At 39.6% G+C, this 487,587-nt stretch overlaps 1 protein-coding gene, 1 long non-coding RNA gene and 1 pseudogene across 4 annotated transcripts; 1 reads left to right on the forward strand and 2 right to left on the reverse strand.

Annotated features, from left to right (window-relative positions):
• Positions 1–35,620: 35,620 nt before the first annotated feature.
• LOC139041716 (uncharacterized) lies at positions 35,621–82,016 on the reverse strand. Its single transcript, XR_011497449.1, has 3 exons — positions 81,706–82,016; positions 71,727–71,774; positions 35,621–35,767 (listed from the first exon to the last, which is right to left on the reverse strand). It is a non-coding gene; the product is annotated as an uncharacterized lncRNA (long non-coding RNA).
• Positions 82,017–168,860: 86,844 nt separating this feature from the next.
• On the forward strand, positions 168,861–169,401 carry LOC106833993 (large ribosomal subunit protein uL24-like; annotated as a pseudogene).
• A 50,581-nt stretch (positions 169,402–219,982) lies between these two features.
• Positions 219,983–471,662, reverse strand: MLLT3 (MLLT3 super elongation complex subunit). 3 transcript variants are annotated; one of them, XM_044756700.2, is made up of 11 exons: positions 471,377–471,662; positions 469,822–470,002; positions 332,158–332,240; positions 319,320–319,463; positions 284,895–285,602; positions 239,017–239,092; positions 237,069–237,198; positions 234,084–234,183; positions 228,496–228,567; positions 227,275–227,346; positions 219,983–220,242 (listed from the first exon to the last, which is right to left on the reverse strand). In XM_044756700.2, the coding sequence occupies exons 1-11, from the start codon at positions 471,386–471,388 to the stop codon at positions 220,111–220,113; spliced, it is 1,710 nt and encodes a 569-aa protein (XP_044612635.1). In that variant the 5' UTR covers positions 471,389–471,662; the 3' UTR covers positions 219,983–220,110. The 3 variants fall into 3 exon arrangements, with proteins under 3 accessions (XP_044612635.1, XP_014700868.1, XP_070351556.1); XM_014845382.3 differs by lacking the exon at positions 471,377–471,662 and adding an exon at positions 470,922–471,173; XM_070495455.1 differs by lacking the exon at positions 219,983–220,242 and adding an exon at positions 220,925–220,999.
• Between the last annotated feature and the right edge of the window lie 15,925 nt (positions 471,663–487,587).

Consider the following 487,587-nt stretch of genomic DNA (forward strand, 5'->3'; position numbering starts at 1 on the left):
GATGGGCAGATTGTTCTGGATCATTTGAATGGGCTCAATGTATTCACAATGGTCCTTATAAGCAGAGGCAGGAGAGGATCTAGAGAGAAGATCAGCAAGGATAGAGAGGACTCGAACAATATTATGAACCAACTAGACCTAACAGACATATGTAGAACACTCCATCCAACAACAGCAAAGTATACATTCTTCTCACATGGAATATCCTGGAATATTCTCCAGGATAGACCATAAAGCCACAAAATGAGTCTCTATAAATTTTAAAAGCTTGAAATCATACCAATTATCTTTTCAAACCACAGTGGAATGAAACTAGAAATCAATAATGTAAGGAAAACTGAAAAATTCATAAATATGTAGAAATTAAATAACACACTATTAAACAACTAATGGGTCAAAAAAGAAATCAAAAGGGAAATAAGAAAATACTTCGAGATGAATAAAAATGAAAACACAGCATACCAAAACTTATGGGATGCAGCAAAAGCAATGCTCAGAGGAAAATTTATAGTTATAAAGGCCAACAATAAAAAGAAATGTCTCTTTCAAGTCAATAATCTAATTTTACACTTCAAAGAACTAGGAAAAGAAGAGCAAACTAAACCTAAAGCTAGCCGAAGGAAGGATATAATAAAGATTAGAGCAGAAATAAATGAAATAGAGTAGAAAAAATAGGGAAAAACAACAAAATCAAAAGTTTGTTCCTTGAAAAGACCAACAAATTTGATAATTCTTTAGCTAGACTGACTAAGAAAAAAAGACAGTAGATTTAAATAACTAAAATCAGAAATAAAAGTGGGGAACATTTATTATCAACCTTACAGAAGTAAAAAGAATTATAAGAGGGGCCGGCTCCATGGTTAAGTTCGCGTGCTCCGCTGCAGTGGCCCAGGGTTCGGATCCTGGGCACGGACATGGCATTGCTCGCCAGGCCACGTTGAGGCCGCGTCCCACATCCCACAACTAGAAGGACCTGCAGCTAAGATATATACAACTATGTACAGGGGAGGTTTGGGGAGATAAAGCAGAAAAAAGAAAAAAGAAAAAAAGATTGGCAACAGTTGTTAGCCCAGGTGCCAATCTTTAAAAAAAAAAAAAAAAAGAATTATAAGAGAATACTGTCAACAACTGTAAGCCAACAAATTGGATAACATAGATGAAATGGAAAAATTCCTAAAAACACACAAATTACCAAAATTGATTCATGAGTAAATAGAAAATCTGAACAGATTTATAACAAATAGAGAGATTAAATCAATAATCAGAAGTCACTCAACAAAGAAGAGTCCTGAACCAGATGGCTTTTCTGGTGAAGTCTACTAAACAGTTAAAGAATTAATATCAATACTTCTCAGAATCTTCTGAAAAAATAGAAGAAGAGGCAACACTTCCTAACTCATTCGATGAGGCCAGCATTATCCTGTTGCCAAAGCCAGACAAAGATATCACAAGAAAAGAAAACTATAGACCAATATTTCTCATGACCATAGATGCAAAAATCCTTAAATAATAGCAAACCAAATTCAGCAACATATAAAAAGGGTTATGGTCAAAGACCAAGTAAGATTTATTCTTAGAATGCAAGATTCGCTTAATATAAAAATCTCTTAATATAATACATCATTGTAGAATAATAAAGGATGAAATTGATGTGGCCATCTAATCAATGCATAAAAAGCATTTGACAAAATCCAACATCCATTTATGATTAAAATCTCTCAGCAAACCAGGAATAGAAAGGAACTTCTCAACTTGATAAAGGGCATCTGTGAAAAATCTTCAGCTAACATCATATTTAATGGTTAAAGACTGAAAGCTATGTCTTGAAGAAATTAAAAGCAACCAGCTCTTAGATATGATACTCTTTATCTGCAGATGACATGATCTTAGAGGTGAAATTCTTAAGGAACATACATACACATGCACATATACAATGCAAAACTACTAGAACAACTTTAAGCAAGGCCACAGGATAAAAGAGCAATATACAAAACTCAGTAGTATTTCTACAAGCTAGAAACAAACAATTCCAAAGTAAATTTAAGAAAATAATCCCATTCACAAAAAATGAAACAAAATAACATACTTAGCTGTAAATTTAACAAAAGAAGTTCAGGAATTGTACAATAAAAACTATAAAGCATTGCTGAAATTAATTAAAGAATATACAAATAAATGGAGAGACATTCCATGTTCATCAGTTAAAAGATGGTGAACGTGATGTAATCTACACAGAATTCAAAATATATTATGATGTACATCTGAAAGCTATATAATAAATCTTCAGTATATTAAAAAAAGAATCTTTTATAGAAATTGACAAGATAATACTAAAATTTATATGGAAATGAAAGAACCTAGAATAGTCAAAACAATTTTGAAAAAGAAAAAAGTTTACTTACTATAAAGCTACAGTATCAAGACAGTGTGCTATTTGCCTATGGATCAGTGGAACAGAATTAAGTTCAGAAATAAACCCTGACATTTATGGTCAACTGATTTTAACAAAAGTACCAAGACAACTAAATGAGGAAGAGACAGTCCTTTCAACAAATGGTTGTACCAGCACCATACACAAAAATTAACTCAAAATGGACTATAGATGTCAATGTGAGAGCTAAAAGTATAAGATATCTAGAAGAAAACACAGTAAAAAATATTCACGACTGTCAGTTAGGCAAAGAGCTCTTAGATATGATACCAAAAGCATAAGCCATAAGAGAAAAAATTGATAAATTGGACTTCATCAAAATTAGAGCATTGTGCTTCAAAAGATGTCATTAAGAAAACGAAAGGACAAGCTACAAAGTGGGTGAAAATATTTGAAAATCGTATATCTGATAAAGTACTTGTATCTAGAATATATAAAGAACTCAATGCTCAATAATAAGACAATCCAATTACAAAATGGACGAAATGCATATGAATAGCTAACAAGCACATTAAAAAGTGTTCAACTCATTAGTTATCAGAGAAATTAAAACCACAATAAGTTCCCATTGCATATCCACTAGAATGACTATAATTAAGGACAGACACTATAGAGTGTTGGTGAGTATGTGAAGAAACTAAAAACTGCATCCTCATAAGTTGCTGGTAAAAATGCACTTCGCAAAACAGTTTGGTAGTTTCCTAAAGAGTTACATAAACTTACCAAAGGACTCAGCAACACCACTCTTAAGAATCTACCTGAGAAATGAAAACATAGGCACAAAGACTTGAACATAAATGTTCATAGAAGCATTACCATAATAGCCCAAAACTGGAAACAATCTAAGCATCTATCAACCTGATGAATGGATAAATAAAATTTGGTGTATCCGTTCAATGGAATATTATTCAACAATCAAAAGGAATTAAACAATGATACATGTTAAAACATGGATGGACCTCAAAAACATTAAGTGAAAGAAGCCAGATCCACGAGGATACATACTGTGTGATTGCATGTATACGAAATGTACAAAAACGCACATTTATAGAGGTGGAAAGTAGACCAATGGTTGTTGGGGCTGGGGGTGTGTGAGTTGGGACTGACTACAAAGAGGCTTGTAGGAAATTTGGCAGGTGATGGAAAATTCTAAAATCAGATTGTGCTGATGGTTGCACAACTTTATAAATTTATTAAAAATCACTGAATTGTACACTTACTTATGGTGCATAAACCACATTCCAAAAAAAATATTTTAAGTTGTTAGAGGAAAAAAAAGTTAGCTGAAAGAAAAATAAATAAGATTAAGCTGTTCTTTAATCACACAGCCCGCTGTGCTCCCTTTTATTGTAGCACTGAATCATACTCCTTTCAAAGCAGCTGCCTTATTCTCCAGCTTAAATTCCCTGTTGGAAATGTAAACAGAAGCATCACTGATTAATTTGGTAACTATTCTTTCCTGCTCAGGACATTACTCGGCACTGGGTCTTTAGGTGGAGTGTATGTGTCTTGGCCCTGATGTCTCAAGCACCTGGCACTGAAACCAGAGGCCGAAATCAGGAAGAGCCAGGAGACTAAAGAGAACAGAAGCATCCAGTATACAATTCCAAGAAGACGTGCTTCACAGAACTGTTCAACGCCCCCTAAGAGCTCAGGGTGAGACCCCCACTGTGATGACTGTTGGTGTACCTGCCAGTCAGCCAGGGGCAGGGAAGGGATACCAGCATAGAGGAGAAAAGGACAGGAGGCAGTGAGGAAAGAGAACTGTGTTGGCAAACAACCTCGTTACCAGCAATTTCTGTTGCTCCAAAAATGGTATCCAACTGATAAGCTGCTACAGACATGGGAGAGCCATTTGTATTATCAGACAAACTGAAAACATTTAGGTCATGGTCCTAAAACAGTGAATCCTAGAAACTTACCATCACATTTCATAGCTTTGGGGAAAACCAGAAAAGGAAAGATTGGGCAGGGGTTCAAGGAGGAAATGCCTTCTGCCAAACCAGGTCGCCCGAGCTGCCTCGCTGCGTAGACGGCCGAGAGTGGGGTCTGAGGCATGCCCTACCCCCATGGTCTCCCGAATCAGACAAAGGGTCTCGTTCATGAATCAAAGTTTACTTCAACAACATGACAGGGTGTGACAGCTTCACATCTCATCCATATTTTCCCTATAAAAGGCAGAGATGCTGGTCCCGCGCGTGTGTGTGTGGATGTTTATGTGGACTGGGCGGAAGGAAGAGAAAAATGGGAGGTGATCCTCAAAGGAAGCTAATGTTTCTTAAGGGCCTGCATGCCAAGCACTTTTAGGCACTCTTTTTTCATTTAATCCTTCCAGCAACCACTTGAGATGGGTATTATATCTACTTTACAGATAAAAAACTGACGCTCAAAAACCTTTCCTACGTATAAAATAGGTCTCATTCTATGTTACATACATTGTATACAGGTAAGACTTAAGGCTCAAAATCTCGAGCGACCAGTGCTAACATACTTAGTAAGTGGCAGAGCTGGGATTTGAATTCAGGTCCCTGGGAGCCCCGAGCCCCTGCTCCTTCTATTATACCACACTGCCCATTCAGGTTTGGATAGTTTAAAAAAACGTTCAGCCTTTCAGCTTCGGCTCTCTGATTTCTTGTTTCTGGATGATAATAAGCCAGCCAAACGTCCTCCTGGGAATTCTTTTCTCCCCCAGGGTTAGAAGAATAGAAAAACACCACCGTGCCCTTGAAGCTTCACTAACAATTACAACTATAAAGGCTGGAGTCGGTGCCGGGAGGATATTATTAACAAATGGCTTAAGAAAAACCTTCAGAGGGTTTGCAGCCACCCACATCATTTGTAAAATCTTAGGGAAGAAACCCGATCCAGAAAACGGTTGGAAAGAAACAAACCCCAGTATCAGAAATATAAAGGGAGGAGGATCATTGCCTCTAGACAACTTGTTTTACCGTGAACAATAAAAGTGTTCCAGTTGATTCAACAAAAAAATAACCAAAAACAAGGCTATTTTTAAAAAGGCATTTATAGGACTGCGGGTTTCATTTCCTCTGCCTTTAGATCTTTAGCTTCTCATTCTGAGCAGCAGATGCTATCGTGTAAGGAAGACCACCTGCTTTCCAGGGCATCTCAGCGACAAATAGCTTTGAGGGAGAGAGAAGAAAGATCACAGGATGAAAAGGAAAGAATTAGAAAGGGGGAAACGGGAAATTAAGAAGTTGGCTTAATGCACATCTTCTGAATTATTCAACTGCTAAAAAGCCGACAGATTTCTTTTGACACTTGACTGTCTCACTCTGTGTCTATATCCATATTCCACTTTTTAAGGACCTACTTTAAAAGAATTCTGTCCATCTGCACAGCCCAGTTTTGTGACATATTTATCTTTGCAAAAGGGAGGCATAAAAAATGTATAGAACATGGGTATTAATTAAATGGTATTTTAGTTTAGGAAAGTTGCTCAGCTTTAAAAGGATTCCTGGAAGTGAATCTCTTTGAAAAAGAAAGATTCTTTTGGAAATTAAAACAGCCCACACTCACTCACTCCTTCCCCCCAACAAAATGACTTAGACAGTATTTTTGAGTTGCAAAGTTTCTAAAAATGTGCTAAACTCTTACTTGAGGCAACAGGTATGACTGAGTCACTTGAAATTATAACCTCAAAGCCTAATCATTTGGAGAGAACTGGGTCCTCACACGCCAAGGAAAATAAGACATTAAGGAAATTATTCATATAATTCCAACCAAGTTAACACACTCACCTGAAACATACCAGTCATAAAAGTAATAACAGGAAAATGTCTACAGTTTGGAAGTCTCAGGAAATAATTTGTTCTACAAAGCTGTATTTTCCACATACTGAAGGTTTTCCTTGTTATTAAACATCCAAATGTTGTTATTTTAAATTTCAACTGGTTTTAAGATCGTTGTCAAATATATCATATATTGCTTTGCTTTCTTAAACCATGTTTATTTAGTTATAAGTGATTCTATTAATACTTCGAAAAAGGATCTCAGAGGACTATTGAACTATATTCTAAATATAATTTGAACTCTTTTTGATGTCGCAGGATCTTCATATCCAACGCCAGTGACAGTAGGAGGCTTTCCTAAGGCGATGCGCTTGGGAAGATCAGCCTCCTTGGTTCTCTCACTCTGTGGGGCCATGTCCTCCTGTGTTGTTTTCATTCATATGTCTGTTTTTTAAAGTTGTTCTGTCTCTTCCCTAGCTGCCAGGCAATCACTTTTTGTTCATGTTTCAGGGCTACCTCCGACAGTCTCCTCCCGCTCACAAAGTATGACTTCTAATATTCCGCAAGCTTGGAAATCAGATGACCCGTTAGGATAAAAAGGTGCTAGGTAAGGGCTCCAGAGAGGAGCTGCTGGGGGTAACACACAAGCACTTTAGAGCCCCTGGAACGTGTAGCCAGGCAACCAGAAAAAAACAGGCTGAAATCGTTTCCTCTAAGAGAAATTCAGGGTGCAATATTTGGGACATGCTTATACTCAAAAGTGATTTGTTATCTATCGGAACTCAAATTTAACTGGACGGTCTGTCTTTTTATGTGTTAAATCTGTCAACTCTCAGAGATACTGCTTCCCTGCTTCAGGCTACTCTACACACCCAGGCTCTTGATGGCAATGGTTAAGTAGAGTTGACCCCAACCAGATGGCTCTCAAAGAATTCCTTAACTCCAGACATTACGGCAACAAAAATACTCATCGAGCAATGACTAAAAAAATGACTAAAATCACACTGTCTAAAAAGAATGATATACTCTTTTCTGTATAGCTAACATGTACAAAAATATATCAATATACTATAAAGTCCCTCACCAGAATTCTGGTATCAGTCCTTAGCTTCTTTTTATGATGTAACACTCCCAAGGCTAAAGGAAGAGCCTCCGGACTAGCCTGGATCTTTTTCTCTAGACTGTGCTGATGTCCTTGTGACTATGTCGTCTGTGCTTTGGCATTCTTATGACCTGAAACTATTTGAAGAGTATTCTTAGTTTCTGCTAATATTTAAAGTGACCTCAATAAACACATCCTCAAATATTGACTTTTCTGGAGTATTCAACCTCCTGAAACCTACTCTGCAAAAAGACCATTAGAATTCACATTTTTACCTGGGACAGCTTGTTTTGGCCTTAATTCAAGACACTGCCAATGTTCATGGGCTAATAGTCTAAACCGTTTGGCAAGGAGAATGTTTTACTGGTGCAAACTTGTGTGTCACAATATAATAACATTAATGTCTCTCCCCTCCTCCCCCATTACACACACAATTCAATCAGAGTCACTAAAAATCTAAGACACATAACACTGATTTTGGTGGCACATAAGCCCTTTTAAACTTCTTTTTTTAGTTATTGGATATATCCCAGATGAAATAGTTAACAATAATTGAGATCTGGATAAGTAAGATGTTTCACCATCGGAGCAGATCAAATGAATTAGAATAATTCTCCACTTCAACATACAAGAAATAGATGGGACTGTCAATTCTGTGGTTCTCCTGCCAAACTGTAGAATCCAAATCTAACCATAAAGAAATAGACCAACCTCAATCCAGGTATATTCTATGGAACAACTGGCCTGTACTCTTCAGACGCATCAAGGTCAAGAAAGACAAATCTGAGGAACTCTTCTAGACCGAAGACTTAAGAGTTATGACAATAAATGCACTGGGTGACCCTGGATTCGATCCTCAACCTGATCAAAAAATAGATAGAAAGGATTTTATTCTAATAGTTGATGAAATTTGAATACAGATGATGGATTAAATAGCAATATTGTATCAAGTTAACTTTTCTGATTTTGATAACTGAACTACAGTTATATAAGAGAATGGCCTTATCTAAGAAATATACCATTCAGTGTTTAGGGGTAAAGGACACAATGTGTCCAAATTATTCTCAATATACACATGGAAAGAGAGAGCATGATAAAGCAAATGAGGCAATATTTAAACAATTGGTGAATCCGGATAAAAGGTACACAAGAACTTTTTATACTTTTCTTGAAACTCTTCTGTATATTTAAGTTATAACAAAATAAGAAGTTACCCCAAAAGAGAGGCAGATCACACTTATCTTAGTAATAACCTAAGGCCTCTCTAATAATATGGAAAATAATACCATATGTAATTGTGCCATCAAAATGAAATATCATCTGACCACTAAAAAGAAAAAAATGGACACGGCCCTAATGGTTCTGATCTGTCCATGAAGTAAAGGCTTCATCTTAATTAGAGACTCAACAGAAGAATCATTACTTTAAGAAAACAAAACACTTAAAATTGAGATAGGAAGTGATGTTTAGGGCAGCTAAGTGGAGAAATATGGTAGAGGGAAATGGGTGATAACCAATTCCTTCAGATGATACTGCAGCCCAAATTGCTTAGAATTTGCTTTATTCTGATTCTAGAAACAAAAGACCCAGTTCAAAAACCCAGATGTTGTGGGAAAACAATATATTACAAAGATACATTGGCTCCCTTTTTTAGACACCTTTATGATGCAGAACCCTCAATCAAATGATAGAGATCTAAAAATTTTCTTGAAAAATTCTCATATCTAAGTATCTTTTAACAAAGATCTGAGTTTGTGGGCCTTCCAGTTCCCAGTTCTTCATATAAGGGACTTGAAAGTCACCACTCCATCCTAACAATAAGTAAAAAGATGCATAGACTGAAAAATCAACAATTCTTGTTGGATCCCTAAGAACGGGGAGACAAGGACAAATCATTGTGCCCAAGACTAGAGAGACAGACAGGCAAACACAGGGAGTCATAGCTTACGGGAGTAGAGACTCATGAGAAGAATCTGCCTGACTAGAAACCACCCAAGTGGGAAACTACTGCAGAAACAAGTGATGGGGTAGGAAAACCTAAAATATAATTGACAAATTACTGGGAGTTCAGTATGCACAACTCTCACAGTTAAAAACTTCAGGGGGGCCTAGTAATTAGGGTCCTCCACACTTTGGTGAGATTTACCTCTAGGAGCCTGACCAGGTTCTCACAGTAAACATTAGAGAAAAATCTCCTGTTTCTCACAGGGGGAGGCCAAAAGTAACCATTTTGAAATATGCCAAAGCACTCTGTTCTTCTTAACAAGGGCCACCCTCAGGAGAAACTAGTTAACCAGAGCCTAACCTGCTGGGGTATTATCAGAGCCTAACTGACCTGGAGAAGGGAATAACTCCAGTCAATGCTATCCTTCTACATGGAGAAAGGAAAAACAACTCCAGCCTACTCAAGTCATCCTGTGCCACCCAAGGGGGAGAAAAAAACTGAGAAACCCTTGTGAAGTTCACAGTCCAGAGGCACAAGCTCACTAAAAATCTGAGACTTAATCATAGGACTATAGAATGTTTCCTCTCCCCCAACACTTCACCACCACATTACTAAAGGCCTATTTCCAGGAGTCCTTTCACCCAGGACATCATGTCCAGCTATCAAGAAAAAATTAGAAGGCCTACTAAAAGGCAAAAAGCACAATTTGAAGAGACAGAGCAATAATCAGAACCGGACATGGCAGGGATGTTGGACCTATCATACCAGGAATTTAAAACAATTATGATTAGTATGCTAAGGGCTGTAATAGATAAAGTAGACACTATGCAAGAACAGATGGGTAATGAAAGCTGAGTGATGGAAATCCTAAGAGAAAGCAACAATAACTGCTAGAGACCAAAAACATTGTAACAGAAATGAAGACTACCTTTGATTGGTATATTCTAGACTGGACATGGCTGAAGAAAGAATCTCTGATCTAGAGGATATATCAGTAGAAACCTTCATAACTACAAAGCAAAGAGAACAAAGACTGAAAAAAAAGCGAACACAATATCCAAGGACTGTGGGATAACTACAAAAGATGTACCATATATGTAATGGGAATCCCTGAAGGAAAAGAGAGAAAGGAACACAAGAAATATCTGAAACAATATTGAATGAGAATTTCCCCCAAATTAATGTCAGACACCAAACCACAGATCCAGGAAACTCTGAGAGTACCAAGCAGGATATATAGCCAAAACACCTACACCTAGACATATCATTTTCAAACTGCAGAAAATCAATGAAAAAATCCTGAAAGAAGCAAGAGGAAAAAAAATCTTACTTATGAAGCAATAAAGATAAGAATTATATCTTACGACTTCACCCAAGAAACCATGCAAGCAATAAGGGAGTAGAGTGAAATATTTAATGTTGAGAGTACAAACCACAAACACAGAATTCTATACCCTGCAAAATTATCCCTCAAAAGTGCAGGAGAAATAAAGACTTTCTCAGACAAACAAAATTAAAGGACTTTACTGCCAGTAGACTTGCCTTGCAAGAAATGTTAAAAGAAGGTCTTTACAGGGAAAGAAAATAATACGTCATAAACTCAGAACTACATAAAGAAAAGAAGGGCATTGAAGAAGGAATAATGGAATTAAAATAAAAAAATTTATTTTTCTTATTCCTAATTGATCTAACAAATAACAATTTGCTCAAAATAATAATAGCAACAATGTATTTAATTATGTATGCTTATGTATGTATCGTATATATATATATACTTATATAGGCTTATGTATGTGAAATGAATGACAGCAATGATATAAGGGAGAGGAGGGAAGAATTAGAATTAATTTATTATTATAAAATACTAACACTACCTGTGAAGTAGTATAGTGTTACCTGAAAATGGACTTGAATTAGTTATAATTATGTATTACAAACTCTAGGGTAACCATTAGAAAAAAGTTCAAAAAGGAAATATAACATATGCTAAAAAAAAAACAAAAAGAAATAATGAATCACATAAAATTCTCAGTTAAAACCACGAGAGGCAGAAAAAGAATGGATGACAGAAGTAGAAACAGACAACAAGAGCAATAAGTAGAAAAGTATTGAATAAGTAATGAATATGGTAAATAATAATCCGACTATATAAACAATCACTTTGAATGTCAATGTTGTAAACATATCAAAGAAAAGACAGGAATTGTAAGAGTGGATCAAAAAACAAGATTTGCTATAAGTTGTCTATAAGAAAACCACTTGAATATAAAGACATAAACAGATTAAAAACAAATGGATGGAGAAATATAACATCCTCACACTAATCAAAAGAAAGCAGGAGTAGCTATGCTAATTTCAGGCAGAGCAGATTTCAGAGCAAGGAAAATCATTAGAGATAAAGAAGGAAGTCCCACGATAATGGAGGCAATTCTCCATGAAGACATAACAATCTTAATGTGTAGGTGCCTAACAACAGAGAATCAAACTACATGAGGCAACACGTAATAGAACTGCAAGGAGAAATAGATTAATCCGCTATCATAGTTCAAGACTTCAACACCCCTCTCTCAGAAGTGGACAGATCCAGCAGGCAGAAAATCAGTAAGGATATAGTTGAACTCAACAACATCATCAATCAACTGGGTAAAATTAACATCTATAGACTACTTCACTCAACAAATGCAGAATACACATTGTTCTCAAATTCACATGGAGCATTCACCAAGACAGACCACATTCTGTGCCATAAAACACACTTTAACAAGTTTAAAAGAATAGAAATCATACAATGTCTGCTCTCAGTTTACAATGGAATTAGAAACTGATAACAGAAAAATAGCTGGAAAATCCCCAGATATATGGATATTAAACAACATACTTCTAACGAACACATTGGTCAAAGAAGAAATCTCAAGAGAAATTTAAAAATGTTTTGAACTACATGTAAATGAAAGGACAACTTATCACAATTTGTGAAAAGAAATTGAGGAAGGCACAAATAAATGGAAAGATAGTTTGTGCTCATAGATTGGAAGAATTAATATTGTTAAAATGTCTACCCAAAGCAATCTACAGAAAAGCAATCTACAATTCAATACAATCCTATTAAAATTCCAATAGCATTTTTCACAGACATAGAAAACACAATCCTAAAATTTGTATGGAACCACAAAAGATCCCAAATAGCCAAAGCAATCTTAAGAAAGAAAAACAGAGCTAGAAGCATCACACTTCCTGATTTCAAACCATACTACAAAGCTATAGTAATCAAAACAGTATGGTACTGGCATAAAACAGACACATAGATCAATGGAACAGAAAAGAGAGCCAAGAAATAAACCCCCACATATATGGTCAATTAATTTATGACAAAGGAGCCAAGAATACACAGTGGGTAAAGGATAATCTTTTCAATAAATGATGTTGGGAAAATCGGACAGCCACATGCCAAACAATGAAACTGGACCCCTATCTTACACCGTACACAAAAATCAATGCAAAATGGATTAAAGACTTGAATGTAAGACCTGAAACCATAAAACTCCTAGAAGAAAACAAAGAGAGTAAGCTCCTTGACATCGATCTTGGCAATGACTTTTTGGATTTGACACCAAAAGCAAAGGCAACATGACTGCATCCCCAAATCACCTGTTTCTTTCCAGATCACAGTCCTCTCTCTCCCTTCTAAGGTAACCGTTATTCTGATTTCTGTGGTGATAATTTCATTTCATTCCTTTATATTTTTACCACCTATATATGCACCCCTAAAGAATACAGTTTAGTTACCTTTTTTTCCATTTATAGAAATGGAATTATGCTGTATGCATTATTGTGTTCTTTCTGTTTTTTTTCCACTCAACGTTATATGTGTAAGATTCATCCATGTTGTTGTATGTAACTGAAGTTTTTTCCGTAATTGACTCTTTACTTCTCCATCTCCTTTAGTGGACTTTCAGCATCATGTCGGTTCTGTTCACCATTGTATTCCCACCACTTCTTGGGATGTGCTCAAAAAATTTGTTGTGAAAACCAAAACCGTTTATATCCACACAGCTTACTATCCACATTAACAAAATTTTGTTATGCCACTGTCATCATCGATATTCTTCATTATTCTGGGAAAATCTTGTCCAGGAAGATAAAAGTTGAAAGTAACTTTATTTTTCATTTCAGAAACTTCCTTAACAAAACATTTAAATAAACGTTAAACTCTAATTCTTCAATAGATAGCATCAAACAACTAACACAACTGCTTACTCTCTAAGATTCTTCAAACACTTACCTCTAAATCCTTGCTTGTTGTGTCCACCATGGCTAAAATATTACATTACGCTTCCTACTCAGTCCTAATCAATCCTCCACATTGAAAGGCTTACCCTAAACCTGACTGCAAAACTCCGTAAATATCCTGATTTTGCCCTCCACCCTCCGAGATGCACTAAGATTCTGTAAAGAGAGTGGGTGGCAATTACATAAGTATTTGCTCTATAACTATGACTCTCACCATAGTAAGAATAAACTCAGCTTTGTCTTATTAACAGGTTGTTAGATATTTTCAGGGAGCCATCATCGTACATTTGATTGAGTTTGTAAATGAACCAAAGAAACCACAGGCAGCACATTCATGTTCAAGAGTCAGTGTGCTTTGGCACCACACAGCACTCCTGCTAACTGCTAAAGCATCCAGCACTTTGCAAAGAATAACACAGAGGCAAAGCTTTTCATGGAAATCAAATTATAAAGGCCTGATACTTACAGATTCTACTTTATGCAAGAGCATTGGGAAAGTCTAAGAATAGACCCTCAGAACAAGGTATTAATTGATTCTCAGAAACTCTCTAAGGAGTTACACATAGACCTTCAAAACAAGACTGCTTAGCCCACACTTTATGCTTTCTAAGAAAAGGTGGAGAAAGTACTCTCAGGGTGTCTGGACAAATACGTTTCCTGGCCAACGAGCTTACTAACGTCTCAAGCACACTGACCCTGAGAAATTGGTGTTCCGTTCATTAGAAGAGGCAGAGGGTCCAGAGTCTCTACCATCATCTCTACCACCAACAATGCCTCACTCTCCACCTCAAAGAGTTATCTCAAGATAAAACAATAGTGCAATAGGTGAGACTTTTGAAGACCTTAAGATGGAGTAGATACATTTTGGTGGACTGTGATAGGATGAATAATGGCCCTCCAAATCTGTCCACATCCTAATTTTCAGAACCTGTGAATGTTACTTTATATGTCAAAGGGACTTTGAAGATCAGATTGTTAGGGATCTTGAGATGGGGAGATTATCCTGGGTTACCTAGTTGACCTGAGGTGATCACAATAATCTTTAGAAGAAGGACACAGGAAGAGTCAGAGTCAGAGTCAGAGGAGACGGTGATGTGATGATATAAGAGGAGAGTGGAGTGATGCCCGTTGAAGATGGAGGAAGGGGCCATAAACCAAGGCATGTGAGAAGCTGAAGAAGGCAAGGAAACGAATTCTCCTCTCAGAGCGTTCAGAACGAAGTAGCCCTGCTGACACCGTACCCTTAGCCCAGGGAAACTGATTTTATACTTCTGACCTCCAGAACTGTAAGAGAATTAATTTGTTTTGGTTTAAGCCACTAAGTTTGCGACAATTTGTTACAGCAGCCAGAGGAAACTAATATAAACAGAGATATTACACACAGTCCCACTAACTAAATTAAGACGCTATATTCGTTTTTTAATGTTGCATAATAAATTATCACAAATGTGACGGCTTAAAACAGCATACGTTTATTATCTCGGTTTTTATAGATCAAGTGTTCAGGTATGAATTAGAGGGTCATCTGATCAGGGTCTCACAAAGCTGCAACCGAGCTGTTGGCTGGGGCTGGGGGTCTCATCTGTGGCCTGGGATGCTTTTCCAAGCTCATGTGGCTGCTGGCAGAATTCATTTTCTCGCAGTTGTAGGACTCATGGTGTCTTGGAGAGAGTCTCATTCCTTCCATATCTGACCTCCAGATTCTCTTTAAAGGGCTCATCTGATTAAGTCAGGCCCACTCAGGATTGTGTCTCTCTCTTTTTTTCGTCTGCAACTTTGTTTTTGTATATATCCTTATGCATGAAATTATTCTGTTTTACTGAATAAGACTCTTGGTCAGAGAAAAACAAATTGAGTTATCTAGAATTATGAAACAAGCAAGTCAGTGGAGGCCTGAGGGGATCAAAATCCAGGTCTCCACGATTCTTGTTTGAAGTTCTACCCACGGTACCACAACATAATCAGTATTTGCTTCTTAGAAAACACATTATGAGCACAGTATTAGAATTCAGATTTATATGCTATTGTTGTCAATAATTTCCAGCAGGAGACTATAATACAAGTCCTCGCAAATGCTCGCGTTTTCCCTTCACACCCCGAGGGAAGCATTAATCTTCCGACATTATCAATTAAGCACTAATACTGTGTTCTTATTGCCGTGCGGGTGTTTAAGAAATTGACATGGCCTCATTGCTCAATGCACACCTACTATTTATAGGGTTCATGTCCTTGCCATTTAATCATGGAGTCAATTTATTATTCATTTCATTTAGGACAATTAACGGTTTTGTTGGCAATCATTTTCCAGCTACAATTTGGCAGTCCTGATTAAATCATGCCCAGTGGTCTCAGGAAAATAATCAAAGAAAGAGAGCAAGAAAGAGAAAGAGAAGGATGAAAACCTGTATCTTTATTTTGTAGTCCCTTCACTCAGAGCTTTTTCTGGTAGAAGCCATAGGTCAATACAGATCAAGTTTTTATGCAATGCATTGACTCTCTAGTCCCAGTATGGATCTAGTAGGATTAGAATTTTCTCTAATATTCCATATTGCTAATAATTCTTGTATCTTTCTCTTATTTGCCTTCTCCTGGAAATCAGAATTTCTGTTGCAATGGACAAAACTCAGGACAGAAGCTGGGGGCTGTGGCTTCTAGCTCCAACTCTACCCCTGACTAGTTATGTGATGCTGGCAAGTAACTCTGGGCCTTGGTTTCACATCTAAGAAATAACAGAAGATTTGTAGGCTCCATCCAGCTCTAAAATTCTATGATTCTCTGTTAACTAAATCCGAGTGAAATTCAGAATCTTTTTTATGAACATTATTTTGTGTCACTACTTTGGTAATAACTACTTTCATTGCTTTTTAGTAGCTTGGAAACTCATATTAATGATAACAGCAAAGTAGAAATGAAATTGGGAGCAGAAATAATGGTAAAAGTGCCATCGAATGAGCAGTCAGTGTGTGCCTGGCGCTATGCTAAGTGCTTTACATATTTTATTTAATCCTCAGGACAATGCTCTGATGGGATGAGTACCTCCATTTTACAGACGAGGAACTGGAGGCTTCGCATGGTTAGGTGACCTCCTCAAGGTCACATTGTTAAGCAAGTCAGCAGCAGAGCTCAAATGTGAACCTACACCACTGGATTCGAAAGACTGTGCTTTCAAGCATTAGGCTCTCCCATCACCACCTGCCCCCTCACTTGTGTGATGGCCAATCAAACCCAATGTCATCAGACTGTGGGGTTACCCAAAGATGCGATGTGCACTGCAGTTCATGCTCTCGCGCCCACACCCTCTTTGGAGCACATGGGGAAAGATTCAATGGCTTTGAAATCGAAAGGTGCAGGCTCACACCTTTCTGCTTTCAAATACTCCACTTCTCAGGGTCTCTGCGTCCCTTGTCAGCATTTCGCATGGCTTTAAGAATCAGGGGAGTTCAAAGGTAGATCTTTGTCTGGAATACCACTTGCACTACTGCATTTCAAACTATTCCCCTCTACTAGTATGAAATTACTGGTGGAAATTGACGTATATTTTTTCCCATTTTTAAAGAAATTTTTATAAAATTAATACATGATACAAAATTTAAGCCTGATCAAAAGGGTAAAGTAAAAGTTAGAGTGTTCTAGCATTTAATAGTTGGGTGAGCGTTAGAAACCATTTTTATTTCCTAAATGATAAAAAAGAGAGTGAGTTTGTGCGTCACTCAGCTACTCAGTGTGGTAGGAATAGGATTGACACCTAGTTTCCTGACTCTCCTAATTTGGTGCCTTTTCTACTATTGGGGAGTTGTGATTAAAGAAAGAACTGAAAGCACACGAAGGGAGAATGCCATGCAACAATGAAGGCAGAGATCGAAGGAGGCAGACGTTGCAGCTGCGAGACAAGGAATACCAAAGGGTGCCCTAAACCAGCAGAAGCTCGGGAGATGCAAGGAAGGGCTCTCCCCTACAAGGTTCAAAGGGGGCACTCGGAAATCAAAACCTTGATCTTGGACTTCCAGCCTCCAGAACTGTGAGAAAATAAGTTTCTGTTGTTTTAAGCCTCCCACTTTGGGGTTCTTTGTTATGTTAGCCGCAGATGGATTGAATTGTAGCTTTTTTCCCTCGGTCCTGACATGTACTATTAGGTTAATCCCAGCCATCCCTCATCACCTTTTAGGAGATTCTCACCGTGACCTGAAAACTATTTTGATTTCCCAAATCCTGGTCTGATGACTTGAGTGAATTTCACGCTGCTCCATTAATCTTATGCCAGGTAAATTCGACTACAGCGCACTGTCCCTTAGGTCTCTGTTTCAGTTGACTCAGATTGTATTTGGTGATTGTTTGACATTGATTGACAACATTCCAGGAATTAAGGATACAAACTTGATACCCTCAACCAGAGTGCCTGCCAGAGCAGGCTGCTGTATATATTAGGGTAACTCGCCTCCTATTAGCTCCAGTTTGGTATTTGTGCACGTTGCATTCTCAGTGGCCTGGCAGACCCAGGTCCTGAAACCTTTTTTGGTTAATTCCTCTTTTCCAGGAAAGTCATATGGAAAGTGTATGTTGAAGGGACCCCCAGGGCCTCCTTCTTACTCCCGTTTCTCCACTGTGTGTTTGCAGAGCTCTCTGACTGACACCCAAAGCAGCAGATCCACCATTCGCGTGGCATTCTCGCCAGGAGCGCTGCAGCCTGTGATCCCAGCAGCTCCGGGCTCTGCCGTGGTTTTCTCTCTGCGTGGCTGCTCCAGGGCACCATTACCAGCTGGCTGCCTGTCAGCAGGGTGAGATGAAAATGTCCTTGTGCTTCCAGCCCTCCTTTACCATTTCTTGACATTTTGCTGTAATCTGGAAAACGAGGTAGAAGATGCTCTGAATTCCCCACCTCTAGTCCCTGTGGTGGGGGCAGGGAGGGGGGGCTGCAGGCTGTCGCTTGGAGTAGCTTTTAAATTCTTTCTAAAAACAACTGAAGAATTTTATGTTATATATATTTTACCACAGTAAAAAGAAAAACAAAAAATAACAAGAGCAAAGACAAATTGAGAGCTGGGAACCTCCCATTATTTTCCTTCCCAAAAAGCCACCTAAATAGGGTATTTGATCCAAATGGTGTCTCTCCCTTCTGCATTATGATGTGTCTTAATAGAGAAACACTAGGGCAACCCTGCCTCTCCTTGGCATGACTTCCCTGATTTCCAGGGTGCTGCTTAGTGATGTCAGTGATGCACTACGATGCTGGGGACATTAAGTATCTCTCTCTGTAGGTCTCACTCAAGCAGCACATGGTGAGATCGTGAATTCTGAGCTTCTGAAACTTCTCTTTTAAGGTTACAGTAGAGCCATGGATATTTTCACCTTCAGATTCCTTCTAACCTCACTTTCCACAATACTTCATATGATCAGAGGAGGACACAGTCAGGTGGGAGACATAGAGAACCAAGTGCATCAGACTTTTCATTCTTTTAAGCTTCTCAGCCTAGCTACTTGCTCTCTGGGGCTTCAGGAAAGGCTGCTTTCGTCGCCGATTGATTTCCCCTTCCCAGTAGCTCTGCAGCGCCTCACAACTGACTAGACCCTCTAACTGGGAGGAAATGGCAGAAACCATCCTTTTTTATACTACAGCCCAGGTCTGGGCAGGGACCTGAAAAAAGGTGCAAATAAGTGAGAAGTGAGGCAGAGTGCCAAAAACTGGATCGGGCTCAAAGATGGAAGCAAAAAGAATCATGGAGAAGGATTTGGGCCCCAGCATGTGACCTGATGACTGCGGCTTCTCACATGCTGTATTAGAGATGCATTAGCAATCGAATTGCCGTTCACTCGAGTCTGCTGGTGTCTGGAAATCATTTTAAATACCATTTAGTAGCATTTAGATTATTTTATGATAACACACTACCCATTGAAAGGATTATTAAGCTCATATTTGAGTGGCCTGGGAAAAAAAATAATAAAACTTATCTCTTGGAAGGATGACTCCCACAATTGCCCCTTCAGCAACTCTTCATTTAGGAGCTTCCCTGCCTACATTAGAACCTGAGATAAATTGGCGTATGCTAATGAGGGGCTCTGCTGTGGGTTTCTCCTTTAGGAGTTCAGGCTCTCATTACCTATCAGTTGACGCACAGGATCTCAGAACCCATTTCCTTCAGTTTGGTGTGACTATTACATTGTTTGCTCTGAGCCAAAGTAAGTTCTTTCCCTTTCCATATACCTATTGCTCCTTTGATAATGGATTTCCAGAGCAAGATTGCAAATAATAAGCCAATGGTCAGCACTCACTTGCTTGCCTCCAAAAATAATACCTCATTAGGTAACAGATCTCGGCTTTTCACTGTAGAACAGGGAGATTTTATAAAAAGCGGCTCTCTTCATGGCTCACGGAAGCCCATAACTTACTCAAGGAAGGTAATGTTGCCAAGTTAAACCTGGTGAACTTCTCAGCAGGCACCTGAGAGTTGAAACAGGTTAGTGGTGTGCTGGAGTTGCCTTGGCTTGGCTTGGGAGAGCCAATGTTGTACATCTTTTCCCAACTCTAAGTTCAGTGACCTGATGTCAGGTTGGTATCCTGTAACTGGCCATGAAAATTGAGAAATGCTCCAAATCAGAATTTCCTTCCTCCTTCCCTTCCTCACTTTCTCTTTTCTTTTTTTCCCAGAGCTGATTATTAAACATTTGCCACACCCCACCACCTCATTGGACTCTCCAGAGTGAAACTGTTCCCCAGACACAGCTGAGTAACAACCAAGACTCATTCATTGCTGGAAGCGGAACATGAAAGTGGGCTGGCCTGTTCCGCGGGGAGCACCAACTCTGACACTAGGCTCATTATTTCTATGCAATTCATTCAATCCATGTCCTACAACTTCAGCTTCTCTCATATCCCCCTGGATCACAACCAAGAAATTTCTGCAGTGAAAGTACCATGAGCCTGAGTATACTTGGTTTTGAAAGGCAAAAAAATACTCTTTTCCAGAATTTAGTTACGAAAGATATTGAGACGTTGGGTGTAGAGTTTGGGATTTCAAGAGCTAGAGGAGAATGGGAAAGGGTCCCTTCTGTCATTACATCCATTGTTTTCCTCCAACACTGAAAGCAGGACAAGTCCCAAGGGCTGTTTCTAATTCCTTTAGCTGAAGGCCTCAATTATTATTGAATCAAAATTTCATTATTTAAACTCTTATCATTATACTCTAACGTAAAGGAGAAAGATTTTGATGGGGGATGAAAGATGCAGAGGAAAGAGGGTTCATGAGACTGGAGCTCCCAAATCAAAATTTTCTCACTTTATAATCATTTCTAGAAATTGCCTAAACTTTAATAGTATGGTTTAACTAATGTTTTAATTACACCAGCACATTGTTCATCAATACTTAAGTAGCATGAAGAGTACCAAATGAAAAGGTAAAGTTCCCTCCCGACCCGTGCAGCTCCCCTTCCCACTGTTCATAGTTAATTAGTGGCAACATTTTATTGTGTACCTTTCCAATTTAAAATAGCATATTTGAATGCTAAGTATACTCTTGCATTTGATTATTAAATATTCATTATAAGCCCACAATAGTTTCAAAAATTTTTTCCAAATATGCTTTTACTCAGACACACAGACATCAAACAGTACTCATTAATATTAAAAGACTGGCTTATTTGCTGCATTAATGACAAAAGCCTGTGGTTTTGTTGGTTTCCCTTTGGAAGTTTTTTTCAACTTAACGTGAATACAGTAGAGAAAATGCATGGGAAGTGAGAGTCCAGAGCTGACTTAGCTTCTACTGGCGGGATTTTCTGTCCTGAAAGGCACGTAATCCCAGAAGAGGGCACCCTGCCAGCCTCCCATGTCCTCCTGCATCCAAGATCATGGACTCATAAAACCAAACACCCCCGCTGCGCCTCCCTTTCAGAGTGAGGGACCCTCGGGTAGAGTCAAATCCATCAAAACTCTCACAAAATGTTCATCATGGCAACCCTCTGATGTCTCCTTTCCAGCAGCATCAATGGCCCAGATTCCCTGGTTTGTGCCCTCAAGTACTCATTCCTTTGCCCCCCACCATTTCATTTATTGGACCACATGCCTCATATTGCCAGGGCATCTGCTTCAGGGCTTCACCTCTGTCTACCAGGGCCCCGAAGCTTGACATTCATCACACAGTTTACACAGAGCCCCCATCCTCCACTCCTGCCTGCTGCTTTGCATTTGCCTGTTTCTGATTTCTGACCGAGGAGGAGAGGGCGGAATCCTGATCTTGTTAAGGTGGGCTTTGCTGCTTTCACTTGCTTGGCCACAAGCCTCTGAGCAGTTTCCTAGTGAGGAGAAGTGGGTGTGCCCAAGTTCCTTGCTAAGGGCTCCTCTGTGGCTGGGGCACCTTCCCTCACAGATATTGTTTCCATTGTCTCCGTCTTGTTCAACAGCAAGCATCTGTCTCTGGGTCTCTAACCTTTGCACCTCTATTGCCCCTTCCTTCATTGTGTACCTCTCAGCTTTCTGGTGCCATACAGTTCCCAAAGCCTGGACGGTCCAAACCTATTGAGAATAGTATTATGGTATTCTTTTCCCTCACGCCCGTGAGCACCTTATCCCAGAGCATCGTGGAGCAGCTGGGAAGATACTCACGGGGGTTGTGGTTATATGCACCAGCCTGGACTTGAACTGCACTTGCAGAAGGTCATTTGAGTACTTGACTTACAGGCCCCCCAACATACTCTCAGAATAGGATCTTCCTTAGAATGATGTTGTGCAGGAATGGCCACCTGCTTGAATAAAATACAGCTCAGATCCTCTAAAGGTGGCCGTGAAGACTAAATTTCCTACATGGGAAATGGTGGCTGGACCACATATGTCTGGCTCTTGCCTGGATTTTGTGCCAATTTTCACTGCCTCTCCCCCTCCTCACCATGCTAGTCTAAGGACTGGAAGTTAGAGAGAGACCCTGGTTCATTCTGCTCCCAAAAAGAGACATTCACTCATTCAATAAATATTTATTGTGCACATACTATATGCCAGACATTGTTCTAAGTGCTAGGGTATCAAGGAAGATTCTTGATCCTCTCCAACTTCCCTATAGTACAAGTGAAACAAGAATGTAATGTTTGCATAAAAATAAATGTTAATAACAGGGACATAAATAGAGAGAATCCAAGAAATTGAAATACCTGGTTTACAAGATACACGTGCTCTCTGGGGCTCATGTATCAGGCCACATGTGAAATCTCAACCTCGATATTAGACTCACCACTCAGGAAACTATCTACATAAATCTACTGCCTTCAAAGCATAGACCCCACTGTTCAAGTCTCAAAGAGAGAGAATATTTCCTCTCCCTCCAGTTGAAAGCCTGTCTTGTTCCACAGGAGGCAACGTTGATATAAAATCAGCAGGTATTATTTGGATCCTCTGTAGCCTGCCTTTCTTTTTTCATGCTTCATCCAAGAAAGAGTAAAAAAAGATGCGTTAATTTACCATTTCTAGTCTCTTCCTTTCAACTTCTACTTGTACTTGTACGCCTGTTTTTATTTGTTTAATATGTAATAGATTGGGTTCATAAAGGTTTAGGGAAGCAGTTCCTTCTTTGTAGAATGAAACCACGGCCAATGTCAATAAGTATGTCAGTTCTGTTTAATGATTCCTGATGTGAATTGTACTTTGATAATATTTTGATTCTTGTTTCCTTTATGTTTTCAGTTTTTAAATACATTTATTCATCCTTTTCTTTTTATCTTGAGTCACTTTTTTTTTGGTCTGTCTCTCTAATATAGGATATAAAGGAATTTCAGTTTTTGATCCCAGTGAAATATTCCTCTTTTAACAGAGAGAGTAATATGTTTACCAAAAATATACAAAACACCTTGGATTCAAACTTTGTCTCTCAAAATGTCTATTGCTCCATTATATTCTCACATTTAGTATTACAGAGGCAACCTGATTTTTTCATTCCTTTTGTAGAAAACCTATTTTTGTCTGTCTGAATGCTGATGGAACAGTGGTTCTAAAAGTGTGGTCCATAGATCTCTGGGGGTCCCTGGGGCCTTCGGGGAGTCCATGAGGTCAAAACTATTTTTGTAATATTACTAAGATATTATTTTCTTTTTTAGTGTTGACATTTGCACTAACAGTGCAAAAGCAACGATGCCTTAGCAAGAATGAAGGCAGTGGCACCAAATTGCACTATTAGTCATTATATATTCTATTCAATAATAAGGCAAGGAACACACAAGGCTCTTTTCCAGCACACCTAAGTATGATGAGTGTCTTGACGAAAGTCGCTGCGGCAATTTTTTAAGTTGTAAACTGAACTAGTCACTTTTTCATAGAATACTACTTTTTACTTGAACGAACAACTAACAGACAAACTATTGTAAATCAAACTCAGGTATTTATCAAAGATTTTCTTAAAAATGAGCTGAGACTGCCATTTCAAGGAAAAGAAGTGTTTTTGTCAATGATAGCATTCCAGCTCCCAAGTGAAAATTAGAATTTTGCATAACTTTTAACCACCACTGTGAGCTTGTTAGCTTTCCAATACTTAGACTTCTCTGATGATATCAGTGGTGATATTAATGAATGTGATCTTTAAAAATTGTATAACGAAATGTATCCACATTTGGAAGATCTGCATAACTCGGGGGAACAATGTATTTCCAAATTACCAATGTATGATATTATAATATACAGGTAAAAATCCATTTAAAGTGTAAGACCAAGGATTTTACTGTAATCAAATATAAAAAGTTATATAACGTGATTTCAGTTTCCACAGTACAATTAACCTTTAAAAATCACCACTTTTCAAGTTTTGGTGCAGTGTTTAAAACGTATCTACAATTGCCTGAAAAGGTTGTTAAAATACTCTCTTTTCCAGCTGTGTATCTGTGGAATCCTAGATATTTTTCATATGCTTCAACCAAAATAACATATCAAAATAAATTGAATGCAGAAGTAAATATGACTCCTTCTGTCTTCAACTAAGCCAGACATTGAAGAGATCTGTGAAAATGTAAATCAATGTCACTCTTCCTACAATTTTTTTTGTTTTGGAAAGTATAGGGGTTTTTTTCACAAAAATATGCTATTTATGTTAACATGTAATGGGCTTATTTTTTAAGTGAATACATAAATGTTTTCTTTAAATTCTTCATTTTAATTTCTAATATGGTAGACATTGATGGATATAATCTATATAAACAAAGTTCTTTGGGGTCTTTAGTAATTTGTAAGAGTGTAAAGGCATTGTGAGAACAAGAAGTTTGAAGACTTGTTATAAACAAACTTAAATCAAAATTATTGTCAAGGTGTGACCAAAAGTGAGTCTTTTTATGGACTTTGCCTGGGTAAGCCACCTTAGTCTAGAAATCATCCTTTGTCTCAGGCGTGCCTTCTTATATGCGTTGATTATTGATTGTTACCTATTCGCTCTCCCTTGGGGACACTGGTTATCCATTGTTGACTCTCCATTCTCTGTCCTCCATGTCAGTGATCTTCTCTCTCATCAGTTTTGTTTTCTTTTCTTTTTACTTTATTCTGTGGATTTCAATTTTGTTACTGTAATCCTTCTGTATTTTATACACCTCTCATTGCAACTTGTTTTGTTGGCTTTTCATCGTCGTATTTTATCCCTACATGGCTTTCTATTTCTGTTTCATAGAGACAATGTATTCTTCTTCTCTATTGCTCATTCCAAATAGCTTCCTCTGGATTTTACAAGAGAACTTTATTTTGGAAATGTACCTGTCCTCTAAGTCTTTTGTTATTACGTAGTATTATTTCTTTGGCTTTAGCTGAATTCTCTTTTTTCTTCTTCTTTTTTAATGTTTCTCTCTGCTAATCCTTTAATTAGGAAATTCCTTTGTTTTGTTTTGTTTTCAGAAAACACAGTGTTTGGGTGAGGTGACATTGGTCCTGCTCACTGCCTCTGGTGTGACAAATCTTCTTCTCAAATCTACATCTGGAAGGTAGAATGGCGTGCACTGAGTCCTAATCCAATTCCAACTTCATTAGGGCTTTCAGTTAGTTCAGGCCTGTTTTACCAACATAATATCTTCTCATTTATCCACAATCTGATTCTTGGTCACTGTGAACCATTATGATACATGAGAAACTACGATTCTGGGCTTGCCAATATCCCCCACTTGCCTCTTGACCAGATCATTAGTGTTAACCTCTAGCTCTGATAGATATGGTCTGATGATTGGGAGCAAGGATGGTCACCAGAGTACTCAGATTGCCCCATGATTCATCATACCTTGAGGTGGATCCTGAGTAATTTGTTTTCAATACACTTTAACCTGCCTTATGTTTATAGTCAGCTAAGATTCGCCGCCAGATATTGGCAATGCGTCATCTAACAAAATTAGTTTTCAGTGTTGACATGAGGTTTCCTCTTTTTTCTGTACCTTTATAAATACTCTAGTTGGATGTTGGGAGACAATGTAATGGAGACTAATCGACAGATGCCACTTTGAGATCATTAGCAATATTAAACCAATCTCTGTTATTACAACTTTGTGAACCCTATGAAATAGCCCTACACATGATTTCTTCTACCGAGAGTACAGATCAAACTTCTTGCAGGACAGGCAGGGTATCTGATGCTCCCTTAAGGTGGCTGGGGCAGTCCCAATGTAGATGCCAACCAAGTAGACTAGTGTCAAGACTGGTCCCGAGTTTCAGGGTCTTGAACAGTCTAAAGCATATGGCACCAGGGTGTAAGTATAAAAGTTAGTGAAAAGACTCAAGGATCAAGGCAGAGAAGGCTACTTAGTCCTGAGGTCCAAGAAATGAGCAAAGGCTAGATATGGCAAATAAAACTCAAGGTCGTTCATTCAACAATATTTATTCATTAATATTCACTGAGTGCAGATTATATTATTAGTGCTCAAGCCAAGGAAATGTAGAAATCAAGCAGGAAACAGGAATAAAGGGAATGGGGCAAGTCTAGAACTCTTATTGGAAATAAGGTTATGATGCCCAAAACCTTTTCTTCTCAGGTTCTGGGTTTCCTGATTTTAAAGAAAGAGGATCAAGATGGATACTGAGAGATATTTCCATGGCATTATACACACCCTATGTATCTCTCCATTTGATGTCCTATCAATGCCAAATGGGTTAGAACAAACCTGGTTTATTCAAAGAAGAAACTGGCCTTATGTTCCAAACATAAGGAACTCAGCATTAGGTTCTACCAAAAAGCCTCTGGTCAGCTTCCCAAAGATACTGAGTGGCCATTTTCTCTTTGTCCCTAAAGTGGGAAGAAACAGTCAGGCCCATTATATCCCTTGAATAAACATGCCAGGTGATAAGCCTGTCTGCAAGTGATTTCTGGAGAATCCAGATCCACTTGTGACCCTCTCTTAGTAAAAGGCAGGATGAAGGGGAAGATACAGTTAAATCCAAGCCAAGCTCCCTTGGAAAATCTCTCATAATTTCTTCACTTACACAAGGAGTTGCTCTGGCGTGGTATTTTCAGAGGCGCTCCTAGCATATTCTCAGAACTCCTCTGCCACGGCTATTGGACACTGCTCTCCTCTTCAAACATTGATTTAGGATATGTACAACTTAGTGAAGAGAAAGCCAAAGAGGAATAAAAGCTTCGAAGCACATCATTATGCAGATGGTAATGCGCTCGCTGCTTCTGCTGCCAACAGAACAAAAAGATAAAGGTATATGCAACAGCAGGCAAATTTAAGGCAGACACCAGAGGAAAGGAGACGTTACCAGTCAAAGGATGACAATAACATGGCATAGGTTTCCCAAAGGAGATGAGGTAGTTTCCTTTACAGGTTTTTGAAAGAAATGGTTGACAATGATGTTTCTTGAAATATATGAACAGAGTTCTATCTGGAGATAGGGGAAAGTACTCGATAATTGTCCCCTGCCTGTCCCTTTCCATCAATGATTATAAATCATATAACTGTAATAATTCATTCACCTGGAAAAGGACACTTGCCTTTATTTCCTTCTCCCTTAAGCAATGAAATCATTACCCTTTCTGAGTTGAAATCTGCTCACAGGTTGCTTTTTTGGACTGATTTTGCTGTTCATTTACCAGGCTGATGAAAGTGCGGATATCCCATAATGACTTTTAATTGTAATGAAATCCCAGAACTCTCCCCTCAAACAAACAACAAAAATGAGCAAAAAAGTAGATTTCAGCAAGATAAAATGAAGGCAAACAGTTTTGCGCTTGTGTTAAAGGCCAGGCCCCAAAAGCTTTCCAGAGATCCTTTCTAGGCTCCTTCCAGGGACAGACCAAACAACAAACCTACATAAAACCAGCAGAGGTTGGAGCTATAGTTTTTTCTGCCTCCAAAGTAGACTGACAAAACTCAACTGTACTTTCTAGGTGCCTCAATTCTATGATTTGTTTGATTTTGTTTCATAGAAAATAGCAGTCATACATAAGGCCTTGATAATGGTGGAAAGGAAATAGGAATTTTTTCCTCCACTCCTCTCCTACCCAAATATGCCCCAATCCCACTTACCCTGACAACTTCGTAAGTCTCCTTTAATAACCACTCACCCCTGCGCATGTCATGAAGACTTTGTGTTGCGCTGACTAGTTGCATTATTATCTCTTGTCATGAAATTCATTTCCCTCTCTTCTTCTCCTACTCATCTTTCAGTTCTCAGCTTAAATGTCCCTTCCTCAGGCGACATTTCCCTGATGTTCCAGATTAGACTAAGTGTCCTTACTACACACTCCATGCTCAGCTGCATTCCCTTGCACGTCTTTCATCACGAGTGCAGATATTTGTACAAGGTCTGCTTCTCACTAAAATCAAAGTTCATGAACTGGGAACCTTGTCCAAGTTCACTACTCTATTTTCAACATCTTACACAGTGCCTGACACTTAGTAAGTATTCAACAAATCTTTTAAGTTAAGTAATTCATTCATTAATAAAATTTGAGTATACCAATGTCACTATTAATACTCAAGAAGGTTAATAATACTTCTTTTTACTACTACATACTCAAGTTTTCAGTCTTAATATTCCATTACACAATTAGTATTTACTTAAACTTCCTTCCACTCTGATCATTTTCCATTTTCAGGGGTGGTTTCTGTTTTTGTTTTTCTCTTTTTCATTCCCTCCCACCCCACTGCCCCATCTTCCTGGCTCTCTTAGTTTGGAAAGAAGTAAAATTCTGATAGATATGCTCTTCCTAGAGACGTTCTGGTCTCTCTAGACTCGAACTTACCCAACAGGGATTAAATCCATAGAGGTAATTCATTCAGGTAGGCAAGGCCAGGCTTCCTTGGAACCACAGTCTCATTTCTAGAATTTTGAGGAAATCCTGCTTGTACCCCACCTCTTTCAGATACTGATAAGTCCATTACCGGTGGGATGTTGACTTTCATAATTAGAGATATGGGTTTGAATGTAAGTCCTTACAAGAGAAACTCTATTTTTATCCAAATTTCATTTGAGGTCTCAATGACTTCTCATCATCTCATCTGAGAATATGTTTGAAGGATGGTGGCGGCACCCTGGGACAGGTGGAGCCAAGGGGAGATGCTGGAGGAGAAGTGCTCTTGCACCACCACTTTACTGAAACCTGGCCTGACTACTCATCTGTGACCCTCACAGGCTCTGTTCAACTATTTTTGTAGTACAGTAACATAAGCTGCTCTGTAAAGGGTACTGGTGCTTTTCATATAGCCTGTATTCATGGAGACTACTTGGAGCAGATCTCTGTTCTCAGACTTATGGGAACAGCCCCCTTAGTTAGGAAAATGGACAAGTAGATGTTCATTGTTCTTAAGAAATGGTGTGACAGCTGGTTTTTGCTTTCATAAGGGCTGTCTCACCCAATACCCCTTTGAGACTGAACTCAGAGGTCTACAAGATGTGCAAATTTATAAGCAGGCCAAGGAATCTCCTAGAAGGAAAGGAATGGAGACTTGACCTCTTCCCTTTTGAAGATTAATGATATGATAACATCTAATGACTTGAAATGGTACCAACTCAGTCTGCAAAAAAATCTTTTTTTTAAGAAAAAGAAAAAAGAAAGACACTAGGAACTGCCAAAAAGGAACTCACCATGAGGGAGGGGAGAGTATGAGTATGGAGAGGAGACCACCGTGGAAACCATGGCCTCGCCGTTGAAAGCCTGCATAAAGGTCTGTGAGCCCCAGACCCTAGGCCTATGGTGACATGGGATAAATACATCTGAAATTGACACTAGGGAGAAAGACCTCCATTTTCCCCCTTGATTCCTCTATACTAGTGAATGGGGACAATATCATCCTGTGCCAGCTCTTGTGTTTTACATTACAACATCAGGTGGTGGCTGTGGAAGCTACAGGAACAAAATCTGTTCTCACCAGTGGACTAGATTCCCTAGTTCTTTCTTTCTCCCTAAGGAGTTTAAATTTAGCCTCTGCCTTCTGGAATGAGTAAGCCCATGGAGTACTTAGATAGCTAGGGCAAAAAAGTCCCCAAAAGAGATACTAGATTTCTGCTAATCTAAGCAGATATAGGATTAAAAAACTAATATGAATCAAAATAATTTAGGAAATATATATAACCTCAATATATAACCCCCAGACTGGTAAAGCAAGTTGAGTAGAAAAGAATTAACATAGCAGGCCTGAGACTGTTACCCTTGGAAAGGCCTGATTACAAGGTTGGCCCTGGCATCTGGTGACCAGGATTTCAGGAATGTTCCCATGACCCTAACTGATAAGAGTGGCTCCCTGTGCCTAAACTGTTTGTGCAAACAATATGGTTTATACTGAACATCTGCTTTCCTTCTGGGAGTCTCAAATTTTGGTACATGCTAAGCAGAGGGTGCCTACATGACCAGTCCCAATAAAATCCTTGGGCACTGAATCTCCAATGAGCTTCCCTGCCAGACATTTCACACATGCTGTCACAGCTGGTTTCTGGAGGAATTAAGCGTATGAGTCCACTAGGAGAGGACTTTTGGAAGCTGGTGCCTGGTTTCCTCTAGACTTCACCCCTTGTCCTGTTCCCTTTGCTGGTTTTGCTTCGTATCCTTTGCTGTCATAAATCAGAGCCATGAGTAGGACTCTATGCTGAGTCCTCCTAGGGCATCACCAAACATAGGGGGCAGCCTTGGGGGCCCCAAATGCACAAGTAAAACACACAAGCAATATCAATTACATGAGATGCCACTTTTTCAATGCGATTTTCAAATTTAGCCAGTTATTTCCGTTAACATTATATTTTTAATTTCCTTATGTTTATGTATTTATTATTGTACAAATTATCTTTGTACAAAATTTTGATTCATTTTTCCTACATATTAACAGAGTTATGTTAGGTGTTTTTTTGTAAAAAATAAATCTTTCTACTTCAAGGTCAAGCCATCTGAACTAGACGAGATTTTAGAAGAAATATAGACCTATCCACTCATTTCATGAAGGAACTCAAGCCAGAGCAGAAGAAATAAGGTAGGCTGCAACTCATCTTAGGAATGAGGGCTCAGGCTTTTGTAAACAACTTAAGCCCTATATACAAAGTCACCGTATACAGTACTTAAAATTGTGACATTAAAGTAAGGAAAATAACTGACAGACAATCTATTTCATAGCAGGAATTTTCATTCTTCCTTTGAAATTGACCCAACTGTATTAGGAATTCAGGAGACTCTGTTGACATGTGGTACCATCATCTAAAGGAAATTACAGTCATGTGCCCCATAACGTTTCAGTCAATGATGGACCCCATATACAACAGTAGTCCCATAAGATTAGTACCATGCGGCCTAGGAGTGAAGTAGGCTATACCATCTAGGTTTGTGTAAGTGCACTCTGTGATGTTCACACAATGACGAAACTGCCTTAGAACAGATTTCTCAGAACATACTCCCCTTGATAAGCAAAGCACGACTATCCTTAAAAGCTACTATAAATAACTAATCAAGTCAACTTGAAAATAAAATCTCACCCAAAGTAGCCCAACTTCTGCCACTACACACATCTCTTTTTTCACTCGTGTTTACCTAAGTCATTGTAAGAATCAAAGACTGGCTTTGTGGTGGACAGCACATAGTGCTGGATTCATACTTGAATTCATAGATACTTTAAACGCACACTGGTGGACAAGCGTAGTGGTTAAGTTCACACGCTCCATTTTGGTGGCCCAGGGTTTGCAGGTTCAGATCCCAGGTGTGGACCTATACACTGTTCATCAAACCATGCTGTGGCAGAGCCCCACATACAAAATAGAGGAAGATTGGCACAGATATTAGCTCAGGGACAATCTTCCTTACCAAAAAAAGAAAAAGGACTGGCTTTGTGTACTGTTATCAATCCTATCAGTCTTTTCTCTTCTTGGTCTCCAAACTACATGAGAACAAGTCTTTCCCACAACCCAAAGAGGCAGTAATGTGTGGGGCTAAACAGTACTTATTATTATTACATTTTCCTTTTGGTGGATTGCCCTGACTCACTGATATATGAATTAAATTTTAAATTATTTTGAGAGAAGAGAGAAAATGTTGATTTTAGGAAAATTCACTTTGTATCCAATTGCTTGAATGCAGAGTTTCACACCAGTCTTTCTACCTCTGATTTGGATAGGATTTAAGAAAAACAATACTGCATTTCACCCTCTAAGATACGTATTTTTTCAAATTTTAGTCTCTTGAATCAGGATCCATTTTACAATCAATGACATATCAGAAGTTTAATTGGCAGCATTTTCTTTCCTTAGTGGTACATAAAAAAACTGTGTCCATATACCCAATAGTATTGATTATAAGATGAAATCGTGGGTGCGTTTAAAGTATCTATGAATTCAAGTAAAACTGGATATCTTCCTGCTGCCCTTCCAGTTCCACCTTCCCCTTCTCCACCTTGCTTGGGGCCCTGGGAAGCTGACGTGTGGATGGCATCGACCAGGCTCCCTTGCCCTACTGCTTTTGGCGGGATTTGGTTAACAGGAGGAGGCACCAGCAGTGAGCTGGAGGCCACGAGGAGGGTGAGCGGGGCTATTTATTCCCATTCTCTACCTGTTCCCCCTGCGAGGTCACTACGGGTTGGCTGGGTCCCCCTATTGAAGGCCAAAGCTGCTGTCAGTCCAGCCATCCCTCTCCGGGTTGTTCTCCATCCTCGCTCCTTGAGATCTAGGGTTAGCATCACCTTCCAGGGGTTACTAGCCTAGAGACACTGCACCATCTCTTGCTGCTTTTCCAAATGATGCCCACACATTTAAAATTGGTCCTTTATTAATCTCTCCTCAAATTTCCAATCTGAGCATGCCATCTGTTTCTGCCAGGATCCTAACTGGTACAAATGTAGTTTAAGTCTTGCTTCTTGTGGACCAGCAATATCCATATCAGCTGAGAGCTCTTGAGAACTGTAGATGCTTGGGCCCCTCCCAGACTTACTGAAACAGAATATTCATTTTCACAGGATCCTCAGATGACTCGTGTGTACATTAAAGTTTGAAAAGCACTGGTTTAACACATCAGTGGATATAATCAAATCGAGCATCAGAATGCTAATGGCTTATTAAGAGAGTCTTTTTGGGTCTTCACTGTCTGCTGAGGGGTGCTCCTCCATCTCGTCTTCCATTATTTGAACCAAAAAGAGAATATGAAATCTAAAATGAAAATGTCCTCATTTGGCAAACCTAAACAATCTTATGTAAAAAGTTGTTGATTCTCATCTCAAAATAATTTCATTTTAAAATCCGTAGAGCATTTGGAAGGAAAAGCAGAGGAAAACAGTGCTTACAGATATAGTTATGAATAATAACTAGGTCCACCTATGCCAGACACCATTAAAATAGAAAACAGAGTTAACTGGACGAAAATCTTTGCCATATTGCGTGTAAGTATCGGTAACTGGAGCCTCGTTTGTCAGCGCTAAGCTATTCACATTGATTTTTCTACCTCTGCTAACTGGAAGTTTGGGATGCAGAATGAAGAAATAAATGTCAAAAGATATCTCTGGATGAGAAAAAGAACATTTAGTCAAATTAAGAAAGCAGTCCTCTATAATTTTCGACATTTGTCGAGATGCAGAAAGCAAGGCAGAATCCAAGGGAGGCTTTAGAAGTCTGCGAATGTGCTGGTCTGTGTAAAACACTTCACATATTATTCAAGGAAAAATCAGACACGCCATGTATGCAGATAGCCTTAAAGGCTTCCTTCCAGGTTAAAGAAATTTATGGGAATGCGGTTTAAGTCATTCATCCTCCTTACCATACAAGATCACCTCACTTTGCACCAGGTGTTCTTGAAAACAATCTGAAACTTCCTTATATTAAAGGAGAAATGTTTGATTTATAGCTTGGGTTTAAACCTATAATGAGGCATTCCATTCTAAGTGATCTCATATACCCACAGCAATAATAACCCCAGGGTGTCAGCGTTCGGGCAGCCCTGTCTGAGTGGATGTTCTGCAGAATCTGTCAGCCCTTTTTCTCCCTGCTGAGAATTGCTAGAAAGTGTGGTCTCTGGGGCTCTGGGAGGGGGCTCGGCTGAACATGAGCCACCTCGGCTCTAGTGTGCTGATCTCTACCAGACCTCCTCGCCCACCTCCACCTCCTACATCCTTCTTCTATCTAGTCCGTAGGGGGCAAGAAAACAAAGATGTCAGGCCAACAGTCATGTGGTGGGAAGCGCCTGGCTAGAACTGGAAAAGCACAGGCGAAACAGGTTGCTCTGGGTTCAAACTGTGCTGTATTACATTGGCTGTTTGGCTCATAACATATCTGGCAACAACCCTGCCATCTGCTTGATCCCAGAGTTTTTCAGACACAGAGCCCTCCCTTGCAATTGAGTACCTCCCAGTCTGATTGCTGATGCCTTGGTCTTCCAGTAACCCAGGATCTTTCTCCAGGCTTGGTCAACAAATCTTCGCCAGCCCTTTCTAACCCCATAGTTCCAGGGACCGAGACTGCATCACATGGTGAGTAAGGACAGATTCTGGACCCAGCCTTCCTGGGGTCAAGTCCTGGCCACTTAGTAGTTGGGGAGAGTGACTTAGACTCCCTGTGCCTCGGTTTCCTCAAAGGAGACATAATTATTAGTATTTTCAAGGGTTTGTGTGAGAATTAAATAAGTAACATACAAAAACACTTAGAATAGTGCCTGTCAAATAAAAGAAGTCTATTTATATTTGTGATGCTGATTATTATTATTATGTTCATTAAAAATAGGTTCCCCAATAAATATCTTGACTTATGGCAAAGATTAGCTTTGCTGGTTCTTTACTAAAATCCTTACTTTCAAAGAGTTTGATATTTTTACTTGATAATTATTATATATTGATTGTAAAAATTTGGAAAATACAGCACTGTTAACATTTTAGTGTATCTGCTTTCAAGTCTTTTTTCTTCTGAACATGTTTTTGATCCATTATATTAAAGATCATATATAGTTCCTTTTTAAACATATATTAAAATATATGAATAAAAGTATATTTAAAGTAATGTACTTTCCTATGTATTTAATTTATCAAAAATATGTATTTGCATATTATATATTCATTATTTATATTTGTTAACATACATATTTTATATTGTGCATATTTATATAATATGTGAAATTATATGTATATATTTATGTAACTTAATTTGTATATTGAATTTAATATATATTTATTATACATTAATGAATATATATAAATTATACATAAAGTATATATTACTGTGTAATATACGTAATATATGTGAGGCAGCTCACACAGGGCCAGGAAGAGTCCATGTTCTCACCAACCACTGGAAGAACCTCTTAATATCTGGGGTGTCAGGAAGAATCTATGTTCCCATCAACCATCGGAAAAACTTCTTAATGTGTGGGGGTGTCAGGAAGAGCACTCAGAAGGCAATCACCTCAGGTGTGGGGCAAAATCAGCCACAGACTAAAGGCTGCTCTGGTCCCACCTAACAAAACCTGAAAGCAAAGACCAGAGAGGACACGGTTTCCAAGGAATTTACCTGTGTCACCTGCTGGTATTTGCTTCTAGGTGAAATCTGGAAAAAGTCCCAGAGGGATGCAGTACGCCATCACAAAAGGGCCACACTGAACCCAAGGAGAAATGTTTGGGAGAAGACAAGCCCACCCTGCTGAGGAGAGGGAGATATTCTGGTCCAGTAACGTTCATTCATTCATTCATTCAAGTATATAATGAGTACCCACCATGTGCCAGGAGCCTCCATGCACTTAAGCACCAATTGGTACAGTCAGCCCCGTCTCCACACTCCATTCACAGAGCTGGTGCTCAGCACTGTTTGGGGAACCAGGATACGGCCAATTCTATTGCACCTTCTGGCCAGCCTCTCTGGAATACATCTGTATGATGAAGGAAAAGAAAAGCGTCCAATGAACATGTCAGATCTGTTTTCTTAAGACACAGTCAAACTGCGCTTCCTCTGAAGCCTTGATTTGACTTCTTCTAAGCCAACAGAAGGATCTGCTGCTTGAGACCACCCTGTTATGAAACTTGCTGACGCTCTACGTCTGAAGCAGGACACACTGAGAGTTGTGCCTTTTTCCTGTTCTTGGATCACATACTCGACGAATGGACCGTCTGTGGTGTGTTGAATTTCTCCCATCTTCATTCCAAAACTGGCTATGAGGTGGTCTCAATTTGAGACAATTTTCAAACAATGATTGCCTCAAACTAGAATCTAATTGGGGGAAAGTAATTTCTGGCAAAATCCCAAGCCGGGAGATTTTCTATCTGAGAAAATTATATACCGAGGCTGCCAGCTCAGAATGGAAAGCTTAGCGGCATTAAACATAGCTCTGCCATTGTCCATTTCTGTACCCTGTATTTGATAGAGAGGCACCCAGGACAAGGCAGAAGTTCCTGGAATTTACTCTGCAGTTAGCTTAAGACCAAAGAATGAGACATTTGAAGGAAACAATGACAATGTTTCATCCATTTTCTCACTTCAGAAACTCAGCACATGCTGTGCCATTGTTCAAATGGCTCCCACTCTAGAAGGCCATTTAAATCTATCCAAAATCTTCCTGAGACTTACTTTATCCGAAAGCTTTTGCTCTCTTCTCCAGCCCTCATAGCTCTCCCTCTCCAGTAAATGCCGGCAGATCTTAGGACGCTTAAGGATTTAATGAGATGTGATTTCAAAAAGAGCATTCATTGTTTTCTGAGTGTTTCGATCGAGCATGCCACATCATCCATCATGGCAATGGATTCAACTCAGGGGCCACCTCCTCCCTGAGTAGCAGTTCTCCAGTGGCTCGCATAGCACCCTGGGCTTACTTCTTTCTTAGCACCTACCACACTGTGTTGTGGTCTTTTCAATATTTGTCTTTCTCAACCACTAAATGAGAGTTCTGTGAGGCCTGAGCTCATGTATAGGATGCATTAATATTCCCAGAACCCAGTACAAAATAAAAGCTCAATGGATTCTTATGGAGTAAATCTAAGTGAGAGAATGAATTAAGGAATGTGTGAATGAGTGAATAAATGCTAGAAGCTTGATAACTACTTATTGATCGATTCATTGTCCCTGAGACAAAAGAGCAGAGGAAGGGCTGTTTTCCTTTGTGCTTAGTGAAAGTTGAAGGTAACAGGCAACTTAGATCATCCTTAGCAAGCGAGTTGTAATAAAGGAAAGAAAAAAGGAACAAAAGTAACCACAGTCACGTTAAGCCCTGTTAATACCGCAAGCATAAGATCAGTTAAGCATACCAGTCTCTAACTTTTGAACAATTGAACACAGTCTTTTTTCTACTCTGATCCCCTAGGAAAGTCACCTCTTCCACTTTGGAGGGAAATCCAGCCTCTCCCTCTCATTTCATCTGGTGGGATTAAGCTAGAAACGTCTTTTGGCAGAGACTGATAGCCCCACCTACCACCGCATCATCATGCCCAGCCAAAAATAACCCCTCGTTTCCTAGTGGCTAGGTGTGGTCAAACTAACTAGGTTCTGGCCAAGGGGCTAATGAGCAGAGTAAAGCATATGACTTCTGGAAAATTTCCTCAAAAGAAGGAAACAAGTTCTCTCCTTTCCTTCTAGCTCTTTCCTCAAGGCTGTAATGTTGAGGGGAGCAGACCAACAGCACGGACGGAGACTGCATCCAATATATTAGGTTACATACTAGCCGCTTATATGGGAGAGAGACTTTTGTTATCCTGTTATTTCAGGGTATCTTGTAACAGTGGCCTTGGCTATCTCTTAACTACTATTTGTTCTTTAGGGAACAAGAAGCCTCTAAGAGAATACCGGAGAAAAGATGAAGAAGAAACTCACCTTTTTAAAGTGCTTACTATGCAACAAGCACTATGCAAGATGACAGTCCTAGAGAGAACTTATCCCATTCCTCATTTTAGAAATTCGGAGAAGTGAACTAACTTGCACAAGGTCACATGGTTTGTAAATGGTGGTGCCCAAGTCTGATTCCAAAGCCCATACTCTTTCCACTTTACAGTAACAGAAATAGTAATTGTGATAGTGATAGCAATAGAAACGTGTATTAAGTGCTTATTGTGTCAAAATCTGTGCTGAGCATTAGGCATGAATTACCTCATTTAATTCTCATGACAACTCTTTGAAATAGATACTACTATTGCACTTATTTAGATTAGGGATTTAGAGTTATTAAATAACTTCCCTAAAGTCACAAAGCTAGTCAAAGGCAAGGTCACAGTTTTCACAGGGTCTGATTGACTCCAGAGCTCAAGCCTCACCCTCTGCTTGACTATGAGCACGTCTTCAGATTAAATTCTTATTCAGTTACAAAGGAACGTCCAGTGCCTAATCTTTGCCTTAGGCTAACAAATAAGTCACCCTTCTGAATCCAAGGGTTTAACATGCATTTCGTGACTCACATATGACCAATTTGACCCCAGTGTAGAGCTGGTGAGCATAAAAGAAAATAAACTTTTTTCTTAAATTATTTAATGCACAAGAACTGTGCAGTAAGATTCAATGGCATACCTGCCACTACCTGTGTGAACCTTACTGTCACCAGCTGTTAATGTACAGATCTAGATCTGTGGGTCATTGTATAGAAGCTGAAAGAAATTGGTTATACATGTTTGAATGATTTAAGTTTAATGCTGCTAAAATCCTTATCAAAAAGCTAGGGATATTGTGAAGGATGACAGACCACACAGACATAAATAAAACTTCCATAGGCCCTTGAATGAAGCTTGAATGATGACTAGTACTTTTTAGGAGGACTCCCCTCTTATGTTAAAAATTAAATTATTGGGGCCGGCCCTGTGGCAGAGCGGTTAAGTTCGTGCGCTCCGCTTCAGCAGCCCAGGGTTTTACCATTTCGGATCCTGGACACAGACATGGCACCACTCATCAGGCCATGCTGAGGCGGTGTCCCACACAGCACAACCAGAGGGACCTACAACTAGAATATACAACTATGTACTGGGGGGCTTCAGGGAGAGAGAAAAGAAAAAAAAAAAAAAGAAGATTGGCAGCAGATGTTAGCTTGGGTGCCAATCTTTAAAAAAAAAGTATTAATGCTGTTCTCCAATATATATTTTTGTTTTTATTTTTATTTTAAATCATATATTCCACTAACAAAAGCTTAAGTGTTCCTATCAACAATTCAACTCAGTATTTGCTTCTGAAAACCAGTTGAAAGTGAGAAAGAGGGAAAGAAATACAGGAAAATAAAAGGCATTTTCAAAAATGATCTGCATAACTCTAATATCAAAACCTGACTTGGGGCCGGCCCGATGGTGTAGTAGTTAAGTTCACATGCTCCACTTGGGCAGCCTGGAGTTCACTGGTTCAGGTCCTGGGCATGGATCTACACACTGCTCATCAAGCCATGCTGTGGCAGCATCCCACATAGAAGAACTAGAAGGACTTACAACTAGGATATACAAGTATTTACTGGGGTTTTGGGGAGGAAAAAAAAAAGAGGAAGATTGGCAACAGATGTTAGCCCAGGGCCAATCTAAAAAAAAAAAAAAAACCACTGATATAGACAATGTAAGACAAGAAAATGAAACCAATATCACTCATGAATGTAGATGCTTGTATAGACAGATCTAAGGTAGCTCCACCTCCTGGCGTTCATGCCCTTGTATAATCCCCTCCCCCTTGAGTGTGGGTAGGAACTGTGGCTTGCTTCTAACCAAGAGAATACAGCAAAAATGATGGATGTCACTCCCGTGATCAAATTACATTTATATAATATGATTTGCTAGTAGACTCACTCTAGAGATGTTCCCTAGCTGACTTTGAAGAAGTGGCTATGTCAGGAGGCCCACATGGCAAGGAAGTGAGGGTGCTCTCAAAGGACTGAAAGCAACCTTCAGACAAGCACCAGCAAGCAGCCTGGGCCCTCAATTGTACAAATGCAAGGAAATGAATTCTGCCAACAACCTGAAAGAGCTTTGAAGCAAATTCTTCCCTAGTTGAGCCTTCAGATGAGAATGCAACATGGCCAACACCTTGACTGCAGCCTGTGAGACCCTAAGCTGAGGACCCAGTTAAACTGCACCCAGCTCCTCACCCATAGAAACTGTGAGATAATATATGTTGCTTTAAGCTTTTGGTAATTTGCTGTGCAATAATAAATAATACACATGCAAAAATTGTCAACAAAATATTAGCAAATCAAATCCATCAATACACAAAAAGGGGTATATTCCAAAAATGTGAAGTTGGTTCAAGATTTGAAAGTCAATAAATAATTCGCCACATTGGTAAAGGACGTAAAGTCATATACTCATCACATAGTTGCAGAAAAAGCATTTGACAAATTTAACACCTCCATAATAAACATTCTTAGCAAACCAGGAAAAGAAGGGAACTTCTTCAATTTAATAAAGGGCAACTGTGAAAAACCTACAACCATTCATACTAAATGGTGTAAAAGCTAAAGGTTTTCCCCAAAGATTAGGATGTGAGGATGTCTACTCTCACCCTTTCTGTTCAACATTGTACTGGAGTTCCTATTCAGTGTAATAAAGAAAAACAAAGAAGTAAAAGTCATAAGGATTAGAAAGGAAGAAGTGAAATTTTCTTTATGCAGAGACAACATGATTGCTTACACAGAAAATCCTAAGGAATTGTATTAGTCTCCTATTGCTGCTGTAACAATTACCACAAACTTAGTGGCTTAAAACAACACAAATTTATTATCTTACAGTTCTGTAGGTTACAAGTCCGATATGAGTCTCACTGGGCTAAAATCGTGAGTGTTGGCAGGGCTGTGTTTCCTTCTAGAAACTTTGGGGAGAATGTGTTTCCTTGATTACACCAACTTCTAGAGGCCACCCACATTCCTTGGCTTGTCACCCCTTCCGCCATCTATAAAGCCAGCATTGCATCTCTCTGACCATTCTTCACATATAAATATTTTTTCTCACTTTGTGCCTCCTTGCCTTTGAGTTTTCTTAGAGGTGTCTTTTGAAGAATAGAAGTTTTAAATTTTGATTAGGTCAATTTATCATGTTTTTCTTTTATGGTTAGTTCTTTTCTACGTCCTATTAAGAATCTTTGTCTAACCCAAGGTTACATAGCTTTGAAAGGTTTTATAGTTTTAGCTTTTATGTTTAGGTCTATGATCATTTTCAGATCCATTTCAAATTCATTTTTTGGTGTGGTAAGTGATGGGGTAAAGTTGATTACACAATTGATCCAGACCAATTTATGGAAAACGTGATCCTTTTCCCATTGAATCACCTTGGTATCTTTCTTGTAAATCAGTTGATTGTGTACATGTTGGTCTATTTGCAGACTCTACTCTAGTCCCGTCATCTGTTTGTCTGTCCTTTAACCCATATCACAGTGTCTCAATTGCTGAAGTTTTATAGTATGTCTTGAAATTAGGTAATGTGACTCCTCCAACTATGTTCTTCTTTCTCAATCTTTTCTCAAAATTGTCTTGGCCATTCTAGATGCTTTGCATTTCCCTATACATTTTAGTATCACTTTGCTAATTTCTACCCCAAAAAGCCTGTTGAGATTTGAAGTGGAATTGCATTGAAGTTACGGGTTAACTTAGGAATAATTGACATGTTGACAATATACAGTCTTCTAATCCATAAACATTGTATAGCTTTCATTTATTTAGCCCTTTAATTTTTTCAGGAAATATTATATAGTTTTTAGTGTGGATATCTTGTAACATTTTTGTTAGATTTATTTATTTTATGCTATTATACGTGGAATTTTTTTTTAAAGATTGGCACTAGAGCTAACAACTGTTGCTTTTTTTTTTTTTTCCTGCTTTTTCTCCCCAAATCCCACAAGTACATAGTTGTATATTTTAGTCATGGGTCCTACTAGTTGTGGCATGTGGGACACTGCCTCAACGTGGCCTGATGAGTAGTGCCATGTCCGCGCCCAGGATCCAAACTGGCAAAACCCTGGGCCGCCGAAGTGGAGTGCGCGAACTTAACCACTCGGCCACAGGGCCGGCCCCTACTTGGAATTTTTTTTAAAGGGAATTTTACAATCATTTGTCCAGGGGTCAGCAAAAATTTTTTTTTAAAAAAAGGCCAAAAAGCTTAGGTGTTGATTGTGTTTACAATGTCCTTTAACAAAGGAATTAAAGTCATGTTTCATCTTTCCTCCCTCAATAAAAGTTGGCTAAGTACCTACTACATGCAGCTCTAGTTGCCCAGGGAGTACTACAAAGCTGATCACGTACAAATCCTCTAGGGGGTTTTTGGGAGACATTCTATCAGTGCTGACCACAAGTGTCCACTTCTTTCAGCACGTTTTTAACTCAGTGGTTCCCTGGGGTGTTTTAAGAAAATACAGATATCCAGACCCCACCCAAAGTGACTCGTAAGCAGAAATTCAAAACTTTCCTCTGAAGAAGTCATTCCAAAGTATTATTGTCCTCAACACATTCATTTTGGCCACTATGCTGTTATTTTTTCCCTCTTAAGAAAACCATCCAGGCCCCTTTTTACTGTATTACTTTCATCCTTACACACCTAGAGCTTTTTCATAGCATGCATTATACACAACCCCAAAGAATGAGTGAGTGATTGCTTGCGAACAAAAACAAAGGGAAAAAGGAAATCTGCTAAAGCAGGATTCCAAGCCATCTCCTGGGAGTGTGTTCATTGGACTGAGGGCATTTCAATGAGGTGAGCTGGGAGCCACCACAGGTCCCAAGCTGGACTGGCTACATAATTTCCCGGGCCAAGTACAAAGAGAAAACATAGGTGCCTTGTTCAAAAATTACTAGGGATTTCAGGACAGTGAGAGCAGAGCGTTTATGCAAGCACGGGGCCCTTCTAAGCATGTGGCCCTGTGCAACTGCCTGGGTTACTTGTCCACGAAGCCAGCCCTGGTTCTGAGGACCAGGGTGTTCAATTTACATTTAGCAGGTCTGCACACTTGCTGGTAGTCAGGCAGGCAAAGGACAGCAGCTGATTGTATTTCCATCCCAATGGCCATGATAAAAAAAAAAAAAACTGTTTAGTTCTTAATTTTTTATTTTTGATGTATTGCCTCTTTTAACTACTAGAGAAATCATTTGAAATGGAATTCTTCTGTCTCCTTGCTCTTGTTAGGATAAGCACACATATTTTTAATACTGCAAGTTTTCTTGTCTCTGTTGGCCAATTCCCAGAAAATCCGAAAATTTGAGATGAGGACTTGAAGTTCAATTCCATTTTTACCTGAGAGACAGTTGCTCAGTGCCATTCCTGCAGCTTTTAGCTTTTGCCTGAAGCAGAAGCAACATCTACTAAGGACCCACTAAATGCTTTTTATTGATTTCCTCCTCACAACAAACCTAAGGCTCAGAGAGGTGAGAAAAACGTGTCCAAGTAAGGGCTATAGAGAAGTAGTTAAGATCATGGACCCCAAATCAGGCAGATCTAGTCCAAATCTCTTGTTTGTGTTTATATGCATGAAACTTGGGAAGAATTACTAAACTCCTGTGAATGATATTTTCTGTAATTGTACAATGGAAAGAATAACATCAACCTCATAGGATTGCCATGTGGGTTGAGATAATATAAGTAAAGTGCCCAGGACGAGGTAGACACTCAATAAACAGTCGTAATTATTATTAAAGTCACATCTTGTAAGTTGCAATGCTTGGATTTTTTTCTCCTTCTCTGAAGATAGCATTGGTAAACTTCCATTCTCTTGTTTTAAGTAATCCCTGAGTTAAAGAAAAAGTAATAAGCATCAATTAATCTTCAAGTTGAGCTTGAGGCTAGGACAAAAAACTGTTACATGCAAATATTGGAGAGGATATTTACAAAATACAGTGCTGACTAGAATTTTGAAAAATATCACACCTAACTGTTTGAATCTTAGCTTTCTTCCCTATTCCTAAGAATCAGGCTTAAAAATACAAAGAGTATCTTTAACTCATAGAAGAGTATGAAGAGTTGTCTTATAAATGCCCTTAAAGGAGTTAACAGCCCTTCCAGCACTTCCTACCCATCCCTCACATGATGGTGGACACCTGGCATCTGTTACCTTCTACTATAATTTTCCTCTTGATATTATAATTTTCCTCTTCCTCTTCCTGGGAAGTGGAGATAAGAGCCCCAGTCCTATTTTATGCTTCCTGATATTACCTTGTGTTTGGCAAAGTGCCCTGTATACAGTAGGCAGGAAGGTATGTGGTTGATTATTATGGACAAGGGAGAGAAGATTTGGACCAGAGTATTTTCAAAGCTCCCCCAAGCTCAAAAAAATCTATGATTCTATACTACAAACCTGTAGAGGGAAAAGGTAGAGATGTTGTTTTTTAAAATAAAGCTTATCAGGTGGGGTGTTTTTTTCATTACTAAAACTTCCCTGCTCATTGCAAAAATTTTGGATAATACAGAACCGTAGAGAAATTTAAAAAGAAAAAAGATCATCCAAGTTTCTACCCTCAAAGCCGATCACATTTTGATGCCCTTTTTCCCAGGTGCCTTGTTGTCACCAAGTGTCTGCCTGCATCCTTCTGTCCCTTCTCTCTCCTTCCTTTGTCACATACCTCGTGCCTTCATGCCATCTTTCATTCATCTCCCATCCACACGCTCCTCCTACCACGCTGTGGCCCAGTACTGAAACCTGACCTCCCAGAGGTGCCCCCCGCACCAGACTTCCCATAATCCTCTCACTCCATAAAAGTTTTGCAAGCCCTGGGCTCCTTTTCCTAGGGCTTCAGCCCTCTGTCTGAGCTAATCTGGAAATACACCTGCTTGTGGTTGGTAACTCTACGCCACAGAGGCCTTATTATTTTCAGGAGAGAAATCGGGGGGTAGGAATTTCAGGTAGGTCCGTGAAAGATCCATTTAGTGGAAGTAAGATCATCATATACATTAAACAAACAAATGCTGAGCACAACCAGAAGAAGCATCAGTCTGGTAAAAAGAACCCAGACAAACAAATGTAGATTTAAATCCATCACTAGCAGGCAACCAACTTAACCTTTCAGAGCCTCAGTGAAGAGGTAGGGCCGACATCATAAGCTTGCCATGAGGCTTCAATGAATAACAAGTATGAAATGCATGGTCCATAAAAAAAAATGTCATTAAAAAAGGAATGTCATGATTCATGTCCTCATGGAGCTTACAGTCTAGGAGAATAAAGAAGACATACATAAAAATAACCATAACACTCAATTTTAAAAACTCTTATTAAGATCCAGGTACAGGGGCTGGCCCCATGGCTGAGTGGTGAAGCTCACATGTTCCGCTTCCGCGGCCCAGGGTTTCAGGGGTTTGGATCCTGGGCGTGGACATGTCACCACTCGTCAGGCCATGCTGAGGCAGCGTCCCACACACCACAACTAGAAGGACCCACAACTAAAATATGCAACTATTTACTGGGGGGATTTGGGGAGAAAAAGTAGAAAAAAAAAAAGATTGGCAACAGTTGTTAGCTCAGGTGCCAATCAAAAAAAAAAAAAAAAAAACAAAGATCCAGGTACATAAACCCATTTTACAGTTGAGGAGATAGAGGCTCAGAGGAAGGGAAATGACTTGACCAAGGTTACCCAGGGAGAAAATTGCAAAGCCAAAATTTGAACCCTTGTCTGCCCAAAGGCACACTGTAATAATACAACATAGGCACTTGCTTTTAAATCTATTTATAAGACTAACGCTGGATGCCAGCAATCATCATCTTGCTGAAGCAAAACTGGGTCCCATTTTGAAATTTTGTCTAAAATTTAGACCATGACCTATCACAGAAAGGGGTTGGGGGTTGGGGCAGGAAATCCAGGGCCTCAGATTTAGATCTTTGGCCCCCTATTCAAATGAGACTATACATACAGTCACAAAGATACACCGTGACAACTTTAATCACGTGACTTAAATCTAGTCCTGTCACTCATTTGCAAGGTTGCTTACACAACCTGTACTGATATTTTCTGTAAATATTATAAGTATGATGTCAATATCATAATTACACTGCATTGTACTTTCTCAATGTTAAAAATGTTAATTTGTTCAATTTGAGTATTTAAAATGTACCACAATTTTTGTAACCCTATTTTGTCATCTCATCATTTCCATTCTGATGCTCCGATGTTCATCAAGGCCCAAGCAGGGAGGGAATGGCACGACTCACACTGTCAGGGCCTTAATCCTCTCTCAACAACAACACTGCCCTCTAAGAAAGAGGGGCAAAGACTTCTGGACCCAGGAAATTTCCATTAGAACAGAGTTTCCACCATTACCAGGTGGCTGGGCAGCAGGTTGAGTCATCAGGGCCTCTGGCTCTCTACACAGCCCCAGGGAGGTGAACCACATTGGTTGTCACACAGGCCAGTTGTAGCATTATTCCTCTACACAGAAATTTCTCCTTACGTCAATGTGAAAACTCTGACTAGACTCACTTTGATCATCAGACAGGCTTTCGGTGCTTCACTGACTTAGAACTTTCTTTTTTAAAAATGATTGTGAGACTTCCCAGTTTCTAGTCTGGCATGTAAGGAGCTTGGAAATCACAACTCCAACCTAACGATAAGAAAAAGCTGAACAAACCGAAAAATCAGCAACTTTTCTTAGATCCTAAGAGAAGTTAGGTCACAGGGCAAACCAATGCCCCCCAAATTGGAGAGACAGGCAGATACTGAGAATTACAGCTTACCAGGGCAGTAACCTCTGCGGGAACCAGTGTGGGGGTAGGAAAACCAGAATTATAATTGATGGATTGCTGGAGGCTAAGTGTGGATAAGTCTGAGACTCAAAAACTCCAGGAGTACTGAGTCTTTGAGTTGGGGGGGGTGGGGGTGGGGACGGGACATGACGTGACATCCACACTCTTGTGAGTTTTGCCTCCAAAAGCTCAAAGAGGTTCCCACAATGAATAGCAAAGAAAAATCCCCTCTTACTTCCTGCTGGGGGAGGAGGGAAGAAGTAACCATTTTGAAATGTACCAGAACATTCTATTCTTCTTCACAAGTGTTGCCCTCAGGAGACACTTTAACCAGAGCCTAAACTGCAGGGGTGTCATCAGAGCCTAACCGACCTGGGGGAAGGGAAAGACCCAACTCCAGTTGGTGCTAGCCTTCCCTATGGAGAAAGGGAAATAGTCAACTCCAGCCCATTCTGACCACCCTGACCTGAGAAGCACTTGTGAATTTCACAGTCCAGAGGCACAGACTCACCAGAAGAGTAAGACTCAATCATAGGACTAGAGAATGCTCCCCCTCCCCCTACACCTCGTCACCACATTACTAACGTCCTATTTACAGCAGTTCTGTTTACCCAGTACATCACGTCCAGCTATCAAGAAAAAATTACAAGGCATACTAAAAGGCAGAAAACAAAGTTTGATAAAACAGAGCAAACATCAAAACCAGATTCAGATATGGCCAGGATGTTGGAATTATCAGACTGGGAACTTAAAACAACTATGGCTAATATGCTGAGGGCTCTAATGGGTAAAGTAGACAGCTCTACTCACTAGGCAATATCAAACTCCTTCCCAAAGTGATTCAATCCATTTGCACTCCTACAGATACTGCATGAGGGTCCTCTTGCTCTATATCCTTACCAACTCTTAGCACTGCCTGAGTTTCAATTTTTTGACATGCTGGTGGGTATGAACACATATCATTCTGTGGTTTCCAATTGCAATATGTTGATTAGGTTCAGCATCTCTTTATATGTTTATGAGAACAGTTGTATTTCTTCTTCTGTGAAAGCTTGATTACCGTTCACCCTTTTTTCTACTAGGTTGTCGATCTTCTGATCTATTTATGGAAGTTCTCTTCTAGATGTTAAACTTCTGTCAGTTAATTGCCCTTAATCCTCCCACTTCCACTAGTTTATCTGTTGCAGTCAATTAACAAGGTTAACTTTCTGTAGAAACTTTCACCATGCATGCCTACCTAATCGTCTCAGAATATTTTCAGAATTCAGCAAGCAAAATTTAAAAAATACATTCGAGCACAATTGATACAATTGAACATACTTTTTCTTTCATCCTCACTCCCATGTTAGGGAAAGTGCTGGAAATGGGTGAGTGTTTAAGGATCAAAAGTTTTCATCAAAATCTTAGAAGAGGAATTTTGCTCATTCACTGCTCATCTTTATCTTTTTTGGTTTGACAGCACAATTAAAGATACACATATTTTATGTTCATGAATATCCTTAATTATCCCAATTATACCAGCTCTAAACTGTGGCAGAAACAGAAAGTGTTGTGTGGGGCCAGGCAGGGGGGTGGCGGGTGGTGGCAGGGAGAATGTGGAGCCAGACACAGGGAACTTTATTGATGTTGCCTCTGTCTATAGGGTGTATCATATTTTTAGGAAGAGGAGGAAAAAAAAATGCATTCTGAACTGGTTTCAGTTACTTATGTTGCAAAGGGGATATTCATGCCTAAAACAGCTTTCATGGATTTATTTGCCAATTGCCATAAATTAAAACCAGACCAAACTTCATTCCATCTCTCATTTTTTTCTTCCATAGATTTTCCTTGCCTTCTCCCCATTCTCTCCATCCCACCCCAGCCCCTCTCCTCGTAATGTCTTTAAAATAATTTTGCTTTGCGCACATTTTCTGCCCTCTCAGGAAACCTTTTGCTATTGCTTGTTCGCATTCTGCCTGAGGGAACATTTCCTTTTCTCCTTCATTCCTTCATTCTAATCCGTTCAATTATCTAAACCCCCGCCTAGAATCCTTAATAAACATTTGGAAAGAGGGAGAGAGCTCGGTCTTGTTGATTGAGTGGTTTTGATGTTTTTTTTTTCTCGAGACCAGGAAACTTCAGTTTAAGTCTAACATCTTCTTTTAAGAAAACATCCTTTTTATGTTAAGGCAATTATTTACATTTTTTTGTCATTTTAACAACAACTGAGGACTCCTCAAAAATCATAAGAACTTGTAAGCACAAAAGCTTATCCAGCTCTGGAGAGGCAGCCTACAGTGATGGAAGAAATAAAGAACATTGTCCTTAATAAGACCTGGGTTCAAACTCCAGTTCCATCTCTTCCCAGGGGCAAGGCCTCCCTCTGAGCCTCAGTTTCATTCTCTGTAAAATAGTTGATGTGCAGGTATGTTAAGGAGATTTTCAATGAAATAATGTAAGAAAAGACTTCGCTCATTGCTCCAGTTAGAGTTCTAACTTAACGTGAGGGAAATTTATTAGAAGGCTGATGGGAGCTAAGAGATGGATGGAAGATTAGGGAATGTGCTTTACTAGGAGCACTAAGCATGCTGCTCTGGAGGACAAGGAAGCAGCAACTACAGTGACACGAGGTAGCAAGCATGGGAAGGCATAAACTAAAACCATTTTTTGTCCCATGGCAGTTGCTGAACTAAAGTAGAAATGGTCACCCTATCAACACCCAAATCTTTTTCTCAACCAGATAGCCAATTTCCCAAAGAAAATGGGGATTCTTTTACAAAGGGGAAGAGGATGCTAGATGCCAAAAAATCAACCAATGCCCACTACATAGTTTTCAGTGCTAATTTCATTCCTTGAATATTTTGATTTTGCTTAAAGTCCCAAAAATATAATCCCCAGGATAAGATTCAAGAGATATACCTACTCTGTATGAAACGTAACAGTCATCCACCCAAAATGACCCTGTTCTCTGTCTGCCCACATCTCACCATCCTTTAAGATGTAGTAAAATCCTCCTTCACTGAACTTTCTTCTACTGTCTCAAACCAAAGGGCTTTCTTCCCTCAAAACATCTCCAGCCCACACTCACTCCAATACTGGACACACATATGTTGCAATCCTAGCTATTCATGTGTGTGTTTGCGTGTGTGTGTACGTATGCAACAAAAGCATTACAAAACAATTCTTAGCCTTAATATGTGTGATAAATGTTGATATTTTTAAATTCTACTATACTTTATTTTTAAAAATGCTGACTGATACTAAATTGATTTCACAATCCACTGTTGAGTTGTGACAAACAGTTTGAAAACATTGCCCTAGTAGTTGAATATAGACTATGGACGTGGAGGAAACAGATTTAAGATCTGATTCTATCACTCAGATGTGTGGGCTTAAATAAGTCACTTTACCTCTCTGAGACTCAGATTCTATCAAATAGGAATCACAACAAACCATTTCCTCTACCTAAAATGACTGTGAAATAATATACAAAAAGTATATAACATAATGCCAGGAACATAGTAATGCTAGCTATTATTAATATTAAATACTTAATAACTAGTTTAGTGACCAATAGAATTGGAGTCAAAGATTAGGAGACTATGAAATGGGGGGGAAAAAGTAATGTAAATCCAAATATGGTAATTTAACATTATTCTTCAAATGGACATAATCTTTTTACATACCAATGGCCAACAAGCACATGAAAAGGTGCTCAACACCATTTGTCATTAGGGAAATGCAAATCAAAACCATATGAGATACCATTTCATACCCACAAGGATAGCTATATATATATTTTAAATCCCCAAAATGAAAAAACACAAAAGTTGGTAGAAATGATGCAGAGAAGTTGCCATCCTCACAAATTGCTCTATGAGGAAATGGTGGAAATGCAAATGGTGCACCTGCTGTGGAAAACTATGTACTAGTCAAGGTTCTCTAGAGAAACAAGAAACAATAGGATATGGATATATACATATGTGCATATAATATCTATATAATATCTATAAATGTATTACAAGGAATTGGCTCACACAATTAGGGAGGCTGAGATGTCCTAAGCTGGAGACCCAGAAAAGCTCATGGTGTAATTCAGTCTGAATCCAAAGCCCTGAAAACCAAGAGAGCTGAAGACGTAGATGCCCATCCAGGTCTGAAGGCCTGAGAACCAGGAGCACAGAAAACAAGAGAAGATCCATGTGCCAGCTCAGCGATCAGGCAGGAAGAGCCAAATTCCTCCTTCCTCTGCCTTTTTGTTCTATTCAAGTCCTCAGCAGATTGGATGATAGCCACCCACATTGGGGAGGGAAGCTTTTTACTGAATTCACTGATTCAAGTGCTAAGTTCATCCAGAAATACCCTCACAGTTACACCCAGAAATAATATTTAGGCAAATATCTGGGCACCCCAGCGATCCAATCAAGTTGACACATAAAAGTAATCACCACAGGGGCTGGCCCCATGGCCGAGTGGTTAAGTTCGCGCGTTCCACTGCAGGCGGCCCATTGTTTTGTTGGTTTGAATCCTGGGCGCGGACATGGCACTGCTCATCAAACCACGCTGAGGCAGCGTCCCACATGCCACAACTAGAAGGACCCACAACGAAGAATATACAACTATGTACCGGGGGGCTTTGGGGAGAAAGAGGAAAAAATAAAATCTTTTTTTAAAAAAAAGTAATCACCACAATAAATTAAACATAAAATGACCATATGACTCAGCAATTCCCCTCCTGATACTTACCCAAAAGAATTGGAAACAGGTATTCAAACAAAAACTTGCACAAGAATATTTATACAGCACTACTCACAATAGCCAAAAGATAGAAACAACCCAAATATCCACCAGTTAATTAACGGATAAACAAAATGCAGTATATCCATACAATTGAATATTATTCAGTCATAAAAAGGAATGGAGTATTGATACATACTACAATGTGAATGAACCTTGGAAACATTATGCTAAATAAAAGAAGCCAGACCCAAAAGACCACATGTTGTATGGTTCCAGTCGTATGAAATGTCCGGAATAGGCAAATCAAAAGAGACAAAAAATAAATTAGTGGTTGCTAGGGTTTGGAGGTGGAGAGGAGAATGGAGTGACTGCTTCAGGGGTACGGGATTTCCTTGGGGTTTCCGAAAATGTTCTGGAACTAGATAGATGTAACAGTTGCACAACACTGTGAATGTACTAAATGTCACTAATGGTAAATTTTATGTTATGAATATTTTACCATACTAAAGAAAAAGTTAAGATTTCCTAGCAATCTCTTTTGGGCCTGCAATTCACAGTCTCTTCAACCTGAAGCTGCTATGAAGAGATTCTTTCCCTTTGGATCTAAAGCTTAGTCCTCAGTCCCACATCTTTGCCGTCTTTACAGCAAGCCAATTCTCCTATGTACAATTCTAAGAATAGCTAATAATTATGTGCCAGGAATATTTTATTTCTTAAATACCCACAAATTCCCGCTATGTGGCAACCTCTATATTAGACACTGGAGAGACCATGGTGAACAAGACAAAAGAGAAATCTACTCTCAAAGATCTTAAATCATGGAAAAGAGACAGGAAATAAATCAATGAAATAGGTAATTTCCCAAGTGCCCAGTGTTATGAGGGGAAATAAAACAGAGCGGCATGATGGAGAATGGGAGGGAGAGAGGGGATCTAGTTGGGCTGAGACCCCGAATCCAGGAGGGAGCTGGCTTGGAGAAGAGCTTCCAGGCGGAGGGAACAGCAGGTAAAAGAGCCTAAGGCAGGAAGGGCCTTGGCTTGTTCAGAAAAGGCTACATGATGAAGCCCAATAGGTGAGAGAAGGAGAGAGGCATCAGATCCTGTGAGGCCTGGGAGAGTATTGGGAAGCCTTTGGAGGGTTTTAGGCAAGGGAAGCCACAATCTGACTGGTGCTTGAAAAAGTCCACCACTCTGGCTGCTGGGTGGGGAATGCTTTGTAGGACGCAGAGTGGAAGTAGGGAGACGAGTTAGGAGACAGTTGTGTTAGAGTCCACCTAAGAGGCAGTGGTGGCCCAGAGCCATGTAGGAGCAGTAGAGATGGAAAAAATGACAGAAAATTCCCCGTCCTGTCCCCTGCCTCCCATTTTTGGCCATTCTTGCCTTGTGGACATCAGGTACCATATCTTGCCCTAAACTCAGCTTCAGTACCTTGCCTCAGCATAACTTCCTGCCAGCATCTGTCAGAACCTATCCTGTCCTGGTCTCCTTGCAGGGGCAGAGGGGCAGAGGTCTGAAAACATCCATGAACAACAACAAAAAAATACAAGAAAGAACAATAGCCTGAGATTTCTTCTATTTTCCAGAATGTGGGCTGTGTTACAAGTATACTGGTCCAGACACTTCCTGTTTATAAAAGGAGGTCCTGCATTTCAAAGCAGGGCTCACTTTAAAGGGAGGAAAATGGGCCCCTGCACACACAATGGGAGCAAAGGTTCTTGACTCTGTCATTATTCCATGCAAGGTGAGCCCCAAGGGCCACGACAGCATCCTACCTTTGAGAGCAGTTTATTTCTCCCATTATCAATGGTGACTCCAGGCTGGGTGCCCAGATTCTGGATCCTCTCTTTTTCCCCCACTGCTCATCCTTAAGGACTAACTTGGGAACTGAACCCGAGGCAGATAAAGTCAACAAGGAATCCAAAGTAGACAAAGAACTTGAATGGAGGGAAAATGACACCTATCAAGATATGCCTGGGAAAACAAAACTCCTTTATATACTTCAGCTTCCTTCGGGAAGGCCCGAGGTCTTAAGGAAGATGCTTCACACAGATTCCATGTTTAAAGAAAAATATAACTTTGGTATAACAAAAAGTCAAAGGCCTAAAAAGTAAGATTCAGGAGCTTTCATGTGATGAGAGAAAGCTGGGAACCACAGGAGGCTTTTGTTTATTCTTATTTCAGTGGGTATAACAACCCGGAAAGGAAGAGAGAATGAAAGCTGAGGAGCTACAATGGCTATTGCAGAAGGTCAGAGATGTGGCAGTTAGAGCCTGGATGAGGGTTCCCCTAAATTTTTTAAATTTATAAGCAGATGACCAGACAGCACGTGCAGGCTACTGAGTACAAGAAGCAGTAATCTAAGGGCACTGAACGTACAGGTTTATAGAATAGAATAGAATTTACCGGCAGGTTAATCTGACGTGCACAGCGAATGGAGTGCATAACTGTGACTGTGCTGTGGGGTAATTAGGCATAAATGGTAAACAGTTCACATAATTAAGTGTAATTGGTGTTACTTTTACGTAACTGAACACATTTTAGCTTTTCTTTTCTCACTTTATGTTTTCCAGTATCCTCGCTGCTTCCAGTGTGGCTGATTTTGCCCACTGTGAACACTGAATTATCACCATCCTAAGGAAGACTCAGACCAATTAGTGTGTGAACAGTCATGGTCTCTCCTGCCTATTCCTAAGTTTTCAGATCTCCCTTGTCCTCCAAGGAGGGTCCTCTTTGGTCAGAATAGATATTTGGGGATTTACCGTGCAGAAGAAGACAGGGGAAAAGAAAACCTGATACACTGAGTAAAGCTGAGAATTACAGAAAAGTTTGCAAAGGGAATTGCAGAGTGCTATGTTGGGAGTTGATAGAAAAAGAGATCCTTCTAGAAGTCTTACTGTGATTCACTGTTGCATCAAGAAACGCAAGTAAAACACTCAGGTTATTTTGAAATTTCTTTTGATTGCTGTATATTATTATTTTTTACCATAATGCAGCTCAAAGCTGGACCCTAGGGGTCATGAAATTATAAGCATTTAAATTATTATCATTATCAAACACTGAAACAAATCTTTTAAAAATCTCAATTCTCACTCCATAATCATTTGTATTCCATTTTCTGTAATTCCCATCCACGTCAGGGCTGAGGACCCTTGTGCTTTATCCAGTTCTACTCTGCCAATCTCTACCAATTGAGAATTTTCTTTCTCACATATATGGAAGGGTTTGTGAACATAAAAGACCATTTACAGGGGGCCGGCCCAGTGGCACAGCAGTTAAGTGAGCATGTTCTGCTTCGGCGCAAACATGGCACCGCTTGGCACGCCATGCTGTGGTAGGCGTCCCACAATGAAAGTAGAGGAAGACGGGCAGGAATGTCAGCTCAGAGCCAGTCTTCCTCAGCAAAAAGAGGAGGATTGGCAGCAGATGTTAGCTCAGGGCTAATCTTCCTCAAAAAAAAAAAACCCAAAAACTGTTTACAGTTATTTGGGTGATTACAACAACTAGAATCATAAATATTAAAACCTAGGTTGTTTCATATGTTTAGGTTCAATTTATAAATTGTGGCATTCTATTTAGAAAACCAGCATTCTATTTCAAAAGAAAAATATCATTTTTACTTTGTATTTAATTATAAATTTAACAGATTGAATTCCACTAAAGGATACAACCCATTTACAAATTAATTACAATATCTTAAACATATTGTGATGGTTTTTGGTGTGTCAGCGTGGCTAGGCTACAGTCCTCTAGTCAATTAACCAAACATTGATCTAGGTGCTTCTGTGAAAGGATTCTGCAAATGTAATTAGTGCCCTCACTCAGTTCACTTTAAGCAAGGGAGATTATTCTGATGAGCCTGACTTGGGCAGTTAGAAGGCCTTAAAAGTAGGGCTGAGGTTCTCAGAGAAGAAAAAAACAAATTTCCACTGTGGACAAAGCTTTGGCCCACGTTTATGGAACTCCAGTCTATTCATGATCTTCTCCACTTGGACTTCCTTAGCCAGCCCCCACAACTACGTAAGCCAATTTCCTTGTGATGAATCCTACATACACACACACCTCCTACTGGATCTGCTTCTCAGATTGAATTCTGACAGACACACACTTCAGATTTGGTCTAGCTGGTTCTCTCACAAGCTTCAAATACCTGACCACAGATGTACAAACCCTACAAGGAAAATTTCTATTAATCTAATAAAAGAAATTTTCAATGTTAAAAAAAAATCGAGTTTTCTTAAATATGCAACACTGTTTACAAATCTAATCATATTCTTACTTTTTTCAAATTAAAAAACTCACAAATCTAATAATAACTAAGCATTGCAAATGAAAACCATAAAGCAAATATGCCAGTTTCTCTAAACTGGCAAATTTTCTTAATATTTCAAATGCCTAAAATAACAAGAGAGTAGATTATGATAGTTATTTTACATCTTTTCCTAAAAACACAAAATATAATACCTATAGGTTTAATTTACTTCATGATGTCTATATTTGTTTATATAAGTTGCCAAAGTTATTATATCACTTACCCAACTCTTTAAAGGTCATAAAGGTGAACTGAATTTGAACCAGGGTGAGTGACTTTATAATGTAAGCAAATGATACAGACAACTGAGCAGTGATCTCAGCCAGCCCAAAATACATTCAAGAGATTTAATTTCACAAATGTGTCAGAGAGAGTTTTAAAGACAAATACGAGAAGTACCTGAATGTGAATGTCAGGTTAACCTAATAAGGTAAATTCTATTTGAATCTTCCCTGTTTTGACAGAGGGGAAATTGCCAAAAAGCTGGAGGTGTCTAAAGTGAAGAGAAAGGGATGTCAATGAAAGGAAACAGAGGCAGAAAATAGAGGCCAGAGTTTAGGGAACTGATCCAATGATGGACAAATATTTGTCATAGCCTTCATGAAAACGATCATAGAGAGAGAGCTGAAGCTGTGGGAATGGAGAACAGGAAGGATATTTAAGAACGCTTCCTATAGAAAAATTGGCAAAGCTTGGCAAGGCCACAGGAAAATTCTAGTATAATTTGAGAAGCCATGCTTCAGGTCGATGAACTGATTCTAAATACTACCCATGCCTCAATTTGAGAAGAACTATATATGGTGAAGTTAAGAATTTTTTTTTAAGCAAAACTTCTCCAGGAGAATTTCCCTTAAAAAGAAAAAGAAAAACAAGCAGAAGAAGAAAGAAACTTCCAAGGGTGAGGAGGCGAGGTCTAGGGTCATGCAGGCCGGGGGAACTGCAGGCTGAAGGTCCTGCAGCTACTTCCAGGAAAGATGAGGCCCCTGGGACTCCAAGAAAGGACATGAACAGAGCCTTTGGTTGTGAGAGTCTAATAGACCTTTGCATAAGGTTTTGAGAAAGGGGATTTAGAGACTGGTAGGGTTGAGAGCAGCTGAAGTTGTAAGAAAACTGGAGGAAAGCGAAAGAGGAGACTTTTCAAAAGTGTTATTCGATTGCCTTTAATTTCCTTTGAAAAATTCAAATAAAGCCCAGAATGACATTTTAATGACTTCTGCTTGCTGGACTGAGTGGCAAACTGCACCAACGTGCTGAATCTGGGCCACGAGGCAGCCTGGCATTTATTCAGATCACATATTTTGGAAAGTGATTCACTACATTCTTAGATGCGGAAATGGAGAAGAACGGGTGTTTTTTTGCGTGACAAAGTACAGATATCAGCTACTTTTCCAACAGAGCTAATCTGCTTTACACGGGGTCATCTCTTTCCTTTTATTCAGGAAAGAAAGGACAAGAAACCCATCTGCCTTTTGTGGGTTTCTGTACTTCTCAGGCACCACAGTATGTGGGTTTCAAAGAAAACTTACAATGCTGGTGGCAGTGTCCATTTGTTCAATAACTCATTCAGCAGACATCTGGGGAGAAGCTACCGCGTGCTCAGCACTGTGCCGGGTTCTGAGATGAGGGAGATAAGGCACAGACTCTTCCCTTGAGAGATTTGCGGCCCGGTGGGCAAGGCTGTGAATCGATTCTTCCAATCCTTTCGGAAATTAATTTAGCAACAACTATCAAGAAGCATACGAATTTTACTCCACCCAATAAATCCAGTCCCAGAAATTTGACCAAATGAAATAATCTTTTAATTTTAATTTTTAATTAATTTCAAGTTAATTTAAAATTTTAATTTTTAACAGCTTTAGTCAGCCAGATCATTCAAATCCTGTTTCTGCCACTTAGCAACTATTACTTAGCTTGCCCTGGGCTGCATTGTCTGTAATGTGAAGGTAACGATTCTAGTACATGGAGCCATTGGAAGTATTAACAGAGATAAAATATGCAGAGTTTATCATGTGCCTAGGACATGGAAGAGCTCCACAAATGATCCTGTCTCCCCTTAAATGATAACCACAGAAGGATTACAACGTCATACAAGTCCATAAACATGAGAATGAGGCTGAAAAAAAATGTGCTCAAATTAAACAATTTTGCTAAGGTGATATGATTATTGGATTATTTTTTTTTAATTTCCTAGAATGTTTTTCTGTGGATGAAACTTTGAGCTCAAGATTCCTATTTATATTCATGTATCTCATTGTGTTTGGGAATGTGATTGTTTTACTTTTTCCAAAGGCAAGACACATTTTAAAACATAAGGCAAGAGCAACATTTATTGGTTTCTGTGCATAATTGGGGTTGGGGATTCAGCAGGACGACATTAGCCATGCATTTATTAGCCACTCATTAAACATTTTTTGAAGATCTACGATGGGTCAGACACTGGGCCGAGGACTGGGCATTCAGAATGAAATGACGTGATTCTTACCCTCAAGGGGTCTATTTCTGGTATTTACAGACAAATAAATCTATCATTCCAGAACAAGTACATCCTACCACAGAGTTATGCCCAGTGTTACCATCTGGAGCCCAGAGGAGAGGCATCTAAACCAGGGTGGTTGGTTAGAGAAGGCTTCCTGAGGAAGTGCTTAAACTGAGTTTTGAAGGATGCGGAAGAGGAGCTAGATAAGAAAGCAGAGGACTCATGCCAAGAAGACAGAACGTATATGCAAAGGCAAGAAACAGCATGAGTGATCATGGACAGCCAAAAACAATCATTCAGCACTCACCATTTATACTACATTCTCTGGAATTGTTCTTTAGATGAATTAAACCAATTTTCTCAATTACCAAATTGTCTCACAAGAGAAGAAAGGAGGCCTTAACTCTGAAATCACCTCAAAATATTCACCGCTCTGCTCCTTGATTGTGGCCTCTCTCCAAGGAACACAGAACAATAGCAATGATTCAGAAGAGCAGGAAGACAGCATCACTTAAAACATTCATTCCCTTGGCCACGTTAGTCTGGTAGAAGATGGACTTCCCTGGAGGAAGCAATAGCAGTGAAACTTTACCCAGAATGCGTCTGCATGTCTTCTTCCCTAGCCCCTTCTCACTTCTATCATGGGCTTTTCAGTTGCATTAAAGGCAAGAAATGGGAATGGGCAAGTTGAGTCTGACTGGCAAAAAGGATGTGTTTTATGCTAATTAAGTGAGATGATGCTCTCTGATCCATAGACATAATAGTAAATGGAGTTACATCTCCTGCAAAGTTTAGTTCTGAAGTTGAACTATAAGGCACATAATGAGTGTGGTCAAAAATACTGCTGAACATCCCACAAGCCACCCATAAAGAGTAACATACATGTTTTATGTTGACAATCCTGTTCAGCTGTGGTGTACATATGTGTATAACACGTATGATAATAAAAGTCTATAATAAATGGCACATAATGCAAAAGAAAATTTAAGGTATCTTCATGTTAATTATTTAAAAGAGCACTTGTAGAGTTGAATTTAAAAACTTAATCATGTGGTGGGTCTCGACTTTAAAAATCCCTGTTCAATACTCAATGCCAATCCAGGAGCTAGGATTTTTATAGGTCTAAGGAACTTATTCCAGCAGAGAGAGCATTGGACTTGAATCAGAAGACCTGAGATCAGGTCCTGCCACTGGCATGTTCTGATAAAGAGGGCCCGAGGATTTATAAATCTCAGTGACACCTTCGGTGTCCAAGCCCTTATAATATTTGTCCAAAATGCCAAGAGAGTCTTGGAAAATATTCGTGTTTATCTTTGGCATTCAATGTGTTGGCTCCACGCACCAGATATGGAGTAGAAGAGCCATGGGCTGCTCAGCCAGGAACTCGTGACTTCCATCCCTTTCTATGCGTAATAATAAAAATCAATCAAGGACCTTTTTATTTCCCCCAGGTACCTTCACTCATTCTCTTATTCATTGCTCAATAAATGTTTAGACTATTTTTAGAGCTGACTATTTTTAAACCGTAACAAGATTTTTAAACAGAGTTAAAGAGGTTTCCCCACAGTTTCGTATATGGAATGAAAGATAGCCACAGGAATCATAATGTACACAATAAGTTGACCACAGATTATTTTTCAGAAAATGAGTCTCATTCAGCATTGACAATGACTGAGTTTCAAAATTAAGAAACAAAGTGAACAGCTAAGTTTTTAGCCTATCTGCCAAACTAGTATTAAGAGGAAGGAGAGAAAAAGAGAGACTGAGACAGACTGGGGATCTTTGAGAACAAACATCACCCCATTGGCTCCAGCCCCGAGAGTTCCAGGAACTGATGTGTGTGATCATTCGCTGTCTCAGGTCCGCTCATCTGTGCAATCCCTCAGAACTTAGGAAAGTCAGCTAACTCTGTCATCTTAACCTCTGTGCTCTCTAATGGAGACAGCCCTTTTTATATGAATGGCTAAATTTCATTTTTCAAAGATGGTTGGTAAAGTAGGCTCCATTTGGGATTTCTAAGGTATCACGGGACTGTTTTCCAAATAATTCAGGCTCAATAAAACTGCCAAGTGTGCTTTGTCATTTGATTTTTTCTCCAATATGGGTAATTTAATCCATATGTTGCTCATTCATAAAAATCTCTACGATGCAGTTTAAGATTTTTAAGAGCCACTTGTTTTCCCAGGAGGTACTGGGGCTTACTTAATACTTTTCTGGAAACTATTTTAAAATCAAATTTCAAAACAGGCAGCTCTCTTTTCCTTAGGAAATCTGGATCCTGAAGTTGTAGGCGGGATTTGAAAAGAGATTCCAAATGTTTCACCTATTGTTTTGTTTGTAGACTACTTGTTTCTGGATCACTTCTAGTGAGGATGTCTCAGCTTTGTGAGGAACTTAAAGTCTCTTTTAGGCGAAGGACTAGTAAAGAATGTGAACAATATTAGCTGGATCCCATTGCACAACTGTTTTTAGGAGCAAGCAAAACCCTCCATCCCAGGAACTAATGAAAGATTCTAAATTTCCTTCTTTGTGTAAAGGCTGTATTTTCCGGGGAAACTAAAGTTTCATTTAGAAAATTGCTTTTTGGGGGTTCTCATTATTCTGCTGCCCTGGAAGTTCAACTCACCTCATACAGATGGAAGTGACATGTCTGTATCAGCAAGAATCCTCCCCACTGGATGTGGCTCCAGTTTGGAACAGAGAGGGGCCTTCAATCCCAGGTAGAAGGCCTCATCAACATGCTAGTTCAGAGCCTTTCTTTTCTCCTGTTTTTCAACTGTTATCTTCAGAAAGATAAAATCTGCCTCAAGAGCAGCATGGAAATCTGTTCTCACCCCCACTCTCCCTGTCTCATGGTCACCCTCCACTTTCTTTGGTCTGAAACCAACTGTGTAAATGAATTCACTTCTACATGGCTAATTGCTATGGAAGCTGAGAACGCAGAGGCTGCAAATACGTCTTTGTTTTCCTTGTCATTTTAAAGGAGAGCTAGTCTTTTAACGGCCTTGAGAAAAAAGCTCTACTACCCAAATGGAAGAGGCCTGAGAGGATTCCCCATTACACAGCGATTAAATGGAAGGCCTCTGGAAGCAGATGGCCTGTGCTAAAATGCCAGCACCACCACTTACTAGCTGTGTGACCTCAGGCAAGTGACATTTGTCCCTCTGTGCCTCAGTTTCCTCATCTGTAAAATGGGGACGGCAACAATACTTACCTAAAAAGATTATTGGAAGCGATGAGCGAAATTAAGGAGTTAGAACAGGGCCTGCCATATAGTCATGCATTCAAAAAAGCTTTACCAGGATCCCTTCCCTCTGACTAGCTTCCCCCTCAGCTAGCAGATGCTCCAGAGAATTCCCAAACACCTGTTTCAAGAGACGGACACGATGTGTGCTCCTACCTGCTGTTTATTCCACAAATATCTATGGAGCTCTCACTGTGTGGCAGGTTCTGTGTTACCACAGAGCTGGGGTATTATTTTGTCCCCATAAAAATACAGACTTAAGACTCACTTTCATCAAATGGTAACGAAGAAAACCCAAAGCTCTCCTCTGCCTCTCTCCAGCTCCTGTCTGAATCAGCATGCTGAGGCTGGAGAACCAAATTTGTCCCAAAGAGTTCTCACACGCCAGAGAACCATTAAATTAGAAAGCACGGATGCTTCTGGAAATTAAAGACTGGAAGATATCAGCACTTTGCATTAACAGCATCCACGGGGCAGACTTGGGCTCCTGACCCAGCTAAAGACCCTCTTTTGCATGGAAAGAGCCCACACCGCTGAAGGAGACTAAGTGATGCGTCCCCATCCAGGTGCCTGGGGACTGTTGTAAGGGGCTCATTAGTAGTAAACAGTAGCTACGTGTGGAAATCCCAGCACATTGGAAAGAGAATACAACCCTAAGGAACCATAAATCAACTGCATTGATTCTAAAACTGACTGAGATGTGGCTGGAGAGTTGTTTGCTCAGAACTTAATTTGATTCACCAGCCATTGGACAGCACTTTATTTGGTGTTAAACAGTTACACTTCCAGCTACTGAAGCTGACTCAGGTGTTCCTAAGTTTTTGTCTCCTCCCACTCCCACCCCCAGATTTGCAGGCACAGAGGGTGGCAGACATTTCTTTCAAAGCCTGCTCCTGCCCGTGTTGAAAAGTACTCAAATCAAGGGTGAAACACACTGATCAAGTAACATGGTAGATTGTGATGCCGGCTACAATCAGTGAATTCACAGCTGGGCACAGCTGGATGTGCGTTAGGTTTGGCATCTTCCAGTGGTGACCTTTCTATTCCCTCATAAAGACCAAGGCACAGTGGAAAATACAGACCAGTGTTTTTAGGGCTATTGGATGCAGTTCTAATGGGCATGCAGAAAAGAAAAATATGAGTCTTTATTTCCAGCACTCCATTGACTAGCCATCTGAAATACTGACCTCAGAATTTCTCACCTTCCTGCTCTGCACCTCTTTGCATCTCCTTCTGTATTAGCTGCTCACTGCACCAAGCTCAGCCTGAGCCATCCCGTGATAATGCTCCATCTCTAAGACCGCCTTCTTCTATTCCATCCACATCCTTCCCCCTCTCCCATGTCCCCTTTCTGACCAAGGTGATTCCTTTCCCGTTCCTTCACTCACTCCCACCTCAGCAGTCCATTGACATGCTTCTGGCTGCATTTGCCCTGCTGGCTTATCCTGGGCTCTGAGGTCAGCCACATTCAAGTGACCTTTACTCATTCATCGCTTTAAAATGCCTCCATACCCAAATGGTCGTGCGTATGATCTACCCCTCTAGCCATCTGTAGAATGTACTCCATTTCTGAGCCTGTTGCACAGGAACTGGAGAGAAGTCTTGAATTAACTATCACCAATTACAGCATGCCCCTATGGGCCATCCTTCCAGGCTCCTCTCCAAAGCCATCTCCTTCTAGATGTCCTTCTTGATGGTCTCAGCCAGATATGACCTCTCTTATCTGTGAATTCCCAAGCTCTTTTCTCGTGAAACTTTTATCTCCTTATAGCTTTTAGTGTTTCTATTGTCTGAATACTCTTATCTTCCCTGCAAGATTACGGCTCTCTAAATGCAGGAATTGTGTTTTATTCATCTCAAACCTTTATCTTTGTTTTTTGCCATAGTATGTGTGTTTTGCTGAATTAACCTGGAGTGAGAAATCAAACTGTCACTTGGAAATACTGGTAATTTTCTACTTTCATGGATTAGACATTCATAAACCAATTCTTTTATACATTATATTTGCAACAAGCATTTCTAAACATCTCTCTGCCATTATGGCTAAGTCATGAAGCTTGAATAAGTGAGAGAAAAGCTCAAATTGAGGAAAAGCCCCACCCAACAAGAAAGAGGAATAGGAGTCCTTCAGCAAGGAAAGAAGGAATTCAAAGAGAGCAAGAGGAAGGAGGTCAGATATGCGAAGATACAGACTCCCCCAAGATTCAACTAGTTTGGGTAGGCCTCAGTAAGAAATTAGAAACCTTAGATAAATTGAGGAGGAAGGTAGGGAAGAAAAAACTTAACTTGCTACAGTTATGCCATATACTACAATCTTCATGAAGAAGACACCAGTCCAACATAGGATCACCTCACAGTGGAGTGGAAGTGGTGACCTCACAGAGTCGTGTAGAGAAAGAGTCTGAATTAGTACCCAAGTGTTCTTTCACTCTCTAAATATGGAAGGGACCTATATATGTCCTCATGCTTGGGAAGGTAGCAAAGTAGAGAGCCAGGGACACAACCTGGGAGCCCCCAGTGCAAAGGGTGAAGTGAACTAGAGCAGAGTTTTCTAGGTGAAATGGAAGAAGTGAAAAACATACAGAAGGATGAAAAAAACTCATCAATAGGAGGTCATTGGGCCCTGACCAAGGCAAGAGAATAGAAATGAATCCATCAACTGCAGACACTAGCTGAAACTTTAGGGTCCAGATATACAATAGACATCCCCACAAGACCTGCATGTTTCTCTCCCAAGGGTATTCTCCCTTCTCATCAAAGGGTCACCTACTCCTCTGAAAGAGACTAAGATGTCATTAATTAGGAAGCTTAAGTGTGCTCTGCCCTACAGGTCATGGAGCTCATGAAGAGGTTTAAATCAGTTGTGGAAAATAAACTTTCTTTTGCACAACTGAATTATACCATACAAATTTATGTGTACACATATATATGTCTCCATGCTTATACATATTTATATGTACATAAATATATGAACACACATACACACACGCACATGTATATACAGTCACGGAAGAAGACAGATCAATTTCCTCCACTCCTACTTGAGGAACCCAGGAAGCTCTAGCATGACAGTATAAAACTGTAGGCTGAAGGATCATCCATGCTGGCCCTGATGCTGGGTTGGCGACAAGGCTTGGATCTAATTTTCCCACCCCCAGGGACAGCTGGTGGCTGCCTTCTACTCCATCTCTGCCCCCTGTCAAAACCTTTTTTGTCTACTGGATTGCCCGTGTTTACGAAGTCGGTATCTGCACAAGATTATTATTAGGGATTTCATGCTTTTTCAAACACTTGATCTGTCATTTAGTAGCTATGTGGCCTTGAGCAAGTTTCCATGTCTGCAAATTGAAGATCCTTATTTCTGTGAGACATAACTGTTGTTATAATTAAGAATGAATATAGCATGTGATGACTCTCGCTTGGCACACATGACAGACTGCAGTACGAAATCCAAGTTGCATTCTTTTCTTTCCTCTGTCTCCTACGTGTCTTGGCTGCTCCCCTTGACTATGCTCTCTACCTTATTCCCTTCCAACCCTTTCAAGGGCTTGATCGCACAATTATCCTCCCTCCCTCCAGGATCATTTGTGGCCTCTCTTTGTCGTGCTTTTCCCTTGACCGTCTAACATGCGCTTATCTTCCCTATCCTGAAAAAGATCCTCTCAAGCTACAGCTGGTCTTGGCTTGGTCTCATATTTTCATTTCCAAAATGATTGAGGGTTCTGCTACCTCCTGACTCTATGTCACAGCCTACAATCTCCTTAATTAACTCTAATCTAGTTTATATCCTGACATTCTACTTGAAGAGCCTTTTCTCTTGATTCTCACCAATGACCTAGTGCATCACAGTGACCCACCCTTCCTAAAGCATTACTTAAGAACTTGAATCATGATGCTTCCCTTTCTGGAAATGTCAGCGCCTTTAGGGTAAAGTTCTGATTCTGCACTTTAGCATTCACTTTCCATGACCCCAATCTATCTTTCTACACCTCATATTGCCACAAAGACAAAATTAAAATAAAGAGTTCCACGATCAAAGAAGTGTGGAAAACTTTGCTTAGTATTCCTTTCTTAGAGACTTTTAACGTACATTATGATACTAAAGGCTCTGTGAGGAGTTCTTCAGGATAGAAAACTCATTCAATAAATAACTGCCTGCTGCTTAGTAATATTCACAAAATACTTATTTTTATTACTATTTGACTTTTTACTATACAAATCTTGTTCTCAAGTTGTTTTCAAGATACTAGAAAACAGGTTTTGCACTATATATTTGTTTGTATCCCTCCTAGAACCTGACCTAGGACTTGGACATAGTTTGTGCCCAAAATAACCTGGACTGCTAGGCTGCTTTCCATCAACAAGTAAGAGCATGTATTTTATTTGCTTTTTTTAAAAAATTAATTTACACCACATTTGTCTGAAATGAACAGGAAAGTGGTGAACCATATAGTCTCTATGGTACAAATATTCTCTGCAACTCTTTCAAATGCCTCTTTGCTCCATATCTTATACAGCCTGAAGGAGGAAGGAAGACCAGGCTTTTTTTAACCATCTGCTGGAGGCAGGAGCCAGGCTCTGTTCTAGTACACGATCACATGTGAGCTTCACAACCCTGTGAAGCAGACAAGATTAAACCCATTTTTACTAATGATCAACTGAGGCTCAGAGTCACTCACCAATTAAGTGACAATGTCTATATTCAAATTCAGGTATGCTGATTCTAAAAATCTTTGCTCTTTGCACAAAACTGAAGCCTTTACAAATAGTGAGGTGAGTAGAAGTGACACTTGCAAATGTAGGTGATCAAAAAGGAGGGAGTCCAAGAAAAGAAAACCATTTGTCCAGTGGCCTGGGTGATAGAGTCTTTGCCAAGAGCATTATGAACAGCGGGGACTATAGCTACCAGCTGCCCAGTCTCAGTCTTAAGCCAGGCAGAACCAAAAAGAAGGAAGACAGAACAAAGAAACAACAATGTGCTCAGATTGTCTCTGCGGCTGCAAAGCTATTTCCCTGAAGGAGAAAACAAACTGTAAACTGGTTTCCTTCCTTGACTTAGTGCTAATCACCTGGTATCATAAAAATTCGACTAGACTGTGCCAAGCAGGTTGTCTACCTCAGAAGATGATGAGAGAAGAAACTAGAAGCTTCCATTCAAGCCAAAGACTGTTTTACACTTTCCCCCATGTGTGCTTCTCGTTTCCTAACAATTAAATACGTGAGTATTCATTGAATGCCACTTGAACGAATGAATGAGTGAATGGAAGTAGGTTTATGCCAGAGAACTATTTAAATTCCCTACCACTCCTTAACGGGTTACTGCAGCCTCAATGTCTATGAGGAATAAGGCATTTATACGTAAAATTATTTCAAAATTTGTATTCCAAAATGAAGAAATATATTGACATCGCTTGTAAGTGGATTAGTGCATCAGTCATCAACATGTCGATATTTCTCCATCTGTGACTACAACATTTTGATGGTGCACTCTTATAACACCTAGTATTCACTCAACACCACTGTGCATTTCTGACCTCAAAAGCAAATCAAACTGTATCTTGTTGATCTACACTGAACGCAAGCTCCACTGATGGAAAGCTCCACTCTCCCTCTGCAAGACCCTGATAATGCGTCTTCATGTTACATGGTAAGTTAAAACAGCACAACGAAAAGAAAATGGCTTAGTGGCAGCCCTTCACTAGACATTAGGATGACACGGTCAGAAATAAAATAAGAAACCCTTTGTTCTTGGTGCTTTCACAGAGGACTCTTGGACCATCTATGAAAACCCAATTCTGCAAGGCTTTTTCTGTGAAATTACTGGCAGATAGGAACTTTTCAGCTAGCACATGTCAAAGCCGCTGCCAGGAATGTAAACTGTACAATAATTTTTTTATGTCCTTAGACACCTAGAACAGAAACCTTAAACACCCAAGTGTCAAAATAAGACAGATAACCCAATAAATTTGCTACAGCAGAGACAGGGAAAACAAACACAGCCTTCTGTTATACGGATGTCTGTTAACTCGCTCCGACCACTAGCCTGAAACCTTAGCCTGCCACACGTCTTTCCTGTCGGGCTGTTTATTTAGACTCCTGTAAAGCCTCTTGGCACCCATTTTTAATTTTCAGCTTGCTTCTTGTCAGCTTTCTGAAAAGCATAGCAAGATCCACTGTTTAACAAAAACACACACAAATCAGGGATGGAGGAGATGGATGGCGGGAGGTGGTGGGTGCAGGCGCCTCCCAGCAAGTGTGAGAGGACCACATTCCTGGTCCCATTTGTTTGTAACAGGGTGCAAAGGGTGCCAATCAGAGTCACTCAATCTTGCATGCTTGGGTTTAACCGTATGACATCCTCATAAGAAGGGCTTTGCTTCCTTCAGCGTTGTATTCTGCATTCATGCGTGAAACACTCTAAATCCTCTTTGGTAATGTTGGTGAGAAAAGGAATCTTTGGTGGCAGTTCATTTTATTCTGATAGTTCCCTATTCTTGATGAGAGGGCTCGAGGAGGCTGCAAGCAATCATCTTGTCCTTCCAAAGAGGAAAGATAATAGCCTTTTGAATTCAAAGATCATCATCATGTCGTGCGATTTTTCTTCACTGTGACTGACAATCCACGAGGCAGCAACTATTTATCAAGTGTGTGTTACATGCCTCATGCTGGACCTGGATCTGTGGGTAGAGTGAACATATTTTGTGAACCAAAAATTGGAATTCAGAGTCTCATGCGGAATCACTGTGGCAGGTTCCAACTCAAGAGGCAGTCAGGGAGATGGAGTGTGGGTGCCTCAAATACTGGAAATTACGGGTAGTTTGGTGACTTAAGAGGAGCAATGTTAAAGACTATTTAAAAGTGTGCTGCTTGCTCTGCAAAAGCAAGGCTTATGGTCTCTGTAGTTATGGGAGATATAAAATATTTCCATCTCTTCGCTGTCTCTTGACTCCCACGCTCATGCAGTTGCAAGCAATCTCTCAGTTTCCTGGGAGCCCACAGGCTCAATTTATACTTCTTTTATAGCATTCATCAATTTCTACAGTGAATAGTAATTTATCCCAGAACATAGTGCTTTCCTTAAAATTATAAGTGTTTCGGGAGCTGTTGGGCAAGAGAAGGAAAGAAGAGGTTCTTAAAAGAGAGAAAACCCCAAAGTAAATTGCACCCATGATCCCACTGCATGTGTGTGATGCACGTGTGTGCATGCATGCATCTATGTCCATATAAAAGAAGAGGTGAAAGTCTCAGATCACCTCCAACGGACAATCCCAGCCCTCCTCTAGGGTTAGTCACTCTCAGCATTTAAGGGAATTCCTTTCTTAGATTTTATTTGGGCTTATATCTGATCGGTAAGCATATATATGCATATATGTATGCATATATGTATATATCATACACCATCAGCCACATATACATATATGTCTTTTTCACAAAAATGGAAGCCTGCTATGTTTATTGATATATAACTTGATTTTATAATAGCATTTTATTATGATATCTTGTCAAGTCAGTACATATTGTTCCATGCATTCTTTCTAATGGTTGCGTAGTATGCCTTTAAATAAATAAACCATCTTTTAATTAACCTATCCCCCAAATGATGAAGATGTTGCTTATTGCCAATTTTTGGTATAACAAACAAGGGTTCATTTAACATCCATGTTATTACATTTTTACTGATTTGTGTTATTATTTCTGAAAGGTAGATTCCTAGAAATAGTGATCCTGATAACTGAGACTTGCCTTTAGTTATTAATTTATCAAAAGAAAGAATTTGAGGTTGAGTGGGAAGGGATCATTGGCAACTGAAGCACAGAAAGTCTGGGAGACAAATGTTGGCTGGGCCCATCCAAACACTGTTGAGAGAAAAGTGAGCCTGAGTCTCCGACATCACGGATCTGGTTCCATTGGCAAGGTATCTCTTTCAGGGGAGACTTGCCATCAGCTCTTTTAGGCAATGATTTGAATTTTAGGTGATAATTAGATAAATTTAACAACATCTAATTCCTATAACTTATTCAGATTCTATGCTCACTAAGCAACATTCTGAATACAATATGATTTCTCCAAAGATCTAACTTGAAAGTTGAGTATAGGAAACATGTAGATAGTAAGCACTCTGCCAGTCTGTGTTTTGGGTTTGTGTAAATCCACTCCAGAGACCCGGATCTTCCCAGCATGCTCATAAAATTAGTTCTTAATCTACAGAGTTACCACCAGAATTATCCACAACATCAGCATTGACTGCAGCTGACCCCACTGTCTCGTCTCACTGTCTTCAAAAGCACACTAAAAGAGCATCCTCTTATTTACAGAATAAAGTACAACCCCCTAAGGATCGGCATTTAAAACTCATGGTCTGGAGCCATCACAACTTTGCAGTCCAACTTCTTGCTACACTTTTTCATCTCCATCTCCAGGCTTCTACTTATATTATTCTTTCCACCTGAAATACCCTTCTGTAAGCACTGCTCTCTCCTTGAGAAATCTAAAATATATTTGTAAGGTAGAAGGTATAAATGTTCCACTGAAGAGCGGGGGCTTCCATAGTAAAGCGAAAGTTGATAAGGCTGGGACACTTGGGCAGGGCTGGGAGAGTTTTGGACTCATCAGACACAAGGGACTTTCTGCCCCTCCCTCCCAACCTTGGCTTCTCTTTTGAACTACGGAGTCCATCAAAGAATGAAGTTGAAGGGAAATAACTTACAAAAACGGTCATCGTATATCTATATTATTATTTTTTATAGAGACAGAATTAGCATTATACCTCAACCTTTCTTGGGTGACCAAAATGGGAAAGAAAAGCTGTGAAACTCAAAAATTAAATCCATACTGTTGGATTGACATGCTACTGTCTCTTAGGAATGAACAAAAAAAAAAAAAAGAATTATTTATTGCAGAAAAAAACCTTTAGTTCTTCTTAAAATTGACCAATGTGATGTTTATTTTCTTTTTAAACTTGGTTACCTGACACTACAACCAAGTAATCATTGATGAAGCTGTTTTAGAAAATCTTTGGTCAAAATCTCCGTGTAACACTCATTAGAAATTTAACTTTTGTTTCCTTATGCAAAACAGACCTTTTCAGAAGTTGTTGTTAAATATTGTGCTAATATAAGGCAATTCAAGATCTGAAGCAGCTGGCTCAGAGGATTTTTATTTTACTTTATTATAATATATGGAACATGCAATGCTTTCCAAGTTCCAAGGATAAATCTTTGTCTAAAATTTGCCCTGACTTGCTGTTTACCTTGCTGCTAAAGAACAGTGAGAGACCCAACCACGAACCCACCTGAAATGAAGTTGAGATTGATGCTCAGATATCTTTGTTGCCAATTAGTTCTGCCCCAAGACAGGATATAAAAAGATCCAGAACACCTTTCTCCCTTAAATCAGATGTCCAGTCCTCTGAGAACCCCCACCTCTGAAGCTGGGATACCCAGATCTGCTAGCTATAGGAATAATGTAAAAATTTCGCCGAGGACTGAAAACCACGTGGTGATGAGTGAATTCTGTATAACAAAGTTTTGAGACAAAATAAGTGGGCAACCTAATAACAACCTGACTGGTTTTTAGGTCTCTTGATGTCTGAGAAAAATCTTATTTTACAAGAAATAAAAATTGAGCCAATGCTAAAGAAAGAAGCTAGTCCTGAGTTTGTGTCCAATATATATGTGCAGTAAATACTTGATCAAACAGAACCCAACTCAAAGATTCAAGCCTTAATCTGAGTTAAGGATTTCTTCCTAAAAGAAAATGGAATACTACTAAGTTGTCAAAAAGATGAAATCTTGCCCTTTGTGACAGCATGGACGGACCTTGAGAGCATTATGCTGAGCAAAATAAGTTAGAAGGAGAAAGCCAAATACCATGTGATCTCACTCATATGTGGAAGATAAAACATCAGCAACAACAAACAAACACATAGATACAAAGACTAGATTGGTGGTTACCAGAGGGAAAGGAGAGAGGCAGGAGGGTGAAAGGGATAAAAGGGCACATGTGTACAGTGATGGATGGTAATTCGTCTTTGGGTGGTGAAAGTGATGTAGTCTATCCAGAAATTGAAATATAAAATTGTACACCTGAAATTTATACAATGCTATAAACCAATGTTACCTCAACAAGAAAGACAGAAAGAGAGAGAGAGAGAAAGAGAGAGGGAGAAAGAGAGAAAAATAGAAAAAGAAAGAAAGAGAGAGAGAGAGAGGGAGGGAGGGAGGGAGGGAGGGAGGAAGGAAGGAAGAAAAGAAAGAAAGAAAGAAAGAGGAAGGAAGGAAGGAAGGAAAGAGAGAGAGACAGAGAGAGGGAGAGAGAGGGAGAGAGAGAAAGAAAGAAAGAAAGAGAGAGAGAAAGAAAGAGAGAGAGAGAGAGAAAGAAAGAAAGAAAGAAAGAAAGAAAGAAAGAAAGAAAGAAAGAAAGAAAAAGAAAAAGAAAAAGAAAGAAAGAAAGAAGAAGGAAGGAAGGAAGAAAGAAAGAACCTACCTACAAACTTCAGAGGATGGTCTGTGGTCAATACTCATTTCACCAGTCCTGGGGAGATAGGATGATAAAAGAGCACAATCACCAGAGGCAAAGAGAACTAGATCTTTTCTTTACCCAGTGATGACTTCCTTAGGCAAGTCACTTAGTCTTTTTGAGTTTCAGTTTTCTTATTCATAAAATGTGGATAATAACACTTGCCTCCTGTCTCAGAGGAGGATCGAGGGACTAAATGAGGTGATGTGTGTGAGAATGCTTTACAACTATAATACGTTATTGTTGTTACCACAATATCATTTTCTATTTCAGCCCCAAATCGTTTCCTGTGTTCTATGAAGTCAGACAAGGACCATACGGGCAGAACAAGTATATGTTGTACATTTTCCTGGGTGGCGTAGACTTCAACCCTTCTGCCCCGCTGTCTTCATGAGTACCCTCCTCAAATCGTGTGTCCTGACTTAGATTGGAAATCACAACCACTTAAACTTTTTTTTTTGAGGAAGATTGGCTCTGAGGTAACATCTGTTGGCAATCTTCCTCTTTTTTGCTTGAGGAAGATTGTCACTGAGCTAACATCTGTGCCAGTCTTCTTCTATTTCATGTGGGATGACACCACAGCATGGCTTGATGAGCAGTGTGTAGGTCCACGCCTCGGATCCCAACCTGTGAACCGTGGACCACGGAAGTGGAGCAAGAGAGCTTAATGACTGTGCCACCATGCCGGCCCCCATACAGCCACTTAATGGCTGTTAAATTCAAAATTAAAATTTTTAATAAGATGTGTAAATATAGACCCGTAAGTAGAAGCCTGCACACAATTTTTTAATAATAATCTCCTTCTGAAAGACGTAGAATGCTCAATAGTTTAAAAGTCTTTTATAAGGAATCTTTCCAAGTGCAAGACGAACGAGAGAATGATATGGAACTATCTCAAGAGAGGAAATGGAAAATAGCTATCAGAGGCGTCTGTTTCCAAACCAGGTATAACTTATACTTTGAAATTAGATAGAACTCCCCTCCTATACCTTTGACTATGGCACGAAGCCACGAGAGACATTTCTCCGGATGTGAATTATGACTAGTTTCGAAGAAAATGCCTTTCAGAGGAAGTCTTTGACAGCTGTGGAAGGTGGATTAGAAAAGAGTTAATTTAAGTGCACAAATAAATGGAATCTATATACATGGGTATTAGGAATGTCATTTTTGACATTTAAAAAGAATAGATCTTGACCTCAGTTGGAATATAGATGAGACGTATTTCCCGTCTCATTCGTAGCATTACTAACTGGTGTACTATTACTTGGACACTGAATGAAGAGAAATGGCATTCCGTCATCGGATCAACATGTTAGTGTAGAAATCCCAGTTTTAACATAAAGAATATGTTGACAATGGATCGAGCGTACACCCTTTGAAAACCTCACATAGCGCAGCTGGTAAATCACCCTGAAAGCCAATTCTATTTAAATGCTTATGAAACCTCTAAGGAGAAATACGAAAGACTTTTTTTTAAATCACAGTTGAAAGTGAAATACAGTCTTCCAGAAGCAACAAGCTGGGAAAGAGGATGGAAAAACTCTTTTTCCTCTGCTTGGAGAGACAATCTTTCCTTCCTTTAATTTTTATTTATTTATTTTAAAAGGAGGCCATGAGGGCTTATGTTTGTATCTAGGTGGATTCTAAAACATTGAGTAGATTTATACAAAAAATCCTCACAGAGCGGAAATGTTCTGGTGAGAAGCTCATCTGGTCTAGCTTACAACTGCGCTATCTAATTCAGACGGCCTCCTGGTAATCCCAATGGCTATCCTCTCTAATTCTGTTCCAATTGGGCTGTTGGGTCTCAACTTTCATCATGCTTCTCTCCATGTCACAGCCACAACTACAGTAACTAAGCTCATCCACCATGAGGAGATTTCTTTAAACTTCTTTTGTTTTGAATCCAATGAGCTGAATTTGAAACATTTAGCAAATAATCATTTTCCACGAGGTGATTTTTCAGGCAGCCATATTGAAATGACCATGGTTTTCCTTAGGGCCATGACTAAGATCAGTGATCAGCATACTTTTTCTGTAAAAGACCTAATAGTAAACGTCTCTGTTGCAACTCCTCAAATTTGCCATCACAGCACAAAACAGTCATAGATAATACATAAATAAGTAAGCATGGCTATGTTCCGATAAAACTACTTATGGACACACATTTGAATTTCATATAATTTTCATGTGTTATGCAACACTATTTTTCTCTGGACTTTTTTCAACCATTTAAAAATGTAAAAACCATTCTTAACTAGTAGACTATCCAAAAACAGACAGCAGGCCACCTCATGGACCAAAGTTTGCTGACCTTGTCTTAGAAGTTCAGAAAGGGAGTACCAAGGGACACTTCCAGGAGTCACTAGAAGAGGTTAGCTATGGGTATAGCCCATTCCTCAAAGGTTAAAGGTCAGTCAGGTGTGATAGTCATTAGTGCTGTCCAGTGACTATTCTCTCAATTCTTCCTGGACACAGGGTGGCATCATCCTTTCCCACAGACTTGGAGTCAATGTGATCATGTGACTTACTTTGCCCAAGGAGATATGAGTAGAAGTGATGTGTCCCTTCCAGGTGAAAAATTAAAGAGCAAATACATGATTTACCATATCCCCTTCTCAAGTTAGAGTAATTATGAATGGGCAAAGTCCCAACGACTGACCTGCAGTACAAGTAGTCTGAGCATGAGATAAAATTCTGTTGTATTAAGCCACTGAGATTTTGAAGCAGTTTGTTATCACAGCCCCATCCATACCAAATGCAGTGGGCTTATTACATACTATGATCAGAGGACACCTATGGTTCCTTAAAATGGAACATTTATACCCATGTCAGCAGAAGACAGCTGCTTTGTCAGCTGAAAATCAGTTACCAAATATATCATTTATTGTCCTTGAGTCTTTGGACTGTGGAGAAAACCATAACAAATAGTAGACAATTTTTTCAAAGATACTATTCAATGTAGATGAAAGTTGTTATAAGATAGGTAGTCCCATTCTGCTGGTGGAAAAGTGAACAGCAGCAACCTTTCCAGAAAGCTGTTTTCCTATACACATCAAGATACTTTATAATTTTTCAAACTCTTTGACTATGAATTCTACTACCGGGAATATATCCTAAAAAAATAATCAAGAATCCAGGCAAATATGTATGAATAATGATATCCATTCTTGTTAAAATAATTTTTAAAAACCCTGGAAATAATTGTGTCCAACTTTCTGAAAAATGCCAAAAATTATGGTATATTCATATAATGATAGAATTATATAACTATTTAAAATCAAGGTTATGAAGAATTTTAATGACAAAAACAGGTTATGTGTTATATACAGTACAATTAGCATAATTCAATGATTTATATGTACATTACATATGCAGAGAAACAGAGAGACAGAGAAAGACAAAGAAGACTGGCACAAAACACACCAAAACATGGTAGGATCACAAATCGTTATTACTTTATTCTGTTGACATTTTTATATTTTCCAATTTTTCTATAAGAAGTGTATATTATTCTTACAATCAAAAAAGCAATAAAATGTATTTTTAAAGTAGTCCCAAGCCAGCCAGCTTTAGACTCCCCTACAGAGCAAGCCAAGTCCTTTCTCTCTTTCCACAAGCTGCAAAAATGCCCTGGTACCTTTTCTATCAAAGAAGCCCCCCTTCCTAGAATTTTTACTTAAGAACCCAAATTAAGCTGTCAGCATAAAAGCAGCCAAAAGAAATCATGACTCGTAGAAGTCCACGTTGGAAAGAACGAGCTGTGCCTTCTTCCTGGTGCCAGCCTATATTAATTCAACCCTTATTACCATTAAATTAATTTATTGTCTTAATTCTTATAAATGACTTGCTTAAGGAGGATCTCCTAAGCCTTGTAGACCTATCTTTTCAGCCTTATGATCCTTACTCTCATGCTACCTGCTCTAACAACAACAAATCTCAGCGGCCTAACATCATAATTTTTGTTTACTTCACAGACTAATCAGGTATCTAGTGGGCGGCCTCCTGTTCCATGATTCTAGCATCTCGGGTTCTTCCATTTTGTGGAACCACCATCCGCCAGGGCTTCTTCAGAGGTCTTTGCTGGATCCTCTGCATTCAGCTAGCCAAGAAGCAAAGAGAGAAAGTTAGGAACAAATGACATACAATCACTCTGCCTTCATTCCGTTTGCCAGAAGACAGTCACATAACCCCATAGAATCACAAGGGAGGCTGGAGAATGCAGTCCTTCTTGATGTTCAGGAAGAGGAGATGGGGTTGGGGACCATTTAGCTGGTTTCTGCAGTACCCCGGACAGGGAACTGAGAGGAGCTCTCAGCTCTCAATCTTACATATGCTGATTTACCTTAATCTCTTTGCTAAAAGAACTCCTCCACTCATCTAACCTTCCTCTTGCCAGATCCCCAAAATTGGTTTTGAATCTCACCTCCAACAAGCTTTTCTAAATGCCCCAGCCAGAATGAACTTCTCTCTTTCTCCATGGTCCCATTGCATGATTCTCTATTGTAACCCTTTTCAGAGTCTGGCTTGTATTAGAGAAAGTTGCGTATGTTTTTTCTTCATCAGAGTGAAGAGACTGAAACAGGTGTCATCCTTCATGGTGCCCATGATGCTTTCACAGAGTAGGCAGCCAGCAAATGTTAATTCCCTCCCATCGCCTTTCAATCAACGTTTGTGAAAGCTTACTGAACAAAAATGCACTGGCCTAGTGTTTCACGTAAACACTGCTGGTTTTAGTTCTCCCTCTTAGCAGATATTATATGAAGACCATTTATAGAGCAGTCCAGAAGAAACATCTAAAAACCTATGGGCTTTGTAACCAACCTCTTTGGGGATTGATTTAAGAACCAAAGGATCTAGCATAAGATTTCTTATTCCTCTGATAATCCTGTCGTATTTTGCAGATTTTAAAACTCTCTGTGGATTTTTCCTTTTCCTGGAAAATCCAAGTTCTTCAGTAAATCAACTTTTCAGCCCAGTGGGTATAAAAACAGACTGTGTAGTGAATGTGCTTCAGCTTTGCTGAGTTCGCAGGCAAATGGAAAGAAAAGCAAAGAAATAAAATAAAAGTGAGAGGTGTGAACTTTCCCCATCCATCTTAATGGAGTGCTAACCTTCCTGCCTCAAGGTGACCGATTGAATTCTAGAACTATTAAACAATGAGCTGAAATGCAAACACTCCGTCTGGAAGTGAAATCTCCTTGAGAAAGGACAGCTGTGTCCAGTTTTGACTACAATTCGGGCTAAGGAAAGCAAACACATGCCAAATAAAACTGATCTGGGCTGTCCACTGTCTGCTTTCGGCTCTAGAATCTCCCCTCTTTGCTCTGCTTTGAAAGGCTCACCCCGTTTAAAAGGTGGGCAGGGCACAGAGCAGGCCCTCGCTTTTAGAGACGGCACCAGAGGCAGGAAATGTTAAATCAGAGACTTCATCTTTCATCAAGGAGTCCCTCAAAACTCTTAGAATTTAGAATCTCAGTGATCGTTGGTGTTGACCATTTGGAGTGATTTCTATGGTGCCTAGTACCATACAAGGTATTCATTTAAATATGGGCTCAACAAATGCATATGGACTGCCTGGAGGGAAAAGACTTTAAGAGGCCAAGGATGGGCCAGCTTAACAAGAATCCAGAAAGAGCAAGCAAGAGCCCTCATTTTCAAAGCATTCTTCTTGATAGTCTCCTCCTTTATAAAATAAAAGGACTGGAACCAAACGAGCAACAATTGCCCGCTGGTTCTGGTGTTTGGTAATTGGGTAAAAGTTCACAAGAGAAAAAAGAATACGGCTTTGAAGTCAAGTCAGATGTGGGCTTCATGTCCAGCTTTAGGACCTAGCAGCTATTTTACCTTGGGCAAATTCCTTCATTTCGCTGACCTAGGTACCTCATCTTGAAAATAGGAATAATGACATTGCTTCGTCATCACGTTATTTTGAGAACTAAAGGACATCATGAATATAATAAGCAATCAAAATTGTAATTATTCTTCCCTGATGAATAGGGGCTCAGGAGGAGTTTTGGGGGACCCTTTCCTAATGTACACTCCTTCAGTTTCTCCTGCCATCTTGGTTTTGCCTGGTCAATGGCTGCACAAAAATAGCTAGATAGATTTTATGCAAAGAAAATAATATGAGAAAGTAAAACACCAAAAGGTTAACAGCATTGTTTTGGAGTACAGGAACTTGGGTGCTTTTTGTTTGTTTTTCTTTGTCTGCAGTTTCCAAATTTTCTATATCAGTGAGTATTGCTTTTAAAAATTTTAATAAATATTTTTGAGTGGAAAAAAAGAGTGAATAGTCAACAAGTACAGAGTGATCAGTAGACTAGTTATTGAGCAATCCTTTGCAGGTTGCTATACATAAATCATGCAAACATATACCCTAGATTTCATGGGACATTTCTCAATGTGGATGTTCTGTTGCACATGTTTGATTTGGTCTTGTGTGTGTGGTTACTCAGCCAGCCCTGGCTGTCTAGTGGTTAAGATTCCAGCTCTCTCACATTGCGCCCTGGGTTCATTTCCTGGTCAGGAAACAACCACACCACCTGTCTGTGCGTTATCATACTGTGGCAGCTGTCATGCTGTGTGGTGTGATGCTGAAAGCTATACCACCGATATTTCAAATACTAGCAGGGTCACCCATGGTGGACATGTTTTGGCAGAGCTTCCAGATTAAGACAGACTAGGAAGAAGGAAGTGGCCACCCACTTCCAAAAACTCAGCCACGAAACCCTGTGACTAGCAGCAGAGCACTGTCTGATATAGCACGGAAGGTGAGAGGATGGCACAAAAATGCCAGGCAGGGCTCTGCTGTGCTTCACATAGGGTCGCAAGGAGTTGAAAATGGCTCAACGGCACTAATAACCAAAAAATATGGTTACTCTATATATCAAATGCCGTATCAGATTGGAGAAAACACATATGATTCCACCTATCTGGGAACTGAGATCCTAAAAATGTCCTGTGTACATTAGAATAACAATAAAATCAAACTATCCCTGAGCAGAAAGCAAGCACTCTTGTAAGGTGGTAAATGAGGAAGTCACATGGGTACGACCAGCACAGTGTATTTAGACAGAGAACTCCTCCGCATCCAATGGGGCACTTCATGTTGATTGGTGGGAGAGATAGCAAAGGAACAGAGAATCTGAGGAAGGCTAAAATACAAATTAGAAATGGCTGAAGGCTTTTCAAGAGTGATGAAAGAAATGCAATAGAGAAAGGGTCTTGAGAACAGGATTCCGTAATTACAGAATTACTTTAGAATTAGAATTACAGAGAATAGTAGAGAAATTCACAGGCCTTGGCTTACAAAAAAAAGAGTTGTGACTCTGCAGATATCAGTCAGATAACAAATTACCTATGGTATAGCTATAATCATGTTAGCTCTTTTGCCAATTCAGTGCTTTTTAATGTGAAAAACTGGATACCCTACTTAATTAAAATGTATTTGACTGCATGTAATAGAATGTGTAACTGACAGTGACTTGAATGATAGAAGCCCAGAGATAGGTTGTCTCAAGATTGATGGTGAGTCAAAAAAATCAGAGATCCAGACTCTTCCAGGTGTGTTTCTCTCTGCTATTCTCTGTGTGTCATGGCTTCCCGCATGGCTGCAATATGGCTGCAGCCATTCCAAGGATCATGTTCTCATATAACCTCCAAGATAGCAGGAAAGCGTTGTGGCAGGGGCGGGGCAAGGAAGGCCAGAGTGGCAAGAGAATTCTCCCCACATTTCTCTATCTTTATCAGGGAGAAATATATTTCTCATAAACTCCCCTAAAAATCTCCCCCTTATGTTCAATGCCACAATTGGGTCAAACGGCCACCCTTGTCAAGGAAGTTAGGAAACAAGGGTCTACATTTTCAACTCCTAATGTGGCCTGTGGTCTCTACCCACATGAAAAAAAGGAGTAGCAATTTTTTGCTGTGTAGGGAATCAACAGTGAGTATTACAACTATTATTTTTTTTAAAAGGTTTTATTTTTTTTTCCTTTTTCTCCCCAAAGCTCCCAGGTACATAGTTGTATATTCTTCGTTGGGGTCCTTCTAGTTGTGGCATGGGGGACGTCGCCTCAGCGTGGTTTGATGAGCAGTGCCATGCCCACGCCCAGGATTCGAACCAACGAAACACTGGGCCACCTGCAGCGGAGTGCGTGAACTTAACCACTCGGCCACAGGGCCAGCCCCTCAACTATTATTTTTTAAATAAATTAAAATGTCTTCCTTCCATTTACTCCCAAGGTCTCTGTTCCTACAGAAAACTTGCTATTGCACCAAGTAATTCAATTGGGTTAGTTAGTTTAGCAGATATTGCTTAAAATAAAAAGTGCTTGTACTCCTCATACCTCCTCCCTGTGCCCCACACACATACATACACACACTCTTAATACTGGCCTCTGATTTTATTTTTTCTTTTTATTCTTCCCACAATGTTTGTGCCTTGGTCGAAATTACAGAACAAGATCATCTTACAGTTACAAAAGATAGCATTTATTTCTTGTCCTTTGGAGTTTTATGGACTTTCCTTTTTTGTTTCAGATGTAGCTAAAGGAATTGTAACAACAAAACACAGAAGCCAAGACTGTGTGGTTTCTGTGAATGTTTACCTTCTCCTGGAAAGTTTGAAAGAAATACTTCATCAACACTTTTGAAATCATACAATAAATGATGAACATTGTATGTCCTCAGGCATGGAAAGAAAATTAAGCAAAGTAGAAGTTCCACCAAAACACGGTGCATAATTGAAGCAGCTTCTATTAACTCATTCAGATGCCATCAATACAGTCATTTAAAAAACTAAAGGTGAATATACATTCATCACAGTTTCATTTTTAAACAAATAAAAAGTGTTTCTGAATAGTATTTGAAATCAAAAGCCAGCTGTCCTGGATGAGTTAAGAATAACTAAAAAGTGAAACTAAAAACAGATGACAAAATCTTGTCTGTTGTGCTTTGCTTTCCAATAAAAACTAAATGTAACACAAAATAAGGACTGCAATTTAAAATTATCATGTATTATAATAATTGCTTTGTAATTAGAACACTTCATCTTTTATGAAAGCTTATTACCTGTATAGTGCATTCGTCAGTACAAATATTCCTGAATTCCCTCAGGTGATTAGTTTCATGAAATATTGCTGAGTGGCACGTTCTCCTTCATCATTGCTCCTGGGATTTCATAAAATATAAGCACTCCTACCACAATGTTATGTTGAGAAATGTAATTAACAGAAAATATTGTATGATATTCATGTCGAACATTACTTGGGCAAAATGCACATAGACGAGAATTATTCCTAGATGACCTAATTAGGTAAGCCAAATTTGTCTCACAAACCTTGATACCATATTCCTTCTCCAGAGAAGACTTTCAAGGCCTTGGGAAGCATTTGATTCTCTGTTTAACCTCACAGCTTCCCAAAATTCCATATCATATGGTGAATTTATGAAATGAACCAGGAGAATTCTCTTCAGCTCCTTTTCAGCAAAATCCTCATCTCTCTAATCCACTAGAGCCAGTCACATGTCCCTGCTGGCTCCTCTTTGTGATATCTTTATTACTTGCCTTCTTGAGAGCCATGGACCATATGAGATCTTTTATTCATCAACTCTTCATCCAAGGTACACATGTTGCTGAATTCTCTCCAGTAATCAAAAGAAGGGAAACTTCTTTTTGTTAGATAGTGACATCATACAATTTTCTTCTCCTCTCCTGTTCATACTGAATCCTACACATTCCCTTCTACCTACCAAATGTTCCACCAATGTCTAGACTTTATCTGTATATGAGAGTGTTGTACCCTTGTACTGTTCTCTTAGCGCTAAGTATAAGAAAGTCATTTATATTTATAGGTAACTATTGCTGCAGTATTGCAACACATCAAATAACATGGGCCCAAGTCAATAACACAAAGATCCAAAGAAAGGAATTGTTTCTACTTACCAGACTCAAAATTGCAATTGGTGGGGCCAGACTGGTGGTGCAGCTGTTGAGTTCACGCATTCCTCTTTGGCGGCCCAGGGTTCCCTGGTTCAGATCCCAGATGCAGACATGGCACCGCTTGCCAAGCCATGCTGTGGCAGGCATCCCACATATAAAGTGGAGGAAGATGGGCACAGATGTTAGCTCAGGGCCAGTCTTCCTCAGCAAAAAGAGGAAGATTGGTGGCAGATGTTAGCTCAGGGCTAATCTTCCTCAAAAAAAAGAAAAAAATTACAATTGGTTTTCCAAATAAGAGTGGCTGTCATGAGAAATAACTGGTTCTAAGACTAGGACGTCTGCTAAAGCCACTATTACTTCTATCCAAAGCAAGAAGACAATAAAAAATGATTTATAAAACATTCACTACAGTTTTCTCATATCAATTCATTCATTGAGCATCTACTAAGTATTCATGACTTTGATAAATAACTAGGGAAGACAAAGAAGAAACAAAAAACACAATAACTTTGTTAGACTGAAAAAGTATTTTCTATTAAGGAGAACTATCACCACTTGAATTAAATTTCCATAAAAAACTATAAGATCAACAAGAGAGAATAAACGAAACGACACATGACCCACACACTTAGCATTACCTGAAAATACCATAGACTTCAAGTTACCCATAATAAATAACATGAATTTTCAATTTCCCATGGAGCTCCACTTCCACTCCATGTCTATGAGCACAGAGAACAGAATGAGATGGCTTGAGAGACTCCAGGAAAAGCGAGAGAAAAAGAGTAGAGTGCTTGGATGAAACACAGAAAAAAATCACCTTCAAAAAGATAAAATCAAACATTAATTGCCAAAATACTGAACACAGCTCTGGGACTTGGTATTTCAAAACTATGCCTAACGGGAAGGGACTTGAAAGTGAGAGATACTGGAGGTGGAAACATCAGAGAAGCATTGCTTCTGAGGGAGAATCAGATAAATACAGAAAATCTGGCAACCCTTGGAGATGTAGCAGGGAAGAGAAAGGAAGAAAGAAAAAGGAGAAACACAAAATTAATAATCCTGCAGAAATTAGAGAAATAAGATACACCAACCCTTCTCTCTACCCCTACCACCACCAGCATCATCCATTAGCACTACATGATACTAAGGGCACGCCTGGAACTAGGAGCCTTGACCACAAAATACCTAGGAATAAAATCTAAAAAAAACAATCTGGCTTTATGCAAAGACCCTATAATAAGAAAATAAACAAACAAAAACTGAGTTCAGTTGAAAATTCTCCCCCAATGAACCATAAGGCAGAGAAAATAATAACTAACCTCCAAAGACAATTAAATCTCCTTAAGCAACCATTTAGAGAGATATTTTAATGCCTAGAATCAGAAATTTAAAAACTGAAAACAACCATAGGAGGAAATGCAAGGAGAATCGCAGAACTTAGGAAAGAAATTGAAGAAAAAACAAAATAATGAAATGAAGAATAAATCACCAGTTGCACAAGGAAGAATAGATTAAAATGAAAATTTAATAAGAACATTGAGGAAAGGTAGAAAAACAAGTGAGAGAATGAAAATGAGAAAAGAAAGAAGTAACAAAGGGCAGAGGAAAAAGAAGGCAAAGAAGGTACAACACGCATATAATTGGAGAACTTGAGGAAGGAAAACAAAACTTCGGAGTGGAAATGTACTTAAACCATAACCAAGTAAAACTTCCCCAAAATAAAAGAATTTTTGAATCTATACATTCAGGGGGCCCACCATATGTGTGGGAAAATTGAAATAGAATTATACTGATCAACTTTTAGACCTATCCTAGTAAAACTATTAAATCCTAAAGACAAAAAAAATCATCAAGGTCTTTGGGCAAATGATCAAATTAAATATGAGACCAAGAAATTAGACTGACACCAAAGTTGTAAAGAGCAACATACAAAACATGGCCACAGTGAGGCTGAATTATCAAGAAATTCAAAGAAAGGAAGTGCAAGTCAAGAATTTTATACCCAGCCAAGCTTTGCTTCAGGTATCACAGCTACAGTAAAGCAGTTTTGAACATTAGGAACTCAGGGAATATTATACATACAAGCCATTTTGGAAAAGTCTACTAATGCAATGTTTCTCAACCTTTTTTTCCCATTTTTGCCCCTCTAAGGAGCCTTCTTCAATATTCCTACACACACATCTCACCACCAGGAAATTTCAATGCCACATACACTGTATATCTGTTTATGTACTGTTGTCCTCTGTAAGATTGTATACCATTGTAATATCTAAGCATTTTTCACCCCTAGCCCCAAGAACCAATTTTCACCCTCTTGGACACACTGGAGAACAAACATCTTTCAGCCAAGAGATAACTGAAAATTTCTGGAAGAGTACTGATGAAGCACATAATATATTTGATTGTAGAGTTAGAGCTAAAACAACGGTGGACACATGGGATAAAAAGTAGTATGTAAACATTTTATGTTCTGCAAAGTAGAAAGAATATTAACTCCCAAAAAAGAGAAAATGAGAAAGAAGAGAAAAAGGGTTAAGTCAAATAAAATCATTTACTGTTGTATATGTGATAGGTGGATGTCAACAGATAACATCTATTTAATACAGGCAAACCAGATAATAAAAAATTAAGTACGTACAGGGATTAAAGGAATACATATAAAAATAATCATATATAAAATTCCAGACTAGAGAAGAAAAAAACAGTATGAAGGACAGCATTGAGGCAATGAACAAAATTGGCATATGTTCTATAGATTAAAGAATTGTACCAATATTAACTTTTCTCAATTTGAGGACTGTATTTTGGTAATGGAAGAGAATATCCTTATTCCTAGAAACTACACACTAAAGTATTAAGGGGTAAAAGGGCATTATGCATGCAACCTCCTCTCATATGGTACAGAAAAAAATATTCATATATACGCATATGTGAATACATATCTATATACATAGTAATAGATAGATAGCTTAAACAAATGTGGCAAAATGCTTAAAACTAGTCAATCTGATAAAGAGTATATAAGAGTTCTCTATATTATTCTTTCTGCTTTTCTGTAAGTTTAAAATTATTTCAAAATATAAAAAGCTTAAAAGGGAATTTATGGGATACGATACCAAAAGCACAGGCAACAAAAGAAAAACTAGATAAATTGGACTTCATCAAAATTAAGAACTTTTGTGCCTCCAGGAACACACTCAAGAAAGGTAAAAGACAACCTGTAGAATGGGAGAAAATATTTGCAAAATCATATATCTGATAAGGGATTAGCATCCAGAAAACATAAGGAATTCCTACAACTCAAGAAGAATGAAACAAACAAACAACCTAGCTCAAAAATGAGCAACGGACTTGAACAGACATTTTCCAAAGAAGATATACAAATGGCCAATAAGCACATGAAGAGATGTTCAAGATCATTAGCCATTAGAAGAATCCAAATAAGAACCACAATGAGATAACACTTTCACCTACTAGGATGGGTACCATTTTTTTAAAAAATGAAAAACAACAAGGTGGCAAGGATGTAGAGATACTGGAACCCTCATGCATTGCTGGTGTGAATGTAAAATGATGCAGCCACTGTATCATTTTACATCAATTTATCATTTATTATCAGTTTGTTTCCGAACTGGAAAACAGTTTGGCAGCTCCTCAAAAAGTTATCAAACTACCATATCACCTAGCAATTCCACTCCCAGGTATACATTCAAAAGAATTAAAAGTAGGGATTCAAATAGATGTTTTTACATCAATGTTCATAGAAGCATTATTCACAATAGCCAAAAAGTGGAAACAACCCAAGTGTCCATTATCACATGAATGAATTTTTAATGTGGTATATTCATACAATGGAATATTATTCAGCCATAAAAAGGAACCAAGCACTGATACATGCTACAATATGGAAAGATCTTGAAAACATTATGCTAAGTGAAATAAACCAGACACAGGACAAATATTGTAAGATAGCATTTATATGAGATACCCAGAATAGGCAAATTCATAGAGACAGGAAGTAGAATAAAGGTTACCAGGCTCTAGGGGGACAGGGGATTGGGGAGTTAGTGTTCAATGGATGCAGAGTTTATGTCACAATGACAAAAAATTGGGGGGTATACACAGCAGTGATGACTACACAACATTATGAATGTAGTTAACGCCAGCAAATTGTACACTTACAAATGGTTAAAATGACAAATATCATGTTATGTATATTTTACCACAATTTTAAAAAACATAAAAAAGGAATATATGTAGGAAAATGATTACGTAACTTCAAATACAATGCAAGATGCACTAGAAACCCTCAAAGTGCTCTCTGTATCTTGAACACAAAGAATCTGGCACACATTTTCCTTAAAACAAACAAAACACTTTAAGATCCATTTTAGGAGAGAAGACTCTGAGTTCCTAAATATTTTAGCACTTATATGCTATTGCTATATTACTTTTTTATGGTACTCTAACTAACGTGCAAGTTCCTTTAGGTTGAAAATCATTACTTACCTTCGTATTCTAAGACTTGTTATGGGATGAATAACTGAATGGTGGAGGGATGAATTAACTAGACTAGGGATTTAAGGAACTATTATGAGCTAGAGAGAAGCTGAAGTGTGAAAGAGAAAAGACATCATGGAGGCGGTCTGGTCTGAGCTAGGAGGCCAGGCAGGAATTGGAAGGGCAGAAAGACAAAGCGAGGACCCACTCACTGAGTGTGAGATACAGAGAGAACTGACCACCCACATGCTTCCATGAAGCAAAGTAGCACCAGGACTTCTTTGTTCTGACCTGAGAGGCACTATGTTAAAAGCTTTGGCTTCTAGAGTAGAGCCTCCATGAAGGCCGGGTTGGTCAGGTGATCAAATAAGAAGCTTAAAAATGGAATAATGAGCCTTCCTTCCATTCTGTCCCAAATAAGCCATTTTTCTGAGTAAAACTGTATCTTCTGATTCAGTTAATTTTAAGATAAGGTCAAATGACTCACGATTTATAAAGTTCTATCTGAGGCTTTAGTTAGATGAATCAGATGGTAAATCAACCCACAGAGAAAGAATCAACAGCCTGTGGATCAATCAGAGAATAATCTAACTGAAATTTCAAGAATAAAACGAGCGGTCAATCAGGGGTTTGGAGTGTAGTAAGAAACTCTTTCAGGAACGTAGTCATTAAAATAACTTCCTGTAATCTCTCCCACTAGAAATAAACTCTGGAAGTGTCTGGAAACAACAGCGTCTTGGGAACACAGCATACTATCCTGCAGATGAGAAGAATCAGCCATAGTCGCTGTTGAACATGCATAAATTTTATTTCCAGGAATTCAGCCAGGGATATAAATGAGGGACTTAGATGACACTGACGACTACGGGTCTTAGGTCTACTTTGAGTATAAACATCCACCTCCATGTCTATCCTTCCCTCACCACCTTGAGAAAATAACTAGTCTTGATCTATAACGTATTGAAATTGAAAGATGCTAAATAAGAAAAAGCAAGTTGCAAAATCTAGAAATAAGCCTATAAATATATGCTTACTGATATAAGCCTTAAAATTCTGGAGAAAGATATACTACACTTTTAATAGTTACTAAAGTGGGAGATGGGTGGGGAGGATGAGAGGCAGGAAAAGCTAGGGAGAACTTTCCTTAGGATCTATTGGTCCTCGTGTGTTTTAATAGCAGCGATATTTATTAGAACTTGGTATGTCCGAGACACTCTCCTAAATGCACTTTCGCTGCATTAACTAGTGTGATCTTCACCCAACCTCATGAGGTAGGGAATACCATTATCCCCATTTCATATGTAAGGAAATTGAGGCCCAAAGAAGTTAAGCAACTTGCCCAAGGTCACATGATAGTAGGTCAAGGAGCCAGGGTTCAAACCCAGCAAGCATGGCTCCACTGTGCTGCACCTTTGAAGACACAACAACGTGATACTTAGAGACTCTGAGGCAAAATTTTAACTCATGAAAGGAGTGGGCACTCCCTTTAAAGAGCGGTTCCTATCTGGGCCATACACTTCTCTCAGTCCTCCTGCTCAGTACCAGCTCCCTTCATTTGGAGGCTGGTCAGCGGTCACTGTTGGCTGAGCCTCAGGTAAGGTAAGGTAGGGCTGGCGGGCGTGGGGAGAGCAGCAGCACGTGACCCAAGCTGTCCAATCAGAATTGTCCTTCTGGATGTCTTCACCCAGACTGGAGGGGCGCTGCAGACTCTGTCAGGCGGTGGGAGACAGGGGCTGTGAGGCTCAGGAGTGCTTCCCATCCTGTGGAGGACACATGTGAGTGGGAAACAGGTCAGCCTGCAGAGCTGGAAAGGGAGAACTTGGGTAGCGATGGCCTAAGTGCCTAGCTGCAGTTGTCCCCAGGCCCAGCTGCAAGCCTGCGCCCCCACCGCTCGCCTATTCCTCTCCTCTGTCGCTCATGAGTCTCTCTGCATTATCTTTGCAATGTGTTTCCCTTTCTTGCTTATGCTATTTTGACCCGGGTTTTAAACGGTTTTGCCTCTACTAGTTTGATCTGGTTATTGCATGCAGCAACAACAAATTCATATTAATCAATGGGAAAGGGAGCCATCTTGATATTTTGTTTAAGGGCCCAGAATTTCAACTTTTGATGCTAAATAGATTTCATGCGTTATACTCAGAGAACAAAGAAAAATGTCTATTCACTTTAAAGAAATAAATCTATTAAAAAAGGATCATTGATTCACAGAAACTTCTATTTTGAACTATTAGCATGGTTATTTTGCCCATATATCTCCATAGCAAATATTAGAGTTACTGATATGTATTTTTACTCATTTCTGTGAAGTACTTTACTCTTTTCATTTACTCTCATTCATCATACTATAGATCATTTGTTAAATATATGTGTGAATTTGTTTTATATTTTCTCAAGACCTTTTTTTTTTTGGTGAGGAAGATTGGCCATGAGCTAACATCCTTTGCCAATCTTCCTCTTTTTGCTTGAAGAAGATTGTCCCTGAGCTGACATCTGTACCAATCTTCCTCTATTTTGTACATGGGACTCTGCCACAGCATGACTTGATGAGTGGTGTTTAGGTCCACACCTGGGATTCGAACCCTCAAACCCCGGGCTGCCAAGGTGGAGCGTGCAAACTTAACCGCTACACCACCAGGCCGGCCCCAATAAAACTTTCTATATAAAATTTCAAAAATTAAAAAAAAAACTCAGTTAGTGGGTTGTTTTTTTTGTTTCAATCCTGTTTTCATTTGCCTTGAAGAAGCTCTTTAGTCTGATGAAGTCCCATTTGTTTATTCTTTCTATTGTTTCCCTTCTCTGAGAAGACATGGTGTCCAAAAAGATCCTTTTAATACTGATGTCAAAGAGTGTACTGCCTACGTTTTCTTCTAGAAGCCTTATGGTTTCAAGTCTCAGCTTTAGGTCTTTGATCCATTTTGAGTTTATTTTGGTGAATGGTGAAAAAGAATGGTCAATTTTCATTCTTTTACATATGGCTTTCCAGTTTTCCCAGCACCATTTGTTGAAAAGACTTTCTTTTCTCCATTGTATGCCCTCAGCTCCTCCTTTGTCGAAGATTACCTGTCCATAGATGTGTGGTTTTATTTCTGGGCTTTCAATTCTGTTCCATTGATCTGTGCACCTGTTTTTGTACCAGTACCATGCTGTTTTGATTACTGTAGCTTTGTAGTATGTTTTGAAGTCGGGGATAGTGATGCCTCCAGTGAAATAAAAAAACAACCCACTAACTGAGAAAAAATATTTGCAAGTAATACATCCAACAAAGGCTTAATATCCATAATATATAAAGAACTCACACAACTCAACAACAAAAAATTAAACAACCCAATCAAAAAATGGGCAGGAGACATGAACAGACATTTCTCCAAAGAAGATATACAGATGGCCAATAGGCACATGAAAAGATGTTCATCATCGCTGATCATCAGGGAAATGCAAATCAAAAACTACACTAAAATATCACCTGACACACATTAGAATGACAAAAATAACTAAAACAAGTAGTAACAAATGTTGGAGAGGTTGTGGAGAAAAAGGAACCCTCATACACTGCTGGTGGGACTGCAAAGTGGTGCAGCCACTATGGAAAACAGTATGGAGATTCCTCAAAAAATTAAAAATAGAACTTCCATATGATCCAGCTATTCCACTACTGGGTATCTATCCAGAGAGCTTGAAGTCAGCAATTCCAAAAGTCCTATGCACCCCAATGTTTATTGCAGCATTATTTACAGTTGCCAAGATGTGGAAGCAACCTAAGTGCCCATCAACAGATGATTGGATAAAGAAGATGTGGTATATATATACAATGGAATACTACTCAGCCGTAAAAAAGAACAAAATTGTCCCATTTGCAACAACATGGATGGACCTTGAGGGAATTATCTTAAGTGAAATAAGCCAGATAGAAAAGGACAATCTCTGTATGACTCCACTCATATGAGGACTTTAAACCCGTGGACAAAGAGAACAGATTAGTGGCTACCAGGAGAAAGGGGGATGGGGGGTGGGCACAAAGGCTGAAGGGTTGCACCTACAACACAACTGACAGACAATAATATACAACTGAAATTTCACAAGATTGTAACCTATCATTAACTCAATGAAAAATTAAAAAGAAAGAAAAAAAAGTTTAAAAAAACTTATTGGATCATATTTCCTGGCTTCTTGTTTTTCCAAATGGTCACCAAATGCTATGCTAGTACCATACTTACTTCTCCTATTTCCCTGATCTCCATCTTGAGAAGGAAATATTCATTTCCTTTCTCTAAATTATTTCCCCCCAAGGAGCTATTTTGTCTTCTCTGCAACAACAGAACAATGCCTACTCTAAAGACTCAGATCAGAGTAGCCGAAGAGGCACACACGACCCTTTTTCCTGAGGAGCAGGGGTTCAGGAAGAGGTGTCAACACTGGTTACATGATCGGATCAGGTCTTGAGAGGAAGTATGTGGTATTTGGAAGCTACAGAGTGAGATGTAAGACTAGGGAGCCAAATTCTACCTGTAGTAGCTCTAGTCCTAAGTGGATCCTTTGAGCATCAGGTGAATAATACATTAATTAAAATATATTCTAAAATATAAGGAAAATACACAAGACAGGAAACCTAGCATTTATTGAGTGCCTATTACACCATACACAGCATACCATATATTATACCAATAAATGTCCACAAGAACCCTGAATGCAAGAAATAAGCATCCTTCTTTTGAAGATGAGGGAAACTGAGTCACAGAGAAATTACATAAATTGCCCAAGGAGACACACTCAGTATGTGGAGAGCCAGGATTTGAACCCCGATCTGTCTGCCTCCAGAGTCTATACCTTTTCCACTATACATACTTCATTACCCTTATGCAAGCCAATATTCTACTTCATCCGTTCTAAGTAATTACTCTATCATTTACAGCATCCTGTGTAGATTGTAGAGTCTGGATTGATAAGGTTCTGTTTATTCTTTAGCATAAGCTTAAATATTTTCAACCTTACAGGTACAGATAAAAAGGTTGATGATCCTAACGATTCATGGTGAGTCCAAATCCACAAACAAAATCACACTGGTTTTCCAAAGTCAATTTTGGCATGACAAAATGTTTCTTAAAAGGCAATAAGTCATTGGAAGGGTCCTGGAGCCCACCAGCTGCAGCTGTCCTTTTCCCCTCCTGTCCTCGGGTGCTAGGCTGCTGTCTGCGTCCCCAGGGCAGACTGCAAAGGGCTTTGTTATTACCAGCTGAGAGTCAGGGCAGCTGAAGGGCACTTGTCACTACAGTTTGCTCCCCCACATGTCAACATATTCTGAAAGCTACTGACATCTGATTTTAGCTCTTTGCTGCTTTCTGTTCCTCTGACTTTGACAGATTTTAATGAGACAAATGCTAGCCGTGGGTTTCCTTTCTCCGTCTTCCCCTTCCTTACCCCTCAGGGACTCACTTTCTGCCGCCGTCCTTTCCAAAATGGCAAACTCAACACGAAAACTGCAGATAAGGAGGAATAGACTTATGCGCAGAGGGTGAACTTAGCAGAGCTTTCCTAGTCTGTCTGACCTTGACCCCTGCCTCTACCTTTTCAGTAGTGGCGACCAGGCTTGCTTCTGACACTCAGAGACACGGACGTTAAATCACTTATAAGAGAGAAACAGCTGATGCCTCCAGGACTTTTTTATGCAATATAAATGCTAAGAGATGTGTTGGGTATGGCTCAGGTTCTCCAGCAAGTTGATAGATTCATGGTTTCTTAAGGAAACCCAAGGGAGTGAGCAAATATATTCTCAACCCAAATAACCAGGAGGGTGCTCCAAATAGCTACCATTTATTGAAGATCAACCATGTGTCAGGTTCTTTATGTATACTTTCTTAATTATTCTTGAAGTTGAACTAGTAACACACTATTCTGACACTGAGAGACCAGCTTTCAGGTTGGACAGACCTGTGTCCAAAGTCATATTTCTATCATTTGGGGAGTTTCCTTCAAAGTTGGAAAAATTCCTTTTCATATGGCAGACCTAAAGGTAGGTGAAGAGAATTATCATGATCCCGCCATTCCCTCATCTGCTACCAAGTTTTCCAATATCTCAATTTAGAAGCTTGAGGGCAGCTGGAAGAAAGAGGAGACTATAGAAATCCTGCGTAGGTGGGGGAAGACTCTTGGGCACAGGGTGTTTGTGCCCTTGTCTGGAAAGTGACCACTCAGATTGCCCTGTGGTACAGAGCAGTGGAATGTCTTCAGGACAATGGCTCTGTGCACCCCATTCCCTCCCTACAGCTTGAGCAGAGCACACTTGGGATTGGGAAATCCCCACATGCCCCACTGAGAGGACAAAGGGAGTGAAGTGGCCTAGTGTACAGACAGGAGACCCAGGATATAACGTCATCACCACTGAAGGCCATGGTAAGATTTTGAAACATCAACAGATGCTGGTCCACCCCCAGGGGCCGGGTGGGACCCATCACCAACATCACCACCGACAGAGATTGGACAAGGACACAGAGGCCAGAGAGCCCTCCTCCTGTGGCCATGTTATTATTTCTGAAAGCTTCCCTCTGTGCACAGATGTCTTCTGGAAGAAAGGAAGGAGGAGAGGGAAGGGGAAGAAGTCCCGGAAGTATGTGCTTTACCCCAAAGTCAATGGATTGAGACTGAGAGAACAACACTTAAATTGACTAGGAAAAAAGTCAGCATAATGAAATGGGATAATTAGGTTGTGTGCTCTAGGACTTAAAAGCAAAGTTGAATTCAAATAGAGAAAAAGAAGAAAGTTACATTTTGGTAGATGTGCGTTGCAGCTTGTGCTAATATTACCTGATACACATGTTGTTCGTGTTTTTATCTATTGCTTAAAATTATTGAATAAAACTGGAGAAAAGAGAGAACTTGGCACACACACGACTGAAGAATTCCTTCTAAAATGACATCAATCTATAAATCAATATCCATTGATTACATTGGCTCAACTGATCACTATGCAATATACTTGCAGTCATCCATTATGCTCCATACTTTCCAAAAGGATATCTATAAAGATTTGGCCGTTGCCCGGCTGAAATCAAGATACACAATATCTGTAGAGAATATAATATAAGAAACAAGTATAGTGTTGAAGTCAGAAAATGTCTTTTAATTCCACAATTTACTAGCTGAGGAAAATTGTATAAATTGCTCAACTTCTCTAAGATTCTATTTTTTTTTTAAGTTTTCTCATCTGTAAAATGAGGGTCAAATTCATTAATAATACCTAACCCAAAGACTTGTTATGAAGATATGAGGATCAACTGGGGTCACATTTATGGTAGATATTAATCACCACACTGATGTTGATTATTATGTCTTGATATATGGATGAGTCTTATTTAAATCTCGTTATTTTAAAAAGAAATGGTTGATTTAGAATATGTCTGAATAAACACATCTTGGCTCCCAGTGATCTGTATTTAACTTTCCAAGTGCTTATAAACCATCCATTTTTAAAATTCATCCAAAAATTTTGCCAAGGACAGTTTCAGAAATCGTTTGTCCTTCCATACGCCGTACACTGATTATGTCAACTTTTTGGAAACAAGGGCTCTTTTGGCACCTCTCCAGTTCTCCGTGATCCCATGGAGATTATTGGCATGGTTCAATGATCACATTCACAGTTCTTTTAAGTTTCCTGAGACATTAATAATCAAAGCCTCAAAGACTTGGGCATAATTATCACCATCCTTTTCACTCCTCAACTAACCTGTTCTTCTTTTCCTACTTCAAGTAAAACACATGAACCCCTCCACCATATTGTTTTGCTTTTCTCCAGTTTGAAGATAATCTTTCTTAAAGGAGAAAAGGAGACAAATGAGAAGTTAAGAGCTCTGCTTTCTCTTAGCTCTCTTGTAACAGCTTGATGTGCCACCAACAATGAGCTCTTCCCTTCCCACTTCTCTTCCTTGCCCTGAACTAGCCTCAGCTCACACTGGGCACCAGTCTTCCTGACACTGACATTCTTTTGGGGACTTGAGCTCTTCTTTGGCAGCTGTCATTGATCATGAGCCCCTCCTGCCACTTTCAGCAGGTGCTCATGTCAAGTAGAAACTGTCTTTAGAGAGAGCCAGTACAGGGAAATTCTCGGCATATGAGAGAGCTCCAGGTACCAAACTGAAGCCTGGGATCGTGAGGAATACTGACTGACAGAGGCCAGGTGGCAGGCCAACTGGTGGCATTAGGCTAACCAGCACAGCCGAAGTGCTTCCAGCAGCACCAAGTCACCCTGGCTGATGGGCAAATAAGGAAGCTTGGCAGAAAAGACATAACTTCATGTCGGTACAAGTATAAAGATGGGGAAAAAGAAATGACGAAAATCTTAACAATTCATGTGCTTGAGCCACAGTCTTCCGTTCTTCTTTCTACTTGTCTGAGTGTTCTAAGATTTCTTTCAGAGACAAGTATTATTTGTAAAATTGTTTTATAAAAAGAGTTTGAGAGTTCAGTTCTCTCTGTATGAAGGTGATAAGATGGGTATTTTTTTTTTTAAACTGCCATGTTTTTAAAAGCTACTTAGAAGAAACACTCCCTGGAGAGAAGTCAGTGTTGGACTAAACATAAAATCTAGATCCATTTTAGTCACTCCTATCTGGACATGGGAAAAGGAATCTTATTTTCACTTGAGAATTTATTGAGTTCTTATCATGCGATCAGCCCTAAGTTAAGTGGGAGGAGGAGAGGCTAAATATAATGCCTGATTCCTGACCTCAAGGAGTATTTGGCTCAGCTGAAAAAAAGATTAGCTGTAATATAAAGGTGTCCTATTTTGTGTTACGAATCATAAATATAAGAAAGAAGTTCAGAAAATAGGAAGATGACGTAATGGGAGCATTATGTCCCAAACTGTCCTCTACAGAAACACAAGGGATCCCCCTCTTGTATTTAATTAAGGTTCTGAGAAGTCTGCAGGAAAGGGAACTGTTTAACTTTGAGTAAATATCATTTCCCAAATGTATTTGACAATAGAAGCTCTTTCTACAGGGAATATCTTTAGCATCTTGCAGAATGGTCCCATCTCAGAGGTAATGTTATCAGAAACAGATTCACGCAGGATATGCACGTAATCTGATCTTGAAGAATGGATAACTTTTGGATGAACTGAGGATGGAGGAGGCTTTAGAGGAAAGAATTCTGTGGGAGTGAAAGCACAGACTCAGGACTTCATATCAAAGGTCAAGATTGGTCATAAGAGCTGGAGGTAGGCCTGGAAGGAGGGGGGAAAGAGTCAAGGGGCCCCTGGTGTAAGGATCAGGAGAATGTAGAACAGTGATTTTCAAAATGCCAGCCTAGGACCACCTGCATCTGAATTTTCTGGGGCGCTCCGCTCCGTAAAAGATCCTCAGCCCCAACCTCAGTTCTACTGAAGGTGGGTCCTGGAAATTTGCATTTCAAAATAGTTTCCCAGGTGTGATTCTTAAGTACTGTAAAGTTTGTAGAGACTGCAAGCCAATTAGGGAAGGAAAAGAAAATAGATTTGATGTTAAAATGAAGTTTAATTGGAAAAGCAGACACCCCTGCACTCATGCATTCATCTGTCTGCTGTGTGTTGAGCACCTGCTGTATGCCAGGCCCTATCCAAGGTGCTGGATGTACCTTGTGGTTGTGGTTGGAACAACACCAGTCCCTATCCTCCTGGGGCTTACATCCCATGGTTAATTATGACACACTTCTTGTTTATCTGCCTCAGACCACCTGACTGGTTTTGAATATTTGGCTTCTGCCCTATTCCTGAGACCCATTTCCATCTAGTGCCCTATTCAGGTAAGTGGATTTCAGCCCCAGTCCATCGCCCTGTGTCTCTATTCTGTTTACTTCTTTACTCCTGGCCACTTGCATCATCTCAGTACTGTCTCTGCATTCTAACCATTCTAACTGGAGCATTCTAACTGGGGTTCTGCTAGCTGGTACTGACCTCCCTGGTATTGACTCACTCCTTGCCACCTCCGTGCCTGGAGCCACCCGTATTGCCACTCCCACATTCTCAACCACTATGCCTGGATTACCCCACTACTCCTTCATGTTGAACCCATCCTTTGCCAACTACCTACCTGAACTACAACCTACTCTTGCTGTTGATCCAGGTGGTTTTGTAGGGTCGGTTTTTGGGTCAGACAGTCCTGAGTTCAAATCCTAGTTCCTATAATTTCCAGTCACATGACCTTAGAAAGTAGAATTATTTCTCCAAGCCTTAATTTTCTCATCTGAAAAAAAAGGAATAATAATGTTTGTCTCACCAGATCATAAAGGTGTATTTTAAATTCTTAGTGTGGAGCCTGGCACATAGCAGGTATTCAACCAATGGGAGGCATTTTTACCCATCTTGGCCAGTTTTATCCTCCAGACTGTAACTTTCTTTTAGCACCTCCATCCAGGCCTGTTTTCACACTTCCATTCCTTAGGATGTTTGAGCGCCTTGGTGAAGCTTCCTCAGGTGAAGCTTTCTGAGGCATGGCCGAACTTAACAAGGGGGGGAATCTGTTGGGGGCACTCCTCAGGCCTGTTTTCACATTCCAGTGTGGGTGGAGGATGGGAGCCAAATCTGAGTCCTGGCCCCATGCACACTCTCCAGTAGTGGCACCTTTACAACTTTTTAAAAGCGATGTGCTGACCAGACTACTGTTAAGGCTAAAATGAAAAGACGCGAGGGGAAGCAGTATGAAATCAAGACCTTGAGACAGTGTCCCTCACTGACCAGCACAACAGGTTCTCTTGTCCCCCATCCTTACCCCCCATGCACCCAGGCTTATTTCCAGTGGTGTCAGAACCTGGTCTCGCCTCTGCCACCATTCTGTAATGGAACAGACCTTGGCTGACCTCAGATATGGCATTGCCCTGATATGCCCATGGGTTCTTAATGAGGTCTGTTTTTGGAAAGAAGTTTCCTGTTATTCATTTAATTGCCCTATAATTTGCCAATCAAAACAAGGTGGACATTTCCCAGAATTCCCATTGCTCACTTGATGAGGTCCAAACTTCTTAGCCGGGGTTACAAGGTCCTACATGATCAGACTCACGTTGCTTACCTCAACAGCCTCATCTCGTGCCTCTCCCCCATCTCTGCTGCTGTCATTCTGCGATTCTTGCAGTTCAAGAACTCTCCTGTCGCCCTCCTTTGGACATAACGTTCTCTCTACCTGCCTCCTTTCCTCCAATTCTTTGCTTGGAAAACTTCTATTCAAACCTGTCATTTCCTCTAGGAATCACCCCTCCCCTTCCCCAGCCTTGGCGAGGTGCACTCCTTTGTGCTCACACCGTTTGTGGATTTGGCAGCAAAGCACTTATCAGGCCATATCATAATTAATCATTGGTTTATGGTCAGTCTCACCTGGACTCTTGCTACACAAATTGTTCGAAATGCCAAATCTCCTGGCCCACCTCAGAGCCCCTGAATTAGAACTTTCATTTTAACAAGATCTCCAGGTGATTCCTATGCTTATTAGGATGTGAGAAGAGGGGCTGGCCCTGTGGCCGAGTGGTTAAGTTCGCGGGCTCCGCTTTGGCGGCCCAGGGCTTTGCCAGTTCAGATGCTGGGTGCGGACATGGCACCACTCATCCAGCCATGCTGAGGCAGCATCCCACATGCCACAACTAGAAGGACCCACAACTAAAAATACATAACTATGTACCGGGGGGCTTTGGGGAGAAAAAGGAAAAATAAAATCTTTAAAAAAAAAAAAAAAAGATGTGAGAAGGCTTCCCTGATAGACTTGGGAGGGGCCTCTGGAGGTGAAACTGTCTTTCATCTCTGAATCCCCACTAACTACCATGATACCTGGCTAAGTTTGGCACCATGCCTCTACCTGAACCGCACCGGCCTCTTGGATGGGTTTTGCATCCCTGTCAAGAATGGGTTAGAACCAAAAGCTGTTTGTGAGAGAGGCCTTGTAGGACTCCTGCCACAAACAATGTTTTGTGGAGCCCACGTGAAAAGGTGCAGCCCCAAGTCAGAAAGAAGAGCATTCTCCACATCTCTGCCACGGGATCGAGCACTACTGGATGGTGGAACCTGGAGCCTTGGAGGCCCACCTTCCAGGACCAGGCCTTGGAGCTCTCATCTTGAATGCCATGGTGAAGCTTCCTCAAGTGTAGCTTTCTGAGGCATGGCAGACCTTAACAAGGGAGTCCGTTGAGCGTACTCCTCAGGAACTCCAAATACCACTTGAGGAATAACTGCAAGGGTCAAAGTTCTTGCATATGCAAACGGGAGCAAGATCGCATGGTAGGCAGTATAATGGGCCCCCCGGATATGTCCACGTCCTAATCCTAGAATCTGTGAACGTGACCTTACACAGCAAAAAGGACTGGCGCATGTCATTAAGTTAAGGATCTTGAGACGGGGCGATTATCCTGCATTATCCAAGGGGGCTTGATGGGATCACAATGGTCCTTATAAGAGGGAGGCGGGAGGAATCAGAGGCAGAGGAATAAGAGAAATGACAGCAGAAGCAGAGGTTAGAATGATGTAAGAAGAGGCCATGAGTTAAGGAATGAGGACAGCCTCTAGAAAGTGGAGCAAGCAAGGCCACAGATTTCCCCCTAGAGCTTCCTGAAGAAACCAGGCCTGCTGGCACCTTGATTTTAGCCCAGCGAGACCTGCATTTCAGACTTCCATCCTACAGAATTGTAAGAGAATAAATGTACGTTGTTTTAAACCCCTAAATTTGCGGTAATTTGTACAGCAGCATTGGAAAACTCGTACAGGTAGGAAATGTGAGTTATTTATATTAATGTGAATTCCTTTGTTTACACAAGCTGGGGCACATGGTAACTCAAACTAAATTTCTATAGTCCTGGACTGCCAGAAATTGGTTATATTTCCAGCTGACTGGCTCTTGGAAAGTTCTAGAAAGAAATCTACTCCCTTGCGTGGGCTTGGGGGTGGGGAGCAAGGGGTGGGTTCTATCTCAATTTCAAAAGATCCAGCATTTTTCAAGCAGATTTATGACTCCATACAAGAACGCTCTCCCAAAGGCATCTTCCTAACCTAAAACCCCAAGTAGTTCTTGAGAGCCAAAGCTTCCAGAGAACAAACAATGAACTTGTCATCCTGTGTTGATAAATCGACTGCTGGGAGCTCTGGAGGCTTGGTGGGGAAAGCTAGTCATCACAACCATGTAGTGAAAGTCCCTGGGGCCATCAATGCAGAAAACCAGTAGCTTCTATTAATAAATCAATCCCTTCCCAGAAGAACTTGAGTTTTTTTTTTTTTTATTACTGTCGGTTTATGGGGAAATCTTACAGAAAAAAAAAAGAGGCAATGTCAGATCTGTCTAGACCATGAAATCCACCTGACGTTATGATTCTTAGGGACCATTTGAGCTGGCCCCTTTGAAAGATCTCATTAAAAGTGGAGCTCTTAGCAGCTTTGAATTCCACATGGCATGAGCCTCCCTTTGGAGAGCTAACAATGGTCTAGATGCCGGAGAATCCCAAACGCTGAACAGTTTCCTTGGTGTCCACAGCTAAAGCTAGTTTCTCAAGATCTCTGCAAATCGCATTACTTTAGCTACGGGTAACTGATTCTGAGCCCCTTGGAGGAGGTTTCTCCGGAGTTTCCAGCCCTAGAAACAAGTGGCAGTGACTGCACAATTCTGCCTCTGAAAGGGAATGCCCATCTTACCTGCTCAGAGCAGCATTCTCAGTCCAAGGGCAGCTGGGAGAGGAGGGGATCGGAGATGGGCTGCCTTTCAGGGCTTAAGACAGCCACAGAGAGGGCCCGATCCACGAATCCAGGAGGAATGACAGCTTAATTCCCGGCTCCCCACCAGGAAACTGTGGCAGGGGTTAATTAATTTCCTTTCCAGCAGTTCCCTGGGAGAGTTTGCATTGGTTCGTAGCTGTGTGAACCCACAACACTCCCTGTGTGAGTGTTGTGAAGGAGGCAAAACGAGCTTGCCGCTCCTTGGTATTGTTTCTCCATCTCTGGAGGTACGTCAGGTAACAGATTGACTATGCTCGGAAGAGGCAGCAGCCAGGGCAGTCTTCAGGGAAGCTGTGAAATAGATTAGGTTTGCCTCTGGCTTCTCAAGGTAGCCCTTTTTAGGGAGACTTCCTCTTACATACATCCTCCCACCCCTCTCAGATCTTTCCCCACCCAAATTAATCTAGTGAAACTTCAGATAAGATCTGAAACTTTTTAATCACTTATTATATTTATTTAATAAATATATAAATATCTACTTTGTGCCAGAAACTAGAAAGAAGAGATTAATAAGGGAAGTAACAGGGGCCTGCCGGGTGACATGGTGGTGAAGTTCATGTGCTCCACTTCAGTGGCCCGGGGTTCATGGGTTCAGATCCTGGGGTGTGGACCTGCACATTGTTCATCAAGCCATGTTGTGGCAGCATCCCACATACAAAATAGAGGAAGGTTGACACAGATATCAGCTCAGGGCCAGTCTTCCTCGCCAAATAAATAAATAAATAAATAAGGGAAGTAACATTTACTAAGACCTACTATGTGCTACATATTGTGCTCATTTATACTCATAGCTCTATGAACTCGATTCCTGGTCCCGTTTTGTAGATGAGAAAAGTAAGGCTCAAAAAAGTTGTCATGTACCCAGCAGCATATAACTAGTAAGTTATGGATAAAGCATGGACTCAAACCTAGTCTGGCAAACTCCAAACCTGTGCTTTTTCTGTGGTAGTTATGAGTTAGAAATCTGGAATTAAAAACAAAACAAAAAAATCTAGGTTCACGTCTTGGCTTTGCTAAAAAAAGTCTATGACTTTTGCCAAATTACTTAAATTCTTTAAGCCTTAGTGTTTTTATCCTTAAAAAAGGATGATAAAAATAATACCTACAAAATAATATCAACTACTATTTAATGAGGACTAAATAACATAATGTTTATAATAATGTACATAATAAGTTCTCAAAAAGTATTAACTATATGTGATTATTTTTCCATGCTTTTCTCAAGAAATTCACCCTGTAATGGTAATTCCCTCAGCAAAATATTTCCCCTTTTTTAAAATTTTAACATTTGTGAATTGACTTTTGAAGATTGTTTTCCCAATAGCAAAAATCTCAGATTGAGTGATCTTGGGTCACTCAAGGTCATAAAATTGGCTTAATCAAGCTCTAGTCACCATGTTTTCTGGACCACTTTTTCTTGAGACAAACTAGACCTTTGCATCTCTCATTCCCACTCATGAAAATATCTACTGTTGCTTTTAGTTTGTAAGATATCATTGATGGTCTTTTTAGTAATTGTATAGTTTTTATAAATATTGTTTTAGCAGACATAAAACTATCTCAAAGGGTTTTGTAGAATCGCCACCTGGAGATCCTGACTCACTTTTTCCTGTAAGGTCTTGAGTTCATAAATGATGCCTTCCCTTGCCAGGGTGGTTTATGAGGACTAAATCCTCACCAAGAATAGGTCCACTTTAGGAAGTGACTGCCTGAGACCAGAAGAGATGTGCAACTGCACCGCCAGCCTGTGGGCTTCAGGTAGAATCTGGTGAAAATAAGAGCACACGTCCTGTGACTAGGTAATCCCGTTCTCCAGATGGTATTTCAAAGAAGTTCTCATACAGATCCATCAGGGGCTACCTAAGAGAATGTTCGTGGTGGCCCTCTTGAGAGAATAGAGAGTTCAGGGCAGACTGGCATCCACTAAGAGGGGAATAGACAAGTAAAATGCTATGGTGGATGCCCCCGAAGGATTACTACACAGCAAATAGAAGTAATGAATTTGATTTCATTTCAGCAATGTGGACATATCATAAAAAATCTGGGGTGAGAAAAGAGAGTGAAGTTTACAGCACAAAACCATTTATGTCAACTGCAAGCATCCACGCACAAGACACCATGACTTGTTTTAGGAGGGTACACACATATTTAGGGATACTGTTCAAACATATTAGAGAGGCCTTGCATTGATCAATGTGCTATACACAGAGGGGTATGATGAACTTGGCTTTCCACAGCACAAGTCCAAGCAAACGAAACAAAATAAGAGAGATGCAGATCAACTGCAAGAGGAACATAAAGAAAAGCATGAGTTATCCTAATTTGAAAAGATCAAAGTTTCATGGAAGTCATGGTATTCTAGCTGCTGGAGAGCAAGACTTAGGTGGGTCAAGGTGAGAAAGGCTTTGGAAGGCAGAGGATTAAATAAAGACACTGAAAGAAGTCAATTCAGGAAAGGATGCAATGTGCATGTGAGAGAGGGGTCAGAGTGGAGTGGCTGGGAAGGTTAAGAAGACAGATGAAAGCTGGAGGTGGAAAGGCCTTCAAAGCCGCGGTAAAGACTGCATTTTGATTACAGGGGGCAACCAGTGAATGTTTTAAATTGGGGAAGAGATATGTATTTAAGGAAGATATCCTGAGAGCTAAGTTAAAAGTAGATGCGGAGAGAACAGACTGTGGTCAGAGACTCATCCTTGGGTAGAGCAGGAATCTCTTATATCACAATCATGTGGACATTTGTAAGAAATGCAGATTCCTAGACTCTATTCCAGTTTACTGTATCAGAGGATATCTAGGTATAGCCCTGGAATCTATCTGTGTTTTTAAACTAGCCCCCAAGTGACTCTTAGGTCTTTGGGAATTGAGAACTATGTCATTTTCAACCACAGCGGCATACTAGAATCAGTTAGGGAGGTGTTAAAATTCCTGATGCTCAGGCTGCTCATCAGACCAATTAAATTGAAATCTCTAGAGGTGGGGTCTGGGCATCAGTATTTTTTAAGGCTCCACAAGTAATTCTAACGTACAGCTAAGGTTGAGAACCACTGCACTCCCACAAGCCTTCTTTAGAGAACTCAGGAGCGAGCAAGACTTCCCCTCATTCCATCTTCGTTTAATCTCCAGCTAATTTGATTCTCTACTTAATTGGATCAAAGCCTCAGGCTCTAAATCACTTATATTAAAAATATAAATTACCCAACCTTTTATTTCAAGAACCCCCAGGCACACAGGATAGTGCTTTTCCATCCCTGGTCCTGGGCAATTGACATTTGATTATCATAGAAGGACTAAAATTGGAATTAAATAAAACTAGCAGGGTCCCTGCTCTGGTTTGGTCTGATGAAAAGCAATAATGACAGGTGGTAAAATATGCCACATACTTTGTATATTAAGCACACCTTGAAATCATATACATTCAAAACAAACATATCCAGATACAAGATGCACATATCAATTAAGCGGACAGGAATGGGTTTGAAACCAAGAAAGCAACAGACTAAATTTGCAGAACTAAGACACATAAATTATGCCTTGGAATCCTACTATTTATTTGTCAGTGAACAGACTTCTGGTTTAAAATGGTGCCTTGCTAGAGTCTGTGGTATATCCTCCCAGCTTCCCACCAAAATATCTATGGAAACACAAAAAAACAAGGAAACCTGAAAACTCACACCACCCACAATGAAGACTGCTAACCCAGTGCCAGAATCTGGGAAGACTTTCCAGTAAATAAAAAAAATATATAATCTATTTTTTAAAAAACTAACATCCCTCAAAGAAATGCAGCTAATCTTTTAATGTAGAAACAAATATTTATCAAAATCAGTTCTAAAATTAATACTGGATGCTGAAACTGATAAGATAGTTTATTTAGAGATGAGAAATATCTAGGATGTTGCTAAAGAAAAATAGAAAACCCAGTAAAGAAACATACGAAAATAACGGAATAATTAGAGACACAACATTCTTGAATAAGAATACTCAGTGTTGCTACTGAAAGTAGTCTGTAAATTCAATGATCTCCTTATCAAAGTCTCAACAAGGTTTTGTTTTAATTTTGTCTTGTTTTGTTTTGGAAGGTGGAAAAAGATTCTAGGCTGTATTTGAAAGAATCATCAAATGGAAGTGTCAAGAAAATACTGACAAGGAAGACTTCCCCTATCAGATTTTAAAATTTATCACGAAACTACAATAGTTTTAAAGTTAGTAATAGCACAGAAACAGAATCAATGGAATAGGGTAGAAAGTATATAAATAAGAAATTTAATATATGATTAAATGAGACATTTTAAACAAAACAAAACAAAATTGAGCTCTACCTCTATCCTTACACTAAATAGAATTCTAGGCAAATCAAGGATTTAAATGATTAAAAATGAGAAAATGTCTTTCAAGCATATTATGATAAACCAGAAATCAATGAGCAAAGATGGATAAACTTGATTCTCTATAAGTTTTAAATTTCTGTGTGGAATAAAGGAGTAGGAGGAGGAAGAAGAAGAGAAAATCCTGCCATAAACCAATATCTACGGGTATCAGGTAAGACACCATTCTTTACACCATTCTTTGGAGACTTAAATTCATTTGGCTTAAGCCCCTATTCCAGATCTTGTGAGACCCTCCATTGCCTGTCCAGGATTTCTAAACACACCCAGGGGCTCCCCTTCTCATGGCCACGCCTCACCTTTCTCAAAGAATCCTTGATCTAAATCCACACATATCTCTCTTTCCTTTGCATGTCAACTCAGTTACTTTTCTTTGATCTCCCCAAAATCTCAGATAAAAGATAAATTCACGTTTAACAAAATCTATTGAAGGTTTAGCATGAGAAGAGATATACCCACAATATCAAATTGAATACTGGATGGTTTTGTCCTAAATACTCCTTTACACACTCTACTACATGGAATAGATCATTAACAATATTTTTCTGCAGACTTCAGCCCCCTGCTACGTCATCGAGCCCCTTCTCTCATAGTATTTCTTTTCATCTCCTATATCCTCACTTCTCTGCTTTTTCTAACTCCCCAAATTTCTATTTTATTGTTAAATATGACATGCATTAGAAAAACGCATAAAAGTTAAATAGCAAACACCTAGGTCAAGAAAGACAACATCAGAGCCAGCACTGATGGCCTAGTGGTTAAAGTTTGGTGCTCTCACTGCTTCGGCAGCCCAGGTTCATTTCCTGGTCCCAGAACCACACCACTTGTCTGTCAGTAGCCATGCAGTGGTAGTGGCTCACATAGAAGAACTAGAAGGACTTACAACTAGGATATACAACCATGCACTCGAGCTTTGGGGAGGAAACAAAAAAAAAAGAGGAAGATTGGCAACAGATGTTAGCTCAGGGCAAATCTTTAAAAAAAAAGACAACATCATTGACACCCTAAAATCCTTGTCACACACACACAGACACACACACACCCTTCCCCATCACAACCACCACTGCATCTGCTAGAAACAACCAATATTCTAGGATTGTTACTAATCACGTCCTTGTTTTTCTTTATAGTTTTATGACCTAAGCATGCATCCCTAAACTATATAATTTAGCGTCTTTTTGAACTTCTTATACATGAAATAAGACTGAATACATTCTTTTGTGTCTTACTTTTCTTGCCCAACACACGTTGTTATGATTTATCCATGCTGGAACATGCAGTTTTACCATGTTCATGTTCGTAGCTGTATAGTTTTCCATATCACAATTTATTTATCTATTCTATGTTGATTGCTATTTGAGTTGTTTCCACTTTGGGGAAATTATAAACAAGGCTTCAATGAACATTATTTTATATACGTATACATATTGTATACACACAATAATATATATATACAGTGTATATTATATATATACAATAATATATGTCTTGATATACACAAACATGCATTTTTCTAGGAATAAATATATATTCTTAATAGGAATATTAATAGGAATATTTCTAGGAATAAATGTATATATCTGGGTCATAGGATATGCATGTCTACACTAGGAACACTATACCAAGCACTCTTCCAAAAAGGTTGTACAGTCACATCAGCAATTTATATGAATTCCTGATATTCCACATCCTCAAAAACATTTGGTGGAAGCAAACATCTGATAGGGGTGTTTTTATTGATGTTTTAATTTACGTTTCTCTGATTACCAATTGGGTTTTAGGAAATTTATATGTATTTATCGGCCATTTGGATCTCTTCTTTTCATGAAGTGTCTGTTCAAATCTTTTGTACATTTTTTATTGGTCGTCTGCCTTTTTTCTCTCAATTTGTAGGAAGTCTTTATATAAACTGAACACTAATCCTTCATGAATTATATGTGCTGTAAAAATCTTCTCCTACTTTTCTCTCTGCTTCTTGCATCTGTTGTTAAATATTTGCCAGCAGTCCACTGAGTTTAGCTGTCCCATTGTTTCACTGTTTTCATACAAACTGCACCCTCACTGTTTATAACCTAAGTGATTTTTTAAGGTGCTCTCCTAAGCAAAATTAATTTCCCACTTAAAATATCCTCATGACAGGTGTTAACATATTAAAAATTTACCCCATTATACAAGGTTAAAAGACATATAACAAATTTTTTTAAATGTAATTCATATGAGAGACAGTTAATATTCCTAGTAGACAAAAAAGAAAAAGCTTATATGAAACCATAAGAAAAAAGACAATTTTTAAATCAGAGAAAAATATGAACAGGCAATTCATAAAAGAAAAAACACCAAAGGTCAATAAACGTACGATGTCTGTTTAATACCATTAGTGAAACAAGTGCAAGTAAATATAATTTGATGTAAACATTCATCTCTAAGATGGACAGCATGAAAAAGCTTGACCAAACTCTGTACTTGTGCAAGCCTGAGAAATGGAGTCGCTCATGAACAGTTAATGGAAATATAAATTTGTTTGAACTTGCTGGAAAACCATTTGACAATGTGTCCAAAAATGAGTATCACGTGCATGCCCTTTGAATCTAAAATCCACCTTCTTAAAATTTACCGTAAAGAGATATTTGCTTAAATGTGAAAAGACAGATGCAGAAGGCTCTTCACTGCAGCCTTACGAATAGGAACGAGGAGTGAAATGCCTAGAAGCGCCACAGGCTGGTGGATGGCTCCCCAGGGCGATGCTTGCATTGTCCAATGAGTAGTTTTCGAAAGAATGCCCAGTAGGCTGGATATTTGTTTGTCCAACACATGGCTGATTTTTGTGTAATCTGAGTTTATTGTCTTCATTTAAAAATTAGTAGATTTCACTTAAAAATATTGAGTTAGGACTTCCCTAGAAAAATCAGATTCAGCAACTCTGAGCCACTTATATTTCCACCTGATGACGATCAGCAGGAATTGAATACAAGCTCCCCACACTTTGCCATTTTCTTCTACCAGTCCCGGCTCACTCATTTATGTTACCTGCCTGATACCTGTGCCATTTTAGTTTACAACCCCCAGGCTAATAATTCATTAAATCCTGCCAAGGGCTCTGATCTGCCAAGGATTTGACTTTTTCACCCTTTAAAAATAACTCCTTTTTCCTAATTACAAAAGTAAAGCATACTCACTGTAGAAAATTTAAAAGCACAGAAATGCATAAAAAAGAAACAAATGTCAGTAATATCATCCCCTTCTAAAAATAACTCTTATGGAATTTGTGTATATATTCTTTTAATTCTTTTGTCCATGTATATACAATCTTACATAAAGTTGAAATCATGTGTTGTATTCTGGTATTTTCCAGGGTTGCATGTCCACGGTATTGCATCATAACAGTTTTCCATCATTTTTAATAACTGCATAATATTCCATGGTATGGATATAAAATAATTTACACAGCTAGTCTTCTAATGTTGGACATTTGATTACATCCTTTGTGTTTTGGAGGGGGGGTGTTTTTGTTTTTGTTTTTGTTTTTTTACTGTAATAAATAATGCCGGAGTGAAGATCTTTTACTATAGTTTAGCTCATTTCTGTATTATCTGTATGAGAGATTCCCAGAAACAGAACTTCTGGATCAAAGCATGTGAGCATTTTTAAGCCCCTTGTTATATAGAGGATTATTAAATTTCTTTCCTAAGGGTTAGTTGGATCAATTTATATTCTCAAAATAGGAGAAAGGTCCCTTCTCAAGTTTTTATGTTTTCCCCTAGATATAGATACTTTGGGGCCATTTTTACCATGAAAGTTTCTAAAGTCAGTTTAATTCTATTGATTCGGGTCATTTTCCATATCAGTTAATACGTTCATAACTTCTGTCAAGCAAGGCCTTGCCAGACTGTAGAAAAAACACAGGCAGAATTGATTCAAAGAAACCAATATCATTTCTAAGGTCAAGTCCGAAACTGCTCAAGAATGTAAAGGTGAAAATGAAAATGTGCCTAAACACTAACCTTGACCTCACGGTCCTCCCCTGCAAATCCTTACTGTGTGAAGACCAGAGGGCTATTTCCCAAGGAACAAAATTGCTTGAAGACTTCCCTGCCACTTGGCTGCGTCAACCAGAGGGAAAAGGGGTTACAAAGCACTCCACTCTCAAAGATGGTTACCTCCAGATGTGTCAGCCCCGGGAACCAGGGCTCCCCCCCAGATGTGGTCCCCTGGGAGTCAAGGGATGGGAGAGCTTGGAGTACACAGCTGCAGATGATGAGGTCATCAGCACAATTTGGGGAATGGATGAGTTCACTGGGGAAAGAAAAAAATGTCACTTTTCTTTTTTCTTGTTTGAAGTCACTAAGCTTCAGGGTTCAGGAGGGAATTGTTGCTCTGACTTTATTCTCGGGGAGGCGGGTGGCTGCCTGCCAGAGGCAGCTGCACACGGGGTCATTTGCATTGCATGCAGTCTCTGGTTTTAGAGGGAAGCTCTTCCTTTCCTTAGATCATCTGCTTCTTTAGAGTCAGGGCCACTGCCTCACACAGATTGTATTCGCCCTTTAATCTTTTCCCCACCCCTCCCTCTCCCTGACTTACTCCGTGCAGTTTAACAAGCTTCCCAGACAGGTCCAGCAGGCTCATCCCGATGGCTTTGAAAGCCAGCTGGCGGACAAAGGAGGAATTATTTCATACACTCACGGCTGGGTGTAGGAGAGAGGACTTTGTGGATTGCATGGGTCCCATTATCCAGCTCACTCTCTCTTGCAGTCCACCCCTAGGTGCTAACACCTCGGAACCTGGACCTGGGCGGGGTCTGACCTCCTGAAGCACAATGAAGATTGCTGAACTTTCCACTGGTTCTGGCAACTCTGATGGGGCCCTTAGGGAGCAGTTTCCCAGAAGGAGGAGCAAATTCTCTTTTGTATATGGGCACATTCTTGAAGTTTCACCAAGGTGATGCCGGGCTAAAAGGGATGGGGATCTGGCTTTCCAGTGTGGGGAAAGTTGCTTTCAGTGAAATGAGGCACCTCCTTTCTTTTGGATGGTGCAGGGAAAAGAAAGCAGCAAAGAGTGTAACAGAAGTTACCTAGGCAGAGGACAGGGGCGCGTGGCCTTTTTTCTGCGGAGAAAAGCTCGTTTCTAGCCAGTTGCATTGCTTATTAACTGACAAGAAGGTTTCAGGTGTCATTTTATTTTTTATCTCTCCAGTTAGAGATGATTTCAGCCATTACTTTAGAAATGATACCAAATGGAGAGTAAGTGGTCCATTCCAACTTCATCTTTAAAACTCAGACTGGATAGAGGTCATGTACCATGAACGAATAAAAAGAACAATCAGAGAGGCATAATAGTCACTGTTGAGCATCTCTGTCATGGGATAGGCACCATATACTAGTAAGCCCAAAAATGTTCTTCCTATCCTCAGAGAATCTAGCAATCAATAAAGTAGAGAGCTGCTTAATAATATCGAATGGACTTTGCTTCTCACCAGTGGCATTTGGGAGGTCTTGATTCTTATTATTAATATCACTATGAAGCATCTTGAGGATGTTTTAAATTTTTAATCATTTAAGGTGAGAGCACATCTATTATCTGGAATCCAAATAACCAGTATCCTCAATATTTTCACCAACAATTCCCTTTGATAATAAAGAGGCAAAAGAGAAAAAAAAGTAACATCGGATTCTTAAAAAAATAATGTGTCAAGGACTATCATAATCTGCCAAGCATTTTGATATTTAGTTCTCATAGTGATGATATGAGATGCTTCAAGTAAGAAAGAAAAGTACCTTTAATTACCAATCATCCATACTAGATACCAGTTAACACTTCCTCATACCTTATTTTGTTTAATCTTCATAATAACCTCACAACGTATTTTTTCCCCATTTCATAGACTAGCCTCTGGGTCCACACATTTCAAAACTCGTTTCTTCTCCTCCACTGCCCACATATTTCCAGTGTCAAGCACCATGGGACACTTTCATATTGAGAGCCAACTTCTGGCCCTGCCTCTTTGTGTCATATTGCCAGGCGGGTCAGCACAGTGGGCTGTAGGTGTGTACCTGGAAGCCATTCCTATACCAAGATGTCCAGCAAGAAAGAAACCACACATGGAAGCAACTTTGATCTTCATAATCTATCTCACTAAACCCAAATTAAATGTATCTCCAGTTCAACTGCTTTGAATCACTCCAACCCCATGCCCCAGGAGGGGAAATATAACAGAGGAGAAGTTGGAACAGAGATAGCAGTCAATTCACTGGGCTGAAAATATCTTACTTTTGCAAATTTTGCAACAAAAATACAAACGTGAACAAATTGCTAGGATCCCTCTCAGGGCCTCAAAAGGGGCCCAGAAGGTTAGGCTTTATTAGCTTCGTGGTAAATTGGCCTTGCCCTGGGCTCCTGCCATTGTCCAAGGCATTTGGCATTGACTTCAGAGCTTACTTCATGCTTGTCTGAATAGTCTCGCTGGTAGCTTTAAGGGTTGATTGGACTTTTGGAAACAGTCTTTTGGACGCAAGTGTTATAATTCAGGTAATTGGTCAAGCTGTAGAGTCCTCTTTTGAGATGAGATGTGCGGTGGTTTTCTTCTGCAGCTTATTAACTACATCTGAGAACAGTTCTCTAAAACAGGGTCTTTGCCCTGCAAACCACAAAATACAGCCCAGGATTATTCTAAGATCACTCAACAAAGAAGTAGCAGATTCCAGTTTGCATCTCCCAAAATCCAAAGTCCAGACTGTAATTCAGCCAGTTGTCTGTCTCCTTCAAGTGCACACAGAGTGGACCCCAGGGCTGGAATGCCCCTTGGCTGTATCCTCCAGACACTGAGGATTTGCTTATCCTTACGGCTCACAGCTATCATGAGCTGTCTTTGGGGAAGGATTTTGTTTTGCCCAAACTTCATCCCATGGCTTTAATCCCACTGCATTTGTCATCTTCAGCCTCACTGAATACAAAGAAAGAGGCTTGAGCCAGCTTGCCAGAGAGGTAAATAGGTTTAAACTTCACCACAGATGGTTTCATCTCTCAGTGCCAGATTTTCATCAACAACTGGTGTAGCTAGTGACATGGCAAACAACCACAGCTAAGTCTGGCTCTTGTCCACCCCTCTGATAACAGAGACCAAGAGGGGGATGGAGGGACAGAAAGGGCCTGATGGTGTAGGGAGGAGGGGGGAAGAGTGAAGTGAGGGATTGAGGGGAAAAAAGAGAGCCATCATGTTATAAGCTGGGAGAAGTATCTTAAGAGAACAAGTTTGGGAATGTAAGCCTATTGTTTGTCTGGTTTGTTTACTTATTTAACGGCTGCCTCATTCCACAAAGGACTGATGCCCCCTTTTATTAAGAATTAGAGCTATATTCATTCTCTTCTCTGAGTTTATAGAGAGGGAAAAGGTAACATTTAAAAACTATTTATTGCTTTCAAATTTCATTCTTTCTCTCTGCCTATGTAGTCAACCCCTACATTCCCACTATTCTTAATTTCTTTTCCTAAAAAACACGGCAATTACAGCAAGTATGCGTCTGCCATTGCTGTATGGCCACACCTCAGCAGTTGATTAGAATGGAGAGAAAAAGAGAGATGGGATCACAAAAAAAGAAAGAAAAACGGGAAAACATGACTTGGCCTGTAATCTCTGGGAACTTGCCAGAATCCTTTTCGAGCAAACCAATTCCATTCCATGGTGTGTGCGTGTGAGCGTGTGTGTGTGTGTGTGTGTGCTGCACATCTCTAAGCCTGGGTGAGCACAGAACACTCAGATCTCCATGAATTGCTGAGACATATGAGGCAGAAGTGCTGCTGGCAGCGGTCATGGTCCCACCGATTATCAAAGAATTGCTCTCCTGACCAGGTTTTGTGCTAAACACACCAAAGGAAGAAAGGAAGGGCTGATGACTGCTTGTTTGGCACGTCTTTGTAGTCCAGGCCTTTTCTTCCCCTGAGGTGGTTGTTGTTGTTAACCGGGGTTGTGTGAAACCCCTTCTGTGCAGAAACTGGAGCTTCCGCTTTGAAGCCAGAGTGTCTTTGTTCTTCACCTAAGTTGGTGCCATTTTCAACAGGAACATTTGTATTGAAGTCTGGTCAATGCCTGCCACCCAGAATTCAGTGAGGCTGTTTGCCAGGTGGGAAAACACAGCGATGGTGGGGCCAGACGGGACAGTTGTGGGTTGAGGGAAGAGGAGAGATGGGGAGGAGTCGCCTGCGTATAAAAATACAGAATAAGACACTGCAAACTTTGGCTTGGATTGGTGGGTCAGAGTTCATAGTTCTCCTCTGGGATTTGAATGCTCCAAAAGAGTGTTTGGGGCCAGGGAAGAAGAGGGTAGAAAGGCAAGTGGGATGTATTATTGGATTACAGGAAAAAAGAAAAAAGGGAGTCAAGGGTAGAAGTTTATGAAATATAATTCTAACAGAACCCCTTGATAACTGGCATTGAGACCAGAAATGGTTTTAGTAGGCACTAACATAGAAAGCAGTAGTTTCTGTTTCCCCAAAATACTTATTCCAATTTCACCTTTTGAAATTTATATTCAAAATTTTAATTTAGAAAACAATTCAAATGTGTTAAATACTAAATTTCTAATGCACCAGAGTAAAGTAAATTTCCATCTCATCCAGAGTTAGGTTTCAAGGTTGGCAAATATTGCTTATTAGTAAAATTGGCTTTAATACCCCTAAATCTCCCATTAATTACACACATCCCTGAATAAAAATTCTTATCCACGCTAAAGTTGGAGAACCACTGACCTAAAGGGAGAAACAAAAAAAGAAAGACTGGGGTAGCGTGTTGTTTTTCCCATAACAGCACTATCCAGTGCAGCTGTGACTGGAGCAGGAGCGGAGATCTCCACAGTGCTTGGCGATAGGAGTTACTCCTGTCCCTTTCAGCATGGAGCCCTGGTACCTTAATGCACATTTTGATCTGTTTGTTGTTGGGACGATTAAGCTAGATAGTGTAGTTCCTTCTTATGGCGGGGAGTTGCCCCTAATGTCGCCATGTCAATTTGCTCCTAATTCAACTCCACTGTATATAAATCATTCTCTTGTTGGCTCAGCCCTACCGTTAATTAGCAGGTGAACTCAGGCAACTAACTTAAGCTCTCAGTGCTTCCATGTGTCAGTGGACTAGAAGGCTTCTAAATCCCATCCAGCGCTAACAGTCCACGCTGCTACAGTTACAACCTCATCTTTGGACTGATGGCATTGCACTGCGCTTTAACTGTACGGCATATTGTAGGTCAGTGACAGGGTCACTTAATTAGGGAGAGATCATCAGCCTATGGGACAGCCAACTTGGCTCCATTTTGGAGCCAGAAGTTGCTCCTCACACTCTGATTGGACACCTGCAATCCTGGACCTTGGGCCTCAGTGAGTACCAAGTAAAAATGGGCAAAGACAAGATCCCTAACTGGAAAAAAAGTCCATCTCAACCCAAGCTCTGTGGCAATGGCACTTCATTGTTCATTTTTGGGAGGATGACCTGTGGTAGGTATGCATTAGCAGACCCGTAACGTGGTACTCCCTCAAACCAATATTCTTTGAATATTTGTTCAACATGTATTTAGAGTAGTTGAAAAAAAAATTTTCTAGTAACAAAAAATTGTGTTCAGAAATAGATTCATACTACTAATTTACTCTCTGTGGCTGCATTGGACTCAATATACAAAAGAAAAACCAACAAAATATATTGGGAAGCAGATTCAGAGTTTAAAGACAAAGAACTTAAAAATATTTTAAACATGGGTGTAATAAGCTTTTAAATGCCACAAATTATTGCTTACATCTTTTGAACTACAAATGAAGAAGCCCCAGAGGCATCTCTCAAGGGAAATCAGCAAATGGCATTGGCTGGAGAAGCACACACAGTAGCTAACAGACAATAAAGCCAGCACAGTTGAATTGCTGAATGCTTCCCAGATGAAAAGGCAGTAAAAAGAGTTCACAGCACTACCACTTTCCAACAATACAGCAACTTGTTGAATTAAAGATTTGACGGGAAACACAAAGATTGAGTTGCTCTGCAGAATTGTACTTTTGCCTTATATGGAAGAATCTACAAACTTGAGTATTTTGCTTGTATTTGTCCAACAGCAGCACCAACTAATCATTAAAGAAAATGATCTTTTGCGTGAATCCTTGATAATGAACAAGAATAGTGCTGAAATATTCAGTGTTCAATATCTTTTTTTAAGTGTATTGATTAATCCTGGAACAGCCAAGTTGACCTTGCGCTGATGTGTTACAAAAGCAACGGCGGATAAAACTGCTGACACTGGGCCGGAATCATGGCTGAGCACCAAATCGTGCCAGGAGTCATTGTATTCTTCACCACCACACACTTAAGGTAAAAATAGACACTTGTTTCACTTAAGATCATGCTTGATGAAACGGTAGAAATTTTTTATCCAACTTGACCCTTCAATACACATTTCTTTTTAACTCCGTGTAGCAAAATGTGAAGTAGACACAAAGCCCTTCTGCATATTGAAGTGCAAGGATTTACTGCTACAGGTACTTGAAAAAATGCACTTGTGTGATTGAGCTGCAAGCTGAACTACTCACTTTTTTCATTGAATTCCATTTTGACTTTAAAAAATGACTTACGTAAAAACTATGGCTATTTAGACTTGGGTATTTGGCCAACATTTTCTGGAAAATGAATAAAGTAAGCCTGCCACCTTAAAGAAAACAACTGACACTATTTGTTGCCAGTGATGCAAGTTGAACTTTCAAACAAAACTTAGAATTTTGGTCAACATTCACCATGAGCTTTACAGGTTCCTAGTGCTTATAGAGTCTTCCAAGGTGGTCAGCAGTGATATTAATGAATTTTTAAATTTTTTATGCTTATTTATGATGTATTATTATATTTATATTATGTTTATATTATGATTTGATGTTTTATAATGAAATGCATCTGTGGTTTACTCAGTGAACCAATATTTTCCAAATGACTAATACTTGATCTTACAAAATCATGCCTGGTTAAAAGATCCATTCAAAGGGCAAGGTAGACTAATAAATTTTTAGGTGACAGAACACAAAAAGTTTATTGATCAGTTTCAGGTTCCACATTGCAACTAATTTTTAAGAAACTACCACTTGTCAAGTTCTGGTGTGGTGTCAAAGAAGAATACCCACAACTGCCTGAAAAGGCTATGAAAATGCCCTGCTCTTTTCCAACCACATAACGTGTGAGGCTGGATTTCCTTCATGTGCTTCAACCAAACACCATATCGCAGCAGGTTGAGTGCAGAAAACAGATATGAGAAGCCAGCTTCTACTAAGCCAGACATGGAGACTTGTGAAGATATAAAACAATGGCACTCTTTTCATTAAATTTTTTGTGAAAGAAAAATAACGATGATACAGTTATTTTCATAAAAATATGTTATTTATGTTAGCATGTAATTGGTTTATTATTTTTAATTAATTAATAAATCTTTTTTAAATTTCTGTTTTAATTTCTAATACTATATAAATAAATATACCTATTAATAAATAAATTATTAAATAACCAATCATTACAATTAATTTTAGTAATTAATAATTAAACATTAAATTACATATATATATATAAAAATTCCTCATAAACAAAAGCCTTCTGGGATCTTCAATAATATTCAGGAGAAGAAAGGAGTCCTAGGACCAAAATATTTTGAGAACTCCTGACTTGCACTATTATATCACTGCATTTCACTCATTTATTCCCCTCTCTCTCTCACTATACTGAACTCTTTGGGGTAAAAACACTGTAGCTTATTTGAATCCGTAATTATCTGCAGTGCATAGTAGTTAGCAGATACTAAGTAAATATTCACTGAAGGAATGAATGAATACATTATTAGTGTCTGAAATTTTCCTGCATTCTGTAACGTCAGCCTTGGTCTCACTGACCAAGAAAAACTCCAGCAATTACAATGCCCAAGTTGTGGAGAAAAACATAAAGGAAAGACCACACGTTCTTTCGTATGTCTTCTAGGATCATCCATGACTTACCTCTCCAGCCTCACCTCCACCACTCCCTGCCTCACGCTTCATGGTTCGGTAGCATCAAATTGCTACTAAATGACACTCTTCATCGTTGTCCCCAGCACCTGGAATCTATTCAGATACACACTCTTCACAGTTCTAACACTGAACTTTGAAGATTCAGATCAGGCTAGAGAAGGAGGCATCTCTCTATTCTCTGTGCTACTGGAATATTCTATGTATATCGTTTGCATTGTGCATGCAACATTTTGCCAATAATTATCTTTGCGACTGTCTTCTTTTCTAGACTGTCAGCTCACACATTTTTGTATCTTCAGTACCCACACAGAGTCTGACACTCAATGAGTACTTAATAAATATTAATTAGACTGAACTGAAATGCTCCCTATCCATGATGTTAAAGCGGGTATAAGCCATGCAAAGCCCATTCAACTTCACTTACTTTTATTGAGCACTTATGTGTGCCAGCCACTATGGCGGGCATTGGGGATTACAAATATTTATATCCGTGACTGCAGGCCAATGAGGGGGAGAGAGAGAGAGTGCTATAAATGGCAGCATATAGTAAGCAAGCAACCTACACATGTTTCTGCAGAGCCCAGGGGAAGCACATTCCTTCGACAAATATTTAGAACATCTTCTATGTGGCAAGACATCATACAAGACACTAATGGAAGCATGTGCCCTCAGTGAACTTAAAGTCTCGTGAAGGAGACAGGCATTAAACAAATGTCACACAAATGAGTATGTAATTACAAATGGTGAGCAGGGCCAAGGAGGAAAAACAGTGAAAAGATACCATTATCAGGGACCTAATTTAGATTAGGGAGAGAAAAGGGATCAGAGTAGGTGTTTCTGAAAAAGTGACTTAAATGTGCCAGAGTGGAGACATGTGTAGGATTGAACCACAGAAGGAGTACTGAGAAAAGCACCCCACGCAGTGGGAAGGGTGGTTAATTTGGCTGGGGTGAAAGGCTTGATGTGAAAGTAGGCATTTGCCAGTTTTGCCAGGCTGGAAAGGCAGACAGCAAGGGCTGGAGGGACAAGAGAGTGATGGCATGGCACAGCACAGAGACTTGAAGAAGCCCGAGTTAAGTTTGGATATTTCATTTTCGTCTTGTGATATGCAGAAATGCGATTCTGGGTGGTCTGTAATCATCTCATATAAGCCCTCACAAGATAAATGGAGCCTGTTTCTTCAAGTAACTACTGCTAGGAGAAAAGTTTTCTTCAGATATATTTCTCCATCAGCATTTTCCCCATAGGCACCTAAAAACTTGATTTACCATAAATGTTTCACCCAGAATACACACACAGTAATACAAATGTGGCATATTTAAATGCACTCCTCAGAGAAATTTGCTAGCAGTGATCACAAACCATAAATAAAGGAAAAAATAGCTCAGCTATGGTTGTTTACAGAATGAGTAGATAGACCCTTACTCAGGCTCCTGTTGGAAGCTGAAACATAACTCAAGAGAAACGTGGCACTGTTACGGGAACACCCATCCTGGAGTTGGGACCAACTCCTACTTAAGGGTTGGCCCCTCAGTTGGGAGGAATATTAACAAAGCCCCATGGATTTCTTTAGCTGATTTGTTGGATGCAGGAGGGAGGAAACGGGGGCTGGCCAATCAGCAACATCAGCCCAGTTGGGTAATCGAGGTACGTGCCTAAGTTGAAACCCCAGCTCAACCATCCACTAGTTCTGTGACCTTGGTTAGGTTGTTTGAGCCATCTGTCACTCATATCCTCCTCCGTAAAATGAAGTAATACTATTTCATAGACTGTTGTGAGCATTGAACGAGATAATGTAAGTCAATGCTCAGCAAAGCATTCATTGAATATCACCTATTATTGTCATGACTGCCCACAACCACTCAATCAGCCAAGAGTGTTCCCAAGTTTCACCATGCCAGGCCTCAAGACCAGCTTAACGGCCAGTTTTATCCCAATCTGTGACCACTCGTGTGACATCTTATGGACACAGTTTTTGTAATGAATCACCTTGTTTTAAGTCTTTTTGCAGATAACACTCATTTTATGAAATCCTAGCCAACGAGCCATGCAAGAAAACTGCTTGGTTTTTTTCCCCTTCCTTATTGCTCATAACCTCTATAACCCATAAAAATATTCTAAGAAAGCCCTCTCTATTAAAATCTAAAACAAGGTTCTAAAAGAGCCTTCTCTTCACAGAATTTGCCCACTGTTTCCTTTCCTGCTCTGAACAGACGCTGCAGTTTTGAGAATGGCGGTTCCCCCATCCTGTCACTCACTCACACCCCAACTGCCGAGGCTCCCAAGTCCCCATCCGGACCTGAGCACTTTCACAACTCCTCATTTCACATCCAGCAACACCTTGAAACCCAACGCCTGCCACACTCACCCTGAGACTGGGCAAAGCATGAAGTAATCACAGACTCGACTGTTTTTCCGACCACAAGCCCCCTCAAAGTCAAATGTGTCCATGAGCGAAAAGTGACTCTTTCTTACCTAATCCACAGTGGAACAAGGATCACTAGAAACCACATCAAGATTGTGTTTGGTAAGAAATAAGAAAGACTTTCAAAAGGATACATTTGGTTTAAGCATGCCTGAAATATGAAATAAGTAAAATAACACCCTTGACCTTTGCATAGGACCTTTCATAGGAATATCTCAGTGCCTCAAATGAAAGAAAGTACTTAGAACCTTGAAACACTTTTTAAAACCTGCAGACAGCTTAATTTAAGGGGTCTTGTGAACAGTTCATGTCAGGGGTTTCTAGCAAGTGTTACTTCTTCCTGAATTCCAAGAACCAAGGACTCTGAAGTTTGCATTCACACAGGATGAACAAACCCACCACAGCATTAAAAGAGAGAGAGTACTGGTGTGGTTTTCCTTGAGAGACAGGTTTCACACACACCCAGACCCAGTATCTGGCAAGATGGCAGAAAGGCAGGTGGCCTGCATGGTTAGGGCTACACTAACATCGCATAAAAAACCTAAAGCCAGCGCTGGCAACTGGAAAAGTAATTTATGACGGTAAACAAATGGCTCTTAAAAAAGGTCTGTCAGGTGATAGAAAGCAGTGACAAAAGACAGACATTTGTTTAATAGCATTTAAAGAAGACAAGAAAAGATGAGCAGAATCAGCACAAAGGAGGTTCTTGTGCACCTGAAGGGTGCCACGTGACAGGGTTTATAAGTCATGAGAGGGAAGAGGAACCTGAAAGAAGGTTGTCACCACACTCCCATTGCTGTGGGGCTGCTTCAGTCCCACCTCCATGAGAACAGTCGACATAAGCTCTACATGTCTAGAACGTGTCCTGGAACTGGCAAAACTTGAGGTTTTATGAGGAGAAGTTGACTTTGGCATTAGAAAGAGGTGAAAAAAGTCCTGTGTTATAGCCGCTAAACATACATGTGATTCTCGGGGATTCCTCCAAAACAGCTGCTGCTGCTAAAGGCGAGAAGACAATGCCCAAAATTTTAACAAGTGCTTGCTATCCTGATTTGCCTTGGTACTTGACTTTACTATCTTTTTAAAAAGAGCCTTCTTATTTTTGTGATTGTAAAAATAACACCTGTGAATTGCAAAACTAAGGGACTCAGAGTGAATATTGAATCCAGTCAGACACGGATGTCAGTCTCAATAACTGTACTGAGTATGGTGCAAAAGCAAATGCTTCCACAAATTATTCTTAAAAGATTAGATATAAAATGTAAAAAAAAATAATAATTATGGTAATAATCGAATTTTAAAACTTACTCCTAACCCCTCAAATTATATTTTCAAATATTGGGAAATAAGAAGGGAAGAGAGCATAAAAAAATAAGAATATTAAATTCTTTGTCAAAAATAAGGGGTCTCAAAGATTCATGTTTATTTTTGACTTTAATAATTAAAGAGATATTGCTCAAATAACAGGTTTTTTTAACCTAAAAAGAAATAAAATTAAAATAGAAAATGAACTTTTCAGAGCACTGTAGAAGATCAAAGTAAGTATATTACACTCTCTATGAGGGAAAAAACTGGAAACAACAAAGAAGCCTAGAGAGAATAATTAAAATATGATATTAGAAGTAAAATCAAAATAGTTATATCAGGGGCTGGCCCCATGGTGTGGTAGTTAATTTCGGCACACTTTGCTTTAGCAGCCCAGGTTCACAGATTTGGATCCTGGGAGTGGACCTACACCACTCCTCAGCCTTGCTGTGGTGGTGACCCACATATAAAATAGAGGAAGACTGGCATAGATGTTAGCTCAGACCTAATCTTCCTCGAGCAAAAAAAGAGGAAGATTGGCAACAGACATTAGCTCAGGGTGAATCTTCCTCATGCATACACAAAAAAAGTTACATCAATAAATGGATTGAACTTCCCTATTAAAATGCAGAGAATTTTAAAATAAACTTAAGGATAGTTTATTAAAAGTGATAAACTTAAATCAAATAGATACAAAAATATTCAACGTATTTCCTCCTCCCCCAAAAACCAGGTGTCACAATACTAATATAGTCAAAAGGAAAATTCAAGTCAATAAGCATGAGACAAAAGTATAATTTCATGTTGTTAATTGGTTCAATTCATAACAAAGATATGAATCAACAAATTTCATCCACCCGAAACTCATTGCATCCAAATGTACAAAGGGAAAGTGTTTGAAATATGAGGGGAAAGTGACAGAAATAAAATAGAATTGGTAAATGAAAAGAACCCTCTTGGTTTTAAACAGATCAATAATACCAAAGATAGATAGGACTTAGAGGAGCTGAAAAATAACAATTAATATGAGTGATTTGCTCATAATATATCTATAGATATATATCTCAAACATGGCAGTCTATAGATAACACTTTTTGGTTCCCATGAAACATTAACAAAAACAAAAGTGTGTGTATGTATAAAATGTGTGTAAAGACATATATTTATGAATATATGTAAATGACATAAGATACAAATTATTGAGAACTGTGTTATAAATGCAATTCTTTCAATGGGAAGAATGAGAAGACTCAGAATAACAAAGTTATTTTCCTGCAGAAAGTTTAAAAATCATTTTTAATAGAAGAAAATGTGTAGCTATAGCAAACATACCTGGAGCAAATCTAGCCTTTGATTATGGGATGAGCTGAAGGAAAGCCTTTCCCTGTGTCTTCCAGGACTGCCATTGGCCCAGGACTCCTTAGACGCACTTACCAATGTTATCACCTTTATCGGACCACTTTTCCTTTTTTTCTTGTACTATTTCCATCAGTAAGCCGATGACTTCAGGCTATTGTAGTGCCAGGCTATTGTTTTTGTCTGCCAGCACCTCCTTCGACCTTTTTCTGGTAACAGACCTGCCCCTGAGGTAGAGGGTCCCTGACCCAGGCTGGGCCACTGAGACTCCCTCAGCCCACTCCAGCCCCCGACCCAACCCTCATGACAGCCCCAAGGAATGAGCAGTAATCCAAAATGGGTGGGTGATCACCCAAGCGAGGAAGCCTGCCAGCTCCTCGTGTTTGCTCCTGGTCCTGAGCTCTTACCGTTCAGCCATTACTCTAAGTCTGTGATGTCCCGAAGACCCTCCCAATAAATATTTTTGTCATTGTTGTTGCTCAAGTTAGCCTGAGTCCATTTCTGATACTTACAGGGGAGGGGAAAAAAAAAAACTTCATTGGTAGACCCATTTTTTAATGATAAATCACAAGCCATTCAAACAAAACAAGAGGTTTTTCTTCTTCTATTTGCTATTGTAGTCTTAGTACCTGATATCAGTGGTGCCTGGGGCAGTCAGTCTAATGCAAAATGCGCTTCCTAAATAATGCATCATATTGTATCTGGATTGCCTCAGGAAAATGTGTGCTGTAAGAGAAATGCTGGCACTAGAAGAACAGAATGGCCTGTCCGAAATTAAACTTAATTTTGGTTTCTTTCTCTGTCTCTTCTCCCAAATAGGAGCCGGAGAACATGAAAATGTTCCTTCCTTGGAAAATGAATCTCTTCTAAGGCAAGAAGTTGAGGTTAGGGGGAGTCGGGGAATAGGCATGTTTAAGAGGCTGGTGTTATACAAATCTTGGCCTCCATGAGGTAATAAGGCTCTACTGTCTTTATCAGAGAAGGGAGAATTATCAAGTGTTTCTGTTAATGTGTCAAGAAAGGAGCATTCGTTTTTAATTTTATGACACACACAAACCATGATAATATTTGAATGCACATTGGGTAAAAAAAGAGATTGATCAAAGCCTGAAGCACTGGCCCAGGGGCTCCAGCTGCCCCGAGGGCTGAGAAGATCAATTTCTCAGAACCCCCCCCACCCTTGTCTTCGTTAGCTGTGCAAGATCTATGACTTTCTCTTCTAGCCAGAGGGATCTGAGTGCACAGCCAGGAAGGACTGGAAGGGCATGGCTTCAGACACTTAGACCCACAGAATTACATCCTCCCTCCATATCCATTGACCTCTAGCTGTGGCTTCCAAAGCCAGTGTGGCCAGTGTTGGCCACTGCACAAGCATTAGAGACCCCGTTTGTCTTAACAGAGCTACCCAGGTCTCTCACTGCACTACTGCTTTCCAGATTACCTTCTCCTGGAGAGTATCTGCTTCAAATTATTGCTCCCCAGGTGTTTTGGGTTCTCTTTCTCCAATCTGAATCACATCTGGCTGTTTCCTGCCCATATTCCTGATCTCAGTCTCCTTTTGTATTGCTTTTCTATCTTCATTGGAACTTTCAACACCTCCCAATTTTGCATCCTCCAAGCATTCTGCTAAGTCAATTATATCCACTTTCAATGAACTCAAAGAAAATGGTTAGCTGGGAATCAGAAGCCCCAGATGTACTTCCTGGGATGACGCCACGCAGCTTTAGGCAAGCAATTTGCCGCCTCTGGGTATGATCTGTGGACTGAGGGAACCATTTTCCTAGCTCTCCAACAGAGCAGTAGCTATAAGAAGAAGATTCCCATAATGTTGAGCCTTGCGCTTCCAAAACATATTCAGGAGAAAATTAATTCTAAACAAGGAATTCACTGCAGGCCACCATCATTAAAACCCAAATCTCCAAATCCATCCACTCATGTTCTCCTATTGGTTGTCCCATTGAAATCTCCATAAATTCTGCCTCTTATACTTGTCCACTCGGTCATTGGTGTTTCTGATTTGACTCCTGGAAATAGAACGCTTTTCATGTCATTGATCTATAATTAGACTTGCTTACTCCACTCTACAGTCCTCTGGATTTCTAATTTCCCATCCAACTCTTCTGGCCTCATTAAATAAGTTGCTTCACCTCTCCACAACACACACACACACACACACACACACACACACACACACACAAACTATCTCTTCCCAGCTTGTGTTGGGAACATTGAAAACCACTCCAAAAGAGTCTGTACTCCATATTTAGAATGTCCTCAAGCCAGGGATTATTAGATTTAGATTTTATGGCTCAATAGAAAAACAATTATAACAAAGGCAATAGTCGCAAAATTGTTCACTAGAGTTCTAACATCCTATCAAGTTCTAGTTCTGATACTGGATATGGTAAAGTAACTTTACTCGAGTTCATAGAAGATTGGCTCAAGGAAAGGGGCCCATGTCTTTTAATGCCCAGTCACAAATTTAACAGCTTAAATCAACACACACATGTATTATCTCATAATTCTTTAGGTCAGAAGTCCAGGCACAGCTTAACTGGGTTCTCCACCTCAGGGTCTCATCAAGCTGTAATCTAGATGTCTGCCAGAGATGAGGTCTCATCAGAGGTTCAACTGGGGAAAGATCTGCTTCTAAGCTCTCGAGTTGTTGGCAGAATTCATCTACATGCACTTATAGGACTGAGGTCCCCATCTTGCTGGCCGTTGGCTTGGGGCCATTCTCAACTCTGAGAGGCCGCCCAGAGTTCCTTATCATGTGGCTTTTCCCATGGGCCCTCTTATGATATGATAGCTTACTTATTCAAAGACAACAATGAAGAGACATTTTCTCCTTTTTTTCTGGTTTCATTGAGATATGTAATTGTTATATAACATTGCATAAGTTGAAGGTGTATGACATGCTGATTTGATACACTTCTGTACTGCAAAATGATTACCACCACCATATTAGCTAACACCTCCATCCCATCATATAATTACGATTTCTTTCTTGTGGTAAGAACATTTAAAATCTACTTTCTTAGCAACTTTCAAGTATATAATATAATATTATTAGCCATAATCATCATATGGTACATTAGGTCCCAGAACTTGTTCATCTTATAACTGGAAGGAGAGACATTTTCTTTGCCAAAATAAAAGCGTATCATCCTGAGGATCCATTAGGCTTCCTCCATTCTGTTGTCAAATGCTAGATAACTGACCATATGGCCCCTTTTCCCTGAAAACTAGGAAACTCTGAGCCAAATCCGTAGCTTGATCATAACAGCAGTGTTGGCTAGACCCACACATCTCATTTCACATTCCAGGGTACCTCCTTACAAAGAAACTGGTACTACCAAAAAACAGACCTTGGGCATCCTCCAGGCCATCATCTGCTTCTGGCTTTTTCAGCATCGAATCTTTGGGTTATTGTTCAGTTAGCAGTCCCCCTTGATGCCCTAGAAACCTCAGCCATGCTCCTATGACTCTGACTTCTTGCCACCACGGATATGATGTCTCTTCTGACACGTTTACTCTGGCTTGAAAAGCAGTGCTGGGATCTATTTTTTATATTTATTTCATTAAGCAATTGATACATCTTTTGTTGCAGGCCACTTCCCATTCCTTTTGTAAAAGATATTAAATTTCAATAAGTAAATAAAACTCAATATTTTAATTCTAGAACTTCAATATAATGCAAAGTAAAAATCTCCCCTAATATTTTGTAACTTTCTAAATGCATCCCTCCCATCTATCATTGCCTTTTCACTTAAAACATATTTCAAGGGTCCGGCCCAGTGGTGCAGTGGTTAAGTTCGCACACTCCGCTTCAGTGGCCCAGGGCTCGCTGATTCGGATCCCAGGTGTGGACTTATGCACTGCTTATCAAGCTATGCTGTGGCAGGCGTCCCACATATAAAGTAGAGGAAGATGGGCATGGATGTTAGCTCAGGACCAAACTTCCTCAGCAAAAAAAGAGGAGGATTGGTGGCAGATGTTATCTCAGGGCTAATCTTTCTCAAAAAAAAAAAAAGATATTTCAATATTAATTGGCTATTGAAATAAAACAAGGAGCTCAACTTGTCAATCTAGATTCTCCTGTTTTTAGGTAAATTGGTCCCAAACCACTTCTTTCTTTGCTCCAAATAGGGAGATAGAGTCACCACCAAGCCCTTTATCTGCTCATAGTCACTAAATGGCATCTTGGTGAAAAATAGGTCCCTCCAGAACAGGATAGAGAAAGAAAAGCATGGGGAGATGCAGAGGGCCCTAGAGCTTATTAGGTTAATGTGGGATGAATGAGTGGCAACAACCCTTAACCATTTGGAGTTTTAGTGGAGCCAAGATGACCCAGAATCATTTGGAACTCGAGGAAAATGATTTTGAGTATGAGGAGATGGAGTGTTGGTGGCCTAATTCACTTTAACAAAATTAGAAAGTGAGGGAATTGACGAAGGAAAAGTGTTAGTGAAAGATGTTACCTCTGCCGTTGTATACATGAGGACGGGGCAGACAGTGAGGGAAGTAAATTTAGAGACCCCTATTTTTGAGTTACTCAATGGGGTTGAGAGGACCCCAGAACTTTCACATCAGTGGATGGTCTGACAGAGACATCGTTAACATGTATGGTAGAGGGTATGGAGAAGACTGCGTATACTTGCTGGTGACGTGAACCGAGGGGAAGCCTCCCGTGAGCAGGTGGATGCCCACTGTGTGGAGCAGGTCTCCTTTCAGATATGGGAAGCACAGTGGAAGCCCGCAGCAAGGAGATCTGTTACCCATGTCAGTGTTGGAGCTGGACACTGACTTTAAGAGAAAAAAAGAGCAAGCCTTTTTGAGTAAGTCACCTAGGGCTGGAAGAAACATTGTTTTGTTCTTCTTGAAGCTCTTTGGCACTGCTTCTTTGAGGCTAGGCCAATCTTGAAGATTTAATAAAATTTCCTGGGTTGGATGGACTTGAACATTCTAGCCAACACATTGGCTGTGCCAAGCTTTTCCTCACTGGCAAGCTGTGCTTATGTTAAGCAATTCTTAATAGTGCCTTCACTGGTAGATTATTAAACTTTAGGTAAATCAACAGTAGCTTTTCATCAAGAAGATCAATGACCCTTGGAACAGGATAATTGCCAAGAACACTTGTATTTCCCGTTCCTGCATCTGTGTGGTCTTTGGACACTGGCACATTTGGCAGGGCACATGATGGAGAATTGAGTGCATCAGACTTAAATGTTACTAGACTTGCTCCTGAGCCCGGCTGTGCATGACTAGCTGTGTGATGTTTGGCAACTAACAACTTCATGATTTCTCTCAATCGCCACTGAAAAATGAGAATTAATAAATAAAGAGTGATTAAGAGCTCTTTTTGCATCCAGCACCATGCTATATCCTGGTGGGATAAGGAGAGGAGGAGAGCTTGGTTAAAGAATTGTGGCTCAGGCCCTTCTTTCAAATGGTCTGTCCTACCTCCCAGGGTTGAAAAATCTCAAATGGTGTGGTTTATATGCTTTGAAAAAGTGTAATATACTACACAAATGCAATTTATTATGGCTTTAATTGAAGAAAACATGCTGCCTCCTGTGGTTAACAATAATCTGTTTTCCTGACAACATGATGCATCCATGTATTTCTCACTAATTCCACATCCCAAGAAAATGCTTGGCTCTTTAGGTTAGTGACAGCATCCTATAATATCATCACTTGGAGAAATGGACATCATTCTTTCCTTCTTTGTCATTCCTTCTTCTACGTCCAAAACTCTGTCTACCCTCTGCTCTCTCTTACAAGGGCTCGGTGGAAAAGTAACCCCTTTGTTTCACCACCACCTTTGTTGCCCCCTCATGCTGACTCCAAACAGCTCATGTTCACTAAAATTGAGCTTTCCTCTTATTTCCACATATTTAGTCAGAGCTCCATATGGGTAAGCAGGAGATCCCAGATGGCCTGACCACTTCCTGGATCATGAAGCTTCTCAGTATATAAAATAGAAAGCTCTTTGATGATCTCTGTATTTGTCAGGATTTGTTACACAACACGTGTCCCAGGAAAGTCCCCTGTGATTTCCAGCACCTCTATCACAAGCCCCGAAAGACAGTTGGTTGGTTGTTTGGTTGGTTGGTTGGTTGCCCAGCTTTCATCTGGGCAGTTGGTTGCAAAGTTTCCGATTTCTTTTCCTTCTGCATGCCTCATCATCCCCTAACTTAGAATGCAGTCCTGATGCCCTTGCTTTAAAGACACATGAAGGCAAAGATCCAGGGCCAAATGCTGATTCTCTGAAATAGCGTCATGTCTTAATTATTTGAGATATATTTTTCAACACTTATTTGAATTCCCTGGCTCTCATACCTCAGTGGAAAATATCTGATCTGAATCTATTTCACTCAAAAGGAAATGCCCAAGACTTGATAAATCTAAGATAAATCTTACTTTAAATATACGTATTTATTTATGTATCTATTAATTTTTCCTGACAAAGATTCGCCCTGAGCTAACATCTGTGCCAATCTTCCTCTATTTTGCATGTGGGTGGCCACCACAGCTTGGTTGACCAGTGGTGTAGGTCCATGCCTGGGATCCAAACCTATGAACCCGGGCCGCCAAAGCAGAGTGTGCTGAACTTAACCTCTACACCATGGGGCCAGCTCCTGTACTTATTTAACAAATATGTAATGAATTCTTACCATGTGTGACACTGTTCTATGTGCTGAGCACAGAGTTAACAAAATAGACAAAATTTCATATCCTTGTAAGTATCCTTATTCTTATCTCACCAGAACTTATACACTACTGAGAAAGAGAAAAGTTGAAAAGAAGAAGAAGAATGGGGATGGGGAGGTGATGGGGAGGAGGAGGAGGAGGAGAGAAAAAGACATATAATATATATATATGTAAAGTTACTTGTGGTAAGTACCATGGAGAAGATAAGAACAACAGAGGTAGGGATGCAATTTAAAATTTTAAATGCTAAGAGGAGACTATGGGCAACAAGGGAGAAGCAGAAACATAATGGTGGCTTAGGACAGGGTGGTGACAATAAGAGTGGTAAGCAGTTAGATGTTTGAAAAAAGAGAAGGTATGAAATAGTAATTTAAGAAGGAGCAGAATGAAAGAGAAAAGAAAGATTTGAAACCATAATAAGTGGTAGTTTTCTAAAATTGAAAAAGACATAAGTCCTCAGATTGGAAGTGCATCCCCAAGTTTTGAATAGAATACATAAAAATAAATCCACATCTAGACACATCATAATGAGCCTGCAGAACATCAAAGAAAATTAGAAGAGTTTTAAAGCTCTCAGATAGTAGACTTTTCCTTAGCTGCAATCAATGCCAAAAAAATACAGAATAATATCTTCAAGGTTGACAGGAAATAACTATCAATCTACAATTTTAGGCCCGATCTTTAATTGTGTAGACAATATTATTTTTCACCCCACGAAGACTTAGAGCCTTTACCACCTATAGACCATCACAAGGGAACTATTAACCAATTTACCTCAATTAAGAAGAAAAATGAACACAGAAGGAGGAAATGAATAAAGAGAAAAAAGAATGAATGAATAAAGAAAAAATTAAAATAACTATTTATTTTGAATTTTTAAAGATACAAAAAAAGCTTCAAACAAAATAAAAAGATGGGCATGGGGGCATTGTTCATCGGTAGCAAAAGCAGCCTATGAATCTTGTTATGTTTGGCAAGAAGATAGAAATATTAAAGAGTTAAATGTTGATAGAAAAATGTATGGTTAAATATTTTGTTAAACACTTAAGAGCAACAACCAAAATGGTGGGAAAGCAATCTAGCTTATAAAAAAGCAGAAGGGAGAAAAGCATGTAGGTATCTTATTAGCCCACTAGAAGAAAGAAAGTAAAAGAAAGTAAGCAAGAATAAAGAAGGCAAACAGAAAACCTAAAATAAAAGGATAAAAATGAACTCAAATATATCAGACAACTCAACCAATGTAAGTATTTTAACTTATCTAATGAAAAACATAGCTTGACTTTCTGAGTCTTTTGTAGGCAATTTAAGACTAGATTGTGTTTTCGTAGCCCATCTGGTAACCTCTGCTTCAAAGAATTAAAGAAGAGGTAACACTTCCAACTTATTTTGTAAGATTGGTATAACATTGATATTAAAACCAGACAAAGATTGCAAAATAAAGAATGCAAAAAGATGCAAAATCCTAAATAAAATATTAGCAAATCATTCAGCAGTGTATAAAAACCAGTTTCTCTGAGGAAGGTAACAGTGGTTCAACATAAAAAAATCTATGTCATACACCTTAAATACAGATTAAAGAAGGCTAGTATATAATTATCTTAATAGATACAGAATAATCACTTAATAAAATGTAATATTCATCAAGATTTTTAAAAATCTCTGCAAACCAGCATTATGAGGGAACTTTCTTAACACCATAAACCTATAGCAAGTATTGTCTTAATAAAACATTTCATCTCCTCTGACGACTTCATTTCAATATGGTAACAAAAGTCTAACTAATAAAATAAGAGAAGAAAGGAAATAAGAAGGCTAAAAATTGAGAAGGGACAAGAAAACCTCTCCTTATTTGTAGATGATATGATTGTCTAAAGTTGGAATCCATAAGAGAGTTTAGAAAGATTCATATACAAACATCAGTAGTGTTCCCATGGGCTACATAGAAAATGTAATAGAAAAAAGATACCATGCAAAATGTCAATAAAATGTAAAAAAAAAAAATCTAGGGATAAATCTCAAGAAAGATATGCTATAATTTTATAGGGAAGGCTTAAATAAAGCTTCGGAGGACATCGAAGACTTGAATAAATGCGGTGATACACCGTGTTCCTTGATGGAAATATCTAAGAGCATGAAGATAAAAAGTCTTCTCAAATTAACACATCAATTCAATTCCATTCAAAATCCAACAGACATGTTCATGAAACTTAAAAAGCTAATCCTAAAATTTGTATGGAAGAAAGAAGGACAAAAAATAATGCAGAAAATTTTGAAAAACAAAATGGGTAGTGTGGCCATATCAAATATCGTGATTTGTCATAAAGTTCTAGCAATTAAAAGAGTGTGATATTGGTGCAGGTGAAGAGACAAATAGATGAGTGGGACAGGATAGGAAGACTTAAAATAGGCCTTGGTATATGGGAAAATTTGACACAGTACAAATTAGTGAGGATAACATGGGTTATTCAATAAATAGTTATTGGAATAATTGGCTATTTATGTAGAAAATAAAACAAAATTGTATTCCTAATCTACACCCCCCCCAAAAAAAATTCATGGATGAATCAAGATCTAAACGTAAAATAAAAGATTAAATTGTTTAGAAGAAAATAAAGTAGAATGTCTTTATGTCTCCAAACTAGAGAGGAATTTCATAGGACTTGCACTCGAAAAAAAGCATAAAAGTTAAAGGAAAATACAGGTAAATTTGACTTCATAAAAATTTAAAACTTGTGCACATCAAAAGATACCACAAAGTAAAAGTCAAGTCATACAGAGGAAGACATTTGCAACACATATAGCCAAACCATTGATGTAGGTATAGATATGTAGATATAGATGGATAGATACCCGAAATATATAAAGAACTCCTAAAAATCAACAACAAAAACAAAGGGAAATGAACATGAATGGTCAAGTTACAAAAAGGAAATCTTACTGAGCCATAAACGTGAGGAGTTGCTCAATTTGAGTAGTAATCAGAGAAATTCAGTTTACAACAATAATGATATATCCATTGCACAGCCATAAATTTGGTAAAAATTAAAGTTTGAAAGCAATAACAAGTGGAGATGATACAACCAGAACTCTCGTTCAACTGTCAGAAAAATAAACCGATTAAACTGCTTTGTCGAGCCATGTGGTCGTATCTACTAATGTAGAAGGTATCTATGCTCCAGCAATTTCCCTTCTAGGTATTTCCTAGAACCGTGTTTTTAAAACTGCAGGCGATGACCCATTAACAGATAACAAAATCAATTTTAGTGAACAATGAACAGAAGGAAGGGAGAGGGGAAAAAGAGGAGAGAAAAGGGACAACACAGGGAGATCTTTGTTCATCTATGAATTTGTTTTTCTGTGAGTGAAGATTAGGGATATAATTTTGCTTTACTTTCTACATAAATAGCCAATTATTCCAGCACTATTTATTGAATAATCCATCTTATCCCCACTAATTCACTAAATTAATGAAATCAATTTAGGCAATGAACAGAAGGAAGGGGGAGAGGAGGGCAGAGGAAACATCAGAAAGTATCACAGGTTGGAAGGTGTGGTCAATGCTATTGATGCCCTGCCCAGAGGCCCGTTATGCGGTTAGCGCACACAACCTCAACGGCTGTGTTAGCTGCTAACTGCTCGCAGCTGCACCCTGTTGCAGAGACTTCCCACTAGCTGACAGGAGCCACTTCAACTGGAAATGCCCAGAAGGTTACACTCTCCCCACCCCACTCCCGCCACCACTACCATAAGATGGCCTGCCTCCAATGGCTGACAAATAAGGGGTATGAAAGCCAGGCCCCCTTGCCTCAGTGAGACAAACCTGTGGAGCCATTCACAGCCCAGAATCTCTGAGGGGTTGGGCTGAGGCTAGACTTCAGCAGAAAGCGTGTCTTTGCTTAGCTGCTGCTGCTCCTCACTTCTCTCACTTCCTTACACGTTTCCCCTTGCACAAGCAATTCTCTCTCAGCCTCTGCTGCTGGAGAACCTGACCTAAGACAGAAGGGTAATACCTTTAAGTGCCTGTGTATGTGTGGTGGGTTATAATGTAAAATATATTTTTAAAAGCTTGAGCACTTCTGCTCTAGGGAGAATCTTGCAAATGCGCACAAGAAGATTTGTACAACAATGCACATTGTCTGTTGTGGTGAAAACTCAGAAACACTCTAAATATCGATCAATAGGAGCACAGATAAAATTTATATGGGAAAAATAAACCCTACATTCATTCTCACCTTTGGGGGGGGGGGAATTGAAAGTTAAGAGGGACAGGCAGGAATTTTCAACTATATCTGAAATATTGACCTTACAAATGTTGAATGAATTTGGAAAATTTTAGGCTGTATTAAAGCTGGGAGGTGTAGACTGGGCATTTCTGATATTGTCTATACTTACCTGTTTATTTGAAATATTTCATGGAAAAAAGTAAGAGATTGGGGTTCTAAATCCTCACTCAAACCCGCCCCACTCACCTCCCTGATATGCTCCCAAGGATACATACATATGAGGAAGAAATTTGTTTCCACCACTTTCAGAATAAAACATTATGTAAGGTATGTTTCCCTCCCTTGATCTTTATTCTAAGGACTCTCATAAGAGGACCATGTCACACGGAGGCTCAGTAATACAAACTCTGTTGGTCTTTGTGGTCAGCTTGGGCTCTCCATGGCCATGGTGCTGAGATCATTTAATTGCATTTGTTTTTCTTGTTTACTGTCCAATTCCTTTACAAAGTGAGCAAATAATATGTACATACATAGGAAGGAGGAAAAGAGGGACGAAGAGATGGAGGGAAGAGAGAACAAAAGGAAAGTGAGAGAGAAGAAAAAAAGAAACTAGGACTCGCACAGTTTGTCAGTGAAAATCCTTTAACCACAAATGGCCATTCCCTTTCCATTCGGAAGGATGAATCAGAACTAACCACTTTGGAGGAAGCCCCAGCAGCCAATTATATTTTGACTGTAGGTTGTCTCCTTTTTTTTTCTATTTGCTTTTTTTTTCTGCTTTTTCTCCCCAAATCCCCCCAGTACATAGTTGTATATTTTTTTTAGTTGTGGGTCCTTCTAGTTGTGGCATGTGGGACGCCACCTCAACATGGCCTAATGAGCGGTGCCATGTCCGCACCCAGGATCCGAACTAGCAAAACCGTGGGCCGCCGAAGTGGAGCGCACAAACTTATCGACTCGGCCACTGGGCCAGCCTGCCTATTTGTTTTTTAAATGTATGAGAAAATTAAGAGAAAATTGACTCTCCCTCCATTGACGCTCCCTCCATCACCCCTTGCAGTGTCTATAGTTCCACAAGAAGTAGAGGCTTCCCATTTTTCTGTCAAAAGCTCCCAGTACTTTGTATTTTCTTCCAACTCATTTTGGAATAAAGTGAAGCATATGGGGAATTTGCAGGAGATCAAGTCCATCAGCCAGGCCTCAATCCGTAATGATTTGTGGCCATGTACATATAAAGAGACCATAGTTGTCCGCTAACTGCATACATATGACATTCGGGAACATAAACTCACAGCCTTCGCCTTCAAAACCACATGCTACCCAGGGAGGTAAAATAGTGGTTCACAACATGTGGGTTGTGACCCTGAGTAGTCTGCCAAAATTTGGCAGGTGGGCAGCTAGAGATGAATTGTGTGCCTACTGCAATTTCCTTTCTTTGGGGCTCCCTTGAGTGTATGCGTGCACATACTCTCTGGGCCATAATATATACCTGACACGGAGCTGCAGCAACACTGATGAAGACCTGGAACAATATACATACATATTCCTGTCTCATCATCTAGTGGGCACATTCTTCCATCTGTCTTTATTTTAAATACATTACAGAAGCATGTTTATATACTGCATGGGCCCATGCAACTTTTGTAATCTCCGTCAACCACGTGTGTGTCTTACAGCCCCTATGGGGAAACCTGACCGTTTGCAAATAGGTATATTCAGCCAGCGAGGTGGGCTCTGACCAACATCAGGGAAATAATTTAGGACCAGAGTATTTGTTCTGATTTGAGTTAACAGAACGGATGGGGGTGGGGTGGCAGGGAAGTTAACAGTAAGAACCTTAAATAGCTGTTTTCCTTGCCCTTACATCAAAGCAAAAGTCGCAAATCTCTTCTAATAGATTAATGACATTTTTCTTTCTGTAAATCCAAACAACAGCAGTAACTTCATCTTAGCATTATTATCAAGCCCCTTTTAGGCAGTTTATACTCTAGTTGGTTCTGAATGGCCTTGAAATGTTCCTCTTTGCAAATGGTCAGGTTTTCACATATGCTATGACACAGGGTCAATTGTTTTAAATATAAATATGATATGTTGATTCTGCTGCTGGATTCAATTCAGTATTTGAGCTACACTTTGCCAGTGGAAATCTTTGGTTGGTTTACGGTTTCTTGGGTTATGTGATGGTGCATAACCTCACTTTTCTTCAGGTTCATGATGCTGTACTCATCTGGCAAAGGGGCCCATACCTATTTGCATCGTCTTCCTGGTGTTTTAATGCCTGGTCACCCACAAGAACATTTACTGACAGCTCAAGCGCTTGAGCTGAAGGTCTCATGGAGAACTAAAAGCATAATCTTATGAAGATTACATATTTCTAAGGAAAAGCCTGAGCAGAATGAATTGAAGATGACTGGAGCTCTGGAGAAGCCACGGTTCTGTAACGCACTATAACAAAATGAGTGTCTCCTGCTCCTTTCCATGCACAGCTATCAGCATGTCTTGGGGCATTCCAGGACAGTCTAGGCGGCCAATTATGTTCAATAACCACCTGAACTCAGGCCTGAAGACTTGATCCCTTAAAATTGCTGCCCAAAGCTTTCCCACATCGCTAGTGGGATAACTGCCCTGACAAGGTCTCGCACACATCTCCCAACAGCTAATAATAGCATTCAGGACTATGTGATAGGAAATACATATTTTTTTTTCCAAAAGAAATATATTTGCAGAAATTCCACTCCATCTGCAATGAAAACAACCTGTTTCATTTTAACGTCTTGGAGTTCAAGTCTGGACCTTCTTTCTTCCAGAATAGGGTCTTCACCTCCCTTTGCCAAATCCAAAGGCCCAAGGAGGTCAGTCATCCACAAAAACAGGTTATATTTTCCTCCAAATCTCCACCTCCTGTAACAGAAAGAAATGCTAGAAGCTTTGAAATTACAAAATCCTTCACTGGCATATTCTTAGTTTACTAGTTTTCAAATATTATAAACAAAGCTTTTTTGTCACAGGACTTAAGAAGAAATGGAATTTGGAACTGCTTTCACATAATATCCTTACAACTGGGAGAGATTCTAAACAGTCTTTTCCAAGGATCAAAACTCAGGGCTCAAAGTCAAAGTCCTTGAGTTTCCTTTGCTTCTCCTTTCCAAGACGTAAGTTTTTCTCTGTCTCTTGCTCTCAGGTACAGAGATCGGTTCTGATGGAAGGGTCACAGACCTGTCAGCTACTTCTACAGTCAACCTAGTTGACTTACATATATACCCAGAGCACGAAAGTTGATGATGCAGCATGAATTTCCAAGTAATGGTGTAGGCACCCAAAATAAAAATTAAAAAAAAAGAATCAAAGAGAAATAAACACAAGGCTGGAGAACAAGGAGCTTAGGGTAACTCAAAGTGGAAGGGAGACAGGTTTGCTGGAGGATGGACACTTGCAGTGACAGTCTTCTCAGAAACTCTCTGCTATTGCCTTCAGAGGGAAGGAGGGGAGAACCCCCATTCTCCCAGATCCAGGAAGAGGTTGAGGCCTAGAAGAAAAGCAGATTGTGATGACCCCAAGGTGGGTACCGTCCAGTCTGGCACCCAGGCCCCAATCTGTTGTGTCCCCTGACTCCGTGTGTAGCTCGAAGCATGTAGAAGAGAGAAGAGCCCCCAGCAGAGGAAGGAGAGGTGATGATGATGCCAAGGCTGCTCGCTCTGGAGGAGGGGCATCTGGCAGTGGTCAACAGAAGATGAAGCATTGTGGTGGCAGCAGCATGTGGATTCTCCCAGAAGGCCTAAAGGTCACCAACCAGGGCCAGTCACCCCTGGGAACACGAACATCTGTGGAGTTATGGAAGAAGATGCCTGCTTTGAGCCAAAGAAAGCGATTTACCAAAGCTGCAGAACCTGGATGCAGGTAACAGGGAGTAAGTTGTAATTTAGCTGCATTATTACTCTCTTGCTCTCTTGAAACCCCCAGGGTGCTAATCCCTGGGGAAGTACATGCTATCCATTTTCTATTTCCATTTGTTTCTTCTACTTCACCACAGCCCATCACATCCCTGTAGGCAGTGCAGAGCTTATTAAGTGACAAGAAGTGGTGTAGCACAGTGGTTAAAGAGCTTGATTCTAAAATCTGATGGCCCAGTTTCAAATCCAGACTCTCCCGCTTAATAACTGTGTGACTTGATCAAATGCCATCACCTCTTCACGTCTTGGCTTTCATATCTCTGTAATGAAAACACAGTTCTAATACCCACCTCAGATTTTTGAAGGAGAATAGGCTAATACACGTCAAGAACTAGACCAGTGCCGGGTCCATGCTCATAAAACAGTTATGTACAAGCTTTCACTTCTTAAAGTTGGAGACTCTTGAGCAAAAACGGCCTCATAAAAGATGATTTCATTCACACAATAGACTGACAATGTGCCAGGTGCTGGATAAGGGCCTGGAGATACCAAAAATAATATTACTCAGTTCATGACTTTGTCATCACCTCCTGTAGCAGCTCACCATCTCAAGTTCCTGATCATGGGCTCTTTATTCACTGTTATTTTTTGCAAGAAAGCATTTATCACAGTGTGTAAATTTAGACTTTGTGTGATTATTTTAACTTCTTTTTTTGAATTAATATTTGTCTCTTGCACCTGACTGTAGGCCTTCGAAGGGCAGGGACTAATATCTGTATACTGTTGTATCCCCATCATCCAACCCATAATGCCATATTAGATGCTCAATGAATGTTTGTGGAATGAATGAATGAATGAGCCAAGAGAAATAACCTATCACTTTCTAGAAGTTCTCATTAGAACTCAACAGACTAAAGGAGACATGTGGCAAATCTTAAATAAATACCATACCACCAGCAGTCAAGATACACTTTCTTATAGTAAACCACATGCTTCTCCGTGCTAAATAAATCATTTCTCCAAAAGAGAGCCTGGAATTCCTGGTACCTTATCCTAGGTTGTTTTCTCATCTGAAATAGGAAAATATGGCATCCTGATGGGGACGCAGGTAGCCTACCTTCTATTTTAAATATCCAAGAGAGGATACGTTGATATTATTGGGGGGATAGAGAGGAGAATTTAACTGAATAAATTGCTGTTTATTGATTTCCAAATATCTCTCTGCCAGCGTTGGTTCGAAAGGGAAAGCATCATCGTGGAAGCAAGCACTCCATTTGCGTTGGCTAGAGGCTGTGAATAAACAGTTTCCAAAAATAAATTTTCCTCTGTACTTGATTCTCTGTTAAAGTGATGTCCATTTCCCTTGTCCATCTCCTCTGTCACGTTTGAGAGACATACTGAGCAGGTTGGATCTAAACCAATCAAATCCAAGCTTTAGTACCAGCAAATGCTGAATTTCCAATCCTGCACTCAGAAACCCCTGAATAATTGAACTAAAAAAAGACACCAGCCTCCTGAATAATTGAAAGGCTTCTGCTGCACAAAATCAGCCTTCTCCAGCCCTGAAAAGTAGAATTGTTTTCACCTGCGGTGGGTGGGACTGTTTGCATAGTGGACCGCAGCAGGAAGCTTGTCAGGGCGCTGGTACGAGATGGAAAGGCGATTATGCTATCTGAAAGGTATGTGCCTGCGATTTCTTAATTATTGCTGCCTACTTGTTTGGTCCTGCAGGTAATCAGGGATGGTTACAGGTAAACGTGACCCAGATCAATGAAGGATGGAGGAAGTGGGGACAGACAAGCAGAGTGAGCCAGCAAAAGCAAGGTGTGTCTCCCACTGTCAGGCCAAACTGGAGACTGAATCACAAACTCCAGAGACTCAAGGGCGCCCTCCAGACTGGGGGTTCAGGACAAGGAGAACCCTCAGGTTATTCCTTTGGCTGACTTCAGCTTTTGTGAAACTGTAATTTTTGCAAAGAGAATCTTTCAGAACGTGTTCTACTCATTCATTTATTTGTATATGCTTTACTGAACATTTGCCATTTATGCTTTATTGAGCTTAAAGTGTAATCTTATTTACAGACATACCTCGGTGATATCACAAGTTTGGTTCCAGACCACCACAATAAAGTAAATATCGCAATACTGGTGGTTTCCCAGTCCATATAAAAGTTATGTTTACCCTATAATGCAGTCTATAAGTGTGCAATAGCATTATGTCTAAAAAACAATGTACATACCTTAATTTAAAAATACTTTATTGATTGGGGCCGGCCCGGTGGTGCAGCAGTTAGGTTTGCGTGTTCCACTTCGGCAGCCCAGGGTTTGCCAGTTTGGATCCTGGGCACACACCTACATACCACTTGTCAAGCCATGCTGTGGCAGGCGTCCCACATATAAAGTAGGGGAAGATGGGCACGGATGTTAGCTCAGGGCCAGTCTTCCTCAGGAAAAAAGAGTAGGATTTGTGGCAGATGTTAACTCAGCGTTAACCTTCCTCCAAAAAATTAAGTAAATAAAAATAGTTTATTGCTAAAAAATGCTAATCATCTGAGCCTTCAGGGAGTCATAATCTTTTCGATAGCGGAGGGTCTTGTGAAAAACGCAATATCTGTGAAGCGCAATAAAGCAAAGCACAATAAAACGAAGTATGCCTGTACATAAGCATCATCTTCAATAATAATAATGGCCACCACTTAATGAGCACCTTCTAGGAGCTAAGTGTGCTAAGTGAAGCTTATATAATTCACCGTCACAAGAGAAACTGAGGCTCGGAAAGGTTAATGAATGTGATTACACAGCCAGCAGATGGCAGAGCTGGTTTTGGGACCCAAGGCTTTCTGACACCAGAGTTCAAAGTTTTCTGCATCACAGTATACCAACTCCCTCTTGAAGCTGTTCCTGAGGATTGCTGGCAGATGATTAAAAGTTATGTAATTTGCTTGGAGGGAGGAGAGGAGAAAGGGAGGAAAGAAGGAAAGAAGGAAGGAAGGAAGGAGGGAGGGGGCGGGGAAGGGAGGGAGGTGGTGTGAACACCAACTAGAGGAGGCTAGGGAAGCGCTGAGCACACTGCTGTGCCATGTGTTAGGAATGATCTGTGTTTCTCTTTTCATATTTTGCTATTTGTGCTCAAGAAAGAGCCCTCACCTGGCACTGGAAAGAAGCTGGGTTTTTGTTTATTTAATAATTCTCAGTAAGACTCGATCTTAGCTGATGAGTGATTTAGCCCTGTCTCTGTGGGCAGGGTTTCCCTTGCCCTCTAAACAGAAACAGTTGCATAGTTCCATGGTGTACAGTAATTCTGAGTTGCAGACCCAGGGTCAGATGGTTCTGGAAGGCCACGTCCCTGGGTTCATTTATCAAAATGCTCCAGAAGGCTTGGATGGAGGTGACATCCCTGTTCCATGACTCAGGAGCCATCTGGGCTTCACAGAATATCCAAGGGCCCCCAGACTGGAAACGGATGTGTGGGTGGTCCAGCTGGGCCTGAACAAAACGAGAAGGCCTGGGATCTGTCTCTGCCTATTCAGACTCAACTACATCTGTGAAGCTTGACACCTACCAGGTACTCTGATACTTTCCTGTGTTATTTCATTTCACCCTCACACCCACTCCAGGAGGCAGAAGTATTTTTCACATGTTACAAATTTTTTAAATGACCTCAGAGAGGTGACACATCCCATTCATGGTCAGGCACCTTTTACACAATAAAGCCAAAAACTTTGACCCTCGCATCCAGCAGTTTTTCCATTTCATCGACTGAGAAACCATTAAGCCATCCACAGACATTTAAATGTCAGGATCAGGATTAGGATTCTGAGCAACTGGTTCATCCCTCATCCCAGATCAAGTTGGAGGTGAGGAAAACACAAGGGGTCATGTGCTGTGAACAAAATTGACCGTGGAAATCACCAATGAAAATCAGCTGAGTTAGAGAATAAAGCCATCTGTGCTTTAAGTAGAGTCTGGGGAGCAGGCACACCCCTAACAAGGGAACATGTGGAGGGTCCTGGTCAGCCCACCTCTCTCCCTCCTTTGGCTCCTTCTGGCCTTGAGAGGGGCCTTGCTTGTATGCCTTAAACACTCAAGTGTGCATGGCTGAGCTCCGTGCACATCCTACCCAAACAGGCACCAGGAAGAGCCCACCAGGTCCTGGCAGTGGGCTGAGGCTAGGGCTGCCAGAAAACATACAGGATGCCCAGCTCAATTTGAATTTCAGATAAATAATGAATAATTTTTCAGCATTAAGTATGTTGTAAATATTTCATGCGACGTATTTATACTAAAAATGTACTTACTGCTTATCTGAAATTCAAATTTAACTGGGCATCCTGTATTTTTATTTGCTAAATCTGGCACCGCTAGCTGGATCCCTCTGGTGAGGGAGTTCCAGGGGCCTGGGTATGCAGAGTATAGCAAAAAAAAATGTATGGGGACCAGGTAGGGGGAAGAAAGGCCCTGGGTAAGCAGAGCCTCCTGGTCCCCCAGACCCCTACCTCCCAGAGAGGGGCCCTCTAAAGCCCGGGGCCCAGGGTAGGGACCCGTCTTTCCCAGATCTAAGACCAGTACTGATCACAGGGGGCTTGGAAGGGGGCACATGAGATTAACAGAGCCCGAACTTTGGAACAAAGGGACCTTGGTGCGACCATGGGCCTTGGGCAAAGTCACTCAATCTCTCTGAGCCTCCGTTATCTGAACGGTTGTAAAATGGAGACTTAGAGGGAGTCATATTTGTTAGAAACTTAGCCCCCGCTCAACACGTGGTAGGTCTCAATACTTGTAACTTTTATTATCACCTTAAAAGAAAGAGATCTATGCCAGGAAAAGGCTTTGCGTTTTTCTGCCTTCTGTTCTTCGTTGTTAAGTTGATTCACCTCAGCTGAGCTGGGAAAAGGTTTCGATGTGTTTCCATTGTCCACACCTGGGTTAGGAAAGGTCGTTCTGTTCAATGGCAGCTGCCAGTGAAGCTTAGGGAGAGAGACTGGGGCTAAGTATTCCAGAACAGGTGAGGACTTGATCCCTTCATGCCGAGCAACTGATGGAAGGGATCTTCTCTCCCCTCCCCTTCTCTCCCCAACTGTTCTTCACACCTGTCCCTGCGGCCTGATGGGTGGGTGAGGCACCGTCCTTTCCAAGCAGGTGGGGAAGGAGAAGGGGGAGGGGGAGGGAGCAGAGCAGCCACCTTCCCTGGCCTGGGGTGCTATGAGGTACTTATTCACTTAATTCACATACTTGTCCTTCCATCTTGGGTGGGGCCTGCCTTGGAGAAGTTAATCCCCACCATGGCAACTCAGGGCTGCAGGGGTGCACACCCAAGGGGCCCAAGCAAGCACACCCCAAGGCGAAGTGCTGAGTGTTGGCGGAAAGAGGTAAGCGAACTTGGAACCTCATGAAAGTGGACCCCTCTCAATTTCACAGTCTCATTCGGAACCACTACCCTGTGGAAACTGACTCGAAAGTCAAGAGCGAGAAGTCGGGGGGATGGGGGCAAACTGGCTCAAGGCCAAGCTGAGCAGCTTCCTTTTTAACTCGGGGGATTTAATGGGAGTAGACTTTTTTTAACCCTAAGAAGGGCATTCAGCTTCCTCTCTTTCACAGATTACAGCAGAGCTCAAAATGACTAAGGACTGAAATGATCACGGAGTTGGTAGAGGGCTTGGACTGTCCCTAGGGCCAGGGTGCTTCTGCATTGAGGGACAAGCAGACGGGAGGGGGATCCCAGGAAGAGGGGTTCTGAAGAGGGGGTTACCTGCAGTGCAGGTGGAAATCCGTTGGTTGATGTGACAATAGCACTTCCACAAGCCCCCTCCGCACCTCAGAGGTCTCTGCCCCAAGTGTAGAGTCTCTGCCCCTGAAAGGCTACTGCATTGATGGCCTCTCTGCCATGCACAGAAAGGGCAAGGCATAGATTCATGAGTCTCAGCTTCTTCAGAAATGGAGCTCTCTTTTCCCTCTCTCCTCCTCCCTTCAGATCCACCCTCCTCCTAGAAGAAGGGATTCTTGCTTCGGCTTTATGTTACACTAATAAAGAAATGATATGAAATGATAAAATGTAGGTACCTGAGCCAAGAAAAACCATGTGTCTTCAGAATCCACCACCACCTGCAGAAACACGCAACCATTTGCTTACCTGGTGGTAGTAACACAGAGGTTTTCTTGCCCCTATTCATGTTAGAATTTATGAGAAATGACTCCCTTAGACAAATACACAGCTTTTCAGCTTGAATGAGTTCTGATGTCAAATAATTGAGCACCCACTACACCCAATAAAATAAGTACTATACAAATTACCAGTTCAATTCATAAAATGTTTATTGAGGCTCCACTAGGGAAGTGGGTAGTATAATAATTAAGAACATGGGCTCTCAACTCATCGCCTGTGTCTGCATCCCGACACCACCACTACTAGCTGTGTGACCTTGAGGAAGTTATTTTAATCCCTTCGAGCCTAGCTCCTTCATAATATGAATTATGAGAGTACTACTTCACTGCGTTGTTGTGAGGATTCATTGAGATAATATATGTCAAGTATCCATCATAGTGCCTGGCACAGAGTCATTGTTCAATTCGGGGAATACAAAGGTGGTCACATGGTCTCTGTCCTTAAGAAGCTTACTACCTCCAGTAAGAATGAAAGCAGAAAATTGCTATCTATCCTGGGAGAGGGGTATACCATCATGCTCGGGGTTTGGTCCGAGTCCGATGGTGTAAGATCCAGTCCAAGTCTGTGGGTTGGAGAAACAGGAACACCGATGTCTGAAGGCAGGAGGAAGTGGATGTCCCAGCTCAAGCAGAGAGCCAATTCACCCTTGCTCCACCTTTTTGTACTATTCAGGCAGATTGGATGATGCCCACCCACGTCGGTAAGGGCAATCTTCTTTACTCACTCTACTCAATTCAAGCGAAACACTATCACAGACAACCAGAAATCATGCTTTACCAGCTATCTGGGCATCCTTTAACCCAGTCAAGCTGACACATAAAATTAACCATCACAGGGGGCCAAGAGCCACAAAACCCAGCATAGAGCTGGCAGGGAAGTTGGAGGAGATTGGAGGGGCCAAGCCAAGCATTGAAAGCTTATATCCCGAACTTAACAGGCTGAAGGAACAGGAAGAGCAGATATAAACATAGCAGTATAGCTTCTAAAAAACTTCACTGAACAGTTGTAAAATGGAGACTTAGAGGGAGTCATATTTGTTAGAAACTTAGCCCCCCCTCATTTATTTATTGCTGTCTTGTCTCATTTCCACCAATATCTGGTCACCTCTAAATCAAATCTGGTTGCCACTACTCCTAAAGTTTGCCCCTTCATTCTCCTGTGAAGTCTGCTCTAAATTCTAATAACCCACCAGCCTTGTTCACCAAACACAGCTTCCACCCTGAGCATCCTATCCACCATCCCCCATTCTATGCACTAAAGCACCCGGACCCAGGCGGTTCTGGCCTGATGACCCGCCAGCTATCAGCTAAGCTGCAGATTTGCCATTCTTTGTCCTTCCTCCCCACAACCCCCAATACAAGCTTGGCTAAAACATTTCTTTGCCACAGTCTTCCCATCCTTTAGAAGCATGCATTCTGGCCATTTAGACAAAAGGAGACTTGTAAGCTACAAAGGCCTACACAGTCCTGAGAAATAGGGCTGAAGAAACACTTACTACTTAGAAATACATAGCAAAGGAGGAAGCGCACCTGATTGACTCCGTTGGTGGGTTAGTGCGTTGGTTTGATCACATCCAAGGTTGAATGCTTCTTATCAATCGATTGGAAGCGAGGAAATCGAGAGCTTGCACTCCTGCAAGATGAATCTGCTGCATATGCTCAGAATTATTCTCCCAGTGAACAACTAACTGTAGCTGGACCAGAGGGAGAAGCCTGCTGTCCACAGTAGGGCCGGCACCTCTAAGGCCCTAAGGCGGGGGGAGGGGGGGAGGGGGGGAGGGGGGGCCGGGGCACGTGGAGCAGGGTTTCCCTCCCCTCACAAGATCTGACTCTGGGATGCAACACCTGACAAGGGAAAGAACATCCTCCTAAATGGATACAATGAAAACATCCTGATGCTAATTAAAAACAGAGAACTTAGCTAAAGTAGAAGGAAACATTTCTCAATGAATGGCTTTGTCAGTTGCCAAAACCTTACTTCTTGCTGCCTTCATTTAGTTAATTAGTCTTTCATTGTTGATCTGCTGCTGTCAACTAGGCAATATATGCAAACCACATCTCCAACTGCAGCCTGTTCTTCAGCCTTTTAAAGATTGAAAGGAGGGGGTTATGACAAATCTACAAGCCAATTGCAAAATGAAAAGTTTCATTTCCGTGCATAAGGTGCCAAGACCTTTCCTCAATAACCCAGCAGTGTTTTATCTCTCAGCTGGTGGAATGTCAAATTAACAGAAGCTTCCCTGGTTTCTTACAGACCTCCTTGGTTGCAGACCAAAGGACTCTGCTTGCACCACCCCCCTCCCCCATATTGGGAGTGTTTTCACTTCTCCTTTTATTGCTAAGCTTGCACTTACATTCTTTTTCTTTCTCTTTGCACAATCTTTTTAAAAACTATAAATTAGCACCTTCCTTCCCTCATGGTTGGCATCTGCTGCATTTCAAGTGAGAACGCATTAAAATCCTCTTTTCATAAGACTTTCATAATCAGAAAAGCACATAAGCAGAGTGCTGACATACTGATTCCTTCCTTCTTTTTCTCTGATTATATTTACGAAATATCTGATACATACAATGAGATACTATTTATAAAATTTTATAGCATCCTAAATAGTATATAATTCTATTTGTGGATATACATACATATGTGAGTAGTAAAAATATTTAAACATGCTTCGAAATGATAAACATCCCTCTCAGTAACTGAGGAGACCTCCGACCTAGGATAATTTTAAAAGCTGGGTTGTAAACATGCTTACACACACACGCATACCCACCCCCACACACACACTCTCACATGTATACACACATTCTCTCTCAATTTTGTTATATAGATGAACAAAGCACTCTGGGGTTTTATTACTAGAAGACAAATTTTTTCCTTTAAAAGAAAAGGAAGGCAGAGCAAATGAGAGCTTGTTGATGGTGGAGTGGTTAATGCCCTCACTTTTCAGGGGTTTTGACCGCCTTCCAGCAGCTCCCTCCTGGGTTCATTTTGAGGCAGGCTCAGGCTTGGCTCGAGGCCAGCATGACAATCAAAGCCTAGGAAGTCTCTTCTTTCTGAGATTATTTCTCAGGTTTCTTTGTTTTATCCGTGGACAGGAGGAGGGACCGCGAGGAAAAGGGAGTGGGAAGGAGGTGACCAAGCCGAGATTTCTAAACTCAAGCAGGATGTCCTGCTGCTGTCCCAGCCTGTGAAACCGTGCTCTCATTGGCCGGGCGGCCCGTGCAGGAGAGTTTCAGTTAATCCAGGGAGTCTGGGCAGCTTTGCACTGATTCCTTTGAAAGGTTCCAAATCCGAGGGGCACCCCTGACTCTGGCAGTCCAGCCAAGGTAGTTTCAAAGAACAATGAGCTCAGGAAAGAAAAAATAAACTATCAGGTTAAAACATGTGCCTTTAAACAGCTAGGAGCCAGACACCGAAATGAGTCTTTGTAAGCTTCCAAGGAGACAATTAAAGGAAGTAAAGAATCAGATGATCATTTTCAGCATTGGAAACAGCAGACTGGAGGGAGCGGTATCAGAAAGGGAGCCCTGAAGCCAGCAGTGAGGGATAAAGGAGACCAGATGGCCGTCACCCCCAGGCCAGCCAGACGACCTGTCCAGCCCTACACACTGCCCTCCTGTGAGCTGCAGGCGTGCAGCCCTCAGATCCTGCCAGATTTACACCCTGCCTTTAGCAGCAACTCGGAGAGGGGGCACCAGTGCTGAACATCTTTGAAATTCTGCTTGGGTTCCAAATGAAAAATCGTTCTGCCTTCAAAGCCAAATGGAAGTTTGGTAGAAGCGTGTGCTTTCCCCTTGGGTTCAAAAGAGAAATTAATCTCCCCGCCATCTCTCTGTGCATTCATATTTTCCTTCTTCAAGTGAAAAGGAGAAATTATGATGGGAGGCATCCTATAAAAACAGAAGGTATTACAGAATGTATTGCTTCTTTATAGAAGCAAGTCTTTCCATATTTTCTTTAAAACAGAGAAATGCAATTTGCTTTAAAGTCCATCAAACACTGGATAAGTTTACCTCTTTCATAAAAAAAAATCCATGTTTTTGATAAGGGGTCATCATGATTATTTACTCCCATTCCATTTTAAAACCTTCATTTGTGTTAATGTTTGCAAGGCAAATGTCTGAAATGACGTCCATGGACCTTGGCAGGAGCTAACACTGGGTGCAAGATTACAGAGATTACACATTCTAAGTCATTTATCCCTATAGAGATTTTTTTTTTTTTTGCCATGAGAATATTTTAATTTTATAATAGAAAAAAATAATTTACTAAACTCCAATCATGTATTAGGCCCCAGTAACACAAAAAATGGATACAAAAAGATCTCATGGTCTATATTTCCTGCCCTCGAGGAGCTCACATCTAATGGGGGAAATAAGGAAAGTAGAGAGAGGTAAACCAATAACTGTATTGAATACAAAGTGAGAGGCACTGTCAATGAGTTAGGTTATCAAGTTCTAGGGGTACATGTGAAGGAGACATTATTTCCGTAGGACTGTAACTGTATCAAGGAAAATTGCACCTAGACGATACGGGTGAAATAGAAAGGTGAGAGAGTCCCAGAGAGAGGTAACAAGGGCCAAGAGGGGTCCTTGATATTTTCTGGAAGCAATAAGGACTCCCGTGTGGCTGGAAGATGGAGGCTGGGAGAGCCAAGGAAAGACTGAAGATGGGCTGGGAATGTGGGCTTGGAGCTGCAAAGCAGCTCATCAAAGGCTTTGATTACTGTGCTAAGGAAAGTGGGCTCCCCAGAAATGGGGAGGGGAATAATCAGTTTAGAAAGAACATCCTGGCCTTCAGAGGTGGTGTTGGAAGGGAAAGGGGATCAAGATTTTGCACTAAGGGGCACTTGAACTACAGCAGTGTTAAGGTGGACAGAAACAGGGCAGGGAGAGATGAAGTCAGATTAGACCTGGTGAGAAGAAAGAGGAGGTGAGCTTGACGACAGAGTTCCTCACAAAGTTCCTCACCAGGTCCTTGGCTAAAATAAGAAATAATAATTAACATTTATCATGTACTGTGTGTTCTTATGTGCTGGATCCATGCTAACCATTCTAATTTAGACAAGAACCCTATAAGGTAGGCAATGTTATTATACACATTTTACAGATGAGGAAAATAAAGCAAAGGGAGGTTTAGTAAATATCCTGGGGTGAAAGATTAGCAAATGAGGAGGCCAGAATTGAAAAGAAGGCTGGCCAGTCTCCCTAGACACTCACTACACACACTGCTCACAGAGCAGGAGATGTGGTATTTAAGAGAAAGAAATGTGATCGTGTGTATATATCACTTTTGAGGTTGCTGCAGGATATCAAGACAGATCTGTCCAATAAATAGTTGGAAAAACGTGTCTGGCACTTGGAGAAAGATTCACTCATTTAACAAATATTTCTCGAGCACTTATTACATACCTGGCCCTTTCTAAGAGATGGAGTTATGACATCATCAAAATATTTACTGAGCATCCATAATGCAAAGTATATGGATATCAAATTTTAGTAAAGCAAATAATTTTCATCACACAGTTGAACACATACTCTTTAGTTCAGAGACGTCTCCTTCTATAAAACAAATAATTTACCCCTTAAATACTGGTTCTTACAATTTCAGAATTACTCATATTGGCTTTCCTTAAAGCAAAACACCCTATAAATGTGTAAAAATTTGTTCAGGAAGAAAGAGTTCAGGGGCTGTCCTGGTGGCACAGCAGTTGGGTTCGCACGCTCCACTTCAGCGGCCCGGGGTTTGCCAGTTGGGATCCCAGGTACAGACCTACACACCCCTTATCAAGCCATGCTGTGGCAGGCATCCCACATACAAAGTAGAGGAAGATGGGCATGGATGTTAGCTCAGGGTCAATCTTCCTCAAAAAAAAAAAAGAAGGAAGAAAGAGTTCATTTTAATTTTATGAACCATTCAGCACATGTGTTGGGTTCAGGAAATAAATATATCTCGGTCAGTTACACTGATAGATTTTAACCGGAAAGCTACCGCAATGAAGGGCTACCCACAGGTAAGCAGAAGGCAGATGGCCCTTAGGAAAAGAGGAAAGGAATTCAATCATGAAGTTGAAGGACACCAGGAGGAAAGTAACAGCACCCAACTCTGGGCCTGCCCTGACCTCTCAGCCTCAGCTGTGTCATTTGCACAACCAGGCACGCCATTCACAAACACACCTCAGACTTCATGGCCTGCAGGAGCACCCGTGAGGGTTCCTTCCTAGCATTGACACCACACCCAACTTTAGCTGCCACCCCCCACCCCCACCGCTACTGCAATACAGCTGCTGAGTGAAATCCATTCCAGCTCATCCTTTAAAAGAAGACAGCAGTACCGGGATCCCCATCTAATTCCAGAGAACACAGCTTTCTTGGCCTGTTTTTCTGTGCCAAATGACCACTATGCAGTGTGCTGCATTATTACACCAGATTCCTTTCACAGAGAAACAACATTGGAGACAATTTATATCTTGAATTTAAATAGCACTTTTTGCTAAGTACTTCCACTGACTTTCAGATATTAACTCAGTAAATCTTCACAGATTTCTATATTAAAAATATTTTTCAGCAGTGGCATAAAAATCAAGCCATTTCCATGAATACACACCCTAGATGAGAGCATTTACTGACACATTCGTCCCCCCAGAAAATCAACAGATCGTTTTCTTTTCAGCAAACTCCACAGTGGGATCATTCTCACTTCAGCAGGAGCAGACCCTCAGCAGAAACTCTTCAGGCCAGCCCCGTGGCCTAGTAGTTGAGATCGCCATGCTCTGAGTTCAGATCCTGGGGGCAGACCTACACCACTCGTCAGTGGCCATGCTGTGGCAGTGACCCAGATACGAAATGGAGGAAGATTGGCAACAGATGTTAGCTCAGGGCAAATCTTCCTCAGCAGAAAAAAAAAGGACATCCTTGCTTCTCCCACCTACCTCCATACTTCTCACCATCAACTTGTCATCATCATCCACATACAGAGCCTTTTCAGCCAACTTTCACAAAAAACAAGGGCCCACATAGATAATGGTTAAGAGCATGGGCTTGAAGTCAAACTTCTTTACTATGCAAACTTGGGAAAGTGTTCCAACCTCTGTGAGCCTTAGTTTCCTCACCTGTTAAATGGGAATAATAATTGTACCTCCCAATATGTTCATGAGAATTGAGTTATTATATACGAAGTGCTTGGATGATGCTAGCCCATGGTGAACCCTCAATAAACATGCTCTATTAGATTCACCTGTCTGTCCACACATGCACGAGGCAAAGAGCACGAAAGTGGGCATCAGCAAATTTTCTAGATCCAGCTCTCATACCAACTAGGTGTGTGTTCTTGCTAAGTTCAAGCTCTCTGAGACTCACTTCCTGGTTCCTGAGATGGAACGGATTATTCTAAGCTGCTGCTTGAGGGAAGTGGCTCCCGCTGGGACCAGTGGTGAATGGGATGAGCACGTGGGATCTCCTGCCAGTCCACCGTGTGGCTCTCACAGGTCAGGAATGTTTCTGTCTCGCCTCAGGGCCCTAATAGGTGTTGAAGGATAATCTCAAAAAGAAAGAGCATTTCTCTGGCTCGGCCTCACCAATTGAATTCTGAGAACTCATTTCCCCTCTTATCAGGAACAAAATAACTACTCAACTGCCATCCTATGCACTACTGTCTTGCTAGCATTGATTGATCTGAGGCGCCTACATGGCAGAGCTCCTATAGGGCCATTATAGACAGTGAAGTCTCCTCTAAAGGGTCGCTTCCTCCAGAGATCTCGTGTTCTTCCTGTTCCTGGTCTCTCTCCTTCTCCTCCTAGAAACTGCTCAATGTAGTCACAGCCTGCAAGGGCCAGGGAGCACAGTGGACGGAGCACAGTGGACACATCATAGGCTCACATCCAGCAGTCCTGTGCTCAAGTGGAAGACAACAAAGTATAGTGAACCCTGGAGTCAGCCTGCCTGCCTAGGAGTCACACAACTGTGTGACCTTGGGCAAGCTGATTAACCTCTCTGAGCCTCAGTTTTCTCATAGGATAAAAACATGAATAATAAAGTAATTACCTAACCTGATTGCCTCAAAAGGCAAATGAAATAGTTCATTTCAACACTTAGGCTGGTGCCTGGCACACAGTGAGTACTCAATAAATGTTAGCTGTGATTGTAATTGTCATAGCTTTGCCATTTTATAGCCATGACAGGTTACTTAAATTCCCTGAGTCTGTTTCCTCATCTGTAATCTGGGGGACAATAGCTACGGGTTTATCACAAGGATTAAATGAGATAATCCATCTGAAGTGTCTTCACTACTGGTGAGCACTGAGAAATGATATCTGCCATTATTATCATTATTATAGTGATTATTATTATATCTGATAGGAAGTGAGGAAGCGGTAGCCCAGCACCTGAGCCGACCCCCAGCAGTGACCTCTTGGAATCAGGAAACAGGCCTTACACAGACATAGAATGATCTACGTAGATTCTCCCTCCAAGTTCCACATTCGAATAAAACAGAATGCATATGACAGCATTTCCTTAGCCACTCAGAAACTAAAACAAAGAAAGTTACATCGACAAGTCGTCTTGAGTAGACGCCCATTTATAAATTTTGCTAAATAATGAGCACACTTCAGAAGGATCTTCAACCAGATCAATAGAAAGAGAAGAACAATAGCGATACCCGTGATGGGCACCCCAGCCCTTCTCTGCACAGCATCACGCTTAATTCCCACAGCTACCCTGTGATGCAGGTGGGGGAAGGATCGCTAACCTCATTTCACAGGTGAAGAAACTGGAAACTGGGATAAACAATCCTCCCACCCAGAAAAGGTAGTGGTAGAATCGGAATTAGAACTCAGGTAACCTGGCCCGTAGTTTCTTCCAAACTATTCTGGAAGCTTCTCTCTATCTGACTTAAGAAGTCCTACAGGTCTTCTCCTCAAAATGTTTAGCGGTTGATCCTTAGACTACAGATGACAATGAGCCCCCGATCTGTGCCCATGGCAGACATCACCAATCAACAGTGGGTCTTTTCTAGTGAACCCCAGAATCTCTTTCAACACAGGAGCTAATGCTACTTGATCAAATCTGACAAGTGAGGTGAACCTCTCTGTCACCCAGGCACTAGACTTTGAAGAGCGAAAGCTCGAATCCCTCCAGCAGGGACCAGGCTGGTGGTGGAAATAAATAAAACAGGTGGGATGTCAGTGCCTACGCACACATCATGTGAGCATGCTGAGCACAAGAGCATGTGCCCTGGATTCAGGAGCAGCCAAGTCGCCTCCAGCTACTGTCTTCCTATGTTGAAGTGCCAGTTCAACGTTGCCATATCTTCAGATTTAAAAAGAGAGAGAGAGAAATCTGGGCATGTATCTAAAATCTCCCAATTTTTCAATAATATGCAGTCTAAACAAAATGCCCGTATGGGTCACACCCGGCTCAGAGGCCATCGGTTTGTAACCTCTGCCGTAAACCAAGTCTTGCGGTCCTTGCCTTTCTCTGAATTCTGAGCATCTGTGTGAGTTTCACAGCCTGATTCCTGGAAGCACAGCTCTCACCTCGATTAATGAGATCACTGAGATGCATCTGGATGAGCTGCTCAAAACATGTAAGGTGCCAGCTGGCTCCAGTGTTCACCTCCAGACAGAAGGGTCAGGGTTAGTCCCTGCCAGGCTTAGCCCATGGGCAAGAAGATAGTGGAGAAGGAAAAGCCCCTCTTCCTTAACAAGGCAAGAAAAGGCAGAGTGAGGGCCACAACCAACCTTTGGGAAAACCTTGGTTACATTTTGTCCCTGAGAATTTCCTCTCCATGTTTCTCTCTTCCCAACCCTCTTCCACTCTTTGGTATTTCCCCTCTACAGGGTTTCACAGATTTACCCCCACCCTTATCCCTTTTTTGGCATCCCTTCTAGAAGAAAGATGTAAGTCTAGAAAATTCTATTGTGAGTTTCCTCCTCCTCTCTCCAAACTTTTCAAACAAGTAAAGTCAGGTTAAAGATAATACCAAGGAGAAATGGACCAAAATGTTAGCAGTGGCTTTCTCCCAGTTGGGACGCTATTATGATTTGTATTTTTTTCATTAAATATTTCCATATCTGCCAAGACTAGTGTCATTAACAGTCATCACTTTTATAATAGGGAGGATGGGAGTTATTTTTCACAAGGAGAAATATTCATAAGGAAAAGTAAGTATCAAGAATGATGTAACATTACTGGTCAAATCACAAGGTCTATCAGTTAAGATACCTCTCGCCACAGCAATTTAAAAAGTCTTCTCATACTGACTCAAACAAACAAGAAATGTATTTTTGGAAAAAAGAGGTCTAGGGGCAGGATGGCCCCGAGAATGGTTGATTCAATAGCTCAATGATTCTCGAGGGTCTTTGGTTCTTCCTAAGTCTTCTCTCTGCCACCCACAATGTATCAGTCATCCTATAAGGTAGCTTCCCTCATGGACTCAAGATGCTGCTGCTGTTCCAGGCATTGTAGCCACGCACCAAAATTTCCAGAGGTAGAAAAGGATTATTCTTTCTCTGTCTTCTGAGAGCAAGGACATCTTTCCCAGAAGCCCCCAGCAGACTTCACCACATGCTTCATTGATCAGGACTTGGATCACTCCCCATTCCTAGACCAGTCACTGGCAAAGAGAATGAGATTGCCATACATAGCTTAGGCAAATTATTTGGGAGGGAACAGATATTGTAAAGCCAGTGTCAAGGATCACAAGATAATGTCTTCACATTGTAAATAAAAGTAGACGCTATAAACAATGATCAGATAATTATAAAGGTCATTTGAAGAGCTTGAAGTCCACAAATAAGGCGATATTCATTTCAAAGGGTGTTACTGGAAAGACATATAGGTTGTAACCCTAATATTACTTTACACTTATATAGCAATTAATAGTTGGTATTGCACTTTCCCACAAGCTTCTCCACTGGTATTTCACATCTCTAGGGAAAGCTATGCAACTATTATTCCATTTTACAGAAAAGGAAGCAGTTGATCATTTGTCTAATGTCTGATGACCAGCAAGAGATAGAGGTGGGACACGATGCCAGGCCTTTTCACACCTAGTTCACAGGTCTTTCTGGTACATCATACTACTCCTCCATAAAGATGCCTAATTGGGGCACAGCACCCTGATTCTCCCCAAGTCCACACACATAATCTCACTTGATTCCCAGAACATCATTAGACATCCAGAGAAGGTGGAATTATTTTACAGATAGGGATATTGAGGCTCAAGCAGGCTGATGGCGAAAAACTCAGCTTCAGGTGAATTGAACTGATTTTATTTGTTTTGTTTTTTACTACCAAGTGGTAGTTATTTCCTTCTTATATACCCCTAGCTGCCTCTCAACAGTTGGTCCTAAATCAGCAGACATGTCTCCAAAAGACATGGAATCATCACTCCAAATTTTCACCATCTAGAGCCCCTTCTGGCTCCAGGCTCCATCAGCCTTCTGTTCTGCCTGACCGAGCAGCTGGTGCTGCCCCAGGAGCTCCTGACTTGTCCCCTTTCATTGTTGTCTTAAGGCTCTCTGACCTTCCAATGGGATCATTAGTTAATCTTATCAACTAATTTGCTAAGGAAAGATTCCAGGCTCTTGGCCTTCTGGGAAAGAATAACAATGGCATTCTACAGACAAGGCACACACTTTTGTTGTCTATCCCAAGGCAGTTATTCCGATAGTGAGGATTTTAGGGCTTGCTTGAGGGAAGTCTTGACCCTTAGACCTTAGTGGGATAGGCGCCACTACTCCTGTAATTATCCTAGAGGAGGGCAGAGGGAACAGTGTAGGACAGTAGAAAGAGCTCCGACCTGAGAGAAGAAATGTCTATGTTATGAGTTATGATCTTACTGTCTAAGCTCCCATTTATAAAACAAAAATATCAACTCCAGCCCAACCCACTTCCCAGAGTTTTCGTAAGACTTTATCAGATCATTTGTGAATGCTTTTTGAGCTAAACAGATGAGGAGTTATTTTATTAAGTAGTTGCATCTAGTTGAGGGGATGCCTCGTAATTTGGCATTACTTCCGTGATAATTGCTTGTGCTGTCTCACTTCTGAGTGTAACAGGTAGACAAAAGGAGAAAGACCAGATCCCACTGCTATTTATCCAAGGCTAAGGTTCTAGGGCAGAGTTCTCCAACCCGGGTCTATATTAGTGTCTTCTGGGGAGGCTTATAGACTATGACGCAGGACTCTTCCCAAACCAATTAATTCAGAATCTAATCTCCGAGGAGGTGGAACCCAGGCATCAGTACTTTTTTACCATCTCCTCAGGTGACTCTCCGTGCAGCCAGGGTCGAGAACCACTCCACTGGGGTGACTCAGTAGAATAGAGATTAATTGGAGTCTTTTTCCTTCAATCATGCAACCACCCTGGAGGGACGGAGTGACACAGTCAATTCACAAGGGGTCAGAGCATCCTTGGTTCTCTTTCTTGGCAAGTGGGTCAGCATGGGCGATGCTGTGGCATGACCCCTTCTGGGCACTGCAATTACTTCTCAGAACTAGTGTGGTTTCATATCAAAGGCTTTAAAAATATGACTTGGGGCTTGAAGAAGGGGACCAGTGAGGGAGAATTGAGGGAGAGAGGGAATTTGAGGTTGAAAGAAAGAGATAAAAGCAAGAAAAGAGACAAAGACAATCAGGGGGTGGGGTGTGGAGAAGCAGCAGCAGAAAATAAAACTGCTGATAGTGGCTTTCAGAATTCAGACCTGCTTTCAAACCATATGGCAGAGATATTAGCTTGCCTGTAATTACTACAACATTCTCCACTGCAGAATGACTTTCATTAAAACCCATGGATTGAGGCACTTGGAATTCGTGAATAATTTTGCTTTGAGCTCTGGCTGTATTATGCTTCTGTTTGGAGTTGATATTTTTCAGGGAGGGAGAGACTCCACTTGTTCATCAAGCAACTATTTTGGAAATACTGCTGTCAAAATCAATTTAATGAACATGTGTTTAGCACCCATTTTGTGCCAGGCTCTGTGCTAAGATCTGGGGAGAAGGAGTAGATGAGAAGGGCTGACCCTATCCCTTGGCCTCATCCATTCGACAAATATGTTCAAGAGCAACAACATGCCAGGTACCCTGTGGGGTGCTATGGGGTGGGAGGTCCCCAGGAGACTGACAAGAACACAGGCAGTTACTTGTAGTACGGTCACTTGGTAGAGTCCGTCAGACATCCATCAGGCTGTTTCAGAGGGTGAAGGGAGCAGAAAGGAAAACGCATTCATCTTTGACTCTAGGTGTTATGAAACCAGGTTTGTTTTGCCCACCACATAACTATGCCAATCATGGAGATGATGAGCTTGCAAAGAGAAAAGGTATAAGCACAAGGCAGCGAGCGAGGAGACAGGAGAATCAATCTCCAATCCACCTCCCCCAAGAATGGGGTTAGGGATACTTATGGAATAAAGAGGCAGGGTGGTGTGAAGTGTGGGAACAGATGGTGGGAGGAGAGGAGAGGTGAGGCAATTGCTGATCTGCACCAGTGTAGTCAAGCTTCACGCCTCTTCATAGGACGAATGTTCACAAAGTGGCGGCATTACCATGATCTGGGAGTGGAGTTTTCCACTCCTTGACATCAAAGTGTCACCTATCTGTCATCCACATAGGCCTAGTTGAAGATTCACTGGTCTTAACCAGCCTGAACCGGACAAGAAGTTGACTCTCAGTTCTTGAAGAACTTAAGCAACCCCACCCATGGGGTGATCATGGTGGTTACTATGGTGACCTAAGGGTCAGAGATGTTATCTACAGGGTGGGCTTTTAATGATACATTATCCAACTACTTTTGCAAACAGACAACTAACTGAATATAGTTAAAGCAAGTTAGCCCCCAGTTTCACAGGGGCACCTGGACTGTCACTAGTGACCACTAGCGAGCCACGAAAGGGGCAGGGGTGATACCTTTCAGTTTCATGAAGCAATCAGGTTCCAAGCAGGCTCCTGGATGGGGGATGTTACTCTATTTCCCTAGAATGGAATGTGACCAAAAGAACTCCCAAGTTCAGGGTTTAGCACATCTAATATCTGTACTGTACTCCTCAGCCATTCACCATTTAACCCCGAGAAGACAAACAGCTTCATTTTTCACGCCATCTCTGATCAATTGGTAATGACTGCCCAGAGGATGCTGATAAGGTTTCTGTGCTAAGTGAGGCAAAAAGTTTGGTGACTGATTATTAATGTCTGCCATTGGGGTGGCATTAAAGTATATGGTTCCCATCCCTCATTTAACCCAATCTCCTTGGTTCTAGTTATCTATTGCTGTATGACAAACCTCTCCCAACGACAGTGCTTTAACAGTGGCTCAAAACAACACTCCTTTATTTTCCTTATGAATCTTCAATTTGGGCAGAGCTCAGAGGAGACGGCTCCTATCTGATCCACAGAGTATCAGCTGGGGCAGCTCATCTGAGTCTGGAGGCTCCACTTCAAAGACGGCTCACACGTATGACTGGTAAGCTGGCCCTGCCTATTGGCTGGCAGCTCAGTTGGGACTATCAGCCAGGGGCTTCAATTCCTCTCCAGAGGAGCCTGTTTAAGGGGCTGCTTAAGCTTCCTCACAGCCTGGTGGCTGGGTCCCAAGAGACAGCAAGCAGAAGCTCCTAATATCTTAAGACCTGGTCCTTGAAACTGGCCCAACATCACTTCTGCCATATTCTATTGGCCAAAGCAGTCACAGGGTCTGCTGAGGTTAAAAGAAGTAGAAAGAGTGTCAAAGTTGTGGCGAGCTTTAATCTGCCACGCCATTCGGTTTTGTGAGGCAAGTTGAACCCAAGTTTCAATTGTTTGCTAACTTTATAATGAAAGAGTGTAGGGGAAGCTCAAGATTCATGGATTGGGGAAAAAATGGTTTAGAATGTGAGACTTATTGCAATCAATTCTTCTCTGCTCTGCTGTATCCTTGTGCTAAGCCTCCACTCTCTTGTACCTACTCAAGAACTCCAAAGGCTACAGAGCGAAGGCAGAGAGTCCTGCCAAGCCTTTGCCAGTCACTCCAGGAAGTGGGGTATCTGGGCCTGTACTTCATAATTTTTTCGTTTTCCCTCTCTCCCTTGCCAAACTGAGGCCTACACTTTCTGTACTGTGTCTTCTGCCCAACCCCTACTTCTTGGGGTGATTGTCCCAAGCTTCTCTTCTTTACTTTTCTCATTCTTACAGGCTGTCCATCCAGCATTATAAATGCAGTGGTTTTCCAAGTTCAAGTGTGCAGTTCCTGGATGCAGGGGAGAAACCAGGCATGGATTTTCTAGAGCTGTGCATTCACGGAGTGCTTTCTGATGACCCTGGGGATAATTCCTCTACCTTATCCAGGTAGTAGAAGCAACATTTGGAGTTAATGCATTCCAAACGAGTTTGCAGGAAGAAAGAAAGGAAACGGAAAAGAAAAAATAATTATAAAACCTTAACGCACACACACCTCCCTAAGGTGAATGAGCACGCACAGCCAGTATTATTGTTCTCTTTGTACAATAAAAAGATTCTTCTCTTTGTCTTTGGTTACTGAAAACATAATCATTTCAGACAACCAAAGGATTCAGCACTTTCAGCTAGCGTAAGCTAGAGGCACTATCAACCTCGTCTTAAAATTGGTTGTGGGTTTTCTTAGGTATATTACTTCAGCTTATCCCCAATTCTCCCGAGTCTCTTGGTCTGCCATATACACCACTACACTGATTTGATCCTAATTGCAATTAGTGATAAGGACATTGTGAGGTTAAAAAATATTTTCTAAGGCTTAGAGATTTAGAAACAAATAGACTCCAAAAATAGGAGAAACACTCACCTGACCTTTAGAAATTTTAAGCTCCCAAGATTAAAATCTACCTCTTTATAGTTGTTAGCCAAATTGAAGACCCTGATGTACTTTCTTCTTCTCTGGCTGACCTACGCCACACCAGTGGTCTGAACCCTTCTGATCACGCCAGCTGCATTAATACAGCAGAGGCAAAAAAGCACTACTGTTAGTGTTAAGCTCCTGCATTAAACTAGTAGTGTGACCTTGGCCTCTGGGAAAGAGCATGTACATAAATGTGGAAAGAGAGCTTTAAACCAGGCTGAATGGAGTTTGAATCCCAGCTCTGCCACTTACTGGCTTTCTTAACTTGGCCAGTTTACTTGACATCTTTGACTTTCTTTTCCTCATCTGTAAAATGAGGGCAAAAGTAAGCAGTTCCTCAGTTTGTCATGACAATTAAATAAAATAATATCTGGAAATAACCTGGCGCGTAGCGAATGCTCAAGGAATGATGGTTCCCTTCCCATGGACCTCAGCTTTTTCTAAAATAAGTGGGCCCATTGGATCTATATCACCACAGAGAAACAATTAATGTTCATTATGACCCTAGTTTGGGCCCTCAACTTATGGAGTCTGATTCTGAATAGTTAAGAAGAAGGGAACCATCCAGAAAGATCCTCAAGACCTAACCTGGAAGAACAAGCTGAGTGCTGAGAATAAGTCAATGGTTTCCTTGCCTTAAAACTCTTTTTCATTATAATTCCCCTCTCCCCAGTCTTCTCCCCCACCACACACACACACACACACACACACACACACACAAACATACACACAATATGGTAGGTAGAATAATGGTCCCCCGAAGATGTCCATGTCCTAAACCTAAGAACTTGTGAATATCTTACCTTTCATGGCAAAGGGAACTTTGCAGAACTAAGTTAAGAACCTTGCGATGGGAAGATTATTCTGGATTATCTGGGTGGTCCAACGTAATCATAAGTGCTATGAAAAGTGGAAGAGGCAGACAGAAGAGAGTCAGAGGGAAATGTGGCCGTGGAAGAATAGTGAGAGAGATACAGTGTTGCTGGCTTTCAAGATGGAGGAAGGGGCCATAAGCCATGGAATGTGGGCCGCCTCTAAGACCTGGAAGAGGTGAGAAACACATTCTCTCCCAGAGCCTCCAGAAAGAATCACAGTCCTACCAACATCTTGATTTTAGCCCAGTGAAACCCATTTTAGATTTCTGAACTCCAGAACAGTAAAATAATAAATTTGTGTTGCTTTAGGCCACTAAATTTGTGGTAATTTGTTACAGTAGCAACAGAAAACTAATATATATAGATACTTACTATAACTATATTGAGAAAATAACCACCAAAGCCCCAGAGAAAATTCTAATAATATCACTACCATGAGAGGATTAAAATTTCATTAACCAAAAAATTTTTTTAATAGAAGTTTGCTTGCAATATGTTCATAATGCCCCTCCCTCAAGATGGGAGGTAGGTGAGTGTTGGAGAAAAGCCCCTGGGAGCTCCCCAAAAGATGAATGAATCATGTATCTACTGTTTGAGGTGTCATCAGAGACAGTAACTGGAACTTAATCATCTCAAGTAATTATATAATGCTAAAGAGTTCCCTGTCATTCAAAAGAAAGCATTCTCATCAACATAAAGGGGAATTAATAACTTTTTAAGGTCGTGGGGAGTAGGGGGGGACACCTTTTGTTCCAACAGAAATCTTGGCTTCTGGGTAGCTAAATACAATTGGATACCAATTCTCAATCTCATTTTTAGAAACCTACAAGACATAGGTCAAGATTAACATATTATCATAATTGTATTTTCTTTTTCATGTAAAGTTTGCTATTTTCTATTGGTAAAGTAAAGCCTGGCCATTTTGGAAAATACGGAAAAAACCAAATCATTTTTTAAAAAATCACCCCATAAACAAAAGACAGCATTGTTCACATTACATTTCCTCTGAACAGAGAGGAAAAGAATGAGAAATAACCCTGTAGGACCATTATTCTCTGACTAAGCTTGCCCCTAGCTTACTCAGAATGCTACTTGCAAGGAAATAAAATTGACTCTCCCCAAGGAGAGGGGTTCCATTGGGGTCAAACCAGCTGAGTTGGAATCTTGGTTTTGGCAGCCTTGGCACATCAGTTCCTTCCAGCAGCCTCAGTTTCCTCATCTGTAAAATGAGAATAATCAGACCTGCCTCCTGGGGTTTTCTGGGCGGGTTGCAGATAACTTAGGTAAAGCATCTAGCACCATGTTCAATAAAGGAAAGTGATCATCGTTCGCCCAAAAGTAATTTTCCAGGAATTTGTCAACTGGGGTCTTTCAGGATTCCCAGCAGCTTTGCTGGGCCCTGGTGCCTGAGATACCTGTAACTCTGCTGCCTGCCAGAAAAGGACCTTGACCTCAGCCCAGCCCAGAAATAATCATCTCATACCTAAGACTGGAACAGTAGGTGTTTTCTGTTTACAAAGCCCTGTCATGGGCATTCTCTCATTTCATATTTGGGCGTCAACCTGAATGAAATGGAAACCATCAAGCCAAATTTGTTTAGAATCTGCCATCTGGATGCTTCTCTCTGGCTCCCCTTGATGGACTCCCTCTGTTGGCATGTTGTCACCCATCCTTCTCCCACTCCCTGCCCCTCGTCACACCCTCTTTGGTGTCCACATTGGAGTTTGTACATTTCTCCACTGTCACATGTCTCTTTCTATTCTGCATGGGTGGTTTTAATTTTTTCCTTTATCTTGAGGACAGGAACTATAATCTTTCTATCCTCATCCCCAGTGCCTGGCAGAGCAGCATTTAGTAAATGTCAGTAAGTGTTCACTGAGTGAATAAATGAATCAGAGTTGAATAAATGGGTGGATAAATGGAATGAGAAGATTCATGAATTGCCCTCAATCAGTTGGTGTCTATCCCTATGTTCTGCGTGTTCTCCATAATCTGAGACCTCACCCATTCTCCAGCTCATGAGCAATTCACGTGCACTTTTTCCTCTCTTCACTACTGGTTTGTTCTGAGGTTAACCTGGGGATGTACCAACCAATAAGACCAACCAAGACCTGGGTAGGGGAGTCTAGCGGGGAAGCAGTCTCTATAGTTCTGGTCATGTGCTTTCTAGTGAGAAACTAGGATGCTTGCAAAATTCCAGGAGCACTCTTCCATCCTGCACTCCACATGAATGGCAGCCCCCGAATTAACACGCCCTACATTTTCTTATGAATGATGCCCTCTGGAGCAGTACATAGCCCAGCACTAGTTTTACCCCATAATACACGTCCCTTTAGGACTTTTGCAGTGTTCCTTGGTGCTGCTCAGATAAAGCCAACTGTGAACACTTCCACTGTTGTAGGGAATAACCCTGCTTCTCATTTCCCCTTGTGCCCTCCTGGTGTCCTCCTTCAATGCTTCATTCTTCAATGAAGTCTCTGAGTAAACTTCAGAGCTGGCTGGGAGATACAGATCTGCTCATCTCTGGCCCCAGGCTCTTAATGGTCTCTGTTCCTCTGCACCTCTGGGCTAGCCAGGTGTCTGCAATGAGTAACTTTTGACAAGAGAGACCCAGATGCCACTTCCTCCTGCCAATTGGACTTCTATCACTGTCAGCCCTGAGGGCCCCCATCTTGAGCAACACAAGGCCAACTGTCAGGGCTCAATAAATAATGCAAGAGGCGGGGAGAAGCTGAGGTATAACAAAGGCAGTCAAGGGCAGGGGGACTGAAGTGACAATGCCACCATTCAGATCTCAGCTCTGATGCAAGCTGAGACACTGACTGGGGCAAATTCCATAAACCACTCTGAACCTCAGTTTCCACACCTATAAAATTAGAATAATGATTCTATTCCACAGGGTCATGGAGGGAATTAAATGAGTTCCTACTCATGCAAAGTGCCTTGAACAAAGCTGGGCTCCCGGTAAGCCCTTGATGATCAATAATTATTGGCTATTATCTCTCAAACAACTGTTTATCTCATCCACAGTGGGCAGGACCAGCAAAAAGTAAGGTCAGGACAGGTGACCCTGGTTCACACACTATAGCTGAAGCTTGTGCATCCTCAAAGACTTTCCTTAAGAAGACGTCAAGTCAAGAATTTCTGAAACAAATCTTTTCTTCATGCAGTGGTGGAGTGAAAAAGGCTTGAGCTAAATTAGTGTCAGACACACTTGACATCAAACCCTGTTTCCATCACTTACAACTTCCTAACTGGAAATTTGGGCAAAAGGCGATCTCAGTTTTGGGTTCCTCCTCTGGAAGATGGGAGCAATCTATAACATCTATATGACATTGTCATTGCAAAGATTAAATGAATAATATGAAAGATAACCTGTGGCAAAATGTAAGTGCTCAATATCAATTCCTCCCATCCCTCAAGTTTTCATTTTATAGAAAACTGAGGTTTTGGGAGGTTAAGGCAGGTCAGCTCATCTCCATAAACTGTCATGCCTATGACGTAGAGAGGTTGGTGTAAATGGCCTATAGGTTCTAAAATATGTAAATCTCTGAATTCAAGATGACAAATGGAGTCACTGTCATCAGAGTATCTTCTTGATGGGAACGTGCCCACTTTCTGCCACTCCAGCAGTGAGCTCAGAGGTCTAGGACTCAGCCGGTGCTGCCAACCTTGGGTCCATTAGCGTGGGGATTTCACCACCTGAGGGACAGTTCCAGGCCACTGGAGAAGCAGCATCCTGCAAATGTCCTGGGGCATGACCCTTTCTTGCAGCAGGCTACAAGAGGAGATCCATATAAATGACCGCGCTGCTGAGGACTTCGTCAGTCATGTGAGGATTACAGTGGAAAGGACACAAACGGCTTTCGGCAGAAGGGTAGACAGGCACTGCCGTCCACTGTGTGGATTCTGGGCAAAGGCAGGGAACCGATTGTCCTGGATTATTAATGTTAATAAAAGGAAGCTAAAGAAAAGTCACTCAGTCCCTGCCCTCAGAAACTGCTTTAGGTTCCACGAAGGCCCAGGTCTTCTTATTGTGCATATCTGCTAAGCGCCTAATACATGTTTCTTTCAAGGACAGTTCAGGGAACACACACCAATATAAAAACCATGGTAGCCCAAAACTTCCCAAAATATCAGAGCTACATTTCACAGCCTATATTCTTCTGAGCACCAGAAGTCTCACCAAATTCAATAGGTTCTACACAAGCGAGTTTGAGATTCTCTACATTCTTGGAGAGTCACAGTGTCCTTTATCACAGCCAAGGCACTGAGCAGTTCTGCAGTTAAAAGAAAACTGGTTTGCTTTTAATTGACAGATCAAAAATTAACACAAAACATAGATATAATTTTTTTTAAAAATTTCTGTAGAGATACAAGTGTTCTTCAGACTGAGTTTGGAAAATGCCAACCTACAGTATTTTTAAATGGAGATTAAATGGCCTTTTTAAAAACAAACAAAGGTATTTTCACTATGTTGCAAGTCTAGTTTTCACCATCACTACCTACCCCCCGCCCCCCAAACTTGTCTAGGTCTCATGTTAAGCTTGGAATAAGCGTATGTCAACTGCATGTCAATATCCCACTGGGAAGTCACTCTCAAGGGCAGTGCGGCCAGAGCGGTGGCCTTTTAGCCCACTGCATGGCCAGGCCCTCTGCCATGCCCTCATCACCCCACAGCTGCACTTTCCCAGGACTCGTTGCTGGTAGAGGAAGAAGATTCTGACAAATAAAGGGATTCCGGCCCTTAAAGGGGACTAAGGCTGTCAAGGGAGACTCCGAGGTGAGGCATTAGATGCCCCACCCTCCCAGGGGCTCCCATAACACCCTTTGAACACACCTTCCCAGAGCCAAAAACAGCGTCCACTGAGTAGTAGGTGATCAATAAATGAATGAACTGCACTTGGCACATTGCAAGCCAATGTTCCATTTATGAAAAAATGTCTGTCTCTCAACTGTGAACTCCTTAAGGGGAAATACAATTTCTTTCAATTTCATGTGCCCAGTATCTACAATGCACCTGTTTCATGGACTTAACAAACAAGTGGGTGACTGAGTGGAACCAAGTCTTAAGTGAATGACCTTGAGCTTCTTCTCTGTCCTTCCTTCTGGGTGCCAAGAAATGGGAGTGGAGCACCCAACCCTGTCTTGCCTACTTCTAAACTCCTCATCCTTTGGGTATACCTGGCCCCTCCCTTCTCTTCCTCCTTCAGCCATGTTTCCCCCACTTTCTCTTCCTCAACCGGGTTCTTTGCTACTCAGTTCCTGTGCAGTGGGAGGGAATGGAAATGACTGCCCTGAGGTGCAAGCCCACCCCGTTAGCCACATTTGCTCAAGAAGATTAACATTAATGTGGGAAGCAGGGCTTGGGGATTAGTTTCCTCTCACATCAAGCAGATCGTTTACACTGTGTTGCCAGAGGCCACTGGAGCAAGTTGAACATCAAGGAGGAGCAGAGGAGAGGGAGGAGGAAGAGAGGGAGCTGCCTCACAGCTAATGGTGGTTGCCCCACAGACTTCTCCGTTTACATCAGGCCTTGTGTCTCACTTCTTCAGGTCGCTCTCTGCTCTCATATGTAAAGGAATCAGGCATCTTTCCAGGGCCTATTTAAAGATATCTAGTTAAGTTATTTTCCCACGTGCCCTTTCCTCGCTGTAAGCAGCCTCTGACTGGAAATAGGTGCTGTGTGTGAGGGAGAATAGAAAAGAGGTCTCTTAGTGGCTATCATTCTGGGACGTTCCGGTCCTGACATTCCAGGACAACATCTCCAACAACCAGCTGACAAGAATGGGACTCACAACGGACCCTTTGCAGCTGGGGATTTTTGTTACTGTTTGGGGGACTTTTTTTTTAGGGACAAGTTTAGAGCTAAGAATTTAAAATTTGCTGCTTTGACAATTTGCAAGTGACCCCAAAGGACCACTAGAGGAGGAGAGGCATTTGTTATTTTGCCTGAGGTATGAATTTTAATGCTCCACATTTCAAGGCTGGTGTCGGGGAAGTCGTCTTAGCCAGGGAGGGGTCTAGACACCACCAGTTTTGTGCCTCTCTCTTAATACAAAAACCTGCAAACCTTCAATCACCCTGGCCTTATAGTCCCAGTTTTATAGATAAGGAAATGAGATGCATTTCTGGTTTGGGAACTGGGGTTCTAACTATCTCAGGAATATCCCCCACCACAACATGGTCCTGGATCCAAAACCCAGTGCCCCATTACACAGCTCATCTCCTCCTCCCACCCCTGAGCCTCCCGAACTTCCTTCTCCTTTCTCTGTTCTCAGCTCTTAAAAGGTCCAAAGGGAGGGAGGGTACAGTGAGAAGGCAGACTGGCGGAGGAAGCAGACTTCTAGGTGTAAGGATTCTGCACCCAATTCCCAAGTGTGGGGGGAGGGTTCCCCACATCACCAATTCTGTGACACCAGCCGGTTGTCCTACAATTCGATGCAATTCTGACACTCTCCACCCAGAGATAGCATCAGATTCCACAGGTTAAGGGCTCAGTCCCACAAGACTGCCTCCGACTTCAGATGCTAATCGCGTCTAGGTTGTTACTTGTACTTCTAATTGAATGGCTATAAATCAGAGGTTCCTACAACCCCTTCCTTGGGTTTGATTAATTTGCTAGAGTGGCTCACAGAATTCAACAAACCAGCTTACTCACTAGAGTACCAATTTATTACAAAGGATATCAAAGGATATGAATAAACACCTGGATGAAGAGATACATAAGACAAAGACCCAAACAAGGGAGCTTCTCTCCTTGTAGAGTTTGGGTCTGGCATAGTGGCATATGGAAGTGTTCTTGGTTCACCAACCCGGAAGCTCTCTGAGCCCCATCTTTGAGGGTTTTGTGCAGGCTTCATTGCATAGGCATGATTGATTAAGTCACTGGCCATTGGCAATTGATTCAACCTCCAGCCCTTCTCCCCTCCTTAGAGGTCAGGGGTGGGACTGAAAGTTCCAACTCTCTAGTCACACGGTTGGCTCTTCAGCTCCATCCTTAGGGAGGGTCCAAAAGTCACCTCATTAAATTAAGAAAAGACACCTCTGTCACTCTCATCATTTAGGATATCCCAAGGATTTTAGGAGCTCTGTGCCGGAAACAGGGATGAAGACCAAATACATATTTCTTATTATAAATCACAATATCACAGGTTGTCTCTTTTCATCCCCAGCGGCTCTTTCAAGTGCTTTCTATGTATCGCTGATATCAGCAATCCTTTAACATCCAGACAAGGTCAGCCCAAACCCCCATTGTACAACCAGGAAGGAAAATAGGGTCCTCCTAAGATTCTTTCAACTTCTTAGACGCTCGCCTCTTCCTAGTCACCTCTATTTTGTTTTTGCTGAATTTGTCAGTCTGGGTCATACAGCTTTTTATTATTGTCATTTTTTACCTCCTTCTTGGTATTGACCCAAAGAAAGAATTCAGCCCCTTTCCTCTTGATATCCTTCCCAATATCATACATAAGGCAGATATCTGGACTAAATTTTTACCGGAGAATCGAGGATAATGGTAAGGCCTATAATTGAGGAGTGCTAGTCTTGACTATTCATAACAAGCCCTGTCACATGGTTTCTCCATTCTTCTCCCTCCCTTCTCTCTTTGCAACCCATCTCCCCACTATCGAGTTCAGGTTTATCACTTACACAAAGCCTTTAGTCGTCTCCTGGCTGCCTTCTTCCCTCAGGCGACCTGATTTCTCTACAATAAGGTTCTTTCTTTAAGGAACTTGAGTAACTTCCAGAAAGGCGATCATCCTTCTCAGTCCGACTATGTGGTTGAATATCTACTCACTCATCCATTCAGTCAGTCACCCACTTAACAAGCATGCCTTGAGTGCCTACTAGGTGACAGGTGCTGGGGCTACAAGAGTGAACCACAGGACAAAAATCCCTGCCCTCATGGGGCTTACATTCTAGGGAACTCTGCATAAACTTCATTTGGAAAATAAAAAGATTTCAACAATGAAAGCTTGACAGCTGATGTCTTAGAATATTTTTAGGAGAGCATTTAGAGTTGACCATAATGGATTGCTACTTTTCCTACTTATTCCTCTTAAATGGGATGGGGGTTAGAGGGAGGAACGGGCTTCTGTTCTTTGGAATCTAGTTTCTTTTTTCACTTTCCTCCTTTTTGAAAGGACCGTTTCCTCCTCTGTTCCTCTAGGCTGCGCTGGCCTCCTCCTGTCCCCTGCTTAACCCTCCCTGAAATACACAAAGCTGCACTACTTCCTTCCCTCCATCCTGCCCCTGCCTCCAGGGTTATTATTTCCAAGGGATGCTTCCTATAGAGCCCTGTCACCCACTCATCCACCTCACCGCTCTCTCCTCTCCCACCTAAATTAATTCTCTCGGCTTATTTCAAAGATGCTATCTGTGCTGGCTGGATGTGCTGCTTTGTCGGTCATTAAACTGTCCCCCATATAATTTACAGATGCCTCCAATGATGCATGTCTGGCTGTAGATGTCACCAACAGATGTCTGGGGAGTTACATCCCACCCAGAATAGGCTTTCCTGCAGTTTCAAGAGTTAGACGACATCTTTATTCTTCCTCTCCTCCTGGGCTAGCGGGTTTCTCCAGATACATGCTGCTGTTTCTTTTATGGGATTTCCTTTTTTATTTCTCCTGCCCATACCCAACAGATCATCTCTGAAGAGCCGCTTTACAACTGACTGAGATTATCAGCACTCAGAAGGCCTCCCTTACGGCACTTCTAGGTGCAACGGACCTAGAAATAGATGTGTTTCTGTAAGTGCTTTTATTCCCGAAGCATCTTAGGAAAGAAAAACTCGAGCAAGAGACTTGCACAGATGTCACATATAAAGAAAAGCATCTACAAACAACAGACACTTTCCAAACAACTTTATACTATTTTATTTATTTACTTGGACTCCATCCTGTTAAAAAAAGATTTGAGGAGGCTTACAAAAATGCATATAATTTGTAGAAAATGAACAAAAACAGGATAAGAACATTCAACCAAAAATAGAACAAGGAAAGAAAAATGAAAATATTCTTTTTGTGAGGATAGTATAAAATCTGCCTGTTATGAGAGCCTTTGTAGTTCTTAAAGGCATTTGCCAGATTTGGCGCTGGGCTTCCTAATGGTCAAAGAAAAGAGGAAAACATAGCCTCAGCTTCCACCCATCTGGAGGGAAGGGAAGGGGGAACCATTAGGGCACATTGATTTTTTCACAATGACTTGGGGCTGCTTCTTACATTTAGTGGGTGGCGTTAGGGCGGCTAAATGTGCTGCAATGCATACCACAGTCCTCCAGAGCAGAATTGTCCCGTCCAAAATGCCAACTACACACCTGTGAGAATGAATAACTTGTGTGACTCATAAAGTCCAAAAGTCAAAAACTCAAAATAAACCAGTAATTCAAGAGAAGCATGGGTACTGAGACTAGAAAAAAATTTCCTTCTGAGACTCTACAACGGGCTCAGTGGTGTAGCAGACAATATCAAGACCCTCTAAGAGGTATAAGAGGGAGATGCCTATGACCATTCCTAACATCACCCAGAGAGAATTGCTGTTGAGGAGTTTCGTGCTTTGACCTATCCCTTAATGTGGAAGTTTAGCCTGACAAGTCTGTCTAACTCAGGCTCCCCAGTTTTGATTCCAACCCCAGAAATGTGAGCTGAGTAACGCTCTAGACCCTGCCAGGTACCCTGGGGGTTGTAAAGCTGAACAAGAACAAGACTGTGTCACTCTTTCAAGGAGCTCATTTAATAAGGCTACAAGCCCTTCTAAAACAAGTCAAGAGCTCTTTCTTTTTGCGGCCACTGCTCAGGCGCCTTCGGCCAAAATGAAGTTCAACCCCTTTGTGACTTCTGACCGGAGCAAGAACCGTACACGGCATTTCAATGCACCTTCCCACATTCGCAGGAAGATTATGTCTTCCCCTCTTTCCAAAGAGCTGAGACAGAAGTACAATGTTCAGTCCATGCCCATCCGTAAGGATGATGAAGTTCAGGTTGTACGAGGACACTACAAAGGGCAGCAAATTGGCAAAGTAGTCCAGGTTTACAGGAAGAAATGTGTCATCTACATTGAGCGAGTGCAGTGGGAGAAGGCTAATGGCACAACTGTGCATGTGGGCATTCACCCGAGCAAGGTGGTTATTACTAGCCTAAAACTGGACAAAGACCGCAAAAGATCCTTGAACGTAAAGCCAAATCTCGCCAAGTAGGAAAGGAAAAGGGCAAATATAAGGAAGAAACAATTGAGAAAATGCAGGAATAAAGTAATCTTATCTATGGCTTTCATTAAAAACTTAAAACAAAGAAAAAAAAAGTCAAGAAATTGATCAAATAAAACCCCAAACTGTTTCATATACAGCATTTCTCATATAAACATATAAACCACTCTTTGAGATAAACCGATGGACGAATTAGGCAACTCAAAACAGCGAAAAGACGAAAGAGTATGACAGCAACCTCTGAGGAACCCCAAATTAATGACACCTATTGTTCTGGTCAGGGTTCTTGGTTACAAGCTCTAGAAATTTACTCTGGCTCTCTTCAGCAGAAAAGCAATTTCTTGGAAGATTATCAGAGGCTTGTGGAATGCATGGGAAGCTGGAGCCAACAGAAACAGCAGTAGGAGACTTGCCATGGAGCCCAGGAGTGACGCCCTGGGCGTGTGGCAGCTGTTGTAGATGAAGATTAAGAGTTCTCAGGGTTTGCGCCACTCGACTCTGAGCCAAAGTCCCAGGCTGGGATCTGATTGGTTGAACCAAGGTCACATGCCCACACCCTGGCTGCCAGGGGGCAAGATGAATAGGATCCACACTCAGTGGCTTCTACAGTGGGAGGTAGGCTGTATGTCCAAGAAATACCACACACAAGAGAGGATATTGACAGCCAAAAGATGACAGTGTCCCCAACACCTACTGATTTATGTGTCTAGACATTCAATTAACAGATGTGTGCTAGACACTGTTCTGAGCACTGAGGATCTGTGAGAACATCCTGCTCCCCTAAAGCCTTTATTCTAGTGTGTGCGTGTGTGTGTGCGTGGGGGAAAGCAATGAACAAATTAATAAAGATACCAGTTGTTGTGGCCTCAAGGACCATGCATATAACTAGAACAGGGGAAGCGGGATTGGGAGTGTGGGAGGCTGCTCTACTCCTGAGTGGTCAGAGGGGATCAGGTGGCTATCTGGGAGAAGGATATTCCCAGCCAAGGGGACAGCAGTGTAAAAAGCCTGAAGCAGAAGTACACTCCGCATGTTTGAAGACCAGCAAGAGGGACTGTGGTTGGAGTACAGCAAGGAGATGTAAGTGGGAGGTGAGACTAGAGAAGACATGAGGGGACAGGAGCAGGCAGGGCCTTCTAGGCCACATTAGCACTTTGGCTTTAAACCTAAATGAGCTAAGAAGCCCTTAGAGAGTTTGATCAGAAGAGTGGCTTGATCCAACTAATGTTTTAACAGGATCACTCAGTCCACTGGGTTAAGACTCAACTTTTGAGGTGCAAGAGGAAGAGAGGAAACCAGTGTCATACCCAGGTCTCTCCTGACCACTACACTACAGTTGTGGAGTGGGAATTTGCAGGTAAAGGGAACCCTGGAGAAAGTCTAGTTAAACGCTGTGGTGAAGCTCAGAGATGTGAAGGGCCCACTGCATTTTTCTGTCAGGGCTGAAGTGAGAATCAGGTCTCCTGATCTGGGCCTGAACTAATTTCACTGAACCACAAGGATAACAGAGGAGGTTTGGTCTCTCTTTTTCTCCCAAGGATGGTAGACCGTGGCTTCCTCATCCTCTCATATTTCTTGGGGATGAAGATACTCTGCCCTTCTCAGGCCTCTCTCCCACACCACGGGATAAGCAGCCCACTGTACGGAAGCCTGGATGGTGGTATCAGACGCATCAGTCACTATTACTGCCCCAGCCACTATCCATGCAGAAGAGGCAGCCGTTATGCAGCTATGTTTTGTGACACGTGACTTTCTCCCTCAACTGTCACCCCAGCCAGACCCTAGATGACAGAATCAGGGTGGACTCCTGATCCAAGGCAAAGAATCTGAAAACTGGCCAGGGAGCTATGATGTCGCAACCTGGCACAAACAGATGAGGATGACCAATCGGATTCCCTTTCTGGAATCTGAACTAAGAAATTCCAACAGAAAGAGGTTCTCAGCAGTGGAATCTGATGCTAAAAGTAAACATAGACATAGAGTTGGGTCTACCTGTTTGCTTGTGGTAAACAAGTAATGAGGGAGCAGACCTACAGAGAAAAGCAAGGAGGCCATGAGTATCACGGTACCGTGAGAGTCACGGGGAGTGGCTGGGTCACACTAACACCAGAGCACTCCCAAGGAGAATCACGAACTCCTTCTGCTCAAATTCCCAGAGCCCCCTCGGCCTGAGCCCAGTGGTTCTGCTTTTTGTGAAAATAAGTATATATGCAGTGGCATCTGCTCCTAAATATTCAGGCCTTAGAAGTATCCACCTCTGCTCAGCCAGTCTGGACTCCAGACCACCAACAAGAGGACCACACCTAAGACAGCACCGCGCATTCTCCTTCTTAGAACCCCACTCACTTCCCACCTTGAATTATGGATCCTCAAAGCCTTCTCCTAATGCCTCTAGATGCAGGCCAAGTTTACGGTCAATGTTTTACTTCAAGGATATATTGATTGAGATATGTCTGTAGTGACATATATCTTTAAAATACTGTGTAAATTGTTTATTTAAAATCAAAGCTATCTTTAAAAGAGCTAATGTTGGTGATTCTGTAGGTCCATTAGCAACTCATTGATCCATTTCTAACCAAGACGTCTGGACAAGCCTCCTGCCAAACTAATAGCTCAGTTGGCTCAGGGAATTAAATGCCAAGCAGTACTACACTCTTACCATCTTGTGTAAAGTATGATTAGGAAGACAAGATCACATTGTAAGGACAGAAAAATCTTTCCTTGGATTAGTGAACCAATCATTGCATCCCTACCATAGAAACAAGTGTTCCTTCCTATGGCTCGCATGGTTAGTCATAAGCAGGTCTCCAGGTCTCCGGGACTCACTCTCATTGACATTAATGACATTGATCTTCCAAGCTGGGTATTTATAAAATTTGTCAGTAAAACCACTAAAGGTCAAGACTTTGGGATTCAGCTTACTAAATGGTCCCATCCTTAAAATCTTTACATGCATGCACCTGCCAAACAAGTAAATGATCTAAGCAGCAGGGCCTGGAAAAAAAGGTAGGCCGTTGTCAACGGCAGAGACACTGTCCAGTTTGGGTTCCCAAGCAGTAGATTCTGAGACAGGGACTCTTGAAAAAGTGATTTACTGGGGTAGTGTGCTCCAGAGAAAGTGACCAAGAAAATCAGAATAGGGCAGAGCAGAGTTAAGCAAGGATGTGGCTCAGGTGGCTTCAGTGTGGTCCCACAGAGAGCTCTGGGACACAAATTGTACCACAGCATTGATCATATCTTCAGGCAAGGGACCACCTTTTGCACCCCTTGTCACTCACTGGCCTTGGATGGAAGGTGGGGAGTATATAACCTCCAGACTGAGACAGCTCCCATCTGACCAAAGGCAATTCTCTGAAGATGTTGGCTGTGAGCTGTTGGCAGCCAATTTAGTGCTGGACCACAAGGTGTACTGGCCTGCTGAAGGAGGTTTGGGCTGGGTACCCACAGCATCCTCTACAAGTGGCAAGACAGATGGGCAGCAAATCCCCAAGGCATTTTATCTCCCCTTTGGACTCTGGAATTGCCAAGGAGATACTTTCGGACACCTCAGAAGTTGCCCTAAATGGGTGTACAAGAATCAGCTGTGACCACTGTTAACTGAAGAAATCTCTAGTGCTGGAGCCACATCAGATTTTAGATTTACAGTTTTGATTTTGCCTTTGTTCTAATTTATAAACTTGTGCCCTTATAGTGGGTTGAATAGTGGTCTCCTCCAAAAGATATGTCCCCATCCTCAACCCTAGAAGTTGTGAATGCAACCTTATTTGGGAAAAAAAAATGGTCTTTGCAGATATAATTAAGGATCTCAAGATGAGATCATCCTGGTTTATCGAGCTGGGCCCTAAATCCAATGACAAGTGTCCTCGTAAGATACAGAAGAGAAGACACAAACTCAGAAGAAGATGGAGACAGAGATTGGAGCTATGCAATCAAACACCAGTAACACCTGGAATCACCAGGCTCTAGAAGAGGCAAGGAATGGAATCTTCTTCCCTAGAGTCTCCGGGGGGAGTGTAGCCCTACCATCACCTTCATTTTGGACTTCTGGCCAATCTGGAACTGTGAGAGAATAAATTTCGGTTGTTTTAAGCCACTTTCTTTGTAGTAATTTGTTACAGCAGCCACAAAAAACTAATACAGCCCTTTCTTCTCATCTGTCTGGTCTTGACCAAGTTAATTAACTACTCTGAGTCTCGGTTTTCTCATATATAAAAGAGGATAAATAATAATCTTCTCATATTTTATGTGAATTAATTAAGATATCAGGAAGGAAAAGCACACGGACTGTCAGGAATTGACACGTAACAGATGTTCCATAAATCTTACTTTCCCGTCTCTCTTCTTCTATCTATATTGGCCCTACACAAAGCTTTTTGAAGTAGGTTCTTACTCTGCCTTTCCACTGCAGCAATCTCAACCCTGGAAACACAGATCCTTTCCCCTCTCAAACGGATAGTGGGGCTTTGCCACCAAAAGTTGCAATAAGGCTGAATATGAAGTTTTTAATAAAACACAACTTCAACGATAGCTTTTGTCTTATTTATACTTCTCGTCTAAAGGGAACTATGTTTTTTATACTTTTATTGAAATGTCAAATACATTCAGATATACACGTATTATTAGTATAGAGCTTGATGAATTTTCACAAACTGAACACAGCCATGTAACTAGCATCCAGGTCAAGAAAGAGAACATGAACAGCACCCCAGAAACTTCCCTCGTGCTCCTTCCCAATCACCACTCCCCAACAAGGAAAACCATGGTGCTGGCTTCTAGTCATGTAGAGTAATTTTGCCTGTTTTTGAACTTTATGTAAATGGAATCATACACTCTGTATTCTTTTATGCGTCTCCTCTTGTGCCACACAATGTTGGTGACATTTACCCATTTTAGTGCACCTAAGGGTAGATTGCTCATTATCATTAGAGTATGGCATTCCATTTGGGGAATATAACATAGCTGATGTGTTCATTCTACCGATGATGGGTATTTGGGTTTTTGTCAGCTTTTGGCTATTACAAATAGTGCTGTTATGAACATTCTAGTTTATATCTTTTGGCAAACATACATATAGATTAATCTGGGGAAAACTGATCTCCCTACAGTATTAAATCTTCCAAAACATGAACATGGTACATCCCTCCACTTATTTAGGTGTTTTCAAAATTTCTTTCAATAATATTTTGTAGTTTTCTCTGTTGAAGTCTGGCACATTTTTCCTTAGGTTTATTCCTGGGTGTATTAATTTTTGATGCTATTGTAAATGGTATTGGGACTCTGAGGGATTTTAAGGAGATGGAAATTTCTAATAGTCTGAGCTTTACTGCCTCTCTAGACAAGAATCATAAGATTTTCTTTCATTAAAATTTTAGAAGGAGGAAAATTATTTTAATATTCCAAACTGTTAAAGTTGACAAAAGGGAAAACAAATAGAACCGGAGATTGCCATTAGCCAATTAGAGTGTCGTCAACAAATTCCAGGTTTCACTTTCAACAATATCTAATACTCCCAAAGAAACCCTTTCCCAGAAAAGTATCCAAAAGAAACACCTAGAAATTCCATGGTTTGTGTAAAAGAAATGAATTCTTTTGGTCTCTTGCCAGAGTTTAGCACTTTTTCTGGTTTCCAAAATTTGAAAAGGGAGACAAAACCCAACATTTATATACTCTATTATGCGTCAAGTGCATTTAATAATTATCTATTTTAATTCTCATGACAAACCCATATGCTGTTAGCATTTACTTGATTTTACAGTTGAGGAATCTAAAATGAAGAGAAATGAATGCCCCAAATCACATTCCGTCAGTGATAGAAATGCAAATCCAGGCCTGACGGATGCCAAAGGTAATTTCCCCTCCTTTTAAAAGTAACATTAATTAGTGTCTTTCCAACTATTAAAATTAAAGATATGTTCATTATAGAAATTTGGAAAAATATAGAACAGAATAGACAAATGATTTTTCAAAATGTATATTTAGTTTTCACTTAATATCACCTCGATAACGTCCTCATGACTTCACATATCCTTCTACATCATTCTAACATCTGCAAAGTATTTCATTAGTTAAATCCACCATAATTGTTTAACCAAACACCTTTCATGCTGGCCTCTTAGAGTATTTCTATTTTTCATGTAACAGAAGATAACGCGGCAATGAACCATGCATCTATAGCATTACAACTTTGCACACTTATCATTACTCCTTCATGATAAATTCCTTGAAGTATTCTCTTGGGTTAAAGAGTTAGAAACCTATTAAGGCTCTTTAATACACACAGCCAAGGCTGCCCATCCCCACCCCCAGGCCCCGAGACAGGTCACAGTTTCCACAGCCCTTAGCACAAGAGGGCGGCCACCAGCTGTGTCTTTGCCTGTGCTGGCTATTACCACTTCGAAAAATATTTGCAAGTTGGATAGATTAAAAAAATCATATTATTTTAATTTACACTTCTTTAAATACCAGTGGTTTTGAGCATCTACTTAGCGGTCATGTGTGTTTCTCTCTTGGACATCAGTGGTTCTCAAAGAATGGTCTCCGGGTCCCCTGCATTAGAATGCCTAGGTGCATACAAATAGCAGATTCCCGAGTTCCAACTCAGACTCTGTAATCAGCCCCGGGGTGGGGGCCTGAAAGGGGAATTTGAGTTTGTTAGCACTCTGCTGACAATTCATATGCTACTAGACTTTGATAACCGCTGCCATACTTAGAACCACGCCATACTTAGAAACAGCAAACACATAGCCAGGATTTGAGTCCTTCACAAGTGAAAATCAGCAAGAATCCTCGCACGAAGCTCTTATTCATCTATATCATTTCAAATACACTTTCAGGCACATTAATAGCTGCACAGAGCCTGTTGAGATGTGATGGTTCAAACCCGTCCATGTGAATAAGCTCACAACACGTTTTTGGTGGCAGAGTCAAGTCAATGACTGTGGATTCAGCGTCTGTGCCCAGCAGGATACTAACTTGATGGCAAAAGAAGAGCTTTTAAAAGCAGAAGATAAAATATTTCTTTTGAAGTGTTCAAAAAAATTCTGCAAAAGCTGTGAAACTAAGGATACAACCCGAGAACCAAGTAAAATGACATCATCCAGTACTGGCTTTTGAGGACCAGAGGAAAAGTAGAGCAGGATGTGCTTCTCACCTCTCCTATCTCACGTCACTCCACTGACTTGGGTCCCATCAAATGGAAACAGAAGGACTGCTTTTCCTGAGAAAAGCACAGGTATGGTTACAGGCATTCAATCTCTGTTTTTAATGCCGGGGAGATTTAGGGATGTAAAACCTACAGTGTTATTGTTTGGGAACCAGCTCTTTCTTTGGTGAGAAAGATTGGCCCTCAGCTAACACCTGTGCCAATCTTCCTCTATTTTGTATGTGGGACACTGCCACAGCATGGCTTGATGAGCATTGTGTAGGTCCACACCTGGGATCCGAACCTGTGGATCACCAAATTGGAGTGAGCAAACCACCGCTACGCCACTGGGCTGGCCACAGGAATCAGCATTTTTATTATGCCTCTGCAATTCAAACAGGCAAAATTTACTTCCATTAGTAGTTTTAAATGTTATAATTCAAGGGGTCCCTAAAGTTATTTATTACAAACAAGCCCAAATGACCCAGACAATAGGCCAGTGCTAGGCGGGTGGGCAGGACATGGCATACCGTGTTCACATGTGGGATCCTGTTCTCACAGGAAGCAGAAACATCCTCTTCCTGGGGAAAGGAGAGAAAACAGTTTTCTTGTTGCCGACCATCATGCGCCGAGCTCCTTATGCCTGCCCTGTGCTGTGTGCTTCCCATGCACTACCTCCTTTATCCTCACGGACACTGACCCCAGGCGGGTGTCCATGTCTTTGTACCACTTAGGAATAGATTTGGTGGGCACCCAAGCCACCATGGCTCAACCACCTGAAAGACTGTTTTTCTCATATACAATGAGTGCCAAGAAAGGGCCTTTGAGAGAGTTGGCGCTCCATGGATATTCATGGATAAATGAATAAACAACCGAGCGAGGGAACAGCAGGAATTGAACTCTGGCCTATTGGCTCCCAAACTCCTCCTCCCGTTGCATCATGCTGCCACTCCTAGCACTCGGAGCCAGCAGAGCTGTCTTTCCTGGCCAGAAACTGTGTTGGCTTGGCCCGGAATGGAAGTATTGGAACTTTTTCCTCCGCTTCTATGAATCCAGCATTCATAGAAGCACTCAAAACTTCAGACCTTAAACGCACAGCCGCATGCACACACGGGTGCCATGGCACAGTGATAATAAATCAGGGCTACGATGCCCACTCTTGAGCACTGCTGCCCCGGCCTCAGCTGAGCTCTTCCCTCTAAGCTAGGGACGATGGTTTACAGAGCCCCCTTCCCCCTACCCCCAACCCACAACGTGAACCCTGCCACTTTCCCAGCCTGGCGGACCCGCACTTGCTGCTCTCTGCTGAAAACAAGAAAGAGAAATCATTTTCTTTCTAGCCATGCTGGGTGCAGCATGCAGGGTAAGGCCGAACTCTGTCAAACAAACAATGTCTCAAACCCGAGTTAATACTGAGATGGACCCAATTCTCTGACAGGCGTGTTAAATGTGATTAAAGCTGCAGAGCGCTCCCCACATACCCATCTGCTGTGTGGAGGAGCCCACAGCTGTTCTGATTTCTGATGTACAGTTTCTTGTCAGTTGTTTCAAATGTATCTCATCTTGCACGTAATCTGGGTCTTCCCTCCCTGGGCCCTCCTTGGACCACCTTGGCCAGTTTCTCTAAGCAGCCCCCGAGATCCACACCCCTCTGGCCGCAGGTCTGGAGAGGCATGTGCGAGCTCTGGCTGGTGCAAAAATGTGTGATCACAGGGAAAGCTTAGCGCTTTAGCTGCTGGAATGAATCTCTTGGATCCTAAGCTGTCATGACGCCACCACCTGCAGCTCCTGCCGGCTTATGCTGTGGGGTGAGAGGAAAGAACAGGGATAAATCATTTTTGATGCTACATAGAGCTGCCCCTGAGATACCCACCAGCTACCAAAGAAATACATTCTGAAAGCTCTGGAAGGGTGGTGAGAGCGCTGCTGGGGGATTCTGGGGAAAGGCAGAGGTGGAGAGATGGGGTCTGCTAGGCAAGGGATGGAGTCCACAGAGGTCACTGGAGACCTTGAGGCCAGAGGGCACAGAGAAGGCAGAAACTGCCGATTTTAGGAGAACTGGCTCATCAGCACTCGTTCTTACAGTAACTTCACAAGAATTTTTAAAAAGCAACCCTCTATGGGGCTGTGGCCCTGCACTAGAGTACAAAGCCTGCTAAGCATAGCAGAGGCTGGGTTTCAGTCCTACTTGCCTCCTGGGCCAGGGCTCCTTGTGTAGTGAACAACCTGTGCAACCATACCAAGTAGGAGCAGGCGAGCATATGAATGTGGGAAATACAGGGAGCATAAGAGAAGAACCAGAAGAAAAGTATAAAAATAGAGCATCAAGAGGATTCAAAGAAGTTGAAGCCTCTTCTTAGGTCCTGACTGCTTGTTGGCAATCTTTGGTGTTCCTTGAATCATAGATGTACAGCGCCAATCTCCACCTTGGTTGTCACATGGCCTTCTCCCCATGTGTCTCTCTGTCTTCACATGGCCTTCTTCTTACAAGGACGCCAGTCTTATTAGAAGGAATCATTTCTAAAGGACTGATTGTGGCTTCCCATCCCCCTGTGAAGCAAGGCATTTGGACTTGCTCCACTCGGCGGAGCTGCCTGGGCAGAGGTGTCGCACTGCATTCTGGGAAAATCCTGGGCTTGTCCCTGAAAACATTTCAAACTCTTCCCTCAAAGCCCCAGTTTTTTTAGGTCTGATGAACCCGTCCTACCTTAAGATAAATGTTGAAAACAACAATTCCGTATTAAGAGAAAAACCTGAAGACAGCCCCTCGAGGTCTATGGATGACAGCAGAAATCGCTTACTGATTTTCTTAAAGAAAAAACACGTCTTAATTGAAAAAGAAGCTAGTCATCGTATGAGAACTGCAGTTTCATTCAATAAACATTTGCTGAGCAAATCTTAGGTTTCAGGCACAAAGGATGCAAGAAAAATAAGCCACCATTCCCCCTGTCAAGGAGTGCGTGTCGATGACAGGAGCCCAGCACACATGGCCATGGGACATCAGGGACAACGTCAGGTCACATCCCTTCAAATCTGAGCTCATGCTTCCCTCTAACCTCAGGTCCCATTGGTACCACTCTGTTCAGATACCTGCAAAATTCCAGTGGTGTGTTAAGTTGCTGTATTAAAAACACCGATTTTAGATCAGATATAAATAAATAAAATAAATAAGCACACAAAAACATATCCATGAATGTGTGTGAAGTATGTATATGTAGATATATACACATATACATTCACATATAAGTAGATATGTAGATATACACACACACATATATATATACACACACAAATATAGCGTGTATGTGTGAGCATTAAAAAAAAAGCCATGTGGGCATCAGAAATAATACCGACCTCCCCACAACCAAATCATCTCACAGCCCACCCTAACTCACGTTCTGCTGTGAATGAGAAATAGCACAGGAAAGTCACATGGAGGAAACAAAGGCATTTATCTTTAGTAATTAGGACGATAAAAAAAATACAGTTACCATTTGAGTGCTCACTGTGTGCCAAGCATTGCGTTCATGTTTCACAACGTTCTTTTATTTAATCCACAGATTTGGATTATGTCATTTAACCCTTACCTCCACTCTGAGAAGAATGTACAATTTTCTACGTTTTACTAGAGAGGAAGTGGAAGCTTGACAGGCAATTGGCTCAGGAAATGGCAGAGCAAGGATTCAAACCCAGGTCTGTCTCATTCCAAAGACAACGTTGGTAGAAGTTTCCAGAATGAGCCTCAAGGTCCAGGCTGAGCTCCAAGAGACCACATGAGCATAACCATGGTTTTGCACATTAATCCTGATCAAGGAGAGAAACCAGACATGGAGACCAAAGTAGCTGAAGCAAGAGGCCAGGGGGAGGCTGTGAACAGGACACCAGGCTACAGCTGGAAGGCCAAGGGGTCTGAAAGCTTGCAGGGAGGGATACTATAAGCTGGGCCTGCAGAAGGGTTTGCATGTGGACTGTGAGTGAGGCAAGGTTCTCGGGGCTCATTCTGATTAGTCGCTGGCCAGGTGGGTGGGCCTGCCTACCTAAGGGACAGTGGCAGGTCTGGGACACACCCGGGGGATTTGGCAAATTCTCTCACTGGGCCTTGTTACAAGTAGCTGGCACCTCCTTGGCACATTTTCCTCTGCAGCAAGTAGGGCCACTCACCCAAGAAAGAGCAGTGGAAAGCCCCACCCAGGCAGCTGCCAGGAGTCCCGTGCAGAGTCCAGCACTGCTGGCTCTGGCCTGTGACAGCTCTCAGACACAACACAGGTAGCTCCCTGAGCACTTCCTTGGGGAGGCTGAGAACAGTCCAAACAATGGACAACAGACTTCAATGGCCCTCCTGACCAAGCCTTTTTAGGTCACAGACGGTGCTGTGTTTATACTCCCAGGGACGGAACATCCTTTGCTCACAGCCCCGTGCCCCTCCCTCCTATCTACCCCCCCTTGGCAAATGCCTGGACTCTTAGCAATCTGTGCAGATGTGTTGTGAATCACTGTCAGTTCAAGTACACAATCTTCCTCGACTTCAACCCCCATCTGCTTGCGCTGCATACCTCCCGCTCCAAGTGCTGGGGGAAGCCAACTCCAGGAAGCAGCGGCAGCCCCCAGCACTCTGGAGCATCCGGCAACAGGCGGCAAGACAGCCACAAAACTAGGTGGCTAACACCCAGCACGCACAGTTTGGGCCAGGCGTGGTCCTAGAGACCATCCCCACAGGCCTGTGAGCAGTGATTACGATGTCCATCCTAAGGAAAAGGAAACAGGCTGAGGGAGGCTGATGGGCACCAAAACTCAAGTGAGTGAGCGCTGAGATTCAAAACGAGAAATGTTCTTTCTCATACGCAGTGTTCCATCTCAAATCGTTATGTTTCCAATTATTCTTATTAGCAGTCATAACAGCGGCAGCAGCTTGCGGGCTAGGCGCTGTGCTAAGTGCTCTGTGTGGATTAAGTCATTCAATCCTTGCAAAGAGTACCGTGGAAGATATAATTATGACCTTCCTTTTAGGGACGAGGACCTGAGGCACAGAGAGGTTAGCAGACATGAGATGATGAGGAGGTGAGCCGTCCCCGGCATTCCTCATTTCCTTTGCACTTCTCCTTGCCAGAGGCCACTCAGCTAGTTGGGGCAGACCCAGGCCCATATGACCTCAAGTCCTTGATAGCTCATCCACAGACCCCTGCTGGAGGCGGAAGGGTCTGAGAGGATGTGCAGCCACGGAATGTCTGAGAGATGGTTTGGAGGTTGAAGTATGTATATCTCAGCCCCATAAAGATGCTCCCTGAGGAAAGTGGAAAAGGAAAAGGTGGGGGGATGGGGGGGGAAGGATATTGAGCTAAGGGGCAAGAATGACTGTATGGGAAAGCTTGGAAGTTTCTGAAGAACCATCAGAGAGTGAGCAGGAGCAGGCAGAACAGGCCCATCAGTGGGACAATAAAAATTAGCCCATCCATATGGGCAGCCCTTGGTCCCAGGTCATAAAAGACCTTTGCACATATTTTATTTGGGGCAGATCCAAAGGTTTCATGTATAAGGCAACAGGAGATATGGGAAAGTAGACAGGGCACATGGAAGGATGGTGTTCTTGAGCAGGCGGGCGGACACTGAGGGTGGTCCCACAGGCAGCCAGCCGTGCCAGGAAGCAGATTGATGGGCTGTGGGATGCATTGAATGAATGCCAGAAGAAGCCACACCAGCATCAGCCATGTCCAGCCACGCTCCTCAGGCTCATTGGAACGTGATCACTCCCTTCAGGGGTGTCCAATATCTGGTTTGGACGTGTCTCCACTTCAGTTTGTCACTTTGGCTCTCGTTGGCCAGGAAGGGAAAGCTCCTTATGAACTCCCCGAACTGCTGATTTGTGAAGACTAGAATGGTCCACAGGGGAGTGGAGGACAGCCCCCTCTCTACTCCTCACCCCTACTACTAAGACCAAATTCGGCTTTAACTCACCTTCAGCAAGTACCTAAGTGATGTTAAATGCAATCTAATTTTGAAGACAAGGAAACTCGCTCAGGGAGGGACTTGCTCAGAGTCACAGAATCAGTAAGTGGCAGAGCCAGGATCCAAACCTAGACCTCTTACTGCAAGCACATTTCTCTTCACCACACCATGTTGCCTTCCAGAAAAATCAGCTGACTCTGTACTTCTACAGTAAATCTCGTGTTCAATAACTCTGACTACTTTGAATTTAGAAAAACGCCTATCAATTGGACCAGGATCTGCTCTGTAAGCACATCTTTGTTTCTAGTACTTTCTGAGAAAGAGTACAGTGTTCTGAAATTATATCACTGATGGATGGACGAATAGATGCAGATAGATAGATAGATAGATAGATAAAGGACTTTAAATTGAGTTTTGGTCTTAGTTCCTCTATCAAACTATGTGACCTTAGAAAACAGTCACTTAGTTTCTTTTTCTGTAAAATGGTCTTGTCAAAGCCTCTGTCAGAGGACTTTTGTGAGAAAACTATCTCTAACAGTGCCTGGTATACTCATATTTTCCTCTGTGTTAAAACCACCTTAGAATTGTGTCCAAATTCCACAGCAAGGACCTAACTCAAATACTGTTGAAACATTCAAAATGTCTGTTTTTGACATCAAGTTGGCCCAGAGATTTGATAGCCTGGTACTCTTAGAGTCCCACCCAAGAACATTTCCTTCAAAACAGGTTCCTGTTACAGAAACAGCCCTGGTTTTAAATACATCCCCTCTCCTCATAAAAATGCCCCAGCCAGCTGAAGCCATTCTGCTTAAAATATTTAATTAATACCTTCACAGGGGTCTGTTACTTATTAAAGACTCTTGGGGACCATGTCTTAGGGGCAACGCTTTGTTCTGAGCAGCTCTATGTGTTACAGATAAAAAAAGTGCTGGAATGTGCTTTCTATTAGAAGCAGGAAAGCTGGTCTGCCCGCTGCCGCAAGCCCCTTTGTCATCATCGTGACACATTAAGGCATAATCCAAGTACAACACACAAACACAAACAGTGTAAATCCTCCCACTTAGTAAAAAGAGTCCCAGTAAAACCACAAGAAAGGTCTGGTAATTAGCTGAGGGGATTAAAAACTGGATGAGCACTTCCTTTACCTCATCTCCTCGCTGAAGAGGCCACAAAGGCACATTGCTCCCCAGCAAACAAAGACCAAACACAAAGGCACTCTGCTCTGTCTTGCTCCAGCATCTTCTGGGTGTCCCAGTCTTGGGCAGGTTAGAGGAGCCTTGATTCCAAGTCCTGCCTTTCCAGCAGGCAGTCACACACTTGGCCCACCATTGCCTCATGGGCACAAGACCGGCAAATGTTTGCCTGCATTTTGTTGTTGTTAGGGAAGTCATTTCTTTTTTCTGGTTATAAAAACAGTGTAGGCTCCGATTTGAAAACTTTGGAACAGACAGAAATGTATGAAAAAGAAGATAAAGAATTGATCAGAACCCTACCACCTAGAGGTGACTCTCATGCATCTCACTCCTTCTATGTGTGTGGTTCCACAAAACTGTTACCACACATTTACCCTTTAATTTCCTGCCTCCTTTCTCTCACTACTATACCTTGAGCATTTCCCTCTATGTCATTTATTTTTAATCACCGAGGACGATCCCACTGTAGGGCAAGACCAACATGAACACAACCAATGATTTCCCATACGATAAACATTGAGGTTCTTTGACTTTTTCGCTGTTGTGAACAACGCAATGATAACGTCTTGATACATCAGTCCTAGTCCACTTTTTGAATTATTTCCCTTCAGGCAGATTCCCAAAAAGGGAATGACTGAATCAAAGTCTATGAATATTTCTAATGTATTGATATATTTTGCCAAACTTATCTCCCAAAAGGCTGTACCACTCTATTTCCTTACCTACATGTGAGACTATCTTACCACACTCCTTTTTCTTCATTTTTTCTAAGATATGTAGGTATGGCTGTGTTTTGTTTTAAGCATCAAATCAACATAAGGCTGTTGCCCCTTTTCCTGCACATGGGAGCTGTCGCCACCTCTCTTCTTGCTCTGCCATTTACATGAAAAGAGAGTCCGTGGGTGTAATGGGCCTCGGAGGCCCACTAGAAGAAGCCTGCACCCCCTCCACCTCAGTGAATCGGGAGGGAACACTGAGGGTCTTTTGCAAAATCTAGCATGGTTGAGAGCAAGAATTTCAACTTTGGCCCCTGGACCGCAGCCAAGATCTTGTAAGAGTTTGTTTATTTTTTCTCTCCTTTTCCCTTTGATAATCAACAAATTTAATGCATTCATTTAAAACCCCACAAGTCTGTTCCCTTTCCCAGGAGTAGAATGAAGTAATCTAGTTCCCACGTTCCGACAGCATGGTGTGGAGGCCACAAAAGATGATAGCCCCCAGCCCAGAGAGCCAGGGGTAGTTCAAATGACTGGAGGTTTGCTAAAACAATCACGCCCAAGGACGTTTGCACTAGGGCCTTGGAGACCTTCCAACACTTAGCTGCCCAATTAGTCCCTCCTACAAGGGTTTAAGTCTTTCCTCTACCTGACTTGTAGCCATATCTTGAAATTTAATTGAGCTTTGCCATCAGAAGAATCCAGTTTTTCCTAATTAGAGACCCAGGCGATGCTTTTCTTAGGTAGGGGGAGCCTCACGGCATAACCTGAAACATTCCTGGTCTTTCCCTCCTACCTGAAGCCACTGCGGCGACAGGGAGCTGGGCTGTCAGCCCAGTGTGTGCGGTGCATCCTGTGCTTTGGGGGTTTGGATGGGCTAAGTCTTGAGAAGTACCTTCAGCCTCATTGTCTGTAACTTTTTGACAGTGACCATATGAGATGTCCCCAAGTCCACTGAGAATCTCGGCTACACTTCATGCCATGACTACAAAACAGTTCCAGGTATGAATTTGTTAGTCTTGGGTTTTATGCTGAGTGAGTCTGAAATATGTGATTAAAGAGGCTGGCTTCAGTTTCCACTCTGAAGGCCTGGCTTGGATTTGTTCCTGCCTCACAGGGGATTGCTTCAAGCTGGGTCTGTCTACTTAAGGGACAGGCAGGTTAACTCTTTCACTGCTGGATACCAGCTCCATCCCTCAACCCCTCACTCACCATGCCACAGCCCGGGAAGTACATTCTGGAAAGGCTTCTAAAGCACAGAGGAAAACTGACCATCTGGCCTGAGTGCTCCTTTTTGAAGGGAAAAGGAGATATTTAGAAAGAATCCATTGTACTGGGCCACATGCAGCTCCTTACAGCTCACCTGCATTACTGCCGTAACTGACCGGCATCCTCGTTGCCAGATCCAGCATCCACCAACCCACAATGAGCCTTACCCTCACGCCACGACCCTACTCAAATACCTCAAATGACTCCCCACTTTATACACCCTCACTGGGGAGCAGATTGGATATGGAAACACCATTTAGAGATGCACTTCTTAAAGGAAATGGACTCTCCTAAGCAGGGTGACACCATTTTGGCAGTTACAAAAGAGTCTGTGTAGGTGACTACCTCTCTCTGTTAAGGGCTATATGATAATAGCAACGAACATCTTAACAAGATTTAGGCCAAGAAGTGGCAATAATTGCTATCACTTTTTGCCTTAAACCCTGTCTGAAATGGGAGGGAAAGGGAGATTGACCTGAATAAGTAAATAAAAATAAAATAGCTATCAATTACTTAGTATCTACAGGGCAGCAGGCACTGTGCTAAGCGTTTTACAGGCATCAGCGTATTTAAGCACATAACTCAGTGAGGTAAAATCTATTAACCCATTATACAGATGAGGACATTGAGGTTCAAGGATGTTGAGTCACCGAACAGTAAGTGGCTGAATTAGTTTCCCAGAGCTGCCGTAACAAAGTACCACAGACTGGGGGGCTTAAAGAACAGGCATTTATTTTCGCACAGCCTTGGAGGCTAAAAGTCTGAGGCCAAGGTGCTGGCAAGGGTTGGTTTCTTCTGAGGCCTCTCTCCTCAGCTTGTAGATTGCCATCTTCTCCCTGTGTCTTCACATGGTCGTCCCTCTGTGTGTCTCTGTTACCTAATCTCCTCTTTTTATAGGCACACCAGTCCTATTGGATTAAGGCCCACTTTAATAACCTCATTTTCACTTAATTTTCTCTTTAAAGACCCTACCCCCAAATACAGCCACATTCTGAGGTAATGGGGTGAGAACTTCAACATACGAATTTGTGGGGATAGAATTCAGCCCATAACAGTGGCTGAGCCAGGATTCTGATCCAAATCTGTAACACTGGAAGCTGGTATTGTTTCTGCTGCCCTACGTTTGCCTTGAAATTCAGAAAGATTCTTTAACTCCTTTGGCCTCTTCAGTGTGACTTAGGGAATTACAAAGTTGACAATATCTATTCTAATCCCTATAGCTCTTTTAACCACAGCAAACAAAAAAAATTCAAGGCCCAGAGCATAGCAACTGATTTGTCTCTACAACTGCAAGATGATGAGTCTTTACATAGCTGTGATGTTTATTTTTCCCCAAAAGGCTCCACAGATAAAGACCTAAAGACATCTGCTAACTCATGGCTGGGATTTAGCTGCACATTCTTGGCTGGGATCAAGGTTCATCGACGTGTCCTGCCTGAGGACGCTCTGGCGGGGTTACCAGCCCAGAGCCAGCCATCCAGAGCCTCCACAGATGGGGCAGGGCGTGGCCAGATGGCTGTGTCAGGTGTCTTTTTTGTTCCCTCCCATAAATCAGACAGCCACGCCCCTTTACAGTTCTTTATATATTTTTTCCTGAAATGGACTCACTTGCACATCACCTTCCTAATTTCCACCATATCTGCATTCAACCCATAATAGTATTTACTTACTATTCTTTAAAATAACTTACATGTTTTATTTAAATTTACCTTTAAAGGGAAGGTTTATATGATTGTGTTAAATGGAAAACCTGTTTGCTTTGCCACAGATAGAAAGGAACCACAGAAAAGTACAAGACGACAGAATACTATTATTACATTTAGCGAGATATAGCTGCTTGCCGCCTCTCTCTGCTTAAAAATAAAGAAAAGAGAGGGAGATTAGGAAACGTCAAAGGAGTGCTGGAGACATCGAGCGTTGAAGGGAGATTTTCTTCTAAATTAGTGGGAAGGTTGAAACAAACTTGAAGAGGGAATAACTCTCGCCCTATGATCAATGTTCTCTGGGTCTTTGTCCTATCTAAAATCGATTCCACCCACATTTGGGAAATGCTGCTTTCTACTTTTCAAAGCACTCTAAGAACAACCCTCTCATATAAGCAGAGCCGATATTTTACACTTGTTTTCTAAGTGGGGAAAATTCCAGCAAATTGTAGGCACTCTTAGAAAGTCCTAAGCCCCAGGCAAGCCTCTTATTTGGAGTTTAGAGCTGGACAATTGCGCTTGAGGTCCAGGAATGCAGTTCAAACCGGGGGATGAGGGGAGGGCAGGAAACACTTACTCCTGAAGAGATGACTTTCCATAGTTGGCTCAGCCCTTTGTTGGTCTTGAGCCAAGTGCTACACAACTGGAAACCAAGCCGAGGTTCAGAGACACAGGCAGGACCCAAGTTTCCGGGACTCAGCCTCTGGCCAGGCTCAGAGGGTGCTGGGATAACATCCGCTCCTCCCCGGGAAGGAGAGACTGCGCTGCTCTCTTTGCTCAGCTGCAGTAATTGATTGACCACAAGGTTTACCACCTCCCTTCTTTCCTGCCTTTGTTTTGCAAATAGCTGATCCAGGTCTCAAATCAGAGACCCTCTAAACCCTGGCTTTTAAAGGGTGGCCACGGCATCACCAGGGAGCTTGTTAGAGATGCAGAGTCTCAGGACTCCCCCACGGCCCCCCTACACACACTCCCTCCCAGATCAACTGAATCAGAAGCTCCAGGTTAATAAAGTCTCTGGGTGATTCGAAGGCATATTAAATTTTTAGAAGCACTCCTTAAAAGACTGTGTGTCTGGAGGTCACCCTGGACTCCAGGCCATGGATCCTTCAGCTGTGTGGTCCTTACACTCAGAACTGGGAACCGCCACTCCGAATGTTGCAACCATTACAGGTACCAGTTCTCATCTAGGGTCCCCTACTTACCAGCTGGGCAATCTTGGGCCAGTCACTCAGCCTCTCTGGGCCTCTCTTGGCTCATCTGTAAAACAAGGAGAACAAAATCTACCTCCTAGAGTTGTGGGGAGTAGTCCATGAGAATGTCCACAGAGGACTCCCCGCAGTGCCTGGCACACAGTGAGTTCTGCAAATATGCCTTGAGCGCCAATGGTGTCTGGGCTCTGGGGCTAGAGCGCTGAACAGGACACACAGGGCTCTTGCTCTCATGGGGTTTACATCCAAGGGCTGAGACAGAAGAAACAAAGCATTCAGATTTTCAGTAGTGATAAGGACACTGAAGAAAACAAATCCCATGAAACAGTGATAGGAGGGGGAGTAGGCACCTTTAGCAGGGTGGTCAGGCTTGGAGTGTCTGAGGAGATGACTTTCAAGTCAAGACCCAAATTGAGGAAAGGGACAGCCACATGGAGACCTGGAGGCAGAGCATTCTGGACACAGGGTATACGAGGCAGATGGACAAAAGCCCTGATCTGAGACAAGCTTGGTACAGAAGAGGAAGAGAAAGGAAGGTCAGGCTGCCTGGAGGGTAGGTATGTTACAAGATGAGGCTGCAGAGTTAGGTGGCTTCATTTCTATCATCATTATTACCTCTCTGAGACCTCAGCCTTCAGCTCTACAATCATCCATAGCCGCCCTTTGGCTCTGTTCAGAAAGCCATTCATACTCATCACAAGACAGATGGCAGAGGGGCTTGGAGACCAAAAGCGCTCCTTGTGCCAGTGTCCAGCTTCACAGGGGTCCGCCTGCCTGAATTCCTACCAGGGAAAAAGGCACTGCAGCCCCCATACCAAGTGCCTTGGAGAGGGAAGTGGGTCTCTCCTAGCTAGAGAGTCTCGTGTGCTCTGGCTGGGGGGGAGGGTAGAATGGCTTTCCCGCTGATTTCACAGATAAGTCAGTGGTGCCAAATACTATGAGAAGCCTACCCAAAGCAGCCAGCAAGATCAGTTTTCACCAAATTTCGGGAGTTAGCTGTGAGCCAGACCTGGTAGATCCAAGGTTGTCAGCCAGAATTCAAGGAAGTTTTGGGCAAAGAGGAAAACAATTAGCTTGCTTCAGAGGTTTAAACCTCACCTGTGGCATCTCGTTGTGCTATGTACCCAAAATAGTTTACAAAGAACTGATGTCTGCTACCCCCTTGATCCTAACAACCCCAGGAGGCAGAGTAAATCTCACCATCCGCATTTGGCAAATGAGAGTTCTAATGCTCAGAAAGCTTACAGCCAGAAGTAGTAGAACCAGGACTTGAAGGCAGATCTTCTGGCCCTGACCGGTAGCCTTTCCAATGGACTGGCCATTGCCGTGGGCGGCATACCTGTTTCCCCTCTAAACTTGCCTTCAAGCACATCTTTCTGCCCAGCATTTCAGCCTCCTCTGTGCCCCCTCCCACTATCACCATTGCTAATTTTGGTTTATCCTCTCCTTGCTATCTTCATTTTGTCCAAAGCATAATCCAGGATAATCTCCCGAATTCAACATCAGCACCTTAATTCCCTTGTGCCATGTAACCTAACATATTCTCAGTTTCTGGGAGTTAGGACGTGGTCATCTCTCACGGGAGAGGATTATCGAGCCTCCCACATGCAGGCTTTCCCTGAGCAGCCATTTCTTGGCAACAACTTTACTCTATGGGACATTTACTGCCACACTTGGTAAGTCATCACTGTCATCAACCACCCTCATGCCTCCAAACACTCAGCCAGGTGTTTCTAGTTTGGGCTGACTTAATCCTTAAGAATCTTTAATTTTGTCAACTCTATATTGGTTCAACTCTTTTTTAAAAAACTCTCCCACATGAGAGGGAAGAACTCCGCAGTCCCACGCTCCCACCCCTCCAAAATGTTAAGATGTAGAGAAAGTTAAATTCCACTTTGGATGGAGTCAAAACCTGAAAGGTTCGGTTCCAGAGGAGAAATGCACTGAGCACATCTCTGCTGGAGAAAGGGGAGCCGTTTCAGTGTTAATTAGAATATGCTTTCCTTTGACAATCAACCTAGACAATGTTTATCATTATACAGTCTCTGTACAGTGTGTCAGCATCTCACCTCCCCGCAAATGGGGCCGTTTGTTTTGAAGAATGCCTTAAAGGCTGCACAAATGCATTCAACTAGTTTCTTTGCTAATTACATCACACATACCAGCGTTACCGAGGCTGCCTGAATCTAATTACCGTAAATGAATCTACGCTGAGATTTCCAATCCACCCAGAGAGATGTTTTGAAGATTTTAAGCTTTGGAAAAAAGGCTATAATGGAGTCTGGCCACATTGTTCTGCTGGTCTGGAGTAATATAAACACAAGGCAGGGTTCTGTGTATCTGATTCTTCCTGCTATAAACTCTTCGAGGGGCCATAAGGAGCAGAGTGCGCCTTCCACATTGGATGGCTCCCTTTAGAGAATTCTGTGCTGAGAGCACAAATATCCCAGCTCTTTGGATGCCAAGGACAAAAATCAAGACTCTCATCTGCCTCTTTCATTTCACAAACCTTTACTGAGCATCAGCCCTTATCAAGAGCCCCAGGTGATGATGTGGGGACGGAGCAGACCAGCTCAGGGCAGGCCAGTGTACAAGGGATCTCAAGCAGCCTAATTATCTAGTGCCACTTTACATGAATATTCTTTAACTATTGGTTTGATATTTGTTTAGTGGAGATGGGGAGGCAGTGATTTAATAATCATTCTACACAGAAGTAAATTCACTTACTTTACCTTCATTGGCTAAAATAAAATGCTCAAAAATTTTTGTCATTTCCTAGAGTTTTGTTTTCTTCCCAGTTTTAAATTGTGATTTGTTTTAAAATCAGACAACTTCTTAGGCAGAGGGACATATTGAAGCATTTTGAATTCAGGCGATAACAATCATTCATTCATTGCCAATAAACAGCATCCTACCAGCATTATGTGGTTTCAGAATGGTGGCTGACTGCTTGCCACCTTCAGGCCACTGTCCCCTGGGTGGTCTCAGAGTAGGTCGGCCATCGGTTCACTGTGAAAATTGCATGTGCTTGTCACAAAAACTCTCAGCAAGGTTAGGTGGACTCTGGAAAGTGACCCTTTGCGTTTCCATTCTGGAGTGCTGTCTGCCACAACAGGAGAGGGACTCATTCCCATGTTGTCATTCATGTGGGGAGTCATATCATACACCTGAGTTAACTGGCACTATACATATTTTTTATTTCATTCACTCAAAAAATACTTATTATGTGCCAGGACTGTCCCAAGTACGGAGACTACTCCAAAGGACAAGCCAGATAAGGACCCTGTCACATAGAGTTTGCATTTTAGCAAGGTGTGGGCAAAAGAATAAACAATTAAACAACTTGATTGACAGATTAATTTCAGATAGTGACAGATTCAATGAGGGACATAAAATAGGGGGATGTGATAAAGAGTAAGAGTGTTGAGGACTCAAGAGCTCAGTATGCTGCCTTGTGACTGTGGAACGGGGAGCTGATTGAGATTTTTATTTGTAATTGAGCTGAGATTGGTGCGAAGGAGCTACCCATGCAAAGAGCTGGGGGAGAAGCAGTCCAGGCAGAGGCGACAGCAAAAGGAAAGACCCACATGAGCCTGTGGCATGGAGGGACAGAGAGAATGCCAGTGGGGCTGTAGCAGAGCAAGCCAGGGGTAAGTGATAGGGACATGAAAGGGGGGGGAAGGGACCTAGATTTTACAAGCCGTGATAAGAAGATTAGATTTTATTCTAAATATGATGGGAAAACATTAAAGGGTTTAATAAAGGGAGTGACATGATCTCATTTACTCTTTTAAGAGATCATGTCAGTTACTGTGTGGAGAATGGATTATTGTGGGAAAAAGTAGAAATGGGATGAACACTTGGGCACAGCGCAGGAGTCTAAGCAGAGAATCAGGGTGGCTTGGGCTATGATCACGATTGTGCAGCAGGGGTGGTGAGAAGTAGCTGGAATCAGTACATTTTGCATGTGGAGCCTGCCAGACTCACTGACGGTCTGGGGTAAGATTTGGGACAGAGGAGTCAGGGGCAACTCCAGTACCACCAGCTGAGATGGGGACGATGGGACGGGGTGGGGTCAGCAACAGATTTGGAGGCACAAGAAATGAAGAGTCCTGTTTTAGACACAATACATATGGTGGTGTGGCCTGAATTTGTACACGTCAAGTTGGCAGTTGGATGTACTTGCTCAGTGGACAGGTCAGGGCAAGAGATATCCATTTGGGGTCACTTGTAGACAGTCTTTAAAGCCATGGGGCCCAAAAGAGAGTGTAGACAGAGATGAAGTCCACTGATGCATAAGTATCCTTTATTAGAACTGTGCTCCTGGAAGCTGCTTGGCTGGTCCATTCCTTACCAAGCTCTGAACAGAGTTTCTGCTTTAAAGGAGCACATAAGGAAACACCAGTCTAAGGAGCCTAAAGAAAGACCAGCAGATGATTACAAAATAGTGTACTATGTGTTATATATAATGAAAGTCAGAGCTGGGCATTGTGGGAAAACAGAGTAGAGGATGACTACTAGCCTGAGTCATAATAACGAAGACTCCAGGCTGAAAACGGTATTTGAAAACGGCCATGAAGGTTAAGTATAGGTTTCCCAGCATGTGCCAGGGCATGGAGGCAGGCCACGTTGGTGAAGTTCCTTGAAACAAGAGATATACATCCTGTTCCAAAAGCTGGGGTCATGGTTAATGGAAAGACATGAGAAACATTCCGATTAAAGCCAGCAACAAGACAAGGACTTCCATATTCACTACTTCCTTTAACACTGGTCTGGAGAAACACACCAGCACAATTTGAGAAGACAGGAAACTAACTAGTTCAACATTTGCCAGGAGATTAAGTGATCCGTATTTGTAGATGATATGATCATATACCTTAGGGGAAAAAATAAGAGGACTAATAGGAAAAAATATTAAAATGAGTAAGAAAATTCAAAAGGCAGTTATAAACAAAATTAGTACTAAAAAGTCAAGAGCCTTAAATATAAGAACATGATCAGTGGGAAAATATAGCAGAAGAAAAGATCCTATTTAGAGCAACCTAAAGAATAAAATAAGTAGAAATAAGCCTAAGAAATTGATTTCAATGAAAATACTGACAGAACTTTCTTCCACGAAACAAACTAATTTTAAATTGTATATGAAAATATATAGTAACAAGAATATCTAGAAAAATTCTGAACAAGAAAAGTAAAAAAGCCAGACTGGTCCTACCAGCTGGTACAACATAAAGCTAGAGTAATTAAAATATCATGGTACTGATTTTAAAAAATCCAGAAATAAACTCCAAAACATATGAAAATGTATAATGTGACAAAGGTGGCATTTCATATCAGTGGTTGAAAAACACATAATCAGCAAATGGTGTTGAGACAACTGGGTAGCCATTTAGAAAACAATTAAGCTGGATTACTAAATCTACTTGTCAGACCAAAGGAAATTCTAGTTAGGCAGAAATCACCAAAAAAATATGGAAGAATTATTTTATAATCTTAGAAAGGGAAAAACCTATGTATGAGGGGGAAATTCCCAGAAACCATAAAGAACAAAATGGATAAACTCAAATGCATAAAAATTAAAAAATTGTATATAATAAAAAGACACACACGGCAAAATCAAAAGACAATGACAACACACTGAGGAAAACATTTGTAACACATGTAACAAAGGACTAATGCTCTAAATATATACAAACACTATACATAAATTAGCAAAAGGCCAAAAACAATAGGAAAATGGGCAAAGGACCTGAATAAATAGCACGCACACACACACACACACACACACTCATCCCAAACAGATTTAAAACACTTAAAAAGATATTTAAGAGCAAGCAAATAAACTACATTTCTCACATTTCAAATTGGCAAATATCAAACCTTCAAATGAAACCTTCTTGGAGAGAGTGTGAGGAAGCAGCCCCTCACGTGTCATTGCTGGGACTCGAAATGATGCCATCTCAGTGCAGGGCAAGTTGAACACTTACATAAAACATGTATAACACATCTACCCTTCAAGCCTGCTCTCCCACCTCTGAGAATTTATCCTATAGACATACTGGCCCATGTGCACCTAGATAAAGCCACAAAGATATTCACGCAGCACTGTTTATATTAGCAAAGGATTGGAAGTTACCTAAGTGATCATCAATAAAGGACAGGTTTAGTAGATTACGGTATTTCCTTACAACGTTCCAGCAGAAGTCATTCCAAGAAGACATGCTCTATCTGTGTGAATATGGAAACACTACCAAGACATAGTGTTAAAAAGTTTTAGAATAATGTGAAAAGTAATATAGCATTTCTGAAAAACCAAAAAAAGACAAGCACTTATGCTTGCATATATAAGAGACCAGCAACGGTGCTTGCCTTTAGGGAGGGGAACAGGATTCCTGGGATACAGAGATGGGCAGGAGACTTGCTGTCCACACTTCCTATTCGGAGTTTTGAACCATGTGCATGCCACACCTCTTAAAAACCAATTAAGTAGCAGAAAGATGAAGACAGTAGTCGTTTTCCCTTGCAATTTGAGATTAGAGTGTGTGGTGAAGGAACAGAGATGAAACTGAAAAATGAAATCGATCTTGCGGAATTATGAACATTAGACAGAATGTTCTTAACACTTAGCAGAGTAACTGGCCCGTTTTAGGTGTCCAATAAATGTTAGCTATTATTACCACAGATTACATAACAGAATCACACATCATTTAGTGAGGTGGGAGGTTTGATTTTGCAGGTTTCACTGGGGTAGAGTGAATTCTCCAATTACTCTTTCTGCGGTGCACATCCAGATGGCGGCATCTGGCAGGGCCAGCTGTGAGTCCGGAGGGCCCCCACTGGGAGGTGAGAGCCGGAGGTTGGCCTGGAGCCACGTTTCATATCCCAGACTCAGCCCAGAGGGCATCCGACCCAGAACACACCTTTCTCCTTAAGCAAATAGACCTTGTAGTAAACACCTGCCCACCCGTCCAGCGCTGGAAAACTCCCCTGATCTAAAGGGCTGTGGCCCCGCCCCTTGAACACAGCCGATTGGATAAGGTGTGGACACCTGACCCAAGCGGAGCCAATCAGATTTTCTTTTTGGGGATACGGAACTTGAACCCAAGGAGGATCAAGTCTATGTAGCTAGAAGTATAGTATGTACGTGCGAGAGCTATGGATTAGAGCAGCAGAAAAATCTAATCCTCTGTGAGAAAAAAGCAAAGAATGAGACACTCAGGGCTTCCAGTGTCTGGTTCCAATCCCTTCCCGGGGCGCGGTTACATTAGTGCCTCTGTATTTTGTCAGATGTCTCAGGGTGCTTAGAATTCACGCGCTTTTTTTTCTTTTCGTTTGGCTAGGTTAACTTGGTTTCTGGCTTTTCGCAACTAAAACATCCAAACCAATAAAGACATTGAAAACAGGGTAAACCCCATCCTCCCACTGATAGTAACAGAGGAACACGGGGTGAAACCAAAACACCTACTTTCAAGTTGGAGATCAGCTTTGACATCTCTCCCAAAGATGAGAAAGGATGTCTGTCTGGGTGGGCAGCATAGGTAGGGAAGCTAACAGAGGCGGTGGAAAGCAGAGGGAGGAGAGCTAGACGTGAGAGGCTTCCCCAAGAATCTGCCGTGGCTGTTGTAGTCGTTTCCTAGAGGCGCCATAACAAAGTACCGCAAACTGGGTGGCTCGCAGTGACAAAATTTATTGTCTCACAATTTTGGAGGCTAGAAGCCATGCTTCCTTGCTTCTTCCTAGCCTCTAGTGTTGGCCGTCAATCCTGGGCACTCTGTGGCTTGCAGCTGCTTCACTGCAGTCTCTGCCTCTGCCCTCACACATTCACCTCCCTGTTTGTCTCTGTCCTCACAAGACATTTTCCTGTGTGTGTTTGTGTCCAAATTTCCCTCTCCTTATAAGGACACCAGTGACTGGATTAGGGCCCACCTTAATGACCTCAACTTAATTACACCAGCAAATATCCTATTTCCCAATAAGGTCACATACACAGGTACGGAGGTGGTGGGGGGCGGTTAGGACTTCAACGTGTCTTTTGGGGAACACAACTGAACCCCTAACAGCTGTCAATGGGGAGAAAACTACTGGCACGCACCATTGATCACTGTCCATCCAGGAAAACAGAAACCACTCTGAGAGTGTAAAACAGAGGGGATCCAGTGGTAACACAGGTGATAGAAGGGGCTGAGAAGCCAAACAGTGAACAAGGCAGAGATTAGCAAGAGCAGAAAGCTACTGCCCCCTCTAAAGTAGAGGGACAAAGTGAGGGGCAGTGTTAGGGGAGCCTGAGGACCTGAGTCACTCACTAAGCGGCAGCGAGAACCGAGGCAGCCAGAGCAAGGGAGGAGAAGAAAGAGAGGGGAAAAATAGCTGGGCTTCCTCCTTCTCCCATGCCCTCATCCCCTACCCAGGCTTCCGTGGGCCGGGGGTCCAGCTGACAATGGAGCCTGCAGGGAGGGCCCCTTGCCACACAGAGAGAGCTGGCTGGGAAGAGTATGGAGTGGAGTTGAGGCAGGCAGCGCCAGGACTGGCCCCCTCGCTGGGCACCAGACTGCTAACTGAAGCCTCACAACAACCTAGGAGGTAGGGCTTATTGTCCCGACTTTACAAATGGGGCCGTGGGGACTCAGAGAATTTAAGCGGCTCACTCCAGATCACCAGCTCCAAGCCGCATTCCCTCTTGGCTTTGCACATGGGGTTATTACTGGGGCTGCAGTTCTTTCCCGTCAACTGTTGCAGGTTCCATGCTGGTTCCTCTTCTCCTCTCTCTGGACTGGCCCCAAGCAGGCAGCCCCCTCTACAAACCAACCAGTCGAGGGGAAGCCCTTCTGTAAGGAAAAGGGCAGACTCACCAACCATTGGGTCACCAGCGCTATTTCCTTTATCTCCCTTGCCCTTTGGGTTTTTTCTCAGGTCTCAAACCAGGCCTGCTTACTCGCTCTCACCCTGTACCAGACCTTTGAACATCCAAACCCTGCTTCCCCTTGCTAGCCCCTTTTTTATCCTTGAGGTCCCACCCCTGTCATGACTTCTTAAGGAGGCCCTCTCCCACCCCTCAGAGCAGCCTGTCGTGTGCCCCCTTGGCTGGGATAATTCCTCTTTCATAATCCTCACGTGGTTTGTAATTTGGGGTACCCTATTGAACTATCCATTTCTGGGTATTCTTTTTCTCTTTCTCCATTTCCTCCACCAGCTTCCAGGCTTTACATTCCCTTGCCGTGGGGATCCTTCCAGAGGGGAGTAGAGCTGAATGCAGGCACTGCTCTTCATGTAAACCACTAACCCCAGGCAGGAGGCGAAGGGAAGAGTCCTGCCTCCCATGACAGGAAGAGAGAGAGGAGCGATTCTCTGGGAGAATGGGAAGGTGGATGACTTGGCAGATGCTGAGCTTAGAGGAGACCAGACAGAAGGGTAGCCAAGTATGGCAGGATAGTTTCCCACAAGTGCAGTTTACTAAAATTCACCCTTCTTAAAATTTTAAGTCATGTATTGATGTGGCCGGTGGTAAGAATGTGACAAAAAGATGTTAGAGAAAGAGTATGAAATACACGAGAAATTGGACACTGATGCCCATCCCTCATCCAAGGGGGGCTCGGGCCCTTTCCTATAGACCCGCCCTGTCCCCGTGCAGGGGAGAACCTGTCTGTGTCTCAGGCTGCAGCCTGCTGCGTGGCAGTACCCGGGAGCTGTGAATAGACCTCAGAGGGATGGCCAAGCGGCACACCTGGGGAAGCCAGCTCCTGGTCATGGTCTTCCCAGCTCTGGCAAACACTCACGTGCCCACAGGTGGCATGGAAGGAGACGAATACCTCTGAGTCATCTAGCATCTTGGGCTTCCTGGCCCAACTAAGGCCTTAGGCAAAATAGGAATGCCAGCAGGAGCTATGATGGACCAGAGACCAGAGGCTCTAACTATGTTTCCAGAATCCTCATGAAGGCCCCCGGGCTTCTCGTGCAAACCTAGGAGTTGGAATTTCCTGCTGCTCTGGCAGGATGAGAGCTTAGGGTCAGCTTTGATTTCAAGAAAATAAACAAAAGTGTGTATTTTCACACATGAATCACGAACTGAGGTTCATGGCCACTCGGTTTGTTTAATGTCTGATTTCCCTAAATCCTTGACAGCCAAGGCTGTCTGCCTTAACTCACGGCCCAGCGCGTAGTAAGCGCTCCCTCAATATTTGCCGAATCGAGTGAATGGGCAGTTTTGGAAGTCAACCCTTGGAAGGGCATTTCTCTAGTTGCTGCAGCCGTACCCTGCACACATCAGCTCCAGTAGGCCTTGGTCCTGACTGTCCCCTAAACCCTGCTGACACAGGAGCAGACGCTGCAAAACCACTCAGGCGGTTTCTGTCCAGGCAGGCATTTCCTCCGCGGTGAGAATACCTCTGAAGCTGCCTAGCATCTCAGGGCTCCTTGCCCATCTTTTGAATTTTCAAGTGCCCAAGGCATTGTGAGAGCGGTTCTATGTTGATATTCCAAGCAGCTTGAATCTGTGCCTTGCAAAAATGCAAGTTGGAAAGTTAATTCATTCCTTTATGTCAAGGTAATTGCAATTTCACCCTAATCCTCTCTTGTCAAAGACATTTCTACAATGCAAGGAGTTATCTTTTACAAGAGACACTTGAAGGTGATTTAATAACAACACTTGCTATGAGTCACATTTTCCCTGTAGTCATCCGCTCTTCAGCTTGGGAGAATAGGGTTTCAAGTACAGAAGAGAGAAGGCGTTTGGCTAGGCTCGTGGCCCACTTACACACTCGCAGCCAAATGCACACCTTCAAGAAAAAAGAAAACCCTAATGAGTGCTTGTGGTAACTGAGGTGCTAAACGGACCTTTCAAAGCAATGCTATTTTTGTTTGTTTGCTTTAGGGTAACCTATATTCATTCAGGGCTCTGACACTTCCTATGACTCTTATGACTTTGACAACTGTGGACGAAGAGGAAGTTTAATATTGACATCCATTATTAATTTGACAAATATTTACTGAGCCCCTAGTACTGACTATGAGCCAAGTGCTGTCCTAGGGGGTTGGATGCAAGAGTTCACAAGGCCTGTCTGCCACCTGCCCTCACTGGGCTTAGAGTCTACCAGAGTAGTGCTCGCTCTCTTGCTCCTTCTCTCAATTGGGAAACTAGAAATTTCTGTCATAGAGACTGTCCGTTTATTTTTTCACTCCACCTGCATAATAAAAAGAATGGGGGTGGATTTTTCTGGGCTAACCAGATTCCCATCTCACTGTGCAATGGGAAAAAGTTTGCACATGCTTCATGGTTTCTAACTCTCATCTCACACTAGATCAGAAGGCAAAAAGCACTGGCTGGACTGTGGCTAAGCCTCAGGAGATTTGGGTCTGAAATGTGGCCCCATCTTGAAGACTGTTCAGCTCCAGAGGGGTGAAATCTTCTCACACCTGCCACGCCTCTAGACACACCAAGTGTTAGCCTCAACCCAAGAGGAGATCGAGCTGAAGAAGAGAAGTCTCAGTGCAAACTGTCTTTGAAAGGCTTACCATAATGTCTCCCCAAAAAATACATAAACAAAGTACATTTTTTTAATCAAGACTAGGCAATGAGGACAAGAGGACAACTTTGCCAAGTGCCACTTACTCCCACCTCCAGTTGGAATTTTCTGGGCATGCCAGCACCGGTGTTACTTGCTGTAGGCAGTTCCCTACCCAGACTTATAAAAACCCATACTGGCTACTCCTAATGGAGTTCTTAGCATGTCTCTTTCAACTGGATTTCTAAAACAAGGAGCAATGTAATTGGCAGGTAATGACAAGTTAACAGGATTGTCTTAACAGATACTGGTGCATTTTCAGTTCAGATTTTCACCAGCCAAGATGTTCTACACAGAAGAAAACCGACGTGTCTGAGCCCTGCAGAGTGATGCCAAAACACTGGAACCCAGACTGAAGGAGTAGGATTTGCATCTTGATTATTTAAAAAATTGCTAGTCTTATTTGTGTGTGAATGTCATGTTTTGAATATGGTCATTTAAGGTATAAAATTACTTGGAGTTTAGCCACCTTGAACCCTTTGTGAGATGAAATGGGACAGAAGTGAATTATTAGAGGCTTTAACTGTCTGTGCTACGCTTTCAAAGGTTGGCAAAGCAAGAGCAGCAGTAGCTGCTTCCCCATTGACAAGCACTTCTTCCCCCAACAGCTGGCTCTCCTTGATTGGACCAAATCCTTTGTCTTAACAGAGAACCTAAACTACCAGCAGAGGACCCTATGTCCGGGATAGATTCCTGTGAAGACAGAGCAGAACGTGTGAACCTGGGATCCTTACCCCAGTCCCCTGTGGGTCTGAGGCTCCCTGCAAGGGGCCCATGCAGTCATCAGCCACAGCCATGTGGGGGAGCAACTCTCCACCCTTGCCTTCCAGGCGTTGGGGGACTCCCTCCCTGGTGACCTTTGTATGAGATGATGATCCCACCCCAAATGCAGAATCAACTCCTCATGTGATTTCCAGACAGAGACAAAAGCTGAAGCTGAGGTAACCACAAAGGGTTTTGTTAAGGCCCAATTAAATCTCTAGGTGTGGGGTCTAGGCATGGGTGCAGCCCAGGCGGAGAACCACTGGTTCAGCTTAAAATAGCTACCTTTCTTAATGAAAATTTATGGGTGAACAATGCACCCTGTTTTCCAGGTGAATAATGCAAATAGGTGCTCTGACAAAGTGCTTTTTTTATCCCCCAGGAGGGTGGCAAGACAGCTGGAGAATGATTACTCTGGAGTGGGGAGTGTAGTACTGCCAGGAGCTAGACGTGTGGATCCCAAAGCAGATCTCAATGCCCAGAATTAATGGGAATAGGAGAGCCAAAGCTAGATCTTGGCTATGAGATACAAGTGTGGGACCCAAAAAGGAAGCCTGGGTAGTAGAAAAAGGGGACATAGAGCTGGGCTGCCAGAAGGGAGGGGCAACAGGGTTTGTATGCCAGACAGAAGCCAGTTTCCACATTGCACACCCAGTGCAACTGCCCCAGGGATGGACCTTCATCCCTGGGGGGTCCTTGCCCTCAGCCCATTGGGTGGTTATGGTCTTCAGTGACTATAGTTTGGTTCTGTGTTTGAGAGGTGACCTGGAGAGGGTAGTGGCCTTTAGGCTTAGATGAACAAACATGAGCAGATATTTACTGGGCATCAGGTAGTGGGTTTTCAAAACACTAGACATTGATTCCATACAGCGACAATGGAGCCAAAATCTAAACCACTCTGGAAAATCCAGGATGGTCACCGAATTAGGCAGGTTCTCCAGAGAAATAGATTCAACAGGATAGATACAGACATATAAGAGGAGATTTATTATGGGTACTGGCTAACACGATTATGGAAACTGAGATCTCCTGTTTGCAAGCTGGAGGACCAGAAGAGCCAGTGGTATAATTCAGGTGGAGTCCGAAGGCCTGAAACCCAGGCCAATGTCAAGGGCAGGAGAAGATGGATGTCCCAGCTCAAGATAAGAAAGAGAGGGAATTTGGCTTTCTTCCGACTTTTTGTTCCAGTCGGGCTCTCAGCAGATTAGATGATGCCCACCCACATTGGTAAGGGCAGATATCTTACTCAGTCTCCTGATTCAAGCCCTAATCTCTTCCAGAAACCCCTTCACAGACACGCCCAGAAATGATGTTTTACCAGCTCTCTGGGCATCCCTTAGCCCAATCAAGTTGACATATAAAATTCACCATCAGAGTCACTGCACTTAAATAGCACAGAGAGGCATCTTGCATAATCAAAGCTTTGGGCTTGCAGCCTTCGTGCAGGCTCATGTGGCTCCCTCATGACCTTTCACAGGAACCGGTTCCGCCATAAGGAGATTGGAGATTTGCCATACAGGTTGGAGATTTACCTGTATTAGGTTTTTACGCGCAGGAGACTGATATCTGTCTCAGTCGGGCTTCCTATCCAAATCTCCTTTCTACTTCCTTCAAATGCCTTTCTGGAAGAAGAACTATTTTGGGTCTTCAAAACAGAAACTAAGGAAGGTCTAGCGTGCTACACCGGTGCGCTCACATTCTGCGCTCTTTGGCACCCCACTTGGTCTCTCGGCCACAGCAACCTGTCTGCTTTGACCCAGCCACACCGCTGGCCAAAGGATGCTCAATGACGTTTGGGGACCTTGCTATAACAAATTTGGAGTAACCCAAGAGCTGTGGTGCTTAGTCCTAGTTGCATATTAGAATCAATTGAGAAACCAGAAACAGTGCTGGTGCCCGGTGCCCCACCACTCAGGGATCCTGATGTAATCGTGCTGGAGTGGGGCGGTGGCGGCGTTATGGGCCTTTTTTTTCTTTAATCTTTGCGAGGCTTAATATTTCAGTCAATTACTGGTAATTGTTTTTAGTGAGTGAGCACTTATAACCAATCTCCCAGCTTGATTAACTGCAGCCCCATAACTTCCTCCTTGACACCATTTAACAATTAGCCATCTCCAGTTCCCTAAATGGAAGTCTGAAGATTAGAGGGACCTTCTTTGCCAAATGGAAGCCTGACACTTTTTAATGAAACTAAAATGTACCAGCTGTTCTTTGTAAAATTATTCTGAGAGGTTTCTAAGAATTTCCCACATTGAAGGTTGGTGGCTTAGAGTTTATTGACCCTCAAAGGGGAGGTGTGTTTGTGGAAGACAGTTGTCCTTGCCATCTTCCAAATGTCACCCACTATCTTCATATTTAATGGCCTTAAAAGCATTGACTCATAGAAGCAATTGGAATTGTCCAACTCCACTTTAATCCAACAGTCTTGGTCATCAATAATTTTTTCAACTTCAGAAAAATCCACTCCCAAATTTTGCCCCATTCTTATTCTATCTAACACATAAGAAACAAACTGTCAATTGTCTGGCCTGCTTGAATCTTTTTATTTCGAGGAATTTTTTTAAAAAGGCTTATGTTGTGGGTCCGGGGAAGAAACGGGGAGGACTGGATTCATTTCAGGCTCACTTCTAGCTCCTCAGTGAACTTTGAATAGATGCCATCTTTTAATGCTTATATTTAATCCTGATTATGAACGGGGGAAGATGCAAGTCTCCGCCACTCAGGAATCACTCAAGACTTTTTCAACCCAGAGTCAAAACACCAAGTGCTGGTTCTGAGCTATTTCCCAGACTGAGGTGCGCTTCCTAGGTTTTCACTACATTCTGTCTACATCTCTACAAATTTCATTATCATATTTTATTAGCTGGGTTTGGTTTCCCATCTCCTTCCCATGAGGTGCCTCAGGGCTGAGACTGCATCTTTTCTTCTAAATATATCCAACCTGACACAGAGTAGGTACTCAAATGTGTGGCAATAAATGAATGACCAAACGAATGAAGACTCGGTTCCCCCAAAGCCAGCTGAGAGTGGTCTAGCCGGAGGACGAGAGACAAAGGGCAGGGCCACGAGTGCCATAAGCAGAGGCTGGACTACAGGGATTTATTGTGCTTCTGCCTCCACTTGTCCATCGTTGTTTTGCCAGTCAATATCAGTAGTTGGCTGAATAACATTCATTTATACATTATTTAGTCAGTGCAATCGGTCAAAGTGCCCACGATCGTGGCCCGGCTTTTTAAACTTGCCCCTTATCTGTAAACACATTTCCTGAGCTGCTCTATCTTTTCATCTAACCGAGGTGATCTATAGCAATATCCCAGAACCTGCCTGTTTTCTTTTTACTCCTCTGATGGATTATAAATAGCCTGCTCTAAACCTTCCCAGAGCTTTGAAGGCACATTCCTGCTTTCTAAATTACTATCACCCTCTTGCTCCACACTCAGACCACTTCAGGAGGCTGCCCTCCTTCCCCAGGGTGGACGCAAAGACTTCTCCGCTTCTCTGCCCTCGTGGGAAAGTCACACCGTGGTAACAACCGACGCGTGGAACCGCGGCTGCGAATACGCACATCGCTCACTGCTTCAAACGCTTAATAGAGGTGATTAAAGAAGAGAAATCTAGCACAAATGAATGGCAGCAGAGGAAAGCCAGTGACAGGAAAAAAGGGAGGAGCGAGAAGAGACGCGAAGGAAACCTAAGAGGACAGAAATGAGGACAGGAAGTGAGAAATGAACAACGAGGTGACAGAGAGAGCCTGGCTTGCTTTCTTTGACCTTAAGGCACTGGCACGTTGGTTAAAACGCGCAAGTCTGTCCAACCAGCCCTGAAGTAAATGCTGTTAGAAGAGACAAAATGGCCTGGAGAGAACCCAGCTCTCCTATGCCCCACGGATCTTTTTGATTCTACATGCAGAGAAAAAGAGCCCTATTGCCTGACTTTTTAGATTTCAGAGATAAACACCTCCACCGAGCACATAGGGGATCCCAGCACCCACAGTATTGAAAGGCTCACTTTAATGAGCACCTCAGGATGTTCATTTATGACACAACGGAGCTTCCAAGATCCGCTTCATCCTTCACCTTTAAGATTCAGTCACATTGCAAACCGGAACCCTCTCCTCCCCCACTCCCAGAGGCTGCCTCTCAGACCAGAGATGAGCAGCCAGTTGCCCTTCTCTGGGCTCACTTCTTTTTGTGTATTCATTTTCAATTTCCAGTTATGGCCTAATCCATTAAGAAGCACTTATTCTCAGCAAACCTCTAGTGCAAACTCTAATTTGCTTGTTTCTCAGTATAAACTCATTTTTACATTCCGGTTCAGCGCTGACACTAAATTAGGCAGAGCCGCTCACGTGCTTCTTCATCACTGCCCTTTCTACCTCTCCCTGCATCAATCCAGATTGGCTCTCTCACACTGCACACCATGGAAATCAGCCTTGGCTTTTCTGAATATCCGTGGGGCTTAGCAGATGGAGTGGTAGTTAATAAATGCAATCTATACAAAGCCACTAGCAAAAATGCATAAAGGACAACTTCAGCTTTCTGTGGGCATGCACTGAGCTGTCCAAAGGCATCTTTAAATGTAGATATTATTTTGAGCCACTAAACTCTGAATAGCGAACTCTTCTCTGTCATTTATGCCCCTTCCTACTCCCATAAGGAGGTAAACCCCACTGGTATGGAGTGAACATCCTTTAGAAAAACTACTCAGGGGCTGGCCCCGTGGCCAAGTGGTTAAGTTCATGCGCTCCACTGCAGCGGCCCAGGGTTTCACTGGTTTGGATCCTGGGTGCGGACATGGCACCGCTCACCAGGCCACGTTGATGTGGCATCCCACATGCCACAACTAGAGGGACCTACAACTATGTACCAGGGGAGATTTGGGGAGATAAAGCATAAAAAAAAAACCCAAAAACTACTCAGTTTCTTAGAATCCAAGCCCATACATCTGGAAGATGCAGAACTTTGCAAATATGTTGTCAAGGCTTGTTCCTTTGTGATCATAGGCCCCTCTTCCCTGGAACTAATGTCTATTGTGTTTTGAACATGTTCCAGGCATTGTGCTCATTCTCTTGCATTATCTCATTTAATCCACTCCAAAACTCAAGAATGATCCTTAAAACAGCAGTCAAGTGATGACACTCATCTGCACTGAACTCTCCAATGGCTTATTGTCTCACTCAGAGGGAAAGCCAAGTCCTGGTTACAAGCCACAGTGAGGCCTCTGTGATGGTGATCTCTCTGAGGGCGTGTCCTACAGAGCTCCCCTAAAGTTTCTCCATTCTAGCTGTGCTGGTCTTCGTGCTGCTCCTCCCACTTTTGAAGTTCCCTCCCTCCCCTGTCACATCACTTGTCCTTTGTACTCTCCCCAGTCCCTGCTCGAATGTCCCCTTCTCAGTGGGACCTTCCTTGACCACCCAATAACAGAGGTAACCTCTCCTTAAGTGTGGGCAGGACCTACTGACTTGCTTGTAATGAATAGAAAAATATGGAAAAAAGTGATGGATGCCATTTCCATGATTAGATTATAAAAGACCATGACTTCCATCTTGCTAGCAGCCTCTCTCTTACTGGCTTTAATAAAGCAAGCTGTCAGTTGGAGAAGCCCATGTGGCAAGAAACTGAGGCTGTCCTCCAGCCAACAGCCAGCAAAGAACTGAGGCCCTCAGGCCAACAGCTCATGAGGAACTGAATCCTGCCAACAACACTAAATGAACTTGGAAGCACATCACACCCAAGTTGAACCTTGAGATGACTGTGGCCTTGCCAGCATCTTGATTGCAGCCTTGTGAGGGACCCTGAGCCAGAGGACCCAGCTAAGCCATGCCTGGATTCCACAGAAACTGTGAGATAATAAATATGTGCTGTTTTAAGCTGCTAAATGTTGGGGTAATTTGTTACACAGCAATAGATAACTAATACAAGGATAATGAAAAGACTGTGAGATGCATGTAACAGAGCTTCATGCCAGAAGTGTCATGAGAGCACAGAAGCATGGGGTCATAGGGCACTTACAGTGCACATCCTGTAAAGGGGAGGAATATGGGACCCTACTTGACAATGCAAAGCTGTCCATGCCATTCCCAGCCCCACACAGCCACCACATTGCCCATTTATCCAGTGGATAAAGCCCCAATTCTTAGTCTGCCAACAAGGACTTCCATGATCTGGCCTCTGTGTACTTCTCCAGTTTTATCTCCTGCTTTCCCCCTACCTGCACTCTATATTTGAGTCATACCAAACTATATGTAGTTGCCCCAAATGCTCTATACTTCCCCCTTTGTCCATACTATTCGTCTTCCTAGAAAGCCTTCCTATACAGGCTCAGTTCCCCACCTCCTTGGTGCTCGGTGGAACTCCATGCAAACCCTTACACCTGGCCCTCCAGTGACTCTCCCGTACCACACATCCTCCCGTCCTGTAACCTTTGATCTTCTTGTCTAGCACCCCTCTAGCTCTCAGCTCTGCACTGAGCCTCTTCTTCAACTTGATATCCTCAGAGCTAGTTCAGTCTGAAAAATCACTTCAGTCAACAGCTGATGAAAGAATAACCATGGATGGACCTGCCTGCCAGGAGGATAAACAACTATTTATTGGCTTAGCTAGAATTTATACCATGCTATTGAAATAATAGGCAGCTTACACTAAAAAGACCTGTATTCAGGAAGGTCAGGGGCACACAAAACCCAAAGCCACACAGCAGGATGAAAAAGCAAAGCCTGCAGACGGCAGGCACCTCTATCACGGCAGAGGATTACACTTCACTCTAAGTTTGCCCTTAGACAAGCAAGAAAACTTCAAGAATTATTAATTTGCCTACGCCCTGCACTTCAGTTCATGTTGACAACTCCATTAAGGTAAGGGAATGGCTTTCCCAAGATTGGTCACAATTATTCAGGGTCCCATCCTATATATCAGTTCTATTCACCAATAAGCAAATTGAAAGAGAAACTGGGAGGGTTAAAAAAATCAATACTTAATTTTTATTCCCTTCAAGAAGTCTGCCTTCCTTCCCATTTGCTACCAACTGAAATGGACAGGCTGACCCAGAGTTAAATCAACGTAAGAATCACTCAAAGAGTGAACCCAACCACCCCCTCATAAAGGAATGCTCAGAGGAGAAAGAGAAGGTAGTTATTACACTTTGTGGGAGAAAATGTCTTTCTTATGAGGTGTAGCCATCAGGTGAGATATTTGATGACCCTTTAAAAATCCCTTGAAATCAGCAGCACCTTTGCATGGATGTCTTCCACTTTGAAGAGAAAATATTGGATGATGTAGACATTTCATCAAAAATTTGTTTCCATTGATTAGGCTTGTTGTCATGAGGGATTTCAACGCAAGATCAATAATGAGCCTTGGAGAAAAGTCCTTGAATCCTATGAAACTAGGATGACAAAAAAAATTTCTATTCCTGCTCAGACAACTTACTGCTAATCACCATCATCGTTGGTTTAGAAAAGAGAAAACATCCAAAATCCAAGCTGAAATCTCTCTTCCTTTAGGTCATAAATCAACTCTGCAATCAAGACAGTGGAGATCCCTTGCAGGGCTAATGACTTCGAGCTTTTATAAATTGGTTTGGTGTGAGGACACAATCAATAGATTGATGATTTGACTATGTAAATACACTGGAAAATCACCTGTAAAGAGGACTTGGATGACTATGTACAAAAATTCAGGCTGACAAATTACTACAGGACACCAAGTGAGAAGGCTACGTAATTTCAGGGAAACAATTTTTTGACCTTGGTTACTGCGTAAAGACATGAGGAAAAAATGCACTCATTGAAAAGCAAAACTAAATTAGAATCAACAGTTATCTTCTTATACTGAAATTGCTAACAAATTGGATTATGTAAAAGAAACTTTGAAAATTTATAGTTGGTGTGGGTTTGTGGAGTCAGGACAGACTAAAGCTTTCAGTGCCAACACGTTGTCTCCATCAGAGAAAATTCAATTGGTGCATTCTTAAGCACTTCTGGTTTATTTTTATCCAGAAGGATTTGCATCTGATTTGCCTCTTTCCTATGCACAGTGCTTTAGAATGCCCCTCCCTCTTTCTTATTAATAACCTATCAGATGACCTAACAGGGAACTATACATCACTTTCCAGGCAGCCGTCAACATATACAAAGTCTGAAGAGAATCACTCAGGGACCTAAGTATTCCATGCTGCTAGCGTGACCCTGAGTCCACCTTCCTTCCTGGTGTCCTTCATATACCACCAACCCAGCCTCAGGAGTGTTGGCCACGAGGTGAATCCGCCAGTTGCCGGGACTGGGAGTGGATTTAGGGGCTAGAGTGCTCAGTGTAAGTAAAGGCCCAGCTTTCAGTCCTTTGCTTTGGGATCCTGATTAGCTACGCCATGTTTCCTTCGGCTCCCTGCTAAGAATCACCTGGAGCCCAGTTAGACCTGCGGCCTTCGAGGCACAGCCCTCAGAGTCTGGGTCAGGAAGCCTGGGGTAGAGATGGACCCCAGGAATCTGTCTTGGTAACAAGTCCATGATTAGCATCCAGGACCCTTGGGACACGGAATCCTAGTAGCTGAAAGTGCTAGAAGATTGTTGCTAGGATAGTAGCCCCCAAAACTGGCTGCACATTAGAATCACCGAGAAACTTTAACAATCGGGATTCGTGCCTCCTGCTCTAGGCTGATTGAAGCAAAATCTCTAGCAGTGGGAACCACGACTTTCTTTTTCACACTCCCACCCTGGAGGCACATTAGAATGATCTGGGGAGCATTTGAAAATACCAATATCCAGGGCTCTGTGCAGAACAATTGAATCAGAACTTCTGGAAGAAGAGTAGCTTGTAAAAGCTCCCTAGGTGATTCCGACGAAAGCAGACCACAGCTCAGCATAGGGGAACCGCTGAGCTAGATGGCGACCAATGCAGCTGAGGTCATCCGGTTTTCATCTTTATTCAACAAACCAGAGCAGCGAGGAGTAACCGTATCCCGACTTGGTGGCAGACACTGCAGGGCTGGTTCCTTTGTTCAGTCAGTGCCCCAGACTGCTCCCTGTGCATTCAGTTAAACTATTTTTTCAGCGCTATCCTTTAAAAGGCTTGTGAAACTCAGATTGAAATTAAGAAGTTTCTATCAGCAATGGGAATGAGAAGGCTGGGAGCCCAGAAAGACTACTCAGTCTGTCTGCCAGTGAAGGATTTCCACGCTTCAGAGAAGTTCTAACCACATGCTGACATTGTTGCTCAGGAGTGAAGCATCTCTATCCTAGCAAAATGGAAAGGAAATTCTGTAGCCGCAGCGGCTACATTTTCACAAGCTCCTCAGGATAGTGCTTGGCACGTGGTAGGTACTCAATAAATATCTGTTGAATGACTGATTGAATTTCCATCACCACAGCTAAAACCTTAAACAACCTTTTAAGTTGGCTCACTGTGGATTTTTCTCCAATTTCTGAAAAAATCACCACCACAGTCACCATCATGAAGTATACCATGAACAATTGGAACTAGTAGCAAAATTGTTTTAATTTTAATGTGGGACGAGTAAGTTCTACTTAGATATTTAAGTAGACTTTACTTAAACATCCAGAAGGATGGCAATTTCAATATTGGCATCTCCCCATCGGTGGTAGACACAATAATGGTCCTCCAAAGATGACCGCATCCTAATCTCTAAAACCTATGAATATACTACCCTAAATGGCAAAGGGGTGGGTATGATTCTCATTAGTTAAGGATCTTGAGATGGGGAAATTATCCTGGATTATCTGAGTGGTCCAAAGGTAATTACAAGAGTCCATAAAAGATGGAAGAAAGAGGCAGAGGGTCAGAGTCAGAGAGATACTTTAAGAAGCTGCACTGCCAACTTTGAAGACGCTCGAGCCAAGGAATGCAGGCAGCCTCTAGAAGCTGGAAAAGGCAGGGAAATGGATTCTCCCACAGAGCCTCTGGAAGGACAGGGGCCCTGCTGACACTCTGATTTTAGCTTAGTGAAACACATTTCAGATTTCTGAACTCTAGAACTGTAAGATAATAAATCTGTGTTGTTTTAAGCCACGATGTTTGTGGTAATTTGTAAGAGCAGCCATAGGAAATTAATATATCACATAATATTTGAAGGAAAAAATATTTAAGAGAGTAATAGTGACTAAAGTAGCATTTCTTGTATTTCAACATAGTGAAGGGCTACATCAGGGGTCCTCTGCAAAGTGATGTGGCCACCACAACCCATCAAAACTGTTTAAGAGTACTGAGATGGGAGTTACTGTGATGCTTGCTACAAATCAAATCACAACATTGTAAGATAACAATGGCCATTTCTACATGGTACATATGTCTGATTTTTTTTTAAAGGCGTGATATCATTCTCAGGTCTATAGGTAAGTGAGATGTCTGGCTAACCAAGGTCACAACCTGGGCTTACTCCAGGTGAAATGGCCAACATTACTGAGAAGATGGCCCCTCACTCAAACACCCCTCACCAGAATGGTAAGCCACAGTTGTGTAAGGATGACAGTGATGATCATACTGTATAACCACCCCGCTTCAGAAGACGTTATGAAGTCATGTTTGAAAGGGCATGCTCTCACCCTATCTTCCTATGACCCAGGACACCCATTTCTGGCATGGTTGTGTAGGATTGGTTTTGTAGCCAGTCGAGGGGGCAAACCAAATGGGTTTACAAGGGGCTTGAGCCTATGATTTCAGCTTCACCATATTTCCTCTAGCAACTGAGCTCATCCGATGGAAATGTGTTTAATTCTGTTTTATGTGACCCAGCTCTGAGGCTGGAAATAGACCTGAAAACTGTGTTTTACTTCTGGCTCCCTTTCCGTTCCATGAGCCGCAAACAGCTTCAAAGGCAGCAGTTACATAGCTGACGACAGCCCTGCAAGAACGTGCATGTGAGGATGGCCAATGACCATGGCTGTTGGGGTAATGGGCTCATCACAATAGGCTGACAACTAGGCTAAAGACACTTGAGGCTGAATGGCAAACAACTCCAGGGTAATCCTATGTGTTGGCAAAATTCTCCACCAACAAAAGAGAAGGAGAAGGCTCTCATCAGACTCCAAAAGAGCAATAAAAATAAAAATCACTACCATGTGTTGAGCCCTTTAGAGCAGGCACAGTGTGCTAAGTGCTCCACAAACATCTAACCTTCACAACCACCTTAAAACAGAGGTACATTGTTAATCCCATCTCACAGATTAGAAAACCAAGGGTCAGGAGAGCTCAAGGTTACAGGACTGGGAGTGGCAGCCTTTCTGACTCCAACGTCTGTGATTTTTGTCACCATACTATACTACCTCTAATACAGCAGTAGAATAAGAGACATAATTTTGGAGACAGAGGCAACAGAGAATGACATCAATGTAGCAACCCACTTGCAAGCTAAGAGATTTATTTACAGCCATTCATTTAGTCAACATTTTTTGAGAGTTTGTTCTATGCTAGAAATTGTGCCCGTGCAACTTGGAACCACTAAAATATCAAAGGATATCAGGTAGCAGGATCTGGAGACAGAACAGAGAGCAGCAAAATTCCAGAACATGCTCCAACAGTAAGAGAGCCTGCCAACTTAGCAGCTCTAACAATATTGGGGGGGCGGGGGGGCACGTTGCTGACACCCGGGAAACAGCAGCAGCAAGCAGAGTGACTCAGCAGGTGGAAATAGAGACAGCATCTGGAGCAAAGGGGCCAGGTATCCTGTGTGGAAACACACCACAGCCTCAACATGCAATAGGCTCTGGGAACAGGGCCAGGGACCCCGTAGGAGGCACGAGTTCTCCTTGCAGATATTGTAGAAAGGACTGATTGTCAATACTGGCCTGTTCACCTATTCAAATGCTGGGCTGACACGGGGGCAGTGGTAAGGAAGTGAGGGATGGCTCAGGGACCACTTCAACCATCAAGGCTCTTCAGGAACACTGAAAACGCCTTTTACACCTGGGATCCTAAGGGCTTGCCCCTACTGCGAGGGAGATGCTCTCCTGTTACCATAAAGAGCATGTCCCAAAGTGTGTTCCTTGGAAATAGGGTGACCACATGACCTGGTTTGCCGAAGATAGCCTCGATTTACTCATATTGTCCTGGGATAATTATTAATAACATCCCATTTCATTATCAATAATGTTTCAGTTTGGACAATTAGTTAAATGGTCACCTAACCCAGAAAACCACTTCTGGTGATAGTAGCTATGGCTGTGTTGTCTTTCTCTGAACCTGTGGCATACCAATTTGTGTTGTAAACCTTGAAGAATGAAATATACTCCAACTAAAGTGTATAAACATAGTGTAACTACTATTGTGTTACATACAACTTGGGAAATACTGTGTTAAATACTGTGTTAAAAAGTTAAACAAGTTTGGTTGTTGTTAGAACGTATGGCTTCCCAGAGATTTAATATAGCAGCATGCGGTGAATTTCCACGAGGATCATATACTAGGCAGTTTTTCCAAACTTATTTAAACATCTTTTTTCATGAAATGTCAAAAGAGGTCAGTGTCCCACAAAATGCTCCCACATTTTCTTTCAACAAATACGGGTGCCTATTATGTCCTGGAATTGTCCTAGGTCTTGGAGAGTCAGCCTTGAACAAGACAAAGTCCTTGTCCTCATGGCGCTTGCATTCTAGTGGGGGAGAGAGGCCATAAACCTGTAAACAAATAAATATTATAATGTGGACAATAATGATCTATCCTCCAAGTGACTGACAGTCAAAATAACCCCAACAGCCGCCAATTCTGAGGAATATTCATGAAGCAAGCTGCCTCCAGACACGAGTTGGCAGTGAGTTGTCTGTCAAAAGCCATCAATGGGCACCACGTTTTCTGAGTAGTAGAAGGTCCCTTAACAAGTCTCCCCACCTTGAACTGAGTGCATTTCATATGTCATTCTCGTGAGTATAAATGTGCCTTTGGGGGAGTCCATCTTCCTTTGGTTTTTGTTTATGGACTGTATTCATAATATGCATTTTTAATTTAATACTCTTTCCTGTCCTAACCAGACTGAGGTGTTATTTAAAATAGCATCACTTTCAAAAGAGATGTTTATAGTTGCCTAGCACCCAGGGAATAAATGAGAACAAATGCAGAGTTATTACATTCTACGCCACACATCCCACCCCCTGGGGCTGGGACGAGAGACAAGGAGGTGCTTTTAAAAAAAACACACGCACACACACAAAAAGACCTCCTATCCTTTGATTGATTCTGTGCAGAATAGACTCATATTTAAATGAATAAGCCAAGTTACAACTTTCCCTCCTGGAACAAAGCAAAAGGAAAGCCTCTTTATGTTGCGGGGGCTATAGACGCCACGGGCTGAGCCCGTCCCAGAGCTCGCCTCCACCGCTCCAAAGCTAAGCCATCTTGCTGCATTTAGCGCTTCTCAGCAGACCACCCACCCAGACGCGGATACACAAACCACATGTGTGAGGAATGCTGTTCGGCTAGGAAATCAGTATCAGTATTTCAACCTTATTACTTGCACAGACGGCCCTTTTAGTGCGACTCATTTGTTTTATCTTTTCAATAGCTTTGATTATTTTCTTTTAATGGCCTGGATTTATCCTTTTCTACCCTTTTGAAACTTCAGAACTCTGCGGTGGGGGATGTGTGTGGTGGTAGACATGATTACGAGGGGAAAATGAGCAAATAGCTTTGCCTTTACTCACCGTCTATCTCCCCATTCCTCGGGGCCACCTATTCTGTGCAGATTACCCAGTGGCCTGAATTTTTACAAAAATGGACACAGGGGCCTTCCTATTCAGGTGGTAGATGAGGTTTGCTATTATCTAACAGCTGGGGGGCCCAGTTATAATTACTAGAGTGTTTTTCAGTTTGCATCATGGATTTCTCTCCCTAGCCCTTGGGAACCACATTGGTTACTCTTCTTTAATTAAGGGGAAATTAAGGCCAAGAGGCTAGGCCGACAACCCAGGGCAAGTTAACCACCTCTGGAAAAGACCGAGAATGCCTCTAAAGAAGGGGACCACATAAACAGGAAGGTATGGATACTATTACCTGGCAAAGAAAGCAGACGCATTAACATGTGATCAGGATTTTCTATCTGGGTGGTAACCCAGGCAAGGAGACCCATAAAATACCCTTAGCTGCTTCACTAATCAGAACGAACAAGTCCCATTAGTTTTGGACTCTACGTCCTTGAATCACCAAGCAGAGCGTCTGGGCGTCAGGCCTCGGTGGAGCTGCCATCTGTCTCCAGGACCCCTTGCGTACCCAAGGGGGAGCACAATTCTGAAAGACAGTGGAACAAATGTATTGGGGAAAACTGTGGCTCCGCTCACTTTCTCTGCGAGAGCATGTGGAGACAACATCCTGAGTTGTCTTCAGCAGGCCCAAGATGCCCATCTTGACTTTCTCCATGCTGGAGAAAAGGCAAGGCCATGATTTTAAAATAAACAAATGAATATCTATGCTGAAACAAGGGAAGGGATCAGTCCAATTCAAGCATGGTCAATAGAAAGCTTAACTGTCAGCCAAGCCCATCTGGGACGGATGCTTCCACACCTAAAATAAGTTTCGAGTTGATAAGATACGAGGCAGTCCACTATAATCTCCTCAAAGGCTTATGGGCCTGAAGATAAGGCGAGTGTCTCAAATTTGATAAGTCTCTACTATTAAGTAGAGCATTATGTCCAGTTCCTTGGTTATTTGCCAAACTGAAAGTATTCTATTCTTTTGCTGAAGTAGTGTCTCTCCTTCCTGTCTAATCAAGGTAGCATTTCTTGCTGCTAAAGTAAATGCAGGGCCTTTGTCAGATTGACATTGTCTAGAGATACCACACTGTTTAGTTTGTGAACCAAACCTTCTAGAGAAATAGGGAGGGGAAAAAAAATATATCATGCACAAGTAACCCGGTTTATTCCAAGAACGTGCCCTACCATTTCTTGCCCATCTCTGCAGAGCTTAAAAAACACAGTGGTTTTAGGATGCAGAAAATGGTACCAGACACTGAGGACTCAAGAGAACGGGCTGTGGACTGTACCTTCAGCTGGTTCTCACCTCTCAGCATTACCGCTTGAGAAAGGCTAGGGCCTCATGTTTTTCTGTGTAAAGCAAAACCAAACTTTGGTCGAACGACTCTTAACAAATAGCAAGACTATACATCGTAAAGAAAATGGAGCCACAATAGATCAGATATGAATTTAAGTAAAACACCTATTTCTGTCCATCTGCACTTACATTTCAACATGGGTTTTAGAGATGGGAAATACATCTTACGAATGCCTTGTAGTTCACATAATAGCATCTATACACACATACACAGTGTTTCTTTCAACATAGCTACACATACACGCTCCATGAAAAAAGATACTGACAGATTTATAAAACGTATTGGCCTTGCACTGTTAATCTCAAGAATACATTTTTACTTAATTTATTTTTGCACTGCATGGTAGCTCTGGCCACCGTTAAGGATCTGTCAGCATTTCCATCATAACTCTATTTTCAGAATACTGGAGTACAAGTGCCAAAATACATATTTACAGTTTACAGACAGCGGTGGCTTTGTCTTCCTTTTAAATTGACTTCTTCAATGCATCTTTACAAGGATATTCAGGGAAGGAAGTGCCTCCATAATAAAAATCATTATATAAAACAAAAGAGGTCACAAGATGTAGATTTCCAGCCCAGGCCTAAACTAAACCATGGGAATCGACTCCTCAACATTCATTGCAGCTGTAGTTGTCTCTACATCATAGTTCTGGTTTTAGAGCAACAGTCTGAAACAAGATCATCATATGTGTGTGTGTGTGTATGCGGTACACAGCATTAGTACACAGAACACCAAAGGTGGAAAGTAACGAGGGCACAGCAAACTACTCCAGAGCTGATCACTTCCACAGAGAGAAAATTGAACACAAGCCACTAAACACAAACATTGACCATTTCCAACACTGGACATCCAACTCCATTACCTACATAGAGCTCAAACACTTAAGAATAAAGTCTTTCTTAAACAAGTATGTTAACTTGTTAAATGTGTGGCGCTTGAAACAGTACATGGCACTTTATGCAGGCCTAAACTGTATTTTTTGAAGATTAGCTGGGTCTGTAAAAGGTATCAGCAGAAACATTTTTGGTGGAAGAAATTTTTCAGAGGAAGAAAACCAATTTTATTGGTTCTTCCCATAAAACGGGGGGTAATTATTCAGATTAGAGAGATTTGCTTAGCAACTTAAAAATGTTTAGACACCTCTGTTAAGATTTTTTTTTCTTCCAGAATTTTTGTCTCTTCAAGTTTTTATGTTTTTCAGTACCCTGACACAACATGCAAGCATATAAAGACACGCTATTTGTCTACATAAGGATAGCGAGAGAGGTGCATTACGGTGAAGGTACAAAATAACCGTGAACATTTCTGTCGCTAACATGACTGCTATACGCTAAGATAGAACCATCCCCCTTTCATACACATCCTGCTGCAAAACCAGAGGCAAAAGCTAATTTATAAGGGGAAAAACGTTCTGTACATAATTTATTTCGCCCTCAAAGTACTGGGGGAAAAGTTAAAGAAAGTTATTACACTCTAGCTTTCTCAAACCATATTCACCCTCACCCAATTAATTTTATTTGAAACATCTATTTATATATATACACTAAAGAAATTAAACCCTGCCATTTTTCCTTTGTGCTTAAAAAACCAAAGCCACTGTTGGGATACATGTGTCAAAATATTTTTTAACAGGTCTCAAAGTTGAGTGTATATAAACGTGGCAGAACTGAGTGGGTTACTTTACGAGACATATAACTATTTGAAATTAATTGAGATTTATTATTTCTGCATTTAAAAATTAGCTGAGAGCAAGAGTTGATTTTTTTCTAAAAAATTAACAATATACTCTTACTCTATGGGAATATCATAGAAAATTCATTTTGTTGTCTCCGTGAGAAGCACACGGGTAAATTTTCCTGAATTTCGTTCCCAATTTACAAACATACATTTTGACAATATTCTGAAGACGCTTGCTTTATTACCTAAATTTTAGGTCTCAAGTTTATCACTGTAAAAGGTTTGCTTCTTGTTGTCTTTTTCGTTTGCTCATTTCTTATGTTACCTAGTTTCTTGGTTAGTATCCTAAGGGACAAAAAACCTTTTACATTGCCAAACCATAGTTTTCGCCACACAATTTAGTTACAAAAATAAAAAGGGCCCCAACTACATATATACATTTCTAGTTAAACTACACAGGTATTTTAGTTAAACCACATACACTTCTGCCTTAATTAGAATATGTGGATTAGCAGTTAGAAATTTTAAAAGATGTTTAAATTTTGCAAACAATTCCAGATAAGCATTGCCCTCCCCCCACTTCCACCTGTAAAGTTAAAAATAAAACAAAACACAACTAAAAACACACAATCCATCAGTCACCTAATGTCCAAAATGACTCGGAAAGTTTCTCTGTAATTAAACATTGACGGTGGACTACACACCAAAAGCTTCAAGGACAGTTCATGCCAATCATCAAGAATCGTAACATTATTGAAAAAGTACACTTGTCCTCAGGAGGATGCTTCAGAGAAGTAATTTACAAGGAGCATGGCTGTATTGTAACTTTTTAAAGGAAAAAATAGTGTCTTTGGATAGAAAGAAACAATGTAAAAAATCCCCTTTTTAAAATGCAGAAATAACTCCATTATCCATCTGCATTTACATTACTGCCCAAAAGAATGGGTCTGGAAAGACCATTTTCTGTACAGACACTAGTTAATCTCTGTATGAAAAGACAGCATCTGGCATGGGAATAAACGACGGAGATACTGGTCTATTAGCACACATAGAGACTTTCTTAAGGCTGATCCAGTGAACGAACCTTTGGATCCAGAAGCATTTCTTCATTTCTTTTCTTTTCGGTTGAGTTCCCAGCAAAAACTTGGACGTTGAGCGGTTCTCATTTTGCATTTCTCCATTTATGGAGAGGATGGAATAATGACACCAAAAGTACTTTGGTTTTTTTTTTTTTTTTCTTTTAAAAATAATTTGCTTTCTTTTGCATGCCACAGGACAGATTTCTAGTTTCAAAACAGGGTACATTGAGAACAAAAATATCCCCCCCTCCCCAACCATCTTTATTTTCACCATTACAAGAAATCCTTCTGGAAACACGAGTGACTAGACAGTATCGAACCACTGAATCTACAAGTTAATACACAGTCTGTTATGGCAGAAGAACCAAGATGTTTCCCCCAAAGAAAGATTTTAATTTTCCAAATATAAAAGAGTCTAAGAGGATCATATGTGAACAAACAAAAATCTTATTCCAGGGTTTATGGTAAAGATGGATAACACACTGGCAGCTGAAGAAAGCTGAAACTCTTACTAATAAATAGATCCAAATTAAGAATTTCTACAACATTTCTTTAGAAAACAGAACCAGAATTCCTTTTTTAAAATGATGATCCTGTGGAATGCCTTTGCTTCCATATTTATCTAATATTATAACAGTAAAACAGACACAAGAATGTTGATGACAGCTCAACGATGCTGGATGCAGGACATTTACAAGAACACTTTTGTTTAAAAGTCCTACAGGTTTATTGACTAAGGCTAAACAGCAATTCATATGATCCTATTTGGTGCATTTTCTACCATGGTCCAAGATCATTATATGGATACAGCCAAGGACTGGGCCCCAACTTTCAGGAAAAAAGACCACAAAGAAGAAAATCAGGGTGGTTATTTGGTCCCCCCAGTTGATAATCTGAGTCCTGGAACTGGAAAAACAAAAGGTGGAAAATATAGACTGCAACAAGTAAAAGGACTTGGAAAAAGTTGGTGGAGAGTAGCACAGTATACGAGTAAGGTCACTGGGCTTGGGATGGCAAGGGCGCTGCATTGAAAGAGCATCCACGGGACCAAGTACTTATAATGTCTTGTGGTGTCATTCCCTCAACGACTTTAGAATATCTGTATGTGATAATAAATAGATCAGTTATGTAATAAGGCAGTGTGTTGAATATGCATTCGTCCTGTGGAATGAATCACCACAGAGAGAGAGACATGATACCAGACACATTCTTTAAGTTTTCTTGTGTTGTGTTTGATCTGTTTGTTTTCAAGGCTATCCAGGCTGACTCTTCCCGGGGATTTCCTTGGAGAGAAGAGTGGTCCGCTGAGGCTGGTTTGCTTAACCTCTCCTTTATCAAGAGATGATGACTGGCTTTAAAGAAAAATAAAGCTGAAGGTTGTTTGATTTTTATTTTTTCCCTTTTGGTTGCATCATTCTGAGTGTTTTCATATAAACAAACAAAAAAAATCACAACCAAAAAAAACAAACAATAGTTTTTGATGCATCCAGTTGTGGTATCCTCAGGATGTTCCAGATGTTTCCAGGTAACTCTGTAGTTTACGGACTGTGGTTTTGTCCAGGGAGCAAAGATCAAAATCAAATGTCGTGTTTGTGATATGAAAGTGTCCAGTTTCTTCTATAAGGTTCACAATCTAGAGGAGTAAAGAAGAGAAAGTTTGGGCAATAAGCAATAGACATCAAAAGGCAAAGAAAGAGAGATGGAGTGGGTCAAATATGGAACCAAGAGATTCATATTCTCATTTAGTGCAAGAAGGTCCCATGCTATTAATGGCACCAAACTCTCAGCCAATTTGGTAAGCCAAAGGAACACTATTCTCAGTGAGAGCAGGTTACCTCTTCTCATCATTCACAGCCTTTAAAACGATTCCGGCTTTCAAGTCATCAACAGACTATTTTACTCTAGGGGTAGGAGTGGAAGGGGAGACAGAAGTTCAAGACCCCTTTAAAAATCAGCTACTGACTCAATGAACAGTGACTATACCTACTAGATGTAAGGAAATTCCAGCCCAGAAACAACAAAACTCCTTATAAAAAAGTATACACATACATACATGTATAATAACGATCATTTTTCTTTCTGATTACACGATTGTTGAAAATTTATAAAATAAAAGAACTCACAAAGAAAGAGATAGAAACCATCTACAACCCCACCCCCTGAAGATCATGAGCAGTAACTGGAAAAGGGGCTCAGGCGAGCCTTCTGGGTGCTGCAACTGTTTTGTTGCATGATTTGGGTGCAATTTACAAAAGATGCATTCACTTTTTAAAACTCCATCTAGTTGTACATTTTGTTATACTTCAACAAAAAATGAATGAAACTTGTATTTATGACTTACAGTCATGTTGAGTTGACAGCCTTGAGTATTTCGGGGTGAGAAGTATTATCTAAAAAAAGAAAGGACACCTTTCTCTCCCCGTTTGGAATAGTTACACCTCATTTCTTATTGTATTGGCTTCAATTTTCAGAAATACGATAAACAAAAGTGGTCACAGAGATACTGTTGTCTTGCCCTGGGTTTGAGGAGGATGCTTCTAAGGTTTCAACCTTAAGAATCATTTTAGTTTGGCCGGCCCCATGGCGCAGTGGTTAAGTGCACACATTCCACTTTGGCAGCCCAGGGTTTGCCGGTTCGGATCCCGGGTGTGGATGTGGCACCACTTGGCACGCCATGCTGTGGTAGGCATCATACATATAAAGCACAGGAAGATGGGCATGGATGTTAGCTCACGGCCGGTCTTCCTCAGCAAAAAAGAGGAGGATTGGCAGCAGATGTTAGCTCAGGGCTAATCTGCCTCAAAAAAAAAAAAATCATTTTAGTTATTGGTTTGAGAGAATCTTTTAGCATGTTATATGTTTTCCATGCCTATTTTACTAATAATTTTATCAGAAATGGCTCTGTGCCTGGGTAGTGTGGGTTTTAGGTACGTACGCTGTGGGTAATTTGGGATGGAGGGGGTTAATTTTAGTAAGCTTTGTGGAGGAGAGAGGAAAATTAACAACAGTATGAAAGACAAAAATATTTGTGCAGAGAAAACAATTAGCAAACTCTTCCACTTATTTTTAGTTGTCTGTGCTACTCCCTTTCTATCACTTGCTTTATATTCTCTTTAGTTCAATAATCTTAAAAAAGAGAATACTTTTAATTATTTAGCCTATTATTCATTCAATGAAGTTTTAGATTACCTAATTTCAGTTTGAAAACAGCAGAATGAAAACTTTTGACCTTCTCTTCTTACAATTAGTTTTCTTTAAAAAACAGTAAATTTGTGAACTATTCCCTATGGGTCAGTGGCACTCAAGAGAAAATGTGCTCCCCATTCCTGACATATTTGACTTCCAGAGAGGCATAAAAGACATATTGGACCTCAATCCAATTAAGTGCCCAACTCCAGACTGAGCTGCTAATGCCTTATTCAACCTCTTGAACTATTTTTTACAGATATAACCATGGCTTTAATAATAAAACAAGTTATTCCCATTGCGAAACCATGACAGACACAGCAAACTGCCTACCTAATATCCGTTTAGCCCTTCTTCTTTACCAACAGAAGCTTGATTTTCCGGGAGTGGCAGCATGCCCAGCTAAAAGGCTTGCCTTCCCAGACCCACAGGCAGTACTCGGCAAACACTGCTATTTACAATTTATTTGTCAGAAGTCACTGAGCTTTCAGGAAAATTTCTGAAAAGGGTATGGACAAGGGGCACGTGCCTTTTGCCCTCTGCCCCTCTTCCTGTCTGGAATGAAGACGCAATCCTGGAAGCACAGCATCTCTTCCCCTCAAGAGGATGAAAGCAAGATGTGAAAGATGGCAGAGCAGGAAGGCAAGGAGTCTATCTCCTCAGCATCTTTTAAGCCATGCATTGACCATGAATTACTTACCTCTGGGCCAACTATTATACATGGTGGGGTGGAGAGGGAGCCTTACTTAAACCACTGGACCCAGGGCTCTATTACACGCATCAAGAGATTATTCTAAGGGGTGTTCCCAATTGCGGTTAAAGTACTAGATCCACGTCAGAATTTATCTAGCAAGATCTTCTCACTTAACACTAAAAGATCTAAAATGGACACATTTGATTTATTTATTAATGATTATAGAGCTCTGGCTAAGTCACCCGACACATCTGCACACATACAGAGACACACGCACAGCTATGTCCCACACATAAACCTTTCAAGGCAGTCAAATACTTACTACAGATTTAACATCAATTGAATTAAGAGTGCTTTCCAGGGTAAATTATCTTTTTTGCATATTGTGTAGAAATACTACAGACCTAGTGAAAATGTGTCAACTTTAGGATGGAAACCAATACCCTGGTCAGAGAGCTCTTTCAGGACAGAAACAAATAGCTTTTCAACTTATACAATGGAGGCAAATAACTATTATTCCAGAGTATGACTCCTCTCCCCAACTAGCTGACCAGTAGGTAAGCGACAAAGCATTCGGAATAGAGGGTGTTAACTGTGGCATACTGAGTTCTGACTCGGCTCGCTATTTGAACGTCATTAGACAGAACATTATCAACTTTGAGCCTCAGTTTCCCCATCTATAAAGTAGGGATCATGCCACCTGCTCTAATTATCTATCAATCTACCACACACGGTTGCGCAGAGGATCAAATACGGTAAATGAAGCTTCTTTATAGCTGTCATTTGCCATACAGATTGGGGAAACATGATTATGACTACCATACAAATGTAAACTTACCCTTAATTATCTGGGCGGTAACTATACAGCACGTGAATTATCAGACTCAGTGCTTTTTCCTCCTCCCTTCACTGACTGTTAGCATTTCATTAGCACTAAAACAAACGAAGCAGGGAAAATGCCAGAAGCTAAAACTCAAAAAAGGCCTCCTTCAATTTTTTAAAAAATAATTACAATAAAAGTTTTCAGGGGGAAGGGAAGAAAGCGAGGAGAACAGTAGATGAAGGAAAGCCATTGAAATAACAAACGAAAACCACAAAGTGAGGGTGAAAAGTACAGCCTTACATTTTCCCTTTAAAATGACAGTGAACTCATCCTTTTAAGAAAATAGCTTTCTGTGACTCAACGTAGCTGCTCACTAATCACTTAACAATAAGTAGAAAAGACAGCAATAGAATACCTTCTAGAAAAAGCCACTTGATTTTAAAGCAAACAAGACACACTTGCCCACTAGGAAATTCGGCCCTGTCATCTCCCACACCTTGTAATATCTTGTAGGTTCATTCACAGTCCTCCTGCCTCCTCCACGACTAGCACACTCACCCCGCCTGCAGCCACACATACATGCAAAGGGACGAAGGGGATCCGATCAATCGAACTCAGGGAGCCCTGCATTTTTACAGGGGCTCGTGAGCACACATCAGGATAGACGCAGAGACAGCCCGGAAGCAGCCGCAGCAGTTGGCGCCGTGTGGGACTGGCTGCCAACGGGAACAGCACTAATGATTTGAATTATTAGAGCATGTAGCTACGTCCTCAATTAAGTAAAGACTTCATAAAGAAAAATAAATGTGCGTTCCTTTCCAGGAATCTGGATAGTTGGAACATCAGAAACACCGCATTACATGCTTTATTCCAGTGACACAAGCCACAAAGCCTATAAACACCCTGCTGGTTCCTGAAGGACGCCACTGCGCCTTTCCACAGGAATCCCCGGCTCTGCTGATGGAGAGCGGCTCTGCTGTGGCTCTCTTGTCGTGTCATTACCCTGAATCACACTGCAATAAGGAGTGCCCCTCCAAAGTAATAAAAAAAGATAGAGTGGCTGCACACAAGGAAAGCAGGCAAGAGAACAAGGTATGCACAGGAGTGGAAAAGGAAGAGTGTGTAAACTGCTTAACTCATTCTTCAGAGGACGGCTGTTGTGAAAACATTTGTGATGGATTATTTCCTGCCACGTCAGCCTTTTAGAGGGTACTACATAGAGTTTTTTTTTAAACAGGGAGGATCCAGTTGGTAAATCTGTGATTCCTTCCCCGAGCCCTGGTTTTTAATTATAAAAAGGTAGATGCATTATTTTTAGTTTGATTATGTTTTTTAAAAACCAGGGTTCTTTCCACCGGAAGCAGCCTCTTCACTGAGTGGGCAGTTAGGAACAAGTTTTGCTGTAACTGCTTCTGCCTAGAGCGGAGTCAGGTCTGGGATAAGTTAAGTCTTTCCGAGAATGGCCTCGGCTATGGCTGGAGAAGCACTGTCTACCACGTGACAACGTGAGTGCCTGGCCCTGGGTTAAAAGGCAGGCCATCAGGCTCCCACCTGCAAGGGATTCTAAAACATGCCAGGCAATCTCCTAGGATGGAGAACATCATTTTCAGGAGAACACTTCTCTGGAGCGTTCTCCACGTTGTTAGAAGGAATACTCCGACACACAGCTCATCCCCCGCCTCCCTGGAGATAACTCGGAAAGTATCAGAGCTGTTATCTAAATTGCTAAACTATCTTCTAAGGAAGCCCTGGTTTTCCTCAGAGCATTTTTTCCTTTCTAAATAGGATGCAAATCCAGACTCAGAGCTGAATTTCTGGGGAGTTTAGAAGTGCTCAATCTCCCTTTCCAAATAAATATGGAACACTTGGTTTAAAGAAGAATCAAATTATGAGTGAGTCCTAGGTATTGACATCTCTAGGTTTGACTGGGTCCACTGTACCGATGCTTACCTTACGCAAAAGCGGTTTAAGAACACAGGCTCTCTTGATCCAGTGCTTTCTGTTCATTAAACTAGATGCTGGGTGCCAGCACCGCAAGCCCCCAGAGTATAACAAAGATCTTAACCACTTCTTGTGAGCTAAATAAAAGTGTCAGACCAGATTTTTTGATAGGATGCATTTAATAGGAAAAGACCTGGGACGTGATCCTGGGCTCACCAGAAATTCTGTCTCAGGTGTTCAGCTCGGCATGGTGGAGAACTCATAGACTTTGCGGCACGCATTCCACAAGATGAGCAGCTCTCAAGGTGGAGAATAACACTAGTCTTCAATAGTGCTATGTTTTACAATAGGAATTAATTAAGCAGTAAACCGTGACAGGACATGCATCATGGTATCATAATCACAAGCCTCAGCTGCACTACAAGGCAAAAGGCCAAAGACTGAGAGCTTTCAACTGGCCTGGGAATGCAATTAGAGGGAAACGCTGTGCGCCCTGGAGGGCCTTTATGCCAGGTTAAAAATCCATAGCTGTCGCTCTCTCCCTCTAGAACACTAAAATAAGCCACTTCGATGGAATTCTCCAGTAAGCCACCTTCCCTCACAATTCTTTCAAAGGTCAAAACAAAGGACAATGTGAAATTGGGAATGCCAATGACACCCTAAGGTAAGACCCTGCCCAACGGCCTAATCTCCTCAACTCATTGGCTGGCCTTTCTTTGTGAAGTGTCCCAAGTCTGCCCAAACATCTGTCTCACTGTCCTGTGAGACTCACCGTGAGGGCCCAGCTTGTGCATTAACAGCTTTATTGGACAACTGCTCCACAGTGGTTCAGAGCTGGTGTTCAGGAAGGGCTGAGAAAATCAGCTAATAGATTTACCATCACCACTCAGTCAATTAGCACTAAATAATTGGTAAATGGCAGGCTGAACAATTTTCAATTCTACAGAAGAAAGCTGAAGAAAAACACTATCAAAGTGTTAGAATATGTCTCAGGGTAAGCCACTCAGATCCTACTCCCCTAACCCATTCCTCACTTAAATGGAAATACAAGAAATGCAACTTATCTCCAATTAAAAATCATAGGTCTGTAAGTCTTTGGCTCAAATCTGAAACTCTAGAAGGGTTAAATAGCTCATCAGACCAGAGAACTTGGCAAGTTTGAGAGTGCTTATTTATAGATTTAAGCAAAAATGTACACAGAATATAAAAGTGACCAGCAGCCATTAAATATTAAAAAAGAATAACCCATATATAGCTGGGGTAGATTAAATACTAACTTCAAGTCTTTAAGAGTATTAAGGAAAAAAATCAAACAGTGAAATAATCTACAAACTCACCCTGGAATTTAGAATACAACCTTCTCTTTGGATGTTAAAGAAAAATTATTTTCTCAATAGCCACTGTTAACACAATGGACGCATGTACCGTAACCATATGAAAACTAAAAACCACCCTTCTTATCTTCTCCAAACATCAAATTGTACCAATATAAGTTTCCCTACTCTACACGTATTCCACAGAGGAGTTCACAATAACAGAATGTACGGTGTACAAGATAAGAGAAACGAGGAAAATATTTATTTTCCTTAGAATAGCATTGGCAAAAGCTTACTAAATTGAATCACAAACGTTTACAACATTTGACTGAAACTCTTATCACTGTTTTCCCATGAAACCAGAAGCCTGGCCCCAAGGCTTCTGCATTCCTACTATCCCGTCCCTCAGCCCACACTATAGCATCAGCCGGCTGGGGGATCAGTACGTTCCAGCATCAGTACCTCCACAAGCGCCCAGTTTTCATCATCCGCAGCACCAAGGAGGGAGATGATCTGGCAAAGCTCCAAAGCAGACTGCCTGGTAGCCTGGGAAATGAGCAATCTCCCCAAGTACTTCTGCAGGTGGCACTAGCCCGGTTCTGCCAGGGTGGGGCTGCTGTGGCCTCCAGGTGCTATCACACTACCCCAGGATCCTCTAGGCCTTGAGGCTTCTGGAGAGGGTTGTGCTGAAAAAGCATTTCTCACCTGCTGCAGAATGTGCCTTTCCCTCAGTGTCATTAACCTTCTGTGAAGCTCCACCAGTTCATCTAGGTATGCCTGAAAGAGAAGAGGACCCCCAAAAGAACAAGCACTTGAGGAGGTAGTTCAAAAATAAAAGGATAACTACATAGGAACAGACAAGCAGCTGTTGGCAGTTCTCCATTCTAACCCCCTAGCCCGGGCTGCGCGGACTGGTGCCCAAAGCTTTTGCAGAACAAGTCTCTCTTGGCCGACTATTACCATTATAAAGCCAGCTTTTTTAAAAAAGGGCAATTCTTGCACTTCTTTGCTCTCAACAAGATTCAAGTGAGCAGACTCACTGTCTCCCAACAATGCCTCCACAGAGAGAAAGGGTACTCAATGGTAAATTGTGAGCTTAAACACGTTATCACGAGCTACTTTCATTTTTTTTATTCTTCCATTTTAGAAGCTACCTAACTAAGAGAAAAAAAATTCTAAGTTTGAACATGGAAGTATCAATGCACATCACCAATCATGTCAGGGCAAATTCTTTAAGAAAAAAAAAAACCTTCCTGGTCATACCAAAAATTGCTAGTAAATAGCAAGTGACAGAAGAATGTCTTAGGAAAATATAGGTCACTATCCAAATTAACACCTGGTTTGTCACGAGCTCCTCTGACAGGGCAGAGGCTCACGTCTCTTTCCACATGCTCAGACCACAAGTCTTTGTTAGCGTAACTGCATGGGTGTTCTAGCACCATTTACAATGAAGGCAAAGGAAAGGTTTGTGAAGCATTAGCCAGGCCTGCCCTGATCCTGCAAAGCAGGTTAGGACCCTGCTCAGAACAGGAGGCTAAGCCCCAACAGGTCTTGAAGTCAGATTTCAGATGCACGATGCACACTTGGGGAAAGCCCAGTGCACTGGGATCAGATGTCCTGCTCACTGACGTCTGAGATTCCTTTCCCGTCTGCCTCCACCAGGATTTTCTTACCTCCCAATTCAATGTGCCCGAAATCCCTTGGCAATGTAGGCATCATGGCAAATGGTAGCATAAGGCCAAGCTTAACACTGAAAATATAAGCAAGACTTGGAAAATAAACTACAAAGCCACTGGTCGGTTGGGGGTCTCGGGCACTTCTGAGGAAGCAATGAAAGGAGAACCAGCGAGGATGATCAAGGAAAAGGCCAAGAAACAGAAGACGAGTCGGTGCTGTAGCACTCATAGCAAAGGGCTGGAAACCTACCTTGTCACAGTCACCATTCTTTATTTGCTTATCTGATTTGCTTTGCTTTATTGGACTTTTCACTTCAAGAATCTGGGGATCAAAGAGAACACAGTTAAATTTGATTTCAAGCCCTTCTTAGCCAACCAGCCACCTAAACAAAGACACTTATGAATGAAATGTCATACAATCACATTGCTTTCCAGATAGCATTTCTCCGCTATACATTTTCTTTCTTCTCTTCTAACCTTACTTGTCCTTGGGAAATAAATTGCTTATATCTGAAATGCTGAGTCAGGGCAATAGAACTTTAAAAAAAAAAACGTTGATGATAAGGAAATTGATCCAAGCTTCCAAGGCTGCTTTTCTTCTGTGACAACACTCTCACACATATGTACAGCAGCTGAGTTATACTGGATTAGAGTACCCTCTGGCAAGAATTTTTTCATATTCATTCTGCTGTTTCAGCATGACTACCAGTGCTTGGGACGCTAGAGATGATAAAACAAACACTCGAATGCCCTTTGCAGTACCTGACTTCCAGATTCTAAAAATGACTCATATCCACTAAATTGACGCAGCTTTGGAAGTGAAGATAGCCATCAGTTACACCATTGCTCCCAACTTGGGATCCTCCAACTCAAGAAATGAAGAGCCAAGACTATCTTCTGTGTTTCAAGAAACAATGTGTTTACCCATGATAAAATACCAGTGCCTTTCCTTTTATAAGCTGAACCAACTACAGCTTAGGTTATGAAAAGTGGTTTTGCATACTGTTCAGAAGCGTCCATGGGGAGCTATGTTTCTAATTAATAAAAAGGAGAAACAAATTATTATTTAATAAATATGGTTGATTTATTAGAATCTTCAAAATTAAGGATTATGACGGAAATATTTTTAAATGGCCCTTGCCTAAAACGGCTGAGAACTACTAAATTTATTGATGAGTGTTTACAAATGTATATAAACATAAAAAGCAAAGTTATTTGTCTTTTTCATGATAATCTCATTACCAAGTGAGTTATTATAATCTGAAGCTAATATGAAGGAGGAAAATGCCAAATAAAGGGCATATTTAAGAAGTCTCACATTCCTACTGCTCTTGTGTTTATCCATTCTCTGCTCTACCACACACACACACAAACCACAATTCTGTTCAAAAGTCTACCATATTCCATAACACACAGAAGATTTTAAAAATGACTCCACTTCTAATTTGTAGTAGAAAGAGCAGTGACTGGGCTTAGAAACCTAAGTTCAGGTCCTGGACCTATCATTTAACATTTTGGGGCCTCAAAATATGAGATGAAATGAGAGATGAACAAGACGATGTCCAGATTCCCACTCAGCTGTAAAATTTTATACTACTAATAAACATTTTACTTGTTGAGGATAGGACTATGACATGCTAGAAAAGATCAAATACTTCTAAAAGGGTATGTTTTCCTTTGAATTTAGAATAATGTACGGATAAGAAGTGAGCTGCTAAGTCTTTCCTGAGAATCGCCTTAATTTATTTTTAACATTAAGATAACCAGATGACCAATTTGACCAGGCTAACTTAAAATACAATACTTTTGGCAACACGAGGAAATTACTTAATGGCAGAGGCAAGGCAATCGTTTTTAACATGCTCCACTGTAAAGGAAACCAAACACTCCACTACATGCAGAATTTCCTTCTCTCTATTGTTGTTGGAAATGAGACCTCAGGGGAAAACTCGGCGCTCAGAGACCTAGGAGTAAGTAGGTCAGTAGATGGCACTCCTCGCCAACGCAGATCCGGGCTGGGCGAAGCAGACAGTTTGCTGAGATTTCAGGCAAGAGGAAAAACCGCCTGCCTGCTCGCCTTGAGCATTAGAAAACTGAATTTTGTTCCCATCATATCCCACTCTGCATGCCCGTTCCACCCCCCAAGTCACTGCACTCGGCGAGGGGGGGGCGGGCAAAGTGACTCTGCATTTGCAATGGAACTTTGCTCACTAGGTTTATAGAGTTCTCCCACCTTCTCCTCGGAGCAGAAAATAAAACATTCGGGGCACTTAAGTCCCACCCTACACATTCCGTAAGCGCTACAGCACAGAAGGCCAAACTACATTGAAATCCTAGTTTCTTTCTTCTGAAGCAGCAGTGGCAGGAACAAAAGCTCCTGGTGTCAGTGATCCGCCTCAAGTTACTGAGTGGCTGCCCAGAGAGGGCTCAGTTAATCTTCCTTCTTTGATCTCTCCCTGCTCCAAAATAAACAGCTTTGTCAAAACCTCATTCCGAGAGAGCTGAGCCATGCTGAAGACAATTGTTTTATTTATGATCCTTCCTTATCTTTAAGGAAACGGCTCCAGAATATAAAAGGCCAGCACCTTGTATTCCACGGGCTTATTTCAAACCAGTTTAACTGGATAGAGTCTTTAATTTCATTCAACATGCTTTGCAGGCTGATAGGTGATTTATGATATTCTGAATATTAACTTGGGTCCAATACATCACTTCCTTGCAGGCCCCTCTCTCCTCCCTCCCCTCCTCACTTTCAGCCAAAAAGGATCTGGAATTTTGATTTTGTTTGAAATTCACATAAGAGAGGTTAGGAGTAAAAAAAAATACCTTTGGTTAAAATGGCACAGCAATATTATTCCCCAATAAAGGCGACTAAGCTCTCCTGAGGGAAACAGCCACCCAGACTGCCTAGAGGCACCATGTATACCCATGGTCATCTCTGCACATAGACCTGTGATTAGTTGCATTTCTATCCTTCATCTGAGGGTATGGCTTGAGAATCAAATTTTCAAGATTATTATTTTTCTGTATCCCTTTGTGAGGAGTGACAAGTCAATTATTCAGCAGATGGATTCTCCACTGATAGGTCTTTCATGTTAATGATCACTATTAGCTTCTAACGATACTCATGTTAATTACTTGCTTTGTTGACATGTGGCGCTCTCTCTGTTCACTTTTTTTTTGAGAGTTAGGACATGTTTGACTCAATTAGCACTTTCTGTCTTCTCTAGTCCCTGGAAGATTTGAGAAAAGGTAAGGAAAACTCAGCTTTGCCTGGTAATTTACAGAAACTTGAGAGAGCATTATCAACTTGCAGACAGAGAGCAGCCAAGGGGTACGGAAGGAGGAAACATGGGTCCCCCCCATTTCACAGTGAGGCCTTCCCAGGATGTTTTCATCTATTTTATTTGATCAAAATTTCAGATTATCACATATACACATTCAAATATAAGACTAAAAACACATTCCAGGGTGCAATTTAAGTGACTTTTAGATTTGTACTACTTCACTTTATTGGCATAGAGAACTAAGAAAGACGGTTAATTTTTTAAGAACTCCTAGAATGTTGACTGAAAGGGACAGGATCACACCTGATCCACTGCAGGTGATCTGAGGGGTTAAGAAATCAATAAACAAAGTTTTAAAAACCTTTTCTCGCTCTCTCAGTTCCAAGACACAGCTCCAAGGAGGCAGGCGCTCTTGTGGGACATGTACTCCCTACCCTAGACTAGCTAAAAGTGAAAGCATATGGACTTTCTTATTATGCTTATAGGTCCATGGAGAAAGTGACATATAACTGAGTATTCCTGACAGATTGATGATTCACACGTGTGAAGCTACATTTGTTGAATAAACATATGCCAAGGAACCAGTGGTATTTAATCAGATAAAGTAATTTTTACCCTCTCCAGACAGATGATACTATTCATTTTTGTTCTTGTTTTGCTAGAGGGGTTAAAAAAAAAAGTCTGATAAAGAACCCAAACCTTTCTCTGAAGCCAAGGTCAGCTTCAGACTGCCCATCCAGGAAGGGTTTAGGGGCAGCTATTAGGTTTGAAGAAAATGAGAGGGGCTTGCTGGAGCTGCGTTTATTTAGCAAGCACAGTCTTAATGCTGACTGGGAAAGAAGCTGAAGGAGCTTAATGAGGGGCACAAACGCATACACTAGTGTCCTTCACTCCTGGCACGGCCACTGCTGTCACCCATGAAGTAACCTAATTCTAACACAGCACCCACCAGAAGCAGAAATCAGGCCTAAATAGGTTTCAATTGGATATAAAAATGTATTCAGGGTCCAAATTCTATTCTTTTGCCAGCTCATACTGAAGCATAAATCTACAAAAGAATCCTGAGTTATCTAGTTAGCCACGCGCCGGCTCTTCTCAACTGATTGGTGATGATGGCTATGTGCTTAGTCTTCACTTTACCCTGAAAAGCTCGACTTGTAGTGGTGGTGGAAGCTGGCTGGGCCATCGGCATGGCTGGCCCTGAAGATGAGGGAACACAAGGACCACAGGGAGTCAGGATAAGGAATGAGAACGCACTAACTCCTTGAAGAGCCAGTCTCTAACAGACCATGAGGCTGGGCTTGCATCCACATGTAAGGACACAAAGAAACTGCAGTTGAATTGTACCTGGACACGTAAAGAACCCTGATGTTATTCCTACTTAATAATAGAGGCTTCAAGTTGTAGATAACCCTTATAAATGAAGGATTTTAAATTTTAAGAGCTCTTTGCTTATGCTTTATATAAAACAAAGTCTTCAGCTATCAAATCACACTTTCCCAGTAAAACAAAGATCACAAATTCAAGAACAAGACCATTTAAGATTGTAGGACACCTGTGAAACAGAATAATTTTAGAAAAATGAAGTTCTTTTATTTCCAAGTTAATAATATTCACATGGTAACTTGAATTAAGCAATTATTGTAGTGGTCACAGGGAATTTGTCTAAAGAGAGATAAGAATAACTTACGGTAATGAGAGTATCAACTCAACGCACAATGAGGCTTTTACAATATTCATGATACTTGAAAATGGTTTATTTTAGTAAGTATTTAAAATATCCCAATCTTAATCATTTGTTTAACAAAAGCTCTTCATCACAGCTTTCAAAGTTCTGCCTTGACCTTATCCAAATAACTATATTCAGAGTTGACTTCCAAATTAATAAGACTTCCTTTAGCTTGATTTATAGCAATGATAATGACCATTATTTACTCTGCATTTTGTTAACTATTCCTCACAATCACAAGTGATGATCCTCTTTTTCTGGAATGAGCACAGAGGCAGAGCACCCATAATAGTAAACATCTACCATCAACTGAGCGCCAAGTAGGTGTGGGCACTGACCCACATTCTTTACCTCTAGTATTGGTCATCCTCCCAATAAGCAGCAAGGTTGGTATTAATATCTCCATTTACAGATGAGGAAACTGAGAATCAGAAGTTAAAAGGTAATTTCCTACCTGTCAATTAGTAAAACAAAGAACAGACTCGATACTAGCTCCAAAGGTCTTATTCTTTCTAATTCATGAATTCGCCTACTTACTGCTGAGGGGAAAAATATATAGAAATCAGGAGTAAATGGGCAGCACTTCTGTCACTATCCCTTCCTGCAACTACTTAATTAACCCAGCCAATGGAACATACTTTTCATGACAAGAGAACTTCTTTTATCCTAACGACATGTTTATTCCTAAGGTTGTAGGTTTCCATTTATTTGCTATCAAGAAGCACTTTGTTTACGAGTAAGGGGGTAGAAGATTTTGTGTGCTCTGTAGAAATGATCACATCTAGTTCTACAGTCTTGAACAGTGTGAACCCAGCAACCTACCTGGTTGTTGTTGGTTTTTAATAAGGGTGGCGGGGGTTCGTGATGTAGGGGTGAAGAAGCAGAACTGCTTTCGCTGTCGCTGCCATCACTTAAGCTAACTCTGAAAAGAAACAGAGAGGAGAAATATGCATCATTACAGACAATTCTTGAAATATCCATGGAAATAGGTGCAGAGAGCAAGGTATCCAAACGGTAATCATTGAAAACTTGCTTTAACTCATACAACTGCTAACACGGATCGGCGCTTACTTTGTACCCGGAACTGTATTAAGTGTTGGACCCTCTATTTCTCATTTAATGATCCCTACATCACAGGTTAGGATACTGAGGCTTAGAGAGACTAGGTCATCCACCTAGGGTCATAGAGGTAAAAGTGGTGGTTCTAGGATTCAGACCCAAGCAATGCGACCCAAAGCTGGTGCTCAGCCACTATGCTTCACTGGCTTCATTTATTCATAGTTAGCTCCCTGCTCCAGCTCCACCCATCTACTATCATCAAGCATGTCACTCAAACTTGCAGAAAGTCAGCAAAATTACACAGTTTCTAGGGTCCTCCATTTTATTTTCCTTTCCCTCTGCCTCTTGGCTACCCATGAAAAATTTATAAATATGGCTAAAATACAGGCTGCAGGAGTGGAAACAACTGCTAAGAATGTGGACAACAGCCTTGCATGACTGACAGGTCAGGATGACATCTGAGGATGGGATGTCTGAAGCCCAACATGTGAGACCCATCACCAATCATTTCTACTGTGTAATGATTCAAGGCTGTCCTGAGTTCCAAACGCTAATACAACGATTCATTGGAAATATCCTACACCAACATGAAGAGGCCGTGTGTTTGGGATAACTGCTTTAGAAAAATACAATGCTGTGCCAGTCCTGATGGCCTTGTAGTTAAAGTTAGCACGCTCCACTCCTGTGGCCCAGGTTCGGTTCCTGGGCACGGAACCACCCTACTCATCTGTCAGTAGCCATGCTGAGGCTGTGGCTCACATAGAAGAACTAGAAGGACTTACAACTAGAACATACAACTATGTACTGGGGCTTTGGGGAGGAGGAAGAACAAAGAGAAAGAGGAAGATTGGCAACAGATGTTAGCTCAGGGTGAATCTTGAAAAAGAAAAAAAGAGAAAAGTACAATGCTATCAGGATAATTAAAATATCACCCCTTCCTCTATTTTATTCTTTTCAGAACAAAGTGGAATTTTCTTATAGCCAGAGTGGGAGATATTTCTTTATTCTAACCTGCTGAACATAAGCTCTCCATCAAAAATGTCCTTTCGTGTTTGCTCTGTCTCTTTGATTATATAGTAACCTAATATAATATTCTTCTCAGAAACAGAAAATGCTTCAGAAATCAGGGTAGTTTTTCTTTCACTCTGAATAGGCAATCACATTCTAGCTCTAAAACATACTCAGATAGACAAGATACAAGATAGGAAATGAAAAGGATACACTGGGACATCCTTTTAGCAAAAAACTGATGGAATTTGTGTTTCTTAACTAAATTACATTAATGAAGTGTTCAGTTGAAGCGCTCCTTTAAAATGCTTCTTGACTGAAGTGGAAGGCTGAGTATTTAAACTGATTAAACAGTTGAGACTTCACAAGTGCAATGAAGATCAAATGTTACACTGGTGCTGCTGTGCTAACAGCACATGTCAGGCGGAGGCAAAGAGGAGCATCTCCAACAACGTGTATCACATCAGACAACTCACAGACGTGTACGACCTGACCCACACCGACTCAGGGGAGGGGGCAGTAAGTGGGTGGGCAACAGCTAATCACAGAATATGTAGATCTTCTCAACAACAATAACTTGGGAAACTGTCTAAAAAGTCAGGCCTTTTTCATCAGCTAAATTTAAGAGCAGCCAGGGGTCAGGATTTGGGTTGTCCTAAATATGCTCCTCACCTCCAAGTTTCAGTCCATTTTTAAGTCTTTTTGCCCCACTAGTTTCCTTCTTGTTAGATTAAAGACTTCTAAAGGGAAATATTATAAGGCTACGGCCATAAGGTCCTTATTTTTTCCTATTCAAAAGGAACACAGGCAGGTGACCTTGGGAGAAGGTGGAAGAAGTAGTATCGAGTAGGGCCATCAGGAAGGATCATTGAGAGATCTGATGGAACATATACTGTAACGAGCCTCTTCTCAAAGGACACTAAGAAATTAGCAAGTAGGAAACATGGTCTGTCCAGTTTGGGTTAAGACTGCATTCTTTTTAGGAATTTCAGGGCCTTGTTTACAGTAATGGATAGTGGGAACAGATTTAACATGATATATTATAAATGTAATTGGATTTTAAGTTCAAGTTGATTCATATTTTTTCTACTCAAAACACATTAAAGTAAGCACGCCTATTTGTTTTCCTCATGATAAAGAAACAAAATCCTCAAGGCAATTTCAAGTTGACTATTAATTATAAGCGACATGAATTATCATCTTATAATGTGGAATTATGCCTCACAGCATTAAAGCTACTTAAGGAACCTAATTGTCAGCACACTTAAAAGGAATTTATTTGCTAGAAAACACACACAGGTGATCCTAGTTTTAATTAGGTCACACACATAATTCACTGAAGCCAATTATGTATTTCCAACTACAAACAGAAAACACGTTTCTTCAAATTCTGAGACTACCTACAGCAATGCATCTACACAAACTCTTCAAAAGAAAACAGACTTTATTTTAGCAGTCAGTCCTGCCACCCTGGCATATACTTTCAAGAACAAGGACTTCTAATATGACATTTTTCCCTATAAAATTTTTAGAGGAAAGACCTCTCCTTTCTGAGAAAAGGGACAAATAGTTCTCTGTAGAAGTGAGCGTAAACATGCCAAGGTGCCCCAACTTCAAATAAATGTGACCATTTGCTGCCATTGTTTTTGGTGTTTCACACCTTTCTGTGGTTACACTAACAGATCTAGTGAAAAAGGAGGAGTCCATCGAAGGAAACCTCTTTCTTTCCAAGACACCCACCTGCGACTTCGGCTGCCTCCTCTATTTACAGGTCTCTCCATTTCGGAGTCATTGTCATTATCCTCTGCCTCATCTGATTCCTCCTCATTGTCATCGGAATGCAGATCTTTCATTATAGACCTTAAAGGACCTGAGTAATGACAGTGAACCACAGGCAGTCAAACATACGACTTCAAATATACCTAGCCATAGTAGGCACGGGAATGCTCACCAGCACCGAACATTGGTAAAAAATAACCATCATCACATAAGTTTATATAGTTTACAAGACAATTTGGTAGTTTCTGGAACGTAACCTCTGCCAAAACACTAGTGTTTTCACAATAGATGCCCCAAAATGTTTGTTAGGAAATCTCTATTTCCTAGGAATTTTTTTTCTATTTATTTTCCTTCCCTAAAAAAATTTACGCCTAAAAAGAAACAGAAAGATCTATTAGTAAATTGAATGTTTTGTTAGGTTAATCCATGTATTGAAAAGTTGAGACTAATAAATCACCGTGGTTGTAACTTGTTCTTGGCAATGCAGCCTTTGTGTGGTACGTTTTGATCTATTAAGGTTTAGCTGTTCCTTTTATTTCAAGGTCAATTTCAGGTCAAGCAAGCATTTCAGTCAAGTTCAGATTATAAAGTATTTCAATTCCATGGTGTAATGTCATATCTCTGATCTTCATATTGATCTTGGACACAAGGTCTTGTTGCAACAATTTTATGTAGTCAATTTTTATTTTACTTTTTAAGAAATTCCTGGCAAAATACCAGCATGCATTTACATAAATAAGACCATGTAATAAATCAGGTGGCCCAGAAGATTCAAGAGAGTATCCAGTATTAGATGGGAGAGAAAAAAATCAAGTCATAAATAATTTTATTCCAGAATAGGACAGAACTGGGAAAAAACCCACAAAGCCTCACAGAAAAAACTCATGAGCGTGGCTTATTTTCACTTTGCTACTCTACATCTGGTGAAAACAACATAGATATTTTTATCTTAACAGAAGAGATTATAACAGCAATCACGAAAGTGAGAGAAGCACTTCCATTCTGGATTAGGCAATTGCTGAAGTCTACTCTATGATAGGAAAATCTGAGTGATTACTAACCCAGTTCTAAACAGCTACTGACTGCAGTCTCACATTCTGCAAAACCACAAATTCCTCTGCTTTTGTAGTGGGCCAATATCTTCGGAAGTCAGTGGAACAAGAAATCTGAATAGCCAAAACGATCGGTGTCTTTCATTTTATTTTTTCCTGGAAGCTTACCCTTAGCCCAAACACACACAACAATTTAATCCTTTTAAAAACATACAAGGCCATCAGGAATTCAGTGTGCTCAGTGAAAAAGATAATGTGTAACATGATACTCAGAAACAAATTATTCCTTGATATTATCTCACTTTTCATGTTAAAGAAAAAAAAAGGAGCCTATATTTGAGGAGTTTCTACACTTGAAGTGGAGAATATATTTAGTTAATGTTCTGGATTAAATTTCTTTAAATTTAAATTTCCTTGACTTTGAGTAGAGAAAAAAAAATATTTTAGAGACAGAAAATTAACACTTGGCAAAGAATAAGGTTGATTAAAGGAAAATAAATAAATATAATGAAAGCTGTCTAGGCGGGAAAGTAAAAACCTATTTCTCTATGTCAAAGCCTCGCAAGTCCAGCTTTTGCTATTGTATTTCCTTTGGGAACTCCCTGGAATGGGCTGTGTCTATAATCCTTTTGTAAAATGGGACTCTGATGGCAGAGACTGGAAAAAGGGGAATTTCTAGAGGCCGGCCACATACATCAGAACAATACTCCAGTGCATTCCTAGGGGAAATAAATACAACTGCATAAAAGCCAAGTTATCATTCAAATAACAAAACAGTAGAAAACAGACCATAAATCAACTCATTAAGATGCTTTATGAGAAAAACGTCTCATAGTTTGCCTGGGAGATGTTGATACCTTGTTGCCTGGTCTGGGATGGTGTGAAGCTGGAGCTGGAGCTGGAGCTGGAACTGGCAGGACTGGGTTGTTCAGACTTTAAAGAAGAAGAGAAAGGCATCATCAATAAATGTATGGGACACTACACATCTAAAATTTAAAAACAATATTGTTGCTCAAAATATTTTGCCCTGCAAAGACAGTCTGACACTGTGCAAGAAAAATGATTACAGGTTGCATTATGTCAAAAACACGAATACAGGAGAGTCATGATGTCCTTTTCATTTTGTCCATCATATTTTTACTAGATGCAGAAACAAGGATATACAGTCAAGGATGAAGAGATAAACGTCTGGGTATTGCTTAAGGAAAGAAGCTGCCTTTGATTTCACTCCTGTTTACTGCTATCCAGATCTCTTCCTAAAAGATACCTTGATTATCCTTTCTGCAATGTTTGATTGACTCAACTGGTTAAAACACAGTGGTAATGAGGTCAAGGTCATTAGTTCAATTACATTATGAGCCAGTTAATTTCACTCTGGTCCAAGGCCATGACCCAACCCTAACCCCATTCATCCACGGTTCACAAATGGAGGCCAATGTTCACAAGGAGACCTGACCAAGTCCCACAAATGAGTCAGGGGAAAATGTGGCCACTACTTAAAAAAAACCACACACATCCTTTAATTCCACAGCCTGTTGATGCAGGGAAAGAGCATCACACACACACTCCACTCTCTACACTCTCTTCATCCTTTAATACCCAGAACGAAGTCCACATCCTCCTTGACCTGCCCAACTCAGTTCTCTTTCTTCTCCAAACCCATGGAAAATATGGATCATCTGTTTGCTTGTCAGATATGCTGTGGTATTAGGCTACCTCTGATGCATGTGTCTTTTCTCTCCAGTAGACTGCCAGTGCTTGAAAAAGCAGGGATTTGCGGGGGGTGTGGCATATCGTGTGCTTCTTGTTCTCCCCTTGTACTTAGCATAATACATTGCATACAGCAGGCACTCCACATCTGTGACTCAAGGCAGCACATTACGCCCTCCGTTCCACTGGCTGCTCTGTTTTTATGAGACTTTATAGTAGGTAAAGATGGAAGAGCAAATACATGGACAGAATTGAGCAAAGAAATTGATCATACCATCAGCACACTTGAATTTTACATATTTAAGGCCAAATTTATTTTTAAATAACTTAAAAATGTTGATAAATTTGGTTGTAAGAGTAGATTATTTCATTTCTAATGTGCTCATAGTCTCAACTACACACTCGTCATTAGAGAAATATTTGAGGTCTTGCCATGTACAGGACACATTTTTCTACTTTGCTCAATGGGTGACCAAGTTCATCAGGGCCACATGGATGACAAACTAAGAGCACAATCAGAAGCCGTTAAATGAGGATGAGAATCTCAGTTCAGTTTATATTCCAGTTTCTCACCACTGATTTTGCATCTCCCCTCCCAGAACTGAACTCCCACCCCCTCCTCTCCCAAGCAACTCCAAGCCCCACAGACTAGGACACAAGGAAGCACTTTGAGGCATTCCTAATGCACATTCACATCCCTAGGCTGGATGGGAAAACAGGTGTCAGCAATCTACCACTCATTCTGCAGGAAAAGAGCCAGACAGGATCTCTAATGAGCAGCAGGCGGCTCACCAGCCCTGCACCACGGCAAGATTTACTTGAGATTTGCAGTACAGTGTTCTACACATTGCTGTTTGTGGCCCACAAAGAAGAGTTGGCTTACAAATACAGACGCCTGGGTGAGGTATTCTTCATTTCTGTTGAGTGGCTCTTCCACTGTCAAGCCACACGGTGAGTTACACAATTGAAAGGGCATTCAGTTAGCATTTATGTGCAATGCCCAGCTGCAAAACATCTCTCCCGGGGTCCGCAGAATACTCCTTTTCCTCTCCAAGTTGCTCTTTTCAGCCATGAAAAGTGTCTGCAAATGGTATTATTTTGATAGCTCTGGAAAGCATCTGGGAGCCAAAAAAAGAGGTTTCCTTACAGTGAGCAGAGAGAGCTCTAATTCTCCATCCTGCCTGCCCAGTACATGTTGCACTGGACGTAAAGGAGCCATTCTGCCATCGTTATCTGCTGAGAGTGACATTAATTAGGATAGCATGAGAGGATGATGGCCATCTCTCCAACTCCATCCTAAACTTGACCCATCTGTCTCAAGCATCATGCCAATGCCAGAACCAAACCTGCAAGCAGCTTTCTTTTAGTTTCTTAACCATAAACAAGGTTAATAATTCCACAGTTGCTGACCATCAGAAAACTGACAAAGAGTAAAGAACATAATACAACAGGAGAAAAAGGCTTTTTATTCAACATTGGTCATTAGCACCCTGCCTCTTCCACAAAGCATTTGAGGAGGTTTATAATAGAAACATTAATTCAATGAGACTATTAGAATAGAAAGTTCACAGCAAGGGAGGTGGGTGGAGAAGCATAAAATGTTGAATGATGGGCAGCGAATTCCATAGCCCTGGAAGCTTTTTGCAACACTTTCATGGGCATTAGAATCACCTGGAGGACTTGTTAAAACAGTCTGCAGGGCCCCACCCCAGAGTTCTGATTCAGTAAGTCTGGGATAGGGAGGAGAAGCTGGATTTCTTCCAAGTTCCTAGGTGAGGCTGATGCTGCTGTTCTGGAGACCAACCAGGCTTTTGAACCATTGATCAAGGACCCAGAGATTCATAGCCATGGATATTCATCAGAGTCAGTTAAGGTGGGTGGGGGGGCGGGGGGGGGGGGAGAGATTCTATACAAGAGGAGATTCTGATTCAATAGGTTTGATGTAGGGGTCCAGGTATGTTTACCTTTTCAAAGCTCAACAAATTGATATAAATGAAAAGTTCAGTTTGAACACCACTGATACTAGGTTAATCACTTTTTTCCTAAATGCAAAAAATCATGTTTTTGAAAGATTCTCTAAGAAAACATAAAAGGGCAAAAGATCATGAAAAGAATTAGAAATTTACGGATCTATACAGAAGTAGCACTCCTGCATACTCTTAAAGTGTTTTTCAAGAAAGCACCCTCACAGAACACGTTCGCCACTCTAAAAAACATTTATGAAGCATGTATAATCGCATCATGGTGGATGGACTTTAAACCAACCTAAGCTGACTAGGACTTAGAATTCAACTAAATGTTAACTGCTCAAAAAGCCATTCTGATACTAGATGAAGCTGACACAGTCTTACATTTCATCAAGTCCAAAAAAATAGAGCTGGAGCTCACTTCAAGTGAAGGCTGTATTTAAAAAAAAAAAAAAATCAGATTTATCCTCTAAAAAACACAAATCCAAAATGATTCTATAAACTAGGAAAGGTTCTTTGCTTTACAAAAAATATTCCCCATAAACAGGGCTAGACTAAAATTTGTATAGGCCCTAAGGAATGGAAAGATTATGGTATCCTCCTTTCCCCTCCCTGGGTATGTATGCGCCAAAACCGAGGTGTAGGGAAATTCAACAAGGTTCTGATTTTTCCCCTTACTGACTAATTTGACACCTGTTTTTGAAATATCAAAATTCTCCCCACTAAAAAAATTTTTTTGCTTCTTCTTGCTGATGCCCTGAGCACTTGATTAGCTGACCTATGGAGTAATCAAACACTAGACATAAAGTTTCTTCAAATGGTGTGCTCCACAGTAACAAAAGTACAGGCTTAAGAATCTCAAATTCTACTGCTGGTTGTACATGTTTTGGGGAGGATTGTTTAAGCATTAGTTTCCTCATAGAGTGAGGGCACTGAACCTCATGTAGAAGTGATAATGTTAAATTGATATAATCAAGTAAAAAGTCCTAGCCCACTGTTGTTATAATGGTAGCTAATCAACATTTGGTTGCTATTATTTACAGCAGATCACAAACTCCTCTATTCATAAAACAAGATATATCTTTACAACCAAAACAATGGGCCTACCAAGATTTGCAATGCAATCTTCCACATTAAATGGCTATGCAAAATTATCTTGTAATGGATTTTCTACGGAGGATTATTTTTGTCTAAGACAAGAAAAACCACATGTTTACAACTCCTAGAAGTTAAGTGCTTCAAAAGAGAACACCTGTCAAGGTAGGTCACACGAGAGGGCTTGTAAAACCTGGCATTGTTCCTTACCCTGGGCACAGACTTCCTCCTGAAGTAATCAGAAGACAGAAGTTTCATCTTTTCTAATGGGCAACTATACTTATGAACAGAATTTCAACTTGATCTTTAAAACAATCAAAAAAAAGAAAAAGGAGGAGAATAATATACACCTTTCTTCAGGTGAAAGGGAGAGAACACAGTGCAGCTAGTGAAACAAATTATATATATAGACACCTTGCTGCTTTTTCACAAAATTTCTACCTTGTTTCAAAAATGAAAACAGAGAGCGTGCAATAAAGATTTCCTTTTCTTTGCACAAATATCCAGAAAGACCGTGTCAAGGATGAGTACCAATCAAAGATGAAAACACAAATGTAGTACACTTTATTTACATCCCTGCTCAATTTTCATGATTGACTGAGGTACTAGGTTCTTGTCAGTTTAGTCCTTCCTTCACTAAAACATCATAATCATCTGACGCTTTTCTTTAACTTAGCATAAAAAATCATTTAAAGACTACCTCATTTGTGATGGATGTTAACTTATTAGGGCAATCATTTTGCAATATACACATGTATCAAATCATTATGTTGTACACAAACTAGAATAATGATATATGTCAATTATATCTCAATAAAACTGAAAAAAGACTGCCTCATTTAGTTTCTCTTCTACAAGAGACTGAATATGACCCAATGCAACTTTCAAATATACATCTAATTTTAAAGAAAAATGAGGTATAATATCCATTCTAAACAACTGCAGAAAAAGTTCTTCACCATAGGAATGCACTCTATCTTATGAGGTCCCATTAATAGGTAATAGATTGTGATAGCTACGTCAAAAAAAGTAAAGTCACAGTTAAGCAAAGAAATAAGTATTGAAAAGTTATAAAATAACTCTTTTTTAATCATTTATTTTTTTTAATATAATTATTTTCGGATGTACATCATATTTCGAATTCTGTGTACATTACATCTTGTTCACCACCTGAAAAGTAATCATAGCCCATCCCCTCACACGTGAGCCTAATCTAATCTAATCTAAAATAACTCTTTTAATACAAGAGTGAATTGTCAAAAGGCTAGAAACAAAAAAACTTTTATTTTCATTTGGTTTAACATTTAATAACTACTTCAAAATGAAACATGTTAAAAGAACAAAACCTTATATAGAAAAGTATACGAAGGGGCCGGGCTGGTGACCTAGTGGTTAAGTTCGCCCACTCCACTTTAGCAGCCGGGGGTTCACGGGTTCGGATCCCAGGTTGTGGACCTACACACCGCTCATCAAGTCATGCTGTGGCAGCATCCCACATAAAGCAGAGAAAGACTGACACAGATGTTAGTTCAGGGCCAATCTTCCTCACCAAAAAAAAAAAGGTATATGAAAATAAAATTGGACAAACATTGGTCAATAACTCTAACCTCTTAATATATCTTTGTGTAGCTCTATCATATTCTTTATTTCATTTGCTCTTCCATGAGAAAGGCACGTGCTATGGACTGAATTGTGTCTTCCTCAAATTCATGTTGACGTCCTAACTTCCACGTGATAGTATTTGGAGGTAGGGCCTTTGGGAGGAGATTAGGTTTAGATGAGATCATGAGGGTGGGGCCCTTATGATGGGACTAGTGCCCTTATTTATAAGTGACACTAGAGAGCTTGCTCCCCACTCCCCTCCCATGTGAAGACACAGTGAGAAGGTGGTTAGCTGCAAGCCAAGAAAAGAACCCTCACTGGGGAGAAGAATCAGCCAGCACCTTGAAGCTGGACTTCCCAGCCTCCAGAACTGTAGGAAAGAAATTCCTGTTGCTTAGGCCACCCAGTCTACGGTATTTTGTTATGGCAGCCCAAACTGACCAGGACATCAGGACACATTTTTTAGCCCTATTTTACTGATGGTGAAACTGAAGCACAATACGATTAAGTGACAGTGGGTAATTTCCAGGTGGAACAGAACCGGGTTTTCTGACTTCAAATCCAGGGCTCTTTGTCCTACACCTATTAACCTTAAAAAGTGCAATTCACTTAAAATAGTGTGCTCAACATACTAACGTCCATTTATAACACCAGTGTCAGGGAACCAAGTTTTCTATGTCACTGTGAAAGATGTACTGAATTTCCCGCTGTCATCTTGTGATGGGCACCCAAAGCAAACCAGAGGTAAAACAAAACACTTCACCCTGGGTCTGACGGCGTCTGTATCAATTGCTTCTAACATTTGTCCAATCAATACTACAACAAGGCCTGGCTATTCACCTCACTAGTTCGATAAGTTTTCCTAAAAAGAAGAGAAGCAAGGAAATTTCTCCTCAGAATTCTCCTGTTCCTCTTGACATTGGCACTGAATGAGAGGACTGACAAGCATGTCTGGCAACACGCTAAAATCATTTATTTGCCTTTAAAGGCAATCTACTTTCTTTCCCCAACTCTTCTATACAATTCCCATGACCTCCAGGAAAAAAAAAATAGATTTAATGCTTTAAATAACCTGTCAGCAGTTCTTTCTTTGAAAACAAGGTGAAACTGGAGAAAGGACACTGGAGTAGGAAGCCGAATCTTTATTGCTGGAGAGTTACTCAAGTCTGTGACCACAGGGAAGGCACCACACCTCTCTTTGGCAAACCCTCTCCATTTGTAAGTATTATGACAACTCCAATGAACTTGATGCTAAGTTATCATCGTATTTAGCCTCTTGGGCCCTTATATTATCAAAAGCTATTGTTATGCCCGTCCTTTTCTAGTAAGACAGCAAGATCCTAAGAATTATCCTTTCTACTTTTAGAAAAACAGGAAAGGTCCTTATTTCTGTTATATTTTCACCTTACAGACAAAATCATCCTGGATGCCAAGATAATTGGCTTTATGTTGAGACACCTCTGTTTTTACAATTGCATTTGCTTTCTTTGTTATTATCGTCCTCTTCACTACTATTATTAAATGCTCTCATCATTTGTACCCATCACTCCTTGTCTGAGAACACAAAATCCCATTAGGAAACGAAATGGCCTTGGGGAACAAGGGTCCATAAATCTTTCCATAAGACCCTTTTCCACACTTAGGAATGGCTATAATTTTCTTTTAGCTTCCTCTCTTTTAAACAGAAGAGCCTCAAGTCTTTTATCTCTCATCACCAGTTGTACTTTGAAGGCTGCTACTGACTATTGTGGCCAGGACATGTGATCTTTCAAAATATCCAGTTGTTGCAAGATGGTATATGTGCCACATGTGTCCTAAAAATCACTCAATTGTTAAGAGCTTTAGGAATGAGAAATTATCTGGAAACAGACCATTTACGGTTGTACTACCTATAAGCATATTACTATTCCTTGAGCAGAGACTGTGTGCAGAGAAGTTGAGTTTCACAACTGGCCATTAAATAACACCACTTAGTTGTAATGCCAGAGACTTATCTTTAACCTGGTCTTTCTTTTTCTCTTTTGTGTGCTTTGAGGGTTAGGGCAGAGAAAGAAAAAAGTTACAAGTGAGAGGGTTTAGAGCTCTAGAGCCTCACAAAAGAGAAAGAGGAAGAAAAAAAAAAGTTTCCTGATAGAATTGCCCCATAATTAACTGTTATTGAAGCTGACCGATGAACATCAAAACACCATTGCTCATCGGTTAACAATAAGATCCTGAATTGTTGCCAGAACAACTATTCAGTTACTTGTGAAACAACCCACCTGTGCAGAGGACAAGACACTTGAAACAATGGAAAAGGAGTTGCGTTCTCTCTCTATATATAAGGGTGGTGCTGAATTAAACAAAATCCTAAAAGCACATTATATGTGGTTATAGCTCTCACTTTTGGATTATAAAATTTAAAATATAAAAGTAAATTAAATAAAATGAATTCAGGGTATCATAAAGGTGGTAATTAATTGAAGTAAAACACAGAACTGAAGAGATCATCTTGACAAGATATTTAACTACATTTCCTTATTAACTTTAGACCTCTTTAAAAAATGGCTTACTTTAAAACTGTCATAGAGCATTTGATTGACACCAATAGAATCTTTATAGACTCACACAAATGTCAAGAAGCATTATTAATTTTAATCTTTGGACTATCTTAGAGAATTTTCCCCATAAAATGTGAAGCTTAGAGTTGCTATCACAGCAACAGCAGCAAGAGTTCATTTTGTTTGCTAAGACCTTATTTCCATGGTATTTTCTCTTCCAAAATAACCAAAATCCACTGGGGAAAAAGTATTGATTAAAAACTATCCAATAATCACCAGGTCAAAAATGCAATACTTCTCATTATCTGTCTACAACAAAGACTGTTGACAGTTGCAAGAGTTATTTCTTTACAAGCCTTGTATCTTCCTAATTAGAATAACAGTGCGCTTTCCAGGTAACACACCGGAGCCCCTTATTCTAAATCGGGAGCTTCAAAGCTCCTTGGGCGTGGGTATGCACATATGTGTACACATGGATGTGCGTGAGACAATCCACTGGAGTAAAAGAAAAGAATAGAACCTTTATTTATATTTATATTGTCTTTTCCTTTTAAATTTTCAGATTTTTGTATGTGTTTTCTTGTATATGGTGTATGGCTATTACCACAATTTGGAAATATACATATATTGGGGATACATGTTTACTAAGAGAGATGAGTTTTAATATCAACTCTATAGATAACTATCAATTTTAATTCTGTCTGCTCAAATCTTAATTACTCACATAGATTTCAAATTCTGAAGTGATATGTGCTAAATATACCAGGCAGTATTATTACAATTTACTCAGAGACTATCCAGATTTTTGTATTTTATAGTATTTTATGCTCAAAATTGACTTAGAGCTTAAAATTTTAAGTTAAATAGAAATACTGTAACAGAGTTCCTTATTAAATAAGAGGTAATACAAAGTTATTTAAAAGACTTTAAAGCGCGCATAGATCTTCTTAAAACAAAACCCAACACAAAAAATTTTACATGACCTCCCCACCACACCCCCCCAAAATTTGAAATTATCTTTATTGTGGCTCTGAGACTCGAATTTTGTAGTGTTTGCTAAAAATTACACATTAAGTGAAACTGAAAATTTTAGAAACACCCTAACATCTAAATATGCTATACTTACATTCACTTTCATTTAAAATTAAGTACTAACAAAAAGTTTATAAAAATAAAACTATGTTTAAGAATTCTCTATCTTAATGAAAGTGAAGGAAAAGAGCAAAAACACAGCACACTTAAGAGACTGTTCTCTTGTGAAAACATTAGGAGGTGGATTTTTTGTTTTCTTCTCAATGTAACCTCTTAAAAAATGTGGTATTTAGAATGAACACATTCCCTATTAGTAATGTCAGATTCTTGTCAAGAATAGGAGGAATGCTACCGCTCATAAGGGTCTAAAGGAACCTACATTTCCATGCACACATCTTATATAAGCCTAACAGTTGCTTTTCTTCATAAATCAATCTATTGTTGCACTTCATAATGAGAAGGCAGATTTACTGCTTTTACCGCCTTTTCTCACCATCAGAAAGATGCCTATTTGGGTAATAGAACGTTTCTCTTCTTCAAGGGTGTTTGGGATTAGGGAGGCAGGGGCAAGAACCTTTAACATCTGCTCCCTTCAAGTGAATGACACCTCTAGTTCTCACAGCCGGGATGTTGAAAAGCAAATACCCATACGTTTATAAAATTCTCTAACTTGAAGAAACACAACATTTTAAATACACTGAAGACACATCTCTAAAACACACATTTGGGATTTGAAGGTTATACTGTAAAACTGTAAAACCTATCATTTGGATTGCCAACGTTGTAATTCAAATGCCATAAAATCATCATCATAGTTAGAACAATAGGAGTTTAGAATAAAGACCTTTGAGTCCCATCATCTTGAATTTTCTCTAACTCTGAAAACAAATCTAAAGTACTGGCTAGTAAGACTTTAATCATGTTAGCTCAATATTGTGCAGTAATAACAAAATAGTTTATAATATAGACTTACATTCTTCTGTTTTTATTTACTTAACTTATTTTTCCCTTAGGGAGAAATATTTAAGAATTGTGAACTTTAGACTTTAATTTAAAAACAAGAGAAAGGCACTTGTCAGCACCCAATTCCTAACCATCTGCCTTTTAAAAATACACACACATACTCACCCACTCAGTCTAGTTAGACAGAACGTTCTTAGCAAGTGAGTAGATCTTGATGGATCTAAACAGAAGTTTCGGTAATCACAGTTCTACTTTGGGAAACACAGCTATCTTTAAAGAGGCATCATGATTCCTACTAGCAGATGCAATCAACCAGAAATTAAAAGCAAATAGGCACCATCCAAAACAAATAAATAAATAAAGTGGGGCAGGTACTGGATTCAAGAAGAACCTCAATTTTTGAAGAAAACTAAATTATGTCTTCTGTCCGTGAATATGGAGTACTGCCTATTGAGCTAACATCTCTTGTTACTTCGGGCTATCTTTTGTCACTTAAGCAATGCTTTCTGACAGTTTTACAGGCTGTTATCCCAAGGACTTCAGTATTTATAGCCTTTATTCACTTGGGCTTTCTGCTCTTATCCACTGGTTACTAATCACTAAATAGATTTTCTTTTTTATGGGACTGAAATTAGCTCAAAGGATGTCCTTCAACAATGGCAGCTCAGGACAGCACCGGCTAAAGGTCTTCTCCTCGGCTTCTTCCTTGCTCTCCTCAATTTTCTCGTCCTTACAGACAAGTTAATGAGGGTTCAGATGCATGCTGTTCAATTAGAGCAACAGCACAGATGATTTACTGCATTCTTAGAGGATGGTTTGGAACCATTTCTGAATTGATCCTCAGAAACTCATTCAATTTCAATATCTCAAGAATGATTTAAAGGCCCAAACTTGTTTTTAATCTTCACGAAACAGAAGCATTTCCTACTCATAGAATCATTATTCAGGAAAAGCCTAATTCTACAAACCTTACTATACACACGCATGCATGAATGTTTCAAATACATACATTATGTTTTAAAACTTCAGCACATTTAGTTTATAATATGGCATTCAAATTTCTTCCTACATAGCAAATAGGCTACTTATTACCTTTTTATCTACTACACTTAAAAAACCAAGTGATGAAAAGTAACGAGAAAACACAGACTCTTCTTTTCATTTAACTGCATTTGACTTAAACATCTCCGAAGAGACTGGTTTTTATCTTATGACCAATGTGAAACGTGTAATAGATCACGTCCTCTTTACTAGCTGGCTGCTAGAAACCTGAAAGTCAAATTAATCTGGAAAGTGGTGTTTTCTTATAAACTGAAAATCTGAAAGGAAACTAAAAATATTAACATTATTAGTCTCATAATTTTCCTGATGAAATGAGCAAATTGCACAATTCCCTGAGTGTGGGCTGAGCAATGGGGGAGGGGTGGAAGAGGAGGAATGGGGAGAGGGAGAGACGGGAAGAGACGGGCTTTAAAGGAGCACTAAAGCTCCACTTACTGCTTTAGAATACAATTTACTAAATACGACTCTTCCTGGAATGAAAGGGATTTATTATGATCAGCTTCTGTTTTCTCTGAAATTATGCTGGAATGAAAAAATTTAAAAAGGAAATGTCATTCAAAAAAGTTTCTTAAGCCTTTAGATATTTCCATGTCTGGGTAAAAGTAATGTGTTCTACCCCATCAAAAAACAATTTTAATTTATTGAGATTAGTATTTACATGAAATTACTTTGCCCATTTACATATAATATTAATTATTTGGATATCAAGTGGTTGCATTTAATTTATAGAGACTCATACGGTAAATTGTTTTTGAACATAGTTCCAGAAAATTTATTTCTGCCAATGAATGTACATGCTTTCTGATATTTCAAATATAAAACTACATAACTCTCATATTTGCCTGGGAAAAAAATGGTAGACCTATTGCTCTTGTGTAAAATTTGCCTAATTCTGAACAAATGCTATGTTCTTTAAATTTTGTTACTAGTTGTCTTAGTTTATATTTGTCACATATATTCATCTCTAAGCCAAATTCCATTCAAATAGGCACACAGTATAACTATTAAATCAGTTAAAAGTTAAATACACGTACTTGTGTAAGAATTTACATAGTAATACATTTTTAAAATATAGGATAACCTCTCTAGGAATATAAAAAAGATATTAAGGAAACAACATTTTAATGTACAATTAAGTGCTAACTAATTTTTATCAAATAGTCTAGTGGTCAGATGACAAAGGGTGTTCTGTTATTTTTTTAGTATGTTAAATTTTACAGTGTTTGCTTTTACATCTGAAAATATGTAAACAGGGAAAGAAAAACATTTTAGATGTATGGCTTTTCAAAATATGATAAGCTATACAACTACGAAAAAATGAAAGAACAGTATTATTCTTTTCTGAATGAAGATTCATTTCAGATATTTAGAAGTTAATCCTTAACTTCTCTAACAAAAGGAGGTCTGTAATATTACAATCATGAATGGAAAACATTTCAATTTCTTTAATATGTATTTTAAAAATTCCCAGGTCGATAAAATATGTATAAGTACTTTGAAGTTAGAGGAAAATGGTATTTTTTTGCTACCTTAAATCACTCTGGGGAAAAAATGAACATCAGGGCTCCATTGTACAGTGAGGGATTTTAAAATCATACTTATTTTATAAACTTTTCTCAATTACATTAATGCATGCTATCTGTGATCTAAAACTGTAAGGTTTTCCTGAATTCTTCTATAAATCGAAACCCTCTATGTCTTTCACTCATCTCATCACCCTCACTCCCCTTTCTTTACTTTGTCTAACATCCTAGAAGCTGTCTTTCCTATGAAGTTACTGCTCATGGTAAATAAACTTTACACACTGTTGGCCTTTAAAAACCAGAAATACAGCAAGCAAAGAAATCATCCTCACCTCTTTTAAAAGAAAACAGAGTAGACCTCAGGAAAACAGAAGTGCCCCCAAGTTCACATGTGTCGGCAAGGAGTTGAGAGCTGTTAAGAATGATCCTCTTGAAAAGAAAGAAGTCTCCTTAGGCACCCACATGTATATTTAGATTAGATTGGCAGTCTAAATGACAGCAAACACATGGTCATGACTTCCCAATTGCTCATTCATCCAACACACACACACAGGCTAATCAGAAGCAAACATCCACCCCAAACTGTTTTAGAAATTAGCTTCTTCGATCTGATAGTACTGTGTGTGTGTGGGAAGCATCCATTCTGCCAGAGAGATCAGATGTCAAACACATAACTCTCTCTCCTAATATACCTGGATCTTGGATCCCATTGCTTTCCAGAACATTTCTCTAAAGTAAGTCTGACTTATCAAATTAAGTCAGTTGAGCAAACTTCCTGATCTTTTCTGAAGCACAGGGTAAAGAAATGAGCATGTAAAGGTTCCAGGATCTATTTGTCTCATGAGTATTTTAACTGTAAGACCTGCCCATCCTATCAGTGAGAGCACACACTCCTATTCCGTCAACAGGGCAAAGTCACTACAGAAGATCACATTTTCTTGTGCAAATAAAGGATGGCAGAGCTAAAAGGTGGAGATACCAAATGTGAACTTTAAGCTCCTATTCATAACTGGGGCTCCAGTAACATTTTCCAGTAAATAAGAAAAAACAGAAAATACAGAGGGCACTATTTGCAAGCAGCTATGAACTACACCTACAACACTGTTGTGTTGTTGTATGTTTGTATGTACGTGTGAGCTGTACAGTAGTTACCCCTTGTCTGTCGGGGATATGTTCCAAGACCCCCAGTGGATGCCTGAAACCAAAGATAGTACCGAACCCTATATATACTATGTTTTTTCCTACACACACATACCTATGATAAAGTTTAACTTATAAATTAGGCACAGTAAGAGATTAACAACAATAACTAGTAATAAAATAGAACAATTATAACAGTTTACTGTAATAAAATTTACTGTAGAGCTTAGCAACCTCACCATATGATTTTTTTCTTTCCATATTAAGTCGAGAACTTTCACTTTTTCACTTAAAGGAAGCACTTTATGCTTCTCTTTGGCATATCTGAACCGCCAGCATCACTACTTTGCTTTGGTGCTGTTATTAAGTAAAATAAGCATTACTTGACACAAGCACCGTGATACTGAGACGGTTGATCTGATAAGTGACATGACTACTAAGCGACTAACGGGTGGGTAGTGGATACAGCCAGCGTAGATACACTGGACAAAAGGATGATTCACATCCTGAGTTGGATGGAGCAAGACTGTCAGGTTTCATCATGCAATCAGTTACTCAGAATGGTGCGAATTTAAAACTTATAAAGTGTTTATTTCTGGAATTTTCCATTTAACATTTTCAGACCTTAGTTGCCCATGGGTAACAAACAATGGAAAGTGAAACCACAGATAAGGAGAAACTATTGTATATATGCACATATGTTGAGATTCATATATGTTAAGATGTATTAGTAAGTAAGATGCAGAAAGCCAAATGCTGTATTACAGCAGGATATGCTATAAAAAATGACAATTTAAAAATAATTCTATTTTACTTTTGACATGAATTTTACACTCAAATCTAAATGTCAAATACTTTGAAAACTCAGAATTAATATGAGGGTGAAGGTGGAAAGAATGGAATAATATAATGGTTCAGGGCTCAAGTTCTGGAAATAGCAAACCTGGTTTGAATCCCAATTCCAGCACTTTCTAATTGTGTGACCTTAGCCAAGTAACATTATCTCTCCAAGTCTCAGTATCTCCATCTCTAAAGTGGGGAAATGGAATTAATAATGGTACGAATCCATACAGTTAATATGAGAATGTAGATAAAACAAGTAAAGCGAATAATTAGCCACTATTATCCTCAATAAGAACAACTGTGAAATTAGGATATAAGAAAAGCCATGTCTAAGTTCATTTGGCTTGTTCACCCTCTCCCCCATGATCGTTTTCCCTGCAAGGAATAAGGCGACCTCCTTTAGACTGATCCAAAATTTATTTTTTGTCAAACCTCTCTTGGAGCAGGGAGCTGATAAAATGCTAAATTCAATGCCTGACATTTGACATTCCGGAAAGAACTTCTATACAAACAGAATAAACAAAGGTGAGAATTTAAAAAGTAATAGTTAATCTAAGTACAAGTCACCTACAGGCAAGTATTACCTGGCCAAGCAATAATTGAGAATTCACAGAAAAAAGAAAATGAAACTCATTTAGGGCATCCCATTGATTGAGACCCAGAAGATTTTCCTCCTGCAAAAAAATGTAAGCCCCAAGATTCTCAAGAAAAAGATCTATCTAAAGAAAATAATAATACCATGATGCTGTTCTTGACATTTCATCTCAATTTTACAGACATATACACTTCTGTCATATGTTAACTTGTCTTAGTAGTGAGGAGACAAAAACAGATGGATGCTGATGGCTTAAATGGCAGAAATATTTGTCCTGTGGTTTTTGCTACTTTATAAAAGTATTACAAAGGAGTTCAGAAGTGGGGTGAAACCTCAAACTTAATTGAAACTTCTTTTCGTTGTCTGACAAATTTAGATTATAAGTAGCCTTTACAACATCTGCTCATGTGGTATCATCAATGTCAAGTTATTTCCCCTTTTCCTTTAAAAACCACAATCACTACATGGAGTCCCTGCACTCCTGGTAAGAGATTTTGTTATATACTGAAGTAAGCAAATTTGATGTACTTGAAAAATAAGATTATTTCCAGTGTTAATGCTATCCAAAAACTTGCTTTTAACGTTCATTTGTACCTATCATTAAAATTTAATATAGCCTAACACAATTATCATCAATAGGATGCAGGTGTTGGATAATCATATTAGTATCAACACTACAGGCAAATTAAGATTTCTTCTCATATGATGGAGTTCTGATAAATATCAATTCGTTGGTTTACTGAATCTTGAAGATCAAAAGGCCTTGCATATGGCTCTAATAAATCAAACAGAGTCATCAAATCTACAGTCTGTTTTCTTTGGCTAAAACTGCAAAGTTTTACTTACAGAGCCTTATCTACTCCTAAAAATTCTCTGCCAAACCAAATGTAGCTCACCAAGAGTACAGAAAATATAGCACTCCCCAGCTGCACCCTCCTGGGGCTTTTGAAGTTCAAGAATACTATTGTGTGGTGGTCTAGAATATCTGGTCTTTTCCTTTCCTTTGCTTTTTCAGATCTCATAATCAATTAAAAATTCATCTAGGAAGTAAAAGTTTACCTCTAGAATCAGCTGAAAAGTTACAAGATATTTTTATTTATCAATGAAACCTACCATGAATAAATGTACTAAACAAAAATCTCTACGTTATTAAAGCATACTCATCAAAAATAATAAAATATCTCACAAACCTTTTTCCTCACTCTACTTAAATATCAATAAGAACTCCTGATGTTGGGAATTCTACTCAGATATTTATAGCCTAATTAATCACTTTCTGAGAAACTTCCTCTAAACTCTGTTATTATTTGAAAGAGAAGGGCTAGGAAAAGATAATACAAATAGTATGAAAGTCTAGGAAAATTTCCACTATATTTCAGTTGGTTTCTCTAAAGAGGATACAGTATCCTGATGGACAAATCATTCTGTTCCATGATATTTTCAATCTTGAAGGGAATGTATAAACGGGTGGTGGGATCATGTTGTGTTTTATTTTTTTCTTTATAAAACTACTCTGTACTTTTCAAAAATTTTTACATCACTATGTTTGAAACAAACAAAAATAACAAAATACATTTTCTTGGCTCAACTGAGATCACCTTAAAGCAGTAAGAAATAGTCTTTTCATATCTAAAAGGAATTCAGAAAGATTTAATAATTTGCCCCAATAAGCTGAAATCTCAGCTAAGAATTGTTGCTCCATGTTCAGTTTCTTAACCCTAGCACTATTAACATTTTAGACTGGAAAATTCTTTGTTGTGAGGGCTGTCCTGTGCATTATAGGATGTTTAGTGGCATCTCTGGCATCTGACCACTAGATGGGAGGCGCACACCCCACCCCCCACCCATGTCCAGGTCATGACAACTAGAAATGTCTCCAGGCAGTGACAAATATTCCAGGGGGTGGGGTGTGTGGGACAGAATCACTCCGGTTGAGAACCACTACTCTAGGCTAATATTTTCTTTAAAAGTCCCCTGCAGGAGTTTCATATAATCATGTACCACTAATTGGCACAGCATTCCATTTTAATAAAGTTCTAATTCTGAGACCACCATGAAATGACACTTTTGGTCTGACAAGATCCATTTCAATGGTCTCTCTCTGGCATTGATGCAAAAACGCATTCTGGAGGAAACTAGAATCTCTGCCTCCTGAGATATTTGAATGCAATCTCTCCTGTTAGTGATTTGGCCTGTCCCTCGTGTTAGTTCTGGTGGGATACCACTGTAGTCCCTTACATTGAAATCAAATTCCCATTGCCAGTTGGCACTGCCATTTCTGTATTCCATATACAGAACAAGTACAAACGCGTGCCATTTGGTGAACGGGGTCCAAAAGCACCGTGTGAAGCCACATACTTTACATAATATTATCTGAAATGGGAAAGAGTTTGCAGTTAGAATCAGTGAATACAAGTGGTATTATCAGTTTACATTTAGAGAAAGCCTGTTCTGTGCCTGAAGTGACACAAAACAATGATTAGAGAAGAGTTTCCAAGGCACAGTATGTCAGAGTAGGGAGAAGGATCATTCAAACACCTCTCTGGTCAGCAGTCCCAAGCTGACCCTACTCCCTTAGAAGCCAATAAACCCAAAGTCTGACAAGTTAGTCTCTGAAATCTGCGTGGTTTTCTTCTCCTTGACTCTAGCTTTGCTAAAGAAAGACCATGAAGGCGTTGGTCTGGTTCCTGTCATCAAGATTTGTTTGGAGGCCCAATTGCTGGAATAATGAACCTTGCAGGAGCAGACAAAGCCTATTAATAGAAGCTTTCAGCTGCCACAGACATCACTGGAGGTGACAGACCCCATTCCACGGATGCCCAAGCTTCTATTCTAAAGATGTGCTGGAATGATAAAGCCAAGGGAATATATGACCGCCTTGAATATTCCAGACCCCCGAGAATTCCCAATAAGAAATGCCAACTGCCTTGTATGGCTATTAGCATTGGCCACTCTGTTCCTTTGGTGACAGCCATGCTATTTTCTGGTTATATATAAAGTTCCACTGTCTGAACCAAACATAGATAATGAAGTATAGGCCAACTAGTGCTGTTTTATCCTGATATCCATTACTCTCCAACATACGAGTTCTGCTTCTTATGGTCTTAATATATTAAGATGTCTTTTACATCCTTTTCATCACTGATAATTCACTATTCTATTTTTTGCTTTGTGTATGAGTTATCTGAATACTTGTATTAGCCACTTTTCCCCATAATCTCACCAGATAAGGATGAAGATGAGGGTGGAAAGTATGATTACTTTATGTCCCCTATAGAAGGGTCTGGCAATCTTTTTCTGTAAAGGGTCTAATAGTAAATGTTTTAAACTTCACAGGCTGTACAGTCTCTGTTAGAACTACTCAGTTTTGACCTTGTAGTATAAAAGCAGCCACAGACAATATGTAAACACATGGGCATGGCTGTGTTCCAATAAAACTTTATTTATAAAAACAAGCAGAGTGCCAGATTTGGTCCAAGGGCTATAGTTTACTGATCCCTCCCCTAGGGGTACTTAGCACAACTTCATGCGTATAGTGGGTTAAACCAAATTTCTCTGATTTAATATACCAAATTATTTCTCTTGGTCTATTTCTGTTTATACACACAACATACTTTGATTTTTTGATGAGGTACTTAAAGACCTCATTTACTTAGCTGTGTGGTTTTAAGACACTCTGTCCTATGGCAACTAAATGGTTTTATCCCATGAAACAGCAATGTTCTGACCATATTGTCCAAGTTTCTCAGAGTTTCTGTGGAAGACATAACTATGATATATTATCCTGAAGAGTTTTCATGCCAATTATATTGTTGAATGTGTACAAATAAAAGTCTCATCAATAAAATAAATGACTCTTTACCAGATAAACAGCTAGTTCCTCTAACACAGAAACATCTTGGAAAAGGCAGTTGGAAAAAAGTTATGAACTTAGAATTCCAAAGCCACTGCAAATCCTTACAGGAAGGCTATCCAAAGGTCACTCATTTAGCAAGCGCAATTCATTAATTGTTTTGAAAGTTCAAGTATTTAAAATGGGTATGTTTTAGATATCTGGAAGTTCAAGTTCTATAAACAGAAACACGGGACTGGCTTATTGAAGGGAAATGGTGGGGGGAAGCGGTAACGTCACAACTGCCCAAAATTACATCTAACCAAATAAAATAAACATGTGTGCTTTAAGTTCAAATAGACATTTATGAAGATCAATGTTTTGACTCTCACTTAAAGGACATTTCCCACACTAGAATCTTTAACCAAATTGATTCTTGTGTAAACCTCAAACAAAAAGGTAGAGCAGCTGCGAGATCAGTTAGAAAATTTGTACTGGATTTGTTAGAAAATCAGTTAGAAAACTTGATTGCTTCTTTTGAATACTTACTCTAATAAACAACAAAACTGAGCAGTCAGCTAAAAAGAAAAAGCAAAGGTTAAGGAAGAAAATGGTAGAATTTGTCTTTTTCATTTTTTTAAAAAAATCTGTTTCACTCCCGAGGAATCTCCCATTAAAGAGCAATGATAATAAGGTAATTGTCAAAAACAAACTAAAAATTTTTTAAATTTCCAGAGTTTTTAAATAGTTGCATAACTATAGAAGAGTTATCCCCACCAGCAATAAAGATGTGGGTAGGGGCATATAGTTTACCTTGTTTTTTGTACCGAGGATACCTAAGTGATTGACCCAATGGAACATTCTACTTGGGAGGAAAATAACCCATCTCCCTCAATGTTCATCAAAATTCTCCAAACTTTTTCAAGATGTTCAAAGTTAAGGAGAAATAGGAAAATTACACCAACAAGAACGTCAAGGACTCTGAATGCTGCTGTAGGATAAGAAGCTAATGTTTCATCAATAACACATTACATAAAGCTAGTAGTATTATTCACAACAGCCCAAAGGTGAAAGCAATCCAAATCTCCATCAACTGATGAGTTGATGAGCAAAATGTGGCCTATCCATACAATGGAATATCGTTCAGCCATAAAAAGGAATGAAGTTCTGGTACATGCTACAAAACAGATTAGCCTTGAAAACACCATGCTAAGTGAAAGAAGCCAATCACAAAAGGCCAAGTATTATACGATTCCACTGACATGAATTGTCCAAAATAGGCAAAACTATATAGACAAAAAGTAAATTAGTGGATGGCTAGGGTTGGGGAACATTGGGGAACTGGAACGTGATAATGAAAGGATAAAGCAAAGGGTTTATTTTAGGGGCAATCAAAATATTCTAAAATTGACTGTGGTAATGGTTGCACAACTCTGAATACACTAAAAACCACTGAATTGTACACTGTAAATGGGTAGACTGTAGATAGGTGAATTGTATCTCAATAAAGTTGTTTTTGGAAAACTGTACTGCATAGATACCGACAATTGCTCATTCAATTGTTTTTCCTTTTCCTACTCTGTTCAGCAAAGCAATTTCATTCAATCCCTATGTTTTTAAATATTAAAATGTAATTAAGTTATGTATACTTTGGGGACATTTAGCCCATCAGATTATTATGGAAGTTCTTAAAATGGAAATGTTATGAGAATCAACCAAGAGAATTTAATGGCGAGTTAGGCAGTAACCTTCCCAACGAAGTACAGATAAAATGTGAAACATTAGCCAAAGAAAATAGTAGTAGATTTGATAGTGTTACATTAAGAAGGATATAAATTAGAAAAATATGTTGAGATATTTGGAGGTAAAAGGTGGTAAGTTTAAGTAGAAAACTAAAAAGTAGGACATTAATTTTTCTCCAAGGTTGTAAATATAGATAGGACTTTGAAAACAAAACTTAAAACCTGGTTACATAAACTAAGATCTACTTACTGAAAAAGAAAAAGTATCATAAAGGTAAAATGAAAACGGAGATATAAGTCTACAAAAGTATTGATCACAAATAAATTCCTTTTTGTAAAACATATCAGCAAATACCGTACCTCGAAAAATTGTGTCTTTTATTGACTTATTCTTATATGTCATTTATATCTGAAAATGTATTAGTCCAGAGGGGAAATAGTGCTGGACAATACAGATATGATCCCTGACCCAGAGCTTCAACAGTCTAGCTCATGGTAAGGTGATCTGCCTTTTGCTTCGATATTTCGTATATACAAAGAACTCTAGCAAATTGGCTGCCACTACTCAAACATCAAAACAAAAATCTCTCCAAAATACTTACGTAAGAGGGAGCAATTAAATTTTCTTTTTTAAACAGTTTAGTGGATACCAGGGGAAAGGTGGGGTGGGGGGTGGGCACAAAGGGTGAAGTGGTGCACCTACAACACGAATGACAAACATTAATGTACAACTGAAATTTCACAAGATTGTAACCTATCATTAACTCAGTAAAAAAAAAATTTCCTTTTTAAAATCAAAGTTGGAAGTACCAATTAACAGTTGGAGAAATAATTTCCTTCTTGTAATACTAAGACATTTTAGATATTTCATAGGTTAAACCGAGTGTAACTTACATGCAAGAAGGTGTACAAATCTAGGTGTACAGCTCAATTAATTTCTACATATGCATACACTCATGTAACTACCACCAGGTCAAGATATAGGACAGTTCCCTAGATGATGATTTGGACAATGGTTTGCTAGGTAATGATACTAGATGGGTTGCATGGTCCTAGCAACTCTCCTTGGTAATTGGGTAGAAGATTTTCTAAGAGGCAAACCAATGGATATTGGTGAATTATTTTGTAGAAATAAAATCACATCTAGATGATTGATCATCTCTGCATAGAAAATCCAGACTAATTTCTAAGAAAGGGAAAAGCAGGGGGAACAAGGAGAAGAAAAGGAAGCAAAACAGATTCCTGCAGAGAGGACAAATGTAAGTGGTAAATAAGAGAAACCTCACATAGGAGGAACTGCGTTGATTCTCCACATATTTATTTTGCAGGGAGGATGGACAATATGAGGGAACTGTTACTACAAGGCACGGAACCAAAGACATCAAGCGAAATCTAAGGAGCAGCATAAAGTGAGCCCAGGAGGATCAAAGAGAAGCCTAAAACACCTGGAATAATTGTCCCAGCCCATCTCTCCATCCATCTATTTATTTATTTAACAATTTCATGAGAAAATATGCCAGCCTATGAAAAGCATCCTCTGTTTATTTATCCCCTGACCCACTTTCTACATCTACCTCTTTTAAATCTAATCATCTGTTATTGCATGTAGGCATTATTTCTAAAAGCTACACTATTTTCCCTAAAACATGGTAGGGCAAAAACATAAAATTCTTTGTCACTATCAATTGTTGTTCTCTAAAGTTGAAGTTAATCAAAGGAAGACAAGTACGTGATAGATGTCCAATGAACAAACAGAAATTACGCAAGTTTGGGAAAGTTAAGATTTTAGTATCTATTTGTCCCATTTTATTCTACTTCTTTGATACACTACAGCCCAGGTGATACAAAAGCTTAAAGGCAGAAAACAACTAAAGAAAAAGACAAAACTATATGGAACTCAATATGTGGCCTAAGGAGGGGCCTATCAGTGGTGGCTTGTCAGAAAAATCAGCGCACCTTGTGGAGGCCCTCTGCTGAGCTGCTTAATCCCACACCTCAGCTCCCTGAGTTGCCAAAAAGCCAAATCCTGTTGATTAGGATACTCAAAGAAACTTCCAAGAACACTATTTCGAAAAGTAAAGATAATTATGTTTCTTCCCAATCTTATTACCTTAAACCATGCCTTGTGTTCCCAGACACACCAGGGTCCAGAGATTGCCCTCTAAGAACTACATTTCTGTTTTGTCAGCATCTTTAAAATGTGGCACCAAACACAAGACCCAGAAGTAGTCGGAGGGAGGGCAGACGGTAACAGCTGTAATTTCCCACGACTGACATACGATTTTTCTATCAATACAGTCTCAGATTAAACTAGTTCATAGAGCAGTGATGACCCACCAAAATCTCCAAGATCATTTCTCCCCATAAAAACTGTGTGGAAGGCCAATCTCCTCTATCCTTTACTAATCAAAACAATCACTTGATTTTAATGCAGGAACTTACATTTATCTTTGTTAAATTTCACTTTCTTGGGTTTAGCCTAGCATTTTTACTTAATAAAAATTTTTAATCATAATTCTGGGATAATATTGATACACTATACCTCCCATCTTTGGATCACTGATGAGCGTGCCTTCCACATCTTTATGAAACTTACTGTAAAAACAACAAATAGGATGGGGAAAATGCAAGGCTCTCTGAAAGAGATCTCCACAAGAGATTTCTTTACAGGCCAACATGAGTTCTTTAAATGCATTTGTTCAGCTAGTACAAATCCACCTATTTCAAGAATCATCCCATTTTCGTATCTCTTCCACCTTATTCTAACGTATCATTAAAAGACTGATGGGTCACTGGGCTGGCCTGGTAGCACAGCGGTTAAGTTCGCACGTTCCGCTTCTCGGCAGCCGGGGGCCTGCCAGCTCGGATCCCGGGTGTGGACATGGCACTGCTTGGCAAGCCATGCTGTGGTAGGCGTCTCACATATAAAGTGGAGGAAGAGAGGCACGGATGTTAGCTCAGGGCCCGGCTTCCTCAGCAAAAGAAGAGGAGGAGTGGCAGTAGTTAGCTCAGGGCTAATCTTCCAAAAAAAAAGACTGACGGATCACCATATTTTCTAGCCAACCTTATAATAAGAAAATTAGATTACTTAGGTATAATAATCTGTCAGAAACTAGTGATAGCCACAATCTTCTCCAATTGCTCTTTAACTGCATATTTCAAATTCAATTCTAGAGTTTAATTAGGAAACAATATAGGACTTATCAATCTGCAGTTTCTGGAATCTAAAGATTTGTGAAGACTACTCACAGGAGATTTTGCTCACTTTATCACTGTATGCTGATGATTGCATTTCCAGGCTAAATACTCATATTACTCATTGTAACATTGTCTTTAATGGTAGAGTTATATTATCGTCAGTGGACTTGTTATAAAGATTTCCACCCAGTTTCAAAATTACTCAATGATAGGGGCCAACCCCGTGGCCGAGTGGTTCAGTTTGCGTCCTCCACTTGGGCGGCCCAGGGTTTCACTGGTTCAATCCCAGGCACGGACATGGCACCACTCATCAGGCCATGCTGAGGCAATGTCCCACACAGCACAACCAGAGGGACCTACAACTAGAATATACAACTATGTACTGGGGGGCCTTGGGGAGGAGGAGGAGGAGGAAAAAAAAAAAAGGCTGGCAACAGATGTTAGCTCAGGTGACCATCTTTAAAAAAAAATTACTCAATGATATAATTAAACAGAGGTCTGAATGTTTTAGGTTATTTGTTATGAAAAGGCCAATGACTGAAGACTGTAAATATGTACAATGCCTCCTTTCATTACAACAGCTATGCCTGACATAACTACTTTTAATTGCCTGGGAAAAGCAATGCTAATTGAGAGAGAAAAAAATCATTATTGGCCCTATGTAATAACTAGTCATGCCTTTTTTTTTTTTTAAAGTACCCAATCACTTAACAGGAATAGGCAAATATACTTTAAAACCACAGAAAATTAGAGTAACAAAAAAAGTGATAACCCTAACTTGAGATATATACTTGTAACTATCAATTTTTAAACATATATAATAAATTGGTTCTGATTATTTGATGTTTTACCTGAAAGTATTTCATCATTAATAAAAGTTATTCCTACAAAGCTTCACATCTATAAAAGATTTATAGGGGCCGGCCCAGTGGCGCAGTGGTTAAGTGTACGCGTTCCACTTCTCGGCAGCCCAGGGTTCACCGGTTAGGATCTCAGGTGCGGACATGGCACCACTTGGCATGCCATGCTGTGGTAGGTGTCCCACATATAAAGTAGAGGAAGATGGGCATGGATGTTAGCTCAGGGCCAGGCTTCCTCAGCAAAAAAGAGGAGGACTGGCAGTAGTTAGCTCAGGGCTAATCTTCCTCAAAAAAAAAATAATAATCAAAAAAATAAAATAAAATAAAATAAAGATTTACAGGCATTTCAGTTATCCTTTACAACAACTCCATCAAATCCTTCAGTGCCACCAACCCTTCTTCTTTCCAGTTGAGTAAAATGACTCACAAACAGTTTGTAGAATTCCCACCAACTCCTCCACAAGCAGCTGGCTGGACTCTCACATAGGCTTCTCTGGCTGTGGGCTGAGAGACCAAACACAGAGGATTTCCCCCCCAAAAGTAGGGAGAAGGGTAGGGTTGAGGGCAGGCACCTCTTCTAGAATCAGAATCAAGGTTTCAGGTGTTCACCACTTGTGGAGGCAGGGAGGCAGAGACGCCAGCTGTGCAAAACAAGAGGATGGTGAGCAGTTTTAAGAAATCCAGCTGTGGCTCCTCCCCCCTACACAATGAGCCAGTTGGGGACCGGCCCTGAGTTAAAGAATTAACAGTTCAAGGCTATCACAAAGCCTTAATTGGGAGAGGGGCGTGGGCTGGGGGCATTAGGGCAGTGGGAGAGGATGGGTAATGAGGGCAATCGAGTGGGGGTGATTGAACTCAGTATCTCTAATAGGAAAATTAGGGGTCTGCAAAGAAGACACTAGCTCTCTGTCTAGGTGTATAACTCTACCACTTGGAGGAAGAACTGTTCTACTGAGAATATGGAACTAGTTGTAACTTTCTTCCACCACTGAGAGAGATCACCTTGGCTGAGGGTTATCTTTACTTACAAAGTACTCGACATTGGCTGTAAGATATATCTGTAACAAGCATGAAAGTATTTAATTTCTTCCTCAAGAGACAAAAAAAATAAAGAATCCAGTAATAGAAAATACATTAAAGAATTTGGAGAAATAAGGTTTCCAGAGGAAAACAGAAAGTCCTGGCCTAGTTTGATCTTTTATTTTTTTTCAAATGGGCCTATTAAAGAAGCTGTGTCCTGATTTTTTTTCCTGGGTGGGGGGCATTTCAGTCCAAGGTGACCCACGTGAGACAAGAGCAGGTGAAAGAAAGGTCCCACAAGGGTAATGAAAGGCCATACTCTCCCCAAGCTCATTGGTCACCACCTGTGAAGCTAATAGTTGGAGGAACCAACCCGTAGTGTCTCCCAAAGCAACAGATGGATCAAATGAATTAGTCAGTGCCCTTCCCAGGATGCTGGGCATAAAGCACTTCAGAGGGAAGGTGGTTAAGCAGTGCATCCTGGCGAAACATGCCTGACATCTGCTTAATCTTCTCCCTCAGACTCCAACTCCATACTGGATATTTCAAATGGATAACAACTTGAAAGCTCCATGTGGACTTCCCTTTCATTATTATTATTTCAAATGTTAAATGTTATCTACTTAAGGATCTTACCTTGGCTCCATGCCCTGGCAGAAGGCAAGATTTTTCTGCTAATAAGAGCCTGGAGGCTTTACAAGACCATGGGAGTTTTCAAAAATATTCCTACATATTCATAATAGTCAAATTAATAGATCTGATGCCAGATGTAAAGTGGCATTTTATGGGTAGCTTTAAAAGGTCCTACTGGGGTAACTTTTAAAGCTACTTTAAAACACACAGCTATGAATCTAATGCAGAACTGTGCTGCAGTTTTGATCTTGGCTATGCATTCACTATTCTGTAACGAATTAATCAGAGAAGACTTGGCACCATTCTCTCCTGGAAAGATATTTGGCATTCAGGAAAGAAATTTAGGTTAAACACCTTTTAATTGTTCTTTCTGTAACAATTAAAAGCTTTTCCTTTGACTTACTGACATGGTTCACAACCACACACAATGAAAGCAAAATAAATCTTTCCTATATGGCGCATTATGTGCCCTTAGATGGATTAAAACATCTAGCCAAGTCTGCATTTTTATAGGATTTAGGCTGCGAAAAAGCCATCAAAAGTAGTGACAGGTGAGCAGCAGGTAAACAAGGTGAGGGAAAACCACTGGGAACTCTACTTCAGGATCTTCTGCCCCTGTGGTCAGGACATACATAGGCTTGTTGTCTGAGAAAGCAGAGTCCTCACCTTCAAAATTCACAATCTTAATCAGGAGACAAGATGAAGCATACTGGGCAAAAGTTAGCTAGCACATGTGAACAATGCATCCATAATGGCAATTTCACATCGAAGTAGAAGAAAACTTAACAAATAGAAGAAGAAATTGCTTAGTATAAACCAGGATTTCAGTTTTTTTAGATAAAGTCATCTCTTTAACATCTTTGACCAGCATTTTAAAATTTGGGAAGTCCTTTACACGCATCGTCCTAACAATCCATGAGACGGGCATTACCAGGATCTCCATCTTATTAAAAAGGGAGGAGAGGGGGCTGGCCCCGTGGCCGAGTGGTTGAGTTAGCGCACTCCGCTGCAGGTGGCCCAGTGTTTCGCTGGTTCGAATCCTGGGCGCGTACATGGCACTGCTCATCAAACCACGCTGAGGCAGTGTCCCACATGCCACAACTAGAAGGATCCACAGCAAAGAATATACAACTATGTACCTGGGGGCTTTGGGAAGAAAAATCTTTAAAAAAAAAAAAAAAAGGGAGGAGAACTAGTTTAGAAATATTCAGATCCTACCAGTATTTACAGACTACCAACTGTGTGCCAGATATTGTTTGCTACTCATTTGATTCACACAACAATTTTGGGAGATATTATTCACATTTATGATGTTACAAAACTAAGATTCAAAAGAGGTTAAATATTGTGCCCCAGATCACAAAGCTAGTACAACTGTCAGACCTGGACCCTTTTCTTGGTTTTCAAGACTCTTTCTGGGACACCTTTTTCACTTGGTTTATAAAACTACATAGTCTGTGTTCCTCACCAAAATATGGACAATCTGCTTTCCTGGGCCCAACTCACTAGGGGTATGAGCAGCATCTTGTGTCCAGAGGATGCTGCCAAAGCTGACCAACCAATAAACTCATCTGGAAAATGCTGCGTGCAAGAAGTGAGATATGAGTAAGATTGTCATTGATAAAACGGAATAACGGAGGAAAGGAGAAGTAAGAGACTGTTGCTGGAGAAAGGCTGATCATAATTTAAGGATCAAGGGAAAAAGTGCCAGAATCATGAGTGAGAAGCAGTCGACATTTTTGGCTAGTGAATATCTGTCAGGTGGAAGATGCTAGTACTAGTAAAAAAGACACACACACATCCCTTAAATATTTTACTTTAACTTAAAGTTTATAAATACACATTAATCAGCCAATCTTTTGATGTAGGATCAAGGAGTTTTCTTTGAGTGGAGTCTGAAAAGTCTTTTTTACATAAACCACACTCAATGCATTATCTATGATTACCATCTATAAGCAAGAAGCCAGAGACCTGCATAGCTACCAGAATGTAGAGTCCTTCTAGATTCTTATGATTTTTTCCCTTGGTGTTTTATACCTAATTTGAGAGCAAATTTTTTCAAGGGACTCCCCCTCAGGTTTCAACTTAGTTTTCACAGAAATGATTACTTTTTGTGTGCATTATTGGTTTATGTAACATTTAACTACCTAAGGTAATTACACCTAGAACTGACACACATGCTTAGGAACAACCACATTGGCTCCTTGGTGAGTGTACCACCCAACCCATGGGAGCAGAAGTGTACAGTATAAGAAAGTACTTCCAGCGCTGGGCAACAGCAAGCATGTTTTAGGGGAATTATGGCACTGTCATTTGCCCAGGACCATTCATTGAGCTTCTTTTGTTTGCAGAATGTTCAGGGTCCCACAAGGGCTGAAGGGCAGCTGTTCAGGACACATTAGCACGCAAATTCCAACTTAAGGAATCCCCAGAACTGAAGACAGGAGGGAATCCATCAATTTATGAGTTTTAAGATACCTTAATAGGGTTTCAAAGTACATGTGCTGGGGTGATGTCTTTCCTTAAGATAAGAGAAGATGGTGGTGATAACATTTTTCTTTCCAAAATGATGTCTGCTGTCTTCAGTTCATTTTTTCTCTGAATAGATTTAACCTCCCAGTGATAAGTCATACTTGGTTATAATTTTAGTTTTATAGTGTAACCATGACTCTTTTAAAACCACCCTTAGAAATGCTAACAGTCACCAATGAGAATAATTAAATATTATTTGAGAACTAAGATGAGAATTCTTTAGGGAAACTAAATGCATCCCCCAGATCTTGTTTCTCTCAGCATAAGTGTTACTGTTCAATATAACTCTTTTTTTTTTTTTTTTTTTTTTTACAATGCTTGCCCCTTGTGGTTAGGAAGTTAAATCTTTTGTGGGTATTTCTTCATTCATGCTTCCACATATACAATAAACATTTAATTGCATGGTTGCAGATACTCAAATGTGACGGTTTAATGAATATTTAACAACCAAATTAAGGTTATTAATTTAAAGCTAATCTGTCATGATAATTATGCAACTTGAGGAAACAGAAGACGGAAAAATAGTTCCTTTTATACAGTATACAAGTGGTATTTTACCAGTTCTAATAATTTCAAGAGCACATATAAACATGAGAGGAAATATAATCATATTTCATGATCACAAAGACAGCAAAAACAAGGTGGTCGTATAACTTTCACGTTATCGCACCTCTGCACACTCCCTATAGGAAACAGGGAGGCAGAAACTTCTTTCACTTCAACATCCTGTTATTGAAATTTCTCTGAAAACTATTTGCTTTTTTAAAATACAGAAGCAAATGTTTTGGGATTTTAGGCTCTGACATCCCTCTGCGGTCTCAATAAAAGATTAATTTGTGGTCCTTGCCTCCCCTTTGTTATTTTTGTGGTTTAATACTCTTCGTGGTAGAATCAGTTGAAAAGAAATCTCAGGTTGTGTCGTGGGAGCATTCACAAGCTCCTCACTCCCTGGCTAGCTTGTGTCCTTCCAACACAAAGGCAGGAGCTACAAAGACAGGCAGAGTGCAGTCCAATTTATACAACTTGCTTACCTTGGCCTCCAATTTATCCTAGGACTCTGTTGTATGAACTTATTTGTGCGAGGCTGGCTTAGACTCTGAACTGTGTGAGAAGGCCAAGATGCGTCTTGTTTATACAGTAAGCTCTCCCACTCACACGGCCTGTCTACTCCACCTCCATATAGAAGAGGGGTTGCAAATCACATTTCCAGATCATTTGGATGTGTTATAGTTAAGACTCCTCAACTATAAATTCATAAATTAGTTAACAGGAGTCTTAGCTATAAATACATAAATATATATATAATTTATACTACTGAACTCAACACTGTTGAGTGCCAATTAAGTGCCAGGCACAGTGCAAAGAAATGAGAAATCAGATGATTAAGAGACAATATCTGCTCTCAAAATATCCCACTGATTAGGAGAAAAATACTTTAATATGAGAGAATACCAACTATAAACAAAGTATATAAAAACTGTTAATGGAGGGAGCACCAAGGAGGGAGGCATTAATTTAGGTAGGGCAGATTATTTAGAAAAGTTTCAAGGAAAAGGCGAACATTAGCCAGGTCACAAAGGACTGAGGGTATTTCACTAGGACATAAAATAGCATGGAATGAGCAAGGACTCAAAGATTGCTAACATTTTAGGACCACTAAAATGTAAGGGAGAGCAAAGAAAGATGAGGGTGGAAAGGTGAGATTAAAAAGTCTTACGGGGCTGACCTGGTGGTGCAGTGGTTAAGTCTGCGCACTCTGCTTTGGTGGCCTGGGGTTTGCCAGTTCAGATCCTGGGTGTGGACCCACACATCGCTCATCAAACCAAGCTTCTATGTGGGGGCATCCCACATAGAAGAACTAGAAGGACTTACAACTAGGATATACAACTATGTGCTGGTGCTTTGGGGAGGAATAAAAAGTCTTAAAAGCAATGCTTAAAAAAAATTAACCATTGTTGAAGGATGCTAGGGAACCAAACTCATTCTTTTGAATACTAGTTAATAAAAGAAAAGAATCAAGCACCATGTTTTACTTTTCCTATACAAACTGTACTGCTGATTAAACAAAAGCTGGAAGAGGGAGAGTTTCTCTGTATGGGGAATTCTGGCTAATAAATGAAGAAAAAATGATGGAATAAAAATGCCACCAATTCGCAAGCCCAAATGAATTAATGCCTATAGGCACTGAGCATCTATGGGGGCTAACCTCACAAAAAGAGATAACCTCACCTTACGGAGTCCTGATGAAAGAACACAACTCTACCCATGAAATAGTCTTGTCCCAAAAACCAAAACCCTAACCTAAATTTATCCATGCCTCTAATTTACAGAAAATACACCACAGAAATACTATCAGCAAAATGTAATCTGAGAAATTCTATAAGATAAACAATCTAGTTTTTTTTTCTTGCACTTTTATTTGAAAAAAGATGAGGGAGAACCTATGGATTAAAAGAGACTAAAAAGACATTTTTACAAAATGCAAGATGTGGACCTTATCTGGATCCTGATTCAAACAAACTGTAAAAACAAAGTAAATTTATGACATTTTGATTTTATTGGAAATTTGCCCAGTGCCCATACTCGATGACATTAAGAATTATTAATTTTTTCAGATGTGACAGTGATATTTTAGTTCTGTTTTTAAAAAGTCCTTATCTTTTAGAGATTCATAGCAAAATATCTATGAATGAAATAATACATCTTGGATTTTATTAAAAATTATATTGGAAGAGTAGATGGCACTATAGTTGAAATAAGACTGTCCATCAGTTAATAACTGTTGAAGCTGAGTGATGGATAAATGGGAGTTCATTATACTATTCTGCATATTTTCTCTATACTTTACTCCATAATAAAAAAATTACAAAAAGAAAAAAGCAATGCCAAAGAGAATTTGGTATTTAGCCCACATGGGATCTGAGGTTTTAAAATAATGAAATGCTTTATAAAAATGGCAATATTAAAAATAATATTTTAAAAATGACCTACAACATCATATTAACTAGTTGCTTTATATCCTTTTGCATAATTCCTTCCAGAATTTGTCTGTGTTTAGAACATTATATAGAGAAGAGCCTGGGAAAGGCAAGAGGCAAGAGACAGGTAACAGGTGAGTGTCCAGGGAAATATTATAGAATAGAAAAGAAAGACAGACTGGCCGTGGCTACCTTAAAGTACTGGAGGCAGATCAGCCAGCAAAGGAGAAGCACAGGGAGTGGTTAGAGAGATCAGGGTAGGGATGATAAGGCCAAGGAATAGAACAGAAAAGCAAATCAAAGGTGTCAGAAAGTTAAAATCCAATGCCTAGAAGACAGTTTCTACATTAGAATCTGGACGGCGCTGGTGATCCTTTCCAGTGTAGTTTTAAGAATGGTTTCCAAAAGCAAAAGCCAGATTGCAATGGGTTGAAGAATAAGGGAGCTTTTGAGATGTCTGTTGTGAAGGGAAGGAAATGAGGGGACTACAGTCTGAAGAGCATCGGGGTTAAGTGGAAAGTTGGAAGCAGGTATCTGTGTGAGAGGCTGGCGGTGTGGTATAAGGGATGCCTCAGAACATTTGTAGGGACACTGAGGGAACAACTCGGGACAGAAAGGCAGATACCAAAGATACTGGCGGGCAGAGGGAGTAGAATCCAGGTTTCATCTGTTAAGAATACCAGCTTGTCAAAGTCAAGGCTTCATTTATATTGGAGGTTTATAAAGCTCCTTCCATGTTTTTTTTTTTTTTTTAAAGATTTTTTTTTTTTTTCCTTTTTCTCCCCAAAGCCCCCCCGGTACATAGTTGTATATTCTTCGTTGTGGGTCCTTCTAGTTGTGGCATGTGGGACGCTGCCTCAGCGTGGCTTGACGAGCAGTGCCATGTCCGCACCCAGGATTCGAACCAACGAAACACTGGGCCGCCTGCAGCGGAGCGCGCGAACTCAACCACTCGGCCACGGGGCCAGCCCACTCCTTCCATATTATTATTAAACATATTAAGATTTTTGATTTGCCAGATACTTAAATGTCATTTTTTCTTTTGTCTAGTGATTTTTTCCCCTGAAACGTATAGAACCATGATTATTCTGGTTGGTAATTTCCCAGAGACAATCAAGGATGAGCCAGGTACAAAGTCTATCAAATTTTTCATCAATTAATCTCTGTCATATCCACTGAGACTTACATCCTCCCTCACTTAGACATGACATGAGGCTTTTCAGGTGGGATTCTACTGAAGATAGGAAATTTAAGATTCATTCATTCAACAAAGGGGCATAAACCAAGATGCAGGGCCAAGTGGTGACACCAGCCTTACACCTAATGGGCATAAACAACTCACTGGGAACTACTTTAAAATGTTCAAGTGGAGGAGAGTTTGGGAAGTGTGAAGGATTGTAAACTGTTCTGGAAATGATAATGACATACCAATTAGGGACCTGCACCCTAGGGCCTTTTTAGGGGCAATGAGAGCTCTATGATCTTATGAAACTTGGCCTCAAGTCGTCCTCTGAAAAATGCAAGTTGTTAAAGGAAGTTTCTGAAGTCTCTTCCTACTTTAAAAATTCTATTCTTTTCTAAAAGGTGAAGTAAATGCTGTATTAAAGACAGTTGTTCATGGTTTCTAACATGGTCTTAAGTCTTACAAAGAGTATATACTAAGCCCTGAAAGGTTTTCTAAAGAGAGAAGAGAGACAGCAGAGCTATTAATATGATGAGGATGACGAGATGGGCAGCATGAGATACACCACCTCCTTCCTTCAAACCTTAGTTTTTTGGGAGTAAACTGTGAGACTCCTAGGTTTTATTACACAAACAAGGAGGACTATGCATGGGTTATCTTTAAAAGTGGGGAGGGGACTTGTTGAAAGTCTCTGAAAGTTGCTGGACAATGAAGGCAGCCTTGGTAAGCAAGAGTAAGTGTGACTCTGACCTAAGATGATCAGATAACCTTACACTTTAAAATAACCCATCACAAGACAGCAACAAGTTTGATGTTCATGTTTAATTAAAACAATCCTGGGTGTGGGGGGGGGGGAGGCGTGGGGGGGGGGCTGGTGGTGCAGCTGTGAGGTTTGCACGTACCACTTCAGCGGCCAGGGGTTCGCCAGTTTGGATCCCAGGTACAGACATACACACCACTTGGCAAGCCATGCTGTGGCAGATGTTCCACATATAAAGTAGAGGAAGATAGGCACAGATGTTAGCTCAGGGTCAATCTTCCTCAGCAAAAAGAGGAAGATTGGCAGCAGATATTAGCTCAGGGCTAATATTCCTCAAGAAGAAGCACACAATTTGAACAGACCAATCACAAGGAAAGAGATTGAAACAGCAATCAAAAACATCCCAAAGAATAAAACCCCAGGACCAGATGGCTTCCCTGGGGAATTCTACCAAACTTTCAGAGAGGATTTAACACCTATCCTTTTTAAGCTATTCCAAAAAATTAGGGAGGATAGAACACTTCCTAACACATTCTGTGAGGCCAACATCATGCTAATACCAAAGCCTGACAAGGATACCACGAAAAAAGAGAACTACAGGCCAATATCACTGATGAACATAGATGCAAAAATTCTAAACAAAATTTTGGCAACCAGAATTCAGCAGTTCATCAAAAGGATCATACATCATGATCAAGTGGGATCCATACCAGGGACACAGGGATGGTTCAACATCTGCAAATCAATCAACGTGATATACCACATCAACATACTGAGGAATAAAAACCACATGATCATCTCAATAGATGCAGAGAAAGCATTTGACAAGATCCAACAGCCATTTATGATAAAAACTCTGAACAAAATGGGCATAGAAGGGAACTACCTCAACATAATAAAGGCCATATGTGACAAACCCACAGCCAACATCAGACTCAATGAGCAAAAACGGAGTGCCATTCCCCTGAAAACAGGAACAAGACAAGGATGCCCTCTATCACCACTCTTATTTAACATAGTACTGGAGGTCCTGGCCAGAGCAATCAGGCAAGAAAAAGGAATAAAAGGAATCCAAATAAGGAGGGAAGAAGTGAAACTCTCACTGTTTGCAGACAGCATGATCATATATATAGAAAACCCCAAAGAATCCATTGGAAAACTCTTAGAAGCAATCAACAACTAAAGCAAAGTTGCAGGGTATAAAATCAATTTGCATAAATCAGTAGCATTTCTATATTCTAATAATGAACCAACAGAAAAAGAACTCAAGAACACAATACCATTCACAATTGCAACAAAAAGAATAAAATACCTCGGGGTAAATTTAACTAAGGAAGTGAAGGACCTATATAATGAAAATTACAAGGCCTTTCTGAGAGAATTGGATGACGACATAAGGAGACGGAAAGACATTCCATGTACATGGATTGGAAGAATAAACGTAGTTAAAATGTCCGTTCTACCTAAAGCAATCTACAGATTCAATGCTATCCCAATCAGAATACCAATGACATTCTTTACAGAATTAGAACAAAGAATCCTAAAATTTATATGGGGCAACAAAAGACCCCGAATTGCTAAAGCAATCCTGAGAAAAAAGAACAAAACGGGAGGCATCACAATCCCTGACTTCAAAACTTACTACAAAGCTACAGTAATCAAAACAGCATGGTACTGGTACAAAAACAGGTGCACGGATCAATGGAACAGAACTGAAAGCCCAGAAATAAAACCATACATCTATGGACAGCTTATCTTCGACAAAGGACCTGAGAGCATACAATGGAGAAAAGAAAGTCTTTTCAACAAATGGTGCTGGGAAAACTGGAAAGCCATATGTAAAAGAATGAAAATTGACCATTCTTTTTCACCATTCACCAAAATAAACTCAAAATGGATCAAAGACCGAAAGGTGAGACCTGAAACCATAAGGCTTCTAGAAGAAAACGTAGGCAGTACACTCTTTGACATCAGTATTAAAAGGATCTTTTTGGACACCATGTCTTCTCAGAGAAGGGAAACAATAGAAAGAATAAACAAATAGGACTTCATCAGACTAAAGAGCTTCTTCAAGGCAAATGAAAACAGGATTGAAACAAAAAAACAACCCACTAACTGGGAAAAAATATTTGCAAGTCATATATCTGACAAAGGCTTAATATCCATAATATATAAAGAACTCTCACAACTCAACAACAAAAAATCAAACAACTCAATCAAAAAGTGGGCTGGAGACATGAACAGACATTTCTCCAAAGAAGATATATGGATGGCCAATAGGCACATGAAAAGATGCTCATCATCGCTGCTCATCATCGCTGATCATCAGGGAAATGCAAATCAAAACTACACTAAGATATCACCTTACACCCATTATAATGACAAAAATATCTAAATCTAATAGTAACAAATGTGGGAGAGGTTGTGGAGAGAACGGAACCCTCATACACTGCTGGTGGGAATGCAAACTGGTGCAGCCGCTATGGAAAACAGTATGGAGATTCCTCAAAAGATTAAAGATAGAACTACCATACGATCCAGCCATTCCACTACTGGGTATCTATCCAAAGAGCTTGAAATCAGCAATTCCAAAAGTCCTATGCACCCAATGTTCATTGCAGCATTATTTACAATAGCTAAGACATGGAAGCAACCTAAGTGCCCATCAACAGACGAATGGATAAAGAAGTTGTGGTATATATATACAATGGAATACTACTCAGCTGCAAAACAGAACAAAATCATTCCATTTGCAATAACATGGATGGACCTTGAGGGAATTATGTTAAGTGAAATAAGCCAGTTAGAGAAGGATAATCTCTGTATGACTCCACTCATATGAGGAATTTAAAAACGTGGACAAAGAGAACAGATTAGTGGATACCAGGGGAAAGGTGGGGTGGGGGGTGGGCACAAAGGGTGAAGTGGTGCACCTACAACACGAATGACAAACATTAATGTACAACTGAAATCACACAAGATTGTAACCTATCATTAACTCAATAAAAAAAAAAAAACCAAAAAACAATATCCTGGAAAATAACAAGGAAGAGGAGAGAACTTAAAGATACAGTGAGCACTTTATAATACTGAAAATGTGTCAGGTCACCTTGAGTAGAATTTGTCAGAAGCCAAACATTTTAAACTAGGGTGGACTTTCAGCAAAACTCTGCTTTGATTCCCAATATGATCTAAGGTTAGGCCAAATGGAAAATGACATTTTAGAAACATGTGCAAGAATAAAAAAACATACTGTGGCCATGGATCAGACATCGTTAAACTCCTATGCTGCAGCTTTGCCTCTCGATCTTCACAAGAACACCTACCAATATCACGTCTTCACAGAATACAGTTCATAAACTACCAAACAAAAACGTATGCCCGTGTCCATGACATAATTAATATTTTTGTTTGAACTAATACCTGAATGGCAGTTTGCATCTGTTATCTTATGAGGCAAGTATTATCATTAAAATCCACATTTTACAGTTCACCACCAGTAGCTGAACCTGTCTAGTCTTTCCATTCCAAGTGTATGCTCTTGGACCACCCCTCCTGGGCCCACAAAGATAAGACAATTTATTAGTCAGGTGTGGCTATGTTCCAAGACAAGACAGCCCTACCTTCCTGCTTCAGATTCCTCAAGAATGCAAACTTTAGACAATGCAGTACAGTAGAAGGCAGCCCTCGCACTCACATTGGCCATGCCATTGCCCCTGGTAAGAAGTACATGAAACAACCTAAGAAAAGGGTATGTTGGTGAACAAGTGCCCTTGGATAGACTCTAAGGTACCAAAGCTTTTCAATACTTTCTGGAATTCTCCTTCTGGGAAAACGATATGAAGCATGAGTGGATCAGCATTTTGGAAATCACACCCGGTTCTCCTTGCACCCATTATTCATAGCCAAGTACCCATGTATTGTGGCTACATCTTATTCTTCCCCTTTCACTGGACTGTGGTACCACTACCATAGGATCAGAGGAAGCCAGATAGTGGGAAAATTAACGCAGTGGACTAGATTTTTTTTCTCCAAAAGTTTTAATCAGTACCACAGTGGTTTTAATTTGATATGATTTCTCTCTCTACAAGGTTTAATCGGTGGTATGGTACAAAAGAGCATGAGCTCTGGCATTAGTCATACCTGGATCCAAATTCTGGCTCTGCCACTTCCACATCTGTAAGATGAGAATCAAAGCCATCTCATACGTTGTATGGATTAAACAAGAGGAAAGAGAGTGAAAGTGCCCAGCACATGCCTAACACAGAGTTCAGTCAGGCTTCCTTCATTCCTGACAAACCAGTTTGATAAATTACCTGCAGGGCTTCATTTATAAGATCTCTCTTTATCTTCAGTGAGGACAACACAGACTTGTCTACATTTGCCATCAGTTCTTTTTTTCCAAGTTACTTCCTCCAACCAAGAATGCCTTCTCCCATCCTTCTCACCCCTCATCTCCATTACTTCATGCCTTTCTTCCCCCAAAGCACAGCCTAAATTCTAATTTTGTACCCTCTGTACCACCTAATATGGTGTCCTAATATGGTGTTTAAATATAGGAGTACATACCACATAAATATCTTCAAATGTTATTAAACATCACAAAGTAATCAAAGAATATTATAAATAATTAAACATCTTCACAAGAAAATGTTTGTAATGACTCAAAGTGCTGTGATGGTTTATCATATTTTCTTTAAAAAAAGTAGAAGGGCCACAAAATAAAGCAAAGGTCAACAATTTAATTTTTAAAAAACAGTACTATGATCCTAAACACTGAGGTCCCAAACTAGGGCACTCTAGTACTTATGTTATTTATTTATTTAAAGGAACACGTGAGGACTGCAGACACATATTTTCTTCCCATGACTGAGGAAGGCAAGGAAATTTCCTTTTCTCTGTGTCTCTGACTCTGAATATTTCTCCCTACCCCAGCTCCCCCAACATTCCCATCCTCCATGTCTTCAGAATTCAAAGGCAAAGTCTGTTGTCTTCAAACACTTTAGTAAATGCTTTTCCATTTTCTCCTGCCTAATAGAAGGATCTTTGACTTTATCTGGGAACATCTCATGTGCAGTCACCTTTAGTGACCTAAAGAAGGCTCATAGGGGTGATTTTTCTTTGTGGACCTTGACACTGCCTTGAAAGTTTACAGTCATAAATTGTTACCCACTGAGAACAATTTCTCAAGCTTGGTTAAATAATTACATAGACACCAAAGGAAAACCACCCTCTACCAATGCCTTTGCATTATCTTGTCTCCTAATTCAAAGAAAGCACAGTCTACATTCTGAATAACTTAGAGACATTATAAAGTGACATGACAAAACATAACCAGAAGATTCAAAAAGAAGGAATCTTCAAACTGGAGGACACCATTTGTTATTTGGTGGCACCTTCTGGGAAAGCTCGATATTGCAGCTCAGCTCTGTTAAACATAAATTCCCATGCAAAAACAAACGGGAAAAATTCTAGGAGAAAGGAAATAGTGTTAATGATATAATAATGTAAAATCCAGAACCACGAGAGTCTGTTTTATTTTAGGCTAGTATGTATATGAAGTGAGAGGTTCCTGGATATTTTACAGCTCTTCCCTCAGTTCTGGCTGTGTCTGCCAAATCCACCTATGAGGACAATCTGTCACCTCCTGAAGGCTGTTGGTAAAGCCCAAACCAATGGGTAGGTCAAAGAAATACGCTTCACGAATGGAACAAGAATATGATGCCAATTTCATGAAGTACATCTCTGCAATTGTAATATGAATTCATGGGAAAATAAGATCTGCTTCGCCCCAAAACTCCTCTTGAGTGCATTCCCTACCAAGTGGGATCAAATTCTGGCTCCACCACTTTTAAACGAACTTGGGCAAGTTTCTTAACCTTTGAGCCTCAGTTTCCCCAGCTATAAAATGGGGATAATAATAGTATCTGTTTCATAGAGTTGTTTTGAGAGTTAAATGATTAAAACAAGTCAAGCAGTTAGAAGGGAGACTAGCATATAGAAAGCACTCAAGGACAGTTTAGCTACAGCTATAAGGCATCCCTACAGTATGGTAAAGCTAGTCCTGCAAAGAGCACATTGCATCACATCTTTGACTTTGTGTCTAAAGATGACAGATGGGACAATTACATAAAGATCATGGACCCTAGAGTAAGGAACGAAGGTGCACTGAATGGGCGATGCAGCACCCTTGAAGAAGGCTCATGGAATTTATTGGGAGAGAGATACAATTCAATACAAGTAAGTGAGGATGCTGAGTTTTGGCAACTGTTGATGACAACCAACTCTGTAATGATAGGGATTCCTGTCTGTTCACAACTCTCAGCTACCAAAGGGCTTCTAAGGAATTATTAAATTTAAAAATTTAAAAACCATTTGGGTTTAGAACGGTAAAAACAAAAACACCTCTGTTTTAATTACTTCAAATCCTTTTTTGAAATAAGTCAGGAATGTGGCTGAATAAATGAACAGTTGACTGGTTGGCCTGTACCCTCCTCTATCTGATCACATCTAACACAGAAAACAAACAAAAAAGCATTAGAAAACAAGGTCAGGAGAAATATCTCCATGCACCCAACAAAGTTAACTTTCTTCCAATTGTTTTCATTAAGGTGCCACACTGAGCTGAATCTACCAGAAGAAGAATTGTAACCCTTCAGGTATTTTTACCTCCAGTTATAAAATGCAGAGAACAGGAGTCCAGAATGAGAGCCCCCCCTGGAGAGTCAGGGCAGCTCTCTAATGAATGGCCTCTCCAGCTGCTCACTCGCCATACTCACAGACTTTACAGCTCTTGCATGTGCTGGAATTACAAGTCATTAAAAAGCCACTTTGAAAACACAATAAAGACCTTCTTCTCTGACTGCGACAACCTTCCATCACATAAAAACCTAAGGCCAGTGCTTCAACAGCAGGAGGACGTTTACTGCCAGCTCCAGACAGTTTAAGCAGGGTAAGGAACAGGGTGAGGCGGGAGGAAATGAGGCACAACAAAAGAAGGGAAGTTTCTTTTTCCCTCTCCTTCCTTTTTTTCTTTTCGAAAGAAACTTCTGCTAAGGTGGTTTGAAGTCTTTATCCTGTATCTGAACCACCACCCACTCTTGGGAAAAATGCTAGCATCTGATGAGGTTTCGTCTTTCTGCCTCAAGGTTTTATCCAAGAAAACACTTTGGTAAGCCAAAACTATCAAAGGACATGATTAAAACCTCGTTACTCACACTGCAGTTGAAGTATGTAACATTTTACCAAATGTAATCTGCCCATTTTCAAGGAAAGATGACTCAAACTTCCTAACTTCTGATTTCTAAATTACAATTCAATCTCTACAAAGTAAGGCAAAAAACTGAAGGCAATAAGGAAATTACTATCAGAACCGAATCTGATCATAAGTGGTTATGTCGATTTTCTTCTACTGTTTTTTTCCCTCCTTCTCTGCTATGAATACCAAACTTCCTCAGATCACAAAACAAGATCAACTCAATAGTCTTCTCTTTAGAAGCAGAGTGACGTGGAAAACAAAACCTAGAGAATTTCAGGAGGAGTGAAAGATACTTGGGTTCTTTTTTACTGCAAATTAAAGTGTAAACAAGTTAATACAGACCACAATTATAAACTTTTAGTTGACACTAATGCACTCAGATCCTGATCCTTTCTAGCTGCTGCTAGTTAGCGTCAGTCACTAGTAAGAGCAGTCCCTTTCCATAAGTGATCATCATGGCCACAAAAAGAGGAATTCTTAAACCAAGAACGGCTTTACTCTAACGGGAATTACACAAATTCTTGAATGTAAAATATTCTTAATGCTAACACTTACGTACATAGGAAAAACATGCCCTTATCATGTTTTCTGTTTTTGCTAAAGGCTCACCCACTATAAAACCCTGGCCCACCTGCACCCCCCAACCACCTCCCAATTTCTCTGTAGCAGAAAATTACTGATGGAGTTTCATGTGACAATATTAGATTTCTTTCTAAAATGAGAAACATTTCAGGAATTGCAAAATGTATTTAAACATTATTCTTTCCGTCATACTAATATTAACCTAAAGATAAATCATTTCTTAGGACGTCTTCTTTTAATAGAATCAGCAATAAAAAAAAAAAACAACAGTAAGTGCCTATTCACTGCAGTGCTAGGTATGTAAGTGTCTTTATCTCATTTAATTAAAAAGCTAAAATATCCTAGGCAACTTTGGCTTAACTTTTGATTCAAAACTTAAATTCTTTGTCTTGTATTTTTGTAGTTACCATGTAATACATGCATATCAATATGGAGGCCATATACCTCCTTAAGACAAAATTCAGAGTAACATAACATATATTCCAAGTACTTTTTCCCCTTTAAAACATATAACCCATACACTTGAGAAAGGACACTAGAATTCTGCAGTATTTTTGAACATCAAAAAATCTCTTTCAAAGCTATAGGTTGTAAAGGTTGCCAGAAGCCAAACCGTACATAACAATGGCTAACTAATATTTTTTGATGTGTGCTAAGTGCTTTCCCCAGATCCACTATTTTCACAATAATCTTACAAAGTAAATACCTTATGATCTCCATTTCACAAAAGAAGAAACTAAGAAATCCGGAAGGTTAAATCGGTTGCCCATCATTGTTCCACTGGTGGAGCTGAGATTCAAAACACAGCCTGTCTGACACCAGAGTGCAGAATCCTAATTCCTTGCTTATTTGACTACCTACCTACCCAAATATTTATCAACAAATAAGTGATCCCTGAAAAAACATGTAGGCACACAAACACAGAGGTGCTATTTCTTTTTCTCTCCTCATATACAAAGTATATAAAAATTTTAACCAAAAAGAACCATATGAATATGGAATTCTTAAACAATCTAAGTTTCCTAACCCATTTATTAGCACTATTTTTACTTTTATATAAAATCTGAATCTAACTTAATTATGGAACAGCTTCTTTAAAAAGTTCTTTTTAATTGTCACTAACCCACACCTAAGGCAAGATGTTTTCTTTACAGACATGCCAGATAAATAATCTTTTTTCCCCAGCCCTTCCTAATTCTTCACACTCTTATCATTTCTTTTTGTGTCTTTCTTCTGTTTCCAAAGTCCACGATCTCTGCCTGCTATGTCTACACTTACCCGCCACCCCATCCCCCACAAATGAACATAAATCTGGCTCATATTCAAATAAGGAAGCTGGAAAGGACTTTAGAGAGATCAGATCATCTGATCACACTTACTCAGATACAGACACACTCAACACCAGGACAATGGGGCACCCCCTGAAGTTGGGCCAGCCCCGAGCCTCTAAATGTTAACTGGCCAAAGGAGGCTGTGGGCTGTTTAATGCTCTCCATTACAATTGCCTCCTGTTCCTTCTGTCTTGCCCACAGGAGGGACACCAGGTAGGAGAAAGGCCAAACAAAGGCTATCTTTACTATTGGATGAAGGGAATTTCAGCCGTCTCTTATCCTTTTTTGCTCACAAAAAGGTCTTTTGGGCCCTGGCTTACTTGGAGATGCTTTTGCCAATTCTCTTCTGTTCCACCACCTACATTTAGAGAATTAAACCAACAACTGCAACAATGAAAGCATTACTACTACCAGATAACTGATAAGGAAAGCACAGAGGTTGGGTTTAATACCTAAATAATATCCAAAGTCTTTAGAGGCTGTAATGATATGCAGAGCACATTAAAACACTCCTGTTATGATCACTGGATATGCGGTTCTAAAACGTCATGAACCGTTTTGAAAATGTACTACCTACTGTAAGGAATTACAATTCTAACTCTTCATTCCAGAAGATTTCTCAAGGTCTTGCTTTGGATAAATATATACCATGCATATATATATATATATATATACACACTTCGTATATAAATACACCAAGTTGAACATAAAGTTTATGAAAAGCCATCCCTTATAAATCATATATAAAAGGGAGAGAGCAAGAGGCAAACAAAAACAAGAATATACAGAATTATCTAATGAGAAAGATCATCTATGATGGTTTCGTGTAGAAAGAGCATTCAACAGTGCTTTACGAATGCCATTTGGTCTTCTCACAAATTAGCAAGCATTCAAGAAAGATGCCTTTCAAAATTTTGACCATGACCTACTACAAGAAATATACACACACCCCCTCTGAAATAAAAATTTCACAAACCCTTACTCACATCCATAGTAATTACAATGTATTCTCTCTCTTTTTTTTTTAAATACTGGTGATGACATGCTCAATTGATTTCATGGCTCACCAGTGAATCACAACCCACATTTGAAAACCTCTATTCTAGAAGAATCACAACATGTCAGAATATGGAAAGAGGAAGTTGCTAAACTTGACAAACTTGATGACTAATCACACCCCAACAGCATCAATGAACATTTCCGGGTGATTTGAAATAAAAGTCAAACATACAAAAAAAGTTCCAAGTAACATCTGCATTAAGAGCAAGTTTTGAATTAAGAGGAGAGGTGAAAAGCAAAGGAGGAAAAATAAACGCTTGAGATATTGGAACAAACCCATTAGCTCTCATCTCCATTTCACAAATTATTACTATAAAGCCTTTACCAAACACTGGAACAAATTACCCAATCTCCAGTATTTTACACGCTACTCTGCTCCCAACTGGATGTTATATTAAAATTTCAAGATCAGCTACAGAATGTAGGGGGGGAAGGGAAAGGTGGTTTCTGGATCTCTGAAGATTGATATTGATGCCATTTCCTAACCCTGGCTGACTTTCTACCCAGGACAGTGCAAACGCAGAAGAGAAAATCTGCTACTAAGGCCCCTGTCCCTTGCCAGCATTTGAACTAGGAACATCTGTGGGGCAACCCGATGGGACAGAAAGAGAAGTATTCTAAATTTGCCTGCAATTTATAGCCAGACGTCTTCCTTGGCCATTGTCTAGAAATATTGACAAGCCAAAGTCAGGAGATTATTAGGACTGATCGTGACTGATAAGTAACAGTAGAAGGCCAAAGTTAGAGAAAAAGGAAAAGTGAGGAGGAGATAACTTCATAGTAAATGATGTTTATTCTTCAGAAATAGAATCAAATACCTTTTGAGTTACTAACAGAACTGTCACAAGAAAGGTAAGATTTCTTACATTGGTAGGTTAGAATAGATAACCTGAAAATCTCTTCCAGCTCTGAGAAATGTGTAATTATAAGTTTAAATCTCAATATCAGATAACATTTTGGGGGGATAATAGATAGTCAGACGGTCCTTTAGGCACCCACAAAAGATAATCCAACCTACCAGCAAAAACTTGTAACCAAGGTCACATACCCGGTCCCTTTCAAATCAGTAGCTATACAATGAAAAAACAATTTAAATACTTCATTTTCAAAATACCATCACTTGGTTTTACAGGCACACATATATGTTAAAATGCATCAAATTTTCATTTTAAATATAGTGTATTGTTACCTCAATTTTGCCTCAATAAAATTGTTTAAAAAATACTATCACCTGTTTTCCATCTATGTAAACAAATTACTTCATTCCACTGATCAAGAATATCAACATTATAGCTGCACCCTAATATTTTATATTTCCCTGTTAAATTTATTTTCCCTTGATTCAAGTTTTATTGCATTCTTCTCACTTTCCTAAATCAGCAATCATTGAAAAGCATAGTAACTAACCTCTAATGAGCATCTAAATTTTTCTGATGCTATTCAAATGACTCGTTATTATACTTTGGAATGTATCTTTCCTTTAACAACTTAAATCGCAGCCTAAAAATCTGCAGACTTCTTAATGATTTCATTTCCTTCCTTCCATTAGTTAAGGAAATTCATTTATGGGCGCTTCCATGCTACCATTTTGTGGTTCAACTGTCATTTTCTTCCCACATTCTTTATCTTAAAGCCGTCTGAAATAAAATCAGGAAACTGAGAAGGGAAAGAAGGGAAGCCAACAAGACTACTCACATCAGATTTAGAGGACATATTCTCCTCCACGTCAGAATCATTGGGATCCACAATATCATCAAATGGCGGTAAAGTTGATTTCTTCTTCTCTGATGTCTCACTTTCAATTTTGACCTTTCCCATCTTGACATGAGATTTATCTTTTACGGGCTTTTTGTCAGCAGAACAAGTGAGTATCAGTGGTGGCGCACTAGAAAAACTTTTAAATAAAGCCTCTGAGCTACTCTTTTTCCTTTTTTTGGCTGAGAGTTCTTCAGAATCTGAAATGGGGGGCCTTTTACTAGGAGCCTTCTTATCTTGCTGTCCACTGGTGATAGTGAGTAAGTTACTGTCTGGTTTTGGCTCTTTTGACATGGGTTTCGGTTCCTTGAAGGCCATCTTAGGAACAATTTTTTCTTCTTTCAGTGGTTTATTTTCTTTGGGTTTCTTAGAGGATTCTTTGGAAGATTTGTTGTGATCCCTGGAAGGTTCTTTGAAGGCACTTTTATGTTCTCTGGAGTCTTTAGAAGGTTTTTCCTTGTGCTCCTTCATTAATTTGTGAGGCTTTGAAAAACTGGTACTGCTGCTGCTGCTGCTGCTGCTGCTACTGCTGCTGCTGCTGCTGCTGCTGCTACTGCTGCTGCTGCTACTGCTACTGCTGCTGCTGCTGCTGCTGCTACAGCTGCTGCTGCTGCTGCTGCTGCTGGTATGAACACTCCGATTAGGGTCCTGCGGAAAGGGGAGAAGGAAACGAAATTCTCAAAACTCAGTGTCAGTCACGAGTCAAAGCCAGTTTCCTTGCATTCGGTCCGCACCAAATGATCCTTCTTGATGGCTCCCGAATTATTTTTAATAGAAGCCAACAACCACAGTGTAACAGGTGGGAATAGGGTGTGTGAGAATCATAGTGAATGAAGGCGACCATGATCAAGGAATTTAATGAGGCAAGCTGTTTTCTTAATCATGAGAAGCATGGCGTTCTAAACATTTCAATTCGACAAATGGTCACTAAATGCTTGTTCGAGGAGATGCAAAGATGGATAACACATGGTCCCCATTCTTAATAACAATGACATGTCTATGTTTCATAGTTGTTGTAAGAGCCACCTATAAGTGCTATGACAACAAAAAGAAAGGGGGCAATTAATTTTGGGGGGGATGTGGCCAAAAGAATAATTCAAAAAATTATAGAGAATTAACACGTGAATTAGGTCAAGGATAAGAAGGTAATTACCAGAAAGAAAAGAATGAAAAAGTACTTAGACACCAAGGACTAAAATGAACTAAAACACCAGATTATACTCGGGGAATAGCACCCAGCTACAGCAAAGATTGAGATGGAGGTAGAAAAAAAGTCCAGGGTCACATAGTGAGGCTAGATAATATATTTTAAATGGCTTTTTAATATAAAGAACCAGAAGACCAAAAAGGAAATAATTCCTAATTTGAGATAAAAAGCAGTTATTTTTTGCTGTCCAAACTTCATCAGTTAAAGAATATGCCACTCATCCACTAGTAAAGGAAAAAAAAAAAATCTACGGAAGAAAGATTTTACCTAATGGTCATCAAATGAACTGAAAAGTCTAGCAATTACTGCTGTGTAATCATGAGGAAAGAGTTAATCGCTGCCTATTTCATTTTAAATATGTCATCAATTTTTTCACTCATATAAACACCTCAGAATATATAACCTGTATGTAACGTTTCTATTTAGGAACAAATCTAAGTCCATACTTACCATATTTGTGGAACTCTACCACTAATAGTACGAATAAGAAACAGAAGTAAATCCTGGACATGCAAAAGTCCACACCAATACTAAAAGAAGAGCTTTTTCTTGATTACTTCCACCTCCTAATGGAACCAAAGACAAATAAATGTCCAAATTTTCAACTAGAATTTACATCTTCAGGCTTGCTTGTTATGTTTCACCTCTAACTCACCCTCTTAAGGTCAATGATATGTAAACCAATCCCGTATTCCTTAAATATCTAGCAAGATACAGGAAAGAAAGTAGGCAGGGGCTATGCTTTTGACTAAAATGAACAATCTTCTTATTGGGTCCAAACAAACAAACAAAAAAGGCATGCATATGAATAAACATCAGAATACTCAAAATTAAACATTATTGTTCGTCAGTGGGAGTACGTATTTTTCCTTCTTGAAATTTTTTTGTCTTATTTGCTCAACAACAACAAAATGACATATGCCAATTATTCTATTTATTTTTCTCAAGTGAGCATTTGGTTTCAAAATTCTAAAATGGATAAAGTTACTAAACAAAGACATGCTTTTATGTATCAAACTAGCTAATTCCTTACAAAACATCTTAATCTGAGACTTAAAAGCAGAATGCTAAAGATAGAATTCATATTACTGAAACTACATTATTTTATAAATTCTATTATAAGACATTTCCTGGCATGTTAAGCAATACTATGAATAATTAAAATAAAGTATAATGGATAAACTAAATTAAGGAAGAACATCTTGAAATCTAATATTCTTGGGTATTTTTTTTAATTGGTTTGTTGACTCTCTGAATTTTGACAGTTTGCAATCAGTATTCTAATTATGACTCTAGAACACATAAGCATTGCTGTTTAATATTTAACCTTCATGGAATAATACACATATTTTTACAAACATAACAAAAATACACAAATTTTAACCTACCAACATATTTTCTAACGTTAAGCATTAAAAAATAGTAACCCAGCATCAAAAGAAACTGGACTTCTATAGGGGTCTTTCTATGATTTATTTTTCAAATCCTTTTGTAGGACAAACCAGAATTCGCAGAGTACACAGTAGTGTAAGACACAGATTCTTGTGTCATAGAAAGTTCAGGTTCTTGTCTTAATTACATACATATGATGTTAAGTACAAAACCCATGCTGTTCTAGGTATTTAATGCCTACTGTCACATTCTCACCCACCCAACAAATCTTGGTAGGAGCAAGTAACGCAACCATTCTTGTTCCCTCCACTTTACCAAAAAGCTTTCTTCAAGCTAAGACAATTCAGAGTTAAGAAGAGAAACATATTCCATAACAACATCCCAGACAAATAAAAATTTAGAAAATAACAAAAAGGTGAGAGAATGGTTTCTATTACATAGGGCTACATTTCCTTTGGCCTGGGCCTATGATAAATGGGAAAGTTCAAATGCGTATAACCTGACTCCATATTCTTACACGTAATAAATGTAAAAAAAAAAAAAAAAAAAAAAAAGGCTTAGACACAAAGTCAGGAATTAAATTGTTACTGACACAGAATACAAGCTTTCACTGATTCTCAGCCTATCTATCACATATAAATTGGGGATCAAGACACTGGCTTTTAAAAATTTTTACAGAACTATTTATCTTAACATCAGTGCCACTAAGCAGCATACACTAATTACCATTCAATGTGAAGTTTACACATGTTGTATAATTCAAATTCTCTTTGCCTGAGGCTGATTAGGACAAACTGAATATTAATATTAGGGAGAGCATATGTGCATAATTCAAATCTCAAATATTTAAGGCAAATGACTGTTTAAATACAAATATACATATATTTGCAGTAACTTTACAACCTGTGAAAATAGGGTACAGTATTTCCTTTCATCCACTGAAGATTCTACTGAATGCTTCCTTGTTTTAATTTCCTGGAACAGAATGGGTCCCTTTAATGTATAATCTCTTCTAATACTACTTGTCAGCAACTCCAGTGTAAGAAAAGAACAGGTTACAACTATTAGCCAGAATACAGTTTTCTGATTATATGTGGCTTTCAATTTCCATGTCATCCTCATGTCCTCTTCCCAGTATTGCTGATAACTCAAAGTTGATTCTCTCTCCAGCTCCTGTTTCTTCCTCTACCCATTGTCCTATTTTTGGTCTCTGTCCTACTTTAACTGGCTTCTGCGTTGTACACAATTTTCAGATCATTCTCATCGTGTTCAAAGAAATTTGCCTATGGATAAATAAACTCTCCCAGAAGAGTTTTCTTTATCCAAAACCAATAAACTCCCCTAAAAAAGTTTATTTCTCCAAAGTGCATCTGAAAAGGATACTTGCGGGGGGCCAGCCCCATGGCCAAGTGGTTAAGTTTGCGTACTCTGCTTCAGTGGCCCAGGGTTTCACCGGTTCGGATCCTAGGCGCAGACATGGCACTGCTCATTAGGCCATGCTGAGGCAGCGTCCCACATCCCACAACTAGAAGGATCCACAACTAAATTATCCAACTACGTACTGGGGGGATTTGGGGAGAAAAAGCAGGAAAAAAAAAAAAAGATTGGCAATAGTTGTTACCTCAGGTGCCAATCTTTAAAAAAAAGAAAAAACATACTTGCTAGAAATTGTGGTATAGTCCAAGAGGTTATGCATACAAAGGGGTGAGGAAGACCATGACAGTCGAAAGATAGGCTTTCAAAACTGAAGTTTCTTCTGTAATGTCATTAAACATACGACAAATGGCACAGAGGGATGAAATACCATCTGAGGCTATGAATAAAATATAAAAATTCAGGATTTTGGAGGAAAAAAGAACCTTGGATTTAACTTAATGCCCCTCAATCCCAAATCAAACTCATTTACCTCTCTTGAACCAGTCAGCTCCGGGGGCCAGCAGGTAGTGAGTGGGGCCTGAAGAATGTGACCATTAGACTAGAGGTACCTTGAGAGAGGGCTGGTGCAGAGTTTGCTCTGCTCTGGGCTCCAAGCAAGACTGAGAAGACTTTTTCACATAGATAACTGCACAAGTATGTCAGCCTCCCTGGCCCCAAAGGTGAGCAGGAGGCACTCAATAGGAGGGAGAAGTTCCCTTTACTTCCAAGGCTGGGGAATGCAAGGAGACCAAAACGAAGACACAGAGTCTTCCAGGTGTGTACACACAAAACACACAAATGCTTGCTGCTACAGTGCAGGTTGAGATGCCAGTGCCTTTCATTACTTACAGGATTACAACAACCCAAAGTCCCCTAACAGCTCAACCTGAACCCCAATGCTCATACAAATAACGTACCAAAGGGTGGGAGAGAGTAGGAGAGAGTAGATCTAACTTCTAAAGGACACACGTGAAATACCGAGGTCAAAAATAGTATGACTACTTAAGGGAGAGTCAAGGAGAGAACAAAAAATAACGTCTACAGATTTAAAAAATAATCAAATTAAAATTTAAAAAGTAAAATCCTCAAGCTGAATAATTCAGTAGATAAATTAAAGGAGAAGATAGACTCTAACTGGTGGCATGAAGGATCAACCAGGAGAAATCTCAAAGCATAAAGTAAAAATACAAAGAGATGAAAATCATTAAGGGAAAAGAGAAGAGACTTGAAGAACAGATTGAGGAAACCTAATTAACCTAGAAAGAGTTCCAGAAGAGTCTCTAGAAAGAGGAAAACGAAAATAATAGAAGGGAAGCAATAGTTAAAGTAATGTGGAAAAAAATTTCCATGAACTAAGGAAAAGACTGAATTGCAGCCTCACAGGGCTCTCCAAGACCCAGGCAGGACCAATGAGAGATGAGACACAGGCTTAACAACATCGCACTAAAATTCCTAAACCTTAAGGATAAAAAGAAAACCTTACAAGTTACCAGAAAGAATAATTACTTAAAACTAAAGAAGAGTCAAATTAACACTGGACTTTTCACTTATAACAGTAGAATTGAGAAGAAAGAACCGGAACATCTAAGCTTCCGGGAGAAAAAGTTGTACAACCCAAACATTCTACACACGAATTCAGTGTCAAAGAAGCGTTTGCCAAAATATAAGGATTCAAAGAACACATCACCTAGTGCCCCATCCAAGGAAAGGACTGGAGAATGAATTTTAGCCCAACAATAACTGAATCAGAAATGAGACCTTTTATGTGTGGGAAGACGGAGAGGAAAGGAAACAGGAGTGCAATGGACCTTGCCTTCTATACAGAACTAAATCTAAATGGATAATAAACTACATGAAGTACGAATATAAATGCTCAATATAAGTTCCTGACACAGAAAAGTCTAACAAAACTCTGGACCTAAAAAAATTAAATTATCTCCACAGAAATTTAGGAACATTAGAAGGTTAGAGTGTCAAAGTGAGGGAAAATGTTGGTATTATTTTTCTGTTAAAGTAGGGGAAAAAATTGGATTATGAGTAACTGAAAGGGAAAGTGGCCAATAACGAAATGGAAAAGTACCGAAGGACTGCCACAAAAACAAGAGGAAACTGGGAAATGAATATCAACTTGAAAATAAAAGTGAAATTCAGAAATATGAAAAAAGTCGCAAATGTAAATCATGAACAAGGTCAAAAGTAATAAAATCAAGTATTACTCATTAAAATAAAAAAGAAAGCTGAATTCTCCCACTAAAAGATAGGCTGTCAGACTGAGTTAAAAAGACAACGTATACAGACTGTTTGTAAGAAACACTTGATATCAAGTGACTGAGAAAAGCTTAAAATAAAGGAATGGGCCAAGAAATGTCAGCCAAGTACCCCCAAAAGAAAGCACGATGTTACATTAACATCACACGATGTGGAATTCAGAGTTAAGAGGACTAAACAGCATAAACAATTTAAAAGCTAAGTTATATAAAGGAAAAGGAACTGACTATGTAAGAAAAACTCGAAAAATATTTCATTGAGATGAGAAATCAGTACATGTTTGTCAGAAATGGGCAGATTTAATACAATGAAATGAGTAGAGACTTAGTGAAACTGACTAGAACAACCCACAAACTTGATTTAATAATTATATACAGAACATTCTATCTCTCGAATAAAGCTTACAATTCTCATATGTGCCCATGGAACACTGATAAAAATCAATCTTAAAGGTATTATAAAATGAACTTTAAAATAATCTACTTAAAATGTTTGAATAGATTACATTGGTTGATCACACTCTAATAAAATTAGAAAAGCAAAGACAAAAGAAATCAGTCAAAGGAAAATAATGGAAAGACCATTTCATATTAAAAATCTAGGGGTACAGCGAAACATATGCTCAAAGGAAAATATATATAGCCTTTACTGCATTCATTATTTTAAAAAGGTGAAGAGGAATGGAAAGGAGAGAAACCAAGCATAGAAATACACTTAGTACTCACTCTAAAAAACAAGAAAAGATCCACAAATATGCAAACATTGTAAAGCAAAAGAAACAAATTTCGCCAACCTTTATGCTTTAAAATAAGAGCCTTAAATGTATATTTAGGGTTCAAATTCCAAGGAGAAATTTATGGAGTTAACTCTGATTTAAAGAGGAGATTTACAATCTACTTTTTAAAATCAACTAAAAGAGGTAAAGTTTCTTGAATTTAAAATTTCTTGAATTTAAAAATCATGATCTACCATAAAAGGAATAAAATTAATGAGGGATAGCAATTTATAAATACTTCAGAGTACATAGGTAAAGACCAAAAGAAACAGCCAAACAGTTTGAGAGAGAGAGAGAGAGTGTGAATGTGTGCGTGTGCAAGTGTGTGCCTTGTGTTCAGGGGAGGGGTGGAGCAAAGCAGACTCCTGATTATTTTTATGGGCTTTTTAGCGCCATTTGACTTTCTACTAATTTTTTATTAACAATTAATATTATAAGACAATAAGATTGTAAAGTAGAGAAACATTTCAACAATTGGTAGAACTAACTAAAAAAAGGACCAAAATTTGGGGCCTGTCCCCTAGCTGAGTGGTTAAGTTCGCATGCTCCGCCACTGCGGTGGCCCAGGGTTTCGCTGGTTCAGATCCTGGGTGCGGCTATCGCACCACTTGTCAGGCCATGCTGAGGCGGCGTCTCACAGCCACAACCAGAAGGACCCACAACTATAATATACAACTATGCACTGGGGGGATTTGAGGAGAAAAAGCAGAAAAACAAAAAAAGGACCAAAATTTATTTAAACACCAAGGCCAAATAGAGGTAATAAGACCCCAAATTTAATATTTATCAGTCAGTGGGTAGGGGACTAAAAAAAATATCACGCAAGTGGAAAAGAAACAGCACCTGAGAAAAGCAACGGAGGTCTTTCATTCACTAACAATTGAAATGGCCAGTATATAAAAAGAACATGAAATATCTACACATATACAAGAAAGAAAAAGAAAAGTCTGCTGTTACAGGACACAATGCTTTGGAAAGTTTTACTTGTTTTGATTTTTTAATAACGTTGTACCATTTTTGAAAGTGATAACCAGGAAGTTAGAGGGAACTCTACAATATACCCCCACAGACCAGGAAAAAAATTAAACCCTTTTCTAGACCTGATGACCAGGGAGGGGCAGCAGATAGCTTTCGGGAAATGAAGAATCACATCCTCAAATTCCTCAATTTGCCTGGATATGTACAATAGTCAACCAATACAGATAACACTACACCTATAGAAACACAGGTAAGTCTAGATTTTCCACAAATGACAAAAGATGCAGCAATCATCCTATCAGTTAAGCAAGAACCAACAAGTAACATGAAAGAGGATCCAAAGATGATGTCGATCATTCAAGGAGAGAATCTAGACAAGAATAACAAATTCCCCTTACCGTACCTGGCTATGAGTTCTGCCAATTCCTTATTAAGACAGATTGGCCTTAATAATAGGTACAAAGAGCAGTCACATCTGGGAAGCAAAGGAGACCCACTTGAGGACTTTAAGGAGGAAGCCAATATGAACTATTCATTTTAGGAAGATTATCTGGTAGCAATGGGGTACAGAGGCTGGAGTGGGCAGAGGATGAAGAAAGAAAGGCCACTTAGAGGACTATTGTACTGTGGGATGGAGGTGGTGACAATGATGGTGATGGTAGTGGTGGTGGCAATGGTAATGGCTTACTCAATGCTTACTAGCCCAGAATCTGATGTAGCAGTTTTATAATTATTATCTCAACAATCTTGTGAAGTAGCTGTTTTTAGCCCCATTTCAAAAGTAAAGAGACTCAGGCATAGAAACCAGTGAGCTCAAAGACACATATATAATTAGTGGTAGAACTGAGATTCCAGCCCAAGTCTCACTCCAATGCCCATACTCTCAACCACTATACTTCTATCGATTCCCAGAAGGTCAACTGGTTTCAAAACCAACTAGCAATCTTGCCAACATAACCTGAGCTGGAAAGGAAAGAAGAATGGGTAGAAAGAGGGAGGGGGTCAAAGACATTAAAAGAACAACACTGAACATGCCTTCCATCTAGACAGAACGCTATAAGGAAAGTTCTATCTAGTTCCAGTAGAGGGAGTGCAACATGTTATTCTTTGGTAGGTGGCAAATAACATATCGCAAAATGAGAGGTTCTTCATGTACACATTTCGAGTGGCTTAAACTTTGAGTCTTTTGTTACCAAATAAATACCTTAAACTTGACAGACATTAAAATAGTTGTGTTCAGAGGGCTTATGTGATATTGGAAAATCAACCTTTCCTATAATATCCCTGTGGAACACATGTTATCTTCAATTATTTTAAAGAGTATCACAAAATTGTAAGATAGATCCCATCGCGCAATTAAATGTTTTCAAAATCAATGTAAAAACCTCCCACTCTACATAATTTGAAATGACAAAAATTTACAGTGCTCAAGTAAAATAAATGATTACCTCCAAAAAGGGTGGAGTGGGGGAGGTCACTGTATAAGAAAACTGGAGGATCCCACAAGGGCTTCCATAGGAGGTATTTGCAAAGAGAGAGACTGAGAAATTTAGCGCAAAAACAAGGAGGCAATAAAGAAAAACAATAATTTTTAAAGCCATAAAATAAATGGCTGTACAAGAAAGAAAATATGGTAACAGTGTACGGCTTAGCTGTGAATAAACATTTTAACTAGTCATAACTATAAATACCATTTACTGATTTTCAACTTTTAGAAATTAACCTACTCAGCTCTACCACTTGCTAAGTGACTTAAATTTCCTTGTCAGTAAAAGGGAGATCATGTTACCTACACCATCAAGGTCAACTTGATGATTAAATAAGTTTAATATATGCAAAGTGCCTGTGTGTGTATATATGTGTATGTATTATAAGATATATAATATGATATATGCAATGTGCTTGGCACATAGCAGGAACTATGTCAGTGCTTTCGATAACCACTACTACTGTTACTACTGCTCCAGACAAGCACAGAACACCTACAATGCGTATTACCTGACCCAATGTTATCAACTGTGACAATGCCAAAGTAAATGTTTAGATGACAAACATGGAAGGCAGAAACAGGAAAGGAGAAGGGAAAGGAACTCAAGGATACTCTGAGCTTATAAAGTTGAGAAGGACAGTTGTTGAAACACGAAAAAGAGTTCTACATTCAACATCTAGAAAGTTATATCCAAGACGAGAATTAAACATGGTGTTGTGTTAGAAGGGAAAGGAGATGGAGCAAATGGGTTAGATTCTCACGCAGAAATAGAAGCACAAGCATATAGTTTGGAAACTTTTGGCAGTAACCCTAGAACTTAAAAAAAAAAAAAAAAAGAAACCAAGTGCTTCCTTCTAGGAAGCAGGAAGGAGACTGGGGAAGAATACAACCTAGGACTTTCGGTTTTTGCTAAACGCCATCCTTTGCTATTTATTTCTTTTAAACCATGTACATGCATTGATTTGGTGTGAAATAAATTTCTTCAACCCCCCCCCAAATGTACTGTTATATTCTCTCCCCTTTCATGAAGCCATTTGCACTTCAGAGATTTTGTGAAATAAATTTTGTCTTAGAAAAACAAAAAGAGAAACTATTCAACTAAGTGACTGCTATCTTCCTGTGTTTTTAAAAAATTTCAATTTTCCTTCTGATGTGGTTTGAATGTTATCTTATCCTTTTTTTTGAGCAAACTACAATCAAGTTCTAAGCTACAGATTTAGCTCAGGATACTTAGACTGCCTTTTGAGTTTTGTTCATTGCACTTATACCACTGAAAGATGAAGAAAATAAAATCTATAAATTATATTTACAATTAAGAAATGGAAACAACTGAAAAAAATTTCTTTCAGTTCTGAAGTGAACAGCATAAATTGTAGTAAATTTTCATTTCCCTAGCTTTCTGTTTAAAAGCATTAAAAGTAAACCCAATATGAAATGCAAATCAAAACTACACTAAGATATCACCTTACACCCGTTAGAATGAGAAAAATATCTAAAACTAATAGCAACAAATGTTGGAGAGGTTGCGGAGAAAAAGGAACCCTCATACACTGCTGGTGGGAATGCAAACTGGTGCAGCCACTATGGAAAACAGTATGGAGATTTCTCAAAAAACTAAAAATAGAACTACCATACGATCCAGCCATCCCACTACTGGGTATTTATCCAAAGAGCCTGAAGTCAGCAATCCCCAAAGTCCTGTGCACCCCAATGTTTATTGCAGCACTGTTTACAATAGCCAAGACGTGGAAGCAACCTAAGTGCCCAGCAACAGACGAATGGATAAAGAAGATGTGGTACATATATACAATGGAATGCTACTCAGCTGCAAAACAGAACAAAATCATTCCATTTGCAATAACATGGATGGACCTTGAGAGAATTATGTTAAGTGAAATAAGCCAGCGAGAGAAAGATAATCTGTGTTAACCTATCAATAACTCAATAAAAAAAAAAAGTAAACCCAATAAATATTTTCTTTAATATTAAAAATATATTGAAGTACTGCATATGCATGTAAATATGAAATTTAACTGTAAAGCATCAATTGTCAAGAATATTCAATAGTTTACAAAACATTCAGAAGTATACAAAATTTCTAAGTGCCTTCCATTCCAAATGACTAGTTTCAGCTATGTTGTACGTACTATAAAATGCTTTTGTTTCAGAATCCAATCTCATTTAAAGTGTTCCCATTTATATACTGTTTCATGACTTGCTATAACCTAAATTCTAAACTACGATTAAGTACTGTTAACAGAAAGTTATATTTAGAAGACTGCAGTTTCAAGTAAGCTTCTGTTTACTTTTGTGGTTTGAGACTAGAAACTTGAAGTAATAATTATATCACTTCTCTTTCTAGACTTATGTGTATTTAGGTTTGTACAATTTCCGTTTTCTTAAGCAAGCTTTAAAACATATTGGCCAGATCATTCTAGTCTTCTTGTTCAGGACTAGCTGGATTTCTGACAATGAGACTTGATAAGTAACTATTACTCACAGAGAATAGTCAATCTTCAATGTATTCTCCTAATTACAATGGAGTAGCTGGAAGTGTACAAGTTGAAAAACAGTGCCTGACACATAAAAATTCAATAAATCTATTGCATAAATAAAAAACCCAAAGAGAGACACAATTAAACAACGGGAAAATATAATCACTATTATGCTGTGTTGTCACCTTCTCTCAATAGATTTTCAATACATATTTATTGAGTCTCTAGCATACACAAAGGACTATGCTGAAACTGCCAGACGTACAATGCTTTCAGGGGGAAAAATCTTCTAATTTGGGCAATATAGTGGACTCTTTGGGAATACTCACCACAATACAACTAGATATTGGATAATTACAAAACTCTTCCTTGCTGGGCTTATAAAAAATAAAAGAAAATTCAAGAATCAAGAGCCTATGAATAAGACAGAGAAAGAGAAAAGAGGAAAAGGAAGGAGTTAAAGTGTGAACTGTGAGCTACAGTCAAGCATGAGGGCGGAGGTTGTCCAAAGGGCATCCACAGGCCTATGTCTCACTGGTCTCTAAAGACCAAACCTGGGGCCTCGGGCATATTTGGAGATCTGAACCTCAGAGTCTCTTAGAAATTCAGGGAGAAGCCTTTACAAATCTGCTGTTGGGGAAAAGTGCTCAGAATTCAGGCCTCAAGATTCCCATAGTTTCAGCTAAATCAAATATGAACTCTCAATTTTAAAATATTCCTGAACACAAAGAAACAAGCCACCATGATCTGAAAGTCTGTAAAAGGGTCTTGAGGATCTCAGAAATTGGAATCATCAGATGCAGAAGTGTGAAAATGAAAAAAGTTAGAATCCAAAAAGTGACCGAGAAATAAGAGATGAGTAAGAATGACCAGGACAATAAAAAGAAAGAAATAAGGTTTTAAGAAATTGGGGGGGGGGGGTGCCAAATCACTGTTGGAATTAACATCTCAATGGATTAAACAGCAGATTAAATAAAGCTGAAAAGAATTAGTGATTGAAAGATAGTTATGAACAAACTGCCAGGATGCGCAAAAACATACAAGAAAAAGGAAACTATAAAAGCTATTAAGAGTTACGGAGTTCGGAATAAAAATAGCAAATATCTAATCAGAGACTCAGAAAAAATACAGAATACAGGCAATATAATGGCTGACAATTTTCCAAAGTGATAAACGTCATGAATCCACAGAAAGAGTAAGTACAATATTAAAAAATAATAATAAAAAAAAAAAAAACAACCAGGGGCCGGCCCGGCAGTTGAGTGGTTAAGTCGCACACTCTGCTTCAGTGGCCCAGGGTTTCGCTGGTTCGAATCCTGGGCACAGACATGGCACCGCTCATCAGGCCATGCTGAGGCGGCATCCCACATGCCACAACTAGAAGGACCCACAACTAAAAATACACAACTATGTACTGGGGGACTTTGGGGAGAAAAAGGAAAAATAAAATCATTAAAAAAAAAGACACACATACATAAAAAGGAATTTACTTCTAGACACACTGTACTACAAATGAAGATCACTAAGACAAAAATGTAAAAGCAGTAAAAAAGAGGACATCACCTATTGAGAAAGGAATAAGTAAATGAATGACGTGCTACAGCCAGCTAATATAGGCTCAAAGAGCCAACAGTTAAATTTTCAGGAATTTGATGAGCCAGTTTTTAAACAAGGCTGTTATTAAAAGTTAAATTATATAAATGTACAAGTAGAAAAATATTAAAAACAGAGGTAATAGATAAAATTCATAATTTCCTAATTATTTTACTGCATATTATTATAATCTGTGCTCTTGAGGTAATTCTTTATGTCTCTTAATCAGGATGGTAGAAATAGTTCATAATTGTGTGCTTTGCACATCTCTTCCCAACTCCACAATAACTGACATTACACGTTGACAGTATTTATATCACAGAAAGAAGCAAACACTAAAAATCAGGAATTTTCCCCCAGAGAAGTAGTTGCTAAAAATCTACCAGCATAACCCTGAATTAGACTACCAGATTTCACAAAAACAAAAAAACATATTTTCAAAGCATTGAAAGCAAATGCCAAGCTAGAATTGTATAACCAGCTAAACTACTTTTCAATAGTCAAAACTTTTACAGTAGAACAAAAATTGAGAGAGTCTACTAATAGGTGACTTTCACTAAAAGACTTCCACAGGATTTACTCCAGGAAGAAGGGAAATAAACTCAATAAGAAATTACGGAAATGCAATTAAGCTAAAAGTCAAAAACACATTTTTTTAGTTAAAAAAAAACACATCTGGAATTGTAAACACATACTTCTAATCAATCATGGGTAAAAGAAAAAATTAAATGGGAAATTTCAAGTTCATCATACTGAAGAAAGAAAATACTACATACTAATATTTTCGGAATGTAGTTGAAACATTACTTGGAGGAAAAATTTTAGCCCTTACTCCTTATATTTGAAAAAAAAAAAAGCCTGACAATTAAAGAATTTTGGAAAACAATATCATAACAAACTCAAGCAAAAGGAAGAGTAAAGATTTTTTAAAAAACTAATAAAAAATTCAAGAAAACCCAATGAAAAGGACTTTGAAAGAACTAATGTAATTCACAATCCTCTGTAAAAAATTGATTAAGACAAAGGAGAAAAAGCACAAAGAAACAATAGAAGGAAAAAGAGAAATACACCTATAAGCACAGCACCAATTAAACAGAAAAGAATGTTGTAAATAATTTTTTTGCCAACATATTTGAAAGTAAATTCTTAGGCAAACATGACTTACTAAAACTGACCCAGAAAGAAATAAAAATCAAGAATAATCCTTTATTAAAGTCAAGTAAGTAGTTTAAAATCTTCCTACAAAGAAAATATCAGGCCCAAAAGCTTTTACAAGCAAATTCTAAGATAAAATCATTTCAATCTCACAGAAACTCTCCCAAAAGATGGGAAAGAGAAAACATTTCTCACTTTATGTGGTGAATATTATCAAGGTAACAAAACTTGTCAAGAAGAGTAAGAAAAAGAAACACAAAAATCAATTTAACTCAAGAATATGAATGCAAAATGTTTGAATAAAATATTAGCACAATTAATTCAATTGTCAGGGTGGGAGGGAACCCTAACAGAGCAAGATCCACTTGGTTTTATCCCAAGAATTCAAGAGTAGTTTGGCATGACATAAAAGCTTGCCAAGCACACATTAACAGCTTAAAGAAGAACCAAACCATCTGTTCATCTCAAGAGATGCTGAAAAATTGTCTGATAAAATCAAAATCCACGTACGATTTTTAAAAAAACAACAACAAAACTCTTAACAAAACAGGATTAGCAGAAAAATTCCTTAACTTGACAAAAGGTAACTACTAAAATCCCATGCAACAACATTCTAAACGGTAAGTTATTAGAACTATTCCCTTTAAAATCAGAAACATTTATACTTAATATTTTACTAGTGGTCCTACCAACACAGGACCACAAAAGGCAAGGAAAAAAAGGATAGGAAATTTGAAAATAAGAAAAGATATATATCATCATTCACGTATGGTATGACTGTTCACATAGAAAAACAAAAGGACCTATACTGAAAAATAACAAGAATTAATAAGTTTAGTAAGATAGTTACAGTAGTCCCCCCTTATCCACAGGGCATACGGTCCAAGACCCCTAGTGGATATTGCAGATAGTATCAAACCCTATATATGCTATGTTTTTTCCTATACATACATACCTATGATAAAGTTTAATTTATAAATTAGGCACAGTAAGAGATTAACAATAATAACTAACAAAATAGAACAATTATAACAAGATACTGTAATAAAAGTTACCATAAATCTTGGCAACCTCAGCATACCATTTTTTTCTTTCCCTATTAAGTCAAGAACTTTCACCTTTTCACTCAAAGGAAGCATGTTATGGCTTCTCTTTGGCATAGCCGAATTGCCAGCATCACTCTCTTGTGCTTCGGGGCCATTATTAAGTAAAATAAGAGTTACTTGAACACAAGTGCTGTGACACCTAGACAGCTCATCTGATAACCAAGGCAGCTAGTAAGTGACTAATGGGCGGGTAGGATATACAGCGTGGATACAGTGGACAAAAGGATGATTCACATCCGAGATGGGATGGAGCGGACAGCTTGAGATTCCATCACGCTCCTCAGAATGGCATGCAATTTGAAACTTACCAATTGTTTATTTCTGGAATTTTCTATTTAAGATTTTGGGACTGCATTTGATCACAGGTAAGTAAAATCACAGACAGTAAAACCATGGATAAAGGGGGACTACTGTAGAGCAATATCAATATGCAAAGGTAAGCTGCACATTACACATCAGCAACAAACAGGAAACATTTAACATTCTATTTGGAGCAGCAAAAATACACACATAAAGTACCTAGGAATAAACAAAACATAAAACTAGCTATATCTTCGTAAAAAACATCTTAACACTTTAACAACTTTAAAGAAAGCCTAAATAACCTGATAGACTAGGTTCATGGATAAGAACATCCATCATCCACAGATTCAATGTAATCTCAATCCAAATCCTAACAGAGTTTTGCAAATAATTTAAACTGATTTTAAAAATTTATATGAAGAAAAAAGAATGATGTAATAAAATTTGTCACACCATACAGCAAACCTCATTACAAAACTATAGCAATTACAACATTGCTGCAGAGATCAGCAAATTGACCACCGGAACAAAAATGAACCACATCCCCCTGGTAGATTCACAAATACATGAAAACCTGAGGTCTGACAGTGTAGACACCGTAGATCACTGGGCAAAGCATGGACAACTCAATAAAATGCGCTGGGACTGATTTTCTATATAGGAAAAAATTTAAATTACACTCTTACCTCATACCATACATAAAATCAATTCCAGATGTTTGAAAATATTTAAATGTTAGACAAAACTTCTCAAACATGTTGTAAAAAAAAAAAAAATACAAGAGATTAACCTTGGGATATAGAAGAACATATTAAGCAGGACACAAAAAGAACCAACCAAAAAAAATCCGACCGCATTAAAATTAAGAATTTCTGTCTATCAAAAGATACCGTAAAGTAAGTAAAAAAAAAAAAAGCCACTAACTGGGCAAACGAGGAAAAGATGCCTATGGTAAATATAACCAACAATGGATTCATACTGCCAAAATATAAAAAGACTCATGTAAATAAATAGAAAAATAAGCAGAAGACACGAAGAAACATTTCGTGGAAAAAGAAACATAAATGGCCACTGAAATGTATGCTCAGCCTCATTACTAATCACTGAAATGCAAAACAAGATAACGATAAGACAGGATTTTATGCCTCCTAAATGGGCATAGATGAACCAGTCTGACTAGGAAAGAGAGCAGTGGGATCTCTTTACACATTGCTAATATAGGACCCTAAACTGTTACAACTACTATATAAACAATAAAAAGGTAAATATGTGAATGCCCTACGACTCAGCAACTCCATTTGTAGGCGTATATATATATGTATATATAGGGTATATTTATATATACCCTAAAGCAGTATTTCTCTAAATGTGGCCAGAAGACCAGCAACATCAGTATTACCTGTACATTCATTAGAAATTCATATTTTTAAGCCCAATCTCAGACCTACCGAATAAGAATCTGTGCAGTGGGGCCCAGGAATCCTCATGTTTACTAACCCTCCCAGTGAATCTCACGTGCCGTGGGTTTGAGAACCGCCAACTCAGAGCAGTACGATTCAAACAGAACCTGTGAGTGAGACTGAAAAGCAACATGGTGGATTGTATCTCTGTTTTTAAGTCAATCAGTACAAAATGAAAATAGATTGAGTCCCATGTAGTAAATGTAAGCACTGATTTGCCAAACTTTGTCTCATTTGTCTACTTATATTTATATAGTGGGTCCTTTGTCATTATGGAAAACATATTTCTTACTATGGGTCACAATCATAAAAGTTTGAAATCCACTGCCCTGGAGAAACTCGCACATGCGAATCAGAGACATGCCCAAGAAGGCTCATAACTGCACTGTTCACAGTAGAAAAAACAAAACAAAATAAAGAGAGAGTAGTTTAGATACCTAGATAACAAGAGAATGGATATACAAGTCATGCTATATGGACTATTATACAGCACTGAAATCAATAACATACAATAACAAGGACAAATCTTACACACTGCAGAGTAAATAAAGCAAGTCACAGAAAATTACACACAGTACTATACCATTTTCATAAAGACCACAAATAAGCAAAGCTGAAAAACAGAAGAATATATACATTTGTAGTAAAACCACTCTTAAAAGCTCAGGGAAATTCAGGAGAGTAGCTGCATCTGGGAGAGGCAGAAGGATGGACTGGAAAGGTGGGTATAGCTAGTCTGAATAGCACTAATTACGTTCTAATTCTCATTCTTTAATGGAATGGTGTTTGTTCCATAATTTACATTTAAATACATATAATCCTCATATATATCAATTATAACATAACATTTTTATTTTAAGAAAAACTCAAAATTCCTGAAATCAGAACCTTATAGTCTGATAAGAGAAATTCACATTCAGATTCAATGGACATGTATTTATTAGCTGTTTTGACAAAAGCATACACATCATCTCATTTAATCCTTTAGGAATCCTGTGAGGTAGGTACTTGGCAAAGACTAGGCAACCAAATATGTGTTGAGTGAATAAAGGCTTGAATAATTTTGTAATACAAAAAGAAGAAGAGTTTGATTATATGCTATGTATTGTAGATCTACCCACAAGAGTTAAGTGAAATAACATAGATTATTAATGCAGTTAATAGAAAGGCACTATGTTCTATTCTTAGTGTTTCTACCTTCTAAAAGTATGAGAAGAATCGCTTTTTTTCTCTGAAAGCATCTCTGGTCAAGGGTATAGAAATTAATGAACAAGAGGGTAGAGTTAAGTAATATAACTTTTGTACATCACTGGGATTTCAGCTTTGCCCTTGGAAGCAGGGTTGGCCATATGTGTGGCTCCAGCACTCTTCAGGGTGGGGAAAAGCTGAGCTGTGGTAACACAAGAAAAAAAATTACCAGGGCTAAAAAAAAAAAAATCTGTGCACATTTAGTCTATGCACTCTAATAAGGACTAGAGTTTAAAAAGTGCAAAGTCAAAACCTTTTTTTTCATTGAATACATTTTAATGTAAATAAACACACTTGGGGAAATGGCCGCCTGAGAAAATTATTTCCAGGCTTCAAGAAGAATTATTTCCTTTCACAGGGCTCCTACAAATGTATGCTTTTTCTCTTGTTTTGTAAGTTTGGTTCACTGTTGTGTGTCCCCAGAGTGTGGAATAATGACCAAATCCTAATAGGTGCATAATAAGTATTTGTCTTTGAACGAATTTATGCCCTTATTGAGCATTTACTATATAGCAGACACTCACAGATGCCAGATAAAATGTCATAGTCCCCTACACACACACACACAGCTAACATAAGTGATTAAATCAAAACAAAATGTGCCCTTCCTCTTCCTGAACTATTTAGTCCAAAAGCAGTTAGGTGGGGCCAAGCAAAGCAGGGGAGGAGAGGGCAGTAATGCGAGGAGGGGCAGCCACACAGTGGCTCAGATCCACTGAAAAGGGACTGTTTCTTGAAGAAATGGCTGAATCTAGGGCTAGGACAAGGAAAGTACAAAATGAGTGTGGAGTATCTTGTAGCAAAAAGTCAGGAAGTATGCAAAGACTGGTCAAAGCATGTCAAAAAGACACAGAAACCAGATTGAAAGAGTTCCCACTGGCCAAATCAGGACAATTTAAGCGTGAAATAAATAACGATAGTAATGGATTATAACCCACTGAAAAAAATATATCCATAAATCCATGATGATATAATAAACACAAGAATAAACAAGTTTGAGGAGAAATGGGATGTTTACATTTTCTCAAAGTACTTCCCAATAAAATACTCAATTACAAAGAGAAAAAAGTAATTTACAGTGGAGAAGCCTGGTAGACACCATCTGAACCAAGTGATGGAGTAACATCACAGTAGTAATGGTATGGGACAATGGAAATCACGATCACGTGATAGGGTGCAATGAGAGGAGCCCAGCATCACTTCCATAATATTCCTGCCAGAGATGCAGAACCCGAATCTAGTCATGAGGAAATACAGAAATCCAAATTGAGGGCCATCTACTAAATAACTGGCCTGAAATCGTGAAAAATTTCAAGTTCATGAAAGTCAAGGAAAGACCAAGAAACTATTCTCAGTTAAAGGAAACTAAAGAGACATGACAACAAAATGCTACAAATGATTCTAGACCGGATCCTTTGGCCATAAAAATAAAGGATATTAGTGGAACAATCTGCAAAATTTTAATGGGATCTGAGGAGTAGAGGTTGGTAATGTACCAATGCTAACTCCTGACTTTGATGGTTGTATCAGCCATAGAAGAGAATGTTCTTGTTTGCAGGAAATAAACACTAAGGTATTCAAGGATGATGGAGCATCATGTTGACAACTCATTCTCAAATGGTTCAGGAAAGAAAAGCTCTTGGTACTATACTTGCAATTTTTAAGTTTGAGATTATTTTTGAAAAATTGTAAACTAAATAAATAATAGTATTTGGGAAAGCCCCATGTCTCAGTCTATGCACAGGGCACTAAGGGACGCTGGGAAGGGCATCAAAATCAGAAGATGTCCAAGAAGCATCCTCATTCTCTTCACTTCGCTCCACTTGGCTCTACCTCCAAGAAGCCACCTAAATTGCACTATATTCTTCGAAGAGGAATCTAAATACCATCCCAAAAGGAACCAGGGCTTCCTTAGACAAATTAGATTTGTCAACTAAATGAAGGCTTTCCTAACCTAAGGAAAGGCAGTGGTTTGCTTTCAAAAAGGCCAAAAGAGGTTGCATTCTTATACCACACGCAAACACAAAGAAAACACACATGGTCTCAAAGTCCTCACATCTCCTCTCAACTAAAACCAGTTGTTTCTGTTGACGACAAAGACAATAAACTTGTAATATAAATTCAAAGATGAATTTGGAAACAACCTATCTATGGCTTATTTGGGAAAATTTGCTCTACTTCTTAGGATTTCTTGTGGAAACAAGACAACTTTATATACATTCACTCTGTCCATCAAATGATTTACACAAAAGAGCAGCTTTCCAAAAGAGAAATCATTGTTTTCTTTGCCATCCTTGGTCTTCAGAAGCCCTCAGAGCCTGCTTAGGGGGAGATGGAGGGTGACGTTCAATAATAAAGTTTCTGGCACCCCACTATAAGAAGCGCCTTAAAGTACTGCGTTCTCTCCTAAAAGTACACCAAGACAGCCTGGACTGATGGCTAGAAATTTCTCTTTGCTTTCTTTTCTTTCTTTCATTCTCTTTTAAAGAAAATGAGCTGGGTTATTTCAGTCCTCTGAGATAATGAGAACATATTATCCCCTGAAAACTGACCAAGGGTTAGAGTTCGATAGAAAAAACCAATCCAGTCTTCATTCATTGTATACCCAGCATCTGGCATTAAACTTGGCTGATAGGAGGTACTCAAATATTGTAAGAGTACTTACACTTCCTCTAGATAAGGGAAGCACTAAGCTAAAAAGCAAAAACAAAACAGAAAAAAGAAAGAAAAAGTTTCCAGGAAGGAAATTTTTATTTTAGTTTTATTAAACACTTAGAGCTCCTGGGACAGGAAGTGGGAGGAATACAGATTGGTACCTGAAGACAAGAAAAGACAAGGCAAGACTTAAGAAGGTCCTCTCAAACTTGATTTTCAGAAGCAAGAGAAATCAGTTTATTCAGGGAATTTCAATCTACGAAGCAAGAAACAAAAGGTAAAAATCTTCTACCAGAAGTCTGCCAGGACTTGAAAAGCGTCTTGGATTTCCGGAGCCTGTCCTACCTGTCCTAAATTCAAATACTCTGAACCATTTTTAGCTCATGTATCCTGATGTCACAGAGTGTGTGTGTGTGTGTGTGTGAGAGAGAGAGAGACAGAGAGAGAGAGAGACAGACGGAGACAGACAGAGAGAGACAGAGAGAGAGAGAGGATGACAAGAAGTCAAAACAGCTTCCCCAAAGAATAGGGGGCAAGTCAGGCAGAGTACACTGATTCTAATAAAGTGCATTACCATCTGACTTTCCAAACTTGAGGGGAAAATCTCTTAATGTCTAAGCACTGAAAGAATCACCACTACCCCATGACTCATTTGCATCTCTGTTTTCAAAAACCTGGTAGATTACAAAGTTATTTGTTGACTTTATTATAGTCTTTTTCATATGCTGGTTAATGCCAGGGAAAACCACTTCTAAAGTCATGCATACCCTTGCTGTTCAGTTGAAAAAAATAAATGACTCCAAAAATTATGCCTGCCTCTAATTTACGGAAGTAACCAATCCCCCACAGATAGGTTGATGCTGGCTTAAGAAAGTTTGGGTGGTTGGGGAGCAGATTCCTAATTATCATTTTCTCCATGCAAATTGGATTTTCAGACGCAACAGAAATACAGAGAACTTCAGTCTACAAAGCAAGAAACAAAAAGATAAAGTCTGCTGCCCGCAACAAGTGAGCTGCTCCCCTCTGGGAACTTTTCCAGCTTGTCTTCAGGAAGGGGATTCATACAAGATTGCTCTAGTGGCCCTACAACAACAAAGAGAAGTGGCTCGGGGGATTTGTTTTATTTTTAATTCTTTGTCTCTTTTAATTGCATTTTCAAAAGAAAACTAACATTACTCTATGTTACTATAGAAAGAATATGCAAAAGCCTGACTCAGCTCTCCCTTGCTTGACCAACCATTTCAGTATTCGACGCCTTAGTTTACTCATCTGCACAATGGGGAGCTTGACCATGTATCAGAGAATCCTTTTAGCTATAAAATGGTATGTATATATGTATGTTTTCCTCATTTTACAAGTGAGGAAAGAGACCAGTAGAGATTAGCAATTTGTCCCGAGATACACAGCTGGTAGTGCCAATGCCGGCATCTGAAAAACAGGTGGTTTCATAACAGACTCTGTGCTTTCAACTACTGTGCTGTTCTCCTCCCCAAAGGAAATCAGGATAGGCGTTGAGAAAATCGAGCAGTGAAAAAGCTACTATGCATCTCAACTATTCATATAAGGTTTTACTATTACCTTCAAGGCTGATTAATCACGTAGAGCATTTCTCTCTGTGCCTGTGAGACACTGACACCCTGTGCTGCTCTGGAGTGCAGAGGTACCTACATCTTTAACCTCAACGCATTTTCATTTTAGAAAGGTAAATCAGAGTAAAGATAAAATTGTAACTTTTCTTTTTAATTAGAAAAAAGAACTGAAGTCAAAATTGGGAGCACGTACACAAACCACAAAAGTCCCTTCAGGAGAAGAATAAAAAAGAAGCAAGAACAAAATTCAGATAACATGATCCCTGGGGAGAGTGAAGATGGAGAGGGAAGGAAGCTCAAGAAACTTGACCCTGGGAGAGGGGCGTGATGGACAAAAGAAATGAATCCCTTCTTTATCAAAAGTAGGAACAGAAATCTAGGAAGAAAAAATACAGAAGGGATGTCAGGGAAATAAGACGCAACAAGAAGTTCCAGCCCTAGCCCTGGGACCTAAATGAAAAGTCAAAGCATATAAAGTGCATCTTAATTATCAACGATGACCGTTATTAATTAAGACCTAGAATTATCCCTGATCTGGAGTTCGCTGGTGTTGTCTTTACTAAAGCATTCAGAGCTCAAAATTATCAGAAAGAAAAATTCCACTTTATTGAATCTTTTTTTTTTTTATTCTTCTACCCAAAGCCCCCCAGGACGTAGTTGTAGATTCTAGTTGTAGGTCCCTCTGGTTGTGCTGTGTGGGACGCCGCCTCAGCATAGCCTGATGAGCGCTGCCATGTCCGCATGCAGGATCCGAACCAGCAAAACTCTGGACCACCAAAGCGGAGCGTGTGAACTTAACCGCTAGGCCACAGGGCTGGCCCCTATTGAAACTTTACTTTAAAAAAAAAAAAACAATAGATCACAACTGATTGTGTGAAACTCCCAACAGCAAATGCTACATTATTCACCTGGTCTTCCAGTTTTCGTGGCTATGTTCTTCCAAAGGGTTAGGCTGGTCTCATAGTAACTCACATTTGAAACCCCTGGTTTAGCACAGTGGTCTCATCAAAAGTCCTCTTGCTCCCTGTGCTTAAACCAGACCCTTATAGACATCTACGGATGCTGGATGATAGTGTCATAAGCTAAAAACACAAAACAGAGTGGCAGAACAAGAGGCCAGGCTAAACCTTTGACAGGACACCGCTATTCAAAACTGGAGTACTCTGAGAACAAATTTTCAAGAAGGTTTTCCTCATTATTTCCCCAGATCACTCCTGTCCAGACTATCTCAGATGAGACAGTTTTGTTGTAACATCAAAATCACTTTTCTGTCTGAACCTATAAATAGTGCCACCACTGTAAATGGTTGTCCAGATGGTGCCCTGCACAAGGATGCTTGGTCAATGAGACAAGCACAAGCTGAAATCCAGCTATGCTACACTAGCCAAGCTGTGTTCCTTGGGCTAGGGCTGCGTGGGGTAGGGAAAGGTGGAGGCACTTATTTCTAATTTGCCAAAAGACACATGGACACCATATGGGTTAGACTTCTGTCTACATAACCCGCCCAGATTCATCTCTTGAGTCATCAAGAGTTCATGTGAAGACTGAAATTTGTGAGGTTAACCAGATTTTTATTATATTTCAGTTTTACTCTAACTGTAGTTGGATGGACCAGTTTGTTTTATGGATAGGGCATCCTTATTTTACTCAATCTTTCCATTAATGTAGTCTTTTTATATTCAACCACTTCACACTACCCACAGGCCCCTAATCTACCTTATAAGGGGAGGGAAGGTGGAAATGACATTTATAAAGATGTGACAAAATATACACCCATAATAATCTATATTAAAATATAAATTTTTCCACAAGACAGATCTAATACGACCCAAAAAACCTACACCGACATACTTCTGGATTCCCAGAACCATTAAGAAACAACCTCAAATTAGTGAAAAATAGTTCTTTTGTTCCTAACATTATGAATAGTCTTTAGGCCTTAAGCCAGTAAATCTAATTTTGAGAAGCTGAGAGCTATAAGGAGAAAATAATAACAACAACAACGCAGAACACAGTACTAGTAACCTCTTAACAACCAATCAAAATTTTTACATCAGTCCTCTGAAGCGTCAGGACATGTTTTTGAAGAACAAAAATAAAGTAAGCCAGAGGCCAGCCCCATGGTGTAGTGGTTAAGTCCGGTGCGCTCTGCTTCGGCGGCCCAGATTTGCATCCCAGGCATGGACCCACACCATTTGTCAAGCCATGCTGTGGTGGTGAACCACATATAAAGTAGAGGAAGGTTGGCAACAGATGTTAGCTCAGAATCTTCCTCACCAAAAAAAAAATTAAAATTAAAAAAATAAAGTCACGTGGTTTGCAACTTATGCAATTTATGTTTAATATATTAAGTGCATATTACAAACATTCCATGGACTCTCATCTACACAAAAAATAAAATATAAATTATGGACAGTGGTTACAGTCACTGGAAGGACTACAATTGTTTATTTTCTTCTTTTTGCTTTTCTAGATAGTCTACATTTTTCTAAAATTAGCACATATTTATTTTAAAATCAGGTAAAAAATTAGATTCCTTCTTGAGGCTGAAACATATTCTCGTAGAACACCATTATTATGCCACTGTCCTGGGATAGAAATCTCTTTTCTAGGCAACAAAAACCATGGTTTAAACCAAAGCATAATAAGAACCTATAGAAAAAAGAGATCATTTCGGCAAACAAAACAATTATTTGCTGACTGCTTAACTATGCACCATGTTTTGTTTAATAACTTCAAGTGGGAAGAAGAGGATATTATGCTTATTGTAGATTTACACCAACACAAAGCCCAAGGCAAATTAGCAACAGATCCAAGAAGTGAATTTGTGCCTTCGGATTTCAAATCCAACATTCTATCACACCATGGCTGTGTCCCTTGTGGTAATGAAGGTTATTATATTAAACCAACTACCATTTATCTTCACTCCTCAAAAATGAAACACAAATATCTATTTCATGAGTTTCAGACATTTATTTTTTAAACTGCAACCTTCAGATGATCTCTGTCAAGTTTTCTTATAACTTTGGAACAAGAAAAATTCAGAAAATAAAATGTTAATCATAGTTGCCCTTCCCCTCCCCCACCCCCGACCCAAAAAATGGTTTATACTTAATATTATAGAGTATGAGCCCAAAAAATATCCAATGGGGACAATCAAAATAGACAGCTGCTCTCTTTTATCATCCTGGAAGTAAGAGAACAGACTCAGATATATTAGATAAACTTTGTATGCAGCCATGAAACAAGCGCATAATGAACTACCTGAGCCAAGAAGGGAGAGAGAAATTGAACCAAGTTTTCAAGTGGAACACTTTTGTATTTAAAAAGAGAAAGTAGTGCTCATTTTTTAATTTGCAATTCTCCAAGATTCCCTTCTTTGAATTTTTTTCCTTTTCTACTCATTTCTTATTGTCTTTGTTTTCTGTGCATTGGGGGTAGGAGCTAGGGGTAGGGGTACATGATGGTTCTCTTTCAGCTTTCCCAGAATTTTCTCTCAAGACAAACTTAGGGTGCCTAGGTATAGTCAGCAACACTGCCACTCCTGGGAGGTCTGCCGAAGGGAACGTGGCACACCACCCAATACCGACAGCCCAAACACTGGCCAAACTCTGCCTATACACACTCTAGGAACATCTACCTGTTTCATTTCCTTTTCATTTCTCCTTTGCTCAATTTATGCAGTAACAGTATTTAAGCTTTGGACTGAGGGAAAAGTGTGCCCTATTCTTTCCCTCCCTAGTGAGAAGGTAACTAGGCAATGGGAAGGAAGGAGCAAAGGAAGAAGGATTGTTTTCTATCACAGATATTTTTGGGTGCATATTTTCTAAAGTCTGTAACTGTCCTGCAATCAACGTATGTGACTTGCAGAAGACATTAAACCATAAAACGACTAAATATGCTGAGCGATATGAATAACTTTCTACTATGGTGACCATGCTTTCCCTAAAAATTTATGAGATCGCCGTTACACTTGGAATTGAGGCTCACAACTTTGACGTCCTATTTATCATTTATTTGTGTGTTCCACTTTCATGATTTAATTTTCCAGGCTTAGGGGAAGGAGGAACCAAAGATACAGAAAGGAAAAATATCAAATATGACAAAAAATTAACCTCAAGTCTGAGAAACCACCAAATAAACGAGGCAGGCTGCTTGACATTTAGTTAAATAACTCACCTTTTATCAGTGCCAGTGAGAAACAGCAGCATCCTTTTATCTTTTGAGACAGGCGATTACAGGATGATATGTGTCAGAAACTAACAAAAAGGCACACTTGTCCCAAAACAAATATCCAAAAATGCAATGAAGCCGTCCAGTAACGGCCACTAAAATAATCTGCTATGTATTCTTTTCTTTGAGTCATTTTAAAAATAAGCAGCCAGCTATCCATCTCTGGGCACTACTGAGATGAGTTTGCCACAAAAGCCACTTATATTTTTAGAAGCCAAAGTCTTGACAAATCAGTTCCTAAGAACATAATTTGTTACCCACTGAAGAAGCCTGAAAACACAGACCTTGGTTAAAGAGGCTTCCGTATCTTTTTGTAACCTTTCCAAATGTAAGTATGTGGGAAGAGCAACCCATAAATTTAAGTTGAAACTGAAACACTTAGAATATTTCCAATTTAAAATACATTAAAATGTGGTCTTTGAAAGGAAATGAAAACGGCTTTTCAACATATGAAAAGATGCTCATCATCACTCATAAGAGAAACGTGAATTAAAAATGAGATATTTTTCACTCAGATGGGGAGAAAAGTTTAATAAATTATCACGCAGAGAAACAGGCACTCACACCTTGTTGAGGCAAGCAGAGAGTAGTATAACGTCTTCACGGGCCATTTGTAAACGTCTATCAAAATTTAAATTCCACTTTGCCTTGGAGCCACGATTTTACTCCTAGGAATTTATCCCACAAATATACTCACCCATGTACACAAAGAACTACGTAAAAGGTTATTCACTACAGCATTGTTGGTGGCCCTGCAGACTCACTGTACGTCACTTTGTACTGTGTATCTACCTACTCAAAAGAAAATTAAAATTTGAGAGGAAGAGAATGTGATTGGTATTGCTTAGAAATTAGAGGTGTTCTGAACTCTCTTACAAAACGAAATACTAAGCCATCCTACACAAGATTCATTCCAGAACCCTGCAATAAAATACTATGTTCAGATGGCTCACCACACCTTCATTAATGCAATTCCTTATCCTAAGATCCCTTTGGCCGTTTCATAACCAAAACCCCTGTCTGGGGGTCCACAGTGGACCTAAATTCCACTTCACAATAAGCAGTGTTTCAGAAAGATTCCAATTTATTACTTGCAAAACATATCATATATAAATGTAACTGTCACTCTGAGAAACAGGACTGCATTATGCTGCAGGCTTAACACAGACTGAAAGCATGTTCCCCATGTCTTCTCCAGCAAACCTTGCCAAATGGGCGTCTGAAATGTCCTATTGAAACAGGTGGTGTCTGAACAGAATTGGATTTCTGCCTATAGAAACCCTAGTTCTAACAACTGCTGTGGTTAGTTTTAATTTTCAGTCCTCAAAATTAACTGCTTGCCAGTGATTCAGAAATAGACTGAACAACATGTTTAGACTTTGCCTTGTTTAATTGAGGAAAGAAAGAAAGGAAGAAAAAAACCTACCAACACTCTACCACCATCCCATAAAGAACACAGAACCAAACAGACCACTTGATTTGCAGGCCAAAAGTAAGGGAGCAGCTGTAATATAAACTCAGTTCTCCAAAGACACTGGCCCCCTTTAGTGCTTTCTTCATAGACCTACAAGGATGCAAATATCTTGCTGAATAGACCAATTAGGAAATCTTCTAAGGGCTTTGAGAAGCATTTAATTGTTAGAAATTTAGAAGTAAGAACAATGGTAAGAACTGATCACTTTTCTAATGAAAACATACATCTTAAAAAATGATATTCTAAACAGACCTTTGTTTCACTTTATACAAACAAAATACAAACAGCCTCCCCAAATCCCCCCTGGTATGGAGTTGTATATCTTAGTTGCAGGTCCATTCTAGTTGTGGCATATGGGATGCCACCTCAACCTGGCCTGACGAGCAGTGCCATGTCTGCGCCCAGGATCCGAACCAGCGAAAGCCTGGGCTGCCGCAGTGGAGCGCGTGAACTTAACCACTTGGCCATTGGTCCAGCCCAAAGATGAGATTTTTACTTAAATCTGCCTGATTTCAAACCTTTTCTAACTGTATCACACACCCTCCCAACAGGAAACCCAGACAGAGAAATTAGTAGGATGATGAGTTTTAGTTCTATGACACATGATATCTTTTATTTTGCCAACACCCAAAAGAAAAACCCATCCTCTTTCAATCAAACGTAACGGATGTCAAACCCTTCTGCAGTTTTTCAGTATGACTGAATGCCAGCTACTAAGAAGTGATCAAGTAAATGGAGAGAAAACATCTATTGTGATCATACACCCTTTAAAAAAAAAATCCTGACATCCTGAAGGGCATACTTGAAAATCACTCAGAAAAGATTCATCAGTTCATTTTTTCAAAACAACTAGAAATATCTCAGTGGAATTGAGAGGTGCTTCTCAACGGGGTACATTTGGTCCTTCTGTTTAAAATTCAAGGACAGATAAATTATCTCAAGTCCTGCCCTTAAAAGTGTATTGCTCACTGTCCTCTACCCCTCCTACCAATGAAAGAAGAAAATAAGATCTCAAAATAAAGGCAATCTCCTCCCAGAAGCTCTCAGGTTGTTCACTTCCTGACCCTACCTTCTGTCTTTGTCTTACTGAAGGCCTGCCAGAGGCTGGGTCCTAAACCAAATCTACAATGTCCCTAGCAAGGTCCAAAGAGGTCTCTCATTTAGAGGAAATGACATTCCGGGTCTTGAAAGTAGAATCATTCTGTATTTCAATACTCCTAGAAAATAATGCTTAAATTCAAATGTGTCCTTCCCTCAAAAGTTTTTCTTTTTTCTTTTAAAGCAAGGATATCCTTAATATTTGGGAGCTATGCAACAGAAGAACCCAGGGTACATTTCTTCCAAGGGGGAAGAACCCCAAAATTTCTTTGAGATTATTTAGAAAAGAGCTGCAACATTAAAAAAAGAAATCTAGTGAAAAGAAGAGAACATTATTGACCAAAAAGTTGTCACGTAGCTATAGGTTTATAGATTATGAAGGAGAAAAAAAATCTGCAATTTTTCAAGATTCTTCTGGCAAAAAGTTATTTGGAATCATTTTCTTCTAAGAGCTAAAAAGCATTTTTCTAAGATGCTGCCAGCTCTAAAAACAACCTTTCTGATCTCTTGAAAAGCCAAGTTCAACTTTTAATAGTGCTATGTACTTTTGGTTTAAAAGGAAAAAGTGAAAGAGAAGGAATCATAGCCAAAACAGTGAGTTTACTCCACACATTCCTCAAGCTGTGCAGAATGATTTCACACGGCACATATGAAGGAGGGATTGATTTTTTCCTTGAAAGGCAGAACATACACATCTACGTTGCACATGTAATATTTAGGTATAAGGAATACAGCATCTGCTCTCTCTCCCCAAAACCCAGTAAAAAAAAAGGTTTATCTGAAGATACACAGTCATGAACACAAGATTTCTAACAGACCCCAAAACAAAGGCAACAAATCAAAAATAAACAAGTGGAACTACATCAACCTAAAAAGCTTCTGCATAGCAAAGGAAACTAGCAACAAAATGGAAAGGCAACCTATAAAATGGGAGAAAATGTTTGTAAATCATATATTTGATAAGGGGTTAATATCTAAAATATACAAAGAATTCATACAACTCAATAGCAAAAGAAGCCTAACAACATGATTAAACATGGGCAGAGGATCTGAATCGAGATTTTTCAGAGAAGACATATAAATGGCTAACAGGTACATGAAAAGATACTCAACATCTCTAATCACCAGGGAAATGCATATCAAAATCACAACGAGCTATCAGCTCACACCTGTTAGAATGGCTAGTATCAAAAGGACAAGAGATGATAAGTGTTGGTGAGGATGTGAAGAAAAGGGAACCCCGGTGCACTGTTGGTAGGATTGTACATTGGTGCAGCCACTATGGAAGTTCCTCAAAAAATTAAAAATAGAACTACCATATGATCCAGTAATCCCACTTCTGGGTATATATCCAAAGGAAATGAAAATAGAATATCAAAGAGATATCCATACTCCCATGTTTATTGCAGCAGTGTTCATAAGAGCCAAGATATGGAAACAATCTAAGTGTCCATCAAGAGATGAATGGATAAAGATGTGAGATATATACATATAATGGAATATTTTTCAGCCATGAGAAAGAAGGACATCCTGCTATTTGCAACAACATGGATGGACCTTCAGGGAATTTTACTAAGTGAAATGAATCAGACAGAGAAAGACAAATACTGTATAGTATCACTTATATGTGGAATCTAAAAAAGCTGAATTCATATAAACAGAGACTAGAAAGGTAGTTACCAGGGGCTGGGGGAGGAAAGGGGAGATGTTGGCCAAAAGATACAAACTTGCAGTTAAAAGATGATATTAATACAACATGTTGCTTATAGTTAATAATACTGAATTATATACTTGAAAGTTGCTAAGAAAAGAAAGAAAGAAAGAAAATAAATCATAAATGTTCTCACCACATAAAGAAATGGTTATTATGTGACAGGATGCAGGTGTTAGCTAGAGCTACGGCGGTAATTATTTTGCAATTCAGAAGTGTATCAAATCAACACATTGTACACCTTAAACTTATTTAGTGTTATATATCAATTATATCTCAATAAAGCTGAAAAGAAAGATTTCTAATAAATCAAAATAGCTTATAAATTAGTAACACCATAATATGCTACATTAATACTAAGACCATGATAAATGTTTTAATGTCAGGTAAAAATAACACAAGGCAACCAAAAATCTAGGTAAGACAAAAAATGTTTATTAGTCTATAGACACTCACATTTCCATAAAAGACTACTTCAATCTTCTGATGTGAAATGGACAGAATCTATGTGATTACTACTTTTTCAAATGAATTTTTAAATTTTAATTTTGCTAAAAAATTCACTGGAATCAGTCCCTTCAAGAATTTATGTCAAATAATTGGTGTGCTTAAATATTTCACATTTCAATTTATCATTTTAGAGTTGTCACAATCTAAATTTAACCGGAAAAAAACCTACAGGCTTCAAACAGCACTTAAAGAAACACAAAGGAAGAAAGTTAGAAGTCAAGGAGGATAATTCTGAGATAAAGGCTGAGTGGAGCAAAAGAGAGAAATCTACCAGAGACCTTATCAGGATGCAGTGGGGCACTCTGTTGCATTATCACTGACCTGTAACCCCTTCTCCAGCTCACAAGCAACCCTCGAGTACTCTGGGATTAAGTGGTTGTTTTAAAAAGTTCTTGTGTCATATTTACTTTTTCCTACGACCCTTATCAGAAGCCTGATGTACTCAAGTTCCATAATTCACATGCTCCAATTACCTACCTAACTACATACCCAAGAGGAATAACCAGAAGTGTAAAACACCACCCTCATAAAAAGAAAAATAATGAGAATTAGGATTTAAAATGGACCAGTTCATTTTTAAGGGCATAGCCATAGGTAAATAGTATCAACACTGTGCTTTTGATAACTATAAAATTAATAAAACGGGGTTATTTTCTAAATCATTTCCTTAATAAATATAGAATAAATCCTTAACTTTGTAATGAGTTGTATTACCAAAGCCCATTTCTTCAGGATGATGCATTTCTCCATAAAATACTATAAGTGGTTGGGGCTGGCCCCGTGGCCGAGCGGTTAAGTTCATGCGCTCTGCTGCAGGCCGCCCAATGTTTCGTTGGTTCGAATCCTGGGCGCGGACATGACACTGCTCATCAAACCACGCTGAGGCAGCGTCCCACATGCCACAACTACAAGGACCCACAACAAAGAATATACAACTATGTACCGGGGGGCTTTGGGGAGAAAAAGGAAAAAATAAAATCTTTAAAAAAATATATATATACTATAAGTGGTGGTTCATTTCCAAAGCTAGCCCTCCAATATCTATTTAACCCACAATCTACTGACATATAGGATGGTGCAGAATGAAATGTGTGAAAAGTACTTGCAATGCTTCAAATGCATATTCGTTGTTCAGCTGAAAGGATGGGAGCCTGGCAAAATAGGACTGCAAAAAATGGACTCAGGGGTTCCACATAACCCAAAACGTTCACACAATTACATATATCAGTGATTTTCTTATGAAAGGGTCCATAGCTTTCTTCAGGTTCTCTAAGTGGTTGTCCACAACCCCGTAAAGGGAAAAATTTTCTGTGCTATAAAAAACCCATCTCTTTTCCGACAAAGCCCTCAGGTTAAGTTTATCAGTGAATTAAAGCATCTTGAGAAGTTATGATCTACACATGCTTATGTAGAATGATAAGTTCCTGGATGCAAAACTATCAAAAACCTTCCAGAAAAACTAAGTGAAGGAAATTCTAGAATAAAGAACACATTTCGACATTTTAAGGGGTCTGAACTGCCCACATAAGATGACACAGGAAGTTCATCTGAAGTACAGACTGATGACCCCAATGGCACTCATGAAAAAGTAGATTTTGACCAGTCAATAGCGTTTGACTGGTACCTCTGACTTAGCTGCAAGCAAACATTCCCTATGTTTATGTACGCAAGAAACTACTTAAAAATCTTCCCCCTTCCTAGCCAAGTCACACCTTTGTTATCATTATCCTAAAAAGGAAAGTCCATCTTTTACCTACATACAATTCAAACCAATAAAAATGGGTATTTAAATGACCCAAACATGTACTATGAATAAGTACACATTTTCTATTAAGTTTGGACAATAACTCCTTTTTATATAATTTTTAATGTGACTTTCAGCTGTACCCAAAAGTTTCCATAAACTGATATAACAAAGTTCAGACATTATCCTTTTCTTAATTGAGGAAAGTTTTACTTTCTTTGGCTCTTTGTTGAAATAAATTTGAGCTGCATAGACTATAAGGCTATTCTAATAACAACGTAATTTCAGACTTATGTCTACTTAGAATACTATTGTCTGCTTATCTCTTCATCTGAAACCATGAGTCCACAGCTAAGTCATTAAAGGACTTCATCTCTTTTACCTCTCTCAAAACATTATTGTACTTCTTAACCTACTAGCATCCAGTTTTTTCTGGGAAGGCTTTTCACAGGACAGTGCCACTTACCCCTCCTGCCTTCAGCAACTTTCTTCTAAACTCCTCTGTGGGGTTGTTGAAAGTTAGCTTCTCACAGCGGAGGTGATTCACTGGGGGATGGCCTTCAAGATGCAGGAATAAGTCATAATCAAAGCGGACTTTCTTAGGTTCTTCCTGGAGGTTAAAAAAAATTAGGAAAGAAAAGGTAGAGTTAGGAAAAATAGAAATTTAGAAAGCACAGGTTTGCTTTTCATAAAACAAAAAAGACCCAGACATGTAACAGCTGTAACGTCAAAAGCACAACAGAAAAAATTACCATGGAATTATCTACAAAGCAAAATGGAAATATCTGATAAATTAGTTTCTTGTGCTAGAGAAAAACTAACAGAATAAACTCATCATCTTCCCTGCAACCTCTCAAGGGTTATGACACCACCAACACAGTCGCCTTCAAAGCCTAAGAGAGTCCTGAAGCCACTGCTTCCCTCTCCCACTCTACACCACTATGCCCATCATCAAGAGCTTCCATTTTCTCCCCAAATATTCCTTGAACAAGCCCTCTAACCCATACTGTCATGCTCTTACTCCTTCCCCAAACTACTATAAACTCCCTTCTCTAGCAGATCTTCCTACTTCAAGATCAATTATCTTCAATTCCTCCTTCATTCCTGCCTCAAATAATCTCCATGAAACAAAAATCTAGCCTTTTTCACTGCTTGATTAAAATTTCAACTGCTTCCAATTGCCCTTAGGTTAAAAATCTAAGCTCACTTGAATGCCATATAAGGGCTTTCATAATCTGGCCCTTGGCTTCACATCCCAACATACCTCTTCTCTCTAGCTGGCAGTCTGGCAACACATTGGTGTCGGTTGTGCCGGTATCTGCCTCATTCCAGGTTAAGCATGGGTTTCATCCTCGCTTTACATTACCACCTTCACTGCCGACCCCCATCCCTCCACCTTCTGCTTTACCTAGATAACTCCTACTCATCCTTCTCCATGCAGGTTTCACTTTGGGGAAGCTCTGCTTGAACTCCATTCCAGCTCCCCATTGCCTCTCCTCTCCTCTGTACGCATCCCTCTCTTATCCATAACACATTTTAGAATAATTGTCTTATTATCTCCCTTTACCCTGTTAGATCATATCTTCTTGAAAGTAGGTACAATGGTTGAATCATCATTCTTCCCTCAACAATTAGTTTGGTGCCTGCACACAGCAGAAAGGCAATAAATAACTGTGAAATGAATAAAAGAATGGCATTTTCCTGAACTAAGAGAACAAAACAGCATCATATCCAAGAGAACACAATAATTAGAATTTCATGATACCCAAGTTCTACTCTCAAGCCATTACTGTAGTTGGCTAAACATTTAAACCTCTCTACAGACTGATTCTTAAGCATCTAAAGTCAAATGGAGACTGAGGATAATAACAATTACATGTACTTCAACATTCATCTCATTTAATTCTCACAGCTCTCCTTTGGGTCAGCTAGGAAATGAAGGCATTTAGAATTTGTTAAATTACTTTATATAAAAAACTCCTTGTGTATTACAGATATTAACCATCTCTGTGAAATACTACAATTTTTTTCCTTTGTCACTAACTTTGCTATTTTGTCTGTTTTTTAATAACAGCTGTTTTTTTAATAATAGCTTTATTGACAAATAATTCACAGACCATAAAATTCACTCTTTTAAAGTAAACAATTTAGTGGTTTTTATATATTCACAGTTATGAAACCATCACCACCATCTAATTTCAGAACATCTTCACCAGTCCAGAAAAAAACCTCAAACCCATTAGTAGTCATTCCTAATCCTCATGGACCCCATAACCCCTGGTACCACTACTCTATTTCTGTTTCTATGGAGTTGCCTACTCTGAGCATTTCATATAAATACATGAATATACATAAAATACACACACAATATATGGTCTTTTGTGACTGGCTTTTTTCACTCGGCATGATGTTTTTCAGTGTTCATCCATGTTGTAATATGTGTCACTACTGAGTTGCTTTTCATGGCTGAATAATATTCCTTTGTACGGGTATACCACTTTTTGTTTATCTATTTATGGTGAATAGACATGTGGGTTGTTTCCACTTTTTGGACTACTGTGAATAATGCTGCTATGAACATTCATGTACAAGTTTTTATGTGGACATACATTTTCATTTCTCTTGGGTATATACCTGGGAGTGGAATTTCTCGGTCATATGGTAACTGTATTTAACATTTTTAGGAACTGCCTTACTGTTTCCAGAATGGCTGCACCATTTTAAAATCCCACCAGCAATGCATGAGGTGTTTATGGTGTCTTAATACATACAATTTTTAAATTTTACATAGTCAAGTAAAGCAATGTTTTTCTTTAAAAAAAAAGAATTTGTTATATTACTAACATGTGATGAAACAAAGTGATTTGAACCAAGTTTTTGACTCAAAAGTCTTAGCACTTGAAACTGTCAGAATGTAGGCACTATCTACCACAAATTCATGGTTTCCACCCCCTTATCCAAATTTCCCAAATCACAGTCTCCACTCATTTGTTCTCCTCTCTCTCACATCTTTACTTCTATCAATCTGACATGATACTTGCTCCTTCCCTCTTTTATCAGGATGCCCTTCTCTCCTGGTTTTCCTCATACTTGATGGCATTCCTTCTGTCTTCTTCACAGTTTTCTCTTTTTTCTTCATTGATCCTTAAGTGTCCTTTATCTTTTTGCAAAGTTCCCCAGGGAGATGACACCCATTGACAGGGAGTCAGTTCCACCTACATGACAGTGACTCCCCTCTCTATCTCCAGCCCAGCTCTCACTTGACTGCCACGGGCATGTGTTCTACAGTCTACCCACCTCACCACTAGGTCGACCTGCAGCAACATCAAATTCCTGCATTATCTTAAACTGAAGTTATCTTTATCTTTCCTTTCTCCTATACTCTATATCTTGGCAAAGAGAAATCCAAATTGCTTGCCAAGATTAAAATACACAAAAATCATCCCCAACTCTTCCTTTTCCCTCACTCATCACCATCAAATTGTCTGCAAGTTCTACTTTACATTCTTCCTTAAGAACACTCAAATCTGTCCCCTTTGCTCTAGTCAACATAAGCGTTGCCTATCTTAGACCGCCATCCTCCTCACCTAGCGGCCTCCCTGTTTTTGACCATATCCCACAATGACAAGAGAGTGATCTTTCTAACCCAGAAATCAGATCACATCTTTTCATTGATATAAAAGACTTATCATTTTCTACAGGATGAAAGCTCATTTGTTTGGAATAATCATCAAAGTCTTTTAACACCTTTCCTGCATTTCCTTGCTTCTCTTACTACACCCCGTCCTTCCACAATTCTGACGCACTTGCAGTTCCCCAGGACTTCACATTATCTCATTCATTTTGCCTTTCACATATAGTGCTCCCCATGCCCAAAATGTCTTTCCTCCCAACATACTTTCCTCCCATGCCTGTTTAATGCAAACTCATTATTCAAAACCCAGCTAAAGCATGAAATTCTCTGGAAATCTCCTAATCCACTCTGAATTAGACATCCCTCTTATAGCATCCCTTTATTAATGTAATTATCACATTGAACTATGATCATTTTTTACTTACCTTCCTTTCCTCTAAACTGTAAAACAGTCAATATGACGTTATAATTAACTAAAAACACAAGAAGGGCTGTTTCCTGCCTTATACAGGCACACCTGGGAGATGCTACAGGTTCAGTTCCAGACCAAAGCAACAAAGTGAATATCGCAATAAAGCAAGTCACATAAATTTTTTTAGTTTCCCAGTGCATAGAAAGTTATGTTTACACTATACTGTAGTCTATTAAGGGCGCAATAGCATTAAGTCTAAAAAATGTACGTACTTCAATTAAAAATACTTTATTGCTAAAAAAAATTGCTATCTTCTGAACCTTCAGTAAGTCGTAATCTTTTTGCTGGTGGAGGGTCTTGCCTTAATGTTGATGGCTGCTGACTGATCAGCGTGGTAGTTGCTGAAGGGTGGGGTGGCAATTTCTTAAAATAAGACAATGAAGTCTGCTGCATCGATTGACTCTTCCTTTCACAAACAATTTCTCTGTAGTATGTGATGCTGTTTGATAACATTTTACCCACAGTAGAACCTCTTTCAAAATCGAAGTCACTCCTCTCGAACCCTGCCGCTAGCGGCTTTATCAACTAAGTTTATGTAATACTCTAAATCCTGTGTTGTCATTTCTTTGCGCTTCACAGCATCTTCATCAGGAGTAGATTCCATCTCAAGAAACCATTCTCTTTGCTCATCCATAGGAAGCAACTCCTCATCTATTAAAGCTTTATCGTGAGATTGCCGCAACTCAGTCACATCTTCAGGCTCCACTTTTAATTCTAGTTCTCTTGCTTGTTCCACCACCTTTGCAGTTACTTCCTCCCCTGAAATCTTGAACTCCTCAAAGTCATCCATGAGGGTTGGAATCAACTTCTTCCAAACTCCTATTAATGTAGATAATTTTGAACTCTTCCCGTGAATCATGGAAAATCTTAATGGTATTTAGAATGGTTTTCAATTTTTTGAAAACTTTCCAGGTTTTCAGTTGACTTCGCCCAGATCCATCAGAGGAATGGCCAACTATGGCAGCTTAAGCCTTACAAAACGTATTTCTTAAGTAATAAGACTTGAAAGTCAAAATTACTCCTTGATCCATGGGCATGAAAACAACATTAATCTTGTTGTACAGCTCCCTCAGAGCTCTTGAGTGACCAGGTACATTGTCAACGAGCAGCAATATTTTGACAGGAATCTTTTTTTCCTGAGCAGTATGTCTCAACAGTGGGCTTAAAATATTTAGCAAACCACATTGCAAAGAGATGTGCCTTCATCCAGGCTTTGGTGTTCCATTTATAGAGCACAGGCAGAGTGGATTTAGCATAATTCTTAAGGGCCCTGGGATTTTTGGAATGGTGAATGAGCATTGGCTTCAACTTAAAGTCACCAGTTGCATTAGCCCCTAACAAGAGAGTTGGCCTGTCCTTTGAAGATTTGAAGTCGGGTAGTGACTTCTCGCTTCTAGCTATGAAAGTCCTTCTTCCAATATAAGATTGTTTCATCTACATTGAAACTCTGTTGTTTAGTGCAGTCACCTTCATCAATTATCTTAGCTAGATCTTCTGGATAATTTGCTGCAACTTCCACATCAACACTTGCTGCTTCACCTTGCACTTTTATGTTATGGAGATGGCTTCTGTCCTTAAAACTCATGAACCAGCCTCTGTTGGCTCAAACTTTTCCTCTGCAGCTTCCTCAGCTCTCTCAGCCTTCATAGAATTGAAGAGAGTTAGGGCGTGGCTCTGGAGCAGGCTTTGGCTTAAGGGAATATTGTGGGTGGTTTGATCTTCTATCTAGACCACTAAAACTTACCCATATCAGTAATAAGACTGTTTCATTTTCTTATCATTTGTGTGTTCACTGGAGTAGCACTTTTAATGTCCTTCAAGAAGTTTTCCTTTGCATTCACAACTTGGCTAACTGTTTGGTGCAAGAGGCCTACCTTTTGGCCTATCTTGGCTTTCAACATGCCTTCCTCACTAAGCTTAACCATTTCTAGCTTTTCTCTCTTTAAAGTGAGAGACATGCAATTCTTCCTTTCACTTGAAGACTCAGAGGCCAGTGTAGGGTTATTAAGTGGCCTAATTTCACTATTGTTGTGTCTCAGAGACCAGGGAGGCCAGAAGAGATGGAAAGAAGAGAGAAATAGCCAGAGAGGGAGAAACAGCCAGTCAGTGGAACAGTCAGAACATATACAACATTTATCGATTAAGTTTGCTATCTTATATGAACATGGTTCTTGAGCCCCAAAACAATTACAATGGTAACATCAAAGATCACTGATCACAGACCACCATGACAAATATAATAATAAAGTTTGAAATACTGCGCAAGTTACCAAAAGGTGACACAGACACATGAAGTGAGAAATACTGTTGAAGAAATGGTACCAACAGACTTGCTTAACATAGGGTTGCCATAAACCTTCAATTTGTAAAAAATGCAATATCTGCAAAGCAGAATAAAACTGAGGTATGCTTGTAATTGGGAGTGTAAATTGGTAAAGCCTTTTAGGAAGACATTTTGGCAGTTATCTATCAACATAATTAATGCAAATGATGCCCTGACCCAGTAATTCTGCTTGCAAGAATCTCTTCCATAGAAATATTCAAATATGTGTACAAAGACATATATATATATATATATATATATATATTATAAAATGTTTACGGTAGCGTTGTTTAAAATAGCAAAAAAAATAGGAATGATCTGCATGTGAGTATAACATTACCATGGAATACCATTCAGATGTTTAAAAATACTGACTTGGAAAGCTATATTGCTAAATGAATTAAAGGCAAGTCACAGAAAAATATTAAAGATTGATATATTATGCCCCCCCCATCTCTACATTGACACACAGTTTATCTATGCAAATGCATGGGGGAAAATTTAGAAAGGCTATATACTAAATAGTTAACAATGGTTAAACGGAGTCAAGGGAATAAAACTCCTTAGTTTTATTCCACACACTTTTACTAAGAGTCTACTCCCGCACACTTTTAAAAAGAGAGTAACATATTGGTGAATATAGGGGCTGGCCCCGTGGCCGAGTGGTTAAGTTCGCGCGCTCCGCTGCGGGCGGCCCAGTGTTTCGTCGGTTCGGGCCCTGGGCGCAGACATGGCACTGCTCATCAGACCACGCTGAGGCAGCGTCCCCCATGCCACAACTAGAGGAACCCACAACGAAGAGTGCACGACTATGTACCGGGGGGCTTTGGGGAGAAAAAGGAAAAAATAAAATCTTTAAAAAAAAAAGAGAGTAACATATTGGTGAATATGACTAATTACTGGCAGAAAAAGAATGCAGTAGTAACAGCATCACTTTATAGTCCACAGAGTTTAAAACAAAAAAAATCACTTTTCAATAAAACTAAGGGTAAGGACCACAGAAAATGACTATCTTTCTATGAATTCTGAATGTAATTTTCTTTTAAAGATTTTTTTTTTTGCGTTAAGGAAAAAGCACCCATAAACTTGTATTCTAGCCAACTGAATATCTTTCTTAGAGGACAGATTATCAACATTTTGTCAATCTATGCTCCTCAGAAACAACTCTTCTCAAAGGTCCAACAAGAAAGTATGGTATTTATTCTACATGTAAAGCTAATACACTTCCTGGCGGTGGAAATCTATTTTTGGCAACATCAAATTACCCCTCTCATTCTGCTTCAGTCCTTGAGTTTTACTCATGTACTTTCTCTGAGGACAGAATGAAAGAGAGAGGCACGGGATTCTTTCACAGCTAACGCACTACAGGCGATTATGTTTCAGTGTGCCTATTGGTTTAGAGTTTTTGAAACACACATGATTCTCATAGATACAGAATAAACATACATGAACTCAAAAGAAGCACTGACACTCCACCACTCCTCTTGACACGGACCTGTCAAATAAATGAGCAAAACTGAAGACAAGCTTCTTGGAAGCAAGAAAAGCACAAGGATAGAGATGGAACCAAGGACAGGGTGAAATCCTTATATGTAGCAGAGGAACTCTTCCAAGATCACACGGAAGTCTTTGATGCTGTGTCTCATCTCCTATGAAAACTCTGAACGATACTTTTTCATAAACCATCATTGTAAAGGATGTTCATTCTTCAAGATAGAGTTTAAAAAACTCCAAAGATGAATAAAATGATAAATACTCAAAAGAAATGAAATGCACATTCTGGAGCAGCAGTCTAATCTGTTAAATTTTTATCCATGGATCATTTCAGTAAAAAAGAAAGAAGAAATATATCCAGCTTGGAGATACACATTGGAATATAGTAAAATTTTGGTTTCTAAGACACTCTAAGAAGATAAATTAAAAGACATGGCAAAGCAATAGTTTTTTTAATTAAAAAATTAATAAAATATAGAAAAGTACTTAAAATACTACATCCATCTACTTTCCACTGAGATTAAACAGATCTTAACACTTGCACTGTGTTTACCTCTTTTTTTTTTAAAGATTTTATTTTTCCTTTTTCTCCCCAAAGCCCTCCAGTACATAATTGTATATTTCAGTTGTGGGTCCTTCTAGTTGTGGCATGTGGAATGCCGTCTCAGCATGGCCTGATGAGCAGTGCCATGTCCGTGACCAGGATCTGAACCTGTGAAACCCTGGGCCACCAAAGTGGAGTGCAGGAACTTAACCGCTCGGCCAGGGGGTCAGCCCCCTACCTTTTTTTTTTTAAAGAAATAAAATTTTATAAATATAAACTTCTCCAGCCCTCCTCCCTGAGTAACCAATACCCTTTAGTTCCTGTGCCAACATTTCAACTCATGCTCTTGTACTATATATGTGTCTTTCCGTAACATCATTTATTCCTGGCTTCAGCGGTTTATAAAAATATATACAAATGATATCATAACCATATACATATACTTCTGTGATTTTTGTCATCGTTTTTGGTCTTGAAACATCCATGTTGCTACCTTAACTGTTCAATAGCGTTCTATTTATTATTAACCCACCAGTCACTATCCACTTCTTTACATAGGCCCAGTTAGGTGTATCCTACTTTATTCTACTTTCTCAGTGGTGGCCTGGTGTCTAGTGGTTAAGACACAGCACTCTCACCACTGTGGCCAGGGTTTGTTTCCCAGTCAGGGAACCATACCACCCATCTGTCAGTTGTCCTACTGTGGGGGCTGCATGTTGTAGTGGTAGTGAAAGCTATGCCACTGGTATTTAAAACACCAGCAGGGTCACCCGTGGTAGACAGGTTTCAGTGGAGCTTCCAGACTAAGACAGACTGGGAAGAAGGACCTAGCCACACACTTCCAAAAAAACTGGCCATGAAAACCCTGTGAATAGCAGCGGAACATGGTCTGAAATAGCACCAGAAGATGAGAGGATGGTGCAAAAAGACCAGGCAGGGTTCTGCTGTGCTCTACACAGGGCCGCTAGGAGTCAGAATCAACTCAACGGCATTAACAACAAACTTTTTCATATTATAAACACTGAAATATATATGTCTCATCGTCCACCGGTGAAAATAGCAATCATTAAGTATAAAATCTAAAGAAAATCTAAAATTAGAAAAGAGAAATAGGCTAATCTGGATACTAAACAGAAAATCTACTTAACCGTATTCAGCCCCGTGACTATTTTATCATGGCCCCAAAGGAATAACTGCTCTACATCTCATAAGCCTCTTTCTTCCTTCATATCTTAAGAAACTAAAATTCCTCACAAAGTGAATAAATAACGTCTTTCAGTCATAAGAATGACTACCCAAAGTGTCAAGACTGAATTTGTGTATGTGTGTGAACACACACACACACACACACACACACACACACACACACACACACACTGCTTGCTGCCTCTTCATCCTTCATTTTTTCTTTTTAAATCTGATGTATGGGGAGATTCTAGTCATTTCTGTAAGGAAGGAAATTGGGCAACTCAGAAAATTTCTCTATGCAACTGAGAACTTGTAAAAATGACCAGAAAAGGTAACGACAAAGGAGAGAAGCTTCTCACAAGAGATCATAACTGTCAATCCTCTAATTTCTTTTGGGACAAGACCTTTTTCTAGCTTGAAAGCCTAGACTCATCCTATGGGGCAGTCCAATGTCTAGATGAAATAAAACACTGGAAATGGGGAGTGTGACAAAGGGAAGAAAAGCATCTGTGATCTCCATTAATTCAACTTTTGTGATATTGAAAAGGGGGATGGGTAAGGATACAGGTTCTGACTTCCTTCCAATAAACACAACCACTTAAATTAAAAATTGATACATCAAAACTGGGCAAAGAGTCTGAATAGTCATTTGTCAAAAGAAAATAAACAGGTGGACAAATAAGCACATGAAAATATTTTCAACATCACAAGTCATCAGGCAAATGCAAATCAAAACCAAGATGAGGGGCCGGCCCCATGGCTGAATGGTTAAGTTCACGCGCTCCGCTTCGGCGGCCCAGGGTTTTGCTGGTTCGGATCCTGGGTGCGGACATGGCACCCTCATCAGGCCACGCTGAGGTGGCATCCCACATACCACAACTAGAAGGACCTACAACTATAACATACAACTATATACTGGAGGGACTTGGGGAGAAAAAACAGAAAGAAAAAAAAAAAAGGAAGACTGGCAACAGTTGTTAGCTCAGGTGCCAATCTTTAAAAAAGAAAAAACCAAGATGAGATACCACCTCACACACACTATGATGACTGTAATAAAAAAAAAAAGCAAAATGGAAAATAACAAGTGTTGGCCAGGATGTGGAGAAACTGGAACCTTCATACATGACTGGTGGGAATGTAAAATAGCACAGTCATTTTGGAAAACAATTTGGCAGTTCTTCAAAAAGTTAAACATAGTTATGAGCCAACAACTCCATCTAGGTATAGACTCAAGAGATCTGAAAACATATGTCTACACAAAAACTTGTATACGAACGTTCACAGCAGCATTATTCCCAGTAGCCAAAGGTGAAAACAAGACAAATGTCCGTCAACTTATGAATGAATAAACAAAATGCAGTGTATTTATACAATGGAATATAATTTAGCTATAGAAAAGAATAAGTACTGATACATCCTAGAACATGGATGAACCTTGAAAACATACTAAGTGAAAGAAGCCAGTCAGACACACAAGGCCACGTATCGTATATTCCATTTACATGGAACGGCCAGAATAGGAAATTATATAAAGGAAGGAGATTAAGGGTTGTGAGGAGTCAGGGGAGGAAGGAATAAGGAGTGATTGCTAATGGGTACAAGGTTTCTTTATAGAATGATGAAAATATCCTAGAATTAAATAGTGGTGATGGTTGCACAATATACTAAAACCCACTAGTTGTACACTTTTTAAAAGGGTGAATTTTATAGTATGTAAATTGTATCTCACATTGTAAGTATATGAATTATATCTTTTAATCAAATTTAAAAAATGAAGAATTAAATTTCTTTAATTTTAATTTTTAATTTAATTTTAAAAAATAAATGAATTAAATTTTTTTAAAAAGCAAGCTAAAAACTAGTTTCTTAAGGGAAATTTAGCTTGAAATGAGAAAAAAACAAATCAATACATCAATGTAAAAGCATATCACATGAGCAGACATTAATGCATTTCAACAAATTCTGATCTGATGAAAAACATGTGACCAATTTTGTGGTATTACTAGTGAGAAAGCTAATCATTATTCTAGCAAAAAGTTACTGTTTCTGAAGAAATAGAAGTTAAAAGAATAGCAAATCAAGAGAAACATCTAAGATCAAGCATCTGGTTTTAACACTTTCCAACTGTGTGTGGCCTTAGACAAGCCATTCGACATTTCCATGACTCAGTTTCCTTTCCTGTAAAATAGGAATACCAGTACTAACTTCTCAAAAGTTCTTATAACTCTACTAAATGAAATAACATATGTAAAGGGCCCAGCAGACTGCCAAGGACAAAGTAAGCACTCAAATATTTAACTCCACAGAAACAGGTTATGCCAAATATGCTCCCAAAATACAAATATTGAAAAAAACCAATTAATGGGGGTAGCAGGTTTGAAGGCAGGTGATGCAGCAGGAATATGGTGCATGAAACAAGTTCAGAGACAAAAAAGAAATATAGAAAATAAACTCTATCCCTTTCATCCACACATTCCTACTTTACAGGAGGGTTTTACTACAGCTTAATTAAAAGTGAATTCTCTCTTAAATGAAAAGAGATTTTTGCTGAATTGAAGGCTGGGTCTTCTACACACTGGAAAAAGCCAGTGGGACATTGTGCCAATGGAAGGACACTGAACATGAAAGAGTGTCTGCTCAGGGGTTCTTCAGGGGTTCTCCAACTTTGCTGTGCATCAGAATCACCTGGAAGGCTAGTCAATATGCAGATTCCTAGGCCCCACCCCCAGTGACTCTGATTCAGTAGATTTGGGATGGAGCCTGAGCAGCTCATGTCTAATCTGCTCTTGGGTGCTGCTGATGCTGCTGGTCCAAGGACCACACTTTATGGAGCACTGGCTTGGATAACAGAACATTCTATTCGTTCAGTTCCTTACAAAAGAAAAAGGTGAATTATCTCACTTTTTATTCCAAAGTAGCAATTATCATTACTTTGGAATAAAAGGAAGAAACAGTGTGATTAAAAATAACAGCTAGCACTTATTAAGTGCTTCCTTATATATGAGGCATTTTTCTAAATACTCTATACAGATTCATTTTCTCTAATTCTCCTGCCCACCGTATGAAGCAGATACTCTTCTCCTATCTCCATTTTATAAATAAGGAAAGTGAGCCCCAAAGGTTGAGCAATTTGTCCAATATTATGCAGTTTATGTGTTTTGCCACACATGGACTGCTGAAAACTTGTAAATCCAGTAAAATATATAATATCTAAAGTTGATATAACTGTATATACATGTTATATATGTGTGTATCAGCTAAAGATAAATGAGAGAATATTCTTTGCAAGTCTCAAAATTCTAGAAATACGAAAATGAGAAAACGAGCATTTCACTAAAAAGCCACAATTTCTCTTTTCTATTTTACAAACATATATTAATCTTCTTTGTCAAAGTGGTAATCACTCTTCCCTTAAAAGGAACATTTAATGAATTTCTTATAATATGACTTCATACAATTGAAATTATCTTTTTCTAGCTACTTCCTTCATAATTAAAGATAACAATAGCCAAATTTCTTAGAAGACAAATTTAGCTTTTATTTTAAAATCATCTAGTGAGAGAAGTGCTTATGAATCAAAATTATTTTAAACATCATTTGGTTAATGGAGGATCTTGTACTGAAAGATTAATGGATAAAGATTACATACCTTGTTTTTAAAATAAACCTCAATTGGCAAAATGAAACCAGCATACCCAGATTCTTCTACTTTGTAAGGTGGATCTTTGCACACTGCAACATTAAAAAAAGAAAATAGGTGAGATGAGAATAAGAGACAAAAAGACATTCTTCTTTTTTTTAAAAAAAAGAAAATCCCATTCTGCCTTCTAGATCATCCTTAATTTTCACAGCTCCTTGCCAAGCCCCCTTCTGAGTCTCTGGTCTACTCTTTAGATCTACTCCAAAATCTATAATTTTCCTAAGTAAATCAAATATGTAAGTTATCTATTCAAATCTTGAAGGGGTTATTAGCTCATCACAGTCAACCGGGATCATTAATGACTTGGCTTCAGTTGTTATCACTCTGCCCTAAAGCTTTAGGGGAACGGAGCACAGCTCCTCATGACAAATGACTCTAAGTTCCCTAACAAAAGTACTATCCATGTCTAGTCTTTGATGTAAATCTCTCCACCCCTAAATTCCTTGCTTCTCTGAGATGCCTTGATTTCTGTGCCAAAAAGTAGCAGGACCATCCTTAGAAAATCCCAAACCCAGAGTCCCCCAACATTATGGGTGCCCATTAAGACTCACTCTCCCCCAGCTCCCCCAGAAAAAGAATGCTTATTGAAATATTGGTATACATACACTTAAAATCGATTCACATCATAAAAATACATAAGAAACAATAAGCCCTTTGTGTTTCTTACGAAGGAAGACTACTAGGCAAGCTCTTGGGAAACGAGAGACACCCTAAGAAGAAAATATGATTTCCTCCTACTAAAATTTCCATTAAACCAAAATCAGTCACAAGTCACCTGAAATTATTTTAGTCTAGATTGCATTCGGTAGTATCACAAAGAAGGAAAAATGTACATGCTGAACACCAAGGTCACACAGCCTGGTGGCCCAGTCCTCTGCAGCAGGCTCCAGCATACCATTTCAGCCTTCCTCCTTTTGTCATCCACCAAACCTTCTGTGCTTCATTCAACTGCATCAACCACCCCCAAATATGCCCAGCACTTCCCCCCGTACCCTGTCCTTCTGGTATTCCTTCCATCACACCTTCATGCTAATCTTAGTGTCTTCTGCTAGTTCAAATCCCAGTTTCTTCCCAAGGCCTTTCCAGACCACGAAGTACTATCAACTCTTCTCCTTTGATCTTCCCAAAGCATTAACTGTCTGAAACACTCAGATGAAAAGAGTTCCTCATTACCATATACTCAGGAATCTCATCTGTAATTTCCTTTCATTCCTCAAGGATAGAAGCATTTACCTCAGGAACATACAGTGTCAAGACAAGGGCTCAGGCTACAACATCCAGCACACTTGGGTGCCAATCCGGGCTCCACCTCAGACAAGCCAGGCTACCTCTAGAAGGTTACTCCACTTCTCTGAACCTCGGGTTCCTCTTCTGGACGGTGTGAGGATCAAACAGGATGAGGTATGGGAGAGACACAGCACAGGTCCTGGCCCATATAAGGTCTCAATAAGTGAGTGAGTGAGGCAGAAAAATCTAACCCGTAAAATATCCAGTCATCATGTAACCTTTCAGGATGAAAAAAGAAAAGAGGCAGCAAGTCAAGAGCCCTGCCTTTGGATGAGAAAACCCTGCTCCGTGACCCTGGAGTAAGGATTCTCTAGACAGCTTCCATTTCCTTCCCCTTTACAAGAGAGAACATCATCTACACATCTGTAAGCACGGCTGTCAAAAAAGCAAGGAAACTATATATGTGGGGAAATATAAGTGTGAGGCATTTTTATTACAGACGATGATGATATCCATGAAAATTGGTTAGATATTCCACGAGTACAAATATGGTTACAAAGAGGCATACCGAAGACAGGATTTTAACACCTGGCAGTCTCCTTTAGCCCACCTTAGAAAAATTACCCCAAACTGACATCAGAAGAAGAAAATCAGGAATGACGACGCTCACCTAACCTTACAAGTTTCTCTAATAAAAAATGAAACAGCAAAAGGACTCAGAGTGGCTTCAGTCCCGCATCCACAAACCACCCGCTAAGCTGTCATGAATATTCAAATACCCTGAACACTGAGGGGTATGCCACTAAATACCTGAGCACCCCCAACCCCAGCCCAGCTGGAAGGCCAGTTAGTATTACACCCACGACATTTGCAGGCTATAGAGCCCCTTTTCAGAACAGCAGCTTCAGTGTCCAGGTTGTTTGGGATTAATCATGCCAATGTCATTTGAAGGAAGTTTATTCTGTGAGATGTCGTACATGCCAGAGAAGTTATAGCTTTTCCTCTGTACACCCTTTTGTATAATTCATTTTCTCTATTCTGCATGCAAATTGCTCCTATTATAGGAAACAGCTGTTAGTGAGCACATCTTATAGTTGAAGGTCTTAGATTTTTTTTCCACCCTCCAAAGGAAATAACCTGTTATGGATCAATTCCATAGAAGTCTGGTTTTATAAAAAACTATTTGTCAACTCATACTTCAATTATTTTTAAATGCAATACTGTCATTAATAACCATGAATAATGTCTATAGAGCACCCTGAGTTCTTAATTAGAAGCAAACAAGAGGAATTTTTTCTACATAATAAACATCCCAGAAAATGAGCAGCAATGCAAATACAAATTTATAGTTCTAATCTGAAGAAAGTCAAATTAGGGGAAGTAGTTTGTTTATTTACTTGAGCATCTTATAACCAGAATCTTCAACATGAGTTTCTAATCTAGTTCTTAAAAAGAAACAGGAGTTAGAAAGTAAAACATTTTAGCCAGTAGGCATAGTACATCAGACATAAAGCAATTATTTTTAAACTAGTAGAACCACATTTGGGACCACCTTCCGTCACTCAGCGACACTTCATTAAGAATCCCTTTTCTATGATCACTGACCACTGTGTCACTTTTATAAGATGTAAGCATCCTAAACTCTCCAACTCATTCTTCCTCTCAGTCATTCGAGAATCAGATAATCCTTAAGATCTAGGTAAGAAAAGGCCACGTTTCAGAAGTTATTGCAGGGATATTCATCTTTCAAAAGCCATCAAAGTTTTTTAGGTGACAATAAAATGGGAGGATTAATATTTATTCTTTAAACTATGCATATTAACTCGATAGAAATCACTGGAAGCTCTTGTTCCTATTAAAATCCAGCCCACATGTTAGCTCCTTCAGAACGTCTCCCTTGTCCCTCTTCCAAGCTTCTCTTGTTGCACTTATCAGGCTGGTGCACTTTATCAGGCTGGCGGATAACATCCATTTACCTCTCAGACTCCTATACTAGACTGAGCCCCTTGAGGTCAGCAACCCCATCATTATTCATATCTGTAACTCTGAGCACGAACATTGAGCCAAATAAGAGGTGCTTAATACATGTTTGTTGAATTGAATTTTTTCAAGATTCATGCTACCGTTCACTAATTTACCACTGCTAAAGAAGCTGCTTTCTAGGAGTAGCGATGAGTTGACGTTAGCCAAACTCTTCTCCAAACTCCCTACAATCAACATAAACTTTTAAAAGTTGGTATGGTGATAGAAAGTATGGCCACAGAGGAGTCGTCTCTCAAAAGCTGAGTACCCAACGTGCAACTGGTTCTAATTCTGACAGCACCAAATTTTAAGAAATTGAGTTAACCTATGGGTCACAAGATCTCTAAGGTCATTTTGAAACTAACATTATATAGCCATAAATAACATCTCCCATCTCCTCTCCTTCCACACATGACTACCCACGTACTCCAAGGCTGTACCAAGGAGACATTTTCAAAACTCTCTCTGTCCAATTAATCACACGTATCATGAAAGTCCATCAGCACACAATACCCAAAATTCATGCCTTAGAGGAAGAGACCAAAGTTTTTTTAAATAATGAGTAAATGTGCTTTTGCTCCTAAAATAGCTTTTCAAAATAACAGGCACGATATAGAGCCATATACATAATATACAGTATGATGCTAACTATACACATTGACCATTAATCTACTTAATTTTTAAGTTGAGCAAAAGATGTACACAAGGAAGAAAAATATATGAAAAGGAAAAAAGGTCATGACTTGGTTAACCTGGAATAAGTCAAATCCTTGCTTATTACCTGAGATTTTAAATATTCTTCCTTTAGCAGAAAAAGATTTGAAAAAGAGCTATGCTTGCTACAGAGAAATAAATGCTCCTCAGATGAATAAATGAATTTGTGCTTACATAATAAATTACATATACATATACAATAAATAAATTTAATCAATTAATCAAAAGATCCCATTTTTTTAGCACCAAAAAAAAAAAAAAGAAAGTCTTCCAGATCCATAAGACCCTCATTTAAGCTTTAAAGAATATCATTAGGAACCATTGTTTCCCTAATCCTTAGGAAAACAGCTGGAAGATTCCTCTCCAGAGCCTCTCTCCAGCCTGTTTGCTTAGACACTCTGATTTATGCCCATCTGAATACCCTCATTAAGGACATGGCCCAGTTGCCCATTGATAATTACTGGTTTTACTTTATTTACTGTGCAGAGCCCTTCAGGAAGGAAGCACATCAAACTCTCTCTAGATGGAGATTGGTTATTACCACTGCTTTGGGCCAAATGTCCCTTCCAACTTGAGCATCTTGGACCCCTCCCCTTCCTGCTTTAGTTCCACCATGTCAGAGCCCCCAAGAGTAGTGAGACAGGGTGCTGCATGGCCCATGTCTCTGCCCCCAGCTGTTCTGCGTAGTGTTTGGAAGTCTAAGGCTAACATCCAGTCGTCTGAGCACCACACTGCCACTGAACATGGCCGAGGCTTACACTTGTGACATTATGAAAAGAACAAAAATCAACAGTTGGGGTTTGTTTTTGTTTTTATAAGCACGCGCGCGCACACACACACACACACACACAAAATGATTCCGCCATTGCTTCTATTCAGCCCATTTCAAAACAAATATTTCTAAACAACAAAAAATGTTTTCCCCCTTTGTCTCACTTCCTCATTTCCTTGAAAAAGGATTAAAGGTAACATTGAGCAACTTTTGAGTTGTATTGTTGAGTTGTTTTTACCTGGTTGATTATTTTTTTTTTAATTCAAGCGCAATTCTAAAAAGCTAGCTGCTTCCTATGCAATAAAGAACTGTGACCACATAAGAGAACTGAACAATTAGCTTTCATAAAGTTTTAAAGAAACAAACCAGATACAGTTAGCTAACTGGGCAGATGGGGAACACCTGTCTACTCCTCGAATTCACCACTCAAGGACCAACTCAAAGAGCCCCTCCTCTGGAGAGCCTTCCGCCAAAACTCCAAAGCAAAAATGGCAGTTTCCCTCTTCCGGGTCCAACCTTTTTTCTCATCGCATCATATTAGCTCATCCTAATATACCGATACTATCAAGCCCCACGCTCATCTCAATTTAATTCTGTGCTTTCCAAGGGCTAAGGCTGTGTCTCCTGTCTGAACCTAGCCCACCATCTACAAAATTGAGTTGAATTAATGAAACATAACTTCAGTATGAGCTTCAAAGGAAGAGATGGACAAAGCCTGGCAGCTGAGAGGAAAGGCCTGGATGGCAAGCAGAAAGTAGGAGTAAAGGCATTAGGAAAGTCAAACAGCATAAGCAGAAACACTAGAAATGATGAAGGAAAAACAGATAATATGGATAAAGCTTATACTTGTATAGAGAACCTCATACTATACACACTCAGAAAGTTCAGGTGGCTAAAAATCGATTACACACATAAAAGAAGGATCATTAATTTTGAAATGCTACAGAAAATTCCTAGATTTGAAATAAGAGTTCAAGATTCCAAATTGGCCATATTGAAAAAGTCTTGATGATGATACATAAAAACGACTTCATTTGTTAGTAACTTGGCATCTTTACTTATAGACTCAGAATATCTCTAGCCTCTCTCTCCTGAGGTTAAAAAAAAAAAGGAGGATATTCTTTTTTAAAATATGCACATTTTTAGCTTTCTGAAGAGTTACGTCATTAGAGTTAGCAGAGCCCATCTAGCTGAAGTTAAATCAATACACTTCATCTTGAGGGAATATAACCATGATATTAAAATAAGACCACCTTCATAATCAGCTCTTCAAGGAACCTAAAACAAATGAGCCAACAAAATACAGAAATTGCCCCAAACTAGATAACATCATGAATTGTTAGGAAATATTAAATATAAATCCTCAAGCTTATGTCGCTCACTAAAATTGATAGTACTTCCACCAACTTGCCCCAAGTTCCCTCAATATAACTTAATATATAGCATTGCTTCAAATAATTGGCCTAGTAGAGACAAGACCTAATTTTTTTCTTGAGAATTATTCAAATGGAAAAATCTTGAGATTTCGATCTTAAGGGTGACCATCATTTTCTTTAAAGTTAAACCTTGGGAAAAATATATTTCAGAAAGTCCACCCAGAAAAGCAACATTAGCTACATGGAAAATAATCTTCTAGGGAAACAACTAAGACCCTCCCAATATTTGGCAGGAGCATCTTCATTTCAGTGCAAACTACTACATCATCAAAAAGTTGGTCATCAAAAACACAGTTCTCTGGGGCCAGCCTGGTGGCATAGTGGTTAAGTTCAAGTGCTCTGTTTAGGTGGCCCAGGGTTCACAAGTTCAGATCCCAAACATGGACCTACATACCACTTGTCAAGCCATGCTGTGGCAGTATCCCATATATAAAATAGAGGAAGATTGGCACAGATGTTAGCTCAGGGACAATCTTACTCAAGCAAAAAGAGGAAGATTGGCAAGAGATGTCAGCTCAGGGCCGATCTTCTTCACCAAAAAAAAAAAAAACCCACACCACATAGTTCTCCTTTTTGCAGCTTTTTATCATTTATTCAAATACATTAAGAGCCACTAAAGGGCCCACTTCCTACAATAATCACCTCCTGATTTCTGGATGTAGCAGAAGTAAACAACCCTTGGGACAGCCCTCCGGCATCAAAGTGTCACCCCAAATTTTACACTTGGCCCAGCTACCAATAAGACTGGGGCTGCTTTTTATTTAGAGAGGACAAAAGAAATTTAATGTCATCATTTATAAAATTATCCTATTTCCTCATTAATATTAATTTATTTTTCTCAATAATACTAGCCTAATTAATTCAACCTAACAGGCACTATCTAATCATAAGGCCACAAAGATTAGGTGGAGTCCTGCTCTCAAGCAGGCGACAGTCTAGCCAGAGACATCGCTGTCTAAGTGCAGATTCTATTCCAGAGAATGGAGATAGAGCAATCAACACAACTGACAGGGGCCCTGCGCTTATTAAACTTACATCCACTGATGGGAGGCAGAGGAGGGAGGAGGAGAGAAGAAAGAGAATGCGCACACAAGGAGATATTGAGAAAGAAAGTATTGAGTGGTAATTGGTTCAGTGAGTATAAAACAGTAGAATAATAGTGCCAATGTGAAAATAAAGCAGGCTGATGTGAGGAGAATGGGGAGCTCCGTTTTCTTTAAGATTAGTATTCCCACTCTGAGGAGGTGACGTTTAAGCTGAGATCTGAGAGAAAGAAAGGAGCAGGGTATGCGTTGGCCAGGCAGGAAAAAAAAATGCTATTTATGCTGCTTACAGAGGCGGATGTGTCAACAACCTAAAGACAGCCTGTCCTTACAATCGCCTCCAGGCTGCTTAGTCCCTCACCTGGAGGTAAAGGCCACTTCCTCCTTTCTGAACATTCCCTCCCGAACTTCTCTTCCATCCTGAATTCACCATTTAACACCCACACAGGTTTGGCTATTATGATTTCACAAGCTCATTTCTCAAATCTGAAATTCTCTCAATGCTACAAACTCCCAAGAAAGCAATACATCTCCTTTAAAAGTCTTCATTATGATTCTTCATGAAGAAGATAGATATAATTCTTGGGAATTATATAACCTAATCTTAAATTCTTCACAGTGAAGATAGATACAGTTCTTGGGAACTGTATAACCTAATCTTAAATGACAGACATTTTTTTGAAAAAAGGCTGTGCCTTGAAATTTCAGAGTTCCTAAACACAGTACAGAAGGAAGCGTCTGGACTAAGAAACACCAACTATAAAAAAAAAAACTGTGCATTTTAAGTATGGTTTGAGAAAAAGAAAGATCACAAGTGACAAGCTATCTATTCAAGGGGAGGGAAATAGTGCTGCAAGGAAAAAAATTACCTGGTTCACAAGAGAAAAGAAGAGCACGAGAGTGATGACATTCAAAATATTAGAATACAGTCACAATTTTCTCAAACACATATATTCATATTAAAGAGACTTTTTTCAACTGGAATAAATTTTTTTCTTTATTAAGTATGCAGTGTATAAGAGCCACTTTTAAATGTGTTACATCCATCTTTTCTTACATAGCATGCAATTCCATTTTTAATACTTGCCCTTTAAGTATTCAGTGCAGAGGATGATGAAATGGTGTTATACACAAGAGAGCTATCAACTGTATTCGGGTGACAGAAGTGGCAATGTGTTATAAGATAATCAAACATAATAAATCGAAGTTAAGACATTTCCCACTATAAAAAAATACAACAGCCTAAGAGATCACCACAACCTAACTTCACAGAAACACTGAAAAATAATGATGCAAAAAAAAGTCAATGATCCAATTTTTCTCTTCTCAATTCATTTTTGCTTTATCCCCTTTTCAGTAGGAAAGACAAATGCTTCCAGGGAAGGAAGTAGAACTATTCTAACTTTAGAGGAAGGGTTAAGAACAAGATTTCTTTTCAGTATCTTTTGGACTCTACTTTGTTTTTCTGTTTAGCATTTGGCACAAAGACAGACTATCCTAAGCATCTAATTGATTTAAGCTCCATTAGTTATTACAAATGAAGACAGAATGAGGGTGACAGTAACATGATGGCAACTGTTTATACATTGTGTATACAGGAATGTGGTTCCTGTTTAGCCTGACAATCTTCCGATCTTCTCAAACAAACCAGGGAAGATCCTATATCTCCACCCTTCTAAAGCAAAGGTTTTCAAACTGTGTTCCAGGAAACCCTACACTCCTGCAGTGTGTGTTAGTGGTGTACTGTAGCGTGTATTGCTTTTACAAAAGCAATAGGGCATTTTTGCCCCAAACAATGAAAATTTAAATAGTCTAAGAACCAATCCTGAATTTTAGATACAGTATTAGGGTCCCTTAAGATTATGTGGGGGGGTGGGGGGGGGGAAGTAAGCCACTGCTAAAATAAAATCTGAAACCACTGTTCAAAAGTACATTATAAAGGGGCCGGCCCAGTGGTGCAGCAGTTAAAGTTCAAACGTTCCACTTTGGTGGCCCGGAGTTCACCAGTTCAGATCCCGGGTGCAGACCCACACATCGCTTGTCAAGCTATGCTGTGGAAGGCATCCTACAGCTAACGTAGAGGAAGATGGGCATGGACGTTAGCTCAGGGCCAGTCTTCCTCAGCAAAAACAAGAGGAGGATTGGCAGCAGATTGGCTCAGGGCTCATATTTCTCAAAAAAAAAAACATTATAAAAATTTACCTATATCACTAAAGTAAACCTTTTATAGAGTATGATTTTTTGCTTGCTCCTATTAAACATAGTAGTGATCTACTGTTTCCTGCCTATCCTGACATAAAGAAAGTGAGCTACATCGATTCCTCAGTTTTGCAGCTCTCCCACGTCTTTGGGCTAAATAGAGATAGATAGTAACAGGACAAAGAACAGCCTTTATTCTTTGTAGATCAAATCATCAAATGCAGTGCTAAATGCATGGTCATCATGGTCTCTGAATTCCAGGAATTACTTAGTAAAGGGAAACAGTACAAATATAAATGAAAGCAAAATGAGAACGAACACAAAAACTATTAATAGTATAGATGGGACCACACAAACTGAAAAGCTTAGGGAACAAACCAGGGAGAAGCAGAGTCAGCCACTGGGTTTAATTTTAGTTTAAAGAAAGCAGGTATGATATTGCCAAAAGGAGGAAGAAAAAAAATTTAATGAGTAGTAATGATTTGAGAAAAACCTTAGGAAGAGAACCTTATAGTACAAGTTGGAGAATGCGAGAAACATTCCACTGGACGGGTGACTGAATTAGGTATTTCTTCACGGTTCTTTTCAATCTTGAGATATGAAGGAAATCAGTTTTCTAAGAGGAAGGTAAAAAACAGGATATTGATAAAGAATTTAGGAGCCAACGATGAGCAGCTTTAATCTTACTTGGGAATTCATCGAGAATCACTTACTCATGAGAATAGAAATGAAGGTATCCAACAATGCACAAGGCACATTGACCACTGCTCCAAATAAACTTAGGAGAGTGGCAAGTGTGGAAAATTGAGAGTGAATATGAAGAAAGAGGAGGAAAAAGAAGGTGAAGGTTACCAGAAGTTACTACTGGATCCCAAATATAAACATGAGAATTCTCAAGTACACTGCTGAAACTTATTGTAAGAACTCTAAAAGTGTTTTGCTCACTTAAACCAAAGGTCAGTTGAAAACTTCAGGTTAGCAATAGGCGGCATTTTGCGGCAGAGGAAATTACGTGTAACGTGGAAGCACAAGTGCTTAGTGGTCAAGGGCCAGAGCTTTCGAGAGGAACCCCTTGGTTCAGGTCCCACCATGGACACTCACATAATACGCTCTGTTCTCTCAGTCATGAAATGGAGCCAAAGCTATTAGGTACAACACACAGTTCCTTTAAGCTTTAAGAGATCATCCATGTTGAAGGCATAAATGACATAATTCCCATCAAGCTTTAGAACATTTTCTAGAAACTAGAAAACATCCAGTTATCTAACAGTAGTAGAATACAAACCATAAACATTAGGAACTTATTTTGGACTTTGCCCAAAACCCTTCAAAGAACAGATTTAAATATACATATTTACAGTTTAACTAAACATTCTTAGATCTGGTTTTATTTTGGGCCTTATAGATTCTTGACAAGGATATACGGAAAAAGAAAATATTCCTCGCTTTGGAATTCATCCGGTTCAATCCACCACTAAAAGTACCAGCAGTCGGTCCACACTGTCAGCCAACCTTCAAAGTCAGAAAGCCCAAGGTAGCACATGCTGTGAAAGGCAGTAAATAAAGTTTCCAAGGTTATGTCTAATATGTATATGTCTTACGAAGCACTAATCCTGAAACACTGCAATAAAACAAAGGAGTAGAAAGCAGCAATGTCATCTGAATTTGAGACCTGTGGCGCAGGAAAAGAAAAATTAGCAAGGACTCAAGAGACATGGTTCTGGTTCCATTTCTACCACAAATTCGCCACCTGACCTTTGCAGAGTCCCTTTAACCGTGCACTCCAGACCTTCTCTGTCGCATAAGGAGCCAGCTTCCACTTCAGAGGCAGCTTCTAGATCTAAAATTCTATTCTTCCAAAGACGAGGCATATGTGCTACTTCTCTTCTAACTTGAAGGCAAGCTTTTAGTATCTTCGATTCAGCATAAAACATCTATTAGCGAAATACCATCTCTGCCCTAACACAATCAGGAAATTGGGACAAAAGAAACAAAAGAACAACAAGAACAAAGACTCAAAATCAAACTTTAATTATTTTTTATTGTTTCTTGGTAAAGGCTTCCCTTTATTAGAGGAGAATTTTATTTTTTTAGACTAGTAAATAAATGTATACTGAATTTCTTTAATAGAGGCTGCCCTATAACAACAAGAAAAAAAATCTATGAATTAGATTTTCATTTTCTTGTTTCCATTCTGATTGTGAAGTCAGATTAATCTGCCAAGTAAGAGCCTGTTTTACATGTATAAATCAAACCAGAAATTTGATTCCTCAGGAACCTGATATAATTTAGTTATAGTAGCATATCAAGTCAAGTATTAAGGAATGAAACATCAGAACATACTGGCACCATTTATGAGAAACATCATGCTTTTAAAAAGCTAAAGTAAAAAATTAAATCAACTGTTTGCACATTAAGCATAGCACATTCTGTAAAAAGCCCTTGAGTGTTATGATTTTACTATATATTGCACTTGTAACACTCTTGTTCTTAATCACATTGAAACATGTTACATTGCTTTTTAAATAGAATGCACCCTGCCACAACGCACTCAATCTTAATAGTATTCCAGAACAGCATGCCTGTATGAAAGATAGGTTGATGAATAGGTTTATGCCCTATTCAAGGAGATGAAACAGCTCAATAGAAAGATTAAATAAGGCTCCTGCCAGTGGTTGAATCTTAAAGTCAAAGAGAAGAACACAACTCAAACCAAATGTTACAGGCAAAGGTCAAAGCAGAGAATAATTAAGACCCTAACTTGAAGAGCTAGCTAATGTTCGCCCATTCAGTGCAAATCAGAAGAAAAATTCCTCCTCTTAAGGTGTGATCATAATAACTTTCACTGAGTCAGTTTCAAAAGATAAATTATAAAACTGAAGGAAGGCAAGCTAAGTCCCAAAATAACCTTTGCAACGACCCACTCCTATTATAAAACTATCGGACCTTAAGTGCAAAATTACATATTAAAGTCTGATTATATCATACTTTAAAAGTTCACTCTAGAACTATTAAATATCAAAAAAAATTAATAGAAATGTGAATTTTGTTAAGAGCTTTTCGGTTAATTTTTTGCAGAATTCTCTTATAGCCCAATTCATTTATATAAAAAGAAAAGAAAGTTTCCAAAGAATAAGCCAGAAATTTATGTTTCCAGAGTGCTTTTTTTGTCTGTTGACTTGAATGTCCAGCCATTGGGTCAGCTGAGTCAGTCCCAAGCCATTCTAACAGAGGGCTTAAGAAAATGCATGCACGTATTTCTCCCCACGTGGACGCAGAGCCTACGGAATGGAAATACAAATTCAGCTATAAGAAAGTCTGAGAAGTATAAAATAGTGCTAAAACAACAGGAGAAAGAAAAGTTGCTTATCATGCTAGTAAATATTTTGGAGGCATTGTAATCCCATCTGGAGAAAAACCTGGATCATTTAAATTTATCATGGGACAACAGGTACATTTGTATTTTATGAAAAGTGTTCTTCTTGTGTGCTGCCATATCCTATGTTGAAAACCCACTATCTAATTTAGTTTCTCTTCCAAATAGTCACATTTTTGGACAATGATGCTGATATCACCTAATGAACTAAGTAAATCATGTGAATACACACATCTCCATATCACACCCATGGAGTAAATACAATCAAACAGAAAGACCTCCAAGAAATCCAATAAGCTTTTCCTACTCTAACAATTCCTTTTCCCTGTTATTCTATTGTCATGAAGAAATGCTGGTAGATAAACTCTAAATCCATCTGACTATAGTTTGGGATCAGGGAGGGTGTAAATTAAACAACAGAACTTGAAATATCACAGGAAGAAGTTTCTAATATTTTATAATGATGATTTATTTATAAATAAATGCCTTTGCCCTCACACTCACCTACTCCCCAAATAAACCCATATCATACATTGCAAATAAGTCATTTTCTTTCCTCCTTAGGACAAATAGGAGTAAGATATTTAAAGACAGCAAATTTCAAATAATTTCTTCCTTAGAGATCATCATAAAGGTATGATTTATTTAACACCTTTCACCAAGTCCCTGAAAGATCACTGATGTCACATAAATCTATAACGTAAGGAAATAAGTAGTGCAAGAGCCCTGCCAGCCACCCCTTTTACAGATGGAATATGACAACTTAAGCAATTTACCCAGAGGTCAGGGAGCTAATTCCTGGCATTCAATCAATAGGTATTTATTAATGGCTTCTCTGCCAAGCACTCTATGCTGGATGCTTGGATGAAAAGTATTTTTTTCTTTTTGCTTATTTGTATCTTCCCATTTTTCTACAAAAACAAAAATTCTTTCTTGTATAATAAAAGAAAAATGTTTAAAACAGTGATGCTGAATGCAGTCAAGAGAAATTAAGAGAAGAGCAAGGTTTCTGGAATTTGAAACATTTGCAAAGTCAAGGAGAAGAGAAATCAAGGTCTCCCACTTGGGTGTACCTTCCACTATATACAATTTCCTATGAAAAAAGACACAATACATTGGTATTGAATTAGTTGAGTTTTACAGAGAAACCAGAGGTAGAGCCCGCAAATCTGTGTTCTCCACCTGGCTCTAACATTTCTTACCTAGAGTAAGTAACTTTAGGCAAGTTATATGACTTCTTTCTACCTCAGATCCTTCTATCCAAAAAATAATAAGAAGCATCACTGTGCAGATCCAATGTAATATTTTAGGTATGTTATGAAAAAACTATTTTGTAAAAGCAAAATTCCCTCCAAACATTAGTCTCAACACATGACGATTTTGTCAACAGTTATGCATACTTCCACTAAATGGGGTCAAAGAGAAGGTGCTATTAGCCAAAATTTCTGACTAACCAAGTGTTGGGTGTTAGAAATATTAAAACTTAGTCTCGGCCCTAAGAACATCTCCCACCATTTTATGGGTAGAGGACTCTAGTAGGATGTGGATATTACGCCCTCACCACCAATACAGCAAGGAAAATGAAGACCTTAAAAAATATATTAAAGTTAGGATAGCATGATTCTGCTAAACTATTAAGATGAAATTAATAATATAAATTTGGAAGTTCCTTAATTCCTTTACAAATATGGTTAACTTGGACTTCATATTTTAGTTTAATGCTTTTGTTCTCTCTGCATGGCTTTAATCCTAGTTTCATTTAGATAATGTATTATGGCTATCAAAATATGTTTCTAGAGATTTGTTTTGAGACTAAAAACTCCAATATTATTTAACTCTATTAGGATTTTTATTTGCCTTAAATTTATTGAGATAACAGAAACTATATTAATAAGCTAACATGCAAATTTTTCAAGTCATTAATGGATTTCCTGGGGTGGGTTAATCTTCTGAGATGGTTTCCACCACCACCACCACTGCCTAATTATTTCCAACAAGTGTGTTGCTGCCCATTCATTTACTCCTTTCACAAGCATTGCATACTTATTACACATCAGGACTAAGAATACAAGCATGAATAAAATAAGGACTTATCCTCAAATAAATCATAGTTAGGTTTTTTGTTTTCGTTTTTTGAGGAAGATTAGCCCTGAGCTAACAGCCACCACCAATCCTCTTTTTGCTGAGGAAAATTGGCCCTGAGCTAACATCCATGCCCATCTTCCTCTACTCTATCTGTGAGGTGCCTGCCACAGTATGGCTTGATAACTGGTGCATAGGTCTGTGTTTGGGATCCGAACCAGCGAACCCTGAGCTGCCAAAGCGGAGCATGTGAACTTAACCGCTATGCCACCAGGCCGGCCCCAGGTATTTTCTACCCAGGCATTTTAATCCCAATTAAGGATTTCAACTAAGCCCTCCCCCATCCCCAGGTTGCAACATTAAATGAATGAAAATGCCAAGTTTCTAGCAGCAACAGTTGACCATTCTGTATAGAACAAACTTCAGGATGGTTTTAAGTCAACCACATATGTACACACGTGCATGTTTTTAATGCAACAGTTCTGGTTAAAAGAAAAACAACTTTCAAAAGCTGTAAGCTGTAATACAAATACCAAGTAAACCAAATTTAGAAATATATCAAGTTCTAACCCATATTGTTTCCTTACTCATATTAGTTCAGCAATTTAATTAGAATTCAATCCTCCTCCCCTCATCAATCAAGAGTCAGTCACCCTCACTAACAAACTTCAACTGCAATTCAGTCATTTTCTGAAGTGTCACTAACACTATATCTACTTAAAAGAAGAAATTCCTAGCTAAGACTCACTGTGTGAGTTTAACTACACCAGAGCAGTGGTCTCTGGATAAGCAATACCAGTACCACCTGGGAAACTTGTGAGAAATGCCCGTTCTCAGTCGCCACCCCAGACCTCCGGAATCGGAAGCTCCAGGGTAGACCCAGCGATGCGCTATCCCAAACCTTCCACACGATTCTGACACCTGCTCCCGTGTGCAAGCCACTGCCTAGAGATTCTCTCCCATTCACCCGGCTCTAAGCAGAGACCTTCTTTCTTTCCATGAATCACTTTTTCTCATTGCTTCAGTTACACAGCTGTTTTTTTCCTCCATCCACTGGGTGAAGTTATTTCCTTTATCCCACAAATTACATCGCTTTCTAAAACATCATTATTTTTGACAGACCAAAGGATTGTGTACAATCATCCCCTAAAATTTCCTTTTCTGTCTAACACTATTTTAATAATACAAAAACTGTTATAACGCTCAGTTTCACCAATTGCAATTAAAAAAAAAAAACAGAAGGACAACAAAACAAAATGTTCAGGAGTAAGTTCATGATTCTTAATGTGATAATAACACAAAGGGTATGTCTGTTAACTGATCAAGCAGTCCTTGCCAGGAAAACACGGACGTGGTCATAGAAGGAACTTTCTAAACATCAGAGACTAAACAACAGTTGCTTTTCACTGGTTGGTAAGGAGTAGGATTGGGTGCAAAATTCAGGCTTAAACCACCAGATAATACACAAACTCTTCCCATAAGAAACGTCAAGAACAGAGTAATCCCATACTGCCACTGCTATGAAAACCATAATCCTAAACGAAAAAGCAAAAGACAACAAAAAACCCAACTGTGCTAATAAATGCAAAGAGCAAAGTAGCTGTAGGCCGTTTAACAAGTAATGGACTCAAAGCCTGGCCCACAGACGACAACGAAGCTCAATACATAAATAATTATTGTGCAACTTGCAATTTACTACAGTACTTTCTAGTCATTGCACAAATAGAATTTATTGTGCCACACTCTTGCTTGATGTCTGTTCCTAGAAGGCTAGAGATAATGCCCAATAGAAGTGTCAAATGCCTAGTGACATGGAATAAAGTCGACTCCCTGAACTGATGATAAAATAACCCGCCCCTTGACACCCGGGGACTCTGACCTTGCCGCAGCTGCTTCTGATTTGCAAGTGTCGGCCGGGAGTGTCTTTTTCTGTCTCTTGGCTCCTAAACTTGCAATATATCAATTCTGAGGACCTTGACATTATTTCTATAACTTTAATTATTGGACTGATTTGAAACAAAAGATTCTTCAGTAATTTCAGCTTAAGACCACACAGAAACTTTCATAATAACCTACTTAAATAAACGAGTAAACTGGAGGAGGGCATTTGGAGAAGTGGTAAAGAGTCTGCATCTGTTATAATCTAAATGCTAGCTAAATTTAGAAGACTAGGACACCTTGAAAATTAGGTTTGGGTAGATACTAATATCCAAATGCAGCCCTGAGTACTTTCATTTTCCATCACTATCTGGCCCACAAATAATATTCCTTATGCCAAGTCAATTACTTTCAAGTTATTACTTGTAAATGGACCTACCTTATCACGTCAGTCTGCTCCTGTACATGAATCTCCCCGCCCATACACTACAAGCCTCAGTCTACCTCCAAAAGCCTCTGCCTTCATTTAGCAGAGACCTTGAGCTCTACCTCTTAGCTTTTACCCCATCCTGATTTGATTTCATGCTACAAACACAGCGCCCTCTCTGATCTAGCTGTTAGCTCAAGAAGACAGAGCCCTACAAGCAGTCTGACCAAAGAAAAAAAAAAATGCAGACCAAAGGAGTATCCTACGACAATAATTTAACGAGAGCAATTTTCTCCCACAGCTTGTAAACTGATTCTGAATTCAACATCCATGGAAAGCACTTTAAATAAACATACCCATTTGCAAGAACATGTTCTGAACATTTCTATTCCAAATTCCATCAGGGCTTGTGGAATATTTTTAAATGGTTGGTAGGTGCAAGGAATAGTGTTCTAACCAATGGAGGACTTACACTCTATGGCATAAGTCAATATCCAAGACTCATGGCTAAACGAGAATAACTTGATTCTATGAATTCACCAAAAGACTATGAGTCTATTCTAATAGCCACTCATCAAACCAAAGCTTTGGGCTACTTGACATTATGAAGAAATGGCAAGAGAAAAGGAAAAGAAAGAATGAAAAATCCATTGCCTTCAGAGTTGATTCATGCCTTTTAAAGGTCGGTATGATTTATACAACCTTAAGGCTCAAGGTGAAGTTATTTGTGCTGACGGGAAGGCAGTCTAGAAAGCAGAAATTCAAACACTGCAGAAATGCCAACCACTTGGTTGTTAATGGCTACGCTTTCTACAGTAAATTTTCATAATGCGAAAGAGGACAGCCAAACAGGTATCCCTCAATAATTTACCTAAAAAAGGCGTATCACATACCCCTACATCTTAACACATTTTCACAAAGAGACCCTGCAAATACGCCCTCCTAGAAGCCACCCTGCACTTTATTAACTTGATGGGCTGATTTTAAAGTCTGATCTGCTGCATTAAAAACAAGGCACAAATCACCCACAGTTAAGAAATCTGTAAGAATGCGTTAACATAGATTAAACAGTTTCATACAATTTGCTACTATTAGGCTGCTGTACTGAAGTGAGTCATGCATATATTAAAGACGGACAATCCAACAGTATCAGAAATACAGCATTTACAGCTCAATAAATATGAGGCTTGGCTCATTTGTTTAAAAATAAACTGGCCCAAGTCCTTGAGTCAGGAATGGAAGCCCCCATTTTCACAGTGGTTTTAGGGAAAAATCACATTTGACTTCATTACTTTGATTGACATTACCCACCTTTCCCATGAATTTGGCATACTCTAAATACCAGGGCTACTGACCCACCAAAGTTGAGTCTTCCTCCAAAATACAGATATTTTCTTTCGATGGGTGGAAGGTAGCACATCAGTAAAGCTATCAGTCAGGGTGCTATTTCCATTAGCAACAAAACTGTCCTACTGGAGCAAATTACACATTTCATTAATGCATATTTTCCTAAATGTCCAATATGAAAATGCTACCTAAAAATTTTCCTAATTATTCCAAATTTATTTGACCCAAAAACAGTTAGGAAATGATGGTCCCAACGTTAATCCTTCTATTTTGTGAAGATATTTTCTTTTTGGTGAGGAAGATCGGCTCAGCTAACATCTGTTGCCAATCTTCCTTTTTTTTTTCCCTCCCCAAAGCCCCCAGTACATAGTCATATATATCCTAGTTGCAGGTCATTCTAGTTCTTCTATGTGGGATGCCACCACAGCATGGCTTGATGAGTGGTATGTAGGTCCACACCCAGGATCTGAACTGGCGAACCTCAGGCCACCAAAGCAGAGGGTACGAACTTCACCACTCAGCCACAGGGCCAACCCTGTGAAGATATTTCTGAATACCTGATGGTAAATAAAGCTAACAAAACAGGAGGAAAAACTAGTGTTTGAGCAACGTACACACTCTTGATTTTGTGCCATCTTCTCTACAAGTACTAAAGAGACAAGTTAGTGGGTTTGTTTTCTAAACAAGCTAGAGAGACCCAAATCCAAGAAATACTTTTAAACAGAGTCCCTGGGACAGCATCTTCATTTTGATGAATATATCCCAGAGTCAAATACGTCATCTAGCAAAGGTTCCTCATAGACCTCAGAGTGCCTCATCCGCACCTTCCTTCTTTATCATATTATGCAAACATAAGTTCAGCAGTCATCTGTGAAACAGTACCCCAAAAAAGCCAAAGAACTTATATCCTTAATACAAAAAAGTAAAGGCCTTAATTCAAAAGGCATGGAGGAATAGTTAGTTATTAGAGTAAATGGTAATATATAATTATGAGCCAAAAATTAAACAAAAGTTTACAGAATCATACTAAAAGCTCTATTAATCATATCATACCTGGTTGAAATTCCTTGGAAACGCCAATGAAATCCAATCTTCTAAGCATTGAAAATGCAAAGCGTTTTACATTCTAAGACAGTATCTCACCTCGAAGCCACCCCCATACCATCCAAAAATAAGTGGCATCTTCATCCTGAAGACTGACATTTCATTGATTTCTCAACACTAAACACAAATTTTTAATAATGAGTACAATAAAAATCACTTGGCTACAATGCCATATTTTAAATTCATGACAATTACTGTAAAGTATGTTAAAGAATCTCTCCTTTAAAACAAAACAGTCTTTACTATCTGTGAATAAAGGCCAGGCTTTAAAACCTATGGTCTTTGTTTTTTCCATCATGCTATAAAGATGCTATAAATAGTTTGACAGACAGTTTCACCTTTAATTGAACCAACTCTGACTAGAACAGGGATCCGGACTTTGTCTCCTCCCCTCCTGGGGGCCCGTGGGACACACGCCGAGGGATTCCACACAAGCTTTAGATGTCTTGGACTTAGACCCTATTTGTTTTGGAACCATGGGTTCCTTTCTTATTAAATTCTTCTATTTGCCAGGAGAAAACTGGAACAAAAATGAAAAAGTCTAATGTGTTGACTTCAAGGTTTGTTCCCATCAGTCATTATAGAAAACTTCAAGGCTTTTTTTTTTTTTTTTCCTTTTTAAGGCAATAAACTCAACAAGCTGCTTACACCCTTTGTTTTTCATAAGTAGTATTTGAGAGAGAGGAGTGAAACCATTAGAGGCTCTGGTTTACAATGGCATTTGGTTAGCAAACCCTGATGTGGTCTCACTCGCATCCCCAATTAAAAATCTTTGCAAGTAGACCCCCAAAAGTGAAAGCAAACTCTGCCACCCAAAACTGAAGCAGACCATCAACCCACCACCTTTATGTGAGCATATTTTTCTGTTGACCAGACAGATGATAAACCAGGACAGAAAAAAACCCTCACTAATGCCCCCCCCACCCCATCTGCTCTGGGGCCCAGGAGGCCTGGCCCAGGCCCCAGGGAAAGTCACACACCTTCTCCCTAGGGCTTAGTTTCTTCTATGAAGTGAGAGGTGGAGCTAGTGTCCTGACAGGCTCTACAGTCCTATTCCAATGAGACACTGTGAATAAGAGTCACTAATTCAAACAGTATGAGAATGTTTGCAAGCTCACCTTTACGCTAAAATGGAAAGAGCAATCACCGCTATATAAAAGCAACAAAGAAAATCCTAAAAAGCAAGGAGTATTTTCTATGACTGTGTTTCACAGATTACTAACCAGTAAAACATTTCCGTATCTAGGGGTTTTTTTTTTAATTTGGGCTGCAGAGGAAGTCCTGTTCCAGCCTTTGCCAACGTCATCCCTATTTACAACTACCAAAGTAGGAAGTACAAGCATCACCCAGGATGGATCAAGAGAAACACAGCCTTGGGCCAACCTGATGGCATAGTGGCTAAGTTCAAGTGTGCTGCTTTGGCAGCCAGGGGTTCACAGGTTCAGATCCCTGGTGCTGACCTGCACACCACTCATCAAGCCATGCTGTGGCAGTGCCCCACATACAAAGTAAAAAGAAAATAGAGGAAGACCGGCATAGATGTTAGCTCAGTGACAATCTTCCTCAAGGAAAAAGAGGAAGAGTGGCAACAGACGTTAGCTCAGAGCCTATCCTCCTCACCAAAAAAAAAAAAAAAAAGAAAGAAAGAAAGAAAAACACAGCCCTGTTCAAATCAGGATCTCTGAAGCCCCACCCTGTGGCTGAGTGTCGTTGTGGTTCCAGTATGATGAGGGATGAGGCAGTCCTTAGCAACCAACCCATCGGTGATCTGGGATTCCTATTATACTGGCAGTAGCTGCAGAGGGAGTAGCATCTTGCTCTGCAGGCTCCCCTCTGATATGTGCACTGAAGTTAACATGACGTCCCTTGTGATGTTTATAGGGCTCTATGAACATTGCTAGTTCTCACTGAAGAGGTGACCAGAGGAGAGAGGTTGTAAGCTCTGTGAAAATAGAATTGTCCTGTCTTGTTCAGTACTGTACCCCAGTGCCCAGCACAATAGCTAGCACAGAATAGGTACTTAATAACCATATGTCAATTGACTGACAGACACGCCTCTTGACACCATGCCAGAAACGTAACACAGAATTATGGTTGGTGAACTGCAGAGGGGGACACTGTACCCTGTCGAGGAACAACCCGAACTATTGATCACGGTCTTATAAAGCCCTCAAGTCTAGGCTCCAAGACTACCTCAAACATATTCTCGTCCTCTGCAAACTATCGCTGCAGTGAAGACGGAAGATACAGCTGTGGCAAGGTGAAAAGAGCACAGGACTGGGAATAAACTGACCTGGTTTCCAATTCTAACTCTACCACTTAATAGCTATGACCTGGGGCAAGTCATCTTAACCTCTCAGCTCTCCTCATGGGTAGCAAGGGAAAACTACTCACTTCACAGTCTAGTTGTATTTAGAAATGAGGCCACGTCTGTGAAAGCACCTGGATAGAGGAGAGGAGAGGAAGGAGGAGAGCGGGAGGAGGGGCTGGCTCCAGCAGAGCTGAAGTTCCACCTCTAGGAACCCCAAACAGAATTTTCCATAGCGGCTTGGAGCAGAAGAGCAGCTGTGGGAACGCAGTGGACAGACTAGGAAGAGACTGACAGGAGCTGATGACAGTCTGGATTTGAAGGCTCTCAATTAAAGAGATCCTGGTCTGCCCTCATCTGGCAGGGCCTGAATTCATTGCCTCATGTTATTCCTAACATGATGGATCTCTTTAATTACTGAGAAGGATGGATAATTTGGAAGGAATTGCTTAAAATGGTCTCCTTTATGAATTTAATGTTCTAATATGACATAATGCTGCTGGTTGGGTTTTTTTTTTGGGGGGGGTGGTGGATTGCTGGCTCTTTTTATGCTTTTAGGTCTCTTACAAAAGTTTTTAACTTTGTACTTGTGCCCCCAAGGCAATTACTGTGAAGGGTGCCTTTTAAGCACTAGAACTATTTTTCTAATTAATTTGCTTTTTATGTTGTTACTACAGTTAGTCTCTCTTTATATCTACAGCAAACTATGTGTCTTTTCTCCTATAGTTTGTTGTGTTGTTTTTTTTTTACAAGAAGGAAAACATGTGGTTCCCTGTCCCCACCCCAGAAAATCCTGAAGAAGAAACCAGAAGTTTTTCAAATTAGTGCCCAGTTCTAAGCTGAGACCTTCCCCTGGGAAGAGCCAACCTATTTGACACAAGCAAGCAGTTCAGAAAGGACAGAAGAAATGCAGCCTAGAGAAGTCCAGCACCACGGGTTAGAGCTCTGGGTCACCACTAACTGGGGGCTATGACATATGTATCATGTAAGTCACAATTTCTCTGTGACTCAGTTTCCTTAATCAGACGTGGGTAGTAGTATCCATCCTAGCTTTCTTTCCTGGGATGCTGTGAATAACATTCTTTTTAAAAAGTAAAAGTATTCTAGAAATAAAAGGTATAAAAATCAACATTTGAAATGTCACACAGGGAACAAGACTCATTTGTGGATATAACCAAATTTGAATAAAGACCATAAAATATTTTTCAGGGAACTAATGCACCACAATGGTTCAATTTTCATAACTTGCAGCAATGCTGCACAACAGGATGAATTATGCACAAGTATGAGTAGAAATTATCTAAAGCCCGTGCTCTGAACCACTGCAACACAGGCCTTTCACGGTGCTGAGTCAAGCTTCTGCTGTCCTTACAACAGAAAATGTGAAACTACCACGGCCCATAACAAGGTACAGTCCTTTCTACAAATACAAAAGGTTTTTTTTTTTTTTGAGGAAGATTAGCCCTGAGCTAACCGCCGCCAAATCCTCCTCTTTTTGCTGAGGAAGACTGGCCCTGAGCGAACATCCATGCCTATCTTCCTCTATTTTATGTGTGGGACGCGCACGACTGCATGGCTTGACTAGCGGTGCCATGTCTGCACCCAGGATCTGAACCCGAGAACCCCGGGCCACCGAGAGGCGGAACGTGCGCACTTAACCACTGCACCACTGGGCCGGCCCCCAAAAGGTATTTTATCTGTTCCCTTCCTTTGACAAATCCCATATCTCTTCTCCCACTGACTTGGTCTTTGGAAAGCAGGTTTAAGGCAACAAAATAAGCAAAATGTAGAGGTAAAACATGAGAACTAAAATAAAATTGAAAACTAGCAGAAAGAACTGATGCTGTCTCCTTGAGAGCCAAGCAACCGGCCACAAACCTGTTGGGGCATACCTGTGACCTTTCCATTTCAATCCTTCCTCCTTCTTCAAAGGGAGGGGGCCTAGAAATAAATAAGCATGTGAAATAGCCCCACCACTGCTTTCATTCCTGGCTCCTTGCCTTTCATAGGAAGCCTTCTAGTTCTGGAAGTTTCCCTTCATGCAAACAGATCCACTTGAGTAATCTGTAGGCTGAGCTGAGCAAAGACAAATTTCCATATGGAAACTCAACAATGGGGGGTTGACGGTTTCAGACGGAGTCAGCCCAGAGCTGGCCTATTTCAAAGCTGCCTCTGCAAAGAGGGTCAGGATTCCTCATCCTCCATATACTGCAGAGACAGCCTTCGTCTTCTGGGCTGAGCAATTCAGAGCCATTTAGTTCTTTAAGTCACAAATATGTTTCTGTACACCCCAATGGAATCAGGAGAATAATCAATTCACGGAGCGCTCATGAAATCACTCACTGCACAAGGCTTCGTACCCTTTTGGAAACAAAAAAGGGCCATCCACAAAGAACCCATTTACTTCAAGATCTCAGAGTGCCTCGTGTAATGATGGGTACACAGCAGACGTTCGATTAGTTCTCTACGGACCACCTGTCAAGAGCTAGGTGCTACAAATACAAAGATAGAGCAGAAGGACCCTATTCAAAGGAGAACAAAAGGCAAACCTGTAAATAAATGATTATAATGTGATGGCTGCAGTGGGAGAAGTACTGGCAAGGTGTGGGGGCAACAGAAAAAAATGACAGGGTCAGGGTGGGCTTCAAAGGAGATATTTAAAAGATATTCCTAAAGCGAAGCCATGAAAAATAAGTATTATCGGTAAAAACTTACTTAGCATTCAAGAATCTGAAGTAAGAAGAGACAGAATGAGAATGAGCAAACTATTGCCAGTCATCCTACTGAAGCCAAGCTTTCCTTGATGAATTTTCTAAGAGTAGCTTTTGGGAACTGGAATATTAATATACCTTTCCTAATGATGAACCTACATATTTCAGTCAGACATCTAAGAGTTATTAAATCTCCCATTAACATTCTTGGCCAAGTCTTGATTTAATTCCCCAACTGGTGTCACAGGAGCCAATATTTTCCTATTTTCCCCAAGAATCTGAAGGACCTCAGACCCAGAACAATTTAAGAGACACCTAAAGGGATACCCTCAAGTTCCACAATTATCTGATTTTGTCATCGCTATGTCACTGTGAGGTACCTACTGGGAGGCAGGAATCCAATTGCTCTCTACATCCCCCCAAACTATGTAGATCTTTCTCTCAATAACATATCACCAGTTAAAAATCCCCTCTACGTCTTGGGCATGGGAACACTGGAGAAAATTCAGTTACTTCATATATACTTGAAGGGGTCAAGCCACTTATCAAAGTCAAGATTGTGTTTGAAAAGCTAAAACAGCCATTTTTAAAAAGCCAAATGAAAGAGAAGTTTCTTCCTTTGCACTAAAAAATAAGCATGGCCATTGATTTGGGCTAAGATCACACTAGTGGTCACCTGAGTAGTGACCCTTCAGAGAACCAGGTCTTAACTTGTTCCTGTCACTGCAAGGGTGCTGGATGGTATTCTGTTCAGTCATAGCACATAAATACAAAAGTAAATGATTTACAGTCTATTACCCACACGCAGACATGATTCAGAAAAAGAGATTATGGATAGTACAGAGCAAATGGAACGAAGAATGAGTTGGCCATCCGTTAGGATAACTGTGGTGGGCCAAATTCTCACTACATGTTATTTCAACCATAGCCTCATCTGGTTAAGTTTCCTAGAATTCCACCACTAGAATCAAACTAGCAAGTTGTCTTTCAAAAGAGTATTAAATTCTAGGGCCAGAAGGAACCGGGAAGTCATTCACAACACCTCTCTCTAATTCAAGATGACCATGCCGTAAAGCCATCCCAAATCAAATAAAAACTTAATGACATCTTGAAATTATGCATAGAAGGCATTTTTAAATGCCTCACTCGACTGTCATTCATTCATAGTGTTCAGTATTTCAGGAAATACTTATTTGCTTCTCATCTAAGTCCCTCCTGCTGTAGCTTATTTGTATTTCATCATTTCAAGCTATATATTGTTCAGTTTTAAAGTACTTCATGTATTTCAAGCTCTTTTCATCTCAAAATCAAGTAATTATATTTCAATTTTTCCTATAGTTTTTGGCAATATACAACTTGTTTTAGATATTTTAGGGTTTTTTCCTCAGAAATTTAAGTACTAACTTTGAATTAGACAAGTTCCAACTATTAGCTCTCCAAGTTATTATGCAAATGAGAAACCAACTTTCTTAATATATACAGTATTAAGTATACACACTTTCTCATTGTTCAATGAGAAATATTTTTGTAAACAGAGCCTTTTGAAATTTCATCTTCTAATTTTACCTTATTAGCATGCCAGGCACATGAGCCTCTCCCAACTGTTTGCCTTCTAGAGTAGATGACTCCCCACTTCTCATGAAGCTAAAGCATCTGACACTCACAGGGCTTTGTGTCAGTAAATCTACACAGCGTCAATACACCCTCCATCTGACAACTAAAACCTCCAACCTACACGTGTTGAAGAAATGTGCTCCAAATTCAGAATCTTCTCTTATCTGGTCCAGTTTAACCATTTCTACATATTCCTCTGGATGCCTGTTTAAAGGTTATCTCCCAATCCAAGAAAGCCTGTCAACAATTAGACTCTTCATCATCACATCCTCTAATTTCCTTAGTCACTCCTGAATTTAAATGATGGCATCCCACATATGTATATATATATATATATAACACATACTATTAGGCCAGGAGGTTGAACAATAGATTATCATAAAAATACAGAGTTCTAATAAGTCCTAAAGAAGAGAATGCATATTGACTAAGATAATTAGTATAAGAGGCATTAAAGGACTGTTTTCATTTTATTATTATATTTTTTATCCAAGAAGAATTCGAATGAGTTTACGTTTACTTCTCAGGTAATAAACCCCTCTCATGATAGGAGACACCCACATATCTGTCCTTGCCATTTACTTACCCCTGTTGTTTCTTATACAAATCATGAGTTGAATACATTATCTCATAACCTGTTGGGTGACTGTATATATCCTAAAAACAGATCTTCCACCCTCTTGCCTCATCCCATCTCCAATTGTCTTTGATGACCTTAAAATTGAACTTGAATACTCAGATGCTAAGAATTGGAATTGACAAACGACAAGTGACTCTGGCATCTTCAGGTGCAAAAAAAACTGTGACAAAGAAAAAGACAACTAGAAGGCAACAATTGTGGATCATGTCAGTCCCCTAAAGACAAAATGCAATTCCATACCCAGTAATCCATATTAAGGTACTGATCAGAATGCTCAGTCACACACCATCATGGATACTCATCATCACTGAAAATAATTACAAGTTTTAAAAGTAGAAAATATATATGCATATGATTTCTTAAAATGACAGACCAGCAAAATGTTAACACCATATTTCAAGTGCAAGATGCCACTGACTGTTAACAGATTCATCGTTATGCTATGCTAAGAAGAAAATATAGCCAGGAAAACTCTATTTAGTACTGCTGAGGAGACATACCCCACTTTCAGAGAAGTTAAGATGTAGATCTTAAAATCTATGGAATACAGTAGTGACAAGACACAATTACAGCTGATTAATTATTTGTGAGCATATGAACATACAGTGAGAGATTTGGCTGAAGATGGTGCGCACAAAGGGGCAACGCGGCAAAGTTGATCAGGGAGTGAAATCTTATCAAATAAGTTTTGGTAAGTGTCACTACGTTTTCCATTTAGGCCTATTCAAAATTTTGATGGAAAAGGTATCAAGGGAGAACTCTAATACATACTCGACCATGCTCTCCAGGATATTCTTTCAACCCTTTGCTCTGTTCTAACATAAAATAGTTGTTCTGCCATCATTACTGCACGTGGCTGTGCTAGATGAACTTCTCCATCGCTTAATATTTCCTCAGTTGCCTGCAGTTTCTAAAACCAGAAAGTTTGCTATCCTTTCAGCCCTCGTGCACTCTGCATTATGAGATTCTCTCTACTATGCACACACTGGGGAAAAATTCAACCCACAGAATACTCCTCTATCCTGCTCTCGCTCCCCATTTAAGACTTGCCTGCATCTTCCTCTTAAGATGCCCCAAATTACCAATTTCTCCTCTGGAATCCCCCAGTGAATTCTGTAAATAAGCAACATTTTATTGCACTTGAAATTTGCTTCTCTGTGCCCGCTACTAGTCTGTACTCTATAAAATCTGTAAAAAGAACCACTCCTTTTTTTCCTTTTACTTCACTTGGCGTTCCCAGGGCCTAGTGTGGCGCTTAACTGAAAGTATTCAAAACATTTGATGAAATACCAAAAACAAATTGTGAACGTAAGAACAATATGACCCAGAGAACAATAATTGTATCATTGTACCCACATCTTGAACACAGTAAATATTTTCAAAAGATAAGGAATATGGCAAAGGGCTTTGAAAATATGAATCAATTTTATATAAGTTCTCTGCTGCAAAATCTATAGTTATTTTTCTTAATCAGACTTTTAAAACTAGAGTGTATTCAAGACTCAGTTAATAGTTTGATTTTATATATAAAATATCTGTTGTATTTAAATTTCTTTTAATTAGTGAAATTCTCTTAAGGAAATATAAATCCCACATGTGATTTTAAGACAGTTTTCAACCAACTGGCTCCTAGAATAATTGATTTATATATCTATAAACCTAAACAATATATCCTACTTTAAAATAAGTCATTTACTGTGATATACCTCCACTTGTTTATCATATTCTTCAAACATAAAAAGCTATGAAATGTCACCACCATAATAATACAGTGCAGAACACTAAGCCAGCACATTTATCATCAATCATCAATCACATGAAAAGAGATGTACAATATATTTTCTTGCAAAGTTTTTTTAAAGTTACTATACTTTCTGCTTTAAATTATCCTATTTTTATAAACGAGTACATAAATACACACAAACACAAGTAGAGTGATTAAATACATACAGAAAAGACTAGAAGGCTACAAAACAAATTGAACAGTGATTTCCACCCCGGGAGTAGGAGTGGGAAATAAGGACTGCTTTTTATAATTTTAAAATGATAAATAAATCAGTGCCATTAACTGTAATAGGGCTGAGTAAACAGACTTGACTTGGTCTAAAATTTGCACTATATGTGTACAGCACTTCTTGACCAATTGTCAAAATAATGATAAAATAATAAGAATGGATGTCTGCACACAGATTCACAGATCACTTGATTTTCAGCCATAAAGTAACAGTTCCCTCACACACAAGTTATGGTCAAGTCATGCATTTCCTGAAATGCATTTTTGTCTGTCATCAGTTATATCCAAGTGCTGAGCTCTGCTTTTTTGTGTTTGCCAAAACGTTATCACTGAATTCTTGTTTGCCTTTAACAAGAATGACCACTAATACCACCATAACTCAAAAACAATTTCAAAAAATGGCTTTGAACATCCTAGTGAATATAATAAAGACAAAAACAAAAAAGCCATATATATTTATTTGTAGAAGATTACTATCAAGAAAAGCAAAGAAAATCTAATGAGAAAGTATTAAAACCAAAAGGACTTCCAGCAATAAGGTAACACACAAAAATATACAGCTTTCAGGGCCGGCCCGGTGGCGCAGCGGTTAAGTTCGCACGTTCCGCTTCTCGGTGGCCCAGGGTTCGCCGGTTCAGATCTCGGATGCAGACATAGCACCGCTTGGCAAGCCATGCTGTGACAGGCATCCCACATATAAAGTAGAGGAAGATAGGCATGGATGTTAGCTCAGGGCCAGGCTTCCTCAGCAAAAAAGAGGAGGATTAGCAGCAGTTAGCTCAGGGCTAATCTTCCTCAAAAAAAAAAAAAAAATATATATATATATATATATCTTTCCTCCATGGCAGCACTAACTACTTTCTAGAATAACTACTTCCAAAACATAATGGAACAAAGGGCTCGATTTATAAAAGCAACAAAAACTTAAACTCAAGAAACACAGATTATCTATAAATAAAGCCGTATACATTACTGAGAGAGATATAAAATGAGACTTGAATAAACGAAAAGATATATAGCATGCTCCTAGCTTAGGAAGACAGAATATCACAAAATGGTTAATTTCCCATAAATCAATCCATACCTCTAACACAATTCCAACAAATATCCTGTCCCCCAGAAGCCAACATTAACATAAAGCAGCCTTGACGATTAATGAGAGAAATGGGAAAGCACACTCTCTGGCGACCCTCCAAAGAAAAGAGCAGCCAGTAAATATATGGAAGGATATTCCACCTCACTGGTATCAAAAAATGCAAAAAGACAATTTTTCTAAAAGATTGGCAAAGACTTTAAAATGAGATAAGGTCACATTCATACGATGCAAATCAGTATCAGACACATGGCAATAAAGCTTTCTCCTTAGTCTTCAAGGGCATCTCAGGGTTCGCCTTCAGGAAACTTTAACTGTCAGGCAGAGCTGCTCCCACAGCCCTGTCCACTCACTCTTCCAGCGGATGTCGGAAAGCCTGCATCAGCTAGGTTATTCCCCAGAGGCAAGGGACGTACCTTTTATTGCCACTATATCAGCACCTGTTGACTAATAAAAAATTGTAATAGAGAGGAATCTGGGAAGAAGTAAAAACCCACTTAACCACCCATGACATTCTGTAACAACAAAACCACCTCCACTTCAGAAATGCTACAGAAATGCATTCATGATTACTGTTGTTGTGTGTCAAGATTCCAAAACAGAATTAATTAATTAGACTATGAAGAAACAAATTATTTATACACCCATTCATCTATGTTTATCATCTACAATTATGGTAGAAAGGGCATTAGCTAAAAGGTTCTGAAGCCGGTGCGTAAAAAGTTGCAAGGCAGAACCAGTTAATACCAAAATGTTCCTCACCTCATTTTTCATTTGTTCTCCTGGTCTACTAGGTGAAAGGAGGAGAAAAGTGCTTCTTGTGAAACCAAGGTCTCTATTTACCTTTAATTCTGACCATCTAAGGCTAAAATCTTGCTGCCGTTTAGCAAAATCACAGCATCTTAACTATTGGAATGAAATTCTATTTATACCCAACATATCACTCAATTGTTTACAAAATGAATGAAGAAACGCAGCTCTAATCCAGCCCATGGAGAAGCTTATAGCCACTCCTGAGAAGACAACCTAACCTGCTTTCAACTCAAACCACGCTTTCCCATGCCAAACCACACAAAATTGTTTTATATTCCCTTGTCAGTACTATTCAGGAAAACTCCCACTTCCCTACAATGAGAAAGAAGATCAGTTGCTCCCATTCTAGGAAAACCAATAATCATTATCAGGCAAAGTATCCGCAACCCAAATAGTATAATTTATGAACATCTCACTCTTATTAAACTAATTTCAAAATAACCTTGTGGCACATGAGATACCTCGACATCAAAACCCAAGACATCAGCTGTCTAAGAAAACAAGGAACTATTCCCATAGAATTCTAGTAGCCATAGACTAAACATTCAAGATAGGAAGTAAAACGATCTGAGGAAAAGCCAAATTAAAATATATATATTTGAGAGAGATGACTATCAGTAAAACCCATAACTCAAAGTTCAAAACTCTTTTTCTTCAAAGACACAGCACTCTATTTTAAAGACAAGTTATATTCATATATTCCCAGTGTTCAAATCCTGCAGATAAAAGGTAATCAAAATACACAAGGCAGGAAAAGGTGACTTATTAATTCCTTGCCCCTTAGGCAGTAAGTTAAATCTGCTACCTGTAAATCGAGTCTTCCTCCTTGCCTCCAGGCCCCATCTCCCACTCAGGCCTTGAAAGATAAATGCTTTTTAAGGGAAAACAAATCAATTAAGTCAAATTCATAGAGACAGAAAGAACGATGGTTGCCAGGGGCTGGGGGGGAGGGAGTGAGGAATTATGGTTTGATGCATAGAGACTTTCAGTTTACGATGATGAAAGAGTTCTGGAGAGAGATCGTGGTGCAACAGTGTGAATGTCCTTAATGCCACTGAACCGTCGTACCCTTCAAAATGGTGAAAACAGTAAATTTTATGGTATATTTTACCACAATAAAAAAAATGTAATAATCGGACTGGTGATCCATAAGACAAATTGAATGATGTATATCAGTAGAAAAAGACTAAAAAAATTGTTAATTATTTAGAAGATTTTAAATAAAGAGTGCTAATAATCATTTCCCTGATTTTAGACTAACGACCTCAGAAATGAGAACTTCCTCAACAAAGTAAATAAATATGATACTTTTATTCTGATAACTATTTTTGAAGAGTTATTTATGTTAAGACGCAAAACAGAATCCGATTCTTTCAATGAGCTTCTAAAAGATTTGTTCTCCTGAGACGAAATTTGGTCAAGAAAGCTCATATTCAGTTTAAAAGTCGTTATAGTCAAGGAACAAATGCCCAGTTTTCCAGGAGAGAAATTGGATTGCCAAGTGAGTCTGCAAAACATATAGAAAGATCAAAGAAACCATGAGTGGACACTGTTGATCCTAGATTTAGAAAGAAAGGCATTCTTGAAAGGACTAACCATATGAATGCCCAGCCAGCCCCTGTAATGAAATTCAAAGGCAGCAAGGCACTTCAGGGAAAGTGTTTAAACTTCTTGTCACAAAGGAGTTATTTCACGTTACACATCTTTTTTAGGTGAGGACAGACATATATTTTTGGACAACATCTAAGTGTCACAAAAAGTAAGAAAGATTCCAAGACATCATTTATGAATGAAAGGGAATAAAGTGAATACTATTCCACAAAAGTAGATTAAACAAACTCCTCATTTCTTCCAGCCTAACACAGGATTATGGGAGTTGTGGGAGGGGCTGAGCAAGTCAATGTGAAGGAAAGAATATGAGAAAAATACATTTAAAAAATTTTTTAAGGAGGAAGGTCCCTGAGACAAATAGGTTTTCATATCTACAGAGATAGGCCTATGTAAATATCGTACAAACACTGTCATTAGAAGGCTTAACTCCTTTTCAATGATCTCAGCATCAGAAAGGTGAAAATTTATACTCTCTTTCCTAGCATGTCACCAACACATCTAACAAAACCATTAAAGAAAAACTTAGATTTATTGATCAGGGAAACATCTCAGAATGATAAAAGGAATACTGGGTGATCATCACCTTGCCTCTATCTGTGGCCATAGGTTCAGTGGTTAAGAATGCCACCCTGAAGAGGGCAGTAGGGGTGCTCCCTTCCGCTGAGGCAGCCAGCCAACTTTACATTCAACTATCAACAACACGCTGCACGTACTACCATCTTCAAATACAAGTCGCAGAAGACATGGCTAAGAGTTCATGAAAGACCAACAAATCCTAAAAACGCACAAGGCTAAGTAATTCAAAATCTGTGCTCCAATGGCAACAGGTCTGTCATGGCAGCTTCCTATACAAGGACAAGTTATTCCATCTTTGTGATTTGAAGAAAATCAAAAGTAGGAAAAAGAGGTAAGGAGAAACTAAATGTTGTAATTAATCTCTCCAAGGAGGAACCGGCGACAGTAAATAAAACTCTTATCCCACTTTCACCGATTCAGAGGAAGAACAGGAATAAAATCAGAAGAGAAATCACGTTCAAGCTATCAATCAATGACAGGTATTTAAATAAATATACGGCAATCTGTAAGGTCCACAGGATGCAAAAAAGTAAGAAACAGTACCTACCAGAAGGAATTTACAATTTACTCTGTGCTCCTCAGATAAAGATGTGATTTTGTTCATCATTGTGAGTCACCTTCAAGACTACTCCTCATCACCATTTTTGAGCACCACGATAGGCAGAGTTCTAAAGCTGTCCCCCAAGATTCCTGTCCTCTGGTTATTCAATCAAACATTAATCTAGGTACTACTGTGAAGAAACTTTGCAGATATAATTAAGGTTACTAATCAACTGACCACAGGCTATGGAGATTACCCTGTATTATCCTGATGGTCCCAAGCTAATCACATGAGATGGTAAAGCAGAGAACTTTCTCCAGCCATAGAAACAGAGATGTGGTACAAGATGAAGAGAAGAGATGCAGCAGCAGGAGAAGTCAGAGAGATTGCCCATCAGGAGGATTTGTCGTGCCCTTGCTGGCTCTAAACATATGGGCCAACATGCAAGGACTGGAACTAAGCCTCTAAGAACTGATGGCTGGCCCCATGGTCAGTTCACAAAGAAACAGAGATCTCAGTTCTACAACCACAAGGAATGGGATTCTGCCAACCGGCTGAATGAGCCTGGGAACAGGTTCTTCCCTGAGCCTCCCAGCAAGAGCCTAGGAGGCCAACAGGGAGATTTCAGCCTCATGAAACCCAGAGCAGAGAAATCAGTTGGGCCAATCCCGGCTTCTGACCTACAGAACCACAAGATAATTTGCGTTGTTTCAAACCACTAAATGTGTGTTAATTTGTCACGGCAGCAATAGAAATTAAAGCTACCACTTACACGAAAGTGCTTGGACATAATAACTCACTCAATTCTCAGAACAGTCCTGAAAAGTTATCACCCTCCATTTTACAGATGAAGAAACTGAGGAATAGAAAGATCAATCAACCTGCTTAAGCACACATGCCTAGGAATTAGTAATGACAAACATGTTTACTTATATTCAAGAAAGCTACTTGGCCCATAACATTTATAACATGAGTTTTCTAAAATTCAGCTTGATGATGACCAAATTCCACTCGACAAGGAAGTGATTTCTTTTTAAAGGTCAAAAAGAAAGAAGAAACTTTAAGTAAAATAGTTTAAAATGAAAAGGTTCTCCAAATCAAAGGGGTACTTTTTTTAATGTCCTATAACAGAATGTATACAGTCAACCTGACAGGAAAGACTACACTGCTAACAACAAAATGCAAAGCTATGGAAATACTTACTTCTTCCTACACATTCAAAAATTAAGACAGATAGTCAATAAAAGGTTAAATTTTAATGTGAATTCAGTTTTTCTTAATTTTTACTCCACAAATCCACATTAAATATGGTATTATAAAAAGAAAGTTAAAGTGACTAGAAGAGTTGTATGACAGATTTTTTTAAAGAAAGAAAAATGAGGAACAGCATCATTTGTACCACACTCTTCAGACACTCACAGAGAGCAGAAAATTCCAGACAAAGGCAATGATAATACGGAAAGAAATCAGAGGGAAATAGAAGCCAAAAATGAAATCTAATACTTATTTTTTGAGGAAGATAGACAGACACAGGCAGACAATCAATCACCCACAATGGTTATACGAGATAATAAATTTGTTTCCTAATCTTCAAAGGGTCACTGCTAAAGGAAATGAAAAATTTAAAAAGAATTTGGGTTTGTGTTCTTTGAGATTCAGTCAAAAATCAATTTGGAAATCAACAACTGCTACATTCCAAAACAGTAATTAACAAAAAGCACAAATGGGAAAAGTAATTATTTGGGGGAGAAACGTGGAGAAAACCTTTAAATAATGGCATATCTACCTAGAGTTTTATTACTCAATAGCACCTTCCCCTAGCATTGATGTTTTCTTGCGTGACTTTTAACCTTGAAGTCTTGATTCCCACAGTGTGGGGCAAAGATCTGGGAACACAGAGGGTCCTTGGCTGATGGGATATGTAATTTCTTCTCAAATAAACCAAGCTTGAATTTCCAACACATAATGCAAATTTGCTAAATGACCACCTATTTAGTGGTTTACGTATGAATCATGGACTCATGTCGCTTTTAGGTTCAGTAAGAAAAGATTTTTAAAAATAGTCCATTTAGAAAAAAAGAGAAACAATTTCCAGTCTAAGAAATTTAAAAGAAAAAGTTTAAACCTAGCCACATTTAACATTTTGAATACTAAAGTCATATTTTTAAAACCTCCTACATTTTTGTCATTATGAATTATGTATATGCATTGACATCGATCATTAATTTGCAGGTGTTCCTAATGCAAATTGCATATACCTGTTTATATTTTTTTCCAAAGGCTAACAGCATCCCAACTGTAATTTAGAAAAGTAAGCACCAAGGTCTTTTTTTAACTTGTTAGCTCTACAAAACTGGACAAGCTAGGAAAGGAGCTCAAAGAGTTTGGTCATGTTATAGTTCTTAGGTTGGATGGTGGCTTCATGGACGTTCATTTGATTATTTTGCTTTGTATCTTACACATTGCATATATTCTCCTATATGTACCAAATGTTACATAGTTACAAATGAACTGAACAGGTGATACAATTTCTTCAAAAATAGTTACAAACATAAAAATAAAATGATAAAATTAGCACTTCCTTACTCCCTACATGTGTATATAGATTAATACTTTGAAATTAATAGAAAAAATATTCTTTATAGACATTTTAACTATACAGAAGAGTGCAAAATAGTTACAATCCAGGGAAATTAGAACCCACTTGAAAACTAAAATTTTGAAACTAAAATAAGAACTTTGGTAAAACATACATAGGAAATACAGCTTATAGACCTGGTCTTAAAAACTTTTTGCTCTGCTGCAAATCGATTGCTAGAAGACTGCAGGGCAACCAAAAAGGTGCAGGCTAATTAGAAGTTTGGGGGAGTTAGTAGCTATAAGGAGCAGCTAGAGTGGATTCATGACCCACCTATCAAATTGATGGTCTTACCTCTAAAAACTGGTTAAGAATGAATATGACAAATCAGTTCATAGTCTGAATTGTGAGCTGGTTTCTATTTTTTTCTACTACAGGTATTATTCTCATGTCCAATTTTTTTTTTTCTATTTCCTTAGTGAATCACAACCACCTCAATACTTTTGCCCTAAATAAAGTTCAGAAGGCTAGGAGTTAACCATTATAAATTTGTTCTTATTATTAGAAACTTTATCTTTAAGTGTCCTCCTACTTTTATATATTAGGAAAATCTTTTTTAAAGGCATTTGCCACATAAACAATTCATGTCTTTAGAAAGCATACTACCTATCAAAACTTATCAAAGAACAAGTTTCTAGCCTTATTTTTTTTCTCTTTTCAACAGGTGTCAAAAATAGGTGTCAAAGATAGAAGCAGGTTAATCTGACCTGTCCAACTCCAGCTTAGCTTTTAACACCTTGTCATAACATCCTTATCTTGTAACTCTCAGGAAGGGTTAGTATTTCTTAGTAAACAGTCCCTCAACTTCACAGACCAGCTTTTAAAAAAAGGTTTCCTATAAGAATATGAATTTCAATTCTGGCAATCTGACCTAATGGGAAAACTCTGATGAAAGAAAAGCATTATACACAGAAGTTCATTATCATATTATTCAACTGAGAAAAACATACAAATCCACTTCACTGTCTAATAAGAAGGAATGGTTACCTAAATGGCATTCTGTTTATAAGTGGAATATTATACAGCTATCAAAAATAATGTTCACTGAAAAGGCATGTAATTATATGGTAAACAGATGATGCAACAGAAAGTGTAAAGAAAAGAACAATTACAATTTTTTTAAACTACACAGAAAAAACTACTAGGAAGTACACTGGTTCTTATTTTTAATCGTGTTTTCCCAAGTGGTATACAATGTACATGTGTAATTTTTTTATCTGTAACACCACAGTTATTTTCCTACTGCTCATACCGAAATATGCTGCTATTATGTTAACACTTAGCCTCCACAGAGCACATACATCCCTCCAACACACTCAACCATCTGAAACACAGATGAAAAATTTTCAGATAGAAGTTAACAGCCTCAATCTTTTGGAAGAAGTACTTGGAAAAGTGATCATTTGTTATCTGGATGACAAAGTCAAAGCTGAAGACTATTAAAGTATCATAGTTACAAATAATTTGGCTCTCAATTATCATTACAGCAGATAAACAGTTTGGCTTCCAGGATCCCTGGGAATTCTTTTTCCCACTTGTGTCAGGATCCTAAGGAACCTTCACTGTTGCTAAATGATTTCTATGGTCCATCATACCACTCTACAGAGACACAGCCATTTGGTTACATCTTTTCCCATTCTTCAGGGAAGATCAGATGTACGCATTAATCCAGAAAGCTTTAAAGATGTTCATTTGCTCTTTTTCATGTTTAATCTTCAATTATACCATAAAGGTTCAACTTAAAATTAAGATAAATTGGGTTATTTTAAGAAATAAGCAAATAATTCCTTGGAGTATTTGATTTTATCTCCCTCTGAACATTTTTTCCTAAGCTCAAATTCATATTTTAATGATATTTCCCAGATAAATCCAATTGCCTGAAGTTTTCTTTGAAAATCTTCAAGACCAACATATTTAGTAGCACTTGGTGCAATTTTACCAACATTCTCAGGCAGCCCATCTTAAAAAGTCAAAAGAATGATGACAGTTAAAAAGTATTTTCAAATCAGTTCTCCATTTTCATCCTTCAAACAGACATGTTTTCCCACCACAAACGTTTCCTCAATATTGAATTGTTCTTCAAGAACAGCCAAGGTGGCCCCGAGTTTATTCTAATACGCACAAAAAACTCACTTAATGATATACATATTAACATTCAAAGAAATAATTATTCTATTCATTTTATAGATAGCAAAGGGATCTTTCCACGGGCAAGAAGTAAGCCCATAGTTTTACTCCACTGATACACAAGATGGTTTTCTTCCCTCCTAGCGAAATTTGCATCTCAATGAGAGGTTGACTTTTAAACTGGCCCACTTTCATAAATTAAAAAATGTAACATATTCACAGCTAGTTGAAGGGGAAATACCTGTACCTCATTCCTGCCAAACTATTAGCAAGCTACTTAATTAACTGGCGTCTACCACGTTTTGTCCTCAAGACAAAAACCAGGCATATGTGAAAACAATCATTTTTCTCTGTATCCATCACACTTACTGTAAAATGTTGAATACTACAGGCAACCACACAAAAAATTACACTCAGAAAAGCCTAGTTCCTTGCTTCTTCCAGTGTGGTCCGAAAATCAAAGACATCAACATCACCCGGGAACTTGTTAGAACTAAAAATCTCAGACCCGACCCCAGACCTATGGAATCACAACCTACATTTACCAAGATGCCCAGCTCATATGTCTGCACATGAATGTTTGAGAAGCTCTAGTCTAGACGTTAAGGTAGAAAGCAGCAGGATGAACTGCCTTCTGCTTGTGCATTCTAAGTCATGGAAAGTTGCAGAAAATCTACAGTGAGCAACGAATAAATCATTCCTAGAGATTGTTGGTAAATCTTTCAATTAAATCAAGCCTTTCCACAAAGATAAAAAACACGCACATGGCTGATATTTTGTGCCTATTAACAGCAGTTTCACTGCACTACCAGAACTAGATATTTTTTAATAACATGCTGAAAATAGGTACATCTGTTCTCCACTCTCTATTAAAAAAGCATTCTTGCTGAAGAATTTTCCTCTCCTTTTCAAACCTAAAATGGGTTTTGTAAATGAAATCTATTTTTAATTGTTCCAAGTTAAAAATGTTTTAAGGAATCTTAATATAAGAAACCTAATTGACCAATTTTAGGAAGTATTTATTCACGTTACAAACGAATTGAGTGTGTATATTTGAGACACATATATAGCCTCTATCATAATCCCTGGCCTCACAGTAGACAGTAGGTAATACCTGTAATAAAGGGTCTTCACAGTTTCAAGGGGGATTTTCCTAAGAAAATACCAAATCGCAGGCTACTGGGAATTTGAGATACAATTTGACTCACACAAGTATAATTTATACAACTTTCCAGAGGTGTATCCAATATGTAACATGGTACACCTGTACTGACCTGCGCTCTGTTAGTCTACAGATTTTTAAACAAGATGCTTCTATAAGGACTTCAACTGTACCCTACCACACAAGTGCTCTGGGAATAACTTTATCCCTCTACAATCAAAGCCTTGTTCTAAACAGAGCCCTTAAGTAAATTAAATCTTTAGAAAAACACTTTTTTGTTTGTAAAGAAAGAAACATTTCCTGAATGCCAGAGAATGTTTCCTTGAGAAACTGTTTATGTTGCTGTGTTGAAAAGGTGTTTATGTTGCTATAAACACCTTCCTTGTAAGAGGGGATAGAGAGTCTCCCCATTGTTTACATTGTAATCAGCCCTGATTCTGAAAAGATCTACCCTATTCCTATGCCTGGACTAACTCTCATTCCATTCTGTCCCAATTAGATCACTCTCAAAGATATTCTGTATTTGTTTAGCATAATCGACCCACCACACGAGAATAGGGGAGCTTAAGTTCATAATAAGTACTATAATTACCAAGCTCATTAATTAGCAGGTTGTGGTGGTTTGTGCTGTGTCAAATTTGTTAAGCAGGAACCACATTTCCTGGAATCTCTTAAAGTTGACCAAAAGTAGAATTTGCACAGACTTTGAAGGATCTGTATGGATTTGGAAGCCATTACTCTCTGAAGGTCGTCACGGTTAGTATAGTGACCAGACACAGCTATGTAGGTGGGTTCAAGCTTATCTTTGCTCTTCTCAGATCCCTGTCCAACTTCCCAAGATGGTTCTGGTAGGTCAACAGCAAATCCAGGCACACCAGCAGACCCATAGAGGTGGTAGTTACACAGTGGCACAGCTTTCCAAAGACTCAGTCCCATGAGCTTTATGTCAAGCTTGGCTTCTCAGACTGACTCGTTGGGGACTCCACTGATCCTCCAGCTTGCCTCCTGGACCTTCACTTCCCAAGTTCCTACCACAAATGTTTAAGGTTTAATTTCTATAATAGGTCCCTTACTCTATAACCTATTTAGTCTTCTCCCAGGAATAAACTCCAACTGATTCTAAAGGCTTGGTTTACTTGTTGGCTCTAGATTTAAATGGTCCCCTGCCATTAAAGACATGACACATTCAACAGTAAACAGCAAAGCAAACTTCACCTGCTGATGCTCAACTGATAAGTACTAGTAGAACAGGGTCTGGGATTTCAGCCCCTCACTTAACCCTAATTTTTCCCATATAATTTTTTTCTTTTTGTTCCAGCTCTGTTGAGACATAATTGACATATTTTAAAATCACATAAAGTACATAATTTGAAATATTTTGACATAAATATACACCCAGGAAACCAATACCACAGTCAAGATAATGAACATATCCATCAACCCTATAGGTTTCCTCATGTCTCTCTAAAATCCTTTCCTCTCCTTGATCAGCCTCACTTCCTATCTCCAGGCAACCACCGATCTGCATTCTGTCACTAAAATTACTTTCCATTTTCTAGAATTTTACATACATGGATTCGTAAAATATGTACTCTTTTTTTGGGGGGGGAGGTTCTGGCTTCTTTCACTTATAATTATTTCATCATATTGAGATTGATCCATATTGTTGTATGTATCAATAGTGGATTCCTTTTTATTGCTGAGCAGTATTTCATTATGTGGGTATACCACAATTTGTTTATCCATTCACCTGTTGCTGGACATTTGGATTGCTTCCAGTTTGGGGCTATTACAAGTAATGCTCTTTAAGAACACCCATGTAAAACTCTTTGTATGGACATATGCTCTCAGATCTCTTGGGTAAATACCTATGTGTACCACAACCAGGCAGTTGTATGCTTAATGTTTCACGAAACTGAAAAATTGTTCTCCTTTTCACAATGTATACAAACATTGAACAACTATGCTGTACACCTGAAACTGATAAAATACTGTATGTTAATTATACCTCAAATTAGAAAAAAAACAGTTTTCCAAAGTGATTATACCATTTTAAGTATTGATCAGCAATGTATGAGAGTTCCAGTTGCTCCACATCCTCATCAACATTTGGTATGGTCATTCTTCATAATTTTAGCCATCCTAATGGCAGTGAAATGATATCTTGGGGTAGGTCTAATTTGCATTTTCCTAGTGACTAATCATACTGAGCATTATTTCATGTGCTTATCTGACGTCTGTATATCTCCTTTGCTGACGCGTCTGTTCAAATCTTTTGCCCAAATCTTTAATGGGGTTGTCTTTTTATTGAGCTGTAAATTTTTTTATATATTCTAGATTCAAGCCCTTTGTCAGACATATGTTTAGCAAATATTTTCTCCCAGCCTGTGGCTTTTCATTTTCATAACTTTTGAAGAGCAAAATGTTTTCATTTTTCCTATCTAACTTTAGGCACTGGATGAATTTCCCAGGGCTACTGTAACAAAGTACCACAAACTGGGCAGCTTAAAACAACAGACATTTAATCTCTCAGGCTAGAAGTCCAAAATCAAGGAGATCAAGGTGTCAGCACGGCCACGCTCCTTCTGGAAGCTGTAGGAAACAGTCCTTCCTTGACTCTTCTAACTTCTGGTGGTTGCTGGCAATCTCTGGCATTCCTTAGCTGTGGCAGCATAACTCCGATCCCTTCCTCTGTCTTCTCACAGCCTTCTTCCCCGCGTGTCTCTGGGTCTTCACAGTGCCTCCTTATAAAGACACCAGTCACTGGACTTAAGGCCCATACTAATCCACTATAATCTTAACTCGATTACATCTACAAAAGACCCTATTTCCAAATAAGCTCACATGCACAGGTACCTGGGGTTAGAACATCATCATACCTTTTGGCAGGGGACAAATTCAACCCATAACAGACGCTCAGATTTAATATTTTAAAAAGCACTGGACAATAAGTTACTCAACATAAATTCTGGCCTCCCTGACAACAGTCTGTTTTTGCCTCATTCACTGTTCCCATAGAGATAGCCCCAAGCTCATTTGCAGAATTCCTTGCCTGTGGCCTTATTTCCCCAAAACTGATGGGTTCCTTGCAATAGAGTCAGTGTAGTTTAAGCATCTACCCTTGGTTAGCCCCTCTTCACCAACTATTAGGTAAAGGTATGTGACGAAGAAAAAAATGTTTGGTGCTTTGAAAAAAATTTGGTGATTCTCTCTTGAATGACCTCCCCTCCTTGACCTACCCACAACTAGGGTATGAAAGTTTTGGGGGACAGGGTTAGTACAGTGACAACTCTAAATCTGCATTAAGAGTTGATTCTAACTCCAGCTCTGTCTTCCTTCAATACCATTTAGAAGAAAACAGAAAATGCTTCTCCAAAGAAACATGTTCTAATTATCAATTGCTGCATAATAAATCACCCTAAACTTAGTTTAAAACAACAACAGCCATTTTACTGTCTTCCATGGTTTCTGGGTCAGGAATTCAGGAAGGCTTGGCTGGGCAGTTCTGGCTCAGAGTTTCTCATTTGGCTTCAGTCAGATGGTGGCTGGAGCTGGAGCAGCAGGGCTGCAGAGGGCTGGCTGGGCATCTCTCTTAATGTACTTAGTCTTCTCAGAGCCTTTCCATTGGTCTTGCCTCACAAGATGATAGCCTCAGGAAAGTTGGACTGCTCACATGGCACCTGCAGGTTTCACAATTGAGCAAACAAAGAGGAAGCCGCATTGCCTTTTATGACCTAGCTTTAGACATCACACTGCATCATTTCTGCAGTACCGTCGGCTGAAACAGCACAAAAGCCTACTCAGTGTCAAAGGGAAGAAACATCAACCCCATCTCTTGATAGGAGAATCAAAACCAAATTGTAAGAAGAGCATGTGGGATGGGAGACAATGTTGCGGAAATCTCTGGAAAATATAATTTGCCCCAGAACATATCTTACGTCTCTCTGGGACCGCAAGAATAGTGGACTGTTCCATTCAAAGTAAAGGACAAGGACAAGGTACATATTAAAATCCCTACAGCTCAGTATTTTCCCCATTCTTGTTTCTGCCAGTACTGTTTTTCGTCTTGACTACCACAGTCTAGCAAGCTCTGACTTGGGTCCTCCAGGTGTCCTGTGTTATAAAAAGTGGATTCGGAAAAGTTACCTACTCTAAGTCACACAGAGAAACTGATGGCAATCACTCGTCTCTCAGCTGCATCACTTGCAACTCCTCCACTCCAACACTGTCCTTATGATCAAGACCCAGAACCTAGGTTCCACTCTTGCCCTACCATTATTAAGAACTCTTTATAATTCAGCTTCAAATCATTCTTTCATTGGTTTAAAGTTAATTTCTCAATGTAAAACACAAACACACACACAACCAACACTTTCCTGTGAATGTGAATGTTTTTTGGATAATTCACCAATTCTCGTTCACGGTATCTCGTCACTAGCTTGAGTGCCAAGGAATTGTGATATTTCCCATTCTACTTCCATAAAGTCACGATAAATCACAATGTTCAGTCACCTTGTTTACTTTAAGATTCCCTCATTCTCTATAAAATGTAATGGAAAATAAACTACATTCCATACGATAAATATTTACAGCATACCAACTGCATGCCAGGCCATCTGCTATGTGCTGGGTCACAAAGATGGGGAGGAGAAAGCACAGTCTCCTTTCCTTTACTTAGCTAAGCATCTAACCGTGAAGGCAAATTTACCAGCAACCACTATCCAACTTCACCACAGGCAAGCCTTCATTAAGGCTTAAGAGACTCAGTTAAAACTACACACAAATGGGGCCCAGCCCCATGGCCAAGTGGTTAAAGGTCCACACACTCCACTTCAGTGGCTCGGGTTTGTGGGTTCAGATCCCGGGTGCAGACCTACTCCACTCACCAGCCATGCTGTGGCAGTGTTCCACATACAAAAACATAGAGGAAGAGCAGCACAGATGTTAGCTCAACTAATCTTTCTCAAGCAAAAAAAGAGGAGGATTGGCAACAGAGGTTAGCTCAGGGCAAATCTTCCTCAGCAAAAAATAAATAAATCACACACAAAAGAAATTACCTTTAGGGAAAAATAGATAAGTATTTGCCAAGAAGAAAATGAAGGGCCCTCACTGCAGGCAAAGGGAAATGTGTAAGCAAAAGACCTGGGGTCTAGAGAACACATGGCTTGATGAGGAATCACAAGTGGACCTGAAGAATGGTTTCCAGTACCTGGCTGTTTGTGACCAACCATGAGGCTAGAAATGTAGGCAAGAGCCAGCCTGTGATGTTCCTTACATAGTATTGTAAGGCATGGAACTCTACAGGCAATAGACAGCCACCAAATACTCGTAAGAGGTAGACAAACTTGAGGGACCCATGTTTTCAGAATAGTAATTGGCTGCAATGTGGAAAATGGTTTGAGGGAAGGGAACCTGGAAGTAGGAAAAACTACCATGTTGAGGAGAAAGGAAAGGAGGACCTAGGAATGGAGTGTACAAAACAGAGGAACTTGAACCAGGGCTGAGGGCGCGGGGGGGGGGGGGGGGGGGGGGGGGGGGGGCGGGAATTCAAAGCATCCTGTCTGAATGAGAATCTGCAGAAGTTGGTGAGGAGCATTGTCGAAGTCAAACAGATCAAAGGCTAAGAGAGGAAATAAACCAAGACAACAGTGATTGGAAACTTACTTTCTGCAGGAAGCTTGGTTAATTACAGAACGACATCCATAAACGGCATACTAGTGACAGAATTTGAGTTAAGTACATAATCACAAACCCAAGGAGTGTGTCTTTTTATCCTGGAGATTGTCTTATTCGCCTTATAAACCATTTTTCTCGCCTACGACAAAACTAGGATGTAGAAACCAGAGGGCCTGAGATGTCAGGAAACAGGAAAGTTTAAAAACAAAGTCATAAAGAGGAATAACAGAATAAAAATGGAATCTGTACAAAGTACACATATATAACAGTAAAAATAACAGTGGCAGAGCCTAAGAACTTGCAGAGGTCAGCCTGTGCACTCTCAAAGAACGCTCCCATCGTCGTGATTCCAGATTCGTTCTTACCTCGGCGGTAGCGTGGCTTCCCATACATCACTTGAAGATGTCTGAAAGGACCATGGCAACACACACTTCTCTTATTCAGACAAGAAATGGGCTCATTAGCACCAGCAATAGGTGGGTTTTTTCCCTTCTCCTTTGCTTCTAGATCCTTGCCTTGGGAGCTTGCAAGTTAGCAGTAAGCCTGGTATGTGACATTAGAATATCTTCATGCATTAACTGTTCACATTAACTACTAGCATTAGATACCACCTATGTCTAACCCCAGCTCGGCCATTTTTCAGCTGGTTTATGTGAGCTGAAATGTCCTTTGTGGTCCATCTTCACATTCCTAAAGACAGCATCTCTGAAAAACAAGGGACAGTGGTCGATGTTCCAAAATCACCTGCTCTGCATGTGCAGGAGGAGACGCTGGGAAGCATTCTGGGGCCACTGGTAAGACTGCTAGCTCTCCCTTGCCTCTGCAGCCTCTCCATCCTGAACCCAGTTTCCAGAGCCATAACCATCAAGTAAATACTACTTTTTTTTTTTACCTTTTAAATATTAAACAACCATACAAAGCCAGTCTTCAGTGAAACATGTTGTTGGTATAAGGATACAGATTTCTGGCTTTGAATCACTTCCAGTTATTATGCATTCCAAATCACATGCCAAAATTTTAATGAACTTTCAAATTTACATTTATGAAAACAGACCTTGGCACACACAAATGGGTTATTTTTCCATATCACTTTTCAAAAGGTGCCTCATAGCTAAAATGATTCTGAGCTGTCTTCTGTCATTCAAGATGAACTCTACAAAAGAACTAAGTGTTCTTACTTTTACACTAATTTATTCTACATTGGTTTTACTCAGCATATGGTAAGCATATGGGAAAGAGAAGTGTATCTGGAAGCTGTTAGAACTGCATGTAATCAAAATCTACCAGTAGAAACCTAATTTGATTAATTGAAAATTAAAGTAGTAGTTAATCACTTGCTATTTAAGAGAGGGGGGAATATCACAAAAATAAATCCCCAAACACATAAAATTAATTCTCTTTGTTCCAAATCAACACTAGTATTCAACTGGCAGTACCAAGGATGCAAGGCACCCCGAATATCTTCAATAGGTAGACCTGACTTAATGCTACAGGGGGTAGTAAATTTTAAAGACAATATCTACTTTTGGTAAAAAACCCTATTTCTTAAAACATCACGTTAGCAGCAAATTGGTGTTCAAAGAGGGAAGGGGGCAAGCTGAATCCAGGTCAAGTTTTCCACCCATATCTAACTCTAAATTTTAGTGCTTATATACAATCTACAAATTCATAGACTCTGTTAGTTGAGCATCTTCAGTAATCTACTTCTTACCTTACAAGTCACCAAAAGAATATCAGCGTCTGATAAAAAACTGAGGGAATATTTCTTAACCCTAAAATTGCCTGCTCCAAATGACCAGGGCCTATGCTCAAAACTTCCACCGTTTTTAAAAAATGACCATGGTATCATTACAAAAAAATACTTACAGTAAGATATTTTATATAATTTCTCTAAAGCTTGCCTTAAAAACCAGACCTTTATGAGTTTCCTCCTCTCCTCCCAAACCTCTGGTGTAGCGCAGTAATCAAAACCAAAATTAATCCCACGTTCAAAGCTAGCAGATGATTTCTCAGGATTACTCAACTTCCTCCTGCCCATGCATGCAAGATTTTGCTGACTAACTGTAGCAAGTTCATTGTCTTCTTCAAAGGCAGAACGGCAGTTTTAGAAGAAAATTAACCAATCACATAATACCATGCAGTCTGTTCTCAAAAGGAAAGGGAAAAAAAAAATAGGGCTCAAGCCAAGACAATAGATAAGTCAATAGGCTCGATATTTTAAATGTTAAAATCGTAATAAAATAAAATTAAAAGGAAAAATCCATTGTACAATAGGAATATATCAATCCAAATGAAGCATGCCTAATATCTAGGATAAGCATTAAAATATAACACATTAAAAAAAAGAATAAAAGAAAGCATCTTACATGGGGGGAGAAGTAGGCATACTAAACCTGAAAATTAATTAATAACATTATGATATTCAAATTTACATTCCCTGCTGTTTAATACAGAAAGGGAGGTTCTATTTTAATGTATCACAATAAAATATTTTAGGGTCTACTATTGACCAGAATCATGGTACTATGCTTTTGAGACTGCTTTAAATTTAAAACACTTGCAACTTTCCAGTCATAACATCCATTGTATCGGTCTCACAAAATCCCAGGTAAATGAAAAACCCACAGAATGCTTGAAATGCACAAGCAATAGTGACAACAGATCTATTCCCTGCTTTTCCCCACATTCCACCCTTCCTCTTTTATAGAGGAAAATGTCTCCACTCTTATCGGGGTCCTTTCACAAACACTCCGCTTCATGTATCCTCATGTATCCTCAGGAGGCCATCCACTAAAGACAGAATGAAAGTGTTTACAGATGGTAGAAAGAGATAGGGGAGGACACCACCCCACAGCCAACACTATCATCTCAGGATCTAGAGAAGTAAAGAGAAGAAATTCTAGGCAACAAAACCCCAGTCATAGCTTTAGTGAGGGACTGAAAGTAAATCTTGGAGGTAAAGAATGAAGAAGACAAAAGACAGTTACAGATTTAGGCTCTAAGAAAGGATTAGACAGATAAGCTCAAACTACAGCTTTACAAAGTCAGACTCCATTCAACTCAAGTTGATAGACACTAGCCTCTTAAATGAAAAAGAACTAAACGAAACAAAAAGTAGTAAAAAAATTTTTAAACGTTTTAAACTCGCATGGCAAACTATTTGGCATGTTCACTAAAATAAGTATAAAATAAGTATATAGACACCATAGGCCCAGCTTAAAAAAATAGATGGCTCAGGATCCCAATTTTACGGTACTCAAATCATTTCCATTTTATGGCATCGCTAATTCATACACCTGTCATCTCTACAGCCTCAAGGAACTAGTAACCAAAAGAACATGGTGTATGATTTCATTTTAAATATTTGCATTTTAAAAGTCAAGTGATTTTGTGTTTGGAGAGGGGTGGTGAAGACACGACAAGGAATTACAAGCCGAAATAAACCAATGGGAATTAGAAGAACTAGGGCTTCATTCTTGTCTTGCAAGAGAGATATCTATTGTATTAGGCCCTGTATTTTCCAAGTATGCACAATGCCCACAGCAGTTCACATTTCACGAAGATCTAAATGCACATCAGGTCTGCTTGGGCTCTTTGAACTCTCTCCATTAACATCCTTTAACATCTGGGAGCACCATCACTGAAGCCTACCTAAACTGGTGATCTATGTTGTGAGCATGTTCACTATGGGCAGTATACTTATTAAAATTTGCACTGAAAGGTATATTTATGCTGTTCAAAATCGACACGAATATGGCGGGAAGAAGTGTTTACTGTATTCTTTGCAATTCTTCTTCATCTCCAGATAAAAGTGGTTATAACTAGTAGTGTCTGGTCTGAGTTATTAAAAACACCCTTGTTGGAGGGTTGTTTCTCTTCTACTTTGCTTTTTCTCCAAGAGACAAGTACTCGTTAATATCTACACTTGAGAGTTTAGGTTGTTTTTAAGCATAAATAATTGAACTACTGTGTGATACTATGTTAAAAACAGCTCACGACTGCAAGACTGTAAATTATACCACGGCTCACATCACTTCCGTTAGGTACCTATCCATGCATCTTTCACTAACAAAATAACTAACAAAGATGCATGTAATGTACCTTACATTACATGCATCTTTGAAAACAGATAATAATGACGTTTCACTAGCACCACAGATCTTTGTTTTATATTCTGCTAAGTGATTTAAATAACCTGTACTCTAAAAAGAACTATCAATCGGAGCACAGTGGCAATGGCCGGGGTACAGAATTTTAAAAACAACTTAATTTGAATCTGATAGGCACCACTTACAAACCTGGGTAGGCCAACTGGCTTCTTTGAAGATTGGGGTCCTCATCTAAAAGATGAGAACATCAACATTACTCCCTATTTATCTCAGGTAAATTATGGGGATCAAGTGTGAAAATGTTTTATTTACCCTAAAATCCTATACAAAACCATAAAGAAAAGGACTGACAGATTTATTACGTAAGCATTTAATATTTCTGTATGGCAAAATACAAAGGCACCACTATCAAATGACAAACTAGAAGAAAATATTTGTATCACATCTGACAAAGGATTAATTTCTCTAAAAAACTCCAGCAATTTGATAAACAAAACAAGCCCAAAGGTAAAAAAAAAAAAAAAAAGGGCAAGGAATAGAAGAAATGCAAATAAATGAAAAATATATGAAAAGGTGCTCAACCCCTCTGGTAGGCAGAGAAATGCAAATAAAAGAGCAATTTTGCCAAAAATTGGTGATTGTTAACGTTCAGAGTTGGCAGCACTGTAAGGAAATAGGCATTCTAATATACCGCTTTTGTTGGCAGGGGGGTGGGGGTGGTATATGAAAGGCTGCACAATCTTCTGGAAAAATATATGGTAAAATGTTATTAAATTTTAAAAATCATACATCCTTCAATCAAGGAATCTCACTTTTAGTATTTATTCAATTGAACTAAAAGCACCAATATTTAAAGATATAAACTCAGGAATATTTTTCCATTACTGTTTAGAAGAATAAAAACCGGAAATGTGGTTGCCATCAATAGTAGTGAGGGTGAATAAGTCATAGTTGATTCTCTGTATAGGATATTATTTAGCCATTAAAAATAATGAATTCTAGGAGCCAGCCTGTGGCTTAGTGGTTAAGTTCAGCACACTCCACTTCAGTGGACTGGGTTCGGTTCCAGGCACAGACCTATACCACTTGTCAACCCACATACAAAATAGAGGAAGACTGGCACAACTGTTAGCTCAGGGCAAATCTTTCTCAAGCAAAAAGAGGAAGATTGACAACAGATGTTAGCTTAGGGTGAATCTTCCTCAGCAAAAAAAAAGAAAAAGAAAAAGAAAAAGAAGGGGCCAGCCCCACAGTATAGTGGTTAAGTTTGCACTCTCTGCTTTGGTGTCCTGGGGTTCGTAGGCTCAGATCCCAGGCACAGACCTAGCACCACTCCTCAAACCCTGCTGGGGCGGCACCCCACATAAAATAGAGGAAGACTGGCACAGATGTTAGCTCAGGGCCAATCTTCCTCACAAAAAAATAATAATGATGAATTCTATATCTCTGCACATGCTGATCTTGAAATATGTCCAAGATATGTTTAACTGAGAAATTCAGGTTGGAGAATCATGTACTGGTATTATCTAATTTTGTTATACATAGATGCACATTTTTAAAAATTTTTAAATGTGTCTATTTTGTTGATCATACATACGTGTGTGTGTATGGAGGGATGTTTATTAATTTCTGGGGTGACTGATTTGTAAAAAATAAAAGTATTACTTTTGTAATTTTAAAAACACTTCAAGAAAAAATAAGTAATTAAATGAAACGGATCATATCCAGTATTGGAAAGAATATAGGGAAATATGCAAAAATAAATAAGGCAATATTGCCGTATCTTTTTGAAGTAGGAAAAAATAAATCTACCAAGAAGTTAAAATATGATACAATGAGTTCTATGCTGGATGCTTCATAATACACTATCTCACAATTCCTTGTCTAAAATGCTTACAAAAGTAAAAGCAGAAAAAGGGTTAAGCTATAAAAACGTCATTAAATGCATCACTCATAGATGCATAGATATCACAGATGCTTGCTTTTACACACACACACACACACACACACACACACACACACACCCTCTATCTACCGAAGGGGAAAAAGAGGCAAAGGTTAGAAGGGAGGCAATTGAGTGCAAAGGATGGCAACAGTAGTCACAGCAGACATTAATAATCAATCACCACACCCTTCTCTGTGGAGTGGAGGGCATCCTCACCCCACCTCAGAGTTGCAGAGCAGGGGAAACCTCTCTGCCTTCCCTGGCTCAGACAGGCAGATAGCCGAGCTGACCCAGCTGGAGGACAAACGCTTCCAAGTCTGAACCAATGATAAGATGCACACCTCGGCCTACCCTTTCTTACCCTAGCACTTCAAGAGCAAGCGTTCAAAAGTGTTCCTTCAATAAATACTACTAAAATACTCATTCTTGATCTGCCTCCAAGGAAGGCTGCAAGGGGGTCATTCCAGGGATTATGGAACGATAGATGTCTCCCTACCTGGCAGTTGATCTGAAATTCCATTAACATACATGTTTTCATTCCATAATAGATTTCTCTTAGAAGTTTTATGTAGCAACAGCATACGAGCCTGAATTGGTAATATTAGATATTTGCCCATTTTGATAGGTTGGTATGCTGTCCTTACCTTAAGCCAGTGGTTCTCAAATTGTGACCTCAAGACGAGCAGCATCAACACCACCTGGGAACTTGCTGGGAAATGCAAATTCTCAGGCCTCACCCCAAAATGAATGAATCAGAAACTCTGGGGGAGGAGTCCAGCTCATTTTTCTAACAAGCTTTCCAGCTTGTTCTAATTCTGATACCCACTAAAGTTTCAGAACCACCGCCTTAAACTATCCACGTAAAAACAGCATCTATGTTTTCACACTGTTTTTATCCTACACACCTGCTGAGTTTAACAGTAACAATGCTGTCTCAATAGCACAACATGTAACAACATCATTAACTAAAGTTCATTTGTTGTTTTGGGGTTTTTATTAATGCAGCTAATTTTGTTTTCAAGAAACTTTGTTCCTAGAAGTCGGTAACTGAGGTTACTAAAATAACTATGATCACCACCAAAACTGCTTCTAACTTCACTGCCACAGATGAAGCATAACATGACAAATCCCTCCCCACAGTAAGCACGTGGTTTGTAGAGCCTGCCTTTTGGCTAGAACTCCTGCTGCTTACGGCACTTGCCTTTTTGCATCACCAGCTTAAAATCACTTGACTTAAATAAATACATATATACATACTGCACTGTCCAGGACCATAACAAACACAGATGATCTAACATCTACTATACAGAAGATGCCGTGGAGCGGAGGGCTTAACAGCAAGTAAGGCCCTGACTTCAACAAATCTACAAACTAGTGGGAGAAAACCATGCAGAATGTGGCAGAGCTCTCCACCAAAATCTGCTCTCCCCACTTCCATGCTACCCCACATTTCCCAGCTTCCTTTGCAGTAGAGTGTTTGTGTGAAGAGTGCTTACCAATAGAATGTGAGAAGTGATCTATGACTTTAGCCATCTTAGACATTAAACATCAGATATGCTTCTCCTTCTGTCCTGCCTCCTGAAACCTCGACCTGGCGGCCGCCGAGCTTCAATCATGCAAATGGCAACACCACCTCAGGGGATGGAGACAAAAACACTTGGGAGGAACCTAGATCTCTGAATAAACCCAGGAGGTACATAAATGAGAAAACATCTTTGTTATTTAAGTCACGGTATTCTTAGGTCTCTTTGTTATAGCAGCTCATGGACTATATAAATCCTTATATACTAAGTGGTATGCAACACATAGGGGCTACAGAGAGGTGCTCCCCTTTAGAGGGGACGCCAGAGGGAAACCAAAGTTGTAAAAGCACAGTAGTGGAAAAGATTGTGTTCCCCCTGCCCCCCAGCAAAGCAGAGAAGGACTTTAGAGAGGGCAGGGCATGAATTTCCAGGGAACAAGTTGCCTCATCTCATGCTGTGAGTCATAATGGCACTCACAGAGATGTCAGTTTGATGGCCCTACATACAGCTGTGTCTCAGTGAGCACCAAGACTGCAGTGGTTCTGAACCATGTCTGAAACCCTGATGAAACCTTCAGACCATCTACCCAAAAGTACATGTGCAATAAAGTTCTCATGCATAAAAATTTCCATAGCATTTCAAGGGGCTTGTGCCCTCCCCCAAAGTTTGTGCACAGATCCCCTGATACAAAGGTTTTGTGGTTTGGGGTACATCTGAAGAAAAATAAGCTAATGTACCTTCTGCACCAGAGCAACATGAGTCTTATGAAGGCTTTCACATAAGAAAATGATGCAAAAGCAAATGTCACTAGCTGTGCTATATTAGGTACCACAGGAACATAACACACAATGACAAAGAAATACAAAATGGAAGCAAAGCCAATAGGAACAAGATATCCAGAAGACGTTAGCCATAAACCCAGACCCAGCTCCAGGTCCTCACAGCTGTGAACACTCGCCCTGCCTCAGACCGCATCTCCTGATTCCTACAAGGCTTCACCAACTCCTATGATCCACACGAAGATGGAGAAAGGAGCTCCATCACAAAAGCTTGGAAAGCAATGTTTACACTAAACTGCTCTTCCGATCACAACCAGCATAAGAGATATAGCAACTTTTTTTTAAATCACAATTAGTCCAATGTCAAAATATATACAAAAGCATAAAACTGTATGGAGACACACCCAAATACTTGAAATTACACTTAATCAGAGAGCATCAACAGTCTTACTGTTCTCATTCCTTGGCTTGCCTCATTTCATTATCTGTCAGGTCTTCCTTGTTATCCCTCACTTGCTATGTCTTCAGAACGTCATTTTATTAAATGTCATGCAAAAAGGCACATTCTACTATAAAAGTTTATTTGCTAGCCTGAGCAGAAACATGTTCTATTTCTTTTTTTTTGTCAAAACCTATTATAATGTTCTATCAGCTACAGAGTGTGTAGAATCATTTCCAGATACGTTTGAACCAAAAAACAATCGTGTTTCTCCTAACAGGGTACCAAGTAGTTGCAACAATGTAGAAAGATGATGTGGGAATCTTAAATTGGGAAAAGTTTCACCTGACCTGTTTCTGACTATCTAGGTTCAACAGGCAGGCTAAAAGGTAAAATCTTTCCCAAGAAAAGTATATTGTTTTTACAATATCATGAGATAATGGAAAATGTGTTCTAACAATCTCCACACACACTTTAAGTACCTACTAAATTTTCAGTAATATGCTGGAAATTCCCATCTAGTTTAAGGATACATGTTCCACTTTATTAATTAGCTATAAGAAATAATTATATTTAAATGGCATTTGTAGTTTTTAAACTAATCTAATTCAATTTGTTAAAAAATACTTTTTTACTGTCCATGTGCTAGTACAGGTTTTTTCAGACTTTAAAGAGCTCATAGCCTAACATTATATAATGTTTATTGAGTATTATAACGTCAGAATTTTGAACAAATTTCCTTAGGGACATAGAATGGAGGAAAAACTCTATACTGGGATAAAAGAAAAATAGGCCAATAGTCACAACCAACTGTAGAAGACTATAAAAACATCAAAAAAGAATCCCACACAGTTACATCACAGCTCTATCCACTGAGAAGGACTAGAAGCAGCAGCATCCAGCAGCAATGTTCACAAAGAACACCCAGATCTTGGTTTCTAAATACTATTCCCCAATAAAAAGAACCAGGGCTCTTGAGAAATGAGCAGAAATAGGGGAAAGAGAAAATCACCCTCAGAACACCATAGCGGTAACTGTTGCAGGCAAAATCCAGGGATGGATGCTCAAGTAAGTGGGCAAAAGGTTAAGCAGAAACAAAACATCATGCAGTCTCAAAATAGTTCTGCCAAAATATTTAGTAACCATAAAGAGAAAATCGTAACTTTATAGTGGAGAATCCTAGCAGACACCACCTTCACCAAGTGAACAAGGTTAACACCAGCGACAGGTCTTGACATCATGCACCCCCTGAGTCGGTGCACTGAGAAGGGCCCATCCAGTGTGGGGTAGCCTTCCCAATAATATATAACCACAATCAAATCATGAGAAAACATCAGACAAACCCCAAACTGAGGGATATTCTACCAAATACCTGGCTAGTACTCTTCAAAAATATCAAGGTCATGGAAGACAACGAAAGACTAAGGAAGTGTCACAGATTGGAGACAGCCTACGGGAACATGACACCTAAGTGCAACGTGGGATCCTCCATTGGATCCTGGAACAGAAAAAGACACTAGTGAAGAAGTGGTGAAATTCGAATAAATTCTGTGTTGCACCATAATTGATCATGTTTATTTAAAATGTTAACATAAGGAGAAGCTGGGTGAAGCATGTACAGGAACTCTTTTCCCTATTTTTGCAAATCTTCCTTAAGTCTAAAATTATCCCAAAATAAAAGTTTTGAAGATGCAATAGAAAAAAATGATCCCAATCACACCAGCAACAAAAAATTACTTGATATAAACCTGACAAAAACTGCAATATAACTATGGAGAACATTATAAAATTTCATAGGACATAAAAAGAAGACAGGATTAAAAGGGAAAATATACCACCTTCATGGAATAAAAGAAGCTAACAATTCTCAGTGAAGGTTACGATGGGTCACTATCTTGAATTCGAAGGGGGGAGGGACTATTTGGATTTTGCTGGCCCTGTAATGCTTTTTCAATCAACTAATGGTCCAGTTAATTAACAATGAGTTCAATTTTGCTTCATGAAAAAGTCAGAGAAAAGGAAAAACAATATTTCTTAAAAATTAGGGAAAAAAGGTTAGAAATACTAAGCAGAATAAATTTAGATTAGTATTTAAATTGTAGACTTTTAAAATAAATATTTTCAAAATATAACATGGTATCCTAGACCTGATCTGGAACACAAAAAGGATATTAGTGGAAAAACTAAAGAAATCTGAATGAAGTCTGGAGCTTAGTTAATACCGATGTGCCAATGTTAGTTCCTTAGTTTTTACAAAAATACCACGGTAATATAAGACTAACAAAGGGGAAATTGGGTGAGAAGTACACAGGAACTCTCAACTATCTTTGCAGTTTTTCTGTAAATCTAAATTTATTCCAAAATAAAAAGTTTATTAAATATATATGTCATATCACTTTCAGTTATATAAATGGTTCTTAGATGGGAGCATGCCATTATATTAAGCCATAACGGCTTATCTGACTATATGGCACATAGATATTTATTTATTCACACACATACATATATGTACATCATGATATACGTGGTTAAACTCACAAGATAGCATTAAGTCTCAACTAGAATAAGCTGAGCTACAGTCACATCTTTGGCTCACAAACCTTATCAATCTATCAGTTAAAAAGTACTTATTTTGAGTTTACTTTGTACCAGTCAAGTCCCATCCTAAGTGCTGTGAATTCCAATTTCTTTCATGTAACATAAATCTAGAAAAATAGAAAAGCATATAAATAATTAGAGATCAATGTGAAGACTAACACAAGAAAATAAGTAGAGACTAATGTGAAGAAGATCACAATAAAAACAGACAAGGGTTAGAGAGGCACACAGAAAGAAGGGGTGACTACCTGGTAGACAGCGCACTGTTTCCCAGAGAAGGTGATAGTTGAACTGAGTCTGGAAGGAAGAGCTGGAGTTCACCAACCATGACGAAGAGAGGATATTCTGAGATGGGGGATAACATCTCAAACGCACGGGGACGGGAGAATCCAAGATGCATTTGGAAACGGCAAAATATTAGGAGAGAATGCTGGCTCACCGCCACAGCACATCAGCTACACACAAAGCCAAAGATGCAGAGAGTGTGTGTGTGTGCACATGTGTACACAGGAGACAATGGATGTGAAATGAGTTCAAAACTGCCATGACAGAAGAAGGAATCATTTCATTGTAACTCAAGTCCAAGTCTTATCAAGACTTTCAGTCCAATACACATGACAGTAGCTCTGCCATAAAAGGAACATTTGAACTGCAAAGAATTTTAAATGTTGATGCTCTCGGCAGGAAGAAAAAGTAGGAAAATGTACTCTCAAGTAACATATGAAAAAGAGGACTCAGCACTTCCTTTTCTTTAAATCAGTATTGAACCTTGGATTTAATGGAGACAAATGCCTTATTGTTCATGATGCCATAAGCAATTAACACCGGCTAGAACTCATTAACTGCTGAAAATATAGCGATAATATTCTCCTTCTATTTATCCAGTGCAACTTGGTATTCAAGGTTAACAGCAATCTAAAAGAAGAGATGCAAGAACGAAGTAGAAGAAATGCATAGGAACTAAAAAGAGAAAGATACCATTTGATATTAAAAGGGAAAATTATAATTTAATTCTGTCACAAGTTTTTTAATACTCTGAAATCATGCTATGGGAAGTTTCCTCCTTAAATCCAACGTAAAAATGGTAAAACATTAATTTCTAGAACCCGGAATCAAATTTTGATACAAAAATTTTTTTTTTCCAGAAAAACCCACCCCCAAAACCAACCACCAAACTGTCCATGTTTTTAAAAGTTATCACTGAAGTAGAGAAACAAATTTCATATAGAAACCTCTTTGATAATTCACACTTCAAATAAGACCACCAAAGTCATCTCTTTCAGTTTTGAAAGCAATCAAAGGAAGCATTAATTTAAAAAATTAAAACAACCCTGAATTGTACTTAGGAATAGGTATATTAGATATTAAAGCTCAAATATTATTTAGAAAGAGCACAATAGCACATTTTAAAATTAGCTTTTCCTCTCCAAAATATTGATATAACCATTCTGGACAGCAATACTAAAGTCATTACTCCTTAGAAGATACAATTTTTGCCAACTAATGTGTATTTTTTTGAATACTCTAAGGTGGCTCTGTTTTTCTGATATTAAATTTTGAGGTCACACGTGACATTTATTCCCTATTGTTTCAAATATTCAGGGAAGCTCACACCCAGCATGTGCTTCTAGGGAGAAACAGTAACCTGTGGTGTAGCATAAGAATGAGGAAGAAAACAAAAATAAATAAAAAAACAAGTGTTTTGTCTCTTAACACACTATTTGTATCATGACACAGAATCAATATTATTCTTATCCTGGTTCTTATACGACAGTCTGTATGAAAACTTCTATAGAACTGCTCCACAGTACAATGGAATAAGGAAATATTTCTGCCAGATGAAATTTACTATATAGAATAAAAGTTATCTTTCATACTTTTTAAAGCAGATGAACAGGATAACTGTGACTAACTAGAAGTAACATTTTAAAGTAAAAATATTAAAGATGGGGCCGGCCCAGTGGTACAGCCGTTAAGTTCACTGGTTCAGATCCCGGGTGCAGATATGGCACTGCTTGGCAAGCCATGTTGTGGCAGGCGTCCCATATATAAAGTAGAGGAAGATGGGCATGGATGTTAGCTCAGCACCAGTCTTCCTCAGCAAAAAAAAAAAAAAAAAAAAAAGAGTAGGATTGGCAGCAGATTAGCTCAGGGCTAATCTTCCTCCAAAAAAAAAAATATTAAAGACAATAACTGTGGCACAGGGTAGCTGTCAGGAGTTTTAGCAATGGTCTCAGGTGTGATTACCACACATACTCGCTTCCCCTCCCATTCACATGAGTCCAGCAAACCTCTGAAAGAGGCTCCTGCTGGGTGCTGGGCACTCCATTTGACTGAAGGTTCCCCACTGCCACAGCCCCCCAACCCCTGCTTTTCTTAATGTATTCTCAAAGGGAGACAAAAAATTAAAACTTTTCCTTCTAAAAGGAAGAAAACAAATGATAGACCCTTGTGAGCTGCTTTAGTCAGAAGGAAAAAGGATGCCCTCAGGCTACAGAGGGAGCCAACGTGTCCTCAACATTCTAGAAGGCCACCTAACCTGCTAGGAAGGGGAAGAGGGAGAGGGAAGAGGAGGGGAGCAGAGGAAGAGGAGGAAGCAGAGGGGAGAAAGAGCAGAAGACATGAACGAGAAAGTAAGGAACTAAGAAAGAAAGCCTCGACAAAAGGGAGCGGTGAAAAAGTACCCAGCTCCTTAACATTTATGAGTTCTACTAACAGAAAGACAAATTCAATTCTTAGAGTTTTTTTTAAGTACTGAGGTTTTAAATGAAATTTAAAGCTCTTGTTTTCATTCCTCCTATCAAATGTAACATAATCCCCACTACACATGCTTCTTATTTCACTCATCTGTAAACCATTCCTGTCAACTCTCAAATGCAGGTCTAGTCAATCCCAAGGTCACTGGGCACATATGCTTCTCCATTTAATAGATTTGGGATACAACCTCGTTGCTGTAAGATTTTTTTAGCTCTTTTAATGTGTCAGTCCGTGCTTTTAATACCTTTCATCAAACTATTACTCATAACTGGTCTCTCAAGACCCATAGTAGTTTAGCTTGAAGCCTGACCCTCTAAATTTACATGTTGTGACATTCTTTGAAGGTATTTCTTGAAAATCACAGCAAGGACATTTGTACTGAGACCAAAAAAGCAATATCTTTTGTAATTTTGGCCATAGCTAAGAAACGCTTGGAGGCTGACATGGTAACGGGGTGAGGGGAAAGTTGCTGTGGAGAAGCTACGCGTGTTTAACATCAGAAAGCATTCTAATATTTCACGCGAAGAATTTCATAAAGTATTAGGAATGTAAAAGTCACATAAACCCAACAAAGGTTTGTTAGATAATTAGGCACCCATGAGCTGCCAAGCACTCTGCTAACAATGATGAACTTTTTATAAAGTAAACTTATTGAAGTTCAGCATACATGTATACAGAAAAGGACAACAAATAATAAGCATACACCTTGATGAACTTCCATTAAACCAACAAACCAGAGTAACCACCACCCAGTTCAAGAAACAGAACATTATTAGCATCTCGGAAACCTCCCCCAGCACCCCCTACCATTGCTATGCTGCTCCAAACTCGACCTGCCCAAAGGCAGCACCATTCTTTTTTTTTGAACTTTATGTTAAAAGAAGCATAGAATACGTATTCTTTTGCCTCTGGCTTCTTAAGCTAATGCTATTTGTGGGATTCGTTCATATTGTTGAGTATAGCAGTAGTTAGTTCTTTCTCACTAATGTACAGAATTATATTATTCCACTGTAGGAACATTCTACAATGTATTTATCCATTCTACTGTTGATGGGCAGTTTTAGCTTATTATGAGTAGTTCTCATATGAATATTCTTGTACATGTCTTGTACATGTCCCCACACAAACACGTGCACATTCCTAGGAGTAGAAGAGATAGCTCCCTGGGTATGCCTATGTTTAACTTTACTGGCAGGTTTCCAGAGGGCTTGCACCAATTTACATTCCTACCAGCAGAGTGTGAGAGTTTCAACTGTTCCACATTCCTGTCAACACTTTATTGTCTTTCTTAATTCTAGCCATTCTGGTGGGTGTGTGGAGAAATCACATTGTGGTTTAATTTGCATTTCCCTAAGGACTAATGAGGTTAGGTAACTTTCATATGTTTATTGTACACACTGGACACTCAAGAAGTATTTGCTGAATATTTTATCTACTTTTTCTATTGGGTTGGCTGTCTTTTCTGTATTGATTTGGCCAAGTCCTTGATATACTCTGGATACATGTGCTTGGGCAGTAGCTTTTAATCTATTTGGTACAAACATGATATATACACATGGAAAAGACAGAGAACAGCATAAGATCAAAGGTTAAGATTATGTCATCAGCCTACAAGTGATCAAGAAATGATCAATCTAAGGCTGTTGTGGACAGAGACGGACACACAGAGAAGGGAGAATTTGAGGTGGACCATCAAAAAGTAATCAACTTGCATAAGCAACAAGATTAAGGAATCATAGCAGGAGTATAAAGAGTCATGAGCAGCACAATTCAAGTCAGAATGAGCTTTATTCGTGGGTGAGCGTTAATTGTTTTTCCTAAGGCTCAGTCTTTGCTGGGCATCAAGTAAGCTGGATAAAAATAAAGGCAGATAAAGGTGGGCTATAGGGTTTTGGACACGCCTTGTTTAACACTTTAAATACATCACTTCATTTAATCACCCCAAGGCTGCAATATAGGTATTATCCCCCATTTACCAATGAAGAAACTAATTAAATAGCTTGCCTAATATCATAGCTAATCAGTATTAGAACTGGACTAAGAATTGAGGTCTTTCTTCCAATAAAGATTCTACATCTCAACAAGCAAAGTTATTGTAAGACTTGGTTTCCACTATGGTAGCTCCTGAGAACTGAAGCCGAAGAAAACAGTAATTAAATGAGAACATGAGAAGCTTCAGAACTTCCTCATAGGTACCGCTTGCCTTCTAACAGAATGCAGTTCAGAAAATGTGCTCAAACTGAATATCCAAGAGTCAAATTGGAAAAGTCAAACAACAGACTTGCTGGAGTGCCACAATTCTAGAACATCTTTATTTCAGAATGTCATCAATTCTTTAATAGCTTTGGGTGAGGGAAAAGGACGCTAAATAAACACATTTATTGTAAGATATCCTAATTTCACAAATCACGAAAGTGGTACACCTTAGAATCAAAGCAGCACAATAAATGTTATAAGAGACGATCTATTCCCAGCGCAACAGAAGTTTATTAAAATCCCTAATTATCTCTCACATTTTTAGAAACAGTCTTCAACAAAATAGTTCCAGCCTTCGGTACATGTTCATTAATTGTGTTCTTCTGCTTCATCATTAAACACAGCTTAAATCTAACGAGCATCTAATTGAGGTTAAAGACCCATCCTAATGATTTCCATCTTTATCTCAATCACATGAAGATTACAGGCTACACCACTGTGTGTGTATAAATATATATACGTGTGTGTTCACACAAATACATAGAAACCTTTCTGTGATTTCAACTCACTTTTATAAAATGGGGTAATGCAATATAATATGTAATCTACGACACATACCTACTGCCATGTGAACACAGATAGCATGCCACTGAAATCCAGCTGTCAGCTGCAAGGCAGCTGTATTAGTTTCCCATGGCTGCTGTAACAAACTACTACAAACTGCGTGGTTGAAAACAACAGAAATTTACTCTCTCACAGTTCCGGAGGTCAGAATTCCGAAATCAGCTTCACTGAGCAGAAATGAATTTGTCAGCAGGGCTCCGGTCCCTCCGGCGGCTCTGCAGGAGAATCTTTTCCTGGCTACTTCTGGCTTCTGGTGGCTGCAGGCATTCCCCTGACTTGTGGCCACATCACTCCAATCCATGCCTCTATCTACACATTGTCTTCTCTGTGTCTGTCAAATCTCCCTCCCTTCTCTCTTATAAGGATACTTATGATGGCATTCAGGAAAAACCCAGATTTAGTCCAGGATGAGCTCTTCATCTTAAGACCCTTACTTAATCACATTTGCAAAATACCTATTTTCCAAATAAGATCACATTCACAGATTCTGGGGATTGGGATACGGACATATCTCTGGGCCACCATCCAGGCTATTACAGAAGCCAACTCTACTAAAGCCTCAAGTGTAGGAGAGCAGTGTAGGGAATTGCAATCCGTAGTGTATGTTCAGGGTACACTGAAGTCCACAGAAAAATCCCAGACTGCCAGTGTCACACTATAGACATCCATTAGTAATAAGCATCAGGCACAGGGTCATCAACTCTGGTTAACATTAAATCACCTGGGAAGATTTTACAACTATTGATGCTAGAGCCCCACCTGAGACCACTAAAATGAGAATCTGGGTATGTGGCCCAGGTTTGGTTTTTTTTGTCTGTTCGCTTGTTTTTCAAACTGAGGTGATTAAAATTTGCAAGCAAGGTTGAAAAACCACCATCCTTAGCAGAAAAGACTAAATGGGATGAAGACCTTAATTATACTGGGAAAGATGCTTTGTTTTGTTTTTATAACCAATTTAATGGAACCACTTCCTCACCTTAGGGACAAAGGATCCCTTTAATAATCATGCTATCAACTTAATTTGAAAATATGTTGAGATCAGAAGTTCCAAAACCTTACGTCTATACCTCTTTTAGCCAAATCAATAGAATATGCGAGCAGGATGACCAACCAAGAAATAGTACAAAATAAATGTCTAGTTTCATTACAAGGAATCTCGAGTTTGTTCATTTAATTGATCCTGCTCTGACAGTATCAAGCAATGCTTGCTTAGAAAAAGCAGCTCATGGAATATTCATGTTATACTGAGATCATTTTTAGAACTATGCTTACTGTTTCACGATTTTATTTTTATATGGAGGAGCACTACGAAGGCATGGGAAATGACAGTCAAGATTCAAAGACGACAAATCCACTATTCTATCACGCAGGCTAATTATCCAAACTGAGGATTGTATGCTCATGTCTCTGATTCCTCTTCCTTCTTTCTGGGGCTGCTCTTTTCTCCATCTACCCAGGGTTTTTTACCACCTCCACCACAGAGAAAGACAAGAGAAACTCAAAAGTCAGTCAATTCTATTTCTAAATGTCTATTTTTTGAAAAGCTTCTTAATAGAAAAAGGGAAATCTATATATGTCAAAAGTTAGGCATATAATGTTTGTTAACTTTACTTAGAAATATCATGTTTCATTTTGTTGATCAGTATGATAAAATAACTGTGAAGTTGGGGAAAATAGTAGCTCAATAAACTGATTTCACCAATGAAGGAGGATCAGATCAGGAAGCAACATAAAGGCTGGATCTCCATGGTTACCCTTACTTCTCATCACATGCATAAAAAGTTACCAAGATTAGAACACACACGTTTCGATACGAAAATGGTACGAAAGAGGGAAAGCTGTACAAAAAAGTCACTAAACTTTTGATTTGAGATACGCATTTTATTTTTATACCACAAAAGGCAAAATGTATGCCCAGTAGAAAAAGCACTTCAAAGTCCCCCAGGAAATATTCCACTCACCTCTCAGTTTTCAGAGCTTAAAGTAGAATTTATCCAACTTTCTTTCAAAATCTGAAAAATGTTCTTCAGAAATTTCCACCTGTTTTATACATCCTGTTCTATGGTAAATATCTTCCCCAAAACAACTACTGAATATAAACCAGTATTCAGTTAGCCACAATCCAAAAGTCCTTTGTAAACTGTTTGCACATTTTGTATGAATTATGGCTTTCATCTTTTATTTACATCATACTTCTTTTTTACCCAAATTTATTTTAATACATCTACTTATATTCTTAGATACCTCTTGTTTTTTCCCCAAAAAAAGAAAAATCCAAGAACAATCTAGTTTTGCTTTTAGCTTTTTTCATGGCACATTACCCCTTGTTTTGTCCCCCACTATCCAGTACACATTTCTTTTTCAAATACATTTTCCTTTCAACTTTGTATTCATCTGTTTTCTTTTTATCTTTTTAAAAGCCCTGCTTGTCTTTATTTTAATTCTTTGTCAAGTACTTAATTAAGATTTCATCCTGCTGGCAGCCACTCTAATTCTATAGAAGTTTCACTTCTCATTTATCTTCCCCTAAACTTTTCCCTTTTTTCTCACTTTCACTAGCAATATTAATTTCAATCAATTTCTAAGACAGGAAGTATGCCACTAAATGTAGAACTGCATTTTACATCAGACTAAAAATCTGTTGATTCCCTGTCATTTTCAAAATATAAAATATATAAAACAGTAATTAAAAACAAATTTTAAAAATCTCTGAGGATGGTTTGCTGTCTTCTCTCATATTTCCAATAAGACCTCTCACTCTTATTTAACAATCTGTGTAAACTACTGATTCACATGAAAGCTAAAAAACACAATTTCAGTTTATACTAAATAACTAAAATATTTACAAAGCATCCACTATTTGTTAAAATAATGACAGGCAGCACTGTTCAAAATCCCACAAAAATGACCAAATTAAATTAATCTCACAGTTGTTTTCACAGCTGTGTTCAATTACATATTTGGTATTGGCCCCTAAATGTCATGACTTCAAGCAAAAGATTAAACCTCACCAGCCACCATTTAATCTGTAAAATTAAGATATTCAAGTATGTAAAGCCTCTGCAATAATCTAGAAAATAGTGCTCAACTCTTCAAAAAGCTTTTTGTTGTTGTTAGAAATACAGTATAGAAAAACCTAGAAAATGTAGAAATATATCTAAAAACTAAAATCACTCATAAACCTACTAACCAGGAGTAACCACTGTTAATATTCATAGAATAGAAAAAGACACCAAAATGTCATATGTTCATATATGTGAAAAACTAACACAATTGCAGTCATATAGTATATACCTTGGGTCTATTTTTTTTCAACTTATATCATGAACTTTGTGCTAGGTCATTAGAATATCCAAGAAAAATGCCATCTGAATGGCTGTTAAAAAAGTCTACCACCAGAAAATTGAAGAGTTACTACAGAAATTGTAGATTTTTCAAAGGAGAAATATTTAGCAAGTGTATCCGTGAAAATTTTCTAAGACATGTCTTTGGAAATTTGCTACAGTGGAAGAATTGCACCAACTTTTAAAAGGTAAATAAGGAAAACAGCAACGGCAATGACAGGAAAAAAATCTTCATTATAAAAGCATCTTTAGAGTTTTCCACCTCTGAAAAAGTTGGGGACAGTCCCATTGAAATACTGATCCCACGTTTCTCCTCAGTCCTATATATAAGCTACTGAACAGATAATTTCAACTATTTAAAGTTTAAAATTAGTTATGAATTGACAGAATTCTGTGAAAAGTTCTGAGCTTTGGTAGCATTGCCCTGAATTTTTACTCTGCCTCGTCCTACCCACATGAATAGAAAATGAGTTTGAATGAAAAATATCCTGTTTTCTGAAGGGCCCTCTCAAGGAGCACATGAAACCTGCAAGCACTCACAAAGCCAGGAAAAAAATTTTGAAACCAGAAACTAATTATGGCCTACATAAACAAGAATGAGCATTCCAAAATACAAACACGTGCCCAGGTACATAAACATTAGGAAAGGTGTTCAGCAACAGCAAGCACCATTAATGAGGTCTACCCCAGAAAGCTCTGGTGCCAAAGAGGCCACAGCATGCAATGCTTTTTTAGATACGATGCACTTTTAATAGAAACTAAGAGGGAGGAAAGAAACGCACATCCAAAAAGATCAATCATAAAATATTTGAGTAATGAGCGACAAAATAGTTACTGAAAGAAAACCACAGTCACTGGGCAGGACAGACTGTGCAAGGAGCACCTTGAGGATTACAACAGGTCCTAATGGGTGCTGGAACAGGAGGGTCTGGGAGGAGCAGAGGGGTTCACTACCATTAAGTATAGTCCAGGAGACCTGATGAGCTGATCGTCTCATTCCCACATGCTCCACAATCTCCAAGACACCACCGTGTGCTCAAAAACTGATACTGGCAAATGTTAACACAGACAGGAGAAGTGGGAGGATGCCCATCCATATCTCAGCTGAAAATATCCCAGCAAGGCATAAATTAGGCCCAATGAGGTTGCCTTTTAATCCATCAAGGGGCAGACAGGGCTATATGTGATGCTATTACTAAACGGGGGCTTGTAGCAGTGAGGGGACAATGCTTCAGACTTATAAGGACCTCCTGCACTTATTAAATATAAAACAGCTTTTAAAAGTCCATCACAGGTATATTTCTGACTGTAATTTTTAAAGGGGGATTTTTTTTCTTAATGTAGTCAAGCAGGCAAAGAGCCAGTCAATCCATTAGAAAAATCAAAGAGACAGAAATCTATGCTTTGTCATTAATTCAGCCATGTGAAGAGCAATACTACCAGCATCTTTAGAAAAAAAAAAAAACGAGACAGCAGTGGATAAATGGATAGCAGAACAGAAAGTGAAAAATGCCTTTGTGATATTTAGCCTACAACAGGGGCAGAGCTCAATACTCTGACTTATGCCACGTCCCTGGGGAATGAGCAAGTGTCCCAGGTTTTGGCAGCACACGCAATGATAAAAGAAGAAAGCATGCCATCATGAAAAAGGCATTTCTGACTCTAGATTTTGATGGCTATCATTCAGGCAGAAAGAATACACTGGGTTTATCCAACCCTTTCCCCCAATCTCCTTAACCATGAGAATTTCATTAAAACCACCATGCTACGCGGTAAATTTAAAATCCTATATCCCTATGGTTCTCTTGGAATCACTCTAAGAAGATAACTGGAGCCATAGTTAGCTTAGAAGAAAAAGCTGAGTGAAGAGGACAGTAACATGATAGGCAAGACAAGAGACTCTACTTTCTGCTTACACAACACTTGAGTCAAAGTCCCCCCAATTTAAATTTGCTCTTGAATGCTGATGAGTCTTCCTGAAGGGTCATCTTTTGTAGATGGACCTGTTTTGTTTGGTTTTAATAAAATCTACTGTGTGCATTATTTTTTTAACTACAAAATTATTACAAACTCTCCAGCCAAGGCCACTTCTTCTCCATTCCCCGGTATGTGACTCCTCCTGCAGGTAGTGGCTGTTGAATTAGAAAAACAAAAACACTGCCAACAGGCACACACTGTGTAGAAAATATAAGTGCTACATTTATAGACAGGAGCAGCTTTGTAGAACATCTAAGATTGGCAGACCAATGAAGAACGACCATCTGGTTCTTCACTTACAACCGGGGTTTCAGCCACACAAATATCCAGGAGCATGAAACCTAGGCGCCCTGCATTGCCAGCAGTAAAGCTGTGGATGGGAAGCTGCTAAGTAGCCAATTTATTTAAGTCCATATATGAGGTGTTCAACAAATGCATTCACGTACACTTACCTTTCACTTAATTGCAGATATTAAATATATTATATATTCCAAAATGGCTTGGAGAAAACAGACAAGTGCTCAATGATATTACAGCTAGGCAAGAAACTGCTTAGACCCAATCAATGGATACTACCGTAGAGGATTGGTGCCCTGGATGCCAGAGATGTATGCTATAAAAACAAAAATATTCCATTTGTCTGGGATAGGGGGTAAGGTGATTTTTAATATGTTAGAGAAACATAAAATGGACAGACAAATATGTATTACATTCTTCTTGTACAAGAAAAGGTATGGTAGACACACTTTCTTATCTGAAGAATGCTTTTACTTCCCTAGAGATGATCATCTCACCATTCACAAACATCTAATGCATGATTTTTCCTAATACAGGAACACTTGTGATTTTCCATTCATTTACAGCTTTAAAAAAAAGAAGGCGGGTGAGGGAGTCCTGCCACGTGATATATTTACGTGCCAAACGAATCCTTGGTTCCAATGTGAACTTTCATGTGTTTATTTTTCAAATACTGGGATAATTCAAATATAAAGCAACACAAGCCATAAAAGTTAAATGTAATTAAAACACCACGAAAGTGAAATTTAAAAGCACTACCATTAAATTTATAAACTTCAGATCCTCCAGATGATTTATTGCAATGTGAAAATAAAGTCTAAGTTGCAAAATTTATTTGACAGACATGGCATATTATAAGCACTTCAATATCAAAGCGTCATCATGGTTTATGCTGCTCAAATACATTAATCTTCATCTTCTCCCAGGTTTTACACATACATTAAAAAAACTAATTACAAACCAGAAGACAAATGATAAACTACAGGCAGCATTTGTAATATCCCTTAATATAAATGCAATGTTCATATAATCATCAAAAGCTTTGGAAACCTCCACTGACCTAAGAACATATAATCTCCTATTACACCATCTGGGTGTTAAGAGTTCTTAGGGACAGAAATCCTGTGTGCCCCATTTGTTCATTATTTCTGATGGAACTAGAAAGGTTGGCCATCTCAGAACCCAAGAATTTAGCCAGTGTTTAGTTTTTATTTTTAATATTCAAAGTAATAAAACACACACACTTATACAGCACTGAAATGTGCCAGGGACTGTATTCAATTCACTTAGGCCTCAGAACATTCCTGTGAGGGAGCTTCTAACATCACCTTCATTTTACAGATGAGGAAACTAAAACAGAGAGGTCAAATTACTTGCCCAAAATTTACAGCTAAGTAAGTGCCACAGCTGAGGCTCAAACCCAGGTTATCTGGCTCGAGAGTTTTAACCTCTTAACCAGTTTCTAGAGCCATATTAATTCCAATCTTCCTCCCTGCCTTCCTACCTCTATCTGAAGATCAGGAATACCTGACGAGGCAGACATTCCTAACCAAATTCACACCATCTGCCATCCCCTTTGAACGAGGAGATTCACATACCCAAGCCGTTCCAAACATGCTAGAAATGAAAGGGAAAAAGGAAAGAAAGAAATTCTCTTACAATTCCAGGAAAGAGATATTCGATACAAAAATGCAAAATGTTATAAAGAATTAGAGAAGGCACTGTCTACAGTATTCCAAAAAATCCTAGTCAGATCCTTAAAAATGTGAATAAAACCAATGCTCTTTTAAAATTAGTACAACAGAGTAATCAAACTGTATGGTACTGGCATAAAACCAGATATGTAAACCAGTGGAACAGAATAACAGTCTAGAAATTAACCTTCAGGTATATGGTCAAATGGTCTTTGACAAGGGTGCAAACCCACACGATAGGGAAAGAATGGACTCTTCAACAAATGGTGTTGGGAAAACTAGATATCCACATGCAAAAGAAAGAAGTTCACTTATACCATATACAAAAATTAACTCAAAATGGATTAAAAACCAAACACCTGAACTATAACACCTGAAACTATAAAACTCCTGTAAGAAAACATAGGCAAAAAGCTTCATGACATTAAATTTGGCAAGCATTTTTTAGATATGAAAGCATTTCTTAGAAAGCACAGGCAATAAAGGAAAAAATGGACAGACAGGACACCACCACATTTTAATACTTCTCATAGCAAAGGAAACAATCAACAGTATGAAAAGGCAAACAGAACAGAAGAAAATATTTGCAAACTACGTATGCGATAAAGGATTAATAGCCAGAATATATTAAAAAAATCCTACAACTCAATAACAAAAAAAAAAAAGAAATCAAATAACCCTATCAAAAATGGGCAAAATGGGGCCTGCCCCGTGGACAAGTGGTTAAGTTCACGCACTCCACTTCAATGGCCAAGGGTTTCACCGATTCGGACCCTGGGCGCCGACATGGCACTACTCATTAGGCCACGCTGAGGTGGCATCCCACATGCCACAACTAGAAGGACCCACAGCTAAAAATATACAACTATGTACCGGGGGGCTTTGGGAAAAAAAGGAAAAATAAAATCTTTAAAAAAAAAAATGGGCAAGGATTTGAATAGCCATTTCTCCAAAGAAGATATACAATTAGCCAGCAAGCACAGGAAAAGCTGCTCAACATCAACAACAATCAGGGAAATGCAAATCAAAACCACAATAAGACATCATCTTACACCTTTAGGATAGCCACTATCAGAAAAAAAAAGAAAATAATAAATGTTGGTGAGGATGTGGAGAAATCAGAATCCTTGTGCGCTGTTGGCAGGAATGTAAAATGGTGCAGCCACTATGGGAAACAGTATACAGGTTCCTTAAAAAAATTTAAATAGAACTATCATACGATCCAGCAATTCCACTTTGGGTATGTATCTCAAAGAACTGAAAACAGAATCTCAAAGAGATATTTGCACACTCGTGTTGACTGTAGCATTATTCAGAATAGCCAAGAGGTGGAAGCAACCTGAATGTCCATGGATGGAGGAATGGATAAAGAAAATGTAGTATACACATACAATGGAATATTATTCATCCTTAAAAAAGAAGGAAATCCTGTCATCTGCTTTTACAACATGGATGAACCTTCGGGACGTTATGATAAGTGAAATACCTCAGTCACAGGAAGACAAATACTGAATGATTCCATTTAAATAAGGTATCTAAAGTAGTCAAACTCATGGAAACAGAAAATAGAATGGTGGTTGCCAGGAGCTGGCAGGAGGAGGAGGTGGGAGTTGTTAGGTGGGTGTAGAGTTTCAGTCATGCAGGATGGGGGTGAGGAAGGTTCTGGAGATGTGTTGCACAACAATGTGAATGTGGTTGACAATATTGTACTGTACACTTGGAAGCTGTTGGGAGGATGAATTTTATTTTTTGTGTGTGTGGCAAAAAAAAAAAAAAGAGAATTATACAACAGGAATATATTACCTACACATAAAGTCTCATTTAACAACCTCATATTTTAGTTATGTCTCTTTAACCCTACTAGATTTAAATCAACCTCGGCAGCAAATCTACTCGTAAAACACTCATTTGAAATTATAAAAGGGACAGGATTGAGATTGTTTTTCATATTCAATAAATATTAAGCTGATCGTTTTATTTCCAGATGATTTTTATTTCTCAAGAACTCTTTCAGAAACACATTCTCCCAACACACGAGAACATAGGAGTATATCAAAAGGCTTCCAAAGAATTTGGGGACGACAGCCGGACACAGTGCTACCCAGTGACGACAGAACTTGAGCCACACAGGTAATTTAAAGTTTTCTGGTAGCCACATTTTTAAAAAGTAAAGACACTGGTGGAATTAGCATTATTCTATTTTATTTAGCCTAATATTTCTAAAATACTGTTTCCAATAATTAATGTAAAAAATTATTGAGATATTTCACATTCTTTATTCATACTATGTCTTTAGAGCCTAGGGTATATTTTACAACTTCAGCACATCTCAATTAAGACGCTAAATTTTCATTGGAACTACTTGACAAGTATCTAGATTTCAAAAAGTCTACAGTTGAAAAAGTAAACTCACATACCCAAGTTGTTCTAAATATACTTCTAATTCTCTAATAGTTGGATCAAGTCTCTGATTTAAATTTAACTGAAATTAAAATTTAAAATCAGTTCTTGAGTCTAGCCACCTTTCAGGTGCTCCGTAGTCACCTATGGCTAGTGACTACCATATTGGACAGCAGATCTAACAGGCACACGACAAGGCATCTATCCCACCAGTGTTCACTCACCTCTAGTTCTACAACATTCATTTCTGATGGCTCTCATGGCATCTAACTGGTACAGCCTGAGATTAGGCAAGCAGTTCCTCCTGCCCAGGGAAGACATTTTTTGTTATCTGAAAAGCAGTCAGCATTGAAATTTGAAAAATAGTGAGTGAAAAAGGTCTAAGTCATTCACGGGGATGCTAAATGCAGATTAGATTTGACATCCCTTTGGTGTACTTACAGTAAATCGTTTTTAATTGTAATAATTAATTGTTGGAAACACCAGAGGTAAAACACACTTGCCCTAATTATGTGAAATTGCCCTTACATCCATTTGGAATGATCCTATCAAGATTAAGATTCAAAAAAAATCATCCTCTGTCCCAGGTGTAACTCTTCCTCAGGGCTCCGGGCAGTAGGTTGATCAAAGGACAGAAAGAGCTGCAAGGGGAGTTGACTATTCAGCTGGACGGCTCTGAAAGTTACTCACGTTGATCTTATCTTTGCTGGGAACTTCAATCTGCTCAAACTGGCCAAACATGCTCATTTTACTCAAGGACGTTAACAAAAAAAATAATAAAATTAAACAAGGTGTTGTGAATACTACCTTCATTTGACAAGGCATAAACCACTCAAATTGCTGATAAATTATGGGAGGTTCCTTGCAAACTTCAGAAAAGAAAAAAGGCAAGTAGCTCAATGTGTATGGACCAAAACGCTGGACTCGAGGATAAAACTGACAACAGGCTTTGCTTTCTCTACAAAGAAACAGCAACTCTGCAACCAACCAACACAGTTTATAACAGCAACAACGACTAACTCTTAAATAGGCCCTAGTAATTAACAGTAGTAATAATAACAGCTAACACATCTGTGTCACTCACTCTGTGCCAGGAATTATTCTAAGCACATATTACATATATTTTATATATATTGTTTAATCTGCAAAATAACTTTATTAATACTTTACCATCCCATTTTGAAGATAAGGAAGGAGCAGTTAATGAATAGAGGTCACACAGGTGATCACAAGAATACCTGAGATTTGAACCTAAACAGTCTGGCTCCAAATGACATGCTTTTAACCACTACGAGGTACAGCCAAGACTGTACACAGAATTCACCTTGGCTGGTTTGCAAAGAATTGTAAGACCACTAACTACTCAGACCTTCGAATCCCACCCTGACAGAAATACAAGTCGATGAAACTTCTTCCCACTCTTGCCCACCAAAGAAGCCCAATGGTCTTTCCATTGCGACCTTTGTCTCTCTTTCTAGCACACACAAGTAGGAAATCTGGTTCCAGAATGTTGTCACTACAACCAAACTAGGGAATTCCTACTCCACTGCCCTCCCCGCCCCCAGGGCTTTCAGACAACTGAATGTTGATCCCAACAGAAATCCTGTGGCTTAACAGTGACCTACAGGACCTGTTAACCAGGGACTTGCTCCAAGTATCACAAATTCCGAACAACTTTTAGTAACGAGAGCATGCGGCATGCACTGAAATCTCACCTACAATTCAAAAGTTCACAATTCCACTTTAGAAAATAGTTCCAACCGCATACATCAGAGCTGATAAATTGCCAACTGACTATTTCAAGTTGCACTACCCCTACTCGCCCCAAAAGCTCAAAGAACCTTATGAGAGAGGTGCCTTATAAATAATGATGAGGCACCAAGTGGAAGAAAGAGGAAAAAAGACTTAGATATGCAGGCCTTCCCAAAGCAGAGATGCATATTCAACCATGGCTTTCCGCCCTGCTGCTTCTTCTTACACAACTCCCTCTTTTCCTCCACTTAATTTCTTCCTTGGTGTCATTTGTTTAACCACGCATACTTTTATATATATTGTTTATTTACTATGTTAAAGCTTGTTTAATATGTTTAAAAGCCTTCTCTAAATGACTAATTCTGTTGAAAAAAATACTCTTTATGAAAATTTAATAAGTAAAGAAACATAAACCAACATCTTAGCTAAAATTTCCAAATGGCCTCAGCAGCCAGCAGACATGAGGGTAAAGAGGAACATCCCCAATCCTTGAGTTTAGTTTTAGGGTCCCCAAGAAAGAACATCTGTGGTCTAATTTCTAAGGGACTCCCATACCTGATAACTGACTGAGCTTCTCTCTGTGGCCCATGGAACTCTTGAAACCAAAGCATGCTACAAAGCAGACTGCTTGTAAAGCGCTCAGCCCACCACCCTCCTCAGCCTCCTGCCCTCAAAGGTGACATTTCCTTTTTTCAATTCCCTTTAGGTAAATTATCACATGGAACTATTCCCTGGGAAAAGTTCAGAAGAAATATCTTCTTATTAAAGGAATCTACCCAACATTTTTGGGTCCTATAAATTTTCCTAATTGGTCACAACCAACCTTTCCCCTGACATTTTCAATTCAAAAACAAACCCAAAGCGACCTTAAAGCTGCAAGTGCTGAAATTCCAGAACTAGGCAGAAAAAAAACTTGCTTAGTGACCAAGATGACACAGTTTCTGATTTCAATATTCAATAGAGCTAATTATACTAAAATCAACTTTCATAAACTCCTAGTGATAATATACTTTCCTGGAGACCCCAAAACACAAATTCCATGAATGGAAGCGAACCATCTATTTGTTTATCAGAACTCCTATTTTGACAGAATTTGATTTTTTTTTTTTTGAGGAAGATTAGCCCTGAGCTAACTACTGCCAATCCTCCTCTTTTTGCTGAGGAAGACTGGCCCTGAGTTAACATCTATGCCCATCTTCCTCTGCTTTATATGTGGGACGCCTACCACAGCATGACTTTTTGCCAAGCAGTGCCATGTCCACACTCGGGATCTGAACCGGAGAACCCCAGGCCGCCAAGGAGCGGAACGTGCGAACTTAACCACTGCGCCACTGGGCCGGCCCCTTGATATTATTTTTTATTGAGCATTAATACCACACCCTATAAACACAGTAATATTACCTAGAATTTATGTAGCAGTAGACATTTGTCATCTCCTGAAATTAACGTAAATCGCTAAGTTTATATTCCATCCCCATCCCTCTGTGTGCACATACAAACACTCAAACCTGCTCTGATAAAATCAACAGTTACACTTGCTTCCCTCTCTCAGTTGCCAAGTCATCAGATCCACCCACCCAGATCCCCTTATGACTGTAAAGTTCATGGATTACTTATTTCGAAGGTTTTTTTCCTGACACACTGTAACCCCTTTCCTTTTACAGAACTCTGATCAATTCTCAGAAGCATATCGGGGGAGGATAGTGAGCAACATAAGCAGAGTTGTTTTAAGATTCTTCTGTATTACTTGGAGACTTCTTTGCAAAGAATTTTACAGTCATATCAGAGCCTTCTTACGACATGCTAGAAAAGGAAGCATTCTTAATCCTACTTGACACAGGAAAAATAAGGTTAAACAAGTCGCAGAAGACCACACAGCTGATCCAAGGTAGAGTTCAGATGCCAGGTAGCAAGTGCTGCCTTTCAAAAAGTTATTTTAATTTCCTAAGCTACCAAACTCAAAAAAATTTTTTTAATTAAGGCCGACATCACTCACGTGAAGCAGAGTAACCCTTATATTGCCACCACCTCATTACCTCTGGCACCGGCAGCAGCTAGACTCCAGCTGTTAGGACATCTCCCATTCCAAGTTTTTTAGGGGTTTAAAAAGGGAAAATAGAGGTTTTGAGAGTGAAAGGGATGAGACTAGAACCTACAAGCCCAGTAACTGGTCCAGCATTAAGGATAAGCTTTGAGTTCTGATAAGCTGTTGTTTTTAAGGACCCAAAACAGTCCACCTTGGCACTCTTCATGAGTAATATATTCACGTATATATTGGGTGACAATGCAATTGTTATCTATATAAATCTTAAATTTACTTGAGAAATAGTTTTAACAGAAAGTTTAACAAGTCAAATGCAAGACTGCATTAGATATAAAAATCCCACATAGCATCTATCTTTTCCTACCTGGCAAGGTCCCAAAGACAAAACCAGTTTCAGTAATGAGCCTTATAAGTACATTTCAACTGTTATTACAGGTTTATCAAAAAGCTGCAAGCTGAAAAATACAGGTTTTTTTAAAACAAAAATTGCACACATAAGTATTTTTTCTAATAAAGACTTTCTTTTTATTGGACATCCAGAAAGTACCAGAGAAAATCTGAGAATCTGACTGTTATTATGAGTAATGGGTGTTTTCCTTCACCACGAGAGGTCAGAATCCAGAAGTAAGTCCTTGTTTTATGATCACACTTTTATACTTTAACCCCATGAATCTCCAAGTAGTTTTCAATGCCACTTAAAACAAAAACTGCTCTCAATTCTCAGCACTAAGTGTAACTCTGTAGAAAAGGGCTTCACAAAGGAAATAGAGCAAGAAGGCTGTCGTTTTGGTTATTTCTTCCTCCAAAATATTTAGAAGAGCTTATATTCCTATCTACAAGGAGGTGGCTGTCCCTGTGCTTGAACATCCTCTTGCACAACAAAGGATGGAGTGCCATCTGCCACGCATGGTGCTATGTACCTGAACATAATGAAAGTCAGAGAGAGAATCCCTCTGCTCACGGAGCTCCCCGGTTCCAGCTGGTCTCAATTCATCCATAACATTCAACAACATACATCTAGCGCCTACTGGGGCCAGCCACCATGGTTAGCATGAACATTTTGCTTATAGAGGATCCTGCTCATTTTCTTGCCTCTTGAAATGAGGTTTATCCCTTGCCCATGGTGGAAAATTCAACTCCAAATATTAATGCTAGTGTTCACTGGGACTTTCTCAAAGAAGCTGGCCACATTACTTGAACTTTTATTTATTTATTTATTTATTTATTTTGAGGAAGATTTGCCCTGAGCTAACATCTGCTGCCAATCCTCCTCTTTTTGCTGAGGAAGACTGGCCCTGAGCTAACATCCGTGCCCATCTTCCTCTACTTTATATGTGGGAACCCTACCACAGTGTGGCTTGACAAGCAGTACCATGTCCACACCCGGGATCTGAACTGGTGAAGCCCAGGCCCCAAAGAGGAATGTGTGCACTTAACCGCTGTGCCACTGGGCCAGCCTCTATTTTTATTTTTTTAAAGATTGGCACCTGAGCTAACAACTGTTGCCAATCTTTTTTCTTTTCTCCTGCTTTTCTCCCCCAATCCTCCCAGTACACAGTTGTATATTTTAGTTGTGGGTCCTTCTAGTTGTGGCATATGGGATGCTGCCTCAGCGTGGCCTGACGAGCAGTGCCATGTCCCCGCCCAGGATCCGAACCAGCGAAACCCTGGGCCGCCGAAGCCGAGCGCTCGAACTTAACCGTTCCGCCACGGGGCCAGCCCCTTACTTGACCTTTAAACACTCTTATTTTACAGCTCTAGAAGACAGGGAACAACAAGCGCTTGACTATCTAACTAGGTTTTTAGAACTACATTAGCCGCTATCCTAACTTCTAGAAGACAGGAAACATATAGCATTTTTTTTTAATTTACAGTACACAAATATAGACATTCAAAACACTGCTGGCAAAAGAAAATGTTCTCAGAATACTAAATACTAATTTGTGGAAATTTTCACAAACTAATATCACAAAATCTCTGAACCAAGTATCTCTCTTTAGAAAAAAGCAAATCAACTGCAACGGTCCAGCGGCTTTCCATACCCTTGAGAATGACAACTAATTCCTTCCACATAAAAATTTTCCTTTTCCTCTCTGTTCAGTTCCAAATACTGTTTGTTCAAACTAAATTTCACATTTATGATTTTTAACTGGCATCACACTTTCTGCCTAACATTTTTCATACAACCCCTCATTAAAGGGACATTAACGATTCGAATCAGACCAATTTCACTTCCTTACCCCAAAATTTAATTTCCTGTACAGTACTGCTTTCATTTCACCTTTGAAAAAAACTCAGTTCACAAATTTTTAAAGACCTCTGTTCCCTATTATTTAAGAAAATTCATCGTCTGGCAGAATATAAAGCAATACAAGTTGTTACAAGTTCTGTAACTACTTTCTGACAGAGGAGAGCTTCCAGTACAGTCATAAAAACCAAGTTCCACATTCAAGCTCCTGTCTCTCCTTAAAACTCATTTTAAAAATTACTGAACACCAAAAATGGCTGATACGAATAAAATACGCTTACAGAACATTAAAATAGGCAGTATTACATGCAATAGGAAAAAAAACCAATGAGAAAGATTCTTATTTATTGGACAAAACTCTCAATAAAGCAGATTCAGCAAAACAAAGCTAATTATACGTATTTTAAACTCTTAACTCACTTCACTTCCCTCACTCTGATAAGGATGCCTACTTTGGCTCTGTAAAATACACAGGTGATGCCATGCAAATAGATGCTTACAGCTACTGAAACCAGGGGCCAACTTGCTTTAACTATACTCAGTTGTCTGTTTGCAAAAGTAGTTGGATCATGTATTACTACAGCCTACCCTGTAGTATAGATAACATCCTATGTCTTGGGTCACCATGGTAACAGATAGGTTACTTAAGTTTTTCAGGAGTCTACTCCTTGTCCAGTTCAGGCTGGTTAAGACCACCGACTCATCAACTAGGCATATGCAGATGACTGACAGGTGACCCTCTGACATCAAGGAGCCAAAAACTCCATCCTCAGATCATGCTAATGCCACCATTTTGTGAAAATGCATCCTATGAAGAGCCATGAAGCTTGACGTCTCCTCTCCTCCCACAATCTATTCCCATACTTCAGACCACCCTGCCCCTTCATCCCATAAATATCCCTGATCCCCATTTTTGGGAAGGCAGATTTGAGATCGGTTCTCCCGTCTCCTTGCTCGGCTACGTTGTGATTAAACCCTTCCTCTTTGCAAACTTGTCCCAGTGATTTGCCCGCATAATCGTGCGAGGGGCAAAACCAACCCAGTTTGGTAACGCTACTAAGAACCTGTTCCGTAATAATATACCGACCACAAGGCATTTTGTTTCTTCTTGAATCTATGTTTTTTGCGGTGGGGGAGAAGAAGTTTTGGCCATTTGCACTTGTCATCGTAATTATGTAATTTATTGTCCTGTAAACCAATGAAATGAGGGTGAAAAAGTACTACTTTTAAAAAACTAAAGCAAATGCTTTGCAAATATTCAATGCAGGGAGCATCTAAATTAATGTCTGCCCAATCAACTGCGGCAAGAAAATTTAAGACTGGGAAAAAGATAATTTTAATCTGGAAAGATTCTAATCTCAGATTATAGAACTCTAAATTCTTGCTCCACTTTTAGGACAGATGATGTATCAGGATGTTGTTAATAAAAGAAAAACCACTGATAACTCCAATCAGTAGATCAATATTTAAGGAAAAAATTATCTTTCCTTAGGCTACTGGAGAACAGAGAATATTTAGATATTAAGTTAAAATGTCTAAGATAAATGTATATATTTTAATTATTTCCAACTAGCTAACAAACTAACTAGGACTAGGCCAAGTAGTTGGCTCATGAGGAATTAAGAAGGGTTTCATTGAACTGAACAATGATAAAGCATATGGTAGTGGCCCCTCCCATCAACTCCCCTCCCCCATGCCACCAGACCAGTCTTCTGCTAGCCTCCTCCTGAAGGTCATCTAACTGACCCCACAAACCATCTTAATCTAAACTTAAGCTGGATTCTCTGGTTGATTTTCATGCTGGAAATAGCATTTTGGTTTTAAAATCAGTTTCCTGGGTAAGTTTGCATGAATACAAGCCCCTGACCTACACTTTTAGAAGCTAAAACTAAATTTTTGAGCACAAAGAGCTGCGGAGATACAAAACTTAAAATCTCATGGTACACTACATCCTACAGCAATGCTCTTCTAACTGTACTATGTACACCCTTTAGGGTTCATGAAAGCTGTTCTAAGGGAAAGAAGTCAGTTTTTCCACATTCAACTTCCTTGTGTCGTCTTTGTTAAAAAATGATACGGCTGGGAATGTCTTCTCTTTCCTAATTGCCCTTTCTCACTTCCTCAAATGAGCATACTTCTCAGCCACACCCACATCTTACCAGGGGCATAAAACCTCCAGGGCACCAAAGAGGAGAGCAACTGGAAACAAACAGGTCCTGGTGCCAAGCAATGTATAAGAAATAAAGGAAGCTAAAAGCAGGGAAACAAATGCTTTTGCAAGGCAGACTGCTTCGAGCAAAATTCGAGGACCCAATCTTTGAGCCATCAGCCAATCATTAAAAACAAATTTGGGGGCCAGCCCTGTGGCTGAGTGGTTAAGTTCGGCCGCTCCAGCTTGGGCAGCCTGGGGTTTCGGCGGTTCGGATCCTGGCCCTGGACATGGCATCAAGCCATGCTGAGGCAGTGTCCCACATGCCACAGTTAGAAGGACCCACAACTAAAAACATACAACTATGTACTGGGAGGCTTTGGAGAGAAAAAGGAAAAATAAAATCTTTAAAAAATAATAATAATAATAATAATAATCACTGTGAGTTTTGCCATGTAACTTCAGAAAGCATGCAAAGAATTGGCTGTCTTTGCTACGATACTCCTTCCCTGTTCATTTTTGGAAACAAGTTTTTTCAGTGCCTGCACATATAAAAAACAAAAATAGAAAACAGAAGTGATGTCAAATCTTTTACTGTCTACTAAAAAATGAAGAAGCACCCACATACATGTAAGAGATATAGTCTTACTTTTTATTAATCATTTATCAAAATTTGTAATATAATCATGTTATTTTGATCCACTCTGTTCTACTAATAATTATAATGTTTAAACAATTACTTCTGGAGTGAGTAATGCTTGCAGGCACAGGACATTTTTAATTGTAAGTTTTCATACATTTTTATCATCTAAGTATGACATGACAATCAACAAAAGACTGAAATATGAATATGTATTATATTGGAATAAAAATCAGGGGAAAAGTTGAATTTTAAAAATTCAAGGTTAAAAAGATAAGTTCCACTTAAAGAGCTTGTTCACGTTTTCTTCTTAATGAATAGTGGTTGGTATGAAAACACTAGATTTTTATGTAAAAGGTTTATTTTTAAATGTGAATTTTTACAATATGCCTGAAATTATATGATGAAAGTTTAGATACCAGCACAAGATTTGAAGACCACAGAGCTACAAGGCAGCAGTCAATCTGCACCCAGTGACTCTCATTCAGAGAAATGTGCCAGCTACCTTTCCAGCCTTTAACAACAGCTCCTCAGTTTGTACCTGCAGTTGGAAGTCGCAGGACCATCATTTCCTCCACAGGCTTTGCACATTCCCATCTCTTAGCTCCTGTTCATACTGCCAGGAAGAGGGACCCAGCCCTCCTCCAAAGTCCACCACTGTCCCTTTGAAGACCTGCTCTGGGTCAGGTGCTGTGAACTGCTAATTTGGTAAGAGGGCAGAATAACACAGTGGGGTTGACAGCATAGAATCTGGTGCCAGGTTATCTGGTTTCAAATTCTGGCTCTGCCACTTCCTAACTTAAGCCAGTTACTTAATCTCTCTGTGGTCCAGTTTCCTCATCTATAAAATAGGGATTATATTCAACATTATCTATTTGGGGTTTTGTAAAAATTGAATGAGTTAATGCATTTAAAACCCTTAACACACTGCTTGACACACAGGTTTTGCTACATCATCATCAGTACTAGCACTACCACAATTATTACTACAACTACTATAATCACAGCCTCGTACCAATTTTTATTGCCTAGGCTCAAGCCCACATCCTTATGAATAACTGCTTCCCATTACCTGTGTCAGGCTACTATTGAGTTGGAAGGGACAGACGAAGATATATCTACCACATTTGTCCTCTTCTAGATAAAGATGGCTGGTGAAAACACCATAAAGTCCACAAAAACTCTTCGTACATCAACTGGTGTTAAGAGAGAGAAACACTAGCAAGGGTATTATAATTAACAAATAATTCCACCTTGGCCTTTCTTCATGGCCTCAGCCTTTGTGTTGGAAAGGCTGTGTTTGAAAACACAGAAAAATCTAGTAGCAGGAAATAGAGAGAGGGAGAGAAAAGGCCCTGAGAAGAAACTCCTGGGAAAAGTCATACTTTCTATTCTCAGGGCTTCTTACCATTATTTTTCATCAAGAGACAATATATGGAAAACAACTGGGGGAGAGGGATAATCTATACTGGTGACCAAGGAAAACCAGAAGAGAACTGGACGGACTTCACTTTGTAAATAAGGATACCACTTGGCTGCTCCTTTCCAATAGTTCTGGCCTAGAGCTGGATATAAAAAGGAAAAGAGCGGCTACAGCAGCTCTGGAGAACGTGGGCTGGCAGGTGCATGGCTATGAAACAGCTGATTTCATGGACCACTACAACATCCCACCCACCCCCAAAAATCAAATCTTTAGGAAAGAAAGTTTCTTTTCAACAAATAATGTGCCATAATACATGTGGCCCTGTGTTTGGCCTTGAGGATGAACCTTTCTAAACCTAACTGGAATGAACCTAACTTTAATTTTGCAATAAACCTAAACTTAACTTGCACCCAATGCAAACCAACATCCTCACCTGCCCAGGTGAACAACAGGCTCTCATCAATTCAACAGCACCCAGGAGTATTAGAATCGTCTGGGAGGTTTGTTTGAAATACAGGTTCCCGAATCCCCAGTTAGTCTGGCTCAGTGTGGGGTAGGGCTCAAGAATCTGCATTTGTAAACAAACGCCCAGGGAATTCTCAAGTACCCTGGAATATCACTAGTAAATGCAATTCATATTCACTTTGCCCACTCTGAGAAATTTAGACTTGTTGGAGTCATTTTCACCAGTGAGTTCTGTCTCCACAAGGCTGGAACCACGACTGCAAACTGCTTTGGGTTGGAAACCTCATGGCCTTGCAAACAGAGAGGAAGGGGAGAGTATCTTTCTCATAGCTTCAGGTGGCACAGTCTTGGTCAAGAGTCCCAACTGGCCTGCCTTGGGTAATGGGACCACTGCTTGTCCTCCTGTTAAAAGGAGGAAGGCTGAGGGCAGGTGGAGACATTGTGGTTGGTTTATCCTGTCCTGAGCCCACTACAATGACCAAGGTCCCTGTGGCAGAAAAAGGGGGCTTCACCCGGATGTGGCCCGTGGAGAATCATTCTTGATTGAGAAGTTTCCCTAATTTATATTTATTATAAAGTAATTATAAATAATTTAATATAAAAATATAAAGTTCTTGGGGCCAGCCCCATGGTGTAGTGCTTAAGTTCGGCACACTCCACATTGGCAGCCTGGGCTTGCAGTTCAGACCCTGAGCACAGACCTACACCACTTGTCAGCCATGCTGTGGTGGCAACCCACATATAAAGTAGAGGAAGACTGACAGAGATGTTAGCTCAGGGCTAATCTTCCTCAGCAAAAAAATATAAAGTTCTTATTCTTTATTTATAATATGATTATTTTTAAAATATTGACATAAACACAAGTATTCTGGAATATTTGTGTTCCTAAAGCAAGTAAAGGATGCTGGCTCCTACTCCTTGAAAATCACATCTGAGTACTTTCAAAAGATGGCACCTTTTTAACTTCTGTTATTAAAAAGCAACATAAAATAAACCCAGCTCTGGTTAACTGGTTGAAGTGTGTGGTGTTCAAGTTGACATTCCAGTTTCCAAGCTGTTTTTATGAAAGAATGCCTAAGAGCGGCTTTCTACATCAGAGCAGAAGCTGAAGAAGGTCTCTGGCAGGGTCAAAGTCCTCTTTACTTTGGGATTCTACCTTAACTTACCTGCCTTCTGTCTCCAAATAAATTGCTGGGTTTATTTGATGGGGGATATTTGTTTCAAAGCTCAATAACTCTCGCAGGGGTGGCACACAGGCATGGTGACAGGCCTGGCCAGAAGAAACCTTCCTTCTCCAAGTCTTTGCCAAATCACTTTGCACCTTTGAAATGCATCACACTGCATCCCTCAATTTGAGTCTCTTCCACCTGATTTATGTAGGATAAAGTACTTTCTGCTCTCAAATGTTGGATATCTGTTATTACCACTGCCTGAGGGAGTGTAAAATACATATTTAGGAGCAGTTATTCATGAGTGTTTGATATGCACTAACATCCTACAGAAGTTTTGGTAAACAGAAAAACTGACTTTCTGCCAAACACAAAGGTTTTGTAGCAGAAAGAGGACCATTTTGGAGTTGGGTGACTGGGTTCTTAACCCTGCTCACACAGTAACCAAGATAACTAGTTATCTTACTTCGAACAAAGCCAGGTAAAGTCCCTGTGCCCTTGGTTTCATCAGATATAAGACAAGGGAGAGTTAGAGGACATGAATGCAAGAGCTCTCACTCTATGATGCTGTACTTTTCAAGAAGTCTTGGGTCTTGTTCTCTGTGCCAACAAAGACGAAACATATTGTAAGGTTTACATAGAAATTCATTACTGTCTGCTTATTCCTGCTGTGGGTTCTGGAATCATAAGCCTGGGAAATAGCAAAATAATAGCTGCCATGCACAAACTGAAGTTAAAAAAAACAACAACAACAAAAATAACATCTGGATTCTCAGGCACCAGATCTTTCTGAATACATGCAAGCAGAAGGTATGTAGTCATTTTTTTTTTAAAAGCCACAACTGCTATTTTGGAAGATGCTCTATATGAAAATTAGCAAAAGGGAAAAAGCTATATTTATACATACTAAGTAAGCATGACTTTTACCAACTATACTGTCACTTATTCAACAAATACTTACTGAGTGTACATTATAAACCAAAAGCTGAGAACAGAGCAGAAAAAAAGTCAGAAATAGTCCTGTTTTGGGGAGCCAGATAAACAGCAGGACAGCCAGGTTAATCAAAATTAAAGAATTGATTATTACCAATGTGGTGGCTGCTGTACCAGAGAAGTATATAAAGGGTGTGCCCAGAAAACCTAATAGTGAAGAACCTGAGTCTGAGGGTCCCCAAGTCTTTCCTTAGAGAATAATAATTTATCTAAGGTGTGAAGGATCATGGGGATCCTGCATGCTAACATGAGAAAACATTCCAGAGAGGATATCCCTAGAATCTATCAATTTCACACCTATACTGCTGAGTTCCAGTCCTGCTCTGTCCTCCAGATTTAACCCCACCCACGAGGGCTACTTTATTTAAAAAAAAAAAAATTATGTCTATAAATGGAGACTGTTAAGATAATTTGGATACACTGTTAAATTGAATAATTGGAAAACAAAGGAACCAGGGAATATGCATCTACTTTAGATAAACTGAGCATTATATTAAAAATTACACTCACTGTGACCAGCAGAACAGAGCACATACATAGAGTCACTAAAAACAAGGAGGGAATCCTGGCATACTTATATTCTTTTTCTCCTTTAAAAAACAGCAATCAAGAAACTCAAATTCTTAATTCTGAAGACTATCCCCAAAACAATTAATCTCAAAATAAATTAGTGTAATTAAAAGTTCTCTGATTAAGAGAAAACTCCAGTCCTTTCCAGAGACCACCTGAGCAGCCTCAGAACTACTTCTCTTCTATGTTAATGATTCCTGGTTCTAATCACCGTCTTTATAAAAAACAAATAATCATTGCATTCCAGTTGACAATTTGTGTTCCAAGTTTCTTTCCAAAGTTGTCTCTAAAGTCCAAGGCAAACAAAAACCACCATACATCGTTGCTTACAGAACTGACAACGGATCCTTGACTCCAACAGACCTGGTTGGCATCAATGATTCAAACACGTTATGAAAATCTCCACACAACTCCAAAATTTTTTAAGTACAGAACTGAAGTTTACATCCACAAATGTGTTTGATCTCTGCAGTTGCAAAACCATATGGCACACAGAGAAAAACAAATTATCTCTGCTTATGAAATAAGAACCTTCTGTAGGCTCTGGGACAGACCAACAGCTACAACTGTCCTAGCTGCTACATAATACTATAATTAACTCTCTCTGATCCTTTTGAAGAACTTAGAGTTTTGTTTTGTGTTGGTTTGTTGGGGAGGGGGAATTAGAGACAAGGAGCAAGCAGAATCAACATTTGGAGATGGAGAGGATACTAAAAGTAACCCTCAGACACAAGAATTTCAATATTCTCTTTCTATGAATATTTTATATGTAATATTTTTTGTACTTTAATCACATTTATTTTAAGGAGATACACAAAGTCACGCATATCAATATTTACAACATAGTGCAGAGAGCTGTGCTGGTAGAAAGGGCTAGGTCCTTATCCTAAATGACTGTCGTTTCCGGGATAAAACCAGTTTCATAATCAGTGTAATTTCCCACTCAGTGGCTACATACAACTAAAAGCAAAAATATGACATGGCAAATGAAATTAAGTAATTTAAATGTGGTTGAATTTTGCTCTTCCTGCTTCCATTTCTGCCACCAGGCCGCACAACCACCATCATTCAAAAACAAAAAGGTTTAAAAATAATTTACACTTCCAAAAGCAAAAGGTAATACTTTCTAAAGTAGTGAGTAAGGGGATTTCGGATTTGATCTATGACACTAACAGGATTTAAGAAACTAATTCATAAATCTAAACAGCCAACCAACGGACTCTTCATACCAGCAATGATAATTTCAGAGACAGTTTAGTTAAAGAGATCCAGAAATGGAGCAAAAGAAAATGCAAATGAAAGGTAACAAGGAAACAAAGAGTAACTACCTTTAAAGGTAGAAGGATCACTTCCTGGATACACCTGTAATTTTATATAGAAAACGTATTTAGGGGGTGATTGGGTAGAAAGAATTTCTTATTTTTATTTCCCAGGAGAAGAGACTATTCGTAAGAAGAAGAGATGAGTAGCCCTGCCCGTCTTCCCACTTGGTGGGTCTGGAGTTATGAAAGCCTTTCCCTCACACTTGATGTGGCAGAACAGGTGACACAGGAGGTTCTCCTCTGAAGGGCTGGCTTTGAGTGGTCACTAATGAGAGTTGTGGGATCTCAGAAGCATTCTTGGCATTTTGTCTTTACTTTTCTTATACTGTACCCAACCCAACACCTTCCAGCGACACTCCATCCCACCACCACCAAATCATAGCTCAGAGCCCTGCTGCCACGACAGCCGGCTGGGATCCCAAGGACCGGGGCCTGTCAGAGCTGTCCAGCATGTCAGAGCAGGGAACATTTCCAAGAAGCAAACTAGTCAGAGTTCAAGGGAGAAACTTTATCTCCTCGGCTATGATCACCTCCACATTTAAATACCCTTAAAACATATAGATTAAAAGTACAGTCCTGGGAAAATCAGTAACATGTCACTGAGTAACAGCATTAATGGGTTTACCTGAAATCCAATCTGCTTATTTCTAAACATTCTTATACTTTTTTCTTAAAGATCATTTTCTATATAGGGGTGAACTACAACGGAGAATACCTTTTATTCATTCACTATCTAATCTTGCTGGGCCCAAGCCAGGTCCCTAGTGGGGGGCGAGGGGGGCAGGGGGAGGCATCACATATTTGGCAGCTAATAGTTGAAGACAGTCTTTCCCTTTTCTTTTCTTTTGGTTGAGAGATTATTCAGATAAGCCTTTCTAAATACATTTGTGGATTCTTTTTGTGTGCTGGCGCGAAATAGCCCAATAAAATTCCACAGGGATGTCCAGAATATGCAACATCTCTACCTATTCAAGAGTAACCACTGCTTTTCTGCCTTCCCAATGGCACTTTCAATTCCTCCCACAACCTAAAGCTGCTCAGCTGGATTAGAAAGCTCATTGTTTTTTTTCCCTTTCCCCTTTAGTGAAGGCCTTGTCTACACCTCTCGGCTACAGACAGAGAGAACAAAGGGTAGCCAGACCTATAGATTTCTGTACTTGACCTTCTTTATGTGGTAAAGATGTTGGTGTCCAATACTGGCAACAAGAAAAAGGAATGTGGGTTGCATGAATGACAAACAGAACCTACAAAGAAAGAAAAAGAATCAGCCAGAAGTTCTCATTACCCAAGTTAGGCTATAACAAAGGATGACTGTGGGAAATAAATAAATAGAAGAACCTCACCAGGACAGAAATTCATTTAGCAAGGAAAATCCATCTACCACACAGCATTTTTACAGTAGCATGTTGGAGTTTTCATGTTTTGAAAAATGAGACACTGACTGATACACTTAGCCAAATATTCTGATCTGTCATCCTTCTAAATATATGGGCCCATCTTTCAGCAAACAAATTAGCAGGTAATATATCATCACAGAGTTTTCACCCTTCCCTGGAAACTATAAATACAGAGTGATCATGACTGACAGTCACTGAGCTTAAAACGTAAAACACTACTTACTTCACTGGAGCCACACTGCAAAGTCCGTAAGTAGGGTGTCAGAAAAAGCTTTACGCACTGGAATTCTTTCAGGGGAGGGAAAACAAGGAGACAGAAAATAGATTACACTTACATCTCCTTTATCTGATCACGGAGAAAAGAGGAATGAATCTTGGGCGATGAATGACTCTAGTATTTTTTTAAGTGCATCTAGGGTCAGATAAGCAGCCCCAAATGTGAGAAAATTGAAAACTGAAAGGAAAAATAGCTCTCCCCCGCAATTCCCCCTACTAAGAGCAAAGTAAACCACACAAGCTTCCCAATACAGTAAGAGCTGCAAAGCCAGCGAAGTGACAGCCTCCAGTCCTCAGAAATGACTCATGCTGTCTCCAAGATTCTGATTTAAACAACAACCAACTATTTTCTGAGGGCAAAAGGGGAGTAAAGTTCTTAAATCATTTAATTCTGCCAATTAGTTCCGCAACTATGGCATTAAAGAACTATGGATATTTATCCACTGGAAGTGGATCAAAAAGTGGGCTCTCTTAATGCCTATTAAATAGTGCTGATTTTCAAGCATCACTGACCAAGGTCAAATCTGAACCAATGTGAAAGCTTCCACTTCCCCATCACTAATCCCTTGAGCCATCCATTCTTCCAAAGGCAAATGTTTTGTAGGAAGGGGAAGAAATACCACACAGTATGTGTAGCACTGAAGATGACTGCTTTCTATACTAAACTCAGCTTACAAGCCTAATCATTTATCTCTGAAAAGTTAAAGAATGGAAACACCCAGGAAACTTCCAGAAATTATATCACTACAGTATTGACACGTATAGAATCAAAGAATTAAGTGCTTTATCCCACATAAATTAGGTAAAATCTCTGTTTTATTGCCTGATCATGTGCGTTTTTTCTTGGTGTTTCATTTTCTCCCATCAACTGGAGGAATGAAAGGATACCTCCTGGACCATTTGTTTCCGATTGACAAGATTATCTTCTGTAAGTGTGCTACTGGTGAAACCGTACAATGATTCAGCTTAGGTTCCACTGGGTCATCAGCTACACTTAGAAAAGTTTGGGGTCAGGAGCTGGGAGAGATGAGGGAAAAAAAACCCCACAGTGAGCTGTAATGCAACTGTGCCCTTCGTGGGGCACAAGTACTGAGAACCAACTTACTAATTCATTGCTCAAAAGGAAAGTTTCCAGAGAGCCCCAATTGACCCAAGAACCTAACTGTTCACTTTCTTTATGGGACAAATACTATAATACCAACTCCACCCTCACAATGGAAAACACACTACTAGGTAACTTCAACTTAATGACATATTCCTATGGATACAAAGTTAACCATAGTCCAATTCTACAGTTCACCTGTAATCATGCCTTTAAAAAACTTACCCAGCTTCACTGGAACCCTAATCACCAATTATGGCATCTTTTCAAAAATATTAAATATATTTCAGCAAATATATTCCAGGTCCCAAAAGAAAATCCGATTGCATGTTACCTCTCCACTCCCCAGGAAAGAAAAGCCGTGGTGCCCAGAGATCGAATATAAGTTAGCCACTATTGAAACTCAGAACAAAACAAGCTGCTTTGTCAGTCTTGGGCACATTCTAGTCCCTCTACGTAAAAAGCCTTCCCCCGTTCCCCTCTACTTTCCCTCCTGCCCAGGGGAAAAAAAAAATCTTTCAAAAAGTGTTCTTTTAATTGCATGAACAATACCTGCTTCTAACAAGTTCAAACATTACCTAGACATATACAATCATAACAAGGTTCTCTCTCTCCTCCCTCCAACCCCTGTTAACCATTTGGCAAGTATCCTTCCAGCCTAGTTTCTATACTTAAACATATGAATGCTTATTGGTTTACAGAGCTGTCACATCTAACAGACTGTGTACTCCATGAGGGCAAGAACTGCCTTATTCACCTCTGTACCCAGTGCCTGGCACACTGCTGATACAAATAGGTGCTCAATAAATATTTAATCAATCACTGATCAGAGAATTAAAGCAACAGAGGAGGAGGTGTCTAGAGGAGTACTCACAGGGGCTCCAGAGGCAAGAGGAAACAGATGTCAGCATCCTCACATGTGCCTGTGTCCATACCCATCTGAGATTTGGAAGGGGAGAAAGGAGCAGACAGCATCTGAACCTACAGCTCCAGGTGGTACACCAAACGACCAATGGTTAGTCAACATAAGACACCGAGGCACAGCAGCACATTTCTCTTTCATGAAAAATACCCAAAGCAATTGATGTAAGAAGCAGATCCATTCAGGATTCTGGGAGGCTGCTCTGCCCCTGATCTCAAAGGCAATCCTACTGTCTTAAAGGCACCACCCAGTCACTGCCTTTAGGGCCTTCAAGGCATCAGCCTCTCCTAGGACTAGGACATTCGTGGGTTACAAACTGAACTGTGTTTGAAAATGTGCGAACTCTTCTTAGAAAAAAAGCAGGAATTTCAGGACGCACCCAAAAAAACAAGAGAAAATGTTACCATGCAAAGGCCAAGTAAAAGCTATTTAGATGTTAAAACACAGGGCTGAAAGCTATAAATTAGGGTGGGTCTCTTTTCTCCAAACATCTAAACTTAAGGGCTTTGGTAATCAAAAGAAGAGATGAAATACAAGTCCTATACTCAGGAAAATTTTTTAACATAAACTAATATATGATTCAATTCAATTGGACAAACCAACCCTTTAACTTTTAAAAAAGATATTAGCTTTTCTACTTGTGATCTCAAATTATCAGTCACCAAGTGATAGCCACCCCAAAGAATAACGAGCCTGAACTTAAAATGACATAGGAAACTATTTTTTGTCAAACTCTGTTTCAGCAAATCTTCATATTTAAGCAGTGAAATTAGAATTTATGCAGTTCACCTTTACCAGTTCCCCTTTTCCTTGCCAGGGTTCCGGAAAGCATAACTTCAAGGATTCATTTGGCACAAGAAATGTTCCACAACTTGGTCAATGAAACAGCCCTGATCACATTATCATCATTACACAGATTTATAGATTGGTCCTTAGGGACCAAGACATTGGGTACATGTTCAATAGTAACATATACTCTAAACGAACAAATTGGCTTGTACATTAACCCAGCAGGTCTTTAATTCAGCAGAGAATGGCTACATAGAAGAACACTGGGCTTCTAGCTCTGAAAGCTAACAACCTTTCACTCTGCTGAGCAAAAAAAGAAAGAAAAAGAGAGCAAGAGAGGGAGGGAGAGAAGGAGAAAAAGGGCCGGGGGGGGAGAAAGGAAGGAAGGAAGGAACGAAGATCCATGTTTCAAGAACTCTTTCCACGCCCACACCCCTCAACCCCACCCACCAGAATCCCCCCTACCTCCATCCCCCACTCAGACTTGCCTTCAGGGACAAATAAGATGTTGACTTGGAGTTCTGGTTCTGTGGCTATTCGACAATTCTAAATTAAAGAGAAATCAACTAATGGAACCCCTAAGCTAAGAAGAATTAAATAATGACCAGAAATAAATTCTTGAATATACCCCAAAGTAAAAGAGATACATGGTCGGGGGGGTGGGGTTAGAAAGGGTGATAGCCAACATTTTAAAAGCATATGTCACTGAGATATTTCCGAGTTAAATGATAAGATGTCTAAGACTGACTTCAAAATAAATTCAGTTGGAGAGAGGGGGGAAAGGAAATTGTGAGTTAATAATTATTGAGGCTGAGTAGCGAATATATAAGTGTTTATTATACTATTCTCTGTATATTTCTGAATATCTTTAAATTTCCATAATGAAAAGCAGGGGGAGGAGGGGCAGGAAAGTATGTATATAAAAATGCTAACACTAATGACCCCTTGGTGGAGGGATTCTGGATAATTTTATTATTTCTGTGAGCTTGTCAATAAAAATAACATCACTTCTGTGTTCAGAAAGTAAATATTTACTATTAGCATGATGACTTCTAAAATATTTCTGGTGAGAAACGATGTTCTTATCTGGATGTCTTTGGAAGCCATTCCTGTCACAGTAAACCAAACTGGCAAGATCCAAATTTAAGAGAAAATGACTGTGCCCTGAGGCACACACACCCAGAATCCACATAAACAAAGTTTCGTGTGAGGATTGTAACAAGCATACAATGAAAAGAATCTAACAAAAAATCTCCCAATAGAAAGTAAAGCGAATTAATTCCTTTTCCTGAACGGCAATATCATCTGTTTAAAAAAGGTTTATTTTCCCTTTTAGCTAAAGTTGATTGAGCCTTTGCTATGTACAAATAATAACTTGACTGTACTCTCCTCTAATCCTCATAATAACCCTGAGAGGAAGTACAAGCCTTATCCCCGTTCAGAAATGCAGATACTGAGACTCAGAAGAGAGTTTAAATAGAGTGGGGCTGAAGTAGGGATTCCAGTCAACACTGTAAGAATCACATCTTTGTCTCAGGATGTCTGAGAGAAAAACAGGAGAGGAAACTCCCAAGGGGAAAGACAAAAATTAATCGACTTCATAAAATCCCCAAAGTAAACCCATCCAGAGCCTGGGATTCCAACCTAACCTTCTCTGTAAGAGTAACATTTACACTCCTCCTGTCCATCCTCAAGACCAAGGAGGGAGAAATGATGGTAAAAGGAAATATCAAGAAGAATTACAAGTTCGCTAACCGCAGTGAGACCAACCAGAGCAGCTGGCATTTACCGAGCGCTGAAGTGTCTAGTACTGTGTTACTCACAAACCCCCGAAAGGAGCTTCTGTCATTTCCCATTTCACAAAAAGTGAACCTTAGGGAAGCCAGGTAACTGCCTCAAAGTACCTGCTAATAAGCAAAAACTGTTTTCTAGACCCAAAAAGCCTCCACGGGCTATTGCACACATCACAAGACAATGTCGCTCCTTGAAAAATAGGCTCACTCCCTCTATGAAACGGTCATAAATCCACACTAAATACCAAGCATCTACACTCTCAAATTATTCACACCCAAACACAATAGTCACCAAGATATCAAAAGACTCTCCAAAGTCTGAGAGGTGTAGGAAGATTATACAAGGGATTCCCTCTAACACATTGAAAGCTGTACTCAGATATTATGAAAAATACACCAACTGATGATTGCAGCCTATAATAAAACTTCAGCTAAGAGTGCTATGGAAAACTCAGTGGCATCCTCACCATTGGGAACATCCAGTTTCTGAAAGAGATCTGGAGTGAAGAGCCCTTTTCAACTCCCAGCTTCTCAGCTTGCAAGTTCCACGACCTTAGGCATGTCATCATTTAGCCACTTCGAATCTCACTTTTGGTCCCTATTAGTGAGCTAGCAATACCTATTTATATGTAAAGCGCCTGAGTGCTTGGCTCTCAACACGGAGCAGAAGCTCAGTCAAGGCTCCAATCCCACATAACGCACTGCGGTCTGTACCAGCAAGCATTCTTCTCCTTCAGTAACCCCAAGGGGAAAAGGAACCCTCGGCTCCCCATTTGTGGATCAAAGTAAAATGCCCCCAGCTGGCCCAAAATACCTCCCCTCCCCTTCATAACACAATAACATCTTTATAGCAAAGATCCTCAAATTGTGGGGATTTAGTTCAGTAACTCTCTTATTTTGCAATACTATAATTTTACTTTATTGGACTTTCAGATGGGCTTTGTTTGGCATTTGATTATGTCAGAGCCAACTTCCCACTTAAAATTCTAGACCTTGGCTCTGATAATAGAATATGAAAAATGCCAGGACATTATATCTGTCCAAGGGACAAAAACTCTGTGAGCAGCCAGAGATTGTTGTATTTGTTTATACAGTGACAACAGTCAGAATTCCAAAGAATCAAGTCATAGAATCTTAATTTTCTTCCATCAGCCCTACTAGCTGGGTAGTCATAAAAAGCAACCGAGGATTCAAAGCATTTTGTTTTTCCAATTTTGTATTTTGCTATTCACTAATGCTCAATATAACTAAAACTAAAATTAGTAAGGCTAAATGCTACATTTTCAAGCAAACGTGGAAATTATTTCTCCTACATCAATCCCAGTTTTAACAATTTTTCAAGCTAATTACTTCAAACTATTTTTGTTTAAATAAGATTTTTTTTTAATGTCTACGATGACAAAACAGACTTAGACATACATGCATCGATGACATGAGGGGAAAAAGGGATTCTGAACCCTTCAGAATTTTTCAGTTTGATAGTTTGTCGGTGTGATACAGAAATCAAACATTGAAGCAAAAATTAAAATCAAAAGGCCCACTTAAAGGAACAATATTGTGAGGGGGAAAAAAGATTAAGTCTCAAATTAGTTGGCAATTCTGGGAATTTCTAGCAAAACTGATTGTTCTCCTTCAAAACCAATCCCTTCGAAAAAGAAAAGCTATCGGTCTGGATCCAGACCCAACAAACTCCGTATTTTTTACTCCTTTTGACTCTCACTTCCCACTTAGAAAAGGCAGGGTTAAGGACTAAATAGACTCTGACCTTTAAGAGTAACTTGAAAAAGCCATAGCCTGAAGATGAGTCATACACAGACTTTGTAAACTAACTACACAATTGCTAGACTGTATTTCATACAAAGAAGCTACGAGTAAAACTACTCACTGAAAACAGAAGACATGTCTGTGTCGTAGAAAACACACACGGTAGCTCAGCTCAGTCACACAAACACAACAAAACATGACCACCATTCACACACATATACACACCATCCCTTAGCAAACAAAGATGTATTTTCATACAATGCTATTTAACTCTGTAAAGAAATAAATATTTTAAGTCTTATCAATAAAGGTGAGCTTATAACTTCTAGATTTCTTATGCCCCTTGTTAGTTTCAGGAACAAAGAAAATTTCTGACCTACCTTTTTATGAACTGAACGAAAATGAAAATAAGAACACCTCTTCCTGCTGGCTGGAAGCATTTTCTCCATCCATAGACATAGTCTCGCCTTTAAAACAATTATATATTTGCATACAAAAAAGTACCTCCAGGCCTAAATTTGGTGTGTTCTCCTGTATATCTTTTCACAGGGCCCACCCAAGCCTGAAAACGAGGTCAGAGTAAAACTATCACAACATAAGAAGGATTTTTAAAAACCACTGAGACAAGATACAAATAAAACGACTAAAATAGAAATAAATGGAAAAAGACCTAGAAAAGAAGTTAAAGGAAATTCAAATAAAGCTAACGTTTTAAGTGGATAAAAATATAGCTATATAATAAGCTAAATGCTATCTGAAATACAAATTATAGAATTCAATACAACTTAAGAGGACTAAACCAAACAGGTTAGGTGGATGTCCATCTTAAGTCTCCCCTTAGAAAAATGGAATCAAGCTGCTACCTCCAAAAGTGTTTCTGAAAACCTGGGACATAATAATAATATTAATAGCAATTAGTTATCGAACTGTTCTATGCACAAGACACTAATAATCTCACTTAATCCTCATCAAAACCCCAAACTATAAATTTTCCCATTTTGCAGATGAGAAACAGAGATACAGAAAGGTTAAGTTACTTGCCCAAGGACAAAATCCCTGGGAGGCTTTGTTAAAATGCAGATTGTGGGGTGCTGAGCATCACCCCCAGGGTCTCTGATTCAACAGGTTCCAGGTGGGGCCCAAGATTTGCATTTCTAACAAGCTCACAGGTGACCCTGCTGCTGCTGGGGACCACATTTAGAAACCCACTGCTTTACACTAATCATAATGAGATATATCAAACATTTAGAGATGCAATAAAAGAATGACGAATTGTGTTCCACTGAACCTAATTCCAGTATCTGAATTTTTGAATTATTTGATTTATACACATTTTGAAGAGCAATAGTTCTGCGAAAAGTCACTGGTATAAAGTAGTATATTTCCAATCAGGATTAATTCTCTAACATTGACCAACATCTATTATCTCGACCCAAAACAGTCCCAAAAAACATACTGTTTCTACCTGTCTCTTCCAAAATTACACACTGCTCTTTGTAATGATTTTAGCCCCATATTTGATAAATTTAATAACTCAGAAAAATACTAAGGCAAAAATTTTAACGCAATCTCCCCTCCTCCATATTTTAAAGGCCCTGAATGTTCAGACACACAAAGACATCATAAAGTAGGTTAGAACACTAGCCTAAATATTTAAACAACACTGATACAGTCACGTAGAGTTCAACTTAGGTCTTTCAAAATACGGAATAATCAAGTTTGATCCAGGAGTATTACCATTTGTTCTTATCTTTCCAGGAGATACTGACCAGGAGATAAGCCTTCAAGAGAAAAAAAACAACTTTCACAGCCACCTGTTCTCTCAGCCCACCCACTCTCTCAACATCTCTGTGAAATGACCTCAGCAAGACAAATGACCCCAGGTTCAGCTGAGTTCACCTTGGCCCATCTCTTGATGTGGGTGATGCCCACACCAATAGGCTACCCACTTGGGCAACTATTGCAGACTTGTTCATTCAAATATATTCTAGCTCCTTAACGCACAACAGAAGACAACAAGAGAAGACCACATTGCCAGAGCTTGTGCCAGATGCAGCCATGAAGATCTGACAGGTAGAAGTAACACGGCAAGGCAGGGCTGTGCTTCCCAGGCTGAAGTCCTGGTATTTGATCCTCCACTTCAAAGGCAAAAACATCAACACCCAACACTCACATCATTTTGCCAACTAGGCTAAGAGGTGTTGAACCCAGCTGCCGTAATAGTGGGAGGCTGCTTAACTACTCAACTTCCTGATTACATTACAGGCTGCAGTTTCCTTGGCTGGCCAGTTCTACAACGTGATTCTGGGAGTCATTCCTAGAAATTCAACCCAGACCCTGCTCTTCCAGCTCCAAGATATATGAAGGACCGAATTTCCTACATCAAATCTCTCTCTGCTAAAACTGGCTGGAGTGGTCTGTTTTCAACAGGTGAATCCAGGCCTCCATACAACTGAACAGAAAAGGATTCCTTTTAACTTCTTATCATTAGTGAAAGGAAATACTCCACGGCCAGGAGAATTATTAGAAACTGGCATAACAGAAGAGATAGACAACAATTTGGAAGATCTGAATTCTACTCTAGACTCTTCCACTGACCTTCACGAAACAGGAACATAAGAACTGCTAGATGAATTAAAAATAAATCTAGGTAAATTATCTCTTCCTTGGTCATAGCTGGCACAAAAAATGTGTCCCAAATTTTTGAATAACTCTGAATGAAGGTCTGTTCTAAATATTACAGAAGCATAATGAAAAAGAGTAACTGATTAATCATCTGGGCCTCAGATTCATTACCTGAAAATGGGAAACCGATCAACAAAAGAATGACAGATGAAGAACACTATGCTGTCGAATACAGTAGCCACCACGTGGCTATTGAGCACTTAAAATGTGGCTAGTGCAAACGAGGAACTATATTTTTTTCATTTTAATTAACTAAAAATTTTAAAACATAACTGATCAATTACCAGAAAACTTAAACATATTTGGAACAATTCAAGTATATGAATCTACTGCTACAACTATATTTTATGAAATCTAAATACACACCAGATTTCAAACTCACTACAAAAAAATACAAAATACCTTAATAATTGGTTATATGGATTACATGTTGAATGACAATATTTTGGATATATTAGGTTAAACAAATTATATTGTTAAAATTTACCTATTTCTTTTTACTTTTTTTAAATATAGCTACTAGAAAACTTAAAACTATAACTATGGCTTGCAGTATATTTCTGTTGGACAATGCTACCTTACGGGATGTAAAACATTTAACAATTTTTGAAAACAGGGTTAAGAATAAGGATAAATCAAACTAGCATCATCGGGAAACATGTTTCTATCAAGAGCCATGAGGAGACTTAAAAAGCATCTCTCCAAATAAGACTTCTAAGTACCCAAATAATTGACTCACAATAATCCTTACCTATGAATGAACAAACACAAATAAATCATTGGGAAAAAAAAAAAGAAGCTTAGTAGGAAGCTAAGGAGAGCCATTATGGGGTACACAAAGTTAACTTTCTATGAAATAGCCAAGTATGAAAGGTATGAGGAAATGTAGTCTTGTGGTCAGAGCGAAAGAGCTCCTTCTTCTAACCCTACCCTTTTTACTCACAACTAAATCCAAAATCAAGTTAGGGACACGCAGGAGTGACTAGACGGGACGCAGGAACAGCATAAATGTGAGGCAGGCCTCCAGCCTGGTGACACGGAGAGGTCAATGTGGAACGCCTGGGAGGGCAAAGGAAGAGCCAGCTGTTTTGTTTTCTTCAGGGGAGGGACAGGTACTAGGGGATTCAGACCTTACCTGTAGGCCCCGAGTAGCTTTTTGTAAGTACAACTAATTAAATTTCACCAGACTTGTGTGAGGTAAATCGGGAGCAAGACAGTCCTATCCAAGTTATACTAATGAGCCCCGCACCAAGAAAGCAAGAGGCAAGGGCCTGTTGTTACCTTAGCAAGACCCAAGAGCTCTGACTTAGTTACCACAGTCTCACAGAATAAAAAAGTCTACCCATCCTAGTCATTAATGTGCACACAACTCCAGCCTTGCTAATAGTCATAACAACAAATGCTACCCACTTACTTCTCAGCTCTCTTTCTTCCCTGTGAGCATTTAGTAAGTACAACTCCTTAACACAAACAAACAAAAAGGTCAAGTCTCTTCTCTCCATTTACGGTATTTCTGGACAAAGACATGAGTGAGGACATCCAATATCTTGTCTTTAGTTAGCATGACTTTTCTTTTTTTTAAGCTCAATTTGGAACTTGGAACAAATCTCTTCATAAATGCCATTCCATAGACATGCTCCCACTCTTTTCATTCCTGAATAAATTCAAACTGGGACTGTGGAAATCAATAAATAAAAACCTCATTAATTAATTGGAGTCAGGAGGCGAAAAGGAGGCGTTCTCACACCAGACATAGTTGCCCTACAAGAATGACTTCTTCCTGAGGACAAGAAGCTCAGCCAATGAAAAGCCACTACAGCTCAGACTATTTGCTTACAATCACCCTCCCAACATCCTCTTCCCCTCAATAAAAGAGTCTCTCTTTGCCTTGTGGCTGGTGACTTACACACGGCTTGCCGTGGTTGCAGACCCCAAATTGCAATTCTTTGCTGATCCTAAATAAACGCATTTTTTCTGGAAAAATAACTGGCTGTCTATTTGTTTAAGGTCAACAGGACCCATCCCTGGAGAGCTGAGCACCTTCATAAAACAAGTTCTTAGGCTCTCCTGGACAGCTTTTTAATCCATTTGCTTTGAGCAGTTTTACCCAGAACCCACACTCTGTGTATAATGGCTAGTCCTAGAGAAGACCAAGGCTGCTCACCAAAAAGAGATCAGGGGTGGAATGACTTGAACTGTATAATTTTCCTTTCAGATAGGCAAGGCTTAGCCAAATAGGCCTAGATAGAGCCTTGAAATAATACAGGCAATGTTCACTTTTATTTAAAATAGTTACAGTACTAGACACAGCATTCTAATCCTCTCAGAGCACCACTAAGGAGAGAAAGTACTTCACCCTCCAGTTTGAGGCACTAGACTGGAACTACAATTTACACAGGGCCAACCTGCCTAACCACCCAAACAGAAAAGCTTCTGTCAACAGATACTGTTTTTAAATATACATTATATTCCAAATAAGCAACGCAAGCTAAGCTACACTGCACTTTTATCCATACAAAAGAATATTGCCAAATTCCAATACAAGATTATCGTGGATACACCCATTTCTTTCGGTGCTTTTTAAAATTCAAGTTACCAATAGATTCATTTATGCTGTAGGATTGATGAACAAACCTTTCAACATCATATTTCATTTTAGAGGATGGATGAACTCAAATTCTGACACAAATATAGTAAAACCTCAACAATTCGGACACTGCTGTTTCTCAAGTTCTTTGATAATAAAGTAAGTTAATGTTTATCTTAGCATTATCAATATGAATGGGGGATTTTTAAGTAAAGGAATTACATAAATAAAATTAAAGCAGCGTTCAATTCTTTTCACTCCCTTTAGAAGTTCCATTTACACACTGACAATGTAAACAGCAACCACAATAGTGCTTTGATCTGCTAATTACAAAACATTTTTATCTTTTCATTAAATCAGGAGTTCTAAGAGGTCACTTTAATGATTAAAAAGGCAGCCTAAATAAGTCTTCTCTAACTCACACTAGAAATTCACGTGGAATCCCTGTTGTTGTTTTACTTAAACAGGCCATGCAATTCACCTTAACTCTTGGGGTGGTTGGCTCCTATTCAGAAGGCAACCTAACAAGCAGGTCTCAAACCAGGGATCAGGAACAAGGCCAGCTGATTACAATGTTCATGCTGTTAGGCCCCTGGCAGCCAATGAGAGAAACGGAAGATGACTCCATCCTCAGTCAATGAGGCCCCTTGAACTGACTTCCCACACACTCAACGACCAGGAAACACTATGCATTCCTATCAGGTACCAGGAAGACATTTCACATTCAATATTTCTTCACAGATCTAACCCTTCCATTTGGTAAGAGAAATACCATCACCTTTGGCTGTTTCTCTAAACGATAAACAAACCTGAGGGTCTCCATCACTACTTAAGGGGGGTACTCCTCCCTCCAGTTTGAAGGTGTCTCCGTTTTTCTCTTATTTTTAAAACAACAGAACAAAGTCCTGTGTCTGCTACTCAATCCAAATGTAATGAAAACATTTTTTTGAATCGAATGTTTCAATTATCTTAATTTCAGTTCTTTCCCTTATAAAACAAGGGTGAACTCAAAATACCTTTTAAAACTAATAAACTGTATTTTTAGAGCAGTTTTAGGTTTACAGAAAAAGTGACAAAGTGTGGAGTTCCCATATATCCCTGACTCCACCTCACCCCACCCCACTTTCAGTTTCCCTATTATTAACATCTGGCATTGGTGTGGTACACCTGTTACAATTGATGCACCAATAGTGACACGTTATTATTAACTAAAGTCCATAGTTTACATTAAGGTTCACTATGTTGTATAATTCTATAGGTTTGGACAAACGCGTGTCCTGTATCCACCATTACAGTATCATATGGAGTAATTTCACTGCCCTAAAAATTCCCTGCTCCACCCATTCATCCAACCCTCTTCTCTCCTTCTCTACAAAACCACTGGCAACCACTGATCTTTTTACTGTCTCCATAGTTCTGTCTTTTCCAGAAGGTCATGTAGTAGAAATTATACAACACGTAGGCTTTTTGGACTGGTTTCTTTCACTTAGCAATATGCATTTAAGGTTCTTTCATATCCTTTTATGGTTTGCTAGCTTATTCCTTTTTACTGACAAACAATATTCCATTGTATGGATGGACCACAGTGTGTTTATCCATTCACCTATTGAAGGACATTTTTTTTGTTTCCAATTTTTGACAAGCATGAATAAAGCTGTAATAAACACTCACGAGTAGGTTTTTGTGTGGAATTAAGTTTTCAGCTCATTTGAGGAAACACTTAGGAACACCATTCCTGGACTGGATGGTCTATTAGTCTGCTCAGGCTGCCATAACAAAATACCACAGGCTAGGTTGGCTTAAACAACAGAAATTTATTTCTCACAGTTCTGGAGGCTGAGTGTCCAGGAACCTGTCGGCTGCTTTGGTCTCTGGTGAAAGCTCTTTTGCTGGCTGGTAGATGGCGACCTTCTCACTAGGTCCTCATGTGGCTGAGCCGGTAGAGGTGGGAGAGCACTCTCTCTCTTGCTCCAGTCTCTTCTTATAAGGACACTAACGCTATCAGATCAGGGTCCCATCCTTATGATCTCATTTAACCTTAATTACCTCCATAAAGGCTCCATCTCCAACTACAATCACACTGGGGGTTGAGGCTTCAACATATAAATTTGAGGGGGATACAAACATTTAGGCCATAACCTTCGTAAGAATATGTTTAGCTTTGTAAGAAATGGCCAAACTGTCTTCTCATTTTGCACCAGCAATGAATGAGAGTTCCTGTTGCTCCACATCATTGCCAGCACTTGACGTTGTCAGTATTTTAGACGTTAGCCATTCTAATAGGTGTGTAGTAGTATCTCATGTTTTAATTTGCAGTTCCCTAATGACAAAGGATGTTGAACATCTTTTCATATGCTTACTTTCAATCTGTATATTTTCTTTGGTGAGGTGTCTGTAAAATACTTTTTTCACTGTTCTAAAAGTATGTTTACCAAAGTGTGGTCTGATGGCCACCCTGGAGTGGGATCTCCTAGGCTGCCTGCTAGAAATGCAGAAGATTGGGCCCCATCTAGTACTAACGAATTAGACTTTTCTAACGCACTCAAGACCGAGAAACATTAAAAGGACAGATATACAATTGGAGAGGGGAGGGACACTGACTGAAAAGCACCAATGGTCAACCTCACTCTTACTGGATCGATTGGATAGAGACCTGCGTCCACTATCTTTTCCTCCTGGCTGCTGACTTTTAAATCACGAAGTCCTTTAAAAAGAATAGGGGCCGGCCCCGTGGCTGAGTGGTTAAGTTCGCGTGCTCTGCTTTGGCGGCCCAGGGCTTTGCTGGTTCAGATCCTGGGCACGGACATGGCACCGCTCATTGGGCCACACTGAGGCAGCATCCCACATGCCACAACTAGAGGGACCCACAACTAAAATATACAACTATGTACTTGGGGAGATTTGGGGAGAAAAAAAATAAATTAAAAAGAATAACTATCATATGGATGGGTACTGCCACGATCAGGAAGTCCTACTCAGCGATGGGAAAAACAGAGATTGTAAATTGAGATGTTTGACCCCAATCCCCCGAGAATTGAGGGGGGAGGGGTCGTGTAACAACTGGTTCCACTCCTAAAAAAGGGGCTAAACTAACCTGCCAAGAAAGGGAAGAGGCAGAAGTTGCACACGCAGCTGGGAAGCTGAGATAAGCAAAATACCATGGAAGCAAATTATTCAAACTACGACAGGTCACAAATCAAACTCAAATTTAAAGCCCCTTATAAGCCTCAAAGAGATTTTTTTACTTCTTTCTTCCCAAGGAATGAGAGCAAGGAGGGGAGAAAAGGTAGTCGGCTGGTTAGGATGGGGTGCGGGGGATAGCTGCCCATTCCTCTAAGCAGGGGGAGGGTGGAGAGCAGAAGAAAAAAAGAGCAAAAGTAAAAAAGAATAGGAAAGAACTAGTCCTAGTATAATACTCCTTTTATTATCTATCTTTTATACACTTCGATTTTTTTAAAAGTTGAAATGAAACCTTCAATCAATTTCTTCATGTTGCATTTTCTCTTTTTTTATGAAGACTTAGTCCATTTATTTATTGCTTTGTGATTTTTCTTATTGTGTCTAAAATATCATTGCCCATCCAAAGGTTCGATTAATAACCAATTCAGCTTCTTATGGTTATTTGTGTTTAATTCTTGAAAAAACCTGAAATTTATTTTTAAATTATGTGAGATAAAGGTCTAAATTGATTTTTCTTTCTCAATTGCTAACTAGTTACTTCAACTTAATTAATCAATTAATCCTCCCTTTCTTTTAAAAAATGTCTTCACTGAATTCTTACCAATAATAATTTACTGCTAAATGTTTGTTTTGGTACTACCATCATGGTAGTAGATGGTGTTTTTATTGTTCTGATTTTTGTCTCATGTTTGGAATATATGCACTTCTGGTATAGGTTTGGGTTGGACTATAATAATTTCTTCAATCAGTTTTTAAACCAAATGCATGGTTCTTTCCTGAGTAGCAAATGTGAAAATTTAATTTTCTTCAAACTTTCTAGGTAGTGGCCAGCCAATTCTTTGATAAAACATCAAGTACAAAATAAAAGGCAAGATTCTGCAGTTTAAAATAATGTTAATATACTAGCTACCCTTAGATTTTTTCAAATGAAAGTTGATATTTCAATTATTGCATTTTCCCAACTGATAAGCAAGAGGAGAAAATGGTTTCCCAATAGGCTCATATCTGCAAAGGGAACTTTTTAAAAAACCAGGAAGAGGCAAAACAGATAAAATGATTTTCTTTCATGTCTAAAATGTTCAGCTATAATCAACCGTGAATCAGATTGTTTACTCAAAACTTAATTCTTTGAGTAACGGCAGATAGTAATAAATTTTTTTTAATCACTGATTTCTTAGCATTTTAGCATTTACAACACATTCTCATACATCATCTCTTTTTTACCCAATCCTGTTATCACTATTCTGAGTGAAGTGGGGGAAGCTAGTCTGCACGTCCTCATCTTACAGATAAGGAAGCAGAGTCTTGGAGATTACGGAAACTTTTCCAGGACATGGCCTTTAGCACCCGGCAGAGCCAGAATTCAAATCCAGCACTGTTATCTCCAGCACAAAGCAGCTGCTGACTCTTCTCACTTTGCCATAACACCATAATGCCTAAATTACAAGACACACACAAAAAAAGACCTCATTTTCACCATTAAAAGAAAAAAAGATATAATATGGTTTTAGAGTCTACTGGGAAATCCTTTTTTAAAAGAAGAATTTTTTTAAATTCTTACATCTTAAATTAAAAAAAAAGAATTTCAGGATTGCATATTCACAAACTTTGTAGCTCCTTAATTCCCTCTAGGATGGCACTAGTAGTCCGGACCATGGTGGTAACTGGTGATTTCTAGGCAGCCCTCCACATTGCAGAGTTACCTGCCAGCACAAGATACTCCACAGGCCACTTATCATCTATGCCAGTGGTTAGAAACTGGGAAACCTTTCTCTGCCTTTCCTTTCACCAAGCACTTGAACTTAAGCCTCCACAGCTATGGTTACATCCACTTCAGTGGGCAACAACCCCCTCCAAACTTCTACACGGCCAAGAAGCCAGAAGAGATGAAAATGGCAGTCGGGCCTTCCTAAGAATCATGAGCTCTCTTTCACATGAGTGCTAAGGAGACAGCGTCCCTACACTTTCTGCCATCCTGACATTTTTTAAAAAGAACACAAGGGATATTTAATCACATTAACTTCCCCAAAATATATCTACTCCAGAGTAATAGATAATAATATCAACACTTCAAAGGCCTGAGTTTTGGAGTGTTTTTAAAACTTTGGCTCTCAAATTCGTATCACTTTTAAATAATGTTGGAGTTTTATTAAACTTAACGGCATTTTTGAACTTACTGGACCTCTTTTTTTAATCTAGTTTATTGTTCTCCCAAATTTATTCGGTATGTTATTTCTAATTTAGTCCGGCCAGGACACTAGTGAGGTGAGTGCGGGGGCTGCCTCAACTCCACAGCACAGGTGCTGCAACCTAGAATCACCAGGGAGCTTGTCTAAAATGCAGGTTCCCAGATTTCACGCTCAAAAGGACTGGGAGAGTGTCCAGGAAGCAGCATTTTTAACAATTCCATCGTAGGTGGTAGATTAACAGGTGTGTTCAGCAAACAAGGCCACAGAAGGACTCACCCTGGCCCCCAGGACAAACGTATAAACAGAATTTAAAAACAGCCCGTGAGAGCTCAAGGCCATAAAAAGGGCACTGACTACACATGGGGGACCAAGGGCATTCCAGACTGAGGGGGACAACTTATAGAATGGCATGGAATCATGAAACATTTGGGGAAAAAAGAACCATCTGAAAATTAATCTATGTCCAAACTGTGGACTTGCCCTTTAGGGAGCATCCTGCATGTGAAATTTCTCAGAGAAAAAGGATTTTAAGACAAAGATGTTTAAGCACGGAAGTGAATGATTGGATGTGTCTTAAATGTAAAGGATGGTTTCTACGGAAGATTAAACTAAAAGCAGAAAAATGAGACTCCAAATGGAAAAGAAAGGAAGAGTGTTTTTTAAGAGATGCTAAAGAAAGAATGAATAGGAACTGGTGAGCCACCAACCCTATTAACATATTTTCATTCCCACGTGAAACTGATAAAAACCTATGTCAGAGAGAAAACAGGGCAAGAGAAATAAGGGGACATTTCACCTATTCTAATCACATACCTCAACAACATAAAATGGAAGATGAGAAACTGGCTGCTTTTTTTTTTCTTCCCCTGAGGAAGATTCACCCTGAGCTAACATCTGTGCCAGTCTTCCTCTATTTTCTATGTGGGTGATCGCCACAGCACAGCCACTGACAAGTGAGGTGGGTCCATGCCCAGGAACTGAACCCAGGCCACTAAAGTGGAGCGTGTGGAACTTAACCACTAAGCCACAGGGCTGACCCTGAGAAACTGGATTTTTAAGCTCACAATCCATCATTACTTAATCCTGGCATTTGGTTATTTCTGATCCATATCACCCCTTCCCTGCCTTATATGTGGCTTTACATACAAACCAGAATAATTTAGTTAACTATACATATGAACACTTCGCACAATTGTTGGATCGTATGGTATACTAGTCTGCTCAGGCTGCCATAACAAAATACCACAGGCTGGGTGGCTTAAACGATAGACATTTATTTTCTCACAGCTCTGGAGGCTAGAAGTCCAGGATCAAAGTGTCAGCAGGGACGATTTCTTCTGAGCCCTTCTTCTTGGCTTGTAGATGACCACCTTCTCCCTGTCTCTTCACATGGTATTTTCTCCTTATGTCTGGTCCCAATCTCCCTTCTATAAGGACATCAGCCATACTGGACAAGGGCTCACCCCAATTACCTTATTTAATCTTAATTACCTCTTTAAAGACTATCTTCAAATACAGTCATATTCTGATGTACTGCGGGTTAGAACTTCAACACAATAATTTGGCAAGAGGGAAACACACAATTCAGCCCACAGCACTATAGCTAGCTATATATTTTTTTTAATTTAAAGTAACCATTACTTCAAAGAGTTTGAAAAATTCCTTAATAAAGACTCAGAAGCAAAAGAGACAAACCAAAAACAAAAAGACACCACCACACTCAAGACTAGCCAGACCCTCCTCGGATCCGTGTTCACTTCTGCCAGAGGATTACCAGGAGGTCTGTTCCATCATTCCAAGATCAAGAATCAGCTCTAAAACTATCCTGGGAATTTTAAATCACTCCCTTAGGGCAACAAAATTTCAGACAAGTTGCTTTCACACCCATCCCCGGTGATAAAACCAAAGAAAAGAAGAAACAAGAAAGAAAAGGCCAGGGGAAAAAGAAAAGTTTATATAGTTACATTCCAATGCTTGCTTCCAAAGCTGTGAAGTGTATGATGGCATCCTTGATGTCCCTGCCCAGAACTTAATAAAAGTTCACAAAATTTTCCTGAACTGTAGCTAAATCTACAGAAGCAGAAATTTTTTCTGAAACAGTATGACTCTTCAGAAGCCATAAGTGTATCTAAAACCAAGAAATAAGGTCTTCAATATTGTCAACGAAAACGGCCATAAACATTTGACTGGAATCAGCTTCCTCCTACTAGAACCACCTCCCCCATCAGATCTCAACATTTAAAAATTATTGGAGAAATTGAATTACGTAGAGAATTTCGTATTATCACATATTTCACTAAATTAACCATAAAATCAGACACAGAAAGCATTTGCCATGATATAAAGTGTATTAATGGATAAAAACAGAGGAGGAGAATGGATAGACCCTGTATTTACCCTTTTAAATGTAAGTACTACCAAATGAGGAAAATCACCAGTGTGCAGTCGCGGTGAAATAGCTAATTCAGGTTCATCCACAAAGGATCATCAGTAGATGCTATAACCACTACATGAAAGATCACTGTGGAACGTGACATTTGAAAGATACAAGGTATCATCACACTGGTCACTTTGTAACTGCAAGGGGAAAAGTGTACCTTTACAACAGCTCTTGCCATTTCCACCAAGTGATGAAACTCCGTATCTCTAACGTCAGGATAATCAACACGAGGTGCCTCCTGATGTGAAGTGCAACAAGAAGTACCTACGGAAGTTTCCCGCTAAAAACACTTAACCTAAATCGCACAAAGCTTACACATCTAACTTCAATTCACAAGGAATACAAGAGAGAGAGAATTCAAGTTAAGCGACTGAGAAAATGATCAGACAAATCCAGATTGTAGGAGGTTCTATATGACAACTGGCCTAGCCTCTTAAAAGATGTCAATGTCAAGATAAGAGGAAAAAAAACAAGTGGAGGTGGGGGAACTGTCCTAGATAAGAGGGTATGAAAGAGACATGACACCTTAATGCTAATGCTAAATCTTAGAGGTGATCGATGGTTTTGTGGTTTCTAGGAGAATAGTATTGTTCTTTAAAGATACACTGATAAGTGCTTAGGAGTGAGAGTGCTACCTGCAACTTACTTTGCAATGATCGGCAGGTATACACATAAACAGAGATAAAGCACATAAAGCAAAGCATTAATAATTGATGAATCTAAGCATTCCTTGTACTATTTTTTCAACTTCACTGTAGGTTTGAGATTCTTCAAAATAAACTTGAGAGGATTGTCATTTCATGAAATTAAAAAATAAAACATATGGGGATTGCACAAGACTAAAGTCTTGCATAAAACTTCATGGGATCCTGGTTCGGGGGAAAAAAGACATTTGGGAGGCAACTGGATGTTTAAATAGGCCTGGCATTGTATGATAATAGGGACAAAATGATCACTTCTTTTTAGTGTGATAATGAATATTGTTACATAGGACCACATCCAGATTCCTAGGGGATGCAGCCCCTAAGTATTAAGGGGTCAAGCATGGTAAGCACAATGCACTTTTTTTTTTTTTTTTTGGTGAGGAAGATTGTCCCTGAGCTAACATCCATGCCAATTTTCCTCTGTTTTGTATATGGGACACCACCACAGCATGGCTTGACAAGCAGTGTATAGGTCCATGCCTGGGATCTGAACCTGTGAACCCCAGGCCACCAAAGCAGAGAGCATGAACGTAACCACTATGTCCCTAGGCCAGCCCCTGCAACTCACTTTTAAAGGATTCAGACACAACCAAATATATGTTAATGAATTATAGTGTATGAACATTTGCTGCACTATTCATTCAACATATATTTCTTTATATTTTGCATCATAAATAAATATTAAGAGTATAGTACCAAAGCCTTCGTATTTCCTTTTGCATTTAATGAATTTATTATTCATAAATTCTTATGAGCATATAAGGGGGACATTCTTTTTCTTTTTTTTTTGAGGAAGATTAGCCCTGACCTAACATCCATGCCCATCTATCTCTATTTTATACCTGGGACGCCTGCCACAGCATGGCTTGATAAGTGGTGCGTAGGTCCACGCCTGGGATATGAACCAGCAAACCCTGGGCCATCTAAGCGGAGCACATGAACTTAATCATTATGCCTGGGCTGGCCCCTAAGGGGGACATTTTTTACAGCAGGTAATTCCATTTAACAAGCATCATAAATAACGAAGTATTCTTTACCAACATTTCAGTTTCCCTTATTTTTTAGTTATGGGGGAAACTGTGAAGATCCTCTGAGGTTTTAAAAAATGTAACACATGGAGCTTCCAGGTTGGTGAACACATGGAGACGTGGGGTGTCTGGCGCATCTGGGAGAGGGCATAGAAGCTCCAGGCCCTTCCCCCTACCTTGCCCTATGCATCTCTTCCATCTGGCTATTCCTGAATCACATGCTTTTTATAACAAGCTAGTAATCTACACGGCAGTCTAGATTCACTGATTGACACCCCTTTGAAAAGAGCTGATAAAGAAGGAAAAAAAATTATAAAAATTGAACTGGCAAGAAGGTAACTAATGAGAGGCAAAAATTTAGTGAAAGCAGGTACCCAGAGAGGTTACAAAAGCCTCATGTGACAAGTGACCTCTCCATACCCGGAGGAAAGAAGCATCCTTATCTCCAAAGACAAAGGGACAGTCAAGAAGAATCCTAACAAACAGGCCTTGCTAACTTTCTCCCAGGTTGCTACAATTATATCCTACTCCTTAACCCATCATATTCCTCCACGACCACCCACTTTCCATCAAACCTAGCATAAAAATACACAGGTCTAATGGCTTCTTTGGGTCTTCATTTCCTTATGAAGGCTCCCATGTCACATAAAACTTATTTGTATGCTTTTCTCCTGTTTAAGAAAAAAACGTAACACAGTTTTATATTAAAAAGTCCCATCAGATCCTTTTCCTCTACTTTCCATTCCCCACAAAGGCACATACACCATCTTAATTCCACTGTGAAAAGAAATCCTGAGAATATGTTACCATTTCTCTAGGCCAGCTCTGTCCAATATGGCAGCCACTAGCTACATGCAACTGTTAAGCACCTGAAATGTGGCTAGTGACTGAGGAACTGAATTTTTAATTTTATTTAATTCTGCTTAATTTACATTTAAATTTAAACAGTCACATGTGTCTAGTGGCTCTTGTTTTGAACGGTGTAGCTTTAGAGCATATACAAAACCTAGACATGAAAGGCTATACAATTTACAAGCTTAAATTAAGGACAGCCGTCAGGGAAAACAATTTGATAAGCTTTTATCTCCAGCTAATTCTAGGTCAGGAATTGCCTCCTTTGGACTTTCTTATACACTTTTTCTTTACTACAAAAAATAGGTCCTTAATAAAAGTTTGCAGAATGAAACTAATACAGCTTTAAACCTACCCCAAATCAATAGAATTACCAGAGAAATTACTGCATTTAATCAAATCTATAGGAGCAGCCTGATTTAAGATGTCACAATTGTCAAGACTGATAAAAAGAAACTGATTTGCAGTTTTCATTTAAAGTAATAGGCTCCTTTAGAACACTAAAAATATGGTTTCATTTACAAAAAATTATTTTAAACACACATTGCCAGAAACATCTATTGTATAGGGTAAGATATGCCCAGCCCAAAACACTACAAAGTATGGCTGCTACCTAGTACCATATTGGGTCACTTACCTACCACTTGACTTCGACTAAGTCACTCAAACTCTATGCCTCAGTTTCCCCATCTTTAAACTCAGGGTAACTATACTCATCTTAGAGAACTTACTGTGAGATTTACTGAATAACATTAAAATCACTTCGAATAGTACCTACAGGCGGTAAGCATTCAGTGACAACCACAAGCATTCAATTCACAACCTACAAACCACAGTTAGTTACTATTATCTATCAACTAAGAGCTTTTATTTTTGATGGATGGAAACAAAGCAAACACACAAAGTTGCATGGAGTAAAATTACAAAAGCAGCTAGATATTTTTTTTTAATTAGGTCTTGTTCAACCTAGGAAATAATGCTTCTTCAATAAGTCATATTGGGGCAATCAAAAACTGTGGAATGTTGACAAGTGCCTTATATCAGAGAAAAGGCACACCATCAAGATTTATTCCCCAAATGTATAACTATGAAGTTACTATCCTGTGTCAACATTTTTATTAATGAAAGACAAACTTTTAAGAAACAACAGCTTTATTAAGATATAATTCACATACCATATATTCACCTATTTAAAATATGCAATTTAATGGTTTGTCATACATGCAGACATGTGCAAACATCACCACAGTCAATTTTAGAACATTTTCATCACTAAAAAAGAAGCAACCCTGTACCCTTTTAGCTATTACCTTCTTTTCCCCAAAAAACTCCCAGCTCTAAGCAATCCTTAATCTATTTCCTATCTTTATAGATTTCCCTATTCTGGACATTTAATATAAACAGAATCACATAACACGTGGTCTCTGACTGGCTTTTTTCACTTAGCAGTGTTTTCAAGGTTCATTCATGTTGTAGCATGCATCAATAGCCCATTCTTTTTTATGGCCAAATAATATTCCATTGTATGCATTCATATTCTGTTTATTCATTATTTGATGGACATAGGGGTTATCTGCAGCTTTTGGCTACTGTGATGGAAACATTCATGTGCAAGTTTTTGTGTGGATATGTTTTCATTTCTCTTAAGTAGATAACAAGCAGTAGAACTGCTGGGTCATAGGGTAACTCTACGTTTAACTGTTTGAGGAACTGCCAGAGTGTTTTCTAAAGTGGATGCACCATTCTATCCTTCCTCCAGCAGTGTGTGGGGGTTCCCATTTCTCCACATCCTCACCAATGCTGATCTGATTTTTTTATTATAGCCATTCCAGTGGATATAATGTGATATATCTCACTGTGTCTTTGATTTGCATTTCCCTGATAACTATGTTGAGCATCTTTTCACATGCTTATTGGCTATTTACTATTCTTCTTTAAAGAAATGTCTCTTCAGATCCTTTTCCCATTTTAATTCAGTTATTTATCATACCGTTGAGCTGTGTGTATTCTAGATAGAAGCCATTATCAAGATATATGATTTAGAAATACGTTCTTCCATTCTGTGGGGTGTCTTTTCACTTTCTTGAGAGTATCACTTGAAGCACAAAAGTTTCTAATTTTTATAAACTCTAATTTACCTATTTTCCTTTTGTAGCTCATGCATTCGGTGTCACACGGAAGAATCCATTGCCTGCCAAATCCAAGGTTATGAAGATTAATCCCTATGCTGTCTTCTTAGAGTTTTATAGTTATAGCTCTTATACGTAGGTTTTTGATTCATTTTGAGTTAAATTTTGTATATGGTATGAGGTAAGGGTCCAACTTCATTATTTTGCATGTGGATATCCAGTTCACGCAGCACCACTTATTGGAAAGACTATTCTTTCCCTATTGAATCGTCTTGGCATGCTTGTTGACCAGAGACACATGCGTTTATTTCTAGACTCTTAATTCTATTCCATGGATCTATATATCTACCTTTATGTCAGTACCACACTGTCTTGATAAATGCTGATTTGTAGTAAGTTTTGAAACAGAGAAGCATAAGCCCTCCAACTTTTTTTGTTCTTTTTCAAGATTGTTTTGGCTATTCTGGGTCTCTTGCAATTCCACATGAATTTTAAATCAGCTTGTCAATTTCTAGGAAGACCCCAGTTAGGATTCTGATAGTGACTCCTTTGAACCTGCTATTGTAAATGGAACTGTTTTCTTAAATTTCATTCTCAGATTGTTCAGTGCAACTGTATAGAAATACTATTGCTTTTCGTATATTGATCTTATATCCTGCAGCCTTGATGAACTCATTTGATGAACTACCTTATGGAGGTAGTATCGGTAGTGCTCCAATTCATAGGATGATCATCAAAGTAACTAGGTAATTTTTACAGAGTACTCAGTACTCAGCCTGGCACATATTCGGTGTTAAATATCAGCTATTACTACCAAAGTACTTTTATATATTAAGTGCTTTACAAAGGTATCTTACTCATAAAATGTTTATTCAACACCTCTCACGTGCAGAAGTTGAGTGATACAGTGATTTAAAAAAAAAAAATTCTAGCAATCTTAGAGCAGAAATAGATCCTACTTGTCCCTCAAGTGATCTGTATAAATATCACATAAACAGTTCAAATAAGGGGCCCGCCGGGTGGCGCAGCGGTTAAGTGCACACGTTCTGCTTCAGCACCCAGGGTTTGCCAGTTTGGATCCTGGGTGCGGACATGGCACCGCTTGGCAGGCCATGCTGTGGTAGGCATCCCAGGTATAAAGTAGAGGAAGATGAGCATGGATGTTAGCTCAGGGCCAGTCTTCCTCAGCAAAAAGAGGGTTGGCAGCAGTTAGCTCAGGGCTAATCTTCCTCAAAAAAAAAAAAAAAGTTCAAATAAGCTTTCTTTTGCAACATATTTGCCTTCATACACTCTTTAATTAAGAGCCTCAGAAAGCCATTTACTTTTGAACCATGCAAACGAGGTTCAGCCCTCCCTACTCTTTCAATGTTTATTATTACTAGACTCTTCCATACTTCTTCTGAACACATGTATTGCTGAGAGCAATGCTATTGCACTGCACTTGACCAATGTGGCAGGAGAGTTTCAGTGTCTTGTAATTATTATCTTTGGGGTTTCTTTCTCTGAAACCTACTTCATGCTTTTGAATTTCCAGAGAAGAGAAAGAGAGAAATGGAGAGCCAGGGACGGGGGGTGGGAGGAGGTTATGACAGGTAAGGTTCCTGCAGGACTTCAGTCTAATCCTACTATTCCATAGAAGCTGACTAATATTTTTTAACTAAAACAATTTCATTCCAAACAGTCCTTTAACTTAGACATCGGTTATTGTTCTAAAGAACCATTTAAAAATCAACCAGATCCCCTTTTTTCTCAGCAACATGTGCTTTACTTCTAAATAATTTTTAAATTACAGTTATTTGTTGGAACAATAATAGTCACAACCTACAAACCACAGTTTGCGCCACAAAGTCCAATCTCAGCCCCGATCTATTTTTGGCTGCACAACAGCTTGAACTAAAGAAGAATTTCATTGCATTGTTCAAGCTGGGTCATAAACAGTCTCTGGGGGGAAAAAAAGCAAAACAACATAAAATGTTGTATAAACCAAAAATGGTAGAAAGTATGAAAGGTTCAAATATCTGCTACAATAAGTGGAAACATAACTGTGCTCATCTTCAATCTCAAGTTGCCTCTTTATGCTCCACAAAACTCCATTCTTATATCAACTATAATTCTTAATTAAGTTGTGCTGAATATATCTGCTTACAAGTCCATCTCCCTTTCCCCCTACCATACAAGTCTCTGAGCTGTGCAAGGGCAGAGAAGTCATACTGCCCAACAGGTGTGTAAATTTGAGCGAGAAGGATGAGCAACATTAGTCCAGCCCATTCCAACATCACCTAACCCAGAAGTTCTTACAAACGGCTTTAGTTTTGCTTCTGCCCCTCTAGCTGATTCAAAAGCTAACAGATAGCTGGCATTAGTCCTTCTTTAAGTGAAGAAGACAGCAGCCTCAGCAAAGCAATGCTCAGACCAAACTGTCTTCTGATAGAAAGTGACACAGCATATAAGAGAAATGACACAGAACAAAACAAAGTTCTTTAATGACCAGAACTGATTATTAGTAAACTAAATCCGTTTTATTTAACTTTTAGCTAACCTACCTGATAGATAGTATACCTCTAAAACTTCACCTTTCTAAAGTGTTGAGCCATTTAAACGGGACCAAAGAAAGGTAAGGCACTCAGTATTTGTCCAGCAAACCTGGTGGAAAAGGTAACTAATCTGAGCAAATCAGAACATAAGTTTCCAATTTTCTTTCCCAAATGGGAGTCACTTTCCTCAAACTCTATTCTGCTGCTCTCTAGGCTTCTGATTAGGTGGGAAAAGGGCAACAAAAGTTAAAGGGAAAAGCCACATGTTCAGTAATCAAGAGATGCACCAAATTTCCACTTGTCCAAAAGACAAATCACCAGAATTTTCTTGATTAGTACCATGCAACGATGACTGATATTTACAAGTACGATCCTCAGACGAAGTTCCCCAAACACCCTTGGCATTTCTGAAGGAAAATTAAATTACATTCTAAAACATTTCAGCAACAAGATGTCAAAAAGAAAGAAAGAAATAGCATGAATGCCACCATGTTTCTCTCCACCATCAATCAAATACTAAGGACTGTACTGAGCCAGACACATGCCTCAGAAGCCTTCTCACTAGACCAACCTGGAAACAGAGACACGACCTAGAGGCACCGTATAAACAGGGTAAATCAGTGGTGAGCTTATGACTTGGAGTCAAAAAAGCCCAAGTCTAAATCTTAGTTATACCACTCAAAATAAGAGTGATCATATAATTTATCATCCAAAAAGCACCAGTTCTGAGAGTGACACAGGACAACGGGCATAAACTGGGACCATCCCCAGCAAACAGGACATATGGTCACTGCACTCAAGCCATATGGACACTGAGCAAGTTACTTAATCTTGGCTCTTGGATCCACATCTTTAAAATGCGAATAACAGAGTACAGAATTAAACCTTTAGTAACTATAAATTGCTGTCTTACCCCTCTTCAGCTATATAACCCTATTTTCTATGATGCTAATCCAGAAGGTTTAGAAGCTCTAAAAACACCACACAGCCTTATGAAGGGAGACATCAAAGAGATTAAAAAAAAAAAAAACCACATCCTTGAGAGATTAAGGATAATTTTTTTTAAACCACACAATTTTTCTTCTTAAAGGTATGCTTTTTGGTGAGGAAGACTGGCCCTGAGCTAACATCTGTTGCCAATCTTCCTCTTTTATTTTTCCTCCCCAAAGCCCCAGCACATAGTTGTATATCCTAGTTGTAAGTCCTTCTAGTTCTTCTATGTGGGATGCCGCCACAGCATGGCTTGATGAGCGGTATGTAGCTCTGTGCCCAGGATCCGAACTGGCGAACCCCAGGCAGCTGAAGCAGAGCACATGTACTTAACTACTATGCCACGGGGCCAGCCCTGGCACAATTCTTTTTTATTAGACTTTTCACTTGCAATTTTTTACAAAACTTAGCTCAAATTCTGATATCTGGGCAGAACTACTCTCTCAGAACTTTGTTTCCACAGCTTCGCTTTTCATAGCTTCATAAAAGCACTTATCTAGCTGCACTGTGATTTTTCTTTTGACATGCCTGATGCCAGACTAGGCACTCCTAGAAGACAAGAGCCACTTTTGTTCCTGTCACTACCTTCAATGTTTAGAGCAGTTCCTGGCATACAGTAGGTACTCAATGTTGGTTGAATAAATGATCATAGATTTAGAAATACAACCCTTCATGAGCCAGCCCTAACCCCACGGTGCATTCTCAACCCCAAAGATGGTCCGTAACTACCTATGTCCTGATCTGTCATCATCTGAGTTTTCATACTCATGAGGAGTAACAGTAATCCAGAAGTTTCTTCTCTATGGATTGGTTTCACATATTTCCCTAAGGGGAATCTGTCTTGAAATCCAATTAGGTTTCAGGCTTTTAAAAGATTCCCATTTTAAATCTTTATTCAGATGCTTCTGACCCTTCACCCACTTTATTAAACTCTAACTCTTCGTTCGAAAGAAGAAGACAAAACTGTCTCAACACCAGATTTATCTCCACCAGTTTCCACTTCTTTTCTCTTACCCTCAGTGAACTCTCTTCATCCAAACTATAGCGTCCCCTCCCCCACCAAATTAAGGTACACTTGACAAAGACCACTCGACTTCTTATTAGAGGGTCAGAATCCAACCAAAAGAAAAAAAAATTAAAACCAAAGCAAATTAATACAGTCCCAATTCGACAACACTGAAATGCCTTTAATGGTAAAGTAGTTTTAAATTGTGACAAAGCCCCAGGGGTTCCTAAAGCATGTCTAGTGTTTCTTTTAAAAAAAAAAAAAAAAAAATGTAGTCAACCATAGATGTGTTTGCTTTTTCTCTGCAGTGCTGCCCCCAGACTCAGACTGTTCTGGGGCTAGGGGTTTCAAGGTAAAACAATGAAGTATTTGACAACCTCAGAATGTCTGAATGACGTTCTGGAAAGAGTCAAACTTCACTTTGGGCTGCTCACTGAATACAGACACACCACAATACACAGCCTACCTTGAGCTTGGAACAGTCCAGGTGAGAATCACAATTTAGGCACCTGGCAGTCAGGAAGACGTCTCTAGCCGACAGATCAAGAACAGTTGTGAAAATTTTCTTCCGCATGTTTGCTAAGAGCCAGGAAAATTTACCTGGCAAATCCTCACCCACCACCACAGTAAACAATCTGTGAGTTGCTTGTTGAAAACGTAACTTTTATTTGGAAAGAAAAAAATTCGCTCTAGCAACAGCAGATGGTTCTTATCGCAAGCGGAATAATAACAGTAAGATGAAATTTTAAAGGTCTATTAAGATAGAGTTGGAAACTGTGATTTTCACTGTCCGTCCTCCCAGAGAGCTTCTTATGCTCCATAAAAATAGTTTCAATCAGATGGGAATAGGAAAAAATCTGCAAACAGAAAGGAGTGTAGTTTCAGTGTGAGCACAATATTATAAGTCCCGAGAGCAGACAGATCCTCAATAACGTGGCTTCAATAAAAACTTCCTAAACCTTTCCTTTTTTGTTCCTTTGAGAAAATGGCGAAGCAATTTGCATTTACAGCTTAGTTCCTGTTTCCAAAATACCCCTTTAACTTTTTCTTTTCTCTTTTTATGGTAGGTATAAATAGCACCAAATTGTCAAATCACAGCTATTTTGTGTGCTACCTATACAAATAAGTCTGATTTCTGGCCAGCCATAAAACAATTACTGCCGAATTCCTCTGGCTCTTTGATATCCAGCTTGTCCACAGGGCTTCAAAGCTAGCCTCTAGGACTTTTCTTGGGGCACTGCTGAAAAACAACCTCAACAGAAACACAGAAGATAAAATGTTCCCACTCCTATAAACACACAAAGACATAACTACAGAAGTAAAACAATTCGGCAGCACTGTGGTAGCATTTCTTTCCCCCCAGGAGAATTTAAATTGTCCAAGTACTTTGAACTGTTTTTTAGCAATGTGGGTCAACTAGAATTTCTTCCCCCTCATGCACACGGCTATTTTCCCCCATTTTCAAGCCTCCAAAATTAAGAACTACTTTGTTTTCAGAGAAATCTTCTGATTTACCAGAATAACTTATTCCATGGGAACTTACTGGGATGGAACGAAAGTTCAGCTTCTTGAGCACATAAATAACTATACAACGCAGTATTTATTCAATGTTGTAAAACTTATTCAAGCTGGAAGCTTTGTATAAGGTTAAATTTAGTCAGAATATCAAATAGAGGAAATTGTATGTTTTGACTATAAATTAATAGGACTTTATTCTCACACGGCTTATGAAAAATCACTGCTTCATATGTGGGATGGCATATACACAGAAACGCCTACCACATATACGTATATAACACATACATACAGCACACACGTTGTGATCGGAGTACCAATCAGGCTGTTTCCTATTCAGTCGCAGCAAAAGCAATACATCTATTACAAGGAAATAAATGCTAAGTCCCATTAGAGAAACTTCCAGTTTGGCATCTAAGAGGAGTGGCAACTGTGACATGCTTATAAAATGCCCCCCTCCCCAGGTTCATATAACAAAATTTTATTAAGGTTGAAACTGACACACACACATATGTACACACACACACACCCCCATACCTATATCTATCTATCCGCACCTAAAAAGAGAAAGGCTTTACTTTTTAAAAAATTCTTCCTACCAATGGCAGCATGCCAAATCAGTTTTTCCTTAACCCAATACTTTTGACAGCTCTATCAAAATATGCCAGTTAAATGGAAAAAGTGTTTCACAAATGACGTAGCTGGCAAACACAAGATTCTGAATTAAAAGTACAGATGATATAGTCTCCCTCTGTATACAAAAGAAGATAATTTCCGATATATGCATCAAAAGTAAAGATTACCTTTGCACCCAAAACCTGCCTCTTATTTCTCCTTCTCCCCTTCTCTTTACCACTTGTAAGAATCAAGCACTTTTAAAATATTAATCCAGATCTGATTTTAACACTCTATGATATTATCCAAGGAACCACTTGTACCTATTTATCCAAAGACAGAGAGCCACATTGTTTTTTAAAATCTATATAACAAATCAACTCTCAGAAGGACACAGATGAGCCCTCTCATTAGAACCCGAAAACTTACCACTCAAAATTGGAGCCACCTGTTTACAGCTCTGATCTCCAGTACACGCCTTTTATCTCTTAGGTCAAATGTGGCGCCTAACATTGGTAGTAAATTTCCTCATAACAACGTGATTATGTAATCTCTTAAATTTAATTATATTTTCTCTCTGGATTTTTTTTTTTCACCAAGGCCTAATGCATTACACACAACAAAACTCTCAACACGAGTGATAAAAATGCATTAAAAGTAACCTTTAATCCACGCTATTAACTGATTTTATTCTATTTTGGCACGTTTGAAGTAACTCATCTAAGGATTAGTTAGGCTTTTCTACACTTCTTTTTATCAGGACTCTACTATTCTTGATTTAGTTTTGAGAGAAAAGGGTTTGCAAAAACTATAATAATCTCACAGCTGGAGATGGCTGGAAAGTCCGTTAGTGCCCATTGTGCCCTTAATTTGCAGAAAGCCTTTGTGCTCTTCTCCTCGTTTTACATGCTGAGCAGTTTTCACTGATAAAGTACTTATAGACCAGTTATTTTAGATTAATGAAAAGCCCAGTAAAATTTTATGTAAAATGGCTGTGAACTTTCCCTTTAAAACCCTGAAATGTATCTTCAGCCTTGATTGCATGAAAATCTTAACCCTGATAATTTGTCTCAATAGTTTTCATGTGAGTAGTAGGCAAAGGCAGTCTTAAAATTTTTCAGAAGTATTATTTTCAAACCGAGAAGGAATCCAAAATTTTAGACTATGAATTCAGATTGAACGGCTGAAGCCTCAGGGCAAACACACTGATTTAATCACAGAGCAGTGGGTTTCAAAATTTTGCCCTCTTCAGCCTTAACAATGAAGTATTTCCCTGTCCTTTAAACCTATAGCAATAATGCAAACACATTATACAAAAGGAACCCAATCTCATTGGGATTTTTAACATTGTGACATCAATTTCAGGAGAAGATGGCAGTGTCCTAACTCTGTATTCACCCCAAATGAGATTTTTAAATCAATGGCTCAGTATTTCCTCTAAACTTCAAGCCCCAAAAAGGCCATTTAAATATCTAATTATCATGGATTATAAATTAAACCCAAGTTTCACAATTTTCACAATTCCTTAAAGGTCTTTAGATACAAAAAGCGAAGTCTAACTTTGAAAAGTCTAAGCTCAAGTTTTTAAATCTGTCTAAATATAAGCAAAAATGTTGAGATTTGTCATATTCCAAGACATGAAACTGTATTGTAGTAGAGTGCTAAAATTACTCATTTTTTGCTATACTCCCTTCCCATAAATCAGAAGTTCAAATCATAGAGATTCATATGGAACACAGCACGCATATCTGCAAAGTAGAAATGATAGTGTATGAAACAAATAGGGTTAAACAATTTCTTTTGTGAGGCCACTGGTGAAATCTACAGCAGCTGTCTAATTTTGCCTTTAACGATCATAGCAAAAGCTCAAGGAAGTGAGCCAATACAGCGCCGGTCTTTAGTAACCAGATCGTTTCTATTTCATTTTCAGCCAAGGCAATGGATAATGAAAACAAAATTAGTCCCCCGTCAGTAAGTTTACTTGACAGCCTAATTTTTACCAACCTTTAACTTTTATTCACATGGATATCCATAAGAGCTATTTCTTTTTTGTGTGTAGACAACCTTAATAACTTTTAAATACTGGCTACACAAGATAAACTTCAGCTGGCTATCACTTCTTTAAATCCACTTATAAAAACTACTGGAAAACTTTTTAGCTATTCAAGGACTAGTATTAGGCTAAAAAAGACAAGGCAAACATTTAGTCATCGCTGTGAACTGCTGAGCCACAGATCTTTGATTCAATCAGTAAAGAAAATGCAGAATTCATACCATTTTACATATGACCTAAAACAACTGTATAGTAATTTTTATAAAAGAAACTCAATTCCTTAAGGATTACAATTTTCCAGCTAAAACTACTTACATTGTTTAAAACAAAAAAGCTCTCTCATCATATATCATCATCCAGTTATAACCAACACATCTGAGACTAGTCCTAAATTCTTCCCTCCTTAGCCTAAGAAAAACAGGTATTTCAGACATCTAACTAATTCATGTATCATCATCCAGTTATAACCAACACGTCTGAGACACTAGTTCTAAATTCTTCCCTCCTTAGCCTATGAAAAATAGGTATTTCACACATCTAGCTAATGAGGACTTACAGATATTTAATTTGAATAGAAATCTGACATTCTTCAGAAAATTACTCTTCAGAAATTAATTTTCTGAAGAATGTGAATAAGGGAAACAAAGTAATCAAATCAATGACCCAACAAAGTTATGTTATCACACTGGTTAATAACCACAGGTTCATACTTGAAAGAAACTCCAAAATAACTTTAAACTAAGTTATGTAGGAAAAGGCATGACTGCAACCTTCCCCATTTCAATATTTACAATGTATAAGTAAATATATTGCTTTATTCAAGTCAGTTTGCCTAAAGAACAATTTTTCTTCTAAAGAACAATCTTAATCCGGTATTTAATTTATAATTCCAAACCTGTTTTCTTCCACAAAGGCTTGGCCCAAAGCAATTTAGGTTAAATTTCAGGGTAGCATACATTTATGCTACATGCCACAGGTAAGAGATACTGATTATAAACATATCTGATATACTTTCTGACTGTAACAGAAGCTATCATTTTACACTATCTCAAGTAGGAAAATGTACAGCTTTCACTATTTAACATTTGAAAACAACTCTTAGGTGTTAGTTTCCTAAAGGAGAAAAATTAAAACAAACAAAAAAACACCTATGAATTAAAACACACACACAAATAGGTATTACTGAATTGACATATAGGTGAATGGCTTTCTTGTTTTAAAAAATAAACCTCAAATATTGGGTTAATGTGTCACTCTTAGGGATAAACTACCAATTCTTCAAGTAAAATTAAATAAATTGGTTTGAAGTAATTAATGATGGGACTTCAATAATGTAAAACTCTCTCTGTATATTCTCTATGGCTCTGGAATTTAACTGGTTATGTTCAATATAATACACTTAGTGGGTCTTGGAGCCCACTGCCTGTAAAATCTCCCATGGAGATTCAAGACCACCCATTGAAAATAGTACAACGTTACTGCCTTGAGCAAGAAGCTGGTACATAGGACTGGTTATTCAAGTCTTTTAAATACTATTTTATCGAGGAATTGTGGGAGGTGGGGGAGGGGAAGAAGGGGGATTCATGAGTGGATGGGGGAGGAAAACTCAGACATAGAAAAAACAGTAATTTCAACAACAAAAAAAACCCCCAGTGATTTCTAAAGCAGAGGTTCCTGTAGAACCCCAGACTCCTCATCACACCCCTCCCTTTTTAAACAGCTACATAAACAAAGTAATAAGTGCTCAATTTCAGAGAGAATTACATTATACTCCATTTGAACAGGCTACAAAGTACTTTTATTTGAAAAGCTGCCTCTCCTCTGTTATAAACAATTTTACTCAGCACCAATTTCAGACAAGAGAAGATGGCTGGGGAGATGCGAGGTGGAATTAGGAAAAATTCGCTCAGGTCTTTCAATGCCTTAAATAGTTGATCCAATAAAGATCCTTTAGAGAAAACTTTAAGTCTATTTTTTTTCCTCCAAGTAAGCAAATCATACAGGAGGGCTTTTCTTTTCTAGGGTACTGCACCCTGTCTCTTTAAATTCCAGGCCTGCCCCATTTCCCACGCATTCAATGAAAGCAACACGTTTGCTGGCCTCCAGCCCACAATGTCAAGTAGTTTTCTTGCTATTGAATTTCAAGATTATTCTTTTGGATCATTTGCCCTTTAGTTTTAAGCACGCCAAAGCAAAAATAATGTCTTTATACAATAACATAAAGAAAACTCTGAGGTCTTTACAAGTCTACAAGCAGAGAACACCTTGTCCTTTAGTTCCCCTTTCACTGCAAAATATGCTTGCACTCTATCTGCTCCAAATAAGGGCCATTTATATATTACCCTCGTCTGCTACAGCTCTCTGTCCTATAATAAAATTCTATGAGTATATTTATTTAATTTAGTACCAAATTTGCAATTTCTAACCATCTGCAATAGTCAAACCAAGTCTTCATACTGTTCAAACTCTCAAGTCTTCAGCTCGGTCCCTTGAGTATTTGGTTAGAACAGGTTTTGAGAACAATTATTTTCTGTAGTTGCAGTTAAAACATCTACACAATTTAATAATAAAAATAACAAGCAAATATTGTGAGCTGTAATCAAGGTGCCAATGAGGATATTTTCCTCATTCTCAGACACACCTTAAGCCTAAACAAAGGAATCCAGGCCAGTATGAATCCCATTTAGAATTCTCTCAAAAGAAACAGAAACAGTTAAATAAAAATTTATCAGAACTAAGTTAAGCCCATGGAAAATAATGTCATTCCAAATGCTAACAAACAGAATTTAAACTGGCCATTTCATTCAAGCAGCTAATATAGAAATGCTCAGGTCACAAACATCAATTTTTATATTTTACATTCTAAGGGGGAGTTAATCTAACTATAATTTATGAATTTTGTAAAAGCATCTAATACCAAAGGGAAAACAGACTCTTTTTTTTGACATATAGTTTTCCTGTGTGTTATGTATTTGCTATGCATAATGTTTAATGTTTTTTTAATGTTAAAAAGGCAAAAATGTTTTCCCTTAGATCATAATATCATAGACAATCAGATAAATATTAGATTGCAAAGAGACCTTTTAAAATAACTAAAATGAACTCTCTCATTTTGTAGAAATCATTTTTTAGCTGTGTTTAAGGAATATTCATACCAATCTATCTGCATCGTATATAAAAGCATGAAATTACATTTTAATTTTCACTTTTTAAAACCTCTGGTTACTTTTGTAGCCTATAGATGAAATATTATTAAAATCATTTTAATACTAAAATATTGTTTATTTTTATGAAATTATACATCAATTCTCCATCCAAAAAGGACCACTTCTTCTTTCTGCCCCAAACATATTATTTTTGCCTTGGCTGGTAGTTATTTTGGTACTTTTTATATCTCATAATTTAATGCTTAACTTCTAAATTATATACAAAGATTCACAAACTGGAAATGGATCTTTATCTCCAACTACACATCCCATTTCTTCCCAGCACCATCACCATATATCCAAACTGATAAGAGTCCTTTCATTTGTAGTCAATTTTTAAAGTCAGATGTAGGCTCTAGAAAAAATTTCTAACACTACACATCAAGATAAACATATTAATTAACAAAGTTATACTTAGCAAAACTCCACAGATAACAAGGGTCAAAACTTTTCAAAACATTCCTAAGTACTCCAAAAATGTATACTGAACCGAAATATTAAACATGGCTGTCTTTCTGTTACAAAGAATATCTTACAGTATCATGTACTTATAAATCAGGTTAATCTGATTAATTTTAAAACCCCCACAACATTAATTTTCAAGAAAGGTTAAGAACACGATTTACATGTTTCTCTTTAAAGCTTACAATCAACTTAGGAAACATTTGTGTACATATTCATTATAATATTAAAGGAAAATGCTTAAAATGACAAGGTGGTTAAAATTTCAAACAACAAAATATAAAAATGTTCCTTGGGGAAGACATCCCTTGAAAAAAAAGAAAGAAAAAGCTTATTGTAAACAAGTACATATGCACAACTAAATATCTAGTTTTACTTTCACATAAGTAATATGTCATTCAAGAAAGCTTGAAAAATTCAACAAATTTTACTGATGACAAGAATTTCCTGATACCCCACCTCCCAGAGAGAATGTCTATTAACATTCTCCTATATAGTATTCCCTTCCCATCTTTTCACTGTCATATTTTTATCTGTCACACAATTCTCCAAATGTGAGTAAAGAGGAACAATTCTGGCCATTTTAATATACAGAAAGCAGACTAAATCAATTGTTAAATCAATGATGATGATACTACATCATGCAATATTAACTACAAGCTACTGTGTGGCCTTTACAACATAAGAAACTTCTCATTTATTTGCTGCTCTCTTTAAAAATGTCTGCATTTCTGTATAAATTAAATCCTTGTCTCTAGTTAGTCATTCGACAATTCCCTTTCACAAGCTGCAATGCTAACCAGAATTATTTTTCTTTGACCTAAAAATTAAGCAGCATGTTGCAAGTAAAGGGTGGAAAGGTACTTGCTTTTCAAGACAACTTTAATTAAGCATTTGAATTTTTAAATAGAAAACCCAAGTATGTATGTTGAGTGATCAAAGATTTGATATACTTTCTTCTAATCTGTTCACATGATAATATAAGTCCAAGTCTCCACTTAATTTTCTATTGATAATAGAAACACACGTAGTTATCTGAAACATACTTCAGAAAAGCAAATTGAGTGACAAAATTTCAAACCCTGGCCTATGTTATATGAAACACCAAAAAAAAAAAAAAGACAGTCAACTTTCATGAAAAACCCAATGATCTAACGACCTGGTCAAGAGCCATACTTGAGGAAAAAGAAATAAACACGCAGGGCGTCTTGAGTTCTTGGAACACTGCAACTTACAAATAGTAGTTAATGGCTGGTGTAAATGGCACCAATATAATCAGAAGGTAGCTTTCCATAACCAAAACCCAATCACCTATTTGGTGAACTATCATCTTCTATTTCCCTATTATTGTAGCAAGTCTTTTAACCATTTCACTGTTCACTCACCATTAAAAAAGGTAAAATATTGATATACTGAAGTTCAGATCAACATTTTGTTTCTTCAAAAGATCATTCTCCAGGGCTGGCCCCGTGGCCGAGTGGTTAAGTTCGCGCGCTCCGCTGCAGGCAGCCCAGTGTTTCGTTGGTTCGAATCCTGGGCGCGGACATGACACTGCTCATCAAACCACGCTGAGGCAGCGTCCCACATGCCACAACTAGAAGAACCCACAACGAAGAATACACAACTATGTACCGGGGGGCTTTGGGGAGAAAAAGGAAAAAATAAAATCTTTAAAAAAAAAAAGATCATTCTCCAAATTGCTACACTCATGAAAAGTGAGAAATCAAATACAGCAACACATCTATTGTCTAGCATGAAAGTCAATATACATTTGATATCTAGTAAATGGTAGTTATTTTATCAATATAAAAGCACTAGATCAATGACACACTCAGAATTTATCCTTTTTTAAAAACTCAGGAAAAATAATATTTCAGAGCTGGAAAAGCCCACACAGCTCATTCAGTCCAAACACATCCCTTCTACCTCGCAGGCCAGGGCCTTTCCTGCTGCATTGCTAAATACTGCTCTGACCAGTTACTGGAATACATCTGACTCCTATTTTTAAAGCTAAAAGGCTAGTTGTATTTCATGGATTAAGTAGTAAAAAAATTATAGAGCTGGCCAAGTCTCTCAAACTTGTGTCTAGCTTTTAAAAAAGTATCCAAAGTAGGTGAAGAAAAAATAAAGGAGAAAAGACAGAAAAGGAGAAAAATTCATTCTTGCCTACAACAGAAGCGAAAACACATTCTAGAAAATGTGATTCTCAGCAGACACAATGTTTCCTGTTAAATACAAGTGGTGGTTCTTTCTGTTTACACAAAGTCAATTATTAGAGGTACAGAAGAAATGAGTTTCAGAACACGGAGTAATAATTTAACCACTCAGGGGAGTGGAAGCTAAAGTCGGAATTCTAAAACTTTTTTCTCACTTACAGAATCTGCCTTTATGTTATACTGTTGCCAAAAACTTCCAATGTCTAGAATACACTGATCAAAGGTATGAGTACTATCCACAATGATAATATAGGTCCCATCTCATCTGATGTGTAACCCGAACGCAACACAGGAGGAGCAAGACACATATATACAAAGAGAGGTGAGTGCCGAACTTACTGAAGTATGTAACACATGCTAGGTGGTCCAGATGATGAGGAAAGTTGCTTCCCACCACTCGTTACCATTTCTGTGCACAGGTAGGAAAAGTCATACAACGAGTATCTCTGATGAGACAATCTGGAGCTATGTCAACATTTTAAAAGCAACCAAATCCCAACAGCCTAAACTCTCTATTTTTCACTAAGTCACTACGAAACAGCTGCTTATAATACAGGAACAGGGAAAGAAATCAAATGGAGGAAAAAATTTTGTAAAAAAGAAGAATATTTCTTCAACACAAAGAAAGCTTTCATTATTCAGCAACTCATACTTAATGAAGTATTTTGGGTAAAAGGTATGGATGACATGAAGTCTACAACGAACCTTGTTTTTAAACACTCAAAATGGTATAAATGTTCATCATAATAAAGAACCTGATGCTAATCTCCCCCAACACCACCCTGGCAGGGAGGGGAAGGAAGCAGGACAGAAAACCTAGCTGCAAAAATTAAAGGCATCATGCAGACTACGTTTCCATCTAGAAGCATTAAGAGGCAAGTAAATCTCCCTACTCCCTAGGCCACTGCTATTGTTATCAATATTTTAGGAAATTGTTAACGTACATTTTGTTTTTTAAAATCAATATATACACACAGCATTTGGCCTGGTATTGATGGGAAAATAACAAACTAATGATTTCTGCTGGAAATGAATGAATAAAAAGTCTACCTTTGGCGAAATCAAATATTTTGAAATTTATTTGGCTCTAAGAATATCAAGCTTCTAACATGGGTAATAACTCTAATTAAATTCAGCTGACCATCTTTATTAATCACTTATGAATATTATTTTAAATAAACGCACTTCAAAATTAAGTTCAAGATAAGCCATAATTTTCTTTAATAAAAAATGATGGTGGGGCCAGCCTGGTGGCATAGTGGTTAACTTAGGCACGCTCTGCTTCGGTGGCCTAGGTATACGGGTTTGGATCCTGGGTGCAGGCCTACATCACCCATCAAGCCATGGTGTGGTGGCGATCCATATACAAAATAGAGGAAGACTGGCACAGATGTTAGCTCAGGGACAATCTTCCTCGAGCCAAAAAAGGAAGATTGGCTACAGATGTTAGCTCAGGGCCAATCTCCCTCACCAAAAAAAAAAAAGAAAAAAAATGATGGTGCACTGATGTTATTCAAAAAGTTAATTCTTAACTACTACATACCAACTAAGTCACACCCAAAGGCTAATCTTATCTATTTAGAATTCAATGATAATAGCCTTCTTCAGGCCTCAATCACTACAAACTTGCCACACTTAAAAGGATTACGTCATGCAACATTATTTCTTAAAACAATGTTCTGCATCCTTCATGGAACTGCAACCCTACCATGGGGGAGGGGCAGAATATTAGGGGGCACATGGCATTCAGTAACAATTTTTCCTAATGATTTAATCTCAAAGGAAAACCTTACATTAATCCATAAAATAAATTTGATTTTGCCTGAAAGTAGCTATAGAACTTTTCCCCTTTAAATAGCATCTACCATGGTCACCAATTAATTAAATCCTAGATCATGTCTACAAAAGCAATTATTGCTGAACATTTGTCTGCTAATATAAGTGAATAACTACTCAACGTTTTAAAAGTAAACATTTACCACCATTTATTACTAGTTATCTTTGCACCGGCACACTTGTGACTCATTGTGTCTACATGCAAGATCACTTCACATTTCTAGACTTCTGATTAAAAGACAAATGAGAGGGTAAACAAAGATGAAGAATCTGAAGTGTCTTTTCCAGCTCGCAAAGACACAAGCACATTGAAGGCAGGGACCTCCTCTTTCTCTTATTTACATCCCCCCATCCTTTCACTGTATCCTGCACATATAAAGTTTGTTGCTTAAGCACATTACCATGCCCACAAATTATATTCTTAAACAAAACCCCAAAACCAGACAGGAAAACAAAACAAAATAAAATACACCAATTTGACAAAATTGAAAACTTGTGTACAAGAAAAAGATATCATACATTAGGATACAAGAAAAAGAAACAAAAAATGGGACAAGATATTTTCAAATTTCAAATAACAAAGGATTAACATCCCACAAATAAGAAAAAAAATTCCAATCCTTTTTCTTTTTTTTAAAGACAAGGGATTTTTTTTTAAAAAGCCAATAAAGAGGAAATTCAAATGGTCAATAAATATGCAGAGAATGCTTAACCCCACTAGTAATCAAAGAAATGCAAATGAAAACAAAAAGATAACATATTTCAACTAAACATCAAAAACATGAAATCTTAAAGCACCCAGTGTTGGCAAAGATGTAGAGAAAATGGTACTCACCTCCTGACACAACTACTTTGTAGAACAAACTGACAATGTCTAGTACAAACAAAAACGTACCCACAATTCAAATTCTAGGCATATTTCCAAAATCGTGTTCATTTGTACAAGGTAACATACAAAGATGTCCACTGCACAGAACGGAAAGTGATCTATATATTCCTTCATGGGGGAACAGAAAAGCAAGCACAGGACACAGTCCTACGATTAAATACTGAGCAGAAGAAAGTAAAGGGAATGCATTCGTTCTCTATAGATGAAATGTGGAAAGGTTCGAAAGCATATTGAGCAGGGGGAAAAGCAAGAAGCAAAATTATTCACGCATGAAAATGTTCCCGAATTAAAAAATGGCAACTGTTACACAACCTTGTGAATATACTAAAAACCACTGAATTTTACACTTTAAAGTGGTGAATTTTATGGCATGTGACTTACTGTTCAATTGAAAAAACTTATGCACCCGGTATGATACACTCCATGATGATTTTAAGGTACAATATACTGTTACTTGTAGCAATATAAATGTGCAAGTGCCCATAAATAGATGGAAGAAAGGCCAACCGAGTTGGAAGAGAAGGTTGGGAAGCATTTGAAAACTTTAGCTGCATCTATAATACTTAATTCCCTAAAATGAAAACAAAGACTCAAATATGACCAAATATAAACATCTGTTCATTCTTGGTAGCAGGGATTTGAATGTTTGTTTTATCATTCTTTCCTCTGTATTTTCCTGTACTTTCCTTGGGGCGGGGGAAGATACAAAAAGGGCAAAAAATAGGCATATCACAGATGACAAATGGTAAATATATACATACATAAAGAAATGTGGCATTACTAATCAAATAAATGCAAATAAAAATGAGGTATCGTTTCATCCAGCAGATGGGCAAAGATTTTTTTTAAAAAAATCTGTTAACTCCCAATATTGGCAACCATGTGGAGAAATGACCACCCAACTTCTGGGGAGACAGAAACTGGTTTAATCTTTTTGGAGGAAAGTTTGGTAATGCATACCAAAATTTAAAATCTATATACCTTGACTCAACTCCCTTCTGGAAATTTAACATAAGGAAATTATGGGAAAAGCCATAAAACTGAATCTCAAAGATGTTCATCATGGCATTATCCACAACAAATTAAAACTGAGAACAATCTATATGTCCAAATAAAGTATAATAAATTTATATTCAATGTAATACCATAAAATTCAGCATTAAAAAGATCATATTCCACCATATACCATGAGGGTAGGAATGTTTATCTGTGCTTTATCCCCAGCTCCTAGAAGTGTTCTAGACACACAGTATGTACTCCCAAAAAATACATGTTGAATAAATTAATGCTAATTTACATTTTATATACATATATAAAGATGTCTACCAAAATATTAATTATGGCCATCTACAAGGAATGTTCAGGTAACTCCTTTCTTTATATTTCTATAGTTGGATTTTTCTACAATGAACATATATCCATAAATTACAAAATAACACAATTTTCCTGTGCATGTAAACAAATTAATATATGGGTTCTTCATAAAAGCTGCACTGTACAACTGTGCAATGTAATTTCTCAATTTCTGTGATATCTATAACATATTTTTTTTTAAAAACTTATGAATTACTACCTGTGATATCATCAATGGCAATTATTTATCCAAGGACTCTTTTCAGACAAATTGTATTCCCAAAAATGAATACAGCACTATAAACAAGAATAAGGAAAACCAGAGAACAAAAGAGGATAGAAGATTAAGACATTAAAATATATTATTATGAGAAAGAGGAGGAACAGACTGGCCACACACACACAAAACAAAATGTTTTCAAAGAATATTAATTTGTATCATAGAGACAAGAGAATTTCTCTTCCTACATGTTAGCTTCTTCTTTGAGGAGTGAAAACATAAAATTAAAGAGAAACTATAAAAGCCAAGGGAAAAAATTAAACAATTCTATATTATTCCCATTGGGACAGTGTGAAACTCTATGTTTCAGAGATCAAAAATATTCTAAAATCTGGTCAATAAAGTCAAGTGCAGTGATATATGGAGACCTTGCTTAATTACATAATTGGTATAATTGTTTAACATCTCCCCTGCTCCCCAAGTATGTAAGCTTTCCAAGTTCTCTTTCGAAGACTTAAGTCACTAAGAGAAAAATACAAAAAAGTTCCGCATTTTAGAACTGTAAAAGCTGTGTTAAGTCGAAGGGATCAACTGTAACAGACGACCAGAATAAGAGCTAAAGGCCTACGGTTGGTCCACGGAAGACCACTGGAAAGAAACTTCAAAGAACCAAGAGAAGGAGCAACGGATCTTTAAGGTAAAATTATGAGACTGCTGGCTACCCCTGCTCTGTCTACCCCACAGAGGTAGTTCTAGAGCGTCACCTGAAATAACAGGATGTAAAAGGCTTCTGCTACAGATAATACACCATAAAATGGACAGTGATATTAACTATAAAATATATCCAGTAAAAACCCAAGTTTGGATTTTCCTTTTCTGAAAAAAATTGTTACACTGGAATTCAGTCAGCAAATGCTTTAGAAGATTTATCTTGTCTCTTTCCATTAAATGAGAGTTTATTAGTAACAATAATAATGGTTAAATAAAAAATCAGCTTCCACATATTAATAGGGCAGTTTATCTGTGCCAGGTTGTAAGTTGAATATTTTATATCAGAGGTTCCCTAAGTATAGTCCGGGCACCCCAAGATCCCCAAGACGTTTTCCAGGGATTGGCAAAGCTAAAACTATTTTCATAATAACTCTAAGACATTATTTGCCTTTTTCACCCTCATTCTCTCATAAGTGTACAGTAGAGTTTTCCAGAGGCTACAAGATGTGTCGTAACACAACAGCCTGAGTACAGGAGCACATAAGAGGATCCAGTCGTCTATTAAACAAAACATTAAAGAGATGTACACATAAAAAAAGCAAAACGATGCCACTCTCCTCACTATTCATTTTGTTTCAGGAAAAATTTATTTTTCATTACAGTAGTGTTTATATGTTGACATGTAATGGGTTGATGTAATTTGTTTAAAATGTCTCAGGTTTAATTTCTAATACAGCAAATATCAATAGATATAACTTACACAGAAAAAACTCTTTGGAGCCTTCGATTTTTAAGAGTGGAAAGGGGTCTTAAGATCACTGTTGGATAACAGATGATTCATATCTAGGACTCAATTTACAAGGTAATGATTCTATTCTATCATGATTCCTGTAACACAAACGAGAAAACAGACACAGAAGTGACCTGCTGACCAAGGGGTCTCTTAAGCCAGCATCTGAACACAAGTCTCTAACTCCTAACCCTGACTCCTCCTCACCACTGAGCACCAGTATCTCCCCAAGATAGCTGAAGATCGTTTTTAGATCCCTACATGCTAATCCCTTTTTAAAATGCAATATTCTCTACCAGGTCTTGCCTCTTTGCCTTTTAGTCTTAAAAAGTAATGAGTGCTCATTGCAATGCTTTAAATACATAGAATTAACTTTTTTAAAAAATCAAACTACAAAATAACTTCCCATCACTGCCAATACCCTAAGCACCCACTAAAGAAAACCACTGGTAAGAGTGTGGTGCCCACTCATCCAGAATTTATTTATACACATGCACACATATACTTTTTATCTGTATAAGCACATTTTTTAAATGGAATCACACTGATTTAGTGACTTGCTTTATTTCACTTAATATCTCTTGAAGTTCTTCTTCCTGCAACTACAAATTGATTTACCCTCTTTTTTTTTTTTTTACAGATTACCATCATTTAACTGTACCCAACTGAGGTCCCCTATATGGCTCGCTTCCAAATTTTTGTGATTAAAAAAGTCACTAGAGGGGGCCGGCCCAGTGGCGCAGGGATTAAGTTCACACGCTCTGCTTCAGTGGCCTGGGGTTCACCAGTTCGGATCCCAGGTGTGGACCTATGCACTGCTTATCAAGCCATGTTATGGCAGGCATCCCATATATAAAGTAGAGGAAGATGGGCACGGATGTTTGCTCAGGGCCAGTCTTCCTCAACAAAAAGAGGAGGATTGGCGGCAGATGTTAGCTCAGGGCTAATCTTCCTCAAAAAAATAAAATAAAAAATTTTTTCCTAAATAATAAGTCACAAGAAATACACTGAATCTTGGGGTAGTTGTGAAGCCATATCTGCTGTAAAATTCCTAGAAGTAAAATTGCTGGGTCAAAGGGTATAAACATTTAAAATCTTCATAGATGGTGCCAGGTGCCCTCCAAAATGTCTGTGCCCAATTTGCATTCTCACTAACAGCACATGCGATTTCCTCTAGCAATTCAGCTTTTAAGTGCCTCGGAAAATTATACTTTATGTTGCTTCAAAATGCCAAGTAGTAAAACTGTTCTCATTGGTCATCTTAATTCCATACAGAACTCTACACAAATCTTACAGCAATCACCGAATCTATCAGTAGAGACAACCAATTTTATTTTTTCCTTAAACCCTTTAAATACCTCAGAAGAGAAAATATATCAGGCACACACAATATCTTCAACTAGTAAGCCATCAATTTTTAGATACCCTGATAAAAAGCTATCCAAATTATTTCAGAAGACTATACAACAGAAATCAGAACTACACAGTAAAGCTGGGCTCAAACACTTCAAGGAAAGTTATGTGTGGATTTATTATGCTTTATCTGCCCACTCAAAGGACTAGGGCTACAAACAAAAAGCCATCAAATTACACCAGTGGCCAAATTAGCTTACATAAAATAATAAGCATCAGATTTCATATCATAAATGTCAATGGAACAGATCGCAATAGTAAGGATGACTGTAATTGGAAAGAAAGTTCACTCAAATTCACATCATCCTGAAAATGAAAACATTAATATTTTAAATGAAATGTTTTCAATGTGACTATTCATTTCATTCACATCAGACTATTACAAATCTTTGGTACTAATAAATAAGATATGGTCTTTTTTAGCAAGTAGATAGTTTTAAAATGCATTATACTCTGACCCACCTATTCTCTAGCAGCTAATGGATATTCCAGGCTTCGCTATTTCATCAAAATCTCTCTTCTAGGACTTTGTGCTAGTAGTTTTCAATTGAAAGTCTCCAATACGTCTTTGGGACAGAGTAAAACCTCATTAATTCAAGTCCAACTAGCTCAATCTGAAACAGTATATGTAATTCTCATTAGGCAACAAGTTGAAAATAGTATAATTTCTTCTTCTACAAGTGCTCATAGTATTACTGTGAAATAAAGGAAATCAACCTGAAAATCATTTCACTTTTCCAAACCAAAGATTTATGAAACTAAGGACTCATCCATCTTCCTGGCTGAGCAGTCCATCCTCAGTTCTAAGGTCCACTGTTTATCAGCCACCGTACAGTGAAAGTGATTTAACTTGTCGTTATTAAGAGCCATTTACAGTTTAGAGTAGGTGCGTTTCTTTTAAATATCTTATAACTCAGATTCTTCATAAAGCCATTTTTGCAGTTTCTCCCATTTCCAATCCTATCCCTTATAGATCTACAATATTGTAAATGCAGCACCTTAAAAGGTACAGAAGTAAACTTAGAAATATCTGACATTCACATTCTGTATCTATTCTTATCATTTTGAGAGACTTTATAAGCCAAAAAATAAGTCCCGGCGTAAGTGGCATGTTTGGTGTTACTTGAATTTACAGCTAACTATTCCCAATGAACAGAGAAACCTTCTCTTGCAATCTGAATCATGTGTAATTACAGTATGACAAGGTCTCTCCTGGGCTATGTAAGTTGGCATTTTTCCCAGGACTTGTCACATCATGGGAAGCACACATACAAATAAAAATCCAAAAATAAACATTTTAAAACAATGGCTTATAGACTACATAAAGAAACTCCACAGCTGAGAATAAAAATTAAAGAGCCCAACCGACAAGCAGACACCTTTCACTGGAGAGGTCTGAGAAGACATCGGTGTTATCCAATGGCGTACCACGCCTAGCAACAACTCCCAGGTGTGGGCTGTGCAGGCAGCACCCTCAGCTTCCCTCAGGCCAGAAAGAAAACCATTAAGTATGGGAAATAAAGGGGAATGTCACCATACACCCACAGAAGGAGAGAAACCATGGTAGAATATGGGGAGGTTGATCATCTTTAATTTCCTAATGCCAATTTGTGGATTGTTAAAGCGCTTCAACAAAGTTATCTTAAGAACTACATCTTCTGCCAACTGACTTAATTTTCCTAATACAATAAATATTGCTTTTCTTGTTAAGTGTATTTCACCTCGAAGCGAATAGCAGCCAAGCAGTAGTCATATGTGTACCAAAGATCTTAGGAGGTGGCTTCTTTTGTTTAAACTCCTCTGCAGTGGCTGTATAGATAGATGGAAAGGGAGAGCAAGACTCCCCAGGAAGCATCATACTCAGCCTCAAACAGCGACAGAAACTTGACAATACTCATCCTTCTCACCTCTTTAAGGAAACATGAAGTATAATATCTCTGGCTAATTTGGATATGAAATGCTAACAAAATCTAAATGTTATTTCCCATAGGCCACGCGTATTCCTGCCCCTCTATTAGAAGCCGGATTCATTTATTAAACACCCAGCAAAGCCATCAAATTCAACTGTTCAAGTTTTCAAGAGGAGCCATAAAACAAACCACCAAAGGCAAAACATACAACCCTCCGTCCCATTACAGGAGCTCTGGAAACAAAAATAAGCATCAACAGAAACCTCTGCCACCTCTAAGGCACACAGCATTTCTCCTCTCTTTATTCAGCCCCTAAATGTTCAATAATTTCCACGTAGCTCTAAGCAGAATAGATTTATTACCATGTTACCCTAAGAAACTGCAGGAGTTCTAGATGCCAATAAAGATTACGGATCAAATGGAAGATAACTACTAACCATTGTGTCGACTTAGATAAATAAACCTGCTCACAAACAAAGCACCTTATTGTATTTGTACTGTTACCTCCACTAATCCAACTAAAACAACCAGACAGTGGCTTTCCAGACGCTGAAGGGAATAGAAATCCGGATTTCTCAAACCGTCTTTAAATTTCTTTGAAAATAACACCCCGTTTCTTTTTTTTCAAAACTGTCCTTTATGGCAAATGTTTGGGACCGCAGAGGCTGAGCAGGATTATGCAAACTCGACACCAAGGCTAAAAACCAAGGTGGGGAGGGACTGAAGCAGAAGGCAAGACGACACTCCTCCTCGTAAGTTAGCTTCGACCCTTGCAGGGACCCACTTCCCTACGGATCACATCGGGCAGACACTTCAGAACCTGCTCAAAATCGAAGGAGCCATCCAGTGCCATGGGGGCTAGGGACGAGTAAGCCCTCCAACTAAACATAAAATCCTGACAGTGTGGGGTGGGGGTGGCTAATCCACAAAAAGAAAAGTCTATGACAACTGGCACCCAATGCCTCATCCACAAGGCAGAGAAGACCCTAAAGAGAGGGGACTTCTCAAGACGGAACAATAACTACATCCCATGCATCCTTTGCTAATAACACAGGTAAATTTCAATATGTCTAGGAAAAAAAAGGCGCAAGCTGTTTATTTCCTCCAGCCCCACTCCCCACACCTCCCAACCCAACAACTAATTGCACCTTCCCCACAGAACCCGCAGCTAACCCCCGAGGACCGGTGAGGGCTGCCTGGGGATCAATAAACACTCGACACCTGACGGTCCTTTCTCTGCGGTGACTTTCATGAAGCCGAAGTCGCGCGCGCGCGGGCGGGAGCCCGGACCTGGCCGGCGCGGCGCCGCGCACCCGGGTCCCGAGGCTACGCCGGCGAGCGCGACGCGGGGGGCGGGGAGAGGGGCAGGGGGACCGCCCGGGCCAAGCGATTGTTTCCACCGCCAGCAAAGACATTTTTTATCAAGCTCCTTTTGTATTCGAGCCCTACCTCTTTTTGGCCTAGGAAAGCTTTCGTGCAAGTGGAAGACGACTTTCTCCACAAAGTGCTGTATGTTACTGTGCTCCGGGCCGCGCACGAACACCATCCAGTCGTGGGTGAAGCCCTCCACGGTGGGTTTTTTCCTCACCTGGGCGCGGTGCCCCAGCTCCAGCTTCACCTGCACGGCACACTGCGGGCAGGGGGAGGAGAGACAGCCGTGAACAACAGGAAGGCGACCGTTCGACACTGAACATTGCGTCTGACATTTTTTTTTCCTCCTTCTTGAAACGCACATAAAAGGAAACGGCGGTGCTGTCTGCATCCACGTTTCACGCGCGTGGGCGCGCACACCCCACACCCCCCAAGACACCCCACCCGGCCGCCCCGGCCCCGGGCCGCGCAGCCACACCGGCCCGATTGTAACGGAATGTTACCCCCAATCGGCAAGGGGGTCCGGGGCTTGGGGGGAAGAGGGAGAGCACACTCAGCTACTACAAGCACGACAACAAATGCATCGGAAACAAATTAGAAGACAATTAGGAGGCGATGCCGGGGCGGTTTCCCAGCGTGGGAGGGGAGGTAGCTGGGACTCCGAGGGGGGTTTTTGGCGAGCCCCCTCCCCGAAAGTACCGCGGCGACAGGCACACGCCGAGGAAGTCTTTGTGTACGTGTGTGTGTGCGTGCGTGTGGAGCGCTGTGCCAGGCGGAATGGAAACTACAGGCAGCCTCTGCTGATGGGCACAAACTCCCGTGCTCTTACCACGGGGTTCGTGCACAACAAAAATGAGACGTCGTCACACACACACGCCCGCAGGAAAACACGCCGAGGCATCCATAACTTAAGGCACCCCGCACCCCCCGGCGAAAAGCCCCACGCGATCGGCGAGGCCAGCCTCACAGAGCCCCCGCAACACACTTCCAAGAGCCAAAGTGGCCCCAAAGTACCTCCCACCTCCCCCCAAAAATGAAATTCAGAAAGGCAGGGCGGCGGGCGGACAGCGGCGGAGCCTCGACTGCGCACAGCCCGGCGCGGGGGCAAAGTTGCGTGCGGCCCCGCCGCTGTCAGCCCGCACACTCCCGCTCACACACGCGCGCCGCGGAGAACGCACCATCGTAGCGGCCGCCCAGGCTGCTCGCCGCGTCCCCGGACTGTGCCCGCGGCTCCTGGCGGCGGCGGCGGCTGAAATATGGCTGAGTTATTATTCGCCTCCTTCCACCGTGTGTGAGTGTGTGTGTGTGTGAGTGCGCGCGTGTGAGCGAGAGTGCGCTTCTTGCGATTGCAAAGAGAGGCGAGGAGGGAGGCAGGCGCGGGGGGTGGAGGGGCGAGTGTGTGTGAGTGTGTGAGTGTGTGTATGTGTGTGCGCGCGCGCCGGGGGGGGGGGCGGGGAGGGAGGGGAGCGGAGGCTGAGGGAGAGGCAGCAGCTCCCTGCAAGCCGTACCAACCTTTCTCTAATTGGAACCGCGGAGCGCTGGCGCTGTCTGGGCTGCGGCGGCGGCGGCGCAGGGCGAGGGAGGAAAGGCGGGGAGGGGGGGGTCTTTTATTATTATTTTTGCAGGTACTTACCGAGCTAGCCATGCCTGGGGGCCCGGAGGTTTGCTGGGGTGTTGTGTGGTACCCCCCTCCCCCGCCCCCCTCAGCTGTAATTCATGAAGAGGCTGCTATGAATGAGAGCGCGCCCAGGAGCGGAGGGTAGATGGCGGACATTCTCTGCCTTTTTCCCCCCGCGTTCGCTCGCTCGCTCGCTTATTAAACTCAGCCCCAAAAGCAAAAGCAGCAGCAGCAGCAGCAGCTCCAGGGCCAGAGGATGAGATTCCGGAGCATGCGCCGTGGCGCCTGACACCAGGGCTCCGAGCCTCACGGGGCGGAGGGAGGGCGCGAGGGTGGGGCGGAGCGCGCGGGGAGGCCGAGCGAGCGAGCCAGGGGGAGCTCGAAAGAGCCAATCACCGGCCACCTCCCGAAACCCCGGCGGCCCGCACCGCCACACTGGAACGCCTCGCTTAAAGTAACAGGTTCCTGCAGGGGTGGGGGGGAGGTGGAGAGAAGGGCGGGGAGGGGGAGGTGGAGAGAAGGGCGGGGAGGGGGCGCTGGAGTGGGGAGAGCGGCCAGCTGGGGAGCCATCCCAGCCCCTGTGTAAACTCCTCTCGCCCTACAATAAAAAACGGATTAAAACTGCTGGAATGTAGCCACTGCCCAGAGCCCCCAGCAGCCGGAGAAGGGGTGTTAAATCAAGTCTTTGGCGTTAGCACGCTCGGGGGAGGATGGGGGCTTTCTTTTACTTTCCACCACGTCTTTTTGTGGTTTTGTGCTGAAAAGGCAAGAACTCACACCCAAACAAACTTATTTAGAGACAGAGCGAGAGAAATGCCAGCCTTCAAACAAGCATTAAAAAGCCATCGCTGAGACTGTTATAATCGGCAGCAATCCCCTAGCCCCCTTCCCCATCCACTCACAGGGACCTGCCTGCCACCCCCACTCCCTGCTCTTCTGCCACCTCCACCGAAAATTTAAAAATGAAATGAACAAGGGAGAAACAATGCTATTTCCTTCCAAGCGAACGCCTCCCGCGTTGGTAATCCCCGGCTGGGAGGCGTCCCAAAGCGGTGCCCAGGTGAAGGCGAGACGCCTGGGAACGCCGGGCGCAAACCCTCGGGGGCCAGGGTTGGAGTTGTTTTCTTCGGAAGGTTTCCCCTCCTGACAGCCTACTGAGTTGCATCAGAACACTGAGGATTGTTCTCTGAGGACGCGCGGGGCTACTGGGAGTCTTAAAATAGCAGATAAAGTTAATACTGACTGTAATGTGCATAAATTGGATTATAATCTTTAGGCGTATTGGTGACAGCCAACGTAATCCATCTCTGGGTATTAATCCGGTTAGGCTCCCGGGTGACAACCAGTCGCAGCAGTGTTCCCAGAGCTGCGCTCCTGCAAACGTTCCCACTCGGGTTGTATTTGGGCTCGGTGGCCGGGAATAGAACAGCCCAGCCACGCGTGGGGCGGGGGAGGAGTACTGACTAGCTTCCTTCAGCAACGCAGATAACCTTTGCAAAGGAAACGGATAAGATCTAGACTATTGATTTGAAAGTGAAAGATGGGTGTAACCTGGGTTCGTTAAATAAAGATCCTTGCATCTTCCTAGCCCTCATTCCTTTTTTGCCATCTTCTTTCTTTTCTCCCCTTCTCCCCTCATCTCCCAACTTCTTTCTGATTCGTTCCTTTGGCTTCACTCTCTTCTCCCTGCCTGCCCTCTTTAGTTGCCCTTTTCTTTCTAGTTCAACTTACCTGCTTTCTTCTTTTCCTTTTTCTTTCTTAGAACCACCAAAGAAAGTTGTCTTGGCCCTTGGATTAAAGAGAGCGGTAGAGGGGAAGGAGGTTACCTGGGGCATCGGGGGTCCCTGTTGCTAATTTTCAGTTCTCCCAGCTGCTCACAAAAAGATAACCCGCATCGGATCAAACCCCTTCGGGCCAACTTTAATTTCCAATGCAAGCCCCCAACTCGAGTGTTTTGAACCCCTAAAACTGGTATTCTCTCCCCCGGTTACAACCAACCTGTTTAGCTTGAGGACCCCAGTTCCTCCCACCCTTCTTTGGATTTAGCATAGAGTGGAGTGAAGGACTGAGAGGAGAAACATTTTAATCCAAATCCAAGGGCATAGATTTCTCAACTGACACACGTGTACACAGATGCATATCAACTTGTGGGTGTAGTGTAGGTGTGTCTCTGTGTATAAGGACTACGTTTACATACACATAGACAAGCCATGTGTTAGGATCTCCGTGAAGGGCAGACCTATTTGCCATGCAATATTAAATTTTTGATAAAATAATCAATTTAGAGAGAAGTCATTTGGAATAAGACTGGAAACTGTGGGTTATCTGGATGTGCCATTAGTAAAATCATTTCCTATAACGCGGCAACCATTAGGCGGCGAGTGTAGCTCAGCACACAGGCGAAAAACAATCCGATTCTCCATTTGAGCTAACTTCTTCCAGTGTTACCCTGGCTCTCTTGTGATGCTCTCCATAACGTGTACTCTCGCTGAGGGGCTGAGGTCTCCTTTTTCGATTATGTGTTCGCTAAATTCAGATTTATTCCAGGAGTCACCAAAAAGCCATAGAGTCAAAGAGAGCCCTTTTCCATTCCGCCTCCTTTCTCAAAGAATGCTTTAAAAACCGAACGTAGGGGTGATTCTCATCACCAGTCACTGGAAATATAGATATGGTCAGTAGATGGCGCACGGAGCCCTTTCACGGACGTCCTTACGTGACCTCTTTACAACAAAAAGACCGGGATGGGTAGAAAAGAAAGAAAAGAAAACAACCCTGAATACTCTAGATTCAACTTTTGGGCAAAGGAATTTATGCCAGTCTTTCAATGTATTATTTATAACCTATTCTGACAAGCTGGCTACTAATTAAAAGAAATCAAAACAGGAATAACAGCAGATTAATTTTTTGTCCAGCGTATCTGACATTAAGTGAGGTCAAAATGTGAGAAACAACCTTTTGGGTACTTGACAATCTAATTATAGAAAATATTTTGCAAATAAATTTTAAGACAAACTTCTTCAGTACTAAATAACAAAAAAAAAAATTTTAATGGAAGTGATGAGAGAAAACCATCCATTTTTCCAAAAGCACTTACCAAAATTCATACTATAGTACTTAGCACAGTCTGAAGCACCATAGGGTTAGTTTTAAGGGGCAGGAAAGAGAAGCAGTTGACATCATCATATCAAATGAAATGCTTGATGAAGAATAAAAGAGAACAGTGTCTGGGACAGATCTCAACTCCTGACCACTACCACCGCCATCACCATCACCAGGACTCTTCCACCACCGTTTTGGCTCCAGCCATTTAGTTGCAATTCTTTTGTTTAGCTTGGAAGTTGAGGCCAGTTTGGATGTTTTTGGCACAACATGAGGAGGTCCTTTAAAGAGTAATCAGGGTGTTAAAGAGCAGGTGTTGCTTCTTAATAGAATTTTATTTATGCGTTGTGACAGATTATTGATGCATAAACTCAAATAATCAAATCAATAAAAATTAACCATTGCTCATCCTTTGCTATATGGCTTTGGGGAGAAAGGGAAGAAGATGCATGGGGGGAAAAGATAATGAGACTGACATTAAAGAGATATTTTGCAAAAATTGGACTCAGAATAGTTAAGGATTTTTTTCATAACGGCCCCCTTTTCCCGTGTGCTTCATCTACGTGTTCATTCACAAAAACCAAATTTTGCCCATTTCATGTACCAGGCACAGAGTTAGGCTGTAAGAATACAAGAATGACAGGGTTCCTGTTGTCACAGTGTTTATGAGTCAGGGGAGAAGTTTCACCAAAAACTTTTTTTAAAAATTTCGTAATACCTAAATTTGGGATAGAGGTGTGTGTCACACATAAGTAAGCAGCATACAATTTGACATGAAAGCCCAAGGACAAGAAAAATAGCTCCACAAGATTAGAAGCCAGGACTCATTTTCCTCAATTCCTCCTTTTTATGCTTAAAATAAGGTGGGAGGGGAGTGATATCTTTTTTTGCAACAGCTACCAAGTCTTAATTTCCTTTTCCTTGATCTGAAGTGCTTTCTATGTTCACCTTGTTACAGCTCTTTTAAGGAAAAGAAAATCTCACAATGAAAGAAAGTGTTCTAAGCTTTTCAAGATCTTGAGCATATTTTCTCAGTTGAGACGGTCTCCCTGTTTCTTATGGAAATTTTTGGGTCAAAATGTTACATTTTTAATATTATATTCAATTCATGATTCTAGGATAGTGTTTTGGGAACCCCAGAATAGTACAAATGATTACTACTTTGAATAAACAATTGCTTTGATACCCACTTAAGCACTAGCCCAGGACCATTTCCAGAGATAAGAAATACACAAAGCTTTTTTAACCACCAGGGCCTCTTCATGTGTAAATTATTCCCTGAGAGTAATTTAAGCACTTACACATGCAGAAGACAAGAGTGCCTCCACAGTAATAATTTATTAATTTAGTGGGCCGTGTCCCTAATTTAATAAATAGCACCTCAAGGCCTGAAAATTAATCAAGGCCAACAATATGGAAGACCAACAATATGAAACAAGATAAATTTTGGAGGTCAGTTGACATAGTGTGATGGAAAATGTCTTCCTAATATATACAAGAACCCCAGTGGAATATTCATAGGTAAAACACATATTAAATGGAAATGGCTTGCTGTAAAACAGTCTGTCTCAAAAGTAGACCATTTTACTATTTCTTTATGTTTCTCTGGCATCTCTTCAAAAGCTACCACACATTTTCCTATCTTTCTTTACATAGTGATTTGACATCCTTGATTTTCAGCGGAGGTTCTGTTTTCATACATGATTTCATCTCTCCCATTCACATATTATGAATGGAGAGTTAAAATAGTTATTTTATCCTAAAACCATAAACTATAGTTTGCCTTACTTGGTAAAAATGGGAAAATAACAGGCCTGTGAACTAACATAGACAAGTCAAACTTCAATTAAAACTGCCAAAGAAACATGGGAAAAAGAAATTACTCCCTTCCGTGTATTAAATGGTCTGACGGTGGTTTGAAAATAATACTAAGCCTCTAAGAAGTGAGTGATTTACTACCTTCTGGTAGGATCAAGTATCCTGGTTGGGTTAAACTATTTACAGTCAGCTCTGAATAATCCATGAGTATATTATCCACTTTGTAGATAATCTACAATGACACAATTTATGTGTGCACGGTTTTTTTTTAATGTAAATTTATGTTAGAGTAAGCTTTAACTACACAAAATGCACATGACTGCTTCTATTTGTCAGTTTCCATTCACAGTTTGTCTCACAGAGAAGTTTATGTATTAGTCCAGCCTGTATCTTTTGGACCCCACTTTCTAACTTTTATTAAGCAATTTGTCATCCCAGTGCTTTGGCAAAAAACTATTGATCTAGGAAGGAATACAAATTGATAGGAAAGAAGGAGTATTCATATAGCAGTGTGCTGAGTCAAAAGAACTCCTAGAGGCTGTTACTAATTATAGTTCTATTATGTATTCTCTATGACATCAAATAAGGGAGAGGCCGTGAAGGACTATCTTCTGAATTGTAGTGGTAGCAATTTGGGGGAAATTTCAAGTTTTAACAAGGAGATAAATATCACTTATGAATAGCAAAAGAACTTTACTTATTTCTATACAATTGGACCCTTCATATATATTATTTCAATCTTTCAGCTTATGTTTCATGACTTTGACATTTTGGTTTTATTATTAATTCAGTGCATTCAATTAACTTTTATTGGCTGTCCACTGAAGGTCAGCCACTGTTCTTGGTCTTTGAAATCAGGGCACAAGTATAGTATGCCTCTAACACTCTCATTTATTTCAAGACTTTTCATAATTATTGCCTTAGAGTTGATAGATTGTTACAAAAAATCAAAGATGTTATTAAGCACATAACAATAAACTCACATTATTCACTGTATCTCTATTTAAGAAAGAAAAAAGATTTAGCCATGACATCAGCAGTAATCCTTACTTGAAAAAAAAAAGATGGTTGAAATTATTTACTAAGCTCACAAACAAGTACTGAGAGATTTCTAAATCAAAACTGCATTTTCAAGGGCTCCACTTGGTCAAATTTGGGACAATTTGAGTCTCAAAAGCCGTCTAGGAGTCCATACTGATACTTTTTTAAAAAATTAACAAGCTAAAAAAACACAAAAGCTTCTCTTTATGGAAAAATACTAGCCAATTAATACATGTAAAGGAATGATTAAATTAGAAAAATCATTATTTTGCATCCACCAGTGCAGTAATAGATTTCGTCAAGGCTCATCAATATATGCTGAAAGTATGAAGTGAAAGATTTTTGGAGAATACATTATTCATCATAATACAATGCCTCATTGTATCACTCCACAGATTATATATTAATTACACAGGGATAAAAAGGTCTTTACAGTGGAGAAATCTGTGGATACCACTTAACCAAGTGATCACACTTAACATCGCCGAGAGTGGGAAGAGCTGACATCATGTGTCTCTTGATGCCTCTTGATGAGATGTGATAAAAATCACATAGTATCACCTATGTAGTATTCCTGCTGAAAGTGTTTGAATCTGTGAGGAAGAAATCAGACAAATCCAGGTCATTAGGAACATTCTACAAGATAACTGGCCTCGATTCTTGAAAAATCAATATTATAAGAGAACTCCTCCACCCCCGCCACCAAAACTTGTGAGGAAATGTTCCAGATTAAAGGCAACTAAAGAAACATGACAACTAAATATAATGTTTAATAGTTAACTGGATTCTAGATCCACAAACAAGCATATAAACCAAAAACAGCCTAAGGAGATTCCTGGAACAATTGGGGAAATTTGAATATGTACTGTATGTCAATGGTGCTGTAGTATCAAGCTTAGCTTAAGTGGATGCGCTAACGGTATTGTGTTTCTACAAGAGATTCTCCTAGCGCTAAGGACAGCCGTGCTGAAGTGTTTAGGAAAGTATCATGATGTCTAAAACTAACTCCAAGTAGATCAGTCAAAACAGTAAATAAATACATAAAGTTATATATAGATAGAAATTGAGAGACAGATAAAGCAAATGAATTGAGGTAATCACCATCTTATCTTTTCTGTAGATTTTTCTTTCAAAATATAAATTTAAGGGGAAGAAATGATCCTCAAGATTTAGAACTCATTTCTGAAGTCACAGCTCAGCATGTATTTCTTCAGTAGTATTTCTTTTTGTTTCCTAAAAAAAATATGCTTAACAAGCACAAAACTAGGGAAAATGGGAAGAGAAAGTATTATAATCTAAAGAGTTTTATTTGAAAGAAAAGATAGAATTTTTTTCTTTTTGTTCTTTTGGGGTTTTTTGGCCAGTTGAGGCTTTATATTTTCTCCTTTCTGCCCACTACCAAATTTGTTTTTGAATTCTAATAGTGTGGTGGTTTTTGGTTGACTGACATGTTTGAGGTCAGCATCTTTGGTGATCTCGGCTTTTCTCTGGCAATGAAGGACTGCAAAGGAGCAAGACACAGGACATAGGTTTGGCATGCCCTGCTGAATTAGTGACAATATTTTCATGTGAATGTTCTTTCAAAAGTAGATGCTGTGTGAAAGGTTTCCCTCATGAGATTACAGCAATTTAAAGGTCATTCAATCCTACAGACCACTTAATTGTGCCCCATTAAGCATTTCTCAAAAAGAAGTGTGTTTTTTTTAAATAGCATTCAAGGACTGCCAATATCAGCATTGTCTAACTAAGAAAGATTATTTTTTTTCCTGGCTTTTATCACTGACCCGATGTATAATGCACTGACTTTGCTTTTTTATTGCTCAAGGGCAGCTGGATGAGTAGCCTTGGCTCATTTAGAAGCCATCTAAGTCTTTTGTTCACAGTTAATATTTTCTTTAAAGGTCACCTACCTCTGACACCTGTCAGGTTACCACTTCTCAGCATCAGGAATGGGACCTTTTCTTGATCAAGTACAGCCAACGCAATGTCTAAAGATTGGCCAGCAGTTTCGAACAAATAACAGATGAACAGATTGTTCTTTGGGCTCTCATTTTAAGGCCAGGATCCGTATGGGCAATTTTTTTTGTTTTTTTGGCCAACCATGTACCAGGGAGGGGAATGTGGTAACAAATAGACAAAATAGGAACAAGGTAGACAGCTCTGTAGTTCCCTTCCAAACTTGAGAGAGAATGCACAAAGGTATCACTCTTTCCTTAAAATGTCAGTCAGAGGTAGAGAAGGTCATTGAGGGAAATAAGTGGAGGTAAGAACCAGGCCCCAAATAGAAAACAAATAACAAGATAAATCCAAACCACTTGAAGGGAAAAAAAAAACTAGACCACAAAACAAAATGTATGGGAATTATAATAACTGTACTGTAGAAAAATTCTTTTTTCTCCAAGGGCAAAGCTTTTAGAGACAAGTTTGATTTTTATTCAGGAACCATAATTGTATATAGCATAGTCCATATAGTTTCTCAATTAACTTGGGTTCTTACCCAAACTGCGGTTACTCTGTAAACCAAAGCCACCAGAAGTGCCTTCTAGAGATGTCACATCTTTTTAATCTTTCTTCAATCAAGGCCTTTAATTCTCTCATACAAATCTGTGTTTAAAACCATATACTGGTCTTCTTGTTGGCCCTATGTTTTGATCAGAGAGCTAATGAAATGGGGTGGCTGCAGGCCAACGCTTCAGTTGAGGCTTAAGGCCGTGATCATTTGCACATGGCAGAGAAAAGATGTAAGGAGAGTTTCCAGGTGACAACACAAGATATCCCAAATCATTTTGTCTTCCTTGACTCACCAACTTGGTACAAATTTTTCTTTTTTTTGAGGAAGATTAGCCCTGAGCTAACATCTGCCACCAATCCTCCTCTTTTTGCTGAGGAAGACTGGCCCTGAGCTAACATCCGTGCCCATCTTCCTCTACTTTATTTGTGGGACGCCTACCACGGCATGGCTTGACAAGCAGTACCATGTCCACACCCGGGATCAAAACTGGCAGACCCCGGGCCACTGAAGCAGAACCTGCGAACTTAACCGCTGCACCACTGGGCCAACCCCGGCACAAATTTTTTAGCTAGACACTCCAGGTTTTGATTTTTATGGTTTTATTTTAGGAAGAAGCTGTGATTCCTCTAATGCTAGTTAAAAGTAAAGCTGGCAATTTATATATAAAATTTCTTCTGCCCCTGGATTTGACAATCTGTAAAATTATTGACAGAATATATTAGAAAAAAATTGAAATAAAAAAGAATAACCAGTTTCCCTAGTATTATAGACCTATTTAACAAATATTTGTTGTACACCTATTATATGTAAAGTACAGGCAGAATTAAATTTTGCAACTTTGGGTAGATTTCAATGGAAGGACAATTTGGGTGGAGTGATGTTGGTTAAAGGAGAGAGAGATAAATATAAGAAAAAAGAGAAGGCACAGGAAAGAAATGCTAGGAATTATGTAGAGACATAAGAAAATCTGCTAAAAGCCAATCTTGAAAAACTTGCAAGTATTTTAGTTTTTGAGTTCCTGGACTAAATCTACTTGTTAAATAACAAGAAATAATATGAATAAGATATCATGGGCACAGTTAGAATCTCATAACAACTTGAGAATGGGGAAGCAAGGGCATTTATCATTACATAGGGTTTTGTCGTTAGGAACAATACCATCGAGTGAAGGTGCACCCAACCTCAGTCTTCCAGCTGTGATAAGTGAGAAACACTCCTGGTCCTGGTTTTCCTATTGCAGCGGTCTTCAACTCCATTCTCTTCCTCCCTACTCTAATATTTGATCAGATTGGTCATTTTGAAAAGCTGCTTTGTGTTTTATGGGTAGGAACCTTGAAAAATTAGGTCTGAAGGCAATTGCTGAGGCTTCATTATTTAATTTTGCATGTTTGGAGTCAAGAGTTCCTTGAACTTATATGAATATATCTGAAAAATGCTACAAAACAGTATTAAATCAATGTTAGCAGATTTTTTCCCTTTAAAAGTATTGACCTAAATATAAATTGGCTCAACTTCTCTTTAATGTCAAAGATAAAATGATTTAACTCTTGGGTATAAGCAAGCCCACTTGGCAAAACTGAGGAGCATAAGTGATTCTGAGCCAAGCACATTTCTCAGAAAGGAAGTTCTCTGACATCAAGAAGTTGTCTCCAATTGGCAGAGTTCAGAAACAGCACACTTTCCCAAAATAACAAATTTGAGACATTTAATTCTATTGTAACAATAGAAAAAAATCATTTCAGAATAATTTTTCATTAAGTTAATAGCATAAAATTTATTTAAATTAGGAATAAAGACGGCTTAAAAGTCACTGTTAAGCCGAAGATGAAAGCAGTATTTTTAAAACCCTCAAATCAGTTTTCATGGGTTTTTTTTTTCTTTCAGTGACTACATAGTTTTGTAAGTGCTCATTCTCCCGAGAACAATCACAGTAAAACTAAAAAGTCTGGTTGGGTTGAGTCATGACAGTTCGTATCTACGAGTCGCTTAAAAGCCATTTTCAGGAAAAAATATGTTTTCACAAAGAATAAAATCATAACAAATGGGAGAATTATATAAGAAGTTGGGGAGGGGAGAGAATTAGTAATTGGAAAATTTTACATAAAAATTTGAATTCCTAGTTTCTCCTGGGAAAAAAAGTCAGATGATCTGGCTACCAGGCAAGTCAGCTGACACTGAGTCCACACTGCTCCATCAGACTGGGTAATTCTCCAATTACCTACAGCGCTGCTCTGTCTATGTCACTCATTTACTCAACCCTCTTAGCCCTTGAGACCTTTCTTCGTGGTAGTGAAGATAATCTTGTCCCTAGGATCCCATTGTTGATATAGAACAGATGTGGGCCATCTATGGTGGGCAAACTTTGGCCAGCAGGCCAAATCAGGCTTTAAATCTTTTGAGATAAAGAAAAATTTACATTTTTAAATAGTTAAATAAAAATTTTTAAAGGGTATTTCATGATGTGAAAATTATTTGAAATTCAAATTTCAATGTCTAGAAATAAAGTTTTATTGGAACATAGCAAAGCTTATTAGTTTGTGTATTATCTATGGCTGCTTTTGTGTTACAAGGGCAGAATGGAGTAGTTGCAACAGAGACCACGTGGCCCACAAAGCCTAAAATAGTTTCCTTCTGGCCCTTTACGGAAAGAGTTTGTCGACCCTTGATGTACAACAGTGCTGTCCAGTAGAAATGTAATGTGAGCTACACGTGTAATTTTAAATGTTCTAGTAGCCACATTTTAAAAAAGGAAAAAGAAGCAGATGAAATTAATTTGAATAATATATTTTATCTAAATATATCCAAATATTATCATTTCACTATGCAATCAATATAAAAATTATTAATGATATGTTTTGCATTCTTTTTTCATACCGCCTTTGAAATTCAGTGTGTATACACTTGCAGTGTATCTCAAATTGGATTAGCCACATTTCAAGCACTCAGTAGCCACGATGGTGCTAGCAAATTGAAAGGACAGCACGGATTTAGAGCATTAGAATATTCTTAGGAGGAGGGCAACAATTTAGCAAAGAAATTAAGTCCATAAGTCAATGTATATAATAAAGTGCTTAGGGATGTAGGAAAAGTGGTGCAAGAACAAATTCCTCTAAGCTTGAGAGTGAAAGAGGAGTGGAGTGTAGGAAATGAGAGTGGGCTCTAAGGAGGAGAAGGATGGGACCGCCTGGCTGAATAGAGCAGTCAATGGGAGAAGAAAGGGAGGGTTTTAACAAGTATTGGGATCTACGGGTCCTCTTCATGGGGCTCAAGAAAAACCTAAAGATCTTGTTATTTTAAAATATTTAAGTTTGCATGGAGTGAACCCCAAGGGTTAAAGCTTCAAAACATTAACAAATATTTTAAAGTAGGGTGGCTTTTAGTCAAAAGACTTATGGGTGGGGAGAAAAATCCCTAATCCCTCCCTCTTTTTCGTTTCCATAGGATGTGGGAGTGAACACCACTTATTGCCTCCTCCATGATTAGATGAACCTCTCCCCTCCATTGGAAGAGGGTGGCTAATCTGATGGGTGGGGTCTGACACTCCCTGGGTGTCTCATGTCTGGTGTAAGAGTCCAGATGTTCACAGCCACTGGCCCAAGCTCTCTTTTCCCTCCGTGCTGTCAGCCACAGCACAGGCTCTCCCTTTGGGCTCATCGCAACCCTTGCACATCCTCTCTCTTGTGGTAATAGACATACAATTCTAATACAGTACAATAATTGCTCTAATGGAGCTTTGTTCAAAAGAGCGCGAGAGCAGAAAGGGAGGATGGTCAGGGGTTTGAAGGACCTTCTTCACAATCAGAGGTCCTCCTTCACTACTCACTTCACTTTGGATAATGCCATTTTGTCATTCAACATTACTATGGAAATGTTGTTTTGGAGTATGCATTGTTACATGTGAAAACTAGATGGTAAAAACTCGATTGGTCAGAATTTTTATATTGTATATATAAATGTGTAGATAAATGAGAAATTCACTTTTGTAAGCCCCTAAAATAATGGCAGAAAATACATGCATTGCTTGGACACTGAGATTATGCCCAGGGGAAATTATGTTTTCTTAATTTTTTAATTTAACAACCACTTATATATGCCAATACTGTTACAAGCATTTTATGAATATGAGCTTTTTTAACCCCAGTAATACTTCCTTGTCATTGGGATATTATTATTATCTCCATTCTAGGCCTGAGCAATCTAAGGCACTGAGAGGTGAAATTCCTTGTAGGAGGAAGGGCACACAGCTAGTGAGTAGCAAAGTTCTAGGGTGACTCACTGTCCTCCCCACTTTGCTTGGAGGTGTCCACTGACAAGTCCTGCATCCCCATGGAACTCTTCAGTCTCAGAAAAACCAGGATGGATGGTCACCTTAAACTTCAAACCCTGGCAATCTGACTCCAGACTCTGTGCTCCTAAAGTGCTATCTCCCTCACAGTAATGCAGGGCTAACCCTAATAAGTGTGGAAACACCATGTGCAGAAATGGACCAAACAAAAGAACCCTGAAATCCGAACCCGTTACAAGATGCTCTTCTTGGAAAAGTCACCTTCAGCTCACCTAGTCTCCCGATAAACACTCCAGAATGTGCGAGGGTTGATTTGCGTCAATTGCTTGCAGCTGGAGAGCAGACAAGGCAATTGCAGAGTCTCTAGAAAATCAGGCAGAGAGAGGATTGGAAATTCCCCAAGAGAATGGCAAAGGAGTATGGGGCACTTGAAAAGTCTGTAAATCCTACTGGGAGCATCCTGTGTTGTTTCCTGCTTTGTCTGACTGTTTCTGTAAGTTTCTGTATCTGTGGCCGTTAAAGAAACTTTCTGTTGCCTGTGTCTGTTGGCCTTTTCCTTTCAATCATGGCAACAGCCTTGTTGTGACAGCACCACACTAAAAAAGAACCTCTGTCAAGGCAGGGGGCCCAGAGGACGGAGAAGGTGGGTGGGTTGTCCCATGGGCAGATGGGGAAAGATACTCTAAGAGTTGGTGAAGGAGGCAGACAGAAGCGAGGAAGCCAGGTAGAAGATGGGAAGTATATCAGCAGAGCCTGGGTCCAAGCTTCTGGCATCACCTCCCAAATCATGCCTGCACCCAGCTGAGTGGATACAATCTGTCAGAAGACATTCTAAGAAGGAATGGCCTCTTCCACTTTGGCATTCCATGAGGAGTATCCCCATTCTCCAATTGTCTGTTCCTTCTTTGGCCAACACTGAGTACAGAAAACGCCAACAAAGGGATAGGATGCTTTTCTCCTACCTTATGTCTCCCTACTCCTACAAAATGATATGGGGGAGAGGAAGGAACAGTAAATGCCATTTAAAGAAACTATGGTGTTTTGTTTCTTCCACTGAGATTTTGTGTAAAACCACTTGCTATGAATAAAAGTTAAAAAAAAGTCTTAATTTAGATTTAGGTATTCAAACCCAAGACAAAGAAAATGTACCCAGTCTGTGCGGGGAGCTCAGAGAAGAGGTCAACAAGGAGTTCATGCTGAGAGGAGACTGAAGGGTGAGTAAGAGTTTGTCACAGGGACAAGGGGGAGAGAAGCTGTGAGAAACACTTAACAGATATTCGTCCCTCAGCCTGGAAAGACACTAGGCAGAGGGGGAAGGCACTGGGACGTGAGGAAGCACAGTGCTCAGTAGCCTGAGGGAAGAAGAGTGGTGGGAGATGAGGAGGCAGCCCGTGAAGGGCCTTGTATGCCAAGCTAAGAGGTTTCAGGTTTTCTGTGCTAACGGGAAGCCATCGAAATCATTTGAGCTGAAGACTAACATGATCAGATTTGCATGTTAAAAAGATCACAGTAGGAGAAGGCTTGTCACACAGAGTCCTAAGGCAAGTGCCATGCAAAGACATGGTTAATGGTAAACTAGTTATTAAATGGACCAGGATAAAAAGAAAACCTTGAAGAGCTCCTGGAAAGGCATTATAAAACTAATAAAAACAACAAAAAGACTTAAATATATCAAAGAAGATAAGTCAGAAAAGATTTCAAGTCACTTGAACAACCAACTGTGTATTTAAGGATGAAGAAGAGAAAGCTCACCAAATGAACAAGTTCTCGACCTCAATACTGATCCAGGAAGGGTCAGAGGTTGCAGTTTCCAAACTGGCCCCAGCGATAGCAAATAATGGTCAATAGTTGGGTATTGTAAACCAATCTGAAAAAATATATACAAAAATCCAGGGGACTCGCTCGTAGTCCCCGATCACCTCACTGAAGCGTGCTTTACCCTTTCTCAGAGATCCTTCCTTCTACACAATAATCAGACAGCCATTTATTTGTGCAGAGATTTCTAACAGAGGAGATAGTATTTTGTTTTGTTTTTTTTTTAAAAGGTGGACTGAGGAGATTTGTTTCAATCCTTAGCATATACATTTATTAGACTTTTGTAGATTATTTGGTTTAATAATCATTCACTGAAACATATTTCTTGAATGCCTAATTTTTTTCCCGTAGACCATGAGGAATCAATAATTGACAAGATAGATAACCCTGGAGATTACAGTCCAGTGGCAAAGCAAAAAGTATAATGTGATAGTGTAAAGAACATGAGAGAAACTCTCTTTGCCTATCCAATATCTATTTACCACGTCTTTCCTGTTAGGAAAACCCCACTTTGGTTGAGGGCAAGCAACATGCCCAATTGTAGCAGATTATATTTCCCCCAAATGGCCACACCAATATTTTAATCCCACAAGCTCTTCCACATCAAGAGGTAAAATCTATCCCCCGCCTTTTAACCTAGGTAGGCCTTTGTGTTTGCCTCAATGAATCCAGGACAGGACAAGTGATGCTGTGTGATTTCCAGGCCTAGGTCATAAAAAGTGATATGGTTTCCACCTGGGTCTCTCTTGGGACCCTCACCCTTGGGTCTCAGCCATCATCGTGTGGGAAGCCAAGCAGCCACATGAAAAGGTCATGTGTAGGTGTTCTAACCACAGTTCCAACTGTGTGAGTCTTCTTGGCAGGCAGCCAGCATCAACTGCTGTTGTGCTGATGCCAAGTGGAGCAGACACAGGCCACTTCTGCTGAGCTTTGCTCAAATGGTATATTTGTGAGAAAAACACATGTTTTCATTTTAAGCCACTAAGTTTCGAGTCAGTTTGTTACACAGCAATAGATACCCAGAACACCAGCTTCAAACACTACGTTTCCCAACCTTTCTTGCAGATTGGAGTGGCCATGTGACATAATTCTAACCAATGAGATGTAAGCAGAAGCCACTGGATGGAGCTTCTGGGAAAGACTCAACAGATGCAGGACTTCAGAACCTGGATCTTTTGTTAGTCCTTCTGCCTACAGTTCAGAGTGACAGCTAGAGCTCCAGCAGCCATTTTATAAGAATGAGAATGAAGGCCACACCCTAAGGATTCCAGAATAGAAACCTAGAAAAAGTGATCAACATCCTTAGTCTTCAGGGCAATGCAAATTAAAACTACAATGAGATGCCGTTTCACATTTCTAGAATGGCAAATGTTAAAAAGACTGACAGTACCAGCTTTCGGCATGGATGTGGAGCAACTAGAACTTGCATACATTTCTAGCCAGAGTGTAAAATGGTACCAACACTTTGGAAAACTGTTTAGCAGTTTCCAACAAAGATAAAAATACACCTATTGGGCCGGCCTGGTGGCACAGAGGTTAAGTGTGCACATTCTCCTTCAGTGGCCCGGGCTTCGCCAGTTCGGATCCCAGGTACGGACATGGCACCACTTGGCAAGCCATGCTGTGGTAGGCGTCCCACGTATAAAGTAGAGGAAC

This window comes from Equus asinus, chromosome 23, assembly GCF_041296235.1.
Source record: "Equus asinus isolate D_3611 breed Donkey chromosome 23, EquAss-T2T_v2, whole genome shotgun sequence".
In the NCBI taxonomy this organism is placed as follows: domain Eukaryota; kingdom Metazoa; phylum Chordata; class Mammalia; order Perissodactyla; family Equidae; genus Equus; species Equus asinus.

What these genes read in the sequence shown, in the direction of transcription:
- MLLT3 (XM_044756700.2), bottom strand. An exon ending in TAAAAACCAACAACAACCAG is followed by an intron (nt 228,568 to 234,083) that starts GTAGGTTGCTGG and finishes TTTGATCCCCAG; the next exon opens with ATTCTTGAAGTGAAAAGTCC. An exon ending in AAAGGCACATTCTGCAGCAG is followed by an intron (nt 220,243 to 227,274) that starts GTGAGAAATGCT and finishes TTACTCCTCTAG; the next exon opens with ATTGTGAACCTTATAGAAGA.